Source organism: Chiloscyllium punctatum, chromosome 1 (assembly GCF_047496795.1).
Source record: "Chiloscyllium punctatum isolate Juve2018m chromosome 1, sChiPun1.3, whole genome shotgun sequence".
Lineage (NCBI taxonomy): Eukaryota > Metazoa > Chordata > Chondrichthyes > Orectolobiformes > Hemiscylliidae > Chiloscyllium > Chiloscyllium punctatum.
This window is the reverse complement of record NC_092739.1, coordinates 122679860-123256575: the sequence shown is the minus strand read 5'-3', so window position 1 is coordinate 123256575 and position 576716 is coordinate 122679860. Positions and strand designations below refer to the sequence as shown.

The following is a 576716-nucleotide window of genomic DNA, read 5'->3' as shown; positions in this document are numbered from 1 at the left end:
GTTCAGCCTGTGAGATGCGTGACAGCCCTTGTGCGCAAAGAGTCTCTGCTGTAGCTTTTTAAAACTAAAATACATCCTACAGTACAAGTGTGTGCTTCCAGATCTCACTTCACCAAATAATAGATATGCCAGGATAATCAAGATAGGCTTACAGATTTGGATCTGAAAATGTGCTGCTGGAAAAGCGCAGCAGGTCAGGCAGCATCCAAGGAGCAGGAGAATCGACGTTTCGGGCATGAGCCCTTCTTCAGGACTCCAGCATCTGCAGTCCTCACTTTCTCCTTACAGATTTGGTTGCCAATGGTCATGGAGGAAACGTGAGAATGGCTCGTGACTCTGTATCTTGCCCCAAACTGTGGTTTGTTTGCAAGGAGCTGGTTTGGACAAGCAGCAAACTGAATCTGCCAGGTAATAGGATAAGGCAAAGAAATTCTCAAAAATGTAAAATGCTTAAATCAATGGTGCCAATGTATCCAGAAACAGTACTCATTTTGGTGACCAACTTTGGCAAGATGTTGGATTATTCTTGCCTCAGCCTATCTGAAGTCACTCGAACAACATGACTGCCCATATGGATGTCAAGAAAAGCAACATCACAAGGATTATTAATCAAAGAGAAGAAGACAAGTTTATAATCTCTTCAGCTCAACTCCCTACCATGGTGATTAATCTTACTCAAGTCAAGGATTTATAAGAGCAATTTTAAAATTATTTTGGATGGCAATTGTAAAAATAAATCTTGTTTTTTGTTGGTGATACAGAGTATACAGGATATTTCCTTCAAAGACTCAAAAAACATTTTCAGCCAAGAACAGGTATCTCTGAACTGGGACTAATTAGAAACAGATGCTAGCTGTGAGACACATCATTCTCAGAGAAACTACCTGAGGCACCCATGATATTAGCTCTTTCTGTTTATCCAGAGCACGTAAGTATTATTCTAATCGTCATTAGGCTACTGACTAAGTAACATATCCACTATGCACGGTAGCTTCTACCATTAAATATTTGACAATTTTCCCTCAGTGTGGATGGAAAACTATGCAAACATAGACCACTGCACAGTGAAAGTGGTGGGAGGAATAGAAATGATTTCTTGACAATTACTACCAATTGTGGATGAAATGTACTTCCTGAGGAGCAAGGAAGAAGAGTGCATGTTGGCATTGAGAATTGGAAGTTATAAAATGCATCCTCTCTCCAGGTTTAGTGAAGATTTGCTTTGGAATATGCCCATTACTGTCAATGGTTAGAGTAGGAAGCAACAGAAACGAAAGGAAGTGGAAAAGAAGGGAAGATTAGGTGAGCAAACATAAATGATTGTAAAGTCAGCTGCAGCTTTATCCACATTTTCAGCATCATTAACTAATAAATGAACTCAACAGTATCAAAGCTTTTTAATTTCATAATTTTGTTTTTTTGGCAATGTGTAGCGTGGTTATATTAGATTAGATTACTTACAGTGTGGAAACAGGCCCTTCGGCCCAACAAGTCCACACCGCCCCGCCGCAGCGTAACCCACCCATACCCCAACATCTATTTCTACCCCTTACCTAACACGACGGGCAATTTAGCATGGCCAATTCACCTGACCTGCACATCTTTGGACTGTGGGAGGAAACCGGAGCACCCGGAGGAAACCCACGCAGACACGGGGAGAACGTGCAAACTCCACACAGTCAGTCGCCTGAGGCGGGAATTGAACCCAGGTCTCTGGCGCTGTGAGGCAGCAGTGCTAACCACTGTGCCACCGTGCCGCCCACGGTTATTAAATTTATATACTTCTGGCTAACTTTTGGGATTTTTCTTTATTCTTTTAATTATATCTAGGAATTGCCTGTTCTCTTTTTGATTCAAGGAAGAAAAGACAGTGACAACATATCACATCAGCACTTTGATCTGGACTTTTGGGGAACGTTTTGTAAATTGAGCAAAACTGGACCTTCAACAGAAATGTCAAGACAGAAGTTGGGGGCAAAAAGGAGAACAGTGGAGGTGGATCCTGTAAAGATGAGGGAGGGTTGGAAGTTGGAAGGAAGGTTGATGAATGTTTCTAGTTTGGGTCAAGAACAAGAAATGGCTCTGATGCAGTCATTGTTGTGCTGGAAAAAGAAGTGGAGTGCCTGAAGCAAAAAATAACCCATCTATCCCAACAAAAGGCTGAGAATATTTTTTACAAGTGGTTTTTAACTCCACACACATAGAATCATAGAATCAGTGTGGAAGCAGGCCATTTGACTTATTGAGTCCACACCACCCTCCCAAAAATCCACCCCCTACCGTATGTCTGTAAACCTGCATTTCCCATGGCTAATCCACCTAGTCTGCACATCCCTGCACTCTATGGGCAATTTAGCATGGCCAATCCACACACATTCCATGTTTTTGAGCCTGTGGGGTTTGTGGCTTCTATTCTAAAGAATAATCATGATAACTTAAAGAAAGGCCAATCAGCATGTCAGATCCATGCTAGAGCAACAGCCAGTAGTCAGAGTACAGCTGGAGAACTGTCAGACTTTGAAATTTATGACTGTTTCCAGCCCTGCAATGCTTATCAGTGCAAAGATCAGTCTTAAGATTTTTCACTTGACCAGGACCATTTCTGAAGCCTCTTCTCTGGTAACCATGATCTGTGAAAGGCCCTTGTGCTATGGAGGGAAATCTATAGTCATATCTGCAATTGTTTTAAACAGGCTATCCAAGGGAGATTTGAATACCATGGACCTGTTGCCAGCTGAATTAATGAGAGAAAAATAAAATTGTTTTTTCCGGTTTATAACATCTATATTTCTGAGAAAAAAATTCACTAATTTCAATATTAATGTTCAACATTCAACATAAACTCTGAATATTAAACAAAACATTCCGACATATAGCCAGGAAAAGGATCAAGGATATAAAAAGTGATTTCAGGGAGTTAGGATGGAAGCTGCAAAGCAGGACAAACTGTGTTCTCTAGTTTACTACCGGTGCCACGAGGTAGCGAGGTGAGGAACAGGGAGCGGGCGCAGCTTAACACGTGGCTGCGCAGCTGGTGTAGGAGGGAGGGCTTCAGATATGTAGATAATTGGGATGCCTTCTGGGGAAGGTGGGACCTGTACAAGAAGGATGGGTTGCATCTGAACTGGAAGGGGACCAATGTCCTGGGTGGAAGGTTTGCTCGAGTAGTTCGAGAGGGTTTAAACTAGTATGGCAGGGGGGTGGGAATCTGAGCTGTATACCGGAGATGAGAGTTGATGCAGATGAGGCAATAGCAAGAGGTAGACCAGCTAGTGGGAAGGATTTTCCTGGGAAGGAACCAAGGAATCAGTTAAAGTGTGTTTGCTTTAACGCAAGGAGTATCAGGAATAAAAGTGATGAATTTAGAGCATGGATCAGTACTTGGTGCTATGATGTTGTGGCCATAACTGAGACATGGGTTTCTCAGGGGCAGGAATGGTTGCTGGATGTTCCAGGGTTTAGAGCATTTGAAAAGAATAGGGAGTGGGGAAAAAGAGGAGTGGGTGTAGCACTACTAATCAGAGAGGGTAACACAGCTACAGAAGCTTCCATTGTTGAGGAAGATCTGCCTACCGAGTCAGTATGGGTGGAAATTAGGAACAGCAAGGGATCAGTCACCTCGTTAGGGGTATACTACAGGCCCCCCAATAGCAGCAGGGAGATGGAAGAAAGCATTGGTCGGCAGATTTTGGAAAAGTGTGGTTGTAGTATGGTTGTTGTAATGGGTGACTTTAACTTTCCCAATATTGATTGGAACCTCCTTTGAGCAGAAGATTTGAATGGAGCTGTTTTTGTAAGGTGTGTTCTGGAGGGTTTCCTAACTCAGTACGTTGACAGGCCGACGAGGGGAGAGGCCATTCTAGACTTGGTGCTCGGATACGAGCCGGGGCAGATATCAGATCTTGTGGTGGGAGAGCATTTTGGTGATAGTGACCACAACTGCCTCACATTCTACATAGCTATGGAGAAGGAGAGGATTAGTCAAAATGGGAGGATATTTAATTGGGGAGAGGAAACTATGATGCGATTACACACGAGTTAGGAAGCATGGATTGGGAGCAATTGTTCCATGGTAAAGGCACTATAGACATGTGGAGACTGTTTAAGGAACAGTTGTTGCAAGTGATGCACAAGTGTGTCCCTCTGAGACAGGCAAGAAGTGGTAAGATAAAGGAACCTTGGATGACGAGAGTGGTGGAGATTCTCGTCAAAAGGAAAAAGGTAGCTTACATAAGGTGGAGGTAGCTAGGGTCAAGCTCAGCTCGACAGGATTACAGGCAGGCGAGGAAGGAGCTCAAAAATGGTCTGAGGAGAGCCAGGAGGGAGCACGATAAAGGCTTGGCAGAATGGATTAGGGAGAACACAAAGGCATTTTACACTTACGTGATGAATAAGAGAATGGTCAAAGAAAGAGTAGGGCCAATCAGGGATAGCATAGGGAATTTGTGTGTGGAGTCTGAGGAGGTAGGGAAACCCTAAATGAGTTTTTTGCTTCTGTCTTTACAAAAGAAACAAACTTTGTAGTGAATGAAACCTTTGAAGAGCAGGTGTGCATGCTGGAATGGATAGGGATGGAGGAAGCTCATGTGCTGAAAATTTTGTCAAACATTAAGATTGACAAGTCGCCAGGCCCGGACCAGATTTGTCCTCGGCTGCTTTGGGAAATGAGAAATGCAATTGCTTTGCCACTTGCGAAGATCTTTGCATCCTCGCTCTCCACTGGAGTCGTACCTCAGAACTGGAGAGAGCCAAATGTAATTCCTCTCTTCAAGAAAGGAAATAGAGAAATCCCTGGCAATTACAGACCAGTAAGTCTCACGTCTGTCGTCTGCAAAGTGCTAGAAAGGATTCTGAGGGATAGGATTTATGATCATCTGCAACAGCATGGCTTGATTAAATGCAGTCAACACGGCTTTATGAGGGGCAGGTCATGCCTCACAAATCTAATCGAGTTTTTTGAGGATGTGACTAGAAGCGTTGATGAGGGTCGAGCTGTGGATGTGGTGTATATGGACTTCAGTCATGCATTTGATAAGGTTCCCCATGGTAGGCTCATTCAGAAGGTAAGGAGGAATGGGACACAGGGGAACTTAGCTGTCTGCATACAGAATTAACTGGCCAACAGAAGACAGCGAGTGGTAGTAGAAGGAAAATATTCTGCCTGGAAGTCTGTGGTGAGTGGTGTTCCACACAGGGCTCTGTCCTTGGGCCTCTACTGTTTGTAATTTTTATTAATGACTTGGATGAGGAAATTGAAGGATGGGTCAGCAAATTTGCAGATGACACAAAGGTTGAAGGTGTCGTTTACAGTACAGAGGACTGTTGTAGGCTGCAGTGGGACATTGACAGGATGCAGAGGTGGGCTGAGAGGTGGCAGATAGAGTTCAACTTGGATAAATGCGAGGTGATGCATTTTGGAAGGTCAAATTTGAAAGCTGAGTATAGGATTAAGGATAGGATTCTTGGCAGTGTGGAGGAACAGAGGGATCTTGGTGTGCAGGTACATAGATCCCTTAAAATGGCCACCCAAGTGGGCAGGGTTGTTAAGAAAGCATATGTTGTTTTGGCTTTCATTAACAGGGGGATTGAGTTTAAGAGTCGTGAGACCTTGTTGCAGCTCTATAAAACTTTGGTTAGATCACTTGGAATACTGCGTCCAGTTCTGGTCGCCCTATTATAGGAAAAATGTGGATGCTTTGGAGAGGGTTCAGAGGAGGTTTACCAGGATGCTGCCTGGACTGGAGGGCTTATCTTATGAAGAGTGGTTGACTGAGCTCGGACTTTTTTCATTGGAGAAAAGGAGGAGGAGAGGGGGCCTAATTGAGGTATACAAGATAATGAGAGGCATAGATAGAGTCGATAGCCAGAGACTATTTCCCAGGGCAGAAATGACTAACACGAGGGGTCATAGTTTAAGTTGGTTGGAGGAAAGTATAGAGGGAATGTCAGAGGCGGGTTCTTTACATAGAGAGTTGTGAGAGCGTGGAATGCATTGCCAGCAGCAGTTGTGGAAGTAAGGTCATTGGGGACATTTAAGAGACTGCTGGACATGCATATGGTCACAGAAATGTGAGGGTGTATAATGAGGATCAGTGGTCGGCACAACATCATGGGCTGAAGGGCCTGTTCTGTGCTGTACTGTTCTATGTTCTATATTCACTGGCTGTGAGGATTTCTTCTAGATATAATAGATGTAAAATTAGGTCCAGTTGTGAATTTGAAATTGAACTTGTCTGGAAGAGAATATGTTACTCCCTATTGTTTCCCGTGGGGAATATTGCAGTTTAGTGGTGAGTTCACTGGAATCATATCTCAAAGGCTCAATCTGATGCTCCAGGGATATGGGTTCGAATTGCATCACAATACTTAATGGAATTGACATTCAATTAGTAAATCTGGAATTGAAAGATAATCATAGTAATGGTGACCATATCAACTATCATTGATTGCTATATAAACCCATCTGGTTCACTCATATCTTTTATACAAGGAAATCAGCAATTTTCATATGATCTGACACAAATGTGAGTTTGGGCCCATAGCAATGTGGTTAACTCTTAACTTTTTGTTTGGGTTATCAGTTCTACAAGTACAACTTTGCTTCCAAACTTGTTCCCAACTCACTAAGCCAGACTATTTTGGGCCTTCTCATGTTGAAAGGGAGTATATGCTGAGGAGCCCACTTGGGTGATTTGACACTAACACTGCAATATTGAAGTTCTAAATTCTACATAATGCTCCCTGTTAAATTTTCTCGGCAGTAGGAACAGCCTCCATTGGCATTGACAACTGTTTCCAGGTTCATCACTGATTGATTTCAATTGATTGTTGCTGTGTTTGTCAGAATGTTTAGCTGCTTCTTGAATCACTTCAAATTGCTGATATCAATAGGGAGTTAGTGTGACATGTGTTGAAAGATTTTGTTTTGATTTTGAGGATTCTGCACAAATCACTTGCTTTGCAGACATGGGTGCCAGAGTTTGAATTTGAATTTTTGATTCCTGAATCATTTTTGTCACATGTATTCAAAATAAAATACAGTGACAAGTATCTATCATCACCATGCACAGATGCCATTCACATTAATAAAATATAAATTTTAAAAAAAGATAACTTAAACTTTTCTTCTCCCCATCTAGGATTCCCAGGTCATGCCAAGCCACTGTCAGAGTCTCGCTCTGAGCTATACCAGCCCACACCATGCTGCTGCCAGGGGCCCACTCCACACTGAGACGTGAGTCCCACTCCAGGCTTCACAGGCCGGCCGACTCTGTAGCCACGCTGCCTCTGAAAATGTTGCTGCAGATCTGGAGCCCAGCGAAGCCACCTTCCTACCGAAGAGCTCTTTTTATCAGTGGGTTCGAGCAAAACTTAAATAAAAGTGCGAAAACAAGAAGGGGAAAAAGGTAAAAGAAAAATCGGACGAAGAGGACAAGCCCAGGCACAGAAGCACTTTGGAATACAATATGCCAGAGAGAAGGAACTGAGGCACACAGAATGGGATCATAAGACATAGGAGCAGAAATTAGGCCATTCAGCCCATCGCGTCTGCTCTGCCATTCAATCATGGCTGATAAGTTTTTCAGAGTCAAGAGTGTGGTGCTGGTAAAGCACATCAAGTCATGCACCACCCGAGGAGCAGGAGAATTGACGTTTTGGGCATGAGCCCTTTATCAGGGTAAGTTTTTCAACCCTATTCTCCGCCTTTCTCCCTGTAACTTTTGATCAAGAACCTATGTCTCTCAATTTTAAATATACTCAATAACCTGGCCTCCACAGCCTTCTGTGGCAATGAATTCCATAGATTTACCACTCTCTGGCTGAAGAAGTTTCTCTTCATCTTCATTCTAAAGAGTCTTCCCTTTACTCCAAGGCTGTGCCCTCGGGTCCTAGTCTCTCCTGCTAATGGAAACATCTTCCCAACTTCCACTTTTTTGAGGCCATTCGGTATTTTGTAAGAATAAGCTGCTGGAACCTGGGAAGAAAGAACACGAGGAGTAGAGGTAATCTTACAGCTTGATACGAGTATATTCTCTGACTTGAATCTCCATGAGGAATATTAGGTTGAATTTCCAAGCTTTGTGGTGCAGATTTAAAGCCGGAGGTGCAGGGAAAATCAATAGAAGCATGGGAACAGCTCCCCAGCATATTCCTATCATCAGAGGAGGCATGGGATTAAGATTGGCTGACTGACCATATGATGGGCAGCTAACTAACAACCCTAAGTCCCCAATTATGGATGAATATGCTGCCTCACTGGAATTTTGTCAATAGGAAAGGCACAAGCAGGGAACACTAAGTCATTGGAGGTGGCCCCACTGTGATAGGCTGAAGGCCAGCAGAGTCAGAGGCTTCATACCATAATGACAATGACTCAGGCAGGAAAAGCTGCACCAAATAATTCCTCTGGAGAGATTTCCGCTTCACACTGATGGGCATAATGGCTTTGAGGCTTATGATTTTTACATTAGTTCCACTTATCCAAAGGTGCCTTCTGGATGTTGATCTGCATCAGTCTTGTTGACTATTTGTGAGGGATCATTAGTATATCTTAGATCTGACTGTGGGAAGAAAGCAGACTTAGCATTTTGAGTTTGGTGACTCTTCATCAGAACTGATTGGTCACTGGACTCAAAATATTAACTCTGTTTTCTTCCAACAGACGCTGCCAAACCTGCAGAAGTTCACTGGCAAATTCTGTTTTAGATGTCTAGCATCTGTCATTCTATGTCTAATGTATCTTAGACTTGATCCTCACTAATTCAGCAGGCAAGACTGGGTGCTGACTCCAACATCTTATATTTTAGTTCAAAAATGTAGTTTATTTATAAAAATATCTTTGTGTATATAGTCACAAAGGTAGTTCATTTCTGTAGAGTAGCATATCAAGGAAATAAGTGAACATTGGATTTTGACTCTATCCAAACAAACCAAAGGCATTTCTTACACAGACAAGACTATACTTACATACATTTGAGGCACTAGAAGGGTCTGATAACTGAACAGACCCCCATTTAACTTCGGCAGGAAGACCTGAGACAGGGGTCTTTCCTCACTGCATCTTTGTCGCAGCTGCCCCAAGCTTTAGTGCATCCCTCAGCACCTAATCCTGGACCTTAGAATATGCCAATCTGTAACACTCGGTCAGGTCAATTCCTTGTTCTAGAAGAAGGAAGCATATGTCAGGTATAGACAGATCAAGTGAATCCTTAGAACAGTATAAAGGCAGTGGGAGTATATTATGAGGGAAATCAGGAGGGCAAAAAGAGAATATGAAATAGCTTTGGCAAATAGAGTTAAGGAGAATCCAAAGGGTTTTTACAAATACAGTAAGGACAAAAGGGTAACTAGGGAGAGAACAGAGTCCCTCAAAGATCAGTAAGGCTGCCTTTGTGTGGTGCCACAGAAACTGCGGGAGATACTAAATGAGTATTTTGCATCAGTATTTACTGTGGAAAAGGATATGAAAGATATAGAATGCAGGAAAATAGATAGTGACATCTTGAAAAATGTCCATATCACAGAGGAGGAAGTACTGGATGTCTTGAAATCCATAAGTGGATAAATCCGCAGGACCTCAAAATGCTCAAAAATGGTCTGAGGAGAGCCAGGAGGGGGCATGAGAAAGGCTTGGCAAGACGGATTAGGGAGAACACAAAGGCATTTTACATTTATGTGAGGAATAAGAGAATGGTCAAAGAAAGAGTAGGGCCGATCAGGGATAGCATAGGGAACTTGTGTATAGAGTCTGAGTAGATAGGGGAAGCCCTAAATGAGTTTTTTGCTTCTGTCTTTACTAAAGAAAAGGACCTTGTAGTGAATGAAACCATTGAGGAGCAGGTAAGTATGCTGGAACAGATAGAGAATGATGAAGCTGATGTGTTGAAAATTTTGACAAACATTAAGATTGACAAGTTGCCAGGGCCAGACCAGATTTGTCCTCGGCTGCTTTGGGCAGTGAGAAATGTGATTGCTTCACCGCTTGCGAAGATCTTTGCATCCTCGCTCTCCACCAGAGTCGTACCTGAGGAATGGAGGGAGGCAAATGTAATTCCTCTCTTCAAGAAAGGAAATAGGGAAATCCCCGGCAATTACAGACCAGTAAGTGTCACGTCTGTCATCTGCAAGGTGCTAGAAAGGATTCTGAAGGATAGGATTTATGATCATCTGCAACAGCATGGCTTGATTAAAGGCAGTCAGCACGACTTTGTGAGGGGCAGATCATGCCTCACAAATCTTATTGAGTTCTTTGAGGATGTTACTAGACAAGTTGAAGAGGGTCGAGCTGTGGATGTGGTGTATATGGACTTCAGTCATGCATTTGATAAGGTTCCCCATGGTAGGCTCGTTCAGAAGGTCAGGAGGAATGGGATACAGGGCAATTTAGCTGTCTGGATAAAGAATTGGCTGGTCTACAGAAGATAGCGGGTGGTAGTGGAAGGAAAATATTCTGCCTGAAGTCAGTGGTGAGTGGTGTTCCACACAGGGCTCTGTTCTTGGGCCTCTACTGTTTGTAATTTTTATTAATGACTTGGATGAGGAAATTGAAGGATGGGTTAGCAGGTTTGCAGATGACACAAAGGTTGGAGGTGTCATTGACGGTATAGAGGACTGTTGTAGGCTGCAGCGTGACATTGACAGGATGCAGAGATGGGCTGAGAGGTGGCAGATAGAGTTCAACCTGAATAAATGTAAGGTGATGCATTTTGGAAGGTCGAATCTGAAAGTTGAGTACAGGATTAAGGATAGGATTGTTGGCAGTGTGGAGGAACAGCGGGATCTTGGTGTGCAGGTACATAGATCCCTTAAAATGGCTAAGTGGACAGGGTTGTTAAGAAAGCATATGGTGTTTTGGCTTTCATTAACAGGGGGATTGAATTTAAGAGCTGTGAGATCTTGTTGTAGCTCTATAAAACTTTGGTTAGATCGCACTTGGAATACTGTGTCCAGTCTGTGGATGCTTTGGAGAGGGTTCAGAGGAGGTTTAACAGGATGCTGCCTGGAATGGAGGGCTTATCTAACGAAGTGAGGTTGACTGAGCTCGGACTTTTTTCATTGGAAACAAGAAGGAAGAGAGGGGACCTAATTGAGATGTACAAGATAATGAGAGGCATTATAATGAGAGTTGATAGCCAGAAACCTTTTCCCAGGGCAGAAATTGTTAACATGAGGGGGTCATAGTTTTAAGCTGTTTGGCGAAAAGTGTAGAAGGGATGTCAGAGGTGGGTTCTTTACGCAGAGAGTTGTGAGAGCATGGAATGCGTTGCCAGCAGCAGATGTGGAAACAAGGTCATTGGGGATATTTAAGAGACTGCTAGACACAGAAATTTGAGGGTTCGTACATTAGGTTTCCTTACATGAGGATCAGTGGTCGGCACAACATCATGGGCTGAAGGGTCTGCTCTGTGCTGCACTGTTCTATGTTCTATGTTCTATGACCTGATCGTGTGTCCCCTAGAATTGTATGGGAAGCTAGGCAAGTGATTGCTGGCCCTCTTACTGAAATATTGGTATCATTGATAGTCACAGGTGAGGTGCTGGAAGACTGGAGGTTGGCTAACATGGTGCCACTGTTAAGAAAGGTGGTAAGGACAAGCCAGGGAACCATAGACCAGTGAGCTTGACATCAGTGGTGGGCAAGTTGTTGGAAGGAATCCTGAGGGACAGGATCTACATATATTTGGAAAGGCAAGGACTAATTAGGGATAGTCAACATGGCTTTGTGCGTGGGAAATCATGTCTCACAAACTTAACTGAGTTTTGTGAAGTAACAAAGAGGATTGATGAGGGCAGAGTGGTAGATGTGATCCATATGGGCTTCAGTAAGGCATTCGACAAAGTTCCCCATGAGACTGGTTAGCAAGGTTAGATGTTAGGAATACAGGGAGAAGTGGACATTTGGAAACAGAACTGGCTCAAAGGAAGAAGACAGAGAGTGATGGTTAAGATTTGCTTTTCAGACTGGAGGCCTGTGACCAGTGGAGTGCCACAAGGATTGGTGCTGGGTCCACTACTTTTCGTTATTTATGCAAACAATTTGGATGCAAGCATAAGGGGTATAGTTAGTAAGTTTGCAGATGACATCAAAATTGGAGGTGTAGTGGACAGCAAAGAAGGTTACCTCAGATTACAACAGGATCTTGATCGGATGGGCCAATGGACTGAGAAGTGGCAGATGGAGTTTAATTCAGATAAATGCGAGGTGCTGCATTTTGGGAAAACAAATCTTAGCAGGACTTATACACTTAATGGTAAGGTCCTAGGGAGTGTTGCTGAACAAAAAGACCTTGGAGTGCAGGTTCATAGCTCCTTGAAAGTGGAGTCACAGGTACATAGGAAAGTGAAGAAAGTGTTTGGTATGCTTTCCTTTATTGGTCAGAGTACTGAGTACAGGAGTTGGGAGGTCATGTTGTGGCTATACAGGACATTGGTTAGACCACTGTTGGAAAATTGAGTTCAATTGGGTTCAGAAAAGATTTACAACGGTGTTGCCAGGGTTGGAGGATTTGAGCTATAAGGAGAGGCTGGGCAGGCTGGGGCTGTTTTCCCTAGAGCGTCGGCGGATAAGTTGGGTAACTTTAGAGAGTTTTACAAAATCATGAGGGGCATGGGTAGGATAAATAGACAAAGTCTTTTCCCTGGGGTGGGGGAATCCAAAACTAGACGGCATAGGTTTAGGGTGAGAGGGGAAAGATATAAAAGAGACCTACGGGGCAACGTTTTCACACAGAGGATGCTACGTGTATGGAATGAGCTGCCAGAGAAAGTGGTGGAGGCTGTTACAATTACAACATTTAAGAGGCATTTGGATAGGTATACAAATAAGAAGAGTTTGGAGGGATATGGGCTGGGTGTTGGCAGTTGGGACTAGATTGGGTTGGAATATCTGGTCAGCATGGACAGGTTGGACCGAAGGGTCTTTTTCCATGCTGTACACCTCTATGACTCTAAGATCAACAAATTTCGGGCAGACCAATGAATGTTTTGCACTGAGTTGATGATCCGCCAAGTGCAGTTGATGTTTATCTCAGTGTGCATCCCACCTACCAGAGAAGCACAGGACAAATCTTGATAGAAACCATTGCATCTTCCTCTATATTTCCTTTGCAAACATCCCTCAAATGACACCACAGAGGTATACAATGAGGATGACACTTCCTGTAAGTGCACTGTTAGCCTCACAGATCACTCAACACATCTACCTGAAGATGACTGCAAATGCTACATCCTTATCTTTTGAGCTCATATGCTGAGCTCCCCCATTGAGGGTGAGGATTTTTGTGAAATGTCCTCTCCTAGATGATTATCTAATTGTCAAACATGGTTCATAGCTGGATGTGACAGGACTACAGAGCTTAGATCCCATCTGTTGTTTACAATATTGCTTGCCTTTGCCTATTACAGTCATAGAGTTGTAGAGATGTATAACATGGATACATGGACCCTTCGATCCAACTCATCCATGCCGACCAGATATCCTAAATTAATCTAGTCCCATTTGCCACCATTCTCCCATATCCCTCTAAACCCTTTCTATTCATATACCCATCCAGATGCCTTTTCAATGTTGTAATTGTACCAGCCCCCAACACTTCCTCTGGCAGCTCATTCCATACACGCACCACCCTCTGCCAAAAAATGTTGCCCCTTAGCTCCCTGTTAAATATTTCCCCTCTCACCTTAAACCTCTGCCCTCTAGTTTTGGACTGCCGGGAAAACATCTTGGCTATTCAACCAATCCATGACACTAGATTTTATAAACTTGTATAAGCTCACCCCTCAGCCTCCGATGCACCAGGGAAAATAGCCCCAGATTATTCAGCCTCTCCTTATAGGTCAAATACTCCAAACCTGGTAACATCCTTGTAAATGTTTTCTGAACCTTTTCAAATTATTGCAAACTGCTTTGCAATTTAGTACATAGTTCTGTGTCGCAGCTTCCCCATCAAGACATCTCATAGTCGGATAAGCCTTCTAGCTTGTTTTTCTATGTCCTTCAGTGTACCTGGTTTGATGTTAATGGTAGAGTCGAGGATATACTTGATCATGAGTTTACAGATTATGGTTCAGTACAATTCTGGTGCCTCTCTGTGTCCCCAAAACCACACGAATGGGCAGCAATGACCAATTTTGAGCTGCTACATTTGTTTTGAAATTCTCGTCAATCCACTTTGTAATGGCATGCCACAATCTGTTTTTTTTTGGCAGACTGCTTGCACCAGAAGACATAGGATTGAGGTAAACCTTCGCCATACATGGTAGCGGAAAATCAGCTATTCTGCCGTTCCATGTGGCCCAATTCAGGCCCTGATCATTTTTATGCCCCATCTCAGATCAATTTTTACTGAATCCCTCAATAGCTCTGCTGCAGTGCATGGAGTCTCACAGAGTGAGACTTTAGGGGTCTTTAGGTCACAACATTCTTAGATAGAAGTGAGAGTGTGACAATTTATCCAAAGCTGACAGTTAGTAATGTATCCCACAATTCAATCACTTCTTGCATGAATTCAAAAATGTTAATATTTTGCTACAAGTTGAATTTGCTTATTATCACTTCAAACAATCAGTTTGCACAGGAGAACCCACACTCTCCAAGAACTAACATATGACACAAAATAGGACAATGCAAAAGCAAAATATTGTGGACCTTAGAAATTTGAAAATGAAACTTCTGGAGGTCAGGCAGCATCCTTGAAGAGAAGCAGAGTTTATGTTTCATGTTCAGTGACCTTTCATCAGAATTTCCATCACAGCTTCCTGATGTTCTACCAAAAAACAAGATTTTATTAGTCATGTACTGCCTCGAAATATCTGGCAAAAAGTCAGCTTCTTGAGTCAGCCACATAATCTTTTTGATGTGTCAGTAGAATGGACACAAGGCTCTTGCAAAAAGGGTCCAATAGATTATGCTGGTGGCAGCCAAACCAAAATAATCATGATGGATGGATGAGGAAATACTGCTCATTGCTCATTTGAAATCCTGCATTGCATTCAGTTATATCATCACTTTCAGGGAAAGGACTTTAAGGGAATCAGAAGATAATTATTAGTATATAAACTGGAACTAGGTTCCTTTGGACATTCTCATACAGAAAAAAAAACTAAGTGCAAGTCAAACATTGTACAGTACATTTAAAGTGGCAATTAGTTTCAAAGCACCTGATCCTGACTTTTTTTTCTCAATGGTCGAGGACACAGGTTTGGAAGGAGTTGTCGTAAGCGCTTTGGTATGTTTTTGGATCTTATAGATGGCCCACACCACAGTTACTCTGCATTGGCAGTGGAGGGAATGAATATTGAAGCTATTAAATAGATGCCAAGCTGTTTTGTCCGAGATAAAACTGTAAGACGTAGGAGCAGAAATGAGGTCATTCGGCCCATCGAATCTGCTCCGCTATTCAATCATGGCTGATAAGTTTCTCAACCTCATTCTCCCATTTTCTCCCTGTAGCCCTTGATCCCCTCAACAATCAAGAAGTTATCTATCTCTGTTTTAAATATACTCAATAACCTGGCCTTCACTTCCTTCTGCAGCAATGAATTCCATAGATTTGCCACTCTCTGGCTGAATAGGTTTCTTCTTAGCTTCATTCTAAACGGTCGTCCCTTTACTCTAAGGCTGTTCCCTGTGGTCCTAGTCTCTCTTGCTAATGTCTTCCCAATGTCTAGTCTGTCCAGGCCATTCAGTATTCTTTAAGTTTCAGTTACATCACCCCCTTATCCTTCTGAACTCCATTATGTATAGGCCTAGAGTCCTCAAACATTCTTCATATGTTAAGCCTTTCATTTCTGTGATTATTCTCATGAAACTCCTCCGGACCCGCTCCAGGGCCAATACATCCTTCCTGAGATATGGGGCCCAAAATTGCTCATAATACTCCAAAGCCTCAGAAGTACATTTCTACTTTTATATTCTAGTCCTCTCAAAATAAATGACAACATTGTAATTGAATTCCTAACTACCAACTCAACCTGCAAGTTTACCTTAAGAGAATCCCGAACAAGAACTCCCAAATCCCACTGCATTTCAGATTTCTGAATTTTCTACCCAGTTAGAAAATAGTCTATGTCTCTACTCTTCCTACAAAGGTGCACAACCTCACACATTCCAACTTTGTATTCCATCTGCCATTTCTTTACCACTTTCCGAACCTGTCTAAATCCTTCTGCAGTCTCCATGTTTCCTAAATACTGTCCATTCCTCTACCTATCTTTGCATTATCTGCAAACTTAGCCAGCATGCCCTCAGTTCCTTCATCCAGACCATTAATGTAGAAAGTGAAAAGCTGTGGTTCCAACACTCACCCTTGTGAAACATCACTAGTCACTGACTTCCATCCTGGGAAGGGTACTTTTATCCCCACCCTCTGCTTTCTGCAAGACAGCCAATCTACTATCCATGATAGTACCTTGCCTCTAACACCATGGTCCTTTATATCAATAGCAGCCTCCTGTGCAGAATTTTGTCAAAGATTTTGGAACTCCCAATAGATAAAATCCAATGGCTGTCCGTAGTCTAAGCTGCCCATTACTTTGAACATAGAACATAGAACAGTACAGCACAGTACAGGCCCTTTGCCCCTTGACATTGTGCCAACCTTTTCTTCTACTCTAAGATCAGACTAACCTACATACCATTCATTTTATTATCATCCATGTTCCTATCCAAGAGTTGCTTAAATGTCCCTAATGTATCTGACTCTATGACCACTGCCGGCAGTGTGTTCCATGCACCCACCACTCTCTGTGTAAAGAACCTACCTCTGACATCTCCTCTAAACCTTCTTCCAATTATCTTAAAATTATACCCCCTCATGATAACCATTTCCGCGATGGGAAAAGGTCTCTGGGTATCCACTCGAACTATGCCTCTCATCATCTTGTACACCTCTATCAAGTCACCTCTCATCCTTCTTTGCTTCTAACTTCCTCAACCTTTCTTCATAAGACATGTCCTCCAGTCCAGGCAGCATCGTGGTAAATCTCCTCTGCACCCTATCTAAAGCTTCCATATCTTTCCCGTTTTGAGGAGGCCAGAACTGAACACAATATTCCAAGTGTGGTCTAACCAGGGCTTTCTAGCCTTCATAAGCCTTCTTAACAATGCTATCAACTTGGGTGTCAACTTTGAGGGATCTATGGTTGTGGATCTCAAGATCCCTCTGTTCCTCCACACTACCAAGAATCCTGCCTTTAATCCTGTAACCTGCATTCAGATTCGACCTTCCAAAATGAATCATATCACATTTTTGTAGGTTGAACTCCATCTGCCGAATCTCAGCCCAAGTCTGCATCCTGTCAATGTCCCATTGCAACTTACAACAGCCCTCCTCATGATCCACAACTCCACAAACCTACATGTCATTGGCAAACTTACAAAATCACCCATCCATTTCCTCATCCAAGTAATTTATAAAAATAAAAGAGCAGAGGTCCCAGAACAGATCCCTGCAGAACACTACTGGTCACTGAGCTCCAGGCTAATACTTTCCATCTACTACCACCCTCTGTCTTCTATGGACCAGCCAATTCTGTATCCAGACAGCCAGATTTCCTTTTATCCCATGTCTCATAACTTTCTGAATAAGCCCGCCTTGGAGAATCTTATCAAATGCCTTGCTAAAATCCATATACATCACATCACTGCTCTACCTTCATCAATGTGTTTTGCCAAATCCTTAAAGAATTCAATAAGGCCTGTGAGGCATGACCTGCCCCTCACAAAACCATGCTGGCTATCTCTAATGAAGCTATGCTTTTACAAATAATCAAAAATCCTGTCTCTCAAAATCCTCTCCAATAATTTGTCCACTACCGACGTAAGACTGACTGGTCTGTAATTCCCAGGATTATCCCTATTCCTTTTCTTGACAAGGGAATAACTTTTGCCACCCTCCAATCAGTTGATACTATTCCAGTGGAGAGTGAGGACTCAAAGAACATCACCAAAGATGCAGCAATCTCTCCCCTCACTTCCTGTAGTAAGCTTGGGTACTTCCTCAAAGAATTCTAACAGATTTGTCAGGCATGACTTCCCCTTGCCATATTTTACCACGTACTTCCAAGTTTCAGAAATCTCATTCTTCACAATGAACTTCAAAATCTTACAAATGCCCAAGGTCAGGCTAATCGGTCTACAATTTCCCATCTTTTACCTTACTAATTTCTTAACCAGAGGGGTTACAATAGCAATTTTCCAGACCTCTGGGACCTACCCTGACTGCAGTAAATCCTGAAAGATCACCATTAATGCCTCCACTAAGTCTTCAGCTATTTCCTTCTGAATTCAAGAGTGTAGCCTATCTGCTCTAGGTGATTTAGCCAGCTTCAAACCTTTCAGTTTTTATAGCACCTTCTCCTTTGTGATGGCCACCATACTCAGCTCTAAATCCCGACTCTCTTGAATTTTTGGGATATTAACTGTGTCCTCCACCATGAAGACTGATACAAATTACTTATTCAGTTCCTCAGCTATTTCTTTGTTCCCCATTACTACCTCTCCAGTGTCATTTTCCAATGGTCCACTGCCCACTTTTACCTCTCTTTTGCCCTTTATATATCTAAAGAAACTCTTGTAATCTTCTTTTATATTACTGGCTAGCCTCCCCTTATATTGAATCTTCTCTCCTTATTTCCTTTCTAGTTGTCTTCTATTCGACTTTGTGGGCTTCCCAATCCTCTGGGTTCCCATTGCCCTTTGCCACAATTATATGCTTTCTCTTTTGCTTTTATGCTGTCCCTGATATACCTGGACAGCCATGGTTGCCTCATTCTCCCTTTAGTATGCTACTTTTTCCCAGATGTGAATGTTTGCTGCATCTCCCAAATTAATCCCAGAAACTCCTGCCATCATTGTTCCACTACTAGGCTTCTCTTCCAGTCAATTCTGATCAGCTCCTCCCTCATGCCTCAATAGTTGCCCTTATTCAACTGGAATACAGTTATATCTGATTCCACCTTCTCCCTCTCAAATGGTAGAATAAATTCTATCATATTATCATCACTGCTTCCTAAGGATTCCTTCACCTTTAGCTCCCTTTGCCTCATTGAACACTAAATCTGATATTGCCTGTTCCCTAGTAAGCTCCAGCACAAGCTGCTCCAAAAAGCCATCTAATAGACATTCCACAAATCCCCTTTCTTGCAATCCAATACTAACCTGATTTTCCCAACCCACCTGCATATTGATATCCCCCATGATCACTGCAACCTTGCCTTTCTTACACATCTTTTCTCTCTCCTGATGTATCTTGTGCCCCAGCTCCTGACTCCCAGTTGGAGGCCTGTACATAACACCCATTACGGCTTTTTTCACCTTTACGATTTCTCGTCTCCACTCACACAGACTGTACATCATCCTCATTTCCTGCTATTGATTTAATTTCATTGCTTACTCATAAGGCATTGCCACCCCCTCTGCCCACCTGCCTGTTTTTTCCTTGGACATTTAGTTCTCTTTCCTGATCCCCTTGCAGCCATGTCACTGTGATGCCCAACACCTCATAACTGCCAATTTTGATCCATGCCACAAGGTCATTTACCTTATTTCATATACCGCATGCATTCAGATACAACACCTTGACTCCTGTATTGACCATTCCTCTTCTCATGTCATTAATTTATCCAGTGTGTTTGAAATTTGATTCCTAACTCTTTCCAAATACGCTGTCCTATTTTGTGTGGTAGAGATTTAATAACCTTCCCTGAGTTCTCCTTTCCTTTCATTTTTTTTCATATTTTTTCATGCAGTTGAATCCACCCCTACAGATGTTAACCTGCTGCTTTATTTCCCATTGGTCATTAAACTACATGGAGTTTTACCCTTCCCTTTTCCCCTACTTTCTAGTTTAGAGTACCGTTCACCAGCCTATGTACCCTTTTTGATATAACATTGGTCCCAGCTCAGTTTAGGTAGAGACCGTCCCAGTGGTACAGATCCTTCCTGTTCCAATACTGATGCCAGTGCACCATTAAAAAGAACCCCTCTTTCCCGCACGACTTTTTTTAGCCATGTGTTAATTCCCTTATTCTTGCATCCAGATGGTTTCAACCACTAGAAAAGTGAACAGTATTCAATCACATTCCAGACTTGTAATTTGTAGATGGTGGACGGGCACTGGGGAATCAGGTGCTGAGTTACTCACATCAGAATTATCAGCCATTCACTTGTTTCTGTAACCACTGTCTAGTCTGATTCTGTTGTTGATCAATAGTAATCCCCCAAATTAAAGATATTGATAGTGGTGGATTCAGCAATGGTAATGCCATTGAATGCCAAAGCATGCTAGTTAGATTCTCACACTGAAGATTGAACTTGCCTGGCACTCGTGTGATGGAAATGTTATTTGACAATTATCAGCCCAAGCCTGAATGGAGCCCAGATCTTACTGCAAATGAACACAGATTACTTCAGCATCCAACTGAGTCATGAATAAAGTCATGGATTCACAGTCACAGAGCACAAAAGCAGACCCTTTGATCCAACTCGACAATATCAACCAATCGTTGACTATACTACCAATCTCAGTGTCATCAGCAAACTTACTAATCATACCTCCTAAATTCTCATTCAAATTGTGAATTATAAATGAAAGTTATCCCGATACTAATCTCTATGGAATACCATTGGTCACAGACCTCCAATCCAAAAACAACGTTCCACCACCACGTTTTGTCTCCTACTGTCAAGCCAATTTTGTATCCATTTGACAAGCTTGCCTTGAGTCCCATGTGATCTAACTTTACTATTAGTCTACCATGCAGAACCTTGTCAAAGGCTTTATTGAAATCCACGTAAACAACATCTACTGCTCTACCCTCATCAATCTTTTTGGTTACATCCTCAAAAAACTCAATCAAGTTAGTGAGACATGATTTCCCATGCACAAAGCCATGCTGGTTATCCCTAATCAGTCCTTGCCTCTCCAAATGTATGTAAATCCTATCTCTCAGATTCCCTTCCAACAACCTACCCATCACTGATGTCAGACTCACAGGTCTACAGCTCCTAGGCTTCTCCATACAGCTTTTCTTAAATAAAAGCACAACATTAACCACCCTGCAGTCCTCCAGCAACTCACCCCTGGCTTTAGATGGAACAGGTAATCCTTGCAAGGAGCCCCACAATTTCTTCCCCAACTTCCCATAATGTCCTGGGATACACTTGATCAGGTCCCAGAGATTCATCCACCATTGTGTGTTTTAAGATCTCCAGCCCCTCCTCTTCTGTAATGTGGACTGTTTTCAAAACATCAATATTTATTTTCATGAGTTCCCTACCCTCCATTTCTTTTCCCACAGGAAAAACTGAAGTGAAATATTCATTTAGAATCTCTCCCATATCCTGTGGTTCCACATGAAGACAACGTTGTTGATCTTTAAGGGGCTATATTTTCTCCGTAGTTGCTCTTTTGCTCTTAATGTACTTGGATAATTTCTTTGGATTATCCTTAACTTTACCTAGAAAGACTATCTTGCGTCCCCATTTTGCCCTCCTGATTTCCCTCTTAAAAATGCCCCTACACCTCTTACATTCAACAGATTCACATGATCTCAATTGTCTACATATAATATATGACTCCTTCTTATTCTCGACTAGAGCCTAAATATCTATCTTCATCCATTATTCCCTGCTCTTATTCTTCTCTCCAACAAGAACATACTGCCTTTGAACCCTCATTATTTCACTTTTGAAAGCCTCCCACTTGTCTGTTGACCTTTTGTCTGCAAACATTATTCTCTAATCAACTCTTGAAAGTTCCTATCTTATACCATCAAAATTTGCCATAGTCCCATTAAGAACTTTAACTTTTATACAGGGTCTATTCTTTTCCATATCTATTTTAAAAACTAATAGAATTATGATCACTGGTCCTCAAGTGTTCCCCCATAAACACTTCAGTCACTTGCCCTGCCTTATTTCTGAAGATAAGGTCAAGCATTGCTCCTTTTCTATTAGGTACATCTACATATTAATCAATAAATGTTTCTTGAGCACATCTAACGAATTCCTCACCATCCAGTCCCAGTCTATGTTTGGAAAGTTAAAATATTACAACCATATTATACTTTCATATATCTGAGATCTCTCTCTAAATTTGTTCCGCAATTTTCCTCTGACTACTGTGGAAGGCCTATTGTACAATCCCATCAAGGTAATCATACCCTTCTTGTTTCTTAGTTCCACCCATATAGCTTAATATCATATTGCTGAACATCAGCAATCAGCCCTGCCCCTAATCTGATGATGGAAGAAAAGCCATTAATAAAGCAGCTGATGCTGTTTCAATCCACAGCATGATCCTGAGGAGCTCTTACATGATGTTGCAGCTCTAAGATGACTGACCTCTAGCAATCACAACCATCTCACATTTTATTACGTATTAATTCAACCATCAGAGTTTCCCATTTGCTCCAGTTTTGCTAGGATTAGGCTGTTGATGATATTCTTGATAATCATAGAATCCGTAGAGTGTGTAAGCAGGTCATGTAGCCCATCAGATCCACCCCAATCCTCCAAAGAGCATCCCACCCAGAGTCATCTCCACACTTCCCTGTGATCCTGCATCTCCCAAAGCTAATACACCATGTCTGCCCATTCTGATACTTTATGGGAAATTTAGCTCAGTTAATCCATGTAACCTGCAAGTCTTTGGACTGTCAGAGAATACCCATAGAGACACAAGGACAATGTTTAAACTCCACACAGATAGTCACCTGAGGGCAGAATCGAATGTGGGTCCCTGGCATTGTGAGGCTACTGACCCACTGTGCTGCCCCAGCATGGTGTTTGGAGGCATGCCAAATTTCTTGAGTTGTTATGGTGTCCCCTATATCTGCTGCCTTGATGAGCTTGGGGCTGTTACGATGTTCGTAATAGGCCATGACTACCGCTATTTCTCCCTAATCCATGGGCTGTAGCAATAAAGTTACATTCATTGGTAGGGAAAAAAATGAGCGTCATGGTTTTGGTCAATACATCAAGGTTGATCAGTTTGCCTGATAAATTATAACGTAATGCTAAGGTGATTTTTTTCCGATGCAATATTCCCTGCAGACACTGATGGCATTCGTAAAGAACGATCCTAAACAGTGTGTCCTCATTATCCAGACTTTCTTCTTTGAATAGCATATGATGCAAAGATATTTCTTGGACTCACCCTTCAAAGCCTGTGATGTCTCTGACTGGTACATCACTCAAGTTTACACTTGAAATCCCCTATAGCAACCTCACCAAGCAGAATAATGAAGCAATTTTTGATAGGTTTAAGTCCTGTGGTCATTTTCTTCTCTTTGGAGATATGCTTTCATTATCTTTAAAGGCTTATTTCAGTGCAGAGCTACCTGCTTCAGCAATTCTAGTTAAATAGGCAGGGAATTCATCAGTCACTTCAGCCTTGGCTAGCTGCATTGTGGTTATTTTAATGTTTTGCAAGTAGGAATAGCTCTTGAAAACCTCCAATCAACCATGAGTAACAATGAAACCTTCTGACTGCAAACCCTCACCCTGCTCATTCGTTAAGTCATGAAAAAGCTTTTAGTTTTTGCTTGGATAACCATCAAACTGTTGGCACCTCGATGCAGGCTACCCAAGCCTCTCTTTATTTCTCTTAATGCGGCTTGTAGCCCATCTCTTCCGTGCCATTTAAAGACATATCAATTTGCGCATTTAATTCAATTTGGTCAACATTACCACAAATTGTTCTCACAGTTGTACTCTAATAATAATAACCACCTATCCTCCAGCTTTAAATTGTTTCAAAAGCTCTGGTTTCAATTCTAAACTGATAGTTTTTTTAGTTTTCTTAGAAGCAACAGATTCCCCACTTCCACTGCAGGGCACTTTTTTTCTCTGTTTAATCACAATTCCAAGGAATTGAAGCACGAAATCACAAGGTTGAAACTGTTGGGTGTGATACCACCAACATCATCTAAGTGTGTGTTTTTTTTTGGAGTTTACAGTCTGGTGTGCAAACATCTGATTTAACAAGAAGAGTCCTGAAGAGTAGTCAAGGTGTAGTTAGTTACATGTCTGCAACTATTCACAGGTTGTAAGAATAGACTCTTCAATACTGATTTTACTAAGCAAAAGTGAGGACTGCAGATGCTGGAGATCAGAGTCGATATTAGAGTGGTGCTGGAAAAGCACAGCAGGTCAGGCAGCATCTGAGAAGCAGGAACATCAATGTTTCGGGCAAACGCCCTTCATAATTCCTGATGAAGGGCTTTTGCCCAAAACGTCAATTTTCCTGCTCATCAGATGCTGCCTGACCTGCTGTGCTTTTCCAGCACCACCTTAATCTTAATTCTGAATTTATATCTGTCTCCCACAGATCCAACTTTTTCTCTCATGCCAAATCTTCATGACAACATCACAGTCAGTGGTGTTCATTCTAATCAATCAAGTATTAACCATTTTAAATTTATATATCAGAAATCATCTCAAAAAATTTGAAAATGGTCTCTCTACCACCACCTGACGAAAAGCTGAAGAAGGCCTCACTTCAGGATGCAAAATTAATCAGAAAGTTGCAGAGTCAAGATTGTTTTTCATATGTTTTTATAATTTTGGCCCAAACAAGCTGCTAAACTAAAGGCGGCAATTTTACCTGCAGCAACCATTTCTTAACCTCACTGGCTTTAAGTGGCCTCTTTGACTCACCAAAGAAAGGCTTTACAACGGTCACACCTAAGACTCCAAATTTAAAAGAGGATTGCAGAGTTAGCAGCTGTAGCCAGTTCTATAGTACAAATGTGAGCATTCCAGGTTTCAACTTTACACTGAAAAGATGTACTGGTTTTCTGTATACAGCACTGCACTACAGATAGGAGAAAGTGAGGACTGCAGATGGTGGAGAATCAGAGTCAAAAAGTGTGTTACTGAAAAAATACAACAGGTCAGGCAGCATCCGAGGAGTAGCAGTGTCGACATTTTGGGCATAAGCCCCTTCATCAGGAATGTAGGGGGAGGAGTGGTGGAGAAAGAGGGCTGAGAGAGAAATGGTTGTGGGTGATGATAGGACTGGGGGGCGGATATAGTTGGGATGGTTATAGGTGGATGCAGGTGGGAGGGAATTGTGAAAGTTTAGTGGGGAGATTTGAGTGCATTGGTGAGAAGGAAGATGGACAGGTAGGCCAGGTCAAGAGAGTGGTGCCAAGTTGGAGGGTTGGATCTGGGATGAGGTGGAGGGAGGGAAGTCAATGTTGATGCTGTGTAGTTGAAGGGCCCCAAGACGGAAGATGAGATGTAATGCATAACATCAACATTGATTTCTCCAGTTTCCAAAGAGGCAAGTTAGCTATTTTTTTCAAAAAAATAAATCATGCAAGAGACCATGCAAGAACTGTAAAAAACACTACATTGCACAAACAAGCAGGAAACTTGCCACCAGGATACACGAACACCAACTAGCCACCAAATGACACGACCCACTATCACTAATTTCCATACATACAGAAAAAGAAGGACACCACTTTGACTGGGACAACACACACGGTCTAGAACAGGTGAAATAAAGACACTTACAAGAATTCTTAGAGGCATGGCATTCTAACCAGAACTCCATCAGTAAACACATCGATTTAGATCCTATCTACCTTCCCTTGTCCTGGAAATGACATCATCCACCTTAAGAAACCAAGACCAATAAATAGAGAGGCAGGACATACCACCAGCACTTCACCAGAAACTCTCACTGATGATGTTACAAAACATCTGAAAACAAATCTTCCAGCTCAGTGAGCTAACTTACAAACTTATAAATCGTAACTAATCACAAGAGATGGGAGAGAAACTGAATGAATATTTTGCATCAGCATTTAGTTAGAGAACGACATAGAGGCTCGGGAACTCATGAAAATAAATATTGATGTCTTGAAAACAGTCCACATCACAGAAGAGGAGGTGTGGAGATCTTAAAAAACGTAAAGGTGGATAAACATCTGGGACCTGATCAAGTATATCCCAGGGAGTTGTGGGAAGTTAGGGAAGAAATTGCAGGGCCCTAAGCAGAGATATTTTTATCATCTACAACCAAGGGTGAGGTGCTGGAGGAGTAGAGGGTGGCTAATGTTGTGTATTAATTTAAGAAAGGCTGTAGGAGAAGCCTGGGAACTATACATCTGCAAGTCAGACACCAATGGTGGGTAAGTTGTTGGAGGGGATTCTGAACGACAGGATTTGCACACATCTGTAAAGGTAACGACTAATTCGGGATAATCAGCATGGCTTTGTGCAAGGGAAATCATGTCTCACAACCTTGGTAGAGTGTTCTGAGGATGTAAAAAGAAAGATTGAAGAGGACAGAGCAGTACACATTGTCTACATGGACTTCATTTGATAAGGTTCCACATTTTAAACAAACTAGTAAAGTTAAATTACATGAATTTCAGGATGAGCTTGTCAACTGGATACAAAATTGATTTGACAATAGGTGACAAAAGATGGTGGGGGAGGGTTGTTTTTCGGACTGGGGGCCTGTAACTATTCATGTACTTGATATTCTACAGGAATTGGTAATGGGTCCACTCTTGTTTGTCATTTATGTAAAAGATTGGGATGAGAATTTAGGAGGCATGGTTAGTAAATTTGCAGATGACTCCAAAATTGGTGGTATAATCAACAGTGAAGAAGATTGTAGAAGATTACAAGGGGATCTTGATTAGATTAGATTTCCTACAGCGTGGAAACAGGCTGTTAGATCCAAGTCCACACCAACCCTCCGAAGAGTAACTCACCCAGACTCATTTCCCTACATTTACCCCTGACTAACGCACCCAACACTATGGGCAATTTAGCATGGCCAATTCATCTGACCTGCACATCATTTGGAATATGGGATGAAACCATGGGATCACCCGGAGGAAACCCACGCAGACACAGGGAGAATGTGCAAACTCCTCACAGACAGTTGCCTGAGGCGGGAATGGAACCCAAGTCCCTGGCGCTGTGTGGCACTGCTAACCGCTGAGTCATCATGCTGCCCGTCAATTGATTAATTGGGCTAATGGGCTAAGGAGTGTCACATGGAGTTTAAAGTGGATAAATGCAAGCTGTTACATTTTGGTAAAACAAACAAGAGTAGGACTAACACAGTAAATTGTACAGGCCTGGGAGTGTTGTCAAACAGAGAGACCAAGGGGTCCAGGTAAAATATTCTTTGAAAGTTGCGTCACAGATAGACAGGATGGTAAAGAAGGTGTTTAGCGTACTTGCTTTCCTTGTTCAGACCACTGAGTATGGGAGTTGGGACATCAGGTTGATGTTGTCAGGACATTGGTAGGCCATATTTAGAGTACTATGTACATTTCTGGTCACCTTGCTTTAGGAAGGATATTATTACATTGGAGAGGGTTCTGAAAAGATTTACAAGGATGTTGCTGGGACTGGATGATATAAGTTATGAGCATGGACTAGATATTACATAGAATAACAGAATCCCCGCAGGGCGGAAGCAGTCCATTCAGCTCATTGAGTCTACAATGACTGTCTGAAGAACATCCCTCCTAGACCCACCTCATCTCTGTAGTCCTGTATTTCCCATCGCTAATCCACCTAGCCTGCACATCCTTGGACACTATAGGCAAGTTAGCATGGCCAATCCACCTAACCTTCACATCTTTGGACTGTAGGAGGAAACCAGAGCAGCCAGAGAAAACTCACACAGTCATGGGGAGAATGTGCAATCTTCACAAAAACAGTCACCCGAGGGTGGAATTAAATCAAGGACCCTGGCTCTGTTTGATCCATTGTGTGACATACTGGGACTGTTTTCACTGGTATGTCAGAGGTTGAGGGGTGACCTTGCAAAGGTTTATCAAATTGAGGGGCATATATAAAATAAATAGAAGACATCTTTTTCCTAAGGTTGGGAAGTTCAAAAGTCAAAGGAGGGCTATATTAAAGGTGAGGGAAGAAAGATTTAAATGGACCTGAGGGGCAACATTTTCACACAGAGGTTGGTTTGTATGTGGAATAAGTGGTAGATGCAGGTATAATTACAACATTTAAAAGACATTTGGATAAGTACATGAATAGGAAAGGTTTAGAGGGACATGGGCCAAATGCAGGCAAATAGGAAAGGTTTAGTTTGGGAACAAGATCAGCACAGACGAATTGGACTGAAGGCTCTCTTTCAATGGTGTCTGATTCGATGACTATCAATGTATCACAGATAAAGTCTATTTATATATTTTGTGACTAAAGAACAAGAGAGTGTTCCCATTACTGTTGTACTTATAGACAATCTAACTCATCTAGACCAAACCCCCGAAAATACTAAGATATTCTAGATTCTAACTTTTGCTTATCTTCCAGATAGGTGCAAGACATTGTGTTCCAGACGCACTTCGATTGATCCAACTATCAGACTTAAAACAAAACATACTTTATTCATACACTACAATTAAAATACAAAGTAAAAAGAAGAGAATTGGCTTAACTGTAATTCATTCAAAATGCTTAATAAAATAATATGTACATTAACTACTTCTTATTAACGGTTTCATATAATACCATCCCATAAGCACACCCTTAGCAAAGGCAAATTCAGTAAAACTGATTGTCTCATATGCAATTCTAACAGCAGGAAGAGAACCCCAGCTTTAGCTGTAACAGGGAGAGGGGCCAGAAAAATGCTTTTCCATCCAGTTTCAAGGCCCTAGCAACTGTTACTGAAAATGAAAACTAAAATAAAATCTTGGTGCTATGGGAGCTTGACCACAACCATTCAGGCTGCTTAAAAATAAAATCCAAGGCCTCACTAGCTGCTTACTTTATTGGCTCTGAAGCAGGCTGTTCATCACCTCTGTCTCAACATTTCTTCTTAAAAGAAACCAGGACAAAATATACCTCTTAAAACCATAATATCATCACACACCTAACCTGTGAGACTTGATATTCAGGGATGAGAAAGTGATATCGACCACCTCAGTCTGTTCAACCGCCTCACCCACTCCAACCTCTCGCCCTCACAACGCACAGCCCTCCACTCCCTCCGCTCCAACCCCAACCTCACCATCAAACCCGCAGACAAGGGGTTCAGTAGTTGTGTGGTGCACTGACCTCCATACTGCTGAAGCCAGGTGCCAACTCGCAGACACCTCCTCCTACTGCCCCCTTGATCATGACCTCATCTCCCATCACCAAACCATCATCTCCCAGACCATTCACAACCTCAGGGGATCTACTATCCACAGCCTCCAACTTCATTGTCTGTAAACTCCGTACTGCCTGATTCTACCTCCTTCCTAAGATTCGCAAACCTGACTGCCCGTGTCCACCCATTGTCTCAGTCTGCGCCTATCCCACTGAACTCATCTCTTCCTACTTCAACACCATCCTGTCCTCCTTAGTCCAGGAACTCCCCACCTATGTTTGTGTCACCACCCACGCCCTTCACCCCCTCCAAGATTTTCGTTTCCCTGGCCCCCAGCGCCTCATCTTCACCATGGATATCCAGTCCCTGTACACATCCATCCATCATGATCAGCATCTCCAAGCCCTCAGTTTCTTCCTTTCACACCTTCCCAACTAGTACCCTTCCACCGATACCTTCATCCGCCTGGCTGAACTGGTAATCACCCTCAACAACTTCTCCCTCCAATCATCTCACTTTCTCCAAACCAAAGGAGTAGTAGCCATGGGCACCCACATGGGACCCAGCTATGTCTGCCTGTTTGTCGGATATGTGGAACAGTCTACCTTCCGCAGTTACACTGGCACCACCCCCCCCATCTGTTCCTCTGCTACATCGATGACTGTATCGGTGCCGCCTTGTACTCCCATGAGGAGGTTGAACAGTTCATCAACTTTCCCAACACCTTCCACCCTGACCTCAAATTCATCTTCACCATCTCAGCAACCCCCCTCCCTTTCCTGGACCTCTCCATCACCGTATGTGGCGAACAACTAACCACAGACATATACAACAAGCCCACCGACTCCCACAGCTACCTAGACCACACCTCCTCCCACCCTACCTCCTGTAAAAATGCCATCTCATATTCCCAATTCCTCCGCCTCCACTGCATCTATTCCCAGATAGGCCAATTCCACCTCAGAAAGTCTCAGATGGCTTCCTTCTTCCATGATCGCAACTTCCATTCCCCCGTGGTTGATGATGCCCTCCAGCGTTTCTCCTGCACTTCTCGCACCACCACCACCCTTGAACCCCCACCTCTCCCAACACAGAAAGGATAGATCCCTTCTACCTCACCTTCTACCCCACCAACCTCTGCATACAATGCATCATCCTCCGCCACTTCTTCCACCTCCAAACGGAGCCCACCACCAGAGATATATTTCCCTCCCCAACCCTATCAGCGTTCTGATCAGACCATTCCCTCCACAACTTCCTCGTCAGGTCCACACCCCCCACCAGCCCACACCCCACTCTTGGCATCTTTCCCTGCCACTGCAGGAAGTGCAAAATCTGTGCCCACACCATTCCCATCACCTCCATCCAAGGCCCCAAGAGATCCTTCCACATCTGTCAAAAATTTACCTATACCTCTACCAATGTCATCTACTGCATCCGTTGCACCTGATTTGGTCTCCTCTACATCGAGGAGGCAGGACACCTTCTTGTGGATCGTTTCAGAGAACATCTCTAGAACACCCGCTCCCACCAACCCCACTGCCCCATGGCTGAAAATTTCAACTCCCCCTCCCACTCTTCCAAGGACATGCAGGTCCTGGGCCTCCTCCACCGCCAAACCACCCAACGCCTGGAGGAGCAACTCCTCATATTCCACCTCGGGACCCTGCAACCCCACGGGTTAAATGTGGATTTCAACAGCTTCCTCATTTCACCTCCCCTCACATTATTCTAGTCCCAAGCTTCCAACTCGGTATCGCCCTCCGGACCTGTCCATCACTGCCCCCTCTGAACTATCACCTTCTCCCTCACCTTCATCCACCTATCGCTTTCCCAGCTACCTCCCCTCAACCCCACCTCCCCCTCTCATTTATCTCTCAACTCCAACTCACAAGCCTCATTCCTGATGAAGGGCTTATGCCCGAAATGTTGATTCTCTTGCTCCTCAGATGCTGCCTGATCTGCTGTGTTTTTCCAGCTCCACACTCCCGACACACTGGTATTCACTATGACTACATCAAACTACATATGTAGTGTGACAGCTGCTAGCAGCTCACTCAATGTAGAGAATGGGGATTGGGGATCGACTCTGAACCATTTTCCCTTCATTGTCGCTGTAATGATCATACACTATCAATCAACTATTAGACACTTTCCCCAGTATAAGAATCTCTCATAATTCACAACTGCCTCCCTTGTTATTTGACATCTTCATCATTATGGATAATGTGCACAATAGCCAGTTCCTAAGGCCAGTAAACTCTCCTCTGCACACCCACCAGCTGGAGTCAATAATAATTCTATATAAAATGATTGGGTAACAAGGGCAACATACATTTTCAAACAAATTTATCATCATATTATAGTTGTTAAAACTCAAAACTAGCAGGTCAACCAAACTAGTAGCCTGACCGATAAAAATATTCTAATTTTATGCTTGAAATGAAGCACTGTTAGCTATGCACCATTAATTGCTGTATTTCTTAATGTTCATTTTAATTAAATGCTGAAGAGACAAAGGTTTATATCATTATCTTCTTCACTTCGTGTATCATTGGACCATCTTTCCATAAACTAATGAACAAAATGTTCTTCTGACCTCATTCAATCTGCATTATCTATATTACATATCTTATTCTTGTGTTCTACACTTAGCCCCAAGTGGGTTTAATTTTATTACCAAATACATGCAGATCTCTTGTATAAACCCATAAATCTGTTTGGCTTCAGAAAGCAAAGACCATTGGGAAACTTTTGCAAATTGCTCAAGAAACAATAAATCAAATTCTTCTTCAAAACAGCAAAAGTATCTGAGAAATACAGTATTTGAAATTGAAATTGAGGTTTTTAACTCTAAAACATGAAGCGCGTCTTTTTTGTGAAGGTTCCGGGTGATTTTCTTGGTGTTTTTGTGTTTTCTGTTTTAATTTTGCATTTCTAGCATTTACTTTAACACAGTTACAAAAGAACTAATCAAGCCAAGTAAATTAAAGTTTTTGACTGCCAGGAAGAATCATTTCAACTCAGAGTGCTCCCAAGTTGTATTATCTTTAAACAAGTTAAATATTTAAAACCAATTCTTAACCTTTAAGAGAACAACCATTTTATCTTTTCCAAAAATATTAGAAATTGAAACATACAGTTTTACCTGAATATAAACAGACTCTTTGATTCAAAACAACAAATGACTTTTACATATGCACTGATATTTATCAAATGGATTTGAGAGATGTACAAACAATTCCCATATTGCAATAAAATAGCTGAATATAATCAGCACTGACCTATGGATCTCTCAAGGATTTTCTTAACAGAGTCAATGGCAGAGTTCCATTGAAATAGCCATAGTTGTGCCACACGAAGTTTCTCGCCAATACCTTCAGGTTCCGAGCTTGAGAATTGTTCTCTGCTTTAAACTATTTTAATTTATATTTTCATGGGATATGTGTGTTATTGGCATGTTAGTATGCATACTTAATTGCCTTTATTAAACCATCTCAGAGAACAACTGAGAATCAACAACAATGCCGCAGAGAGGTTGAATAGGCTGGGGCTGTTTTCCCTGGAGCGTCGGAGGCTGAGGAGTGACTTTATAGAGGTTTATAAAATCATGAGGGGCATGGATAGGATAAATAAACAAAGTCTTTTCCCTGAGTGGGGGTGTCCAAAAATAGATGGCATAGGTTTAGGGTGATATAAAAGAGACCTAAGGGACAACCTTTCCATGCACAGGGTGGTACGTGTATGGAATGAGCTGCTGGAGGAAATGGTGGAGGCTGGTATAATTGCAACATTTAAAAGGGATCTGGATGGATATATGAATAGGAAGGGTTTGGAGGGATATGGGGCATATGATGGCAGGTGGGACTAGATTGGGTTGGGATATCTGGTCGGCATGGGTGAGTTGGACCGAAGCGTCTGTTTCCATGCTGTATATCTCTATGACCCTATGACTCTATGACCTGGAGTCACATGTAAGCCCAGTGCAAGTAAGGATGGCCAAATTCTTTCACTCTTGGACTTTTGTCAGCCAGACAATTAATTATAGTTTCATAGTCACCATCATTTCGATTAAATTTATAATTTCAGATTTTATGAACGGAATTAAAATTCTACCAGTTGTAATGATGGTGTTTGAGCCCATGTTTTCAGACCATGAACCTGGGCCTGAGGATTACTACTGCACTGGTATTACCAAGTAAGGGTTATGGGGAAAAGACAAGAAAGTAGAGCTGAGGATTATCAAATCAGGCAGGATCTCATTGAATAATAGAGCAGACTCAATAGGCTGAATGGTCACCATCATCACTCCTGTTTGTCACCTTCCAAATATACTTTTTCATTATATATGCATAGGCAGGAAATAAATACATTGACATGATTTCTGACTTGAAACTATCATCACGATACATTAAGGTACAAATTACACTGTTCCTGTTTTCTGCGTTGGGTTGCACTGTGTTTAGTGGAATTATGAAGTCAGCACAATCCCAGCTCCCAATTCATTTAGTAAAATAACACTCAGGTCAACGAGATATTCTTTGCTAGCTATGCAACAGGCCATCAACAGCGCTAATAAGATGCACGTTCTTAGTAAAGATTCTGCTCATGGACACTCAGTTTAGGTTCTGCCAAGGCCATAAGATCATAAGATGTAGGAACAGAAATAGGCCATTTAGCCCATTGACTCTGCTCCACCGCTCAATGAGATCTTGCTTATCATCTGCCTTCCCCTAGTAACCTATACTTCTCATACTGATTAAAATGTCTATCTCAGCATTGGATATACTTAATAATCTTAACTACTTCACTCTCTACTGCTCTCTGTAAAGAATTCTACATATTCACTACCCTCTGAGAGAAGAATGTGATCCTCATCTCTGTTTTATATGGCCGATCCCTTATTTTGAGATTATGCCCTAGACTCACACACAAAGTGAAAAGTTTTTCCATGTCTATCCTGTCATGCCTTTTAAGAAACTTTTATGTTTCAAAAAGGTTACCTCTGATGCTTTAAAATCCTGATAGGTACAGGCCTAACCTACTCAACATCTCTACGTGAGAAAACTTTTCCATACTTCACTAGGTTGATTCTAGTGTTGCTAGTGATACCTAGTGTGAAAGAATATAGAATATATGTGTGACTTTTGTCTAGCAGGGTAGTTTATAGAGTTAGGTAGTGATATTTGTACAATGCACATTTATATAAACTTTTCAAAAATTTTATGGAATAGGGAACTGAATCAATTGGAGATATTAATCCAAAAATTAGATTCACACAGATCAATTTGAAACAGTTCAAAGAGCAAAACAGTTCACAAAGAGCTGTAATGATCTCCCAAATGTAGAATATGGTGAAAATGAACTCTAAAAGCAAAGCTGTCGATTTCTTTCTAACTGGGGTTGTTGAAGCATGAAGTAAGACTATAGAAAATCTTTGGCTTGACTACTGACAATCCAGCATGGTGTTTCAGTTCTTTCTGTTCTCTCATCATGCGTGTATTCCTATTAAAAGTTTATCGTCACAAGTTTGGCTCAGGCTTGAAAACGTGGAATGCTGAACCCAGGGCAAACGGAAACAATCTCAGAAAACACTGGAGAGACTCAAAAAGGTCTGGCAGCATGTGTGGAGAGAGAAAAACAGAGTTACTGTTGTGTGATTTTATTTCAGATTTCCAGCACTGACAACATTTTGCTTTTACTACAGATTCAAGCACACAAGTATTTACTCCATCATCACTTTCCTCATCACATTCAGGCATAATAGCATTCTAAAAAGAAGTCTGTTGACATAAATGGTGATCACCATCACCTTGCTTAATAGAAAAATTGTCAAAGAATTATGAAATATACTATCTGAACATGTTAAAGCACAATTAAAAGTTGTGAAGTATGCTTCATATGAGAAATGCTTAATTTGGATTTATTTCAAACAAATCTATTGAAGAAAATTTCTATTCATGAGGTGACTGTTTATATCACTTTATAATAGCTCTGGTTGCCTATTGTTGAGAACTGTTACTTCAGACTGTGACTGTATGGCAGGCCATTAACATAGTACAATTACCTATTTCCTATTGACTGTGTATTCTTTAAAAAAAAAGTGGAAAATGTATACAGGATTTCCTAATTTGGGGGAAAGATTAAAGGCAAGCACGAGAGGTAGTGTAAATCATAGTTCACACTATTCTCCAGGTAGTCTGCCATTCTCCCACCACAGAACCTCCACAAACTCCAAATGCTAAGGCACAGCATTCTTGAAATTTCTCTCTATTAGCACATTTGAGCAGAGCAATTCTGGTCAGTCTAAGAAAGAAGCTTCAGACCCCAATTAACGCAATCTCAGGAAGTGTCTAACGTGGGAAAACAGTGGCTGTAAAAGAATTTTCATGGCACTAACTCTAAGGTAAAGTGATCCACTCTCAGGGGATCCTGAACACATTTCCTCAGCAATGAAGATACAAGCACTATATGAGGCAGGTGGGAATTGCATTGCCTGCCACCTACAGTGCTTCATCAATTAGACAAAAGGAACCCATTTGTAACGGCACAACAATTCTAACAGTATCTCAGGGAGAATGAGCCTGGCTGCCAAATTTCAATAAACTCTGTTTACATAAAATTTTAATTGATATAAAAAGAGAGACTCAACAGGTTTAATGGGGAAAAAAAAATGAATGTTGTAAGCCTGTGTGAGTCAGTCTTCTTTAGAGCAAATACTATTTCTTTTCATAGTAATCCATGCATGAGAAGAGGCAAAATTTTTTTTGTCGTAACAAAGATTGATAATTCTGGATATGTGGCACAGTTATTATGAAAAGAAAGATAAACAGAAAAGGTTGAGGAGGCCAACGTTGTGTTGGTGCTTCCTTTGCAACTAAGAATTTTATACCAGACAAATGGGAAATCTGAACAAGAACATGCTATTGACAATCCTCACACCTCTGCAGACAGTTCTAGGCTGTACCCAAGCTCTGCCCCTCTGGATCACCTGACCAGCTCTCTTAAAGAGCCAGCACCTCCCCCATCCAACTACATACATAACACCCAATAGTGCAGTAACTTTGCAAAGAAAATATCAATAAAGAGAAGACAGGATTGGCAATCACTAACGTGGAGTAGGATTCCTTACAGTAATCAAAGGAATCCGACTCCTATCAACTTTTATTCCATCAGTGGAAAAGATCCAGGAAGGCTGATTTGCAACACTAAGAATACTATTATATTGTATTATTATAAACAATAATGTTACAGTGCACAATAGCGAGAATTTTAGTAACCAGCAACAACTAACGAAAGATTTGTCGGGTAAAATTAATTATGGGAGTTAAGAAGACAGTAATATAAAAATGGTTTACAGGACCTTTAATAAGGCACTGGGGAGACATCGAGACCTTGTGGGAAAAGCCCAGTGTGGACCATCTGCAGGCCCATGGCTAAAGAATGATCGTAATTTGGAACTGTCACCTTTTTCTTATTTACTACTTTATACCAAGAAGAACTGCATCATTGAACTTTTAACTTACTTCTTTATTTTTCTAGTTTTGACCAAAGATTTTGTACCTAGGTACCTCGTACTTAAAATGGCGCAGTGAATGGAGACATTGTAAACTTTTCACGGCACATCTTGATAATAGGAAATGATAGACATTGAACAGTAAAAGGCACAGATTAGGTAGCACACATATAGTATAACTAAAGTTCTAATGAAGTGAAGAACTTAAATGTCAACAGAGAGAAAGTATTGGAGAAGTGTAGAGAACTAAAAACTAATAAATCCACTGATGCTCTAGGTCCTCAGAGTTCCCTGACCTGCTGTGCTTTTCCAGCACCACATTCTCGACTCAAATCTTCAGCATCTGCAGCCCTCATTTCGCCTTCTAACAGAAGTGACTATTGAGATAATGAATGAATTACTTATAATTTCCCAACATTTCTGATTCTAGAACCGGATTGGATGTTAGCGAATGTAATATCTCTAATCAAGAAAGCAAAGAGAGAGAAACAGATTACTACAGGCCATTTCTCCAGAAGTAAAATTAAACTGAGGTCATTGCATCAGGAACATTGCAAAGCTGGAATTAAAGTCATAAAGGAGGTGGGGGGTGGGGGGAGGGGGGGGAGGTGGGGGGAGGTGGCGGATTTCACATTCTACCAAATGGAGGTTGTGATTTCTATTGCCTTGACCAATGTGAAAATGGCAGGAAAAGTGAGAAAATACAGCAATAATGAAAATCATCACAATCCCGATGTCAAGAAAAGCATTTCTGATTTTACCCTTTCAGTTTAAAAGACAACTCTAGCATCTCGCCAATGGGTAGCAGTCTCTGCATTTGCATCTTATTTCATTTGAGCAGAAAAGGTTGAGAAGGGACCTGATAGAGGCATATAAATTTAAGAGAGTCATGGACATGAGTAAACAGGAAGCAGCCGTTCTCCTTAGGTGAACTGTCAACATTAAGGGGGCACAGTTTTAATGTGGAAGATAGGAGGCTGAGAGGGGATGTAAGGGATTTTTTTCAGGATACCTTCTTAAAACAGCATATAGTGGAGTCAATTAGAGAGCAGATCATACTAGACAAGGCATTTTGCAATGAGATATGATGAATTAATGATTGTTAAGGTACCTCTGAGTAGCATAGCTCATAATCAAATTGAATTTTGCATTAAATCTGAGTGAGAGTAGAATGGGTCTATAAGTGGTTTTGTTTTAATTTAAATAAGACCAATTATCAGAGCATGAAAGCAGAACTGGTTAAGGAGAATTGTCAATTTGGAACAGAGGGCAGACCAATAGAGATGCAATGGCAGACATTTAAAGGGATATTTCAGCATATACAGAATAAGTACATTGCAATGAATAAGAATTAACCACTATCTGTGGTTAACTGAAAATGTTGAAGTTCATGTTAAGTTTAAACAAAAAAACCGTTATAACTATACAAAGACAAATAACAGGTCAGAATCATAGAATCGCTCGAGTGTGGAAGCAGGTCATTGGTCCATCAAGTCCATACCAACTCTCTGGTAGGCATCCCACCCAGACCCATCTCCTACCCTATCCATGCATTTCCCATAGCTAATCCACCTAAACCTGCACATCTTTGGACTGTGGAAGGAAACTGGAGCACCCAGAGCAAATGCATACAGACAAGGGGAGAATGTGCAAACTCAATCCAGACATGATGTGGAGATGCTGGTGTTGGATTGGGCTAGAAAAAGTTAAAAATCACAGTTATAGTCCAACATGTTTATTTGGAAGTACAAGCTTTTGGAGTGCTGTTCCTTCATCAGGTAGGTAGTGGGGCAGAATCATAGGACACAGAATTTATAGGAAAGGATCAAAGTGTCACACAACTGCTGTGATATATTGAACAAACGTAAATTGCTGTTAAGTCTTTAATCACTTTAAATGGGTTGCAGGTTTCGATTCATTAATATGTAAACTCAGAACTTTTTTCAAGTCACATTTCCAAGATAACTTAAGGTTTTAAAAAAAAAGGTGACCTCTCAGCTCACACAATGCATTAAAGGTGTGAGGTTAGAGTCTGTCTATATCCCAAAGTTGAATCTCACTCACACACACACACACACACACACTGTTAGGCTAGGCTTGTACCTGCTGAAGTATGGCAGAGTAAGAGGTGATTTAATTAAAAAGTATAAAATTTTGAAAAGTCTTGACAGTCTGGATGTGAAGAGAATTTTTCCTTCTAAGGGAACATCTGAAATAAGGTGTCTCTATTTAAAAACCAGAGTAGCCAATTTAAAACAGAGCTTAGAGTAATTCATTTTCTGTCAGAGGATCATGGGTCTTTGGAAGTCTTTTCCTGAAAAGGTAGTGGAAGCAGAAACCTTAAATAATTTTAAGGCAATTGTAGATTCTTGTTGAGCAGGGTTGAAAGGTTGCCAGAGGTAGGCAAGAATGTGGATTTGAGATTACAATCAGATCAATCCTGACCTTATTGAATGGCAGAGCAGGCTAGATGGGCTGAACAATCTACTTCTGATCTTATTCATATGTTCATTCTGTAATAGCACCACTTCTTGAACATGCAGGGGAAGGCTAAAAGTTTTAAAATGCTAGTAGTTTAAAAAGAACTAATTACAGCCCAGAGTGACTGTTATCATTATATTGACAGAACATCATGGGGCTCTGCTACTGTGAGTGAAGTAAATATATGAGCACAAGTGATGTGATGTGTTTGATTCAGGGTATGACTAAAACAAAAATCCCAATTGCATGCTTCATGCAAACGTTTCTATACATTTCTTGTGAAGAACAGCAGACCTTTTCAGTTTACCCATATCTGCGCTTCTTGTAATGACTCATGCTCAAAAGGACATTCCGAAGTCTTCATTTCAGCCCAGACTTTTAAATAAATTATAAGTAAAGTTCTGAAATCTAGGCTGAGCACCTAGCCTTTCCAGTTGTATAAAATGCCTGAGATTGTCACGATTTATTCTAAAGGTCACTGTACATAAAGTAATAACAAATCATAACTGGTGACTCCTGAACAAAGTAAAACAAAAAAAGGACATTGCATTATTTCCTACTATTTTTGCTTGCCTTGATGTAAACTGTCGAGATTATTAGAATAATGTAGAGAGAAGCCAAGCTTCTGGCAGTCTAGAAAAGCTTCCAGTAAAAACAGTAATCAGTTTCCAATTGACCGTGAGGTATATTTATACATATCTGGCCACTGGCTTTAAGGTTTGGGTTAGACAAGTTTATATCAATATTGTACTGTGCTGCAGATCCCAGATTACCTACACAATACAGAAGACCAGTGAGTCATTGTGTATTCATGAATGTTAAGACTACCATGGAAACATAGAGGCAACAGAAAATTATTTACCAATCTATAAAAAAAAAACATCTTATGAAAAGAATTCATATGTTGAAATCAGGAAAGCATGTATATAAAATGTTAAGAAGTGTTGAAAGAATTTAATGCTGTTGAGATCAGTTGTGGCACAACAGCAACATCTACAGGCTCTTCATGTAACTACCCTTCGACAGTCCTTGGTTTGCACTACTCTCACTACCAACACCTCCCCCCCCAGCCCTCAGGTACCTCCTTGTCCTCACCTACCACTCTGCTAGTTTCTGCACCCAACGCATCATCCTTAAAGACTTCCACCAACTCCAACTCCTTAAAGACCCCACCACCAAGAACATCTTCTCCTCCCCACCCCTCTCTGCCTTCTGCAAGGACCGTTCTCTTTGACAGTCCTTGCTTGTTCTACTACACCACCACCTCTAACCCCAGAACTCCCAGGTAACTTCCCCTGAAACCAGAAAAGATGCAAAACCTACCAGCGCACCACCCTCCATCACCTCCACCCAGGGCCCTTCCAGATGAGACAGAGGCTCACCTGCCTCTCTTCCAACCTAGTTTGCTACAAACAGTGCTCCCAATGTGGTCTTCTCTACATCGTAGAGGCCGAACGTAAATTTAGGGAACAGTTCGCTGAGCACCACTGTCATGCCCACAGGGGCCAACCAGACTTCCCAGTCACTATTCATTTTAATTCCCCTTCCCACTCCCTTTCTAACATGACCATCCTTGGCCTCCTCCATTGCCACAATGAACCACACCGCAAATTGGAGGAACAACACCTCATCTTCTGCCTGGGCAGCTTACAGCTGGAGGAGTCAACATTGAGTTCTCCAATTTCTAATGACCTCCCTTCCCATCCCCACCTCCCTTCCCAGCCTCTCTTCTTCCATTCCACTCCTCCATGCGACCATCCAGATTCATTCCTCCCATTGACCAACCTGGTCATACCTTCCATCTGTCTTCACCTATCCCCACTTCACCACACTGCCCCCACCACCCCCTTTATCTGCAGCTCTCCCTACACCTACCCCCCAGTCCTGAAGAAGGGTTACACCCAAAACATCACTTCTCCACCTGATGCTGTCTGGCTTGCTGTGTTCTTCCAGCCACCTGCCTGTCTACTTTAACTACAACAGTTACTTGTATAGGCAGCTGAATAGCTATAAGCCAACTGGTTGAGGAGAGATGACAGTATAGCTGTATGATTGCTATCTAGTTATCTAGAGATTATTCTAATGATCAGGGTTCAAATTACACTTCAGTGGACTGGAATTTGAATTCAATAAAGATCTGGAATTTAGGGCTCTTGCGGCACAGTGGTTTTATTACTATTTCTGAGCTTGAAGGCCTGGATTTAAGTCCCAGGCTGGCCAATAACAACTCTGACTAAAAATACCTATGATGTGGCAAAATACTAGATAACATCGAAGCTATGATCCAAAACTAGTACTGTACTTCCCTTAGAGTTTTTGAAGTGTAGTGATAGTACCCATATCTCTGACCCAGGAGGCCTGGCTTCAAGAAAAGAACCTGGCTTGTTACTTTCAGGTTGCCAGTCTTCCAGGATTGTCCTTCAGTCCTCAACATTTAAACATTGTTCTCTAGGGCACTATTGTGAGCAACATAGAAGAAGCATCAATGGACCACTGTGTGTTTAAAATTAATTTTGAACACTTTGTTTGTTGGTTCTAAAGGAACAGATAGAGAGAAATGGCTGTTGACTGGGTGAGACAGTTAAAAGTTGGAAGTCATGTATTGAAACAGCAAGGTACAAGTAGCAATTTATCTATGAGGAAATTAACCCTTCCCATTAACAAGACTCCCTTATCAAGTGTGGTTCTACAAGTAGATAATCTGTTGCCCACTGCAAGTCAGACCTTCATAAATTTCTGCAAATTATGATTTTTTTTTAAATTTTAATGTGACCTGAATAATATTTCTTCATTGGGACTTCACTAGGACTGGACTGAAGCAGGATGTTTGGTAATGGGAAGGATGAAGTGACTTCCCGGGTAAGTCAAACAGTTAAATTTTTTGAACAGGTTTTGTAAATATGCTCCTTTAGGCTCATAGGGAAAGTGACACTAGTTCCAACCCTTTTCATGGCCAAAGACAAACTAATCTTCATTTCTTGGCTGATACTCTGCATCATCTTCTTTCCTAATTTAAGCCTTAAAATAGACCAGCAGTATTTAAACAAGGTCGGCAAGTAATCTGCACCTGAATCTTAAGCTGCAACAATACTCTTCACCTGCCCTCTTGAAATACAGTCCAGGTTAAATTGTTAGAATCATTTTATAAATATGCTTGGAGGTTATACAGTGATGTAGAAGGTATACAGTGTAATTGAGCCAATTTTAAGAAACAGCCAAGATTCTACCTCTGAAACTTTGATAAGTCAGACAATGACAGCAGGTGCTGAAAAATGTGTTGCTAGAAAAGCGCAGCAGGTCAGGCAGCATCCAAGGAGCAGGAGAATCGACGTTTCGGGCATAAGCCCTTCTTCAGGAATGACAGCAGGATGCAGCATTACTGCAAATTGATTTGTTATTATTGTTACAATCCCACATTGAGACCAACAACTTTCAGAAAAATATTTAAACTTCCAAAGATTGAAATGATCTCATAAGAACATAAGAACTAGGTGCCATTAGGCCCTTTGAGCTTGCTCAGGCTTTCAATAAGATCATGGCTGATCTTTTCATGGCCTCAGCTCCACTTACCCGGCCTCTCACCATAACCCTTAATTCCTTTACTGGAGATTAGAGTCGAGAGTATGGTGCTGGAAAAGCATAGCATGTCAGGTAGCATCCGAGAAGCAGGAGAGTCAATATTTTGGGCAAAGGCACTACACATGGTCTCCAACTCTAAATCATTGAACTAAATTGCGAATAATTGCGGTCCCAACATGGATGCCTGAGGCACACTACTAGTTACTGATTGCCAACCAGAATAGCACTCATGTATCCCCACTCTTTGCTTCCTGTCAGTCAACCAATCCTCCATCCATGCTAATAATTTACCCATAATGTCATACATCCTTATCTTATGCAACAACCTCTTGTGCGGCACCTTGTCAAAGGCCTTTTGGAAATCTAGGTACACTACAGCTACTGGGTCCCCGTTGTCTACGCTGCTCGTAATGTCTGAATAGAATTCCAAAAGATTTGTTAAGCATGACCTCATGAACTCATGTTGTGTCTGCCCAAAGGGACAATTCCGATCGAGATGGCTTGTTATTTCTTTCTTGATAATAGACTCAAGCACCTTCCCAACTACTGAGGTTAAGCTAACCGGTGTATAATTCCCCATCTTTTGCTTTAGATTAGATTCCCTACAGCGTGGAAACAGGCCCTTCGGTCCAACAAGTCCACACTGATCCTCTGAACAGTAACCCACCCAGACTAATTTCCCTCTGACTAATGCACCTAACACTATTAGCATGCAATTTAGTATGGCCAATTCACCCAAACTGCACATCTTTGGACTGTGGGAGGAAACCAGAGCACCTGGAGGAAATCCATGCAGACACGGGGAGAATGTGCAAACTCCACACAGACAGTTGCACAAGGCAGGAATTGAACCTGGTGCTGTGAGGCAGCAATGCTAACCACTGAGCCACCATGCCGCCCTCTTATCTAACTCCCTTTTTAAACAGTGGCATCACATTTCTTGTTTTCCGATCTGTTAGAACTGCCCAAGAGTCCAGCGAATTTTGGAAAATTACCACAAGTGCACCTTTTATTTCTCCCGCCATCTCTTTTAGTACCCTCGGATGCATTCAGTCATGGCCAGGAGATTTGTCTATCCTTAACAATTAGCTTGCCCAACACTAATCCTTCTGTAATAATTATTGTTTCCAGATCTTCACCTGGCTTCATCTCTTTGTCACTTACTGGCATGTTATTAGTGTCCTCCCCTGAGTCCTCCCCAATATAAAGTACCTAATCAATGCCTCAGCCATTTCATCATATCCCATAACTAAATGCCCCTTCTCATCCTCTAAGGGACCAACATTTGCTTTAGCCACTCTTTTTCATTTCATATATTTATAGAAACGTTTGCTATCTGTCTTCATATTCTCAGCTAGTTTTTCTCTTAGGTTCTGACATACTTTTCTTAATAGTTCTTTTTGTGGCTTTCTGTTGACTTTTAAAATTTTCCCAATCTTTTAGTTTCCTACTGTTCTTGGCCACTTTGTATACCTTCTCTTTCAATTTGATATCCTCCCTTATTTCCTTAGTCATCCATAATAGATTACCCCTTTTCTTACAGTCCTTCCTTTTCACTGGAATGTACTTTTGCTGAGCACTTCGAAAAATTGCTTTGAAAGTCCTCCACTGCTCATCAACTGTACCACCATAAATCTTTGTTTCCAGTCTATTTTAGCACCAAGTCCTCCCTCATCCTATTGTAATCTCCCCTGTTTAATCACAGGACCCTGGTATTGGATTTTTCCTTCACACTTTCTATCTGTATTCTAAATTCAACCACACTGTGATCGCTCCTTCCAAGAGTATACCTAACAATGAGGTTATTAGTTTTTCCTGTCTCATTACACAGGGCCAGACCTAGGTTAGCTTGCTCCCTCATCGGTTTCATTACATACTGTTCAAGAAAACTATCACAGATACACTCAATTAACTCCTCCTCATGGTTACCCTGACGGAACTGGTTCAAGATTTCAAGTTTTAAGCTTAAGCCTAAGAATATTTAAGGAAGTGGTCCTAGAATAATGAATGCATTGCTGTTCATCTTCCAAGATTCTTTAGACTCTGTAAAAGATTGAAGGGTAACTAATGTAACCGCTCTGTTTAAAAAGGGCAATAGAGAGAAAACAGGGAATTAAAGACCAGTAAGTCTGACATCGGTAGTGTGGAAGATTTAGCAGTTCATTATCAATAATTTGTTAGCAGACCACAAGGAATACAGTCATGGAATCAGATACATTCAGCATAAATTTTCAGAATGGAAATTATGCGTGACAAATCTAGTGGAATTCTTTCAATGGTGGTGAAACACGACAACCACCCGATGAAGGAACAGCACTCCAAAAGCTAGTGCTTCCAATTAAACCTGTTAGATTATAACCTAGTGTATGATTTTTAACTTTGTACATCCCAGTCCAACACTGGCATCTCCAAATCAGGAATTCTTTGAGGATGTAACTAGTAGATTTAATCTGGAGAAGTCATCATATGTGGTTTTTGACAAAGTCCCATATAAGAGTTTAATGTGTAAAACTAAAACATACAGGTTTGAGGTAGTTTATTGAGATGAATAAAAAGTTTGTTAGCAGACAGGAAATGAAGAGTAGGAATAAGTGATTTTTTTTCTGAATGACAAGCAGTGACCATGGTGTCCTGCAGAGGACGGAAATAGAACTCCAGGTATTCATCATATAGGTTGATGATTTACTTCAAATTTATAGATGACAAAAGCTGGATTGAAAGGTGAGGTATGAGACAGCAAAGATGGCACAATGTGCTTTGGATTGGCTGAGTGAGTGGGAGAAATTGAGCTGGAGAGTCAGAGTCAAAAAGTGCAGCGTAAAAAGCAGAGCATGGTAAGTAGAATCCAAGGAGCAGGAGATTTGATGTTTTGGGCATAAGCCCTTCATCAGAAATGATTGCGAGGGGGCAAGTGGAGCTGAGAGATAAATAGGTGGAGGCTGGAGCTGGGGAAGGTAGCAGTGAAGGTGATAGGTAGATGCATGTGGGGAATGATGGTGATAGGTTAGAGCAGAGGGTGGAGCGCATAGGTGGGAAGGAAGATGGACAGGTGGAACAGTTCAAGAGGGTGGTGCCAAATTGGAGGGTTGGATCTAGGATGAAGTGGAGGGAGGGGAGATGAGGAAACTGGAGAAATCAGAGGTCCTTTGCAGGCCTGGGGAAGTGTGGCCCTGACCTTGGGCATGGCTGAGACAGTAGGTGGTGGCACATTGCTGCAAGTGTGGAGCGGAGAATCCGGAGGGAGAACCATTTCTCGAGGCTTTGGATTTGCTGTTGGTTTCATTTGCTATAGATTTCACCTGTTTCCTCATCTCCCCTCCCCCCAACTGCTCCCAGATTCAATCCTCCAACTCAGCACCACCCTCTTGAACTGTCCTACGTGTCCAACTTCCCTCCCACCTATCTGCTCCACCCTCCGCTCCAACCTATCACCATCATAACCCGCCTGCAACCATCTACCGCCTTCCCAGCTAACTTGCCTCCATCCCACTACCCTCTCTCTTATCTCTCAGCCCCTCTTCCCCCCCCCCCCCCCAACCCCACATACTGATGAAGGGCTTATGCCTGAAACTTTGATTCTCCTGTTCCTCAGATGCTGCCTGACTTGCTGTGCTTTTCCAGTGCTGCACTTTACAAGGCTGACTGAGTGGACAAATGCATGGCAGATTCAGTATAACGTGGATAAGTGTGAGATGATCCACTTTGTTAGCAAAAATATAGAAGCAGATTACAATTTGAATGGTTATAGTTTGAAAAAGGAGAATGTTCAATGAGATGCGGATGTCCTCATGCATCAGTCACTGAAAGTTAATGTGCACGTGCAACAGACAGTAAAGAAGGCAAACTGTAGTCTGGTCTTCATAGCAAGACGATTTGAGTACAGGAACAAGGATAGCTTTCTACAATTATACAGTGAAACAACACCAGGAATATTGTGTGCTATTTTGGTTTCATTATGCAAGGAACGATGTTCTTGCTACAGAGACAATTCTATGATAATTTGCCAAATTGATTCCTGGTTTGTCAGAACTGACACATGAGGAGAGATTGAGTCTGTTCGGACTGTGTTCCCTAGAGTTTAGAAGTACGAGGGGGGAATCTGTTAGAACCGTATAAAATTCTAACAGAACTGGACAGTTTAGATGCAGGAAGGATGGGTCTGATGATGGGGGGAGTCCATAACGAGGGATCATAGTTGATGGATAAGGACTAAACCATTTAAGACTAAGATAAGGAGACATCTTTTCAGCCTGAGAATGGTGAGCCTGTGGAATTCATTACCACAGAAAATGATTGAGGCAAAAACATTACGTCTTTTCAAGAAGGGATAGGCTTGGCTCTTGTGGCTAAAAGGAACAAGGGATATGGGGGAGGACAGAATTAGAGTATTAAGCTCAGCGGTTAAACATGATCATGTTGAATGGCAGAGCAGGCTTGAGGGGCCAAATAGTCAATTCCTGCCTTAATGTTTCGACATTAACAAACTAAAAGCAACACTTATCAAGCATTATTTTTGTTTTGTAGACAATACTTTACAGTAAAGAAGGGATTTCCCCTTTTAGCTTTTAACATGAACAAAAATCCCCCTCATGGGCATACATCAGCCTCTTCATTCTCCAGGAATATCTCCAAAGCTATACAAAGTTCCTGATGGCTTGCTTCCTCTTTGTTTTTGACCAAGAACGTCTAATACCAAAAGTGACTTTCATGGTAACAGTTATCTGAAGATTCCTCCTTCTAACCAACACTCATGACCATGACAATATGCATTACATGGACCTTGTATCACACGACGGTTAGAGGAAGAGCGCCTCATCTTCCGCCTAGGAACCCTCCAACCACAAGGGATGAACTCAGATTTCTCCAGTTTCCTCATTTCCCCTCCCCCCACCTTGTCTCAGTTAAATCCCTCGAACTCAGCACAGCCTTCCTAACCTGCAATCTTCGTCCTGACCTCTCCGCCCCCACCCCACTCCGGCCTATCAACCCTCACCTTGACCTCCTTCCACCTATCGCATTTCCAACGCCCCTCCCCCAAGTCCCTCCTCCCTACCTTTTATCTTAGCCTGCTGGATACACTTTCCTCATTCCTGAAGAAGGGCTATGCCCGAAAAGTCGATTCTCCTGTTCCTCAGATGCTGCCTGACCTGCTGTGCTTTTCCAGTGCCGCACTTTACAAGGCTGACTGAGTGGACAAATGCATGGCAGATTCAGTATAACATGGATAAGTGTGAGATGATCCACTTTGTTAGCAAAAATATAGAAGCAGATTACAATTTGAATGGTTATAGTTTGAAAAAGGAGAATGTTCAATGAGACGCGGATGTCCTCATGCATCAGTCACTGAAAGTTAATGTGCACATGCAACAGACAGTAAAGAAGGCAAACTGTAGTCTGGTCTTCATAGCAAGACGATTCGAGTACAGGAACAAGGATGGCTTTCTACAATTATACAGTGAAACAACACCAGGAATATTGTGTGCTATTTTGGTGTCATTATGCAAGGAACAATGTTCTTGCTACAGAGACAATTCTACGATAATTTGCCAAATTGATTCCAGGTTTGTCAGAACTGACACATGAGGAGAGATTGAGTCTGTTCGGACTGCGTTCCCTAGAGTTTAGAAGAACGAGGGGGGAATCTGTTAGAACCGTATAAAATTCTAACAGAACTAGACAGTTTAGATGCAGGAAGGATGGGTCTGATGATGGGGGGAGTCTATAACGAGGGATCATAGTTGATGGATAAGGACTAAACCATTTAAGACTAAGATAAGGAGACATCTTTTCAGCCTGAGAATGGTGAGCCTGTGGAATTCATTACCACAGAAAATGATTGAGGCAAAAACATTACGTCTTTTCAAGAAGGGATAGGCTTGGCTCTTGTGGCTAAAAGGAACAAGGGATATGGGGGAGGACAGAATTAGAGTATTGAGCTCAGCGGTTAAACATGATCATGTTGAATGGCAGAGCAGGCTTGAGGGGCCAAATAGTCAATTCCTGCCTTAATGTTTCGACATTAACAAACTAAACGCAACACTTATCAAGCATTATTTTTGTTTTGTAGACAATACTTTACAGTAAAGAAGGGATTTCTCCTTTTAGCTTTTAACATGAACAAAAATCCCCCTCATGGGCATACATCAGCCTCTTCATTCTCCAGGAATATCTCCACAGCTATACAAAGTTCCTGATGGCTTGCTTCCTCTTTGTTTTTGACCAAGAACGTCTAATCCCAAAAGTGACTTTCATGGTAACAGTTATATGAAGATTCCTCCTTCTAACCAACACTCATGACCATGACAATATGCATTACATGGACCTTATATCACATGACGATTAGAGGAAGAGCGCCTCATCTTCCGCCTAGGAACCCTCCAACCACAAGGGATGAACTCAGATTTCTCCAGTTTCCTCATTTCCCCTCCCCCCACCTTGTCTCAGTCAAATCCCTCGAACTCAGCACCGCCTTCCTAACCCGCAATCTTCGTCCTGACCTCTCCGCCCCCACCCCACTCCGGCCTATCACCCTCACCTTGACCTCCTTCCACCTATCGCATTTCCAACGCCCCTCCCCCAAGTCCCTCCTCCCTACCTTTTATCTTAGCCTGCTGGATACACTTTCCTCATTCCTGAAGAAGGGCTATGCCCGAAAAGTCGATTCTCCTGTTCCTTGGATGCTGCCTGATCTGCTGCGCTTTTCCAGCAATACATTTTCAGCTCTGATCTCCAGCATCTGCAGTCCTCCCTTTCTCCTTGTATCCAGGTACAATGCCAATTAACCATACATCGAACCCCATCTCCATTATAATTTAAAAATAAACAAACAGTTTAATTTTTAATTATTTGTAAAACATGTCATTGTACAATTTCACTAGCACTTGTCTGTGACTTTCGAAGATCCACTCAGAGTCAGCACAGGTGCTCTTGCCATCATCTACAAGTGTGAATATCTGGTATCTTCTTCCCAATTATGCTATCTGGGCCATACTGTCTCTATGGCAACCAAGCTTACCAGATTTGTAGGAATCTTGAATACTCCATTTTACCTTTAAAAGAAATAACAATTTTTTAAATTCATATTTCCAACATAACAAGAAAATAAGGGGCCATCCATATATCTATATTTAAGGTAAGACTTTGATGGCCCACATTCCTGAACTTACGACAACTGGCCACATTGACAATAAATTAAAGGGTTGTTAGCAGTTGTGAGAGAAGTAATTCCAGATAATCTCCAGGAGGCAAATGGATAAAGGGAGAAAACTGCAGGGACATGTAAAAGTGAAACATAAACAAACATTAACCTAAACATAATAGAAATGTATCATAATTTTTGAAGCATGTAAGCAGGCTATTCGGCCCACACCGACTCTCTGAACAGCATCTCACCAGAACCTACTCCTCTACTCTATCCCTGTAACCCTACATTTCCCACAGCTAACCCACATAACCTGCACACTCCTGGATACTGTGGGAAATTTAGCATGGCCATTCCACCAAACTTGTACATCTTTGGACTGTGGGAGGAAACTGGAGCATCCAGAGGAAACCCATGCTGACACAGGGAAAATGTCCAAACTTCACATCATGGAAGAAGATTTTAGCAAGGTTTTCCTCATCAATTGCAGGCCGCCTGGTGGTTAATCAGGTCTGGCCAGGATCTGATTCTCCTACAGTATGTGAAGGTGCAAACATTGTTGGGTCAATTAGATCTATCCTTCTCCTTATTCCTCTAGTTTCCTCCCACAATCCAAAGATGTGGTGGTTAGGTGAATTGGCCATACTAAATTTCCCATAGTCAAGGGTAAATATAGAGTAGAGGAATGGGTCTGGGTGGGTTACTCTTCACAGGGTCGGTGTGGACTTGTTGGGCTGAACAGCCTGTTTCCATGCTGTAGGTAATCTAATTTAAATACTCTGTTTATCTAATATATTTATCCATCATGCTGATAAAATTTTCTGTTTCACAGGTTTATCCTAGTGCTTAGAGGTAGTTGGAATTCAAGGATTAATGGTCCCCTATTGGAATGATTCTCTACATATTTGACGGTATGCCTGTCCATTGGCAGGCAGAGACCAGAGATCACAGCAGGGGTATGGCTGCCCCTGAGCCATCAAAGCCATCTGGAGACGTACGTGTGTATTTCACTCCCAGCCCCGAGCGAAGGTACTCGCTTTTTGAATAGGACTGTCAGCCCTGATCAGACATCCCATTAACTACCTCCTGTCTCCATTCATCTCGTATGTAAAGACTAACCACACTACTGATACAAAAACCTATTATCTACCCCTTTATCAATTAGCATGAGATTGGGAACAACACAGCCGCAGGTTTCTGTGAACGGTTTAATATTAGGCAGCGATCTTCAGCTGTGAGAGTGAAAATCACATTATTAACCAGATTTGTATTTGAGCCCTGTGATGTCAGAATCCTTTGTATCAATTATACTTGAACAAGATATAAAAAATGCTATTTACTTGTGATGTTCAGAGATTCATTGAGGAGACTAGCACTCTGGATCTCTCCTGTGGTTTTCAGGAATAAAGTGTCTGGGATTTGAAGCTGGTGTCATCCGAAATTTAGTTTATCAATACTGACTCTTTGCTGAGTCTCAAAAGCATTCCTGAAGTAGGATCTCAAAGCATCACAATCAATAGCTTATGCTTCCCACTGGGAATGATCAATGTGGCATGCAGAGAGGAACTTCTTCTGGGAGTGCTTCAAATATTTAATTTAGTTTAGTCTCCCTACATTATGGAAACATGCCCTTCAGCCCAACCAGACCCTCCGAAGAGTAACCCACCCAGATCCATTCCCCTACAATTACCCCTTCTCCTAACACTACGGGCAATTTAGCATGGCCAATTCACCTAACCTCCACATTTTTGGACAGTGGGAGGAAACCGGGAGCCCTCCAATCCATCTCTCTATCCAATACAATCGCTGGTGGGCAACTGTTGTCCATCAAGGGAAAGTAATCCACTCAATGTTGGTGGCTTTACAGGAACATGTCCTTGATGCTGATGATGTTGACTATATGCAGACCTTCAATGATTGTGATGTAATCCTGCCAGGAGATCTTGAATGTGTTGCAGGGGCAGCATGGATGGTAACATTCTGCCATATATCATGGTGATCAGAATTCATGATTTGGTACCATGTGATGCTTGGTGGAGATCTATTTATCATACCATTCTAAGCAATCACAAGATAATGTAAAGTCAATTGTATGTTGCAATTAAGAATGTGATCTGGAATGTTTCATTTCTAGCTGTGTGAGAAGTGGTTTATCACTTTGATTACCTTCAGACATCAACAAAGTAGATTTTAGCAGAATCAATGTTGAGAAGATTTATCTGGAAGCAGTAGCTACTTGTTCCAAATGTAGTCTTCATTAGTATCAAAAGGTTCTGGAAGTCTTATGAAGTCGGTTTTCATTCCTCTTGCTTCCTTTTATTTGTATTTCTTCATGTCACCATTAATGCTTTTGCCAGTTACCTAAAATTGCCACAAGAGGAAGTTTTACAGCATTTCATGTTTTCAAAGAAAAAAACATGCCTTACCAGTTTTATGTTGTTGCTTAATGAGCTCCTTTACATGCTTCATTCCACTCCTGCTACTTCTGGCAGCTGGTAGTGAGTCCAAGGTCGAATGGGTACCGGTGTTTAAAATAAATAAGAAGGGCACTCCACTGGGAGACCTTTGTGCCTAATAAAGGTAAACCTGCCCAAGGCCATATCACCTCTTAGCTTCTCAATCTTAATCTGGGGGCTCCTCTCGATGTGGAGTTTGTCAGCTGAGTTCTGCTGATATCCCAGCTTCAGTCCAGTCCATAACCTCCTCAGTTTCAGGGTTTGGTGTAGTCCATTGCTCCATTTTGGCTGAGCTAGCACTACAGAGCTGGCAGCCAATGGGATTGATTAGCAGCTCCTTAAATGGGACAGGAGTCTCACTTTGATTCAGTTAAACAGCTAGCTCAGTGTAAAACTGGTGGCTCTTTGTGGTTGGGTTCTAGCATGATTTTCTCACCTGGATACCCCCCTAAAATCCAGCACCATGTGTGAAACAAATTTCTCCTTACCTCCTCCTCTCTCCTTTCACAATAATATAAACTCTGCTCCATGACTGACAGCTCCCCAAATGAGACAGAATAACCATTCTTTATACATTCAATACTAACAACAAATTGCTCTATTCACTCAACAATATCTCATCATAATTTATTTTTTCTCAAAAATGTCTCTTTTAGCTTGCTCCGTGCCAGTGAAAATTATCCTAATTTCTCAAGTCTGCCTTTAAAGCAGCTTAGCCATGGTCTTGGTGGGTCCCTTTCTATTGGTCCTTCAAATTTCTTCTATAAAGGTAGAAGGTGCTTGGCAACAAAATAGAAACAGAAATTAGGAGCCTCCTCCAGCAAACAATATGATCATGGCTGGTCATCCATCTCAACACCATATTCCTGCTTTCTCTCCACACCTTTTGATGCTTTAATATTTAAAACCACTTAAGAAATGGCATAGTGAGGTGAGGGAGCTGATTCCCACTACTGCCTTGAGCTGCTACACCACTGAAACTATGACAGAAGATCAGAAGAACCACCACAGAAATTCAGCACTTGTGGAACAAAGCTTTCAGTAGGCTTCCTTCCAATCTCTTATGATAACTGTAGCAGAACATTAAAATCCCCAGAGAAGTGCCATAAAGGTTATTTGCATTATTTTTCTAGGATTTTCAACAATTTTATGCCTTTACAACTATGATAGGAGAAATGGATTAATAACCAAGCCCACGCTCCACCATTCATCTTAAGTATAAATGTCTAGATTTAATCAACAAAATGGTCAATTGATTGCCTTTTCTATTATAATCCAAAATAAAAGAGACTTTCATCAAGTTTCTTGATCAATGAGTTCAAAATAATCTCTATTGTGAACAAAACGTATTCTTAAAACAAATTGCCAACACTACTTAGAGTTATAATATAAGCTGGAAAACTATCCCCTTAATCCCAAACGTAGATATACCTTCACAACACAAAATACAACAGCAAATATAGAAACAGACGATTTGTTTTTTAAATGGCAAAAAGGATAAACCACCACTCTTGACCAAGAGTCTGAAAGCAATGGCTAGAATGTGATACCTTTTCATGTCTACTGGGTTGCCAATGAAATAGAATTGCTGACAGACAAAACTGATGAAAGGTGTTCAGTTTGGATTGCAATCAACTTGGATCCAAGTCATTAGAAAATGATCAGAGTTTAGCTTTTCAAGACTTGCAGCAGTCTTTTTTTTTCTTTTTCAATGCGTTCATAGGATGTGGGCCCATTCATTGCCCATCACTAACTATCCTTTTACTGAATAACTTGGTGGGCCATTTCAAAGGGCAGTTAAAGATAAACCAGATTTATGTAGCTCTAGAGTCACATTTGTGCCAGATCAGGTAAGGATGGTAAAGACTCTTTCCCTAAAAGGACATTAGTAAACCAGATGTGAATTTTGAAAATCAACAGTGATTGCCAAATAGGCTAGCTTTTTAATTCTTGATAATTTATTGATTTCAAATTTCACCATCTACTGTAGCATGGAAACAGACACTCCCGTCCAAATCGTCCATGCCAACATAGTCTCTCAAACTAAACTGTCCCACTTGTCTGCCTTTGGCCCATATCCCTCTAAACCTTTCCTATTCATGTACCTGTCCAAGTATTTTTTAAATGTTGTAACTTTCATCTATCAATTCCTCTGGCAGATCATTCCACATACAAAACACCCTCTGTATGAAAATCTTTCTCCTCTCAACTTAAAAATACGCCCCCTAGTTTTGAACTCATCCAGTCTAGGGAAAAGATCTTTACTATTCACCTTATCTATGCCCCTCATGATTCTATAAACGTCTGTAGGTTAACCCTCAACTTCTTACATTCTACTGAAAGAAGTCCCAAACTATCCAGCCTAGCCTTACAACTCCAATTCCAGCAACATCCTGGTAAGTCTTTTCTGAACCCTTTCCAATATAATAATATCCAAGGCAATTAGAACTGTACACAGTACCCCAAAAGTGGCCTCACCAAATTTCTGTACAACCTCAACGTGACATCCTAACTCCTCTACTCAATGGTCTGAGCAATGAAGGCAAGCATGCTAAATGCCTTCTTAAACACTTTGTCAACCTTTGGTGCAGCTATCAAAGAACAACGTACCTGAACCCCTATGTCCCTCTGTTCAACAACACAACCCAGGGCCCTGTCATTAACTGTATAAGTTCTGCCCTTGTTCATTATACCAAAATACAATATCACACATTTATCCAAATTAAACGCCTATTGACCCAGTTGATCAAGATTCCTTTGTAATTGTAGATAATATTCATGTTCTCAAACATTAGTCTTTATCAACTTCCCAGAAATTTACAATGAAAAAAGAAATACTTGCAGCTTCTAGAACAACTTCCTTACTGACTACTTAGATCTGCTAAAGCAGAAAGCTAAGAAACAATTGCTTAGCAGCCAGTAACACACAGACTTCCTTGCCGTTTCAAAAATAGACTTTCATACAGCCATAGACGTCTACAGCATAGAAAAAGGCCTTTTTAGCCCATTAAGCCCACATCAGTCAAAAAACATCACCTAACTATTCTAATCCCATTTTCCTTGCCCTTGTTTGCCTTGGAATTACAAGTGCACATTAAATTATTCTTAAATATTGAGGGGTTCTGCTTCATCACCCTTAGAGACAGTGAATTCCAGATTCCTACCACCCTTTGGGTGAGAAAATGTTTCTTCACATTTCTTCCATACCGCCTGCCCTTTTCCAGTAATTAAGAGACATAAACCTAATCTTTTACCTCCTTGAAAGCTTTCATTCCCTTTTCTCACAAGTCACTTGATTTTTCTATAATAAACGGGTGGCTGTTTACTTAATTTCTTGATAAAACCATCTGGTGAGCCTTTTTTAATCCAGAAAATGTCCAAACCATTCCACATCTTCCAATATTTCCAGGTATGTTTAAATATAAATACATACTCCCAACAATTCCAATGATGCTACATTGGAATTATTTTAAGAGGTAGATCAAAAATCCAGCAGCAATGTAAATGTGGGGGTGGGGTTTCTTTTATCTGAAAAGTTGCTGCTTCTGGTACAACTATCAGCAAAATTTATTCAAAATGATTCAGCTTTATTCCTCACGAAGTACAATCACTGAACTCAATGCCACACTGAATGGTTTATTTTCCATTTACCATTCAATTCAATAAATACATTATCCTTCAATATTGACACACTCCATGTGAACCAAGAAACAATAAACATTTTAAAACTATATCCATTCTTTGAGTGAGAACCATCTGTAAGCTTGCTTTGGTACAATTTAGTTTGTATTGCCCCTACAAGCCGGAGCCATGTTTTAGGATCCTCAGCCTATGCCACTGTAATACAATAAGTCACTCAATTTTTGTTTCTTTAATCATCACAGTGGTATGTTCTACAGGAAATCTGGAAGTGTAATCATTAATTTCCTGCAACGATTACAGGAACTTGAAGCCGCTTTGAGTGGTTAAATTCTGTGGGAGCATATTTTACTCCTGTGTTACAGGAATTACATTCATAGCTCACCATACAATTAAGAGCTGACTGTGCAATTTACATCAGCTTTAGCAAAGCTCTTCACAGACCAGCAGAAATCCTGCCCTCGTGAGTCTTAACCTCCTTCAAGGAAATTTGTGAAGATATTTTACATGCTGAGACTTTTCAAAAACTCAGTTAGAGAGTGCCTACAGAAAGACAATAAAAATACAATTAGAGATAATTTAAGCATTAAATTGTTCTCAATGATCTTGAGAGTGAATCTGTGAAACACAGGTCTGTTATCTGATGCTTACACAATGCTGAGCTAATTCAGTTGTTGGAACTACACAATTAGCTTTAAGATATGGCAAGAGTCAAGAACCTTAACCTCTGCTGGAAGTGCATATGTAAGGGATTAAATTTTGTAAAAGATTTTACCAGAATTTGTACTTTGTACTGAGAGGTGAAGAAATCACCTGGTTGAGGTGTCAGAAGTCAGACCAATTCAGAGGATTTGGACTGATGCCGAGGATGTGGACTCTCAAGAAAACCACGTCTGTTTATCCAATCTATCAATGTGAATGAATCCTTCATCTCTGGGGCTATTCTTAGAAATCTTTTTCAAAGTTTTCATACTCTGCCAAAAGTGCAGTGTCTAGAATAGGATGCAATACTACACCTGAGGCAGAAACAATTCTTTATCAAGGTTCTTCATAACTTTGTTACTTTTATACTCGGTGTCCTGAATTCTTAAATCCAAAATCCTGCATATCATTTTAGTGTTCTCAGCATGCCCTGGCATCTTCAGTAACTTGTGGCTCTGCTTTTCCAGCCCTTTCAAATTGGACCAGTTATATTATATAACCTCCTCATGCTTCCAACAAAACTCTATCACATCACAATTGTTTGTGTTAAATTTCATCTGACATGTGTCCAGTCTGTCTATATCATTTTACAGTTTATCACTATTCTCCTCACTGTTCATAATACTCCCAATTTATTAGTCATCTGCACTCTTTGAAGTTACGCCAGATGTTGTTTGACCTCCAATAGGGCGTTTTGCTTGAAACAGCAATGTTTACGTACCTCCTGTAATAAGAAATTGGACATGATGATGTTGCTTTACAGACTCCAAGAGACATTTATTACAGCTATTATATACAACAATATACAACAGTTGAAAAGCCTTGTTTTAGTAGTGTGCCATGCTTCAAGTGATCATGGATAAGATGTACTATGAGATCTTTATACCTTCAGAACACATGATATAATACAATGATGATATTGTGAGCATGTCTCTTAAAGATAGGCCAACATACTGACTGTGAGACCACAGTCTCACACACATCCTGTACTCTGTTAATACATACTGATTTATATTATTATATATCATGGTATATACTATATCAAAGCAGTGGTCCTAATGCTGATGCTGGAAGAATTTCAGTATATAGCTGGTCCCAGCCTGAGAAACAATTCTTTGCCACTATTCTCTTCACTGTCACTCTGCCAACATCAATGCTGTCACAGTCCATTTTATTCCATGAAATTCACCCTTGTTGACATGTCTCTTTGTGACATTTTATCAAATGCCTTTTGAAAGCCCATTTACATTACATTAAGTTACTCACATCAAATGAATTTGATATCTCTTCAGCAAACTCAATTTAGTTAAACACTATTTGCTTTCAACAAATCATTAATATCATTTCATTTATCCATATTCATGGAAGTGACTGTTAATTTTGGATGATCATTTCTAAAAGATTCTCCACCAGCAAAGTCAATGTGCCGGTCTGTAGTTGCTGGGTTTAATCTGCATACCCTTTTGAACAATGGCAAAAATATCAACATTTCTCTTTTCCTCTGGTATCACCCCTGTATCTGAAAAAAATGGGCCAATCTGCAATTGCTCCTTTACTTTCCTCAGTACTTTCCTGCTTGGATGTATCTGATCTAGTCCAGCTGGCTTATCAATTTTAACTACAAACAGTCTTTCCTCCACTTTATCAGCCTTCAACCAATTTATCGTCCCAGCTACAGCTTTTCTGATTGCTGGCATTGTCTTCACTCTTAGTAAAAGTGATAGAGTCATGGAATCATAAGATCTACAGGACAGAAGAAGGCTATTCAGCCCATCACCTGCACATTGGTCAAAAATAACCATCTGTTGGATCTGCTTCTGGGGAAAGAAGCCAGACAGGCATTCAAAGTGGCAGTGGTGGAACATTTTAGTGATAGCAACACAGTACGGTTAGGTTCAAATTTGTTTTGGACAAGGAAAAAGATGTCCTGAAAAAGATGGCTTTGGATTGAGGGAAAGCAGATTTTATTAAAATAAAACAGGTTCTGGTCAAAGTTGACTGGGAGCAGCTCCTTGGGGCTAAGTGGAAGGGGCATTCAGAAAGGAGCTGGGGGGTTGGTGGTACAAGTCCAACATGTAACTTTCAGGGAGAAATGTAGGAGCAATAAGTTCCAAGAACCCTGGGTATCTAGGACAATTCAGCACTGAACGAGGATGCAGAGAAAGGCTTCTAGCAAGTTGAAAGGGAATGATTCAACACAGCCCTAAGTGAATACAGGAAATGCAAGAAGGAACTTACGAAGGCAATTAGAAGAGCAAACAGGTGGACATGAAAATGGATTCACAATCAGTATTAGGGAGAATCCTAAGATATTTTATAAATGCGTTAAAAGTAAGAGATGAACCAGGGAAAGGGTAAGGCCCGTTAAAGACAAAGGGGGCAACCTGTGTATGAGGCTGCAGGATATTTGAAAGGTGACAAATGAATACTTCTCTTCAATCTTCACTCTGGAAAAGGAGAACATAGGTATGGAATTCAGGAAAAGGGAGCATGAGCTTTTGACAAGGTCCCACACGGGAGATTGATTGAGAAGTGTCTCGAAATGTATGAGGGTGAATAAATCCCCAGGACCTGATGAGGTGTACCCTAGAACACTGCGGGAAGCTAGAGAAGTGATTGCTGGGCCCCTTGTTGAGATATTTGTATCATCGAGGTGCCGCAAGACTGGAGGTTGGCTAACGTGGTGCCATTGTTTAAGAGAAGTGGTAAGGACAAGCCAGGGAACTCTAGACCAGTGCGCCTGACGTCGGTGTTAGGCAAGTTGTTGGAGGGAATCCTGAGGGACAGGATGTACATGTATTTGGAAAGGCAAGGACTGATTAGGGATAGTCAACGTGGCTTTGTGCGTGGGAAATTATGTCTCACAAACTTGATTGAGTTTTTTGAAGAAGTAACAAAGAAGATTTATGAGGGCAGAGCGGTAGATGTGATCTATATGGATTTCAGTAAGGTGTTTGATAAGGTTCCCCATGGGAGACTGGTGAGCAAGGTTAGATCTCATGGAATACAGGGAGAACTAGCCATTCCTTTACAGAACTGGCTCAAAGTTAGAAGACAGAGGGTGGTGGTGGAGGGTTGTTTTTCAGACTGGACGCCAAGACCAGTGGAGTGCCACAAGGATCGGTGCTGGGCCCTCTACTTTTTGTCATTTATATAAATGATTTGGATGTGAGCATAAGAATTGGAGTTAGCAAGTTTGCAGATGACACCAAAATTGGAGGTGTAGTGGAGAGCGAAGAAGGTTACCTCAGATTACAACAGGATCTTGATCAGATGGGCCAGTGGGCTAAGAAGTAGCAGGTGGAGTTTAATTCAGATCTATGTGAGGTGCTGTATTTTGGGAAAGCAAGTCTTAGCAGGACTTATACACTTAATGGTAAGGTCCTAGGGAGTGTTGTTGAACAAAGAGATCTTGGAGTGCAGGTGCATAGCTCCTTGAAAGTGGAGTCGCAGGTAGATAGGATAGTGAAGAAAACATTTGGTATGCTTTCCTTTATTGGTCAGAGTATTGAGTACAGGAGTTGGGAGGTCATGTTGTGGCTGTACAGGACATTGGTTAGATCACTGTTGGAATATTGCGTGCAATTCTGGTCTCCTTCCTATCGGGAAGATGTTAATAAACTTAAAAGGGTTCAGAAAAGATTTATAAGGATGTTGCCAGGGTTGGAGGATTTGAGCTATAGGGAGAAGCTGATCAGGCTGGGGCTGTTTTCCCTGGAGTGTCGGAGGTTGAGGGGTGACCTAATACAGGTTTACAAAAGTGAGGGGCATGGATAGGATAAATTGACAAATTCTTTTCCCTGGGATGGGGAGTTCAGAATTACAGGGTATAGGTTTAGGGTGAGAGGGGAAAGATATAAAAGAGACCTAAGGGACAATGTTTTCACACAGATGGTGGTACATGTTTGGAATGAGCTGCCAGAGGAATTGGTGGAGACTGGTACAATTGCAACATTTAAAAGGCATTTGGATGGGTATACGAACAGGAAGAGTTTGGAGGGATATGGGTTAGGTGCTGGCAAGTGGGATATCTGGTCGGCATGGATAAGTTGGACTGAAGTGTCTGTTTCCATGCTGTACATCTCTATGACTCTGTCACTCTAGGTTAAAGCACATGGAACTGAAAAAAACTTGGCAAAATGAATCAGAAGCTTCCTTAGTTATAGCACACAAAGGTAGTGATGGAAGGTTGTTTGAGTGACTGGATGCTGATGTGCAGCATGTCCCTCAAGGATCAGTACTGGGAACTTATTGTTTGTTCTCTACTTAAGTGGTATAGATGAAAATGTGAGGGAATGTTCGCAGAGGACACCAAGATTTTAGAGTAGTTAATAATGAAGATGATTGTAGGTTTCAGAAAGATATAGATGGGTTGGTCAGATGGGCAGAGCAGTGGCAAATGGCATTTAATCCTGCTAAGTATGAGGTGATGCACTTTGGAAGAAACAACAAAATGTAAGAGTATTTAATGATTGGAAGAACAATGGGTAGTTTAGAGGAACAAAGGGATCTTAGAGTAATTATTCACAGATCCCTGAAAGAGCAGAACACATGAATAGGATTGTTAAGAAGGCATGCGGGGCACTTGCTTCCATCAGTCATGGCATGAAGCATAAGAGCAAGGAGCATGGAGTTGTAAAGAGTATTGGTTAGGCCATAGCTGGAGTATTGTGTGCAGTTGTGGTCACCTCACTACAGAAAGGATGTGACAGCACTAGATGGGGTACAGAGTAAGTTCACCAGGATGTTGTCTGGAATGGAGAAGTTGAGCAAGAAGGAGAGATTAGGTAGGCTTGGATTGTTTTCTTTCGAGCTGAGAAGGCTGAGCGGGGAGGTGTATAAGATTATCATTATTGGGGTGAATAGACAGGGTGAATAGAGAGTAGCCTTTCCCAATAGTTGAGGGGTTAATCATGAGAAGGCACAGTTTTAGGGTAAGGGGCAGGAGATTCAGAGGGGATTTGAGAAAAAACTTCATCACTCAGATGGTAGTGGGAATCTGGAATGCACTGCCTGACAAGTGCATTACTACCTTACAAGCATTAAAAAATATTTGAACAGTAAACTGATGGCTGAAGGGCCTTTTTCTGTGCTGTGTGACTCGATGACTATCACTTTCTACATCTAGGAACTCTGGTTGAACTTTCCTACCTATCCCCTTTTTGGGAATGTAGCTACCCTATCTCTTCTTTAAAAGAAAGCTACTTTTCTAATTTGTTTTGTCTGCTTCTCTTTGATTTCATCTTAACTGAGTTCAATCTGTTCTCACCCCATCAAAACTAGCCCTTTTCCAGTTAAGTATCTGGGCTGGATCAGAGGGCTTTGTATCATCAATTGTGTAGGAATGTAACATTTTTTGAAAAGATTTGAACTTCCAGTTGGTTGATGAAAGAATATTATCAAGGTTGAGTTAGATAGGAAAATGGAATAGCAACCACGATCAGATCAAATAGTGAAGCAGGCAAGAGGGGCAGAATGGATTAATTCTGCTTGGCAGAATTTTTATGTGTACATATTATGTATGTGAAATGACATGATGTCACATTTTAAAACATTTACTGTAACAATTGACTAAAAGCATATTGAGCCATAGTCAAAGAGTCTGAGTTATACAGCATGAACACAGAACCTTTGATCCAACTCGTCCATACCAATCAGGTATGCTGAACTGACCTAGTTCCATTTGCCAACATTTGGCCCACATCCCTCTTCCTATTATGTACCCATCCAGATGCCTTGTAAATGTTGTAATTGTACCAGCCTCCACTACCTCCTCTGAATGCTCGTTCCACACACGCACTACCCTCTGCATGAAAATGTTGCCCCTCGAGTCCATTTTAAATCTTTCCCCTCTCACCTTAGACCTATGCCCTCTAGTTTTAGACTCCTGCACCCTGGGAAAAAAATTAACACTATTTTGCTTGTTGGAGCATTTCCAGAGAGCAACATTTGTCCCGAATACTTATGACACATTACAGTTTCTATGGAATTATAGTGTCCATAGCAAACAGTCCATAGTTGCTGCCAGCATCCAATTCCCATAACTTTGTTCCACCAAATGTCTGTCTCTAGGCATTTTCTAAACCCACCACCAGCAGTTAAACTGTTCCAATTATTCTTCTGCCTAGATGTAGCTCCTTTTATATAGGGTGATTCATTTCTACATCTGACAGTGGTAGCTTACAAAGTCAAAACAGCTTCTTCTACTGATCATAAAAAAATGCAATCTATTCAATGTTCATTAAGGAAGGCTTGTAACTTGATGTCAAAAAACTGCTTCCTCTGCACTCTTACTCATTGCAATGGAAAACAAAGAGAATACATCCTTGCATCTAGATAGAAAAGCTTTGTAGCTATCCTTAATCCAATTTTCTTTTACATTTTACAAGTAAGTAGACTGTTTACAGCTGACAATTTATTGCCCAAAATGCTTAATAACTGTCTAGGTCTTTAGAATTCTCAGGGCCTATTCAATGTGCACTCATAGGCTGTTGCCATTGACTTCCATTATGAACATAATACAAAATCATTCAGTATTAAAATCCAGGTCTCCCTTTGTACATTTATTATTCCAGACCTATTGTCAAGGTTTTTCAGAATGCAATATGTAGCCCGTTCCATTGTACATTAATGTGAAAACACAGATCCAAACCATTAATATCACATCAACCTCATAATTGTAACATTTAATTGATTAGGAGGAAGAGATGGCTGTATTGTGGTAATGTCATTGGGATCAGTAATCCAGAAAACCTTGCTAATATTCTAGGGACACCCATTCAACTCCCATTATGGTAGATCGTGAAATTGAAATCAATAAAATAGCTGGAATTAAAAAGCCAGCCTAATGAGAGTTGTGTGACCATTGGCAATTGTCATACAAATATGTCGGGTTCATTTGCAGAATGAAATCTGCCATCCTTAGCTGATCTGGTCACCAAGCGATTCCAGACCCACACCAATATTTTGATTCTTAACTGGCCTAGCAAAAATTTAGTATCCAAAACATTGCCAGGTCCAAACAAAGGAATGAAATAGATGGACCAACAGAAACAACAATGTCAAACAGTGCTCTACCAACCTGAGAAAAACTACTTAACAATAGGGAGGTTTTGTACTGACTTACATGTGATTTGAAAAACAAAGAACAAAACTGAAAAAAACAAGAAAATTAGCCCAGTAACTTCAGAATTGAATTCCCACAGTTGATCACATGACAAAGAAAGCTGAAGATGGCATATACAGTAGCTCTATGTCCAGAATTGAATCCAATGTGTCTGTTTACACCCAGAAATGTTACTCATCCCTTCTTGTCAAAAGTCACAATAAACTTTATGTTGAAGCAAGGGATTAATTTATCCATTTGAGTGTTCAGGGATTGTCTCAATATCAAAATCTAGTGGCTCTATTAGAATTTGTGAAGATCCTTACAGAGCTGAACATAGCATTTGACAAGATGCTCATTCTATGTCATATGTGGACAAGAGCTTTGCTAAGTTGTGAAACAGTTCAATTTTCATTAAGGTAAACGCAAATAATGTTTTTTTAACAGCTAACCCAATTAAAGGGTCTCAGTTTCTCACAACTTTCATGATTCCATTTAAAAGGTTTTGCTTCAACTGACTATCTTTTGGCCTCACATCAGCACCAGAACATTCCAGAAAACATGTTAAGTATCAGAGAAGAATTGGGAGTCACGTCACATGGATCCTTGGATCCGAACAGACAGAACATCAGACCACATTGTGTCACAAAACCTACAGAAAGCAAGAAATGTACTCAATAACAAATGTGAACTCTCGCAACTGGTGTCAAGTTCCTTTGAATTCACATTCCAATGAATGCATCTAGTGTCAGACCTGATCCACAGAATACAAGAATTATCAAAACATGTCCAGCACTTCAGAATATGACTGAGCTTCAGAGTTTCATGGATATGAGCAACTAAGTTGGAAAGTTCCTTAGGTGGAGGTGGGTAGTGCAGATACTGGAGATTAGAGTCAAGATTAGAGTGGTGCTAGAAAAGCACAGTAAGTCAGGCAGCATCCAAGGAGCAGGAAAACCAACATTTCGGACAAAAGCCCTTCATCAGGAATTTCCTGCTCCTCGGATGTTGCCTGACCTTCTGTGCTTTTCCAGCACCACTCTAACCTTGGAAAGTTCCTTGCCAACCTAACTAATGTTAATGAAGAACTACATCAGATGTTGCAAACATGACATGCATGGTGCTGGAAAGGAAAATAAAGGGCTTTTGAGAAAATTAAAAAGATCATCAGATCACTTGTAATGTTAGCTCATTATGAACTGGAACTACACACTTGCATTGCTGAAGATGCATCTTTCACAGGACATGGGCATGTACCAGCTCAGATACAGGTGAGTGGAAAGCATGGAACAGTTTGCAGCACATTCCATTCACGAACAGAGACTGGAAAGATATATGCAGTGATGGAGAAAGAAGTGCTAGCTGGTTGTCATATGGAAGCGCAAGCAGTCATTACCCAATCCAACTGGCCAGAGATGTTATGTTCATTCATCAACCTTGATTGGTAAACCTGTGTCATCTACACATCTCCCTTCTGTCTAACAGAGTCCTAGAAATCATCCACAGGACTCAAATCCCCAGTCCCCCAGAAGTTGTTCAAGCTTGCGGTGGAGTAGCAGGGCTGCATGCAGCTCCTGCCCAGGGCTCATCCACTCCCATCTGCTTTCTCTCTTTTTTTTTGTTTTGCTTCTACTCTTCTTTATGGTTATTTTTTCTTTTTTCTTTTCCGTGGCGGGTTGCTCGGGAGCATAGGTGCAGCAGTGTGAGTGGGCAGCGTGCAGAGCAGCAGACATGGTTTTTCCTGACAATTGGAAGCTGCAGCAGTGGCAGTAAGGGCATCCTCCTGGCATTTGGGACTGGCAGCAGTAGCAGTACAGCTCCTCTGGCAATTGGGGGCAATGGCACTAGCGGGGTGGACTCTGCAATATGGCAACACTGGCAAGGCATCATATGCAGCCAGAGCAGAACGCTTGATGTAGTGGTGGCCTGGCCTGGCAGTGGAGCCAGGGAGTCCTGGTTGTGGTTGCGGTAGGCCAAGAATGGGGACTTCTGGTTATCAGCGAGGCTGCGACAGCAGTGGAGCTGAGCACTCCTGCTTGCGGAGTGAGTGTGGGTTCAGTGGTGTCAGCAAGGTGGGCTCAGCGGTAAAGAGATGATGCCTAAAGTATGGTGACTCCTACATTGGTGGATCTGGCACAGGTGGCAGTAGTGGAAGGATCTCTTTCAATTACTAAAGGTTAAGTGCAGGCATGGACTGGGTTGGAAGACTATTATTTTGAACTTGTTATTTCTTTATTTTTCTAATTTATTCTGATGATGTGTAATGCTGGACTTTTTATTTCCTTGATTTTCTAATTGGTTTCTCTGAAGAATTTGTTCTTAAGAATCTGTACCTAGATACCTTTGTACTTGATAAAGCCGTATGTGGTGACTCATAAACTTTTCACTGTACTCATTTGAGTACGTGTGACAATAAAACTAATTCAGTTCAAACAATTACAACATTTAAAAAGCATCTGGATGAGTATAAGACAAGGAAGGGTTTAGAGGGATATGGGTCAAATGCTGGCAAGCGGGACTAGATATATTTTGGATATCTAGTCAGCACAGACGAGTTGGCCCGAAGGGTCTATTTCCATGCAGTACATCTCTATGACTCTATGACTCCTCCAAAGGAGAAGAAGATCCATTCTGCTGAAAGTGTCTCAACAGTTTCGTTTAAAGTAGCAGTGGAGAAACGAGGATCTGAGAGAAGAAAACACAACTAAGGACTAAGCTAAAAAGTCGTGGTCTATTTGACCTTCATAAAATAGGAATAGATCTGAGAGACTGGGGGAAATGCAGTATGAGATTAGTTCAAAATTAATGGCATAGTGGACAGTGAAGGGATCTTGATCATAGTAGACAGACAAAGGGATCTTGATCAAATAGGTCAGTTGGTTGACAAATGGCAGATGGAGTTCAATTTGGATAATTGCGAGATGTTGCATTTTGGTTCAACAAACAGGAGCAGGACTTATAAACTAAATGGTAGGGCCTTGGATAGTTTTGAAGAACAGAGGGACATGGTGGTTCAGGTACATAATTCTTTGAAGTTTGCATCACATATAGACAAGGTGCTTAAAAAGGAGCTTCGCATGCTTGCTTTCATTGATCAGTCCTTGGAGTATAGGAGTTGGGAAGTCATGTTGAGGTTGTACAGGATATTGGTGAGGCCTCTTTTGGAGTACTGTGCCTAGTTCTGGTCACTGGTCACCAGGAACAGGTATGTGGGACTAGTTTAATTTGGGATAATGTTCAGCATGGTCTGGTTGGACTTAAGGGTTTGTTTCCATGCTATATGACTCTATGATTCAATCAATAAGTAATTCAGCAAATTCACTTTGATAAGGCTATTGATTGAGCATAACTTCAACAGATTTCGTTCTCAGAAAGAGCCATTGTCTCACATATTAGTATGAAATCCTTGTTTAAAAATCCAATTTAGCAGTGAGGTGCTTTCAGAAACACTAATGCTGCTGAACGATAACATGTCAACATTTATCACCATGGCTAGTGATCTTTACGCCCACAGGCAGTTACAATTTGAGTTCTGTTTGCTGTTTCAAATGCACCTGTATGACAAACAATCTGAGGAAATGAAAAATCCTGAATGCGTAACTCCAATCACATGAAGTGACATGCCTGAAAGCACAATGTGATTGTCCTAATAAATCTAAAATCTCCAGAGTCCTGACACAGCAAAACACTGTGATCATTTGTTTTAGAGGACATTGTGCAATTTGAATTAAATCTCTTAATGGATGATATACCACAACAAATATCACTTCACTGTTTGTTCATGAAATTGAGAATATTAGAAAATTGTATGAACCAGAATCTCCATATATTCTGGAGAACTATAGGAAAGAATGCTAATTTTACTGAGAAGAATGACATGTTGCCAAAACTTTTCATCATCTACTAATCAGGACAAACACAAGAATGACAAACTTCAAATCGTCGTAACAATGTATTCAGGATGCAAGAGTGCTCATTGGATGCTGAGTTAAATTTGACTGACCAAGGCATCTATTGAGCTTTGACTCCCTGAGACCTTGGGGAATTCAAAAAAGGCACAAAGCATAATGCTACAGCACAGGGATAGTAAGCCAGATCAAATCAAACTCACCAACGCTAGATTCACAACATATTAAAACATTTGATGACCTTCAAAATTGCTCAAATGTTCCAAACAAAACTTTACAAATAGCAAACCATGGATATCAAGTTTATCATTTAAACAAAAGGAAATGATTTATTATTAATGTAACTTTAGTAGAATACCAAGGAACTACAAAGACATGTAATTAATACCTATGATACATGTCCAATCACCTTTGAGTACCACCTCTCACTCTCGCACTGACAGATACATTAAGGGATACATTTTTTAAAAAATAAAAGAATTCTAAGTTGCCAATTCAGTTACTATTTCTACTTTGACTACCAAGCCTTCATGAAATCTGATGGATTGAATTAGAGGCAAGCAAGATTATATCTAGCTTGAATTCCAAAGTCACTGGTCAATGCTAACAGTTTCCGCAGATCTCCAGAGACGTTTCCCGATTCCTTTTAGACTTGGAGTTCTTTTCTCTGGAATTTCATGAAGTTGATAAATAACTAGAGAGAGCAGAACCAAACAACTTACTGCTGCAGCTTCCAAAGCACCACCCTACCTCCTGCCCAAAAATACAGCAGAATTTAGGTCACCTTTTAGATTATTTTATTCAATATTCTCTGTGCGTGGGTGGCTAGCAATGGTCCCCTTTTGATTGGACAATTCAATATTCAACCAGCTGTCAGTGTCATTGACAATGCCATTGTCAATTTGTCTGTAGTGTTATTAGTTTATTAGTGCAGTAATTAAGTTATATTAACTTTCCAGGCAAGTTCCCAACAGCAAGCATCAGCTTTTTGTTCTTTTCTTCAAACAAGTTATTGATATGAGTTCAGAGTTCAATTCTCAGCCGCAACTCACAGTTGCAAACCAAAAAGGAGAAAAAAAGGTAGTAATAAAAATGGTTTCAACACCGACACTTTTGCTATTAGAAAGCATCCCTACATATGTTGCCTTTAAGAAGCATAAAAAAAGCCACGTTATGAACTCAACTCAGTTGACACCTGCTGTGATCAATGAAATTTTGCTCTCTTGATTTCTCCTGCTAAGTGTAATGTTGGTATGTTTCTCTTTGCAGCAATATTCAAAGCCATTTTTCTTTTGACATTATATAGAGACCAGGGTACTTCACAGTTGATGGTTTATAGTTTATAGAGAGAGATGATTGGCTTTGAACTTTGCTAACTTGAGTTGGTTCCATCATATTGTTTCATTCAGTTCTTTTCTCTCGCTTGCTGAAACTTAGCCCTAGGATAGATAATAGTAACAAAGCAATCTCTGTAAATGTGGTGATATTGACAATCAATGAAAGCAGTCACCTGAAAATAATAATGTTGTTGTTACAATGCTCTAGAGGTCACTGTAGTTTAAATTCAGCATTTCTTTTAACATAAAATGCCAATAATGTATACAATTTCATTAAAAGCTGAATTTGGTACACTTAGCGAGGCAGTAGCATGGTAACATTTGTCCAGTAATCTAGAGTCCCAGGCTAATGTTTGAACCCCACCAAGGAGGATGGTGAAATCTGAATTCAATTAATAAAATCTGGAATTAAAAGCTCCCCTAATGGTGGTGATTGCAAAACCACCTCTATTTGGTTCCCTAATGTCCTTTAGGGAAGGAAATCTGTCTTCCTCACCTGGTTTGGCCTACATGTGATCTGATTCACAGCAAAGTGGTTGACACTTAAATGTCCTCTAATGTGACCTAGCAAGCCATTCAGTTGTAACTAACGACTACATAGTAAACATGGAATTTACGAGCAGGCGGAAGCCATTCAGCGTATGGAGCCGATTCCTCCATTCAACATAAATGTGGCTGATCATCTGTCTAAACACCATGCTCCTACTCTCTCCTCAAACTCTTTGACACCTTTGTTGTTGAGAAATCTTCATATTTCTTTCTTAAACATACTCAGCAACCTGGCCTCTGTTTGGTAGAGAATTTCAAATGTTCAGCACCCTCTGAGTGAAAAAATGTTTGTTATCTCAGTCTGAAATGACCTGAACTGGACACCACGAGACCCCCTTATTCTGGAGTCTGCAGGCAGGATAAACATTATCCCTGCATCAATTCTGTCCAGCCTTGTAAGAATTTTACATCGTCAATGAAATCTGTCTCATTCTATAAAGACTAATAAAGGAACTTAAACTGAACAGCCCATCTGACATAGTTACACATGAAGTGACAATGGCACTTTGTCAATCAACTCTGTCGACAGGCAAAGACCTTCCTACCAACATCTGGGGTATGTGTCAAAATTGGGACAGTTGCGCCAGAGGCTAGTCATGCACCAGCTTGACAAATACATTCTCATGGAATCATACCTCATAGACAATTTCCAGATCCATCCCAAGTATGTCCTTTCCAAGCAATAAAGCACATTCTCCAGAGGTGGCAGCACAGTGGCACAGGAGGATATTACCCTAGGAGCCCTGAGCATTAACTCCAGTCACCGTGAGGTTTTATGACATCGGGCCAAATGTGGGCAAGGAAATCTCCTGTTGATTACTACTTACTGTCCTTCACACACTCATATCATCAATTATGTTGTGCATTAGTTCTGCCAAACTACACCTAGTTGAAACTCTGAAGGTCACGAGGACACAGATTGGGGGACCTTAATATTCCTTTGCCAAGAATATCTCAATAGCATTACTACTGACATAGCTGGCTGGAACTGAAAGGACATAGCTGTTACACTGTGGGTCTATAGTTGGACATGGGATCTCCTCCTCACCAATCTATGTGCAGCCCTTTCTTCTATTCCTTTATGTATTGGTAGAGGTGTCCACTACACTGTCATTGTGGAGACAAAGTCTTGACTTCACATTGAAGAAACCTTCCAACATGTTGTATAGCATTACCACCATGTTGAAAGGGATAGATTTTGAACAGATCTAGTAATTCAAGACTATGCATGAGGGGCAGCAGCAGCAGGATGGTACTGAACCACATTTGTTTATCTCATAGCCCAGCATATCCCTTTCTACCATTACCACTAAGCCAGGGCATCAAGTTTGGTTCAATTAAGTTTGACAATCAGACATAACTAAAAATTGGATGTCAAGCTACAACACAGAACTATTTGCATGCCAAGCAGCATAAGCGGCTTGCAATAGAGTAAGTGATTCCCACAAACAGCGGGTCATAACTAAGTTTTAATCTCCTACCACAATCATGAATGGGGGGGGAACAATTAAACAATACAGAACTGAATTTTACCAAACATTGATTAGTTCTTCATTTCAGGAAGTTTCAACAGAGGTTTCTTTCCGTGAATCTTAGTGAATTTTCTCAGGCCATTACATGGTGCTCACCTCATTACATACACACCATGCTTCCCTGGCACTGTGCTCACACCACTACCCCTCCGCTGTGCCAGAACTGCTTTCTGGTGCCTCGATCGTCCAATGTTCATGCAGCAAGTGTCATATTTAAAGAGAAAAACCAAGGGAACTGCAGATGCTGGAAATCTGCAACAAAAACAGAAACTGCTGGAGAAATTCAGTCGAGCTGGCAGCATCTGTGGGGAGAAAGCAGAAGTTAACATTTCAAAGAAACCAAAGATTTGCACTTGCTGCAAACCAGAAACACAAACAGAAACTGCTGGAAAAACTCAGCAGATCTGGCAGCATATGTCTAATTGTCCTCATTAGCAGCTATTGATTATTCTGGGCTGACATTTACCTATTCCTTTATGTGTCGAACTGTGATTCTCTCTATCTGGGTTCTATTTCCACCTATTGTTTACTCCTACCCCAACTCCCCACCCCATCTTCAGCATTCATACCAACCTTTTCCTAGCTGCAATCAGTTCTGAAGAAGGGTCACTGGACCCAAAACATTAACTCTACTTTCTTTACACAGATGCTGCCAGACCTGTTGAGTTTCTTGAGCAATTTCTGTTTGTGTGTCATATTTAAAGTCTGGCTACTCACCCATTCAAATGCTGCAGACCAGGAACTGCCCTTCACACACACAGGAGTTCACCAACAATGGCAAATTGGCACCTCATTTCACAGACAGTAACCTAAAGGTCCTGGTGGACAGCATAGTAGAGAGGAAAGCCATTCTCTTGTTTATGGACCACCAGAGGAGACCACGGCACCAGACCTGCCAGATTGGTCTGAAAACACCTTCCAGGTCAGTGCAATATCCATGGCCCAGTGCAACACACTGCAAACAGGTGGAAGGGAAATGACCTCTCAAGCTCCATGCGGATAAGTGTCACCAGCAGGAGTCACTATCTTCTCTCTGCTACCTCACACTCTAACTCTGCTTCTGCACCAGCCTGCCAATGAGGCTCACAGGCTACACTCTCGCTATTACCTGCATATTTTCCCTGAATGCCTCTCATCCACCTGAACCCCATCTCCCAACCTTCACCAATAGACACCTTGCTCTTTCAGTCTTCTACACTTCCTATTCACTCATATGAGGTACCTAACCACCTTTCCTCCACTTGCACCAGCACTGACATCCACGCCAGTCACTTTCACCTCACACAATCTCTCCCTTTGATCGCAGGAGAAAGCAGCCCAAAAAAAGCTTGGAAGGATCATGACGAGTGATAGGATAGCTGACATTTGTCTCCTCACCACAAGTGAGCAGAAGATCCTGCGCCTGAGGGACAGGACAGTGAGGAGGAAGCATTTACATCCCAGGCACTGCTGGAATCCAAACAACATCCTGCTGGAAGGGCCAGCCCCTGCAGTCACCACTGACTCCTCCGTCTCAAAGGAAGAAGCGATAGATTTTCAATGGAAGTACTGCCAAGGATGTCTCCTGTATCTCCACCAGGACAGACACTGACACCTCAGTGGATATAATATCAAGATTAGACTCAGGAGGACATTCAAACAGCTAAAGAGTAATCTACTGGACCTGGATCTCTTTGGCAGTCACCAACTAGTCCATGGGGACAGGAAAACACATGCAAGCCAGAGCTGGCATGGTACTGACAACATTGGTGTTCTCCTCAAAATTTAAATCCACCTTCCAAAGTGTCTCTGGCAATGCTTTCTGCTGCTCCTGTGCCTGTTTGTGCAATTTCACCAAGCTCTACATGTCTGACATCGTGGGCTCCTCTCCAACCTGGGGCTAGGTACTCACACTCTGGAAGTCCTCCAAGTGTCAGTGATCTGGGGTATTTCTTCCTCAGCCAACTGCAGAGATGCAGTAGTGAAGTAATAAGGGGAGGTGATGGCCTTGTGATATTATTGCTAGATTGTTAATCCTGAAACCCGGGACATGGGTTCAAATCCCACCACAGCAGACAGGGAATTCAAGCAGAAACCAAAAAAATCTGGAATTAAGAGTCTATGAATCTATTGTCAATTGTTGGGATAATCCATCTGGTTCATTAATTCCCTTTAAGGAAGGAAACTGCCAACCTCACCTGGTCTGGCTAACATGTGACTCCAGACCAATATCAATGTGGTTGGCTCTTAACTGCCCTCTGGGCAGTTAGGGTTGGGCAATAAATGCTGGCCAAGTCAGACATGCCACATCCAGTGAGTGAATTTAAAAAAGCGAATAGACTATTGCTGTAGCAATGGCAAGATGACTGGGTGATAAGCTACCTTAACCCCTTCCCATAGCCCCTTCCTTGCAGGGAGATCACATGGTGCCACTAAGCACTCAGCCAGAGGAGGACCCATACACAGTTCCCTCTGAACCACACACAGAATCACTCATTCTGTGACGCCCCTCAACATCTATCCCGCCTCAGGGTGAGCCTGCAGCTGGCCAGCACACCCTGAGCGTGTCTGGGCCTGTTAGTCACAAGTGTCTCCAGTGTCGTCAATCCAAAATTTCAAGGCCAACACATTCCACGATAGGGCATGCTTGCTCCATCCCAGCTACGGACCCTGAGACGACACCTAAATGTAGTAATTAGGAAAAGAAGAAAAAATAAAAAACAGAAAGTGCTGTAGGAACTCAGCAGTCTGACATCATCACTGGAGAGTTAACGTTTCAAATCCAATCTGACTGTTCTTCAGAAATCCTGCAGCTATAAGAACATGTCAGAGTCAGAATAGAGCCTATTAAACTTTAAAAAACACATCTTTACCTCTCTTCTAAGATGCTTCCCACTTCCAGAACATGTCTTCACATCAATGCCATTGTTATGAAGCTGTGGGTGTACTTTAAGAGAGTTAAAAGCATCAAAACTACCGGACACAGCACCAAGTGTTCGCAATAAGGCAACAACTCGACCATGTGTTACATTGTTGCCTTATTGAGACCAAATCAAACTACAATCTAGTTTGAATTGAGTAAATTGACAATCTTGAAAGCCAATGACACAATCCGATGCTTTGGGGGTATAAGACCAGGAAAATTGAACAGTTGAGAGGACAACTGCCAAGCTCAGCATGTAAACAGATTGCCTGAAAATAGTTCACTTAAAAAGGTACCTTTTTGATCAGTAACCTATGATGCAGAAATTCCTAAGAAGAAGAAAAGAAGACACAGGAAAATCTGAATAGAAGAATGAAAGCTGCCTGGTTTTGTGTGATTAGTATAGATTCGCTACAGTGTGGAAACAGGCCCTTTGGCCCAACCAGTCCACACTGACCCTCTGAAAAGTAACCCACCCAGACCCATTTTCCCTCTGGCTAATGCAGCTGACACTATGGGCAAATTAGAATGGCCAATTCACCTGGCCTGCACATCTTTGGACTGTGGGAGGAAACTGGAGCACACCGACACAGACATGGGAGAATGTGCAAACTCCATCCAGACAGTTGCCCAAGGCTGGAATTGAACCTGGGACCCTGATGCTGTGAGGCAGCAATGCTAACCACTGAGCCACCATGCCACCCCCTTGTGGTTTTGTAACTCTTAATTGGGAGTTTTATCAGACTAGTATTATAGAAGGGAAGGTAAAAGATAGGTTAGGGGAAGAAATTGTAAATAGTTGTGAGTTAATTATTCTTTGTTATACTTTAAAAATAAAGTTGTAAATTTTTACTTTAAATAGTTCTTGGCCACTCAAATGTTTAGAGATTACTGCATGGAATAAATCTTTTCTGTGTTGCTGGTTTACAATTTTGCAAGAGGGTTTACCCCATGTCAAAACACAATTGCTCTAACATTGTTGAAAAGTGTGGCACTGGAAAAAGCACAGCAGATCAGGCAGCATCCGAGGAACAGGGCAGTCAACATTTCAGACATAAGCCCTTCATCAGGAATGTGGACGGGGAGGAGGGCTACGAGATAAATAGGGAGGGTGTGGGGCTGGGGCTGGGGTGAAGGTAAGTGGGATGGTGATAGGAAGATACAGGTGGAGGGTAATTGTGATAGGTTGATGGGAAGGGTGGAATGGATAGGTGGGAAGTAAAATGGACAGCTAAGACAGGTCAAGAGGACAGTGCCAAGTTGGAGGGTTGGATCTGGGATGAGATGAGGGGAGGGGAGATTTGGAAACTGATAAAGTCGATGTTGATGCTATGTGGTTGTAAGGTCCCGAGGTGGATGTTGAGATGTTCTTCCGCTAGTCGTCAGCTGGCTCTGATTTGATGGTGGAGGAGGGCCAGGGTTTGCATGTCCTTGGGGGAGTGTGAGGGGGCCTACAAGTCAAGTTCAAAGGCTCGTAATTCTGTGGCAAGTAATTAAACTTCTGTTTTCTCAGTGCCCTTCCATCATTTATACGTCACAAGTCAGGAATGCAGTGGAATAATCCCCAATTACCTGGATGAATGCAGTTCCAACAATGCAGAAGAACCTCAACACCAATCAGGAGAAAACAGTTCTCTTAATTGGCATCCCAACCTTAACCTTCAACATTCACTCTCTTCAAATCAGATGCACAGTGAAGCAGTGTTTACCATCTAAAAGGTCCACTGCAGTAATTCAACAAGGCATCTTAGACGTCAACTTCAAAACACTCAACCTTCACAAGGACAGGGACACTAGACACATTGGCACACAGCCACCTGCAAGTTCCCTTCCAAGCCAGATACCATTCTGATATGGAATTGAACCAACATTCCTTCCTTAGGTCAAAATCCTGAACTCCCTTGATAACAGCATGCAGATATACCTACAACGAAGGGACTGCAGAGGTCCAGACTGGGCTCCAAAGCAAAGTCGAGTAGAATTGCTGATAGCAATGCATCCCTCCTCAATGAGTTCTATGCATTAGATCAGATCAGCTTCAGATTCAGATTACTTACAGTGTGGAAACAGGCCCTTCGGCCCAACAAGTCCACACTGCCCCACCGAAGCACAACCCACCCATACCCCTACATCTACCCCTTACCTACACTACGGGCAATTTAGGATGGCCAATTCACCTGACCTGCACATCTTTGGACTGTGGGAGGAAACCGGAGTACCCGGAAGAAACCCACACAGACACGGGGAGATGTGCAAACTCCACACAGTCAGTCGCCTGAGACGGGAATTGAACCCGGGTCTCTGGCGCTGTGAGGCAGCAGTGCTAACCACTGTGCCACCCACTTTTAAAGGGCATTCTATGCCCATTTTGAACAGAAGGTCAGTGAAATGATGATATTTACCCCAACAGTCTTGAGTGCATCTAAACATCAGATTGGCCTTCTTGAGAGTGGACCCATGGAAAGTGACTGGTCCAGATGGAGTTCCTGGCCATGTACTCAGATCCTGCGCAGACCAGCTGGGTGAGTATTCGTAAATATCTGTAACCTCTCCTTACTCTATAAGTTCCCATTGCTTCAAGAAGATCACTACCATCCTGGTGTCAAAGAAAAATCAGGCAACGTGCCTCAATGATTATCCCCCAATGGCATTGACATCCATCATAATGAAGTGTTTTGAAAGGTTAGTAATAGCACATGTTAACTCCAGTTTCCCAGATTGCCTTGATCTGCTACAATTTGCCTATTGTCATTATAGGTCCAGGGCAGACACCATTCTCCAAGCCCTACATTCATCCTGGACAATTTGGATAACAAGGATACTTAATTCAAGATTTCTACTTATTGACTTTAGCTCCACCTTCAACACCATAATTCCAATCAAGTTCATCTCCAAACTCTGAGACCTAGGACTCTGCTCCCGGCTCAGCAACTGAATCCTTGATTTCCTGAACCACAGACCACAATCAGGAAAGATAGTCAACAACATCTCCTCCACAATAATCCTCAATACTAGTACTCCACAAAGCTGTGTATTCAGCCCCTTGCTATACTCCTTATACATTAACAACTGTATGACCAAATTCATATCTAACTCCATTTACAAATTTGCTCAAGATGCAGGGGTGGCATGGTGGCACAGCGGCACAGCGGTTAGCACTGCTGCCTCACAGTGCTAGACACCTGGATTCAATTCCTGCCTCAGGTGACTGATCGTGTGGAGTTTGCACATTCTCCCTGTGCCTCCATGGGTTTGCTCCGGTTTCCTCCCACAGTCCAAAAATGGGCAGGTTAGGTGAATTGGCCATGTTAAATTGCCTGTAGTGTAGGGGAATGGTTCTGGATGGGTTGCGCTTCGGGGGGCCTGTTTCCACACTGCAATTAATCTAATCACCATAGTGGGCCAGATCTCAAACAATGACTTTTCAGAGTACAGGAAAGAGATAGACAGCTTAGAGGCATGGTGTAAAGACAACAATGTCTCCCTGAGATTGGTCATCAACTTTAGGAATCAGAATGGAGGACACACCCCTGTGTGTCAATCGTGCTGAGGTGGAGATGGGTGAGAGCTTCAAGTTCCTCAGACAAAATATCACCAATGATCTATCCTGGTGCATCCACATCAATGCTGCAGTCAAGAAAACACACGAGATCCTGTCAGGCTGCCATACCTTAGCTTCCCTCCATGTAAGTCATTGACATACATAGTAAAATGTTATGGTCCTAACATTGACTCTGGCAGGACTCAGTGTAGTCCAGACACAGGGACTGCAAGTTACAGATAAAACGTAGTACATTTAGGACTAAGATGAGGAGAAATTTCTTCACCCACTGATTGATAAGCCTGTGGAATTCACTGCCACAACAAGCAGTTGAGGTCAAAATATCATTTAATTCTAAAAAGGAATTGGATAGAGCACATAGCACTAAAGGGATCCATGAAAGTTGGAGAAAACCAAGAACAGCTTATTGAGTTTGATGGCTAGCGACAATCATAATAAACGATAGAGCAGACATGAGGGCCAAATGACCTACTCCTGCTCCTATTTTTACTGTTTTTACTTCATTTGTCACATCCTGCTAATTAGAAAAAGATCCATCAATACATACTGCCTGTTTTCTGTCAGCCAGCCAATCTTCTATTCATGGTAATATGTTACTTCTTTCACCATGAGCTTTTATTTTGCAACATATCTTTTAGAAATCCAAGAATAAAATACCCAGCACATGTTACTCCTTCAACGAACTCCAATAAATTTGTGAAACATGATTTGCCTTTGGCAAATGGCTCTTCCAGATTACTCTGTTTTCCTAAGGGCACACCCATAATCTATTTAATGGTCAATTCTAACACCTTTGCCACCACAGATATTAAGCCAATTAGCTGAAAGTATTTTGTTTCTGCCTCCCCTTCTGTTTGAGTAGAAGAGTTATATTTGCTACATTCCTTTCTAATGGGACTTTGCCTATGTTGGGGAGTTTTAGAAAACAGGTACTAAGGTCTCTCTCACTCATCAGCCATCTCTTTTAAGACTATAGAATGAAGTCCATCTGAACTTGGTCACTTGTCATCTTGCTGCTCCATCGATTTGCTTAGTACCACTTCCTTTCCGACTGTTCACCATTGAGGTAAAGACAGTTTTGAAACATGCCTGGCTGTTACTGCTTGCTGTACCCAGAGCTTGGATGAAGACTTCAGACTGAGTAGGTTTTTCAGTTTGGGTTGAGTCTGCAGATGCAGTGAGGAGCATTTTGGATTTATCAGGTAAGTATCTCATTTTCTTTATCTTCTGTTGGTTTTTCAAGCCCAGTTTTTATCGCCAGATATGTCTGAGGCCTTGTGGCGTTGGTCAAGTCTTTGGTTTTCAGAATTTATCTGTTCTTAGATCTGCTGATCATGGTCAGTTACGATTGGTTCTCCTTGTTCAGATCAGGCCAGTGCCTAGTGGTTCCTGCTCAAAAGTTCTTGAATTGCTCTGAGGATGTCCTTGGAATGTTTTGGAATGTTCTTGGAATTGTTGCCTCAGATGAGTTTAGTGCCTGCAGTTACACTGATTGTGTGTCTTTTATCTTCACACCAAATCTATGCTTTCCATTGTGTTTCTGGTGTTTCATTTGAAGTCAATTAGTTTTCTGCTCATTAAGAGTATGTGTGAATTGATTTTGATTGATATTGAATATCTGGGAACTCTGTATGCCCCCATACTGTCTGTGCTGGGTAGCCCAAGGTGTAAAAACTGCCTGGACTCCAGTCTGTTTCAGTTGGTTGTTCTTTGAGAGAGGAGGTGTAAATTGGAATTCCAGGATGAAGAATAGTCCCAGACAGAAATCCCCTTTCTGCTGGCTGTGAGTGTTTGCTGCAGCCTCACTGCAGGGTTTTGCCCAGTATTTTAGGTATTGGAAAAGTTCAGGATTTTTTCCAATCTTTTGGATGATGGAGATTTTTGCTCGCACCTTCATACCTTCATGAGAGACAGGCTTTGGGGAGTCAGGAGATGAACTACGCTCTGCCGTATTCCCAGCCGCTGACCTGCTCTTGTTGCCAATGCATTTTGGTGGCAAATCCATTGAGTTTCTGGTCAATGGTAACCCCCAAAATATTGATAGCAGGGTAATGATGGTAATACCATTGAAATTCAAGGGGCAGTGGTTAGATTGTCTCTTGTTGGATAGTCATAGCCTGACACTTGTGAATGTTACATGCCACTTGTCAGCCCAAGCTTGGGTATTGCCCAAGTCTTATTGCATTTGAACATGGACTGCTACAGCAGATGAGGAGTCACAAATAATGCTAAACATCATGCAATCACCACTGATTAACCCCACTCCTGACTTATGTTGGAGGGAAGGTTCTTGATGAAGCAGCTGAAGATGATTGGGCCTAGGACACTACCCTGAGGGACTCCCACAGAGATGTCCTAGAGCTGAGATGACTGACCCCCAATAACCAGGCCACGTTCAGTCAAATGTGGCCTTGATGTCATGGATAGTCCATCTCACCTCACCAAGCCCTACCACCTCTTTATGTTGTTTGCTATCAAATTTTTATTGGGCATTGCTCCTGTAAAGCAGCTTAGAGCATGATTACTATGTTAAATGAGCATAGTAATGCAGGTTGCTGATATTCTGACAAGATAACATTGCTTTATTATAGCATTTAGATGCTAGACAATGTGAGCAATTTTATAATGTTACTATTCATTAGCAACTAGAGTGGAATTTTCCAATAACAGAATATTTCTGTTAATCCAAAAAGACATTTGTCCTCCAAACAGATAAGTAATGTGATCTATAAATTCCTGAGCCCATGTGATACCAAACACATGGATTTACCAAAGACTGATGGATCATATAAAACAGCACACCATTTCAGCAGTTCGCAACAGGGAAGGATTGACTGCATTCAAGTAGCCTGTGCTAGCTAGCCCAGTATCCAACATTATTGGGATTCCACAACTGGAAACAGTCCTGATTGTGCTTAGAATGACACCAATAACACCAATTAGTCAGGTTCACAATGTGACTCACTGACGATTGTAAAAAGCTGGTATATTCATTGTTATCTGTAAATAAAAATAACATTACACATTTGTAATTAAGCAAAAGCTTGGGGATAACGGTTCCTCAGGTTAAGGCATTGCCATGGAGACTGCACTACCAGAATCTATTTGTTGACCAAGTGGCAGCCTTTTGGAAGTTTGATTTTCTTATGCCTCTTCTGATGTATGCAAGGTGAAAGAATTTGACAGCATATTTCTTCTTTCAGCAAATGGGGTAAACATTTTTTTGTTTTAAGCTGTTCACGTTCTTTGATTGGATTAAAAGAAGAAGCCACCAAAGTTAAACAAAATGTCCCAGTTGTATAATACACATCTCTGAACCCTTTCTGTACCTTTCTGAATCCTTTAAGTTGACCAGCACCAAGACTGACATAAATTAAATGTCTCCTCTTCTACAGCTTCACGCATTCTTTTCGATTTTTTTGAGCACTGTCTTGAAAAATTAAGTTGGCTGTTTATATTGTTTTGAATTGTTTAATCAAGAGCAAGTAATCCATTATCATTTCCTCCAACTACTACATTTTAGCGGATTGAAGAGGAATGTCTAAAGGAGTTATGGTGCTACTTGTCGTTATTTATATGGATAAGTACTCATTCATTATGAACACTAAATCAACTAAGTGTCCAAATTCCCAGTGTGTGAAATACAAACTTGACAGATTACTGACAGAAGTCCATTGCCTATTTTACTCATTATACCACAAACATTTACAAAATGCTAGTAAAATAGAATAATGGAAATACTGGAAGATGTCTGCACAATATCTAAAACCGATAGATCAATCATTCAAAGAGAGAAGTGGATATCTGACTTTTCCTTCTTCTGAGGGGTCCCACTAAAAAGATGGAATTGTCTTGAGCTTTTAAGTGTTTGACAAATTTTCAGATGACTGCAATAAAGGAAAAAGTGATCATACATTCATGTAGCACCTTATTATATCACAAAACATGAGAAGGCCACTGCATAAAATGGATTACATTTTGGAGTGTCAATATGGGCACTCAGGAAAGTTCACTTTCACCGAGCTAATACTGCCCTCTTGTGATCGATGCAGAGAATAAATTACTAATATTTCAAATTCTAGAAGTGAATTTGTAGCATGTCAGAAAGGCTGCAGCAGGAGCAGATGTAGAGGTATAGAGTCAAAACAATGTACAGCACAAAAACAGACCCTTCGGTCCAACTCGTCCATGCTGACCAGATATCCTAAATTAACCCAGCCTCTCCCTATAGCTAAAGTCCTAACCATTTGCCAGCACTTGGCCCATATCCCTCTAAATCCTTCCTATAAATACACCCATCCAGACACCTTTTAAATGCTGCAATAGTACTAGCCCCCACCACTTCCTCTGGCAGCTCATTCCATACATACACCACCCTCTGCATGAAAAGTTGACCCTTAGGCCCCTTTTATATCTTTCCCCTCTCACCCTAAACGTATGCCCTCTGTTCTGGATTCCACCATCCCAGGGAAAAGACCTTGTCTATTTATCCTAACCATGCCTCTCATGATTTTATAAACTTCTATAAGGTCGTCCATCAGCCTCTGCCATTCCTCAGCCCATTGGCCCATCTGATCAAGATCCTGTTTATTTGCTGTCCACTACACCTCCAATTTTGGTGTCATCTGCAAACATACTAAACATACCTCCTATGTTCACATCCAAATCATTTATATAAATGATGCAAAGTAGTGGACCCAGCACCGATCCTTGTGGCACTCCACTGGTCACAGGCCTCCAGTCTGAAAAACAACCCTCCACCACCACCTTCTGTCTTCAACCTTTGAGCCTGTTCTGTATCCAAATGGCTAGTTCTCCCTGTATTCAATGAGATCTAACCTTGCTAATCAATCTCCCATAGAGAACTTTGTCAAATGCCTTACTGAGGTCCACATAGATCACGTTCCGAGGTGGAATGAGTGGAGAGTGTCACGCTCCTTGGAGTGGTCATCTGCAACAAGCTTTCTTGGACTCTTCACGTGGATGCACTAGTTACAAAAGCCCAACAATGTCTCTTCTTCCTCAGGCAGCTGAGAAAATTTGGCATGACAGTGAATACCCTTGCCAACTTTTATAGGTGCACCATCCAAAGCATTCTGTCTGTTTGTATCACTACCTAGTAAGGTAACTGTACCATTCAAAATTGGAGACAGTTACAGAGAGTGGTGAACTCGGCCTGGACAATCACAAAGGCCAACCTCCCATCTATCAAATCCATCTACCAGGTCCGCTGTCAAGGAAAGGCCACCAGCATTCTCAAAGATCCATCACACCCTGGTAATGTTTTTCTACAACCTCTATCATCGGGGAGAAGGTACAGAAGCCTGAACTTACTTATCCATTCCACCTAACTCTGTGATCTGTCTGTATTGCTCACAAGACAAAACTTTTCACTGTGCCTCGGTACGCGTACCAATAAATTCAATTCAATTCAATTCCACCACTCTGCCCTCATTGATCCTCTTTGCTACTTCAAAAAATATCAGGCAAGTTTGTGAGACATGATTTCCCACGCACAAAGCCATGTCACTATCCCTAAACAGTCTTTGCATTTCCAAATACAAGTAAATCCTGTCCCTCAGGATTCCCTCCACCACCAATGTCAGGCTTAGTTCCCTGGCTTTTTCTTACCAAATTTCTTAAATAGTGGTATCACATTAGCCAACCCTCCAGTCTTCCAGTGCCTCTCCTGTGACAATTGATGATACAAGTATATCAGCAAGGGGGCCCAGCAATCACTTCCCTAGCTTCTCATAGGGTTCTTAGGTACAACTGATCAGATCCTGGGGATTTATGCAGGATCTCCTCCTCTGTAATATGGACATTTATCAAAATGTCACCATCTATTTCTCCACATTCTATATCTTCCATATCCTTCTCCACAGTAAATACTAATGCAAAATGCTCGTTTAGTATCTCCCCCATCTCCTGTGGCTCCACACATCAGCTGCCTTGCTGATCTTTGAGGGGCCCTATTCTCTCCCTAGTTATTCTTTTGTCCTTAATGTATTTATAAAAACACTTTGGATTCTCTTTAACTCTATTTGCCAAAGTTATCTCATGTCCCCCTTTTACCCTCCTGATTTCCCTATTAAGTATACTCTTACTGCCTTTATACTCTTCTAATGTTTCTCTTGATCTCTCCTATCTATACCTGACAGATGCTTCCTTCTTTTTCTTAACCAAAACCTCAATTTCCCTGGTTATCCATATTTCCTCCACCTAACACCCTTTCCTTTCACCCTAACAGGAATATACTGTCTCTGGACTCTTGTCTCATTTCTGAAGGCTTCCCATTTTCCAGCTGTTCATTTACCTGCAAACATCTGCGCCCAATCAGCTTTTGAAAGTTCTTGCCTAATACCATCAAAATTAGCCTTCCTCCAATTTAGAACTTCAACTTTTAGATCTGGTCTATCCTTTTCCATCACTATTTTAAAACTAATAGAATTAGGGTCACTGGACCCAAAGTGCTCCCCCACTGACACCTCAGTCACCTGCCTTGCCTTATTTCCCAAGAGTAAGTCAAGTTTTACACCTTATCCAGTAGGTACATCCACATATTGAATTGGAAAATTTTCTTGTACACTCATAACAAATTCCTCTCCATCTAAACCCTTTACACTATGGCAGTCCCAGTCTATGTTTGGAAAGTTAAAATCCCCTACCATACCATTATTCGTGCAGATAACTGAAATCTCTTTACAAATTTTATTCTCAATTTCCTGCTGACTATTAGGAGGGGTTATAATACAATCCCAATAAGATGATCATCCCTTTCTTATTTCTCAGTTCCACCCAAATAATTTCCCTAGATGCATTTCCAGGAATATCCTCCCTTAAGTACAGCAGTAATGCTATCCCTTATCAATAATGCCACTACCCCTCCTCTCTTGCCTCCCTTTCTATCTTGCCAGTCCTGTCCATCCCTGAGCCATGTTTCTGTAATTGCTATGACATCCCAGTGCCCTGTTCCTAACCATGCCCTGAGTCCATCTGTCTTCTATGTTAGGCTTCTTGCATTGAAGTAAATGCAATTTAATTTATCAGTCCTATTGTGTTCTCTGCTTTGCCCCTGCCTGCCCTGACTATTTGACTCGCTTCTTTTCCCAGCTGTACCAGTCTCAGATCAATCACCTTCCTCACTATTTCATTGGGTCCCATCCCCCACCTTACGAGGTTAAATCCTTCCAAACAGCTCTAGCAAATCTCCCTGCCAGTATATTAGTCCCCTTCCAATTCAGGTACAATCCATCCTTCTTGTACAGTTCACTTCTACCCCAGCAGAGATTCCAATAATCTAAAAATGTGAACATTCTCCCCTGCACCAGCTCCTCAGCCATGCATTCATCTGCTCTATCTTCCTAATCCTATCCTCACTGGGTCATAGCACCGGGAGTACTCCAGATATTACGACCTTCAAGGACCTACTTTGTAAATTCCTGCCTAACTTTCTATATTCCCCCTTCAGAAAATCATCCTTTTCCCTTCCTATGTTGTTGGTTCCAAAATTTATAATGACCTCCTGTTGGGTCCTCTTCCCCTTGAGAACATGCTGCACCCTCTCTGAGATATCCTTGATCATGGCACCAGGGAACCAACACACCATTCTGATTTTCTGCTGCTGGCTGAAAAAAATGTCTGTCTGTGCCTTTGACTAGATAGTCCCCTATCACAATCGATTGCTTGGAACCCAATGTACCCCTCTTTACATTAGAGCTTGTCTAAATACCAGAAACTTGGCTGTTCATGCTACATTCCCCTGAGAGTCCAAGACCCCCTACATTTTCCACAGCAACATATTTGTTTGAAATGTGGATAAGAGAAAATGAGGCCTGCAGATGCTGGAGATCAGAGTGGAGACTATGGTGCTGGGAAAGCACAGCAGGTTAGGCAGCATCCAAGGAGCAGGAGAATCAACGTTTCAGGCATTCCTGTTGAAGGGCTTATGCCCGAAATGTCAATTCTACTCCTCGGATGCTGCCTGAAATGTGGATAGCCACACATTATCCTGCACTACCTGCCTACCTCTTGGAGTTAACCCATCTACCCGACTACATCTGTGACTTTACTCCCTTCCTATAACTTCATCCATCACACCCCCAGCTCCTAAATCGCTTATTGCCTCTGACTGTCGCTCCAATTGATCCATACAACTGATTGGATTTACAACCAAAGACACTTCCTGCAGACGTAATCCTCAGTAGCATGTAAACTCTCCCTAAACTCCCACATCCGACTCTACTAAAAGCCATCTTTGCTCCTTCACAATGTACAGACCCAGAAAATAGCAATGTTTATTGCACTACAAAAAAGGTGCCCCAGGCTAACTTTGTATTTATGGTTTATATTTTTAAAATTTAATGAAGAGACAGATTTCAATAAAATATATCAACAAGAAAGAAACCACTCTACCCACTACTGTAGACTTACAACAAAGTCACACATTAAAAACTATGCACTTATCTGTTCCTGTGCTGTGAGCTCTCCCACAGAGGTCTCTCCAAGATCAGTTGTGAATTTCACTCTTTGTTAAGTTTTCCTAGATGCACTCCAATGTCCAGAAATACATGTCTTGGAATGTAATTTGCTTATCTGTAATAAGTGATCTTCTATGTAAATTTGTGGTTGCAAGCAAAACAACTTAATTCCATTTCCAACAATACATAAGAGCCAATGTCCAATTAAGGATTAAAATTGAAAATTTACAGCATTGAAACCAGAGAAGGTTGGACAAGAGTTCAAAGGGTATTAAGTTTCCTGATGACTGGCAACAATAGCCAACCAAAGATTGCTTGATCAATAACACAACATCTATTCCTGATGAAGAGTTTTTGCCCGAAACGTTGATTTTCCTGCTCCTCGGATGCTGCCTGACCTGCTGTGCTTTTGCAGCACCACTCTAATCTAGACTCTGGTTTCCAGCATCTGTAGTCTTTATTTTTACCCAATAACACAACCTGCCAATTACAATCAGTCTTCTTAACTAATTTCTAACATAATAACCAATTCAGCATGCATGAGGCCATGAAGACTTGCGCCTTATCCAAGCTCAAAATTTGGTGACGATTAAACAAATTACCCCTCAGTCATAGATAATTTTACCAATTTTATTTCTTCCTCAGCTGTTTTCTCATTATGGACTCTGGTACAAACAATGAAGCAGATAACAATTAGTCACATGATTCACTTTGCAGTTGTTAAGAAATCAAGTAAGATGACCAAACTAAAATCCTCTGCATATTAAAACATTTGGAATTGCTTCAGTGACTATGTTACATCATCATTGGATCAAGCCTGGACTTCATGCTTCGCCTCAAACATCCCATGGAACATTTTCTTCTGGCCCACTGGCTTCCCAAGTCTGCAGCTTGTCTTTGATAACTTTAATCAGTCAACTGCATTTACATACCATGAAGGGAAACTTTTAAGTGAGACAACCATCAGCAACTTGTTCATCACTGCATTGTAATCTACACAGATTGTTTTATTTATTCATTCACAGAATGGGGCCATCACTGGTTCGGCCAACATTTATTGCTCATCCTTAATGGTCCAGAGGACAGTTGAGAGTCAACAACATTGCTGCAGATCTGGAGTCACATGTAGGCCAGACCTGGTAAGGATGGCAGTTTCCTTCCCTAAAGGACATTAGTGAACAAAATGGCTTTTATTTTCAGATAGTCAATAATGATTTCATCATCATCATCAGACTTTTACTGAATTCTATTTACTATGGTGGTAAGACGGAGACTTGAACCCAGGTTCCCAGAATATTAAAAACAAAAACAGAGATAGCTGCAAAAGCTCAGCAAGTCTGGCAGCATCTCCGCAGAGAAATCACAGTTAATTTTTCTAGTCGACGCTTCCCAAAATATTACTTGGGTTTCTGGATTAATGGTCTAGTAATAACACCACCAGGCCATCACATCCTCTTGAAATGAAATCTTGCTATTTTACAAACTTGAAATCGTACAAACTTCAGAGTAAAGGATTCTATTGTTTAAAGTGCAAAGTAAATGCCTTAGATTTCTTTTGTAAGTATGTTTAGCTTTATTTAAAGAGATTTATTTATTTAAACAGATATAAATGCAAGCTAAGACAATGGCTAAACATTTGTCACAATGTTGTAATTTTATACTCAATTTGGATCATTTTATAATTTTTAATCTTTTTCTAAATTAATAGGTTGGTTGTTCTTGGCAATAACATCAACAGAAAACTCTGTTGTTGCTGAATAGAGACACATGGAAGTAACCAAGTCTGACTTTCACCATGATATCTTGAGGAGGAGCTTCTCCCTGCATGAGTTCTCAATTCTGTTCATTGTAAAGAACAGCTGATTGCTGGCCCCAATACCATGATGGAGATGGCAAAGACCAATTATAAGCTTAAAACATATATTATGCTGGCTTTTTTATTATTTTTTTCTATCCTGTCCAATATTCTGACCAATACATTTGCCCATCTGCTGAAAGTCTTGCACCTTTTAAAATTGATCACAGGGTGCCACAGCAGCTCAGTGGTTAGCATTGCTGCCTCACAGAGCCAGGGTTTGATTCCAGCCCTCGGCAACTGTTTGTGTGGAGTTTGCACGCTCTCCCTGTGTCTGCGTGGGTTCCTCCAGGTGCTCCAGTTTCCTCCCAAAGTCCAAAGATGTACAGGTTGGGTGATTTGGCCATGCTAAATTGCCTATAGCTAGGTGCATTAGTCAGGGGTAAATGTAGGGCAATAGGGTAGGGAAATGGGTCTGGGTAGGTTACTCTTCTGAGGGTTGGTGTGGACTGTTGGGCCAAGTGGTCTGTTTCCACACTGTAGAGATTCTATTCAATTCTATGTGGACATCCATTCTCATGTAACACATGTGGGGTGACAATAATTTGGAATTATATGTATGTATGTAATAAGCATTTCTCACAACTTCAGGATTCAAAGAGCTTCACAGGCAATGAAGCACCTTATTAAAATGCAGAAATAAATAAATGTTTTTTTTAAACTAGCTTTGATATTTACCTTACTTGGTACAGCCTAATATTGCCAACAATGTAATTGATGCATGTCTGGCCATTGCTCCTTGCAATGGACCTGGGGAGACAATGATATAGAGATAGACTCTGTAGCTAAGAAGGAAGACAGCGAGTGCAGAACATTAATAGCCATTTGGTGAAGAACATAGATTTTGTTGAAAGTGAGCACAGATTGCTGTTCCTGAAACTTTACATTATTCGAGAGTGATCTCTATGATAGCATCAGCTCTGTACTAGTTTTGGGTTGTGTCAGGGATCCTTAGTCTATTTCTTAGATGTTCCTGCAAAACCAACCTGAACCTTGTTCAAGCTAACATTGCTGTTGAAACATAAGTTGTAGTCTGGTTCCATCATTTGACAATGTAGAAAATTTCTTTTTAAGGATGTTTCAAGATTTGAAGTCATCTTCGGTTAACTGTATTTAATTAAACTATAGCGTTCAAATCACCGTACAAAAGCCACAAACATTTCTATGTGATGAGATGTTGCTTTCTAAAGCATAACTTCAGCATCTGGTTTCACTATGCATCTGGTTTGAGTTACTTTTCCTGGATTAGGTAATGAAAGTTATTTTTACAGGTTCTTTTAGGTGGAATGTTGTGGTTACTGATTCTGAGTTGTGAAAGCCCAATGAATAGTTGATTCAATGGTGAGATAGTGAGTCAAAATGTCCTGCAGTTTTACAAACTCTGATTTTATTGTTACTTGTTATTTCAAAAATTGTGTTTCCACTTCTCCAGGAAACGCTTCCAAAGTAATAGATTTCAGGAAATTTAAACCTCTCTAGGACTGCAAATTAAAAAAAAGTTAAACACTGATGCTGATGCAGTGCCAGTGGTACTGAGCTAGTAATCCAGATCTCAAGTTAATCCTGTGAAGAGCTAGGGTTCCATAAGACCACAAGACATGTGAGCAGAAGTAGGCCATTTGGTCCATCAATACTACTCTACCATTCAATAAGTTTGTGGCTGATCTGATAATCCTCACTCCACTTTCCTGTCTCATTCCCAGCATTCTTAGTTCTCACACTGACTAAAAATCTGTCTATCTTGACCTTGAATACACTTAATAACTTAACAGCAACAACTTTTTGCATTAAAGAATTCCATGGTTTGACTAGTCTGTGAGCAAAGAAATTCATCCTCATCTCTATCTTAAATGGGTGACCCCTTATTCTGAGACTGTGCCATCTGGTCCAAGACTCCCCCTTAAGAGGAAACAACCCCTCCACAACTACTCTGTCCAGCCCTTAAGAAGCTTATACATTTCAATAAAGTTACCTCTCATTCTTCTAAATGACAATGAGTACAGGCAGAATCTACACAACTTCTTCACGTAAGAAAATTGTTTCATTCCCACATCAACCTCGTGAACCTTCACTGAACACCTGCAATGCCATTATATTTTTCTTAAAAGGGGACTGAAGCTGTTCACAGTATTCCAGATGTAGTCTGAACAGTGCAGTTGTATAGCTTTAGCAAGACTTTCCTATTTTTATACTCCATTCCTTTTGAAATAAAATTTATCTTCTTTATTACCTGATGAACCTGTATGCTAGTGGGATTTTTTGTGATTTATCTATGACAACCACCCAAATCCCTCTTTGGCTTTCTGAAGTCATTCTCAATTTAAATAGTATTCAGCACCTTGATTCTTCTTGCTAATGTAGTTAGCCTCACATTTTACCAAATAATGTTCCATCTGCCAAATCCATTCATTTAACCTCTGACTGATTCGGACAGATTTGGCAAATACATGGAAAATGCAATATGTCATGGGTAAAGGTGAAGTTGTTACTTCAGTAGGAAAAACAGAATGGCAAAGTATAATTTAAATGGTGATAGATTAGGAAAGGCTAATTTATAAAGGGATCCTGAACATCCTTGGACACCAGCTATTGAAAGCAAGCATACAAGCGGCATGGTGGGTGGCACGGTGGCACAGTGGTTAGTACTGCTGCCTCACAGTGCCAGAGACTTGGGTTCAATTCCCGCCTCAGGCAACTGACTGTATGGAGTTTGCACTTCTCCCTGCATGGGATTCCTCTGGGTGCTCCAGTTTCCTCCCACAGTTCAAAAATGTGCAGGTTAAGTGAATTGGCCAAGCTAAATTTCCCGTAGTATTAGGTGAAGGGGTAAATGTAGGAGAATGGGTCTGGGTGGGTTGTGCTTCAGTGGGTTGGTGTGGACTTGTTAGGCCGAAGGGCCTGTTTCCACATTGTAACTAACTTAGGAAGACAAGTGGTCTTTTGGCCTTCATTACAGGGGGGCTTGAGTACAGAAGCAAGGAAGTCTCACTGCAGCTGTGCAGGGCTTTGGTGAGACCATACAGAGCGTTGTGTGCAGTTTTGGGTCTCCTTAATGAAGAAAAGTTGTGTTTGCTACAGAGGAAGTGTTATCAAGTTTCGCCAGACTAATTCCTGGAATGGCAGGTTTGACGCATGAGGTAATAATTGGTTAACTAGCCATGAGTTCACTGGAATTTAGAAGAAAGAGAGGTGATCTGATTGAAACGTATACATTTCTGACAGGTCTGAACACTCTGGCTAGGGGTGGTTTGAGGTGGGGGCAGCGGCATGGGAGGGGGGGGGTGGCTCCACAATGCAGTAGGACATTTTCACTGATTTGAGGAGAAATATCTTCACTTAGAGGGTATTAAACCTGAATGTTGTGAAGACAAAGTCTCAAAATATTTGAGAATAAACTAGATTCCTAGAAGCCAAATATATCAAGGGATATAGCCAAAACGTGGGAGTATGGTGTTGTGATTATAGGCTCAGCCATAATCATGTTGAATAGAGGAGTGGGCTGGATGCACTGAATGGGCTACTTTTGCTCCTGTATTCTCTGGTTCTGTGTTTCCAAATCATTCGGTGTAGCTTCAATGTAAGATCTGTGGAAACTCAAATCCACAGATTCACTAACAGTCAAAAAATACACGGTGACACAGTGGTTAGCACTGCTGCCTCCTGGGTTCAAATCCCGCCTCAGGCGACTGACTGTGTGGAGTTTGCACATTCTCCCCGCGTTTGCGTGGGTTTCCTCCGGGTGCTTCAGTTTCCTCCCACAGTCCAAAGATGTGGAGGTCAGGTGAATTGGCCATGCTAAATTGCCCGTAGTGTTAGGTGAAGGGGTAAGTGTAGGGGTATGGGTGGGTTGTGCCTTCAGCGGGTCGGTGTGGACTTGTTGGGCCAAAGGGCCTGTTTCCACATTGTAAGTAATCTAAAAAAAATGATGTTTGGTATAAATACCCCCTCCTATCCTGCCATATCCCTTAAATGCCCCCACAACATTTCATATTTCTGAAATGCATGGAACACAAAGCAAAATCTGTATAACCAAAAAAACTCATTTTTCTCATTCTCTTGCATTCATGTGACATCTTTAACATAGTGAAGTGTCCCAAGGAAGATGCAGTCACAATCCACTTGTATCAAATAAGGCACAATGTATATTTTGTCTGAATAAATCTTTTAAAATTTGCCCTCTTTTCTTTCAAAATACTTAAAATAAAGGTAGTTTAATTGAAAATATTGAAAGCTAAAGAAAATTATTCCGTCAATGTGGCAGATGTAGTGCTGGCATTAATAGGAGCTTAGACTAATTGCAAAAACTCAGAAGACAATCCAAATTCTCAGTTAGACATCTGGACATAATTATGAAATCAAAATAATAATCATAATCTGATGTTTGTCCTTGATGAGTTTCTTCATTCCCATTGCTTATGGATCTGGCCCAAGTGTGTCCATTGAATATCCAACTCGTTCCAACTAAATATGGTGACATGATAGGACCCTGATTTCTACATTAAGTGGGCTATATGTAACAGGAATATGGTTTGAAGCCATTGTCTTCAGTTCTCACTGGAAACTTTGTCCATTTTCCTTGCAACTGTCTTAGGCTGAATCAGACTGTTTGCAATTGTCATATCATATTTGACCCTGAGATGAAAATTTAATCAAATATCCACGTTGTCACTAAAATCACCAATTTCCACATCAGTAGAGAATCCAACAGTGCCTCATCATCATATGATGATGTAAAGATGGACTATTAATTTTTAAATCTCAATGATTGATTCAAAAGCCTTGGACTCTGATTTGAGATAAAACAGTTAAAAATAAGCTGAAACCTTTTGAAATCTCCACCAAAGTCACCAAAGTAGTAAAAGTCAGCACAAATCTATAAAGGCACAGTGGCTCAGTGGTTAGCACTGCTGCCTCACAGCACCAGGGAGCTGGGTTTGATTCCAGCCTCGGGGGACTAACAGTGTGGAGTTTGCATATTCTCCCTGTGTCTGTGTGGGTTTCCTAAGGCTGCTCTAGTTTAATCCCACAGTCCAAAGATGTGCAGGTTAGGTGGATTAATCATGGAAAATGCAGCTTTACATGGATAGGGTGGGGTGAGTCTGGGTGGGATATATTTTGGGGTCAGTATGGACTTGATGAGCCAAATGGCCTACTTCCACGCTGTAGGATTCTATGAATACCTAAGTAGGCAAAGGAGCTATGATTGCAGGCAAACAGCTGAAATTACATGCTCCCTTGAAAATGTCTACCATACCTGAAAAGGCTATCCAGGGGTAATTATCTGGACGTTAAAATCCATTATCAAGAATGTATATATTGTAATGAGGTGGGCAATTTTTCAAGAGAGGAGACATCTTGACTACTGGGAACAAATATCATCTTCTGAAATTTGTCAAGCAAATAGTAAGGTTGAACAATAAGCCCTTGCCATCTCATTGCTGTTTGCTATCTACTGGTTTTTTTTATAAGTCCATATGACCATAAGATATAGAATAGATTTAAGCCGTTTGGCCCACTGAGACTGCTCCACCATTCCATCATAACCAATATATTTGTCAACTCCATTCTCCTTCTGTCTTCTCTGTAACACCTGACCAATTAAGAATCTATCTGTCTCTATGTTAAACATACTCAATGAGTGGCTTCCACAGAGCTCTGTGGCAATGACTTCCACAATTTCACCACCTTCTGACTGTAGAAATTCCTCTTCATCTCAGTTATAAAGGCTCATCCTCTCACTTTGAGGCTGTACCCTTGGGCTTAAAAATTTGTTGCTGGAAAAGCGCAACAGGTCAGGTAGCATCAAAGGAACAGGAGCATTGACGTTTCGGGCATAAGCCCTTCTTCAGGAATTATTCTTCAGGCTTATGCCCGAAACGTCGATTCTCCTGCGATCTATCAAGGCCTCTCAGTATTATGTATGTTTCAATGAGATGCCTCCTCATCCTTCTAAACTCCATTGAGTACAAGCAGCCCTCAACTGTTCCTCATATGACATGTCCTTCATCCCTCAATCATGTAAAATGCCTCTGGACCCCTTCCAATGCTAGCACATCCTTCCTTGGAAATGGGGCTCAAAACTGCTCACAATATTCCAAAAGATATCTGACCAGAGCCTTATACAACCTCAGCAGTGCATTTTTGCTTTTGTATTCCGCCTTCTTGAAATGAATGTTAACATTACATTTATCTTCCTAACCACCAACTGAACCTGCATGTTAAACTTAGGAGTCCAAGTTCAAAATTCTCTTAAGTCCCTTTGTGCTTCAGATTTCTGAAGTCTTTCCCCATGTAGAAAACAGTTTATGCCTCTATTCTTCTTACCAAAGTGCATAACTTCACCCTTTAACCACATTATATTCCATCTACCACTTCTTTGCCTACTCTTCTAGCCTGTCCAAGTCCTTCTGCAGTCTTCCTGATTCTTCAACACTCCCTGTCCCTCCATTTATGTTTTTGTCATCTGCAAACTTAGTAACAAAACCCTCAGTTCCTTCAATCAGATTGTTAATATAACTAATTGGTCCCAACACTGATCTTTGCGGAACTCCACTAGTCACCTGAAAAAGACTCCTTTATCCCTATTCTGTCTTCTTCCAGTCAGCCAATCCTCTATCCATATCTAGCTCCTTAACATCATGGACTGTTATCTTATTAGCCACCTCCTGTACCACACCTTACCGACTGGCTCTCCTTTGTCTAACTTGCTCATTGGCTCCTCAAAGAATTCTAACAGAAGTGTCAGGCATGACCTCCCTTTATAAAGCCATGCTGACTCAAACCTATTTTACCATGACTTCCATGTGTTCCATCAGCTCCTTTTTAACAAGGGGATGCTAAAATCTTCCCAACTTATAATTTCCTGTCTTTTGCCACCCTCCCTTCTTAAAACGGGGTGTTACATTAGCCATTTTTCCATCTTTTGGAACCCTCTCTGACTCCAGTGATCCCTGAAATATCATGATCAATGTGTCCACAATCTCCTCAGCTATCTCTTTCAGAATCCTGGAGTGTAGTCCATCTGGTCATTGAGTTTTTTGAGAAGGTGACCAAGTATGTAGATGAGGGTAGGACAGTTGACATGGTGTACATGAACTTCAGTATAATCTTTGATAAGATTCCACGTGGTAGGCTGTTGGAGAAAATGCAGAGGCATGGGATTGGGGATCACTTAGCCGGTTGGATTAGAAACTGGCTTTCTGTAAGAAGGCAGTGAGTGGTGGTTGCTGGAAAATATTCAGCCTGGAGTCTGGTTACTAGTGATGTGCCACAAAGATCTGTTTTGGGACCACTACTGTTGTCATTTTTATAAGTTACTTGGATGCAGGCATAGGTAGATGGGTTAGTAAGTTTGCAGATGACACTAAAGTCCAGTGGAGTAGTGGACAGTGTGGAAGAATGTTGCAGGTTGCAGGGGTAAACTGCAGAATTAGGCTGAGAGGTGGCAAATGGAGTTCAATGCAGATAAATTTGAGGTGATTCTCTTTGGGAAGAACAACAGGAAGGCAGAGTACTGGGTCAATTGAAAGATTTTTGGTAGTGTGGATGTGCAGAGGGATCTTGGAGTCCATGTACATAGATCCCTATAAGTTGCCACCCAGGTTGATAGTGCTGTTAAGAAGGCATGTATTAGGTACTATTGGTGTGTTAGTTTTATTGGTAGAGGGCTTGAGTTCTGGAACCGTAATATCATGCTACAACTATACAAAACGCTAGTGCAGCCTCACGTGGAATATTGTGTACAGTTCTGGTCGCTCCATTAAAGGAAGATGTGGGAGCATTGGAAAAGATGCAGAAGAGATTTACCAGGATGTTGCCTAGTCTGGAGGGAGGGTCGTATGAGGAAAGATTGAGAGACTCGGGTCTATTCTTATTGGAAAGAAAAGGGCTATGAGGGGATTTGATGGAGACATACAAGATGATCAAAGGATTAGATAGGGTAGACAGTAAAAGTCTTTTTCCTGGGATGATGAAGTCAGCTTGTATGAGGGGACATAGCTACAAATTGAGGGGTGATAGATTTAAGACAGATGTCAGAGGCCAGATCTTTACTCAGAGAGTGGAAAGGGTATGGAATGCCCTACCTGCCAATGTAATTAACTCAGCTACATTGGGGGCACTTAAACAGTCCTTGGATAAGCATATGGATGATGATGGAATAGTGTAGGGTGATCGGCTTAGATTAGTTTACAGGTCGGCGCAACATCAAGGACTGAAGGGCCTATTCTGAGCTGTATTGTTCTGTGTTCTCTGTTCTATGGTCTGGATGATTTATCCACCTTCAGACCTTTCAGCTTCCCCAGCACCTTCTCTTCAGTGATGACTACGACACTTATCTTTGCCCTCTTACTATATTAAAGTTCTGGTATGATGCTGGTATCTTCCACTATGAAGACTGATGCAAAGTACCTCTGCCATTTCTTTGTTCCCCATTACTACATATCCAGCCTCATTTTCCAGCAGACCAAATCTTGCCTCTTTCTAACTTTCTATAAATCTTTTAAAAATCTTGCAATCCTCTTTTATATTATTACCTAGCATACTCTCATATTTCATCCTCTCCTCTTTATTAAATTTTCAGGCATCTTGCTTTTTTAGTTATTTTCTGCTGATTTTTAAAAGCTTCCCAATCCTCTGGCTTTCCACTAATCTTCACTGCTTTGTAAACTTTTTCTCTTGCTTTTATGCTATTCCTAACTTGTCAGCCATGGTTTCTTGTCCTCCCCTTAGTATGTTTCTTCTTCCTTGGGTTGCAGGGTCTGGTGATGCAGCCTCCTCTGTGAGGATTCCTTTCCTTGGCACCAGCTCCTCAAACAGGGCCTCCAAAATCACATCATCATCCTCTTCTTCTCTGATCTGTTCAGATTCCTTCCTTAGCAAAGTTTAAGAGGGACTTAGACAGTCACATGACCAGGTGGAGAATAGAGGGAGATGGACCATGTGCAGGCAGATGGGGTTAATTTAGAATAATATCATAGTTGGCACAGACATGGTGGGCTGAAGGTCCTGTTCCTGTGTTGTATTGAGTTCTATGTTCTATGTTCTTATCCAAGCAAAGCAGCTTTGGATTGCAAATGTTCTTCTGGGTGCACAGTGGCTTTTTTAAAGTTAGTGCAAGTGCCAGGGATGACAGTCGTTCAACAGGTATCTAATGATTGGTGAGGTGGTCCATAGAAGGGCACGTGGTAAGGTAGGGATAGGATTAGCAGGGGGTGTTCATTGTGGAGTGTTTGCTAAGACACAGCAAGAAATTGAACTGGGCCTTAGGGTAGAATCCCTTCAAAATGGTGGTTTCCCAATATCTGCAGTTTTCTTGGTAAAATGGATGCTTTCCTGCTTTTATGACCCAAAACACAATGCACATCCCTGTCTTTTCAAACAAACTCCTTAAACTGCAGCCTTAAGTAAATATTTTCACAAAATCTGTGCCTAAAATTTTATATTTTCTGACCTTGTTGAATTGTTTATCCTCTTCTAATTTTCTCCTTCAGTCAGACTCCGTCTTCTGAATCTTTTAAATTGCCCTTTTGTCTATTTAAATTTGCTCCACAATGTTCCCAACATTGCAATCTTTGACTTTGCTGATGTGTCCTTGTTTCATGGTGTGTGCTTAGTTTGGCAGTGGTACTCTCTATCCTTTTGTTCTGCCCCTTAGCTACAGGGATTTTTTAGTTTGTTCCTACAAAACTGAAGCAGATGCTTCTCAGCCAAACCTTGAATCAGAACCGTAGATAAGGATCTTCCTTCTCTAAGAACTCTGTGTCTGCCAAGCATAACTCGTCTTTTCATGCTCTCATTAAAATCACAGAATCCCTACAGTGTGGAAGCAAGCCATTCTGCCCATCAAGTCCACACCAACCCTCTGAAGGAAATCCCACCCAGACACACTCGCCTTCTCAACACTGGTAGCCCTGCATTTCCCAGGCTAATTCACCATCCCTGGAAAGTTTGGGAAATTTAGCATGGCCAATTCACCTACCTGCATATTGTTAGGTTGTGGGCAGAATCTGGAGCATCCAGAGGAAACAGACGCAGACACAGGGCAAACATGTAAGCTCCATATGAAAGTTGTGCAAGGTCAAATGGAACCCAGATTCCTGGCACTATGAAATAGCAGTGCTAACCACTGAGCCACCATGCTATCCTAACTGAGCATGCGGTATTTCCTGTACCTCTACAGATCTGCTGGGAAAGTTTTAGCCTGGAGTGCTGCACTTATAGTGCAGTTCCTTACACAGCTTGCTGACTGACAACACAGCAGCTCAGTGGTCAGCACTACTACCTCACAGCACCAGAAATCCAAGTTTGATTCCAGCCTTAGGTGACTATCTGTGTCGAGTTTGCACATTCTCCCCATGTCTGTGTGGTTTTCCTCCCACAGTCCAAAGATGTGCAGGTCAGGTGGATTGGCCGTGCTAAATTGCCCACACTTTCCAGGGATGGTGGATTAGCCTGGGAAATGCAGGGATTCATTTTCAGGGATATTTAGATGAGGTGAATTAACCATGGGAAATGCAGGGGTACAGCGATGGGTTGGGTCTGGGTGGGATGCTGTTCAGATGGTTGGTGCAAATTCGATGGGCTGAATGGCCTGCTTCCACACTGTAGGGATTCTATAACTGAGTATCAGGTAGCAAACCCATTTGTTTTCTGAAATACTTTTCTCCTGCATTGATGGGATATTTCTCACCATTGTAACCTTGAGGTATTTGAGCAACAATCCTATCACTGATCACCATTTCATATGGCTGTGGAACCAGTCACCAGTGGTTTGTGATTAGGATAGATTGTTACTACCAATCTTTTTTGTATTGAGTCTAAGGGCTTCTTTGGATGATAACAGCAGAGAATTAAAGATGATTCAACTGGAAGTAAATGTGAGTTTGAAAGCACTGGGGTCATCCAGCATCAAGCATCTCTTTGGAATGAATATGTTTTTACACAAGTTGTAAGATGGAGCTCTGGTTAACCTCAAGTTTATGGAGGACAGCCAAGCATGTTTTAGAAGAGTCAAGTCTGGTGGTAACTTGAGGGTTTCAACAGCAGAAGGGAGCTGAGGTGTGGAAAGGTCAAACAATGTTCTTGAAGTGGAAGTGGGCAGCCTTGGTGATGGTGTGCATCTGTAGTTGAAGTTCATCTTGGAGTCAACCATGTCGCAAAGCTTGAAAGCAGTCTGGCCCTCCCTGACACAGCTGCCAGTGTGAGGTCTTGAGTCAATTGTTATGAAGCAGAGTTGTGGTCACTGAATATTTTCCCAATCTTGCATCAGAATCTATACATGCAATACTGGATATTAGACTCAGCGGTTATGCGTGCCATGACGGTAGAATAAAATGAATCATGTTTTTCTTGTGGGTCCAGTTCCTGAGCATGTGCAAAAAAATTGATGTTAGAACAACACACAATTAACACAGGATAATTGAAGCTGTACCCTCCATCTGCAAGGTTCCAAGTACAATGTAATCTCTTACCGTGTATATAGTTACATTCAATAAAGACTATTGCTGTTCACTCACAAGAGTTTAGATCACATCTTCCCACAATCAGTTTATATGTGGAAACTGACAATGCATTTTTGGATGTTGTCACTGAGAAATGTAGATGACAAATGGTTTGGTCGGTGCACAGATAGTTTCCTTGTGGGAAGCTAGTGGTAACACTGCAGGAACAGGAAAAGAAGCTGTTGCACATGATTTGTTAGCTATATTTTGATAGATAACAATGGAATCATATGAAGGATTTCCACGAAGTTATATGGGTGTCCCCACAAAGGAAATATTAGCCACCAGACATATACATACCTAAATCTATGAATTGCCAGCTCATGGAGTGGCTAGTTGTACTCAACAAACATACATTTAAAGCAACTGCATCCTGTGTTGTGTGGTCCTTTTAAAGTCCTGGAGACTGACTTATAATGATGGGAAGGAACTGCTTGCAAACATTTTAGGAAGTGATTATTTGTTATAAATAAACACATGCATCTGTTGACAAAATTGTGAAATTCTTGTACCTGACAGCAACCTTGTTCTCATTAACAAAAAGTTAATTGCAGTCTATCATTGCCCAAGTGAGGGAGATCTAACTAAACCAGTACTATACAAAAACTGAACTCTTGACCAGAACCAAAGAGAAATGAGTAGAAGCCTGCACTGTCTTTTATTGAGTATTAACTTCTTATTGGGAACCACCCAAACTGATTTTATTTTATTAACACAGGATAAGAACTAACAGTACACATGGTACTCATTAGAAACACATACTCAGCATTGCCAACCACATGGTCCTTCATAAATGTTGGGTACTTTTGAAATTTACTCTTTATATAATATGCTTTATTTGTAGCTGAAACATTATTAAATTATAATCCACTGGTCTTCTCCAGGAATAACATGACAGATGATGTTTATAGTAACAAATATAAACAACAGCTTGTACTTATGTAGCACGTTTAAGTTAGAAAGACATCCCAAGGTGCTGCTCATCAGCTTAACCTGGTTAAAAAATTAATGCCAAATCAAAGAAAGCAACAGCCTTTAACATTTCCTCCTGATGACCTCTTTCTAGTTAGGATAAATATGTCATTTCTAAAAAACTGCATTGTTGTCGGCAACATATCAAAAGGCAATGTTTCCATAATCAAGCATTTGCCGAATTTTTACATTTGAAACACTGTTATCTAGATCATATTAAAATACATCATTACATCATTTGTGTATGATATGATCACAGTGAAAATTACTAATCTTTCCGGGCTGTTTTCTTTTCCAAAACTTGTGTGTCTTACAAACGGAATGAGCTGCTTCAATGCATGAACTATGACAATCTAAAAGCACCTTCACACAGACTGGTCAGGACTCTGCATCCCACATTTACGCATGTAGGAACATATGGATTTGGAGTAGGAGTAGGCCACTTGGTCCGTCTAGTCTGCTCCACCATTCAATAAGATCATGGCTGATCTGATTTGGCCACATGCCTGTCTACCTCCTTATTTGGCTGAAATGCTGTGACAACTCTATAGGATCCAGATTTAACAGTGTAAACACAGGAAGCCACAGAACAGATGCAGCATCCTGGAATCAAAACCAGAAAACAATGAACGTGGATGTATTTAAATAAAGCAAAGAACTGAGCATACTGGAGGTCAGAGACAAAATGGAAATTGCTGAAGAAACTCAGCAGTTCTGGCAGCATCTGTGGGGAGAATTGCTTCAAGTCCAGTAACCAGAACTGATAACAGCTAAGGAAGGGTGTTATTTAGAAGGTGGGGTTAGGATTGGGGTGCAGCGTGTGTTTAAGTAAGAGGTGAGCAGGTAAATGGAAATGGATATGAAAGTGGAGACAGAGATCTGAAAGGAGCAGATAAGGGGATTATGATAGCAAGTCAAGACAGAAGAGAAGCTGAATAAGTGATAATAAGGGCTAAGAATAAGAGGAAATGGTAGGTTATGCTGAAAACAATCCATGTAATGTGGTAAAACAACTTAGAGTGAGTGGGAATAGATTGGCTGTCCTGAAAGCAACCCCTGTCATGACAGGACCAGAGAGTGGAGGTGGGTATAAAATATGGAAGGACATAACCAGGTTCTAAAGTTATTGAACACAATGTAACATCCTCGAGGCTTCAGTGTCTCCAAGTGAAAGATGAGATGCTGTTCTTTGAGATTGCACTGAGGCTTGCTGGAACATTGCAGCAGGCCTGAGACAGAGTTGTTGACCAGGGAACACAGAAGTGTGTTGAAGTGGCAGGCGACTGGAAGTTCTGGGTCATTTTTATGAACAGAACGTTGGTGTTCAGCAAAGTGGTGACCCTGTTCTACATTTAATCTCCCCAATGTAGAGGAAACCACTTTGTGAGCAGTGAATATAGTCATGTCGTAGAGTTATAGATTTGTACAGCACAAAAACAAACCCTTCAGTCCAACTTGTCCATGTCTAGATAACCTAAATTAAATTAGTCCCATTCACCAGCATATGACCCATATCCATGCAAACCCCTCCTATTCATGTACCCATCCAAATGCATTTTAAATTTTGTAACTGTACTAACCTCCAGCACATCGTCTTGCAGCTTATTGCATACATGCATCAGCCTCTGCGAGAAAAGGTTGTTCCTGATATCCTTTTAAAATCTTTCCTCTCTCACCTTAAACCTATGTCCTATAGTTTTGGATTTTCCCCATCCCAAGGAAAAGACCTTGTCTATTCACTGTAACCATGCTCCTCATGATTTTATAAATCTCTATAAGGTCACCCCTCAAGGCAGCATGGTGGCTCAGTGGTTAGCACTGCTGTCTCACAACACCAGGGTCCCAGGTTCGATTCAAGCCTCTGGTGACTGTCTATTTGGAGTTTGCACATTCTCCCCGTGTCTGTGTGGGTTTCCTCCCACAGTCCAAAGATGTGCAGGTCAGGTAAATTGGCCATGATAAATTGCCTATAATGTTAGGTGCATTAGTCAGAGGGAAATGGACTGAGTGGGTCACACTTCAAAAGTTGGTGTGGACTTGTTGGGCTGAAGGGCCTGTTTCCACACTATAGGAAATCTAATCTGAACCTCCAATGCTCCAGGGAAAACAGCCCCAGCCTATTCAGCCTCTCCCTATAGCTCCAACCTGGCAACATCCATGTAACTCTTTACTGAACCCTTTCAAGTTTCATAACATCCACCCTACAGAAGGGAAACTCGAATTGCATGCAGTATTCCAAAAGTAGCCAAACCAAAGTCTTGACAGCTGCAATATGACCTCCTAACTCCTATATGCAATGCACTGACCAAAAAGAAAAGCATATTAAATGCCTTCTTCAATATCCTATCACCTGTGATTCCACTTTCAAGGAACTATGAACTTGCACTTTGTTCAGTAACACCTTACCATTAAGTGTATAAGTCCTGCCCTGATTTTCCTTTCTAAAATGCAGCACCTCACACACATCTAAATTAAACTCCATCTCCACTCCACAGCCCGTCTAATCATGATCCATTTGGAGACTGAAATGAATGAAGCACCATTAAAACTATGCCTAACCTGAAAATAAGTCTGGTGTCCTGGATAGTGAGGAGGGAGGATAGGAATAGGCAGGTGTATCCTTTATTCACTCATCTGATGTGGGCATTGATGGCTGGCCAGCATTTATTGTCCATTCCTAGTTGCCGTTGGGCAGGTGGTGGTGAGCTGCCTTCTTAAACCGTTGCAGTATATATGACCTTAGGGAAGTACTTCAGGATTTTGAGCCAGCAGCAGAGAAGAAACAATGATATATTTCCAAATCAGGATGGTGAGTGGGTTGGAGGGAAGCTTGAAATTCCCATGTACCTGCTGCCCTTGTCCTTCAAGATAGAAGTGATTTTAAGTGCGCGAGGTGCTGTCTAAGGATCTTTGGTGAATTTCTGCAGTGTATCTTGTGGATAGTACAAACCGTGCTACTGAGTGTTGGTGGTGGAGGGAGTGGATGCTTGTGGATGTAGTGCTAATCAAGTAGGTGCTTTGTCCTGGATGGTGTCGCGATATTTTGGTGTGGTCGCATCTGCACTCACCCAGGCAAGTGGTGAGTATTCTATCACACTTCTGACATGTGCCTTGCAGGTGATGGACAAGCTTTAGGGAGTCAGGAGATGAGTTACTCACCACAGTATTCCTAACTTCAGACCTGTTCCTTAGCCACTGTGTTTATGTGGTGAGTCCAGCAGAGTTTCATAACTGCAGTATTCCTAGTCTCTGAAGTGTTATCATAGCCATCTTGTATTGATGTGGCTTTTCCAGTTGAATTTTTGATCAATGGTAACCCCCCAGGATGTTGAGAACAGGGGATTCATTGATATCAAGGGGTGGTGATTAGACTGTCTCCTATTCGAAATGGTGGTTGCCTGGAGTTTGTGTGTTGTGAATGGCACTTGCCACTTGTCAGCTCAAGCCTGGATATTGTCCAGAACTTGTTACATTTGTACATAGACTGCTTCAGTATCTGAGGAGTTGCAAATAGTGCTCAACATTGTAAACTCATTGGTGAACATCCCCACTTCTGATTTAATGATGGAGGGAAAGCCTTTGGTGATACAACAGTAGATGGTTGGGCCCAGGACACTACCTTGAGGAACTCCTGTCGAGATGTCCTGGAGGTGAGATGACTGACCTCCAACAACCCACAACTATCTTCCCACATGCATGGTATGACTCCAACCAGCAGAGAATTTATCCCTGGAAACCCATTGATTACAGTTTTTCTTAGGCTCCCAGATGTCAGTTTCAGTCGAATGTGACCTTGATATCAAGTGTTATACTTGATACACAGGGAAGGTGCTGTGCTGGTGTGGGTAGTTATTGAGAGTAGAGGAGGAGTGAACGAGGTTGTCCTGGAGGGAGTGGACCCTTACGAATGCTGACAAGGTAGGGGATATATGTCTGAGCATGGCTATGGAAATGTTGATTTATGATCCTTTGGCTGCTGATGTAGGGTTGCAAGTGAGGACTGGGGGAACCATATTGGAGTTGTGAGAGTGAAGGGATCAAAGTGCAGTAGATGGGTCAGATATGATTAAGGGTCCATTTCTAAAAGGAGTCATTTCTAAGCTCTCCTTTCCCTATACCATGGAGGATGGCATCATTAGAGTGGAGATGGAGAAACTGGAAGAATGTGATGCAGTCTTTACAAGAAGCAGGGTATGAGGATGGAAAGTCAAGGTAACTGTGGAAGTTGGTGGGATTGTAATGGCTATTGGTGGCCAGCCTATCCTAGAAATAGAAACAGAAAAGTTGAGAAAGCAAAAGGAGGAGACAGAGGTGGACCAAGTGAAGGTGAGAGCACAATGGAAATTTGAAATGAAAATCATAACTTTTTCCAGTTCCAAACAAGAGAAGGAAAGCAGCGTCAATGACATAATCAATGTACTAGAGAAAGACTTGTGGGTGTGTGTCCAAGTTGGATTCAAAAGGAATTGTTCTAGATATCCAACAAAGAGGCAGGCATAATGGGTACCCATGTCTACTCCTTTGACCTTAAGAAAGTGCAAGAAGTTAAAGGAGAAGCTGTTCAAAGTGAGGATGAGCTTGACCAAGCAGAAGAGTGTGGTGATAGATAACGATTGCTCGGGCCCTTCTCAGTAGAGAAACCTGAGACCATTCTGATGGGGGATGGACCTCTGGAGGGATTGCACATCCATGGTAAGGAGGACACAGCTGATGCCCATAAGCTAGAAATTTTGAAACCAACATAGATTGTCAAAAGAATCACAGACGTCAGTGGAGACGGACTGGAAAGGGGTGGAAAAAGCCAGTGGAGATAAAATATATTTAATTTTGGGGTAAAACTTGCAGAATAAGTGACAATAGAATACATTGTTCATAATAAGTTACAAGGACTTTGTTATTAAAAACCCCTGTTGCTTTTTCTATTCCTTCTTGGGATATGTATATTACTGGCAATACTGCTTTTTTTTTTACCCATCCCTGCTTGGGCTTCAGAAAGTGTTAGTGGACTTTCTTCTTAAACCACCTCAGTCCTTACAGTGAGAGTACATTTTAAAATTCAGTCACATATTTGTTTCCCAAGGTTACTCCATATTTTATTATCCGACCAGATCTTCTGTTTGACTGACAACAGAGCCATTAATAAGATGATAACAGTAACATCTGGTTACCTTATCGGCGAGTAAATCTGTTTCAATGAAAAATAGACACAAAACCAGCTCAACACTGACAAATGTATTTTGACCAGGCACAATCAGTCAGTGTGGCTCTAAAAGTAAACAGATCTGTGGCTGAGTAGTAGAACAAAATATAGGAGATGTATATATCCTGCACAAAAGAGCAACTGAGTCCCAAGTCTTATCTTTGTATGAGCTCATCACATACCAATATGATAACTTCTTCTTTCTGACTAGTTCAGGAAATTGTATACAGTTATTTGAAACAAATTGATTTAATTGCGTTTTCTGCTTGACAGACCATAATGTTGCATAGGGAGGAAGTTATTGTTCCAAATACTCTGGAGGCTTAACCACAAATGTGGATATTTTTAAGCTTTGCATGCAACTACAGAAAAAAGATCATGACAGAATGTCCCCTACAAACATTATTGAGGATTACCATAGAATGCATAAAACAGCAGCAGGTCATTCGGCCCAAGCAATTCATGTGAGTGGTTGTTCTCATCCTCTTCTCATCCTTCCCTTCTTCTTATTTTTTTAAGCTAACTTTCCTTTAAATATGCTCATATTATTTAGATCAATTACCCATTGTGATACAGAGTTCCACATCACCACTCCCTGGATGAAGAGGTTTCTACTGAATTCCCTACTTGGTGATAATCTTGTATTGATGTCCTCAAGTTTTGCATGATTACCAAAATCTTTCATAATTTTAAAGACCTCCATTTTATCTTCTTAGCTTTCACTTCCCTGACCACATCCCTTCTTCAAATTGTATCCCATTTATTCATGATATCCAATAATCTTCCACTTTCTAACCCTGAACAATTTGTCCTGAGCAAACGCTTCAACTTATGCCCCACTTCAACAAATTTTGAACTCAATGCATTGCCATTCTTCCCTAAGATGGTAGTAATTCCTCTGGTACAGAATCTCCCTATTTGCCGAGCCCTCTCCTGCCTCCAATTCGATTTCCTCAGGGCCAGAGAAATTCAGCTCTAAACTCTGTTTTTTTTTTGTCTGCAGATACTGTCTCACCTGCTGAGCTTTTCCAACATTTGAATACCTAAGTTTGATTTGTGACAAGAATAGTTTGTCAGTTCTGATATTTTGCAAGCTGTTCAACAGCAACAGAGATACATATAAGTTTCAAATTCCCATCTCTAGAAGAAATGTTTCTTGCAGTCTGTAATGGAATGACAGAGGGTCAGGGAGTCCAGAACTAGGGGGCATAGGTTTAGGGTGAGAGGGGAAAGATATAAAAGAGACCTAAGGGGCAACCTTTTCACGCAGAGGGTGGTACTTGTATGGAATGAGCTGCCAGAGGATGTGGTGGAGGCTGGTACAATTGCAACATTTAAGAGGCATTTGGATGGGTATATGAATAGGAAGGATTTGGAGGGATATGGGCCGGGTGCTGGCAAGTGGGACTAGATTAGGTTGGGATATCTGGTCGACATGGACGGGTTGGACCGAAGGGTCTGTTTCCATGCTGTACATCTCTATGACTCTATGACTCTATGACTCTATATAGCGCTTTTTATGATTTCAGGAAATCTCATACCACTATGCTCCTTGTGGCTGATAATCAGATAATCACTGATGTAACGTAGGAAAGTACTGCAGCCAAATTTCACAAAGCAAGGTTCCACATTCAGCAATAAAAAGTGACCAGATAATCTGTTTTAGTGATTTTGGCAGAGGAATAAATGATAACAAGGACACCAACAGAACTGTTATGTTCTTCTCTGAAAAGTATAGACAGACTTACGCCTGGATGAATGATAGATGAGCCTCACCTTAATGGTTCATATGAAAAATGACACCTCCAACAGTGCAGTACTCCCCTCACTATTGACCTGAAGCAGCATTCCTGAATGTTTGTCATGAAGGCTGGAGTGGAAGTGTGACAATCGCAATCAAGTCGGGTGTGTTAGCATTAAGCTGATACCTAGTGTCAAATTTATGTTGAGGAGATGGGATTTGGGAGCTAGCTTTACTTCCAGCTCAAAAACCCCTCCTGTAAAGAAAGCAGACAACAACCATCCAAATTAATGAAGAAGGCTTTGGCACGCAGGCCTCCATCAGTCAGGGCTTTGAGTATCGATATTGGGAAGTTATGTTGCAGTTGTACAGGACGTTGGAGAGGCTGCACTTGAAGTATTGTGTTCACTTTTGGTCACCTTGCTTTCGGGAAAATGGTATTAAACTGGAAAAAATGCAAAAGAAATTTTCAAGAATGTCACCAGGACTTGAAGGCTTGAGTCATAGGGAGAGGTTGGACAAGTTAGGACTTTTTTCTTTAGAACATAGGAGACTGAAGGGGGATCTTATAGAAATGTATAAGATCATGAGAGGCATGGATAGAGTGAATGCGGTCAGTCTTTTTCCCAGGGTCTGGGAATTAAAGACTAGAGGGGAAACAATAAAAGGAAATCTGAGGGGCAACTGTTTTATACACAGAGGGTGGTATGCATATGGAATATGCTGCCGCTGAAGTGGTTGAGGTGGATACATTAACAACATTTAAAAGGCATTTGGGCAAATTTGGGATAGGAAAGGTTTAGAAGCAAATAGGCGAAGTGCAGGGAAATGTGGTTAGCGTGGATGGATATTTTGGTCGGCATGGATCAGTATGGGCTGAAGGACCTGTTTCTGTGCTGTAGAACTCTATGATTCTAGTTAGAGGCTAGGAGTTAATTCATGAGGAGTCAGGAGAGATAGTGAATAGTGGCTGTGGAGAGGGGTCAAGAATAAAGGCAAGACACCAAGGTACCACACTCTGGCCTGACTTGGCAACCATTTCTATGCCTTCCATCTGTGCAAGGATTAAAATAAAAAATTCAACATGCTACCAAATTTTCATTATGATCAATACAGCCATGGCGAACTGGAACCTGGAGAGCTTAGAAAAACATCCATGTCATTAAAATTTCATTGCCGTGGATTCAATTTTCTTCAAAACTTTGGCATTTTCAATCAAATAAAATACGTTTTCCATGCTGCCAACGTTGTTTTCTTGCAAGGCCGGAACTGTTCAACTTTATATTGCTTCCGACAGACACGCACTCCTATGAAAAAGTCAAATTTTGGAAGGCCAGTCTTTAGGGAGATACCTAATTATCTAAAGCTACTCTATTAACAATGCAGATGATTTCACTTAGATTCCTCCCACCCACTTCTTTCCTACACTTATGAACATCAGCAGCATCAGGAATGAAGGTGCACTTTGTGATGCATGACCTCACTGCCACTGTTCATCTTTGCCTACCCTTCCCCCCACTGTTCCAACTAAATTCAGCAATAGCAAACCTAGCTGTGGACTCTATATTAACAAACTGTCCCTTGAAATTATGTTTTTGTGCCATCACAAAAACAAGATAAAATTTCAACAATCTTTTTAATATTATCTATGAATGCTTGATTGAATGGGGAAAATGTCATGCAGTGTCGCCAACAGCGCATTTATATTGCAACAATACCTCTGAAATCAGAGTTCTCACTAACATCAGTGTTGCATAATAAGTTCAGCAGTAGGATGTCAGTCTGGCTTGTACTATAAATATATCTACCACAGTTGCTTTAAAAGTAGTCATTTCCATTCTTTGACATTTGTCCTTAGCTTTGACTGCTACAATTTTCTGACATTTTTGAAAAGTTACAGATACATTCCAATTTCCTTCAAGTCTGTTGCACCTGCAAATGAAATTACATCACATATTTCAATTTTGAAGTAATTTTTTCAAGATTTTCCTTTGTGTTCTTTTCTCCCTTTTTTGTTGGACTTGTGTTTGGCGAGTTGTGGGAAGTTAGATGTACAACAGCACTGTACAGATGGTTTGCTGTGACTTTTCCTAAGGTTTCCAAGCCTCTTCAAAATAATTAATTATGGTTGAAAAATATTTTATTTTGCTGGCTAAAAGCAATGTCATATTTGTAGACAGCTTATTAATTTTCCAGTCAGAATCTGTATTGAATGAGAATTTTGTGTTTACGGATTTTCAAATTATTGAACTTACAGTTAAGATGCCTTCTTGAATTTTTCTATTATAAAACTGCACAGAATGATATTTTAAAAATAACCTCAAATTCCAACTTTCCTTAATATCCACATGCATAACATACAAAATAATATATCCTAATCAATCTGTACAAGACCTAGAATTAAAATTGAGGTTGACAATTCTCTGTGAAGACAATAATCTCCTGATGTTTTTATCAAAGCTTGGGTTTGCACTTAAATGCCCTAATTATCCCATCTAATGTAAATAGACCACCATCTTCAAACCAGTCTAATCAATACTTATTTTAAAGAAATTACCTTCAACTCTTTGTTTTTCTAGAATGAATGACCACCTTTCAAAGGAGTAACTCACAGTTGTTAAACCAGGTATCAATCAGGTTGTCCTCTTCTGAACCCTTTCCAGGGCTTCTATATCAGCCAACATGTAATCAGACTAAACTATATTCAATACTCCAAATATGACCTGATCAGGGCATTGAACCAAGAATGATTGTATTTCTTGTTCTATGTTTCATTATTGTGGCAATAAATCTCAACACACTATTTGCTTTTGGACTAACCTCATGGTGCTAGTCATGCAACTTCGATGACTCATGTACAATGAATGCAAATCTTTGCATGCTCAGCAGATTTAAGCGTACAATCCTTCATGATTACACATGCTTGGAGTTTCCCAAACCTAAACATGTCATATTCAAGTACATTTAACTGTCAATCACTATCTAACTCTGTAGCATCCTCCAGTCCTGCATATTACTGAGATTTCTATATTCCTCAAATAATAGCTTTTACATATTTCCAATTTCAATTGCCAGCCCACTAATTCCCTCCTGAAATTGGCATTTATTGCCTCTTCTTAGATGCTGTTGAGAAGAAATTGGTGAGTTTCCTTCTTGATCTGCAGTCCATGAGTTGGAGATAGACCCACTGTGCTGTCAGGGAGGATTTCCAGGATTTTGAACCAGGGACACAGTAGGAATGGGGATATCGTTCCTAATCAGGATGGAGTGAAACCTGATGGGGGGGTCTTGCAGGTGGTAACAATTCTATACATTTATTGCATTTGTCTATATAGATGCTGATGGTCATGTGTTTGGAAGGCGTTGTCTTATGCGCCTTGTGAATTTCTACAGTGTATCTTGACCTATATTGCTGTTACTGTTTTTCAATGGTTAATAGAATGAATGCTTGTCAGTTTAGTCAAGTAGGCTGCTTTGTCCTGGATGGTGCCAAGCATTTTGCATGTTTTTGGAACTGCGCTCATCTAGACAAGTGGGGAGTATTCCCTCACACTCCTGAATTGTGCCTCAATAGTGAACAGGCTCTGGGGAGTCAGGAGGTGAGATACTCACTACAAAATTAATAGCCTCTCATATACTCTTGTAGCCATGATATTTGTATGATTAGACTAGATCAATTATGGGTCAATGGTAATATCCAAAATGCTGAGAAAGAGGGATGTGGGAATACCATTTAAATGTTAAGAGACAATGGTTAAATTATTTCTACTTGGAGATGGTCATTGTCTGGACCTTTGTGACACAAACATCACTTACCACCATAAGGTAAAGGAGTGGAAGTAGGCCATTCATCCCACCAATTCTGCTCCACCATTCAATAAGATTATGGTTGATCTGATAATCCTCCACTTTCCTGGTATTAGCTAAGTGAACCTTCTCTGGACTATCCACAATGCCAATTTTGTTTTTACATAAGGAGACAAAAACCGTTCATGGTAGCCTGCTGGGATCTGACTTACATCTTTATAGTTTGAGCAAAACCTCCCAATTTTTGTACTTCATTCCATTTGAAATAACTGCCAGCATTTCATTTGCCTCCCCTATTACCCACTGAACCAATATACTAGAATTCTGTGATTCATGCCCAAGGACTCCAAAATCCCTTTGTCCTGTGGTTTTCTGCAGCCTTTTTCCACCTAAATAATATTCAGCTCCTCCATTCTTCCTGCTAAAGTGTAGAGCCACACATTTTCCCACTTTATATTCCATCTGCTAATTATTTTTTGCCCACTCACTTGAGCTGTTTATAGCCCTCTGCAGGCCTTTTTCAATTAGCCTCACTACTTGCCTTTCTACCTACTTTGTAGCAACTACAAACTTGGGTATAATACAATCACTTTCCTCATCTAAATCATTAATATGTATTATAAATAATTGTTGCCTCAGCACAGATCCCTATGGGAAACTATTAATTGCAGGCTGCCATCCTGAAAACACCCCCTTTTCCACAAACTCTCTTCTATCAGTTAGTCAATCCCCTGTCCACACTCCTAAACTGTCACCATCTTATCTTATTGTGCAATCTAATGAGTGGTACCTTACCAAATATCTTGTGAAAATCCCAATCTGTCACATCCACTGCTTCCCCTTTATCTATCCTGCTTGTAACTACCTCAAAGAATTCTAATACATTTGTCAGACATGATTTTCCCTTCATGAAGTCGTGCAGATTCTGCTTTTTTCCATTATGCATTTTTAAATGCTCTATATTTGCATTGTTATACTTCATGTATCTTCAAATGATCTGCTATTACATCCCTTACAATAGAATCTAATGAATCAAAGCAGACATTAAACTAACCGGCATATAGTTGCATATTATTTATCTCTTCTTTTTAAATAAAGATGTTACTTTGGCTATTGTTGGAATGTTGTAAATATCCAAAGCCTTTGCAGTACCTAGTGCCTTTAATCATTTCTTGATATCACATGATATAAATTTGACGGAAGAATGGCAACTTTGATGCTGGGGATCTCAGGAGGAGGCTGAGAGGGATCATCTGACTCAAGATTGGTGTGAATGCTTCAGGCTTATGTTTTCCACTTGTTGTGGTACATCAGCCCTTTGAAAAAAAATAAATATTGATAAATTTTAGAACTTTGTGAACATTAAAGTATCAAGGGTAATAGACAATAGACAATAGGTGCAGGAGTAGGCCATTCAGCCCTTCGAGCCTGCACTGCCATTCAATATGATCATGGCTGATCATTCCTAATCAGTATCCTCTTCCTGCCTTATCCCCATAACCCTTGATTCCACTATCCTTGAGAGCTCTATCCAACTCTTTCTTAAATGAATCCAGAGACTGGGCTTCCACTGCCCTCTGGGGCAGAGCATTCCACACACCCATCACTCTCTGGGTGAAGAAGTTTCTCCTCATCTCTGTCCTAAATGGTCGACCCCGTATTTTTAAGCTGTGTCCTCTGGTTCAGCACTCACCCATCAGTGGAAACATGTTTCCTGCTGCCAGAGTGTCCAATCCTTTCATAATCTTATATGTCTCAATCAGATCCCCTCTCAGTCTTCTAAACTCAAGGGTATACAAGCTCAGTCGCTTCAGTCTTTCAGTGTAAGGTAATCCCGCCATTCCAGGAATTGACCTCGTGAACCCACGCTGCACTCCCTCAATAGCCAGAATGTCTTTCCTCAAATTTGGAGACCAGAACTGCACACAATACTCCAGGTGTGGTCTCACCAGGGCCCTGTACAGCTGCAGAAGCACCTCTTTGCTTCTATACTCAATCCCTCTTGTTATGAAGGCCAGCATGCTATTAGCCTTCTTCACTACCTGCTGTACCTGCATGCTTGCCTTCATTGACTGGTGTACAAGAATACCCAGATCTCTCTGTACTGCCCCTTAACCTAAATTGATTCCATTGAGGTAGTAATCTGCCTTCCTGTTCTTGCCACCCAAGTGGATAACCATACATTTATCCACATTAAACTGCATCTGCCATGCATCTGCCCACTCACCTAACTTGTCCAGGTCACCCTGTAATCTCCTAACATCCTCGTCACATTTCACCCTGCCACCCAGCTTTGTATCATCAGCAAATTTGATTAGATTAGATTACTTACAGTGTGGAAACAGGCCCTTCGGCCCAACAAGTCCACACCGCCCCGCCGAAGCGTAACCCACCCATACCCCTACCCCTTGCTAATGTTTATTGCTGATACCATTTTCTATATCATTAACATATATTGTAAAAAGCTGCGGTCCCAGCACGGATCCCTGCGGTACCCCACTGGTCACTGCCTGCCATTCCGAAATGGAGCCGTTTATCCCTACCCTTTGTTTCTTATCAGCCAACCAATTTTCAATCCAATCTAGTACTTTGCCCCCAATACCATGCGCCCTAATTTTACTCACTAACCTCCTGTGTGGGACTTTATCAAAAGCTTTCTGAAAGTCCAGGTACACTACATCTACTGGATCTCCCTCGTCCATCTTCAGAGTTACATCCTCAAAAAATTCAATAAGATTAGCCAAGCATGATTTCCCCCTCATAAATCCATGCTGACTCTATCCAGATGTGCCGTAATTTCATCCTTTATAATAGATTCCAGCATCTTTCCCACCACTGAGGTCAGACTAACTGGTCTATAATTTCCTGCTTTCTCTCTCCCACCTTTCTTAAAAAGTGGTATAACATTAGCCACCCTCCAATCCTCAGGAACCGACCCAGAATCTATCAAACTCTGGAAAATAATCACCTACGCATCCACGATTTCCCGAGCCACCTCCTTCAGTACCCTGGGATGTAGACCATCAGGCCCCGGAGACTTATCAACCTTCAGACCTAACAGTCTCTCCAATACCAATTTCTGGCTAATATAAATTCCCGTAAGTTCAGGTCCTTCAGCCACTGTTACCTCAGGGAGATTGCTTGTGTCTTCCCCAGTGAACACAGATCTGAAGTACCCATTTAATTCTTCTGCCATTTCTTTGTTCCCCATAATATATTCCCCTGTTTCTGTCTTCAAGGGCCCAATTTTAGTCCTATTTTTTTGCCTTGCACATACCTAAAAAAGCTTTTACTATCCTCCTTTATATTATTGGCCAGTTTACCTTCGTACCTCATTTTTTCTCTGCGTATTTCCTTCTTAGTAATCCTCTGTTGCTCTTTAAAAGCTTCCCAGTCCTCAGTTTTCCCACTTATCTTTGCTATGTTATACTTTTTCTCTTTTAACTTTATATGTTTCTTAACTTCCCTTGTCAGCCACGGCCGTCCATTCCTCCTCCTGGGATCTTTCTTCCTTTTAGGAATGAACTGATCCTGCAACTTCTGCATTATACACAGAAATATCCACCATTGTTCCTCCACGGTCATCCCTGCTAAGGTATTGCACCATTGAACGTTGGCCAGCTCCTCCCTCATAGCTCCATAGTTCCCTTTATTCAACAGAAGTACTGTCACTTCCCTCTCAAATTGCTGATTGAAGCTTAATGTATTATGGTCACTACTTCCTAATGGCTCCTTCACTTCGAGGTCTCTGACCAATTCTGGTTCGTTACACAATACCAGATCCAGAATTGCCTTCTCCCTGGTCGGCTCCAGCACCAGTTGCTCTAAGAATCCATCTCTGAGGCACTCCACAAAGTCTCTTTCTTGAGGTCCAATACCATCCAGATTCTCCGAGTCTACCTGCATGTTAAAATCCCCCATAACAACTGTAGTAACATCTTTGCGACAGGCCAATTTCAGCTCCTGATTCAACTTACATCCGACATCCAGACTACTGTTTAGGGGCCTGTAGATGACTCCCAAGAGGGTCTTTTAACCCTTAGTATTTCGCAGTTCTATCCACACTGACTCTACATCCCCTGACACTAGGTCCCCCGCGCAAGGGACTGAATATCCTCCCTTACCAACAAGGCCACCCCACCCCCTCTGCCCATCAGTCTGTCCTTACGATAGCATATGTAGCCTTGAATATTCATTTCCCAGGCCCTGTCCACTTGAAGCCACATCTCAGTTAACCCCACAATATCGTATCTGCCAATTTCCAAAAGAGCCTCAAGCTCATCCATCTTATGTCTAATGCTTCGTGCATTCATGTATAGTATTTTTAATTTGTTACTGCCCTGACCCTTCCCATCAACCTCTATTTCACTAAACCTTGCAGCATGATCCCTTTCCAAGTTTTCTGCCTCATTGATACAGTTGTCTTTCTTGACTTCTCTTGTTCTAACTTTCCCTTCAATTTCCTTTTTAAACATCTAGTTTGTCCCCTCCCCCCCCCCCCGCTACTTAGTTTAAATGTAGCGGTGTTGCAGTAAAAAACCTGCCTGCCACAATGCTGGTCCCTAACCTATTAAGGTGCAAACCGTCTCTCTTGTAGAATTTATGCTTGCCACAAAATATACCCCAGTAATCCAAGAACTTAAATCCTTGCTTCCTGCACCAGTTCCCCAACCACACGTTCAAGTCCATTATCTCCCTGTTTCTGGCCACACCAGCCCGAGGAACTGGAAGCAAACTGGAGATAACCACCTTGGACGTCCTGCTTTTCAGCCTTCTTCCTAGTTCTCCAAAGTCCCGCTGTAGTATGTTCCTCCTCTTCTTCCCGACATCATTTGTGCCGACATGTACCACCACCTCTGGCTCTTCACCCTCGTCCTTGAGGATTTCCTGCACTCTGTCCGCGATGTCTTTCACCCTGGCACCAGGAAGGCAACACACCATCCTTAAATCCCGTCTGCTGCCACAAAAACCCTGGTCAGTTCCTCTCACGATGGAGTCCCCTATTACCACGGCTCTGTGCGATGTCTGACTCTTCCGCTCTGCCTCTGCGCCAACCTTTGATTGACAGACCTGGCCGCCTTGCGAACTGGCAGTGTCATCAGTCTCTACTGTTTCCAAAAGCTTCAACTTGTTCCTGACAGGTACTTCTCCCGGGGTCTCTTACACCTGTCTCCTCTCTGCCTTCCTCATCGTCTACTCTCTTCTGGTACGATGGTGTAATAACCTCGCTGAAGGTCTTGTCCAGAAAGATTTCGTTCTCTTGGATGAGCCTAAGGTCCTTGAGTTCTTTCATCAGTGCTGCAATATGCTCGGTCAATCGTTGAATGTGCACACACTTTCCACACATATACGAGCCAGACACACCAGAGTCGTTGACCTCCCACATCAAGCACGTAGCGCACTGAACCAGCTGGGCAGTCATGTCTTCACCCTCTTCAACTGTGGCGTAATCACTTCACTCAACCTCCTTGTCAAAGACTCCTGAGCTGAAGCCTCACTCTTCGATCCAAACTTCCTTAGACCCTCTTTTTGTGGCAAGTCTGTGGACTCTTAATTTAGGTTAGAGGAGGAGGGAGGGAGGCCCTACCTTGTAGGACCTGGGGTTTAGAACACACCCACTCTAATAGCAATCACTTACCTTCCTGACCGGCTTTGCGCTCCGCCTGAACTTCCGCCCAGCTCCCGCCGCTCTCTGCTGCGAAAAGTTAAAAGTTAGATAGTAACTGAAGAACAGAAAAGAGAGAATGCAATTTTGTTCTTGCTTATATTGCATTATAGTTTGTACTTGGTAAACAGTGTGAAAGAGTACAAGGATTCACATAATTTGACTGGTGGCCTTAACCGCTGTGGCCATCCTTTCACATGTTGCTGGTGCCTTGTCCAATACAGTAAAGGAGTTCTATGCAGGAAGAACACCTACACTCTCCAGATCTGCGTATCTCGTTGGATTTCAACAAGGTAATTCAGAAGTAAAACTCTGGTGTTCACTTGTAAGGCTATCTGGAGCAGTGATCAAATCAGCACCCATTCTGACACAAATGTTTTAGCCCCAAACCAAAGGATATACAATGGAAGTAAATTTCTGTTTGTCAAATTAGCAAGATATGTCTAGTGTCAATGTCTAATATTAGGGGCCATGCATTTAAGGTTTGATGGGGAAAGTTCAAAGGGGATGTGAGGGGCAAGCTTTTTACACAGTGTGGTAGAAGCCTGGAATACACTGCCAGGGGTAGGGGTGGAGGCAGATATGATAGGGGTGTTTAAGGGACTTTTAGATAAGCACATGAATATACAAAGAATGGAGGAATAGGGACCAAGGGGCAGGCAGAAGAGATTTGTTTAATTTGGGTTCATGTTCAGCACAACATGGTGGGCTGAAGGGCCTGCTCCTGTACTGTACTGATCTCTGTTCTATGTTCTATATTCTATGCTATGTTATAATTATCTTCCAAACACACTGCCATTCTAATTAAGAGGACAAGGCCAGCAGAAATACAGAAGCAATATCAGCTACACCACACACCACCCTGACTTGGAAACATGTTGCTGTTCCTTCACATTTTGGAGCAAGCTTCCAAAATTCTCTTCATAACAGCTTTTTGGCATTCCTATTCCCTATGGACTGTAGCAGCTCAAGAAGACAGCTCACCACCACCTTCTGAAGTACATTTAAGAAAGGGCAATAAACGCTGGAATAGCCAGCAAAGCTCCTATCCCATTATTGAATAAAAACAAATCCGTGTTTTAAGCCTCCTCTAGGACAAAGGGCACAGATGTAGTGAAAAGGAATTGTCCTTCATATAATGCCTTTCATATCACCTCATATTCCAAAGTTAAACAACTTACACAGGTATAGTAATTACTGTTTTCTCATGAATAGCTATAAGCTATTAATTTGCAGTCAGCAAGTTCATAAAAAGTGTTGCTTGAGGGATAAATATTGGTCAGGATGACAGGTGAATGCCATGCTCTCATTTCAGATACTTTGCATTCAACTTAGCAGATCGATTGGCTGTTGGCTTCATGTCTCATCTAAAAGCTGACACATCTAACAACATAGCATTCCAAAGGCATTTGGTTTGAACAAAACACCTTTCTTATTCAGAGGTGTAAGTGCTGCCACTGGGTAAATAATATAAAAAATAATAAGCAACAATATAAAGATTTGCTAATAACACCAGGTAACCAGGATTCGAGAACAAGAGCAGGGATGTGTTACTGCAGTTATACCCAGTCTTGGTGAGAACACCTCTGGAAACTAATCCAGGATACAGGGTAGACCATCTGGGACTGATGTGGAAAAATTTCTTTATACAGGCAATGATGAACCTGTGGAATTCACTACCACAGAAAGTGGTTGAGATTAAAACACTGATTTTAAAAGAAGTTAGGTGTATCACTTGGGCTAAAGGGATCAAAGGATGTGGGGGAAAAGCAGGAATAGATTATTGATTTGGGTTATCAGCCATGATCATAATGAATAGTGGATCAGGCTCAAAGGGACAAATGGCCTACTCATGCGCATATTTTCTATGTCTTCATGTTTCTATGTGACACTGTAAGCAATGAGAAAATGCGAGTGAATGTAAGACATTGTGTACCACTTAGGGAAGTAAGTTCTGATAGAAGAGCAGTTCTCTACAGCTAAAATATGAAAACGTCCCTGAAAGATAAAGTTCTGAGAAATCTAGGCTGAAGGTAAATAAATCCATAAGCGGGGAAAGTCACAAAAAAGATGAGACATTTTGGTCCTGGAACCTATGCAGGATTCTCCGATTGTCTCTCAGAAAAAGCCTGTGTGAAATGGAATAAACCTCTGTAACTGTTTGCTTTGTATCTCCATCGGTTTCACCAATCTGCTGTCAAAGTTGAGAAAAGACAGTTTGGAGAACTTTGCAATAGTTCATTCCTTTTATATATAATATATATATATATATATATACATACAAAGAACCACTCAAACACCCTGGGATATGCTCTGGTCTTCCTGTAACATTACAGGTTGATGTTAAGCTTGGAACAACAATCTTTGTTAACATTTAAGTTTTAGGAATTTAGGAGGAAATTCAGTAATTGAACTTTAATAAGCCATTAATAAAGAGAAGTAAGGGGAATGAGTTTTAAATTAGCTCACAATGGTTAGGGGCTCACTGCAAAAGAATGCCTAGTAATTTACCACTAAATTAATAATCTCACTCAGTAAGTCTATAAGGATGACTGGTCTAACAACTGTAAATAAATCATATTTTGCAGCAATGCATGTTCCTCGAAAGCTAGGGTTAAGCTGTACTGTTGACCAAAGGAGGAGGCTTCATCTATTCTGAATACAAACTGGTCCATTTTGAAGATTGCACTAAAGATAATTTTAAAGTAATGGTTTTAACTTATCCAGTAGAATCATTGAATCACACAGAAGTCACTCGACCTCCATTCGTTCTCTGAAAAAAGTTAGTTTTTCTTCTCTGTTCTTTCCATGTAGTTCCCTAGACATGCACTTTTTAAATATTTATTCAATTCAATTTTGCAAGTTACTATTGAATATGCATCCACTATCCTTTAAGGCAATGCATTCCATTTCAGTCATTGAAGCTGACAGCTCCCGGATAGAGTAGACATGAAGAAGATGTTTTCACTAGTAGGACGGATTAGGACCTGGGGGCACAGTTTCATAAGGAAGGGCTGAACTTTTAGAATTGAGATGAGATGGAATTTCTTCAGCCAAAGGAAGATGAATTTTGGAACTCATTGCCACAGAGGAGGGAAGTTTTTGATCAGTAAGGGGATCAAGAGTTACAGGAGAAGACAGGAAAATGGAGTTGAGAAACATATCAGCCATGGTTGAATGATGGAGCAGACCCAGTAGGGTGAATGGCCTAATTCTGCTCCTGCATCTTATGGTCTTATGATCTTTCCCAAGGCCTTGACATTTCTCCTAAATTGCAATAACCAGAAATTGCCTCAATGGTCCAGCTGTTTCTACCCAGTGATTTGTCATGTTTAACATAGTTCCTTTACTGTTGTATGCTAAGGCAAAAATATTGAGCTTCACAACATCTCTAATTTTTCGAGCTATGGGTGTTATTTTCACATCAAAATGCCAGTGCACTTTTTTGTGCTTGGATCCTTCCATATTAAAGTGAGCCATGACTCTAACATTTCCCAATTCCCCATTCATTGCTGCACCAGGCAGTGATAGAAGTTCATAATGCCAGGAGATGCAGGTTCCTCATGTTCCATCTGAAATGAAAGAGGAAGGTGGAATTTGTACATGGTTTTGTCAGAATAGCAGGCTTCCCACGGTGCTGTAGCCATTGATGGAAGGTATCATATCTCAGTCTAGAGATGATCTGCAACTGTAAAGATGATATGGAGATTATCTGCAACCACATTTAACTTAGCAAGCTGGTAAACATCCACTATCTTGACAGAAGTCCTGATGTTTTCATTATTCACCTCGTTCAAACAGAAATTGTCCTCATATTTTTGTTGATACCTCACTAGAGGTTCTGGCCTAAGCTGTTCAAAAGAGGTGTAGAGTCCTCTTCCTCAGTTACCGCATCAGGAGGGTCTCCTACCTAATCAAGTCTCAGACTGAGTTAGCAGCACAGGTTGACATCTGCATGTGCTGCAAGAGAACATTAATCCAGTGCAAGAAGAGGATGAATAATGTCCCGCTCTCTGGGCACATAACTCATGCCTTCTACTCACAGCTAATTGACAGCTAAAGGGCTCGGTCAGTCCAAACATGCCAATGTAGAAGTATATTGGATAGGATGATTGCATGCAAGCCTCAGAACCATGTGGAATATGTGCACTGAATAACTCACAGCAATATCATGTTGCCAGTGTTATAACAACTGCAGTACAGTGTGTTTCTTAACCACTTACTGAGGAGGAGTCAGATTCTATGCAAACAGACTATGCACGTCCTTGAAGTGATTATGCAGCCATTGCAATCATACTCAATCCTTTGTTTTGTCTGTGTGCAGGACAGGGTTGCCAAAAATAGGAGGGAGCACACACAGACCAACAGAGCAGTAGTGACTTGGCTGGTGGAAAGGTACAACTGTCACTGAAAGCCAATGACAGTGCCTCTGAACTATGCAGATAGAGTGAGACATTGTTTCTGTAACAGACATTCGGCATGTCAGCACCTCATTCTTTCTCCACTCCACATATCAGCATCCCACAAAAGTAAAAGAATGAGGCAGCCTCCCCCAGGCTCCACCTCCTCAAGTTGTAGGTCCATTTCACCCAATGCTACCTCTGAGGATGAAGTTTCCCAAACCGTAAAGATGCACTCATTCACCAGAATCCTCTGTTAGCACAGTTGGTAACATGGTGAGTTCATCACTGACACAGGCCCACGGCTGTTGGAGAAAGCAATGCCTGAAATCTGAGTTGTGAGCAAGAAGTGCAAAGGCAAAATTTCTTTATATAGTTTGATCCATCTAAGGGATCACATTAGCAGAATCACTCAAGTAAACAGAAGACTTCCCTATGAGAATACACTATCCCTGCCCATGACCCTACAGTCCTCACATTTAGCTTGCTCCATGCTATGACTATACCCTCAGTACCACCACACCGTAAGCACTGACCATGCACTGGACACAAAGCTCTCTGTGACACACACAGCCTTCAACACAAATGGCCCAGCTCAGGAGAAGTCACATGCAGCCATTTTGACTCTACAACCTTTGGATGGATGATATCCAACCTTTCCCTGAATATTCCTCTTCTTTTCCCCATTAACCATCTCTGTCTTGTATTGATTTTAGTCTACTCAGCCTCAGAAAGATAGCTAGTCTCTCTCCCTGTGCAACCTGTATTCCACTGATAAAATATACACCCCACCTCAACCATTCGCATCAATTTAAACCTATAACATTTGAAATAAAAAGTAGCAAATACTTGTCTGAAGAAGTCAAACATGCAAAGGCAGTACACCTTATGTACAGTCGAGCCTATGAAGACAAGGATTTCTTGACTGAGTAGAACTTTATTGGGATGTGGCACTTAATTCTGGTAAGTTTTGCTTTTATTGAGAAACAAATATAGGCAGGTAGTCTTTAAATAAAGTCATAGAAATGTACAGCACGGAAACAGACCCTTCATCCAACTCGTCCATGCCGACCATATATCCTAAATTAATTTATTCCCATTTGCCAGCACTTGGCCCGTTTCCTTCTAAACTCTTCCTATTCATATACCAATCCTTTTAAATGTTGTAATTGTACCAGCCTCCACCACTTCCTCTGGCAGCTCATTCCATACACACACCATGCTCTGCATGAAAATGTTGCCTGTTGGGTCCCTTTTAAATATTTCCATTCTCACCCTAAACCTCTGCACTCTAGTTCTGGACTCCCCCACCCCAGAGAAAAGACCTTGTCTATTTACCCTATACATGCCCCCAGTGAATTTATGCATTGAGATTGTGAATTCTGGACTCTTGCTCAATTAAGTACCCTTGGCCATCCTTCTTCTTAGCTTCTCCAGGACTAGAGATTCCTCATGTTAACTCTGTTCTGCTCGTCATGGATGCTGCCAGAATGTTATGTTTTTATTTCAGATTTCTACCAGCTGAAGTATTTTTATTTTGTATAAGCTTTTTTCAACATTTTATATGTTTTATTTAAAATTTATACTCTGTATATATTTGACTAATTACTGAACACTCACCATTTCAATGACAGCTGCACAGACTGTTTCTTTCATTCCTACCACTGATTACAGAAATGTGGTATTCATCATCAATCACAGTCTCAGCTGAGCTTTCCTATTCTGTTTATAGCTTAGCAGCAAACCATGAAACAAAACAAAATCTAGTTCTCTTTTCCTAAACAAAAATTATATTTAGAAAGTTAACAAATGTTTGTGGGCAAAATATAAACATAGCAGTACCATTGCCAGACATCTGTATCTGTATAGTGCTTTATATTCTGTTCACTAGGAAGATTGAGAATTTTATAGTTTGTTGTGATTTTCTAAGAAATTGTTATAGGAGACTCTTGGCACAATGTGACTGTCACAAATGCCATAAACTACATTCTAGAAGCTGGCAAATGAATTACGAGTGTGGAATATTTGGTACTTTTACACATCAAAATATTATAGTGGAAAAGTGTCGAGCAGCATTTTGTGCTTTTATGAAGCTTCTTATGAAACACCTCCTCCATCCAGTTTTCCCCTTCGTTTCTGAACATCTCTTTGGAAAAGAAAAATATCCTACTGTGCAAAACAGGATCTGTAAAACCGCACTTGCAATACATCAAACATTTGTCTTCTGCAAATCATTTAAAGCTGGAGCACAGTTATTCACCCATTACTGATTACAAAATCTCCATTTTAGTTTCGAAAGTTTTTCCGACCATCACTAAAGGTCCTTACCATTCTGAAAATATTTACAGACTGGCATGATTTACTTTTAGAATCTTTAGATCTATAGTGCATTTTTATTCATTGCATTTTACAGCCTGAAACTAAACATAGTTTTTATATTTCCCTTATATTTGTAAATCATTACATGCAATCTCATAAAAAAGTTAACAAAACATCTCCCTGTTACATAACAGAACACAAATAGCATTCTATCTCAAACATTCTACTTATGTTTTCTGAAACGCTCTAGCTTGCCCCAAATTTGAATTTCACTTTAGAATTCAGGTAAAATGAACACCCATCAAAATTTTATAATTTCTTTATACAAGCATAATTCTCCAAAAGAATAGAGATTTTCCAGTTTGGTACATTATAAACTGGACTGATTATTAATGGCTAATATAAGAGATTTTCAACTTCACTTGGTTAGTGACCTGTCTGCCTGATATATAAACTGAGAGATTTTGTTTCAATATAAGGGTAAGATGACTACCCAAGCAGTGAAGGTGAAAATCTACACCCATGGCATCAGGTCAAACATGGACATGGAAGGGGAGGCGATAGTCTAGTGGTGTTATTGATCCAGAGACCCAGGAAACGTTCTGGGGACCTGGAATTGAATCCTACATGGCAGATGGTGGGAATGTGAATACAGTAGAAGTCTGGAATTAAAAGTCCAATGATGATAATGAAGTCATTGTCAATTGTCAGGGGGCAAAAAAATAGCATCTGATTCATTATGCCCTTTAGGGAAGGAAATCTGTCATCACTATCTGGTCTGGCCCAAATGTGACTCCAGACCCACAGCAATGTCACTGGCTCTTAACTGCCCTCTGGGTAATTAGGGATGGGCAATAAATACTGATCTAACCAGATATACAGTCATCCTGTGAGTTAAGTAAAAATAGGAACCCCTCTGTTGGTTACGACAAGTACCAAGTAATCACTACCTGGCTAGTTCCGTTACCTACCTATTTCATCCACAGTTGTTGAATCATTACTTGGATAAAGCACTGAGGATTTCCAAGGCCCAAAATATGGTCTGTCTACAATGATTCAAGGAGCACCTCCACTGACTGAAGTGGTCAGAGCCTCAAGCTGATTCACTGAGTATGTGGCTCATGATGAGGGAAAGCTTACTTTTTTTGACCTTACTAATCCATCTGTTGCAGATGCATCTGTCCATGACAGTATTGGCAGTAGTAACTTCCAGATAGTCATTTTGGAGACAAAGTCTTGACTTCACATTGAGGATGTACTCTATCATGTGCGGAACTATCACCATGCTGAGTAGGATAGATGCCAAAAGATTGAGCAACTCATTCAAGAGGAGCTGTGGGCCATCGGAATCATACTCAAAGACAATCTGTAATTTCACACCAAGTATATCCCCACTTTACAGTTACCATCAAACCAAGGAACCAACACTGCCTCAATGAGGAGTGCAGGAGGGCAGGCCAGGAGCAACTGCAAGCAAAACTAAAGAAGGGATCTAAATGATGCAACTACAAAACATGAGAGTTTACATGCCAAACTGTAGAAGTTGCATGCATGAGACAGAGCTAAGCAACCCCACAACTAACTAACCAGATTTGAAAGAACTGAAGAAAGTACTTATGCTCTAGAATTAGCTGAGCCCAAACCATTCCAGTACAGCTCCAATACTGCATTCTTGACAATGTGAAAAATTGCTCAGGCAAGTTCGGTTCACATAAAACAGCAGGACCAATCCAACGCAAATTATCGACAGTACTATCAAGCAGAATTAACCAACAATAACTTGTTCAATTTGGGTTCTACCTGGACCATGACATTTCTGACCTCATCATAGCCTTGGCTAAAAAAAAGAACTAAGGAGGCTGAACTCCAGAGATGAGATGAGAGTGACTGCTCTCGACAAAAAGAGAACAATTGGAATCTGACAGCCTGAGCATTAATGAGGTAAATGGGAATCAGGCAAAACACTCTCCACGGACCTAGCAGAAAAGATGATTGTTATGGTTGTTAGATGTCATTTATCACAGCCCAAAGCCCAATGCACTTGCATTCCCATGAAATGTTTTCAGTTAACTGGTGTGTTGCCCTCAATTCCATTAAATTTCAGGTCATGGTGTTCCCATGCATCTGTTGCCTTTGTCCTTCTTGGGGTAGAGGCTTGGAAGGTATTGTTGAAGATGCCTTGGTAGGTTCTTGCAGCATATCTTGTAGATGGTATGCACTACTGCTATTTTGCTTTAATGATGACCAAAGCAAATGTTGAATACTGTGGATAGAATACAGTCAAGGTACTGCTTTGTCCTGCTTGATGAATTGCTTCTTGAGCGTTGTTGGACCTGTGCTCATTCAGAGAAGTGAAGAGTATTCCATCATACCCTTAACTTGTGCCATGTAGCTGGTGGACAAGCACTGGAGAGTTAGGAGGTGTGTTACATGAGGCAAAATTGCTAGCCCCAGATCTGCTTCTTTTATGCTCCGTATTTATATGGTCAGCTCAGTTCAGTTTCTGATCAAAGATAACCTCTAGGAAGTTGATTATGGGAGATTTTGCAATGGAAATGACATTTAATACAAGGAGCAACGGTTAGAATCTATTCTGTTTCAGATGGCCATTACATGATAGTAATGTGGTGCAATTGTTAATTGCCACTTATCAGTCCAAGCCTGGACATTCTCCATGAAATGCTCCATTCTTTGAAGGATCACTAGATAATCCAAACATTGTGTAATCTTCGCCAAACGTCTTCAGTTCTGACATTATGGTGGTGGAAGGTCATTGATGAAGTGGCTGAGGATGGTTGGGCCAAGAATCCTGGGCATCCCCTGGAGTATTGTCCTTGGGCTGAGATAATTGACTTCTAACAACTAAAACAATTTTCATTTGTACTAGGTATGACTCCAGCAGCAGACAGTTTTTTTGATCCCCATTGAGTTCAAATCTGTTGGGACCCAATGATAACACACTCAGTCTAGTGCTTCCTTGATATCAAGGGCACTCACTCTGACGTTACCTCTGGAGTTTAGGCCCTTTGTCTATGTTTAGACCAAAGTTGCAATATGGTCAGGAGCCAAGTGACCTGGCAGTATGGTGGCACAGTGGTTAGCACTGCTGCCTCGCAGTGTTAGGGATCCAGGTTCAATTCCAGCCTCGGGTGACTGTCTGTGTGGAGTTTGCACATTCTCCCCTTACCTGCATGAATTTCTTATGGGTGCTCCAGTTTCCTCCTACAGTCAAATGATTTGCAGATTAGGTGGATTGGCTATAATAAATTGTGCTAGGAAGTGCAGGTTAGGGGATTAGCCGTGGGAGATGCAGAGGTGGTGTGGGTCTGGGTGGGATGCTCTTCAGCGGGGTCAGTGTGGACTCAATGGGCTGAATGGCCTACTTCCACAATATAGGAATTATATGATTAATGTAACCGGAGCAGCAGTGAGCTATTACTTCTGAGCACTCCTTTGTAAGTGCTGCTTAATAGTATGAGAAACCTTTCCATCATTTTGCTGATGATTAACAACAATCTGATGTGATAGTAATTGGCTGAGTTGGGTTTCTCCTGCTTTTTCTGTAGAGAACATGCCAGAGGAATGTTCTACATTGTTGATTAGACACCAGTGATGTAACTAATTATCTGAAGGACACGAATGGGGAGTATAGCCAAGCATCGGGACCTTGCAATCTTGCCGGATAATCCGATATTCAGATAATCAAATGCCAGAGAGTCGAGGTTCCTTGGTATACTAGAACAGCTTGCATCTAGTTCTGAAGTGTTGGTCTTCAGCACTCTTGTTATCCGGTCCAAAGCATTCATAATATTCTGACCCATTTGGATAGCAGTAACAGGATAGGTCAGAGTCAGCATGGATTTACAAAAGGGAAATCGTGCTTGACTAATCTTCTGGAATTTGTTTGAAGATGGACAAGGGAGAGCAAGTGGATGTAGTGTACCTGGACTTCAGAAAGCCTTTGATAAGGTCCCACATAGGAGATTAGTGAGCAAAATTAGGACACATGGTATTGCAGGCAAGATACTGACTTGGATTGAAAAATGGCTGGCTGATAGGAAGCAAAGAGTAGTGATAAACAGGTCCCTTTCGGAACGGTAGGCAGTCCTCAGTGGGGTACCACAAGGTTTGGTGCTGTTTATAATATACATCAATGATATAGATGAAGCCATTAAAAGTAATATTAGCAAATTTGCTGATGACACAAGGCTGGGTGGCAGGGTGAAATGTGAGGAGGATATTATAAGAATACAGAGTGACTTGGACAGGCGAGGTGAGTGGATGAATGTATGGCAGATGCAGCTTAATGTGGATAAATGTGTGGTTATCTACTTTGGTGACAAGAACAAGAAGGCAGATTACTATCTAAATGGAGTCAAGTTAGGTAAAGGGGAAGTACAATGAGATCTAGGTGTTCTCATACATCAGTCAATGAAAGCAAACATGCAGGTACTGCAGGCAGTGAAGAAAGCTAATGGCATGCTGGCCTTCATAACAAGAGGAATTGAGTATAGGAGCAAAGAGGTCCTTCTGCAGCTGTACAGGGCCCTGGTGAGACCGCACATGGAGTATTGTGTGCAGTTTTGGTCTCCAAATTTGAGGAAGGACATTCTGGCTGTTGAGGGAGTGCAGTGTAGGTTCATAAGGTCAATTCCCGGAAAAGCGGGACTATCATATGTTGAAACGTTGGTGTGACCGGGCTTGTATACACTTGAGTTTAGAAGGATGAGAGGGGATCCGATTGAGACATATAAAATTATTAATGGATTGGAGGCAGGAAGCATGTTTCTGCTGATAGATGAGTCCAGAACCAGAGGACACAGTTTAAAAACAAGGGGTAGGCCATTTAGAACAGAGTTCTAAACTTCTTCACCCAGAGGGTGATGCATAACTATAATGTTCTGACCCAGAAGGTAGTGGAGGCCAAGTCTCTGGATACTTTCAAGAAAGAGATGGATAGTGCTTTTAAAGATAGTAGAATCAAGGGTTATGGGGATAAGGCAGGAACAGGATAGTGATTGTGGATGATCAGCCATGATCATAATGAATGGTGGTGCAGGCTTGAAGGGCCAAATGGCCTACTCCTGCACCTATTGTCTATTGTCTACCTTCAGCCTTTTCTCAATACCATGTGAGTTGAATTTGTTTTAGACTGATGTGGTTATAATTTTTGACTTAGATGAAGGGATGGAGGGGGGTTGTCTAATTTGCTGATGATATGGAAATATAAGACATGATCAAGAAGTTTGTGGTGACACAAAATGTTTTAGCTTGCTAAGTAGTGAGGAAGCTACTGTAAACTGGTGGAGGATAACAATTGTTTTCTCAGCTGCATAGAATAGTGACAAATGGAATCCACATGAAAAGATATGAGATAATACATTGGGAAAGGGTTTACAAGGCATTGAATTACATGATGAATAATAAATTTGATGAATCTCTTTGTTCTCATTTCAAGGACTCTGCGCACACCATTTGCTCCCAAGAAAGTCTCATGATATTTTTGAGCTACATCATGACTTGTAAAAGCAGTAGAGGAACCACATTGGAGGACATACTGTTGGATGTTGGGAGGGAGGGAGATTATCGCCATGGGGGCCAAGTGGACACTGTGATGATCATTATCAAGGGCAAGACTGTTGTTAACTGGGATTGTGGGCTTAAATACGCTAATGAAGGGCTTTTGCCTGAAACGTCGATTTCACTGCTTGTTGGAGGCTGCCTGAACTGCTGTGCTCTTCCAGCACCACTAATCCAGTATTTGGTTTTCAGCATCTGCAGTCATTGTTTTTACCTACACTATACCATCGTCAGCTGAGCTGATCATGGACTGCCCGGCCGGAAAGGAGCTGTTTTAGTTGCCCTCTTGTTTTCTGACATCATATCTTCCTCTCACTCTTCTTCCTTTTCTTCCTCCTCTGTCTTCTCCACTGTCCAGTCCTAATGTGGGGACGAGGCTGTGCTCTCATAATGATTACGTGATGATTGTCTGAATTCCTGCAGATAGTTTTGATTGCACAACCTGTAGATATCAGATGTCTAACTAAAATATGTTTTTTATCTAATAGCACTGCAGAAAATTATAAACTTTGGTTGCATCCTACAACCTCCAGATGTAAAGCAGTAGAGCTCTAATCAACAGAGTCACTGATTCAGCAAATACAATGACTATTATCTTAATAATACTACTTAAAATGGTTTATTTAAGTAAAACATGATGTTGGACATTTGAAAAATGATTGATTTTTGAGGTGTGGACCTGAAACTCATACATCAAAAATTATTGAATGAAAAAAAACCTTAAGGATCAAAAGTGATGATGTAATCTGATTCTACTATTGGAGATTAGCACACTTGCACCTTTTATTTTGTATAGTGTCTTTAATGTTGGAAACTAGTTGAAGGTGCTTCATGGAAGAACAATGAAACAAAAATTGACACTCGTAGGATAAAGGACATGATAGGAAATGTAGCCAAAAGCTTGGTTAATGAAATAACAACAGAAAGTGCCAGCAATATTCAGCAAGATCTGACTGCATCCATGAGGAGAAAAATAGAGTTAATGAGCCAAAATTTCTAATGAGTGTTTTGACACCAATGTCAGATCCATAAGGGGGCCCCAAGTCAACCAACATCAGCTTGTGGTGCAAACTTGCATGAGGAGGCCTCCAAATTAGCAACCGTGGGACTTACTATCCCTATTAAGAAGGATCCACGAGCTTCCAAGGCAACATTATTCTGTGACACATGGTATTTATTTTAATCCATTAAAGACTATTCTGTTCTAAACAACATACACAATATATCTCACGCAATGTGTGAAGCCACAGTTAAGGAAAGAAACAACACAAGCTAGTGTTCATAACCCTTTGGGTGAAATATCTCTTCCCCACATATGTTCAGAACATATGCCTTCAGGCTGAAGGCTTTTTATCATTCCCTCTGAAAGCGTTAGTGTTTATGCACCAGCCAATCCCTTAGGTGGGATGTTAAAATATTAAAACAGATGATAGAAGAATGAGGCATATTTCTATTCTTTGTTCTGGCGCTAGTACTACAAAAATGAACTTTACCACAGTAAAATAAATTCAGTTTCAATCAGAGTCTGAATGGTTAAGAATTCACCAAGAATTCAAATATTATAGCAAAGCATACAATAATTTAATTGCTTTTGAGTTGTATTATGAACTTTGAATGTTTTAGCTAAGTTCATACTTGGAGTAAAATAACAGAAGACTCGATCCAATACTCTAAAGAGTGAATTAAACCCAAATATTAACATGTAATGAAAATAAATGACAAGAAATGTATTGTTTATCCAGTGTAGTTTTATACTTTAATACCATTTGAAGATGCAAGTCTGTAAATTAATGTGAACAATTATATTGTAAGAACAAGCAAATGACTGTTTGATCTGTGGTTAAAAAAAAGTTAGAAGTTTGATCAGAGTGTGTTCACACAATAAAATAGTTCAGTCATTTTTAAACTAAAGTTTCAACTCCATCTTAATTAACTTCTCAGTCAAGTTGACTCAGGTCATATCATTCTTGCCCTGACAAGAAGACTGTTTGTTCAAACTTATACTCATCCTTCAGAGATAAAGTTATGCAGCATTGTTCGAAGGAATACGGCATCGTCCAATTTGTTGTCTTTCACATGGAATGATGAACTGAAGTGTACTTTCCATCTATTTAAATCTCATGGCATTATTTCAAAAACAGTTACTGTGCTATGGATAACATTTCTCCCTGAACCAATAGCACCAAAGAAAATTGACCATTCATTCCACATTCCATATCACTGAAAAGTAATTTGTTGTTTTAAGCAACTTGAACGTTTTGATGATTTGTGGTAGGGTGACCTGGACAACAAATGCTTGGTGGGAGAAAAGGCTGATCAGATTCTCCCTGTACATCCTCAGCAGTACTCTCAGCATCACTTGGCAGAGCAAGGACCACCAACTCAGAGGCTTTGGAGTGTGCAAATTCCATCAGTGTGCACTCATCGCTAAACCAGTGAGGTCTGTGCTGGCTTGGAATTCATTCATGGGATGGATGATGGCTATGAAACAAAAGACATTTTATATGGTGAACAGGCCATTGGATAATGGTCTGCTGGGTGTTCATACTTCAGTCACCAACATAACTGAGAATGAGTTATGAAGTTATCAGTATTCTCAGAGTTAACTGAGGAAATCACGGATGGCCATAATGTCTGTGTGAAGTCATTGGAAGAGCAAAACAGTTCAATTTCTTTCAGTACAACACATAGCACTCTTCGATACCTTACTATATCATGAATTACATTTTATGTTTAAAATATATATTTTGTGTTAAGCATTCTTTTGTGCATGCCTTGAGAGGTCCGAGTTCTGCCCCGGGTTAAAATACTGAATGTAGGCAAAAGTGAGGACTGCAGATGCTGGAAACCAGAGTTTAGATCAGAGTGGTGCTGGAAAAGCACAGTAGGTCAGGCAGCATCTGAGGATCAGGAAAATCGACGTTTCAGGCAAAAGCCTTCATCAGGATGAAGGGCTTTTGCCCGAAATGTCAATTTCCCTGCTCCTCGGATGCTGCCTGACCTGTTGTGTTTTTCCAGCACCACTCTGATCTAAAATACTGAATTTGTCAACCATTCATTTCCAGCTTGGAGATTTGGTCTATAGGTAGCCTCAGCATCATAAATCCATGTCCTAGTAGATCTAGGACTGCCAGCAATAATATCAAAGTTCTTGATAGCACAGTAATTCCCAAAAATTGGAGCCATGTCCCAGTATCAGATCCCCCAACCTTGGGGAACTCAACAACCAACAGAGAGAATGATTGTTGTAAATGCCAAAAGCATAATTGACAGGCAAATATATTCCTTCATGCTTAGTAGTCATAGGATTACTAAAATATTATATTTGCTTAGTGTCTGATGCATATTGATAGATTATATTTTTGCTTATTTAACCAAGGTTTTAGTGCATGGTGGAGGGCACTTGGCTCAGATAGCTAGCCAGTGATTTAGTATAGCATCAGTAGCACAGGTTTGGGATTATAGTAGAGACTACTGGTTTCAGAGTTTTGAGCAGAACACCCTGGACGAGTTTATGACTAGGACATCCTGACATGTTGAGAGTGTCTGCTGAAGGCAGAGTGAGCTGCAGGGCCCAACCATGACTGGAGGTCCTGAAAGAAGACTTCTGTATGTGGTTCATCCTATGACTGGGTGCCTACTGGACCACCTTGATTCCTTCTGAGCAAGAGACAATTGGAATAAGGTGAAGATTCCTCATTTTCCTGTCACCTCAAAAACAAAATCAGGTCTTGTGAGGGCTGTAGTGACCTATACACTCTCAGCTTCTGATTCCTAGAGCTAGGATTTAATAACCTCATCGACTTTTTAAAAAGAGGTGCCAGCAAGTATATCTACAATCTGTTCTATATGCATAGTGGGTTCCTTTCTTTTAAACTTCAAATGATTGATTCACAAATATTAGGAATCATGTTCCTAATTTTTAACTTTTTCAAAACATCATGCCTTGACCTAAAATGACAGCCTTTACTTGCTATTATATTTACCAGTTCTCTTGTATAATTCTAAATCTTAGCTACACATCTTGAAGGAAGAGAAGATTTTGTTTATTATTGACTGATTTGTAGAGGTGGTTAAAACAACAAATCAGAAAGATGCGCACTTCAAAATATTAACTTGAGATTGCTTGTGGAGGCCTTCAGTCATATCCCTCTTAGGGGTCAATACTGCTCCCAGCATTTATGCTTTAATATGTCAATCCCCATGTCCACAGCAGAAACTTTCAAAAGTCATTCATAGGATGTGGGCGTCATTAGTTTGGCCAGCATTTTTCACATTCCGAATTGCTCTGGAAAAGATAATGGTGAGCTGCTTTCTTGAACTGCTGCAGACCTTGGGCCTTGTAGATTTAGGCTAATGCAATAACTTGAAATTACTGTCAGACATAATGATTCAAAGCTTGGTATCTTGAACAACACTGCCTATAACATTTCTGTGGCTCTGTGCCTGTGAATTCAATTCAAGTCTAAATCCTTCATTATCTGCAGCATAGCAAAGCCTGTAATAAAAATTTTCTTCCATACATCTGGGTTAAAAAAATCATAGATCATTGAATCCCAACAGTGTGGAAACAGGCCATTCGGCCCAACAAGTCCACACTGATCGTCCGAAGAATAACCCATCCAAATCCGTTCCGCTACCCTACTACTCTACATTTTATGCCTTACTAATGCATCAGAATGACAAATCCCTGAACACTATGGGCAATTTAGACGGCCAATTTACCTAACCTGCACATCTTTGGATTATGGGAGGAAACTCACACAGACAGGGGGAGAATGTGCAAACTCCACACAGACAGTTGCCCAAGGCTGGAATCAAACCCGAATCCCTGGCACTGTGAGGCAGCAGTGTGAACCACTGAACAACCATGTTGCCCTAATGAACTTGAATTTGCACACACAACTGTACGACTAAATTGGAAATGTAGGTCAAGTGAACTGAACTCACTCGTGGTGATTGTAACGAGGCCAGCCAGGTGAGTCTCATAAAATGTGAGTTCACTGACTGGGGCTGCTAATCTGATCAATCAGGTAGGCCAAGCTGACAGATAAGGACAGGAAGGTCAGACATCTGATTCACTCTGAGAGCTGACTCTGAGGGGGCTGGATCAGTGTCAAGGGTTCTTCACATGTAAACAAAGGATGACTTGGTGACTTGATTGCTGGCACCATTTGGGAAGCTTGACTCATTCAATTCTATTGTTGAAGACTGGGCACATTATATGGAAAGAATGCATTAATCTTTCTGTGGTTTGATGAGGATTCCCAGAAGTATGCTACAATTAATACCCATAAGGGTTTGTACCAATATACGAGACTGCTATTTGAGATATCATGAACCTGTGCAATTTCTCAGCAGGCGATGGAGAACATTTTGCAAGGTCTACCCCAGGTCACCATTTATCTGGATGATGTGCTAATAACAAGGTAGGTTAATAAAGAGAATTTAGTGAACGTGAATATAGTCCTTAAATGTTTCTCCCAGGCAGTTGTACATCTTAGAGGGGAAAAATGTGTGTTCCAGCACACCTCAGGATTTATGCTGGAGGTGACAGAATGAAGATGGATTTTCTTTAAGCTATATATTTTTATTCTTGTTATTCTTAAACTATTATAAATGATGCTGGACTGTGGTAACAATTGAAGCTTTTCAATGTATTTTACTGTGTTATTTATTGTAGAACACAAATGACTAAAAAAAATCATTCTTTCATTTAGCAACTTATTCCTTATCTTCAACCCGTCATCACTTGATTCATGGACCCTTTAATCTGTAGCCATTGATATTTGAAAAAGTCAGTAAGCTTGGTGATGTCAAACTGATCTCTGCCATTGAAGTACGGCGTTCGTGTGTAATGACTAGCCAAACAGAGATTATTCATTAAGATGTTGGGATGTGGAAGACAGATGAAAATTATGAAAATCAGTGTCAGCATGACCATTGTAGTTCATTAGAGATAAAATCTAGAATTATAAAATGTGAAAGCATTTATCTCTGCATTTGAATTGCTCTTTTAAGCAAAATCCAAGCACCAATAATGAGAAGTTTATGTGACCTACACAACTTCTATACAGAAGAGTAGGTTTTACTAACTTAGGAACAACTGAGTGATTTTGAATCATTTTAGAACATTGATTATGACAACAATGTTCTCCACAATAAATCCCTGAGTTAAGTTTCATATTTTTCAGAAAGCATTTTATATTTTGAAGCTAACTTCGTTGCCATCACATTTGCTCCAGATTTCTCTCCATCTGACCAGATGGGCCAATGGGCTGAGAAGTGGCAGATGGATTCAGATAAATGCGAGGTGCTGCATTTTGGGAAAGCAAATCTTAGCAGGACTTATACACTTAATGGTAAGGTCCTAGTAGTGTTACTGAACAAAGAGCAGGTTCATTGCTTCTTGAAAGTGGAGTCGCAGGTAGATAGGATAGTGAAGAAAGCCTTTGGTATGCTTTCCTTTATTGATCAGAGTAGCGTACAGGGGTTAAGAGGTCATGTTGTGGCTGTACAGGACATTGGTTAGGCCACTGTTGGAATATTGCATGCAATTCTGGTCTCCTTCCTATCGGAAAGATGTTGTGAAACTTGAAAGGGTTCAGAAAAGATTTACAAGGATGTTACCTGGGTTGAAACATTTGAACTATGGGGAGAGGCTGAACAGGCTGGGGCTGCTTTCCCTGGAGTGTCGGAGGCTGAGAGGTGACCTTATAGAGGTTTACAAAGTTATGAGGGGCATGGATAGAATAAATAGACAAAGACTCCCCTGGGGTTGGGGAGTCCAGAACTAGAGGGCATAGGTTTAGGGTGAGAGGGGAAAGATATAAAAGAGACCTAAGGGGGCAACTTTTTCATGCAGAGGGTGGTACATGGATGGAATGAGCTGCCAGAGGAAGTGGTGGAGGCTAGTACAATTGCAACATTTAAAATGCAATTGGATGGGTATATGATTAGGAAGGGTTCGGAGGGATATGGACCGGGAGCTGGCAGGTGGGACTAGATTGTGTTGGGATATCTGGTCAGCATGGACGGGCTGGACTGAAGGGTTTGTTTCCATGCTGTACATCTCTATGATTGTCTGACTCAGTAACCTATTCAAATGCTGTTTCTTGATCAAGGTGGGCCTGGTCACATACATTTCAAGGACTCTTGCCAATGTGTTCTAGAAATGACTATCTGATGAATAGAATCTCTAAGGGAGCACTGAATGTGAACATCAGTCAAGATTACATTTGATTTGAATGTGGTGACTCCAAGTTAACAATTCAACAGTTTTATTTTTTAATGGGCTGCGTGCATGTGTCTTTTATCATTTCAGGACCACATATAAAGTTTAAATCCATGTTTGTGTTACTTTCCACATATCTCAAATTTTCTACTTAGTGTTTTGATTAACGTTTATTTGTCAGTAAAGCCACAACTCTAGAATCACCCTTTTCCAAAGTTTTAAGCCCACAAAATGCAAATGGGGCAAGCAAGCAAGTAATAAATATAAATGCAAAAGGACTGAATTGGCTAAATTCATGGGCTGGATTGCCGATGTTATAGACAACATGTAATTCCCTTGTCAAAACCCGGGGCATAATTTTCAAAATGGCTTTGAATCTTCTTCTGAGTGGGAATGTGGCAAAGTGAGTGGAATGCTGTGTATCATTTTTGTTTCCTTACTTCAGCAGAGATATGTTTGCCATCTAAGTAGCTCAGGGAAGGTTCACTTGGATGCTTCCTGAGAAGAATGGGTTGCCTCGTGAGGAAAGTTTAAGCCAGCTGGCCTTCTATTCATTGAAGTTTAGAGGAATGATAGGAAATGTTATTTAAGCATTTGAGATCTGAGAAAGCTGGATGAGATGGATGGGAATGTTTCTGCATACTTTCTACATTCTCATGATTTGTGAGACATTCAGCCTTTACAACGTTCATTTTTATCTCTAAGTCATTGATAATAACTTACTGCTGTTGAGCTAAATGTAATAATTTACTGAGAGTTGAAGACATACAATTGCTTGAACCATAATTTGCTCTACTGTGAATACTTTGGATTGAATTTCTGAGGAGGTTCAACCCTTTGGTTTAAAATAGTCCTGAAAACAATGTGTATTATAATCATTTTATGTGACTTTGAAATAACAATAGCATCCCTAAACTAAGAACTGTGGTTCTGGACTCAACTACTCTCTCAGACAGTGCAGTCCACTATCGCAGCACCCACTGAGTGGAAAACATAGAACATAGAACATTACAGCGCAGTACAGGCCCTTCGTTCCTCGATGTTGCGCCGCCCTGTCTTACTAATCTGAAGCCCATCCATCTACACTATTCCATTTACATCCATATGCCTGTCCAATGAAGACTTAAATGAACTTAAACTTGGCGAATCTACTACCATTCCAGGCAATGCATTCCATATCCTTACTACTCTCTGAGTAAAGAAACTACCTCTGCCATCTGTCTTATATGTATCTCCCCTCACTTTAAAGCTGTGTCCCCTCGTGTTTGCCTTTCCCATACTTGGAAAAAGGCTCTCCCTGTCCACCCTATCTAACCCTCTGATTATCTTGTACGTCTCTATTTAATCACCTCTCGACCTTCTTCTCTCTAGCTAGAACAGCCTCACGGCCTTCAGCTTTTCCTCGTAAGACATTCCTTCCATACCAGGCAACATCCTAGTAAATCTCCTCTGCACCCTTTCCAAAGCTTCCACATCCTTCTTATAATGTGGTGACCAGGACTGTACACAATACTCCAAGTGCAGCCGCACCAGAGCTTTGTACAGCTGCAGCATAACCTCCTGGTTCTGGAACTCAATCCCTCTATTATTAAAGGCTAAAACATTGTATACCTTCTTAACAACCCTGTCAATCTGGGTGGCAACTTTCAGGGATCTGTGTACATGGACACCGAGATCCCTCTGCTCATCCGCACTCCCTAGAATCCTACCATTAGCCCAGTACTTTGCATTCCGATTACTCCGTCCAAAGTGTATCACCTCACACTTGTCCCCATTAAATTCCATTTGCCACCTCTCAGCCCAGCTCTGCATCCTATCTATGTCTCTCTGCAACCTACTACATCCTTCATCACTATCCACAACTCCACCTACCTTAGTGTCGTCCTCAGTTTCTTCAAATCCTTTCTGAACCTTTTACCTTTCATCTTAAAATCATGCTTCTTAAAAATTATTAAGAAAGCAAAGAAGAAAAATATTTTGCCTGTCCAAAGACATATATTCAGAACCCATTTGCATACGCTCCTCTTCTTCCATAATTTATTTGTCACTGTTCTGTTACCTCTTTTGTCCTTGCTCATAATTCTTTTTTCATCACAAATATCAAAGATAGCCTTTCCTTATTCTACATTTTTTTTTCCCAAACCCTTCACTCTCCATGCCTCTCAGGATGGTCTATTCAGTTTTACTTGATATAGAGTCATAGCAATGTAGAGCATGGAAACAGAACTTTCGGTTCAACTCTTCTGTGCCAAACAAATATCCCAATCTGACCTCGTCCCATTTTCCAGCATTTGCCCCATATCCTTACAAACACTTTCGATTCATATACCCATCCAAATGCCTTTTAAACATTGTAATTGTACCAGGCTCTATAATCTTTTCTGGTTGCTTGTTGCATACATGCACCACCCTCTAAGTGAAAAAGTTACTCTTTCGGTCTTTTTCAAATCTTTCCCCATCACCTTAAACCTATGCTATATAGCTTTGGACTGCATCACTCCAGGAAAAAAAAAGACCTTGACTATTCACCTTGTCCACCTTATGATTTTATAAACCTCCATAAGGTCACCCATCAGCCTCTGACTCTCCAGGGGAAAAAAAATCTAAGCCTATTCAGCCTCTCCCTATAGGTCAAACATGCCAATCTTGGCAACATCCTTGTAAATCTTTTCTGCAACTTTTCAAGTTTAACATTATTTGGTTTTGGCTTTCTCATTCTCCTTTCATCCTTGGCTGTGTTTGCTGTTCCTCAGAGTATGTGCACCATTCCATAACAAACTGTGACACGAAGCCGCACCAGGAGATATTAGATCAGATACAAAAAGTTTTGGAAATGAGGTGGAGAGGTATAGTGAATATATTCTAGAGCTATCAAAATAATTGCAGAAGTGTTGTTTCATTGGGTTAATTTGGGTAGCTGACTAGTTTGCTCTCTTGTAATCCTAACTCAACCCAGGAGTTGAATGGCCCCTGTGCTGACTGTTCAAAGATGTATTTTTCAGCTTCTCACCAACCTCTGTTACAAAGATGTGAATATGATTAGGGTCATCTGTTCACAGGTAAATGGATGTCTGTCAAGTGGGAGGCTTTCCATAGTGTGATGACAAGAGTTCAGAGGCATCATGCTCTTGTTAGGGTGAAGGGTAAGGCTGGTAAGATTAAGGAACTATGGACGCATAAGGATATTGAGGTTCTAGTCAGGAATAAAAGGGAATCTTAAATTAGATAAGGACAACTGGGTTCAAATGATTCTCTTAATCAATTTAAAGAGCGTAGTGACATTCTTGAGAAGGGAATCAGGAAAGCAAAGAAGGTATATCAGATAGCATTGGCAGATAAGGATAATTCAAAGAGGTTCTTCAAGTATATTAAGAGTAACAGGGTAGAGTGTGGATAGGGCCTCTTCAAGATCAAGCAGATCATCTTTGTGTTGAATCCCATGAGGTGAGAGATACATTAAATGATTATTTTGTATCAGTTTTTAGTGTGGAGAAAGAAATGAAGGTTAGAGAACTCAGGGAATTAAATATTGATATTTTAAAGACAGTTCACATTGCAAATGTTGCAAATATTGTGCCTTTATTTAAGAAAGGTTGTAAGGAGAAACCAGGGAATTATAGACCTGCTAGTCTCACTTTGATTGTGGATAGATTGTTGGAGGTGCTTCTAAAAGATAGGATTTATAAACATTTATAGAAGCAAAAATTTATTAGGGATAGTCAGCATGGTTTTGTGTGAGAAAAATCATATCTCATGCTTTTTGAGCAAGTTGCCAAAAAATGGATGATGGCAGAGCAGTAGACATTGTTAACTTGGACTTCAGTCAGTCTTTGACAAGGTTCCCCCATGATAGGCTAATTAGCAAAGTTAAGTCACATGAGATTCAGAGTGAGCTTGAAAATTGGATACAAAATTGGCTTAAGAGCAGAAAACAGGTGGTGGTGGAAGGTTGCTTTTCAGACTGTAGGCCTGTCACCAGCAATGTTCCACAGGGATTGGTTCTGGGTTCTCTTTTGTTTGTCATTTATATAAATGACTTGGATGAGAATATAGCAAACAGGTTAGTAAGTTAGTGGATGACACCAAAATTGGTGGCATTGTAGAGAGTAGAAGGTTATCTAAGATCACAACTGGATCTTGATCTAATGGGTCATTGGGCTGAAAAATGGCTAATGGTTTTCAATTTGGATAATTGTGAGGCATTGAATTTTGGTACAACAAATTGGGGCAGGACTTATACAATTAATAGTTGGGGAGGGATGGAGGTAGTGCTGTAGAACATAGGGTCTGAATTAGAGTGATGCTGGAAAAGCACAGCAGGTCAGGCAGCATCCAAGGAGCAGAAAAAGTGACGTTTCAGGCAAAAGCCCTTTACCAAGACCCTTATTCAGACTTGGGTTTCAGATCTGCCGTCCTCGTTTTTACCCTGTAGAACAGAGACCTCGGGGTTCAGGTACATAATTCTTTGAAGTTAGCATCACATATAGACAGGGTAGTTAAAAAGGCATTTAGCACACTTGCCTTCATTCCTTTAAGTATAAGAGTTGGGAAGTCATGTTGAAATTGTACAGGACATTGGTGAGGTTTCTGCTGGAGTGTTGTGTCAGTTCTAATTGTCCAGTTATAGGAAGGATATTATCAATGTGGAGAGGGTTCAGAAGAGATTTACCTCGGTACGGAAGGTTGCTCGGTACGGAAGGTTTGAAGGATAAAGACAGGCTGGATAGGCTGGGACTTTTTTCATTGGAGTGTAAGAGGATGAGAGGTGACCTTGCAGAGGTTTAGAAAATCATGAGGGGTATAGGTAGGGATAATGGTAGATTTCTTTCCCTAGGATGGGGATTTTAAGACCAGGGGACATATTTTTAAGTTGAGAGGAGAGAGATTTAAGAAAGACATGGTGGGCAACTTATTTACATAGAGGGTGGTTCATGTGTGGAATGAACTGCCAGACAAAGTGATGGATGCAGACACAGTTACAACATTTAAAAGTCAATTAGGTAAGTACATGAATAGGAAAGATTTGGTGGGATATGAGCCAGGAGCAAGCAGGTGGGACTAGTTTAGTTTGGGATATTGTTCAGCATGGGCTGCATTAACCAAAGGATTCTGTTTCCATACTGCTTTACTATATGACTCTCTATGTTGCTACTGCTGAGAATGGTCTAGCAGACATTACTGTGGGCATTTCACTAATAGAACTGCAGCAGTTCATGGAGAAAGCCAATCATCACTATGTCAGGAACAAAAGGATGAGCAGTAAATGTAACTATATCTGAACTGCTAAGAATTTATTTTTAAATTCCAGTCATCTAAGGCTTAACTTGATGATTTGAACAATTCAAATGGAACAGAAATAAACTCAATGTTTTAAAGAGTAACTCATTTGGAAGTAAAAATGTGCTCAGGATCAAGGCGTTTAGAACTTGTTTATACATCTTGATGAGTTACATGTTGATCACAAAAATAAGCTGGACTTAGGGACAGTTGACAACAATTCAGGGACACTAGCCTTGCTTTGGATTTCCAGCAAGAGAGCAATGGCGCAAAAAGCCCCATCCCCAAAAGTGTCACCATGAATCCAGGAAGTTTTATTTTTGGACTTCATTACCATTTGCAAAATATCAGGAATGGGGCCATTTCCTCCAAATCTCCTAGGTTAATTTAAGTCAGAATGTACCTCTTAAAATGGAGATTCATCTATCACTTTGACATTTCATCTTTTATTTTAAACACTTGCTGATTGTTGCAAAGAACACTTTCCACACCTCCAAGGAGGTTCTAATGGAGGAGATGAGGACAAAGAGGGAGTTATTTTTCAGAGGAATTGCATCTTAAGATCAGTTTTGGCTCAAAGGTGACATTTATAATAATAATTTAGAAGGTCGTAGGTTCAAGTCCAGTACTGAGGGAGTGTTGCAATCTCAGAGATACTGTCATTCAGACTGATGCTAAACCAAGGCACTATCTGTTCTCTCTCAAGTGTACACCATTTGAAGGGCACGAGAATCCTATATCATGCTCACTGGCAATATTTACTCTTCAATGAAAATCACTAAAAACAGATCACTGTTTATGAGACACTGCTGTGCAGAGAATGGCTGTAATGTTCCTTATAACTGTGTCTGAAGTTTAAAATTCTTCAACAATTATAAAGAGAGTTTGAAATGTTCTAAGCTTCTGAAAGATATGTTATAAATGCACTTCATCCTTTTGTCTTCTTAGTCTCAATGACAGAGGTAGATGTTGGTGTAGATGCCACAGCATTAGCTTGTGAAACCCCCTCCCAAAATCCTGTGCCTTTTAAGCAGGATCTATTTATAATGTTGGAGGAGTTCAATAACCTCACAAAAATAGCAATGATAATATAGCTCTCAAGTTCACTCAACAGAACCAACCAAAATTGATTTTACCCCTCTCTTCCATTAACTCCTTGAGCATACAATAACAAAAGAATGTTATCATAACTCTATTTCTCATTCACAATATACATGATGTAGACTGTGGTGTAACTAATTTCATGTTTAGAACATAGAACATAGAACCTTACATTGCAATACAGGACCTTCGGCCGTCAATGTTGCGTTGACCTGTGAAATTAATCTGATGCCCATCTAACCTACACCGTTCCATTATTATCGGTGAGTCTACTACTGTTGCAGGCAGGCCGTTCCATGCCTTTACTACTCTCTACTACCCCTGATATATGTCCTAAATCTATCACCCCCTCAATTTAAAACTATGTTCCCTCGTGTTAACCTTCACCATCTGAGGAAAAAGGCTCTCACTGTCCACGTTAACTGTCTGATTATCTTATATGTCTCAATTAAATCACCTCTCAACTTTCTTCTCTCCAATAAGAACAGCCTCAGTTCCCTCAGCATTTCCTTGTAAGATCTTCCTTCCTTTTATTTATATTTATTTAACTTGTAAGCATTTTTGTAGCAATGATGATTTTAAAAACAGTTTGTGAGAGCTACTTTTCATAAGTAATTAGTTTTTATTTAAAAAGGATTATAACCAGGCAAGATAAAAAATTGTACATTAAGTTTTGTTTGAAATTTCAGGACTTGCTTTTTTAAAAAAATTCATAGAAACACCTATAACTTAGTGAGAGATCTTTAGAATTTTACTTTCAGTTTTGGGCAGTTCTGCAAAGTCCTTGGATAAATATGGATGTATAAAGCAGCGCTACTGAGAATGAGAGAAACTAGTTAGATGTATTAGCACTAAATTGCCAGAGAGTAAGGAGTTAGTGATGATCCTGGACAAGACATTTATGGGTAAAACCATGAAGAAGTTATCTTATGCTGAGAATAGTTAATCTCAGCTGTCTGATAATTACAAGAAGATGCTATCAAATTTTTCCAAACTGATGGTTTGATTCACAGTTAAATCAAATCTGTTGAGGTGTTAGATAAAGAGGATTTTATCTTTGGTGTGAGTACTGTATATTTTTGGCTACAGCGTAGGAATATTTTTGGGATCTGTAAAATACTGTTTTTGAAGAGTAATAGAAGTATATATTGTCATGTGCTTAAAAATCGTTGTGTTATATGTAGCTTATTTAACAATTAACAGTTGAAAGTATGACATTAGCAGATCACACATAATAAAAGTTTTATTGCCACAATAATGAGAAAACTCCCATTTAATTTTGTACACAACCTATACTTTAAACTACAGATCTAAATGAGCCCTTTTTCTACTTATCATGGATCACACTCTGCGTAGAATTACACTCATTATAGCAAACAGTCCATAGTTGCTCCCAACTTTCAATGAATACACATTTCCCTATTTCTCTGAATAGTAATTTTTAAATGATAGCCTCCAGGTGCCTCTCTTTGCAGAGTTCCGAAATACACCACCAGCAGTAAAGCCTGCCCTGATAACCATGTCCCTCGATGTATGCTAAGATGTAGCTTCCATAATCCTTACATGACAACAGGATGTGACTCTTCAAATAAAACCATTTCCTTGCATCTAGCTGTGATAGTTTGCAAAGCCAAGCAGCCTCTTATCCCCCTGCCAACCACACAACAAAAACACAGCATATTGGGTGGTTTCATTAATTTGTAGGGTAGACTGTAACCTGATCTCAAAAAATGTCTCAGAATCATAGAATCCCTCTAGCACAAAAGACACAATTTGCCCCATTGACTTTGCACTGACCCTCCAAAGAGCTTCCTACCTTGACTTACCCACACAATTACCAAAGTGAATCCACCTAGTCTGCACCACAGGGCAATTTAGCATGGCCAATCCACCTAACCTGATCATCTTCAGATGGTGGGAGGAAATCAGAGCACCTGGTGTAAACCCATACAAACACAAGAAGAACATGCAAACTCCACACAGACAGTCACCCAAGGATAGATTCAAACCTGCTTCCATAGAGCTGTGAGGCAGCAGTGCTAACCACTCAGTCATCATGCCAACCAAAGGATTGCAAAACACTTCAGCATTACGTCGAAGTAGAAATCTTGATTCATTGTTCTTGATGTCAACTCCCCTTCATCTAAGAAATAAATGGACAGTTGACAGCACAACTATTTACAGTTTGATATATTCAACATCATTTTGCGATTTTGGAAGACTTAGTGTTGACTCTTTATGACCTCACAAACTGCTGCCATTGTCTCCAACTGTATATATGTGACACCATCACCCCAGTTACACAATGTTGCCTCTCTTTCATCTTCAACTGCCCCAGGGCTGTTGTCAACCAGACTTCAGAACAAGTCACATAATTATCCTATTTAACCTTAAAATAAGACACAATTCCAAAACACTTATTCATTCATAATGTAACAATCATAAAAACCTCAACTATAATAGTAAAATTGTTTTGGCTTAAACATGAAAAATAGCCATCATGTAAAAGGACTGGAGGTTTTCTAACAGTTGTGGAACCATAAATTCTGCCATGCATAAGCTTTTTCCCTATCTCTTAAATGTATGTCAGCTCTCCTATAAGCCAAGAACTCAGCAATCATCAGTGCTGACTCTTAAACAGCCCACCCTCTCCATTCTCTCATCCTTTTAAATGGTCCTTAAAACGAACCTCCTTGACTAAAGTCTCAGATATGGGTTGGTGTCAAGTTTTGTGTCATAACACTCCTGTTAAATGCCTGTGGCATTTTACAAAATCAAAAGCATTATTTAAATGAAGGTTTTTGCTGCAACTCTACCTTTATCAAACAATGAAGATAAATGTTGAAAAAAATTGCTTGTTGATAAATTTTAACTAAAATACTCCAGGGTTACTTTAACTTTTCTCTGTGAGTTTTTATTCTTATGCTGTGAAAAATTTGAGAGCCTGAAAAATGGGAAATTGTGAAATAATACATAAATACAGTTTGTCCCATAACTGCTATCCATACGTATGGAAAATATAACACCCTCCTGGGTGCATGCCATTGCTCTAAAGCTGGTTTGTTTAGATCCACTGAGAGGGTTGATCTGGCACTACAGGATTATACTCCCAACTCCAATATGAATAGTATGTGTCTTACAAATTCTCAAAAAAATAAAATGCATCACAGTGATAATAACCAGAAGGGAAATCTAGAAAGTGCAATCGTGTAAGAAAAATTATAATAATTGATTTGCTTTTCTATGTGGCAGGGAAACTGGACATTGCTTTTGTTTTTGTCAATATGCACAATGATTTGTAATGGTAGTATTCCTGTGTAAACAGGAATCTGTGAGAGCTGGAGGCTGGGAATTCACAGGACATTGTTCTTTCAGGCAGGATCTCTTCCCGGAAGAACAGAGTACATCTATTTTAAAAAGTCTCTTCAATTGCTTTAATGTTGTCAGCTATGGAAGATCTGTCTTTTGTGATACATATTCCATTTTCTGATTGTACTTAATTCTCTTGCTGTTTCCTGAAAATTATTTTCAAAATATTGCTGCAACCTGTCAAATGATAATATAGTGACAAAGGTACTTCATTCTTCCACAATCCTGTTTTCACAGCTGGTGAAATGTGCAATTTTATCTTTAAAGATATATCACTACAATATGTTTCTCATTATGGATTAAATAATTTCAAACATCTGTACTCTTAAAGTGACATTTTATTTGAATGTACAATGCAACATTTTAAATCAGTTAATATTTAACTGCAAAATTGAGACTATTACATGTACCCTACATGTTGAGCAGAAAGCATATGTGTTGCAAAAATAAAATTCTGTCCAACTGATAAAAACTACAAAATTATTTCATGAAAATTTACAGAAAATATACCAACCAACAATCTGCAGTACCACAAAGAAACCAATTAACATGTATATTCATGGGCACGAGTTTCTAAGACCAATTCTTTGGCCCATGTGTAAGCGGGTCTGCTTGTAAATTGTGGTACATCAGCTGATTGCCAGGTCAGAGACTGTCTCCATCAGTCCTGCCTCCAAAACAAACACAAAGGGGAGAAAAAGTATTTTTGTTATTAGTTATTGCTTGTTTCATGACAAAGTTTTGGATAGATTAGTGAGAAATTGAGAATCCATTCTGGCAATTTTCATTTATGCATTTTGCAAATTAATGGTCAGTTGCTAGACTTATCTCCGCACATTTATTCTTAGGTTTCTATCAAAACTGTACACAGAGCCTCCTCCAATGTCTAAACGTCTCTGTCTAATATCCTGAATTCTCTAGGTTTTACTCTTCAGTCTGAGCAACTGTGAGTTAATCTGAACTATACGTCTGCTCTCCTTCTTGATGCCATGCTGTCATAGTAGAGGATGGAATTTATGGGAATGCAACATTTTCCAGTGGGGTGGTATCCTTGATAGCATGTGCTAACATATGCAGACTCCAGGACCTAAACCGGTGCCTGTGAATGCATGGTGGTTTGCAACTGAGTGTGTTTGACTTTACCGCTGAGTGGATGGTAATTAAGTAAACATTCAAAATTTTTGGCTAAAAGTCACAGGTTGACTGCATACGAAATATATTAAAACTGGCCAAGACTGTCGACTTATACACAAGATTAAACATTACTTGAGCATAAATGGTAAATTGCTAAAATAAATTTCCTTTCAGCAGCCATATTCATTCTGCACTAACCTCAAACATATTCTCAAAACTGGGTTTTATTACTTCAGAAATTCCTCAAATAACCGTGGTTACAAGAGCAGGTCAGGCACTAGAAATGCTGCAGCGTGTAACTTACCTCCTGACTCCCCAATCCTGTCCACCATCTGCAAGGCACAAATCAGAAGTGTGATGGAATATCCTCCATTTGCCTGTTTGAATGCAGGTCCAACAACACTTGACAAACTTAACATTATCCAGGACAAAACAACCCACTTGATTAGCACTACATTCATAAATATTTACTCCTTCCACCACGAAAGCTCAATATCAGTAGTGTGTATCATCTACAACTGTGAGCTCCAACACATACATCACAATCGATTGGTCAATCACAGAGGCTCTGACTGTGTTCCCTTGACAAGCATATATCAGTCTTCATGCTACTGCTTCTGTGAGCTGTGTCACTAGAGAAAGGTGCATGTTCTTAACTGGCTTTACTGGATTGTTACATTGTATTTCAATTTGGTTTAGATGGACTGTCATTGTAGAGTAAAGTAAGATTATGTGGCAGTGCAAATCAAGAATAAGAGATATGCTAGAAATCGATGTGCAAAGCCAGTGTATTACAGTATTAGAAACACAGGAGACTTTTCAGCCCATTATGTCCATGCGGAATCTCTGCCAGAGCAGCTCAGCAAATCTCGCCCCTCTGCTCATTCCCTGCAGACCTGCAGATTTTTCTTTTCAGTTGTTTATCTAATATGTCCGTGCAGGTTTAAGAAAATTTATGGTGGATGTTGCCTTGCTCCACATCCAATATCCAAACAGCACAAGCTAAACAGGGACCATGGAATTGAATCACAGCCACAGTACTGACCTCCAAGTCTCCACACCTGAAGTCAGCCAGTAACATTCTGGATGTTTCAGGAGCCCGGATCCAGAGGTCAATCTGCATTGCAACCAGTGACATAGGGATGTCACAAACCACGAAATGAAGCAATAATGACGACTGATGCAGCTGAAAATAACCAAATCTCAGGTTGTGAAATCTATTGTTAATATTGTAAACTCAATTTGAGCCCATCCCTTCAGCACCATTTATTTAAATCCCTACTTGACAAACTCAATGCTGCCTGCAGCAAGCTAATCTTCCATGCCGATGAGAGGTGGTTAAGTCAAGGGAAGTTCCAGCAAACATTATCTGATCTGATACCTGAAATGATCACTTTTCTTAAATCAAGAACTAAGAGAGAAAAGAACTATCTTTTTGTTCCCAAAGGCATAGCGTCAAAATAAATGACCTTGAACTGTGAACTGCCCAGAAATGACAGATTAGCGCTGGGAATGCAATCAAACTGAAACTGGGTCTGTGGTCCTCCCAGTTCAAAAATAAAGTGCTGTATTACTGCTTGAATCTGGAGAAAATACTAAAAAAAAAGTTAGGTAAAATACTTTTATCCCTGAAAACATCTGTGTACACCTGAGGAAGTTGGGATAAGAATTCAACAAACAATCTCAGGAATTATATGTAATTGAACAAATCACCATGTTTATCCAAAATACGTCCCATCAAGTAAGCAGTTGTGGATTGGTCACCAAATTCCATCAAATGCTTGATTTGCAAAGCAGTGAAGGTGAGTTAGAGATAGTCATTATGCAAAATAACATTAAGCTGAAATTCAAATCAAGAGACAGAGATTTTTGGAGACTCAGAAACAGAGGAAAATACTACTCCTGTCATCCTGTGCTTTAAAAGTGAAAGCTTATTTTGCCTCCACATAACTGTGAGAGAGTGTTCTCCCAAAAGAAGATAATCCACTCTGAGCATAGCAGCCGCCTCACAGATGGAATGTATATAAGTAGCCATCTCAACTACACCCAGACTTCAAGGCTCTGGCAGATAATGTTACAGGTGTCACACTGAGACTTAGTGAACAGACGGCAGAATTAATAGCTATACATATATATTTGGTTTTGGATTTATATAGCAGTGAAAATAAACTGTTTATTTTATATTTTCTTCAGGGTAAATCCAGAGTTGCGCTTACATTTAAAAAGTGACCTTGCACTTAAAACTTTAGGAGACCACTGATCCACAAGATGCGCTGCAGAAGTTCACAAAGATTCCTTAGACAGCACCTTCCAAACGCACTACCACCCACAAGGACAAGTCCAGCAGATACATGGGAACAATGCCTCTTGCAAGATCCTTGGAATAGACTCACCATCCAACTTCTGTGTCACTGAGGCAAAATCCTTGACCTCCCTCCCTAACAGCATGGTCTACCATGGCCTGCACAAACATAGTGGGTCACAGGCCTGCACTTATGCTGAGTAGTTCTACCACCAGCACATGGACGACAGCAGTGCAAGAAGGCAGCTCACTACCTCCTTCTTATAGGCATTTAGGGACAAGTAATAAAGGTGGCCCAGTCAGCGATGCTCACATCTTATGAATGAATTTTTTTTTAAAAATCAGATGCAAATCCCTGTATAATTGGCTTCATTCCTGGAATCCACAGATGATACAAATAATATCTCAGAAAGAAATCAAAACAGAAAGAGAGCAAACAAATTGTTGGATAGCGTGACTCTGAGTCCTGATGTTCTTTAACCTAGGGTCATAAAAATAAATGATTAGTGAGGTAGTTGAAGTGTTGGTTTTAATTTCCAAAATAACTAGATTTGGGGAAGGTTCCTCTAAATTGGCAAATAGTGAATGGAACTTCTTTACTCAAACAGGGAGGGAGACAAATGCAGGAAACCTATGACTAGATATCTTGACATCAGACAAAAGGATATTTTTGAAAGTTATTGTTAAAAATGTAATAGCTAGGATCTTAGAAAAGTTCAAAGTAGATGAGCAGAGCCAAACTGTTTTTGTGAAAGGGAAATGATGTTCGACCAAATTGGAGTTATTCGAGGAAATAACAAGCTGCAGTGAAATATATACTTAGCTTTCTAGAAGGAATTTAATAGGGTTCCAAATCAAAGATTACTGTGCAATATAAAAGCTTGTGGTGTAAGACATAACATGTTGACAAGGAAAGAAGACTGGCAAGCTGACAGGAAAGGGAGAAGGCATAAAGAGGTAATTTCCTGGATGGCAAGATACATTGAGTGGTATGTTCAAGGGATCAGTGCTAGGGTTCAACATTTTATAAATTATATCAATGACTCAGATGAAAGGACCAAAGATATGGTTACTAAATTTGCTGGTGACACAATAATAGATAGTAAGTTCTGAAGAAGGAAGCTACCGAAGGATACCAGTAGTTTAAATGAGTGATCGAAAAATTGGCAAATGAATGTAATGGAGTGGATCTCTCAAATTTTAAATTTAATGTTGATGTCACTGTTTGTGCACCTTCTCTACAGTCCTAACATTGTATTCTTCACTCTGTTCTATTACCCTAATGCACTTTGTAAGATATGATCTACCTGTACTGCATGCAAAAATTTTCACCAAACCTAGGTATAAATGACAATAATAAATCAAATAAATCAAATCAAATATAATGGAGAAAAATGTGAGATTGTCCATTTTGGCAGAAAGAATTTTAAAAATATGTGTTTAGGGCAGCCTATGGTCAGAGATCATACAAGATGGCAGCCCATGGATTTTTAGTTGGCATGAATAAGGCCTAGAAGATTTTTAGCTTCCGTTACAGAATTAGCTTGCTGAGTTTAGAATTAAAGTGAGATCATAGGTTAGGACAATGGTAGCTTTGAAAATAAGATAAACCCAAGGTAACAGATGGAACAAAGAATCTTACAAATTAAAATACAGAAGGTCCAGTACAAACTCACTGGATATCTGTAAAAGGCAGTCTGACAAGAGATGTTTAGGAACAGACAGCTGAAAGTTTGTAGTTTAACATGAATTAAAAGAAAAGTATGATTCCACAATAACGAAGACTTTCCATTTATTGAGAAGATCAAGCTGGGGGAGGGGGAACAGAGATACCTTGTAAAACCTCACAAATTCAAGCTACGTTCTTCAGCTGGGAAAGTGATTGAGTTTCAGTCTTATTAATGGAATTTGAATAGATGTTGCCTTATCCTGCTCCTCGGATGCTGCCTGACCTGCTGTGCTTTTCCAGCACCACTCTAATCTAGACTCTGGTTTCCAGCATCTGCAGTCCTTGTTTTTATCTTATTAAGCGAAATAGTCAGTGTAGATATATTTAGAGTAGGGGAAGTAAATTTCATCTTAGATACAATCTCCTGTTTAAAACACACTTATAGACAGCATGAGTATAGAAGGTTTATTGCACTAACAAGATGAAGGGGCAATATGTGTTTGACTATCCAAAGTCAGGCAAGAAAAAAGCTGCTCCTAACTTGTCGGCTAAAGAATTCTAACATTAGGTGTAACCATATAAATTTATATACAACTAACTTTATATTAGAACTGACATTATGAATTTTCTAGCAATTAATAGGAATTAGCATCTTTTTGTATCTCCTGTAATAAACTTTGGAATGACTTTGTGCATGGGAAATCATGTCTCACAAACTTGATTGAATTATTTGACAACGTAACCAAAAAGATTTTTGAGAGCAGAGCAATAGACATTGTCGACATGGACTTTAATAAAGCCTTTGACAAGGTTCTGCATAATTAGTAAAGATCGATCAAGTGATTCAGGCAGACCTTGCCAATTGGATGCAAAATTGGCTTGACAATAGGAGACAGAGTGGTGGTGGAGGGTTATTATTCAGACTGGAAGCCTGTGATCAATGGTGTTCTGCAAGGATTGGTGCTCGTCCACTTTTGTTTGTCATTAATATAAATGACTTGGATGAGAATTTAGGAGACATGGTGAGTAATTTGTGGATGACACCAAAATTGGTGGTATAGTCCTCAATGAAGAATGTTATCTAAGATTACAAAGGACCAATTGGACCAAAGGGCTGAGGAGTAACAGATGGAATTTAATTTGGATAAATACAAGATATTGCATTTTGGTAAAACAAACAAGGGCGAGACATATATAGTTAATAGTAGGACCCTGGCTAGTGGTATAGAACAGAAAGACCTAAGGGTTCAGGTACATAGTTCTTTGAAAGTTCATTACAAATAGACAGGGTGGTTAAGAAGGCATTCGGCACACTTGCCTTCATTGCTCAGACCTTTGAATGTGAGAATTGGGATGTCATATTGAGGTTGTACAGGACATTGATGAGCCTACGTTTGGTGTACTGTGTACAGTTCTAGTCATCCTTTTATGGAAAGGATATCATTAAATTGGAGAGAGTTCAGAAACCACTTACCAGAATATTGCAGGGAATGTATGGTTTGAGTTATAATGAGAGACTGATTAAGCTGGAGCTATTTTCCCTGCAGTGTCGGAGGTTGAGGGGTGACCTTGTAGAGGTTTAGAAAATCATGATGCGTATAGATAATGTGAATCAATAGCCAAGGTCTTTTCTCGAGGATGGGTGAGTTCAAAACTAGGGGGCACTTTTTAAGGTGAGAGGAGAAAGATCTAGAAGGGATCCAAGGGGCACCTTTTTCACACAGAGGGTGGTTCATGTGTGGAATGAGCTGCCAGAGGAAGTGGTAGATGCAGGTACAGTTACATCATTTAATATACATTTGGACAGGTACATGAATGGGAAAGGTTTAGAGGGATATGGGCCAAATGCAAGCAAGTTGGACTAATTTTGTTTGGGAACAGGTCAGCATGGCTGAGTTGGACCAAATCACACAAAATCTGTGATAGCAATATAAGATCAGAAGCACTAATGACGACAAGGATTGAAACGTAAATGATTAAGATGTATTGTAAGAGACCAGCAACAGGTGAAAGGGAGTCTGGCACATATCATGATATGATGAGATGATCTAAGATTGACCATGAATTTGTCCATCATTGATCATATCTTCACAGGATTGGATGTGTAAGTCAGAATGTATGTGGTAAGCACTGATGGCACAGTTGCATGTAATCATTGTAATGAGGGGCATTTATAAATATCCTGCAGTTTACTGGGAAAGGTAAAGTATCATTGATTCTGATCTGATTAGGAGGGCAATTGGGCCCTACATGAAAGCCAGGTTTGGAGCAGTCTCTGGCCTCTCCCACATATGTGGTAAAAGAGTTTGGAATAAAGGTTACTTGTAATGCTGAATACAGAAATGGAGACTCCTCTTCCATCTCTCTCCAACAATAAGCATTTTACCTAAATGGTCAAAGTTAAAAATCACACAACACCAGGTTATACTCCAACAGGTTTTTTTGGAAGCACTGGCTTTTAGAGCATTGCTCCTTCAGTGCTTCGAATGCAATGCTTCCAAATAAACCTGTGGAATATAACCTGGCATTGTGCGATTTTTAACTTTGTCCACCCCAGTTCAACACCAGCTCCTCCACATCAAATCTAAATGGTAAAAGACTGCAGAGCTCTGAGGTTAAAATCAAATCAGCCATGAGCTATTGAATGGTGGAGGTGGCTCGAAGGTTTGTGTGGCCTACTCTTGTTCTTTGTTCATAAATGCAGAGAGCTCTGGGTGTTCTGATACACTACAAAAGTGTTTCAGTTACAGAAAGCACAAAGAGACCACATCTGGATGATTGTGTACAGTATTGATCTCCTTACTAGAGGGGGATGCAAATTATTTGAATCAGTTCAGGAGGTGTTTACTAGACTAATACCTGGAATGGGTGGGTTGTATTATGATGAAAAGTTCGAAAGTAGGCTTGTATCTGGGACTTTAGAAGAGTAAGAGGATTTGATTTGAATCATAGAGTCATAGGGACATGGAGCTGTACAGCATTTAAACAGTTCCTTCAGTCCAACTTGTCTTTGCAGACCAGATATCCTAAATTAATCTCGTCCCATTTGCCAACATTTAGCCCATATTCATCTAAACCCTTCCTATTCAAATGCCTTTTAAATGTTGTAATTGTCCCAGACTCCACTACTTCCTCTGGCAGCTCATACATAAACGCACCACCCTCTGTGTGAAAATGTTGCCCCTTAGGTGCCTTTTAAATCATTTCCTTTTCACCTTGAACCTCTGCCCTCTAGTTTTGGACTCTCCCACCCTGGGGAAAAGACCTTGGCTATTCACCCTATCTATGCCCCTCATGATTTTATAAACCTCTGTAAACCTCCAACACTCCAAGAAAATAGTCCTAGCCTATTCAGCCTCTCCGTATACCTCAAAGTCTCTAACGCTGGCAACATCCTTCGGAATCTTTTCTAAGCCTTTTGAAGTTTCACAACATCCTTCCAATAGGAGGGAGATCAGAATTGCATACAGTATTCCTAAAGTGGATGAGAAAGAATTTTGTTTCTTAGAGGGTTGTGAATATATGGCACTGTCCTTGCCACAGAAAACTGTGGGGGCAGAGTCCTTATGTATTTTTAATGCTGAGATAGATTCTCGATCAGGAGGGGAACAAAGGGTTATGGGGAACAGGCAGGAAATTGGATGTAAGGAATGTTGTATGGAGCATGATCCTATTGAATGGTGGAACAGGCTCAAGGGGCCGAACAGCCAACTCCAGTTCCTATTTCTTATGGTGTTACAATACAGAGGGATCTTCAGAGAATAGACATGGAAAAGATATTTCCTCATGTGGGAGGTTCTAGAAACAATGGATGCTGTTTAAATATGAGGGATTGCGCCTTTATGATAGAGGTGATGAGAGCATTTTTCTCACAGAAGGTCATGATTCTTTAGAGCTCTTTTCCTCAAGAGGTGGTAGCGGCAGAGTCTTTGAATATTTTGACAGCTGATTTAGATTCTTCATAAACAAGAGGTTGAAAGGTTATTGAGAATAGGCAGGAACGTGGAGAATTGTGGAGTTTCGAGGGGTCAAGTGGCCAACTCCTGCTCCTTAATCATATGTTTTTATATTTGTAGCCTTCTCTAGCAATGGAACATTCTCCTCTCTGAATGCATTCCTTTCATAAGTACGGGCCTCTTCTGCACCCTTCTTTCATTCACGTGGTGGAATTGCTTTTCTAAACCTCACCTCTCCATTATCTTTATCCTTTTGACAATCTACAATGTAACAGAAGCATTCATTTGTTTTTCTTTATAACATGGGTACCTTGGGTGCTCAGTAGTTAGCATTGTTGCTCACAGCACAAGGCACACGGGTTCAACTTCAGCCTTGGGTGATTGTCTGTGTGGAGTTTGCATGCTCTCCCCATGTCTGTGTGGTTTCCTCCCACAGTCCAAAGGAAGTGCAGGTTACATGAATTGGCCATGCTAAATTGTCTGCAGTGACGAGCAATGTGCAGGATGGGTAGATTATCCATGATAAATACAGGGATAGTATAAGGGACTGGGTGACATTTTCTTTGGAGAGTCATGAAAACTCGTTGGGCCAAATGGCCTCTTTCTGCACTGTAGGGAATCTATGAGTCTTCATGGAATTCTTTGGGATTTTTTTCTATTTTAAACGTCTGTGTAAATTATTGCTGTTATCTCTGTGCTGCTGCCAACATGCATGCAAACAAGAGACATAATGAATGGCTGAATGTTTCCTGAGCCTTATCAGAGTTAGGCAACCGGGCATTGTTCTTTTCCTAGACAGGAACAGACAGTGAAAGGGTACTGAGTGAGTCTTGAATGGACCTATCTAAAACCATTTTGAACACAAGGATTTGTACAAATAGCCATGTTTCATATGTGAGCAGGCAACTAGTTACAATAGAGAAAGCTTGTACTTAAATAGTACATTTAAGTTTGAAAAATAACAGAAAAGGGGAGAACTATATTTCTTCAAATGCATCACCATCACATGGTCTCTCATGTTTTTCATCTAGGAGGTCACCATTGATCCTATGCTTAACAGTATCAGCTATGTCAACATGATATTTGCAGAAACATGATAAGAAAGTCTATCATACATTGCTCAGTTCTGATCTGCTGAAAGCCTCACTGTAGTCTATATGGTTCAAGTTAAAGGTGTCATGGAATATTCTCGACATACCTAGTTTAGAAGCCGGCCATTATTCAAGGCAAAACAATCTACTTGCTTATTCCCCCTACCATTGACCTAAACACCGAGTCCCTCTATCCACAGTTAAACTAGTTTCTGTATGCATCTACTAGATAAAACACTACAAGACACCATTGTCTCCAAACACAGCACCCACTCCTTTGCCACAACCTTTGAACAAGGCAAAAACAAACATAAGATCATTAATACCTCCAAATTCTCATTCAAATAACACTCATCATCCAGATTGAACATCACAGTTCCTTTATTATCACAGCGGCAAACTCCTAAACCACCTGGGCTTAGTACCATTGTGAGAATAATGTTGTGACAAAGAAAGCAACATTTCAAGGAAGCTTACTATATTTTCTCAGGGCAACTTGGGACAGGCAACTAGTGCAAGCATCACCTTAAAAACAAACAAAAACATTTCTGGAAATAAAAGTCTTGCTTGTATTCAGGGAACATCTAACTACTTTTTTTTAACACTTCTTTAAAACTTTCAAAACTAGTTTTTTTACTTTTCAACAAAGAAGTACAGAAGAACAGAATCCATATATTAACAGGAGACATGACCAAAAACACAGACGGCAGCTATCAATGGACAGGTTAGATGGGCATAAAACTAGGAAATGGAGTGCAATCCAGAGATGAGTGAGGTAATAAATTTGGGAAAAGCAATCAAAGGAAGAGAATACATTGTAACTAATCCAACATTAAGACGTGGAGGAAGAAAAGGACCTTGAACTATATTCCTCAAAGGAAGACATGTGAATGAGAAGTGAAACTCATCATAGTCTCAGAGGACTATGCTGCCTGATGAACAATTCTTTCATTCTCTCATTGGAAACAGCCAATTGGTGGTGAGTTTGATCTGATGGTCACCATGCCTCAGGCGAGGGGTCTGATTAAGAAGATCGGGCCTTCATGCTAAGCTCAGCCAGTGCAGAAATTGAAAATGTTGAATACCAGCCATCCAGCTAACTAAATAAGACAGTTAAGTAGACATGTGGGATATTTTCCTTTATTGATCAAACATGGAATGTAAGATCAGAATGTCATGCTTGAACAGTATGAAATATTATTTAGGCATAAAGAGTGAATAGAAGAAGCCCTTTCTTTAGCAGGTAAGTCAATAACCAGAGAGGTATATATTTAACCAGTGGAAGAATTAAAGGGAAGCTGGGATTAATTTTTAGCCCAGAGGACCTGAAACTTTCTACCTGAAAGGGTTGTTATGTCATGTTAAAAAAAACTTGATATGTTTTCATATACAAAGTCGGGAATTTAAAGATTATACTGGACCACTTTTGATCGGCTGGCCCAGAAATGGTGAGTCAAGTGACATTTCAATATGCCATACATTTTCTTTGTTCTCTATTTTTAAGAAACTATAAAAAATACAAAAACATTTTTTCATTTTACACTTACTTTATATTTTCTTTACAGTGCAACAGTGACACAAATTGAACCATGCAAAGTGTGCAATACATCGAGAACACAAGGTCAAGTCTTCGATTTTGGATGAACAGAATTGGTCAGCAAACAGCATCTTGTACTGTGCGTAGAGTTCCATGAGAAATCACTTTGGACCAAAGGGCATTGTTCCATGCTGTATGTCTTAATGACTCAGTGATTCAATTAACGTTTTCAACAATTAACATTTTAATTGAAAGTATGCTTATTTGGCTGATTTCTGACACAAATAATGTAGTTGATTCACTAATAGTTCCCTGTATTATGTAACAAATAATTTCCTCGGAACTGGTCCCACTGCACTACTGTAACTTTGCCAGAAGAAGATTTCTGCCATATTTTGACCAAATTTATGGTGGCAGGGTAGGACTCGCCCCAAGGAAAATGAACACTGTATCCTACGTGATAATGATCCAATCGTGATAAAAGCAAATCCTCCAATTAAATTTGACCCATGTCATAGGAAACCTGCTACATTCAAGGAATAATAGCAAATAAATAATAAACATTACAACAGATATCTGAAAGAATTTGATTATGCTTCTCACTTAAGACAATAAACTTTTTTTTCCCCTTTTGGATGCTGATTGTTGTGCATTAGTTGGGCCATATGGCTTGTTTCTATGCCACATATTGTGTACACATTCAGTTTTGAGTTCAGACTTCCAACAATCACTTAAGAACATAAGAACTAACAACAGAAGTAGGCCATATGGCCTCTTGAGTCTGTTCTGCCATTGACTGAACTCTGTTCAGAATATGCTCAATGACTATGAATCCACAGCACTGTACCGAGAATTCCATACATTACAACTTTCCAAATGAAGCTTTCTTGGTGTCGCAGTTTACTTTACTCTTGCATGGTTGATTTCCAAACCTCTGAAAAAAAATCACCTTTAATATTCTGTTTTTAGATGATTATAAGGACAATGTGGAATCATGTTTCGTAATGTTAAATAAAATGCTGAAGTAATTCTTTTTGGCAATTATACATGTGGATGGACATTATTTGGTTGAACATTGAAAGGAAAAACTAGAAAAGAGAAAGAGCTAATTCTGCTCACATTGTCACAAAAATGGAAGATGATGTTTCTGAATATCACAGAAAAGAAAGACATTTTACTGGAACTTTTTATCTTACACTCAGGACAAACAGAAGAATGCCAAATTTTAAATGTTTACAATAACTTATACTGCAGGAGAAAAAAGTTGGCAAGTTCAATCTGATTGCCATGAAGAAAGAAATCTGAATCAAGTTCCCAGGTAATTCCAAAAAAGTGCAAGGTTTGGAACAGATTTCTTTTGTTGTAGAGTGCATGCCCTCACATTTGAATGCATGTCATATTCAGCAAGTGTAAATGAGCCATGTTATGAGCTGAACTGATTATCATAAATTGATTGTCAGTATAGCTTTTATTCACTCAGAAATGTTCGATAAGTGCTGCACAATTGCAGAATCAAATCTAAAAGTACACATTTTGTTTTGGGTTTACAAGTGTGGACAACTGAAAGAACATGTTGTTTGATTTGACCTTATCCTTATGTGCATCTTCTGTAAAGTTACCATAGTCTTATTTTCCCATTAGAGAGAGAGAATTGATGGAAGCTTAACCTGAGGGTCACCACACCTCAGGCAGAGAAAGAGGTTACGAAGGAGAATCACTCATGAATCCACACTGTTGGTGTCACTCTGTATTTCAAGCCAGTAATCAAGCAGCTGTGCTAAACCAACCTTTAATACTCTATAGCAGTTAGATGCAACTGTTTGGCTTACTAGGCCATTTTGGAGGACAGTTAAGTGCAAATACTTCGAATCATGGAATCATAAGCTTATATGGAAACAGACTCTATGGTCCATCTCATTAATGCCGACCAGATACCTAAGTTTTCCTGCATTTGGCCCATTTCACACTCAACCTTTTCTGATCATGTACATATCCAGATGCATTTTAAATACTCTAATTATACCAGCCTCTACCACTTCCCATGGCAGCTCATCCCATACACACACCACTGTTTGTGGGAAAATGTTGCCCCTTAGGTCCCTTTTATATCCTTCCTGTCTCACCTCAAATCTACATCCTTTAGTTTTGGAGGGCCCTACCCTGGGAAAAAGACATTTGTTGTTCACCCTTTCCATGCCCCTCATGATTTTATAAATCTCTATAAGGTCACCTCTCAGCCTCCAATGCACCAGGGAAAATAGCCCCAGCCTATTCAGCCCCTCCCTATAGCTCAAACCCTCAGCAACAATCTTGTAAATCTTTTCTGAATCCTTTCAAGTTTAACAACATCTTTCCTATAACAGCGAGACCAGAACTGAATGCAGCATTCCAAAAGTGGTCTAACCAATGTCTTGTACAACCACAACATGACATTCCAACTCCTACACAAAACGCACTGACCAATAAAGGCAAGGGTACAAAACATCTTGTTCGCTACCCTGTTTACCTGCAACTCCACTTCAAAGAACAATGATGCTGCACTTCATAATCTCTTTGTTCGACAACTGCCCCAGGACTTTAACATCGAGTGTATAAGTCCTGCACTGATTTGTCTCACCAAAATCAACACCTCACATTTATCTCAATTAAATTTCATCTGCCACTCCTTGACTCATCAGATCAAAGTCCCATTGTAATCTGAGGTAACCTACTTCACTGTCCACTACACCACCAACTTTGGTGTCATCTGTAAATTTACTAACCGTACATCCGATATTCACATCCAAATCATTTATACAAATGACAAAAAGCAGTGGACCCAGTACTGATCCTTGTGGCACACTGCTGGTCACAATCTGAAAACAACATTCGCAACCACCATCTGTGTTCTATCTTAAACCCAATTTTGCATCCAAATGGCCAGACTCTCCCTGGATTCCACATGATTTAACCTTGCTAACCAGTCTACCATGTGGAACCTTGCTGAATGCCTTGCTGAAGTCCATACAGACAACATCCACTGCTCTGCCTTCATCAAAGATCTTTCTCACTTGTTTCAGGTCTGGGGCCACACACTGGTCACAGGAGTTCAGAACGGCAGATTTCCTTTCCCAAAGAGCATTAACAAACTAGTTGTGTTAATATAACAGACCGGTAGTTTCATGACCATCATTACAGGCTAGTTTTTAAATCTGGATTTACTAATTGAATTCAAATTCTTGCAAATGCCACAGTGAGATGGAAATCAGTTCACTAGAAAATTAATTTACAATATTAGTCCTAATTTGCATAGTCCAGCAACATTACTGCTATGCTACTTCCTCTGAAAAGAATCTATCCAGAATCGAACATAACAGAGGAAAAAGCAAGTGCACATGAATGGATCGCTTCATTTTTGGCAATTTATAATGATTGGCTGTGCCACAGGGATTAGTGCTGGGGCCTCAATTGTTTAATTGACTTGGATGAAAGGTTTGAAGGTACAGTTAATAAATTTGCTCATGGCACAAAGACAAATATGAAAGAAAGTTGTGAAGAGGATATAAGGAATATGGAAAAGATTCTAGACAAGTTTTTTTATTCTTCATTCATGAGATGTGAGTGTTGCTGGCTAGGTCCATCCTGAGCTAACCTTGAAATGATTGTAATAAGCTGCCTCCTTGAATCACTGCAATCTATGTGTTGTAGATAGACCAACAGTGTGGTAATGGAAGGAAATGCAGGATTTTGATCCAACATTGCTGAAGGAATGGTGATATATTAATAAATCAGATGATAAGTGACTTGGAGGAGAATCTGCTGGGTGGTGGTGTTCCTGAGTATCCGTTGCTCCTATCCTTTTAGACCGTAAGACCATACCATGTAGAAGTAAAATTAGGCCATCCGGCCCATCAAGTCTGCTTCATTCAAACATGGCTGATATGTTTTGCAACTCTATGCTCTAATTGTTGTGGTGCCAATCAAATGCAATAAAATGTGGTCTTGATGTCAAGGGCAGTCACTCTCAATTTTGAAGTAAGTGGACAAGGATCTAGCAATTCAAGTGTAATCTGGGAAAATGTGAAATTGTCTGTTTTTGTAAAAATAATGAGCAAATGATATTACGTAAATGGAGAGAGATTACAGAACCCAGAGATACAGAAAGATCTGGGTATTCTTGTACACAAATTGTAAAAGATCAATACACATGTACGGGAAATTATTAGGAAAGCTATTGGAATATTATTATTTATTGCAAAAGGAATTCAGTACAAAAATAGAGTACAGAAGTTGGGAGGTCATGTTGCCGCTGTGCAAGACATTGGTTAGGCCACTGTTGGAATATTGCGTGCAAATCTGGTCTCCTTCCTACCGGAAGGATGTTGCGAAACTTGAAAGGGTTCAGAAAAGATTTACAAGGATGTTGCCAGGATAGGAGGATTTGAGCTATAGAGAGAGGAGTTGAATAGGCTAGAGCTGTTTTCCCTGGAGTGTCGGAGGCTGAGGGGTGACCTTATAAAGGTTTATAAAATCATGAGGGACGTGGATAGGATAAATAGACAAAGCCTCTTCCCTGGGGTGGAGGAGTCCAGAACTAGAGGGCACAGGTTTAGGGTGAGAGAGGAAAGATATAAAAGAGACCTACAGGGCAACGTTTTCACGCAGAGGGTGGTACGTGTATGGAATGAGCTGCCAGAGGAGGCTGGTACGATTGCAACATTTAAAAAGCAACTGGATGGGTATATGAATAGGAAGGGCTTGGAAAGATATGGGCCAAGTGCTGGCATGTGGGACTAGATTGGACTGGGCTATCTGGTCGGCATGGACGAGTTGGGCTGAAGGGTCTGTTTCTGTGCTGTACATCCCTATGACTCTAGAGAGGCAATGCTTCTGTTCTACAAGCATTGGTAAGACCATATCTGGAAAAATTAGTATTGGTCTTTACAGTGAAGGAAGCACATAAATACATTGGCAGCAGTTCAGAGACGTTTTACTAGACTAATCCCGAGAATGGGCAGAATGTTTTATGAAAAAAGGTTGGTCACACTTCATATATATTCACTGGAGTTTTAAAGAGTAAGGGCGAGCTAAAATCATATAATTTCAACAGTGTGGATAGAGGCCATTCAGCCCATTGAGTCTATAGTGGTTCTCTAAAGAGCACCCCATACAGATGCAGCACGCCCTCCACCCTATCTCACTAACCTTACATTTCCCATGGCTAATCCACCTAGCCTACATATTCCTGGACACTATAGGGCAATTTAGCATGGCTAATCCACCTAACATGCACATCTTTGGACTGTATGAGGAAACCACACAGGAAACACACACAGACACAGGGAGAATGTGCAAAGTCCACACAGTCATCCAAGGTTGGAATCAAACCTAGGTCCCTGGTGCTGTGAAGCAGCAATACTAACCACTGAGCCACCATGCCATCTAAATTTTTTTAAGGCAGATGTAAACATGTTAATAAAATACAAATGTATTTGCCACTGTGCCTACATGGAAATAACATTAAAAAAAGTTATTTTAATTTACATAACCAAATCAATCAATATCGTGCAAAAACCAAACCTTCACCCATGGCCTCCGCCTCTTGACAATCACCTGTGCAGCCTGCTGTATTAATTCTCAAACAATTAATTGCCTTTTACAAGGAAATGAACTCTGTCAAGTTTGACTCATTTGGGATTTGCCCTTCTTTGGCCTCTAGATCTGACTGTGAAGTGGCTAATATTCCTTTCTGATTGTTAGTGCTCCCTCTGATGTCCTGCTCAAGACCACATCTGCTTCCCCATTTGTACCAAGGGCTGTGATGTGCATTTGCAGGGAGCCAATGGTCACAGCTTGCTGTTTCTGCTGCCTCTTGTTTCGTATTAGGCAATGCATACTTTACAAGTAGAAATCTGACACAGGTCAAGAAGACAGTTGGTGTGAATTTTGGCAGTTGTGGTATGTTTGATCTGCGGAACAATAGGGCTGCAAATTAACACTGGAAGAGATTTCAGTTAGAAGATTATGATGAGACTGCAGACTTCAGGTATGATCACTTGTGTCTTCATCATGACTAAAACCTTAAGATCTTATTGGATCTTTCCAGATGGATTGGAAAGGATACTTCCATTTAAGGGACAATCTAGAAGTAGGGCTACTGGTTAAAAATAATAATTGAAGACAAAAATCAGGATAATTTGTTTTCTCACAATGTGAAATGTACTCTTGGAACTCTCTTAGAAAGTCAGTGGAAGCGGAATCTTTGAATACTTTGAAGGCTTAGGTAAATAACTTTTTGTTAAGCAATGACACGAAATGTTATCGGAATATGCAGGAATGTAGAGTTATCAGATCAGCCATAAATGTATTAAATAGTGGAGCAGGCTTGAGGGATTGATTAACCGAATTCTGTTCCTAATTTGTACATTTGTATGTAACATTCTAATTGAAAACTGAACAACTTATCAATGTTTAATAAAACTTCCTTATTTTTGTACACCAAGCCTCTACATATCAAGTCAAGAATTTCATGTCAAAAAACCCAAAGAACTGTGATTGCTGGAAATCAGAAACAAAGTTAGAAATTGCTGGAAAAACTGCTGGCATCTGTGGAGAGAAAGTAGAGTTAATATTTTGGCAAAAGTGAGGACTGAAGATGCTGGAAACCAGAGTTTAGATCAGAATGGTGCTGGAAAAGCACAGCAGGTCAGGCTGCATCTGAGGAGCAGGAAAATTGATGTTTCGGGCAAAAACCCTTCATCAGGAATAGAGGCAGGAAGCCTCCAGGGTGGAGAGATAAATGGTGGTGGGGTGGGGTGGGGGGAGGGCTGTGGAGAAGGTAGCAAAGAGTACAATAGGTGAATGGGGGTGGGGATGGAGGTGATAGGTCAGAGAGGAGGGTGGAGCGGATAGGTGGGAAGGGAGATTGGCAGGTAGGACAGGTCATGAGGACAGTGCTGAGCTGGAAAGTTGGAACTGAGGTAAGGTGGGGTGAGGGGAAATGAGGAAACTGGTGGAGTCCACATTGATGCCCTGGGGTTGAAGTGTTCCGAGGCGGAATATTTTGGGTCCAGTGACCCTTCTTCAGAACTGACTGTAACTAGGAAAAGGTTGTTATAAATGCGAGAGAAAGGGTAAGTGGGGTGGGCTGGTTTAGTAAATGATAGGTAAAGATGGAGCCAAAAGGGAGAGTAAAAACAGCTGGGCAATCAAAGGAATGGGTAAAGGTCAGCCTGGGAGAATGAATAGCTCCTAATGGGAATCATTAGTGGCTGACAATGGATTGTTTTTAGTAGCAGCCCATGTGATGACAAGGTTTGGTGCCTGGGGAATGGGAAAAAGTACTCAGGCCCTAAAATCATTGAACTCTTCTGAGTCCAGAAGATTGCATGGTACACAAGTGGAATTGCATGTCAACAGTTTTATCATTTGCTCTATTCCCAACAAAAGATCTTTATATGTCCACTTTCAGCTCTCCTCTGTTCTCCTACCCATTTACAAACCTTTATTTTTACATTTATATTGAAGGTGAGAAAACTACTTCTGGATTCTCCTTAGGAAATAGGAAGAGAAGCAGGATGCTCAGCCCCTCAAGCCTGCCCTACCATTCAACAGGATCATGGTTGATCCGATATTCCTCACATCCACTTTCCTGACTTTTTTTCAATAACCTTAACTCATGTATGATGAAGAATCTATCTGTGTCAGCCTTAAATATATTCAAGTCTTCTGCCCTCACAGCTGTGATAAAGAGTTCCAAAGAATCACAACTCAATTCTGATTTCCCTGCTAAAGGAAAGATGTTGTTAAACTTGAAAGGTTTCAGAAAAAAAATTACAAGAATATTGCTGGGGTTGGATGGTTTGAGCTATAGGGAGAAGCTGAATAGGCTGGGGCTTTTTTCCCTGGAGTGCCAGAAGCTGAGGGGTGACCTTATGAACATTTATAAAACCATGACACATAGATAGGGTGAATAGCCAAGGTTTTTTATCCAGATTAGGGGAGTACAGAACCTTTGGGCATAGGCTTAAGATGAGAGGCGAAAGAGGGCAGCATGTGTGGAACGAGCTGCCAGAGAAAGTGACATTTAAAAGACATTGGGAATGGTTCATGAATAGGAAAGGTTTAGGGGGACATGGGCCAAATGCTGGTAAATGGGACTAGATCATTTTAGGATCAGTGGTCAGCATGGATGAGTTGGACTGAGGGATCTGTTTCCATGGTGCATACTCCTGAAGAAGGGCTCATGCCCAAAACATCGACTCTCCTGCTCTTTGGATGCTGCCTGACCTGCTGCGCTTTTCCAGCTACACATTTTCAGCTCTGATCTCCAGCATTTACAGTCCTCACTTTCTCCCTGTATAACTCTATAGCTCTGAGAAATGAAATTTCTCCTTAAATTGGCACCCCTTTATTCTATGATTATGCCCCCAGTCCCAGATTTTGTCATGAGGGGTAAACTTCTCTTAGCATTTACCTTGTCAAGCCCCGTAAGAATCTTATAATGTTTCAATGAGATCATCTCTTATCCTTCGAAACAGCAGAGCATCTAAGCTGTTAGCCTTTGCTCATAAGACAATCCCTCCATACCCAGGCATCATCCTATAGAACCTTCTTTTAACAGCCTCCAATTAAATTATATCTTTCCTTCAATAAAAGGTTTAACCTACTCACAGCACTCCAGAAGTGATCTCACTGGCACCTTGTACAGTTGCAGTAAGACTTCCCTATTATTATACTCCATCCCCCTTGAAATAAGAACCAATATTCTATAAACCTTCCGGATTATCTGCTGTATCTGTGTGCTAACTTCCGGTCTTTCATGCACAAGTACCCCATTTCCCTTTGTGTTGTAGCTTTTCGCAGGATGTTTCCATTCAAACAATACAGAACAACTTTGGTTATCCGAATGTCAATTATCTGAATTTTGGATCATCCAGACAAGATCTCAAGGTTCCATAAAAATGTTATTCATTATCTGAACAGTCAGTTATCCAATCAAAACATTTCCCGCCTGTCTCATTCGGATAATTGAGTTTGTTCTATATTTTGTTCTTTTGTTCTCCATTCCAAAATTCTCACATTATACTCAATTTGCTAACGTTTGCCCACTTACTTCATCTATCAATCTCTCTCTGTAAGCTATCTGTGTCCTCATAATCTGCCTTTCCACAAATATTTATGCTGTTTTCAAATCTGGATACTGTACACTCACTTCCTTCCTCTGAGACATTAATATATAATGTAAACAGTTGTGCTCCCAGCACTGGTCCCTGTGGAACCCAACCAGTTACAGGTCACCAAGCTGAAAAAGAACCCCTTACCCCCACGCACTGTTTGATGCCATTGGCTGATCCTCTATCCAAGCCAATATATGGTCTGAAATACAACGTACCATCTTATCACTGAGTATTTTCTGAGATACTTTGTTGAATGCCTGTAATGATATTATGAAGTAGATTGGTTTTAGCTCAGTTGACTGGACTGCTGGTTTATGGTAAAAACTAGCAGCACTGTTTCCATTCCCACACAAACTGAGGTAATCAAGAAATATTCTTCTCAACCTCCCTCCTTGCCTCAGGCACGATCACTCTCACGTTAAACCACCAATCAGCGGTATACCGCTGATGAGCGGGCGGGCCCTTTATGTGCGTGCGCGCGCGTCCCTAGCAGGGGCGCCCCAATTGCGCCAGAGCGTGCGCGTCCCCGGCGCGTGCCCTTCCTCACACCCGTGTTGCGTGCACGTTGAATGATGGGTGACGCGGACACGCGTTGGGAGGAGGGACGGGGGAACAATGGCACGCGCAGTGGCTGTGCTTTCGGCCGCGCGGCAGCCCCAGCTCCGCTGAACTCCAGCCCCGTCTGCAACTTTAACACTGAGCCAGGCAGCCCCGCTATCCTGCAAACCCGCACGCTGCCATGGGGTGAGTTTACTTTTCTCGGCGGACTGCAGATAAGGACACCACCCAAACTTTCTGTCATTTTTAAAAAAATTAATGCAATAATTTTGATGCGATTTCCCCCACCATCGCCTCCACTCGATTTGTGAGTAGAGCAGATGAGCGAATGAATGGGGTTATTGTTTGTAACAGTGAAAGTTTCTCCCGCATTCAGTCCCATTCAATTCAATTCATTTTCTCCCTTGGGGACTGTCACTCTCCAGCGGTGTGTGGGTGAGTGAGGGGCTGGACATCTGAGGAGGAGGAGGAGGAGGAGAGGTAAGTATTGTGTGTGAGGACGGTGGGGGTAGTGGAAATTGGTTGAATAACGAATGAATGGGGGAAGGAATGCCCGTGTGGAAAGAAAAGCAGCGCTGCCAGGGAGCAGCGAGGCAGTGATTGATTCAATTCGGGCACATCTTCCCAGAAACTGCCTCAGACGCGATCGAGCTGTTAAAAGTTTCTAAATGAAAGTTGTAACCACTTAAGGTGAGGTTGGACCATATGATTCAACGGCTTCGAACAGGCAGTTGAGAGACTAAGTTCATTTGGCTGCGATTCTTGCAAGGAACTACCTTTATCAATTCATCTGTTAACGCCTCGCCGTGTGCTTCTTAAACTTCAACCCTTTTCAGATATTTCTGATTGCCTGACTGCAATTAACGTAACGTAAAGTTTTGGCGACTTCTGATCTCACTTGGTGCATAAACGAGTCAGTGCGCGCCGAACATCGGTAAAGGACAGGCAGCCGGCAAGTTATTATTTGGCATCAGCGCAAAGGAAAATGTTCATGGGTCAAAGGCAACAATAGGAGGACCGTCCTAAATTTCGCGTAGTTTGAAACACGTTTTCTTTTTTCGCTCAAGGTTGTAAGAGAGTAATATTATGCTGTGTATTTTTCTAGGCTCTGTTGAAGTTTGGCACACAGCAGGAACTTTTGGGTGAAAATGAAAAGCTTAAAAGCCAAATTCAGAAAAAGTGATGTAAGTACTTCAAGGCCGTCTACATAATAGTTACTGGTTGCTCGCTGTGTTGTTGCAGACGAAAGTTTTTACTTGGATAGTGATAAAACAGTTAGCGGTGGCTAGAATCAGCGGTACACTTGCCTGTGAAGCCTCAGATTTACCCCGAAATTTGCTCAAACCTTTTTGCGTTCAGAGATATTGACTGTCAGCTTCTTTCTAACTTCTTAAATTAACAGGTTACAATCATGGACTTTAAATAAAAATAGACTTCCTGAAACTAGTCATTTTCCCAAACCTACCATCCCCCTCTCCTCCAGTACCTGTCCAGTTTAGAAACTTGGGCTGATAAAATGGACAATTCTGGCCTTGCCACCAATGATTCCCTATGGACAAGTTTGTTTAGCCTATTTGGACATACTCTGAGCCCGTTGTTGGCTCTGTAATCCCAAATAATTTATGACTTTCATTTGTCCTGTTGTTTCTTTGGTCTTGTGAGTAGCGTATGTCACATCTCTAATGGTGTCTAATCCTCAAACTGTTATTTGGAGCACTAGGAAATAACAGGAGAGTGGAAAGCAAACACTTTAATTCCCTCTACTGATCTCTGTTAAACTTAGAAATTGATTAATTGGCTTCATAGAAAAAGAAATAGTGCAAAAATAGTTTGTTACAAACAACTTAGACAATGGATTTTTCATCATTTTGTTATGTGTCACATATTTGGCTGACATAAAAAGCAAAGTACTATATTGGATCTTAAGGTGCTTTCATGAAGAAATACATGTGGAGATATTCTATAATGTTTAACAATTTTAAAATCAAATGTTTATTTATTAGTTTGTATCATGTGCTATATTTTAGTTTTAAACGTTGATTTCACATAGGTGTGCAGTATGATATAGCAGAATCTTTTTTTCTTTGGACCTATTTTGGCTTATAATATTTTAAAATTAAATAGTGGGGGACACAGTTTTTAAAAAAAAACACAAGCAGTTTTGCTAACTTGCACACATTAGGTTCTGTGGTCCTTATAGGTTAGTCTAGTTGTACCCTGCTTAAAATATGTTGCATTAAGGTATTGGTACAGATTCTGATGACTTCTTCAAAAACCTAAGAATGTCTTATAGTTATTAATAGTTGTTACTCATTAAATAGAGACGCCAAGTAAATAAAATGATTGTGGACTTTAACTGGCTACTTGTTTCTTGTTGGACTGAATGTGATTATATTCAATACTTGTTTAAAACAGAAGAAAGTTATATTTTAAAAGGTGAGAAAAATGCAATTTTTATTTCTAAATTGTACATTTTTACCTTCAACTGGTTTTGTTGATGGTTACAATCGTTAGGATATATTCTGTCAAATTCAATGGTTTGAAATCAATCAGTATGTTTCATGCAAGTATGAATAAACCTAGTTTTATAGTCGACAACTGCTAATCTCTTCTGTAGTTTAAGTTTTTCATTTTTGTAATAAAAAAGCAAAATCTTAATTTTGGATAGTTTGTGAGATCTAACAAATTTAATTTGTTACTTAGGATTCAGAACATCATCTGTGAAAGCAAGGATATAAATGGCTTGTTTTATCTCACTAAATTGCTTTATCATGTCTAAATATTTACCATGTATTTAACTATTTTTAAATTAAAATAATTCTGTTGCATTATCGTGTATTTGGTTGAATTATTATGAGACATAAGAACAGAGACTGCAGGAAATAATTATTTTTGGACAGACAATTGTGGAGATTGCCCGTCACTAACAAAAAAACTAGTTTCCCAACTAATGAGACCAAGTGACAATAATGTGTGTGTATTTATTTACTTGATATATAAGACTTCTCCTCAAGACGCTATGAACACTGTAATTTAAAATTCTGCTTTGGTTATTTGTTATTTTGCGTTTGTTTTTTTAGTTTGATGAAATCTCACAAATGGGGAAGAAATATTCTGTTGTGCTTTTTGGCTGATAAGTGGGACCGTTTTTCATAATCATTGAACAAGTGCTTGCCTCAAGAGAATGGTTGGAATCTTATAATATGTTATGATAGCTCAATAAAAAGCCTGGGAAATGCATTGCCTCATTTCAATGTAAATGTTATTAAAGAATTTTTTATTATTTATAAAAATAAGTTTCGGTCAATCGTCTGATTGTTACAAAGTTGACTTGTAACATTGTTGGAAATTACCTGTCGGATATGTAATTTAATTCAAAATCTTTGCCTTTTTAAATTCAGATATCAAAGCAAATTGCTTTTACCTTTTACACTAGCACTTGTAGAGTATCTGCTTTTGAATCAATTAATATTTTGGCAGACTGAGAAAAGTCTGGAGTGCAGGATGTGAGAAAAGCTTTGGCACATAGTCTGTGTAGTTGACAATCTTCAAGCAATCAGTTAACCTGAATAGTGATATTTCATCAGCGTATGATTGACATTGTAAATTTACACAATATTCTCTTGCGTCTTTCTTTTTGTTTTATTTTTATTATTTGTTCCCTATAGACTGTCACATTTCTGGCCATTCTTCCACATTCTATCCTATGTAAACCTGAGGTAATCCAAAGCTCTCAATAAATCCTGTTCATTCACATTGCTGTGTTTGTTGAACTACGTTGGCTCCTGCTTAAGCAACGCTTTTGGTTTCAAATACCTCCATGACTCCGCCCCTCTTCTAAAGCTTTGTACTCTTCTGGAGTAGTAAAATGCTTCAAGATATCTGTGCTCTATTGGATATTAGACACTTGAGTGACCCTGTTCTTTATTGCCACATTCTTGATGTCCATGTCCTCAGTTACAGAGTCAAACATTCTGCAACACCTTCTCTAGGCTCTACTGCCTTTCTATCATTATTCCCTTCTTTTAAAATGCTTCCTAAAACCTACCTTGTTGACCACGCTTTTTACCATCTGCTCCAGTGTCTCCTTTTGTGACTAAATTTTATACTTTGAGTTCTAAGGCCCCATGAAGCCCCTCGGTACAGTTTATTATGGGAAGGTGTGATATAAATTCAAGTTGTTATTGTTCGTTTTGCCCAAATAGCAGGACTGAGATTATATAGATTGAATAAGCCCCAGGTTCTGAAAAAGTCCCATGTTTCTAATGTGATAGTAAAATGGATCTGTTCACTGTGCTTTTACATGATTGAGGTAGATGATGAATGTAGCTAATTTTACAATGATGCTGTTTTCTTTTTGTCTCACTCTACCATCTTTTTTTTGTTCTTTACCAATGCCTGCAAATGATGTTAGGGAGTTCTTGTGCTGCTATATTCTCTTAAATTGTTAGGACTTCATGAATCAAATCTCATAATGATTGATAAACCTTACAGAAGATAAAAAGCCTAAGTGCTTTATATCACTTGAGGTTATGATTTTTTAAATTCAAAAATGGGATGTCGGCATTGCTGGCTATACAACATTTCATGTTCATCTCCCATATAGGTGTTGAGAATTGGCTGAGCTGTTGCAGTTCATTTGTGGGAGTGCAAAGACACACTCATACTAGATTAGATTAGATTACTTACAGTGTGGAAACAGGCCCTTCGGCCCAACAAGTCCACACCGCCCCGCCAAAGCGCAACCCACCCATACCCCTACATCTACCCCTTACCTAACACTACGGGCAATTTAGCATGGCCAATTCACCTGACCTGCACATCTTTGGAGTGTGGGAGGAAACCGGAGCACCCGGAGGAAACCCACGCAGACACGGGGAGAATGTGCAAACTCCACACAGAGAGTTGCCTGAGGCGGGAATTGAACCCGGGTCTCTGGCGCTGTGAGGCAGCAGTGCTAACCACTGTGCCACCGTGCCGCCCACAAATACTAATGATAGGTTGAGAGATCCTGGGTTTTGACCCAGCAACTGTAACAATGCAGTGTTCTATTTCCAAATCAGGATGATGTAAATGCTTGGAGGAGAACTTTCAGATGATGGCATTTGTATGCATATGCTGCCTTTGTCCTCCAAGATGGTAGGGTTTGGGAGATGCTATCTTGGCGAGTTACTGCAGTGCCTCTTATAGGAGGTACACATTGTGCATGTGTGCAAATACTTCAACCTTTTCTGTTGCACTTATATGCTGGGATGTCCTATCATTGATAATCATCCAGGAAGTTAATAATCCGGCACCCATTCATGACTGGATATAGCAAAACTACAGAAATGATCCATTGATTGTGTGAGAGCTTAGCGCTGTCAATTGCAATCCTGCTGTTTAACATGCAGTAGTCCTGTGTTCTAGCTTCACCAGATTGACACCTCATTTTTAAAATGTACCTGGTGGTGTTCCTGGCATGATCTCCTGCTGTCTCCATGAGCTCACTTATGGGCAAGGATCTGTGAGGTTGAGTCAAATCATAGCACTAGCAGAAACTTGTTTCTTGCATTATCCGTTCCATCTAGTTGGTTGCACAACTCTTGTTGCCAAGTGACATCTTGGCTCCTCTTTTCTCCTTCTCCCATGTGATTTTCCTAAGGGAACATCTTGTCATCTTTTTTACACTGTCTGTGCTGTGACTTCTCAGTAACTGTGATTTAAACCCACTCCTTAGCTCCCTTTATTCCATGCAGTCTTGACTTCATTGTGTGCCCACTGTTTATGTGTCTTTCCTGACTTTTAACTCCATCTGTCCATCCTTCGTCTGCCCAGTCATATTCACTTTATTTCATTGCTAACTTTCTCAGCCTCTTCTTCATTTTCATTAAAAAAAATTACTAATCATTCTGGTCCTCAGGCAAACCAGTCTGTGCAATCTTTTTTGTGGTAATGCAGCAAATATAATAACAGTTAAAGCAATAGTTTTCTTTAAATGAAGCAGATGCAAAATCATCGCTCTGTGGGTTAAAAGAAAACATTGAGAAGTCTAGGTGAAGGGACAAGGCTTAGAATGCAGAGTTGAGCTAACTCTAAAGAAAAACTTGGATTGTTATATTGTCTTTTATGTTTTGGGGATGTTGCAGGATGCAGGCAAATTTTAAAATATTGATGCTTGAAAGTAGGAAAAAGCAGCTAATATGACCCCAAAACAACAATGAGACAACATGCTTTTCACTGGTGTCAGTTGAGAGAGAAAAATCAGCCTGCGCCCTGGCTGATTTGAGAATCATGGCATGGATATGTTATGTCCTCTGGAAGAAACAGACAGGGTCTTATTTTAAAGTCTGATTCAAAAGATAAGGTGTGATGTTGTGATTTGAACTCATGGTTTTGACTATGCTCTTACTTCAGTCCCAATGAGTTGAGGCTAAACTACAGTTTAAAAAAGATGAGTCATGGAATGAAGATTAAGTAATGGTTCTTGAATTAGGATGGTGGGTGACATGAGCTACTATCTCATTAATACTCCTTTATGCCTGTTTTCCAGGAGGTTAACATCTGTGAAGTACATCTCGAAGTTCAGCTCCTTTATCATGATTATATCTGTAGGCGCAAATGGCTAGTCTTCTGTTATCCTGTAAACAATGACCCTGTCATTTCTGTAAACAATGACCCTGATCACTTATGCCAAGTATCCAAGAGGGAATTGTTTTATCCCACCCCTGATTTGCACCTTGTAGATGGTGGAGAGGTTTTGATTTCATGCAAGGCTGTAATGTTGTCAGGAACTGAACGGTCCTGACCCGAACACAAGCTGAGAGTTAGGAAGGAGGCTGTTGTTTTGTATGTTCTGGTTGACAGCATTGTTGATGACTCCTTTTCTCACTTTGCTGTGATCAAGTATAAACTGATCATAGGCTTTTCATCCTTCTACTTTTATTATGAAATACATATGATGAATGAAAGTTAGTTTCATCTAACCACTGTTGTACCCGATTCCACAATGACTAGACTCATATCAAATTGGAGAAACATCAGAATTTCTTGCACGTGATCATTGGTAGTGTCAACAATATCCTTTCGGCCTGTCAGCAGGAACTATCTGGAGCTGCCATCCTGGCTTTTCTTTCATCATTTATTCATCATATGTGAAAATTGTCATCAAGGCTAGCATTAATTGTCCATCGCTAATTGCTTTTGACACCAGTGGTGAGTCACTGCCTTAAACAGTTGTGGTTTGTGTGCTGAAGGTGTTCCCACAGTGCTATTAGGTACTGAGTTCCAGAATTTTGACTTCACAATAATAAAGGAACTGCAACATGGTTGCAAATTAGGTTGGCATATCACCTGGAGAGGAACATGACAGTTGTGGTGTTTTCCTGAACCTGCTTTCCTTATCTTTTCTAGATGGTAGAAATTATGGGTTTTGTTTTGGTCTTTTTGAAGAAGCCTTGGTGAACAACTGCACTGTATCACTGTTAGAAGTATTGAATGCTGAATGTAGGGAATACGGTAGAAATTGAACAACTTGTTCAGGTCTAACCCTGACCTAAGCTTCAAACTTCACATTGTGTTGATTACCAGACTGCAAGTGTTATATGCCTCTAGGCCTACCTCACCTCATTCCCATTGATATTCTAACCCATGCTTTTTGTCAGTTCTTGACTTTTTTTTCAACTCTTCTTCACACTGGCCTCCTGAGCTCCACCTTGCATTAATCCAGTTAATCCAAAACTTTCTAGTTGGGACTCTACCCCTCTCAGCATTCTGTTTGCCTTCTGTTCTAATCCTTGCTGCCGATGCTCCATTATAGTTGTTCCAAAATAATCCCCCATCAGTTCCTGAAGGACCTTTTATGGTACTGATGGATGGCCTATGCCCAAAACGTCGACTCTCCTGCTCCTCGGATGCTTTTTCCAGCGCCATACTTTATTGACTCTGACTTTCCAGTATCTGCAGTCCTCACTATCCTTATCAATTCCACCTCCCTTTCTGCTGTAAGAATGTAAAAAGTAGGGTCACTGGTAGATAATATGACCCATTGACCCTGCTGCACTACTTAAGATTGTAAATGCTACAACTTCCTTTTAACCCCACAACTGAGCCTACGTTCTGCACTTGTTCCCCCCTTCACTTCATTTTGCCATCTGTGACAAATCCTTCAATTATTATCTCCCTGTTCTTTGAAACTCCTTTTTATGATGCTATAGTTATCTCTAGCTTTTAAAGTCATAAATATTCTGAAGAACAGTCGCTGGACACAAAATATTCACTCTGCTGCTGGACTTGCAATTTCTGTTTTTGTTCCTGAATTCCAGCATCCACAGTTCTTCCAGTTTTTCATTTTATAATTATCTCTTCAGATACATTTTGGGTCATATTCCTGAATGACCACTCCTGTTCCTTATGTGGTTTGATTCTAATTGAGAAATGCCTGCATGTTTTACTCAGTTACAGGTAGAAGTTGTTCAAATTGTGAAAGATGTATTTATGGAATTCAAGATAGAAGCTAACAAAACAAAATACTTTTAATAATCACATTGCTTTAACTGCAATCATTTTTTGGCAAGACCTTCAAATGTTTAATTAAAAATAAAACTTTCAAAAGATTGGTTATCTCACTTGAATCAACATGAATGAATTGAAGTCAGATTCCTAGATTTCATTTAGATGTGATTACAAATTCACCTACCAATATTTCTTGAAATCTGACTGATTCATGTTTTCAGCTGTGTAATTGGAATGTTTTTCTGAATCTACTTTGCTGAGATGCTGTTCATTGAACACTTAACAATGTGAGTGGATGGATGCGATACTGTATCAGCTTTATTTTTATACCTTTAGCATATCGGAAAGATTCATAATATTGTTATTGTTACCTTTTTAGATTCATGCTGGATTTTTCACTGTTTACATGGCACAGATCCCTTCTACGTGGCCCTTGTGTCCTTCCACTCAAACATTTGCCTTTACTTGGCTCATTGTCTGGAACAATGATAATGAAGGCCGAATAATAAAAAGAAAATTCATCTAACTGCTAGATGCAGTTACTGTTGATTCTCAGTGCCATTGATAGGCGGAATGTATTTCCTGATGAAGGGCTCCTGCCCAAAATGTTGATTTTCGTGCTCCTCGGATGCTGCCTGACCTGCTGTGCTTTTCCAGCACCACTCTAATCTTGACTCTGATCTCCAGCATCTGCAGTCCTCACTTTCGCCGGAATGTATTTTCTGTCAGACATAAACTTGGATTCTGAACTAACGCTCAGTTGACAAAGAATAGTGCAATTTCAAATGTGTTGTTATTTACAAACTTTATCAATGACCTAGTGTTCCACTGGCAGATTCTCCTGTCTGGTTCAGATAGTTAAAGGTAAAGTTGCTACCAGACCATAGGGCTGCTCACTTTTTAGAGAGAAATGACCAATAGTGGTTCAACCTGAGAGTCACCACACCTGTGAGGGGATATATTAAGAAGGATAGCCCTTGATGCTAATTTCAGCCACTATTGGATTTATCTGATGCTGTTGTTGTTCTGCTTTACAAACTAACAGTCCAGCCAACAGATCTAAACCACTACCCTCCCACATTTAGACAATAAAAATTTACAGATTATTGGTTTTAATTCAAAGAATAATGGCTTTTGCATCAGTTTGTTTTTAAAAACAAATGTTTTGGACATATTATAGCATACCTGTATGGTTTGTGAGTTTGAATCTGAACCACCTTTCCCAGATACTATCACTTCAGCACAAGAGCCCCCAATTGTATCCTGTTTATCTGTATCCAGAACATAGTTTTTGGAAGTCTTGTTTCACCTTCTGTGTGACTGATGAGATTTCCAGAGAATGATGACAATGACTAACAAAAGCATTCAAGATATTTTTGTATAATGTAAAGCAAAATATTTTGAATGCATCAAGTGAAATTGTAGGAACATAGTAAAACTAAAGTTATGAAAGTAAAGGTGGAAGAAGGAAAAGAGAACTGGAAGACCAAAATGCCAATGTATTTTCTTAAATGTTTGTTGTTGGAATGTGGGATTGATAGAGTAAATCTGTAGCTGACATTATATTGCTTTAATTGTATTTCAGCACCTGGATGATGTACGGTGGGAAATACCCAGGGAAACATTATATTTACTCAGACTGACTAGCACTGTTAATTAAGAACTAAAAGACTTGGTCTTGTTAAACTTTGAACTTTTGAATAAGGATCAGTAAAGTAATCATGCGCTGTTACAGCACAGGCAGTGTTTATAGTTGTTCAAGAATTTCAAGTATTAATGTTTGAGCTTTGAAAGCTATACGCCAGTCTTGTGTTCTATGCTTAATACATTCAATCAGATTTTACACCATGGATAGCTTTTCATTATTTATTCTTTGGATTTGTCATTCTGGCAAGGGTACATTTATTACCCATTCCTAATTGTCCTAATTGCTCTGAGGCATTTCAGAGAGAGCAATGGTCAAGCAATCGGACTAGACTGGAAAACCAGCAGAAAACTCTCTTCCTGTATGACATCATTAAACCAGTTAGTCTCTCTTATATAGACAGTGGCTTCCAATGAGTTTTCTGGTATAAGAGTCATGCAGCATAGAAAAAAGCTCTTTGGCCCACCATGTCTATGCCAACCATCAAACACCAAACTCCTGTAATCCCATTTATTTGCCCTTCCTGCAAAGCTTACTATGCACTGAGCATTTTAACTGCACATCCAAATGCTGTGAAATACTGCAAGAGGATCTGCCTCCAACCCCTTCTGAGGCACTTCTTCCACCCTCTGGGTGGAAGAAAAATCATAGATCTCCCCTAAGTCACTTACTTCTCACCTTAAATTTATGCCCTCTGGCCCTAGACATGTTTGCTAAGGGGGAAAGATTCTCGCTGTCTATCTTGTTTATGCCACTTGTAATTTTGTGTAACTCAATTAGATCCCTCCTCAGCTCCTCTGCTCCAATGAAAACAAACCCAGCCTCTCTTCATAACCAAGACTTTCCATCCCATACAACATTCTAGTGATTCACCTCTGCACCCTCTCCAGTGCAATTATATCCTTCCAATAGTGTGGCGACCAGAACTGCAAATGCAATTCCATCTGTAGCTTCACCAACGTTTTATAACCCACTAATTATTAAGCCACAAATTATCAAACTAGTTAAATTTCACACTTGCCAGCATTCTTTTGATTTTCAACAACCTCCAGCTGTTAGACCAGGACCATGAATCTACGTTCTCTTGTACATTGATACTTTTGGAGTAAATGAATATTCTTTTTTGTTAGTTCCTATAAGGTTTCATTTGAACCATTTAGAAATAACTGCATGTGATAATTGGATTGTTTTATACAAGAATATTTTCACTTGGATGCATTTATACTAGCAAGCAGATCATTGATATAAAGCTGTTTTAGCTACATCCAAAAGATGAACTTGTGCAGTATAGCTCAGGCATTAAGGCGCAAACTGAATTACCAGTGCAAAGTGGGTGGAATGAGATTTCTTTCTCCTTTGGCATCTAGTCAAACCTGACTTCAGATTTAGGTTGTATTATTCTAATATTGTTTTTGGTGTGAAATAAAACTTGTATATAAGTGATCCTTTAATGTTGACTCTTGATTATAATTCTCATTTCTGGATACTGAGATGAAGCTATGTTGATGCTGTATATTACTTTTAAGGATCATTTCTGCATTAATGCGACCTTGTTTCCTTCCTCCCCGAGATTAGTGGAAGTTATATATTGAAAAGAGCTTTGTTATTGATGTTGTTTATTGTTATTCTATGCTGTCTTGCAGCATTACAAGGAAAATCTTTGCAGCTCTTGGCTTAACCACATACTGGGTTGCATTGTCATTAATTTGCTCAAATGCTCAGCAGAAGTTAAGGCACTGGCAGTTTTCCTATTTTTAAGAGAAAGGAAGTAGACATATTTTATCTATTTTTGTCATAAAAATATTGTTTTGTTTGGTAACTAAATAATCAAAACTTTACTCATGCAATGTACAAACTTATAAACCAAAGTAAAACATTTTCAAGTGCGCCAAAAATGCTGAATTTATGTCAGGAAGAAACCTGGTTCCATTATAAGCAATTGGCAAGAAAAAGAAAAGCAAAAAAAAAAAAAATCATTGCTGTGGAAAGTGCTCATATGTTAAAAATTGTAGAGATCCAAGTAATCCGAGAAGTGGTGTAACCTTGTGCTTATTCAATGTTAATCATACTTCATAGTTTACCATATATAGCTTCCTGCTTCAGGTTTATATTCATGTTTATTCATTTTAACATATGTTAATAGGTAGTTAACTACTATGGAATAGGATGTGCAATGTGAATGTATGTTAGATGTCTTCATTTCATAATGAGTGTTGACATTCTAGGGGATGGGGAAAGAACTGATGCTGACATAATGTATATGGCTTTAAATGATTGTAAATGTTGAAATGAGAAATGGAGCATGATACATTTATGCGTTTAAAAATGTGGTTGGTTTCCTCTTGAGACCATTGCTGCTTGCAGCTCTTACTAAGCGAGAGAGATGCAGTATAGACGGGATGTGGCCCAGTCTCTGACCTCATCCCTTGAGGAATAAAAATGCCCCAAAAGAATGGAAATCAACTTATCAGTAAGTCAAAAAGGAAACAGAGATATGTGTGGGGCCTTCAATTTATGGTTATTTATAATGACATTCTTTTCAGTGTATTCATAATGTCATTCCATTTGATACTCTGCTAAAAGGGCTTGTGTAATTATGTGTTCTTTTCACTACCCGAGGCAATTTACTGGAGGTTGGTTAGAAATTGTCTGACTGCCAAATATTCATGTCTAGTTTTTTTTATTTCCATTGCCAACTTCAGATTGTAAGCATGCATCTGCATTACTTCGTAACATTGTACGCATTCTTTGGCTGGCTGGTGGATTGCACTGGTATGTAAAGTTTTAAATAACTTTGATCAAAAAAAGTAACTGATTCTATTTTAGTTGTCTTGCAGCTTTTCACCAATGAAGGTCATAAGTTAACTGAACTTGCTGTGATTATGAAAATGAAGTGAAAGATGTTGCTTTCGAAAGAACAAACTTGCAATTGTGTAGTCTCTCACATCTTGGGATTTGAAAACATTTTACAGACAAAGAATTACTTTTTGAAGTGTTATTAAAGTTTGTAGAAAATATAGATGCAAATCAAGTCCAGTCAGATTTCACAAATATCAATAAGATACACGACCTGCCTCTGTCTTTGTTGGTTAAGGAAAAAAAGTGGCAACTATGCTGCGAGCGAGCTCCTTTGCTTTTTAAAAAAAATAGTGCCATGGAGCTTTTTGAGTACGAGTGAGTAGGCAAGTGTGAGCTCTATTTAATTTTGCATCTTAAAGCAAAATTGAGCACTCCCTCAGTACATAGAGCTTTGTACATCAACTGTAGACCACATACTCCAGTCCGAGAATGGAGTTTGAACCTAATGTCTCCTAACTCTGAACCAGTTGCTGCCAATAAACCAAGCAGACACTGATAAAATATCAACTTTTCTGTGTGCAAAAGTGGTCATTTCATGGAAGGTTAATAATCCAGACTGCAGAGAAATGGAAACTCAACCTTTTTAAAATGAAACTTTCCTCAATCTACTGGATTTTTAAAAGTAAAAATAGAAAATATATAGGTTATCACCTCAATGTTTGTGTCTCCTTAATCTGAATTAATTTTTTTGTATTTCTTAATAATTTTTAACAAAATCCAAAACTGTACAGATGTATGCATCAGAATTAAGGAGATGTTGTCTTCCACTATCCTTGATTACCTTGCTTCTCTTCCCCATGCTCCCCACCACCCCTCCCACCTTCCATTCTGAGTTGAGAACTGGAATTTTTCTATTTGATTTAGTGCCATAAATTTTCCTGTTCCAACAGTCTAAGACTATCAATACAAATCAATTAGTTTATCAAATCAGGTGAGATTTTTCCGATGCTGGAATGGTTCATTTGAAAAATACCCTCTAGAGCATTCTGTTTTCTCACTGTTAAATTTCCCTACAGTATGATAAAACTGCAAATTTGGCCAAAAGATTGAAGAACCCATTTGTTTTACCGCATACTATTTGGGATGTATTTCTAGTGTGTAGTAATTGCATCAGATTTGCTTTATTTCTGTAAGGATTATACCACAAATAACATAATTGAACCATTAACCTAATTGCAGTTTTACTAAAAGCAACAATTCAGCATGTTTGCACACAAGCATCCAAGTTGCAACAAGGATTAGTTAAGTGGATAGCGAGCATTTTCACTTGCCTTTTCTAGACAATATTAGTCTGTTTTACTTTAATATGTACATATTGTATTCCATGCATCAAATCACTTGGGGAAGTTACAGATATGTATGCTGTAAAGCTTGGATTTGATCCAGTTTTTTTTTGCAAAATCCTCCATCATGTGTCTCTTATTTACAAAGTATGTCCAATTTAGGGGGAGAAATAAAATCCAGTACAAAGAAAATAGTGTGACATAAGTACGAGAGATTGAAAGGATAAGGCACTTGTTGGGGAGGTTGTAGAGGTGGAAGGAATGTGTAATGCTACTGGGTAAAAGGTATGCTGTTAAGGAAGGAAAGGGCAAAGAGGAGAGGTGGTGGTGGCTGGAATATGATTTGTACAGCATGCTATCACATGCAGCACTGTGGCTCAGTGTTTAGCACTGCTGCTTCACTGCGGTCTTGACCGGGTGTGATTCCAGTCTTGGAATTTGCATGTTCTCCCAGTATCTGCATAGGTTTTCTCCATGTGATCCAATTTCCTTCCAACAGGCTGAAGATGTGCAGGTTAGGTGGATTGGTCATGGGAAATTCAGGGTTACAGGGATGGTTTGGGGGGATGGTTTGGGTGGGATACTCTTCAGAGAGTCGGTGTGGACTAGATGGGCTGACTGACCTGCTTACACACTATCAGTGATTCTAGTTCATACCATGCAGTGAGAGTGAATGTTGACGTTACATTTTCAGTGCAAGGTGTGAAGATTCATGAGTATGTTGCATATGTTAGAACTGTAGTAATAAAGAGAATTGAAAACTGCATGATTTGTGAGATCATCCCTGATCTACACTGATCTTACAAGTTTTGTCCCATGATAAAACCTATCTTTTGTGTCAGAATAAAATATAGAATGAGGCAATTTACAACATAATCAGATGCCAGTTCCTATCTGTCACTCGATTTGTGTTTTTGGCTGGTAGCAGAGGCAAGCTATAGAGAAGCAGTATAGCATAAATTTATACTAATAAAATATCTTGTATGAATTATAAATTTTTAATTTTGACTTTGAGTGTAAAATTAGCAACAGTATCCATCCTAGGACAAGCCAAACAGAGAAGCACGAGAATTCCTAGAAGCATGGCATTCCAACCGGAACTCTATCAACAAGCACATTGACTTGGACCCGATTTACCACTTCCTGAGAAAAAGAACAGGAAATGACATCGCCACAGGAAATGACATCACCAACCCAAGGAAACCTAAACATTTAATTAGAAAGCAGGAAATATGAGCAGTGCTTCGTCCAGAGGCTCACTGAAGATGTTACCTAGTATGGTGACGAAACATCTGAAAATGAACCTTCCAGCTCAGCGAGCAAACCTACACCCAGAAACTGAACCTGAGCTACAGATCTTCTCAAAACCTGCTAACTGGCAATAGTAATTTATTGGTTGTACTTCACTGGTGATTTTTACTTCCATTTAGTGGACAGAAAAATTGGAGGCCTGTATAAGAGGCTGAACCAATATCGTTCTTTGTACCCTGCTTAATCTCAACATTAGCAACTTAATTGTTTAGAAATGCTGACCTTATAAGTAACATGTTTGTAGCTATTAATTGATCCTGAGAGTATCTTGAGAGTTTTTCTAAATTGGATTGTGTACCAGATTTTGCTTTGTCTTTTCATTTAAATGATGTTTCATCTTTTTATTTCCAACTTTTTTTATTTAGTCATGGGAATGTATAACTGTTGACAAGGTTAATATGATTGCCTATCCCAAGCTTACCTTTTGAGCTACATTTTTGAACAGCTACAGTTTTTGGCAATGCAATTGTACCTAGATTACTACAATTGTACCTACATTGCTACAATTCTGTGACCTCTACATCTGTAATTGTGTACAGTCTGTGATAGCCATTAAGTGCACATTGTTTGAAACATGGTATCCATGTGGTGCAGTGAAAATGTGTGTTTTCAGATGTGTGAGAGCCAGGCACTGCAAGAAGTAGCAAGTAAAGAAACTAAAAAGCAGCAGTTGGAACTTTGATTTACTGGGTGAGTCAATATGGCTGTGCATTTTCCATTCCTTTCTACTGTGGAAATGAAGAGACAGAATTGGAATTTATTCCACACTCTCATTAGTAAAGCTGTGAAATGCTAATGGAACTATTTTTTTAAAAATCTAAGCATCCAAGAGTTGTAAACCTCCGAGATTTGTTGTAGAAAGTGCACTGTAAGCTGTATTGCAGGTTACATCTTAATGTAAAGCTGAAAAGCCAATCAGGACAGATTTTGCATGCTTTGAAGATGCATTTTGAATCCTATACTAATGTTTTTTTGTGAAGGATATTTGCTCAACCTCATTGTCCAAAGAAAGGGAGGCTACTAATCGGTGAATGACTGTACTGATGGATATTGCTTATTCTTGAGAGTTTGGCCAACTGAAAGATGCCTTCATCAGAGATTGAACTGTCCTAGGCATGAGATCCTGCTGCGAAAGCATGATTGCTGACAAAGCGAAACTTATTCTCGAGAAACTATATTGCAGTCATGTTTGGTAAAGATTCACCATTTTGTCTTTGGACCAGTATGTCCATCCCAGTTAAATTTTCCTTTTAGATTTATATATTTATAACAATTATTGAACATACAAATATAAACGCTTTTGAAAAGATCCTATATACGAGACTGATAGTAGCAGAATGAACTCATGGAATCAGAGGAAAGTAGGCAGTTTTTATCCAGAATGACTTGAATGGCATGAAGCAGAGGGTGCTGGTCGAGGGATGCTTTGTTATTGAAAGCCTGTGACCAGCGGGATTCATGCTGTTGTGGTCTATGTAAATGATTGAAAGTTGAAGCCATGTTGACCAGTAAGTTAATGCGAAAATGTATTGGATTTTAAACAGTGAGACGGATTGCCTTGAATTTCAGCAGGATTTTTCTTTTAATTCACTCGAGCAATATGGGCATCGCTGGCTGGGCCAGCATTTATTACCTGTCCCTAACTGCCCTTGAGAAGGTGATGGTGAGCTGCCTTCTTGAGCTGCTGCAGTCCACGTGCTGTAGGTACACCCATAATGCCATTGGAGCAGGAATTCCAGGATTTTGACCCATCCACAGTGAAGGAATGGCAATATAGTTCAAAGGCAAGATGGTGAGAGGCTTGGAAAGGAACTCACAGGTGGTGATATGCTCATCTATCTGCTGCCTTTCTACTTCTAGATGGAAGTAAGTTCGAAAGGTGCATCTAAGGATCTTTGAATTTCTACTTGTAGACACCATACACTGCTGTTATAGAGGGTTAATGGTGTAATAACAGAATTAATGTGGATGTGGTGCCAATTTGAGCTGAATGGCGTCCAGCTTCTTCAGTGTTGTTGGAGATACACAAACCAGTCAAATGGGGAGTATTCCATCATTCTTCTGACTAATATCTTGTAGATGGCAGACAGGATTTGGGGAATCAGGACATCAGTTGCTCTAACTGCAGTATTCATAGCCTCTGACCTGCTCTTGTAGGCATTGTATTGACTTTCTACTCAATGGTAACCCCAAGGATATCAGTATTGGGCATTTTAGTAATGGTTACACCATTGAATGTCAAGGGCTGGTTGTAAGATTGTTTCTTATTGGTGATGGTCATAGGTTTATGTGGTGTGAATGTTATTTCCACTTGTCATCTCAAGCCTGGATGTTGTCCAGATCTTATTGCACTTGAACATCAGTATCTGAGGAGTTGTGAACCGTCAGCAAACATCCACACTCTGATGTTTTGATGGAGGGAAGGTCATTGATGAAGCAGCTGAATTCTGCCCAGAAAACTACCCTGAGAAAGTCCTCCAGAGATGCCATGGAGCTGAGATGACTGACCTCCAACATCTATGACTTTTTTCCAATGTGCCAAGTATGACTCCAACCAGTGGACAGTTTGCTCCCTATTGGATTAGTGGTGCTGGAAGAGCACAGCAGTTCAGGCAGCATCCAACGAGCAGCGAAATCAACGTTTCGGGCAAAAGCCCTTCATCAGGAATAAAGGCAGTGAGCCTGAAGCATGGAGAGATAAGCTAGAGGAGGGTGGGGGTGGGGAGAGAGTAGGATAGAGTACAATGGGTGAGTGGGGGAGGAGATGAAGGTGATAGGTCAAGGAGGAGAGGGTGGAGTGGATAGGTGGAAAAGAAGATAGGCAGGTCGGACAAGTCAAGGAGGCAGTAACTGAGCTGGAAGTTTGAAACTAGGATGAGGTGGGGGAAGGGGAAATGAGGAAGCTGTTGAAGTCCACATTGATGCCCTGGGGTTGAAGTGTTCCGAGGCGGAAGATGAGGCGTTCTTCCTCCAGGCGTTTGGTGGTGAGGGAGCGGCGGCGAAGGAGGCCCAGGACCTCCATGTCCTCGGCAGAGTGGGAGGGGGAGTTGAAATATTGGGCCACGGGGCGGTTTGGTTGATTGGTACGGGTGTCTCGGAGATGTTCCCTAAAGCGCTCTGCTAGGAGGCGCCCAGTCTCCCCAATGTAGAGGAGACCGCATCGGGAGCAACGGATACAATAAATGATATTGGTGGATGTGCAGGTGAAACTTTGGATGTGGAAGGCTCCTTTAGGGCCTTGGATAGAGGTGAGGGAGGAGGTGTGGGCACAGGTTTTACAGTTCCTGCGGTGGCAGGGGAAAGTGCCAGAATGGGAGGGTGGGTTGTAGGGGGGTGTGGACCTGACCAGGTAGTCACGGAGGGAACGGTCTTTGCGGAAGGCGGAAAGGGGTGGGGAGGGAAATATATCCCTGGTGGTGGGGTCTTTTTGGAGTTTGCTCCCTATTGCCCATTGATTCCAGTTTTGCTTGGGCTCCTGAGTGGCACACTCAGTCAGATACAACCTTGATGTTAAGGGCTGTCACTGTCACTTCACCTCTGGAATTCAGCTCTTGTCCATGTTTGAGCCAAAGCTGTAATGCGGTCAGGAGCTGAGTGGCCATGGCGGAACCCAAACTGGATGTCAATAAGCAGGTTATTGCTGAGCAGATGCTGCTTGATAGCACTGTTGATGACACCTTCCATCACTTTACTGATGATCAAGGGTACAGGTAGTTTTTCTTATAATGGTGTAGTTCCAGCAAAACCTTGCTTAATAGAAATAATGGGGCCTCTGGGAAAAGTGGGGTTAGGGGCAAACCAGCAAAAAATATCACGTATGATGGCTCAAAAATCACCTAAAGGTCTAATACCATGTTTAGCCCAGCTTGGATGAAGGTTGAAATCATATTTATTAAAATATAAAAGTAGATTTAACACAGTACATTTAAAAAATGTAACAAAGCCGTACAGTACCTCTGACAGAAATCTACTGTCGGCAGCTGACATCACTGATGCTCAGAACGGTGCAGAGACTTTGGCGTGCACAAAACAGCATGGAGACTGGCACCAACATCATACATACATTGAATGGCATGGGCACAGACCAGCACGGAGATTTCTGCACAGACATTGGTGTGTCTGTAGAATGAAGCGCGCGTACCAATCCCTACTGGAATCTCGATGTTGCCAACGGAGGCAAGCTTTCTAGAAATTACCATTCCCTAATTCTTCAGTGATGTTATAGCCAAATCACACTGCTAGAATGCACATTATCCTAGAACTACTTGCAGACTGAAAGGGCAGCAATTGGGCAGGTTTGACTGACCATGCATCCAGCCATGTTTTGACATGACATGGATTGAACCAAATTGTCTGAATACTGACCTCTGTTATCAGCTGATGGTCTTAACAGATCCCTTATTGCCATACAACAGGTTGGCATCATAATGTTTAAAGATAACTGGTTTGTGACTGTTAGAATGAAGGCTGCAGAAGGAGAATTTTACGTATCAGGTAGACACGACTGCTTCAGAAGACATCATGAGCTTTGTGGACCTGTGTGTATTAGCTCTAGATGCTAAACTCAAGGCCTTGAAAGTAAGTTTGAAACTATGTGATGGAATGTTACATATAGAAAGAGAGCAAATTAAACTGAAAGCCCAATTCAATGGGAAAGATGTAAATCTGGAGTAAATTTCACTCATCTCAGCTGAAGAAAGTCTAGAGCTTAGACTAGTAACTCGAATCCATTGGCTGGTGAATAGATCCTAACAAATTACATGATGGTTTTGAGAGGCATTGGATGTCTTCTTGGTGATGGGAGGTGTCATCAACAGTGCTATGTCATCTTGAGATGGATGAGAATATGAGAATTCTGGCTGCCCTCAAGATCAGCCTGAAAGACAAAATAGAGAAGCTGGAAAAGGGGGGAACTACTCCCACAGACTACATGAGCCACATAGTAATAGGAGAAAATCTGGAATACTGAGAGCACAGATCCAAAGTCTCTCCGAAAAGCTTGTAAATCATTTCACCACCTCATGCCAACCATTCAAGACATTCTGCCACCATCTGCTAAGCAGAGACATTTGCTGCCCTTGCCAAATATGGTTACTTGAAGGTGATGGTGGATGAAAAGTCACAATTTTCTGTGTTCCAGATCTGATGGACTGACATCAGTCCAACCTCTGGAGGCAAAAATATGATTCTATTGTATATTTGAAGTTTAACTCAATAAATACAAGAGCAGTTGTTTCAGCTCTCAGTTCATTGATGCTGTAATATTCTGCATTTGTCTGTTTGTAAATATTTGATTTTGCATAAAGCCAGAGTTTATGTTAAAAGTAAAGGAACAGTGCTTGATGCTGACCTAGTGTAAAGTGGCTGTGACATTTAGTTGACCTCGAGTGCACAGATTGCCTTCACTGTCACACAGTCTGAATGTGTACATTCTGCAGGCAATCCTTGACATCCAGTGACAGGCAACAGCCAATCAGATTCTCTCAGATAACTAATCATGAATATTAAATTTATTGTACCAAGAACCGAGTAAACATTTTGATATAAACATGGCATTAAGAGAGAAACTTAAATACGTACTTGGTTAAAATGTTCTGTTCTAAATATTTGGAATTCATTGCCACGGAGTGCAGTGGAAGCCGGGACGCTAAATGTCTTCAAGGCCGAGATTGATAGGTTCTTGTTGTCTAGAGGAATTAAGGGCTACGGGGAGAATGCTGGCAAGTGGAGCTGAAATGTGCATCAGCCATGATTGAATGGCGGAGTGGACTCGATGGGCCGAATGGCCTTACTTCCACTCCTATGTCTTATGGTCTTATTTACAATTTAATGTTGTGAACAAATGGGCTTGGAAATCAGTAAAATTAGTTTATCAGATTGCTGATGATGTTGGTACCGTATATGCTGTTTTAAAAATTCTGTTGTCCTGAATTGATCAAGGCTTAACCTTTTCAAAAGATAACAGCAGCATTAGAACCTGGGGAACTAATGGTGAGCTATCTTCATGAACCGCTGCAATCCATTTGTTGTGGGTTGACTTACAAAGCCTTTAGTGGGGATTAAAAATCTATCTCAGTCCTGAATATATACCATGAACCAGTCTCAATTACCCTTTGCAGTAAAGAACTCTACAGATCCAAAACCTATCTGAGAGAAGAAATTCTTCCTCATCTGTTTAAATAGATGATCCTTTACTTTGAGAATATGCCCTCTTGTCCGAGACTGTCCTATAAGGGGAAACAACCTCTCCACTTCCACCCTGTTAAGGTATATGTTTCAATAACATTCTTCCAAATTCCAATGAGTACAAGCACAATCTCCTCTTGGAAGAAAATCATTTCATCTCTGGTTTTAGCCTAGTGAACCTTCTTTGAGCTACCTCCAATGACAACATGTCTTTCTTTTTTTCCTTTGATAAGGGGACCAAAATTCTTCACAGTATTCCAGGTTTAGTTTGACTAGTGCTGTGTGTTGTTTTAGCAAGACTCCCTTATTTTTATATGCTTTTCCATTTGAAAGAAAGGCTAACATTCCATTTGCCTTCCTTTATTAACCACTGAACTTGGCTGCTAGCCTTTTGTGATTCCTGCCTGAGAATTTTCAAATCTTTCTGTACTGCAGCTTTCTGTAGTCCTCTCCATTCAAGCAATATTGGGTTCTTTGTGGCAATGTGCATAGCCTAACATTTTCTCACATATGTCATCTGCTAAACTTCAGATACAAAACCATTTGTATCTTTCTGGTTGGCTTTTGTGCCATTTTCACTACTTGCCTTCTTGCTCATTTTTTGTGTCATCTGCAAACATGCTGTTGGTATATTCACTTCCATTATTCAAGTCATTAATATATAACATAAATAATTGTGGCCCCGGCACTGATTGCTGTGACACTCCCCTAGTTACAAGTTGTCATCCAGAAAATGCAACCTTTGCCCCCAACTCTAACTTCTGTTAGTTAACCAATCCTTGTTCCATGCTACTATATGACCTCTAACATGACCAGCTCTTATTAAGTAGCTTTATTTGCGGTAATTTACTGATTGGCTTTCGGAAATCCAAATATATTACATCCACTGGTTTCCCTTTATCTGTCGTCTATTACATCGTCAAAGAATTCTAATAAAATTATCAGGTTTGATTTTTCTTTCAGGGAGCTAAATTGACTATGCTGAATTATAATCTGCAGTTCTCTGCTATTACAGGCACAGAAAGTTAAAGGATGAGTCGGCCATTCACCCCTTCATAACTGCTCCACCATTCAATATGATCATAGGTGATCATCCAACTCAGTACTCTACTCCTGTATGCTCTCCGTTGCCTTTAATTCCTTTTGACTTGAGAACTATGTTTATCTCCATCTTTAAACATTCAATATTTTAGCGTCAGTGTAGAGAGATAAGCTAGAGGAGGGTGGGGGTGGGGAGAGAGTAGCATAGAGTACAATGGGTGAGTGGGGGAGGAGATGAAGGTGACAGGTCAAGGAGGAGAGGGTGGAGTGGATAGGTGGAAAAGAAGATAGGCAGGTCGGACAAGTCAAGGAGACAGTAACTGAGCTGGAAGTTTGAAACTAGGATGAGGTGGGGGAAGGGGAAATGAGGAAGCTGTTGAAGTCCACATTGATGCCCTGGGGTTGAAGTGTTCTGAGGCGGAAGATGAGGCGTTCTTCCTCCAGGCGTCTGGTGGTGAGGGAGCGGCGGTGAAGGAGGCCCAGGACCTCCATGGGTACCCATTCTTTTTGAATACATCTGGAAACGCCTGGAAATGAACCTTTCAGCTCAGCGAGCAAACCTACATCTAAAACCTAAAACAACTACCATCCTGAAGGACAAGGGCAGATGATACTTAGGAGTGTCATCACCTGCAAGTTCCCTTCCAAACCACTCAGCATCCGGATTTGGAAATATATCACCATTACTTCAGTGTCTCTGGGTCAAAATCCTGGACCTGGAACCTCCTCCCTAAAATCATTGTGGGTATACCTGCACCAAATGGTTCAAGTTGACAACTCCTCACTGTCATCTTGAGGGCAATTAGGGATGGGCAATAGATGCTAGCTTACCCAATAATACCAGCATTCTATGTTCAAAAAAACTTCACGCTGTTAAAAATATGTAGTAAATACCCTTTAAGAACCTTTATCCTCTGTGAAGGTGCTAAAATCTTCTGCAACATCTTGTAACTTTGAAAGTTTTTGTTTAGAAAAACAAGAAATATGTTCAAATATAGGTATTTCAGATAGTTAAAGAAAGTGCTTGTTCTTTATGATGTAGCCACTTGTTGACATGATTGAGATATTGAGAGGCATGACAGCAAATAATGAAAGGAGGGTAAGCTTTCTTGAAAAGCTGCATGAACTCTCGAGCTCCTGTCTGAAATGTAGAGGCTGCTAATAAGATATTGGATGCAGTCTCCTAAAAACAAAGTCAGCAGTCAGAAAAACCAACCAACTGCTTCAAATGGTTGCAGCTTAACTAATATTTGGATCAACATTCAGAAACAATAGTTTCTACCCCCTTTCATGAGTCCATGAGTCCAAAAGTGCCAGGATCTAGGTTCAGTTCAATGTATTTGGAAACTTGTTAAAAACAAAACATTTCCTAATTGGAAAGCTTTCCCACATCTCCCTAGGAAGCTTGCCATGTCAGGATTAGCTTAATCAGCACTGCAAAAATTGTCTATATTTCAGGCCAATGTTCTTCCCACTACATTGAATATAGCTGTTTTAGTTTCAATCTTGCCACACAGATTCCAGCCATAATTAGAGAACCCACCTTTGTTTCTATGTTGGTTAACCCTTTGCTGTTGAATTTTGAATCTAATTCATATATTTCTGCAAAGTGCTTTGGAATATCCTGAGCTTGAATGTGGCGGGTGACTTGTAAATCTTTATTGTCCTTTAAAATTATTCATACTTGTTTAGTAACCAAAAAAAACTTTCTACAAATTTGATCAGTTAGTTATAATTTTGTACTTTAACTGTCACATTTTCTGCTTCAATGAACAGGCTTCAATATTATCAAACCTGTCAAGTGTTCTGTATGCATGCCAGAATATGAAATGGCGCCAAATAGTGTTTATTAGGTTAAGAGTAAACCTTGGGTATGTGATGCCCATGCATATTGAAGAATGTCAATAATGTTTATAGTTGAATTTATTACATGATTTCCACACTGCTGTATTGCTTTTGACAGACTAGACATGGGCAGAGACTTCCAGACTGTGTTCAAAGGAAGTAGTGTCTGTGATGTTTGCTGCATACGACAATGACATTTTGGCGAGCTAGTTCTTCAACTGCCACTCTCTAGTTTTCTTTCATGGCATGCTTTATAGAATTATTTAATCTTTGAATTTCTGTCATATTCTTAACTAGTTAAGTGATTAATATTGATTTTAGTTCTTTTGCTGTGATTCATATTGGTGCCTTCCACCTACCTAGCCTGACTTTGATCTGAGAGGTTAGCACAGAATAGAGATTTCCAACATTATAATCGGTCCCTTTTCAGGCTTTTCAAAATCTTCATCTGTCCTCACTACTGCACATGGAGTTCTTTATCCTTTATATTCACAGGTCAGCTGAAATGGCACATTATCCTCTGGGCTGCCTAGAACTTCACTCATTTTGGGAAAACTGTTTTCATTTATCCTAAGTTTGTGCTTCCAAATAAACCTGTTGGATGATAACCTGGTGTTGTGATTTTTAACTTTGTCCATGCCAGTCCAATACTGGCAGCTCCAAGTTATTCATTTGTGCTCTAATTATTACCTATAGCATGCTCACTGATTGACTCTCTATGCAATGTATGACCCTTGTAATAAAGTATTCAAGTTATGTTCCAAAGAATATGAAATGTCTTATTTATTCCCCTTTTTACATCTCTTTCAAAATATATTGAGCTACATTATTGTGGAGAAAAAGAGAGACGGTCCCTAATATATGATATATTTGGGACTGTCGTGTGTTTTTTTTCTGGGTCTTGTGGATGACACTTTACTCTTAAACATTCAAAGAGAACTGTCTTTATCTAAGGACTCGCACTTCTGCTTTCCAACTTTTAAATGTGGATCAAGGCAGTACTTTATGACCTTAAGATTTCTTGTGATGAAGTTAAGAGAGTTCACAGATGTCAGTTTTTTTTTACATTTTGTTCTGTTTTACCATTTAGTGTAATGTGAAGCAATATATTTTATAGTTTTAACAGAGCTCCATGCAAGATCTTGAAAAGCTGTTGTGATATGCAGCGCATTACAATTTTAAAGAAATCTTTCAGCATTGAACTGGTTTCTGAGCAATGATTTCAATGTGGAAGGATCCCCTGAAGAAAAGTCACTGGACTTGAAAATTTAATGCTGTTTTCTCCCCACAGATGCTGCCAGACCTTCAGCAATTTGTTTCTATTTGTTCGATATAAAATCAGTTGCATTATACAATACATTGTGTGAAATAATACTCAAAACCTTATAAATATTGGTTCATGAAATACACAAAAATGAAATGAAATATATTTGAACATAACAACGACAATATTTTATTTGGTGTACCCTAATCCTCAGCCTAACTGTCCCCTATTGTGTGAAGTAATTCCTAAATGACATCTTTCAAATGAAAACAATCATATGTTTTGCATGTTTGTTAATGGGCAATTCAGTATAGTGTCATAGAGATGTACAGCAGTTAAACAGATTCTTCAGTCCAACTCATCCATGCTGACGAGATATCATAAACTAATCTAGTCCCATTTGCCAGCGCTTGACCCATATTCCTCTAAACCCTTCCTATTCATATACGCATCCAGATGCTTTTTAAATGTTGTAATTGTATCAGCCTCCACTATATGCACCACCCTCTGCATGAAAATGTTGCCCCTTAGATCCCTTTTAAATCTTTCCCCTCTCACCCTAAACCTATTGCCTCTAGTTTTGGACTCCCTCACTCCAGGGAAAAGACCTTCTCTAATTACCCTATCCATGCCCCTCATGATTTTATAAGACCTCTAATAGGTCATCCCTCAGCCTCCGATGTTCCAAGGAAAACGGCCATAGCCTATTCAGCCTCTCCTTATAGCTCAAACCCTCCAGCCCTGGCAACATCCCTGTAAATCTTTACTGAACATTTTCAAATTTCACAACATCCTTCTGTTTTTTTCACATTTCACAGGCGCATCTTTATTTTATTGGGGAAGCTTAACCTGCTTTTGGGAAATTATATTTGGTGACTTAGACTATGTAAGTAGAAAGAAAATGAAATCAAATCTCTAATTAAAACATACATATGTTCAAAGAATAAAAATTTAACCGCAATTCTTCAGGCGAATACTGCAGAATATTTTATCAAACATAATTTGGATGAGGTATTAAATGAAATGATTGTAAAATAATCCTATATCAGTAGAAATATTGCATTAACATTTTGGCATGGGTGGCTCAGTGGTTAGCACTGCTGCCTCATAACACCAGGAACCGGGTTCAATTCCAGCCTCGGGCGACTATCTTCTGTGGAGTGTGCTCATTCTCCCCATGTCTGCATGGGTTTCCTCCCTCAATTCAAAGACATGCAGGTAAGGTGAATTGGCCATGCTAAATTGCTCATCATGTTAGGTGCATTAGTTAGGGATAAATGTCGGGAATGGGTCTGGATGGGTTGCTCTTCGGAGGGTCGGTGTGGATTTGTTGGGCTGAATGGCCTATTTCCACACTAGGGAATCTAATAATAATATATCTAACATTAATCTATTGAATTCTGTAGACTTGAGTGTGATTAATAATCTTATGTTTTGTATAAATGTTAAAGATAAGCCCAAGAAAGATACAAAAAAAACTGTCAAACTTAAAATGAAAAGGACTGCAAATAGTGGAGAATTTTCAGAAGAGGGAAGAGCAATGGAGGAAGGATTAATGGGTTCAAGTCAGGACTATTTCTCCTGACCAGAAAATGCAAAGCCCACAGCGTGGTTTTAGTCTTCTAGTCCTTCGCTGTTCAAAGCAGATACTGGGTTGGTATTTTTCCCTTGCTGTAACAGGCCTGCTGTCTTTGTCAACCAGAATTAAAACTTATTTTGAATGTTGCAATTTCATAGGATATTGCTATGTTTTCAGATTGTGATTTACTAACCAGACCACTTGCACTATACAACTGGGTTGAAATGCTAAGGAATTAAGTACAATCACCATAACTAAAAAAGTAGCATTAGACAAACTAATGGGACTACAGGCAGATAAATTCCCTGGCCCTGATGGCTTGCGTCCTAGGATCCTAAAAGATGTAGCTGCAGAAATAGTGGATGTATTGGTTGTAATTTTCCAAATGATGTTGGATTCTGGAGAAGTACCACAGAATTGGAAAATGCCAATCTGGCATCCTTATTGAAAAAGGGAGGGAAGCAAAAAATGGGTTACTATGGGCCAATGAGCCTAACATCTCTTGTTGGAAAAGTCTTTGAATCAACAGTTAAGGAAGTAATAGCAGAACATCTGGAAAATCATGGTATAATTAAGCAAAGTCTGCATAGCTTTGTGAAAGGGAAAGCATGTCGGGTTAATTTGTTAGAATTTTTTTTTTGAGGAAGTCTCAACCAGCTAACAGATGTATTATGTTTGGACTTCCAAAGAGCATTCAAAAAGTACGTCAAAAAGATTGTCATAAGATGTCATAGAGAATTGGCTAATGGGCAGGAAACAATAAATAGGGATTAGGGGCTCTTTTCCAGGTTGTGGAGTTCCACAGGGATTAGTGTTGGGACCACAACATTTCACAATGTATACTAATGACTTGGAGGAAGGGAATGAATTTACTGTTGCTAACTACAGTAGTAGACAAGATAGAGTGGAAAGGCAAGTTTTTAGAGGGATGCAAACGGTTTAGAGAAATTGAAAGGTTAAACAAGTAGACAGAAGGTTGGCAAGTGAAGTATAATGTGTGAAAATGTGAAGTTCATTTTGAAATGGAGTACAAAGAGCAGAGTATTTTTGTTAAATGGAGAGAGACTGCAGAAAGGTGCAACACCAAGGGACATGTTGGTACTTGTGCATGATACTCAAAGCTAGCAACAGATAATCAGGAAGGCTAATGGAATATTGGCCCTTATTTAAAAGGGGTTGGAGTATACGGGTAGAGAAGTCTTACTGCATCTGCACACTGGACTGTTTGACCCCTTATCCAATAAAATATATCATTTTGTTTTAGGCAGTGTAGAGAAAATTAAGTAGAATGATCCCTGTTATATAGAGATTGTGTTATATTAGCCGGTTGGGACTCGACTCACTGGAGTTTAGAAGAATGAAAGGTGGTCTCATTGAAATTTATAGGATTCTGTGATTCTCAAGGGGTGTGACACGATAAATGCTGAGAGGATATTTCCCTTTATGGGAGACTCTCAGGCCAGAGGGCATGGTCTCAAAATAAAGGGCACCAATTTAAGACTGAGATGAAGAGAAACTTCTTCTTGGAGAGCATTGTGAGTATTTGGATGTCTAGGCCATAGAGACTTGTGGGGGCAAAGTTCTTGTGTGTATTTAAGGCTGAAATAGATTCTTGATCAGTCGGAGAATTAAAGGTTAGAGAAAATACAGAAAAGTGGACATGTGGACTGTTAAGATTAACCATGATTCTGTGGAATGGTGGAGCAGGTTCAGGGGGCTGAACAGCCTACTCCGGTTCCTGTTTCTTATGGTTTTATGGTCTTAGAGCATGGGGATTATGGTGCAGTTGGTACGTTGCTGCTGCTGCTGCTGCTTTGTGTCGATGAATGATAGAATTCCTACTGTGTGGAAGCATTCAGCCCATCTAGTCCACACCAACTCTCCAAAGACCATCCCACCCACCCCCCTACACTATCCCTGTAATTCATGGCTAGCCTGCACATCACTGGACACTACAGGCAACTTAGCATGGCCAATCCACCTAACCTGCACATCTTTGGACTGTAGGAGGAAACCAGAGCATCTGGAGGAAACCCACACAGACAGAGAGAGAATGTGCAAACTCCAGACAGACAGTTGCCTGAGGGTAGAATTGAACCAAAGTCCCTGGTGCTGTGAGGCAGCAGTGCCATCATGCCGTCCTCAAGTTGAATTCAAATTCCACCATATGTCACAGTGGGATTTGAATGCAGGTCTCAATTAGCTCAGTTTCTGGATGAATAGTCTAGTGATAATACAATTAAGCCATCATCTCACTTGTGGTGAATTGAAGAGGATATTGGCCAAGAAGCATTGAGAAGAAGCATTACTTAATGGCTGGGTGAAGCATTCAGTGAGTTGCAGTGCAGGTACCCAGTCGTGCTATCTAGTTTCTTGGTGAAAGAGAGGAGAATTGGAAGTTGTTATGTAAGTGAAGCGAGTTGGAGCTTTAATGAAGTGTAATACATGGAATCAAGATCGTCTTTGCTCAATGGTTGCATGCTGAAGTTGTCATTTAAGGCTTGGGAAAATTCTGAATGCTTTTCTTTCTCAACGCTCTGACTTTTCTCCTTTTTTTCCCACATTTCCCACCTCTCTTGCCATTGCTTACTCTATAGTAGGTCGCAGAAAATTACACAATGTGCTTGAAATATAATTACTATGAAATGTCATCAAAATGAACTGTGTTCGTAGTAGCAATGAATGACAGAAAGCTATTATTTAAAGTTATGCACCTGAAATAGCGTTTACAGTGTTGGGAATCTAACCTGCATAGGCTGTGTAACTTGTTTACCTTTCCAATTTAGTCATCAAACATGTGACTACAATACATGTTCCTTTCTGAAAATATTCCTGGTGTGACTAGTACAACTCTTAGTATTTAACTATAGTGAAGGTTAGTGTTGTAAAAGACTTGACGTATATGAGATAATACTATAGTATTACTGTACTCTTTAAAATTATGCATGGAACTCTCTTGGGGGTTTGCAACCTATACTTAGCAGTTTTGTAAAGATTTGACACAAAAATTCAGGAAACTGTTCTCATTATTTGTGTGAATGTGCACATTACAGTGGTACAAATCTGCCAACTATTAAACATCTGCTTTCCATTGTCGTACAACAGACTGGCTTTATAACTTTGTGCATGCAAACATTTTGTAACTTTGGTGAGTTAGACTTGAGGGCTGGCTTTGTCCTAAATGTTGTCATTTGGCAGAGAGACCTATTTTACACGTAATTGCTGACCTAATCAAGGCTGAAGTGAAGGTGTTGGAAATGAAAATGTAATAAATCAGACACCATGGTGATTGGTGACTCCAAATTTGGATTTTAAAAACTTGTCAGTGGTAGCATAAAACAGCAATGCATTGTCAGAAGAATTCCACAGTTGTGAGATCTCAGAAGATCATAAATGGAGTGAAATATGGTGTAGTAGTTGTTGATTTTAACGTGTCAGAGTTTTGGGGAGGTGTGAAACATTTCATGTCATGCGGGGTATTGGGAGTTGAGAAAAGTTAAAAACTTTGCATTTTATTTCTGATTAAATTCCTAACTTTGTAATGTAGCAGAAAAGATTTGGAAACAATCTAGTCCAAATTTTCTAGATGTTACCAGTAATAGATTTTAGTATTTCTCAAACAGGCATAAAAATGTTTCCTGTTTTGCTTTTGAAATGCGCAAAACAGAATGAGTGGATTCACTTCATGTTCCAAGTAGCTCTCCTTGTACATTTGGGATTGCAGTTAAACAGATAAAATGTTAAGGGAATATTAAAAATGTAATGGCATTTTAAAGTACTTTTTCTGCATTTGCTCATAACATCCATTCTTTGTATTCCAGACTTACTTATACTTACCAATCACAAAAAACAATGCCTATAATGACAGCATCAGTGAAGTTGACTCTTCGTAAATGACCTGGAAAAGACCTACCAGCATTGGTCAGGATGTGGGGAAGAAAATAAATTGAATGATAGAAAAGACATGTAAGAAAGTCACTATTATAATAACAACGGGGGACTACAACATGGAGGTGAACTGATGATGATGCAGCCTGATGAAGGAGCAGTGCTCCAAAAGCTAGTGCTTCCAAATAAACCTGTTGGTTTATAACCTGATATTGTGTGATTTTTTAACTGTGAACTCAGAGAATCAGGATGATATGAATCTCAAAAAAGGAATTTGTGGAAGGTCTACAAAATGTTTTTTTGGAGCAACTTGTGATAGAGCCCACTAGGGAACAGACAATTCTGAATTTAGTGCTGTGTAATGAGACAAACGTGATTAAGGAGTTTAATGTGAAGGACCCCTTATTGAGCAGTGACCATAATAGGATTCATCCTGCAGTTTGAGAGGGAGAAGCTTGAAACAGAAGTAACAATATTACAGTTGAGTAAAGGTGACTACAAAGTCATGATAGAGGAACTGGCCAGGGTTGATTGGAAGGGAAGATAGCATAAAAGCAAAAGAAAAAAAACATATAAAATGGTGAATATTAGTGGGAAGCCAGAGAATTGGGAAGTCTTTAAAAACCAGCAGAGGATAACTTTAAAAAAACAGTAAGGTGGAGTAGATGAAATCTGAGGGTAAGCTCATTAGTAATGTAAAAGATGATTGTAAGTGGTTGTTTTAGATATCTGAAGGCTAAGAGAGAGGAAAGTGTGTACATTAGACCACTGGAGCAAATGAGGTGGGAGAAACATTAAGGCGAACAAAGAATTGGCAGAGGAACTGAATTGGTACTTTGCATCAGTTTTCACAGTGGAAGATACCAGTAACAAACCAGAATTTCAAGAGACTCGGGTAGAGGTGAGTATAGTGGCCATCACTAAGGAGAATGTACCAGGGAAACTGAAAGGTCTGAAGGTAGATGAATCATCCGTACCAAATGGACTATACCCCTGAGTTCTGAAGAAGATGGCTGAGGAGAATGTAGATGCATTAGTGGTAATGTTCCAGGAATCACTGGAGTCAGGGAGGGTCCCAGATGACTGAAAAATGGCTAATGTAACACACCTGTTTAAGAAGGGAGGGAGGCAGAAGACCGGAAACTATTGGCTGGTTAGCCTGACCTTGGTCTTTGGCAAGATTTTAGAGTCCATTGTTAAGGATGGTATTGTGGAGTACCTGCATGGTAAAATAGGGCTGAGTCAGCACAGCTTTTTCTGAGGTTCTAGTGGGCAAGTTAGACAAAAGAGAGCCAGTGCATGTGATCTTTTTGAATTTCCGAAAGGCCTTTGACAAGGTGCCGCACAGGAGGCTGCTAATATCATATGGTGTTAGGGGCAAATTACTGGTATGGATGGAGGATTGACTGACTGGCAGAAGGCAGAGATTGGGAGTAAAGGGGTCTTTTCAGGATAACAGCAGTTCCACAGGGGTCAGTGTTAGGACCACAAATATTTGCATTATACATTAACAATATGGACAAACAAACTGAGGGCATTGTTGCTAAGTTTGCAGATAACACCAAAGTAGGTGAAAGGGCAGACAATGTTGAGGAAGCTGGGAGAGCGCAGAAGGACTTGGACAAGCTAGGATGGTGGACTAAGAAGTGGCAGCTGGAAGATGATGTGGGAAAGTGGAAGCAATGCACTTTGAAAGGAAGAATAGAGGTGTAGACTATTTTCGACATGGAGATAGGCTTTGGAAATCTGAATCACAAAGGGATTTGGGAGTCCTTGTTCAGGATTCTTTTAAGGTTAACATGCAGATTCAGTTGGCAGTTAATAAGGCAAATGGAATGTCAGCATTCATTTTGAAAGGACTAAAATGCAAGCACAGATGTACTGCTGAGGCTATAAAAGGCTGTGGTCAGGCCCCATTGGGAATATTTTTTCATCTTGTATGTAAAGAAGGGTATGCTGGTATTGGAGGAAATCCAGAGAAAATTTACAAGCATGATCCCAAAGTCTTATCATATGAGGAGAGATTAAGGATTCTGGGGATACTTGAGGGAGCTTAGAAGGATGAAGGGGCATCTCATTGAAACTTGGAGAATATGGAGATATGTGGATAGAGTAGATGTGGGGAAGATATTTCCCTTGGTAGGAGAGATTATGACCTGAGGATAAAGCCTCAGATTGAAGGGCCAACCTTTTAGAACTGTGTGGGTGGTGAATCAGCGGTTCACTTTATCTATTAATGATCTGGATGAGGGGACTGAGGGCATTCTGTGAAGTTCACCGATGATACAAAGTTAGGACAGGCAGGTAGTACTGAGCAGTGTGTAGGTTGCAGAAAGATTTAAACAGTTTAAGAGAATGGTCCAAGAAATGGCTGGTGAAATTCAATGTGAGCAAATGCGAGGTCTTGCACTTTGGAAAAAAGAACACAGGCATGGACTATTTTCTAAATGGTGAGAAAATTCATAAAGCCAAAGTACAAAGGGATCTGGGAGTGTTAGTCTAGGATTCTCTAAAAGTTGACTTGCAGATTGAGTCCATGGTTAAGAAAGCAAATGTAATGTTGTCATTTATCTCGAGAGTTGGAATGTAAAAGCAACAATGTGCTTCTGAGACTTTATAAAGCTCTAGTTAGGCCCCATTTAGAATACTCTGTCCAGTTCTGGGCCCCACACTTCAGAAGGACATATTGGCATTGGAGCGTGTTCAGTGGAGATTCACACGGATGATCCCTGGAATGGTAGGCCTAACATACAATGAAAGGCAGAGGATCCTGAGATTGTGTTCATTAGAGTTTAGAAGGTTGAGGGGAGATCTAATAGAAACTTACAAAATAATGCATGGCTTAGAAAGGGTGGACACTGGGAATTTGTTTCTGTTCGGCGGGGATATTAGGACCCATAGCCACAGCCTTCGAATTAGAGGGGATGAATTTAGAATGGAAATGAGGAGACATTTCTTCAGCCAGAGAGTGGTGGGCCTGTGGAATTCATTGCCATGGAACATGGAGGCCAGGATGTTAAATGTCTTCAAGGCAGAGGTTGATAAATTTTTGATCTCACAAGGAATTAAGGGCTATGGGGAGAGTGTGGGTAAGTGGAGTTGAAATGCCCATCAGCCATGATTGAATGGCTGAGTGGACTCAGTGGGCCAAATGGCCTTACTTCCATTCCTATGTCTTATGGTCTAATGGCCTTATGGAATCTGTGGAACTCATTGCTGCAGAGGGCTATGGAGACCAAGGCATTGAGTATGTTTGAGAAAGAGAGAGTTTCTTGATTAAGGGGATCGAGTTATGGGAAGAAGGCAAGAGAATGGCATTGAGAAACATATCAGCCATGATTGAATGATGGAGTAGACATGATGGACTAAATGCCCTAATTCTGCTCCTATTTCTGGAAGATAATTCTAGATCTGGGGTCTACATGGTTGAGCATATTCTTCCTACTGGTAAGGTTTAATGTGTGTAAAATGTGTGAGATACTGGAATTTTCAGATGGGTGGAGGCAGACAGAGATGACGCCATTGGTGAAATCTCAAAGGCAAAGATGAAATTTTAAAAACTGAGCTCTTGGTGTACAGGGACCTTTTGTATACAAGGTAGGCTAGAAAGCTCAAAGGTAATGGGTTAATAGAAATTGATTAGATTTAGGAAATGAGTAGCAGTGTTTCGGACAAGCTCAAGTTTATGGAGGGTGGAAGTTGGGGGGACAACCAGGCTAATATTGCAGTGGTTGAATCGGAAGGTCTCAAAAGCATAGGTGAGTTTTTCTTTAAGTTGGTGTGAAATCCTGATCAGTAGTATTGTAGATCAAGTTTTACCCTTTAAGAAATAACACTAGGTAGTATTTCTCCCTCAGTTGTGCAGACCAGATATCGTGCAGTGGTTTAAAATGGCATTGGATTTTACTCGAGAATGAGTTAGAATACACTGAAGCTGAGCTATTTCTTCACCTTTTTGGGTACAAGAGGAAAAATAATTTTTCCTGTGTTTGACTGCAATCTTCTTTTAATTTATCTTCACTGAAACTTGCTTTTGGCGTTTGTTTTCTTGAACTTCTTATTTTAACAGAGATACTTCAAGTTAAAAATTGTAAAGCTTCTTGGCTTCACTGCCTCGTATTTATTTGACCTTTAGATATTGTTAAATAGTGATATTCAGATTCATTTCTTGACTAGATTGTTTTTGTACAATATTAAAGGAAGCACATTATCATGTCTGAGGTCTTATACCCCAGTAGTAGCAAATATGTTTATAAATTGTCTGTTCGATCATTATTTTTGAGTCTGTGCTGTGGAATCCCTGAAAGAAATCATTGTTTAGGCATGGATGGAATAACTTCAACTTTGGAGGAACATGATCGGTGATGGGCAATATGTTTTCTATTTCAGTTGGTGACATGTGATTTGACTTTGAGAACAGGTGGAGATACCAGTTTCTATTCAGAGTGATCAGAAGTGTAAATCCACCAGACTGCTTCACAAATCTCTTGCATGGAATCAGAGTCTGTTGCAATTGTTATGATGTAGCACTTTTAGATTTAGAACAATGACATAATGTGTACATAGTTGAGACGTGTTTGTAACCTTACATGGAGTATAATATTAGGTAAAAACAATGACTGCAGATGCTGGAAACCAGAGCCTTGATTAGAGTGGTGCTGGAAAAGCACAGCAGTTCAGACAGCATCTGAGGAGCACTAAAATTCGGGCAAAAGCCCTTCATCTGTGCTTTTCCAGCACTACTCTAATCTAGACTCTGGAGTATAATATTTCCTTTTGCTGCTAATATTCAAGATACTTTGGAATAGAGACACATGTTGAAAAGTTATTCATGTTCCCTCAGGACTGGGTCAAGATCCAGGAACTCCATCCCTAACAACATTATGGGTCTATCTACAGAAAATGGACTGCAGCAGTTCAAGAAGAGAACTCACCACCACTACCTTAAGAGCATTAAATGTCGGCTTAGTTTGTGAATGAATTTAAAGAAGAACCAAATTGGAGTTTAGATGGGTAGAAGAAAGCGTGTGAGAAAATTGAAATCTAATCGGGGACTTATTTTTGATTAAGATGCTCTTAGACAGTTCAACAGGGCTTCTTGCTGTTATCATTCTTGATGTTTCTTAGACCTTCACAAAGTGGTGATGTTTGTAATTAAAAATGTGACTGCAATATTTTATTTATTCATGAATTATTTCTAAGAGGATCCTTGAATTACTGACTTTAAAATCATACCTTTGTTACCTGGGCATTGCTGGTAGGCCTGTCATCTGTTGTTCATTTGAGTTGCCCGTGAGAATGTGATAGTGAGCTACCTTTTTAACCAACTGCAGTTCCTTTAGATGCTGTTACACCCACTTTGCTATTATGTAGAGAGTCCAGCCGTCTGACCGATGACAATGAAGGAACAGTGATAAGCACCAAACAGATACCAATCCACACATTTTGGTGAGGAGGGATTTGTAGTGTCGACGACACTGAATGGTTTTATTCCTTCTTTTCTTTTGAGTGGTTAAATGTAAATTGGTAATGTAACTAAGCCACTTCAGAGAGTAGATCACACTGTTAGTATGGGATAGAAAGCAGATGCAAGGCAGACTAGTTAATAAAACAGGTGAGGTTCAAAAACACAGCAACACAGCAACACAGGACATAGGAGCAGGAGCAGGCTGTTTGTCCTTTGAGCCTGCTCAACCATTCAATAGGGTCATGGCTGATTATCCAACTCAATACGTTGACACCATTTTCTCCCCATACTTTTTGATTCATTTAGCCATAAGACAGTCCAAGTGTCATGGTCATTTTTGCCAGTTATCAATGTTATAAATTCTACATTTTAAAAAAACTGAACTCCAAATTCTCTAAAGACTTAGAATTTGTAATTCTATTCCCTACCTTAATGATTCTGATCTTTGGATTGGTCATATAACCCCACCACTGCACTTCCTTTAAGTGTGCATATTTCTTACCACAGAATAGAGAACTGTGCAATAGCTTTTGAATTCCTTACATATGCTTTCTCATTGCCTTAGTTAGGCAAGATTTCCATGAATGTGAACTTTAAACGTTTTAGATTCATACATACGAATCATGCATTAGTCACTTTATGCAGTTAATATTTGCTTGGGTGTCCATTCTCCTCCTCTGTGCACTGCTGATAAGCAAGGCACAAAACAACAGCTGAATATAGTGTAAATGCTTGTGGAATGATTCGGTATATATGCATATACAATGCTTTAAGAGAAAATATCAGACAGTACTTTCATCCCTTCAGAGTCTTTGCAAAATAAATGTTCTCTTAGGTATTATGTTAATCCAAGGCCAATAGTTCAGAATCCAATGAGGTTTCAAAGTTTGAGAGAAGATATCAGTTGAACACTGATGTAAACCTTGAGACAGAAAGTCATGGTTTCAAACCACATTCCAGAGTTTGAGCACAAAGTCTAGTTTGATACTTCAGTGAACGACTGACAGCATGTTGCACTGTCAGCAGTGCTGTATCCCAAATGGGGCTTTAAGCAGAGCTGCCTTTTGGAGATGTACAAAATCACACAGCACCATTCAAAGAAAGGCAGGTAAGTTCTCCCTGTGTCCTAACTGGCATGTGTCATTGAACAAACTTAACTGGAAAGAATGATCGAGTCATTAATCTGTTTGCTATTTGAGGATCAAGGGTCTGTGCCAAAAAAAAATGACTACCAATTATCCTTATGTGCACCTGTGCCAGGTACAAGTTCTTTATTTTTATTCTTTGATAATTTGGTAACTAAGTTTGGTTCTAACTCTGAAATGGTTTTTTTGGGGGAATAAGTTTAAATTAAATTTAATTGCATGATCCTTACAGCTAGAAAGGGAAACTGAGTACTGAAAAATGTGCTCTAACTGCAGTTCATTCTCGATCTATAAGAGAGAACCAATTGTTCTAAGCAGAATTCCTGATTAAAATAGAATCACAGAAGTGTCCTGGTACAGAAGGAGGCCATTCAGTCCATTGTCTCTACACCAGCTCTCCAAAATGAGTGTCGTGATTTAGTGCCATTTTAGAGTCGTAGAGTCATAAAGTCTAAAAACAGGTCCTTCATGTCCACCATGTCAGTGTGATCAATAAACACCAAATGGTCCATAGTCTACTGTACCCTGGCATTTGAGTGCTAATCCAGATGCTTCTTAAATGTCACAAAATTACCTTCCTCCACCATTTGTGACCTAACCAATGTTTTATAAAGTTGCAACAAGACTTTTTTGCTTTAGAATTGCAGTTGAGTATAGGAGTTGAGACAGTTGTACAGGACATTGGTGAGACCTCTTCTGGAGTACTGTGTCCAGTTTTGTTTATCCTGCTATAGGAATGATATTATTTAATTGAAGAGAGTTCAGAAAAGATTTACCAGATGCAGCCGGACTGGACAATTTAAGTTATAGGGATAGGTTGGATAGTTTTTCACTGATCGTAAGAGATTGAGGGATGACTTTCATAGAGGTTTATAAAATCATAAGAGGCATAGATAAGATGAATAGGGTTGTGAAGTTCAAAGCCAGAGGGTGTTTTTTTTAAGGTGAGAGGAGAAATGTTTAAAAGGGACCTGAGGGGCAATTTTTTCTCACAGGGGTAGTTTGTATGTGGAATGAGCTGCTAAAAGAAGTAGTAGATGCAGATATAGTCCGCACATTTAAAAGACATTTGAATAGGTACATGAAGAGGAAAGGTTTGGAAGGATATAGGCCAAATGCAGGCAAGTGGGACTAGTTTTGTTTGGGAAACTTAGTCAGCATAGACAAATTGGACCGAAGGGTCTGTTTCTATGTGTTATGACTCTGTCTCTGGGCTCCAATATTCTATGCCTTAACTAATGAAGGCAAGCATCTGCATGCCTTCTTCACCTCCCTGTCTTGTCTTTTCCCTATATATATACACATTTCATGATCACATAAATAGAAACAATGCTGTCTTCAATGCTTCAATTGAGCCTGACACTATGAGACCTCAGGCAGTGCATTCTGGACCCAAGTTACTTGTGCAAAAAAAGGTTTCTCTCACTTTGCATTTGCTTCTTCAGCAAATCACTTTAACTCTGTAACCTCTTGTTCTGTATCTCTTTATGAGTCTGAACAGTTTCTGCAGATTAATTGTGTCCAATCTCTTCATGATTCTGAAAACTTATACTGGTTCTCCTCTTGACCGCTTCCTCTCCAAGAAGAACAGTCCCAGTTTCTCCAGTCTATCTTCATAACTGAAATTTTTTTCATTCTTGTTAATCTTTTCTGCATTCTCTCCAATGCATTTACATCTGTCCAGTAGGATGGTGCACAGAACTACACAATACTCCAGGTGAAGTCTAACAAGTATCTTAGACAGTAAGGAGAGAACAAAATCTAATTCAGGAATTCCTGAGTCAAAAGGCAGTAACATTATTGGATAGCATATGTTCCAATTCTATTATGGTATGAATAGACCCTATAATTTATTTTTTAATATAGTATTTTGGTACAGTATTCTACACAGAATGCACTGTGTATATATCTGAGTAGGCACTTGGCCAAGGACATTATGTACTGGTTATATTGCTTTTTAATCCAGTTGGCATCATGTAATACCTCCAGGTGCATTTTTAAAATATTGGGACAGTATTTAAAAATAGCAGATGATGTTCGAAATCCATGTTAGTAGAAATTATGGGAAATGCTGAGCAGGTTAAGCAGCATCAGAAAGCTGAGACACATAGGTTTAACATCAGGTTGATAGGCTTTCATCAGAGGTAGCTAAATAGTTTATTGGGTTGAATTGTGTATGGAAGAGGGAGAAAAATGTATAGTTATGGAAGGTAGGAGACACTTCAATCCAAATGTGTTGATAGTTCAAGTCAAAAGGAGAGAAAAAAGTAAGAGAAGCTGAAGATCGAAGCATCAAAGATGCAGAGGATGTGTAAATATTCTATCAGGGATGAGGGAGTGTGGAAAACCTGGCAAGGCAAAGAGGCTGTCGTGGCCCAGGAGAGAGTGCACAGGGATTCAGATGACCCTGCTGCTTATGTGCTTATTGGGAAGACTCATTGTAATGACATACCTCCAACATTTGGCGAAAATGAGGACTGCAGATGCTGGAGATTGGAGTCGAGAGTGTGGTGCTGGAAAAACACAGCAGGTCAGGTAGCATCGAGGAGCAGGAAAAATTGACGTTTCGGGCAAAAGCCCTTCATCAGGAATTCTTGATTTTCCCTCTCCTTGGATGCCACCTGACCTACTGCGCTTTTCGAGCACCACGATCTGGACTTATACCTCCAACATTTGCATATCTTACACTCTCTGGCCTTATGCTCTAAGTGTTTCCAGCTTTTTCAGTATTTTTTTTAAATTGGGAAATGATTTTAGCTACATAAAGCTGTTTTGATTGTATGTTTGTTTTTCTAAATGTGAGGGTACAGGATTATAATTAAATATAATTTCAACAGATTGAAAGGCTTTTTTCTAACTAATTGCAGGTTCAAGAAGTCATACAAATTAAAAACTCACCAATTGTGGCCATTCAGTTGCAAAATGCATTAATTTAATGCTTCCTGAGCTAGAAAATGAATTTATCAGAAATGATCTCATGTGGCTGTCTGTGACTCAATGTTAGGCAGTGGCACAAAGCCCAAAGCTATTACAAATTGGTGTAAGATGTTTCATTTTGGGCCAGGCCTACAATTTGGCCAAGATGTACATTTGTTATATATATGCTAAATTTTGTATGTTTGTGTAGGTTGTTTTATTTCTGCCCTTGGTTGGTTCATGTAGCTTTTGATGCCAGATATTATCGAAAATAATTCTTCAATTCCTGCCTATATGTGACATTGTCACTAGATGCACATGAACACACAAAATGTATGAATATATCTGTGAACCATTTTCACAGTTTGGAGAATGTACACTTTAAGCTAAGGTGCTTCACTTTTAGAGAATGAAAACAGTTGGGTTATTGCCAGTGTACTTTGTGTGTAAGTAATGATTAATTGTCAAGATGGTTGGGTTGGTCTCACCAGAATCCTGACAGCTTCCTGACAGCTGTTTGCTTTGTTCCACATATGATTCATTAGAATAATAAGAGTTTGGAGTCAGAAAGCAACTGTATTGGGGATTATTGGGTTGGGCAGTGCTGCCATCTATTCAATGAACAGTCTCTGGAGGTGACATACAAACCCTTCCTATAACCCGCATATATGTGTGTGTATCTCTTGATCTGAAAGTTATTATTCTTTGTTATAAGTTCACATTCTTGTCCATGCTTCAAATCCAGTAAATTAAATACAGTGGCAAATGTTTCTGTTCAACTTCTAGGTTTGGCACATTAACAGATACTGACATTTACAGGGAGTGAGGTCTTGCTTTCAAAAATCATCTGTGATGCTTACTAAAGATAGAATGCCTAACCATTTTGGAACTGATGCCCTTATACTAACTGCTGAAATTCTGAGGTTGCTGTTTCTCTACGTGTCTCTGCTTCATCACTTAAATGTGCTTGTCCATCAAGGCAAGGTTGACTTTCTGCTATATATTCGATATTAAGTAGGTCTACAAAAAAACTGTGTACAAGACAACATTTAGATAAAAACGTCTCAGTGCCTGTCTTTCTGGCATTTACCCAAAGGTTCGATCAACCAAAATCTGATTGAATGATGAAAGAGACTGAAGAGACTGAATGGTCTATTCATGTTCTAATGTTCTTCGTTTGGAAACCCAGACGTCTGTTTACTGCTGAAACCACCTTGGAGCAATTTTCATTTTTGGCAGTAGCATAGAAGCGTAGTCATACATTATTTCTTGATGCTTCTTTGTAGGTTATAATTTGAAACTTTGTTATTCCTTCTGCTAGATTTTACTATCTTCACGTCTTTTGTTTTTTTAAAAAGATTTCCTCCCTCAACCTTTAGGATGCATTTGAGATATTTGTATGGCAGTGCAAATAATTGTTTCTACCAAAAAAACAAAATGTTTGTGAAGCAATTATTTGGGGTACTTGTGCATTGAAATTCTGAGTTTATATCTATGTAATGTTTCAGCATTAATGCAGTATGATCTGGTATATCATATCCATTTTACTGTTACTTCATAATTTCTGGTGTGTTAATTTTGATTCTCAAAATTAATTATTTCTTTTTATTTCTCTGAGGTCCCATACTCCATAAACTTAGCTTCCCTGCCTGATTAGACCTACTGCCATCTACCATGCTTATATCACAACGATGGCCCTTCCTCTTAGCCAATTTCAATCCTTCTCTGGGTTGATCTTTTACATTGTCATCTTGTTCTAATTTTCTAGCCTCTTGGTTAGAATCCTTGTTTGCTTTTCTGAGTTATACTCACTGACTTTCTACCTCTACCTTGACAACAAGTGACTGCTCACCATTGGTGATTTTAACCTCCACCTCAAACCTCTGACTTTACCAGCTCTTCTGTCTGTTCTCAATATCCCCTTCCATGTAAACTTTCTTACCATATTAATGGCTAGCTTCCTATAACCTTGTCATATTGTGTACCTTCTGCACTTTGATTATCTGATTCATAAATATCTTTCTCTTGCTACTCATATCTCCCTCACACCAACCACAATTTTTGCTTCCAACCCAGGGAAAAAACCTCTTTCCAAGCAACTTTTAACTATGCTTTTAAATTATCAACAGTTCAGCTTTTGGAGGTAAATTGTGTGCCTCATAACTTCCAACCTAAGTGGCTAGTCTAGTTCAGTCCTGGTCAATGTAAGTTCCAAGCCATTGATATTTGAGGTTTCATTGGTGATAATTGTCAAGGTAGATGGGTAGATCTCTTAAAGCAGATGGCCATTGCCTGTGTAGCTCCAGCTTTTGGATAATGTCAGGGTCTTACTACAAATGGGCATGGAGTGCTTCAGAGTATGAAGTGTGGTGAACGGTGGTGATCATTCAACCTTTTTGATACTGACGAATGCCAATAAAATGTTCAACCCACCCAAATCTAAATCTATAAGTGCTGCTGATGAAACGTGTCCAGATTTGACTACCAAGTTCTCAAAATCTAAATTGCTTCCTGTCTAAGCAACCTATCAAGTCTAATTTTTCCTTGTTTTCCAACCAACTTTTAATCCATTCCCTCATATTTTCTCTTCTGTATTATACCTGAGTTTATGCAATAGACCTCCTGTGAAAAGATGAGATAGCTCAAGTAATGAATTGCAGAGAATATACAACACAAAACAAGCCATTTAAATCAAGTAAACAATGCTTGTGTAAATACCTAACTGGAGTCTATTTACTTTACTATACCTTTTATATCTTTCTGTTTTGTTGTTTCCTTTTTTCCCATCCAATCATATACTTGCATTTTGAAAGCAACAAGACATTTTTGCTCCGTTATTTTCTGTGGTAATAAAGTCTATTCGCAATGTTTCTCCTTATGTTTCTTTTGTATATACTGGAAGTATTTTTTTTATTTAAGACCCTTAGTTTTGGATTTTGTGTGGATTCATTCTCTTCATGTCTAAGCCATTCATCATTTTAAAAGATCATTACCAGTCATTGAGAAGACATAGAACATAGAACAGTACAGCACAGAACAGGCCCTTCAGCCCACGATGTTGTGCCGACCACTGATCCTCATGTATGCACCCTCAAATCTCTGTGACCCATATGCATGTCCATTAGACTGTTAAATGTTCCCAATGACCTCGCTTCCACAACTGCTGCTGGCAACGCATTCCATGCTCTCTCAACTCTGTGTAAAGAACCCGCCTCTGACATCCCCTCTATACTTTCCTCCAACCAGCTTAAAACTATGACCCCTCGTGTTAGTCATTTCTGCCCTGGGAAATAGTCTCTGGCTATCGACTCTATCTATGCCTCTCATTATCTTGTATACCTCAATTAGGTCCCCTCTCCTCCTCCTTTTCTCCAATGAAAAAAGTCCGAGCTCAGTCAACCTCTCTCATAAGATAAGCCCTCCAGTCCAGGCAGCGTCCTGGTAAACCTCCTCTGAACCCTCTCCAAAGCATCCACATCTTTCCTATAATAGGGCGACCAGAACTGGACATAGTATTTCAAGTGCGGTCTAACCAAAGTTTTATAGAGCTGCAACAAGATCTCATGACTCTTAAACTCAATCCCCCTGTTAATGAAAGCCAAAACACCATATGCTTTCTTAACAACCCTGCCCACTTGGGTGGCCAATTTTAGGGATCTATGTACCTCCACACCAAGATCCCTCTGTTCCTTCACACTGCCAAGAATCCTATCCTTAATCCTGTACTCAGCTTTCAAATTCGACCTTCCAAAATGCATCACCTTGCATTGATCCAGGTTGAACTCCATCTGCCACCTCTCAGCCCATCTCTGCATCCTGTCAATGTCCCGCTGCAGCCTACAATAGCCCTCTACTGTCAACGACACCTCCAACCTTTGTGTCGTCTGCGAACTTGCTGACCAATTCTTCAATCCCCTCATCCAAGTCATTAATAAAAATTACAAACAGTAGAGGCCCAAGGACAGAGCCCTGTGGAACACCACTCACCACAGACTTCCAGGCAGAATATTTTCCTTCTACCACTTGCTGTCTTCTGTTGGCCAGCTAATTCTGTATCCAGACAGCTAAGTTCCCCTGTATCCCATTCCTCCTGACCTTCTGACTGAGCCTACCATGGGGAACCTTATCAAATGCCTTGCTGAAGTCCATATACACCACATCCACAGCTCGACCCTCATCAACTTTTCTAGTCACATCCTTAAAGAACTCTATAAGATTTGTGAGGCATGACCTGCCCCTCACAAAGCTGTGTTGACTGCATTTAATCAAGCCATGTTCTTCCAGATGGTCATAAACTCTATCCCTCAGAATCCTTTCTAACACCTTGCAGATGACAGACATGAGACTTACTGGTCTGTAATTGCCAGGGATTTCCCTATTTCCTTTCTTGAAGAGAGGAATTACATTTGCCTCTCTCCAGTCCTCAGGTGCGACTCCAGTGGAGAGCGAGGATGCAAAGATTTTTGCAAGTGGCGAAGCAATTGCATTTCTCGGTTTCCCAAAGCAGCTGAGGACAAATCTGGTCCGGGCCTGGCAACTTGTTTATCTTAATGTTTGACAAAATTTTCAGCACATCAGCTTCCTCTATCTCTATCCATTCCAGCATGCATTTATCCAGGTTGAACTCCATCTGCCACCTCTCAGCTCATCTCTGTATCCTGTCAATGTCCCGCTGCAGCTTACAACAGCCCTCTATACTGTCAACGACACCTCTAACCTTTGTGTCACCTGCAAACTTCCTGACCAATCCTTCAATCCCCTCATCCAAGTCATTAATAAACATCTTGTTTTTTTAAAAAAAGTCTCAACTCATTCAGTCTTCCTTGGTAGTTGAAGTCTGAGTTCTGGTGCCATCTTCATCAGCCTTTTTTGTGCATTGTCTCGTGTCCCACACCCTTTGTTTGTGTTTTTTGTTTGTTCTTACTCAAAAGCAGCAGGTCACCTTTTCTCTTTTTTTTCATATCATCTAAATGTTGCCAGCAAGGACAGTATTCCACTGCTTTTAGTGAGGATTCATCAGGTTTAAGTGGATTTGATAAGATGATGATGTCTTGCTCCCTTGACCTCTGCAGTCCAGGATTTTGACTCCATGACAGTAAAGGGATGCATGGCATTGTTCAAATCAGGAGGATATACTTGCAGGTGGTAGTGTTTCCGTGTGTCTGCCACCCCTGCTCATCTAGTTGATAGAGGTTATGAATTTGGAAGGTGCTGCAAAAGGAGCTTTGAGTTTCTGCACAGCACCTTTTTAGATGGCTTTATATGCCTTCGCATTTGCCATGACCTATCTGTGTTGTACCTTCACTAATAAACTTTAGAGAGTGGCTAGGTATTTCATAGCTTAGATTTAAGCCTCTAGCTTGTAGGAGGAAAAAATACTCTTGCAGAAACTTTTACATTGAGATGAAACATACTTTCAGATGCAATGTAATAAGCATGCGCTGTGTAAAGTACAGTACTGTCAAAACATAAGATTTGAAAACATTCTTTGGGATGCATGCTGTAATTGTTTGGTTAGACTGCAATGTCACTTATCCATAGAACTTTATTATATTTGGCTCTAATTGTTTCCTGCCTGTGTAAACCTGAGTGTTCTGGAAATGGGTGAGTGTGTACATGTCTCATTTTAATTTTTTTAACTCCAGGCAAGTTTTAAATTTGACTAATTTCCTTTACGTTTATTGCATTTACCTTCATGTTATTTCCTTGGCAGATGGTTTGTACAATGTAATTTATGGAGTATGTTTTACATTCCTTTGCGAAATTTCCTGTTACCTGCAGGAAATAGATAACTAAGTGTTCTTTCCTGAATAATCAGAAATAGCAGGATTGAATATTGCAGCAGAGAGATGTTGAGAAAAACATAACTTCAGATTAACCAAAAAGCGCAAGTAGCTAACAGTTTTGTTCTGTATTAATTGCCACAAAGCATAGCTAAACATGTATGATAGGGATTTGTCATGGTCACTTAGCTCCTTTTAACTCATTTTTCAACAGTTCCAATTGGCTGGGTCCATGGCATTGTTTGCTAACAATAGGAAATGCATTTCATGCAAGTTTTCCTTCAATGAAAGGTAAGATATGGTGGTGGACAAGAAACTGGGTACAGTGAAATGGTCACTGTTTGAATTTTGTCCCATTCATAGTCTGGTGTAAATTTAAGCCATTGACAGAAACTCCTGCAGCTGATGCTAAATTGGCCACTGACAGTTGTGCATGAATTATAATCATATTTTTGTGTAACTTCTAATTGGCAACAATCTTGTGACATAGAGGTACTCACAATTAATTTGTGAAGGTAAAAGCTTTAAGAGTGACAAAGTTTTTTTGGTAAATCAGATGATAAAACACCAAAAAGAAGCTGAACCTCCAAGCTAAGTCTCAACTCATTGAGACTTAGCTAATTCATGGTCTAATCTGTAATTGAGACTCCTAACTAATCTCAATGTAATGACCAAATAAAGTATATAATTATTACTGATTTCAATGTCATGTTTAATCTTCTCTAAAGATTGGTTCAAATGCATACATCCTGTATTTAATGGATCCAAGTCAGTCCCATTATGGACAACTCATCTGTGCGAGAGGGAGGAAAAAGAATAGAAGAGCAGTACTGATGGGGAATTCTTTAGTTAGGAGAACAGACAGGCATTGCTGCAGCCAGCTGTAAGTGCCACTGATGGTAAGTCAGAGCAATATCATAACATCCAAAGATATGGGGCAAGTGCAGGAAATTGGGATTAGTGCACCTTTAGTGGTCTTTCTATCAGTACAGACTTGATAGACCTTTCTGCACTGGATGACTGTGTCTATGTCTATAAGTTGCTGTTAGGTGTTAGGTCAAGAATGTCACAGAATGGCTGCAGGACATTGTTATGGGGGATGGTGAACATCAAGAGATCATGGTCCATGTTGGTACCATCATTTGGGAGGAAAGAGGATGAACAGATTTCAGGGAACTTAGAAGGAGATTACAAGGCATGTGCTCCAAAACAGTCGTTTTGGGATTACACTTAGTTCCACATGCTACTGAATATAGAACTAGGAGAAGTGAGTGATTGAATATGTGGCTGGAGAACTGGTATGGGAAAGTGGGAATCAGATTTCTGAGGCATTGTCACAGTACTTATCCAAGACAGATGGGTTGTATATTGGCAGGACCAGGACTAACATTCTTAGTGCTGTTGTGGAGGGTTTAAACCAGATTTGGCAAAGGATTGGAATCCAAAAGAAAGCTAAAATTCAAGGGGGACAAAACTACTGAATGGAAGTGCAAGAGTAGTCATTGAAAATTAAAAAAAAGTAATAGCAAACATTAAACCTGATCAAAATGGAGAATAATGTTAAAAGGATGAACTAAAGATATCCTCTTTGAATGTCTGCAGCATTCACAGAACAGTCAGTGATTTGACTGCATAAGTTTAGATAAATGGATATCATTTAATTGGCATTATTGAAGTAATACTCCTAATATGTATTCCTAATAGTAATAGTCCATTAGTAAGAGAATCTTGGATCAAAGGATTAGAATGTTGAATCCGTTTGGGTGAAGCTGAGAAATAGTAAAAGGAAGTAAGAATTGGGAGTTGCTTACAGAACTTAGACCTGTAGTTCTAAAGTTAGGCACCTACTAAATCAGGAAATTACAAATGCAATAAGCATGGGTAGTAGCATAACAATAGGTGACTTTAATTTACACGTGTGTTAACCAAGTCAGCACTAATGTTGTGGAGGCAGAATTCTTGAAGTGTGTGCAAGATGGGTTTTTGGAACTCTATGTTGAGGAATCAACTGAGTTTCAGGTTACAAAAACAGAAATTGTTGGAAAAGTTCAGGTCTGGCAGCATCTGTGGAGAGAAATCAGAGTTAACGTTTCAGATCCAGTGACGCTTCAGAACTGAGGAGCCAACTGGAGTTCAGGATATTTTGGATTTGATGTCATATAATGAATAAGAGTTGGTTAATAATCTTACTGTCAGCAATCTTTTAAGACATAGTGACCATAATACAGGAGAATTTCATATGAAGTTTGAACATGACATAATTCATTCTGAAGCCAGGGCCTTAAGTTAAGCAAGGTAAGCTGAGGGTGTAAGGGACAATTGGCTAGGGTAGATTTGGAAAATACTCGAAATTAAGTTTGGTGCATAAGTAAAAGCTAACATCGAAAGAAATGTTTCAAAGTCTAGAATAAATATACATTTCTGTAACACAGAAAGGGAAGGGGAAATCTAGCATGGCTAACAAAAGAAACAAAAGATTGCATTAAGTCAAAGAAAGCAGCTTATAAGAATTCCAAAAATCATGGTAACCTGGAAAATTTGGAACATTTTAAGCCACAGCAAAGGATGGTCAAGTAACTTGAGGAAAAAGCGAATGTGAGTGTAGGATAGCAAGGAACATAAGATGATCTATAAAAATTTCTAATGACATGTAAAGAGGAAAAGATGAACAATGATTTATATGGGCCCATTACAGATGAATGTATAATGGTAAACAAGAAAACAACACAGAAACTATGTTACTTTGTGTCTGTCTTTTTGGGAACAGGTACAGAAAATATCCCAGAAGTTCTGTGTGACTAATGGACTTGCATAACTGAAGAATCAAAATAAAATCCAGTTGTTAAAGAGTGATACTTGAAAAATGGACTGGGCTCGAGGGTTGGTAAATCTCCTGGACTGAGTGAGCTTAATTCCTGAGAATTGAAGGACATGGCTAGGGATATAATGGGTTTATTAGTGGTTACCATTCAATATTTTCTAAATACCAAAAACTTTCCTACTGGTTAGAAGGTGGAAAATATAACACTTATTACTTAACCAGGGAAGAAGAGTGAGCTTGGAAGTGACAGGCCTCTCAGCTTCTTGTCTATACTATGAAAAATGTTTGATTCTGTTGAAAAAAAATGTAATAATTGAACACTTAGAAAAGTTTACTAAAATGGTTCTAAGTGAATGTAGATTTATGAAAAAACTTCTTTTGAGGATATTGCTTGTAGAATAGAGAGAGGAGAGCCAGCGAATATTGTGTATTTGGATTTTTAGAAGACCTTTTGGTAAGGTTCCACCCAGAGGTTAGTAAAGTAGACAACATGGGACTGGAGGGAATATACACTATGAATTGAGAATCAATTAATAAGTGTACAACATGGATTAGGAATAAATGGATCATTCTTGCATTGGCAAGCTATCACTAGTTGTATACTGTAACGATCAGAGCAAGATGCATAATAATTCATGATCTGCATAAATGATTGGATATTGGGACTAATTGTGTGTTTTTGCTGAAGCACCTCCCTCCAAAAAATTTCTGTTCTTCTAAACAGAAAGCAGGCTAGTGTTCCTCAGTAGCTTTGTGGTATCATCGCTAGATTTTTAATCCAAAGATCCAGGTAATGTTCTCAAACCCAGATTTGAATCCCGGCAGTTCAAAATTGAATTCAACAAAAAAAATCTGGAATTAAGACTCTAATGATAACCATCGCCAATTGTCGGGAAAAACCCATCTGGTTCACTAATGTCCTTTAGGAAAAGAAACAGGTATCCTTACCTTGTCTTGCCTACATTATGGATGGTTCTATGTAGAGTTAGGGATGGATAATAGCCAGTGATACCTGCATCCCGTGAATAATTTTAAAAAACCCAATGCAAACATATTTCCCAGGACTCACTCTGTCAAACTGGTTTTAAAAAATCCTGGCTGCAGAATTGCTAACAATTATTAATCATGCTCGTAGTTCTAAGTGCAAACTTTAAAATAGATGATTTTAAAACATATATGAATCACATACCTTACATCAGAGTACCCTTTTTTTATTCATGTTAATCTTGGCTGTGTGTTGTATCAATTTGGAGGTTACCTTTCAATGGTATTGTCCTCATTATGAGGAGAAGCATTTTAACTTCAGTGAAATTCCCTTAAGCATCTTTTTTCGAGGACAAAGAAAATTACTAGGAGAGAAGCTTTTTTTACTTTGTCTAAAAATCAATGTAGGTTTTCATTTATTTAAAGAATTTAATTTAAAAAAAAGTTACTTTTATCATTTCACTTTTATTAGTAAACACAGAGAAGAGGAAAACCTCAGGAATAAAGTGGACTTTATTATGGAACTTATGAAATAAAAACTGGAGTTGACCAATGAAAATATATGTAACTGAAAATATATGTAAAAGAAAATGGAATTCTTTGTTTCATAACGTAACAGTATCCTAAGTAGAAAATGAACATGCCATGTAAACAATCCACGTAAAATGCATCATGCATATAATGTAGAGAACAACAATGCAACACTTGTAGAAAGTTATATTTGGTTCGAAGGAAGTCTTGGCAATTGACCAACATTCTTTGTATTACAGTTATTCTAAGAATGTGAAATCTTTGAACTTTTTCATTTTGGTTCAAACTCAGACATTCATTTCATGCATATCATTGAAATTTCTGACCTGGATTGTAAAACTTTATTTTTTTTTAATGTGGCGCCATTAAACATTTCATACTGTATGCTTTATATTGGCTTAGAGTACACCAGCTTTGGTTCATGTTCTTGCATGCAGCTACAGGAAGAATATTGTGTAGTGCCCCACATATTAAGGCATTGGATTACTTCTTACAATATTTTTGCCAACATCAAACTCGATGTGCAATGAAGCCTTTAACCTTGATGAGCATTCTCTGTGTCAGCTATCTCTTCTAGCCAGACAGTCTTTTTTATATATCTATCTGCAGTCATCTAATTCTGGCCAATTGGTTCAAATCACTCAAATTTATGCTGGTGCCTTCAGGCACCTAGACCTCTAAGCTCAGGAATTCCCTCCCTACATGACTCTGGCTCCCTACCTCACTTTCCTCCTTTCGGATACTTGTTAAAGCCTGTCTCCTTAACAAAGTTTGGTCATCTGACTCAAGATTCCTTTATTTAGTTTGTGTCATACTTTACTCTAGCGAAGTGCTTTTTGATACTTTATTGCTACATAAGTACAAGTCATAAGATAAAGTAAAATTTTATGGAAAAAGCACTTCATCCTTTTGCAGATACAGTAGCAGTTCTCCATAACTTTTAGTATGAAGCTCACTTCAAAGTTCAAGATATTTTGGTGCTAGTCACCAGAAGAATTGAGTGAGCAATTAAGGCATCTAAGATAAAAGAAGGGCCAGTCAAGTAAAGTGAATTTTAATAGGTTAAATAAGGTTATAGAAAAGCAAAATGGAGAGTTTAACTAGAACTTAGAAAGAGAAAAGGAAAGTTTAATGGAACAGTAGTTACAATAGTGACATCATGAAGAGTAGAAAGAAAGAAGCAGTATATATCATTGAAAATAAAATTTCCTCCTCCATGATTTGGATATGGTGATATGCTTTAATATTGGCTTCAGTAGGTGGATCAGCCTGTACACATCTCGGCAGCAATGATGGAACCTTCCTTCTGTAGTGATTTAAAAATAGTCTTGAGTCTATGTGATGCCAGCAAGCAGTGATTTTTATTTAAATATATAGTAGGGAGCAGTTCACCACAGTTACCCAAAGAACTTCCACAAATTGGTTTCAGCAGCAGGCTTTACAGTTCTCAACCTGATGCCAAGCAGCCTGTTATGTTAATGTCGAACCTTGGGTCCACTCATTTCCATTGTAAGACAACTGTCTTGTCTGGGCTTCACTTGTTCTGTGTGTTAATGAATAATTGTTACAAATGAAATAGAATTTAACAACAACTAAGATGGTATCTTGGGTACCATGCGCTTTATCCTTTGTTTTCATTCACTTTAGTTGTTTTAGGTAATTTTAAATACTTAAAGTACCCTACCTGGAGGGAATGGAGAACAGAGTCTAAGACCCAGCCCTGAGCAGGAGCAGAACAAGTGCAAGCGTAAGCTGAGTCCTGGGAGCAAGTTGCGACTAAGAGCCTGGAGCGAGAGCACAGCAAGCCTAGGCTGGCCAGGGGGATGAGTCCTAGAGGCGAGTCTAGAACAGAAACCACCACGTGGAGGTAGTGAGGCCTTGTGTTCTAAAGCCCGGCAAGCACAGACTCTGTGAACAAAGGACTATAATTTGAGTGCTTTAAGGATGCTTTTTATTCTTACTTCTGAATTATTAAACTCTGTATCCCAATGCTAGTCTTTTTGTTTACTATTTCTGTTCTGTAACAACACTTGAAGTATCTGTACCTAGGTACCCTGTATCTAAGTTGGTGTCGAGAGATGACATTATAAACCTTTCACTGTAGTCATTCGATGGACATGGTAATGAAGGCTATTCTATTCTATTCTTAAATTTGAAACCCTACATAAATTAATTACCTTCTTCCAACTTTACTTCGTTGCCTTTTATGGCAACCAAACATGTTTTTTGAACATATCCTTGAACTCATCCTTACAATATCAATTCCATAAGAAAATTAGTTTTGTGAAAAGGGGATCTGATAGTAGTGAATCCTTTTGTACAACCATACCTCCTCCATGAGTGGAAGACTTATTTCATGAACATAGTTCCTTTTTCCCTTGTACAATCTTATGGGCAAGATGATTGGGCCAGCCATTTTTAGCTGCTTCATCAATGACAACCTATCCATTGTAAGGTCATGACTCAGGATTTTTACTGTTGAGTGAACAATATGTAGCACCATTCACGACTTCTCAGATACTGAAGCAATGAGTGCCCAAATGCAGTTGATCCTGAATAATATCCAAGCTTAATTTGGAGGTGATCATGTTGGACTGGGATGAACAAAGTTAAAAGTCACACAATACCAGACTATAGTCCAATCTGTTGGACTAAAGCCTGGCGTTGTGTGATTTTTAACTTTATCCAAGCTTAGGCTGACAAGTGGCAAGTAACATTTATGCCTCACAATGTATATCTTAGTCAAGAGAGGATCTAACCATTGCCCTTTATTTGTTGGAATAACCATCATTGAATCAAAATGCTTGGATTTACAATTGACCAAAACTGAGCAGGATGAGTCATAGTATTGTGATTACAAGCACAGGTTACAATCTACAAAACACAAGTCAGAAGTGTTGTGGAGTATTGTTCACTTGCCTGGATGGTTGTAGCTCCAATAACACTCCAGGAGCTTGGTACCACCCAGGACCAAGCAACCATTTAATTAGCACCATATCCACAAACATTTAGTACCTCCATAGCAATGCTCAGTAGCAGCATTGTGGACTATCTTAACAATGCACTGAGATTCAGCAAGGCTTCTTAGAAACCTTCCAGACCCATGACTGCTACTACCTAGAAGGCCAAATGCAGCACATATATGGAAACACCACCACCTACAAGTTCCCCTCTAAGTCACACACGATCCAAAGTTGGAAGTAAATTGATGTTCCTTCAGTGACCCTGGATCAAAATCCTGGAAATTCCTCTCTAATGACATTGTGAGTTAACCCACAGCAGGTGGACTGCTGCGATTAAAGAAGACAGCTCACAACCATTTTCTCAAAGGGAATTAGGAACACCCATGTTCCATGAATGAATAATAAATATGTTGCATTCATGAAAGAATTTAGGTCACAGTTTGCAAGCTGTGTAGTTCTGCATTTACAATTACTCAACAGGTATAAAAGCAATTGAAAAACTGCAGTGCTGATTTGTTAGGATATTACTGGAGTGAACGCTTACTTTCTTGAAGTGGCACTTGGTAAATCAGAGTGTTTTCCACTTGAGTTAGTAAAGGTAAGATTTAACTGAGAACTTGTCAAGATTAAAAAAGAGTTATAATCAGCTAGACAATGAAATCAGTTTTTCACCTATTCCAGGCATAGAAACAAATGCTCATATGTTTAAAATTGCCACAGGAACAAAAGGGGCATTAAAAAAATCTGATTATCTAATGTTTGCTGAGAGAATGGTTATAGTGAGGAACTAAAAGGAAACTAGATAGTAATGGCAATGTATTGCATGATATCAATCAGGAACTTAATGGTGCATGTAACAAGAGCAATGTAGTAATCTTGGGGGACCTCAATCAACATATAAACTGTGTAACTGTATGTTGAGGAACTAACTGGCTAATATTAATGTAGTGTTATGCAATGAGAAATGACTAATTAGTATTCTGTGTAAAGGAGACTTTAGGGAAGAACAAATGATAAATAATTTCACATTTAACTACTTCACTTTCAATTTAATCTAAACCTTGGTCTTTAATCTAAAGTAAGGCAATTACGAAAGTGTGAAAGGCAGATTGACTGAGGTAAACTGGGAATCTACAGTTAGAGTATGATAGTAGAAAAGCAATGGCTTGAGTTTAAAGAATTAGTAAAAGATTTACAGTAAGTTACATTCCTTTGAGACACTGAATCACTTTTCTTGATGGATTTAATGTGGCTGACACAATCGGTGAATAAGAGAATTATAAATTGGTCAGCTTGAGGATGTGGGATCCTTTCAGAATTCATTAAAGCAGAGTGAAGATACTAATAAAGAGAAACAAAACTGACTTTGAGAGTAAACTAGCACAAAACCTAAAAACTGACTAAAAGCATGTATAGGCATGTCAAAGGAAGAGATTAGCAAAGGTAAAAGTAGTCCTGTTATCGATAGAAACAGGGAAATTCATAGTAGTGAATGTAGAAATGACTCAGGAAAGAAAACAAATGCCTTGGCCCAGATATTTGCTAAGATATCAAGATGGAAGTGGCCAGAAATACAAATTACACCCCGTCCTTCACACTTTCCCAGGCACAAAATTGGCTCAGGATTCGTACACGTGTTGTATATAGAAGCAGCTGACCATTTCAATCCCCGGGGCTAGTTTCATTTCTGCAGGGTTTTGATGAGATGGTATCTGAAACCCAAAGCTTGCAGATTAGATCATGTAAGAGTAGTTGCGAACCTTGTGGAGTTACTTTGTTAGCTAGGACACCTGTTCGCAGAGGTAAGGTACCCTTTTAGATCTGGATGTCATCTCCAATAGCAGAGGAAAAATACTCCTTTGGCAAATGAGGCTTGGGAGGGTGGGTGGAGGAGTGCCCCTTGAGGTTGTTAATGGAGACCACAACTGAGCACTGTATTGGAAAGGTGGCCTCACCAATGTCTTGACGTTCCAACGCTTGCACTCAGTACACTGACCAATAAAAACAAGCATACCAAACGCCTTTGTCACTATCCTGTCAACCTACTACTCCACTTTCAAGTAACTGTAAACCTGCACTTCAAGGTCTCTTTGTTCAGCAACAGTCCCCAGGGACCTTATTCATTTTGTGCCCTGATTTGCCTTTCCAAAATGCAGCACCTCACATTTATCCAGATTAAACTCCATCTGCCACTTCTCAGGCCATTGGCCCATCTGATTGAGATCCCATTGTACTCTGAGGTAACCTTCTTTGCTATCCACTACACCTCCAATTTTGGTGTCATCTGCAAACTTGCTAGCCATATCTCCTATGATCGCAACCAAATTGTTTATATAAATGATGAAAAGCAGTGCTAATAGCACTGGTCACAGGCCTCCAATCTGAAAAACAACCCTCCACCACCACCCTCTATCTTCTACCTTTGAACCAGTTCTGTATCCAAATGGCTAGTTCTCCATTATCCACCATTTCAGTCTGCTTTTCAAAATGGAACAAAGAACTGCAAGAAGGTCTGTAAGGTTTGCTGTTCTGCACCTCTCTTGAAGCTTGGTTTCCAGATAGGATTTATGACTTAACCGAAAAGTAAACAAATTCCTGGTATACATTAATCATATTGCTATGGCTTCAAAGTGCATTCGCCTAAATCCAGGCTACTCTGAAGGGGGATTCTGCAAGATCATCCAACCTTCACTGGACATTGATTTACTAGACTCTTGATTCACGTGAATTGCTGCCCATAGCTATGATTTTTAAGTTGTCTATAATTGTAACTTTTCTGTCTCATCTTTTCCCTTTCTCCCTTTTGTAGACTTGTGTGTGCATTGCAGTACTTGCCTTCCTCCTCTTCCCCTTCTCTAGCCTGGATACATGAATAAACCATAGTTTGGGTTTAAGCTTAAAAAAAAGTTCAAGGTCATTTAAACATTGCACTTTACAAATGGGGCTGTTTATTTATTTGGGATTGGATAGCCACCACACTACAACCTATTTCAAAAGGAAGAAGAAATAAGCAAACATTAAACAAATAAGGAGGCAAATAAAATAGTTCAATTCACTTTTCCCTGTTGTCCATAATATACCTGTGTCCATAATGCACTTTTACTCTTCTTGATTTGGTGCTGTTTAGAATTCACTCCATCTGTTTGAACTTTGTTGACAAAAAAAATTATAACCTTGTTCTCTATTTTCAGCATTGATCATACTTGGGCATCTTATCTGAAATAACTAATTTCAGGTGTTCAGAGCCAAAGGATTATCTGTCTAAATCATATGCAGAATTAGGGCTGACATGCTACCAGTATCTGTACCAAGAGCTTGACTGTGGTAACATTGGAATGAAGGACTTACGCCCGAACTGTCAACTCTCCTGCTCCTTGGCTGCTGCCTGACCCGCTGTGCTTTTCCAGCATCACACTTTGCGACTCTGACTCTCCAGCAGCTGCAGTCCTGCTTTCTCCTAATCTTAAAATTGAGCTAAACAGTTGCTTATAACTGAATTTGAAGTACCAGCTACCAGCAAATTGACAAATGTAGCACAGTAAGGGTGTTTGTTACCTATACCATTTACATTAAGATAGATGATTGAAAACCACACAGAGCTAGATGGGTATGATCAAATTGTCATTGTAGGAACATGGCTGCATGATTCCCAAGACTGATAACTGAATGTTCAAAGATACTCAACAGTAAGGAAGCAAACCGCCCCGTGGCCCAACATTTCAACTCCCCCTCCCACTCTGCCGAGGACATGGAGGTCCTGGGCCTCCTTCACCGCCGCTCCCTCACCACCAGACGCCTGGAGGAAGAACGCCTCATCTTCCGCCTCGGAACACTTCAACCCCAGGGCATCAACGTGGACTTCAACAGCTTCCTCATTTCCCCTTCCCCCACCTCATCCTAGTTTCAAACTTCCAGCTCAGTTACTGTCTCCTTGACTTGTCCGACCTGCCTATCTTCTTTTCCACCTATCCACTCCACCCTCTCCTCCTTGACCTATCACCTTCATCCCCTCCCCCACTCACCCATTGTACTCTATGCTACTCTCTCCCTACCCCCACCCTCCTCTAGCTTATCTCTCCACGCCTGCCTATCTTCTTTTCCACCTATCCACTCCACCCTCTCCTCCTTGACCTATCACCTTCATCTCCTCCCCCACTCACCCATTGTACTCTATGCTACTCTCTCCCCACCCCCACCCTCCTCTAGCTTATCTCTCCACGCTTCAGGCTCACTGTCTTTATTCCTGATGAAGGGCTTTTGCCCGAAACGTTGATTTCGCTGCTCGTTGGATGCTGCCTGAACTGCTGTGCTCTTCCAGCACCACTAATCCAGTATTTGATTTTCAGCATCTGCAGTCATTGTTTTTACCCAGTAAGGAAGGACAGGCAAGCTGGAAAAGGAATGCAGCTGTGCTGATAATTGTGATGGGATCAGCGCATACATAGATTAGGATCTCAGATTAGCGGAACAATGTGTGGAATCTGTTTGGGTGGAACTAAAAAAGAAACCACAAGATGTTGGAGACACTGGCTGAAGTTATTTGTGGTAGTGTGGAGCATGATATTAATCAGGAGATTAGAGAAGCATGTAGCATGAGCATTGCAGTTATTATGGGTGACTTCTATCTGTGTACAGATTGGGTGAACTAATTGCCCAGTGAAGCTGTGGAGGATGAGTTTCTGGAATGTGTTAAGGATGATTTTCTAACAGTATGTTGAGCCAACTAATGGATAAATTATTACAGATCTAATATCGTGTAACGCAAAATAGTTACAGGTAGCCTCCAGGATGTGCACAGATTCCGTTCTGGAGTCTGTTTGCAAGTTAAATTGTGTGCAAGTTGAAACCTAATGCAGAACAATGGGAAGCAGCTGTTCATAAGTACGAGAAATGTTCATATTGTTGGATCTTTAAAATTGTGTTTGTAAGTATGAATGTTCATAAGTCAAGCGTTCATAAATCAAAGTTAAAAATCATACAACACCAGATTATAGTCCAACAGGTTTAATTGGAATCACACTAGCTTTCGGAGTGATGCTCCTTCATCAGGTGATGGTGGAGGGCTCAATCCTAACACACAGAATTTATAGCAAAATTTTACAGTGTGATGGAACTGAAATTATACATTGAAAAATTGATTGTCTGTTAAGCCTTTCATCTGTTAGAATACCATGATAGTTTCACTTCTTTCATGTGTAAATCACAAAACCTTTTTTAAAAAAGTTGCATTCTCTGGTTAGCTGTTAACAATGGTGATAGCTAGACAATATTTTGAAGGTGTTGGCCCCCTGTGTTCTCTGTCTATGCCATGATGTTTAGATTGATTCTAATCTAAAAAGTGAGATTATGGAGTTTTACATAAATTCATGCAGTTTTTGAGCTCAGAGTTCTACATGAATGTATGCAGTTTTTGAGCAAAGTACAATGTAACCTTGAAAGTACAAATTCACCCCACAAAATGTGTGTGTGTGTGTGTGTGTCCATCTGTCTGTCTGTCTGGGTTAGGGGTTATGAGTGTAAGAAAGTGTATGTGTGTGTGTAGTGAGTGCAGAGTGATTTAAGTCTATGAGGGGATGCATGTGTGAGTGTGGGAGTGTGTGTAAGGGTTTGTGTGGGTGTCTGTATGCGCATCTGTGTGTATGTGTGTATAGGAGTGCCTGTGTGTGTGTGTGTGTAAGAGTATCTGTGTGTGTGTATAGTACAATGGTGATCACCTGTAATGTGACATGAACCCAAGGTCCCAGGTGAGGCCCTCCCTATAGGTACCGAACTTAGGTATCAGCCTCTGCTCGCCCACCTTTCTCTGCTGCCTGTCCCGAAGTCCACCTTGGAGGATGGTCACCCGAAGGTCCGAGGCTGAATGACCTGAACCACTGAAGTGTTTATCAACTGGGAGGGAACCCTCCTGTCTGTTGATTGTTGTGCGGTGCCCATTCATCCGTTGTCATAGCCTTTGCTCGGTTTCCCCAATGTACCATGCCCCCGAGCATCCTTGCCTGCAATGTATAAGATAGGCCATGTTGGCTGGCTCACATGAGTACCTGCCATGTACAAGGTGGGAAGTGTCCCCACGCATAATGGTGATATCTACGTCCACACTCTGACACGTCTTGCAGCATCTACTGTGACAGGATTGTATAGAGTTGTCCTGAGAGCCGGGCAGCTTGCTACGAACAACAATCTGTTTAAGGTTTGGCGGTTGTTTAAAGGCAAGTAGTGGAGGTGTGAGGAAGGTCTAGGTGAGGTGCTCATCCTCATTGATAATGTGTTGCAGGTCACGAAGGCGTAATTTTTCAGCTCCTGGGAAATATTGTCGGTTGCAGCAAGTGTCTGTCTCCTGAGGAGATCATTACGGTTCCTTGCTGTGGCACGTCAGAACTGGCAGTCGATGAGTTGAGCATCATACCCCGTTCTTGTGAGGGCATCCTTGAGTACTTCCAGGTGTCCGTCACGTTCCTCCTCATCTGAGCAGATCCAGTGTATGCATAGGGCTTGTCCATAGGGGATGGCTGTTTTAATATGTTTTGGGTGGAAGCTGGAGAAGTGTAGCATTGTTAGGTTGTCTGTGGGTTTGTAGAGTGTGGTGCTGAGGTGTCCATCCTTGATGGAGATGCATGTGTCCCAGAATGAGACAGATAGTCAAGAGTAGTACATGGTGAGTTTGATGGTGGTGTGAAACTTGTTGATGTCACTGTGTAGTTTTATCAGTGACTCCTCACCATGAGTCCAGAGGAAGAAAATGTCGTCAATGTACCTGGTGTACAATGTTGGTTGGAGATCCTGCATAGAGAAGAAGTCTTGTTCGAACCTGTGCGTAAAAATGTTGGCATATTGGGGTGCAAATTTGGTCCCCATGGCTGTTCCGTGTGTCTGGATGAAGAACTGGTTGTCAAAGGTGAAGACGTTGTGATCAAGGATAAAGCAGATGAGTTGTAGGATGGTGTTTGGAGATTGGCAGTTGTTGGTGTTGAGTACTGAGGCTGTTGCCGCGATGCCATCATTGTGCGGGATGCTGGTATAGAGTGCAGAAACGTCCATTGTGACGCGGAATGTTCCCGGTTCGACTGGTCCGTTCATAAATCAGCCACTGTCATTAATCATCTTATTGTAAAAAAAAAACTCTTTGGGATGAGTAACTACAATATGATAACATTTTATGTAAGGCTTGAAAGTGAGATAGTTAGTTCTGAAGCACGGGTGTTAAATTTGAATAAGACGTTCAGGGCAAATTGCCTGAGGTCTTCTGGGAAAATTAGTTAAAAGGTATGACTGTTTATAGGTAATGGACAGAAAGAACAATTGAATGGTTTACACAACTATACGTTCCTTCAAGTACAAAAACTCAAAAAGGGTCAGTCATCCCTGGTATCTCAAAGGAGCTTCTTGATTGATTAGATTAGATTACTTCCAGTGTGGAAACAGGCCCTTCGGCCCAACAAGTCCACACCGACCCGCCACCCTCCCATTCCCCTATATTTACCCCTTTACCTAACACTACGGGCAATTTAGCATGGCCAATTCACCTGACCTGCACATCTTTGGATTGTGGGAGGAAACAGGAGCACCCAGAGGGTAACCCACGCAGACATGGGGAGAACGTGCAAACTCCACACAGTCAGTCGCCTGAGTCGGGAATTGAACGCAGGTCTCTGGCATTGTGAGGCAGCTGTGCTAACCACTGTGTCACCGTGCCGCCCACAAAGATTGTATAAGATTAAAGGAAAAGGCTTTAAAATTGGCAGAAACAGTAGTAATTCCTAGGATTGGGATGTTTTTAAAATACAGTAAAACAGGATGAAGAAACTGATGAGGAAAAGGAAAGAAAGGAAATTAAATTTAGCAACAAAAATTTAAAAAGTGGACTATAAAAGCTCCTTTAGGTATATAGAAAGGAACCATTTGGCTGGAACTGAATGTGGGTCAGATACAGGCAGAGTCAGGAGCATTTATAATGTGGAACAGAGAAATGGCTGAGAAACTGCTTACACTGAGGAAGATGGAAGAAATCTCCCAGAATTTGAGATCCAAGTAGCAAGGAACCACGAGCAATTTAAGGAAATTAGCATTATTAGGCAGATTATTCTGGAGAAATTAAGAGCTGTAAATTGATTAATACCCAGGACCTGATGGTTTACTCCCAGAGTGTTAAAGGAAGTGGTCATAGTCTATGCACTGGTGATTAATTTGATCTTCCAAAATTCTGTAGATTCTGGAATGATTCCTGCAGATTGGAAAATAGAAAATGTCATATCACTATTTAAGATGGGAGCAAAGAGTGAAAGCTGGGAATTACAGACCCTTAAATTGGTAGTTGGAAAAATGCCATAATCTGATATAAGAGATGACAAATAGGGCACCTGGTTGATACTAATTCATTATGCATAGTCAGCATGATTTAGTGAATGTGAAAAAGATGTGCCTAAGACAAATGTGAAAAGGACAGCTAATGGATGTAATATATTTATAATTTCAGTAGCTTTTGAAAAATTCCCCCAACGGAAGCTGTTTAGGAAAACTAAAGCTCATACTGGAATGGATTAATTGTCTAATAGTCAGAAGACATAGATTAGGAATAAATGGGTCATTCTTGCATTGGCAGGGTGTAGCTAATGATGTGTCTCAAGGATCAGTACAAGGGCTCCAGCTGTTCACAATATATAATTATTTGGAGATGGGGACCAAATGTGATATTTCCATATTTGCAGATGATGCAAAGCTAAATGCAAATGTGTGTTGTGAGGAAGATGTGAAGCGGTTTCAAGAGAATTTGGATAGATTTAGTGAATGGCCAAGTACTTGCCAGATGGAACATAATGTGGAAAAATATGAGGTTTTCCACTTTGGTGGAAAGAACAGATGTGCAGAGTGTTTCTTAAATGCAAGACGTGGGAAAATGTAAATGTACAATAGAAAAGTAGATGTCATTGTTGATAGCTGAAGGCTAACATGCAGATACAGCAATCTGTTAAAAGGTTAATCGAATGATAGTCTTCATTGCAATGGGATTTGGGTACAGGAGTTATGAAGTTTTGCTTCAGTTCAGTGAGACATACAAGCTTATGGGCCAAGAGTTGAAAAATGGGATTAGAATAGACAAGTAGGAGCACTACTACAGATGCTGGAATCTGAACTGAAAACAAAATACTGGAGGTTACAGTAGGTCAGGAAACATCCATGGAAAGAAAGCAAGCTAACATTTCGAATCTAGATGATTGTTCATCAGAGCTTGCTTTTTGTCCATGGATGCTGCCTGACCTACTGTGATCAGTAGCGTTGTTTGTTTCCAGCATAGATAAATCCTTGGTTTTGACCAGCACAGACTTGATGAACCAAGGGACTGTTTTCTGTGTTTTAGACCTCAGTGACACTGAGAAACCCGGATAGGCTGCACTTAAAGTGCTATGCAATTATGGTCTCATCATTTCTTGAAATATATTATAATGTAATAAAACAATGAACTGCAGATGCTAAAGGTCTGAAACAAAACTGTAAATTGACGGCAAAACTCAGCAGATCTGGCAGCATCTGCTGGGAGAAAGCAGAATTAATGTTTCCAGTCCACTGACTGTTCTTCAGAATTGGGAAATGTCAGGAAAGGTATTATTGCCATTGATTGAGTATACTGAAGATTCACCAAACTTGTTCTAAGGATGGTAAGAGTGTGCTGTGATGGAATACTGGGCAAACTGGGCCTGTTTTTGGGCCTGTATTTTTGAGAGTTTTTGAAGAACGAAATGCCATCTTGTTCAAACTTACAAAATATTAAAGGGGATTTTTTTTTGCAGGAGAGATGCAGGTAAGATGTTTCCACTGGTTGGCAGACTAAAACCAGGGGACACGATTTTAAAAATACGATGTTGTTATTTTGGGCAGAGATTAGGAGAAATTATTTTATTCTCAGAATTCAGAGCATTTGGAATATGGTAGCATTGAGGTGAGAGAGTTTGTGGAGACTCCTACTTCGATTAAGTTTAAAGTAAAGATTGAAAGATTTCGACTTACCTATTGCATAAAGAGTTATTCAGACAAGGTGGGTAAAAGGTATTGAAGCATTCAGTCAGCCATGATTGTGAAGGGTGGGACAGACTTGATGGGCTAAATGGTCTATTCCTGTTCCTGTGTTCTTACTAAAATCCTTTTCTCCCCTGAAAAATGTTCAAATTCCAAACGTTCCATGATGTTTACAGTATGTTTAGATTTAAAAGGCACACAGCACCTAATTAATACTAGTCCAGAACCGTGTTTCCACATATTTTCTCTTGTGCCTTTACTTTTAAAGATTATTTTATTGTCACTTCTGAGAAAAAAATGCAGCTTAATCTAAATAAAGGCATTCAACCATAACCAGTGAATTGCGAGTTTAAAATAAAAATCTGAAGTAATTGATGAAATAACTCTTGTACGACAATGCAAGCTTTTGGTTTTAATTTGTTATGCAGAGGTGCTAATGTTGGGATATGGTAGTATGTCTTTCAAAACTGTCAGCTGTGCAGGAATGATCAAAACCACAGACTCCAGCCTGACTGCAACTTGATTTTCTGATAGCAGCCAAATGGTTGACAAAATGTAAGAGCGATTGAACAAAGCATTTAGTTGATTCTAATCATAATTAATGATCTAAAAATATTTTCACGAATTTTCTTAGTTCACACATGGCTCTTCAGGCAATATCATGTAAACTAGGAACAACAGTTCTAACATTGCTGGAATTCAACTGTGTTAAAGTCAAAAATTTAATTATTTCCAGTCTTTAGGTGAGCTTACGTTCAAAATTCCACAGTGAATGTTCGACTCAGATTGACACTCTTCCTCCACTTCCTCTTTTTCATCCCCTGTGGCATAAGAACCTAAGAATTAGGGGCACAAGTCTCCAATTCAGCCTCTCAAGCCTGAACCACCATTCACAACAATCATGGCTGATCTCATCTTAGACTCAACGCCACTTTCCTGCCAACTCTCTGTAACCCTTCAACTCATTCCTAATTAAAAGTTTATCGATTTCCTCAAATTTACTCAAAATCTCAGCATCCACCACACTCTACGGTAGTGAATTCCACCTATCCATGATGCTTTGAGACATGATTCTTTCTTATCTTTGTTTTAAATTTGCTAATCCTTATCCTAAAACTGTGACCTGTCATTCTAGATTGCCCCACAAGAGGAAACCTCTTCTCTGCATCTACTTTACCAATTCCAGTAGCACCTTACATAACTTGATTTACCTCTTCTCGTTCTAAACTCAAGAGAGTATAGCCCTAAACTGCCCAATCTCTCCTCATACAGCCAACCAATTTATCCCTGGAATCAATCTAGTGACACTTCTGTGAATTGCCTCCAATCCACTGCATCCCTCTCAACGGACCAAATTGTACACATTCCTCCAGGTATGGTCTCATTAATGCTTTGTACAGATGCAGCAGCACTTCCCTACTTTTATATTCTTATTCCTTTAGTAATAAATGCCAAAATTGCAATTTGGCATCCCTATTATCTGCTGTAGTTTCTTTGATTCAGGCATGAAAACTCGCAGATTCCTATGCACCATAGCACTTACATTTCTGTCCATTTAGATAATAAGCCACCTTTCTATTCTTCTGAGCAAAATGGATAACCTCACACTAAGCCATGCTAAACTCCATCTAACAAATTTTGGCCCATTCACCTAACTTATCCAAATCCATTTGTAAATTTTGTATTCCTTTATTTCAACTTATTTTTCCACTTGTTGTAGTGCTATTTGTAAATTTGACAGTAGTACCTTCTATCTCTGCACTCAAATCATTAATATCAGTTATAAACAGTAGATGCCTTGAGGACCAAACCTGGTGGCACCCCAACCAGAAAAGATCCATTTGTCCCAAATTTGTTGGTTAACCATTCTTTTATCCAAGCTCATATGCCTTCTGGAAGTCCAGTTTCACCTCCCAACCCCAGAATCGTTTTCCATGATCCTTGGGATTTAATTCTGTTATTTCTAAAACTGCATTGCCTTTCTACCTCAATCTTTAGAGTTGAATTATAAATCGAGAAATTATGAAGAAATTGGTGTATCTCTGCTGTACCATAAATAGTTGCATGAGGTGTTGAGTATGTCAGTCAGATGACCTAAGAAGTGCACTGCGCTGGAGAAAATTGTTGGATGCAAGACATAGGCCATGACTAATGGTGACATTATCACAAAACTACCACTTCCTCCCCCCAAGTATGATCTCATGATTTTTTTTAAAGAAAAAGGACTCACTGGGACAAATAGAAGCCAGGAGATAGTATTGCTATGGTTTATCCAGCCACCGGCAATTACAAAAAGTGTGAGAAAGAGCAATGCTGGACAACATTTGTAATTTTTGTTTGGGCATGTTTGGTATTGGTACCAGGAACAAAATTAGAGGTTCAAGGAGAAGCGGATAAAATGACCAGATATTTGGGTATGCAAGAGAAAAGTCAATTGTTCAAGGTTGTGCAGTAATATGAGAAGAAAGAGGGTCAAGGATGAGCTATTTAAATAATAGAAATGGTAAGGCTGGAACAGTTTGATACAATGGTAAGCCTTTGTGCTCTGATAATCACTCCCTTTTGCAGCCATCATCCTTTGCTCAAGCTCCCATCAGCCCTTTCTCTCACTCTGTGCTTTGATAGATTCCCACTTTTTGCATACTAACCAAAAAGACAAATAGCTGAAGAGTTATGATTCAAGTAGAGTGATAATTAGACAAGACCGGTGATAATCCAAGAGTAGGTAAGAAGTTGCAGAATTGTTCTATAAAGAGCACAGCATTCTTATTATGTGTTGGGTGAAAAACTACATGCTTAGTCATTGGTTTGACCATATTGGGCAATAGTCTTTCAAGCAGTTTCAAGAAAGATGTGAAACTTGAAAGAGTTCAGAAAAGATTTACAAGGATGTTGCCAGGATTAGAGGATTTGAGCTGTAGGGAGAGGTTGAATAGGCTAGGGCTGTTTTCCCTTGAGCATCGGAGGCTGAGGTGTGACCTTATAGAGGTTTATAAAATCATGAGGGGTATGGATAGGATAAATAGACAAAGTCTTTTCCCTGGGGTCGGGGAGTCCAGAACTAGAGGGCATAGGTTTAGGGTGAGGGCAAAAGATATAAAAGAGACATAAGGGACAACTTTTTCATGCAGAGGGTGGTACGTGTATGGAATGAGCTGTCAGAGGAGCTAAGTGGAGGTGGAGGTTGGTACAATTGTAACATTTAAAAGGCATCTGGATTGGTATATAGATAGGAAGGGTTTGGAGGGATATGAGCCGGGTGCTGGCAGGTGGGACTAGATTGGGTTTGGATATCTGGTCGGCATGGACGAGTTGGACGGAAGGGTCTGTTTCCATGCTGTACATCTCTATGACTCTATAAGTTGTGCCTCACAATCAAGGACAGACCCTTGTGGGAGAACAGAGGAGAATGAGATTCTCCAGGGAAGAGTTTAGTAAATGAGAGGCAATGTTGAAAATTAGAGGTAGGAATTTTCAGATGGTTGAGTTTTCCACGTATCCAACTGAAGACTTCATCGGGACTGCAGCCTCATTAATATTAGCTACACTGCAACCATTTAACACTTGTGTGAGAATTGGCTAATGATGAGATCTGTGCCCCCCACCTGGGGGAGCAATCTTGGTCAGAAGCTCTAAAGCCCAAGTCCCAGTTGGTCAGGTTTAGGAGACTAGAGGGTATGGATAAAGGCCTGGGGAATTGCTTTTGATGAACATTTTATAACCCATTTATTTATCTTATGGGGGTGGGCAAGATGAGCAAGCCCTCCATTGACTACAGGGCCCTCCTGAAAAATAACCACCTCACGCAGCAATAGCTTCCAGATTACCCCACCTCAAATGGATGTTTCCTGCCACAGAAAAGATAGGTGAGCTGTGGCCACTTATGCATCTCGGTAGATGTATCATTACCCCACTCTTTAAAATATGAGTGTGTGCAGGCAGCTAGACAGGTATCTCACATGGCTGTTCTGCTCTCTGGTTCCTATCATAGACCAAGGTATCTCCAACTCTCTCCTTGTGCCTTTCAGCTTTGTGTTGTTTGACAAAAATCCGAACGTGGGATAGACACCATCATTTTTGTCCCATACTTTAAGCTCTACATGAATGCGGCTAATTTCCTCAGCCACCTGTTTGCCTATGTTGAACCAGACTCTAATATACAGTGCTGAAGAAACCTTGTGAGTATGGCAGTATCTGAGAGGAGAGAAACAGAGTTAACTTTTCAAGTCTGACGTGACTTCTTCCTATCTGAACTGAAGAAAAGCCATATTGAATTTAAACCATTAATTATTTCTGTCTTTCTCCACAGCTAGTATCAGGTGTGCTGAGTTTCTCTAGCATTTACAGATTTTATTTCAGATTTCCAGTACCTGCAGCATTTTATTTTTATCAGAATCTTGGGAATCCTACTCAACCATATACAGAACTTCTGTATCCATATTCTTATACACCATAAAGAAGGCTTATTCTGTAAAGGGCGTCCACTTCTGCCCTCCCCATAACCCACCCATTGAAGCCATTATCCATGCTTTAGATGATTGTAGGTTTGACTGCTTACTGACTGGATTTTCATCCTTGATGAACACCAGATAATATAAACTCTGCTGAGTGTATTCTATCCCTTTAGCTAACCTGTGCCCTGCTGAACAAGTATATGTACATCTTGCCCATCTCCATTGAATCTTCAGTGTAAACTTTAAAACATGTTAAAAGTCCTTAAACTTCTCCAGTCATTTAGCTTCTCTCACAGACTCTGTCTCATGTGAAGTTCCCTCCACCTTTTATTAGTATATTGTCATCATCCATCTTGGCTCTAAATTTTAGATGTTCCTCAGCACATTTCTTTCTATCTCCTCCTCCTTTAGGATGCTCCTTAAAACTCCTGTTGCTGATTATGGTTTTGGTCAACCTCCTCATAACTCCTTAGCTTGGTATCCATTTTTGGCTTGCACTTCCATGAAGTTTCTTGGAACTGTTTTATATAACAGAAGCATTTATATAAATATTTATGTATAAAATTGTGAACTGTTTGCTTGTGATGCATGTAAACTTTGTCACAGCTTTACACAGTTAATTAATTATTTTTTCTCCTGCACTACATGGTGCTCAAACTTGTATTTCTTTTAAACTTAAGCTAAATTTTCATGTGGTTTTGAAAATTGAACCTTCAGACTCGTGGATCAATTCTATTGTTTGTATGTAGAAGAACAATTTTATCTTGAGTAGATCAATGTATTCAATATATTATTCGTGAATGATTTGCCAATAGATAATTTTCTGCCCTCATTGCATTTTGAATCCTTATTTGTTTTGGGGTTTTTTTGTGCGATATTTTTAATCTTTTTTAATCTACTGTGGTCAGGATTTTTGATCAATTCTGATGGAAAGTCAACTTAACCTGAAACAAACATAACTCTTTCTATCCACAGATGCAGCCTGACCTGATGTATTTTTAGTTTGATATCCAATTTCGAGCATCAGCATTTTGCTCTTGTATCATTCTTATTGTTTCATTTTCTTTCATTGGTTCCTGCTTCATTTTGTTTTCTGGGTACATTTTTCAAGTCAGTTTTCCTTTACCTTCAGAGACTTTGTTGTAAATTTAAACTTGGTCCTGTTAATTGGATTGATTTTAGAAAACATCAGGAGTAGAAGAGACGTGAATTTTTACAACTTATTGAGGAGAGATGAATTGGCTCTGCTCTTTACAGCCCCTTTGGACGGCCACAACGCAGATTTTAAATTCTTTTTAGCACACAACTCTATCAAGCTTTAGTTAAAATATAATAGCAGTCAAGTTAAAGAGCCAATTACAATACTTCCTTGGATGGAAGCAAGAGGAATTGTATTACTTGAGAGAATAACAATAAAACATGACATTAAACACATTTACACACACACACAAAGTATAAAAAGGAAGATCAAAATTAGGAATTTTAAAAAGCCTCTTTAGAGTCTTTGAGGTGTTAAGTTTTAGCCTGAGACCATGGTTTTTTAAGAGATTTCTTAGATCCTCAGCAGTCTTGTAATTTGCAGATATCCTCAAGTTCTCGATGAATAAGATGTTTCTCCAACTTGCTTTATCACCAGGTGCAATTTTCCGAGAGGCCAAAAGTAACTGGGAGAGCAGTAACAAACCTTTCAATTCTACTATGAGTCCATATTATTCTTTTTTCCTCCCTAACTGGTATTACAGTTAAAGAAAGGTAATTATGAGGGCATGAGAGAGGAACTGACGAAAATAGACTGGAAGCAGAGCCTAGCGGGGAAGACGGTAGAACAAAAGTGGCAGGAGGTTGTGGATATAATTGAGGACACTGTACAGAGGTTCATCCCCAAGAAAAGAAAGATTATCCAGGGAGGCATTAGACAGCCATGGCTGACAAAGGAAGTCAAGAAATGTATTAAAGAAAAAGAGAGATCCTATAAAGTGGCCAAGAGCACTAGGAAATCAGAAGATTGGGAAGGCTACAAAAACAAACAGAGGATAACAAAGAGAGAAATAAGGAAGGAGAGGATGAAATATGAAGGTAAGCTTGCCAGTAATATTAGAAATGATAGTAAAAGTTTCTTTCAATACATAAGAAACAAATGACAGGCAAAAGTAGACATTGGGCCACTTCAAACTGATGCTGGAAGCCTAGTGATGGGAGATAAGGAAATAGCTGGAGAACTTAACAAGTACTTTGTGTCAGTTTTCACAGTGGAAGACATGAGTAATCCATGAGGGATCTGGGAGTGCTAATCGAGGATTCTCTAAAGGTAAACATGCAGGTTGACTCCGTGATTAAGAAGGCGAATGCAATGTTGTCATTTATCTCAAGAGGGTTGGAATATAAAAGCACCGTTGTGCTACTGAGACTTTATAAAGCTCTGGTTAGGCCCCATTTGGAGTACTGTGTCCAGTTTTGGTCCCCACACCTCAGGAAGGACATACTGGCACTGGAGCGTGTTCAGCGGAGATTCACACGGATGATCCCTGGAATGGTAGGTCTAACATATGAGGAACGGCTGAGGATCCTGGGATTGTATTCATTGGAGTTTAGAAGATTAAGGGGAGATCTAATAGAAACTTACAAGATAATACATGGCTTGGAAAGGGTGGACACTAGGAAATTGTTTCCGTTCGGCAAGGAGACAAGGACCCGTGGACACAGCCTTAGAATTAGAGGGGGTAAATTCAGAACAGAAATGTGGAGACATTTCTCCAGTCAGAGAGTGGTGGGCCTGTGGAATTCATTGCCGTGGAGTGCAGTGGAGGCCAGGACGCTAAATGTCTTCAAGGCAGAGATTGATAAATTCTTGATGTCACCAGGAATTAAGGGCTACGGGGAGAATGCGGGTAAGTGGAGTTGAAATGCCCATCAGCTATGATTGAATGGCAGAGTGGACTCGATGGGCCGAATGGCCTTACTTCCACTCCTATGTCTTATGGTTTTATGGTCTAAAAACAACTGCATGGAATGCAGTTCTTTTTGTATATTCCTGTGCCTGGCTTAATTGTTTCTCCAGACTGAATAATCTGCAAATGACTTTTATCCCAATATGTGAAGCTTGGCAGGCAGGTCAAAAGCAAACAGAAGGTATTGAACTGAGAGACTGGCTTTGATTATTTTTTTGACATCTTAAATTCAATTCAAACTTGTTTTTGTTTAATGCTGGTTTAATGACCTTAGTTCAACTGGGACAGTTGACTAATGGCTAACTTAAGTCACTGCTTTTCCTTTCTTAAAATTATTTGGGTCCATGAAACATTACAGGTGTTAAAATCAGATGATCAAAGTCAGAAATTGGTAGTCTGTTGTTAACTCTATCATAACTGAATAAATGAGTGCATAAGGGTGTTGTGTCGAGAGTAGAGAGTTTTATTTACTTTGTGAACAAATTCCCAGAATCAAGCAATGGACGTCTTTTTACAGAATTTAAGATGATTGTTCTGCCCCTTATTCTGTTGAGGGGTTACTCCTTGTTAATGTGTGGCATTGTTTGCATCATTGCATAAATGCTCAATAGGTTTTGGCTGAGGTCCCAACAGTAAGATTGGCTGCACAGGAGTCCTGTCCTGCCCTGAGTTAGTTAAGCAAGGAAGACTCTTTCACTGTGATAGTTCAAATTTGATTGTTGGAGATTGTCACAAGAACGTTACGTCTCATGTTTCCAATTCCCAGATCCAAAGAATGTCCTCTGATAGATCTTGCTTAGGAAGGTTACTGTGTTTGGGGTATCAATATGGAAGGTAGGATGGTAGTTGATTGAATAGGTCAGCTTGAAGTGTTAAGTGAGGTGCACCACAAATACTATCAATCCACTTGTGCATTTTTGTCAGCTGTGGGGGAATGATGCTTACAATGGCAAAAAAAAAGGAGGGATGTTGCGTAGAAATTTCCAGTTCTTTTTTTGAGTGCCAGTAAGATGTATGTAAGATGAACTTTTTCTGACATGCACAAAGTGCTCATTTGTGGGGTAGTTGAAGGTCTGGAGCTGTGGCAGCAGCATAGATCCAGTACATTTGACCACACATTGTTTATGATTTTGACTTACACTGCTGTTTTCATCGGACATTCATGGACAGACCCACATCTAGATTCATTCCCAAGTATGTTGCATTATGATTGTCCTTCAGTCTCTGGCTGTTCATTTGCAGAGGCATGGCCTAATGGTAGTATCACTGGCCTATTAATCAAGCAACCCAGGTAATATTCTGGGGACCTGGATTCAAATCACAACAGGACAGATTCAGGAGTTTGAATTCAAAGAAAAAAAAGTCTTGACTAAAGATTCTGTAAATGACCGTTGTAACTTATTGGAAAAAGCCATCTGGATCATTAATGCACTTAAAGGAAATAAATTGCCTTCCCTACCTGGCCTGGCTGACATGTGATCCCAGAACTACAGCAATGTGGTTCACTCATAATTGCCCTCTGGGCAAACAGGGATAGGCAATAAATGCTGGGCTTGCCTATAATGCCCACATCCCAAGATCAAATTTTAAAAATTGCATTTTGGCACTGGCATTGAGAAACTGTAGTACTCTGGCAATGATTTTCGTAGGATTTGCAGGATACACAATGAGCTACAGTAGTCCATCAACTTTGCAATGTCATCATGAAGAACCTGGGTCCAATATGCAAACTAATTTATCTTGGGTGACAGAATAGGTGACATGAGCATTGATGGACTTGTGGGATGTTGTTGTTGACAAGCCCTTTTTATGAATATTAAATCAGGTTGGGGGCTGACTATGAGCCCTGGTACAGTCCAGTCTTCTCCATGTTTTTCTCCCTTGACTAAATTGTTGTTTGTGAAGAAGTATTTAAACAACTAGGGGATTAGATTAAATTTTAGCCAAAGGGATAGATAAATTGAGAGGCTATTGCAGACTTTTAGGGGATATCAGAATAAGAAAACACCTGCCGTAAGGAGAAAGTATAAGGAGCAAACGCACATCCATGGTTAAATGAAGAAGTTAAGAAAGGTTTCAGTCTTGAGTAAAAAGTATAAAATAGTGCGGTGAGAAGCAAATCAGATGATTTGGCAGCAAGAACAAAAATCCAGCATATTACCTAAATGACCTACCTTATCTTGATACACCACTCATTGAAAGGTTAGTATGCAGGTACAGCAGATAATTAAGGCGAATGAAATGCTCTCTTTTGTTATGAGAGGAATTGAACATAAAAGTGAGGATCATAAACAGAAATAGCTGGGGAAACTTAACAAGTCTAGCAGCATTTGTGGAGAGAAAGCAGAGTTGACATTTTGGGTCCAGTGACCCTCCTTCAGTTTCTCCATTTATTTCTGCTTTTGTTTCAGATTTCCAGCATCCAGTTTTTTGTGGTTTTGGTAAAAGTAAGAATGTTTTGCTTAAGGTATGCATAGCATTGGTGAGACTGCATCTCAGTTACTGTGTGTAGTTTGTTTCCGATTTAAGGCAGGATGTAAGTGCGTTGAAATAATTCAGAGGAGGTTTATAAGATTGATACCTAGAATGAACGGTTATCATATAAAGAAAGTCAAGATAAACTGGGCTTAACTGGTGTCTAGAAGAGATTAAAAAATCTGAACAGTCTTGTCAAGATAGATGTGGAAAAGATGTTTATTTTTGTGGGTGACTTTGGGGCACTTTTAAAAATGTTAGGAATCTCCCATTTCGAATTTCCCATTTTAAGCATTATGCAAATTTGGAACACTGTCTCTGACGATTGAGGCAGGTCATTAAGATGAATTAGAGATGCCAACAGTGTTGGACTAGGGTGTACAAAGTTTAAAAATCACACAATACCAGGTTATAGTCCAACAGGTTTAATTGAAAGCATTAGCTTTCAGAGCGCTGCTCCTTCATCAGTTGTTTGTGGAGTACACAATTGTAAGACACAGAATTTATAGTCTACAGTGTGATGTAACTGAAATTATACACTGAAAAATACCTTGATTGTTTGTTAAGTCTCTCATCTGTTAGAATGACCATGTTAGTTTCACTTCTTTCATATGTAAATCACAAAGCTTTTTTTTAAAAGTTACATTCTCTGGTTAACTGTAACATTTGGTGTCAGCCCAGATAATGTGTTGAAGGTATTAGCCCCCATGTTCTGCTGTCTGTGCCATAATGTCTAGACTGATTCTAATCAAAAAAGTGAATTAACAAAATCTTACATGGATTCATGCAGTTTGTGAGTAAAGTACAATGCAACTCTGCAAGTGCAAATTCAGCCTACAAACGTTTGTGTGTGTGTGCATGTGGGTTTGTATGTGTGTTTGGGGTGGGGAGTTGTGAGTGTCTGTGAGAGAGAATGTATATGTGTGTATGAGTGTAAAGGGATCTAAGTCTGTGAGAAGGCGCATGTATGAGTGTGGGAGTGTGTGTGTCTGTAGGAATGCCTGTGTGTGTGTGTGTGTGTGTATGCAGGAGTGTCTCTGTGTGTGTATGGTGCAATGGTGTATAGTGTATAGTGCCATAGCCTGTGCTCGGTTTCACCAATGTACCATGCCTCAGGGCAACAGATGAATGGCCACCGCACAACAATCAACCTACAGGAGTATTCCCTTCCAGTTGAGGAACACTTCAGCGGTCCCGGACATTCAACCTGGAGCCTTTGGGTGACCATCCTCCAAGGTGGACTTCGGGATGGGCAGCAGCGAAACGTGGCTAAGCAGAGGCTAATAGTTAACTTCATTACCCATAGGGAAGGCCTCAATCGGGATCTTAGGTTCATGTCACACTACAGGTGACTCCATTGCACTAGAGACACACACACACACACACACACACACACACACACACATAGGCACTCCTATGTATACGTGCACTCACACATATACACAATTGTTTGTGGGGTGAATTTGCACTTGCAGAGTTATGTTGTACTTTGGTCAAAAACTGCATGAATCCATGTAAGATTCTGTTAATTCATTTTTAAGATTAGAATCAGCCTAAACATTATGGCACAGACTGCAGCATACAGTGGGCTAACACCTCCAACACATTATCTGGGCTGACACCAATTGTTAAAGTTAACCTGAGAATGTAGCTTAAAAACAGCTTTGTGATTTACATATGAAAGAAATAAAACTAGCATGGTCATTCGAATAGATGAGAGACTTAACAAACAATCAAGGTATTTTTCAATGTGTAGACTTTTGCTATAAATTCTGTGTCTTCACAATAGTTAAGTGTCTTGTTCTGTGTCTTCTGTACTCCACAAACACCTGATGAAGGAGCAGTGCTCCAAAAGCTAGTGCTTCCAATTAAACCTGTTGGACTATAACCTGGTGTTGTGTGATTTTTAAAATTCCGATGAAGTACATTAATTTCCTTGTGGGAGTGGCTTACTTTTGCTCCCAATTTATATGTTTGTAACTGTCTCAAGCCAGCTCGAGGCAGCAGTCTGAGCAAGTTTAAGAACAAGCCAATGATATCTCCATCATCTCTCTTTACACAGAGAATGTATCTCTGGCGATGGCAAGGGAGCAAAAAGTGAGGATGTGTAATGGAAGCTGAATATTAGTTGCATCTGAAAGGACAATAGCAAAGTGATGAAAATTTGCATTGAAGCTTTAAAATGTATTAATGAGGGTCCATTTTGAGAGTTGTTGCAACAAAAAAAAATTGGAAATGATTCAAAATCTGGCAATGTAAAAGGAATGAAGTCATGAAGTAAATGAGTAGTAGTTAGAAAAATTGACCATAGACACAGAAAAATTGATGGAGTTAATAAAATGGTGTCAATGTGATGAATCTAGATAGTTGGTCCAAGGAAGTAATTTGGCCAATTGGAAATGGAAATTAGTTTTAAAATAAGTTTAAAAGGCACGAGAAATAACTCAAACTCTGAAATTGCTGGAAAAATACAGCAGGTCAGGCAGTATCTGTGGAGAGAAAACAGAGGTAATGTTTTGGATCCAGTGACCCTTCTTCAGAGCTAGGAAGAACCCCTTCACTTGATAAACCTATCCAGTAATTTTTTAAACAGGTAAAAGAACAAAAATATTGGAGTTGTTGAAAATATATTTGCTGCCCTTGTTGAAAAGTTTGAGTTGAGATCTTGAATCTGGATGTCCTTGCTAAATGTGCTTAATTACTACAGAAGTTATATACTATATAATGGACAGCTAAGAGTGGTTACAAGTCTAACTCAATCCAGCATTTCTGACATGGGCATAATCTTGAACTCAAGGCAGACAAGCAGGAGGCTGGAAGAGCAGAGCAAGCCAGACAGCATCAGGAGGTCGAGACGTCAACGTTTCGGGTGTAACCGTTCTTCAGGAAGAACTGAAAAACAGTTTCGAGGCTGGAGAAGGGTTACACTGAAATGTTGACTTCTCTACTTGATGCTGCTTGGCTTGCTGTGTTTTTCCAGCCTCCTGCTTGTGTACCTTGGAGTCCAGCATCTGCAGTTTTATTTTGTCTCTAACCTTTTTTGTCTATAATTTTGAACTCCTCTGATCATCGAGACTCTCTTCTACTTTGTATAATGGCTTTTAAAGATTATTTTCCTGTTTTGACTTTTAACATGCCAAGTTCAGAAGAGATGATGTTGCTTTCATTGAATCTTTGAGGAACAAAGTTCTAAGATAAATGTATCTCTCTCCAATATCTTTTTTAAAAAAATTCTCTTTGGAGTAGTACTTTTCTAAATGCCAGCTATATTTGTATAACATGTTTCAGATGTTAAAGTTCTTTGAATACTGAAGCCACAAATGGTGCAGGCTCCTGCTTCATTTCACAGATTCCATCCTAAAAAAGAAACAAATCTGTTTTTGGTTTAGATTTTGTACTTTATCTAATAGAAATCATCCTGATGCAGTGCACTTTACTTGATTGCTGCAGGCATTGTTTCTATCTTAGAAATTATTTGAATCTGTAATTTCGAACATGCAGCAAACTAAGTTGAGTTAATGGTAAATTGTTTCTTTTAATATTAATGCAGGAATGCATTAGTTTTCAACCAGAGCTTCTCTTGCAACATCTTAAGTGCCACATGCTGTAGTCATACATTGCTTAATACTGTATTGCTGTCCCACTATCTATTTACATAAGTGTAAATATGAATGCAATCAAGCCTTCAACATCTCCACACACACCTCAGGCTCTGCTTTCTCACTTGCATTCCTTTCTAAGGATTTCTTTTTATCCTTCTGTACAATCCCCTCCAAGTATAAACTTTTATTGTCCATCTTACTCTTTATTTGGGAGAGTTTGTTTTTGATTACGGGGAACATTATGGCTGTACTTAGGGAGGATATTCTTGGGAAATCATCCAGCAAAGTTATATCGGTGAAACTTAAAAATAAGAAAGGGTTGATCACCTTGTTGGGATTGTGATATGGGCCCCCTAATAGTCAGTGGGAAATTGAGAAGCAAATATGTCAGGAGATTTCCGATATTTGTAAGAAAAATAGGGTTGTAATAGTAGGGGATCTTAATTTTCCAAACATAGACTGGGCTATCATGGTGTTCAGGGCTTGAATGGAGAGGAATTTATTAAGTGTGTACAGGAAAAATGTATTATTCAATATGTGAATGTACCTACTAGAGAAGGAGCAATACTTGACATTGTTGGGAAATAAGGTCAGGTAAGTGAATGAGGTGTCATTGGGGAACACTTTGAGACCAATGACCATACTTCCATAATTTTTTTAATACTTATGGAAAAGGATAGATCCAATCTAAAAATTAAAGTTCTAAATTGGAGTCAGGCCAATTTTGTTGGGATTAGATAGGAACTTTCAAAAGTTGATTGGTAAGGCTAATTGTAGGTAAAGGGACAGTTGAGAAGTAGGAGGCCTTTAAGAATGAGATAACAAGAGTTCAGAGACAATATGAAAATTAGAAGTTGCTGGAACAGCTCAGCCAGTCTGGTGACTCTTCCTCAGAGCACACTCGATCCAAAATGTTAACTCCAATTTCTCTCCACAGATGCTGCCAGACCTGTTGAACTTTTCCAGCAATTTCTGTATTTGCCTCTGATTTACAGCATCCGTAGTTCTTCTGCTTTTTGTTCAGAGACAGTATGTTCATCTTAGTGTGAAGGGCAAGACTGGTGGGTGTAGGGAATGTTGGATGACAAGAGAAATTGAGGCTTAGGCCAAAAAAAAAGCATTTATCAAGAATAGACAGCCAGGATTGAGTGAATCTCTGGAAGAGTATTAGGGCAATAGGAGTATACTGAGAGAAATCAGAGTGCAGAAATGGAACGTGAGGTAGTTTTGGAAAATAGCATTGAGGAGAATCCAAAGATAGTCTTCAATTACATTAAGGACAAAAGAAAAACTAGGGAGAGAATAGAGCTCCTTTAAAGATCAATGGAGCCATCTATATGTGGAACCACAGGAGATCGGTGAAATACCCCAAAATGAATATTTCAAGTCAGTATTTACTGTGGAAAAGGACTTGGAAGCGAGGGAACTTGGGGAATCAAATAGTGAAGTCTTGAAGAGAGTTCATATTACAAAAGAACTGGTGCTGAAGGTCTTAAAACCCATAAAGTTAAACAAATTCCTGGGACATGATTCCAAAACTTTGACAGAATCCAGAGAAGGGATTGCTAGGTCCTTTGCTGAAAGTATTTGTAACGTTGATAGCCATGGGTGAGGTGACAAAAGACTAGAGGTTGGCTAATTATAATGATGCCATTATTTAAGAAAGACTAAGGAAAAGCCACAGAGCTATAGATTGGTGAACCTTGAGTCAGTGGTGGGTAAATTATTGGAGGGGATTCTGAGGTACAAGATTTACATGCATTTGGAAAGGCAAGGACTGATTAGGGATAGTCAGCATGGCTTTGTGCATGGGAAATCGTGCCTCAATAACATTTAAAAGACATTTGGATATGTATGTGAATGGGAAATGTTTGGAGCGATTTAGGGCAGGTGCAGGCAAGTGGGACTAGTTTAGCTAGGGACTGAGATCAGCATGGACTAGTTGCACCAAAATGTCTCTTTCCGTGTTGTATGACTCTATAATTTGATTGAGTTTTTTTGAAAAGGTGACAAAGAAAATTGATGAAGGCAGAGAGATAGACGTTGTCTATGTGGGCAAGATCAAAGCGTTTGACAAGATTCTGCACGGTCAACTGGTTAGTAAAATTAAGCCATGAGATCCAGAGCGAGCTCGCCAATTGGATACAAAATTGGTTCAAAGAGCAGGTGGTGGCGGATGGTTGATTTTTAACTGGAAGCCTGTGACCAGTGGTGTGCCACAAGGATCAATGCTGGATCTACTGCTTTTCATCATTTATGTAACTGATTTGAATATAGAAGATATGGTTAGTAGGTTTGAAGATGACACCAAGATCAGTGCTGTAGTGGACAATGAAGAAGATTATCTTTAGAGTGCAGCGGGACCTTAATCAAATGAATTAATGGGCTTAGGAGTGGCAGATGGAGTTTAATTTGGATAAATGTGAGGTGTTGCGTTTTGGTAAGGGAAACTAGGGCATGACTTATACAGTAAATGGCCTTGAGGAGTGTTACCGAACCAAGACACCTAGGGGTGCAGCCTCATGCTTGCTTGAAAGTGGAACTCACCGGTAGACAGGGTGGTGACGAAGGTGTTTGACACGCGTACCTTCATTGGTCAGAACATTGAGTGTAGGAGTTGGGATTTTATGCTGTGGTTCTACAGGACATTGGTGAGGCCACATTTGGAAAACTGAGCACAATTCTGGTCACCCTTCTTTGGGAAAGATGTTGCTAAACTTGAGAGGGTGCAGAAAAGATTTACAAGGACATTGCTATGATTGGAGGGTTTAAGTTTTACGGAGAGGCTAAATAGGCTGGGGCATCTTTTCCCTGGAGTATCGGAAACTGAGGGGTGACCTTATAGAGGTTTATAAAATCATGAAGGATGTGGATAGGATAAATAGTCAAAGTCTATTTCTCATGGTGGGGGAGTCCTAAAGTAGAGGGCGTAGGTTTAAAGTGAGAATGGAAAGATTTAAAAATAACTTGAGGAGTAAATTTTCCATGCAGAGAGTGATGTGTGTGTGTGGAATGAGTTGCCGTTGGAGATGGGTACAATTCCAACATTTAAAAGGCGTCTGGATGGTATATGAGTAGTAAGGGTTTAGAGGGATAGGGACCAAATATTGGCAAATGGGACTAGGTCAGATTGGGATATCTAGTTGGCACGGCCAAGTTGGACTGAAGAGTCTGTTTCTGTGCTGTATATCTCTGAGACGCTAACTCTAACCCAAACCTACTTCTTTGTGTTCTGTTGGTCAATCTCTTGAAGTTGAGGAGATTTGCTCCAGCTCTAAACTGATCAGATTTGAGATGTCAAGTAAGTTCAATGCACAATCTGCAGACCATGCCACAAGTGGGAAGTGGGAGCTTGAAAGTTTGGGTCAGTTGATTATTCAGATGGTTGTACACCCCCTCCCATGTTTTCACTTTGTTTCTGTACATTCAATATAGCATCTCTGTATGGTGGCCCTTTGCCAAATGACCCTCCTCCCATTAAATGAGGAAGAAACCAAGGTTTCCCATGAGTTGGCAATATGTTTGACATCTTCAGAGATGCGTTGAAGACATCCCTGAAGTGTTTTTGCTTACTGAGACGGTGTTCTGATTTGGAGGACTTTGCAAAGACACTGGTAATGCTTCTCCAGTTATTTGGTGTGCAACCTGTAGCTTTTCCAAGTCTCCAGAGTTCACAGAAGCACCAGTATCATTACTGCCTGCTAAAATAATAACTGACTATACTTTTTCTGCAGTAACTGGATGTGGAATATGCTGCAGGTGGGAACATCTGATGTGATGCCTGGTGCTAGGATCAGAAACCTTGAATATTTTGTGTGCCACTGCTTCGCTGAAGTAAAGTGAGCAGGAGGCAGAGATTGTGGTCAGTACAGGGGAAACATCTAGGAACAGTCCAGTTGGATAGAAGCTTTGGAGATTGAGTTGGTGGTCGTCACCCACTCTGATTCCGAGAATTGGTGATCAAAGAATTCCTGGAACCATATATTTAGCAGTTCATAAAAATGCTCATTCTGCGGTGTCTGTTCTTTAAACAAAGAATGGCTTGCGGTGCAGAATAATTCTCCACAAACTGCAACCACACAAGAATGTGTCTGCTCTTGTTGTCTGGGTGTGCAGTGATTTCTCTAGTATTCCTGCCAGTTCTTAACCATCAATGTTCTGAATACCAACTGAAATCAACAAAATTCCTTGATGCATTGGTGGCACTATATTCATGGAGGGGAATAAACTGCTAGTCAGAAGAATTCTGCATTTCCTATGGAAAAGAATACTTCAATGTTATGTTTTTTCCCCCTTATACATTCATGAGATGAGGATGTCTTAATTCCAGATTTTTTAGTTGAATTCAAATTCCACCATCTGCCGTGCTGTCGCAGATTTGAACCTGTGTGTCCAGAGCATTATCTGGATTTCTGGATTGATTGTCTAGTGATAATACTCAAGTTTATTCCCACCACCTGTATACTGCTGCCATAATGCTCTTCAATATTGTATTTACTGCTCACTAACTCATATTAGTTATTCTTGTCATTCAATTTAAAGAGTGTTCTCCTGACATAATCCAACAAAGGCTGAAATAATCATTTGTAGTAGGTGATGTTTTGTTGTTCAGGTGCCTATTGCATGAATGATTCTCAAACCCAACATCCCAATGTGGATAAGACCCAAATGATAGCATTGTTGTAGTGCCACTACCAAACAGCATTCATGGAATATATGCTCTCATTCTTCAGTGACATTGGAAATAATTTAATCTGTTTCATGCTCTATTTGCCACCAAAACAAATCAACTGCAGGTGCAAGCTTGCAATTTAATATTGCAACAAAACAGAGAAGAGGAGTGCAATGGTGACTACATGTCATATTTAATGCACTCTGAACTCTGAGACATTGATGTATGGATACAAACTGGGCATTTTTTTAAAAATGCAGTTGAAGTTATGATTAACTGCTGCTGTGAAGGAAAAATATCTCTGAATAGTAAACTCATTCAGAGAAACTATCAGTCTGAGAAGCACAAAGTCTGTAAAAGCTTTTTTGTGGAAAGTAATGGGAAACAAAGTTTTTAAAAAGAGTAGTAAGAGCAATAAAAGCCCACGAGCAGTAAGGGACTAAATCTGAATGCAGTTTCCCAAAACAAGCCAAATTTTGGACTCATTTTGAAATTTTGAAAACATTTTATGTTTTGTCAAGAAAAGGGACAAAACAGTTGTTAAAGCTAGGCCGTGGTGCAGAGTTGAAACTTCTAACTGAGTTGACAAATTTGAATTATTTATGCAATGACAAAGTTAGCAGCAGCTGAAGATATTTCTTCAGGTTCAGATTTAAAGAGCATAATTGAAAAAGGAAAGAAAATTGAGACTAAGAATCTCGATTGCAATTTGACGTACCAGAGCTCTTACAGTGAAGTTAGTAAAATCTTTATTATTTGGACAGTCTGACAAATTAAGTTTTTTTTTTGGAAATTAAAAAGTTTTAAAAATTTCCTCATTAAAATATGAAAATCCAATTAAGAGTGTGGGTGTGGTATTGAATTTAGTGCAGAACTAGCTTGGACATAAAATGATGTGAATGATGTCAGGGCAGACATCTTTGATATATGGTCAAAAAAATCATCGAATCTTATTTAATGAAGCCATTTTGAAAGAATTTCTATCCATTGATCTGTTGGAAATCCTTCAGCCATTTTGGAAAACTAATAACTTCTTCGATCACTATAATGATGCCTTATTGTTAAAGGAAAACTGATCTTTACTTAGAAAACAACATTTAAAATAGTAAGTTTTTTAACAGCTCTCAGATTTACGACAACATAATTGTTAACGTTGGTCTTGCATTTAAAATTCTAAGGCAGCAAAATGAATGGAGTGCATGCAGTTGCGTACCCTAATAATCTTCCAAATCAAGAAAATAGTTGACAACTTCAAATGCCTATCAATAATCAGCCAATTAAATAAAATTCACCAACATCAAGCTTTCCATCAGAGGAATTCAAGCTGTTAGATACATTTGAGAGCTCAGCAAACTGGAAAATGTTTTGAAGATTTTGAACATTTTCTGGATCGGAAGCCAAATGTAGTGCAGAATGTGTGAGCAAACCTGTCTACTTATGGGAATAACATCCAATCATGTACTACACAGAAAACCGATAGGGAAACAAATTACATTTGATAATATCCTAACAGTTTCTGAGCAGTATTTCACTTCAAGTACAAGTAGGACACTGTCAAGATCATACTTAAGTAGTGGGCACTAATTGAGAAAGTCTTTGTGTCTCGATAATGTTTTACATGTGATATCTGAATCATGCAGCTTTGGAAATTGCAATAAGAGTTTATTTGCAAGAGAATTTTCATTGCCGATTAGAACATTCAACTACTGAGCTTTGTCCATTAAAGGAGGAACTGACTGTAGAACAAGCTGTCCAAATAGTGGTTCGCGCAATATCTAGAAAATTATTCAAGAAGCTTCATATGGCAAGGATTCCACTTCATTCAGAACATTCAGTAATATTGACTGCTTAAAGCACAATAGACCAAAATAGACACACCATTCGTCTGACGAATGTTCTCCGTTGTAAAGTCAAACACAAAGTCCTAACTTGTGTTCTGTCATAGGTTTGTCCAAATATCACACAAGTGAAGACAAACTGATCAGCCCTGCTCCAACAACAGCGTAGCAATACTTGAAGATATGCTATATTCTGAAGTATGAACAACAAATTGATTATATATTTTTTAATTAACTCATAGAATGTGGCAGTACTGGCTGGTCCAATATTTATTACCCATCCCTTTGAGAATATGGCATTGAGCCACTGCTTTTCAGCACTGCAATCTATTGTTCTCTATTGTTTTTAATGCAACATGTACATTTATGTCTTGGTCAGAATCTTAAAGACCAAGTTGATACTGCAAGGGAATTAGCAACTTCTTGGGAGGAGTAATGATGTAAGAATAGAGAACTTAATTTCTTTCTAAGGAAAATATCAATGGCATTAGAAACTCATAATAGTAGAGATGTAATATAACCACTTCATAATTCTCATTACATCCCAGAGCTATAAGACCACAAGGCAAAATTGAGGACTGCAGATGCTGGAACCCAGAGTCTAGATTAGAGTGGTGCTGGAAACACACAGCAGGTCAGGCAGCATCCGAGGAAAATCGACGTTTCGGGCAAAAGCCCTTCATCAGGAATGGAGGCAGGGAGCCTGCTCTTTCAGCCAGATCCATTCAATCTCTGAAGTAACAGAAATCAGCAACAAGAACGATCACCTCGTGTTCCCAAACAGGCTTATAGACTTTCCTGATCTCCACATTAAAATAACATGTTAAAGCTAGGCAACAACACTGAAAGGGGTAAAGAGATGAAGAAGTAATACAAGGAAAATCTTGTAAAAATAAATTTTGGTAATTCATTTGATTCTCATTGATGTTAATCATTGTTTACAACTGATGCAAAAAGCTTGGGGTAAGTGTTGTGTAAGGCTTCAGCACCCTGGAGTAACCTTGCAATGATGTCACAAAGCTGCACCTCATTGGCATAAATAGCATGGTGGAGTTGGTGAAGTTGGAACACACTAGAGGGAATACTTTGGAGTCTTTGGCGTGGGTCTCTCTGAAAGGAACACGACACATGGAATGTGACTACAAGTTATAGCCTAATATATCTATGATTACCATGTAGTACAGTATTTGGTGTGGAATTATAATAAATACTGTGACTTTGAAGTCATCATGTAATGAACCAAACCGAACTAAATCTGCCTATAACTTAGCTATAATGATCAGGTCATGGCATGTAAATATTTGATGAAGAAATCCTGAAACCAGTGTTTTATGATGCTTTGAAGTTAAAGATATTATTTTTTAGTGGACAACGAAAGAAAAATGAGACTAGATTAGAGTGGTGCTAGAAAAGCACAGCAGGTCAGGCAGCATTCGAGGAGCAGGAAAATCAACGTTTCGGGCAAAAGCCCTTCATCAGGAATGAGCGAGAGGAGGAGAACTTCTTCAAAGTAGGCAACCTTGCAAGAGGATTCACAGTAAGATTACAATCAACTAGGCAAAAGTGAGGACTGCAGATGCCTGAGATCAGATATATGATTAGAGTGGTGCTAGAAAAGCGCAGCAGCTCAGGCAGTATCCGAGGAGTAGGGCAAGAGTTCATTCCTGATGAAGGGCTCCTGCCCTTGGACGCTGCCTGACCTGCTGTGCTTTTCCAGCACCACTCTAATCTTGTCTCTGATCTGCAGTCCTCACTTTCGCCGAGCAAAAGAAATACAAAGACTACTTAATGCTTACTCTATAACGTGCAGAAAATCATACATACACATGTAAAGGTTGTTTCTGAGACCAAACTTTTCGGCTAAAAGTAGGAGGTTAGCAAGAGTCATGCAGAAAGAGTCTCTTTCCCATTGTCTCATCATAGAGATATTAAGGCTCTGCATCAGATAATTGCAGAATTGTCAGGATGCACATTGTTCCTGTCAACTATGACCCCAACACATAGCCCTTTTTTCTAATTAAACACAAATACGAGCAACTAAATGGTGCCTTCGAATAAGTAGGCTAACCTCAGCAATTAGAGGGTGGGTGATAGAAAGAGTTTGGACTTCTTTGCAGAATTGACTGTTATTGGAATTGTAAACACATTGAGCAATTTGCTTTCATTTACCATGAAGTGTCGTGAAAAATTGATCTTGTATATCGTCAAAAATACATTGTAAAAAGTCTGTGGTTTTCAATGGCTGATAATGCAAATGTAACGAGCAATTATTTCACGTTGAGAAGCATGATCCAGCTGCGAGGATGGCAAATGACAGCCATCCCATTCATTTTTGTAAGCTGATGCCAAATCCATGCTTTCCATCAAGCATCATTAATAGATTTACTTTGTCTTGTGCATGGAAGCCAGATGGGCATCACTACAGAGTCACTGATTTGGTAATGATATACTTCTCCTCACATTCTCCCGTGAGACAAAACTCTTTGATAGATTTACGTTAATTACACACACCAGAAGTGGCTGTTAATGGAGATGTATTTTATCAGCATGGTTTGTGTGAGTATATTCAATAGTGTGTTGGATGACATAGTGATCTGAAAATCTGTTTCCATTCAGGAAAATTTGATGACTTTGCAAATATTTCTGGAGTAATTGGATAAACTTGACTTAATCTTATTAATCTTTATAAATTAATCTTATAAATTCAGAATATATTTAAGAATTAACATAAATTAACTGTGTTAAATGCGTGTACTATACTTAAAGCTGGTCAAATGATTAATATAGCATTTGAATGCAGTTTATATTCATGGGTCTTGTACACTGGTATAGCAAAGCTTGGTTAATGTTTTAAGGCAGATTTGTAATGTGCACTGGGAGAACTTACTTTTGTAAAATCAAAATGCATAGAAATGTCTGTATCTGGGTTATATACGAGTGAATTAAGGTATAGCAAGACAATAAATCAGAGGCATAGTGGGACTCTGGGGACTCTAAGCAAAGGAACCTCTTGTTCAAAGAGCATTCATTATAATTTAAGATGTGTTTCTTCTGCCGAGTAAGGAAAACCTCTATTTGACCTCTTGCCTTAAAGAATGACTTCTGCAAACCTACTGTGTACCCCATTAATATTACACTGGATTGTGTTTTTATACATGAGTGCAAATCCTTTGTTGGTTTCTTGACCTCTTCCCCACATCCACCCCAGCATCTGCAGTTTTAATGCAATGTTTCACCTCAGAATTGGGGAAATAAGTACAACAGTTAAGATAATATTCAAAAACAATTCCATGTTTTTGGCTTTAGAAGTTTCTATTGGCAAAATTGATATTTCTGTGTTTATCATTAATTCAATGAAGTAACATGTTGTGACTGAATGTGAGTCAGAGCTTTGGTAATATTTGAGCTCAATGATTTCTATTATTCTTGATTATTATAAAGTTATTTTTGTTCTTTAACATCTTGACCTATTTAATTTGTTTTTATTGAATTTTGTGCAGGTATATATTAAGATGTTACATCACAAATCTAGAGAATATCAGTGTTCAATATATTTGCTTTGTAATGTTTAATTAATTACAAAGGGCCTTCAGACAGCAAGATTTAGTTGATCAGTTTAGCTTTACTTTTAATAACTATTTATTCTGTTATCTCCAAAAACTAATAAACTGTTTTTATTATCCTGGTTAATTTTGAAAATGCAGGCTAAACTGGGGAAAATGTTAAAGGGGATGAAAAAAGACTGGTTAACAAAGAGCGGTCTGGTTTAACATGACACTTTGACAATTTTCTTGAGGATTGGGAAGAGTTAATGACGGGTTTCAGGGAAGGGGTGTGAAATTTAAAGCCACATCCTCTAAAATCTTTTATGTGCTAAATATGAATTGTAAGGCGTAAGAGCACTGCAGGCTGAAACAATGGCACACTGTAGCGCATCCATTTTAACCTTTTGACCTGGAAGGCTTAAATGAATATTGATTTTTTTGCATTTTGCAGATGTGTTCAATGTGAGGTAATGGATTTTATTGCAAGAAAGACATCTAAACAGAAATGGCACCACTTTATGAAGACATTGATGATGAAATTCCAGCTAACGATTTCCATAATTCAAGCAGATAATGTACTTTTATCTTTTGTATTGGTTGGGGTTGGGAGATATCTGGTGCACAGATTGTGTGTTGTGAAAGAACACACTGCAATTTCAAGTTAGTCTTCCAAGTAATACCAATCAATAATGTAGTTCTGTCTTTATAACAGCCGGGTATCACACCACAATACATGAATAAGATCATAAGGAATAAGAACTGGAGGAGGGTGTTCAGGCAGTCAAGCCTGCTTCACCGTTCAATAGATTCATGGCTGATCCAATATTCCTCACATCCACTTTTCTGAGCTATTGCTATAGCTCTTGGTTCCCCAACTGGTCAAGAACCTATCTACCTCGGCCTTAAACACACTCAAGGACTTCACCCTCACAGCTCTCTGTGACAAGGAGTTCCAAAGGCACTCAGCATTCAGAAGAAATTCCTCCTCATGTCAGTCTTAAGTTGGTGTCCCTTTATTCTTACACTATGGTATCCGGTCCTAGACGGTCTGATAAAGTGCAGTCTCCTCTCAGCATTTACCCTGTCAAGCCCCTTAAGAACCCTACATGTTTCAATGAGATCACCTCTCATTCTTCCAAACTCCAGCGCGCAGATTGCCAGTCTGTTTAGTCTTTGCTAATAAAACAATTCATCCTTACTAGGTATCATCCTTGCTAATCTTCTTTGAACTGCCTACAATGAATGACACCTACCTTTAAATCAAGAGAACTAAAACTGCTCACAGTACTCCAGACGTGGTCACACCAGCACCTTGACCGGTTGCAATAAAGCTTTCATACTCTTAGACTTCAACTCCCTTGAAATAAGGACCAATATTCTATTCGCCTTTCTGATCACCTGCATCCGTGCGCTAGCTTTCTGTGTTGGATGTGCAAGTACCCCAAGTCCCCTACCTATTGCAGTTTTCTGCCCTTTCTTTCTATTTAAATCATATCCTGTTCTTTTGATCACTTCTAAAATGAAATGATTTTGTGTTGACAAAAATAACTTCAAGTTTCAACATCTGTTTCAAGATATTTTGACAGAGACAAGGAACAACAGCTACAGTAATTGAGACCTTTTTTTATATCATAACTTGAATATACGCAGATGCATAAAAGTCAAATGCACATTCCCTTGGTTCTTTTTACAAACATGGTGCACCACACAACCAACCATTTTCATAAGACATGGCAGCCCTACTTGAGTTATTTGAATATAGATTTGTCAGCTACCATAAGTAGGGCAATTGTTTAACCAGGATGGTTAGGTTTGTCAAGTCCTGGATCCTGGACGGGGTCTCCTGAGTTAATACAGGTACATATACAATGCTCCCGTTCTTCTGTTTGGGAGCTTTGCACCGAGCATAACTGTTTTGTATTTTGTTTTCTTTTGTGTTTTCTTTTGCTTTTCTTTTTTTTTGACTTAATAGTTATTTATTGGTGTTGCTTTATACAGTGTTAGAGTTTGTTTTGTATTATAGGGTAGGTTAGTAGTTAGTAGACAGTAGTTGTATTGTAATTTGTGGGGTTTTTTCTCTTTGTTATACTGATATTTGCTATTGATTGTATTTCTCAGTAAGTTTATACGTTTGTAAAGTTAAAAAAGTTTGCTAATAAATATATTTACAAAAAAAAGTCAGATGCAAAACCATCTGACTTTGAGTTACTGCCATGCGATAGAAATTTAATAGGTACAGAAGTAGGCCATTCAGGCTATTGAATCCACTCCACCATTTAACGTGATCATAGCTGATCCTCTACTCGCTGCCATACAATTCTTCTCATACCCCATACCCTTTCATTTCCTCACTCTCAAAAATCTATTCCTTTCCTAAATGTACTCAGCAATTTGTCTTCCACTGCATTCTGTAGGAGAGAATTCCACATGCTCACCATTCTCTGAGCAAAGAAATTTCTTCTTACTTCCATCTCAGATGCCCTACCCATATCCTGGGACCATCTCCCCTTATACTGGGCAGCCCCAAGTCTGGAGAAACAACATCCCTGCATCCATTCTTATCCAGAAGATAATATCCTCTTTCTAAACTCCAGCATATACAGGTCCAGTTGACCGAATCACTTTTTGCATGATAAATCTGCAATCCCAATAATCAATCTGGTGAGACTTTACTGCACTCCCTCTTTGACAAGTGTACTTTTTCTGGGTGACGGAACCAAAACTACACACACTACTCCAGTTGTGGTCTTGCCAAGGTTCTATGTGACTGCAGTAAAACTTTGTTGCTCTTCTTGCATACCATTTACCTTCCTGACTGCTTGTTCTCAGTAACTAATGTACAAGGACACCCAAGATTGTACATCAACACTTCCCAGCCTAGCACCATTTAAACCAGTAATCTTCTACGAAGGTGTATAACTTCTTACTTTTCCACATGTTATAGACTTTGCTAAAATCCATATAACTGTTCTGCATGGTAGACTAGTTAGTGAAGCTAGATCACATGGGATTCCAGCAGAGTTTTCCAATTATATACAAAATTGGCTTAATGGTAAGACACAGAGTGGCGATAGAAAGATGTTGTTCGGACTGCAGATCTGTGATCAGTGGTGTTCCACAGGGATTGGCGCTGGGTCCACTGTTGTTTGTCATTTATTTAAACAATTTGGACGACAATATAGAAAGCGTGGTTAGTACTTTTGTGGACGACCCCAAAATTGGTGGCATAGTCTACAGTGAAGAAGGTTATCTAGGAGTTCAAAGCAATGTCAATCAACTGGGCTTGGGATTAGCAGATGGAGTTTAATTTATATGAATGTGAAGTGTTGCATGTTGGTAAGATGACCAAAGGGCAAGTCTTAAAAAGTTAATGGTAGGACACTGGAGAGTGTTGGTGAATGGAGAGACCTCAGAGTTCAAGTACAAAACTCCTTGTAACTAGGGTGTGAAAGAAGCTGTTTGGCACACTTGCCTTTATTGCTCAGACCATTGAGTATAGGAGTTGGGATGTCATGTTGCAATTGTGTAGGGCATTACTGAGGCCACTTTTGGAGTATTGTGTAGAGTTTTGGTCGTCCTGCTACAGAAAGGATACTATTTGGGCGGCACGGTGGCACGGTGGTTAGCACTGCTACCTCACAGCGCCAGAGACCCGGGTTCAATTCTTGCCTCAGGCGACTGACTGTGTGGAGTTTGCATGTTCTCCCCGTGTCTGCGTGTGTTTCCTCCGGGTGCTCCGGTTTCCTCCCACAGTCCAAAGATGTGCAGGTAAGGTGAATTGGCCATGCTAAATTGCCCATAGTGTTAGGTAAGGGGTAGATGTAGGGGTATGGGTGGGTTGCACTTCGGCAGGGCGGTGTGGACTTGTTGGGCCGAAGGGCCTGTTTTCACACTGTAAGTAATCTAATCTAATCTATTAAACTGGAAAGGGTTCAGAAAATATTTAGAAGGATATTAGTGGGACTGGAGGAATTGAGTTATAAGGAGAGGCTAGATAAACTGGAACTTCTTTCACTGGAGTTTAGGAAGTCGAGGGGTGACCTTTATAGAGGTTTATAAAATCATGAAGGGCATGGATAGGATAAATAGACAAGGTATTTTAGAGGGTGGTGCGTATATTAAATGCACTGCCAGAGGAAGTGGAGGGGGCTGGTACAGCATTTAAAAGACATCTGGATGTGTTTATGAATAGGAATGGTTTAGGGGGATATGGGTCAAGTGCGGGCAAATGGGACTAGGTTAGGTTAGGATATCTGGTTAGCTTGGATGAATTGGACTGAAAGGTCTATTTCTGTGCAGTACATCTCTGACTCTGAGAGGCAAGATAAGGTGAAGAGCAAAGGTCTTTTCCCAGGGGTGATGGAGTCCAAAACCTAAAGTTCAAAACCTAAGCCTAAAACCAATTTTAAAGTGAGAGGAGAAAAATTTAAATGCAATCTGAGAGGCAACTTGTTCACACAGAGGATGATTTGTGTGTGGAATCAATTGCCTGAGGAAGTGATAGATGCAGGTACAGTTCCAACACTTAAAATACATTTAGTACATGAATAGGAAAGGTTTAGAGGATACGGGCCAAGTGCACACAAATTTAGTTTGGGAAATCTGTCGGCATGGACAAGTGGGACTGAAGGGTCAGTTTTCATGCTGTCTGACTGTATTACAATGCATCTGCCGTGTATTTGCTAATTAATTTAACTTATCTAAATCACTCTGAAGCAACTTTACTACTTACTTACCACTCAATTCCACCTACTTTTATGTCATCAGAAATCTTGGTAATATTACGTTTGATTCCCTAATCAAAATCATTGATGTGTATTCAGTATATAGTGCAAAGCTGGGGCCCAAACCATGATCCCTGTGGTACCACACCCATCCACTTTGAAAAATACCAGTTTATTCCTACTGTCTGTTTCCTATCTACTAATCAATTCTCTGTCCCTTCAAGTATTTTACCACCAATACCATGTGTTTTGATTTCGCACAAATAACCTCTCTTATGGGACTAAAACTTTCTGAACATCCAAAAAGACCACATCTCCCTCTCTCCCTCTCTCTTCCACAAGTTATGACCTCAAAACCTCCAGATTTCATCAAACATGACTCCCCTTTCATAAAACCTGTTAACTTTGTGTAATCCCATTGGTATTTTCCAATCATCCTGTTATCGCATCCTTTAGAATAGGTTCCAGCATTTTCCAAGCTATTGATGATAGGCCTACTGGTTTTGAATTAGCTGCTTTATCCCTCATCTTTTAAATAAGGGGTTACATTTGTCACCCTCCAATCTGCTGAGGTCATTCCAGAATGTACAAATTCTGGAAAATGAGATCTGATGCATCCACTATCCCCATGGCTACTTTCATCAGTGATCTGGGATGTAGATTATCACACCATGGATATTTAGTCCCATTATGTTTTCCAGCACTCCATTTTTTATGAATACTAATTTCTTTCAATTCTTCCTTTCCAGTCGATCCATGTTTCCCTGGTTTCTAATTCTATGAGTGGGGGCAGATGCGCAATTTAATAACTCATTTAAAAGTTGAAACCCCTGACTCACTAACAGAGCTGAATTTACCCTGCCTTTTAAGTACAGGACCTGGGAAATTTTTCACATTGATGGATAGGTGCCACTTTCAAAGCTGTAATGGAACACTTTGCTATGCCTGAAGTCCAAGTCTTCAGTCCTATAGCTAGAATGTTGTCAGGGCCCATTGCCTTTGCAGAATCTTGTGCATTTGGTCATTTATTGATGTCATGTCAAGAGAATTGACTTGGTTGAACACTTTTTAAATTAGAAAATCTTAATTCTTAAATAAATAACTATACTCAGATTTAACACAGGGAGACACCAGTTCTAAGGAATGTTAAGGCCAATATATTAAAGTAATCCAACGTAATATTAACGTAATGGAAATAACTTAAGGATGTGACAGCTCAGCTCGGTTGAGTTTCTTTTATTCACTCAGGCGATATGGACATTGCTAACTGATCAGCATTTATTGACCATCACTAATTGCCCTTGAGACAGTGGTGGTAAGCTGCCTTCTTGAACTGCTGCAATCCATGTGCTGTGGTACAACCACAATGCTGTTGGGGTGTGAATTCCAGGATTGTAATACGGCAACAGTGAAGGAAGGGCGAAGTATATCTAAGTCAGGATGGTGAGTAGCCTGGAGGGGAACTTGCAGGTGGTAGCATTCCCATGTATCCATTAGAGATTGGTAGGCATGGGTTTGAAGGTGCTGTCTGACAACCTTTGGTGAAATGTGTGACTTGTAATATATATGACATCATAGACGTGACTGGTGGACTACATGGGCAGGATGTGCTGCCAACTTTCAGAGCTCGAGCAGTGACAACAGTAGCTGAGGCAACTTTGAGGCTGGGGATATGTGGACAGCACATTGGGACAGGTGATCTGCAGCTCAAGGACTTTGAGCAGAAAGGGGAAGAGTGATCTGCAGGCATTCCAAAATAAACAGGCAGCTAGTGCAGGAGCACTCTGGGACACTGCTCACAACTAGTTTCCCATTTTGAAGATGGCAAGCTTGCTGGTTCCTGAATGAAGTGCAATCCTTGCCAAGTTTATGTCACTGAGAAGAGGGGAGAAGTAAAGGAGGAGAAATAGTGATGGGGATTCATTAGGGAAACAGGTATTCCTGTGCTCATAGCTGTAACGCCAGAATGGTACGTTAGCTCCCAAGTGCCAAAGCCACGGGATATCACAGAGCGACTCCACGACATTTACCTGAGGAAGGTGAACAGCCAGAAGTCATGATCCATATTGCTATAAATGAATTGGGTAGGAACAGAGATTTAGTTATGCAATCAGACTTTAGCAACCTCTGCAGAAACACAGCTCGAATGATCTCAATGTAGTAGTCTCCATATTATTCCCAGCGTCGTGTGCACACATGTTTAGGAAAAGCAGGATAACACAGATGAATGCATGACTGGAATGATAGTGCAAAGAGAACAGTGCAATAGTTCACTGGTTAGTACTGCTGCCTCGTAACACCAGGCTAGGTAGGGCAGTCCATGGGAAATGCAGGATTACAGGGATAAGATTGAGGTCCAGGTATAGGAGAGATAGTCTTCGGAGGGTTGATGTGGACTCAATGGGCCAAATAGCCTGCTTCCACAATGTAGGGATTCTATTCTATTCTTAGGGAGGACTTTTTAGATTCCTGGGATACTGGAACTGATTCTGGCATCAGTGGAAGCCAGACAGATTGCACCTGAACAGAGGTGGGATTGAGTTCTTTGCAGGATATATTACTGGTGCTGTTGGGTGAACTTGACATTAACACAATAGGGCTGTTCAACTAAAAGAGAATATTAGAGAGCAATTACATGGTGTATAAAATCCTGGGAGAATCAGATCGCAATAGTATAGAGAATAAAAAGTTAATAGGTGTAGTAGAGTGAAGGAGAAATTAATGAAACTAATGTTACCGTGCATATATATGAATGAACAGATATGATCAATTAGATTGTGAAATTATGGACACATTGCTATTTGGAAACATGCATGTTTATGATAACAGAGATCTGGCTCAAGGGAGAGCAGGACTCCGTGTTAAATATTCATGGGTGTAAAGTATTCGGGAAAAGATTATAGGAAAGAAAGGAAAGGAAGTGTTAATTAAGGAACCCATAGGAAGACAGCACCCATGAGGGTTCTTGGACAGTATCAATCTGGCTAGAGCTCCGGAGTAAAAAGGGTGCAATTACATTCCCATGTACAGTTTAAGGAAAGGATGTAGAGGAATAAATCTGCAAGGAGGTTACAGAGATGCAAACTTTAGAGTGGTCGTAATTGGGAATTTAGTTACCCAAATGTAGACTGGGAGTACAATCATTCCTTGATGGTGTTCAGGAAAATTTCCTATTGTGCTGTGTGTCCATTCTCTCAAAAAGCATGCACTGTTGGACCTGGTTTTCAAAATGATAATGACCAAATATCAGTGGAGGAATATTTGGCAGACAGCAGTCTTTAAGTGACAAGGTTGAAGAAAATATTGGAAAAAGTCAATAGCCAGTCCAGACAAATATTATTAACTTGAAAAGAGCTAACATCAGTGGGTAAAAGCAGAACTGGACCACATAGACTGGAATGAAAGGTTGACATGAAAATCTGTAGCTGAACAATCAGTTGTATTCAAAGAGTAGGTGGTTCAAGAACAGTCATAGTATATTCTTTCCACAAGGAAAAAGAATATAACATGAATCCAGAGCTTGCTGGGTATCAAGGGAGATAGAAAGTAAAATAAAGATGATAAAAATGTGCTTTATGGCAGGTATCAGAGAGAGAAAAAAAACTCAGAACAATGAATACTGTAGCTACAGTGGAGAGGTGAAAATGTATATTCTAGAAACAGAGAAGGATTATGAGGAAAAGACTAATAACCAACTTAAAAAGATATCTCAGAATCTTATACAGGCATGTCAATAAACAAACAGGGTAAAAACAATGACTGCAGATGCTGAAAACCAAATACTGGATTAGTGGTGCTGGAAGAGCACAGCAGTTCAGGCAGCATCCAACGGGCAGCGAAATCAACATTTCGGGCAAAAGCCCTTCATCAGGAATAAAAGCAGTGAGCCTGAAGCATGGAGAGATAGCTTATCTCTCCATGCTTCAGGCTCACTGCCTTTATTCCTGATGAAGGGCTTTTGCCCGAAACGTTGATTTCGCTGCTCGTTGGATGCTGCCTGAACTGCTGTGCTCTTCCAGCACCACTAATCCAATAAACAAACAGGTTGAGTCTATTCCCAAAAGTGGTATTATACGTGGAGGCAAAAGCATGGCTGAGGTGTTAAATGAACCTTTGGCATCTGTCATTGCCAAGTTTGTGAATGCTAACCTCAGGCCATGGTGATAGAGGAGCAAGCTGTGTAATGAGAAGCATTCAGAATTGATAACGTGGAAATGTTCGATAGGCTGAGTACTTAAATAAGACATTGGTGCCAGATGCGGTATTTTCAAGGGTATTGAAGGAAGTGAGAATGGAAATTGTAGGATCGCTGGTCATAATCTTCCAGTTTTCCCTAGATTCAGGAGATACCAGGGGATTGGAGAGTTGCAGACATTGTGACCAAGGATAGTCGTTGTAAGGATAAACCCTGCAAAACCCACCAGTCAGTTTGACAACAGTGATGGGGCATTACTAGAAACCATTATTCAGGATGGAGTTAGTAGTCACACAATAAAAAGGTGAGATGCTTAAGGAGAGATTTCTGAAAAGGTTTAACTAATTTGCTGGAATTCTTTAATAGGTAACACAAAGTGTCATGGAACACAAAACAGGACGGGGACAGGCCACGTGTCTGTGCCCACCATGATGCCATTCTGAACTGATTCCATTTGCCTGCACATGGTCCATATTCCTTTCTTCCCTGCCTGTTCATGTCACCTGTCTGAAAGCCTCGTAAACTTTGCTACTGCATCTGCTTCTACCACCTCCCTGGTACTGCATTCCAGGCACCTACTAACTTCTTCAAAAAAACTTGCCTTGTACATCTCCTTTAAATGTTTCCTTTCTCACCTTAAACCCTTGTATTTGACATTTTCACCCTGCAAAAAAAATCTCCGGCTATCTACCCAATCCACCCCCTCATAATTTTACATACTTCTATCAAATTGCCCCTCAGCCCGTGATATTCTAGCGAAAACAATTCAACTTTATCCAACTCTATCTCCTTACAGCTTATTCACTCCAATATAGGCAACATCCTGATAACCCTCTTTTGCACCTTCTCCAATCCTCCACATCCTTCCCATCGTGTGGAGACCAGAACTGTGCACACTACTTCAAATGTGGCCTGACTAAAGTTTTGGATTACGATGTAATGAGGATAATGCAGCTGATGTTGTGTAAATGGCACTTTATAAAGGCACTCATTACAATGGCACACAACACTTTGTATGAAAAGCTATTGCTTATGGAATAAAAGGGACAGTAGCCATGTGGATATACAATTGACAGAGTGATAGGCAAACTCCTAAGGAGGGCAGTGTATGACTCTAAAAGGACATAAACATGTTGGACAGACAGGCGGCAGATGATGTTTAATGTGGAGAACTGTATTTTGAAAGAAGGAACATGGGCAGATTATATAAAGTAGGGTTTTTTTATTCACTTGTTGGATATTTGAATTAATGGCTGAGTCAGTATTATTGGCTGACCCTTGAGAAGGTGGTGGTGGTGAGCTGCCTTCTTGAACTGTTGCAATCAATGTGCTGTATGTAAACCTACAATGCCATTGGGGAAGGAATTCTAGGTTTTTGACCCAGCAACACTGAAGGAATGATTATCATTAGACTAGCTTTTATCAATTCCACCATCTATTATAGGCTGATGTTAAGCCATGTACCCAGACCTCCGGCCTGGGTGTCTGGATTACTGGTCCAATGACATGACAACAACAATGCTAACACTGTCCCTATTACATATCTGAGCCTTTCTGGATCCTGAGGCCCGAGAATCAATAAGATTCTGCCACATGGTTCATGGCTGAAGGCACAGTGAACCAACAGTCCTTCAAAAGCTGGCCCAACATCAGGGATAGGACATGCTTATCTCTGCAGTGAGGCTGAATTTGGGTTGGGAGTATGAGGTGTAGTCTTGCACCAATCACCAGCCCATATCTTTAACTCACACAAGTGAACGTTTTGAGATGAGGGAATCCCAGAATTATGTTCCAACTGGCACTTTTGCTCCAATATGGAGTTTCCCAGACTTCACAATGATTCAGCTCTTTGTATCCAGTTCAACATACAACTACCAGTCCTTCTGTAATTGTTTAACATCCATGGAATGTCCCATAGAGTTTCACAAATTATTGATTGGAGTTTGTTACCACACCAAATCAGGGATGTTGCCACAGACTGCTGAAGGTGGAAGGGGGAGAGACAGGTTTTGGGAGCTTGAAGGAGGCAATGGAAAGGCAGAATGGAGAATGAATTCAAGCTTAGGTTCTTGGAGAGGGGAGCAGGCTGAATTGTTGATAATGCTACTAATAGTGAAAAAATTGAGCTGTGATGTGGTGCCGAAACACCTATAAAGACATTGAGAAAAAAACAACCCTTGGATATCCTTACTTTTTCATTAAGTGATTTAAGAGGTGTGTGGTGTTCCAATCTGATTATCATCTTATTACCCCCAACTCCCTTCCCTCCTCAATATTTACAGGGTGGGTGCTAAATCTGGGAAGTACAGGTTTAACTTCCATTCTCCACTTTTGTTATCTCGAATTTTGCTGCTTTCATGTTCAGTTTTGGGTTGATGTTGAACAGACTCTTTTCCCATCAACTAATATTTAACTTTTCAAATATTGATATTGCATCCATCTATTTTAACTGAAGTTTGAAAAACCTGTTAAGCTTGAGTCACTACTTTGAAGTTGCTGTGTTCTGATTTGACCTTGGTAGTTCAGCTGAGTGAATTAGGGAAACAAAATTCTTTGAGACCGTATTTGTGTATTTTTAAAAGGTCTGTTTGGCAGGACATGTATATATTTGCTTCATTACATCTGAATCCTGTTGAAACTTAATATTTCTAGTTTATCTTTGCCAAGGTGCCATTCATCACGTACCAAGGTGGCATTCCACTCCGATCGTTATTTAGTTTGTTTGTGAATAGGTGCGTAGCAAGCCTTCAAGGTCGCAAACTGGAGCTTGTTTGATTTTTGGGGAATTCGCAAGCCAGGAAATAAGTGATATACCACTTGAATTTTCAATTTTGTTTTGCTTGTGTATAGCAGCTAGTGGCTCCCGTGTTTCACAAATGGAGCAAAACTGCAAGAAGTTGACATGTCATTGCATTTTAATGGGTTATATTTATAAATATAACATAAATTTAGACGTATTTCCCCAGTCCTTGAATGCTTCAAGACGGAGTGAAATGTTAGTTTTCCTGTCTGACTTGTAGAGCATGGGAAATCAGAAAGTCTTGTTTCCCTGCACTCTTGATGTTTTTAATGCCATATTATGCATTTCCCATCCAGAGGGGCTTTGTAGCTAGGGTGGGTAGATCTGGGGAGAGGAAAGAATGATGCGTTCAAAGATCAGGGTGGTGAAGTCAGTTGGAGATCAGGGTGATGGGGATGTCTGGGTGCTGGCTGTGTAGTTAATTAATGACTGGGGAATCAATGAGCTTGTTTTGGAAAAGTTGGAAACTCGGGACCAGTTTGGAGGCTATGGTCAGAAGATTTGAGGGGTGATGTGTGTCCAGTGGGTTTTGGCCAGGTAGACATGCTACTTTAATAAATAATTAGAAAATATGTTATTTTAATTCCAGTTCCAAAGTCTTGGAATACCTGGTTGGACAAAATTAAATTTCCAATGATGAATAAAGTTTAGACCAATGGCCTGCATATGAATGTTTAGAGTTCTAATTCATCTCCTGGTTGACGGTTGGTTACCATTCCCTCTTCCATCTTCATTAGAACCAGAAGTGAGCAGATTGAATCAGGATTCTCTTTTTCATACATAAGCATTCCTCGCCCAAGCAAGTGTCTCTTTTTTGGGGTTCAAACTTCTCCCTAATATTAGCAACTGTTGAGTGCATGGATGCTGAAGTGGTGCACATGCATCAACTCATCAGTGAGCCTAGTGTAGAAATCCACATTCTAGTGACGCCCTGAAGAGTACTCTGGTTAGTGAAACTGAAGTTCTTTCCTTTACATTTATGAGGTCATAAAGCACAATGTGCCAATTTCACTTCAGTCTGCTCAACTGTTGTGCTTTCATCGAATCCCTGCAGTGTGGAGGCAAGCCACTTGGCCCATCGAGTCTACATCAGCCCACCCAGACCCACCCCCACTACCTTATCCCTATATTTCTCATGGCTAATCCACCTAGCCTGCATATTCCTGGAAACTAATGGGTAATTTAACATGGTCAATCCCCCTAACCTGCACATCTTTGGAGGAAATCCACGCAGACACAGGGAGAATGTGCAAGCTCCACACAGACGGTTGCCTCAGACTGGAATCAAACCTGTGACCTTGGCACTGTGAGTGCTAACCATTAAGCCACCATCTCACCTTTGTTATCTGGCAACTTGATAAAAGTCTACAAAAGTGTGAAAGGCATGGATGCAATGGATAGTAAGAGTTTTTTTCCCAGCATAGAAATGTCAATTATTAGGGGACTTAGGTTCATGGTAAAAGGGGAAGAGTTTAAAGGAGATAATAGAGTTTTTTTTTACACAGAGGGTGGTAAGTGCCCGGAATGTGCTGCCAGAGGAGATGGTAGATGTGGATGCAATAACCATGTTTTAGAGGCATCCTGACATATACATGAATTGGCAGGGAATAGTGGAATACAACCACATAGAGGCATTTTTGAAGATTTTTAGTTTTAAAAAGGCATCATATATCAGTGCAGCCTTGGTAGGCCGAATGGCCTGAACCTGTACTGTATTGTTCTTTCTTCCATAAATTCCATAAGTTGTCTTTGACATTGTCTTTGTTAACCTTTTTAGCAATGGTTATATTGATAATAGTGTTCTGGGTATTTAATCGAATGAAGGTACTCTTGCTAGTTTTTACCCTATTCATATTAACAACATATCTAAAGGTTTTCAGAAAAACCACAACTTGGGTTGTCTTGATATTTTTCATATTTGAGACATGAATTTATTTTAGTGCTGTCTGAATGTTCTTCCTTTGAATTCCATTGGAATACCTTGGAATACCTTGTCTTGCTGAGGATCTAATCCTGGATGCCAGTTGGTGTTAATTTGAAAGGTACCTGTGTCTTCTAAGATTTTCAGTGTGAGCAAGAATTCAGTTTGCTGATGCTCACCTAGGAAAAAGCCATGCCTTGCTTTTTTAAATGGATGTTAACTTGATGCACAAGATTTAAACAAAATCCGGGAAACCAGTGATCCTTGGGTGTTACGACCAAGTGGAACTATAGTTATAACTACTTATAAAGGAAAACACAATTCTCAAATGATACAAAGTGGCTAGCTTTTGCTCAAAGTGCATAAATCATATTTTCCATTGTGAGAGTCTGACCTTGTGAATGCTTGAAGACGACTGATTTTTGTCATTAAAGTTCCTTCCTATTTTCTCATAAAAGCCCCTAGAACAAAATGATGATTACCAAGATTACTGCCAGGAATGCAGTTGCTGTTGGGGAAGTTGAACTCATTCAGGATGTGCAGACCTCAGAGTCTATCTTGGTTAAAATTGAACTGCGTACTCATTTCCAGTTAGTGAAAGATGGGTAGTTTGTGGACTAATTGCTTTGAAAATTATATGACACTTGTTCCTGAGTCATCTGTTTCAATCTGAATGAACTGTGCTTGCATAAAAAAAACTTCAACTCTAAGATATTGTATGTAAGGTGTATTTAACCTCTTTTAAATGTTCAAATGGTGCACTTAGAGCCTTTGGTTATTTAATGCAGAAAATATCAATGTTGTTAATTTTAATCAGCTCTCTCCCATAAAAGTCTGCTTAATTGCTGTGTTGGATTAATGCCAGGTTTAGCTCTGTAACCAGCAGCAATCATTATTATACATGGATTTTTCACAGAATTTGAAAACATGGTTTGGGACATTCTGTTTTTGTCTGTTCCAAGGATGTTTGTTTTAAGTAAAAATAAATTTTGTTTAGTGTAGAAGTTACTCTATTCAATCTGCAACTGAGCCATCTGCCTCGCCTGTACCCTTCATGGGTCAATTTGATTGAAGGAATTGAATTTTTAAGGAAATACCAGTTTTAAGACGATAAGATATTGGAGCAGAATTAGGCTATTTGACACATTGAGTCTAATCTTCCATTTAATTGTGGCTTATATGTTTCTCAACTCCATTCTCCTGCCTTCTCCCCATAACCCTTGATCCACTTACCAAAGAACCTATCTATCTATACACTCAATGACTTAACTTCCACAGCCCTCTGGCAATGAGTTCCACAGATTAATCACCCTCTGGCTGAAGAATTTCCTCCTCATCTCAATCTGCGGCTGTGCTCAATCTGAGAGTCTTAATCTCTCCTATAATTGAAAGAAGTTCTGTCCACATCCACTCTACTCAGGCCTCTCAGTATTCTGTAAGTTTCAATGAGGTGCCCCCCTCATTCTTCAAATCTCTGAGTATAAAACCAGAGTCTTCAACTCCTCATATGACAATTCCTTCACTCCCGGGATCATTCTTGTGAACCTTCACTGGACCCCATTTAAGGTCAACACTTATGAGGATCAAAGCTGCTCATTGTATTCCACAACTTTTTTTTCATTATTCATTCACAGCCTGAGGGCATCACTGACCAGGCCAGCATCTATTACCCATCCTTAATTGTCAAAAGGGCAGTTAAGTGTGAACCACATTGCTGTGGTCTGGAGCCACATCGATGTTGGACCAGGTAAAGATGGCAGTTTCCTTCTCTAAAGGACATTTGTGAACCAGATGAGTTTTTGCCGACAATTGACAAAGATTCATGGTCATCGTTAGATTCACACTCAGGTTCCCAGAACATTATCTGGGTTCTGGATTCATAATTTAGTGATAATACCAATAGACCCCATCACCTTCCCAAAGTCTTGTACAGCCTCAGCAGTATATCCCTGTTCTTGTATTCTATACCTTTCAAATTGAAATACTAAATTTGCATTTGCCTTCCTAACCACCAACTGAACCTGCAGGTTAAGCTTACAAGATCCCTCAACTAAGACTCCCAAGTCTCTTCCTCTCACTTTCCCATATTATATGACATTTGCCACTTCTTTGCCCACACCTCTAGCTGTCCAAGTGCTTCTGCAGACACCCACTTCCACAACACTGCTCTTCCCTTGACCTATCTTTGTGTCATCTGGAAACTTTAGCAACAATGCACTCAGTTCCTTCATCCAGTTTGTTAATGTATAGTGTGAATAGTTGTAGTCCCAACACTGACCCTTGAAAGCACTAATCGCCAACCACCATCCTAAAAGATCCCATTTCCATACTTTGTGCCTTCTGCCAGTTAGTCAATCCTGTATCCATGCCCATACCTTGTGCTTAACACCATGGCATGTCCTCTTATTTAGTAGCCTCTTGTACAATGCCTTGTCAAAGGCCTTTTGGGAATCCAAATGGATCACGTCCACTGACTCTCCTTTGTTTAAGTTGCTTATTACTTCCTCAACAAATTCGAACAGATTTGTCAGGCATGATTACCCTATGATGAAGCCTTGCTGATTCTATTTTACCATGCACTTGCAAGTATTCTGCAATCACATTCTTAATAATGACTCTAAAATCTTGCTAACGATCGAGGTTGAGCTGACTGGCCAAAAGTTTCCTGATTTCTGCCTCTTTCCCTTCCTAAACAGTCAGAAGTCTCGCAACACTATGTTATAGTCCAACAGGTTTATTTGAAATTGTGAACTTGCGAAGCGCTGCTGCTTTATCAGATCATGAAAAGCCAGCAGTCCAGAAGCTTGTGATTTCATATAAACCTGATCGACTGTATCCTGGTGTCATGTGACTTCTGACTTTGTCCACCAGTCCTGCACCTCCACGTCTTGGCTTTCTTCCGAGGCAGAGGTGTGTGTTAGGCATTTTGCTGACTCCAATGATTCTTGAAAGATGCCTCCAAAATATGTTTTGCTTTTGCCTCCAGAATAAATTGACTGACATATTTCACAATCATCAACATACACAAGTCATTTTCTGCATTGACAGATAAATTTGTGTGGAGAAAGTGAGGACTGCAGATGCTGAAGATCAGAGCTGAAAATGTGTTGCTGGAAAAGCGCAGCAGGTCAGGCAGCATCCAAGGAGCAGGAGAATCGATATTTCGGGCATGAGCCCGAAGAAGGGCTCATGCCCGAAATGTCGATTCTCCTGCTCCTTGCTGCTGCCTAACCTGCTGCGCTTTTCCAGCAACACATTTTCAGATATAAATTTGTGTGTTTTGATTCAGCTGCATGAACTTGCTGCACCCCAACAAATAAAGTACAGGATGTTGGTTCTTATTCCAGGTTTTGAGTTTAGATGCTGATGTAGTGGTAATAAAGCAGAGGGCCGGATAGATTCTCTGGGAACAGGAGTTCAAATCCCACCTTGGCAGCTGGTGAAATTTAAATTCAGTTAATAGATTTGAAATTGAAAGTCATTCTTGGAAGTGATCTTGATCAGATGGGCCAATGGGCTGAGAAGTAGCAGTTGGAGTTTAATTTAGATAAATGCGAGGTGCTGCATTTTGGGAAAGCAAATCTTAGCAGGACTTATACATTTTATGTTAAGATCCTGGGGATTGTTGCTGAACACAGGGAGACCTTGGAGTGCAGGTTCATTGTTCCTTGATAGTAATGAAGGCGTTTGGGATGCTTTTCTTTATTGGTCAGTGCATTAAGTATAGGAGTTGGGAGGTCATGTTGCGCTGTACAGGACATTGGTCAGACCACTTTTGGAATATTGAATGCAATTCTTGTCTTCCTCCTACATGAAGGATGTTGTGAAACTTGAAAGGATTCAGAAAAGATTGACAAGGATGTTGCCAGGGTTGGAGGGTTTGAGCTATAGGCCAAGGCTAATTAGGTTAGGGCTATTTTTCCTGGCGCATCAGAGGCTGAGGTCTATAAAATCATGAAGCGCTTGGATAGGATAATTAGACAAGATCATTTCCTGGGTGTGGGGAGTTCAAAACTAGAGGGCACAGGTTTAGGATGAGAGGGTAAAAATTTAAAAGGGATCTAGGGGCAACTTTTATGGAATGAGCTGCCAGAGGATGTGGTGGAGACAAAACAAACTGCAGTTGCTGGAATCCAAGGTAGACAAGCAGGAGGCTGGAAGAACACAACAAACCAGGCAGCATTAGGAGGCTGGTACAATTACAACATTTAAAAGACACTTGAATGGGGATATGAATAGGAAGGGTTTAGAGGGATGTGGGCCCAGTGCTGGCAAATGGGGCTAGATTTGTTTAGGATATCTGGTCGACATGGACGAGTTGGACCGAAGGGTCTGTTTCCATGCTGCATATCTCTATGACTCTATGATAACTGTGAAGCCATCATTAAATATTGTAAATACCAGTCTCATTCACTAATCTTAGGGATAGAAATCCATCATCAACTAGGTTGACTCTTAACTGACTTCTGAAGTGGGTAGGCAAATCATTCAATTGAAGGACACTTCAAAATAGGCATCAAATGATGGCCTTACTAGTGATGTCAATGTTGCATGAAAGGACAAATAATTTTAAAAATTCCATTGTGCACCATGTTCATGAGGTGAACTGTTTCTAGTTCTGGACAGTTGTTTGTTGCCTGTCACACTCCTCTGCTTCATTGAGAGACCATATTCTTCAGAACTTAAAATTGAATCAAAGAATCATACAGTAAAGAAGAAGTCCTTCAGTCCATTGAGTCTGTATTGTCAAAAATACTCTAGTACCTACATTAGTCTCACTTTCTCTCTGCAGGCCCATAGTCTTGAATGTTATGGTACTTCACGTACTCACCCCAAGTACTTTTGAAAGATTGTGAGATTTCCTGCCTCAACTGCCCTTCCAGGCAATGTGTTGCAGTAACTTACCATTCTCTAGGTGAAAAATGTTTTCCTCAAATTCCCTTTAAATTGCCATACCTTCCACTTTAAAATTATGGCTGCTGTTATTGACCCTTTAACTAGGGCAAACAATTGTTTTCTAGTCACCCTGTCTAAATCCTTCATAGTCTATTACACCTCCTATGAGCATACTCCCCACCCCCCCAGAACCTCTGCCCCATGGAAAACAACCCAAGCTTATCCAATGCTTCTCTGTAGCTGAAATGCTCCATCCCAGACAACATACCACTTCACGAGGCTGAGTGTGTCCAGTTAAGTCCCCCACCTTGCGGCATTTGTTGGTGAATTTTCCCTATCCCATTCATCTGCTGGCTGAATCTCCTCTGCGCTCACTCCAGTGCAATAACATCCTTCCTATAGCATGGTGATTAGAACTGCACACAGTATTCCAGCTTTGACCTAATCAAAGTCCTGTTTCGCTGCAACATAACCTCCTCTTCTCTTAGGCAACTCATACCATGACTGTTAAAAGCAGACATCGCATATGTCTTCTTAAGTACCCTACCCTAATAACCTGTCCTGCTACCTTCAGGGATCTGTGTCCAAGATCCAAGATTTTTCTCTTCCTGAGTTTCCTTTCCTTCCTCCTGCTATTATTTGATTAATCCCAATCTTGTTCTTTCTTCCAAAGTGCATCATCTCAAAGGTTAAATTCCAGCCACCACTGATCTGCCTTCTGACCAATCTGTTTATATCCTCCTGTCACCTGACACCTTCCTCCCCACTGTCAACCACCCAGCCTATCTTTGTCATCTATAAACTTACTTATCATCCCTCCCACATTCTCAGCTATGTAATTTAAGAATATTACAATTAGGGACCCAGCAATGATCCCTATGGGACATCACTGTACACCAGGCTCCAGTCACACAAACAGCCTTCTGTATCGCTGTCTCCTGTCACTCAGCCAATTTTGGATCCATCTTGCCAAGTTAACCTGAATCTCATGAGCTTTCACCTAGTCAGTTTCCCATGTGAGATGTTGTCGAAGGCCTTGAAATCTGTATCAATGATATCAACTGCCCTTCCCTCCTCCGGACAATTATTCGCCTCCTTGAAGATTTCCACTAGATTTGTTAGGCATGACCTCCCTCCCTCACCCAAAATCATCCTGACTTTCCCTACCATTGAGGTTAGACTCACTATTCTGTAGTTACCTGGTCTACTCTGCCACCCTTTTTTGTAAATTAGCTGTCCTCCAGTCCCCTCATAACTCCCCTGCAGCCAGAGACAATTTTTAAAAATTGGGTCAGGGCCCTTGTAACTTACTCCCTTGTCTCCCTACAATAAACCAGGAATACAATTCATCTGGACCTGGTATTTGTCCACTTGTAAATTAGCAAAAATTATTAAGTTTGCAAATGACACCAAAACTGGAGTTGTAGTGGACAGCGAAGAAGGTTACCTCAGATTACAATAGGATCTTGCTCAGATGGGCCAGTGGGCTGAGAAGTGGCAGATGGAGTTTAATTCCGATAAATGCTAGGTGCTGCACTTTCGAAAGCAAATCTTAGCAAGGCTTATACAAACTTAATGGTAAGGTCCTAGGGAGTGTTGCTGAACAAAGAGACCTTGGAGTGCAGATTCATAGTTCCTTGAAAGTGGAGTTGCAGGTAGATAGGATAGTGAAGAAGGCATTTGGTATGCTTTCCTTTATCAGTCAGAGTATTGAGTACAGGAGTTGGGAGGTCATGTTGCGGCTGTACAGGACATTGGTTAGGCCACTGTTGGAATATTGCGTGCAATTCTGGTCTCCTTCCTATCGGAAAGATGTTGTGAAACTTGAAAGGGTTCAGAAAAGATTTGCAAGGATGTTGCCAGGGTTGGAGGATTTGAGCTATAGGGAGAGACTGAACAGGCTGGCGCTGATCCTGGATTTATTGAAATTCTACAAGTGACCAGAATTTATCGTCAGGGCCAAAGTCCATTAAAGAAAGCATTTACTTGAAAGATTTGCACTTAAGCTATATTTTCCACTGGGAGTAAGCACCAGTTTCTTCCTTGAAACCTGAAGTTTATAATGTGCCAGAAAGTTCTGAATTTTTTTAAACTACTTACAAGTATTGTTAGAAGATTTGTATTTCCCTGGAGCGTTGGAGGCTGAGGGGAGACCTTATAGAGGCTTACAAAATTATGAGGAGCATGGATATGATAAATAGACAAAGTCTTTTCCCTGGGGTTTGGTGAGTCCAGAACTAGAGGGTATAGGTTTAAGGTGAGAGGGGAAAGATATAAAAGAGACCTAAGGGACAACTTTTTCACGCAGAGGGTTGTACGTGTATGGAATGAGCTGCCAGAGGAAGTGGTGGAGGCTGGTACAATTGCAACATTTAAGAGGCATTTGGATGGGTATATGAATAGGAAGGGTTTGGAGGGATATGGACTGGGTTATGGCAGGTGGACGAGATTGGGTTGGGATATCTGGTCGGCGTGGCATGTTTGGACCGAAGGGTTTGTTTCCGTGTTGTACATCTCTATGACTCTGTGGCCTCCTCACAGCTTATATCAATCTGCTGAAGAACTTCCTGATGAAGGGCTTTTGCCCAAAACGTCGATTTTCCTGTTTCTCGGATGCTGCCTGACCTGCTGTACTTTTCCAGCACACACACTTGACTCTAATTGCCTAGTCAAGAACTTCACAGTCCATCTTAGTGAATTCTGTACTTACATCTTCTTCCTCCTGAGTAAATACAGACATGAAGTACTCATTTAACACTTTGCTAAGGTCCTCCTGCTTCACACACAGATTGCTTCTTTAGCCCCTAATAGTCCGTACTCTTTCTCTGGTTATTCTCTTCACTCTTTCTCTGATTATTCTCTTCCTCTTGATAAACTTGTAGAATATCTAGTGATTCTCCCTAATATTGCCCACTAGCATACTGTTATTCCAGCCCTCCCAATATTGTTCTCTGAATTGCTTTCTTTCTCCCCCAGCCCCACACGTCTCACTTCATGTGCTTCATTAGGGGCTCTGTTGTTTTGCTTTCTTGGAACCTGTTTATATGTTATGCTTTTCCTTTTTATCCTGTCCTGAATCCAAACCGAAGCTTGCAGGTATTTTCACCTTTATCAAAGCATCCCAAAAGTTTCCATTTTATCCCATAAAATTCTTCACCTCCCATTCAATGGTGATTTTCCTCTCTGTAGTTGAAATGAGCTTTTACAGAAGAATTACATTTTGTGAGGTTGAGTTTTGATGATCAATCTCTTTTCTGATCTCGTCCTGTCTCCAGCAGAGGTTTTAAGATCTAAAAGTTTAGAAAATGATATTTAATTCATTTAAGTGCTGGCGGATAAAATCAATTGTTGGTAATACTTAATGTGGTTTAATGTTTAGCTGTATACTCTTTCCAACCATTCTGTAGTTCTGTTGCCCAGTTGCTGTTGTGGTCTACATGTTTGTACAAGCAGCTTCGGAAAATGCAGTGGAATGGTTTATTTAATCTGCAACTATTTATTTAAAAGAACACAGAATTAGTGCGGAAATAAATCTGGCCTAAGTCTCTAAATGTAAAAAATGTAACTTGCATTCTTTAGGTGAAAAAGAGTTTAAATCATTCTATTCAAGCATTTTTGCTGGCGCTGATCCTGGATTTATTGAAATTCTACAAGTGACCAGAATTTATCGTCAGGGCCAAAGTCCATTAAAGAAAGCATTCACTTGGAAGATTTGCACTTAAGCTATATTTTCCACTGGGAGTAAGCACCAGTTTCTTTCTTGAAACCTGAAGTTTATAATGTGCCATATAGTTCTGAATTTTTTTAAACTACTTACAAGTATTGTTAGAAGATTTGTATTATAGGGATGCAGCATATTTGGAAGGAGAATGAAAAGCAACCTTTTTTATGAATGCTATAACGGTGCAACACAAAAGCTAGCTCTTGAGTCCATCATTCCCATGCTGGCTCTTTGGTACAGTGATGTTTCTATCTATTGCTTTGATCGTACTTCATAGCAATATCACCTCTAATTGATGTTAAGTGTGCAAACCTCTGAGGTCCATGCATGGCATCAACCTCCAAACCTGATAGTCAATGCACCAGTACGCCAAGGGAGCATTGCCTCATAGTTCTTGGAAGTTGTTCCTTTTGAATATTTCTCCATTTCTCTTTTGAACAGTGTTTCTATTTAACTATGCTAATGCAACACTGTGCAGCAGGCTTTCGTTTCATGAGAAATACTTCAGTACACAGATTGAGAAAGCTGGACCCTCTTGTTAGCTACTTTTCGAGGTAACTGTTATTTGATGACACTGCTCATCATAGAGTATGAGCCAGCTGTACTCTTGGTCAGCGAATGGAATGCACTGGAGACTTGATACAATGGTTTTGAATATATGCTTAGTTGCTTCTGAAAGAGCACCGCTTCTCTGCCCGCAGCTAAATTGGTTGGAAAGGACGGCTGCAGTAGGCCATGACATCTCTGGATGTCTGGATGTCCTTGACCTTTTGGAAATTGTCCTCCTGATGAGATATTTAACACTATCTGAACATGTTCCTGAGGAGTTGGCTCCAAGGTTCAGGCTCAGTTGACAAATGCAGCAAGGATTTCATCTTGTTTCCTATCTTTGAAAATATTTGCAGGCCATGAACCAATTTCAAAGTGGGAAACTCCTTTTGGTTTTTGTTTTTATTCGGTCTGCCATTGTATCAGTATTGACAGTAAGTCCCAGTAAGCAAGTCAATTGTATGGAAAGTTCGCAATTGTTGCTGAGATTGAGTCCTTTAGCTTGTAAGCATTTCAAATCTGTGGATACTCAGGTCATGGTCCTCATCTTCCTTGCCATATATCAATATGTTGTTCAATGTGATATTTGACACCTTATAAATTTGGCAAAATTTTGAACATAGTTTGTTGAAAACAAATGGGACTGAGGCTATCCCAATAGGTAGTCTATTAAAGCAAAATCTTCTAAATGGAGTTAAAACTGTGTCCAGCAATTTTGATTGCTTATCTAATGTCACCTGTCAGTACTGCTGCCAACATGTTGTGTGAACCATCTACTTTTAAACAATTTGGCTAAACTCTTGTCGATTATAGCCTTAGGATGGATTTCTTTTGCACTGCCTTGTTGGAGTGCTTAAGGTCAACACAAATTCAAATGGATCCACTGGGTTGTCACAATAATTGTAACCAAATGTCATTCAGTTGATATTGTCACCAAGGAAGTTACATAAATTCTGGTCATTTCCTCAAGTTGATGTCAGCCACTTGATTCATTTGGATTAACAACTTCCTGCAGGATTTCTGTTCTCTTGTAGATTTTTCTATCTCACAAATCTGTGTTCCGCTATTGGACTTTTTAACTACATGACAGTTGTTCTATTTCTGCACATCTTCTAGAAGTGACCTACTGTTGAACAGATTTATCTTTTTAATAGCTGAGCATTGCTTGAGATATTTTCTTGTTCCACACTACTGAGACTAGCTCTTACCAACTGCTATCAGACCTGGCGCCAGGTCATGGCAACCGTGAAAAAGTTTTTCACTATTTTACAGTTTTTCTCACTGCAAAATGCATGTGACAATAAAATAATTCATTCATTCATCTTTTTTTTGTAATAAATTCTGAATGCTTTTAGGGTTTTTGTGTCTTAAGAATTGAATGGATTATGTTGTTGATAATTTCTCCGATGATAGGTTTGATCCTTTTAGAATTGATCTGTTTTGCTTCCAGTCTTCTGCTTCACTCACCAACTGAATTGGTTTCTCCAAAGTTAAATTTTGTTCATAATTTATTAAATTTACTGAAGACTTGTCAGTGATTCTAACAACTTATGAAGTCATACTTGAAAACTCCTTGTCAAATGTCATCAATTTGCAGAGGTCATCAACAAAGTTATTTCTCCAGATGCTGTTCTTCTTTCAAGGTTTATTTTTCTCCTAAGATTAAAATAATTTAAAGCCTGTTTCCATGGTGTATTACTGTATGACTCTGACTCTTAATTGTCAAATGCTTGTAGAACTTTGCTAAAAACATCAGTTACTGTCCTAATTAAATTCAAGATTGTGTATTCTTGTTCAGCTTCTGATTTAATGGCTTGTTTGAAAGCCATCCTGAAAATGCTTCCTTTATCTTAACTGTGACTTCTATTTATTAATTAATCCTCTGTCCATACAAATATACTGCTGCAATACCATGGACTCTTATTAAATAGTATAATGTGTGGCGCCTTATCAGACACCTTCTGGAAATCTGAGATGTAGTATATCCCCATTTCGAATACTGTGTCCAATTTTGGGCTGCACACCTCAGGAAGGACATACTGGCTCTGGAGTGTATCCAGCAGAGATTCTCATGGATGATCCCTAGAATGGTAGGCCTAACATACGATGAACGGCTGAGGATCCTGGGATTGTATTCATTAGAGTTTAGAAGGTTGAGGGGAGACATAATAGAAACTTAGAAAGTCATGTTGGCTTAGAAAGGGTGGACGCTGGGAATTTGTTTCTGTTAGTTGGGGAGACTCGGACCCATGGGCACAGCCTTAGAATTAGAGTGGGTGAATTTAGAATGGAAATGAGGAGACAATTCTTCAGCCAGAGACTAGTGGGCCTGTGGAATTCATTGCCACGAACCGCAGTGGAGGCTGGGATGTTGGGTGTCTTCAAGGTAGAGATTGATAAATTCTTGATCTCGCAAGGAATTGAGGGCTACGGGCAGAGTGTGGTTAAGTGGAGTTCAAATGCCCATCAACCATGATTGAAGGTTAGAATGGACTGGATGGGCCGAATGGCCTTACTTCCAATTCTGTATCTTATGGTCTTACTGCTTCCCCAAAATCTATCCTGCTTTTTTCCTTAAGGAATTGTGATACGTCTGTCAGGCATGGTTTTCCCTTTCTGAAACTATACTGACTCAGTTTAATTATATGTGACTTGCTAAATGCTCTACTATTATATCCTTTACGAATAAATCTATATTATGGGAACAGAATATTATTCAAAGGGAGAAAAACTGCAGAAATTTGTAACACACAGGGATTTGGAAGAATTTGTACATGAAACTCAGAAAACTAGCATGCAGGTGTATCAGGTAATCAGGAAGTCCAATGGAATGTTGTCCCTTATTTCAAGGGTGTTGGAATATATGAGGAGGGAGGTCTTCCTGCAATTGTACAGGATGCTGGTGTGACCACGTCTGGAGTACAGTGAGCAGTTTTGATCCCCTTATTTAAGGAAAAAATATAATTTCATTGGAGGCAATTCTGAGAAGATTCAGTATGATGTTCCCTGGTATGGAGGGATTGCCTTATTAGTAAAGGCTAAACAAGTTGGGACTCTACTCATGGAGTTTAGAAGAATGAGGGGTGATCTCATTGAAACTTGTAGGATTCTTAAGGGGCTTGACAGGGTAAATGCTGAGAGGATGTTTCCCTGTGTGAGAAAACCTAGGACCAGCTGACTTAGTCTCACAATAAAATGACACCAATTTAAGACAAAGATGAGGAGAAATTGAGGGCTGAGTGTCTCTGTAATTCCTTGCCACAGACAGATGTGGTGGCAGAGTCCTTGTGTGTATACTTAAGGCTGAGATAAGATTCTTGATAAGGGGAATCCAGGGTTATGGGAAAGGGCAGGAAAGCAAATGTGAGGAATGTTGGATCTACTAAATGGCAGAGTAGGCTTGAGGGGCTGAACAGTCTATTCCTGTTTCTTATGATCTTATTCTCAGAGACTCAATATTTTCCATGAAACACACATTAAGCTAATTGGCCTTTAGTTGCCTTTTATCTTTTGTATTCCCCCCCCCCCCCCACCCCACACCCCCACACCCTCTTTTTACAAATAAAGGTGTTACATTGACATATTCCAATCCTGTGAGACTTTTCCACAATCTCAGAATTCTTAATGGATGCACTGGCAGTAATCTTCCATCTCTGTAACTATTTCCTTTAATATCCTGGAATGCATCCGATCAAGTCCAAAAGACTTATCAGCTTTTGGCCCCATTAATTTTCCTACTACTATTTCTCTAGTGATAGTAATTATTTATTTCCTCTGCCCATTTTGCTACTCGATTTTTTCCTATTTTTAGAATGCTATTAGGTCTTCAACCATGAAGTCTAATACAAAGTATTTGTTCAACTCCTCTGCAATTTCCTGGTTCCTCATTATTGTTTCCCCAGCCTTGTTCTCCAGGGAGCCTATGTTCAACTTTGGCATCTCTCTTTTTATGTACTTAAAGAAGCTCTTACCATCCATCTTGAACTTACTTATAAGTTTGTTTTCTTCAAATTTATTTTATTCAAGTTCATTGTTTATTTTCTTCCTTTTCTTTGGTCATCATTTGTTGCATTTTAAAACTTTCCCAATTCTTTGGCGTACCACTAATCTTTGCCACATGTTTTTTTTCCTTTTAATTTGATGCTGTTCTTAAGTTTCTGGTTTACCATGTTTTGATTAATCCCCTTCCTTGAATCCTGCATTCTCACTGGAATATATTGAAAGCTGAATCCCTTACTCTTAATAGCTTTCCTTTGATGATTTGTATAGCTGCTAATAAGCCCCATTGTCTTAGAATTTTGCTAAAGATTCATTATTTCTTTATTGGCTTCACTGAAGCCTACTGTCTGGTGTGTTAAAGCTGAGTCACATTCTCTTAATAGTTTTACTGAATGTCTCTTCAGGGCAATTTGAGATTAGAAAAATGAAATTTCACCAATGCTGGTCTTGTTTTACATTTCCAGTACCAATTTTTCTTTGTTTAAAATGTCATGTTATTTACTAATTTTGTAAATGTCTGTACCTATATATGATATACACTGCTGTATACTTATTGTAATTGTTATTATACTGTAGCTTGGTGATTTGTTTATTTATTAAAAACCAGACTCTCTAAAATAAATATCTTTATATGCTACTGAAGACATCAATATATCAGTTTTACTGATTTACATTTTTATCACTTATGTAGCTTAATGTGATCTCTCATTACTGTGGCATTTTTAATGGGCATTTAGTGTGTGTGAAGATTAGCTGAAATTAAAATATGCACTGTACATTGAGTATTACATACAAGTTGGTTGGAAAACTCCAGTCCATCAAGCTTGTGAAAAACACTGATTTTATTGTATACCATGTTGAGGTGTAGTGCAACGTTGCATTGAATACAAGTTGCCATACTTAGCATAAACTGCAGTGTAAAATCAGGGAGGCAGCATTAAGTGGAAGGTAGAAATTTTATGTCTTTTGATTATTCTCCAAGCACGTGAAAATAAATGCTGCTGTGATTTTCCACCTTGTGCATATATTTTAAAATTTACCTGTTTACATCTATTTGTAGTATTTCAGTTGGGACAGGAGATTGAGGCTAGTCAACTGCATGGAACTTTAGTCAGCAAGGTCAGTCATCCATTGTAAAGCATACTACATCTCTTATCTGCTTTCACCTCAGGATTCTGAAATAAATTCCTTTGTCCACAACTGTAATGGAAAATCCTGTGTAAATGTTGTGTTGTAATTACACCCTTCAGCCTGCTGAACACCTCCATTACACAACTTTCAGGGTTTCAGCACCAAAGGTTTGCTCCTTTGCTTGAACTGACTCTTTCCATGCTTACCCAATTGCTGTACATACTGTGTTTCAAAAACTGACTGAAAGAAAACTATAAAGATAGATTCAGAAATTTTAAATATTTGCAATCTTAACATCATCTGTAAGCTCTGGTTTTATTAACCTGTGCCTTCCAACCTACATCTTCAGAAACTGTACTTTGCCCAATTTTCTCTATTTGAAACACCACAGTAAGTTATTAAATAATACTGTCAAAGTCTTGACAGTTTTGGACACCTGCTTAATCCCCCTTATTCCTGAATAACATTATTTGAGTAATGCATTTAGATTAACTGTGTAAAATCACATAACGTCATAAGAATTGCCAGTATTTATAATTGGAAACTCTTTCTTAACATTTGCTGGTTTTGCTGTAATAAAAGATATCCAGCCAATGGTGGGATTGCTGGGTTGCCCATCTCCTTTGCCTTTCTTGATCATGCCACTTTCTTTGTTTCTCCTTGTTTTTAGATACCAACAGGTCTGACCCTTTTAATCCTAACTGGCAGCAGCCTCCAGCATCAAAAAAAAACTTTACAAAGACAGGCTTTCATTAATTCCTTAACTATAGCTAACTGACCTCAACAGGCTTAAGTTCCCCTCTTCATTTTTGGGAATAGAGGAAAGACATTGACGTACACAGCTTGGGCGCTACTATTTTGAGCATCCATCTCCGTTTTAGCCCATTTAGGGCACAAAATTCCAACTGAAACTCAAAACATTTCAAATGTTATTTTCATGAATTTTTTTAGTGCATTTCTAGACTACTTGTATTGATAATAAATGAGACATGGGGTACACTTTATATTCCAATAGTAAATTGACCCTATAACATGGAACTGATTCACTAGAATGGAATATATTGTATTCCGCATCTGCTCTTGCATGCGCGTTTCTTTTAGCTCTTGATGTCTTTTTTTTCTGAACAGTTGGTACCCAGCCTGAGTGATCATGCATCAACTTAGTTATGACTGTTAGTGTATACAACACAGCCAAGTCTTCTTGTGCAGTATTTTTGCAATTCAACCATTGAGAATGTCAATTTCTCTGAATACCATATGATACATTTTCTTGGGTTTAATATCTGAAATGTAAGCAATGTTGCCTTACAGCAACTTGCAAACCTGCAAACTCTACCGTTGAGAAGAACAAGAATAACAGACATGTGGAAATACCACATACAAGTCAAGCACACTCCTGATGTGTAATTATATCACAATCCTTTACTGTTGTTGGGATAAGGTTCTGAAAATTCCTTTCCGACAGCAGCTAAGGGTGTTTTTACACTACATGGATAGTAGTTCAAGAAATTAACACCCCATCATCATCTTGGGCACTTAAGGATGGACAACAAATGCTGACCTTGCCATTGACATATCCAATGTACAAATAAAACCATGCTTACTGAAGCTACACCAAACTATGTGTTAGTTTTAAATTCTGTTAAGATTTTTGAGACAATTTCATTAAACGTTATGATGCAACTACATTTTTTTATTCTCGTACTCATGATTCAGCTCTTTAGTTCCTTTCCCTATTAAAATTTGATAAAACATCAAATTCAAAGCACTCCTAAGGAGTAAGGATAATAATTTAAGTCAGTGCTTCCTCAATAGCTGTGTAAATATCATTCTTGGTGACAATAACATATCAGACTACGTTCAAAACTCTTAAAATGCAATATTATAAAATATATTTTCTTTAGCAGTTTGTCAGCTCTTCCCCTTTTCCACACCCCCATTTTTCTGGTCCAATTGTACATGCTCTTGATATAAACTATACGAATGAAATGACAGCCGGATATCAAACATTCTTCAACTATTAAAATAAATTTTCCCCAAAGTCAACAGACAAGTATGCCTCACTGAGATAGCCAAGATATTATTACACAATTTAGGTCACTATCATATATATTTTGAAGCAATGCAGTCTCTTTCTTGAAAAACTGTGCCAATATGTTGTCGTTCTCCTCCTGGCCTTGTTTATTTAATATGAATAATTTGACATTGCAAATTGGTATCTCACTAGCACATGAATATGTGTTCCAGAAATCTTTTTTGTCTCATTGTACAATGGCAATTCTGTATTCTGTGTGAACTTGTCACGGCAACCTCTGAAAGATGGCAGAGGGCTAATCAATGGGATCTAGTGTCTGTACTTTTGGTGGTAATGCTTTGATTGGATGGTACAAAGAAAACTTGTTTCTAAGGAGTTTGTGAAACAGGATACTTTCTAGCAGATCTAACGGTGACTAGATGAGCAAAGAAGGAACGAGAAAAGGAACAAACAGCTGCAGTAATGAAACGCATGTTTCTGTGTTCATTTCTCTCTATAGATGTAAGTACTTTGTCGGTTTAACTCTAGGTTAATATTTTTATCTTTAACTTCATATTGAAGGAGTATGATGTTTCATTTTGAACACTGCACTTGGGGTCTAAATAGTGTGACTGATAGATATCCTGTACTTAGTTTCTCATAACAAGATCTACAGTCCAGGATTTTGAAGAAAAAGTTGCAAATCTTAAAAACAAAAAAAAAGCAGGAAGTGTTTAAAATATCAATCTTGATTATTATCTTTTGAAACAATAAAACAAAATAATTATTTGGGTAGAATTCCTTGTCAGGAGTTGCTGCCATTTTGTAACGGATTCTGAAATGTTTTTCCTGACACACATTAAAAGTTATGGTGTTGTAATTGACTGGTGAGCCTACACAATAGTCAGTTTCAGTAAGTTCCTGATGTCACTTGGATCATATGCATGAGTTTGATGTGGGGAAAAATGGAAACAAAAGTGAAGTTTGAGGACTTGGATTTTTATCGAGAGGTAAAAGTAAATTGCTGAGTTGCTATTGTCGATTCTCCTCTGTTCAATCACTCCATGAAAGCGAATTATAATTGTACATTATAATGGGTTTCAAATATTGATTAAATTGTTTGTATGTGTATAAGTTAATGGCAGTGAAAGTTGAGCAGCATTGAAGCCAATATTTTTAAAATAATTTGTGTGTGTAAAACAAACAAATGCGAAGACAGAACTGTTGCAAATCAAATTTAAAATGTTGCATTGTAACAGTCTGATTCCGATCTCCCATCTCTCAAAAAACATCCAAGTTATCGATACCTCAGTGGAAAGTGATAATGATCAATATTGATAAAGTAGCAAATCTGTAGTTGAACAATCCGTAGAGAGCAAATTGTACCAGTATGTTTGGCTGAAGTTTTAATGAAAATATTTTGCTCTCAGTTACCATTGATGATAACACAGTGATTTGACTTGCTGTGTAGAAAATGGTCAGTATAGTTGAACATTTAAGAGCAGTAACTCCACTTCACAAATAATTCATTGTTTGTGAAGTTGGTGGGAAGCCTATAATACGTGAGGGTTGATATACATCTGTGCAGAGGGGTAAAGTCAAACTCATTCTTTCTAGTATACAATGATAAAGCATTCGATGTAATCTAACTATAAATAGTTGTCAGTTCCAGTGTTATTAAACTTCATAATTTGTTGGAATATGGTTTCAAAACCATTTATTAAAGTAACTGATGTACAAACTTTTGAGATGTTAAGGAATAATTGTAATGATTTTTTCAATATTTTTTCCTGCAGTCTCAGTGACCCTGCAATATGTGAATTTTCAGACAAAGTTGAAAAATATCCAAGTTTGTTGCTAAAACTGTGAGATACCATGAATAGCTCTCACTTGTAATTTTAAAAAAATGTTTCCTGTTCCCCCTATCAATTGGCTGGTCAATAACGTTCTCTGTTCCAAATTAACACTCCAGTTGTAATGGTACCTTACCTCAAACAAGTAATGGAAGAATTCCTGTATAATGCTTTTGATGGGTTTCAGATCCCACATCAAACAGTAGGGAGTTCTTCCAGTACTTTGACCAACTCAATTAATAACATTTTTTTTAAAACCCATCATTCATCTTTATGCACATTTATAATGTGGGGAGAAAACTGCTGATTTGCGTACAAGATGCATTGTTTCAGTTCAAAGTAATTCAATATCTCTGAAGCTTTCTGGAGACATTAAGTGTTGTAATCTGTATATCTGCTGAAGATGCTGACTTGTGTTACAGTATTATTCAGTGACCTTTGGTACGTTGCCCAAGAGCTTGCTTATAAGATCCTTGACGTTGAATTTCTGTTTGATTCTGTATGACATGTACATATTTTCAGTTCGATCACAGAAGAGAACTCAGGAGTTGGATCCCTGGCTAAAATTTCTTAAATCATCTACAATGATACAATCGTAGAGAAAAAAATGTAAATATTTTCATGCCACACCATGGACAGCTATCAAGCCATTAAATATTATTATAAAATAAAGCTTTGAATAATTTGACACTATTTTAATGTTTCAGAATGTTTGTTCATGTAGGAGTAAGCAAGAACTCAAACCACAAAATACTCTAAGGTTATTCCATATTTCTCAGTCTTTGGAAACATGTATAAAGTTCGGTGTTGAATTTGCTAAAAATTTCACACGTTTCTCTCTCGTTTCATTTTGCTTCTTGTGTTCTAATCAGTTGTGTGAAGCCCAATGAGCTGCAGAGCAGTGTGGTTCAGTGTGTGATTCACATAGTTAGAGAATTGTTGCAACACAAGTAATTCAGCCCAGTCTGTCTGACATGCTAGTCTGGATGTCTTGGAGTGAGCAGCTAAGAGATGCAAAAACACTTCCTTGATATAATTGTACAGCTACGTGAAATTTCCTACCCCGCTTCCTCTGCAGAAGATGAAAGGTTATCAGGGTTATGTGGGAATGTAGAATAGATGTTAAAATCAGACTGCCCGTGATCTTATTGAATGGCAGTTCAGCCTTATTCTTGCTCCTTGTTCATATATTAGTATGCTCATAATGTGGCCACGCTTTATTTTTCAACTTGGTTTGGGAATTCAGTGTTGGAGCATTCTGGGCTTCAGCTTGCTTTACACTGGTTTAAGCATGCTGTTCAACATCTTTTGTGGGCGGCACAGTGGCACGGTGGTTAGCACTGCTGCCTCACAGTGCCACAGACCCGGGTTCAATTCCCACCTCAGGCGACTGACTGTGTGGAGTTTGCACATTCTCCCTGTATCTACGTGAGTTTCCTCCGGGTGCTCCGGTTTCCTTCCACAGTCCAAAAATGTGCAGGTTAGGTGAATTGGCCATGCTAAATTGCCTGTAGTGTTAGGTGAAGGGGGAAATGTAGGGGAATGGGTCTGGGTGGGTTGCACTTTGGCGGGTCGGTTTGGACTTGTTGGGCCGAAGGGCCTGTTACCTCACTGTAAGTAATCTAATCTAATCTTCCACCAGCCCAGCTACTGTTCTGTTTCTCCATTCATCTGAAGGTGGTAAGTCACGATGGAACATACTTCCTTGACTAATCATTGAGTTCTTAACTCTCTCTGATTTGTGTGAACCTGAGTATCAGGAGGTTATGGAGCTAGAATTCCACCTACTCACTTCCTCCTTGTCTTTTATCAAGAGTGACTGGAAATTGGGAGCAGAAGGCTTGGCTATTGTCTTCCTCAACATCATAGCTCAGAGTGCTGGCAGCTAATTGAAGATGTTGGCCCATTGGTAATGTAACTAGGACTAGTCATCCAGACTCCCAGGCGAATGCTGTAGGCTTGTGGGTTCCAATACCACTGCTGTAGCTGATAGAACTTGGCTTCAAATAATCACATCTGGAATTAAAATCTCTCTCAACAATGATGATTGTGAAACTATCAATGATAGACATCTAAACAAAATCTGCTGAGCTTACCTGATCACTTAGCTACGTGTGACTCCAGATTCTCTGCAAAATGACTGACTCTTAACTGCCATCCAAACTAGCCTAGCAAGCCACTTAATTCAAGGGTAATTAGGGATGGACAATGACTAGTGGCTTTGCCAGGAGTGCCTACAGCCCGTGGAAAAAAAAAGACTGAGAAGTCTTTGTTTGAGTCTTGCTTACTCCTGCATGAACAAAACTTCTGAAACATTAAAATAGTGCCAAATTATTCAAAGCTTTATTTTATAATAATACTTAACAACTTGATAGCTGTCCATGATGTGGCATGAAAATGATGGAAAAATTCAAAGAACAAGTATTATCAGAATCTCAATGCCAAGAAAAATTTATCTGATTTTTTTCCTCTAGCCTTAAATGATGGCTTCAGAACTCACCCTTGAGAGGTAACTGCCTTGTATCTCTTTTTTCATCTAATGAGGATGTCACTGGCTGAGTCTGCATTTGCAACACATCACCAGAAGTCCTTGAGAAAATGCTGATTGTCTGCCTCCTTGATCATTTGGTGTAGACACTCACACAGGGCTGTTTGGGGATTCCCAGGATTTTGACACTGAAGAAATGGAAAAATATTTCGAAGTCAGGGTTGTCAGTAAATAAAACAAAGAGCTGCAGCTGGTGGAGATCTGAAACAAAACAAATTGCTGGTGAAACTCAGCAGGTTTGGCAGCATCTGTGGGAAGAAAGCAGAGTTAGCATTTTGAATCTGGTGACTTTGTTAGAAAACATTTTTGTTTCAGGATTGTAAGTGGCCTGGCAAGAAAGTTGCAGGAGATGTGCTGCCATATATCTGACCTTTGTCCTTTGAAGTAGTATTGGCCACAGGTTTGGAAAGTGCTGTCGAAGGAGCCTCAGTGAATTTCTGCAGTGCATCTTGTAGCTGGTATTCAGTGTTGCTACTGTGTGTCATGGTGGAGGGACTGAATGTCTGTTTGTGGATGTGATGCTAAACACGTGGGCAGCTTTGATCTAGGTAGTCAATTCTTGAATGTTGTTGGAGCTGTACTCATCCAGACAAATGGGGAGTATTCCAAACACACCTGATTTGTCCCTTCTGGATGATGGACAGGCTTCAGAAAATCAGGAGGTGAGTTTCTCACATAGCATTCCTAGCCTTATAGCCACTATATTTCGGCAGCTAGTCCACTTAAATTTGTGCACAAAGTTGACCCCCATGATGATAGTGGGCAATTCAGTGATAGTAATACTGTCAAGGGAAAATAATTGGATTGCCTCTTGTTTGGGATGGTCATTGCCTTGTACTTGTATAGAGTGAATGTTACTTGCCACTTGCCACCCCAAATATGGATATTGACCAAATTTGGCTACATTTGAATGTCGACTGCTTCAGTATTTGAGGAGTTGCAAATGGTCATGAACATTGTGCAATCATCAGCAAATAGCCTCACTTCTGGAACTGGATTTAATTTTTGTGGGTGATTCCATCACAGTGATAGGAGGCAATTGTAGATAGGAGCGGACTCGAAGCTCCAGAAGGGGAAGTTCCAATAGTTTACAGTAACTCAGGCTCTCTACCTCCAATTATCAATGCCTAATGAGAGCATAGGAATTTCCAACGCCAGGACGTCTGGTGGTAAAGTGGAGACATTACTAATTATACAAAGGTGTTGAGCAGAAATGGCAGGAAGCTGGAAGTTCATGGGCCTTTGGATAACAACACAAAAAACAACATAAAACACAGGGGTGAGGAAAGTCCATGGGTCACATGCAGGGCTTGAGAGTCACTCATACTGAAATGAAGTAGAACCTTGCTATGTTGGACTGAAAATCAATGGCAGGAAAAGAAATACCCAATATGGCTGACATCACCTGCAAAGTGAGCAGATTAAATTACTTTTATCCTTCTAAGGTTGACTAAATATCTTTTGATTTTGAGGCTGTGCTGTAAAATGATAAGGCGTAGGAAGAGAGGTAAGCCATTCAGCCCATAGAGTTAACTGCATTGTTCAATGACAACATGGCTGATAAGGTAATCCCGAACTCTACCTTCCTGTCTTTTCCTCATAACCTTGATTCCCTTATTGACTAGAGTTACTGATGACCATGAAACCATTTTCAATTTCAGAAAGACATCGGGCTAACTAATGCCCTTCAGAGAAGGGCATCCTCACCTGGTCTGGCCTACATGTGACTCCAGGCCCACAGCAATGTGGTTGACTCTCAATTACTCTCTGAAACAGTCTAATCAAGCCACTCAGTTGTATCAATCACTATGAAGTCTCAATAAAGAAATGAAACCAGATTACCTACCTGGTTTGACCTAAATACCAGAAAAGACAATGGCAGAAACCACCCTATCAACTCTGCAAAGTACTCCTTACTAATATCTGGGGGCTAGTGCCAAAATTGAGAGAGCTGTCTCACAGACTAGTCAAGCAACAGCCTGATGTAGTCTTACCCGTAGAATCACACCTAACAGACAATGTCCCAGATGCCACCATCTCCAGCCCTGGATAAGTCCTGTCTCAAAGGCAGGACAGACAGAGCAGAGTTGGCAGCACAGTGTGATATATCATCTCGAAGTCTTCAAAATTGACTCTGGACCCTTTGTGATGCTATGAACCATGAACAGCAGAATTGTACTCCAACATAATTTGTAGCATCATGACTCAGCATATCCCCCACTCAACCATTGCCATCAACTGCAGGATCCACCCTGGTTTATTGGAGATTGAAGGAGGACCTGCCAGGAGCAGCACCAAGCATATCTAAAAATGAGGTGTCAACCTGGTGCACCTAACAAGCAGGACTACTTGCATGCCATACAGGACAAGTGATAGACAGAGCTAAGTGATCCCACAACCAACCAATCAGACCTAATATCTGAAGTCTTGCTACGTCCAGTCATATTTGTCCTCCAGTAGGCAATTAAACAAGCCACTGGAGGAAGAGCCTCCACAAATATTCCCATCCTAAATGATGGAGTTGCCTGATACATCAATGCAAAAGATAAGGCTGAAGTATTTGCAGAAACCTTCAGCCAGAAGTGTTGAGTGGATGATCAATCTAGTCTGTAGCATCTCAGATACCAGTCTTTAGCCAATTTAGTTTACTCCATGTGATATCAAGAAAGGGTTGGAGGCACTGGATAATCCAAAGCCAGTGGGCCTTGACAATATTCAGCATTGGTACGGAAGACTTGTGCTCCAGAACTTGCCACTCCCCTTGCTAAGCTCTTCCAGTATAGTTACAACACTGGCATTCAGCTGACCATGTGGAAAATTGCCCAGGTATATCCTGTATATAAAAAAGCAGGACAAATCCAACTAGGCTAATTACCATCCCATAATCTATTTTTAATCATCAGCAAATCATCAACAGCACCTGCTCAGTAATAACCTGCTCAGTAACACCCACTTTGGTTCCACCAAGGTCACTCAGCTCCTGACCTTGGTTCAAACATGGACAAAAGAGCTGAATTCCAGAGGTGAGGTGAGAATGACAGCCCTTGGCATCAAGGCTGCATTTGATGAAATGTGGCATAAAGGAGTCTGAGCAAAACTGGAATCAGTGGGTATCGGGGATGAACTCTCGGCTGGTTGGAGTCATACCTGGCAGAAAGGAAAATAGCTTTTGTGGTTATTGCAGGTCAGTCATCTCAGCTTCATGACATCTCTGTCGGAGTTCTTCAGGTAGAGTCCCAGGCAGGATCATCTTCAGCTGCTTCATTAATGACCTTCCCTCCATTATAAGGTCAAACATGGGATGTTCGCCAATGATTACACAATGATCAGCACCTTTTGTGATTCCTTAGATACTAAAGAGGTCCTTGTTCGAATGCAACAAGATCTGGACAATATCAAGATTTGGACTGACAAGCGGCAATTAACATCTGTGTCACACAAATGCCAGGTAATGACCATCTCCAATAAGAGATTATTTAATCACCACCCCTTGATATTCAATGGTGTTACCATCACTTAATCCTCCACTATCAAACACTTTGGGATTACCTTTGACCAGAAACTCAACTGAACTCACCACATTAAATACAGTGGCTACAAGAGCAGATCAGAGGCTGAGAATACAGCAGCGCTTCCTCACTCCCCAAAGCCTGTCCACCAACTACAAGGCACAAATCAGGAGTGTGTTCCCCTGTTGGATGGGTGCACATCCAACAACACTTCAAGGAGTTTGACATGATCCAGGACAAAGCAGCCTGTTTAATTGGCACCACGTCCACAAGCATTTACTCTGTCCTCCACCGATGCCCAGGAGCCTCTATGATCTGCAAGATGCACAGCATGAATTCACCAAAGAACCCTGGATAGCTTGATCCAAACCCACAACGACTTTTATCTAGAAGGATAAGGGCAGTAGATACAAAGGTATCTTCAAGTTTGCCTCCTAAGCTACTCACCATCCGGACTGGGAACATGCTGATCGGCCCAAAGTTGCAGAATACCAAGAAGATAGCTCACCACCAACCTCTTAGGGGAGTAACTAGGGATGAGTGAAAAAATGTTGGCCCAACCAGGAACACCCACATCTCACGAATGAATTAGAAAAAAGACGTGAAGTGAAATGCTGGAAATGCACTCATCTGTCAGTATTTCTGGGAGAGTGAAAACTGCTATACTAAAGTTTTTTTGATTGGATCTTTTATTTCTGGTGAAGAGATGTTCCCCTACCTGTCTATACCAGGTGCTGATTAGCCTTTAGATTAGTTACAGTGTGGAAACAGACCCTTCAGCCCAACAAGTCCACACCAACCCGCCAAACGCACCCACCCAGACCCATTCCCCTACGTTTACCCCTGCACCTAACACTACAGGCAATTTAGCGTAGCCAATTCACCTAACCTGCACATTTTTGGACCGTGGGAGGAAACCGGAGCAAACCCACACAGACACAGGGAGAATGTGCAAACTCCACACAGCCAGTCTCCTGAGGCAGGGATTGAACCCAGGTGTCTGGCGCTGTGAGGCAGCAGTGCTAACCACTGTGCAACCGTGATCTGATCAGCCAACACTTTTAATTGTGATGATGTGTTAAAACCTCCTTAAAATCATGTTATTCCCTTCCAAAAGAAGAATTGATTGATGTGTCACATAATTCAGCATTGTTCTGAAACTAATTATTTTGTAGTTGCAGATATTGGATAACATGAACTATATGTTATGAAATCTGAGGAAAATCTATCTGGTTATGTGAAATTGGAAAATGTGTTGGAAATACGAGACTTGTGTTTTTTCTGATACCAGGCTTTATATCTTATACAGAGATGCAGTGCGCTGCTCCCACAGGATCAATTCAGGCAGAGAGCCAGTCAATACGTCGAGAGGCTGGTGTCAGCAGTTTTAGGTGGTTCGCGGTGCAGTGTATCTGAGTAGTCCAGTTAAACGTTGTTATGGAGAATGCCTTGCAAGATCTGAAATTCCTCTTTTGTCTAGACATATGTGTCAACTGTAAGGTCTTTTCATTCAGCTACCTTTGCAAATTTTTGGAGCCTGGGAGGGAACCTGTCACGGATGTGCTTCTAATTCTGCATTTAGGTTGCTGTTTAATGCATTGCTTGTGTTTGAGCTGTTACGTCCCCGAATAAAAGCCTATATCTCCGCACTCTCACTGTTTTTCTCTGTGCATTGCAGGCACATGAATGGAACAAGAATGATGACCGACTACTGCAAGCTGTGGAGCATGGCGACACAGAGAAAGTGTCAGCTCTCTTGGGCAAAAAAGGGATCAGTCCCACAAAACTGGACAGCGAGGGGAAGTCTGCGTAAGTGAACTATAGACTCACTCTTATTCTTTAAAGCAAAATTATATTTTTCTGTTTGTTTTCTAGCTTATTTGGGATTATTTCAATTTTTAAAAAAATTGATTCTATGTTTTAGTTAGAGTAGCTAATTGTTATCGTGTTATTTCTGCAATATTAGATCTTAATATAACTTCTGGTGATATATCCTCCCTTAAGTGTTGGAAACCCCAAAGGGAGGAAGTATTGTGTTGGTAGTGGAAATGCTGATTTAAAAATAATGATTGATGGTTAGTACTGAGTATTAACTGTATACAGTAAAGGTCATGTTTCTGATTTTTCAAGTCTCAGATCGCCATTGAAAAATACATTTTGTCTTTGACTTAGAAAAGATCTACTGTACAGCAGTGACGCATCTTTATTGCACATTAAGACAATCAGCTTTTGAAGTTAATGATGTTACCAGAACTTTTTTTTGAATGACAGTGATAAGCAGCATGAAATTTAATATGAGCTGTTTGGAAGTTGATCTGAACTGTGTGCAATATTCTAATACAAGTAGATTTTGGCAGAATTGTAGATTCTTAAAATATCATGTTACAGGAAATATCGTAAGTCTACATCAGACTTCATTTAGGTTTTTATTAATACAGATCCTTTGCATTTTAAATCCATTTTGCATTTGTAAACTAGCTGAAGTAATGAGCAGCTTTGGATGAAGGACAAATGTCATTCATCAATCATTTTAAAATGGTTTTCAGCTTTGTGTCTTGGACTATGTAACCTTAATTCTTAAGAAGCATTAATCAATTTGATGCAACACTTGATATTTATAGTTGACTTCAGTCACAGAAATTGTTCTGAGGTCATCATCATTTCCTTCATGATGAATGAGTTTCATAAAAATTATTGCACAGAATATATAAGACCACTATATCATTATTTGCATTGATTGGAATTTTGAAAGTTGCAAATATATGAATTAGGAGTAGATCATCCAGCTCCTCAAGCCTTTTGCACCATTCAATAAAATTATGCCTGATTTGTTTGTGTTTAGAATTCCATGTTCCCATCTACCTTGATAACTTTGATTCCCTCATTTGACAAAGATCTACCTTTGCCTTCATCATCTTCTGAGGAAGAGAGTTCAAAAGTTCTCTGAGGGAAAAGAATCAGTTCTTCAGGGGTGACCTCTAGTGCTGGATCACACACAAGAGGAAACATCCTTTTATGCTTCAATCCCATTATCCTTCACTCTTGTAAACTCTAGTGAATACATACCCAATTTGTCCAACCTTTTACCTTACAACAACAACACACATTCCAAGTATCAATTTATAAATCTCCTCTGAACCACCACAACCACCAATTCTTCCTTTATTAACTGTACACAGTATTCAAAGTATAGTCTCAGTAATGCCCAATACAACTGTAGCGGTAACATCCTTAACTTTATGTTCCATTTTTCTTGTCAGAAAGTATAGCATACATTAGCTCTCATTATTACTTGCTGTAGTTGCGTACTGTGCATTAATACGAAAGCAGTTAGAGGTTTAGCTCAGTTGCTGGACAGCTGGTTTGTGATGCAGAGAGATGCCAACAGTGTCACACTAGCTGAGGTTACTATGGTTCTCCCTATTAACTTCTTCCCTTTCCAGTGATGTGGTGACTGTCAGGTTAGATTGCCACCAGTTAGCCTTCTATCTGATGAAATTATGGTGACTTTACTGTTTTTAACCTTACTTCATACTATATGTCTACCACCTTATCAAATGCCTTCTGGAAATACAAACACAGTACATTTTCAGACTCCCTTTATCCACAGTCAAAAAGTGTGGCACTGGTCTGGCAGCATCCGAGGAGCAGGAGAGTTGATGTTTTGGGCATAAGCCCTTCATCAGGAATGTGGGGGTGGGGATAGAGCTGAGAGATAAATAGGAGGGTGGGGGGAAGGTAGCTGGGAAACCCCACGTCTCACCACCACCTTCCTATTTATCACTCAGCACTCCCTCCCCAATCACAGATTCCTCATGAAGGGCTTATGCCCGAAACATTGATTCTCCTGCTCCTTGGATGCGACTGTCCTTGCTTTTCCAGCGCCACACTTTTGACTCTGACTCTCCAGCATCTGCAGTCCTAACTTTCTCCTCGTCTTTTCCGAGGGTACCCACCTTGAAGAAGTTCTCCTCCTCCCTCGACAAGGAACTCAGCGAGTTTCTCTCCGAGTGTATCCTTCAGATCATCTTCCCTACCTTCCCAGTTTCCTTCCACCCCCCCTTTCCCCAAGTCTTCCAATTTATCTCTCAACCTCCTCAACCCCACCCCTCAACCACCCCCACAATGCCCGAAACGTGGGCTGTCCTGCTCCTCAGATGCTGCCTGACCTGCTGTGCTTTTAGATGAGATTACTTACAGGGTGGAAACAGGCCCTTCAGCCCAACAAGTCCACACCGCCCCACCGAAGTTCAACCCACCCATACCCCTACATTTACCCCTTACCTTACACCACGGGCAATTTAGCATGGCCACTTCACCTGACCTGCACATCTTTGGACTGTGGGAGGAAACCGGAGCATCCAGAGGAAACCCACACAGACACAGGGAGAACGTGCAAACTCCACACAGTCAGTCGCCTGAGGCGGGAATTGAATCTCTGGCGCTGTGAGGCAGCAGTGCTAACCACTGTACCACCATGCTGCCCACACTTTCTTGACTCTAATCTCCAGCATCTGCAGTCCTCACTTTATCCACAGTGCATGTTATGCCTTCAGAGAGTTTCAATAAATTAGTTAAACATGATTTCCCTTTCACAAAGCCATGTTAACTCTTTCCACTTGCCATGAGCTTTTCTAAGTCCATGTTAATGATGCTACCATGACAGATGTCAAGCTAACTGGTCGACTGATTCCTGCTTTCTGCCTCGCTCCCTTTTTGAATAAAAGGATTTGATTTGCTATTTTCTACTCTTCTTAGAATGGAAACCAGTGAGTTTTGGAAAAATAACACCGCCCTCGGTTTCTACTTATTTTAAGACGTAAGAATGAAGTCGATCAGGTCACTGGCCTTGTCAGCCTGTTGCTCTATTGGTTTGCTCTGCACTTCTTTCCCAGTGTTTGTAATTTCACCAAATTCCTCTTTCTCTTTCACCTCCAGATTTATAGCTATTATGGTAGTGCAATTTATACCTTCTATAGTGAAGAAGAAGCAGGGTATTTGTTCATTTCAACTGTCATTTCTTTATTATCTACAATTAACTCTGCATCATCAAGCTCTAGAGGAACACATACATTTTAGTTACTTTTTTTGAGTAACTGAAGAAACTGTCCATTTTTACATTTCTTAGCTAATTTTATCTTCCTAATAATTTTTTCTCCTGATTAATCTTTTAGATTTTCTCTGCCATTCTTCATACAAAATTATGTTTGAAGTGGGTGACCAAAATGGTCTCTATAAAACTGTAGATTCCTCTTTGAATGCTCACCTGTTATTCATGCATGACCTACAGGGTAAAATTGAAGAATCTAAACTGGAGTTAGGTGATTTATAATTGGTCTGCGTGTTGTTGGATTTGGGAGGAAAGGTTCTGTCAAAATTACCGTTTCTGTTTTATCTACTAGTTGCTGCTGGAACATTTACATAGATATAAAGATAGGATTAGGAGGTAAAGTGAGAGGATGGCCTTTCAGAACTTGGGCTTAAGAAACTGAATGCACAGTTATCAGCAATGAAGCAACTAGGATCAGAAGGAAGTAAGATGCTAAAATTAGAGGGGTATATTCAAGAAAGAAAGATGCAAGGCCATGAATAAATTTGTAAACAAGGATGTGAATTTTAATATTAAAATATTGTTTGTTGAGGGTGTAATGAAGGTCAGGAAAATGGGAATTGTTACATGTAAAGTCTCAAGCAACAGAGGTTTGAATGGAACAACAACCAGAAATTGTTGCGAAACCCGGCAGATCGGGCAGTATCTGTGGGACAAAAGCAGAGTTAAGGTTCGAGTGCAATGACTGGATGAGCTTGGATGACCTTGAGTTAAGGAGTGTGAAATGCAAGATGTCAGTCAGGAATGCATTAGGACAACAAAGCTAAGAGACAGTGATACAATAGAAGAAGACTAGCAGCAGATGAGTTTCAAGAATGAGGGGGTTCTCATAGAATGGGGGGGGGGGGGAATCTCATTAGAAACCCTTGAAATTATAACAGGACTAGACAGGATAGATGGAGGAAGGATGTTCCTGATGATGAAGGAACCTAGAACTAGAGATTACAGTCTAAGGATTTTAGGTAGACCATTTCATTTAGGACTGAGGTGAAGATAAATATTTTCACCCAGAGAATGGTGAGCCTGTGGTATTCTCTGCCCAGAAAATGGTTGTAGTCAAAACATTGAATGCATTCAAGAAGGAATTAGATGTAGTTCTTACATCTAAAGGGATCAAGGGTTATGGGAAGAAAGTTGAAGCAGGGTACTGATTGGACGATTAACCATGATCATGTTGAATAGCGAAGCAAGCTTGAAGAGCCAAATGGACCACAGCTGCTCCTATTTACTATGCTTCTATGAAATGGGTTGAAGCTTAGCAATATTGGTTTGGCAGCTGCCACCTGGGGAGCCTTAATGAATTTCTGCAGTGCATCTTGTAGTTGGTACAAACTGCTGCTAATGAGTATTGATGGTAAAGGTGGAGAATGTTTGATGTCGCGTTCATCAAGTGGGCTGCTTTGTCCCGGATGGTGTCGAGCTTCTCCAGGCAAATAGGTTGTTTCTCCTGACGATCCTGATTTGTGCCTTGTAGATGTGGGCATACTTTGTGGAGTCAGGAAGTGAGTGATTCATTGCAGGTCTCCAAACCTCTGACCTACTGTTTATAACCATTGTAATTATGTGGCTGGTCCTATTAAGCTTCATAATGTCTAGGTGTTGATAATGGGGGATTCCATGATGGTAATGCTATTAAATATCAAGGGATGACAGATAAATTCTTTCTGGTTGGCACCAGGATATTGTTCAGATCCTGTTACATTTGGACATGGATTGTTTCACTTTGAGTTGAAAATGATGTTGAACATTGTGCATCTTCAGCAAACAACCCAGTACTGACATTACGATAGAGGGAAGGTCATTGGTGAAGCAGCTGAAGATGTTTGGGCATGTCACTAACCTGGGGAACTGGATTGTCATCATGGCCTACTGGTTAAGGTAATGGATTTGAAATCTGTTGAGGTGACCCTATGCAAGTCGAATCCTACTGACTTGCTCACTGTTTCACTTGGAAGGACTCTTGTGGCACAGTGGTAGTGCACTTACCTCTGAGCCTGGAGGCCCTTGTTCTAATCACACTTGCTCCAGAGGCCATCAATAACATTTCATTGTCACTTACCCTGAAAAACTCCTGCAAGATAAAACAAAGATGCTGCTACATTTCTCCTGCAGGAATATCCTGAAGCTGAGATGATTGACCTGTAAATACCAAAACCTCACCATCTTTCTTTGTGCCAAATACGGTTCTGAACCATGGATCAGTTTCCCCTAACTCTGCACCAGCATTTAGTCTCAAGGAATTAGAGATGGGCAAAAAAATCTGGCCAAATCAGCAAAGCCACAGCCATAAGTTTTTAAAAAAAAAAGAATTGTGCTGAAGTAACCAGCCAGCATCTTGTTAGTGAGACTTGACTAGTCAGTGCTTTCCAGGATGGCTTCTCATCTTCCAGCCTATGTAAACTCATGATCTCTCTAAAAAAAATTTCTCTATCATCAACTCTCAAAAATGCTTCCCTGTCTCATAACTCCATAGTTTGAAAATTATGACCATTATTTCACATTCCCCCCACCTTGCCCCACCTTTGCATTCCCCTCTTGGGATTCTTGTAACTTCTATCAATCATCCAATTCCACGACCTACATTCCTCATTTGAGTCACTTGTTAACTGTAGGATTCTCGTTACCTAGGCCTAAAACCAGGGCTTCCCAAGCTGTGAATTATGAATTGAGATCTTGGGCTAGCAAACTCTGAGGCAACGATGGCTCTAAAACTTCGACTGTTTTCTGCCTGCTGTGAGGCCCCTTTAAGTGTTTGAGATTATGTTTTTGTTGGTTTACATGGCCCAATTAATAGTTCTTTGAAGCCCTGATTGCTGCTACTGCTGTTACAAAGAAAAATATTAAATTGGCAGGTGTTAATTTTGTATTTCTGGAAAATTCCTGCCTTTTCATCAATTCACTCATGCTTAACACCTGTTTTATTTTTATCTCATCCCTATAGCCCCTAAATTTTAATTCTGGCATCTCCTCTTCAAGTCTTGAAGCATTAAAATAGATCATAAAATGTAGAAGCAGGGGTAGGCCATTCAGCCCATCAGGTCTGCTCTCTAATTCAATGAGATCATGGCAGATTTGACCCACAATTCCATTTTTCTATCTTATTCCCTCATATCTACAGGTTCACATCACCAAGAACAGGCTTGTAAAACACTAACCTAAACTCAGTAAACGGTTTTGCCTTTACACCATTCTCCTCCGTTAAGATGGTTCTTGAAGCCGACCTATTTGACCAACCTTTTGGCCATCTATCGTGATGTTCCATATATGACTTGATGTCACACTTCATGTCATAATGAAGTTACTGTGCAGTGCACTGGGATATTTTCCCATGGTAAAAGTGCAAGTTTTGTAAAGACTCTCTATTGATAATTGCAAATAATATTAAAAGCAATTTTCTGTTTTTGGAAATGATAAAAACTTTGCAATAGGTTTTTTTGCCTGTGGTAGGTAGGCCTTAGGAGCTTTAATTGAGTATAATGAAATGATCCATGGAGAGAGCGTTATTTATAAACCTCTGTTGACTTTTGTAAAGATTGCATGCTTTCATATGATGTTAAATTTGGGCATGTAATCAAATCACTGAATTTCAAATTTCAAATAAAATATGTAGTTGCTTCAAATCCTTTGGATGCTATCATGGAGACAGGAACAAAAAACTACATTTAAATAGCACTTTTCATGGTCTCAGGCCATCATGAAGTGTCTTGCAACCAATGAAATATTTCCTTTAAATTACAGTTATGTGGGAAACATGGAAACCAATTTTCACAGTTTCCAATCCAACAGTTATGTTTTAAGAAACAGATTTATGATATTGGCCATCACGTGCTCCTCTCCACGTTACCGTCCGAGGGCTGATGGGGCTTCTCCATGTATTGGAATGCAATGTTTCAACAAACATTAGAAACAGTGCATCTTAGAATAATAGGAAATAAAAACAATGTACTGAATTTGATGGTTGTGACAGATGCCCATCTGCTGCCAGAAGTGGGCAGGCAATTCCTCTGCAGTCATTTCTGGCTGACCCAATGCAATGAAAAACCATTCAGGCAATTGTCTGGTTTGTGTCAGCATTTCAGGGCAATGCCTTGCCTCCAAAAGGTGCTCTTCTGTACTGGCAGCTCTGTTGGGAGTAGTGGCCATTGCCAGCAATGCAGTAGGCTAGGGACCTAGCTAGGTCACTGGAACCTAACACTGGATTAGTGGTGCTGGAAGAGCACAGCACAGGAATAATGGCCTGATGAAGGGCTTTTGCCCGAAACGTCGATTTCGCTGCTTGTTGGACGCTGCCTGAACTGTGCTCTTCCAGCACCACTAATCCAGTATTTGCTTTCCAGCATCTGCAGTTATTGTTTTTACCTCACTGGAACCTAACAGGCAGCTTCATGGGATAGGTGAAGGAAAATTGATATGAATAATTAGTGGGTGGAAGTGTCTCATTGTATGGGCCTTGGCTTCAGTCAGGGCCTGCCAATGGGGGAGGTCTGCCTCAGAGGGAAGAAGGTGGTATGCAAACACAACAGTTGCCTGTCACAACCACCAAATTGTCCATTGCTTTATTCTCTATTATTCTTAGGTGTGCTGTTTGTCAGGTCTGCTGGAAGTTTGCACACGAAGAGGTCCCATCTTCCCTGGGAGGTAAATGTGTTAAGTCTTTTGCACCATTGTGGCCCGCCCACATGTTTGTTATTTGCCACCCCTCTCCTCCCGTTGGTGATTTTGTGTTTGTACTTTCAAAAATATACATGTAGGCTATCTAGTACCAACCAGCTGCCCCAGCAAGTACATAGGAGCAGACTCTGTTTTCAAACAGCAAGTAAAAGAATGTGCTTTATCACCATTCCGTGATCTGCTTGGAATCTGAGTGGATTTGAGGATAACTTCAACAAACACAATTTTCGAAGAGTTGAAAGTTAGGTTTTTAAATTATGGAGCAAAACCTTTAGACTTGTTGAAATTATGTTTACAAAGATAAGTCATATGCATGAATGAGTAATCTAAATGTTTGCCCATACTTGCATTGTACAGTTTGATTTATGACCTAAGCATTTGACCTTGGCTAAGTAAATTGTGGTTGCCTAATGTACATTCCTTGTGTACAAGCAATATTTCCATTTTCATTGTGATATCACATTACTGATTATTGGAATTCACATTTTGTGCAATAATTGAGCACTTAATTTACTTAACTATACTTTGTATTTGCCAATATTCATAACAAAAACTACAGCTGATTCTTTGAGGAGATACAAGTCTCTGGTTTGAAAGATCTGTTTCTTACTTTCCTCTCTGATTTAGTTACACGGTAGAAATTCTTTAATATTTCTGTAATTATTAAATTTTCATTGGATCTGGTATTCCTTTATTTACTCCAATCTATTGCTGTTGCCTTCATTGAAATATTTAACTCGTCTACTGAAAAATCTACATTTTCAACATGTCCAGTTTTGATGAAACACACTTTAATTCTGACAAATTAAATTGAAGGAGTTTGGTAGTTGATCTTTAAATCAAATTCACACCAAGCTGCAGATGGACTACATTAGCTGCAGGGTAAGTGAGGGGCTAGCTTCAAAAATGCAGTTGGGTTTTTATATTATTGTGAGGTGTGGGGAGTAATTGCTGTATTTTTTGAAATATGTAGTTTGAAGTAATTAAAAGATTTGAAGCTGTAAAATAAAACTGCATTGATGTTGTCCCTTTTATAACTTTAAGACCTAAAGTGGTTTACAGCCTGTGGTGTATATTATGTAGTCACTCCTTTTGTAATGTTGGGAATTGTGACAGCCAATTTGCAGACAATAAGGTCTCATTGCAACAAGATGACTTGTTTTAGTGTTATTGCTTGCGATGATAGGGATAACCGCTTACCAGGACATCATATGTTGTTCTTCTGGTACCATGGAATCTTTTATGTCCACTTGAGATACCAGAATGGTCATGGTTTATAATCTCATCCAAAAGAGATGTCACCTCAAGGTCTGCAACGCTCCCTCATTGTGACTCCCTCAGAGTCAGCTACATTCACCTTTTCAGTTTCCCAAACTGGAATTTCAACTCATGAGTTTCTCATCCAGAGATGGGAGAGTTATCACTAAGCAACAGCTGATAAAATAGTTGCAGTCAGTATTGCTAACTGAAATTTCAGAACTTCTAGTTTCCCTGTGTTCAATATTTTAGTGAGAATTTTCTTCTTAATGTAGCATTTTATGTACATTATAATTCAAAGGTCAATTATCCATGTTATTAATGAACCAGATCTTTAGATGCTAAAGGAACATATTTACATTGCTGGAAGTATGGCTTATTAAAAGAACACCTTCAGCTCTTTCATGAGATTGGGGGGAGGGGCAATGTTTCAAGAGGAGAGAGATACATTGAGCAAATCTGGAAAAGTATGTGTATCTAGAAGTATTGAATCATGCTCTTGTGCAATGCGCTAGAACTCTGAAATAGATTCAAACACTTAATAGGCAAAAGATGACTTCCCATTTTTGAACCAATAACTATCATTTCTATGCCTTTTAGCCACCTATTTTCTTTTTGGGAATGTTGACAAACTTGAAGCCACACACTTTCTCTTTGAAGACTAGTAGTCTCTGGTTTCAAGATATTTTGATCAAAATTGCTGTCTCCAGTTGGTTTTGATTTCATGGGTTTTGTGAAATTGTTGTTGTAATGTGTTTCCATGCATGAATTTTTTTTTGCAAGTATGGTTTTGGTGCTTGTTTATTTAAGTTGAATCTTTTGTTTATTAAATCTTAGCAGGATGTATACACTTAATGGTAAGGTCCTGGAGAGTGTTGGTAAACAAAGAGACCTTGGAGTGCAGGTTCATCGTTCCTTGAAAGTGGAGTCACAGGTAGATAGGACAGTGAAGAAGGAGTTTGGTATGCTTTCCTTTTATTGGTCAGAGTATTGAGTACAGGAGTGGGAGGTCATGTTGCGGCTGTACAGGACATTGGTTAGGCCACTGTTGGAATATTGCGTGCAATTCTGGTCTTCCTATCAGAAGGATGTTGTAAAACTTGAAAAGGTTCAGAAAAGATTTACAAAAGTTGCCAGGGTTGGAGGATTTGAGGGAGGTTGGAGGGAGAGGTTGAATAGGCTGGGGCAGTTTTCCCTGGAGCATCGGAGGCTGAGGGGTGACCTTATAGAGGTTCATAAAATCATGAGGGGCATGGATAGGATAAATAGACAAGGTCTTTTCCCTGGGGCGAGGGAGTCCAGAACTAGAGGGCATAGGTTTAAGGCGAGAGAGGAAAGATATAAAAGAGACCTAAGGGGCAACTTTTTTATGCAGAGAGTGGTAAGTGTATGGAATGAGTTGCCAGAGGAAGTGGTGGAGACTGGTACAACTGCAACAGTTAAGAGACATTTGGATGGGTATATGAATAGGAAGTGTTTGGAGGGATATGGGCCGGTTGCTGGCAGTTGCGACTAGATTGGGTTGGGATATCTGGTCGGCATGGATGAGTTGGACCAAAGTGTCTATTTCCATGCTGTACATCTCTATAACTCTATGACTCTTAAGTGTTCTCATTTACTCTACTACTTTGGTCAGATATTAGTAGATTATTAGATCATTACTCTTCAACATTATTGTTGTTATTGTTATTTTTAGAAATAGTAGAAATTGACTTGAAGTTAAAATAACCAGGTGATGGTGTGTAGTTCCAGGAGTGTCTACCAAATGCCACCAGATATCTTATGCCTTTATCACCAGAAGCTTTAACCCATGTTACAATCCCCATGGAGATCTATAAGTTGCATAAAGATACTTCAATTCCCATTCTTGAAACCTGGGATGGTGTAAACCTGAAATGAAGGCAGAAAATGCTGAAAATTTTCAGCAGATTTTGACAGCACCAGTGGAGAGAAACAAAGGTCACAGTCCTAAAACATGAATGTTTATCAAATCTGTGAAAGGTTAGAACGTGAAAGATATTGAGCAAGTGTGGTGTGGGTCAGTTTGAAAAGGATAGGGTGAAGGTCAGCAGTGATTGAATACAGGGACAAAGAGATAGAGCAAAAAAAAAACTGATGTGCCCTTGAGCAGATATGCTGCTGAATGAAAGAGCAAGAAAAACAAACTTAGCAAGGAAAAGCAAATGAAGCTTCGATCAGGGTCTGAAATTGTTGAACTCATTGTTTAGTTCAGGAGGCTATCAGATGAAGGCGGCAAAAAGTTGTGCTGTTCTTTAGGCCTAAGCTAAGCTGTACTCAAACAGGAAACGGGCTGAGGCTAAAAACATCAGTTTGAGAGGAAGATGGACTATTAAGAAGAAAGGCCACTGGAAGTTTCAAGTGAACTCGTGGACTAAAATACAGAAAATGTATCTCCCTTTAACTTCCTAATACAAATAAAGGCTCCACATCATATGTATACATTCCACCAAACTCTCTGATGTGGAGTCTGTACTAAAGCCAGTCAAATGTTACTCCTAGCCTTCAACGGGTTTGCTTCTCTTATCCATTGTTATTTCCCTCCGTCTTCTGAGAATTTCCAAACCATCTTGTAGCAGAAAGGCCCACTGCAGTGATTTTTCCTTTGGGCCATGCCTGGGTGAAATTTTTAGGCACCATAAATCTCTACAGATCATATCTCTCTGGTCAGGAAATGATACTCCCACCAACAACCTACCTGATGGCTAATGGGATTGAACTTTTCTGTCTGCTGTTCCTTTATGTTTCTATCTCTCTGCCTGTCTCCTGTGGTATTTGTATCATGCTCTCTCTCCCTCTCCTTTTATTTTGTTTCTCTGTCCTTGTTCTCCCTCAAGCTTCAACTCTCCTTGGGCTTTTTTCTGATCTCTCTTTTATCTTTTTTCCCTTTCTGTCAATTGGCCTCAGTCTCCTGCACTCAGCTGCCCTCGTCCTTGGCCTGCTACCCTTGTCTCCCTCACCTGTCATCCTAAACCTCGGCCTGTCACCCTCCAATAAACCTCCAGTGAACCTCCAATGCATCTAAATAAGGAGAACACTCAGTGTACCTAATATTCTAGATGTGGCCTTGTCAATGTTCTGTAGAGCTGAAACATAGCATCCCTAATTTTATCTTTATATCATCTGGTAATAAGGAAAAGCAACTGTTAATTTTCTCAGTCACTTGCTGCATCGGCATCTCATCTTTTCATGATTTGTGCTGTAGAAGAAAGATCCCTCTATATCTCGGATTTCTGCATTCATTGTCATTTAAGCTTTTATTCTTCTTGCCAAAGTGAACAACTTCACGTTTTCCCACATTATACCCCATCTGCCAGATTTTTGTACTCATCAACTGACCTTTGTTGGCCTGCATCCTTGTTATCTCATCTTCACAACATATTATCCTACCCATTTTTGTATCATCTACCATGCCTTTGATCCCCTCATCTAATTTATTGACGTGTATCGTAAATTGTTGAAGGCCCAGTACAGACCCCAGCAAGGGGAAATGGTGTAGTGGTGATGTAACTGGACTAATAATCCAAAGGCCCATGCTAATAATTTAGGGCATTGATTCATGTCCTACTACGGCAGCTGGAATAAATCTGGAATGTAATAAGTCTCAGCAATAGGGATCATGAAGGTATCATTGATTGTCGATGAGAGCGATTTGGCTCCCTCAGAGTCATGATGTCTCCAGCATGGAAACAGGCCCTTCGGCCCAACTTGCCCATTCCACCCAGTTTTTACAATTAAGCTAGTCCCATTTGCCTGGTTTGATCCATATCCCTCCATTTCTTCACACCCTCTGCGTGAAGAAATTGCCTGTCTGGATCCTTAAATTTATGCCTTCTAGTTTTAGAGCTGAAAATGTGTTGCTGGAAAAGCGCAGCAGGTCAGGCAGCATCATTCCTGAAGAAGGGCTCATGCCCGAAACGTCGATTCTCCTGCTCCTTGGATGCTGCCTGACCTGCTGCGCTTTTCCAGCAACACATTTTCAGCTCTGATCTCCAGCATCTGCAGTCCTCACTTTCTCCTTCTAGTTTTAGACTCCTCTACCATTGGGAAAAACTGTTGGCTATCTACTGTATCTCTGCCTCCTTTTGGCTACCTACCTTATCAATGTCATAATTCCATTAGTTTTAAAAATAATGACTTTGAAGATTTGAGTATAGATGTAGTGAAGTCTTGTTTTAATTATGTAGGAGCTTGGTTAGACTACACCTGGAGTACCATGTGCAATTTTGGTTTCTTTATCTTAGGAGTGCAATGAAGGTTCACCAGAATAGTAGGACTCTCATAAGAAGAGAGATTGGACAAACTTGGTCTGTATTGTTTAGAGTTTTGAAGAATGAGAGCTGGTCTCATTGAGATGTACAGAATATTTATATTGTTAAAATTGAAAGGGTTCTGAAATGATTAAGAAGGATGTTTTTGGGATTGGAGGGTTTGAGTTACAGGGAGAGCCTGGAGGGTGACCTTATAGTGGTTTATAAAAATCACAAGGGGCATGGATGGGGTGAATAACCAAGATTTTTTTTTTCCCAGGGTGGGAGAGTCCAAATTATAGGACATAGATTTAAGGTGAGAGGGGAAAAATTTAAAAGGGACCTAAAGGGCAACTTTTTCATGCAGAGTGTGGTGCGTGTATGGAATGAGCTGCCAGAGGAAGTGGTGAAGGCTGGTACAATTACAACATTTAAAAAGCATCTGGATGGGTATATGAATAGGAAGGGTTTAACGGGATATGGGCCAAATGCTGGCAAATGGGACTTGTTCAGTTTAGGATGTCTGTTCAGCTTGGAAGAGTTGGACTGAAAGGTCTATTTCCTTACTGTATAACTCTGAGGTGGACAGGTAGAATGTAGGTCAAATGTTTTCCTTTAGATGAGGAGATGAGAACCAGAAGTCATAATTTAAAAATGAGGGTGCCATTCTACCCCACACTTTGAGATTATACCCTTTTGTTCTCGACTCACCCACAAGGTGAACCAACCTCACCAAATCTATCATGTCAAGTCCTCTTTAAAAATTTTAGATCTTTCAATGTCTCCTAGGCCCAGCCTAATCATCAATGAGCTTCCCTCCATCATAAAGTCAGAAGTGGGGATGTTCTTTGATGTTTGCATAAAATTCAGCACCATTCGCAAATCCACAGATACTGAAGCAGCTCATGCCCAAATGCATCAAGACCTGGATGACATCTAGGCTTGGGCTGAAAAAAAATAAGTAACATTTATAAGTCTCCAATAAGAGCCGATCCAACTATGAACCCTTGATGTTCAATTGCATTATCATCACTGAATCCCCAACCATTAACATCCTGGGGTTACTGCTAGCCAGAAACTGAACAGGCCTAGTCAAAAATAGAACATAGAATGTTACAGCGCAGTACAGGCCCTTGATGTTGCACTGACCTGTGAAAGTAATCTGATACTCATCTAACTGACTATATTATTATCCATATGTATGTACAAACACATCAAGTTAGACCGCATCTACCACCCCCTGAAGAAAGGAACAGGAAGTGACTTCACACAGGAAATAACATCACCACAGGAAATGACATCACCAACCCAAAGAAACCTAAACGTATAAATAGAAAACAGGAATTTTCAGCATTGTTTCACATGAGGCCCACTGAAGATGTTACCCAGTAGGGTAACAAAACATCTGGAAATGAACCTTTCAGCTCAGCGAGCAAACCTACACGTGTATGTGCAATGCCCATTTAAATGCACTTAATGTTGGCAAGTCTAGTACTGTTACTGGCAGGCCATTCCACATCCCTACTACTCTGAGTAAAGAAACTACCCCTGATATCTGTCTTAAATCTATCACCCCTCAATTTAAAGCTGTGTCCCCTCATGTTAGCCTTCACCATCCGAGGAAAAAGGCTCTCACTGTCCACCCTATCTAACCCTCTGATTATTGTTGTGGTTCTGTTCGCCGAGCTGGGAATTTGTCTTGCAAACGTTTCGTCCCCTGTCTAGGTGACATCCTCAGTGCTTGGGAGCCTCCTGTGAAGTGCTTCTGTGCTGTTTCCTCCGGCATTTATAGTGGCTTGTCTTTGCCGCTTCCGGTTGTCCGTTCGAGCTGTCCACTGTAGTGGCCGGTACATTGGGTCCAGGTCGATGTGTTTGTTGATAGAGTCTGTGGATGAGTGCCATGCCTCTAGGAATTCCCTGGCTGTTCTCTGTTTGGCTTGCCCTATAATGGTAGTGTTGTCCCAGTCGAATTCATGTTGCTTGTCATCTGTGTGTGTGGCTACTAAGGATAGCTGGTCGTGTCGTTTCGTGGCTAGTTGGTGTTCGTGTATACGGATCGTTAGCTGTCTTCCTGTTTGTCCGATGTAGTGTTTTGTGCAGTCCTTGTTGGGTATCGGGTCCTTTGTTCTGGTGAGTTGCACCCAAAGGACTAGCCACACTACCATACATCAGGAGCATTTCTGAACTGACAGCCAGACTACTGCGACCACTAGGACTCATAACAGCACGCAAACCAACAGCCACGCTCAGACAACAACTCACCAAAACAAAAGACCCGATACCCAACATGAGCAAAACTAATGTGTACAAAATCCCATGGAAGGACTGCACAAAACACTACATCGGACAAACAGGAAGACAGCTAACGATCCGTATACACGAACACCAACTAGCCACGAAACGACACGACCAGCTATCCTTAGTAGCCACACACAGACGACAAGCAACATGAATTCGACAGGGACAACACTACCATTATAGGGCAAGTCAAACCGAGAACAGCCAGGGAATTCCTAGAGGCATGGCACTCGTCCACAGACTCAATCAACAAACACATCGACCTGGACCCAATATACCGGCCACTACAGTGGACAACCGGAAGCGGCAGAGACAGGCCACTATAAATGCCGGAGGAAACAGCACAGAAGCGCTTCACAGGAGGCTCCCAAGCACTGAGGATGTCACCTAGACAGGGGACGAAACGTTTGCAAGACATATTCCCAGCTCGGCGAACAGAACCACAACAACGATCACCCGAGCTACAAATCTTCTCCCAAACTTTGAACCCTCTGATTATCTTATAAGTCTCAATTAAGTCATCTCTCAACCTTCTTCACTCCAATGAAAACAGCCTCAGTTCACTCAGCCTTTCCTTGTAAGACCTTCCTTCCATACCAGGCAACATCCTGGTAAATCTCCTCTGAACCCTTTCCAAAGCTTCCGCATCCTTCCTATAATGTGGTGACCAGAATTGCATGCAATACTCCAGGTCCGGCCTTTCCAGTACCTTGTACAGCTGAAGCATAACCTCATGATTCCGAAAACTCAATCCCCGTACCAATAAATGCCAACACACCATATGCCTTCTTAACAACCCTATCAACCTGGGTGGCAACATGCAGGGATTTATGCACCTGGACAAAGATCTCTGTTCACTTAAACTGCCAAGAATTTTACCATTAGCCCAGTACTCTGCATTCCTGTTACTTCTTCCATAGTGAACTAACTCACACTTTTCTGCATTAAACTGCATTTGCCACTTCTTAGCCCAGCTCTGCATCTCATCTATGTCCCTGTGCAACCCACAACATCCTTCGGCACTATCCACAACTCTGCCTGCCTTAGTCTCATCCGCACATCCAGATCATTCATAAAAATGACAAACGGCAGTGGCCCTAAAACAGATCCTTGCAGCACACCACTGGTAACTGAGCTCCAGGATGAACACTTCCCATCAAGCACCACCCTCTGTCTTCTTTCAGCCAGCCAATTTCTGATCCAAACCACTACATTACCTTCAATCTCGAAATTCCGTATTCTGTGCAATAGTCTCCCATGTGGAACCTCATCAAACACCTTACTGAAGTACATATACACCACATCAACCACCTTATCTTCATCCACCTGTTTTGTCACCTTCTCGAAGAACTCAATAAGGTTCATGAGGCACGACCTACCCTTCACAAGACCATGTAAACTATCCCTAATCAAATTATTCCTTTCCAGATGATTATAAATCCTATCTCTTATAACCTTTTCCAACACCTTACCCACAACCAAAGTAAGGCTCACTGGCCTATAATTATCAGGATTGTCCCAACTTCCCTACTTAAACAAGGGAACAACATTTGCTATCCTCCAGTCTTCTGGCACTACTCCTGGTGACAATGATGACATAAAGATCACAGCCAAAGGCTCTGCAATCTCCTCCCTGGCTTCCCAGAGAATCTGAGGATAAATCCCATCCAGTCCAGGGGTCTTATCTATTTTCAGATCTTCCACAATTGCGAAAACCTCCTCTTTGTCAATTGCAATCCCATCTAATCTAGTAGCCTGTATCTGCGTATTCTCCCTAACATTTCTCTTTTCCAATGTGAGTACTGACGAAACTTGTTCATTAAGCGCTTCCCCATGTCCTCAGATTTCACACACAAATTCCCATTACTGACATTGATTGGCTCTAACCTTACTCTAAAAGCGCAGCAGGTCAGGCAGCATCCAAGGAGCAGGAGTATCGACGTTTTGGGCATCAGCCCTTCTTCAGGAATGAGGAAAGTGTGTCCAGCAGGCTAAGATAAAAGGTTGGGAGGAGGGACTTGGGGGAGGGGCGTTGGGAATGCGATAGGTGGAGGGAGGTCAAGGTGAGGGTGATAGGCTGGAGTGGGGTGGGGGTGAAGAGGTCAGGAAGTAGATTGCAGGTTAGGAAGGCGGTGCTGAGTTTGAGGGATTTGACTGAGACAAGGTGGGGGGGAGGGGAAATGAGGAAACTGGAGAAATCTGAGTTCATCCCTTGTGGTTGTTCACAGCCCCCACCAACCCAACCTCCACTCCCGGCATCTTCCCCTGTAACCGCAAGAAATGCAAAACTTGCACCCACACCTCCCCCCTTACCTCCCTCCAAGGCCCCAATGGATCCTTCCATATCCGCCACAAATTCACCTGCACCTCCACACACATCATCTATTGCATCCGCTGCACCTGATGTGGCCTCCTCTATATTGGGGAGACAGGCCGCCTACTTGCAGAACGTTTCAGAGAACACCTCTGGGACACCCGGACCAACCAACCCAACCACCCCATCGTCCAACACTTCAACTCCCCCTCCCACTCCACCAACGACATGCAGGTCCTTGGACTCCTCCATCGCCAGACCATGGCAACACGTCGGTTGGAGGAAGAGCGCCTCATCTTCCGCCTAGGAACCCTCCAACCACTAGGAACCCTCCAACCCCCCACCCCACTCCGGTCTATCACCCTCACCTTGACCTCCCTCCACCTATCGCATTCCCAACGCCCCTCCCCCAAGTCCCTCCTCCCTACCTTTTATCTTAGCCTGCTGGACACACTTTCCTCATTCCTGAAGAAGGGCTGATGCCCGAAACGTCGATTCTCCTGTTCCTTGGATGCTGCCTGACCTGCTGCGCTTTTCCAGCAACACATTTTCCAGCAACACATCTTCAGTCCTCACTTTCTCCTCTAATCTTACTCTAATCATTCTTATATTCCTGATATACCTGTAGAAGGCCTTAGGGTTTTCCTTGATCCTATCTGCCAACAACTTCTCAATTCCCTTCCTGGCTCTTCTTAGTCCTCTCTTTTCTGGCTAACTTGTAACTCTCAAGCCCCCTAACTGAGCCTTCACGCCTCATCCTCACATAAGCCTTCTTCTTTCGCTTGACAAGAACTTCAACATTTTTAGTTAACCATGGCTTGTTCTGAACAACTACCTCCCTGCCTGAAGCTGTTCCTTAAATAAGCTCCACATTTCAAGTGTGTCCATCCCTTGCAGTTTCCCTCCCCATCTCATGCATCCTAAATCTTGCCTAATCTCATCATAATTTTTTCCCCCAGTTATACCTGTCTCCCTGCGGTATACCCTTATCCCTGCCCATTGCTATTGTAAACATAAGCGAATTGTGGTCACTATCACCAAATGCTCACCTACCTCCAAGTCTAACACCTGGCCGAGTTCCCCAGTACCAAATCCAACATAGTATCGCTCCTTGTTGGCCTGTCTGCATATTGTCAGAAAACCCTCCTGCACACATTGAACAAAAACTGACCTATCTAAGTTACTTGAACTATAGTATTTCCAGTCAATATTGGGAAGTTAAAGTCCCCATAACAATTGCCCTGTTACACTCGCTCCTATCGAGAATCATCTTTGCTATCCTTACCTATGCATCCCTGGAACAATTCAGAGGCCTATAGAAAACTCCCAACGGGGTGATCTCTCCTTTCCTGTTTCTAACCTCAGCCAAAGTACCTCGGTGCATGAGTCCTCAAAAGTTATCTCAGCTGCTGTAATACTACCCTTGATTAACAAAGCCACCCCCCCTCCCAAATTTTTACCATCTCCTATGTCCTTACTGAAACTTCTAAATCCCACAATCTGCAACAACCATTCCTCTAATACCTCCCTCCCTTTCCTAGACCTCTCCATCTCCATCCATGAGGACCGACTCTACACTGACATGTTTTACAAACCTGCCGGCTCCACAGCTACCTGAATTACACTTCCTCCCACCCTACCTCCTGCAAAAATGGTATCCCGTATTCCCAATTTCTGTGCCTCTGCTGCATCTGCTTCTAGGGGAACCAGTTCCATCACAGGACACAGCAAATGGCTGAAATTTCCCCTCCCCCTTGGTTGAAGATACCCTCCAACGCATCTCATCCACGTCCCGCACCTCCACCCTTGAACCCCACCACCCACAATTGCAACAATGACAGAACCGCCCCCCCCCCCCCCCCCGGTCCTCACCTTCCACCCCATCAACCTTCGCATAAATTGCAGTATCCACCGACATTTCCGCCACCTACAAACGGACCCCATCACTGGGGATATATTTCCCTCCCCACTCCATCGCCTTTCGCAAAGACCATTCCCTCCGCGACCACCTCGTCAGGTCCAAGCCCCCTAACAACTCACCCTCCCCTTCTGGCACCTTCCCCTGCCACCGTAGGAATTGTAAAACCTGCACCCACACTTCCCCACTTACCTCCATCCACGGCCCCAAAAGAGCCTTCCACATCCATCAAAGTTTCACCTGCAATTCGACACGTCATTTATTGTATTCGTTGCTCCCAATGTGGTCTCTACATTGGGGAGACTGAACGCCTTCTCGCAGAGCACTTTAGAGGATATCTCCGGGACACCCACACCAATCAACCCCACCACCCTGTGGCTGAACACTTCAACTCCCCCTCTCACTCTGCCGAGGACATTGCCACTCCTTCGCCACCTGACGCGTGGAGGAAGAACGCCTTATCTTCTGCCTTGGAACCCTCCAACCCCAGGGCATCAATGTGGACCTCACCAGTTTCCTCATTTCCCCTCCCCCACCTTAACCCTAGTTCCAATCTTCCAGCTCAGCACCCCCTGTCCCACCTGTCAATCTTCCTTCCCACCTATCTGCTCTACCCTCCACTCCGACCTATCACCTTTTCCCCCACCTCCATCCACCTATTGCACTCACAACTACCTTCTCGCTCTCCCATTTATCTCTCCACCCCCGAGGCTTCCAGCGTCATTCCTGAAGAAGGGCTCTGACCTGAGACGTCGATTTTCCTGCTCCTCGGATGCTGCTTGACCTGCTGTGCTTTTCCAGCAACACACTCAGCAACAACTATTCCTGTCGCCCCACTAGCCACGTCTCTGAAATGGCCACAACATTGAAACTTACTGAACTTCTCCTAGCAAGAAAATCACTCTCTGCCTGGAATTAATCCTATGTACAATCTCTGAACTGCTGCAATGCTAGGATATATTTTGTTAGGTAAGGAGTCCAAAACTGTACACAGCTTGACTAGTGCTTTGTATACTTTGGACTAAACCTCCTACTTTAATGCTCCATTGTCTTGAAAATAAAGGCTGGTATTCCATTTGCCTTCCCTGTTACCTGCTGAATTTATATGCCAGCTTTTTGTGATTCACAGACGAGGATCCCCAAATCCCACTGTGCTGTAACTTTCTATCGTCTTTCTCCATTTAAATAATATTCCGCTCTTATCAAATCATAGAATCATCTTCCTGCCAAAATGCATAACCTCAATTTTTTCACACATTATATTCCTTTTGCCAATTTTTTGCCCAGTTACTCACTTATCTATATCCTTCTGTAGACCCTCTCTCATCCTCACCACTTAACTTCCCACCTTATTTCACTTGGTATTCTTATATTTGTAATGAGCATGCCATACATGCTAGTTAATTGGAAACAGATGTTGGCAAAGATGTGCTTATTGTCTCATTAGTCAGATGAGGGCTGGACAACTGAGAACTAGTTGTGTAAGATGATCAAAAATGTGGTCCCTCTGTCAAGAGAGACATTGGCAGTTGCTGAGCATCAATAATGCAGGTTTGTCCAAAGTGACAATTGGCTAATCACTGAACCTCAGGCAGGTTTTGCCTATGCCGAGCCAAGCATGTGATTATAAAACACTGAGGGACATATAAGGAATTGTACCATGATTTGATAGCAAGATAGTTTGGATGAGATAGAATGGTGATTTTGTGAAGATCATACTGATTGATACAATCATTGCCTGAGTGAAAGGTGGAGGTAGGTTTATTCGTGGATTTTAAAAATGAAATTAGATGGTTAACTGAAGATAAGAAATGTTGGACCAATAGAAAAAAGTGAAGCAGTAGACCCCCTGACTATGTCTCCTGTACTGTTACCATTATGATTCTTTCTTTCATTGGTTAATATCTTCCATTCTTGAAGCTGCGATATGTTTGTATTTTTAACTCTACAGCCAGTAAAACAACATAAATTCTTTCACTGCATGGAAAGTTAATGCTTGTAATATGAATGATCTTTCATGGGCTTGTTCTTAGCTTCATATTTATTTAAAATCCATTAATGTCTTTCCTTTGATTTTTTTTTCCTCTCTCTGTAGGATTCATATCTATATGTGTCTCCTTTCACTTTATTTTTGTTTTTGACTTTGTTCTGTCTTGAATTTCTGAATTTTACTATTTCTGCTTCGCAAGCCATTCTCAGCAATCCAAACTTCACATATTGTGGTAAAAATTAATTCTATTGCAGCAGCCATTGCTTTTAATTATGCTTTTTTTTATTTCCAAATCAAATAAGCATCTGGTCAGTTGCAACCAATGGTGTTTCTGTGATGCAATTTGGGAAATGTGAAAAATTGAACTAAATTTATAAAACAGAAGCTAAAATAAAAGCCGAAATCTCTGGAGCAGCTCAGTAAGGCAACATTTGTGGAGAGAGAAACAGTTAATTTTTCAAATTCAGCAGACAAGGGACCACCTTGAAAGGAGCACTGTTGAATACAATAATGTGTTAAATTGATAAGAATTTTCAAAAATATCCTAACCTATGGAGCATTGTCCAAAGATTCTCTTTAAATGCACAAAGAAGGATGTACTCAATTTGTATTGCGCCCGTAATGACAGGCAATGAAATATTTTATGAAATGTGCCATTATTGTAATGGAGGAAACATGAAAACCAATTGATAGCGACTAAGTTTCCACAAACAATATGGTGAAATAGATGATCAGATGTTTTGTTTTAGCTGTTGTTTCAGGGATAAATGTTGGCCCCAAAACTGGGAGAACTCCCCTGCCCTTCTCAAAATGGTACCTTGGGGTCTTTTTTAACATTCAAACTGAAAGATAAATAAAGATTGGTGTGAATCTGAAAAAAACAGTGCTTCCCCCACTACTGCAGTTAAACCTCAACTTTAATTATGTGCTCATGTGCAATTGAGGGATCAATTTCTCTGCTTTGCATTCCAGTTCCCTTGAGATAAAAGCCAACATTCCTTTAGTCTTTGGTGACTACTTGTACCAGTGCACATTTGCTGATGCTGTACATCCATAACTAATTCCCTTTGTTCTACAACAGCTCCTATTATAATTCTCCCTCTCTAATTCAATATTTTCCAAGACTGAAGAGCTATCACACTACCATAATTCTTCCAAAGTTTTTATTGTCCATATTTTTGTGTTCTAATTCTGGCATTGCCTAGCATCTTTTTGCTGTGCCGTGCACTCACGATTCTGACAGTTAACCTATGATGGTCAATAAACTTTTTGAATATCAACTCGAGCTCTTAGAGTGTAAGCATTTCACTGAATAGTTGTTATTTGACCTTGGGCAAAGGTTTTGGTTGTGGGTCAGTGAAACAGAGCTTGGAGTATTCTCAGCTCTGCAAGTCTGACATGAGAAATGATACCTGGGAAGGTTGGATTTTCATTCTGGAGGGGGTGGGCTGAGAGTTGTAGGTTGTGTCAGAAAAAGTGCAAGTTGGAGCGAGTGACCCCAAAAAGAGTCTGGAGGCTGCCAAGGCAGTCTGGCAGCAAGGTAAGCTACAAATCTCAGCACTTTGTCTAAAATGAGGAAGAGAGGATAAAACAACTTCCACTCCACCTAATACACCTTACACCCATCTTTGCCAACACATGGTATCTCAGCTTTCACTACCCACCACTCCCATGACTTTTTACAGCCCCTCTGCCACTCAAGCCCAACCCGTATCCCTCCTCCACCATGTGCCCTTATACTTATCATGTCAACTGGTCCAGTATCCACCATGGACAGACACGAGGACCCAGACGTAATCTAATTTTTAAAATTAGATTACTTATAGATTAGATTACTTACAGCATGGAAACAGGCCCTTCGGCCCAACAAGTCCACGTCGACCCTCTGAAGAGCAACCCATCCACAACAATCATTGATAGCTTCATGTCCAACATTATTGAAAGTGAATTTCACGGTTTATTATCAATTCAAGAGCTTTTTTCTAAAAATAGTGAATTCATCAATAAATATTCAAGTCCTTTATTTTATCTCAGCATGGGTCCTCGTGTCTGTCCATGGTGGATACTGGACCAGTTGACATGATAAGTATAAGGGCAAATGGTGGAGGAGGGATACGAATCTCAGCCCACCCCCTCCAGAATGTAATTAGGGATGACAACACACGTTTGCCTTTCAAGCAGGTACCACATCCCATCAAAGAGTTTTTAAACAAAAAAACAAGCTTTTGCACTTATGCTCTGAGTTCAAAAGTACTTGGATCTGTCAATCAAACTATAAACTGACAGCCACCCAACCTATCCCTGGGCCTCTACAATGAGTTGTGGTGCATTTAGAGTTTCTCCTATCAGGTCTGATCTGACTGAAGAAACTGCACCATAACATGTGCAGTTACCTCTGTAAACCATAGATGTACTTATTGCAACTCATCCCATTCCCTCATCCGCTTTGAAATGGCAGGGAATGGATTCAGGTACAAGTCTTCTGGATTTCTGCCTCTGTTATCATACTTGTGTAGAAACAGAACCTCTCCAGCTGAGCAAAATGGGTGTTTTGATTTTTTTAAACTCGAAGCTACTATCAAACCTGCAATTGAAGATTTTATCCCTTGAAAATATAGGTTGTGACAATATAGTACAAGGTAGTGTAACTGTGTTACTTTAAAGAACTATAGAATGTCTTTGATATTTTTGGCATGTAGATGTCTTAAGCTGGTACTTTCTAAACCAACTACAACATTTCCACTGAAATATTTTTGAGATAACGTATTCAAGTAAATTATGTGTTATTGTTTTCATGAAGTAAATGTTTGAACATTTTCCAAACAAGAATTTGCAATATTAGATGAGTAAATGCATTTCCAAAAAAGAAAAAAAAACGTTTTCTTCTAAGAAAATGGAAACACTCATCTTTGATCGGAAAAGTGGCCAACACTGAGCTACAGACGTTTATACTCAGGAAGCTACTGCTGTTCACAACCAGCAGACAGGAGCTACAAAGTCATGTAAACTCTATATTGGAACTACATGACTTCCTGTGGAAATTTTTCCTTTGGGAAATGGTGCAGATGAGAGGGAAATAGTTATCTGGCTGAATCTGGTAAATGTGCCTTTTGAGTTCAACAGACGACTGAGTGTGAATCTAATTATCCAGCAGGATTTGCAGGACTCGCTGGGATTTCTAAATGATCTTGGGAGTTTGTATTTGATGCAAGCTTTTTGTCAATCAGATTAAACAGTCCTAGAATAGGAAGTATAAAACTGCATTGAAAATTACTCACAAAAAAGGTGGAGTGAAATCATAAATGTAAACTAAATTGTGTACGGCAATTTATATGTTTTGGGATCCTTGCTTTTTTTTAAAATGTATTGCTGATTTTGAGGGCATAATAAGCAAACTTTCAAGGTTTACCTTATGCCAAAAAAAAATAACAATACAGCATGATTCAACATGAAAGAACCAGGTTTTTTTTAATAAATGTTCCACTTTTGGAAAGATGTGAATAAATTACTATGGTGATAAGTAATTGACAGTGCTATCACATACTGATCACCACAAAAGTCCGTGTGTAGTTTAGGGTGTAGGTTTGCTCGCTGAGCTGTAGGTTTGATATCCAGGTGTTTCATTACCTGGCTAGGTAACATCATCAGTCAACCCCATAGTCCGGGAATCCTGCACTGCCCGGTTCTACCTCCTTCCCAAGATCCACAAGCCTGTCCACCCTGGCCGACCCATTGTCTCAGCATGCTCCTGCCCCACTGAACTCATCTCTACCTACCTTGACACTGTCCTATCCCCCCTAGTCCAGGAACTCCCCACATACGTTTGAGACACCACCCACGCCCTCCACCTCCTCCAAGACTTCCGTTTCCCCAGCCCCCAACGCCTCATCTTCACCATGGATATCCAATCCCTCTACACCTCCATCCGCCATGACCAGGACCTCCAAGCCCTCCGTTTTTTCCCCTCCAGACGTCCCCAACAGTACCCTTCCACTGACACTCTCATTCGTTTGGCTGAACTGGTCCTCACCCTTAACAATTTCTCCTTTGAATCCTCCCACTTCCTCCAGACCAAAGGCGTAGCCATGGGCACACGTATGGGCCCCAGCTATGTCTGTCTCTTTGTTGGCTATGTAGAACAGTTGATCTTCCGTAATTACACCAGCACCACTCCGCACCTCTTCCTCCGCTACATTGATGACTGCATTGGCGCCACCTCGTGCTCCCGTGAGGAGGTTGAGCAATTCATCAACTTCACCAACACATTCCACCTTGACCTTAAATTTACCTGGACCATCTCTGACACCTCGCTCCCCTTCCTGGACCTCTCCATCTCCATTAGTGACGACCGACTTGACACTGACATTTTTACAAACCCACCGACTTCCATAGCTACCTGGATTACACCTCTTCCCACCCTATCTCTTGCAAAAAGTTCTGGAAAAGGATAAGCCTTCTGTAAAAGTTGAAGTTTTCAATCGGAGTAAGGCAAATTTTAATAGTATGAGACAAGAACTTTCAAAAATTGATTGCACTAGACTGTTTGTAGGTAAAGGGACACCTGATAAGTGGGAGGCTTTCACAATAGTGATAATGAGTTATTAAAAAATCCTATGTTAGATATGGACAACTGTGTTCAAATGAATCTCTTGACCTGTACAAAGCATCCAGTGTGGGGTGCTGGAAAAGCACAGCAAGTCAGGCAGCATTTGAGGAGCATTTGATGACATACCAATATGTCATCCAAATAACTTGTCAACATTGTAACTGTGCCTGCATCCACCACTTCCTCTGGAAGTTCATTCTGCACAGAAATCACTCTTATATTATAAAAAAAGCCTTTTTTTTTAAATCTTTCTCCTCTCACCTCAAAACTATGCTCTCAGTCTTGAAATTCCCCCATCTGTATCCATACCCTCATGATTTTACCAAACTTCTATTCGGTCATCCCTTAACCTCTTATGGTCCAGTGGAAAAACTCCCAGCCTATCCAGCCTTTCCTTATAACTCATTGACTCATGGAACTTGAAACTGTCTTCAACTCATTGACCCAATTGATCAAGATCTCTTTGTAATCTGTCATAACCTTCACTGTCCACGATACCACTAATTTTGATGATATCCACAAATGTACTAACCATAGCTCCGATATTCTCATCTTAATCATTTTTACAAATGACAAACAAAAGTAGGCTCAGCACTGACCATTGGTAAAATGCCTCCCGTCCAAGAAACAAGACTCCACTATTGCACTCTGCTGTCCTTAAGACAATTCCATATCCCATTAACAAACTCACCCTGAATCTCATGTTATCCAACTTTACTAATTAGTCTACCATGTGGAATCTTGTGTCACAAAGCTAGTCCACTTTTGTTTTTCTAAAAGCTGTTCCTTGGCTTAAGGATACTATGTCCTTGATTTGTTTCAGAGGGGTAATAAACCAGGCTGGGCTCCACTCAGTCTGGTTTGGTACAGAGATTAAAGGGTATTAAGAGGCCTTTCTGTTTATATGTAAACAGATGAGACTTCAGGCCAAAGTGTTCATGTTTTAAAAGTGACCTGTATAAAGAAAGGGGAGTGGTCAGCGCTGTAGCTGAGCTGAGCAGTTTAGTTCAGTACAGAACTGGTTGGGAGTTCAATAGTGAGCTGTGTGGAAACTCTATCTTCTGCCCTCCTAACTTCAACCTGTAAGCATCTGATCCTTTTTTGTCCTGTGTTTCAAAGGGGATTTGCTTTTGCGACTGTTGTGCAGATTAGATTTCCTACAGCGTGGAAACAGGCTGTCCAGCCCAACAAGTCCACACCAACTCTCCAAATAATAACCCACCCAGACCCATTTCCCTCTGACTAATGTACCTAACACTGTGGGCAATTTACCATGGCCAATTCACCTGACTTGCACATAGTTGGACTGTGGGAGTAAACCAGAGCACCTGGAGGAAACCCATGCAGACATGGGGAGAATGTGCAAACTCCACACAGACAGTCACCCGAGGCTGGACTCGTACCCAGGTCCCTGACACTGTGAGGCAGCAGTGCTAACCACTGAGTCACAGTGGATTCAGAACAGCATACTTAAGTCTAGTTGGATAGACTGAGTTCTGTTGGGCTTTTTTATTTTGTTCTTTGTGTTTCATTGTGTAATTTTGTGAGCAAATTTTTTTGTCTGTTTTAAACCTGGTAGTCAACTTCGCTAACTCCGGGTAATTTTCTCTGTACACTTACTGAAACAAGTTGCAAAGTTATGGTCTGGGCTGTCTGCTTAAGAATGTTTTGAGTGGTCTAGCTTAGTCCATAACACTTGTCAAAGGCTTTACTAAAGTCCAAGTAAACAGCATCTACCACTCTGGCCTCATCAATATTCTTGCTTATTTCCTCAAAAAATTAATCAAGTTTATGAGACACAGTTTCCCTTGCACAAATCTATGTCGACTTTCCCTAATCATTCCTTGCCTTTCAATGTGCATATAAATCCTATCTTTCAGAATCACTTCCAACAATTTATGTGCCACTGAAGTCAGACTCACGTCTTTCGTTCCCAATCTGCTCCTTACTTCCTTTCATAAACAAGCATGACATTAGCCACTCCACAGTCATCTGGCACCATACATTTAGTTATAGATACAAATATTTTTGTGAGGGGTCCTGCAGTTTTTTTCCCTAACTTCCCTTGGATACACTTGATCAGGTCCTGGAGATTTATCTACCTTTATGTTTTCTAAGACTTCCAGCAATTTCTCAACTGCAATGTGAACTGTTTTCAAATCATCAATATTTATTTCTCTGAATTCTCTAGCCTCCATTTCTTTCTCCACAGTAAAAACTGGCACAGAATATTCACTTAATATCTCTACCCTCTCCTGAAGTTCATCACAAAGATTACCTTATTGATCTACTCTCTCTCTAGTTGCTTTTTTGCTCTTAAGGTATTTGTAAAATCATTTGGATTATCCTTAACCTTATTTGCCAAGGCTATCTCATATTCTCCCCTTTGCCTTCTTGATATCCCTCTTAAAAATACCCCTACACTCTTTATACTGGGAGAAAATGAAGACTGCAAATGCTGGAGATCAGAGTCGAGAGTGTGGTGCTGGAAAAGCACAGCAGGTCAGGCAGCATCCAAGGAATAGGAGAATCGACGTTTCGGGCATCTGCCCTTCATCAGGAATGAGCCTCATTCCTGATGAAGGACAGATGCCCGAAATGTCAATTCTTCTGCTCCTCAAATGCTGCCTGACTTGCTGTGCTTTTCCAGCACCCCACACTGGATGCTTTGTACAGGTCAAGAGATTCATTTGAACACAGTTGTCCATATCTAACATAGGATTTTTTTATAACTCATTATCACTATTGTGAAAGCCTCCCACTTATCAGGTGTCCCTTTACCTACAAACAGTCTAGTGCAATCAATTTTTGAAAGTTCTTGTCTCATACCATTAAAATTTGCCTTACTCCGATTGAAAACTTCAACTTTTACAGAAGGCTTATTCTTTTCCAGAACTTTTTATGAAGCAAATAAAATTATGATCGCTAGACCCAAAGTGTTCTCCTATTATCACCCGTTTTATTACCCAAGAGAAATTTGTCTAGTCAGAACGTTTACATATTGATAAAGAACATTTTCTTGAACATGTTGAACAAATGCTTCACTATCCAAACCTTAACATTATGGTAGTCCCAGTCAACGTTTGCAAAATTAAAATCACCTATTACCACCTTATTATTCTTATATATTTCTGAGATCTCTTATATTTGTTCCTTAATTTCCCTCTATTGGGGGTGTCCATAATGCAATCCCATCAAAGTGATCATTCCTTTCTTATTCCTAATTTGTACCGCTATATTTTCACTAGACGATTTTTTAGAAATACCTTCTCTAGTTACAACTCTAATGTTTTCCTTAATCAAAAAAACTATTCCCCCTCCTGTTTTGCCTCCCTTTCTATCCTTCCTATAGCGTTTGAAACCCGGAACACTGAGTTGCCAGCCCTGTCCATCCCTTCAGCAGGTTTCTGTAATAGATATGATGTCCCAACCCCATGTTCCCAAACATGCCCTGAGTTCATCAGCCTTAATAATCCCTCTTTCATTGTGTTCATTTTAAACAAATTATATTCTATGAAGAGCCTTGGGAAGTTTCACTGTGTGAAAAACACGATGTAAATACATTTGTTCAAAGGTTATTGTCATAACGTGTGTTTTAGAAGAGAAGTGTAAATAGACTTATTGATGTAATGGTATGTTCTTCAATTTGCCAATAGCAGCTTGAATTGCTTGGCACTCCATTCACTGAGGTAGTACAGTTTAGTTGTAGCTTTAGGCATTTGAGGGGTACAAACTACTTGGGTAATGTTTTCATGTTAGTATTATTTAAGGGAAGTGAGCTATGAGACAATGAGCATTTTTGAACCAGAAGTTAGCATTACACTTCAAGTTTGGAAGTCTATTTAGTTTGTAATGTTTCAGGTTAGATATTTTTAGAAGAATCCAATTTTATCTAAGCACAAAGGAAACAAATAATGCTGATCATGGTAACGCTGATCTCGCCTAGCGCTCGCACTATGCAGTGTAATCTAAGTCTTTTTGATCTGTACATTCTTGTTTACTATGATCTGCTTGTACTGCTTATAAACAAAACTTTTCTCTGTACCTCAGTAAATGTGACAACAAATCAATCAAATCCACCAATCAATCAATCAACATTGAATCGATGCAGCCAAAAATCTGACTGTTTGAAACTCTGCACTTCTGATGCTCTAAAATATTTCCAAGATGCTACGTAATTATAGTAGAGGACAGTACAAATCCAAATGAAAATGAAAACATTTGTTTTTCATGTTCAAATGGAAACTCTGAGACATTTATCTGATCTTAACAGACTTATGCATCCATTTTGTTATATAACTCACAAATGTTTACTCCAGTTCTTTCAAAGTGAAGTGTGCCAAATTATGCATGTTTTAGACCTGTGGACATATTCGAAGATCTATTTAATGTGCTTTTCACACAGTGTTATCAGAATTTGTAATATTTTACCTGAAATGTCCATTTTTGTGTTAATGAAAAGAATTTAATAAGGATTTAAAAAGAGAAGAATTCATAATGATTCCGAAAAATTCATAATAATGTTTCCATAGAGATCAGGGAACTCAAGCCACAGTAAATAACTATAGTTTGAGGTAATAGTCATGGAGTCAAAGAGATGTACAGCATGGAAACAGACCCTTTGGTCCAACTCGTCCATGCTGACCAGATATTCCAACGCAGTCTAGTACCACCTGCTAGCACCTTGCCCATATCTCTCCAAACCCTTTCTATTCATATACCCAACCAAATGCCTTTTAAATGTTGCAATTGTACGTGTCCGCCATTTCCTCTGGCAGCTCATTCCATACACGCACCACCCTTTGCATGAAAAAGTTGCCCCTTAGGTCTCTTTTATATCTTTTCCCTCTCACCCTAAACCTATATCCTCTTCCCTGGGGATGGGGAGTCCAGAACTAAAGACGTTATTTGTTTATCCTATCCATGCCCCTCATCATTTTGTAAAACCTCTATAAGGTCACCCCTCAGCCTCCGACGCTCCAGGGAAAACAGGCCCAGCCTGTTCAGCCTCTTCCTATAGCTCAAATCCTCCAACCCTGGCAACACCCTTGTAAATCTTTTCTGGACCCTTTCAATTTTCACAACCACTTTGTGATAATATTCCAACAGTGGCCTAACCAATGTCCTGCACAGCCGCAACATAACCTCCCAACTCCTGTACTCAATACTCTGACCAATAAAGGAAAGCACACCATACGCCGTCTTCACTATCCTATCTCCCTGCAACTCCACTTTCAAGGAGCTATGAATTTTGTTCTAATTAATATAATTTGTGTGTTCTTCAGTAATTAATTTTTATCCTACAAGAAAATTCAGACTTGGGGCAGTTGTGAAACTAACAGTTCAGTATAGGTGCACTGGAGAGTGTAGTTAATGTAATCAGCATCCTTCAAAATTCTTTTGAACTTAGATTGGTTGCTTAGTGACTTTGTTATGAGGTCAGTTATGGATTTTGTGTACTGCTGATGCGAGACATATGTTGCTTTATGTGGTCGACTGACATTTGCTGCCAATTAGTTTTCTGTTGGAATCAGGGAATACAAAATTTGAAGAAAAATTGCGACTTTTGTTCAATCATTCAAGGCCTAAAACTCTGTAGTCAATTGTAACACAGTTGCCTCCAAGTGAGAAGGACATAAACAAACAATCTACGCTCATATATAAGTGAAGTACTTGAGAAGTGCTATCAGTTATAATACAAGAATTTGTCTGCCCTTGAGGGGACGTTAAAGAACACATAGCACCAGTCGAAGTATAGCATGGAGTTTATTTATTCATTTGGCCATTTTTTAAATTGATCGTAGGGAGTGGGTATCTCTGGCTGACCAATATTCATTGCCCTAGTTAGTCTTAAGAAAGTGATAGTGATCTGCCTTCTTAAACTACTGTAATCCAAATGCTGTAGGTAGACCTAAGGACTTTGGTGATTCAAGATGGCAGCTGACCACTAACCCCTCAAATAATGCCACTAAAAATAGATTATCTGTTTACTTTTGCTGCTGTTTGCAAGGGTTTATATTGTGTAAATTGGCTGCGAAATTGACCTATGTTAGTGGTTCTCAAACATAGACAGCTAGGGATCTATAGAAAAGATGTCTATAAAGGGATTAGTGCAGTAACATGAAGTAATTACTAATCACTGCTAGTTTTATGGGTGAGCAACTGCCAAGATTGAGTTTAGATCTCATTTAAGATATTTTCTATCAGCCTCTATAGATGTGTTACCAGTTACACAACAATGATGGGTCTGAAGGGCATTTTTCTGCGCTGTTGATGTCTATAATTTTGCTACTTAGCGTTGATGTAGAGGGACTCAGTGGCATCACAGCCACTTTGGGAGCAGCTGGGACTGGAAACTGTCTTCTCACTCAGAGACAGGCACACCACCATACATTCCTGATGAAGGGCTAATGTCCGAAATGTTGACTGTCCTGTTCCTCAGATGCTGCCTGACCTGCTGTGCTATTCCAGCACCACCCTTTTTGAGTCTGATCTTCAGCCTCTGCAATCCTCACTTTCTCCCTCGCCACTACTACACCACAGGAATTCCTTGGATCTCATTTTACTGCCACATTACCAATCAGAACCAACTGTCTCTGTCTAAACATCTTTGGTGTTGAGGTGCCGGTGTTGGACTGGGGTTGGCAAAGTCAGAAGTCATGCGGCACCGGGTTATAGTCCAGCAGATTTATTTGAAATCACAAGCTTTCAGAGTGTTGCCCCTTTGTCAGGTGGGGGCTGCGCTCCAAAAGCTTGTGTGATTTCAAGTAAACCTGTTGGACTATAACCTGGTGCTGTGTGACTTCTGACTTTGGGCTTTTATCCAAAAATGTTTAAAGTGTGGAGTGATAAATACAAACATTGAATAGAGTCTGCAAACTCTTGGATTGATTCACTCAGGGAGGAGACATGCAAACCTCTGAATCCAGTCCAGAATTTTTCAAGTAATTTGTTTTACTGAGCTGAATAAATCAAATTCTGTTTTTAACTATTTGGGAATTTAATCAGTGATCGTATTCTGCAGTTCAATCCATGGTTCCCTAAGAAAAGGAAAACTGGTCTTAACTTGAGTGTTAAAGTTTGAGTTGATAAAGTGTGGTGCTGGAGAAAACAGCAGACCAGGCAGCATCTGAGAAGCTGGGCAGTCAATGTCTCAGAATGATACCTTCACCAGGAAGTTTTTCTACCAATGATAGATGTGAACTGTTGTAAAAAGCAGACATATCTAGCTCATTGATCTCTGTAAATAAGTACTTGTGATCTTCAAAGCATTATCCAAGCACACTTTAGATGCACTTTCACGTTATTGTTACAATCCCAGCTGATGTTCATACTGGATAAGCCAAATCCCTGATTGAAACCTGGCATGATAGCTCCTAACTCAACCAGGTCAGTTACTGAACACATTTTACAAGAATCTGCAAGTCTATTTTTAACACGCACAATAAAACTTGCAGTGGACAAGAACAAAATTTGAATTTTATTACACTAGACAAAAGGTTGGAAAGTTTTCATTACACGCCAGAAAATGTTTCAAACTGATGCTGTTCTTTCTAGTCCAGCAATATTTTTGCAAGTATCAACCCCAACAAAGAGTCACATCTGCACACTAAGGCATCTTGCTCAGGGTGACACAGTTGCAGCTGGTTCCTACTGGTCAGTTTCTCTGTGTGTTCGCTGGATGCTTTATCTTCAGCTGGTATCATTCTGAGAAACCTAAAACAAACTGCATACTAAACTCACGATTACTTTAACTTCATTGCATACACACAAGTTCACATATGAGTCAGTTTCTTGCGATATTTCCTGGTACACTTAATACAATCTCCGTGGATTTTAGCCCATTGACTGGACACTTCTGTAAACCATGATTTATGATAACATTAATAGCCACATGGAAAAATTCAGATAGATTTTGGAACAGTCTGGACTGTTTTGTCAAGTAAACATTTTGCCAAACTAACTTGTTCATTTTTTTGAAGAGGTAACGAAGAGAATTGAATAAGAGAAGAAAGTTGATATAGTGGACATGGACGTCCAAAAGGCATCTGAGACAAAGCCATAAAACTGACTTATGAAGGAAGTTATTCAGTATGGAATAAAAGGAACAGTAGCAATATAAATACTGTAATGGTGAATTTTACAGACTGGAAGAAGGATTATAGTGAACTTTACCTTTTGAGATCATTGCTTTTCCTGAGGTATGTAGATTATCCAGATCATGGTGTGCAGAGGCAATTCCATAGTTTATGCATGACATAAAACTAGGGAGAATTGAAAACTGAGTGGAAGACAATGTAGACCTTCAAAATGACACTGACACGTTGATGGAGTGGAAACATAGTGTTAGATGAAGATCAACGTGGGGGAATGTGAGGTGATATATTTTGGTACAAATAAGATGGAAAGACGGTGCTCAGCAAAAAAGTGGGTGGGAGCAGAGACCTGGCTGTATATATACTCGTCATTGAAGGTGGCAAGACAACTAGTGGGAGAGCTTTTAGTACAGCATGCAGCAGTCTAGGCTTCATAAATTTGGGTATAAAGGTAACAATGAAGATACTGGTTAGGCTTCAGCTGGAGTGTTGAATTTAATTATGAGAATCACAGCACGGATAGGCTGTGAATGCATCAAAGAGAGTGCAGAAGATGCATGTGAGAATGGCTCCAGGAATGAAACATTTCACTTACGAGAAATTTGGAAAAATTTGGATTTTTTTTATTCAGTCATGGGATTTGGTGTTGCTGGCTGAGGTGGCAATTTTTGCCCATCTTGGTTGCCTTTGAAAAAGTGGTGGTGAGCTGCCATCTTCAATCACTGCAGTCCATTGTATTGTGGGTCTACCTACAGCACACCAGGGAAAGAGTTCCAGGATTTTTACCCAGTGACACTGAAGGAGCGGTGATATATTTCCAGGTCAGGATGGTTTGGAGGCGACCTTAAATGTGGTGGTGTTCCCGTGTATCTGCTGCGTTTATCCTTCTCAATGATGGTGGCCATAGATTTGGAAGATGCTGACTTAGGAGCTTTGATGTGCAAATTTTAGATTGTATGCAACTATGATGGGCCTGAAAGGCATTTTTCACCACTGTAGATACCTGCTACTGAGGGTTGATCGTGGAGGGACTGACTGACATCACATCCATAAACAATCAAGCAGGCTGTTATGTTCTGAATGGTGTCAAGACTTTCACATGGATACATAGAAAGTCGGAGCAGCTACAGACTGTTCGGCCTTTTGAGCCTGCACTGCTATTTATTGTGTTCATAGCTGTTGATCCAACTCAGTAGCTGTACCCATTTTGTTTCTCCGTATCATTTGATCTCTTTAGCCTCATGCGCTAACTCCAGCACACACTCCTTTCTGTGATACTGAATTCAAAAGGGTCACCACTTTCTGGGCTGAGAAATATCTACTTATCTCAGTGGTAAGTGATTTATCTTGTATGTTTAGACTGTGACCCCTGGTTCTTAAGTATCATTAAAGCTGCACTTTTCGAAGTAGGTATTGAATACTCCATCATGCTTCTTGTAGATAGAGGATAGGCTTTGTCGAGTCAGGAAGTGAATTACTTGATAAAGTATTCCTAGCCTCTGACCTGCTCTTGTAACCCCAGTATTTCTATGGTGAATCCAGTTGAGCTTTTGATCAATGGTAATGCCGAGGATGTTGATAGTGGGAGTTTGTGATAGGAATGTTATTAAGTGTCAAGAGGTGGATTGTCTCTTGTTGGAGATAGTCAGCACCTGCCACTTGTGTGGCACATATGTTACTTGCCATTTTTCAGCCCAAGCAAAATATGAATCCCATCTTGCACTTGCCTGCATTTATCATGTCTAGTTCTGATAGAGCTTACTGAATTCTTCCCCACTATTTTGTTTGGTGAGTTTAGTAAGATTGCAGTCAAAATATTTATGCGGCATGTTGGGTTGAACAAGCAACAAAGTTATTAATCATGGAGGAGAATCGAAAAGATGTTGTGAAACTTGAAAGGGTTCAGAAAAGATTTACCAGGATGTTGCCAGGGTTGGAGGATTTGAACTATAGGGAGAGGCTGAACAGGCTGGGGCTGTTTTCCCTGGAGCGTGGGAGGCTGAGGGGTGACCTTATAGAGGTTTACAAAATTATGAGGGGCATGGATAGGGTAAATAGGCAAAGTCTTTTCCCTGGGGTCGGGGAGTCCAGAACTAGAGGGCATAGGTTTAGGGTGAGAGGGGAAAGATATAAAAGAGGCCTAAGGGCCAACTTTTTCACGCGGAGGTAGTACGTGTCTGGAATGAGCTGCCAGAGGATGTGGTGGAGGCTGGTACAATTGCAACATTTAAGAGGCATTTGGATGGGTATATGAATAGGAAGGGTTTGGAGGGATATGGGCCGGGTGCTCGCAGGTGGGACTAGATTGGGTTGGGATATCTGGTCGGCATGGACAGGTTGGACCGAAGGGTCTGTTTCCAATCTGTACATCTCTATGACTCTATGACTGTCCTTGCTGTTTAAGAAAAGTGCACACAATGTAGCGAAATGATTTCAACAAGAAGCTGGGGCTCAAAGAAAATCTTGCCTGACTCTGCCCTACATCTCACCAGAGCCCACAACACTCAGAACCTGCTAAGATTCTGCCCTATGGATGGTTTATATTGAGGCTGAAGCTAATGTCAGTCCAAATATGTCTTTATCACTGAAGTAAGAAGTGAATATAGACTGAATGTGTGGACAGGGTGCCAACAGAAGTACTAAAAGCGGGGTGGGGGGACACTGGAAAGGCAGCGCAATACTTATCAGTGATCACTGCTGCCAAGTTTCCTCCCGAAGGCCCAGGAAAGAGCCCATACACATCACCACTGACTGCCCCCCCCCCCAAAACTTTCCAATCCCATTAGGACCTTAACTGGCATGGTGGCTCAGTGGTTAGCACTGCTGTCTCACAGCACCAGGGACTCTGGATCAATTCCAGCCTCTGGAGGCTGTCTGTGTGGAGTTTGCACAGTCTCCCTGTGTCTGCATGGGTTTCTTCTGGCTGCTCCGGTTTCCTCCCACAGTCGAAAGATGTGCAGGTCAGGTGAATTTGCCTTGCTAAAATTGTCCTTAGTGTTCAGGGGTGTGTAGGGTATGTGCATGCGTGAGGGGAAATGTAGAGTATTAGGGTAGGGGAATGGGTCTGAGTGTATTACGTTTTGTAGGGTTGGTGGGGACTTGTTGGGTCAAGTGGTCTGTTTTCACACTGTCGGGATTCTATGATTCTATGAAAATGGAAGGATTAGGTTCCAGGCTGGCAGGCGATCTATTTAGCTGAATTGGCAAAATAGCTTGGTTGTGAGATGTAGGTCAGACTACCTGACAGAATCTTGAGTCATTTTGCCAGCTTTTCTGTGTCCTAGCCTGTTTCTAATGGCCAAAAAGTGACATGGCACCACTCGGGTGTGTGACTGTTCACAAAAGTTGCAACACGATATTTGGATTAAGCAACAGAATTACTCCTAGTAATTATCTAAAGTTTCACAATAGAGATTACCACTCCAATGTGAGCAGATTTTATTTAGGAATCAGCTTAAGTGTGAGTGAGCAACTTAGAAACAATAACGCAGTTTTGGAAATTGAATTTGAGGTTCAAGACTAGAAAACCAGAAATAAAGTTGGAAGGTTAGGAAATATGCAGCTCGTCTGGTAGTATCTGTGGAGAGAGAAACAAAATTAATGTTTCAGATCATAGAGCATGGAAACAGACCCTTTGGTCCAACTTGCCTATGCTTACCATTGAGTCATAGAGATTTAAAGCACGGAAACAGACCCTTCAGTCCAACTCATCCATGTCAACCAGATACCCCAACATAATCTAGTCCCACTTGCCAGCAGTAGGCCCATATTCCAGCAAGGCTTTCCTATTTATATACCCATCAGATGTCTTTTAAATGTTGCAATCGTATCAGCCTCTACCACTTCCTCTGGCAGCTCATTCCATACATGCACCACCCTCTGCATGGGAAAAAAAACACCTTGGGTCCTTTTTAAATCTTTCCCCTATCACCCTAAACCTATGCCCTCTAGTTTTGGACTCCCCCACCCTGGGAATAGACTTTGTTTATTTACGCTATCCATGCCTCTCATGATTTTATAAATCTCACCCCTCAGCCTCCGACGCTCCAAGGAAAACAGCCCCAGCCTATTCAACCTCTTCCTATAGCTCAAATCCTCCAACCCTGGCAACATTCTTGTAAATCTTTTCTAAACCCTTTCAAGTTTCACAACATCCTTCTGACAGAAAGGAGACCAGAATTGAACACAATATTCCAAAAGTGGCCTAATGAACGTCTTGTACAGCCACAACATGACCTCCCAACTCCCATACTCAATACTCTGATCAATAAAGGAAAGCATACCAAACACCACGTTCACTATCCTATCTGCCTGCGACTCTACGTTCAAGGAGTTATGAACCCGCACTTATCCTAAATTAATCGAGTCCCATTTGCCAGTATTTGGCCCATATTTCTCTAAATCCTTCCTATTCATATACCCATCCAGATGCCTTTTAAATATTGTAATTGTACCAGCCTCCACCACTTCCTCTGGCAGCTCATTCCATACATGCACCACCCTCTGCTTGAAAAAATAACATTTTGGGTCCCTTTTATATCGTGTCCCCCTCACCTTAAACCAATGCCTTCTAGATTTGGACTCCACTACCTTGGAGACAAGAGCTTGGCTATTCAGCCTATCTATGCCCTCATGATCTTATAAACTTCTACAACATCACCCCTCAGCCTCTGACACTCCAGGGAAAATAGCCTCAGACTATTCAGCCTCTCCCGATAAGCTCAAACCTTCCATCCCTAGCAATATCCTTTCCTGTAAATCTTTCCTAAGCCCTTTCAAGATTCACAACATCCTTCCTATAAGAGGTAGACCAGAATTGTACACAGTATTCCAAAAGTGGCCTAACCAATGTCTTGTACAACGCAACATGACTTCCCAACTCCTATATTGAATGCACGGACGAATAAAGAAAAACATACCAAATGCCTTCTTCACTATCCTATCTACCTGCGACTCTACTTTCAAGGAAATACGAATCTGCACTGTTGTTTTGTTCAGCAACACTCCCCAGGATCTTACCATTAAGTGAATAAGTCCTACCCTGATTCACCTTTCCAAAATACAGCACCTCACATTTATCAAAAGCAAACTTCATCTGCCACTCCTCAGACCATTTGCCCATCTGATCAATGTCCTTTTGTACTATGAGGTAACCTTCTTTGTTGTCCACTACACCACTAATTTTGGTGTCATCTGCAGACTTACTAACTATTCCTCCTGTGCCATACCACCTTTCAATATAACTGATAAACCTTGCACATCTTTCACCAGCCATAGTAAATGCCGAAGAGTTGCTTGCCCAATATGTGTACAATATCATATTTCCTTTTTGTTTTAATGCAAGCTTATAAGTGAAGCTTCCAGGCATCAGAAATTATTGGCCAATGCTTAAATATTCTCACAGCTTGTCTTCACTCCAGGTTTATGGCCCCTTGTCCTGTCTCTTCCCACCAATATCCATAACTCTTTAACATTTTCCACCACTTTCAAACTTTCCAGTTCATGATCCTGATTATCGCCTTTACATCCTGGATGCTCAATTGACACCTCTCTTTCCCCGCAGACTAGCCTTAATTGCTGTCCTCTTTTAATTCATCCAACCATCCTTCTCTGCCTGGCTGACCTTTCTCTAGTTTGGGTTCTGCCAAACTAGAGAGCAAAACTGGAATCAATAGGTACCAGGGAGCAAACTCTCCACTGTTTGGAGTCCTACCCGATAGAAAGTTGTGGTTTTTGAAAGTCAGTCACCTCTGCAGGAGTTCCTCAGGGTAGTGTCTTAGGCCCAACCATCTTCAGCTGCTTCACCAATGACCTTCCCACCATCATAAGGTCAGAAGTGGGGATGTTCACCAATGATTGCACGATATTCAGCACCAATTGCGAGTCCTCTGATACTGAAACAGTTCATGTTCAAATGCAACAAGATTTGGGCAATATTAAACCTTGTGTTGACAAATGGCAAGTAACATGAGTGCTGCACAAATGACCATCTCCATTAAGAGACAATCCAACCATCCCTTGACATTCAGTGGTTATCAACATCTTTGGGGTTACCATTGACCAGAAACTCAAGTGGACTCACCACAAATGCAATGACTGCAATATTAGGTCAAAGGCTAGGAATACTATGACATGTAACTCACCTTATTCCCCAAAGCCTGTTCACTGTTTACCAGGCACAAGTCAGGAGTTTGATGGAATACTTGCCTGGATGGGTGCAGCACCAAGAATAGTCAAGAAGCTATCTGGGACAAAGCAGCCTGCTTGATTGACTGACTCCACATCGGCAAGCATTCACTCCCTTCACAACCAATGCTGAGTAACAGCAGTACATTCTAATTACAAAATGCACTGCAGAAATTCATCAAAGATCCTGAGACGTCACCTTGTAAATCCATGATCTCTTCTATCTAGATGAACAAGGACAGCAGATACATGAGAATGACACCACCTTCAGGTTCCCCTCCAAACTACTCACCATCCTGACTTGAAAGTATATTGTTATTCCTTCACTATCAGTGGGTCAAAATCCTGGAATTCCCTCCCAAACGGCATTGTTAGTGAACCCATAGCAAATGGGCTGCAGTGGTTCAAGAAGGCACCACTTTCTCAAGGGCGATTAGGGGCAGGTAATAGATATTGGTAAGCCAGCAATGCCCATGACCCATGAGTGAATTGAAAAAAACTGAAAATGTTCAGGGACTTGTTTTATATTTTTACCTTTTGCCTTCATATGATCCACCACCCACTCTTCCGTTCCCCCTCCTTGACTGCTCATTCTCTATTTCTGGAATAGACTATCAAGCATTAATAGCTGTAACCCTGGTGACTTCCACAACTTTACTATCCTTTTGCAAATCCCACTTCACTAAGGAGTCTCTTCCATTCTATCACACTTTCCACATAACACGTCTGACAACTTATGAACTTGACTGTTTTGCAAGCAACAACTGTTCAATATTTTTCTTTTCCTTCTGGAGAAATCCATTTGTTTCCTCACCTGTCCCATAACCATCTATTTTTTGTTATATCATTATCTCTTTTTGTCATTTCACCTCCCTTCCATCCTATAGTAGAGCTTACTGGTTTTAAATTCCTGCGTTGGCTGTTTGCCTTTAAGTCGAGAGTTGTGGTGCTGGAAAAGCACAGCACGTCAGGCAGCATTCAAGGAGCACGAGAGTCAAGGTTTCGGGCATAAGCCCTTCCTCAGAGCAATTCCTGATGAAGGGCTTATGCCCGAAATGTCGATTCTACTACTCCTTAGATGCTGCCTGACCTGCTGTGCTTTTCCAGCAACAGACTCTTCGACTCTGATCTCCAGCATCTGCAGTCCTAACTTTCTCTTTTCTTTTCCTTTTACACTGTCTTGCTTTCCCTGTTTCAGCTTAAAACCTTAATAGAGTCAAAGGTTTATTGTGTCAAAAAAGCAGGCCATTCACACCATGGAATCCTTGCCAATCAGTGTCATTCTCTTGATGTAACCCCATAGCCCTGCACGTGTAAACCCCTGAAGTGCCCATCTAATTTCTTGTTGAAGTCTTTCATTATCTTTTCCTCCTCGGGCCTCCTTGACAGTGAGTTTCAGGATATTATCACTCACTGTCAAAAAAAAGCTCTCCTTCACATCTAATTGGTAAAACAAAAAACCGAGAGTCAGACTAAAGCGCAGTTACAAGAATGAAAGAAGTGGGAATAGACCCTTGCTCCCATGCTGTTCTCAATTTGGAGTTTGCAAATTTAAAAATGATTGCTTTGTATTCCAGATGACACTAAATTGGGGGTGGATGGGGATGTGCAGAAAGGATGAAGAGTCCTGGGGAGGACGGCGACAAATTTGGAGAGGATTTAAAACATGAAGAATGATTAAGTCATTGTCAAATGAGATTGTTCATGGAAGTATGTGGTACTACCTTGTGGAAAGTCACTTATTAGTGGGAGAGGGGGACAGGTCTAGGTGGGGCAGTGGAATAAGAGGCCTTAATTTCCAAACACACCAATCAACCCCAGGGCATCAATGTGGACTTCAACAGTTTCCTCATTTCCCCTTCCCCCACCTCACTCCAGTTCCAAACGTCCAACTCAGCACTGTCCCCATGACTTGTCTTCCTGCCTATCTTCTTTTTCACCTATCCACTCCACCCTCCTCCCTGACCTATCACTTTCATCCCCTCCCCCACTCACCTATTGTACTCTATGCTACTTTCTCCCCACCCCCACCCTCCTCTCATTTATCTCTCCACCCTTCAGGCACTCTGCCTCTATTCCTGATGAAAGGCGATTGCCCGAAACGTCAATTTTACTGCTCCTTGGATGCTGCCTGAACTGCTGTGTTTTTCCAGCACTTCTAATCCAGGAACACACCAATCACTAAAGGTTGCAAAAGAGGTTCACAAATTCATTTGAATAAAAGCAAGCCAATTTAGTGAGAGTTTCTGTCTATCAGAGTGTTTTACCTCATGTGTTGTCTCATGTAACATAAAAAAAAAGTGGGTGTAAATACTGTGCTACTGAAAATCCAACAGAAATCAATGACAATTAACTATTATCCATTGGCTTATATCTCACTACAAAGTCATCTCCTTAGAGATTGTTGACTAATTTGATTGTGTCACATCTTGTCTGTTACACCACAATGGGTTTAGTTTGAATCTCATGAATTGTGACTGTTCTGAGATCTATGAATATTCGTAGACCAGCAGCTCCTGGATCAGGTCGATGATTTTGAGAAGCCAAACGTACATTGTCATTATGTAAAACTGGTGATCATTATACTGTATCAGAAGATTACTCATAATCTGAACCATGAATCACCGCCAGCTAAGGTTAGAGTCTTTCAGGTGGCATTATCTTCTGTGTTAATGTTAGTTATCAATGTGCGTTGTCCTGCCTTATCAGAACATGTGACACTAATAATTGTGAAAGCTTCTGATTACTTTATACCATTAACATGGTGTACGAGACTTACAGTCTGGAAAATTTGGTTACCTTCTGAAATTCACCTTTTGTCTGACTCTGATTTTGTGCACCTTAACACTTTCTTTCCTACAGGTGGTCTTGTACTGTCTAGTTGGGCACTTGCGATTTGTGCTGGGGTTTGTGTGGGTCTTTTACTCAGTTTTTTTTGAACATGCATGTCAAATCTCCCTTGGTGGTACATGCTTTACAGATATCAAGAAAAGTTGAAAAGCTTTTGGATAATTGCAACAAACCACATGTGTTGGTTGCACCTAAGGCATGTAATTGTTGTTGGCTGCAACTATAGCATCAGGATGGACACAAGTATCAGTGGTAGGGCACTTTTTCTTACACAAGATTCTTTCAGTGCTTGAGTTTTTATAGATAAGCAGGAGGCTGGGGGAACCCAGCAAGCCAGGCAGCATCAGGAGGTGGAGAAGTCAACGTTTCAGTTATGACCCTTCTTCAGGACTGGGGGTGGGTGTAAAGGTAGCTGCAAATAAAGTGGGGGTGGAGTGGTTAGGGTGTGTGAGGAACGAGGTGGGGATAGCTGAGCACAGGTATAGGATACAACCTGGTTGGTCGATCAGAGGAATGAATCCGGTTGGTAACTGGAAAAAAGGATTGATCAGAGGAATGGAAGGTGGGGGAGGGGATGGAAAGGAAGATTATTTGAAATCGGAGAACTCAATGTTGAGTCCTCCAGGCTGTGGACTGCCCAGGTGGAAGATAAGGTGTTGTTCCTCCAATTTGCGGTCTGATCTGCTGTGCTGATGGAGGAGGCCATGGATGGTCATGTCAGAAAGGGAGTGGGAAGGGGAATTAAAATGGGTAATGACTGGGAGGTCAGATTGGCCCCTGTGGGCCCAGCTGAGATACTCAGTGGAACGTGCCCTAAGGGGCGGACCTGTCCTCCCAGTCACCACTGATTTTAATTTCCTAACCACTCCCATTCCAACATGACCATCCTCCATTGCCACAACGAACCACACAACAATATGGAGGTCCAACACCTCATCTCCCACCTGGGCAGCCTACAGCCCATAGGACTCAACGCTGAGTTCTCCAATTCCAAATAACCTCCCTTCCCATCCCCTAACTCCCTTCCCAGTTCACCTCTCCCCCCACCACACCTTTCCATTCCTCTGATTGAGCCTTCCTTCCAGCTGCCAACAGGATTTATTCCTCCCATCGACGAACCAATTCATACCTTCTACCTGTGTTCACCTATCCCTACCTCACCACTCCACTCCACTCCACCTACCCCTTTATCTGCAGCTCCCCTTATATCCACCCCAAGTCCTGAAGAAGGATTACACCTGAAACATTGACTTCTCTGCCTCTTGATGCTGCCTGACTTGCTATGCTCTTCCAGCCTCCTGCATGTCTATCTTGAATTCCAGCATCTGCAGATTTTTTGTCTCTACCTGAGTGTAGAAGCAATCTCTGACTTGTTGAGTCTCTCTGATGCTTCCTCTTGGGACAGTCAAGCTCTTATCCTTTGCTACTGACGTACCTTCTGATAATCTGGCCAGAGTCATTTGAGGTTGCTATCCATATGATATGAGTTGGTGTCCATTAAGCTTGAAGTTAATTCTTATCTTGAGCTGGTCTTCAAGAAACTTTCAGATCTTTTCTGGATATTTCGGATCATCCATGGAAAGACAATGTGTTGATTCTGTGAAATTCCTTACAAATCGCAGTCAAAATTTTTGAAAGTCTTTTCTCAGGATTATCTATCATTTGATGTCTAACATGCAATTGCATACATTGTTTGATCATCTGTATTAGTAAGGGTATCATTAGATAATTAAGCCACAGCAAGATTTTTGCTATCTATGGTCCTGCCTTAAAAATATTGCATTGTTCTATCTCAAACTTTGGCCCACACTTTATGTTAGCATAAGTTAAAACTGCTCCTTCCATAATAACAAAGACTTTGTACCTGTTCATAGAAACTAATATTTATGTATCAACTTTTAGAGGTACAATATTCTAGCTTTCCAAATCCTCTATTCCTCTGATGTCTCTCCAGTATTGAGTCATAGAATCATATGGCACAGAAAAGGACCCTTCAACCCAACTCATCCATGCCAACCTAATCTAAACTAGTCCCATTTATAGAATCATAAAATCCCACCTGTGTTTGCCACAATCTTCCAATCTTCCAAACTTATTGATGTCTTCTGCTGTCTGCACTCCATTCCCTTTTGCACACTGGAATGTAAACCATTTGGATCTGGAAACTTATCTACGTACTCTAAGAATAGCCAGTCTTTCTATATCTTCCAATTCTACTTCAACTATTTAATACTTAACCGTCTCTCTACTGACACTTTGCTACCACTCATTTGCTCATTATACATCGATACAAAGTATTTGAGTCATGTCTTCTGCTCCATATCACCCTCGTTATTCCTAAAAAGTCCCACTACATCGTTTAGAACCTATTCACCTGCTGATTGAACATTTTTGGATTCGCTTATATTCTCCTTTTATTTATTTTATTTTCATTATCTCTCTGCTAATTTCATTTTCCTCAGTCTTTGCTTCTAAACTTTTTGTACTGGGTCTGATTCTCCTTTGAAGAATTTACCAGAAACATACCTCACATCCTCCTCCTCTTTCACTACAGCTCTATCTTCGAGAAGCTCTTTTTATTTGTTAATGGGATCTGGGGGTTACCAGCTGAGGCAGAATTTATTGTTCTTCCCAGATTATTCTGGTGAGTTGCTCTGGTGAGCTGTTGCACTCCTTGGCTGTAGGAATATCCACATTGCTGTACAAAAGAGAGTTGCGTGTGACAGAGCAGTAACAAAATGGCAAAATAGTTCCAATTTAGGCTGGTGAGTAGAAACTTGGTATAAGGGGAGCTTGCAGGTGGTGGCATTTCTCTTGCTACTTATCCTTGTCTTCTCGTTGGTGGATTTAGATTTTATCTTTCAAGGTCAGTAATTTTTCTGCCAATGTTACTTCTGTCAATTTCTGGTTCCATTTCATCATCTCAACCCGATGAAGATATCCATCTTTTAACGGTAGAAGTTCTGCCTTAGATTGTTGCCTGGTATTTTTCATTATCCATACAAGCCTTATGATACAATAAAGACTCTTTATCTAAAATGTTCTCCAATTTTTAGTCCATTTGGTTCCTTAGACCTCAACAATAGATCCAGCAACACCACTTGTGCATCTGGGAGCATGTTATTTGAGGAAGTTCTGCTGAACGCAACTCAGAAATTCCTCAAGTACCTTTACCTATGATTATAATATTATCCCAATCAACACTGGTGTCATGAAAGCTCTAATAGCTGCATTCTATAGCAGTGACTTCGTGATCTTAGCGACTTCCTTGCAGATTGCTCCTCTTTCCCATCATTAGGACATGTACAAAATACTCCCAGGTTATTTCTTTTTTTTTGTCCTCCTCTCTAACTAATTCAATGCTGTTCTTACCTTATTCAAGACCTCCTGTTTTGCCAACATTGCAATATCTCCAAGCAGAGCTGCTATCCCATCTCCCTTTTTATTCTTGCCAAACTTTTCTGAACATCTTTTCACATTCTGAATGTTAACTTTGTTTCAATTTCTAGCAGTTCCTTTATTTGTTCCAGTTAAATCCTAGGACTTTGGGAGAGAGGTTGTGAGTAGATTGTTTGAAAAATAAAACCCTCAGTAATACTTTCAAATATGACTTCATGAGTATCTCATAATTTTTTTCTGAAATACATAACTTGTAAATTGTGCCTTTAGTTTCAGATCTTACTTAAGGTATTTATAATTCAAAGTGAATGCTTTCTCTGTCAAGACTTTAGATTGGAAATTTTAAGGAGTGCATACTATGGGTTTATTTTGTGCTGCCTCGTATACACAGAACATGTGACAGGGTTTGAAGAGAACACAAACAGCAGAAATTAAGGGCAACCCTGTAATAGTTAGCTGGTGAAACAGTATTTGAGGGGAGGATGGAATGGCATGGGATTTGTGAATGAGATGATTGTATATTTGATTTGTATATGGTAAATTGGCAAGGACAATATTACTTGATCTTATTATTCAGAAGCTGCAATTTGTGCCAAAATAAAGTGTCAATGAGATGAAAAATTCACAAGATTAGATAAAAAGTATTTTTAAAAATAGGTAAATTGTTAGGTAAATTGAAAGTAATACATCCCGGTTGATTCTAACAACATAAAAGATTGTAGTCAGTAGTCTAATGAATTTCTGCACAGACCCAAGGATGGAGCAGTTATAATGTTACACTGAACTTTGATTCTTGAACAAGAACTTTGTCTTGAAACAAGATTAGTAGCTCATTTGTTTGATCATTTGATAAAGCATTAATGTAATGTATTTTGGAAGTAAATTGCTTACTTCTCTAATATTACTGAGCACATCAGACATTTTTCTGACTTTTCAGCTTGGAAGAAAACAATTTCCAATTAGAGGTTCACATTTTTTCACTATAAATAAGTCCCAAGGCCAATCTCCTGACAGCTTTTGCATTTATATCCTTAGGTCTGTCTTACACGTGGCTTTATGTGCATTTTTTCCAGAATACAAAGTTTTGATTCTGTTAGCATTTGATAAAAGTAGTGTAAATACTGTTTAAAGTAGTACTGATATAATAAAGATTTGACCACAAATATTTTGTGGCTCTGCTAATTATTAGTGTAAGTTTTTGTTTGGATTACTCAACAAACTGTCTCAGATAGTTGTTTACATAGGGAAATTCCATTATAAAATGTTTATGTAGGCAGCTTCAATGAGATGATATGAAGGCATATCTGATTCTACATTGGCTGCCAGTTACTGCCCTCTAACTGGCACTTAAGACCTTCAGTGAGCATGAAGCATGTGTCATACCTCTGAATGACCTCTATCCCACCTCCCAGAGTAAGGGTATGGGAATTGATTGTTGACTGTCAATGAGGTACCTGAGCCACATCGTTAAAATTCTTTCAGTCTAATCTGAAATCAGGTTTGCTACCTAAGGTCACAATTAAATCAAAAAAAGAAAATTATGTGGAAACACAACAGGGATGGCATGGTGGTTCAGTGGTTAGCACTGCTGCCTTACATGCCTGGGACCCAGGTTTGATTCTGTCCTTGGGCTACTGTCTGTGTAGAGGTTGCACACTCTCCTTCTGTCTGCATGGGTTTCCTCCCACAGCCCATTGGATTAGCCATGCTAAATTGTCCGTGTAGATGTAGTGAGAAACAGAATTGACATTTCAAGTACAATATGACTTTGTTTTTGCACTCAAAAAATAAACTCTGTTTGTCTCTTTGTGGCTATTGCAGGACCTGCTGAGTTTCTCCAGTACATCATGTTTGATTTCAGATCTCTGGCATCCATTGTACTTGGCTTTAGTTCAAGGCCACAATAAGTTGAGCGAAAGAGTTATTTGGACACTCTTGCACTTCTTTGCAGATGGCTATATGTCTGCAAATCTGCACTCCACCACTTGACATGCTGGTTCAGTATCTCTGTAGGTTATTCAACATAACACATATGATCTGCCTATATTTCATTTATCTTATTCATCTGCGTATTCTTTTAAAATATGTTTTGTCGATCATCCACCTTTTCCTTGTATAATCAACGAAGTGTAGGGGTACCTGGGCATCACTTGATTTTGGCTATTCAATGGTAGAAAAGATGAGTGAGCAATTGAGATGGTGTACTTTAGATTTTCCTGGCAGCTGGGGAAATGGAACGTTGACAGTTATTTCTTTTTTGATAAGAGATTTGCAAAGTTGAGGCATTTCTTCACTAGAATCATGAAAACACATGATGGATGTATTCAACATTGTGAAGGATAAATAGTGATTGTTTACTCTGACTGGCAGCATGGTAACTAAAGTGCAGACATTTAAGACAGTCACAAAGATAAAGGACATTTAGAGTGTGGAATGCTCTGGCATGAAGCACGGTTCAAATTGTGCATTAATTTTAAATCAAGACAGATGGTTTCTTGGGGGAAAGAAAAAGCAGTCTTTAAAAGGGAATGAGGAGGAAAGTGAAACTGGGCTAGGCGACTGAAGTGAGGGAAAAATACTTTGACAAATTTGCTGCACTGTATGTGTCCTACTTTCCAACTGCTCATAATTCGCTAACCTGCGGAATAATTTTTTGAAAGGAAAATGTGAAGCTAGTTCGGTGTGTCAGTTTCAAAGCACTACCAGTAATGTAATGCCTGTTAATAGATTCAACTCCAAAGCTTCTGTGAACCAGCAAAATAAATCCTGTCATTTAAGTAGGTTATGATAATAGATAATGTCTGTAACTTGTGTAGCTTTACAATTTTGTGGGAGTTGTGGGAGGTGTGGGAACTTACAGATGTTACTAAAATAAAAGCTGAAATGTCAGCAACATGTAAACATTACATATGATGCTTTGTCAAAAATGTCATCACTTTAATATTTAGACAAATAGTGGGAAAGTTTATTACTTGAAAAACAAATTGATGTCTTAACTAAATGGCTTTGAGAATATTGCATTACAATGTGTAATAAATCTCTAAACTCTACAGTAAAAAGTGCTTTGTTAGGTTTATGCTTTTTTCAAGTTGTCCTTATGAAATCTGGATCTTTTATGTATTACATGACCCATACTTCCCTTTTAGTTCAACAATAAGAAAACACTCTGTACAGCATCTTCCATACCTTAGGGATGTCCAGAAACTAATGATCCCATGAAAGCTATGTGATAATAACTGGATAATATGTTTTAATTATGCTGAAATCAGCTTTCAGGAGGATACCACCAAACACTTACATACAAAAACCATTCTGTGTCTTGATTTAGATAGTAATATTCTGTAAACAGATACTCAATATTCTAATACATTAGCCAACTTTATTAATACATAAAACAGAAACTGTCCACATTAGCCTTGCAACTATGCTTTCCTTCATTGGTCAGAGCATTTAGCAGAGGAATTGGGAGGTCATGTTGTGGCTGTACAGGACATTGTTTAGGTCACTGTTGGAATATTGCGTGCAATTCTGGTCGCCTTCCTATCAGAAGGTTGTTATGAAACTTGAAAGTGTTCAGAAAAAAATTATAAGGATGTTGCTAGGGTTGGAGGATTTGAGCTATAGGGAGAGGCTGGATAGGCTGGGGCTGTTTTCCTTGGAGCATCGGAGGCTGAGGGGGGAGCCTTATGGATGTTTATAAAATCATGAGGGGCATGCATAGGGTAAATGTACAAAGTATTTTCCCTGTGGTGGGGGAGTCCAGAACCAGAGGGCATAGGTTTAGGGTGAGAGGGGAAGAGACTTGAGGGGCAACTTTATCATGCAGAGGGTGATGTGTGTGTGTGTGGAATGAGCTGTCAGAGGTAGTGGTGGAGGCTGGTACAATTAGAACATTTAAAAGGTAATGGATGGGTATATGAATAGGAACAGTTTAGAGGGATATGGGCCAAGTGCTGGCAAATGGGACTAGATTAGGTTAGGATATCTGGTCGGCATGGACAAGTTGGACCGAAGAGAGTCTGTTTCCATGCTGTGCATCTCTATGACTCGATAGTTATTTTATTGATGTCTAAATTTTCTCTCTTCTCTTGTAATTCTAAAAAAAAACTTGTCAAACTTATAAACATGCCATTACAAAATATTGCTTCAATGTGGTGCACTCCTATATTTGAAGAATGCAAAATCACACCTAGACTTTTTTTTTGAACATTTTCTAATTAGTCATTTCCAGAATTCCTTTTCTGGAAGCCATGCAACTGAATATTTTGAAGCTTAAAGAGAAAATCCCATGGCACGCTAGTGGTAGAGAATATTTTACATATTTTGATGAGGTCTTGATAGCTACCACCTTTGACTGTAAACCTTAAAAGGAGAGAGAGTGAAGTTATCAAATCTTGTTGGAAGTGCTGTCCAGTTTTACAGATAAAACAGTTGCAAGCAGGCCTTTGCCCCCACCCTGCCTCCCTCAACCCAAAATGGGAGAATGATCCACTCATTGAGTCGATCATCCACTCATTTGACATCATCCACCTTTCCCTCACCCCCACAGGCATCCTGCCTGTTGTAGTTTCTCCAAATGACTGCAGATTCACCACTTAATAAGAACATAAGAAATAGACTCATAGTGATGTATAACACAGAAACAGACCCTTCAGTCCAACTCGTCCATGCTGACCAGATATCCCAATAGGAGCAGGAGTAGGCCATCTGGCTCGATGAGCCTACTCTGCCATTCACTCAGATCATGGCTGGTTTTTACTTGGACTCAATGCCACTTACTCAACCGGTCAGTATAACCCTTAATACCTTCACTGTTCAAAAATGTATTTATTTTTACCTTAAAATCATTCAATGAGGTAGCCTCAATTGCTTCACCAACCCTCTGTCCACCCTCAGACTGAATGAAGATGTTGACTAATTGCACAGCAATCAGCTTCGCCATTCAGAGGCTGTTTCTTTTTGATTAAGGAGCCCATCTGCAGCAAAGTGAGAAAGAACCACCCTCTAGAGGAGTAGCTCATTGCAAAACCTTCCATTTGTATTTATCTGGATTTGAAGCATGGATTAGAGGCCGAAAGGAGCCCTTCAGCAGGCTATATACTGGCAGGTCGGCTGTCTGTCGGACAAGCCTCGTGCTGCTGAGAAATAGGGAAGAACGAGAAGAATATCACACCATACCCTGTAGCAGTATTACACCATGACCATACCGTGCAGTAATAATACACCATGGCCAAAGCGTGCAGCAGTATTACACCATGGCCATACAGTGAAGCAGTATTACACCATGGCCATACTGTGTAGTAATAATACACCATGGCCATACCGTGTAGCAGTATTACACCTTGGCCATACCCTGTAGCAGTATTACACCATGGCCATACCCTGTAGCAGTATTCCACCCTGGCCATACCCTGCAGCAGTATTACACCATGGCCATACCCTGTAGCAGTATTCCACCCTGGCCATACCCTGCAGCAGTATTACACCATGGCCATACCCTGTAGCAGTATTACACCATGGCTGTACCCTGTAGCAGTATTACACCATGGCCATACCGTGTAGCAGTATTACACCATGGCCATACCCTGTAGCAGTATTACACCATGGCTGTACCCTGTAGCTATATTACACCATGGCCATACCGTATAGAAGTATTACACCATGGCCATACCGTGTAGAAGTATTACACCGTGCTGTACCGTGTAGCAGTATGACACCATGGCCATACTCTGTAGCAGCATTACATCATGGCCACACCCTGTAGCAGTACTACACCGTGGCCATACCCTGTAGCAGTATTACACAGTGGCCACACCCTGTCGCAGTATGACACCATGGCTGTACCCTGTAGCAGTATTACACTGTGGCCATACCCTGTAGCAGTATTATACCATGCCATACCGTGTAGCAGTATTCCACCGTGGCCATACCCTGTAGCAGTATTACACCGTGGCATACCCTGTTACAGTATTACACCATGACCTTACCCTGTAGCAGTATTACACTGTGGCCATACCCTGTAGCAATGTCACACCGTGGATGTACCCTGTAGCAGTATTACACCGTAGCCATACCGTATAGCAGTATTACACCATAGCCATATCCAGTAGCTGTCTGATACCATGGCCATACCCTGTAGCAGGATTACACCGTGGCCATACCATGCAACAGTATTACACCATGGCCATACCGTGTAGCAGTATTACACCATGGCCATACCGTGTAGCAGTGTTACACCATGACCATACCCTATAGCACTATTACACCATGACCATACACTGTAGCAGTATTACACCATGGCTGTACCCTGTGGCAGTATTACACTGTGGCCATACCCTGTAGCCGTATTACACCGTGCCATACCCTGTAGCAGTATTACACCGTGGTCATACCCTGTAGCAGTATTACACTATGTCCATACCCTGTATCAGGATTACACCTTGGCCATACCCTGTAGCAGTATTACAACGTGCTGTACCTTGTAGCAGTATTACACCATGGCCATACCCTGTAGCAGTATTATACCGTGGCCATACCGTGGAGAAGTATGACACCATGGCCATACACTGTAGCAGTATTACACCATGCCATACCCTGTAGCAGTATTACACCGTGGCCATACCGTGGAGAAGTATTACTCCATGGCCATACCCTGTAGCAGTATTACTCCATGGCCATACCCTGTAGCAGTATTACACCATGGCCATACCCTGTAGCAGTATTACATCATGGCCATACCGTGTAGAAGTATTACACCGTGGCCATACCCTGTAGCAGTATTACAACATGCCGTACCCTGTAGCAGTATTACACTATGGCCATACGCTGTAGCAGTATTACACCGTGGCCAAACCGTGGAGAAGTATTACACCATGGCCATACACTGTAGCAGTATTACACCATGCCATACCCTGAAGCAGTATTACACCATGGCCATACCGTGTAGAAGTATTACACCGTGCTATACCCTGTAGCAGTATTACACCATGGCCATACCCTGTAGCAGTATTACACCGTGGCCATACCGTGGAGAAGTATTACACCATGGCCATACACTGTAGCAGTATTACACCATGGCCATACACTGTAGCAGTATTACACCATGGCCATACACTGTAGCAGTATTACAACATGCCGTACCCTGTAGCAGTATTACACTATGGCCATACGCTGTAGCAGTATTACACCATGGCCATACCGTGTAGAGGTATTACACCGTGGCCATACCCTGTAGCAGTATTACACCATGGCCATACCGTGTAGAAGTATTACACCATGGTCATACACTGTAGCAGTATTACACCATGGCCATATCGTGTAGAAGTATTACACCATGGCCATACCGTGTAGAAGTATTACACCGTGCTATACCCTGTAGCAGTATTACACCATGGCCATACCCTGTAGCAGTATTACACCGTGGCCATACCGTGGAGAAGTATTACACCATGGCCATACACTGTAGCAGTATTACACCATGCCATACCCTGAAGCAGTATTACACCATGGCCATACTGTGTAGAAGTATTACACCGTGCCATACCCTGAAGCAGTATTACACCATGGCCATACCGTGTAGAGGTATTACACCGTGGCCATACCCTGTAGCAGTATTACACCATGGCCATACCGTGTAGAAGTATTACACCATGGTCATACACTGTAGCAGTATTACACCATGGCCATACCCTGTAGCAGTATTACACCATGGCCATACCGTGTAGAAGTATTACACCGTGCTATACCCTGTAGCAGTATTACACCATGGTCATACCGTGTAGAAGTATTACACCGTGGCCATACCTTGTAGCAGTATTACACCATGGCCATACCCTGTAGCAGTATTACATCATGGCCATACCGTGTAGAAGTATTACACCGTGGCCATACCCTGTAGCAGTATTACAACATGCCGTACCCTGTAGCAGTATTACACTATGGCCATACGCTGTAGCAGTATTACACCATGGCCATACCGTGTAGAAGTATTACACAGTGCCATACCGTGTAGCAGTATTACAACATGCCGTACCCTGTAGCAGTATTACATCATGGCCATACCGTGTAGCAGTATTACACCATGGCCATACACTGTAGCAGTATTACACCATAGCCATACCCTCTAGCAGGATTACACTGTGGCCATACCCTGTAGCAGTATTACACCGTGTCATACCGTGTAGCAGTATTACACCATGGCCATACCCTGTAGCACTATTACACCATGGCCATACCCTGTAGCAGTATTACACTGTGACCTTACCCTGTCGCAGTATTACACTGTAGCCATACCCTGTAGCAGGATTACACCGAGCCATACCCTGTAGCAGTATTACACTGTGGCCATACTGTGTAGAAGTATTACACCCTGCCATACCGTGTAGCAGTATTACACCATGGCCATAACGTGAAGCAGTATTACACTGTGGCCATACTCTGTAGCAGTATTACACTGTGGCCATACCCTGTAAAAGTATTACACCGTGCCATACCGTGCAGCAGTATTCCACCGTGACCTTACCCTGTCGCAGTATTACACTGTGGCCATACCCTGTAGCAGTATTACACCGTGACCTTACCCTGTCGCAGTATTACACTGTGGCCATACTCTGTAGCAATGTTACACCATGGACATACCCTGTCGCAGTATTACACCATGGCCATACCCTGTAGCAGTATTACACAGTGGGCATACCGTATAGCAGTATTACACCTTGACCATACCCTGTAGCAGTATTACGCCATGGCCATACCCTGTAGCACTATTGCACCGTGACCATACCCTGTAGCACTATTGCACCGTGACCATTCCCTGTACCAGTATTACACCATGGCCATACCGTGTTGCAGTATTAGACCGTGGTCATACCGTGTAGCAGTATTACACCGTGACTATACCTTGTAGCAGTATTACACCGTGGCCATACCCTGTAGCAGTATTACACCGTGGCCATACCCTGTAGCAGTATTACACCGTGGGCATACCGTGTAGCAGTATTACACCGTGGCCATACCCTGTAGCAGTATTACACCGTGGCCATACCCTGTAGCAGTATTACACCGTGGGCATACCATGTAGCAGTATTACACCATGGCCATACCGTGTAGCAGTATTACACCGTGGCCATACCCTGTAGCAGTATTACACCGTGGCCATACCCTGTAGCAGTATTACACCGTGGCCGTTCCGTGTTGCAGTATTTCACCATGGCCATACCGTGTTCCAGGATTACACCATGGCCATACCCTGTAGCAGTATTACACCGTGGCCATACCCTGTAGCAGTATTACACCGTGGCCATACCCTGTAGCAGTATTACACCGTGGCCATACCCTGTAGCAGTATTACACCGTGGGCATACCCTGTAGCAGTATTACACCGTGGCCGTTCCGTGTTGCAGTATTTCACCATGGCCATACCGTGTTCCAGGATTACACCATGGCCATACCCTGTAGCAGTATTACACCGTGGGCATACCCTGTAGCAGTATTACACCGTGGGCATACCCTGTAGCAGTATTACACCGTGGCCATACCCTGTAGCAGTATTACACCGTGGCCATACCCTGTAGCAGTATTACACCGTGGGCATACCATGTAGCAGTATTACACCATGGCCATACCGTGTAGCAGTATTACACCGTGGCCATACCCTGTAGCAGTATTACACCGTGGCCATACCCTGTAGCAGTATTACACCGTAGCCGTTCCGTGTTGCAGTATTTCACCATGGCCATACCGTGTTCCAGGATTACACCATGGCCATACCCTGTTGCTGTTTTACACTGTGAACATTTCCTGTAGGAGTATTACAAATTTAACCATACCCTGTAGCCGTATTACACTGTGGCCATACCCTTTAGCTGTATTACACTGTAACCATACCTTGTAGCATTATTACACCGTAACCATCGCCTGTCGTGGTATTTCACCCTGGCCATACCCTGTCGCAGTATTTCACCATGGCCATACCCTGTCGCAGTATTTCACCGTGGCCATACCTTGTAGCAGTACTACACCACGGCCATAGCATGTACCACTATTTCTCCGTGGCCGTACCATCTTGCAGTATTTCACCACGGCTGTTTCCTGTAGCAGTATTTCACTGTGGTCATACTGTGTGGCAGTGACCAAAAAACCTTACCAGAGACTTTCAGCCATGATTCTGAGGGAACGATGGCAGAGAGTTGAAAGTGACCAATTCATTTAACAACTTTACAAAGGAAAGGTGCTGTGACAGTTTTTTTTAGGAATAAAATTTCAAAGTAGTTTTTCTGAGCAAGGGATTAATAGACAGTTTTAAGAAGGAGATGTCACATGAGGGTAACGAAGGCAACTATATGATGTAAGGTAGCAAGGGAGTTAGAAGTAAATACAAATGGTCAGCAGTTTAATGGGAATGAAAGTTCTCATGGTCCCATGGTGAGATGAGATTAGTTGAATGCATCCTTCCCTGTCGGCAAAGACTAAACAGGCTGTATTTTTTTGAAGGATAATTAAGGTGCTGGTATGTCAGCATGGATAGAGGATTGGCTGTCAGGCAAGAAATAAAATCAGAATAAAGGGATCAGCTTCAGGTTGGCAAACCTTAATTAGTGGATTGCCATTGGAATTGAAACTGAGGCTCAATTATTTCTCGATCTATGTGAGTTAACTCGGTCTATATTGATAAATTAGATGGAGGCACCAATTGCATTGCATCCAAATTTGCTGAAGACACAAAGATGGGTTGGAAATAAAGTTGTGTGGATGTTGCAAAGAGTTTAACAAGGGATATAATTAGGTTAAATGACTTGATAAATACTTATCAAATGGAAAATGTGACAAAATCTGAGATTATCCACTGACAGGGAGATTAAAAAATTATTATTTTCATTAGTGAGAGATTGCAAGCTGAGACATCTCTATGTCTTCATAAGGTAGCATGCAGGTACAGAAAGGAATGAGGTGGCAAAAGGAATGTTAGCCTGTTGTGCAAGGTGATAGGAGTGACGAGGAACATAAAAGTAGGGAAGTCTTGTTGAAGCTATGGATTATATGGCATTGGTGAGAACGTGTGCAGTTTTGACCTCCCTTTCACAAGCACAATTATGGTTGCACTTAAAACAATTCAGAAAGGATTGTTAGACTGATATCTGGGGATAAAGGGGTTGTCATGAAGTTGTGGAGTGATTGAGCAGTTTGCCTATACTTGTTGGAGTACTAGAGTGTATGTTTAAAAACAAAAGATTACCCATTTAATACTGAGGTGAGAAATTTCTTCACAGAGTATTTCATATTTTGGAATATCCTTCCTAGTAATTGGTGGAAGCTAGAATCAAGGATTACAAGAGGCAGGCAAAGAAATGGAGTTAAGGTAACAATTACGAGCCTGATATTATGGAATTGGAGAAAGTGAGGACTGCAGAGGCTGGAGATCAGAGTCAAAACGTGTGGTGCTGGAAAAGCACAGCTGGATAGGCAGCATCCGAGGAGCCAGAGAGTCAAAGTTTCGAGCATAAGCTCTTCATCAGGCTGTGCTTTTCCAGCATCACACTTTTTGTCTCTGATATTATGGAATTGCAGAGCAAGGCTTGAGCCAAATGGTCTACATCTGTGTCTATTTTTCAGTGAACCTATGATTATATTTTGATTGCACAGACAGTGTTTCCACTTGTGAGGTAGACTAAAACTGGAGGCAGTGATATGAAGTAGTCACCAAGAATTCAAATGGGAAATTCCAAACACATTTCTGTATCCACACTGTGGTGAGAATATGATTACTCACTGTCACAAGTGGGGTAGTGAATTGAGCATGTCAGTGAGATGAGAATGAAAATTTGAGCGAGTTTGGTGAAGGATGAGAAGAGCAAAGAGTAGAAAATAAGTGCCTTTCTTATCTGAATGGTCTGGTTCGGTGTATTTGGTATACTTTGCAAGTTTGAGTGAATTTTGGATTAGTGAACTTAGAGAATGATGGATTTGATGATAGAGAAGTCAGTAATCTCAACACGGGGCAGGGAAGAAGAGGTTAAAGATTATATGCCTTAAGAGAAAGAACTAAGGGTTATTTTTGAATCACATGTTAGAGTTTTGACAATGGAGTGCAGAATTTGATACTGCTTAATACTATCCAGCCAGACCAAGCAATGGATGTCTAAACCAGTTCTATGCCTAATAAATATAAGTTACCACCCTTCAACTTAAAGCGATGAAGAAGAGAGCCATATCAGAGCAGTGATCAGGTTGAGCAAGGGTAAGGGTTTTACTTCAATAAATAGTATCAAAGATGGAGGTGAAGGAAGATTGCAGATGATTGAGGCAAAAGGAGAACCAATGGATCAATAGTTGGGAGTTTGAGTGTACAGTTGTAGGTGATAAAGGGGTACAGTTTATTTCTGGATGTTGTGGGATGAGATGCAATGCATTGCTCAGAAACAAGGCTTCATTGAGCAACACCACAAAAAAAAGTTTGAGAAGTTCAATCACTCAAACTTTAAACTAAGTAAATATCTCAGGATAAAATGCGACACAGGTTTTATTTTGAAGTTTAAATAAAACTAAAATTAAAATTCTTGTCATCTTTTTATTGTTAACAGAGCCTAATTGGCCAAAATTTGGTGTTGGGGAGAGGTGTAAGAAATTGTCTACATTATTGAGATAATGGTGAACCTATAACAAATACTGATTCAAGAGGGTTCCAAAAGGAAAGGATTAACCCATTTTGTGTCTTTATATATCAGAATAAATCTGAGTCTTTGCCTATTATCCAAACCCTTTATTTCAGTCCCTACTGCTGTGTTTATAAAGCAAAGAATCAAATCACTCAAGATATTAACTTATGATTAAATTTCACCTTCCAGAATTGTGCTTTAGGTGTTGGAAAACCCTCAAAGGTAAATGTTAAAATGCTGATGTATCGATTTCATTGGTAATCTGCTTTTCTTTTTCAGTTTTCACCTGGCTGCCTCAAAGGGACAGCTGGAATGCTTGGGAATGATGCTTTCTCATGGTGTTGATCTAACCATACCTGATGGCTCAGGTAAGCAATTCACTACTGAAAATATGCATATGTTACAATAAATTACAGTATTTTGTTATAAAGTTGTTAGATTACATTTGATTTTTGAAACATTAAGAACTTTAAGACTTAGTGGCAGAGATTTCCTCAGTGTATGTACATCTCTTTCACTAAGCCATTCACCATTCAAATCTCTCCAACTTGCTTTCCACTTGGCTCACAACACTTCAAGAGTCCTGATGAATGTTGCTTCAGTTCTTCTCTCTATCCTATAATCTATGATGTTATGCATGATTGAGCATTCTCCATTGTCTTTACTGCACAGGGCTGGCTTTGCTTGGCTCCACTCTAGCCAACGCAATTCCAGAAATAATTCTTTTTCAAGCTACTACTGAGTTACCCATAGTTCTACGTTGCTATGGAAAATAGTGAATGTAATTACTTTTTTCAAAAAAGGAGGGAGACAGAAACCTTCAGGCAAGTTAACTATTTGTTCTGAGGAAAATGTTAGAAGCCATTATTATAGAAGTTATGACATGAACATGCCAGTGTTTAACTGGGGTGGACAAAGTCAGAAGTCACATGACACCAGGTTATAGTCCAGCAGATTTATTTGAAATCGTAAGCTTTTGGAGCAATGCTCCTTTGTCAGGTGAAGTCTTGCTGAAGACACTACACCTGATGAAGGAGCAGTGCTCTGAAAGCTTGTGATTTCAAACAAACTTGTTGGAGAATAATCTGGTGTTGTGTGACTTCTTTTATAGCAGTTACAGCACTCAATATATTCAAGGTAATTAGGTAGAGTCAATGTGGTTTTGTGAAAGGGAAATAATGTTTAACCAGTTTGTTGGAGCCCTTTGAAGAAGTAATGTGCTGTGGATGAAGGGGAACCAGAAACCATTTGATAAGTTGCCACATCAAAGGTTATTGTGAGAGCTATGAACTATGGTATGGGTTGGGGGAACATGGATTGGAGATTGGCTAGCTAACAGGAAGTAGCATAGGCCATACCTAGGACAGTTCCTACTTGGCAAGATTTAAGTAGTGTACCACAGGATTCAGGAGAAAGTGAGGACTGCAGATGTTGGAAGATCAGAGTCGAGAGTGTGGTGCTGGAAAAGCACAGCAGGTCAGGCAGCATCCGAGGAGCAGGAGAATTGATGTTTTGGACATAAGCCCTTCATTAGGGCTTATGCCCACGGATACTGTCTGACTTGCTGTGCTTTTCCAGCACCACACTCACAGCTGCCACAGGATTCAATCCAGGGACCTTAACATTTTTACAATTTGTATAAATGAAGAAACCAAAGTATGATCACAAAACTTGCAGATTATATCAAGATAGGTTGGAATGTAAGTTGTGAATAGGATATAAGGAGATGATAAAAGGGTGTGGATAAGTTACGTGATTGGGCCAAGATCTGGCAAATGAAATAAAATGTAAAATTGTCCCTTTTGGTAGGAAGATTTAAAAGAAGCACATTGTCTAAGTAGTGAGAGATTGCAGTGCTCAGATGCAAAAGGGATCCAAATATTCTATTTCATGAATTCCAACAGTTTCCTGCAGGTCCAACAAGTCCTTAGGAAAGTTAGTAGAATGTTATCATTTATTGAGAGGGGAATTAAATACAAAAATAAGGAGATTATGCAGCAGCCAAACATGACATTGGTGAGACCATATCTGTATGGTATTGGTGGCCTTAATGAAAAACAATGTAAGTGTTTTGAAGAAGTTTTACTAGACAAATACCTGGAATAGATGGGTTGCCTTATGAGAAAAGGATGTACACACTTTCCTTGTATCTGAAGGCATTCAGAAGAGGAAGAGGTGACTTGATTGAAATTTATAAAATCCTAAGGAGTCTTAACACAGGGTGCATCCGGAGAGGATACTTTGTTTTTTGAAAGATTCTGGAACTAGGAGTTACTGTTTTCAAATAATAAGGGGGTCACACATTTATGGAGAGCTGAAGATCTTTTCACAGACATTTGAGAATCTTTGGGATTCTCTTTCTCAAAACATAATGAAAACAGAGTCTTTCGATATTCATAAGGCAGAGGTAGAAAGATTTTTGTTCAGCAAGGTTGTCATGAGCATGCAGGAAAACCGAATAATCAATCAGCCAAACTTTAATTGAATGGTGGAGTAGACCCAAGAGGTCTAATTGCCTATTCATGCTCCTAATTGGAATGTCATTCCAGAGATGCACTTTTTGACTGTCATCTTCTTTTTCACCTAAACTCTGCACCAAAGTGTCGTTATTCACTGATTCTGCTGAATATACCTAGATCTGTCACTTTTGTTTGAATATTCATGTGACTAAATTATCAGTTACATGTTCTTGAAGTATCAGTCAGTGCCCTTGATGTCAAAATCCATGCCTGACTACAAGTTAGATTCTCTCAAATTTCATTTGATTTCATATTCAATAAATACCGAAACAATTAGGTCCTGTTTTAGTGTTCTTCTATTCCAATAGTAACCTTTTTAGAAAGCTTCTTAGATTTAGATTTTCTGTTGGGTTCTGCTGGTGGGGTGGCACAAATCAGTACCTTGCTATTGGTGCTTATTAACAAAATTAATTCCACATATGTATGAAGAAAAAATGGAAGGAGCATGAGTATGCTTGTTTTAATATAACCATTCTGCATACCCAGGGATAGATCAGTCTGCTCGTAGGAACTTGGAAGGATCCCTTCAAGAATACCTTGTCTTATGGTCGGGCACCAATTGGTTTCCACTTGGTACCATTTCCCAAGAAGATGACTGAGGTTAAGGGAATATAGATGCTGCTGCATATTTCCATAATTTCCAGGCACTGTTGTATTCTATCAATGTTATTGGATTATTTATTTCCAAAATGTACATAATTGTGTGTCAGCAAAAATAAGTCTCAATCAAAGTTTCATTTAGAACATTGTAAAGAAATCTCCAAATACTGTAACAAAATTAGTCCTGGGGTCCTGGGCTGGACCCGCTATGAAGCTGAAGATAACTTCTTTCTTCTGTGTTGGTCCTTAGGACTCCAATATTTTTACTGGCGTTCTTACTGGGCAGTTGGCAAATCAGAGAAAATAAATGAAATTAATGTTACATTCTGGGTTTATGTTTCTCACCTGCCTGTACAGTCTATTTCTAGCTGTAACTTTATAACCAAAATCTAGTATTATAGCTACAAAGGACATGCCAAACTGTAAAATCTCACTCTGCTTATAAAACCGAGGAGCTAATATTTAAATGGCACTTTTGTATTCTAAGGTTTAAAAAGTATTGATGATTATAAGAACGTTAACCTTTTCTCTCCCTCCTTGAATCTTAGGGTACAATGCTTTGCATCTTGCTTCAAAAAATAGTCATCAAGAATGTGTGAGAAAGATCCTTCAGGTAGGCGTGCCATGTGTTTTTGCTTTGTGTGATTCATGATTTAAATAATAGCTACTCGAAGGGTGTAGATTGTGACTTGTCCAATGGAACAGTGGTACAAAATGTAATGTTTTACTGAATGGGAGCTGGATTATGTGTAAAAGATTATGTCTTTTTTTAAAAGGAGCATGTTTTAAAACTCCAGACAAAAAATTTGTAATAATATCCTGTTCATTTTGGCAGTTAATAAATCTGTTTTAATATTAAATTCCAATTAGCCAAGACATTTCAAATCGAGTAAGACTTTACAATTTTCCAGTATTTGTCACACTCAAAATCTTCCAGTCACTCTACTGATGCTTGATAGCTTCATTGTGTGAAACACTTGCAAATGTATTTGCTTGCAAAGCATGTTCTTAGACACATTCTTGCTCAAGTGCATTCTCGTCATTGATATTAGAATCATAGAGTCGTTTTTGTCATTGATATTTGTGAAGGAGAATCTTAAACCATATATCTGTATATTTCCTTATTCTCCCTTCCTCTTACTCCTTTTTTTTGTTCTCACCTTTTCAGTTGCTGCCTTCCTTCCCCAGTTAGGTGGCTATTTTTGACTGGTGCAGACTTGATGGGCCAAAGGGCCTCCTTCTGTGCTGTGGACCTGGCTGCATGATTTCTCGACTGTCAGCATGGTTTCATGTCCTTCCCCTACAATTCTTCTCTCTTCCTAATCCGTCATCTCTTTTTGTGTTCCATTTTAATGCTGCTTAGTGTTCCTGCTCGTTTCCCATTACTCCTCTTCTCGATTATTGTCACTCTCCTTTTCTTTCAAAACTGATCTTTTGTTCTTTAGGTTTTTTTCATACTTTATTCATTCTTGTATATGGCTCACTCATCAGTCCTATTTGATTTTTAACTCTTTGCTTTTCTTCACTTTTTCTCCCTTCTGACCCATTCCTTTCTATTAAGGCAAGCATGTTGGATGAGTCTGGAAGAAAAGAAGACCAACGAGGATGGAGACAGGGCTTAGCATCTGTGATTTTAAGCAGAAAAGCCGTAATTGGAATCAAAATTTATTATCTGTTTAAAAATGCACTCTGCCAGAAGTATAATTGATTTGTTTGATTAATGTGCCTCTTCCACTACATTCTAAACATGGAAACTAGCAACTAGTGGAAAGTGATAAGTATCAATATTTTATGCAAAGGAAACAGAAACAGATGAAAAGAACTAAAATTGTCTCTTTTAGAAGTGTTAACATCTATTCTGACACTGGATTACAAATGGAGAATATTTATGAGTGAATCCAACTCTTATTGGTTTTAAGCTGGGTTGAAGTCCTGTACACTGCTCTAACTTGTGTAGTGTGTGATTTACACTGATTCCTGTACAGCTGCTCTTTAAACCCAAAAAGCAGAGAGACTTTCATCGATAGAGAAACAAAAAGTGCCTGCCTGGGATTTTATTACAGCTGGAAGTTCTGAGCTTCAATTGTAAATGGAATACAGGGTAGTGAATGACTAAATCCAGCATTCAGTAAGGTTGAATCTGGCCTGATTTTGACAGTTCAAGAATTTTTAGGGGAAACCGGTTTGACTTCACCATGGATGTGTAGTGTGAAGGCATTAGACAGACCGGGTACATAGGAACGTCCGTATCTTTCATCTAAAAGGAACATGGTTATTTTCTTTGTTATGCTACTTAGTGTCTCTTTATTGCAACACTGGAGCTGAAAGTCCAATCTTCTTCATTTTGAAGCTACTAAATATTAAGACTGATGCCATAACATTTGACTTTTTAATTTGAAATTGAGGACTTAAAATGATCAAAATTGAAAACCTCGTTTAGCTTTCATATGTGCAGAAATAGAATTATATAATTCTATAATATTATATAATTATATAAAAGGTTAAGTTTTATACTTTCAGAAGTAATAATTATGTCATCATTCAAAACTCATTGGTAACTTTATTAATTTAAATTGCAATTAACTTGCTGTTTAAAGCATAATAACCTCGAGAAATCAAATATTTCAGCAAATTAACCATTTAATTTAGCGCTTTACCCTCTCTGCTGTGTTATATTCAAATTATTTTATGCATCCTGAAGGATGTAATGTTAGATTAACAAAACTGAAGTGTCTCTCAATTAACATTGTATCTGTTTTGGATTCACTAACTTAAGTTCCAGAATAAAATGTTTCAACAAAGTTTTGTAAATGTGCTGTTTGTTTCTCACTAGTACAAATGTCCTGTGGAATGCATTGACAGCAATGGGAAGACAGCCTTGCACCATGCAGGTAAGAATATTACCATGGTTTAAATACATTGATAATTTCATGTCCAAGGAGCTAAATTTTAGATGGTAAAAACTCTGATCTATGTGTATATCTATGAGGTTTCACCACTGCCCTGTGTAGTTGGTACATAATTTCCTTACTTTTGTAATTAACTCGCCTTACAATAACTGAAAACATTCTATTAGCTTTCCTAAAGACTTGCTGCACCTGCTTACTAGCTTTTGGTGATTCATGTACTGTGACAGCCAGATCAATTTTTCTACTTTTCGCTTTTATCTCCTGGAACTTTGCCAACTCACTTGGTGTACCTATATCCTTTTGTAGTCTGCTTCTGTCCTTTTCACTGCTTTTTTAAAAAAAATCTATCTTGTATATTCTGGATGTTTAGCCACCATATAATTGATTTCTTGATTTTGTATAAATTGTGAAAGATTGAAGCCCCAGCACTGATCCCTGTGGCACACAATATCTTGCCAACTAGAAAATGACACAATCATGCTACAATTACCTGTTAGCTAACCAATCTTCTATCCATGCTAATATATTATCCCATATACAAAGGAGCCTCGATTATGCGAATACCCATTATCTGAAAATTGAATTATCCGAAGGAGATCTCGTGGTCTCAATGGAAACATTACATCAAAGACGTGTTTCCAACAGTGATCGCGTCTTTTGTTACAGTGATCAAACAAACATTGTCTCCAAATGACTGACATCCTCACTTCCCCCCCCCCCCCCCCCCCCCCCCCCCCAGCCCTCTCTTACCCCCACACTTTCCATGGAGTTCTACAGAGGGGTATACCCCAATCGCCTCCCTGCTTCCCAGGAATAAGCTCTCCAACATTGTCCTGTGCAGGGCAAAGGTGGAACCTGTCAAAAAAAGTTGCTATTTGGAGACTTACAGCTGTAGCACAGTCTTGTTTTGGTGTACAGTCCGGATGCCCCGAAGAGGGGCTGTGTTGGGGTTGGGGGCTCGCGCGCTTTGTGCTGGGGGGCAGTGGGCGGGTTTGGCCAGTGTTGGGGGACGGAGTTGGACCGTGTTGGGGGCAGGGTTGGACAGTGTTGCGGGGGAGGGGTTGGCCTGCGTTGGGGGACAGGGTTGTTTATGTTGGGGGGCAGGCGGGTGGAGTTGGCCCGTGTTGGGTGGTGTTGGCCTGTGTTGGGGGGCGCAGGGTTGGCCCATGTTGGGGGATGGTTGGCCTGTGTTTGGGGTTGGGGGTCGGGGTTGGACTGGTTTTGGGGGGGGGGGGGGGGGGTGGTGCGGGGTTGGTGGCAGGGTGTTGCGCGCTGTGCACTGCTGCAGTCTCCTGAATGGGGAGCAGACTTTAAAAACACCGAGCTCCAGAAGAAAGGCATTTAATCGATTTTCCAAATAATCAATTACCCGAACGAAATAGTGCCCTCCCATCTCGTTCAGATAATAGAGGTTCCACTGTACTTATTTCCCACAATTACCTTATGAAATATCTTCTGGAAATCTAAGTGCAACTTGTTCACTGAAGTCCCTTTATCCACAGCACATTACTTCTTTAAAGAGCTCAGCTAAATTGGTTAAACAGGATTTCCCTTTCTCAAAGCCTCCTAACCACACATTGTTGATGAGGAAGAGTTGCTGATTGTTATGCCATTGAATAACGAGGGGTGATAGTTAAATTCTCTGGTTGGAGATGGTTCCTGCTACCACTTTTGTAGTATGCATGTTAGCTTACATTCTACTCACCTTAACCCTAAACTTTCTCACAGGTCATTCAAACACTATTCCCTATGGCCTAACTCTTCCAATCCGACCCCACTCCCAGCTCCACACCCACACCAGATCCCAGCTCCCGGCCCTGCCGAGTTTTCACCATCCCTCCAGACCTCCCACTCACTGAGGACGAACGATCAGTCCTCAGCAAAGGACTCACCTTCATCCCCCTCCGTCCACGCATCAATGAATTTAATACACGACGTGACATCGAACAATTCTTCCGTCGCCTCCGCCTCCGAGCTTACTTTCACAATCAGGACTCCCGCCCACCTTCCGAGGACCCCTTCGCCCACCTCCAACACACTGCATCCACCTGGACACCCCGCGCTGGCCTATTACCTGCCCTCGACCTCTTCATTTCCAACTGCCACCGGGACATTAACCGCCTCAACCTGTCGTCCCCCCTCCCCCACTCCAACCTCTCACCCTCACAACGCGCAGCCCTCCAATCCCTCTGCTCCAATCCCAACCTCACCATCAAGCCAGCGGATAAAGGGAGCGCAGTGGTAGTCTGGCGCACTGACCTCTACACCGCTGAAGCCAAACGCCAACTCGAGGACACCTCTTCCTACTGCTCCCTCGACCATGACCCCACCCCCCATCACCAAACCATCATCTCCCAGACCATACAGAACCTCATCACCTCAGGAGATCTCCCACCCACAGCTTCCAACCTCATAGTCCGGGAACCCCGCACTGCCCGGTTCTACCTCCTTCCCAAGATCCACAAGCCTGACCACCCCGGCCGACCCATTGTCTCAGCATGCTCCTGCCCCACTGAACTCATCTCTACCTACCTTGACACTGTCCTATCCCCCCTAGTCCAGGAACTCCCCACATACGTTCGAGACACCACCCACGCCCTCCACCTCCTCCAAGACTTCCGTTTCCCTGGCCCCCAACGCCTTATCTTCACCATGGATATCCAATCCCTCTACACCTCCATTCGCCATGACCAGGGCCTCCAAGCCCTCCGTTTTTTCCTCTCCAGACGTCCCCAACAGTACCCTTCCACTGACACTCTCATTCGTTTGGCCGAACTGGACCTCACCCTTAACAATTTCTCCTTTGAATCCTCCCACTTCCTCCAGACCAAAGGCGTAGCCATGGGCACACGTATGGGCCCCAGCTATGCCTGTCTCTTTGTTGGCTATGTAGAACAGTTGATCTTCCGTAATTACACCAGCACCACTCCGCACCTCTTCCTCCGCTACACTGATGACTGCATTGGCGCCACCTCGTGCTCCCGTGAGGAGGTTGAGCAATTCATCAACTTCACCAACACATTCCACCCTGACCTTAAATTTACCTGGACCATCTCTGACACTTCGCTCCCCTTCCTGGACCTCTCCATCTCCATTAGTGACGACCGTCTTGACACTGACATTTTTTACAAACCCACCGACTCCCATAGCTACCTGGATTACACCTCTTCCCACCCTATCTCTTGCAAAAATGCCATCCCGTATTCCCAATTTCTCCGCCTCTGCCGTATCTGCTCCCAGGAGGACAAGTTCCACCATAGGACACACCAGATGGCCTCCTTCTTTAGAGACCGCAATTTCCCTTCCCACGTGGTTAAAGATGCCCTCCAACGCATCTCGTCCACATCCCGCACCTCCGCCCTCAGACCCCACCCCTCCAACTGTAACAAGGACAGAACGCCCCTGGTGCTCACCTTCCACCCTACAAACCTTCGCATCAACCAAATCATCCACCGACATTTCCGCCACCTCCAAAAAGACCCCACCACCAGGGATATATTTCCCTCCCCACCCCTTTCCGCCTTCCGCAAAGACCGTTCCCTCTGTGACTACCTGGTCAGGTCCACACCCACCTATGACCCACCCTCCCATTCTGGCACTTTCCCCTGCCACCGCAGGAACTGTAAAACCTGTGCTCACACCTCCTCCCTCACCTCTATCCAAGGCCCTAAAGGAGCCTTCCACATCCATCAAAGTTTCACCTCCACATCCACCAATATCATTTATTGTATCCGTTGCTCCCGATGTGGTCTCCTCTACATTGGGGAGACTGGGCGCCTCCTAGCAGAGCGCTTTAGGGAACATCTCCGAGACACCCGCACCAATCAACCAAACCGCCCCGTGGCCCAACATTTCAACTCCCCCTCCCACTCTGCCGAGGACATGGAGGTCCTGGGCCTCCTTCACCGCCGCTCCCTCACCACCCAACGCCTGGAGGAAGAACGCCTCATCTTCCGCCTCGGAACACTTCAACCCCAGGGCATCAATGTGGACTTCAACAGCTTCCTCATTTCCCCTTCCCCCACCTCATCCTAGTTTCAAACTTCCAGCTCAGTTACTGTCTCCTTGACTTGTCCGACCTGCCTATCTTCTTTTCTACCTATCCACTCCACCCTCTCCTCCTTGACCTATCACCTTCATCCCCTCCCCCACTCACCCATTGTACTCTATGCTACTCTCTCCCCACCCCCACCCTCCTCTAGCTTATCTCTCCATGCTTCAGGCTCACTGCCTTTATTCCTGATGAAGGGCTTTTGCCCGAAACGTTGATTTCGCTGCTCGTTGGATGCTGCCTGAACTACTGTGCTCTTCTAGCACCACTAATCCAGTATTTGATTTTCAGCATCTGCAGTCATTGTTTTTATCCTCTTCCAATCCCAGTTCACCAAGAGGTGAAGTTCGATGCTTTTCGGTCATAGGTCTATTTCAATCAAATGTATGCTACCAGCTGATTCCTTTTTGGATGTACTTTATACAGTTAACTTATTCAAAACATTTCCCCTTTAGTCATAGGTATTCAACATCCAGTTTACAGAATTAGATACTAATGCCTTGGGCTCATTCACCTTTACCCCTGGCTTAAGCACTGGCTCAATTTTAAAATGTGCATCCCTGTTTTCAGACCCTTCCATGGCTTCACTTCTCCATATCTCTGTCTCTTAAGCATCCCTGAATTTAATTGCTGCACCATTGCTGACAGTGCCTCAGAACAATATAACCCAGGAACAGGCCCTTCAGCCCACCATGTCTGCACGGACCATGATGCCATTCTAACCTAATCCCATCTGCCTGTACATGGTTCTTCCATAACCCTCTGTTCCCTGTCTGTTTATGTGTCTGTCTAAATGTCTCTTAAATGTTGCTTTCTTACCTGCTTCTACTACCTCCCTGCCAACACATTTTAGGCACCTACTACCTGTGTTTAAAAATAAAACACTTACCTCATACATCTACTTTAAACTTTTCCTCGCTCACACTAAATCTATGCTACTTAGTATTCAACATTTCCTTAGCTGCCTACATCCTAAACTCTTGAATTCTTCACCCTGCTTTCCTCCTTTAGGACACTCCCTAATACCTTCCTCTACAACCAAGTTTGTCAATCAATGGCTATAATGTCTGCCCGTTATTCAGTGTCAATGTCTTGTTTTATGAAGAACCTTGGATCTTTTTATCATGTTAAAGGTGTTGGACAAACAACACGTTTTGGTTGCACCTGCATTAGAAAGGTTAAATAGATAGGAATCGAGGAGTAAATGCAGCGGTTTCTTTGTAACTGTTCCTCTGGCCTTTTCTCACCAATCTGGAAAATTGCAAATATCCCTGATGCAATTGTTTCATTGGTGTTACCATGTGGCAATCTGATTTCACATTATACCTTCCCCCAGTTTTGAAGAGTTGCAGGCAGCTGTCGAGATACTTCTACACATGAGTGATGGAGCTGATTCATCTGCATCTCGTGAAATAACAAAAATTATTCAATCCCACGGTCTAGTGGTTATGAGCCTACAAAAACATATGTGCAGTTTCTGCCAGGACAATTAATTAAATCAAATTCAATAAATGTTTCCATTTGTGGATATGAGCTTAAAGTAAAATGTCCATGAAAGCTATCAGATTATACCAAAGACTCACTGGTGTCCTTCTTTCAGTCTGATTACACGTTGTTTCAGTGCATATGGGGAAAAACCATGAGTATGGTCCTGGTCTAAAGAATAATAGTTGCAAGTATGCAACATAATTGTAACTCATGACAAGACTGACAGGAGCTAACCCTGTGATAGAGCATAGTTTTTTTCTAATAACATTACAAATGGATTTATTTGTTTATAAAGTATCCTGGAAATTCTGTGACCTGCCTCAAGTTCATTCCCAATATCACAAGGGGTGTCCACAGTGCAATTAGGTTTATATAATCTGTTTAGTCTCACTTTAAATTCATAAAGATTCAGGTTAAAATAGACCAGCAGTCAAACTTTTAATTAAGCAGGCTAAAGTTTTAGTTTATTTTTGTTATTACTGTTTATCGGGGAAAGAGAGAGACATTTAAGAAGAAATTACAATTAACAATGTTAAAACAAGTCCAGCTGAGACAAAAGAATGGCTGTAAGATGGTTGTCCCTGTGGCATACCACTGGGCCTATTGCTTGAGTTCTTCGTTGCTAAAGCAAGAAATTAGCTTTTGAAATCAGATCTAGCAGCTGTGATAGCTTCAATCATTGGATAGTTAGTGTATCCTTGTAAATGTAGGTTCCTCAGCACAGATTTTGAAAAGGTGAGAAGATTCCTTATTCTTTACGAGTTTTGTGGGTTCAGCACTTTGTCCGACTTTCTTCAACACAATAGTATTTAGTTTTCTACATACCTCTTCCCTTTGATCAGAAAGACCTCCTGACGGGGTTTTCCTCAGAGCCTGCTTCTTGTTCTTCTGCCCCTTCAGATGGCTACGCAGCCACTTTTGTACAACTGTGACTTGTAAGTGTCTCTGTTCCAGCCTTTCCAAATGTAAGGAGTGATTTTCTAGGATGTAAGGCTGAATATCTCCATTGCCTTTTGGCTGAGACAAAAGGCTTTCCAAATCGTATAGTTATAAATTCAGAAGGCTCCAACTTTGATTTCTGCCTCACCAGACATCACTGATTGCACCTTAGAATGACATATTTGTGTAGTCTGGTGCTAGGTGCATTCTAAAAATCTCTGTTCTGTGATTTGAGCAGAAGCACAGTGCCTCAGGCATTGAAACATCCGATGGTAACAAACATGACCTATTGTGGCCTCCATTGTGGATAAGACTCATAATTTCCAATGTGCAGATTTTGAAAACAGAAAAATCCCTTTAACATGCTTTCCCTTGAAGGCCTGTGATTTCAGATGGCACGTCCGTGATCTGGACCGTGTTTTACATCTTTTCTCGGATGGGACTCCAGTTAATTAGGCTGACCCCAGAACAAAGATGTCTGAGGCCTCTTGATGTGCCCTCATTCTGTTTTAGTGCTTTTGCAAATTAGATTGAAAACTGATCTCTAAGTTATGCTGTTCTTTTTGTACCTATACATTAGAACACTGAAAATTCACTCAAACTTTTGTCAAAAATGCCTCTCTCATGGTGCTGCTGATTTACATGCACTCCCCTGAGAGTTGGTACCAGAAATGTTCTATATGATCAATTTGCAGTTTGTTGGTTTTTTGGGGGATGGGTGCAGTGATTTGTTGGAGTAAAGTTTCATTATGGGTGATCTCAGCAAAGGTACGAGATGTGTAAGTTGCAGACACACGTTTTTCCATACAATTTAGGGCAGTCCCATAGATGCAGACTGCAAAGAAGAATTGTAGGAGGATAGAGTGTGCTAAACCCACAGAGATAAGGAGTGCAGCAGTGACTGTTCTTGTGTATTTGTTGGTTATTATTGGTGTATTCCGATGTATTGTTCATCTATTTTATTCTAAAATTATCAGCAGCCAGGACTTTGAGCTGACAGTATTTACAGAACAATTCCATGCCACTGAGTAGTAGAGTTTCGCTGATAACTTTCTTGTAATCATGGTGGTTAGGCTGTTGTGAGAGGTTCAGAACTGAAGTTACAGATCATGTTCTTTCAACAAATGCAAGGTTTTCAGGCAATTGTTGAAAAAAGTTTGACTGAAATATGTATAATCTTATTCAAGAAAGCATTATCTCTGCTCTCCTATGTGTAGTATGAAATAAAAATGATTTTTTAAAATTATATTAAAACAAGTACAGCTTTTATAGAAGGGCATTATAATTACTCTCAATGCTTTAATTTCTAGCTGCAAGTGGTTCTATCTCCATTGTTCAACTGTTGTGTGAACACAAGTGCTCTATTAATGTCAAGGACACAGTGAGTATCCACACTGCAGCTTGTTGTATATATTTCATTAAATCTAACTGCCTGATCATTGAAGAATTTGATCTTATTAAGACTAATCTTTAAGTATATTAGCTATCTCAATTAAAATGTGCACATCTTGAATTACTTAGATTTTGGCCATGTTTCTGTGTTATGCTTGAAACTATCTGTTCATTTCTCAAGTCAATCAGCTTGTTTCCATGTCCAATTTCAGACTCTTCCTAACTTGTGACTTCCAAGTTAATAAGCAGTTTTATGGTTGCACAGCCAACCTACCTAACTTACTCTGACTGAGAATTAGCTTTACATTTCTTGAATACTTCAAAAAAATGTTTATTTCATCTGCCATTTCCTCATTTTCTATTATTAACTCCCACACTTTGCACAGTTTAATATTTTCTCTAACTTCTCTAGTTAACCATGGGTTGTGGGTCCTCCCTTTGAGCGATGTTATTGTCAGTAGGTATATATTTATTCAGAGTATGTCTAACAAAGTGTCTCTATGATCTACCCCCAGACTAGCTCAACTTTCATAGCCATGCAGTTGCCCTTATTTAAGTTTAAAATACTACTCTTGGACCTCCACTTTCCACTTTCAATCTAGATGTCAAATTCAATTGTTTTGTGATCATTGCAACCTAGACACACTGTTACTCTGAGTTAATGACCATTTATCCCTTTCCCTGATGCTTTCTAATGTATCTCTGCTCAACTGGTCAGTGTACGTACAACTTCTCCAGTTCCCACTCATTTCTGTTTTGCTATTTTTATCTTTTCTGCTCCAACCTACCACCCACATTTTTTCCCCTTTGTCCCTGAAAACATTGAAGGGCAGATCATTGAATTTATTCAAGGCTGAGTTTGATAGGATTCTGATAGACAAGGGCCTCAAAGGTTGTGGGAAGCAAACAAGACAGTGGTTTTGAGACCACACATAAATCAACCATAATCTTATTGAAGGACAGAGTAGGCTCAAAGGGCTGAATGGCCTACGTTTTCTCAGTTCTGTGTTCTCCATCTCCTTATTTCCGTTGCTAGCATCACTACCATTGTCCTCCCTCTGTTCAATCCCTTCTATTTTCCCTCTACTGTGTAGAGTGCCCAGATTCACATCTGCTGTTGGTTCTCACATTCTGTACTGACATGTGTAATGTATCATTTCCCCCACTTTCCTCAATCGTTGACCTGGCTTTCATGAACACATTGCTTATGTTGCACTTGAACATAATATATCCGATTTCCCATTCTATAACAAACACCAGTTGTGGTCGTCTTAGTGGAAATGCTTCTTTGTGCTTCAACTTCCTGTTTTATTCAACTTCAAATGTTCACTATTCAACACAACACAACCCCCTGTATATGAGAGTTTGCAGAAGATTTGTGGATCAGGTTTTAAGTTTGCTTACTGAGCTGCAAGGTTTGTTCTCGGACGTTTCGCCACCATGCTAGGTAACATCATCAGTGAGCCTTCGGTGAAGCCTGGTGTTCTGACCCGCTTGCTATTTGTGTGTCTTGGTCTGTTGTGGTGGGTGATGTCACTTTCAGTTCTTTTCCTGAGAGGATGGTAAATGCGATCCAAATTGATATGTTTGTTAATGGAGTTCTGGTTTGAATGCCAGGCGTCTAGGAATTCCCATGCATGGCTTTGTTTAGCCTATCCCAGAGTGGATGTATTGTCCTAGTCCCTTTTCATCTATGTGTATGGATACCAGTGACAGTTGGTCATGTCTTTTGGTGGCGAGTTGATGCTCGTGTATCCTGGTGGCTACTTTCCTGCCCATCTGCCCAAGGTAATGTTTGTTGCAGTCCTTGCAGGGTATTTTTGTACAGAGGAACCTCGATTATCCAACCGAGATGGGCGGAAGTATTTTGTTTGGATAACTGATTATTTGGGTAATTGATTCAATGTCTTTCCTCTGGGGCTTGGAGTTTTCTGTTAAGTACACTTCCCCGTTCAGGAGACGAGGCAGCAGCACGCTGTGCATGAGCTCCTGTCCTCCCCTGCACACCTCCCAAGCCCACTCAACACCGCCCACCCCATCCACCCCCCCAAGCCCCATCCAACCACCTCCTGCCTGCCCCCAGCCCTGTCCAACACCTCCCCATCTGCCCCCTGCCCTGTCCCCCTCTTGCCCCCAACCCTGTCCAACACCACCCCAGACACCTTTTGACTCCAACATTTTTGACACGTTCCACCTTTGCCCTGTACAGGACAATGTTGGAGAGATTATCTGGGGAAGGGGGATTTAGGGTACACCCCTGTGTAGAACTCCAGGGAAAGTGTGGGGTTAGAGAGAGAGAGAGCGGGAGGTCAGTCATTTGGAGACAGTGTTTGGGCTTCCATCGATGTCCAGGACTGTTCTTGGCAGCATTTCAGTGAGCCAAATTCACTTTTAATCACTGTAAACAAAAGATGCGATCAGCGTTGGAGACACAACTTTGATGTAGTGTTTCTATCGGGACCTTGAGGTCTTCTTCAGGTAATCCGAAATTCAGATAATTGATATTCAGATAATTGAGGTTCCTCTGTATATGACATTCATTCTGCTCGTGTTGGTATGAGGTCCTTTTAAGTTTATCAGGAATGTTATGATCATTTACATCATTTAAATATGATTTCATATATTTCTCTTTTTAACAGTTTGAGTGCATTGGTTCTTGGCGAATTACATTATTTTCGCACTGTAACTCCAATCCCCATTATTTTGCCTACCTCTACAACAAAGAATACTGTTTTCATACTTTGATTGAATTTCTACACATAATTTACTTTATATTTTTAACAAATGCTTAATTTATCCCTGGCAAAGGTTGTACACATTTTATCATATGAAAGACAATGACTCTATACTCTATAAAATAACTGCATACATTTAAGTCCCTGTCTGACAATAACTCTGTTTTTGTTGTTTTGCCTTAATATAAAATAGTGACCATATTTTTGTTTAATGTTGTTTACAGACTTGCCTGCAGCTTTCAGAGCTTCTGCTCCCAGGTTCAGTCACTGTGGCTTTCCTCCTGTTTCTGCTTCATGGAAACATAGAAAATAGGAGCAGGAGTAGGCCATTCAGTCCATTGAACCTGTTCTGCCATTTAGTATGATCATGACTGATCATCCAACTCAGTAAGGAGAAAGTGAGGACGACAGGTGGTGGAGACCAGAGTCAAATAGTGTGGTGCTGGAAAAGCACAGCCACTTTCCAGCACCTCAGTTCATCCAACTAAGTACCGTATTCCTACATTCTGTCCAAATAGTTTTAGTCTTAGGAATCATGTCAACTCCATGAAAACAAGAACGCCCTCAGTCCTCCTTCATTTCCTGACCTTTCTGGCTCCTATTTCTGCCCTTGGTTCTTTCTTTTAAAGCTTCTGCTGTTTGTTACTGTCATTTCTGCCATTCTGAACCCGCACTAAAGCCCTTGGCTCCACCAATTGGCAGATGTTGGTAGGTGCAAGTAGATCTGCCTGCACTGGCCAGTTCTGCCACTAGGTGGAGCAAGATTTATTAATACTTCAGGTGTAATTTAAGCATTTTTGTCGTACATGTTCGTACATTTATATTGTGTTTTATCTTTTTAACTGCATTTTATTTTAAAGGTTATTTTATACTTTTATGATAATGGGCAGTTAGGAATGTACATGACTTCAACTAAATATAGTTTCAAATTTGCTGCTGCTAAGATAGGTTTTTTTAGATTACTTATAGTGTGGAAACAGACCCTTCGGCCCAACAAGTCCACACCGACCCTCCAAAGAGCAGCCCTACATTTACCCCTTCATCTAACACTACGGGCAATTTAGCATGGCCAATTCACCTAACCTGCACATCTTTGGACTGTGGGAGGAAACCAGAGCACCCGGAGGAAACCCACACAGACATGGGGAGAATATGCAAACTCCAACAGGCATTTGCCCGAGGCAGGAATTGAACCAAGGTCCCTGGCACTGTGAGGCAGCAGTGCTATACACTGTGTCACTGTGCCACCAGTCTTGAAGTACCATGTATCCTGACTGTACAGAGTTTCTTACATGTTTAATGCTTTGTTATTTCAGCTAGGAATGTATATGTACAGTATGCCAACATGCACTTTTTTTTTATTCCTGAGCAAAAGGAGTTTGCAGGAGCCTAACAGTAACCTTAACATTGATTCGTATGGTAAACCATGCTTCATTTAAGGTTAAAAATCACACGACGCCAGGCTATAGTCCAACAGGTTTAATTGGAAGCACTCGCTTTCGGAGCACCGCTCCTTCATCAGGTGGTCGCTTTGAAAGGTAATGTTTCCAATTAAACCCGTTGGACTATAACCTGGTGTTGTGTGATTTTTAACTTTGTACACCCCAGTCCAACACCGGCATCTCCAAATCATTTAAGGTTGGTTCGTTAAAAGGTGCAATTTTCATAGATGCAACCACAACCTTAAGTGAGCACTTACTGAAGAATAAAATCTACAAATGCTCAAACAGCCATTGAACTAGTGTGTGAATGCACAATATTCAAATCAGCAATAACACAATGTCAGAAATTTGTCCTGGAAGCACCAGCTTTGTCAGTTTTCCTAATGGTTTGCAATCCCTTTGGTACCTGTACAGAACTCCTTCAAATTATTGATATACTGAGATGCTTTATGCCCCACGTAGAATTTCTCCCCCAAATTAATTTAAATAGCTCATTCATTGTGCCTCATGATACACATTGAATGCAACAAGGTTGTACACACGAATATGGATAGAACTTAGTTCATTCAAATGATTTTTCCTTTAAGAATATATTTGTCGATTATAGCAATATGTTAAATGTTTGTTCACAATGATCCATTTAACAGTGCAAGATGTCAGTTTAGCTAGGCAATTCATGGATTGCACACATGTACAATTTATTTTAGACTAACCCTAATTAATTTAACTGTCAAAGAAAATTGAGCAAAGTTTCTCCTTTGACTTGTTATCCAAGGCAACTGAAAAACATTCCCCATAATATTTGTGCGCCTTGACGTTTCCACTATTCCACCCAATTTGGTTGCTTTCTGTCAATGACATTTACAGTCTCATTTAAAGCTGTTAATGCTTGCCAATTTCTTCCATTGCATTGCCTGTCTACGGTGTTATAAACAGGCACAAAACTGAGCTTGCAAATGTTTAGGAATTATTGGAGTAGTTAAATTGAAAAGATGGTCACTGGAAAGTTATTCAGAAGAATAATCTCATGATAAAACCTTTAAATACTTTTGTCTTCAGGGTAATACATCAAGGAAATTTAACTCCATGTATACATGCCTTGTATTTTAATTCAAATCAGACTGACACATTCAGTACTTAAGATTCGTAACATGTGCATATTTCAAAATATCTCTGTCCCTATTTGAGATGGGTGTATGGCAGATGAATTGACATATTTTGCAGTTAAGCTTTTAGAAATGCATTTCATATTGCTAAAATGATCACAGCTTGAATTGATTTATTGATTTTAAAAAATGCATATGGGGCTTCTATTTAAATGATCTGTGAGACACCAAATATTTAAATACTGCATTTCACATGATACATGGTTCTTCCTAAGCTTATTTGGATCTTAGACATACAATGGTGTGACTAAGCTAGTCTGGTTCTAATATACACCCTTTTAAAAAAAGGCATTTGAGTATTCATTCACATGGAATGTTCACATTAAATAACCACAAAACTTCTTGTTGTATGTGTAAATAAGCTCCACAAAATCTCCATTGAAGAGAAAGCCTTCCTCTTCAGTTCAAAATATTTTTTGTTTCTTTGCTTCCAAGGAGAATTTTAATCTTTTTGGTTCCATCTTTTGGTACAAAAGCAAAACATGCACCATTTGAATGTCTATAGATCTGCTTTACAGCTAATTTGTTTGAGGTTTGTATTTTGGACCTTTGCAAACCTCACATGAATATTATAGCAGCTGCCAGATTCTCTATAGGATATATAAGGCAGGAACAGGATACTGATTTTGGATGATCAGCCATGATCATAATGAATGGTGGTGCTGGCTCGAAGGGCCGAATGGCCTACTCCTGCACCTATTGTCAATTCCATATTGTTGAAAAATCTGAGATAATTCAATCTGCGAAATAGACATTCTTTTGCATTAGTGAAAAATAACAATCTTTTATTGTAAAGTTGAATTGTTATTAGGACTTTTGTTTAGAGCCATAGAGATGTACAGCATGGAAACAGATCCAGATATCCCAACCTAATCTAGTCCTACCTGCCATCACCCGGCCCATATCCCTCCAAACTCTTCCTATTCACATACCCATCCAAATGCCTCTTAAATGTTGCAATTGTACCAGCCTCCACCACATCCTCTGGCAGTTCATTCCGTACCACCCTCTGCGTGAAAAAGTTGGCCCTTAGGTCTCTTTTATATCTTTCCCTTCTCACCCTAAACCTATGCCCTCTAGTTCCAGACTTCCCAACCCCAGGGAAAAGACTTTGTCTATTTACCCTATCTATGCCCCTCATAATTTTGTAAACCTCTATAGGGTCACCCCTCAGCCTCCGACGCTCCAAGGAAAATAGCCCCAGCCTGTTCAGCCTCTCCCTATGGCTCAAATCCTCCAACCCTGGCAACATCCTTGTAAATCTTTTCTGAACCCTTTCAAGTTTCACAACATCTTTCTGATAGGAAGGAAACCAGAACTGCACGCAATATTCCAACAACGGCCTAACCAATGTCCTGTACAGCAGCAACATGACCTCCCGACTCCTGTACTCAATACTCTGACCAATAAAGGATAGCATACCAAACGCCTTCTTCACTATCCTATTTACCTGTGACTCCACTTTCAAGGAGCTATGATATTGCACTCTGAGGTCTCTTTGTTCAGCAACACTCCCTAGTACCTTACCATTAAGTTATAAATCCTGCTAAGATTTGCTTTCCCAAAATGCAGCACCTCGCATTTATCTGAATTAAACTTCATCTGCCACTTCTCAGTCCATTGGCCCATCTGGTCCAGATCCTGTTGTAATCTGAGGTAACCATCTACGCTGCCCACAACACCTCCAATTTTGGTGTCATCTGCAAACTTACTAATTGTACCTCTTATGCTCGCATCCAAATCATTTATGTAAATGACAAAAAGTAGAGGACCCAGCACCGATCTTTGTGGCACTCCACTGGTCACAGGCCCCCAGTCTGAAAAACAACTTTCCAGCACCATCCTCTGTCTTCTACCTTTGAGCCAGTTCTGTATCCAAATGGCTAGTTCTCCCTGTATTCCATGAGATCTAACCTTGCTAAGCAGTCTCCCATGGGGAACCTTGTCGAACACCTGACTTGAAGTTCATATAGATCACATCTACTGTTCTGCCCTCATCAATCCTCTCTGTTACTTCTTCAAAAAACTATACATTTCTATACATTATATGACTCCATGATGAGAATGAGAGATCCTCTCATTTATAATGTGTTCAGACCTGTAAAGAAGTTTTAATTTTGTGATCAAATTATGAATACAATACATCGCAGAATAGAACAAAAACAGAGAGATAACCTTAGTTCAAGCAACATAATTGTAGAAATTTCGTTTTGGTGGAAATGAAAGGTTGTAAGGAGAAACCGGACAACTATAGACCTGTGAGTCTGACTTCGGTTGTGAGTAAGTTGTTGCTGGTGATTATAAAAGATAGGATTTACGGACATTTAGCGAGGTAAAAATTGATTAAGGATAGTCGACGTGGTTTTGTGTGAGGAAAATCTTGTCTCGTAAACCTGGTTGAGTTTTTTGAGGAAGTTACCAAAAAGATTGATGATGGCAGAACAGTAGATGTTGTTTATTTTGATTTTAGTAAAGACTTTGACAAGGTTCCACATGGTAGACTAGTAAGTAAGGTTAGCTCACATGGGATTTAGGGTGAGATTGCCAGTTGGATACATTGGCTTAAAGGCAGGACACAGAGAAATGGTGAAGGGTTGCTTTTCAGACAGGAGGCCTGTGACCAGTGGTGTTCCAAAGGGATCGGTTCTGGGTCCTCTTCTGTTTGTCACTTATGTAAATGACTTGGATGAGAATATAGAAGGCTTGGTTAGTAAGTTTGCAGGTGACAGCAAAAGTTGTGGCATAGTAGAGAGTGAAATAGGTTTTCTAAGATTACAAAAGGCTCTTAATCAAATGGGTCAATATGCTGAAAAATGGTAGATGGAGTTCAATCTGGATAAATGTGAGGTATTGCATTTTGGTACAACAAACAAGTGTAGGGCATATACAATTAATGGCAGGTACTGTTGTAGAACAGAGGGACCTAGGGGTGCAGGTACATAATTCTTCAAAGTTTGTGTCACGTATAGACAGAATGGTTAACAAGACATTTGGCACGCTTGCCTTCACTGCTCAGTCCTTTGATTATTGGAGTTGGGTCATAACGTTGAGGTTGTACAGGACATTGATGAGGCCTCTTCTGGAATAATGTGTCTAGTTCTGGTCAGCCAGTTATGGGAAGGATACTATCAAGTTGGAGAAGGTTCAGAAGAGATTTATCAGGATGTTACGGAGTATGGAAGGTTTGAGTTATGAAGAAAGGCTGGACAGACTGGGATTCTTTCACTGGAGCATAGGATTTTGAGAGATGACCTGATAGAAGTTTATAAAATAATGAGAGATATAGAGATAGTTGATGGTAGTTGGCTTTTCCCTAAGATGGGGAATTTCAAGATGGGGGCCACTTTTTTAAGGTGAGAAGAGAAAGATTTAAGAAAGACATGAGGCAATGTATTTTACACAGAGGATGGTTCATGCGTGGAGTGAACTTCCTGAGGAATTGTTGGATGTGGGTACAATTACAATGTTTAAAAAACATTGGGATGGATGCTTGAATAGGAAAGGTTTGGAGGGATGTGGGTCAGGATTAGGCAGCTGGGGCTAGTTTAGTTTGCAATTATGTTTGACATGGCCTGGTTGGACCAAAGGGTCTGTTTCCATGCTGTGTGACTCTGAGAAATAGCAGGAGAAATAAGTCATTTGTGTCAGTCCCTAAACAGTAACCACAAAGTAGGAGAAATTATTCAAGAAGAAATATTGAGTGTGTGTGATACATGGACAGCACTAACTACTGGGTGATTTTAATTTTTGCATAAACTGGAAAGATCAGACTGGTAATAGCAACCTTGATGAGTTCACAGAAAGTTTTTGAGTTAGTCTCTTGCAGAATGCAGACTGTACGAGACTTGGTATTGTAGAACCTGACAGGACCAATTAATGACAGCACAGGAAAGGTGCCTTGGGTAGCAGTGATCACAATGTGATTGAATGATATATCCAGCTTGGAAGAAGAGTGGGTCTGGACAACACTTTAAACTTAAAAAGGAGCATGAAAGCTGAGCTAACAGAAGTTAACTACAACATTCACTGAGAAGAAAGATCAATAGAGAAGCAATGGCAGATATTTATAGGGATATTTGAGAATACACAGTTAAAGAGGGCATTGATGCAATCGCATCTGGAATAATGTGTACAATTTCAGTCTCCTTATTTCAGGAAGGATGTAAATGTGTTAGAGGCTGTTCAATGGAGTTTACTGGATTAATACCCGGAATGCGGGAGTTTCTAATGAGGAAAGGTTAGACAGGTTTGGTTTGCTTTCACTGGAGTTCAAAAGAGCAAGAAATGATTTGATTAAAGCTTTTATGGCCTTGAATGGTCCTGACAAATGGCCATGGAAAGGATGTTTACTCTTGTGAGCAGTGAAGTGATGTGGTTGGTGGTTGTCCTTTCAGGGCAAAACTGGAGAGATCTTTTTTTTCTCTGAAGAAGGTTGTCCAACCTCCGAATTGTCTGCCTCACAAGGTGGTGGAACTAGGCTCACTGAATATTTTTAAGTTGGAGGCATGGAGTTAAAGGGAACTAAGACTCCATGCCTCCATGGATGGATGGAAATGTGGAATTTGGAACGCAAACAGATCAGCCATGATCTTATTGAATGATGAGCAGGCTTGAAAGTTTGTGGGAGCCGGTGGGTTTGTAAAATTGTCAGTGTCAAGTCGGTCGTCATTAATGGAGATACATTTTTTACAAACACACCAACTCCCACAGATAGCTGGATTACACCTCTTCCCACCCTACCTCCTGCAAAAATGCGATCCCGTATTCCCAATTCCTCCGTCTCCACCATATCTGCTCCCAGGAGGACCAGTTCCACCACAGAACACACCAGATGGCCTCCTTCTTTATAGATCGCAACTTTCCTTCTCATGTGGTTGAAGTTGCCCTCCAACGCATCTCGTCCACATCCCGCACCACCGCTCTCAAACCCCACCCCTCCAACTGTAACAAGGTCAGAACCCCCTGGTGCTCACCTTCCACCCTACCAACCTTCGCATAAACCGCATCATCTGCCGACATTTCTGCCACCTCCAAACGGACCCCACTACCAGGGATATATTTTCCTCCTCACCCCTTTCCGCTTTCCGCAAAGGCCGTTCCGTATGTGACTACCTGGTCAGGTCCACGCCCCCCAACAAACACCCTCCCATCCTGGCACCCTCCCTGCCACCGCAGGAATTGCAAAACTGTGCCCACACCTCCTCCCTCACCAGCATCCAAGGCCCCAAAGGAGCCTTCCACATCCATCAAAGTTTCACCTACACATCCACCAATATCATTTATTGTATCCGCTGCTCCCTATGCGGTCTCCTCTACATTGGGGAGACTGGATGCCTCCTAGCAGAGCGCTTTAGGGAACATCTCCGGGACACCCACACCAATCAACCACACCGCCCCGTGGCCCAACATTTCAACTCCACCTCCCACTCTGCCGAGGACAGGGAGGTCCTGGGCCTCCTTCACCGCTGCTCCCTCACCACCCAATGCCTGGAGGAAGAACGCCTCATCTTCCGCCTCGGAACACTTCAACCCCAGGGCATCAATGTGGACTTCAACAGCTTCCTCATTTCCCCTCCCCCACCTCACCCCAGTTCCAACCTTCCAGCTTAGCACTGTCCCCATGACCTGTCTTACCTGCCAATCTCCCTTCCCACCTATCCACTCCACCCTCCCCTCCGCCCTTTCACCTCCATCCCCACCCCCATTCACCTATTGTAGTCTTTGGCACCTTCTCCCCAATGCCTCCCCCCCACCCCCCACCCAATCTCTCCACCCTGGAGGCTTCCTGCCTCTGTTCCTGATGAAGGGCTTTTGCCCGAAACGTCAATTTTCCTGCTCCTTGGATGCTGCCTGACCTGCTGTGCTTTTCCAGCACCACTCTGATCTAAACTCTGGTTTCCAGCATCTGCAGTCCTCACTTTTGCTCAGTTCATAGTTATATTGCAGTCAAGCCCTTCGCTACAGAATAAGAAATAATTCTTTTGTGAGTCATTTGCGAATTGGAAAGTACCTCACTTCTATACATTAACAGCAGGAGAGAAAATTAAGAACACTGTATCCTTATTGTAAAATTAACTCTAAATGTACCTTGCTGGCAGTGTTTCCCAGATTGATCATAAGACCACAATAAATAGGAACAGGAGTAGGCCATTCAGCCCATTGAACCCGTCCTGCTTTTCAATACAATCATGACTGATAAGGCATTTCTCATGTCCACTTTCCTGCATTTGTCCTGTAACCTTTGATTCCTCTACTGATCAAAAATGTATCTATTTTTCAGCCTTAAATAGACAAAACGACACTGCCCCCCGCCACACACACACAAACACACACACCTCTCTGGGAAGGAGTTCCAAAGACACTCAACCCACTGAGAGGAGAAATTCCTCCTCATCTCAGTCTTAAATTGATGCCCCTTTACTCTGAGATTATACCCTGTGCTGCCAGACTCTCCCATGAAGGGAAACATCTCTCAGCATTTACCTTCTCAAGCCCCTTAAGAATCTTACATCCTCTCATTCTTCTAAAACCCAGTGAGCAGAGTCACAACCTGTTTAGCGTTTGCTCATAAGACAATCCCTGCATATCAGGGATCATCCTTGAAAGTCTGCTACAGATGACACTGTTATGATTTCAGTGGAGACCAGGTATGTTTTCAGTTTTGATTTAGAATTTGAAGACCTAGGTATGTACTGAAGGAATGTAGCCAGCAAGTCAAGAACCTGAACTATAATAACTATGCTCTATCTTAAACATTCTATTTTGAACACAGTTACTTCGACTCTATATTGATCGTCATAATTCCACTCTTCCTTCTCATCTCATTCCTGCCCAGAATTGGTTATATACGAGAGGTTTGCATCACTTGTTAGTAGAGTCTTTTACAGATTACATGAGTTTTAACATATTTAGGCAGAATTTTAATCAAACTCTTCTAATAGAGGTGTTTCCTTCATTCCATCTTATTGCAAACTCAGACAAAGTTAGCTCATTGAACAGCAAATTGCCCCTTGGAACATACTTGCCCCAACAATTAACTTATCACTCTATATTCTACTGTCTTCTTCCAGGCAACTTTGTAACATAATAATTTAATGAAACTCAGTTGTGTTTTTTCTTTGCCAGGCATCAGATCCTCGTTTTTAATAAGGGCCATTGGCTCAGAATAAAATATTGACGTCTTATTGCAAAAGCAATTGATCCATCACACCACTTAAATTTTTTCAGCGGATTTTAAGAAAGGCAATATTTTGAAAATCAATCTTTAAATGCCCATTTGTTGCACTAAATATAATTTTGTATAAGCATGGTTAATCTTTTTGAACAATGAACGGCTTTGGAATCTCTGGATCAATTAATCTTCTATTTTTATGGTGGAAAACATGAGATGTCATGCATTTTCTGTCAGTTTTAAAATATTAAATTTGAATGTTTTCTCAATCAAGTGAAACTTTATGCTTGTCAAACTGAACTCATTGGAGTGATCTTAAAGCCTTACAAGACTACTTTGGCATATAGCTGTGCCAACTAATCTAATATAGAAGACTGATTGTCCAAAAAAAAATCCATTTTTTTAAACATTTAAAAGCTCTGTTTTGGCATGAGCATGTAGAACAATGTAAACTTGAGATGAAGAGAATTCACTCTGGATTTATATTCATTCCTAATGGTGAATGGCAAAGAAGGTTCATGACTGAAACTTAACCAGAACTGGGCTGCATTATTAAAGAAAATGGCCTGGTTCTTCATCATAGAAAATGCAAGGTGGCACTTTGCAAAATCCTTAACATAGCAGACTCCGTGGCAGTTACCTGGAAAATTGAAGATTCTGGTGAGCAATACTCTTCTGTATTGAATCCTCCAAAAGCATCCAGTTAAATTTGAGAAATCCGAGTTCTGCTGTCTAAGTAATTATCCAGGAAAAGTTAGACAAAATGAAAATCTCGTCTAATTTCTGGTTACAAGAGCAAAGGGGTTATACTGGATCTGTGTAATATGCTCAGAGCTGGATTGCGATATGCAGTTCTGGTCACCACATTACAGGAAGTATGTGATTACACTGGAGGCAGTCAGCAGAAGACTTATTAGGATACTGCTGGGGTTGAAGAGCATGAGCTGTGAGGAAAGATTGGATTGACCGGGGATGTTTTGCTTGGAGCAGCATAGATTGAGATGGGACGTGATGAAGGGTTATAACGTTAGTAAGAGCATAGGATGCATAGGAAGTCCCTTTTACCCATCAATAGAAGGGTTGGTAGCCAGGAGGTATAGACTTGAGGTAAGAGACAGAAGGCTAAGAGGGGAGTTAAGAAATTATTTCATCCAGAGGGTGTTGGAATCTGGAACGCACTGCCTGAAAGGGAGGTTGAATCAGAAACACTCAACATTTAAGCAGTATTTAACTGTTCATGTGTTGTCATGAGGCAAGAGCTGGACAGTGAGACTAGTGTAGTCGGATCTTTGTGGACTGGTATGAACATGATGGGCCAAATGGTGTCCTTCTGTTTTGTAAATGTCTGTGTCTTTAATTTTGTATATATAGTTGGAAACCTGTGTTCCAGAACTAGAGGTTTCATTCTTCATGTGCACTGACGCTAACATAGCCATGAGCTAAACAGAGGTATAGACTGGCGAAGTAATTGGGTAATAAGCTTGCAGATGGTTTATATTACATTGAAGTGAGGTTATTCACTTTTGTCATAAAATAGAAAAGCAGCAAGTTTTAAAAGACTGTGTGAAATGTGTAAATGATGCCCAAAGAAACTTGTGTGCTTGTACAAGGTTTGCAGCAAGTCAGCATGCAGGTAGAAAAAGCCAATAGGAAGACACATTGGCATGCTTGTGAAGGGGTTAGGGCACAAAAATAATGAAGTATTGTTACAATTGTACAGTGTCTTAGGTTTGGTCTCCACATTTAAGAACAATGTGCTTATTCAAGGAATCATTCAGCAAAGGATCACTATGGGCAGCATGGTGGCACAGTGGTTAACATTGTTGCTTCACACAGCCAGAGACCTGGGTTCAATTCCCGCCTCAGGTGACTGTCTGTGTGGAGTTTGCACATTCGCCCCTGGGTGCTCCGGTTTCCTCCTACAGTCCAAAAATGTGCACGTTAGGTGAATTGGCCATGCTAAATTGCCCATAGTGTTAGGTGAAGGGGTAAATGTAAGGGAATGGGTCTGGGTGGGTTGCACTTCAGAGGATCGGTGTGGACTTGTTGGGCCGAAGGGCCTGTTTCCACACCATAAGTAATCTAATCTAAATCGTACATTGGGCTTAAGTGGCTTCTCCAATGATTAGAGCCTGAGCAAATTAAATCTACATTATCTGAAATTTCGAACAATGAGAAGAAGCTTAATAAGCCAGGCATTGAGCGATCATTTTGGCTGGTAGGGGAACCTAAAACATGAGAGGGGATCCTATTATTTAGGATTAGACAAAGCAGTTGCCTCAAATGGTTGTGAATCTTTAGAATTCTCTACCCTGGGAATAGTATGTGCTCCATCAACGAATATGTTTAAGGATGAAATGGACAGGCTTTTGGTGTCGATGGGCTGAAGGGTCTCTTCTACACTTTATGATTCCATGGTGATTTGGGGAGTGGGCAGACAAATGGAGCTCAAATCCAAGATCAACTATGATTGGACGGAATGGCAGACCAGACTCAATAGTCCATACGGATTATTTGCATTTCTTGTATTCTAATGACCAGTTAGCATTCTCTTTCCAGTCACCACCAAAGGCATAAAGACTTTAAGTGACACCCATTCATCATATGCACTACATTAATGCTAGGACAAAATTCTATCAGATGCGCTCAACTCCAAATTTTCTCAGCTGCAATGCATATATAGGTGCAGTAACTGCTTACCAAATAACAGGTGAGAGCCACTGTCTTAACATCAAGACAACATTTGATTGAGCATGACACTGAAAATCACTAAGAAATTCATCAACTCAGCATAATACTGGTGATTGAACCTGGGAATATCCTGGTTATTTTGGCACAACCTAGCAAAATTCCATTTTACTTAAAGTTAAAATCTGAACTGTGTAATGATCTTACCTGTACATAGAGCCAATATCTGAAGTTCATTTTTTTTCTGAAGCTGTCCATTTATTTGGAATTCTAGGAAGGTTTTACGCCATTGATCCAGGCTGCACAGAACAACCATGCTGAGGTGTGTCATTACCTGATTGACCAAGGAGCAGAGATTGATGCAAGAGACAAGAACGGCAGGTAATGGTGCATTATTTCAAAGGTTTTGTTCTATTAAATTATTACACGGTTTTGAAGATTTAGCTTCAGAAACCTTCGGTAAAAATTTTGCTTTACTTTTTGTCTTGTTCCCCTGAAAACAGTAAATTATATGTTTGCCACAGGAGGCAATTGTGTTCGATTTTAATTGTATTTGTAGAAATTAAATTCATTTTGTGATAGCTGATATAATTTTGCTGGGTGTGCCTTGCTAAAATTTTCATGCTGTAGATCAACTTATGATGGTCTGGGAGAATAATTGGCAACATGCATCACTGAATTTTCACAAAGCAAGCAGAAAATCCATGCAATGAGACAGTGAGGGTACTGAATTGAGTCTGACTCAAGATCGGGATATAGACAGACTCTAACCTTACACCTTTAAGGTATTGTCTGAGCCGAGATGTCACCTTTTTTTATAAAACCTTAAGTTATCTTAAAAATGTGACTTAAAAGAACTCCTGACATTTACATATTAATAAACCAAAACCTGCAACCCATTCTAAAAGATGGAAGACTTAACAACAATGTAGGTTTGTTCAATATGTCATTTCAGTTGCATGAAACTGTAATCTTTTGCTTTAAATTCTGTGTCTTTTGTCCTGCTTCATAGCCACCTGATGAAGGAGATGCGATCCAAAAGCTAGTGTTTCCAAATAAACCTGTTCGACTATAACCCGGTGTTGTGATTTTTAACTTTGTTCTAAATTGTTATGAACCAGACCAAACCCCATCACGACATGTCAAGGAGAAGCCTAGACCCTAATGTTTTCTTATTTTAAAGGCAAGTGCCAAGCGTTAAGTTCTGGACGCAATTTGATTGGTCAAACTGTCAGGCTTGAGATAAAACACAATTTATTCATACACTGTAGTTAAAATACAGACAAAATAAAGTTAAACAATTGACTTAACTGGAACTGTATCAAAATACTTAACAAAATCATGAACTCCTCATTAACTGTTCCAATATAATATCATGCCAAAAGCACACCCTTGGCAAAAGTAAATTCAATGAACTAGACTATCTCACATGCAAGGTAAAAACAATGACTGCAGATGCTGAAAATCAAATACTGGATTAGTGGTGCTGGAAGAGCACAGCAGTTCAGGCAGCATCCAACGAGCAGCGAAATCGTCGTTTCGGGCAAAAGCCCTTCATCAGGAATAAAGGCAGTGAGCCTGAAGCGTGGAGAGATAAGCTAGAGGAGGGTGGGGGTGGGGAGAGAGTAGCTTCGCATCAACCAAATCATCCACCGACATTTCCGCCACCTCCAAAAAGACCCCACCACCAGGGATATATTTCCCTCCCCACCCCTTTCCGCCTTCCGCAAAGACCGTTCCCTCCGTGACTACCTGGTCAGGTCCACGCCCCCCTATGACCCACCCTCCCATTCTGGCACTTTCCCCTGCCACCGCAGGAACTGTAAAACCTGTGCCCACACCTCCTCCCTCACCTCTATCCAAGGCCCTAAAGGAGCCTTCCACATCCAGCAAAGTTTCACCTGCACATCCACCAATATCATTTATTGTATCCGTTGCTCCCGATGCGGTCTCCTCTACATTGGGGAGACTGGGCGCCTCCTAGCAGAGCGCTTTAGGGAATATCTCCAAGACACCCGCACCAATCAACCAAACCGCCCCGTGGCCCAACATTTCAACTCCCCCTCCCACTCTGCCGAGGACATGGAGGTCCTGGGCCTCCTTCACCGCCGCTCCCTCACCACCAGACGCCTGGAGGAAGAACGCCTCATCTTCCGCCTCGGAACACTTCAACCCCAGGGCATCAATGTGGACTTCAACAGCTTCCTCATTTCCCCTTCCCCCACCTCATCCTAGTTTCAAACTTCCAGCTCAGAAACCGTCTCCTTGACTTGTCCGGACTTGTCCGACCTGCCTATCTTCTTTTCCACCTATCCACTCCACCCTCTCCTCCTTGACCTATCACCTTCATCCCCTCCCCCACTCACCCATTGTACTCTATGCTACTTTCTCCCCACCCCCACCCTCCTCTAGCTTATCTCTCCACGCTTCAGGCTCACTGCCTTTATTCCTGATGAAGGGCTTTTGCCCGAAACGTCGATTTCGCTGCTCGTTGGATGCTGCCTGAACTGCTGTGCTCTTCCAGCACCACTAATCCAGTATCTCACATGCAATTCTAGCAGCAGGAAGAGAACCCAAGCTATTGGCTGTAGTGATGAGAGAAAGTGAAATGTAGCATATTTCCAACCTGAACAGCTGAAAGCTGAAACTAAAATCATGGTTCTGTGTGACAATAGACAATAGGTGCAGGAGTAGGCCATTCTACCCTTTGAGCCTGCACCACCATTCATTATGATCATGGCTGATCATCCTTAATCAGTATCCTGTTCCTGCCTTATCTCCATAACCCTTGAGCCCCCACCCATTCAGCCCGCTTGAATTGTTCCAACTTGTGGAAAAAAAACCAAGGCTTCACAGCTGTTTGCTTTATTGGCTTGAAGAGCCCACTTAGAACCTCTGCCTCAACCTCTTGTCATTAAAAGATACCAGGGCAAAATACATGTCTTAAAACCATAGTATCATTACAAAATATAATGTGGTTTATAAGAGGGCAACTAAGTAACTTTTCAGGTCACTATAGCTAGTAGTGAATAAATTGTGACATAAGAATGCTTGCATTTTGGATGAAATAAAATGTTTTTGATCTCCTGCAAAATATTCCTTTTTAATTAGTCTTACATACCTCCCTTCACCATTACTAACCCTTTCCCTTTCACAAGAGGCCTGACTAATTATCTCTTCAATAAAAGCAAAGTACTGTGGATGCTGGAGATCTGAAATAAAACCAGTGTTCTGAAGAAGATTTGTATTGGAATTAAAACATTAACTGTACTTCTCTCTCCTGAGATGCTGCCAGACCTGTTGAGTTTCTCCAATACTTTCTGCTTTAATTGTCTGTTCATTCTATTTATAGCCTATTTCATTGACCTTCCCTGGTAACAAATTTTGCAGCTCTAATAGCCTTTGGAAAAATACATTGTATGATTCTCCTTCTGACTTCTGTCATGCTAATTTTCAATTTTATTGCAATGATATTTGAACAGTATTTCTGAATCAGCGTTGTGATTTTCCTTCATAATCATAAAAAGTTTTGATCACTTTAAAGTCTCTTCCTTAAATTTAGCCTTTAATTATAGTTTATATATCTGGGAAACAACAGCAAGCTTATAGCTTGCCTTTACATCATATGGAAGTTGAGATTTCTTTAGCTATTTGGTGATGAGGTTGCTAGATGAGTTCTCACTGATGTGTCTGATCTTACTCTTTGCACACTGATGCACGTTGGTATACAGTGGTAGATAAATTAGATAATTAAATGATCTGGCTGTAAAATGCAACTTCAAATGTCAAGGCAGCTGTTTAAAAAATGCATCCTCACCTTGTTTTCAAACTATATGATAAATGAATTAGTAGGTAATTGAGTATTATATTACAACAGGGTAGAGAACCAAAATACACATTGAGTAACATAGCCAGAATTGCAAGGGGAGAGGAAAAAGGTCAATTTAGAAGCAATTTACTATTTTGATAAACATGTTCCTGCATAAAAGGGAAAAGCGGGAACTTCCTGTTAAAATACTTGATGAGTAGCTTCTGAGCATGAACAATAATTAGTCAAGATTTACTAAATTGAAGTTGAGACCATAAGATTCAATTAGCATGCGTTGTTAAGAAATAATGAATATGTAATCTGAACAGCCACCACAGGTAAAGGATGAATGGAGCTGGAAAAATAGCTGGACTTTATAATACAGAATTTTATTTGAATGTTATAATGCTGCAAGGAAATTAAAGTATTGTTGTATAATATTTTACTTCAGTTTACATGCAAAATTTAGCTCTGGTGGAATATTGCTTTACCTCAGCAACTATGCTGCTTTTAGTTTTCATCATTTTATCCCGGCATTGAATCTGAGAGAAAAATTCCTTCTAGAGTTAAATACCTAATTAAGGAGGATTGAGCAACACTGCTTCAGAACCAACTGAGTCTTCCATTGACAAGTTGTAAATATATGTCGCACTTATAAGCCCTAAATACCTTAGTTCAGCAATAAAATGTGGTTATGAAGTTTGGGGAATTTCGATCTTGAAAAATGAGTTAAACTGTAAGCCTGTGTGTCAACTATTTTTTAAAATGGTACACTTGCAGCAGTAATGAAAATCTGTTCTGTTAAGTCTCTGAGATTCACTCGGTGCATTTTTATCGTACTGCATCATTTGAGGTAGTCCTGCCTAGTTGCAGTGCCAGTGTATAAATCAGGTTTCCTGATGTTTTAATGGCACAGGCAATTTCTCCATAATGTCCAGAGGTGCAATGCCTGTCACCAGCAAATTGATACAGGTCAGAAGTTTTCTTGATTTTATAAGTGTCTTCTCAGCAGCTATATAATTTTGAATATGTGCAGTCAGATCTGAGTGCCATAAGTGAAAATTGTAATTAGTAAATCCAATAAGAAATTCAGGAAAAATGTCTTTCCTCAGGGAGTAATTAAAGTGAATAGCACAGCTTTTATTTTTAAGGGCAGGCTAGGATATGGTACTGTTGTGGTTTATGTTACAAGGCTAGTAATCTAATGTTATTTATGTTCAAAGAAACTGGGAAATTTACATTCAATTAATTAAGCTGGAAGAAAGAATGTTGTATTAGTAATGGATTGTCATAAAACCCATCTGATTCATTAATATCCACTAGAGAAGGAAACCTGTTATTTAGCAGTCTAACACTCAACATCAATATCAAATTTCTGTTACAGGCTGTTTGGTGATTTTTTTCCTAATCAAGAAAGTAGTTACAAAGTGGAGGGAGGCTTGAAAGAGAGAATTTTAGCTTCAGTGTATTTGCACGCAAGCATTTATAAATAAATGTAAACAAAATGGAGCTTGAAAATTATAGCTTGCAAATTAATTGGAATCATGACATTAAGTATAATTCAACAAGTCTGTAAATTGGAAGATGGATAGTTAAAAAGCTGGTTAAAGGTGTATTGAGAATGCAACATTTTGGCAAAAGGAAAGTTCTCATTCGGGCTAGTAAATGTACATTTCCTCCTAGTGTAATATATTTATTGGATTCGTTTTGAGAGAGCACCCTGGTTAAAGACATCATCTTTTCTCCTGGAATTGCAGGCTGCTCCTTTTAATGCTGCCCAGTCTTTGTAGTTTGAAAAAAATCAGCTTGTTCCCAGGAGGCATTTGAAACGTTGAAGTTCTGAGGTTAAACAAGATGTGCATACATATCAGAGATATTACATTCTCCTGCATTTTGAGCCAACTATGCATTGTTATCCTCCAACAGCAAGCATCTATTCAGCCACAAGGATACCTTTTGAAATATTCACTTTGAGTTCGAATTGAGCAGGATTTAAAGAGGTGGTCATGCAAAAAAAAATGACCAATTCAGTCATAGAGCCATTATTAATCTGTTATATTCTGTAATTGTTTATCCGAACAGATTATCATACTGCATTAAGTTTTGTTTGGCGTCCTTGTAAAGTTACAATTAAATTTACAATTATAATTTATAAATGAAATAAATCTGATGCTTTCGGTTAGGTATTTTATTTCTGGACTGTTCCAGTCTATTTGCAAAGATTGAGTAGATTGGAGTTATGCAACCTTCTTGTCTTCAGTGTTCAGATAAGTGCATTGCCTTGTTGGAGAATTGCTGGCCATCTATAAAATTATTTTTATTACTTTATATTCAAAGTAATTTGGTGGTAAACAATTGATTATTACTGCAAAAAGACAAATCTTTGTGAAGATTTCTGTCTCGCACACATTTTGCAAGAATATCCGTAAATGGGCAAATCAGTTGTATCAGAAGCATGTGCTAGCTGGTTGGCAAGTAGACTCTGGTAAATTCAAAACCATAAAAAATGCAGCAGTTAATGATAATTAACAATTAACTGCCGCACATTGATTTGGATCTCAAACCAAGCAAGTTTTCTGTTTCATTTCACGACATTATCCTGCCTAATCGGAGTTAACCTGAATTGGTTTGAAATTTAAACATAGTCTGGCAGTTAACTGTCAATTATCATAAAATGCAGTATTCCCCAGGGCAAGCCCTTGACCGATCAGAGTCCACTTGTCAACAGAAGAGTACTTTTCTCTCTCTCTCAGTACAATTGTAGATTTTTCCCATTTATTGATATTCTTGTGAACTATCTTGATGTATGCAGACAAAAAGCTTCAACAAGGTTTGTATTTGTTTATTATGTCAAGTTATGCAGATTAACAAAGCTTAATTTTTTAATTTAGAGATAAATATCTTGATAGATGTTTTAAAAACTGCCCAATATTCACAGCCAAAAGATAAGAAATAAACCAATAGAATTGTTGGCTCAAGTTCCATGCAGTTTGGGGTTACATATTGCCACATAGGCTTCAATGAGGCTTTCACTGCTCTCATGTAGTACCACTGGGATATTGTTGCACAAAGAGCTGCAGACAAACTCTACAATACTCAGGAAGAACTGTATAATTCATAACATTACTATTGCCTATGAAGGCTACTGCACTGGGTGGGTGTAGAGATTACAGTCACCCAGAGGCTGAATATTTACTGATAGCTGTAATATGATTAATTTGTTTTTATTAGACACAGAACTTGCTTCACACAAATTGAGAAAAGAAACAAACTGGAAACAGAAATCAAGGATGAGAGACAGCGATAGCCAGAGACAGAGATAGCGAGAGACAGAGACAGAGACAGCAAAAGCGAGAGACAGAGACAGAGAGACAGAGACACCGAGAGAGAGAGAAACAGTGACAGAGACAGAGAGATGATTTTCAGGTTGAAGGAACTTTATAGATTGCCCTGAGTTGTGGAGCATAAATATGTTTGGGAAGAAAAGGAAATAAACTGCAGTTTAACGATTGGTGGAACCTTTTTTTTAACCTCATCTGAGAGGATGGATAACTGGATAGTCAGAGGCTTCTGTTGCTACACATCTGTTGGTTGCCAAGAGACACTTAAGAAGCCCAATGTTTATTAGTCGGTCTGAAAGAAAAACAACAGAAATTGTTGGTGAAACTGCAGGTCTGGAAGCATCTGTGGGAAGAGAGCAGAGTTAATGTTTCACGTCCAAGGACTCTTCATCAGATATATTAGTAGGTCTTTTCTTTCTAGATATTGGAAACATGAGAGTACCACAAATATGTTAATCTTTTGTGTGCATTAAAGAAGTGTGTCACTGGGTTGTCCTTGCAAAAATAACTTTTTGATGCTGGCTATTTAGACAGAAATTAGCTATAACCATATAGAGTAAAGACATCTAGCAAACCCAGCTATTATCACATTTATCATATTTTCTAACTCCTTTCTAAGCATACTTACAACTATTGTAAGTATTGTATCATTTTCATTAGAGAAATTATCACAATTTTTGCAGTGCTGAATAATCCTCTTAAGAAAAGATGTCTCTTTTTCCTGCCAAATACTTGTTTTCAGCCCAAAAGCTCTTAAACTTAAGAATGTAGAGTTGTCCACTTTCCGGTCTGCTTCCCCATAATCATCAAATCTCTGTCTATTAAAAATCTAGCTTGGCTCTGGATAAATTCAAAGAACCAGCCAATTCCAATAGACCAATGACCCTCTGAGAGAAAACAAATCTTCATCTTGCTTTTAAAAGGGTGATCTCTTATTTCTGAACTCTGACTGACTCCTGTTTCTAAACTACCCACCAACAATAAAATCTTCCTGATATTTATCCTGTCAGGTGTGTCCAGGATTTTGTATGTTTCAACATGAGCACCTCTCGTCCTTCTAAACTCCAATGTGTAAAGGCCTAAGCTTTCTTAAAGCAACACAGTGGTTCAGTGTTAGCACAGTGGCAGGGGAGCCAGGTTCAATTCCAGCCTCAGGTGACAGTCGGTGTGGAGTTTGCACAGTCTCCCCATGGTTACATGGGTTTCTTTCTCTAGCTTCCTCCCATACTCCAAAGATGTACAGGATAGGTGGATTGCCATGCTAAATTGTCCATAGTCTCCAGGGATGTGCAAGCTAAGTGGGTTAGCCATGGGAAATGCAGTGTTACAAGGATAGGGTAGGGGGATGACTCTGGATGGGATGCTGTTAAGATGTTGGTGTGGATTCAATGGGCCAAATGGCCTACTTCCACACTCTGGGAATTGTATGATTCTGTGAAAAGACAAGCCCTTCATCCCAGCTATCAGGGGCTTGCACACTGTGGGGATTCTATGAATCAGTCAAGTGAGCCTTCTTTGAATTGCTTCTAATGCAATTATTTCCTTTCTCAAGTCAGGAGGTAAAAACTGAATTTGTACTCCACTGATGGTCTTACCAATGTCCTGACCAGCTGCAGTAAAACTTTCTCATTTTTACATTCCTATTTGCTGTAGTGATCATATTGATTTAGTACTTATTTGTTACTTACAGAAGCAGAACTTTGCATCTTTTGTACTCTTGGAAAAGATAGAGGAAGAAAATAAAAGCTGTTGCTCTTCAGTTAGTGTAATAACTCGCCTTCAGTCTCCTCCCTTCTGTTGCAACCTTTCTTAGCTGTCTCTGTTTATTAATACAATGGTCAGATCTATTGGGGAAATTTGCTCCCATATCCTGTCCAAACTACAGGTGCATCATATTAGAAACTCTTCATCGTCCTTCAACCAAAATCGCCATTAAAAAATTAAGGCTGGATTTCTGTCAGCATTGCTAAATGTCAAAGTAAGTTTGTAAAATGGACGGTGAACTGTTCATTGGGTCATGCAAGGGGTTTTGCCAGGCAGTCACTGAATGCCTCAATATCACCTAAATCATTAACGTCTCAGACTTGTTTCTGTACAGAGTAAAATATCATCTCAAATATCCCAACTGGTGCATCTTAGTGTCCTCCAAAATTCCAAAGCCAACTAGTATTCTTTGCTGAAAGAATATTGTATGGTTCCACAATAACTGTTAGTGCCTCAAACAAAGTTCAATGTAACAATAAAAAACACAATTATTTCTTTTACTACCTAAGTTACAAAATGAAACCAATTTAAAGCATAGCTGTTTCCTGAAGCAAAGTTATTTATCTCAAAGCATTTTCACATTTGTAAGCCAAAGTTTACATGAGCTCAGGCATAAAAACAGCCATAAATCCTGTTAAACTGGGTCATATAGCTATTTTTCCTTTGAAGAAATATTTTGCAATAAGCAACAGAGTACACTTTAATTCTTCACTTGATCAAGTTAGAATTATTGAAAAATAACTTATTTCTATGGCTTTGCCTTTCAGTTTTCTTGTTGATACAGCTTATAGTTGGCTTTAATAATTATCTCCAGATTTATCTTGTGATCACTGATACCACCTCCAATTCAGTATTATAAGTATGGATCACAGTAGTTCATTCTGGTGTCTTAAGAACAATACATTGTAATACAGTAAATTATGAAATGCATAGCAAGTGTTTTTAAATTGCATGATAATCATTAATCATATGTTGTGATTTTATGATGAATGATTCACAATATTCTTGTTTCTTTCTCCTGTTCTAGGACTGCTGTAATGTTGGCCTGTGAGCAAGGTAGTGGAAATACTGTCGAAATGTTAGTCAAGAGGGGTGCTAACTTGAAGTTAGTAGATGCACTGGGTCATGATGCACTTCATTACTACAAGCTCTCAGGAAATGCCGATATCTTAAATTTTCTTCAGGCTACACTTAAGGTTTCTGAGGATACTGGTATGTGCCCTATCTACTCATAATTAAGGAAGTCTTTTGAATGCTTTTTATCTTGAAGCTATCACGTTGTAGATCAATGTTCTAGAAATACAAAGCATCATTTTTGAATATCTCACTTCCTGCATTTAACATAATTCCTTGTAATTAAAAGAATGTTTCCTGTTGTTAGTAATGTCTGTAAATTGAGCTATTTGGGACTAAAAGAAAACAAATTTAATCCATATTTAAATGTTGGAATATATGAAATGCACTTATTAGCACAAAATATTTGTTTTGTCTGCTTCCTGGCATTACAAGTAAAATAAGGCTTTGTATTGAATCGAAACAAAGAAGCATCCAAATATATTGAAAACAAATAGTGCTGTATGCAATCAGTAACTACTTCATTAATATAACCTGTCAAGGATTGGGTTTGGCACATGGTACTTTCTGTAGAAAGAATGAACCTTCAATTACATATAGTTACAACATATATCAGTGACTTGGATGAGAGAAGTAAATGTACTATTGTCATATTTGTGAAATGACACAAAAATAATGGAAGGCGAGTGGTAAGGATGATGCAGTCTATATAAGGATATAAGGTTAAGTGAGCAGGCAAAAGTTTGGCATGTGAAATATTTTGTGGGAAAATGAGGGATTATGCACTTTGATAGAAGAAAACAGAGGAGCTAAATATAATTGAGATGGGGAAAGTGCAGAAAACTGCCACTCAGATAGAGTTGGGTCCTCTTACTTGAATTTCAAAAAGCTAGTTTACACTGGGAAAATTTTCCACATTGCTACTAACGCTAAGTAACAGCAGTATGTACCATCTACAATGGCATATACCCGAAAGTGTAGAAAATTGCCCAGTTATGTCCTGTACACAAAAGGCAGGACAAAGCTAGCCCAATCAATTACTGCCCCATCAGTCTACACTCAGTAAAGTGATGGACAATGTCATAAACAGTGCAATCTGGTAGCACCTGCTCAGCAATAACCTGCACTGTGACACCCAGTTTGAGCTCTGACAGAGCCTCTGAGCCAAATTAGATTGTGGAAAATAAATTTTAACCCACATTCAAAAAACAATTGTTTAAAATACTAGTAAGGGGCAGATTCAAGTACAGATAACAGTACACAAGGACATAAGGGTTAATTGCGAATGTTGAGAATGGGTTCTGTGGAACGATGGAGGAATCGTATTTTGTCAACCGCAAAAGGAAGCATTTGACGTGTTTCTGTAGAGGTGACCACTGCTCCACACTGTGACCTGTTCACTGATGCCCAGTTTGGTTCTGCTGGGGTCAATCAGTTTCTGACCTCATTATAGCAGTGGTTCAAACATGGGGAAAAAAAACTGGATTCCAGAAGTGAGGTCAGAATGACAGCCCTTGACGTCAAGGTTATATTTGACTGAATGTAATATCAAGGAGCTTGAGTAAAACTGGAATCAATGAGAATTGTGGGGGGACGATCTCTCATTGGTAGCTGGTACATGGGAACACCACCTTCAGGTTCACCCCAAGCCACACGCCATCGTAACCTTTCCTTCTCTGTTATAGAGTCATAAAGTCATACACCAAGGAAACAGACTCTTCATATGTGCTGACCAAGTTTTCCAAACTAAGCTAGTCCCCCTTGCTTGCGTTTGACCTCTATCTGTCTAAACCTTTCCTATTCATGTACCCATCCAAATGTCTTTTAAATGTTGTAACTGTACTTTCATCCGAAACTTCCTCTGGCAGTTCATTCCATATACCAACCACCCTCTACGTGGAAAATGTTACCCTTCAGGTCCTTTTTCTTAAATTTTTCTCCTCTTGCCTTAAAAATATGCCCCCTAATTTTGAACTCCCGATCTTAGGGAAAAGACCATTGCTATTCACCTTATGATTTTATAAACCTCTAGAAGGACAACCTTCAACACCTATATTCCAGTGAAAAAGATCCCAGCCTAATCCTTAAACTCAAACCCTCCAATCCTGACAATATCCTGGTAAATCTTTTACATAGAACATAGAACAATACAGCACAGAACAGGCCCTTCGGCCCACGATGTTGTGCCGAACTTCTATCCTAGATTAAGCACCCATCCATGTACCTATCCAAATGCCGCTTAAAGGTCGCCAATGAATCTGACTCTACCACTCCCACGGGCAGCGCATTCCATGCCCCCACCACTCTCTGGGTAAAGAACCCACCCCTGACATCTCCCCTATACCTTCCACCCTTCACCTTAAATTTATGTCCCCTTGTAACACTCTGTTGTACCCGGGGAAAAAGTTTCTGACTGTCTACTCTATCTATTCCTCTGATCATCTTATAAACCTCTATCAAGTCACCCCTCATCCTTCGCCGTTCCAACGAGAAAAGGCCGAGAACTCTCAACCTATCCTTGTACGACCTACTCTCCATTCCAGGCAACATCCTGGTAAATCTTCTTTGCACCCTCTCCAAAGCTTCCACATCTTTCCTAAAGTGAGGCGACCAGAACTGCACACAGTACTCCAAATGTGGCCTAACCAAAGTCCTGTACAGCTGCAACATCACCTCACGACTCTTGAATTCAATCCCTCTGCTAATGAACAATAATACTCCATAGGCCTTCTTACAAACTCTATCCACCTGAGTGGCAACCTTCAAAGATCTATGTACATAGACCCCAAGATCCCTCTGTTCCTCCACCTGACCAAGAACCCTACCATTAACCCTGTATTCCGCATTCTTATTTGTTCTTCCAAAATGGACAACCTCACACTTGGCAGGGTTGAACTCCATCTGCCACTCCTCAGCCCAGCTCTGCATCATATCTAAGTCCCTCTGCAGCCGACAACAGCCCTCCTCACTGTCCACAACTCCACCTATCTTTGTATCATCTGCAAATTTACTGACCCATCCTTCGACTCCCTCATCTAAGTCATTAATAAAAATTACAAACAGCAGAGGACCCAGAACTGATCCCTGCGGAACTCCACTTGTAACTGGACTCCATGCTGAATATTTACCATCTACCACCACTCTCTGACTTCGACCGGTTAGCCAGTTTTCTATCCAATTGGCCAAATTTCCCTCTATCCCATGCCTCCTGACTTTCCGCATAAGCCTACCATGGGGAACCTTATCAAATGCCTTACTAAAATCCATGTGCACTACATCCACTGCTCTACCCTCATCCACATGCTTGGTCACCTCCTCGAAGAATTCAATAAGACTTGTAAGGCAAGACCTACTCTTCACAAATCCGTGCTGGCTGTCCCTAATCAAGCAGTGTCTTTCCAGATACTCGTAAATCCTATCCCTCAGTACCCTTTCCATTACTTTGCCTACCACAGAAGTAAGACTAACTGGCCTGTAATTCCCGGGGTTATCCCTATTCCCTTTTTTGAACAGGGGCACAACATTCGCTACTCTCCAGTCCCCTGGTACCACCCCAGTTGCCAGTGAAGACGAGAAGATCATTGCCAACGGTACTGCAATTTCCTCTCTTGCTTCCCACATAATCCTAGGATATATCCCGTCAGGCCCGGGGGACTTGTCTATCCTCAAGTTGTTCAAAATGTCCAACACCTCTTCCTTCCTAACAGGTATCTCTTCTAGCTTATCAGTCCGTTTCACGCTCTCCTCTTCAACAATACGGTCCCTCTCGTTCGTAAATACTGAAGAGAAGTACTTGTTCAAGACCTCTCCTATCTCTTCCGACTCAATACACAGTCTCCCACCACTGTCCTTGATCGGACCTACCCTCGTTCTCGTCATTCTCAGGTTTCTCACATACGCATAGAATGCCTTGGGGTTATCCTTGATCCTATCCGGCAGGGATTTTTCATGCCCTCTCTTAGCTCTCCTAATCCCTTTCTTCAGGTCCCTTCTGGCTATCCTGTATCCCTCCACTGCTCTGTCTGAACCTTGTTTCCTCAACCTTATGTAAGCCTCCTTCTTCCTCTTTACTAGACATTCAACCTCCCTCGTCAACCAAGGCTCCCTCACACGACCATTTCTTTCCTGCCTGATCGGTACATATATATCAAGGACACGTCGTATCTGCTCCTTGAAAAAGTTCCACATTTCCACCACATCCTTCCCTGACAGCCTATGCTCTCAACGTATGTTCCTCAAATCCTGTCTTACAGCATCGTAATTTCCCTTCCCCCAATTGTAAAAACTTCCTTGTTGTGCGCACCTATCTCTCTCCATAACCAAGGTGAAAGTCACAGAATTGTGGTCGCCATCACCAAAATGTTCACCCACTAACAAGCCCACCACTTGTCCCGGTTCGTTACCGAGTACCAAATCCAATATGGCCTCCCCTCTGGTTGGACAATCTACATACTGCGTTAGAAAAGCTTCCTGGACACACTGCACAAACACCGCCCCATCCAATCTACTTGATCTAAAGAGCTTCCAATCAATATTTGGGAAGTTGAAGTCGCCCATGACTACGACCCTGTGGCTTCTGCACCTTTCCAAAATCTGTTTCCCAATCTGTTTCTCCACATCTCTGCTGCTATTGGGGGGCCTATAATAAACACCCAACAAGGTGACTGCACCTTTCCTATTTCTGACTTCAGCCCATACTACCTCCAGAGGCAGATCCCCCTCAAACTTCCTTTCTGCAGCCGTTATACCATTTCTAATTAGCAATGCCACCCCCCCTCCTTTTTTACCACCCTCCCTAATCTTACTGAAACATCTGTAACCAGGAACCTCCAACAGCCATTCCTGTCCCTCATCTATCCATGTTTCCGTGATGGCCACAACATCGTAGTCCCAGGTACCGATCCACGCCTTAAGTTCACCCACCTTATTTCTGATACTCCTTGCATTGAAGTATACGCACTTGAGCCCATCTCTGTGTCCGCAAGTAGTCCCTGTCAGTGCTACCTTCTCCACAGCCTCCCTACAGTCTTGGACATCCTGACACACAGCTAGCTTACTTGCTGGACTACAAGTCCGGATCCCATCCCCCTGCCAAATTAGTTTAAACCCCCCCGAAGAGTGCTAGCAAACCTACCCCCCAGGATATTGGTGCCCTTCTGGTTCAGGTGCAACCCGTCCTGTTTATACAGGTCCCACCTTCCCCAGAATGCAGTCCAATTGTCCAAATATCTGAAGCCCTCCCTCCTACACCATCCTTGCAGCCACGTGTTCAACTGCACTCTCTCCCTATTCTTTGCCTCTCTGTCACGTGGCACCGGCAACAACCCAGAGATGACGACTCTGTCTGTCCTAGCTTTTAGCTTCCAGCCTAACTCCTTGAGCTCTTGAATGACCTCCCCACCCCTCTTCCTACCTATGTCGTTGGTGCCAATGTGTACCACGACTTCTGGCTGCACACCCTCCCCCTTAAGGATTCTGAAGACACGGTCCGAGACGTCTCGGACCCTAGCACCTGGGAGGCAACAAACCATCCGAGAGTCTCGCCCATGTCCACAGAACCGCCTGTCCGTCCCTCTAACTAGAGAGTCCCCTATAACTAGCGCTCTCCTCTTCTCCCCCTTTCCCTTCTGAATCTCAGAGCCACAGACCCCTTCACTGCAGCTTACACCTGCAAGGCTGTCCCCCCCCAACAGTTTCCAAAGCTGCATACTTATTTTTTAGGGGAACGACCACAGGGGAACCCTGCACTGCCTGTTTCTTCCCCTTCCCACCTCTAACTGTTACCCAGCTACCTCTGTTCTCTGGCGTAACTATGTCCCTGTAGCTTCTATCGATCACCCTCTCAGCCTCTCGAATAATCCTCAGCTCATCCAGCTCCAGTTCCAGTTCCCTAACTCGTTCGGTGAGGATCAGGATCTGACTGCATTTCCTGCACACGAAGTCGGCAGGAGTATCGGTGGTCACCCCTACCTCAAACATCCTGCAGGAGGAACATTCCACCGCCTGCGCTGCCATGACTGTACACTGTCTCCAAAAACAAGAACACTGAGTCAATAACCTGTGGACTTTAAAGTTAGGTTAGAGGAGGAGGGTGGGAGGGAGGCCCTACGGAAGTAGGACCTGGGGTCTAGAACACACCCACTCAAATACTAATCACTTGCCTTCCCACCCAGCTATGCGCTCCAACCTCACTTCCGCTGCCCGCTACAGGTAAGTAATTTTGAAACAAACTGTCTTACCTTAGCTGTAGTCTCCCGGGTTCGTTTTTCCTCGGCCGCTGCTCCCACTCAAATGACCGTTGGTGATTAAAGGGGGAGTATTTATACTCACCGTTCTCCTTCCCGGCTGCCCCTCTGTTTACCGTCACTTCCTCTGCTGCTCCCGCTCTTTTTGTGAAGAGAGAAAAAAAAACCGCTGCCCGCTACAGGTAAGTAATTTTGAAACAAACTGTCTTACCTTAGCTGTAGTCTCCCGGGTTCGTTTTTCCTCGGCCGCTGCTCCCACTTTTCTAAGTCTTCTCCAATTTAATGATATCCTTCCAAATGACTGCAACTCTACACAGTACTCAAAAGTGGACTCACCAACATCCTGTACAACCTCAACATGACATCCCAACTCCTGTAACTCTATGTTTTCAGCAGTGAAGGCAAGTATGCTAAATATCTTCTTAACCACGCTGTCTATCTGTGATGCAACTTGCAAAGAACTATGTACTTGCAGTCCTAGGTCTCTGATTGAGAACACTATGGAGGACCCTACCATTAGCTGTCTAAGTCCTGCCCTTCTAAATCCTGGAATTCCCTCCCTAGTAGCATCATGAAGTCCACCTACAGCTCATGAACTGTAGCAGATCAAGAATTCAGCTCATGACAACCTTCTTAAGGGCTACTAGGGAAGACCAATAAATGCTGGCCCAGTCAATGATGCTTGCATCCCAAGAATGAATGTTTTAAAAGTTTCACTGGATAATAATGAAGAAAAATGAATGTTGCCTTTTTTTCAGTGTGAGTGCAGTATAAATATATTATTTCTGAAGCTATACAAGGCTAGACCACACCTAGAATATTGTGAACAATTTTGGTTGTTTTACCTCAGGAAATACATAGTAACATTCAGGCAGTCCAGGTGAAGGTGCATCAGGTAGTTCCATGATACAGTGAGATTTTCTTATGAATAGGTTTTGCATATACTCATTGGAGTTTAGAATAATGAGATTTTATTGAAGCATATGAGAATATTACAGAGTTTGACAAGGTAGATGTAGAGAGGTTGTTTCCCCTTGAGAATATTGAGGATCATTGAGTGTAGTCTCAGAATAAAGTGTAATCCATTTAAAACATAGATGAGAAGGAATCTCTTCTGAGGGTAGTGAATTCTTTCCTGCAAATAGCTATTGAGCCTTGGTTGTTGGGTAAATTCAGCAGTATATTTAACCAGTAACATAATCAAAGAGTACGGGGAAAGGCAGCAAAGTGAATTTCAGGATTACCAGATCAACCGTGATCACATTAAATCATAGAGCAGACTCAGTCACCTAAATGGCCAAGTATGTGGTGTTAGAAAAGCGCAGCAGGTCAGGCAGCATCCGAGGAGCAGGAGAGTCAACATTTCGGGCAAAAGTTCTTCAGAGTCCTGACTTGCTGTGCTTTTCCAGCACCACACTCTTGACTCTAATCTCCAGCATCTACAGTCCTCACGTTCGCCCAGCTAAATGGCCAACTAAATCTTATGGTCTTAAACAGTACATTTCGATGAATTCAAGATACCACCAATCCTGCAATAGCCAATGAAGTCTAGTTACTGTTGTAATGCAGGGAACAGTAACAGCCAATTTACAGGGAATAATATCCCACAAAACGTAGTGAATTGAAGGATCTGATAATAACTTATAATGTGCAGGTTTCTTAGGCAGCAATTATCATAATGCACGCCAGTATGACAGGCAGAAAGTGCATGGAAATGTCAAGCTGTTTGGGGACACTCTACTGTATTGCTTAAGGAACGGTTGAGAATTTCAAGTTCTGAATTATAATTTACATTTGAGGTGACCGCTTCCATAACCCTGAACTAAAACTAGACTGTGTGATTTATGTCGTAAAGAAGGTTTTGAGATTTGTTTTTTTTTAAATATGGAGCCAGACAAAGGAGAGGACTTCTGGGCAATAGTGGGGCTGCTTTCTTGACCTTCATCCTGGCTTCTGATCTCCCAATTGTTGACAGTTGTTTGTCTGCCCACTTCCTGTCCCTGATTCCTGTGTTCCATCCCCAAACTCCTATCTCTTCTAAACCCCGACCTGCTGTTTCCAGTCCTTCTGCCAACTACAGATTTAGAGAACACAGGCTGCCACTCCCTAGCACAGTTTCCTCAGTTTCCATGATGATTGATATTGGCCAGAAGCCCAATATTGGGGGACACCTCAGGCCCTACCATTCAGATACAGGGAATGAACCTTAAGTTCACTGAAATTTCTGTCCCATTATCTTTTCTTTACATAAATGAAACAAATGTGTTTCTGACTTTTATACAAAACAAATCTTTCTCTTATGTAAAAGTATTAGAAAACTTAATTGTGAAGATTCAAAAATGTATGATGCAAGGGAGATATTTTTGTCTTTCTTTTGCTGCCCTCTCATGACACTATTAAATAGAAGGCAAGTATGGGATTGTGCAATGTTCTGCTTTTTCACAACAAATTTACTTTTATTAAAAATAATTTTTCATTTTCTAAGCAGACTGGACAGATCTTTCATTTTGAACTTTGCAGAATCTGACCGATATCAGTTACTGTGAAATATAACCAGCCCCTTGTCAGCCCAATCTGCCATTGACCAGATGCAGCTGCGGATTTATACCTCAGCTCTATTTACTTACCTTTGTGTTCCTTATCTCTTGGTACTTTAAGCAACAAATGTTAATAATCTCAAATTTAATGGTTCCTGCAGATGTAGCCTTTGAAATTACTCACATCTACAAATTTGTGGTTTTAAGCAATTATTTGACAATGTTTTGGAATTCAAGCTAATCAACCCTTTCCTGGTAGTTGTAAAAACAATTTATGGTTCACTCCAATTCTGCTGACTGAATTTCATTGATTTTTAGAACATAATCTCAACAATGAATGTGGTGTTTTTTTCTCTGTCTCTCTCAGTCACTCACTCACACACACTCGCAATCACACTCGCACTCACTCTGTCTTTCCTCCCCTCTCTTTCTGTTGCTTGTACTGTATAGTTGTGTGATTAGTTACATACTGATCTTTTGCCCAGTTCCTTTGGTGTTTGTTCATCACTTTATTTGAGTAAGCCTATGATCAGTACTTTATTAAAATTAACTCTTGGAAGAACAACTCTTATCCAAAAAAGTTCTTGGATTGTGACAACCGAGGTGGAATTTTTTTCCTGAATATTTTGTGTTTTTTTTAAAAAGGTCATCCACTAATTGTGAGTGTTGATTAACTTGATATTTAATGCCCAACTCTGATTTCCTTGGAGAAGAGGGTGTTCATCCTCTTGAACCACGTAAAGTCCATATGGTCAAAGTACTGTCAGAGTCTGTTTGGTAGCGATTTTCAGGCGTTTGGTATGTGACTTGATAGTAGTGATGCTGTTCCAAATCACCTACTGTCCTTATCTTTGAAATGCAAATGAAATGCACATCAGAATTACCAGTACTTTGTAGCCAATCAACTGTTTAGCTTGAGAAGAGGCATCTCTATGTGATCATGTTCTGTAGTGAGCATTCCCTTTTTCTAATACTTCCCATAAAGTAAATTCAGCAGAGCAATTGATGAATTCATACCAGAAATATTATTTCCAGTTTCTAATATAACTTCCATATCCTTATTCTGAATTTGTTAGTGTAGGGTAAAGTATTTCTAAAAATACTTTTATTGTTGTTTTAGGGGACAGAGAATCAAGTACTTCTCTATTCTCAGATTCTTCCAATTAAGATCTGGGTTATTCTTCAGTGGAACTCCTGAAAGTCTTCTGGGAAAAGATAGTTGAAATAAATATTCTTAAATGAATTACAGTAATAAGATATAACGTTATACTGAATAATTTTTGTCATCTGAATTGTTAATTCACCAATAGTATGTTTATACATTAAACTTCTTTTCGGCTTCATGAGTATTTAATTGTGACAGTGCTATATGTTAAAGTCATAAAGCTTAATGTAAACAATTCTATCTTTTGAATTTAAAAAGTACAAAGTGAATTCACTAATATATATATTGAAATGATGTGTGATGTTTATAAACTTATAAGTTCAGTAAATGGTGTCATATTACAACTTACCAAGGAAATATGGCCAGTCAGGTTTCCTTAGCAACAATAATGGTCCAGTATGACATGGTCTCAGCAACAACATGTGAAGTTAAATCTCACTATAAATGGGCAACATTTGAAAATTGACATTAGAAAATAAGACTCGAGTATTTTTGTCACAATTTAATATGACTTGTAATTATTATGTATAAACTTCAAGTAAATTATTAAATGACTTTGCTCTCACTGGTTATTGTATTATAATGATTTAACTGTTTTTTCTTCTTCCTTGATTTCTATTTCAAAATAGATATGAAATCAGCGCAGACATCAAAACAGGTAAAATTACATTTGTGAATTAACACATTCATTGCTGAAGGAAACCATAATGACTTCTATGCTGCACAAATCATTTAAACATATTTCAAGATAAGTTCTTCAATAGGCTTATCAATCTAATTAGCTTGAAATCACCCTTCATATCTCGATAGCTTGTACAATAATTCATAAATTGTAACTATTTTTAATGGAATGAGATACAGAAATATAACTATATTTTTCCAGAAATTTAGATTAGATTAGATTACTTACAGTGTGGAAACAGGCCCTTCGGCCCAACAAGTCCACACCGACCCGCCACCCACCCATACCCCTACATTTACCCCTTACCTAACACTACGGGCAATTTAGCATGGCCAATTCACCTGACCTGCACATCTTTGGACTGTGGGAGGAAACCAGAGCACCAGGAGGAAACCCACGCAGACACGGGGAGAACGTGCACACTCCACACAGTCAGTCGCCTGAGGCGGGAATTGAACCTGGGTCTCTGGCGCTGCGAGGCAGCAGTGCTAGCCACTGTGCCACTGTGCCACCCACTAATTTCCTCCTATAGTTAATTGATCTACTGCATTCCTTAAGCCAGAGTGTATGATGGCTGAGATGTTTTGTAGGCATTAATTCAAGCAATGAATTGAGCTTTATCTGTTTTACTAAATAAGATTCACCTGACCTTCCAATGGATGGAATAGTTCACTTGCATTCAAAAGTTCCATGTGGTGTATTTGTCCCCCATTAACTGAGTGAGGCCCACATAGAAATTCAAATGTAATAAACAGTTTTCAAACCAGACTGCCCAAATACTGCAAAATGTAGATCCATTCTCTGTATGAACATGTGAGTTCAGAGCTTGTTTTTACAGATTACCAAACAAATCTGCATGAGAATTCAATCAATGAAAATGCATCAATTTAAAAGCAAAAGATTCATTTCCATCTGTTCATCCTGAAACTATCTGCCCTTTCTACTAACATATCATTCCTAATTTTCCTTTATACTCTAAGTTTGTGTTCAAATATGTTGCTTCCTCTCAATTATGTGCCCATTTATCTCAGAGCTATATTAGATCTCTTGAGCCCAGTTTTCACCTGAGCAATCACTGCTTTGGAACAGAGAAACAGGAGTAGCCCATTCAACCCCTCAATTCTGGATTAGTGGTGCTGGAAGAGCACAGCAGTTCAGGCAGCATCCAAGTAGCTTCGAAATCGACGTTTCGGGCAAAAGCCCTTCATCAGGAATAAAGGCAGTGAGCCTGAAGCGTGGAGAGATAAGCTAGAGGAGGGTGGGGGTGGGGAGAAAGTAGCATAGAGTACAATGGGTGAGTGGGGGAGGGGATGAAGGTGATAGGTCAAGGAGGAGAGGGTGGAGTGGCTAGGTGGAAAAGAAGATAGGCAGGTAGGACAAGTCCGGACAAGTCATGGGGACAGTGCTGAGCTGGAAGTTTAGAACTAGGGTGAGGTGGAGGAAGGGGAAATGAGGAAACTGTTGAAGTCCACATTGATGCCCTGGGGTTGAAGTGTTCCGAGGCGGAAGATGAGGCGTTCTTCCTCCAGGCGTCTGCTGGTGAGGGAACGGTGGTGAAGGAGGCCCAGGACCTCCATGTCCTCGGCAGAGTGGGAGGGGGAGTTGAAATGTTGGGCCACGAGGCGGTGTGGTTGATTGGTGCGGGTGTCCCGGAGATGTTCCCTAAAGCGCTCTGCTAGGAGGCGCCCAGTCTCCCCAATGTAGAGGAGACTGCATCGGGAGCAACGGATACAATAAATGATATTAGTCGATGTGCAAATAAAACTTTGATGGATGTGGAAGGCTCCTTTAGGGCATTGGATAGAGGTGAGGGAGGAGGTGTGGGCACAGGTTTTACAGTTCCTGCGGTGGCAGGGGAAAGTGCCAGGATTGGAGGGTGGGTTGTAGGGGGGTGTGGACCTGACCAGGTAGTCACGGAGGGAACGGTCTTTGCGGAAGGCGGAAAGAGGTGAGGAGGGAAATATATCCCTGGTGGTGGGGTCTGTTTGGAGGTGGCGGAAATGTCGGCGGGTGATTTGGTTTATGCGAAGGTTGGTAGGGTGGAAGGTGAGCACCAGGGGTGTTCTGTCCTTGTTATGGTTGGAGGGGTGGGGTCTGAGGGCGGAGGTGCGGGATGTAGACAAGATGCGTTGGAGGGCATCCTCCCACTCTGCCGAGGACATGGCGGTCCTGAGCCTCCTTCACCACCGCTCCCTCACCATCAGATGCCTGGAGGAAGAACGCCTCATCTTCCGCCTCGGAACACTTCAACCCTAGGGCATCAATGTGGACTTCAACAGTTTCCTCATTTCCCCTTCCCCCACCTCACCCTAGTTCTAAACCTCCAGCTCAGCACTGTCCCCATGACTTGTCCGGACTTATCCTACCTGCCTATCTCCTTTTCTCCCTATCCACTCCACCCTCTCCTCCCTGACCTATCACCTTCATCCCCTGCCCCACTCACCCATTGTACTCTATGCTACTTTCTCCCCACCCCCACCCTCCTCTAGCTTATCTCTCCACGCTTCAGGCTCACTGCCTTTATTCCTGATGAAGGTCCGAAACGTCGATTTCGAAGCTACTTGGATGCTGCCTGAACTGCTGTGCTCTTCCAGCACCACTAATCCAGAATCTGTTTCCAGCATCTGCAGTCATTGTTTTTACCTCGTTGATTCAACCCCTCAAGCCTGTTCTACTATTCAGTGTAGACATGCAGGAGGGTAGAAGAACACAGCAAGCCAGGCAGCATCAGGAGGTGGAGAAGTCAACAGTTTGGGTGTACCTTCTTCAGCCTTGAAGAAGGATTACAGCTGAAGATATAAGGTCTAGCACTCCATTAGCTTTCTAGATTATTTCTGCACCTGTTTGTGACATTTTAAAGATCTATGTATCTGAGTCCCAAAGTGTCTTTGGACAGCCACTGAATTTCATTTCATACCATCTAGAAAGTACCGTCAACTATTCTTTCTTGGTACAAAATGGATAATCTCTCACTTACTTACATTGAACTCCATCTGCTGCAGTTTTGCCCATTGACTTTGGTGTGTCAATATCCCTTTGTAATATTGTTCTGTCTTCCACATTGTCCATGATGCCATCTACCTTTTTTTTAATTAGCAAATTTGGACTTATGAAATTCTGTACCATTATCTTTGAAAGCACTTTGGCCAATATTGCATACTGTCTTGACCTTATTACCTCTTGTCTGTCAGTCTTCTTCCAGCAATAAAAAGAAAGACAGATGATCACGAGCCCATCTACTCTAATCCACATAGTTGTGATGCCTTATGCATTTGCTTCCTGAGTATTTTTGGAACTGTATGCATCCATTCAACTAGGAAATATTCCATCACACTCCTGACTTAGATAGGAGATGAGTTACTCACTTTAGGATTTCTAGCTTCTTACCTGTGTTTGTAAATAGTGTATTTATATGGTTAGTCAAATTCAGTTTTTCAGTGGTAATCTGCAGGCTGTCAATAGTGGAAGACTCAACAGTAATGTCATTGAATATCAACGGACAATGGTCAGATTATCTGACTTGAGATGCTCATTCCTGGTACTTGTGTAATGCAAATATTGCTTGCCAGTTGTCAGTCCAAATCTTGATATCAGGCAGGTATTGCTGCGTTTGGTCTGGACTTGATTCATTATCGGTGGAATTGTGAATGTTACTGAACATTGTGTAATCATCAACAAACATTCCCACTTAACTCAGAATCACAAAATAGTTGCATTGCAGAAGAAGGCCATTTGGCCCATCATCTCTGCATCAGCTCTCTATGCATTATGGCTTGGTGCCATTCTCCTACATTATCCCCATATCTTTGCACAAAGTATTCTCTCACTTCACATTTGCTTCTTTTGAAATGCACTTTAAAACTGTTCTCAACTGCTGTCTGGTTCTCAATCTGATAACAAGTGGGAACGGTTTGTCCCTATCTACACTGTCCACACCTATCATGATTTTTAAAACATTTATTAGACTCCTCTTAGCGTTTTCCTCTCCAACAGCATAGGGTCATAATTGAAGTGTTTCATTTCTGTAGCCATTTTTGTAAATGTCTTCTGCAATCCATGCAATGTGTTTGCATCCTTTAGACAGTGTGGCAGCCAGAACAAGCACTGTACTCCAGCTGAGGCCTAACTAGTGACTTCCTTGCTGTTGTTGTAGTCATACTGCATCGAAACAGGCCCTTCCCTCCAACTAGTTCATGCTGACCATGTTCCCAAATTAAACTCGTCTCACTTGTCTGTGTTTGCCCTATATCCCTGTAAACCTTTCCTATTCATGTACCTTATCTAAATGTCTTTTAAATGTTGTAATTGTACCTGCATCAGCTACCTCCTGTGACAGTTCATTCCCCACAGGAACCACACTCTGTCCTCTGTCTTGCTCCTCACGTCCTTTTTAAATCGTTCTCCTTTCATCTTAAAAAATGCCTTCTAGTTTTGAACTCCCACGCTCTAGGAAAAGCCCGTTGCTGTTCACCCTTATCTATGCCCCTCTTGACCTTATAAACCCCTATAAGGTCACCCCTCAACCTCCTATGCTCCTGACTGTCTCTAATTCCCCAAAGAACATTTAGAGAGAACCACATTGCTATGGGCCGGGAGTCACATGTAGCACAGACTAGAAAAGGATGGCAGACTTCCTTCACTGAAGGACATTAGTGAAACAGTCGGGTTTTTACAACAGCCTACATAGTTATAGGGTTGACATGAGACAAGCATGTTTCTTTATTTCAGATTTCTTTTCTAAATTAAATTCAAATTTCACCATTTGCCATGGTGAGATTCAAACCCATGTCACAGAAGCACACAATACAGAAGGAGGCCATTTGACCCGTCGTACCTGTACCAGCTCCCCCAAAGAGGTACCCAGCTCGTCCCACACTCCAGCCCTATCTCTGGAGCCCTCTAAATGTCCTCAGAACATTAACCTGGCATTCTAGATTATTAGTTCAGTGACATTGCCTTTACACCACTGTCATACTTTTCAATTAAGTGTACAATACTGTATGTTTCATTAGCGGCCATCTCTCTCCCCCCACTCTTTCTCTCTCCCTCTCTCTCTCTCTCTCTCTCTCTCTCTCTGTCTAAAACTGTTCTGCCACCTTTACTGACATATACACCCAGATCTCTCTGCTCTTGCATACCCTTTAGAATAGTCCCCTTTATTTTATACTGTCTCTCCATATCCTTTCAACCAAACTGTATCACATTGCATTTTTCAATATTTAATTTCATTTGCATCCTGTCTGCCCACTCCACCAAACTTGTCTCTATCCTTTTGGAGTTTGACACTGTATCACTTGCAGTTTGCAATTCTCCCAGGTTCACTGTAGCCAGAAACTTTGAAATTGTCCACAGCCATGAAAATCTACATATAAAAAAGCAACCATTACCATTCCCATTAACAACCCCTGGGGAACCCCAGTACAAATCTTCCTCCAAACTGAAAAATATCTATTAACCATTACTCACTGTTTCCTACAATTTTGTATCCATATTGCTATTTTCAGTCTGTCAGCTATAACTGTTCTCACAAGAGACTATATCAAACATTTTTTGCAAGCTTATGGGCACCACATCATCCCTTTCAGTTTCCTCTTCAAATAAAAACTCCAAGATAGTTGGACATGTTTTTCCTTTAATAAATCCATACTGACACTTCCATGTGACTGTGAACTCTATCACGAATAATTGCTTCCAGCAGTTTCTCCACCACCAAAGTTAAGTGAGCACACCTACAATTTCTGGGCTTCTCATTACAGTTTTTTTTTGATCAAGGTTTAATTTGCAATTCCTCAAACCTCTGACGGTGCTGCCAAATCTAGGTAAGGCTGAAAGAGTATTGCCAGTGCCCCTGCAATTTCTCCTTTCACTTCCTTCAATATTCTTCGATGTATCTCATTCAGTTCCAGTGCCTTAACAACTTTTAAGTGCTGGCAGCTTATTCAATAACTCCTCCTAATCAGTTGGAAACCTTTCTCGTGACTGAGTTTCCTCCTTGGTCATCACAGCCTGGGAAGCATCTACCTCCCAAGTAAACACAGATGCAAAGTATTAATTTCACACCTCTTCCCAGCAACCTTATAATTGCTTTTCTGGTCTCCAATTGTCCGCACTCGTTGTTTTACAACCCTTTTCCTATTTCTGTTGCTACATTAGACTTTGGGATTTCTCTTTTTCTTAACCATCAGTCTTGTTTTAATCTCTCTTTGCTTGTCTTACTAACTACTTCACCTCCCTCCTGAATGTTCAGTATTTAGCTTGGCTCTCAATTGTGTTTAATACCTGACAACTGACCTGACACTGGTCATGTACACATTTTTTTCTTCTTTAACTTAATTGCTATTTCCTTTGTAATCCAGGGAGCTTTGGATTTGTTTGTCTTTCCTTTCCCATTTGAGGACATATGAGGATTGTACTTGAACCATCTCCTCTTTGATATACCCAGTTTCCTCAGTTCACTTATGGCTTTTTCCAATAGCCTTCAATTTCAGTCAGTCCACCCCAACTCTGTTCTCTGTCATTTGACTATTCTTATTCTTGATGAGCTATTCTCATTTTCGGTAAAAACAATGACTGCAGATGCTGGAAACCAGATTCTGGATTAGTGGTGCTGGAAGAGCACAGCAGTTCAGGCAGCATCTGAGGAGCAGTATTCTCATTTTCCCCCATCATTCTAACCTGATGATACAATGATCACTGCATTCTAAATATTCTCCCAATGACATTTGATATATTTGGCCCAACTCCATTAAATTAATCCTATTTTAAAGGGTTAACAACTTATTTAAATTGCTGTAAATTAGAAATGAAAACAGAAGTTCCTGGAAAAGCTCAGCCGGTCTGGCATCTGTGAAGAGAATTCAGAGTTAATGTTAAGGTCAGGTGATCCTTCCTCAGAACTGGTTCTGGATAACTGGTAACCTCTTTAATATCATTTTCATTTACATTTAAGTTGCTCCATTTTGCCAGTGTGTCCAGTGATAGGGAGGGAGCAACTTTTATCATTCTACTGCGGATTTTATTTGTTTTAAAATGTTCATTGTATGTCTGATTTAAAGCTTCAACATCATTGGGACCAAATTCCAAACAAAACTTTCCAAAAGCACGAGGAAGGTGTGAAGGAAAAGCCAAATAAATTTTTTTTGGCCTCGTTAAAGTCAATGATGGTCTGATTCTTTTAGTTAATTTGGTGACCATGAATATGGAAATGATTGCAGAATAATGTTTCACAATGCCAAGTAGTCCTCGATGTAATGTGGTTTTGCCATACACAGTTTCAACTTTACCACCCTTAATTCCAATAATGCAGTTTTTACCTGCCCAAGCAGCATGGAGAAATAAATGTTTATCAAAATTCACCTTTCCTGGCTGAGTGACATCTGTTGCTATCAAAGCTCCTGACTGCCGTAGCCATGAAAGCAAAGAAATTGTGGTAAAGAAATTCAGGAGTGCTGTCTGGATACAGAGAGAAAATGAAGTCAGAAATTCAGTGAAAGTTGGAGAGGTTTTTAAGAACTGCCACCAAGCACACTCAACTGTTCACCTCCAAAGTAGCAGAAGAGCAGCCTGATAATCTCAGCTTTTAACCTCCAGAGCTGCAGATGAGTCCATAGTCTTCACCTCCAAAAAAAAAACAATTTTGTATATGTGGCAAGAAGCATTAAAATATATTCCTTTTGTAAATGTTCATGAATATTTTGATGTTTTATGTTAACTTTGTTGTTTGATTTTACAGAAATATAACAAAATTACTAGGGTTCCTATCAAATTGTGTTTTGAATGTCACAGTTTCACTTAATGCGGCAATTTACAGTAACGAGATTATCACATATATCGAGGACTACCTGTATGTTATTGGCAGAAAGACAAAGATGAGGTCTGGAATTCTGCTAAGTCAATGTGGCCAGCCTTATAAGGGCTCAGAGATTGTATATACCTTTGGTCGCATTGCTGTTGTAGCTAGGTTTAAAGGAAGCAAACTCTGCAATGACCTTGCCTGAAGTATTTCACATATCGATGCAAGGAAGGAAAACAATGCCCAATTTATTTCCTGGACTTGTCCAAGTAACGTTCCACCATGCATTAAGTTGTTTGTGGTTACCTTGTTCTTACATGTGTGATTGTGTATTAAAGTTTATACCCTGATTCTATAGGATTTTATTTTACAGCTTTAGATATTGTTCTAAAGTTATACTGAAATTTGATATCTCCTTAGGAAAATCGTTCGACGTATGTTTAAATTTCCTTAGAAATCCTATCCACAGAAGTGCTGTTGTTTTTGGAGATTATCTTGTAGGACCATTGGAAGTTTTAAAGTTATTCATTTGTCCAATTCAATATTAATAAGTGACCCTGGTGTGTTATGATGTACAGCAGATTTCATGTTTATTGGAGACTGACACCAAGAAAATCATTTTTCACTTATTACACTTCCTAAAATTGGATAAGCTTTATTGCTTAATATTTACGTAAAGTTAGACTTTGAAGATACAAGTAAAATTTAGCAGATACTGGAGATCTGAAGTAGAAACAACCAATTCTGATGAAGGGTCACAGTCCAGAAACTTAACTGTTTCTTTCTGCAGAAAAGCTCCTTGGCCTGTAGATTTCTTTCAGTGTTTGCTGTTTTTAATTGAATTGCACGATATTTTGCAAGTGTCCCTTGAAAGAAGCAAACTACACTCAAACCTAATGTTGTGGCTTCTCTCAAGGCATTGGTAATGATGGAATAAGTTATTTAATTTTCTAAATGTCAGCCATTCAACAAAGTCTTTCTCTTAATGGCAACTATGGGTGATGTCTGATCTTGACTGTTGCTCAGCATGTGTTCATCATCCAATGAGCAGGAAAGAACTAGTAGGTCTTTAGCTGTTAAATAGTTCTCTGGAACTCTGGTTGCTTATAGCAGAGATATGTATTTCAAAACTTGATATCAGCTGTTGATTAGGTGTAGAAACTTGTGGAATAAGAGGAGAACAAGGTTAGGCTTCAAGTCCAGGATATTCACAGGAATGATTGGGGAAAATTTCCGTTCTGACAGAGGCAAGGAAGTTTTTGTGCTAAGTTTATATGCAAAGTTACATTTGTTTTCTCACCCATGAATGACAGTTTTTTTTCCCCTTTTAATCCTATTCATTTTAATATACATCTTCGTTCTCTTTAATTCTAGCTCTCTGTCTCGCTCTCCACTTCCCCCTCTTGACTTGGACCTCCTGTTTAACATTAGTAAATAAGCATATCTGTTTATGTTCATGGCTACAGTGCTATATACTTCTGTCACCTCTTCCTCTCCCTTTCCCGCGGCTTTTGAAGCTTACTGTTTATTCTATTCATTGGTTCATATGCAGATTTTCTACTTTCATGACCAGAAAAGAAATCTGGTAATGTAAACCCAATATTAAATGTGATATGTGCAGATAAGGCACCTTATTCTCCATTTCATTAATATTCTTTTTGAAAGTCAAACTTTCTTCACTGAGCACATATCAATGGCAACATTTCCCATGCAGCTTGTCACTGCTACAAAAATATTTTAATGTTGCATTACAGCTAGGACCTCCCATTATTCCTCATACCATTCTTAACATGCCTGTTACTAATGTTCATGGATTCCTTTTCCACTTCTGTGTGTGAGTTATTTGGTTCTTGCCTGAATAGAAAATGAACGTCTCAGTGTCTGCGTAAATAATAGTGAAATCCTGGTCTGAAGAATTTACTTGTGCCTCCACCTACATTCTTCATGAGAATGGCATGGGAAACCTCAAAAAAAATGGGAAGAAGGAAAATATATTAAAACAAAGTCACCCATGCACTACTTCTGCTAATTGTTAACCAAGACTTGCACAGTAGAACTCAAAGGATCAGTGAGTTCCACGTAAATATTTATTTAACCTGATGGTTCTATAGAAACAGAAAATAAGAATAGATGTTGAAGCTGAGTAGGCTGGGGCTGTTTTCCCTGGAGGTTATCAAAGTTCATAAAATCATGAGGGAGACGGATAGGGTAAACAGACAAGGTCTTTTCCCTGGGGTGGGGGAGTCCAGAATTAGAGTGCTAGGTTTAGGGTGAGAGGGGAAAGATATAAAAGGAACCGAAGGGGCAATTTTTTCACGGAGGGTGGTGCATGTATGGAATAAACTGCCAGAGGAAGTAGTGGAGGCTGGTACAATTATGATAAATAAAAGGCATCTGGATTGGTATATGAATAGGAAAGGTTTAGAGGGATATGGGCCAAGTGCTGGCAAATGAGACTGGATTAATTTAGGATATCTGGTCAGCATGGACAAGTTGGACCAAAGGTCTGTTTCCGTGCTGTACATCTCTCTGACTCTATGTGCTCCTCCAGCCTGAAAAAATATCCTTGCTAACCTGAGCCTGAATATAAATTCATTATATGCTCTGTTACACAGCATCAAATAATCATAACAAGAACGTACAAGCCCGCAGCTTTGATTGGACTCCATTGGTTCAATCAGTATAATTTTCTTCTGCATAGCACAAAAACAATGGCCACGCTGCACTTCACACCAGCTAGAATGTGATGTCCGTAGTCAAAATTTCCAAATATTTCTAATTGTTCTCTATCACTAATAGGTGTTCCTAAAATGCAAAGAAAACCATTTTTACTTCATCTAAGTTTTGCATTTAACTAATTTTTCTTCTCTTGATGATGAATTGTAATAACTTGGATGCAGTTATAGTCAAACTCCAAATACTGCAATTACTGGAAATCTGGAACAGACAAGAGAACCCTGGAGAAACTCAACAGACCCAGCAGCATGCAGGGAGAGTAACAGCATTACCATTTTAAATCCAGTGTGACTTCTTCTGAAGAAAGACTTGCTTCTCTAGCATTTTCTGTTCTTGTTGCGATCCTGCTAACCTCTTTGTTTATTCAAATATTCTAATGTTTTTATGAAGTGGTTTACCAGTCATTGGACCTTCAGAGGTACAACTGCAGGCTTCATCATTACGTGGCCCTCCACTGCAGTATTTAAAGGACTGACCTCTCTATGCATGGTTTCAATGCCTTGCTGAAATGGTTCCTTAAATATAGTTGGGGTGGTTTGATGTTGCCACAGTCTTACCGACTAATGGGGCTGCTCTCATTTTAGATAGAGGGAGACAGACAACTGGTTGTGGTTTAACTGGAGTATCACCAGGCCTCCGGTGAGGGGAGAGTATGAGAAGGAGATGCCTTCATGCGAATCTCCGCCAGTACAAGAATTAAGCTACTCTGGCATCACTGAATCATAAGCCAACCGTCCAGCCAAATGAGCTAACTAAATTGTAAAAGTTCTAAAAAAAATATGCTATCAGATATACACTTGTATTTCTTTGGAGAATCAAAGCATGAAGAGATGTGTGATCACTGAATCGCAATGGCAGAAGCTTGAACCCCAAGAAAACCTGTCAGAGCTTTCACTGCAGGCTTCATCATTACGTGGCCCTCCACTGCAGTATTTAAAGGACTGACCGTTCGATGCATAGTTTCAATCCCTTGCTGAACAATGCCATAGAAGCTGCTACTGGACAGTACATCATATTCTGTGCCATTGTGTGCAAACCCAGTATCAGAAATAAACAACAGAACTTGAACTGATGTAACTTATTTCAAGACATCAACGTGCCCCAAAGCACTTCAGAAAATGAATTTCTTTGGAAATATGCTAACTGCTGTAATACATGTAATGTGGCAGCAATTTCTGGGCAGCAGTGGCATAGTGATAATGTTATTAAACTAGTAATCCAGAACCCCAGGTTGATGTTCTTGGAACATGGGTTTGAATTGCACGATGGCAGATGGTGAAATTTGAATTCAATAGAAAAACACTGGAATAAACAGATAGCTGACGGCATGTAAATACTATCAATTGTGATAAAAACTCATCTGGTTTACTGATGATCTTTACCATCCTACATGTAACTCCACATCCACAATGGTCATGTTTAACTGCAATTGGGATGGACAATAAATGCTAGAGTAGACTGCAATGCCCCATATCCTGTGAATGAATGAAGAAAAACACAATTCAAACATGCTCCACGATTTAATGTTAATCACATGGTAATCCACAATTTTGTCACCGTGCATGTGGCATGCATCTCAAGTAAAGTTGAGTCAGTGGTAGCACTATCATAAAGCATATGATACTCTTACTGAAGAACTATACAGAACTGGAGACCAGATTGGCAGTATGAAGGTGCAGTTTGATTGCAGACTTTTCACAAGGTGACATTTACAAATATGTGAATTAGTTGTAGAGGTCAGCCATTCAGCCCTTCAACTGTAGATTCCTCTGCACCTCAGAATTCTGCAGCACTTCACTGTTTCAATAATACTCTACTTTTTGAACTATTTCCTACAAAAGAGTACAACTTCACAGTTTCAACATTATATTCCATCATTACTCACTTAACAATTCTGTGAATATGTTTATGGTGCAGAAGGAGACTCTCTGGCCCATTGTGTCTGTACTGGCTGTCTGAGCATTTTAAGTCTGTGCCAATCTCCTGCCTTTTCCCAAATATCCTGCACATTCTCTCTATTTAAGTAATGATCCAATACCTTCTTGAATGCCTCTGTTAAAGCACACATCCAAGCCACGTATTTCATATACTACCCACACACCATAAGATTTTTTTTTCTCTCATGACCCATTGTTTCTTTTAGAAAACGCTTTAAAACAGTGCCTATTTGTCCTTAATTTGTTTATGACTGGGAGCAGTTTGTACTAATACACTCTGTTTGGACCCTTCATGATTTTGAAAACATCTATCAAATCTCCTCTTCACCTTCTCTCCTCCAAGGAAAATTACCCATTTTTCCAGTATTTCTTCATAACAGGAGTGTCTCATCCCTGGAACTATTCTCTTAAAAGACAGACAGAAAAAGAAGGAGATGAGATAGCATTGTTAAAGATGGAAATCAATGCAATAGTGAAGAAGAGTATTGGCTTGGAAAATCATGATGTGGAGCCTGTAACGGGTAAAGTTGAGGAAAGCCAAGGAGCAGGAACCATTGAGGTTGTCTATAGATACCCAAAGAGTCGTGGAGATGTAAGCAAAGGCACTAAACAAGAAATTGAAGAGGCATGTGATAAAGGTACAAGTATAATCATAGGTGTACTTAATTTCTATATAGATTAGACAAATTCAATTAGTATTGTGGAGTAGAATGTCCTGGAGTGTGTCTGTGATGGGTTTTTAGACCAATACATTTGAGGAACCAACCAGAAAACAGGCTATTTTAGACTTGGCACAATGATAAAGGCTTAACTAACAATATTGGAGAACATATTATGATAGAATTCTTAATTTAGGATGGAGATTTATTTAAGTTGCATCTGAAGCTAGGGTCCTGAATCTAAATATAGAAAACAATGGTGGTTTGAGGCACAAATTTTCAGAATGGATTGGGGATCTTACCCAAAGAGTTAGCAGTGGGTAGGCAGTGGCTTATATTTAAAGAACAATTAAACAATAATCATTCATATATTGTGCGCATTTAAGGTTATTGCACAAGGATTTGCACATGGCTCAACTACGACTCATAGAATAGGGATAGCATCAGATCCAAAGAGGCAACATATAAAATTTACAGAAAAAGCAGCATGACTGAGGATTGTGAGCTTTTTAAAATTTGGTGAAAAAGGACAAAATGTTTTATCAAGAGAGGGAAAAGAGAGCATGAATGTACGGTTGCAGAGAACGTAGAAACTGACAGGTAGGTAAAGCTTCTATAAATATATGAAAAGAGAAGAAACCCGTAAATACCCAATGTGGGTCACTTTCAGTCTCAAGCTGTGGAAATTATAATGGGGATTTAAGAAATGGCAGAAGAATTGAACTTGTATTTGGGGAACCAAAGTTCTAGTGAGAGAGCAGATTTGAAGGAAATCAGTATTTGTATGAAAATGGTGCTGGGGAAATTAATGAGGGTTAACGGGGCCAGAGTACTAAAAGACATTAGACTGGAAATTATATTGGTTGTTATCTTCCAAAATTCAATAGACTGTGGTTCAGCACCTACAAATTGGTGAGTGGCAAATGTACCCTGACTATTTAAAAAGAAAGGGAGAGAAAAAAAAGAAATAATTACAGATCAGTTAGCCTGATTTCAGTAGTGGGGAAAATGCTGAAGTTTTTTTTAATGTGATTGCAGAACATTTGGAAAGCATTAACAGGGTTGGACAAAACCAGCATGGGTTTATGAAAGGCAAATCATGCTGCATAAATCAACTGAAATACTTTGCATTTGAGGGAAATAGATAAGGGTGAACCAGTGGATGTGGTGTACTTTCAGAAGGCTGCTGGTAAGAGCCCTTATAGGAAGTTAATGGGCAAAGAAAAGCATATGAACTAGGAGGTAATATATTGACATAGATCAAGAGTTAGTTGATAGACAAAATAAATGGGCCATTTTCTGAGTGGTAGACAATGACTAATTGGCTTCTGCAAATTTCAATGCTTGGATCGCAGCTATCCATGACATATATGCAAAAGAATGAACCTAAAAATGCATTTCCAAGTTTGCTGGTGACATAAAACTGGGTGGAGTTGAAAGTTGAGAGAAGAATTCCGTCCAGTCTTTGGTTGGATACACACCCATCCGGCTAATACAGTTACCATTTCCCAAGAGCCGCTCTCAGTGTCCCAAGAATCTAAAGCACTCCCTTCTAGGCTGTCTTTCCAGCTGCATATTCACTTGTCTTATCTTTCTATTTCTGTACGTAATGCCTACATCACTGAGAGTAATCCAGAGATTATTGCTAGCTAACTTTCTATTTGCTCCTAAGTTCTCATTACAGGGCCACAGTCTCCTTTATGTTTATTAATACCACTGTGGTCCATGATCTCTGCCTGTTTACCCTCCCCTATTTCGGTTTGCATCGTTCTATGTCATCTTCTCAACACACTTCTTGCATTACTTTATGTCATCTGTATGTGTAACTACCACATCTAAGTTAACAATATAAATTTTAAAAAGATGAGGGCCCTATGGTACTCAATTCATCATATCCTTCCAACCTGAAAAAAAAGACTTATTTCTCTCTCTTCTGCCAGCTAGCTAATCTTCACTCCATGCTAGCATGTTACCCGTTATACCATGAGCTCCTGCTTTGCACAACAATTATTATTGTGGAATATTTGCATGTTTAGAGGTTCCAATTAGTATTTATCAACTTAACCCTGAAAATGATATGAAATGTAAATGCATTTCTATTCCTATTTCTAACTGGCCTCCTGCATCTTCCTGTTTTGAAACCTAAGTGTTTGCATATGTTAGCTTTTCTCCATCTCCCTCTGTTCACAACTTTAAACTTGAACTTGACAGCATATGTTCTCTAGCAGAGTATCTAAGCAATTGGTGTGAGATGTTGCAAAGATTGGCTAACAGTTTTTTTTTGTGTATGCAGTGTTGGGAAAATAATAAAATGGAGTTCATTAACATTTTAATCACATTTCTCATCATACTATCCTCTAAGAAAAGAATTCTTGATGAATCCAATTTGTTTTGTTGCGCCATTATTTAAATGTAAATTGTTCACATGATATTCCTGATGGAAAAATGTTCCCAATGTCTAACAGTGCCTTAGCCTGCTCCTAAACCTCTTGAGTTCTTGGCTTTGTTTAGTTTTTGATTGACTGAATTCTAACCATTCCATATTTCTAAAAACAAGTTTTCCAATAGAATTTTTGTTTTAAAATTAATTTCTTGCAACTATAGTTAATTAAATTTCTCTCTTTATTTTAGTAAAAGGCAGGTTAAACAAAACTATTATAAGCAAGACATAACATAAACCCAATGTACTGTGGATGGCCTATGAGCACTAATGTTGGAGGTATCTGGATCCAGTGATGGATAGACCTGGGACAGTAGATAATCAAATTCATACTGCTTAGTTAATTAATTAGCTTCAATTTAACATTGTGCAAATTATTTTAATGTTGAGTTGCAATCATAATGATGACAACAACAATATAAATAACCTTTAAGCCAAGGAATCAGTAACAAGGCATTACTGACCACTCCCATGGAACATCTTCCAAGCTCAGCTATATTTTCTTGTTGACAGTGCCAGACCCACTAGTATATGGGCCCATTTATACATGGTCCTGTGACAATAGTTAACAAGATTGGTGGAGGATGTGACTTATTTGCTTTCAGCTTCTCCATGATGGACCTGTGCTCATTGGAATTTAGAAGAATGAGAGACAACTTTTTTTGAAGTATCCAAGATCCTTGATGGACTTGACAGGGGAAAGTTGTTTCCCCTCAGGAGGGTTTAGGACAAGAAGATGTAATCTCAGAGCAAGGAGTCACCTGTTTAAAACAGGGGCACAGAGGAATTTCTTCTTGCAAGGAAATGAATCTGTAGAATTCTTCACTGCAGAAGCCTGTCAAGGCTGAGTCATTAAGAGTATTCAAGAGTAAAATAGACACATTTTTAATCAATAAAGGAAATAAAGAGAGAGTTATAAAGAAAAGGCAGAAAAGTGGCGTTGAGGATTATCAGATCAGCCACGATTGAATAATGGAGTAAGATTTGATGGGCTGAAAGGCATACTTCTGCCCCGCATCTTATTGTTTATTGTCTTATACTAAAGCAGGACACAGTTACCTTGAGCAAAATACCGCAAATGGTGGGAATCTGAAATCAAATGGATAATTTTAGAAAACAAATAACTGTGGATACTGGAAATCAAGCAAAATCAGAAGTTACTAGAAAAAACCCAACAGGTCTGGCAGCATCTGTGGAGAGAAAGCAGAGCTAACATTTTGGGTCCAGTAAAGCAGGGGCCTGCTATTGGAGATCAGTTACCTCAGTTGGCTACAGTGTGATGCAACATGACACCAGTTCAACCCTGTGCCACCTGAAATAATTCATGGAGCTCTGTTTCCCTGCCTTACACCACAATTGCAGAGTGGTGTGTCTCAAGCAGTATGCAACCAATTTTATCTCGAAAGGACAGAAATGTTTATGACCTCTTGTGGACAATGTCTAAATCTTGACTTGCTGGCATCAAAACCTTTTTTGGAATCTCTGTAATGATTTCTACGTATTGCTGTCACTTCAGTTCAAATACCTATATCTAAAACAGGTGATTGCTTAATTCACATTTCAGATGGAGAGCATTTAATTATATGCATACATCAAAAATACTGTCCATTTTAAAGTTGAGCTTTGCTTTGTGCATGTTAATCTCACAACCTAATGAGCATGCACATATTTGGAGCATACCAAAAAGACATGCATTAACTGATTATATGAATTTAACATTCACAACTTTTACTAACCAAACTAACTCCTCTACGTTTCTGATCTGTAAAATTTTCAGCTGGATCCTGCCATTAAAATCTTTGCAGATAGAAGTGGAACTCCTAAAAAGCGAAAAGCACCACCACCACCACCAAGCAGTGCTTTGCAGGTAAAGGATAAAGGGGCTAACTGGCCATCTGATTAGCCAGATAAATATTTATAGATAGAAATTTGGTCACTTCTAATAAAGGTTCATTATTGATTGATTTAAACAATGTTTATTTGCTTTATTTCTCAATGAGAATTTATGACTTCAGTCAGCAATTTAATGATTAATAATTTGTGGTGTTTTGTCTAGGGACCCCAACCTAATGAAGTGCCATTTCCAGAGTCCCGTCGTCCTTGTTCATCAGGATGTGAGCCGTCAAAAGTTGAAGAAACATCCATTAAGGTAGTTAGTTTGTAGCTTAATATCTAGTATTAATAAGATGTTTCCATAACCAAAGCAATTGAGAAATATTGTCACACTGAACCTCCTAGCTTTTTATGAAAGAAGGGAACTCTACTGAGGGGAGAATCCCGTAGCTCTCCCTCAGAATTGCAAAGCCATACTTCCCATTCTGACAGGTCTTTCCTGTCTAGAAAAATAGACTCCATACAGCGTGGAAGCCATTGAGTCCACATCAATCCTCCAAAGAGCATCCCACCCAGACCCATCCCTCTACCCTATCTCTGTAACCTTGTATTTCCCAGAGCTAAGCCACTTAACCTGCACATCCCTGGACACTATGGACAATTTAGCATGGCCAATCTACCTAACGTGCACATTTTTTTGACTGCAAGAGGAAACCAGAGCACCCAGAGGAAACCCATGTAGACATGGGGAGAATGTGCAAATTTCGAGGCTGGAATTGAAACATGGTCCTGGTGCTGTGAGGCATCAGGACTAACCATTGAGCCATCATGCTGCTCAGTAGAGAGTAGTAGTTGTAGTTACGAGCTCTGAGGAAGCTGTCCTATGCCCCCTTTTAACACGAGTAAGTAGCTGTATTTGAAATATCAAGGTCCTGACAGAAGCTGTCAAAGAGGCTAACAAACATTAAGTATATAAAGTATTTGTGGTAGGCTACTGGGAGGATATCATGCCAAAGTGCCAGGTAAGTAGGGTACCAGTTGGGCCAGGGTAGAGTCCCAGGGACAGGGTGCCTGATGATTAGGGGTGGGGTGCTAGGTGAGTCAGCTACTAGGGATGGGATGTCAGATGTATTGGGTCCCAGGAGGGTTTCAAGTCAGGATCTGGGGAAAGAATAGTTCAGTGTGTGCAAGTAAAGTATTGAGTCTGTTGAATAGCTACTCAGGAGTTTGATTATGTATTTAAGCATTTAACTTCTCCTCAGTAACTATTTTACTGAATTTAAACAGAACTGTCTGAAGTCTTCGAGTTAGTGGAGACTTTCAGAGGATTCCAGGTGTAGAGGAATTGACTTGAGGAAAATTCAATTTCCCAGGAAATCCTTCACAGTCCGCTACAGTGGGGATTCTGCAAGTGATGAACTGCAAATCTGATCTACACAGGAATAACAACTGTCTGGCCAGCAGACATCATGACTTCAAATTTTAAATCCTTACTTTGCTGGAGAGACCTTGGTCACAGATTCTCATTTGGTTTGCTTTGTGCACTTAGTATATTGTGAGCGAGTTCTATTGGAGTAATTAGAGGCTTTAAATAGCCACGTTTATAGGACACCAAATGTTGCTTACAGTTGAGTCTGAGGGAGTTGTTGAAGATATTCAATTGTATGCTTTTTTTGTACACTTACAATACGAAGAAGAATGAGCAGCTTTGCTGATAGTTAAATCATTGCCAGAAAAGGATTCCTCTCCTTTACCTAAAGGTTTGAAGAAATGGGCTGAGTTTTAATGTTAAGAGTGTTCATTGCCATATCACTCTCTAATCTGCCCTCGTCAAATATTAACGGAGACCCAAAGAAGCAATCAGCAAGTTAAAACTTTACATCTGATAACAAGGCCATGAGCCTCATCACCAACCATCTTCATTTCTGTTTGGAGGAGATAACTTTGTTCACTTTATGTATTTGTGTTACAGGATAGAGAGAACAGTGAGGAAATGAGAAAACTTCAAGCAGAGAAGGCAAATTTGTTGGAGGTGATACAAAACCTAAATCTGCAACTGCGAGACAAAAACTTCCAAGAGGTAGTTTTCTCTATAAATTGAGCATACCTGCTATTTAAATGTATTCTGGACTAATTTCAGTTTTTAAGACAGACATAGAGACCTTCGTTGGATGAGGTCATTCACAGAGAGGGATCTGATTTGAGTTAAGGCAGTTCCAATCACCCGTAATCCTAATCAATTCATAGGATAATATAGTCTGAATTGCCAAAAACACAGTAATGCCTATACTTATACCTACACTTTCCCACTCCCTAGTATTGAATTTTATGACACTTCAAGTGCTTGCCCAAGTACTTTTTAAAGGTTGTGAGGATAAGCTATATGTCTAGTTCCTGTTCCTGTAGTAATATAAGTTTTATATTTGATGACAATACTCAATATAACCAGCTTATAACATAGTGCAGGATAATTGTAGAAAGAAGCTGATAATCGTGTTTTATCACCATGTGTATATGCTGTGCAGGAAATCCTATTTTAGATGTACTCTAATGATTATAGCTGTGGTCTTAATAATCCAAAAAGAATTCTGGATAAATGTTGAAAATCAAAGCTCATTCTCTTCTTTCTTAATTTTTGTGAAAAATCATTTTAGGCACAACAAAATAGCCTCAAAAAACGCGACTGTCGGAATAGTGAAGAAGTGCCACTTGATACAATAGGTATTGTATGAAGTTGCTGGCCTATATATTATGCGGCTAACGCTGATACTTATTTGTAACTGTTTTTGTAATTGTCAGATAATGGCTTAACTGCTGTGAAAGCTTGTAATCACTACAAATGAAGCAATGCTTTATTCTAAGTTTATCATGGGGTCCATTATTGATTTAAGAAGCTGGGTTGGACTTCCTGCTGAAGGATAATTTGCTGCAGGACATTGTAAGTTAGATAGTTTGATGGAAAACTTAAAATGGTTTTATTAAAGGTAATATGAGCACATGTACACAAGTGGCATCAAGAATAACGAGATGAATGCTTCTTCACATTACTGAATGTGAATACACATTACTGTAAACTTGTCAAGCAGCAGCGTAGTTCCTTTTTAAAGGTTACTGTTGTCTCAAATTTCAAAACAGTGAGTTTGCTTCACCTCCTTTTAAAGTAATTGGCTTAATTGTTTTTTTTATCCGTTTGGCAGAACAAACAAGACAAAGTAGGGAATTACATGTAAGATATGTTTAGCAGCACATTACTTAGGCCTGAGTTTTCACACTTGAGTAAGAGTTGGAGAAAATTCCCAATTCCACAAGTCCAACTGAAAGGAAAGTATCCGGCACAGTTGGGTTTATGTTGTTGGGGCGTAGGTGTTAGCAGGAGTCAGACCTTTCACCCCAAGTAAGAGTTAGGAGGCAGCCCACAGAGTGCTGGGTTTGGAGATGAGCTGTGGGGAAATGTGTTCCTTGATGGCTTTGGGATTTTTCACAGCTGTTTAAGAAAAAAATAAAACAAGAGAAAAAACAGACCTCCAACCCTCAACCCTTTGTACTTCGTAAATAACTGCATTCACTACATTTAAGTTACTTTATCTATTTAATCCCTTATAAATGCAAACAGTTTTATTCATAGCCCATTTCAAAACACTTCTTAAGTGCTGGTGCTATCAATCAAACTATGAACTGAAAGGCACCCCATTGTGATAGTTTGTGAGATCTGTTCCAATGAGTTAATCCACTTTCTACAGATGTTCATGTCTACTTTTAACAATCTCAAAGGGCACCTGACCTCTCCCAAAGATTTTGCTTGATCTTTCCTAAAGATTCGCACTCTATCCAAACAACTGCAGTGGCTTTAGACCTCCACCTGAAAAATATGCTGTCCATACCTCTTGGTTTGAACTTGCAAACTACAACACATACAAGCACTTACTATCCTCTGTGAAAAAAAATGCCTCTCACATCTCCTTCAAAATTACTCCATTTTTACTTTAAGCTTATGTCACCTAGTAATTCACATCTCTACTCCTGGAGGGAGAAAAAGACTATCTATTCTGTCCATGCCTCTCAATTTTGTAAACTTCTATCAGGCCACCCTTCATCCTTCAGTGTTCAAGTAAAAATAAACCAAGTTTGTTCAATCTCTCCTCCTAGTTAATATCCTCCAAAACAGGCAGCATCCTGGTAGAACGTTTCTGTACCCTCTCCCAAGCTTCCACATCCTTGCAGTAGTGTGTCAACTGAAACTGTACACAACATTCCAATGTAGTAGAACTAAAGTTCTATACAGCTGTTACATGACTTGCTATTTTTATACTCTGTGCACCGATGCTGAAGGCAATCATGCCACATGCCTTCCCAACCACCTTAACCACTTGTGTTGTCATTTTCAGGCAACTGTGGACCTACACTGCTAGATCCCTCTTTATGTTGATATTACTTAGGGTTTTGCCATTTACTATTTATTGCCCTTCTGTATTAGATTTCCCAAAATGTACCACCTCATATTTGATCAGATTAACCGCCATCAGCCATTTCTCCGCCCAGATCTCCAGACTATCTATATCCTGCTGTATACTCTGGCAAAGCTCCTCACTATCTGCAGCTCCCCAATCTTTGTGTCTTCTGCAAACCTACTAATCAGGCCACCTACAATGCCTCCAAGTAATTTATGTACATTAAAAACAACAGGGGTCCCAGCAGTGATCCATGTGGAACACCAATGGTCACAGATCTCCTGTAAGGAAAAATCCTTCCACCTGTCATTTATGACTAAACCAGTTCTGTATCCATCATATCAGTTCATCGCCAATCCCATGTGACTTCATCTTTTTTATCAGCCTGCCATGAGACACCTTGCCAAAGGCCTTGGTAAAGTCCACCCCGCCCACATCAATCATCGTTGTCACTTCCTTAAAATACTTAAACAAGTTTGTGGGACGCAGTCTTCCCCGCACAGTCACGCGGCCTATTGCTTGTAAGTCCATATTTTTTCAAACATGGGTAAATCATATCCCTAAGTATCTTCTCCAATAATTTTCCTGCCACTAATGTATGGCTCACCAGTTTGTAATTTCCCAAATTATCCCGCTTTTTTTTAAATAAAGGAACAATGTGGACAATTCTCAAGTACTCTGGAATCTCTCCTGTGACTAATGAGGAGATAAAGATTTCGTACAAGGCTCCAGCAATTTCCTCACCTGCCACCCTTAACATTCTGGGATAGATCCTATCAGGTCCTGGGGCTTGTCTGTCTACCTTAATGCTTATAAAAACACCCAACACCACCTCACTTTATATATTGACATGCCTTAGAAAATCAACATACCCCTCCCAAGACTCACCATCTCTATGACCTCCTTTGTGAAACTGATGCGAAGTATTCGTTAAGGATCTCACCCACTTCCTCCAGTTCCACGCAAAAATTCCTTCCTTTGTCCTTAATTGGACTTAACCTTTCCCTAGCTACCTTTCTGTTTATTATATACCTATAAAATGCCTTGAGATTTCCCTTAATCCTGTTTGCCAAATGGCTCCATTTTCCCCTCTCAATTCCTTGTTTGAGTTCTTTCCTGCTGTCTTTATGTTCTTTTGAGGGTTCTGTCTACCTTCAGTTTCGTCAGCCTTGCATATTCCTCCCTTTTTGTTTTTTGACTAATCTCTCAATTTCTCTTGTCATCCAAGGTACCAGAATCTTCCCATCCTTATCCTTCGTTTTCACAGGAGCGTGCTGGTCCTGAACTCCAATCAACTGGCCTTTAAAAGATTCCAACATGTCAGAAATGGATTTACCCTCAAACAGTCTCCCTCAATTTAATTACCCCAGTTCCTGATTAATGTTAGTTAACTTTACCCCAATTTGGTACTGTCACCCGTGGACTACTCTTATCCTGTAATAATTTAAAATGTACAGAATTCTGGTCACTGTTCCCGAAATGGTATTCCTTATATACACATGTGGCCACACCGGATGAGCCTTCCAAAGTATCCTCTCTATGTACCGCTGTGATATTCTCCCTAATTAGTAATGCAACTCGCCCAACTCTTTACATCCCTCTCTAATCATACCGGAAACATCTACATCCATGAAACATTAAGCTGCCAGTCTTGTCCTTCTCTCAACCAAATTTCTGTAATAACTACAATGTCATAGGTTCTTTAGTTAATCTAAACTCTAAGTTCAACTGCCTTACCTATAATACACCTTACACTAAAACAAATACACCTCAGACCACCAGCCCTGCTGTGTTCAGTAACATCTCCCTGACCCCTGCCACATTAATTTGTATGTTCCATCAGTTATAAAGTGAAGACAAAGTCCTTCTTATGAATATCTTGGGCCCAAAATAGGCAGAGCTGTCTCACAGATAGGTCAAATGAGGCCTGACATAGTCGTACTCATGGAATCACACCTGACAGACAATGTCCCAGGCACCATTATCGCTATCCTCGGGCATGTCTTGATCCACTGGCAGGACAGACCCAGAAGAGATGGCACAGTGGGATACAGTCAGGAGGGAGTTGCACTGGGAGTCTTCGATGTTGACTGTGGACCCCATGAAGTATCATAGCTTCATGTTAAACATGAGCAAGGAAAGCACCTGGTGATTATCTCATTCCATTCTTCCTTTGCTAATGAATTAGTACTCTTCCATGTTGAATAACGCTTGGGGAAGCACTGAGGGTAACAAGGGCATAAAATGAGGTATGGCTGGGGGATTTAAATGTCTGCCATTGGCAGCAGTACTACTGATCGATCTGGTCAGGTCCTAAAGGACATAGCAGCTAGACTTGGTCTGCAGCAAGTGGTGAGGTACTTGACCTCATCCTTACCAATCTGTCGGCTGCAGAGGCATCCATCCGTGACAGTTTCGATAAGAGCGACCACTGCACAGCCCTTGTGGAGACAAGGTCCTGCCTTCACACTGAGAATAACTTTCATCATGTTGTGTAGTACTATCACTGTGCTAAATGGAACAGACTTCAAATAGATCTAGCAACTCAAGCCTGGGCATCCATGAGGCACTGTGGGCTACCAGTAGCAGTAGAATTTACTCCAGCACACTCTGAAACCTCATGGCCTGGCATATTCCCCCATTCAACCATTACCATCAAGCCAGGGAATCAACCCTGGTTCAGCTGCACCAGGCACACCTGAAGATCAGGTGTCAACCTGGCAAAGCTATCAAACAGGACTACTTGCATGCCAAACAGCATCGGCAGCAAGTGATAGACAGAACTAAGCAATCCAACAACAAATGGATTGGACCTAAGCTCTGCAGTCTTGCCACATCCAGTCGTGAATGGTGGTAAACAATTAAACAAGTCACTGGAGGAGGCTGCTCCATAAATAGCCCCATCCTCAATGATGGAAGAGTCCGATACATCATGCAAAAAATAATACTTTGCTGCAATCTTCAGCCAGAATTGTTGAGTGCATGATCCATCTTGGCCTCCTCCAGTGGTTCCCATCATCATAAATACAAGTTTTAAGCCAATTTGATTCACTCAATGTGATATCAAGAAATGGTTGGAAACATTGGATACCACAAAGGCTGTGGCCTATGGGTAATAGTGCTAAAGATTTGTGCTCCAGGCCTTGCCGCTCCTCTCGCCATGCTGTTTCAGTACAGTTTCAACAATTGCATTTAGCTGACTGTGGAAAATTGCACAGGTATGTTCTACACATAAAAAACAGGACATATCCAACCTGGGCACTTAATGCCCCATCAGTCTACTCTTGATCATCAGTAAAGTGATGGAAGTTGTCATCAGTAGCGCTTTCAAGCAATAACCTGTTCAATGATACCCAGACTGATTCCACCAGAGCCACTCAGCTCCTGACCGCATTACTGTCTTGGTTCAAACAAGGATACTTTTGTGCTGAATTCCAGAGGTGAGGTATTGAGAATGACAGCCCTTGACAACAAGGCTGCATTTGACCCAGTGGGGCATACAGGAGCCGTAGAAAATCTGGAATGAATGAGTATCGGGGGCAAACTCTCCACTGGTTGGAGTCATACATGGCACATAGGATGATGATCGTGGTTGTTGGACGTGAGTCATCTCTGCTCCAGGACATCATTTCAGGAGTTCCTCAGAGTAATGTCCTTACCTAGGACACTATTATCTTCAGCTGCTTCATCAATACCCTTTGCTCCATTGGGTCAGAAGTGGGGACATTTGCTGATGACTGCACAGTGTTCAGCACCATTCGCTGAAGCAGTCCATGTTCAAGTACAGTAAGATCTGGGCAATATCCAGATTTGGGCTGACAATAGGAAAGTAATACTTGCACCACACAAATGCCAGGCAATGGCCATCATGAATAAGAGACAATCTAACCTTCATTGAATCCACTACTATCAACATTCTGTGGGTCACTATTGACCAGAAACCCAATTGGGTTCACCACATAAGCACAGTGGCTACAACAGGTCAGAGGCAAAGAATGCTGTGTCGAATACTCCCCTCCTGACTCCCCAAAGCCTTCCACCATCTACAAGGCACAAGTCAGGAGTGTGACGTAACACTCCCCACTTACCTGGATGGGTGCAGCTCCAATAACACTGAAGAAACTTGAAAACCATCCAGGGCAAAACAACCTGTTTGGTTGTCACCACATCCACAAGTATCCATTCCCTACACCGACACTCAGTAGCAGCAGTGTCTGCTATCTACAAGATGTATTGCAAACATTCATCAAGGATCCTGAGACAACACCTTCCAAACACATGACCACTTCCATCTGTAATGACGAGGGCAGCAAATACATGGAACATTGCCACTTGCAAGTTCTCATTCAAACCATTCACCATCCTAACTGGGAAATATATCCTTCACTGCCGCTGGGTCAAAATCCTGAATTCACTCCCTCATGGCATTGTGAGTCAACCTGCAACATGTGGACTGTGGCAGTTCAAGAAGACAGCTCACCACCACCTTTTCAAGGGCAATTAAGGACAGACAGTAAATGTTGACCAACCAGCAACGTCAAAATTCAACAAGTGAATTTAAAGAAAACACATCATGCATAGTAATGTAATCACCATAATATTCATTTTATTTAATTTTCAATGGATTGTAACCATATAAAATGGCTGGCATCCTATTCTTAATGTAACTTTGATCAGTTTATATTGATTTTTACACATTCAACTCACTTGATTTTTCTTTTAACTCATTTCCCTTTTCCACAGTTGCAATGCATTACTCTTTTAAGATTTGAACCACATGTAAAAATAATAGCTTCAATCTGAACCGTGCTCAGTGTATTCACATAGTATCTATTCACTGCAATTCTTTTTCATATTGGTCAGTGAATGTCCTTCATTTAGTTTACCGTTGAGATGACCTTCATTCTGCATTTCAAATATATTAAAGATAATTTTTTTAAATGCTATGACATAATCTCAGATACAATAACTGATTCCCTTTTAGGTAGTGGAAGCAAAACATCTGAAACCTCACTTGTTGAAGAACCAGACCAAATAATGGCATTGCAATCCCAAATTGCTTCTCTTGCGGTGCAAAATAAAGAGCTGTGGGGGATATTGCAGGTACTTTGGATAATCTATGATTCTTTACTAATTATTTATTAGCATTTGAATATCTTTACAGATCTGATATTGATATCTGTACCTTCAAATTATGATACATCATTGTCTAGTCTACTAGTAATTGTTATTGAGCTTGCCATTGAAATTTATGGTGAGAGAAATATTTCAGCGTAGAAATATTTACAAGTGCATCTTTCATAGTATTACGTATGAGCCGAGGATCAAGGATTGTATTCGATGCCGAGACAAAGAGTAAACAGCAGGGTAAAATCAGGGCAGAGAAGAAAGCAAGTCTGTGTAAAATGTCCGTTTTTACTCCCAAAGTAGTCAATTTGTTTCTCTTCATTAGTGCTATCTAAAATAAATCAGACTTTCACCAGGTTTCTTCAACAAAATAATTCAAAAATCATTGTATATTAAGCACAAATGTATTATTCAAACAGTGGCAAAATGGGTCATGAATGAAGTTAGTGTGCAGATTTAAACTTTATTCCCTTGGTTGCTAACGATCTGATTGGGCATAGTCAGCGTGGATTTCTAAATGAGGAAATCATGTTTGACAAACTGGTCAAAAGTGTTACGAACAAGATTGGTTAAGAAAAGTCAATGGACATAGTATACATAGATTTACAGATGGTTTTTGATCAAGTCCTTCACTGGAGAACTGTTTGAAAGATTAAAGCATAGTGGATGGCAGGTAATGTGCTGCATTAACTAAACAGAGAGTGGGTAACAGTGGGTGATTGGCAGGCTGTGATTTTTGGGGAAGCCTCAACGGTCACTACTTGAGCCCCAGCTGTTATTTGGAGGTGGGGACCAAAAGTAATATTTCCAATTTGCAGATGATACAAAGCTAAGTGGGAAGCAAGGTGTAAAACAGCTTCAGGAGGATTTGGACATGCTTAGTAAATAGGCAAGAACATGGACAAATGAAATATGATGTGGGAAAATGTGAGGTACAAGAAACTTGGTATAAGAACCAGATCCCTCAATCATTTCTTAAATGTTAAAAGGTTAGAAAGTACAAAAGGACCTAGTTGCCCTTTTTGATAAGTTATTGAAGGTTAACGTACAGGTGCAGCAAGCTGTTCGGAAGGCTACTAAATGCTCGCCTGTATTGCAGGGGATTTGAGTATTGTACTGAAGTTTTGCTTCAATTGTACAGGAGCTTGGTTAAAATACACATGAAGTATGGTGTGCAATGTAATTCTCATTGTGTCAGGGAAGATATTGTCTTAGTTGGTGTACAACCTCATCCGTTCTTCCCTTTGAACAATGTACAGCAGCATCTAAATGATGCACTGTAGTATCTCACCAAGGCTTCCTTGGCAACAACTTTCAAACCCACAAATCTATCACCAGTTGCAGCAAGTGCGTAGAAATACCACCATTCTTTCATTGTTGTCAGACCAAAATCCTAGAACTTTCATCCGAACAACAATGTGGGTGTCCCACATCTCAGCAGTTCAAGAAGGTGGCTCACTGTTGCCACCTATAGACCATATAGTGATGGCAATGTAAAAGTCAGAAATTGCTAGAAAAATTCAGCAGGTTTGGCAGCATCTATGGAGAAAAAGCAGAATTAATGTTTTGGATCTAATGACTCCTTCTTCAGAACAGCCCAAACATTAACTCGACTTACTCTGTACAGATGCTGCTCAGTTTTTCCAGCAATTTTTTATTTTGTTTGATTTTCAAGATCCCCAGTTCTTTGGGTTTTTTTTCTGATGTGAATGAATGCTTGCCTAGCCGGTAAAACTCATATCCTGTGAACAAAAGAAAGAACATACCCCAATCATTTTTTAAATGTTTATGTTCACATTGTTTGTTTTTCTTCTTAATTTAATCTTAATCATTAGTTTCCTGAAAATATAAAGTTAAAAAATTGTGCTTTTTTTAACATCTTGGATTGCAGTTTGTGAATTGGAGGGGGGAGGGGGGGAGGTGGGGTGGTGGCGGTGCACAGGGCTAATGCTTTGTGACATGAATTCAATTTTCACCATGACTGCTGGTGTATTTATGTTTTATTAATAAAACCCGATGTTGGTGATGGTAACCATGAGACAACCATCATTAATTATCCTAAACCCATTTGTGTCACTAATGGCTTTTAGTGAAATAAGTTTGCAATCCTTGCCTAGTCTGATCTACATGTGACCCAATCCACAGCAGTGTGATTGGCTCTTAACTGCCTTAGCAAGTTGCTCGCTTAAAGAATAGCTTATGAAGAAAGGCTTATGCCCGAAACGTCAATTCTCTGCTCCTTGGATGCTGCCTGACCTGCTGCGCTTTTCCAGCAACACATTTTTCAGCTCTGATCTCCAGCATCTGCAGTCCTCACTTTCTCCTAATTAAACAAATGCTGGCCTTTCCGATAATTCCCACATCTCATGAAAGAACTTTTTTTTAAATAATCATGTTTGGCGACTTTGTAGTTTGCTGGCAACATAGGAGCACAGAAAATATGAACTGAAGTAAGTCAGTTTGTACTTATTAGCAAATGGATAGCACAGTGACTCATGGTTATCACTGCTGCCTCACAGCACCAGGGACCAGAGTTCAATTTCAGCCTTGGTTTATGGAGAGTTTCCATGTTCTCTCTGGGTCTGCATGGGTTTCCTCCATGCGTTCCAGTTTTCTCCCACAGTCCAAAGATGTGCAGGTTAGGTGGATTAGCCATGCTTTCCCCATAGTATCCAGGGATGTGCAGGCTAGGAGGATTAGCCAGGGGAAATGCAGAGTTACAGGGATTGGGTAGGGGGATGGTTCTGGGTAGGATGGTCTTCAGAGGGTTGGTGTGAACTTAATGGGCCGAATGGCCTGGGGGGTGGGGCGGGGTTCTGAGATTCAAGTCTGCTTCATGATTCAATAAGGTTGTGACAAACTGATTGTGGTCTTAACTCCACCTTCATATCTGGCCCCATTATCCTGGATGCCTTGGTCCAGTGAAGATTTATCCAATTCAGCCTCGGATAAGTTGCTACCCAGCCACGACTGTTTTCTGGAGAAGAGAATTTCACCAAGTAATGACCCTCTAGAGTTTAAAAAACAATCCCTAATTTCGGTCTTAAAGTGTTCTAGCTGCCAAATGATCCCCATGACTTGGTGGCAAATTTCATGATGACATCAGGGAACTTAGAAATTTGTGGACAGTATTCTTTATGGTCAGATTGCTTGCTATAAATTGCAGTGTCCTTCATGTGTAATTAAGACAAATTGTCCCTGATGCTGTAGCTTGGCAAAACAAGATTTGTCAAAGATATTTTTGTGAAAATGTTCACTCTTTTAAACTGGTATATTTCTGTTTAATTTTGAATTTGATTTCATTTACAGGGAAAGCATTCACAGGACATTGTAACGAGCACATTACCACGGGATGAGCAATCAAGACAAAATCTAGAAGCATCGTTTGATTTAAATTTTAATTCAGAAGATTCCCAAAGTACCCTTAAAGCTGATTATATCCAGCTAAAGGAACTGTATAAAAATGCAGAAGCTGAAATTACAAACCTCCGAGCTGAGATGTTTTCAAATCTGTCAAATAGTTCACTCCAAACAGAAACTTTTGAAGAGAGGAACAGTAATACAGGGGAAAAGGATGTATCTGACCAAGAAACTCAACATGCATTAGCAATGGGCTTGTTAACTGAACTGTCTGAGGAAAATAATCAGACGTCAGGAGAAATTAATGAGAATGGTTATTGTCTTGAAGAGAAGCTTCGAGAAACACAAAGCAAATATGATGAGGCACTGAAAGAACTTTCCAGTCTGCGAGCACAGGTACAACAGGATTCATGCTGCAAGGAAGAACATATACCTTTACCAAATTTGGAAGAGCTGACTCAGACCTATGAGGATGAGATCGAAGAACTAAAGCAAAGACTTAAAAGAGCTTTGGAAGATGAAGACAAGGCCAGTAGCAACCTCAGAGAAATGGAAGAATTGCTGGAAATAAAAGATAAAATCTTGGCCAAATGTATGTCTGTGGACGAGTGTGAGGAATTAAAAAACTCTCAAAGCTTACTTCTGGAGAATATCAATCAAGAGAAGGCTCTCTTAATTGAGAAGTATGAGGAAGCACAAGAAGAAATTAAAAAGCTGGAAGAAAAGCTGAACGATCAGACCTTGTCTGAAAGAGACAACTATTTGCAAGAGATGGTGACAGCATTGAACAGAACAGTGGATGAGCTGAATACTCAAGTAACTGAAATCACACAGCAATACAATGAAGCAAAATGTGAGTTAAAACAACTGAAGAATAAAAAGACTGAAGTGGCATCTAAGCATATTAATTCAAACTATATCCACAAAGAACAACATGAACAACTAGTACAAGTTTTGAATGATTCTGTAGATGAATTAAAGGAAAAGCTATCAGAGATGGAGATGAAAGTTAAGGAAGCTGAGCAGGACAATACAATGTTGCAGAGGGAGCTTGAGCATCAAAACCAGACTTCTGTACCTCTCTCTGAACATAACCAAATTAAAATGACTCTTGAAAATACAATAAAAACTCTTAATGGAAAAATGTGCCAGATGGAGCAAGAGCTTGAGCAGAAAGAAATAGAGCTGAATATCTTGCAAGGAAGTCTGGCAACAAAAACAGCTGCTGTTCAAGAGGCGATGGTTCCAAAATCAGAGCATGAGAAGTTGAAAGTCTCACTCGAGGCTGATTCCAATCGATTAAATGCTAAAATAAATGATCTACTGAAAGAACAAGAAAAGGCATCAGCTGAAGTTGCCCAAGCTCGGAAAGACCACCTGCTAGCAAAGAGTGAGCACGATGCAGCTCAAGCTCAGCTTGGGGCCAAGGAACAAGAAATCAAAAGGCTTCGTGTTAGAAGCCATGACATGCAGCAAACAGTTGAAGAATTGCAAAAGCAGATTAAAGAGTCCTTGAAGCTGGAAGAAGATAAAGACAAGAAGGTAAGACTTGAAGTCCAGTTTTGCTGTTCACTTGTATTTTGGATTCTGTGGATTTTTTAGTTGGAATATTTGATAGATATTTGTCACGGACGAATCACTTTCTGGTAAGCCTCAATTCTGTTATGGGGTGCATTCCCCTGCCCTCAACACCGAACTCCAATGACTGCCTTATCCATCAACATCACAGTAAAGATCTCCATATTATATAAATAATTGACAATAATTAAACAAAACGATTGTGACCTCTTCGATGAAATTATTTTAAACAATCTTAGGAAGCCATTCATTGGAATATATTTGATGTAATGTTTCAATTCTGCTGTTATTGAATTTTATTGAAATTTAGAAACCCTTATCCAAATGTAAGAAGGCTTCATTTTCCTGTAATTTGGTTCTCAGCAAAATATTTTGAGTCCATTTATTATATAAGGCTGTTCTTCTCAACATCAATATAAGAAGCTGGTAAGAACAATATTGGAATCTAATCCTGCCACTCTCGCACTGCCAATTCAGCTACTCCTTGGAACACCCATGCAGCAGCAGTTCATTCCAAATTAGGGTTTTATTTGTGTTGCAGGAGTCTGATTCAGAAACACTTGATAGTTTAAGCAGCATCTGTGGAGAAGGTCAAATATTCTAAGCATTGTTGAATGACTGAGAGTTTCAAGCCAGATTCTGTTTTTATTTCCAGCATGACCTTTGAGGTGTATTATTACACAAAACGTTTCTCAATCCTACTGAATTCAAATTGAATTGTGGAACCAGCTTAAGTGCTAGCATTTCTATTACTTTTTCCCGGCAGTTATTGCTTCTCTTTTCAAATGTATTTTCTAGAGAAGCCCTGTTTTAAAAACAATACGAATAGGAACATCATACCAAATTCTGGTCCTTGCAAAACAAATCTACTGTCTCACACCAATTGAGCATATCGTATTTTGGTGTTTACACAGAACAGCGAATTGTCCAAGGAAGTGAGCAAACTGAAAGAGGCACTCAACAGCCTTTCTCAAATTTCTTTTACTGCAAGCACTCTCAAAAGGCAAAACCAACAGCTTGAGACACTTCAGCAGCAAGTGAAGAATTTACAACACCAGTTATCTGTAAGTATCTGTGAAGCTGTGCTGACTCTGCTTGATTATATTATGTATTTTATTACACTCTGCTATTACATCCTTTAGTCTAGATTAGAGTGGTGCTGGAAAAACACAGCAGGTTCGGCAGCATCCGAGAAGCAGGAAAATCGATGTTTCAGGCAAAAGCCCTTCATCAGGAATAGATGTTTTCTGGTTTCCTGTATCTGCAATCCTTGTTTTTACCGAATACATCCTTTATAATAGATTCTAATATATTCCCAATAACAAATGCAAAACTAACTGGTCTATAGTTACCAGTTTTTTTTTTCATCACAAAGAATAAAGAGAACAAAGAACAGTTACAGCATACAAACAGGCCCTTCAGCCCATCAAGATTGGAAAGGTAATAGAAAAGATTACAAGGATCTTATGGAGACCGGAGGAGAATTTTAAGGGAAGGCTGGATAGTGTTGGAATTTTTTCACTGGAGCGTAGGAGAGGTGACCTTATGGAGGTTTACAAAATCATGAGGGGCATAGATGAGGTGAATAGCAAAGGTCTTTTCCCTGAGGTGGGAGAGTTCAAAACTGGCGAGCATGATTTTAAGGTGAGAGGTGAAAGAATGAAAAGGGAGCTGAGGGGCATCTTTTCACACAGGATTGTTTGTATGTGGAATGAACTGCCAGTTGAAGTGGTAGATGCAGCTGCAGTTAGAACATTTAAAAGACATTTAGACATGTACGTGAGTAGGAAATGTTTAGAAGAATAAGGGTTAAATGGAGGCAATTCGGACGAGTTTAGTTTGGGAAACTTGGTCTTGTATGACTCTATGCTGAAAAATGTGTTGCTGGAAAAGTGCAGCAGGTCAGGTAGCATCCAAAGAGCAGGAGAATCGACGTTTCGGGCATAAGCCTTGTATGACTCTATGACATGATGCCTTTCTGAACTAAAAAATACTTTTGCCTCTATGTGGTCTGTATCCTTCGATTCCTGCCTATTCATGTACCTATCAAGCTTCCTCTTAAATGTTGCTATTATATCTGCTTCCCAAGTCAACGGCCTCTGGTCAAAAAAAACTTACCTCTCACGTCTCTTAAACTTTTCCCCCTTTTACCTTAAACCTTAGTACTTGGCATATCTGCCCTGGGAAAAAGATTCTGACTATCTATTCTATCCGTGCTTCTCATAATTTTGTAAGCTTCTATCAGGTCACCCCTCATCCCTTGATGTTTAGTGAGAACACACCATGTTTGTCCAATCTCTCTTTTTATCTAATACACTTCAAACTAGGCAACATCCTGGTAAATGATTTCTGTACCCTTGTCAAAGCCTCCACATCCTTCTGGCAGTGTGGTGACCAGAACTGTCCAAAACATTCCAAATGTGGCTGAACTAAAAGTATATACAGTTGCAACATGATTTGCGAATTTTTATACTCTGTCCCGAATGATGAAGGCAAGCATGCCATATGCTCCCTTGACCACCTTATCCACTTGAGCTGCCACTTCAGGGAACTATAGACCTGCGTGCCTAGATCCCTCTATATTGGTGTTACTAAAAGCCATCACTGTTTACTTGCCTCCTGCACTAGATGTCCTAAAATGCATTACATCACATTTGTCTGGATTAAACATCATCTGCCATTTCTGCACCCAAATCTCCAGCCTATCTATATCCTGCTGTATCCTCAAGTAATGCTCCTCACCATCCCCCAATCTTTGCGTCATCTGCAAATTTGCCAATTTCTTCCCCAAATCTTATATTTTTATAGATATTGCAAACAACACGAGTCCCAGCACTGATCCCCGCAGAACACCACTACTCACAGATCTTCAATCTGAAAAACACTTTTCCATTGCTTCCCCTGTCTTCTATGACTAAGCCAGTTCTGTATCCATCTTACCAACTCATTGGATCCCATGTGGCTTCACCTTTTGAATCAGTCTGCCATGAGGGGTCTTGTCAAAGGCCTTGCTAAAGTCCATACACAACACCTACCATTCTGCCCACATCAATCATCTTTGTCACTTCCTCGAAAAACTCAGTCAAGTTTGTGAGATGTGACCTACCCTGTACAAATCTATGTTGTCTATCATTAAAATGTTTGTATGTTTCCAAATGTGAAGAAATCCTATCCCTAAGAATCTTCTCCAATAACTTACCCGAGCCTATACTTTCCTGGATTATCACTGTTGCCTTTCTTAAAGGAACAATGTTGGCTATTCTTCAGTCCTCTGGGACCCCTCGTTTGATAAGAGAGAGTACAAAAATTTCATACAAGCCCCCAACAATTTCCTCACCTGCCTCCCTCAGTATTCTGGGACAGATCTGAACAGGTCCTGGGGGCTTGTCTAAATGCTTTCCACAACACCATAACCTTTTTATATTGAGTTGCCCTAGAAGATCAACATACCCCTTCCAAGTCTCAGCATTCACAATGTTATTTGTTTTTGAAAGATTTGTTAAGGACCTCACTAAAGTCGGTGGAGTAGTGGATAGTTTGGAAGAATGTTACAGGTTGCAGGGGGACTTGCATAACCTGCAGAATTGGGATGAGAAGTGGCAAATGGAGTTCAATGCAGCTAAATGTGAGGTGATGCACTTTGGGAAGAATAACAGGAAAGCAGAGTACTGGGTCAATGGAAAGATTTTTGGTAGTGTGGATGTGCAGAGGGATCTTGAAGTCCATGTACACAGATCCCTAAAAGTTGCCACCCAGGTTGATAGTGCTGTTGAGAAGGCATACGGTGTGTTAGGTTTCATTAATAGAGGGATTGAGTTCTGGAGCTGCAAGATCATGCTGCAACTATACAAAATGCTAGTGTGGCCACACTTGGAATATTGTGTACAGTTCTGGTCGCCATATTTCAGGAAGTTGCCTGGAAAAATGTTCAGTGGAGATTTACCAGGATGTTGCCTGGTCTGGAGGGAAGGTCTTATGAGGAAAGGCAGAGAGACTTGAGTCTGTTCTCATTGCAAAAAAGAAGTATAAGAGGGGATTTGAGACATACAAGAAGATCAGAGGATTAGATAGCATAGACAGTGAAAGTCTTTTTCCTAGGATGATTTCATCAGCTTGTATCGGGGGCATAACTACAAATTGAGGGGTGATAGATTTAAGACAGATGTCAGAGGCGGGTTCTTTACTCAGAAGGTGATAAGGTCATGGAATGCCCTACCTGCCAATGTAGTTAACTCAGCCACATTAGGGAAATTTAAACAATTCTTGGATAAGCACATCGATGATTTTGGGATAGTGTAGGGGGGATGAGCTGAGAATAGTTCACAGGTCGGCGCAACATCGAGGGCCGAAGGGCCTGTTGTGCACTGTATTGTTCTATGTTCTTACCCACTTCCTTCAGCTCCATCCATAAGTTCCCTCCTTTGTCCTTGAGCGGACCTACTTTTTCTCCAGTTACGCCTCTTGCTCCTTTTATATGTATAAAATGCTTTGGGATTTTCCTTCATCCTGTTTGCCTTAATTCTATAAGAAAATTTTACCAAGACACCTCAGTCCACTGTGAGGGCGGCCTGTACATGCTTATACCAAAATGGCCCAAGTGTGCTCTCTCAAAATGTCCAATGAAAACCAAGTGAAGCTAACTAGCCTGCTCACACAGTGGAACATAATGGTACCTTTGAACAGCACTACTCCAAGGTCAGGAAGAAGGCTTTGTGAAAAACCATCAGAGTGTTTTGATAAGAGGATACCTGAAAGACAGATAAGTGTCTGATTCCAGTCCCATTAGTGTAAGGGTGATTGTCCCAGTAAATGAATAACACCAGGTTTGAGTCCCAACCCATGAACCAGCCAGATCGACTCCCTGAATCAACTGCAAAGACAACAGCTAAAGTTATTTTGTAGTAACTTCTTGTTTCTTTGAAATTACTTGCAACATAAAGAAAGCAACATTCTAGTTAAAGGTTCTTCAGATGATCGCAAAAGTAGTTTTCAATATAATGAATGGATATGTATAACCAATGTATCATGGAAACATTATGGGAATAAAACTGTTAAACATAAATGTGAAAGTTAATTAGCGTCTGGAAATGCTTTCTCTTATCCCTAAAAAAAACGCCCAGTACAAAATAGATTGTTCACAGCCCATTAATTACAAAGTGCTAACAGTAGAAGTAGCTGTGTAATTTTACACTTTCACAGAAATCAACATTGCAAATCTTTTAGAAAGTAGTTAAAATGAACTGTCTTTTGGATTTTTACAGATATTATTTACAGAATTTAAAGTGTCTTTAGAGATAAGAAAGCATAAGGCAGATTCAAAGGAGTATAGCCAGTAACTTTGGAATGTGTATGAATAGGATGCATAGGAAGATCCCAAAGCCTCGAGGTTATAGTGTCTGATAAACACCATAAGATCATGGGAACCCGGGGCTGTCCATAGGAATGCCCATCATTGGCTCTGATTGCTTATATGAAGTAAGAGGGAAGGACATCATGACCATATTGTATGTGATTATTATAACACAAGACGTATAAGAATGCTGTATTTTACTTTAAAAGTGAGAGTGTGCCGTTGATCTTTCTCCGATTAGAGTCAGAGATTAAGCAAATAATCGTGATTGAAAGTCAAGGCCAGATTCAGGGAGGATCCTTTGGCCCTCTCCCTGCATTCACCAGTTTCTACTTTAATAAAAGCCTGCCACTTGCCCAAATCCTGCCTGCCTCCTGAATCTTTGTCCCTATTCAGGAGATACGGTCCTACATCCACCAGTTGAACAAGACTTAATAGTAAATCAGATAAAACAATATAATAGGTGATCCAGTGCGTGGTTGAATTGGTAGATTTTAAAGAATGACTTATAGGAGAAGCAGCCATGAGATGATAAGATATCGGGTGGGAATTCCAGACTTTAGGACCAGGCAGTTGAAAGCACAGCAATTGAGTGTTTAAAATTGGTGGAGTGCTGAGATCTCATAAGATTGTAGTGCTGAAGGAGGTTAGACGACTGGATTTTTTTAAAAATGAGAAATTTAAATATAGTCAAAATTAGTAGATAAATCATCTTTTAAGTGAAAGTCCTAAATGAAGTTATTTTCAGACACCAATCAATTATTGTTTTCCAAATAAGTAATACAACTAATCTCATTGAATATTATTTTTAAAAATTACAGGATGCAAATCAACGACATCATGAGGTAGTATCTGTGTATAGAATGCATCTTCTGTATGCAGTTCAGGTAGGTTTCTGTAATTATTGATTGTATATGCACAACACAGTTTAGGTAATTTCTGATTTGAGAGCTTTCTTTATTTCTTAAAAATTCCTACACTTTATTTGTGAACTTAAAATGAAAAGATGCCTTGGTTTCTGTTTTAGATACTTCCTTTTGCAAAATATTCAATGTTCGAAAATAGTTAATGAAAAGAAAACATAGACCTTTTGTTTACTCTGGTGATAATTTTAAAATAATTATGATCTCTCCCTTTCAAACCAAAATATACATTTCACTGCACATTTTGAAATTCATTCACAAGTTTAGCCTTCAGAGAATCTCACTGGATTTTCTCTACTCTTGAGAAATACTGCCAAAAGATGTGCACCTTTGTAACTGAATTATAAAATCTTAATCTGTTTTATCTACTTCATCTCCCTTGAGTACTCAAGATGATGCCACACTCTAACCGGTGGATAAATGCTGCTATGCACAAAACTGTCATAAGCTTATTCATTTTTGTACTTGTAAACTTCTATTTATAAAACCTAAAACATTGCTGCCATTTTTATACCAATAATGATCTGTACTTATACTTGAAAGGAATTCACCATTTATATCCTGGATTTAAAACAAAAAAGGAGTAATTCTAGGGATATTGGGGTTACTGACTAGGCCAGCATTATTATGAATCTATCATTCCACTGGAGAAGGTGGTGGTGAGTTTCCTTCTTAAGCCACTGCAATCCTTGGAGTGTAGGGACAACCATGATGCAATTAGGAAGAAAGTTCCATGACCATTTATATTGAAGGAATGGTGAAATATTTCCAAGTTAAGATGGTGTTGGGCTTGGAGTAGACTTTTCAGGTGGTTGTGTTCTCATGCATCTGCTACCCTAGTCCTTCTGGCTGTTAGCGGTCAAAGGTTTGGGCAATGCTGTGTAAGTTTTGTGAGACGTCTTAATCAACAAACATTTCAGCATTGTTCCAGAAGTTATTGTACCAATTCACTCTTAGTTCTCCAATGCAATACCTGATATTTCTTTACATCACATTCTACCTGTGAGTTGTCTGTCCAACAAAGTAACTTACCCATGTCCTCCTCATTGCTTTTTTAAATCAATCCTTGCTGTTTGCCCAATGTTTAACTTACATGAAATCGGCAAATGCTGATATTATATTCCCTACATTTGAAAAGAAGACTCAACACTGATCTCTGACGTATAGCACTTCTAATCTGTTTAATCATGCCTGAGGGTCCTGGACTCTCCTGCTAGTACAAACATCTTCTCCACAGCCACTCTATCCAGGCCTCTCAGTATCCTCTAAGTTTCGATCAGATTCTCCCCAAGTACAGAACCAGAATCCTCAACTGCTCCATATATATGACGAGCCCTTATCATATTCCTGGGATCATCCTTGTAAAGGGGATATTATCGCTCAGCTGTTAATTCAGAGACCTAGGTATGTTCTCGTGAGCCAGGTTTGAATATCGCTTTGGCAGATGGTGGGATTTGAATTCAATGAATTTTGAAATGAAGAGTTTAGTGATGACCATGAATCCATTATAATTTGTTAGAAAAAACCATTTGATTCACCAGTGCCCTCTGGGGAAGGAAACAGCCATCCTTATCAAGTCAGGCCTTAGCAAGTCAACCACAGCAGTCTGGTTGACTCTGCTGTCTGGGCAACTAGAGTTGGGCAATAAATGCTGGCCTCTCCAGGGATGCTATCATCCCGTGAATGAATAAATAAAACAAACCTCCCCTGGACCACCTCCATAGCCAGCACATTTTATGTTTTAGATACAGAGCCAAAAGCTGTGCACAATATTCTCAATGTGGTCTGATCAGATCCTTATACAGACTCAGCAGTACATTTCTGCTCTTGTTTTCAAGCCCTCCTGAAGTGAATGCTGACAGTGCATTTACTTTCCTAACTGCCAACTGAACCTGCAATGTTAACCTTAAGAGAATTCTGAACTAGGATTCCCAAGGCCTTTTGTACTTCAGATTTATAAAGCCTTTCCCTGTAAAGAAAATAATCAATGTCTCTATTTTGCCGACAAAAGTGCATATCCTCACACTTTCCCATATTGTATTCCACCTGCCACTTCTCTGCCCACTTTCCTAGTCTGTACAAATTCTTCTGCAGCCTCCCCACTTCCTCAATTCTACCTGTCCCTCCACCTATCTTTGTATTATCTGCAAACTTAGCAACAATGCCCTCAGATAATTTGTTCAGGCTCTTCAAATATAACATGAAATGTTGTGGTCCCAGAACTGAACCCTGCAAAACTCCACTAGTCACAAGCTGCCATCCTGAAAAGGACACTTTACCTCTATTCTCTGCCTTCTGCCAGTCAGCCAATCCTCTATCCATGCCAGGGACTTGCCCCAAACATCATGGGCTCTTATTTAGCAGCCTCCTATGAGCACCTTGTCAAATATCTTTTGGAAATCCAAATATGACATGTCCCCTGGCACAGCAGCAGTTTCCTTCATTTTGAAAATTAAGAGATTTGATCGAGATGTTCAAAATTAAATCTACATTTAAAAGAGCAGATGCGAAGTAACCACTTGCTCTAGTCAGATGAAGCTTGCCTATTGTGCACACTGAACCAGAAGTTATCCTGAAATTGATATTCTTGCAGTATTGCAGTCCTCTTCTTATACCTGAATCTTTGAACTTCCTTTGCAGGAACTCTGTTGTTCTTATATTTAGGATCAAAAGTTGTATAATTTAGTTCTTGAATTTACATTTTGTAAATATATTTCCAGGGTCAAATGGATGAAGATGTTCAGAAGGCTCTGAAACAGATTTTGACAATGTGCAAATCTCAGCCACAGATGAAGTAATTTATATGTGTATACATAAAACATTACCTGGCCAACGTTTGTCTAATGTTCAAATGCCCCTGCTGTTAAGATGAATGAGTATGGGATAATTGACTATTAAAGCTGCAGAAAAATGTTTATAGGAGCTTTCATTGTTCTACCTACTAACTGTATGTACATTATATTAAAATGTGTAATCAGTTTGTATGTACCAAAATTCCAATAGCAACGATTCATTGGAACAAGCTTGTTTGTAGAGTTATTAACATATTTGCTCAAAATTTAGTTTGTTAATCATGCCGTTGGAACAGCAAGCTCATGATATCTGTGGTTAGAGTTATGGCATGAATCACCAGAAACATAAACATCCAACGTGAGACATTTAATACAATTGTACAATAAATGAATGACTATTATGGGTACACAGAAAACACTGAATGTGCTGGAGAAGCTAACACCATTTGGTCATCCTAAAGTTGATCTTCAGATGTCTAAACCTTTGCAGTTTTGGTACTCCTTGGGGGGAGCAGTGTAAACTATGGAAATCTGTGGAAATTAAGCTGAAAAGTTTTGGGTTCGAATACTGAGAGGCTAAACAAGAGAAAAGTGCAAAGTACAAATGGAAAGTGAACATTTCTGCTGGATTAATAACATTTTGTACATGACCTTTTGATTATTGCTGAAAGTCCTTAATTTGGATTATTTCTGCTCCTGGTATATTTGTTTGTGGAAACTTGCCATTCCTTTCTGCATACTTGCCCTCTTTTGCACCACAATATGGTCCTAATCTCAATTATGAATGTAAGTGCTACATGTTCATTCAATAGTTTTACCATCACTGCCCTACTTCTATCATCTCAACACGATGTACAGAATTTCTTATATTCTATTACAGGTTTTGTTTTAAACCCTATGCGCAGGATCATTCCCTGCAGCATTTGACACTTAGCAGAGCATTAACTGGTTGGAAGTGGCCTTTTCATGTCTCACTGACAGAATTCCCTCAGAGTGCTGTCAGCCAGAAGTCTCACCAGTGCCCAGGGAATGATGGCTAGAACCAGTCTCCCCATTCAGTGTGCTAGAGCCCCAGATGAGTCAACTCATGAAGAGGGGAAAGGCAGAACCAGAGGATGGGGGAGAGGGTCTTGAGGATCTTGCTTTGAAGGCCAGGCACAGAGAGAACACCTGCAGGACAAGGACACTGGACTTTGAAAGGAGGCCAGAAATGGACATGGCAAAATCTCACCCCTCTTGTCCTGAGCAGGATAATCTGTTGTACATCTCTCACTTTGTCAAAGCCCTCCCATTAGCCTCAAAATTGTAACTGGAGTGGGCAACTCTAATTTAAGGTGCAAACTGGGTCAAGTGGTGTGTGCCCCATCTTAGGTCTCATCTGCATCCCATAAAATGTTAGTCAGGCCAAGGTTTAACGGGGAGAAAACATACCTGGGAATTTTTTATAGACCTCCCTACCAACTAATTCCATTAACAGGGGTCCACAAGATTCTGCATATATGAATTTGGTTGATATAAATGCAAAATTTACCTGTACTAGGTTTGCAATTAAGATATGTTGCACCATTAGAAACAATATACTTTACTGATGCTTCTCATTCTCCATGAGCTAGGAGCATTAGTTTACTCATAAGGCTTAAGACAAAATAGCTGGTGAGTTGAACTTCTTTCAAATACCATTGTATGCAGTGTACAGCATAATTTCGATATACAAAGCTGCAGCTACCTAATGGTTCTCATGCCATTTGTGTCAAAAGTTATAAATTAAACAGCCAACGGTGAATTTTTTTTTACTTATTGTCACAACCTCCTTTATATCAAAACTTCTACAGCTAACAAGCTAGTTATAAAGTAAAAGTGTTGCACATTTGTTTTGCAAGTTCATAATGTTTATAGATCGGAATAAAAACCTTTGAATAACCTAAAGCAGATATATACAGCTATATGTTGCCACATCCGTATTTTTTATCTATTCATTAAAGTTTCACAACTTGACATTTAGTGAAAAATTAAATTCACTGATTTAAAAACCAGCTTGAACTTTGCATTCAAAGATCAATGTAATGAACAATATTCAACAAAATAAATTTAAGTAGTGCACGGTTTACATCTTAAGTAGAAAGTCACTTGACCTTTTAAGACTGATATTATAATTCCTTCTCCAGATCAAATTACATATACATCTAACTAGAATTAAAAATATGTAAATATTTAAATATTGGAAGGTCCATTTCCTTGTATACAGTTAAAATTAGTTGAGAAAACATAGAATAATAGTGTTTCAGTGTAAACGAGAGAAAGGAGCTATGTCTTGTTTATAGTGCCTTTTTTGGAGGTGTTGGGTGTGGGAGTGTAGTATTCCCTATTATGAATAAAAAGTTGAATGCAAGCTATCTTGTAATATGTATCTATTTTGTAACAACAGTTTGCAGTTGAAGCTGTGCATCAACCGAAGCAGTATTATTTCTTGATGTTCAGGTAATGTTTATATTCTAAAAAACCAAATTAAAGCTCAGAATAATAAAGGATTCATAGAGATCACAGATTTATATTGTATGCTTCCCCAGTGGAATTGTTGTTAACATACATTATTTCAAGCTATTTACCAGTTATCAGTTATCAAAAGTATCTACACTGTATTGAAGGATAATTTAAACATTTTTTTAGATGCAGTGTAGGAATCTTTGTTCCACCAATTATTTGATAATGGATATTTTTAATGTAGGTCCCAATCATTTAATTAGTAAACTACTTTATTTTCTGTTTGGTTTAAATCAACACAAGACAGTCATTCTTCATCATTTCTTATAATATCGTGCATAACACAAAATAAAAATTAAAACACAAAATTTAGGTTTTTTGCTGTTTGCTTTAGCTGATCAATTATTTTTGGAATGTAACTGACTCCGGCAGTTTAGTATTAGTTTGTGTGCAATTAATTAACATGAACCATTGCAGCAGCAATATTCTTGTTCTGATCATGTTATGCAGGGATGTTTCTCTATAGAACGTGAAATTGCGTACAAACATTTGTAGCTAGGGGAAACTATATCTGGAAAATTGGTAATTAAAGGTAAAATTATACTTTTTGCATTCACAATGTTGATACAACTGGAGAATGCATGTTCTCCATCATCTTCGATGTAGCTAGTTATTGCTAAAAAGATATTTAATATCAAAAGATGAATCCAGTCTGGATCTCTGCAGTCTCCATATGTTAAAGTTGCTTCAGCATCTCACTGGATAGCAAAGTAACCAGGCATTTGTTTCTTTATTCCACCTCTTCTCTTCCATGGGCAGCTCAAACCAATTATACAATCCTAGCTGAGTTCTGCCATCTGAGGACTGATCAGTGTTGAAACTAAAGAGCCTTTCTGAGCCGTATGGCAGATACACATTTTGTCATGCTTAGAGAACCAAGCCATTGGACATCCTAAAATGGTTCCATCTCTTGAAAATAAAGTATCCAATAGTAGTTAAATTGTAAATGCACACAATTTGTTTCTTGTATTAGAATATTTGGGTAGAAACTTACACAAAATGCAAGGATTCTTTCTAAAAACATGGAAGGTCTAAATGATTTTGTAGTCACGCGTGTATTTGTTTTCACTCTTTAGTCATTCAAATGTTACTCAAGATTGTTTGGAGTTCTGTTTATCAGGCTTAGCTAGGATTAGACCACATTGGCTAATGTATGATCATTTACATTCTCAGGGTTTCTTTGTCTGGAAGATATTTACCACAGGAATATCCACAAATAGTGACAGTTTAAAGGTAGTTAGGGATGTGCAAAACATGCTGGCCTTGACAACAGTGTCAAAATCCATAATGAGCAAAGAAAAAAGATGAGCTTCGACACAGTTCTTGTGTCAAATGGCTTACAAAATATTCCAATACTACCTTATTACGTGAAATGATTGATAGAAGTTAGAATATGTAGATAGCCATGACAATGCCTGTTTTCCAACCAACCTCTTCATCCACAACTTCCCAAATGAGACTTGCTGAATTGTGGTAAGTTGCACTGAGAAAAGGTTAGACAATTGGGGTTGTTGTTGAACATAGGAGTCTTCTATTTCATAATATTTTACAAGCTCAATTATACTATTGGCAATACAAAGGCAATTAGCCACACAATTGAAAACATATTTATTGCAGCTGCCGACATTACAGTTTAAATAAAATTAATATTGTTTAAATCCTTGTATTGCATTGATTTCAATGTATTTTCTGGATAATAAATGTTTTCGTTAGTGAAGACTTCCTGTGCCCTTGAGTCATAATGTTTATGATACCAGAGCATAATTGAGATATTCTCAATATTTTATAATGTTAATTATGTAATGCTACTCTGTTTTTATTGTTGCTTATGTAATGCTAACTAAGTAGACAGGTACATGAGAATGACATAAATTTCTTCCTGGTTAGAGGGAAATGGCTTATCAGAGCGGTATGGCAGCTCAGTGGTTAGCACTATTGCCTCACAGTAGTAGGGTCCCAGGTTCAATTCCAGCCTCAGACGACTGTCTGTGTGGAGTTTGCACGTTCTTCCCATGTCTGCGTGGGTTTCGTCCGGGTGCTCCGGTTTCCTTCCACGGTCCAAAGATGTGCAGGGCAGGTGAATTGGCCATGCTAAATTGCCCATAGTGTTAGGTGCCTAGTCAGAGGGAAACAGGTCTGGGTGGGTTACTCTTTGGAGGGTCGGTGTGGACTTGTTGGGCTGAAGGCCTTGTTTCCACACTGTAGGGAATCTAGTCTTTATTCAAAACATTTCGGGTTCAATTTGAGCCTTGGATAACTGTCTGTGTGGAGTTTGCAAATTCTCCCCGTGTCTGCATGGGTTTCCTCCGGGTGCTCCAGTTTCCTCCCACAGTCAAAAAGATGTGCAGGTCAGGTGAATGGGACATGCTAAATTGCCCATAGTGTTCAGGGATGTATAGGCTAGATGCATTAGTTAGTGGTAAATGTACAGTAATAGGGTAGGGGAATGGGTCTGGATAGGTAACTCTTTGGAGTTGACCCAAATGGTTTGTTTCCATGCTGTCGAGATTCTATGATTAAACAACGAGAGATGAACAGGCTGGGGCTGTTTTCCCTGGAGCGTCAGAGGATGAGAGGTGACCTTATAGAGGTTTACAAAATTATGAGGGACATGGATAGGGTAAATAGGCAAAGTCTTTTCCCTGGGGTGGGGGTGTCCAGAACTAGAGGACATAGGTTTGGGTAAGAGGGGAAAGATATAAAAGAGATCTACGGGCAACTTTTTTACACAGAGGGTGGTACGTGTATGGAATGAGCTGCCAGAGGAAGTGGTGGAGGCTAGTACAATGTCAACATTTAAGAGGCATCTGGATGGGTATGTGAATAGGAAGGGTTTGGAGGGATATGGGCCAGGTGCTGGCAGGTGGGACTAGATTGGGTTGAGGTATCTGGTCGGCATGGACGGGTTGGACCGAAGGGTCTTTTTCCATGCTGTACATCTCTATGACTCTAAGCTGAAATTGCTCGTGGAACTCAGCAGGACTGGAAGCATGTGTGGGAAGATAGCAGAGTTGATGTTTTCAGTCCAGTGTAACTTCAGAGCTGGCCAAGATTAAAATTGGTCTGATGGAAATTCCAGTTCAAGGAAATAGCTGAAATAAAATCTGGATGAAAATGAACTAGTAGGCAAAAAATTAACACTTCAAATAGTAAACTCTATATGGTTTATGTATAGTCTGATACCAGGCTGGAAAAGTCATTGGGTAGAATTTTCCAGCCCCAGTAAACAAGAATTGAAACTGGGTCAACATAATTGAACAAAAATCAAAAAAAATCACGTTCATTAATGGAATAAAGTTTTATGATCAAGTTGTTTGATCACAAAAGATGAGTTGATTAGGTTATCTGCAAGTATTAATGTCTTACTAGAAGCATAGCTTGCTGGGATTAGATTACTTAGTGTGGAAACAGGCCCTTCAGCCCAACAAGTCCACACTGACCTGCCAAAGCACAACCCACCCAGACCCATTCCCCTACATTTACCCCTTCACCTAACACTACGGGCAATTTAGAATGGCCAATTCACCTAACCTGCACATTTTTGGATTGTGGGAGGGAACCGGAGCACCTGGAGGAAACCCACGCAGACACGGGGAGAATGTGCAAACTCCACACAGAGAGTCGCCTGAGGCTGGAATTAAGTGATCCTTCCCTATTAACCTCCACACAGCTGCGAAATCTGACCCTTCAGATAGCCAACTATAAATAACAGGTGTGTCCTGCAAAGCTTGATGGCTTCCTGGTCTTCAAGTACCTGCTGCTTTGTCTTTATAACAATTTTGTCTTCAAATGTTGATCAGAATTTTAAACTTGGAGTTAAAGTACATGCAGTGGACCTCTTGAATCGTGTACAGATTCTACCATCCCTGGTACATTCTGCCTTCTAGCGTTGGCTTCCTGGATCAGGATCTCTTGTGAGGCATCTGTTTCATACAGATTACAAATTTTAAAAATGTCGTTCTCCCTATTCTTTCTGTCCATCCATAAACAGACTTTTATGTAATTTTCCTGCTTTAAACACATTTATCTCATTCCCTCTGGTGGACTTTGAATTTGAAAGAAACACAGTAATATTGTAAGAAAGTTAAACCAGAAGTGTTTTTTTCCTCTCTGTCTTAGATAGGAACGAGGAGCAGGGATAAGCAATTCAGTCCCTTTTGCCTTCTCTGCTTTTTAATACTTCAAAATAGTACCATGGATCTTTCACATCCACCTGAGCAAGTACATGGGGTCTCAGTTTCATGTTTCATTAAACAATGGCACCCCCACCAGTAAAAACATTCCATCAGTATTCCAATAGAGTGTTAGCCTTGATTTTCTTTTTCTCTCAGGCACTAGTGTGCGACTTCAGCCAAATCCATGTATCTTGTTTGAGAGGGCTACCAACTGCAGTTTATTTATGACGATGATGTAATGCACCAATAACGTATAACAATCTAGCAGCAGGACATAATAGATCTATTCATATTATTTTAACTTGAACAGTGAGAGCAGCAAATGATTAAATGATAACTCCTGTAGATCACCACAAGAGAGGAATGTTGTAACTCATGAATCATGGGAGATTTCAAACTAAATTGATTTGTGTGTGCATATTCTACATAAACACAAGGCATCTACTTCAAGTATTCATTGGAAAGAAAGAGAAAAGGGATAAGCAATTATACTGTGGCTATATCTCTAAGAAGGAGAAGAATTTGTCTCAATTGCATTGAGCACCAAGCTGTACATACCACAGTGTCTGTAGAAAAAGGTAAATGGATTCCTGCAAGTGGGGGAGCCTTGAGTTGTGAGTATATGTTGGATAATGCATATACTGGTATCAATCACTCCAGTGTCCTGGAGCTGGCTTGATTACAATGGGGAGCAATAGGAAGCAGTAATCAGAGAGGCAAGTCCCTTTTATTAAAAAAAGGAATTATTTTCTCCTTTATTTCATGGAGTTGGTGGGTAGTGGATTTAGTTATATAGTGCAGGTAGGGGATCAGGCTTCTATCTATGGTCATCCAGATAGTCCTGAAGCCCAAGATCAGTTCTGGTAGCCCTGTTATTGGATGGGCATTATTAAAGTGGAGAGGATTTACCAGGAAATGGAGGATTTGAATTATAGAAATAGGCTGGGACCTTTTTCACTGGAGCATAGGGGGTTGAGGCGTGGCCTGAGGGACATAGGTAAGGTGAATAGCAAAGGTCTTTTCCCTAAGGTGGGGGATTTCAAAACTAGAGAGCATATTTTAAGGTGAAAGGGAAAAGAATTAAAAAGGACATGGTGAGCAGTGGGGGCAACTTTTTTTATATACAGAGTGGTTTATGTGTGGAATGAACTCGAGGAATTGGTGGATGCAGGCACAGTGACAATGTTTTAAAAAACAGTTTGATAAGTACATGAAAATGAAAGGTTTGGTGGGATAAACTACTAGTTTAGTTTGGGAACATGGTCAGTGTGGATGAGTTGGACAAAAGAGGTCTGTTTCCATGTTGTAAGATTCTATGACTCTAAATGGCAGAGCAAGCTTTGCAAGCCATTTGGCTACTAGAATCATAGACTCAAACAGCATAGAAACAGGCACTTTAGCCTATCATGTATATGCTGACCATCAAACACCAAACTGCGCTCACCCCATTTATCTGCACTTGGTCCATCACCTACTATGTCCTGGCAATTTGAGTGCTCATCCAAATGCTTCTTAAATGCTGTGAATCCATCTCTCCCTAAAGCAGCATGTTCCATATTTTGACTGCCCTCTGGCTGAATTTGTTTTCTCTCATTTCTTCTATAAACCATTTGCTCCTCATCTTAAACTTATGCCCTCTAATCTTAGACACAACTGCCAGGGGAAAAGATTCGCACAATTTACACTGTCAATGCCTCTCATAATTTTTTGTGTTTCATTTAGATCCTCCCTCAGTTTCCTCTGCTCAAAGAAAGACAACCCCAGACTGTCCAGTCTCCCCTCAACTGAGACTTTTCATCACAGGCCACATCTTCATCATCCTGTCCAGTGCAATCGTTCTTAGTTCTATTTCTTGTGGGCTTTTTTCTGTTCTTATAATGTGCATATGTTGAGATTAGAGATGTGAAGGACATTCCAAAACTTTGTTATACCTAGATCACGCAAATATCCATCACAATAGCTCTGTTAATTGCATTTGTTTTCTCCTTATGTGGGATGTATGCATCAGTGTCTGGGCCATCATTTATTGATTTTGTCTATTTGGTCTGAATCCAAATGCTGGTAATGAGGGAATTTCAGAAATCTAGGAAATAGGAACATGAGTAAGGTCCTTTGAGCATTGTGCAATTATAAGTGAACATCTCCCCTTCTAACCTGATGATAGAGAGAAGGCCATTGATGAAGCAGCTGAATGCAGTCGGGCCTTCACTGCCTCAGGAATCCCTGCAGCGATGTCCTGGAGCTGAGATGATTGACCTCCAACAATCATAGCCATCTTCTTTTGTTGCAGGTATGACTTCAACCCAGGAAAGTTTTCCCTGATTCTCATTGACCAAAGGTGTTTGGATGCCACATACTGGTAAATGCAGTCTTTATGATAAAGGGCACTCCTCTACAATTCAACTCTTTTGTCTATGATTATACCAAGGCTGCACTGCAGTCAAGAAATGAATGCTCCGAGCAGAATCCAAACTGAGCGTTAACGAGCATATGATTTCAAAGCACATGCTGCTTGATAGATCTGCTGATGATGCCTTTCATTACTTTCTTTATTGAGAGTAGGGTGATGGGGTGATAACTGACAAGATTGGATTTTTCCTGCTTTTTCTGTAAAACATGCAATTGGGCAATTTTCCACATTGTCAGATAAATATCAGTTTTATAAGTGTACTGGAACCCTTGGCAAGTTCTCAACCACAAGTATTCAGTATTGTTCAAAACAACCAAAGAATTACAGATGCTGGAAGTCAGAACAAAAACTGAACTTGATGGAAAAACTCAGGTGTGGCAGCATCTGTGGAGAGAAAACAGAGTTAATATTACCGATCCAGGGACCCTCCAGAACTGTGTTTTTCCTGCAATTTCTGCTTTTGTTTCTTCAGTACTGTTGCTGGAATTGTCTTGGGGCTAAATGGCCTTTACAGTATCCACTGTATACCAATGCCATGATTTAAATTGGCTGAAGACTGGCATCTGTGAGGATGCCTCTGGAGGAGGATCATTCACTCAACACTTGTTGCAAAAACTTTAGCCTTTTGCACAGATGTGCTGAAATCCACATCATTGAGGATGGGGATATTTGTAGAGCTGCCTCCTTCAGTGAATTGTTTTATTGTCCATCACCACTTTTGGCTTGTATGTCACAGGACTGCAGTGCTTAAAACTGATGGAATCACTTATTTCTATACAGCACCTGCTGCTTATGCTGGTTATGATGCAGTAGTCCTGTTTTGTATAGTTGATACCTAATCTGAAGGTATCCTTTAAGTTGCTCTTACCAAATGATGGAGGGAAGGTCATTGTTGAAACAGCTGAAGATGGTTGGGTCTAGAAACCACCATGAGCAATTACTCCAGAGATGTCCTGTAGTTGAGAATGACTGACCTTCAATAACCACAACCATCTTTTTGTTCAAAAAAAATTCAAAATGATATTTTAAACAGGAGGAAGGAAGGAGTGAGGTTTTGGGAGAGACCACATGGGAGGTCAGAAAACAGCTCTTGAGTTCATCAGAAAACCTAGCAGTAAACTTCCACAGCCAACAGTCTGCAAAAGTACAAGCATTTCTGGAAGTTGGAGTTTAGTCCAAGAAAAACAGTGAAATTACACAGCTGGCCTTGGAGAGACCTTATTATTGGAGCTGCTCACAGGTGGGAGTGTCAGAATTCCATTGATCAGTTAAGTGTTTATTTTTAAGGCTTATGAGATCTGTCTCTTATTTTTAAATTATAAAACATAGGTACTAAGTTATCCAAAAGTAGTGCTTTTAGACCAGTAAGACTGCTAATTGCTGGCTCTGTAGACTAAGGTGCAGAGATGGCCTTTAGTGCTCTTCCTGTTGGGTGTGGGAGATTGAGGATTACGTCTGCAGGAAGTGTGTTTGGTTGCAAATTCTATCGGATCGCGTGGATCGGTTATTGAAGCAGCAGTTAGAGACTGTGAGAAATTTAAGGAACTGAGGGTTTGATGGATGCCAGTTTCAGGAAGGTAGAAAAACTGCAGATGCAGTACAGTCAAAAGGATTACCTTTTGGTGAGTCTCCTCAGGCTATGCCCATCTCAAACAATTATTGGAAAATGTAGGGGAATGTAGCACTGACAGCCAAGTTTTTGGAACTGAGACTGGCTCTATTGTAATACGGGGTATGTCAGGTTCTGTGCAATTGATTGTGTTAAGGAACTCTGTCGTCAGGAGCACAGATGCTTCTGCAGCCAGCAGCAGGCCATCAGAATGGTGTTTCCTCCCTGATGCCAGGATCAAGGAGGTCCTGGAGTGTTTGCAGAATATTTTCAAAGGAGACAATGACCAGCAGGAGGTTGTTGTACTCCGTACCAACGACATAGGCAGAGAAAGGGATGAGGTTCTGAAGAGAGAATGTAAGAAATTAGGAAGGAGGTTAAAAAGTATATCCTCAGGAGTAGTTACCTGGGTTACTCCCAATACCATGTGCTAGTGAGAGTAGGAATAGGAAGATAGAGCAGATGAATACACAGCTGAGGCACGAATTCGCATTTTTGAATAATTGGAATCTCTTCTAGGCTAGAAGTTACCTGTTTAAGAAGGGTAGTTTGCACCTGAATTGGAAGGGGACCAATATCCTGGCAGGGAGATTTGCTAACGCTACTCTGGAGTGAGGAGGTTACGGTCCCAAATAGAGAGTGAGAGAAGAGATAAATCTGAGGCTGGTACAGTTGATAAGAGGAGCAAGTCAAATAGGGCAGGCAATAGCAAGGCAGAGAATGAGGTAGGACTGATAAATTATATTTATTTCAATGCAAGAGGCCTGGCAGGCAAGGCAGCTGAACTCAGGGCATTGTTGCGAACATGGGACTGGAATATCATAATTGTTACAGAAATGTGGTTCAGGGAAGGGCAGGGCTGGCAGTTCAATGTTCCAGGGTATAGATGCTATAGGAAGGATAGAAAAGCTAGCAAAAGAGGTGGCTGTAGGAGGGATTGAAAGTGGGGAGCAAGAGAAGAGGGAGAGTGGAATCTTTGGTTAGGGATATCATTATGGCTGTATCTCGGGAGGATATTCCTGGGAGTATGTCCAGTAAAGTTATTTGGAACTGAGAAATAAGAAAGGATTGATCACCATATTGGGAATGTACTACAGACCTCCCAATAGTGGGAAGTTGAGAAGCAAATTAGTAAGGATGTCTCAGATATCTGTAAGAATGATAACTTAGTAGTGGACAGAGATCTTAACTTTCTAAACATACACTGGGACTGCCATAGTGTTAAGGGTTTGGATGGAAAAGAATTTAAGCATGTACAAAAAAATTGTCTTAATCAGTATGTGGATGAACCTATTAGAGAAAGAGGAAAACTTGATCTTCTCTTGGGAATACTTTGGGGCTAGTGATCATAATTCTAATAGTTTTAAAATAGTGTGGAAAAGCATAGACTTGATCTAAAAGTTAAAAGTTCTAAATTGCAGTAATTTCAATTTTGACAGTATTAGGCAAGATTGAGAAATGCTATTTGCTGGTAAAAGACAAGTAGGAAAGTGGGAGGCCTTCAACAATAAGATAACAAGATTCCAGAGATAGTACGTTCCTGTTAGTGTGAGGAGCAAGGCTAGTAGGTGTAGAGAATGCTTGATGACTAGAGAAATTTAGGCTCTGGTCAAGAAAAAGGGAGGCATGTGGCAGGTATAGACAGCTGGAATCGAGTGAATCCCTTGAGGAGTGTGAGGGCAGTAGGATTATATTCAAAAGGGAAATCAGCAGGACAAAAAGGAGACATGAGATAGCTTTGGCAAATAGAGCTAAGGAGAATCCAAAGGGACTTTTATAAATATGTTAAGGACAAAAGGGTAACTAGGGAGAGAATAGGACCCCTCAAAGATCAGGAAGGCAGGCTATGTGTGGAACCACAGGAAATGGATGAGATACTAAATGAGTACTTTGAGACAATATTTACTGTGGAGAAGGATATGGAAGCTAGAGAACTTGGACAAATAAATAGTGATATCTTGAAAAGTGTTTATATTACAGAGGAAAAGGTGTTGGATGTTGTAAAACGCATGAAGGTGGATAAATCCCTGGTACCTGATCAGGTGTATCCCAGAACTCTGTGGGAAGCTAAAGAAGTAATTGCTGGACCCCTTGCTGAGATACTTGTATCATCAATAGCTACAGTTGAGGTGCCGGAAGACTGGAGAGTGGCTAATGTCATGCCATTTAAGAAAGGTGATCAGGAAAAGCCAGGAACTACAAGTCAGTGCGCCTGATGTCAGTAGTGGGTGAGTTGTTGAAGGGGATTCTGAAGGACAGGATTGATTTGATTTTGGTTCTATCATCATGTGTTTTTCCAGTAAGAACACAGTAAAATACAACAAAAAGCATTCATTTATCACCACAAAACAACACCAACTTGAATAATTTAAGAATAAGGATAAGAAAGGGGAAGAAAAAAATATATATCTTGAAGAGAGTCCATCAGTCCTGACCCAAGTCATCACCATCAACAATGCCTGTCCCACCACCCCTCCATCACTGCTTCATCACTGTCCACACTGGACCCAACCAACATCAATGTTGCTGATCCTCAGATGTCATCTTTGCCAATGGGCCGATACTCCTCCTTCACCCCCTGTGCCAGAATAACCAGCAGCAGAGTCATGGCTTTCACTGCTGGGCCCACCTTGCTAATGTCGCCTCTGCTGATGTAGCAGCCACCAATTCCAGGTCCTGTGCTTGCTCCAGAAAAGTAAGCTCTCCTCCGCAGTAGGTCTGCACAAGGTCCATGCCCGTGGCGAGGTCATGATTTACATGTATTTAGCAAGGTAAGGACTGATGAGGGATAGTCAGCAAGGCATTGTGGCATGGGAAATCATGTCTCACTAACTTGATTGAGATTTTTGAAGAAGTGGCAAAGAAGATTGATGAAGGCAGAGTGGTGGATGTTGTATATGTGGGCTTCATCAAGGCACTTGACGAGGTTCCACAAGGTAGAATAGTTAGCAAGATTAGTTCACAAAGAATCAAGGGAGAGTCTAGCCATTTGGATACAAAATTGGTTTTAAGTTAGGAGACAGAAGGTGGTAGTGGAGGGTTGCTTTTCAGACATGAGGCCTGTGACCACCTGTGTATCTCAAGGATCAGTGCTGGACCCACTGCTTTTTGTCATTTACATAAATGATTTGGATATGAATGTAGGGGGAATGGTTAGTAGGTTTGCAGATGACACCAAAATTGGTGGTATAGGGGACAGTGAATAGGGTTATCTCAGAGTACAATGGGACCTTGATCAGATGGGCTGATAAACCAAGCAGTGGCAAGTGGAGTTTATATTAGATAAATGTGTTGTGTTGGTAAAGTAAATCAGGGCAAGACTTATACACGTAATGGTAAGGTCCTAGGGAGTTTTGCTGAACAAAGAGTCCTTAGGGTGCAAGTTCCTTGAAGGTTGAATCATAGGTAGATAAGGTAGTGACGAATGCATTTGATACTCTTGCCTTTATTGACCAATGCATTGAGTATAGGAGTTGGGATGTCATGTTGCAGCTGTATAGGACATTATTGAGGCCATTTTTTGGAATACTGCATATTCTGGTCTCCCTGCTATAACAATGGTGTTGTTAAACTTGAAAGGATGCAGAAAAGATTTACACAGATGTTGCCAGGGTTGAAGCTTTTGGTCTATAGGGATTGGCTGAATAGGCTGGGACTGGATCATTGGAGGCTGAAGGATGCCCTTATGTGGTTTATAAAATCATGAGGGGCATGCATAGTGAGAATAGTCAAAGTCTTTTTCTGCAGGGTAGGGAAATTCAAAACTAGAGGGTGTGGGTTTAAGGTGAGAAGGGAAAGATATAAAAGGAGGGTGGTGTGTGTATAGAATGAGCTGCCTGAAGAAGTGGTGGAGGCTGATACAATTACAACATTTAAAAGGCATGTGGATTGGGGCGGCACAGTGGCTCAGTGGTTAGCACTGCTAACTCACAGCCCCAGGGTCCCAGGTTTGATTCCAACTTCAGGTATCTGTCTGTGTAGAGTTTGCACATTCTCCCTTGTGTCTGTGTGGGTTTCCTCCCACAGTCCAAAGATGTGCAGGTCAGGTGAATTGGCCATGCTAAATTGTCCATATTGTTAGGTACATTAGTCAGAGGGAAATGGGACTGGGTGGGTTACTCTTTGGAGGATCAGTGTTGTGAGATATAGGTAAAGTAGTGTGACTTCTGCAATCATAATTACTTATGCAAAGTAAATGAACTCGCACCAATGTATAATTGTTTCAGCCAAGAGCTGAGTCAACAAGAATGGAAACTATGTGAAGGGAATACATAATTGTTTTTGTATTAGCTGAAATGTGCCTGCAAAGAATGATAGATGTTACAGACAAATAGATAAGATGCTGTGAGGGGAGGGGGTTAAGCTAGATACGCCTGTACAAACAGTAGTTATAAGCATCTGTTTCCCGCTTCTGCAAAAACAAGAACAAACCACAATCAAGAAGTCATGAGGTCATAAGGTCATAACAAGTAAGGGAGGATATACCTAACAATGGCCCACAGCAGGATGTGGTCAAACGGCCTTGTGAGGCTAGAAATAAGCATTTTGGCAAGAGATGAACAAGAGTAATGGGCGCCGGTCTTAGAGAGGTGGGAGACGTAAACAGAGGAGGAGCAATGGGAGGAGAGAATAGGAACCAAATTACATAAATGTTGTGTACTAGTTGAATTCAGTGTGTGTCCCTGCCTTGTGGACAGTGGACACCACACCCTCTTGCAAGAGTAAAATAAATGACACTACTGATTCAGATCTTGTCTTGGACTGAAATTATTGAAGTGAGTGAGCTTTGTTTCTCACAGTGTGGACTTGTTGGGCCAAAGGGCTTGTTTCCACGCTGTAGGGAATCTAATCATGAAGAAGGGTTTAGAGGGATACAGGCTAAATGCTGACAAATGGGACTAGATTAATTTAGGATATATGGACGAGTTGGACTGAAGGGTCTTTTTCAGTGCTGTTCAACTCAATGTGTCTATGAGTTTTCTCACTGATTAATTTCAGTTGTGCTCCTGCACCTTGATATCACCGGCTGTCATTCTCAACACTTCTGCAATTCGGCTCTTTTTGTCCATATCTTAAACAAGATATTGAGGTCAGGTGCTAAGTGACAGCGTGGAACCTAAACAAGGTGTCAAAGAGCAGGTAGGTGCCATTTGGTTGGACTTAAGAAGACCCAACATCTAACTTTAGTCCTGACTGTGGGAGGTGATGATTGTAAAGCTATTGTACAGAACAGAAGCCAGCATATCCCATTATAAAAAATGAAATGTTTAATCTAAGACTGTTTACTGTTTCATATCTTCATGACACTGGACTCCTTTGGCGAGAAGTTCTGTTCGCATGATCTTAACCTCCACAGTCAGCTGATGAAGGAGCAGCGCCTTGAAAGCTAGTGCTTCCAAATAAACCTGTTGGATTATAACCTGGCGTTGTGTGATTTTTAACTTTGTATCCCAGTCCAACTCGGGCACCTCCAAGTCTTCACGTTGAGAGACAGCTACATGAGTTCCCTGGACGCTGGGAGTGACAATGCCTTAGCAATGCAATTACTATGGTGTTAGTCTACCTATTGTGGAAATGTAACAATCTGAATGCCCCAATATTAATTAAATGGGTACTGTGGATGATTGACGGACACGTTCCGCCTGAGGGCGTTGGCTTCCCCATCTGCTGATTGGTTCCATGTAACATCAATCACATAGAGGACGTAGGTGGTTCCAGCCAATCAGCGGCGAGCATAGGCTGTGCACGTTGGGTGTGATAGGCAGTAGTACCGACCAATCGAGTGGCAGGGGTGGGCGGAGCGTTGTCCAATCATCGCGAAGCGGATAGAGCCGGTTGGAGCCGGGGCAGAGGGCTGGCGGTCGGCAGCACGGAGCCGCGGTGCAGGGCCGGTACGCTGCACGGTGACGGGGGTCGGAGAAGGCTGGTGGATTTTCCCCCCCTCTCGGTCAGCAGTGACCTGGGGAAACGCCCTGGAGACCCGCCATGAGTGGTCGCTTATCCGTCAGTTACAGAGCGGGTTGTGTGGTGGTTGGAAAGATGTGAGTGCTGCTGGGGTGTCATGGTGATGAGAGTCACTGTCTGAGAGAGTCACACAGCAGATGGTGGGAGTGGGTGTGCATCTGCTACCATCCTGTCATTATCCACATATTCCCCATAGAAATGTGTATTTCTAATGCAACGATGATGAAATCGGAGTTTTTTTTTGGGGGGGGGGTGTTCGGTTTCTGCACAGGGCCGTTTATTAATTTTTTTTCTCTCTCTATTCATTCGGTTGGCGTCGACGGCTGTAACCCACCCTTAGCTTTCCCCATTCAGAAGGTGGTGGTGGGCTGCCCCCTGGAGCTGCTGCAGTCGGTGTGGTGCACTGTAGATAGGTGCACCTCATTCTGTTTGGAGGCAGTTCCAAAATTCTGAGCCAGCAACACCGAAGGAATGGCGATATTTCTCTGTGTCAGGATGGTGAGCAGCCTGAAAGCCGAACTTGCAAATAGTGGTGTATCTGCTGCCCCGTGGATGGTAGGGGTGGTAGGTTTGGAAGATGCTTTCCATGGAGCATTTGTGAATTTCTACACTGTATCTTGTACATAGTATGGCTACTGAACATTGTTGGTGAAGGGTGTAGATTTAGCAAGAGGATTTAGTATTAGGGTAAGGATGTCTTGCTGCAGTTATGCAGGGCTTTGGTGAGGCTGCACCTTGAATATTGTGTGCAGTTTTGGTCTCTGAGTCTGAGGAAGGATGTTCTTACTATTGGGGAAGTCCAGTGAAGCTTCAGCAGACTGATGCCTGAGATGGCAGAACTGACATGGGGAAAGACTGGATTGACTGGGGCTTGTACTCGCTGGACTTCTGAAGAATGAGGTGGAGTCTGATAGAAACATATAAAATCCTGATAAAACTGAACAGGCAAGATGTGTGAAGTATGTTCCTGATGTTGGAAAGTTCAGAACTAGAGGTCACAGTCTAAGAATAAGGGGTAAGCCATTCCAAACTGAGATGAAGAATTTCTTTACTCCGAGTTGTGAATCTGTGGAATTTTGTTTCCCAGGAAGCAGTTGGGGCCAACTCATTAGATATATTCAAGAGGGAGCTGGATGTGGCCCTTGCGGCTAAAGGGATCAAGGTGTATGGGGAAAAAGTGGGAGTGGGATACAGTGATTGCATGATCACATTGAATGTGATGCAGGCTCAAAGGGCCTATTTTCTATCACCTCACAGTGCCAGGGACCTAGTTTTGTTTCCATGCTTGGGTGATTGTGTGGGATTTCATGTTCTTCCCATGTCTGCATAAGTTTCCTCTGGTGTTCTGTTTCCTTCCACAGTCCAAAGATGTGCAGGTTAGGTGGATTGGTGGCAAGTGTTTGTGTAGAGTTTCACGCTCTCCCCATGTCTGTGTGGGTTTCCTTCTGTGTTCTGGTTTCCTCCCACAGTCCAAAGATGTGTAGGTTAGATGGGTTAGCTGTGGGAGATGCAGGGTTTACAGGGAATGGTTAAGTGGATGGGTCTGGATGGATGCTCTTCAGAGAACATAGAACATAGAACATAGAACAATACAGCACAGAACAGGCCCTTCGGCCCACGATGTTGTGCCGAACTTCTATCCTAGATTAAGCACCCATCCATGTACCTATCCAAATGCCGCTTAAAGGTCGCCAATGAATCTGACTCTACCACTCCCACGGGCAGCGCATTCCATGCCCCCACCACTCTCTGGGTGAAGAACCCACCCCTGACATCTCCCCTATACCTTCCACCCTTCACCTTAAATTTATGTCCCCTTGTAACACTCTGTTGTACCCGTGGAAAAAGTTTCTGACTGTCTACTCTATCTATTCCTCTGATCATCTTATAAACCTCTATCAAGTCACCCCTCATCCTTCGCCGTTCCAACGAGAAAAGGCCGAGAACTCTCAACCTATCCTCGTATGACCTACTCTCCATTCCAGGCAACATCCTGGTAAATCTTCTCTGCACCCTCTCCAAAGCTTCCACATCTTTCCTAAAGTGAGGCGACCAGAACTGCACACAGTACTCCAAATGTGGCCTAACCAAAGTCCTGTACAGCTGCAACATCACCTCACGACTCTTGAATTCAATCCCTCTGCTAATGAACGATAATACTCCATAGGCCTTCTTACAAACTCTATCCACCTGAGTGGCAACCTTCAAAGATCTATGTACATAGACCCCAAGATCCCTCTGTTCCTCCACCTGACCAAGAACCCTACCATTAACCCTGTATTCCGCATTCTTATTTGTTCTTCCAAAATGGACAACTTCACACTTGGCAGGGTTGAACTCCATCTGCCACTCCTCAGCCCAGCTCTGCATCATATCTAAGTCCCTCTGCAGCCGACAACAGCCCTCCTCACTGTCCACAACTCCACCTATCTTTGTATCATCTGCAATGGGTCAGTGAGGACTCAAGGAGCCATACTATAGGGCTTCTATGATAGTGAGGAATTCAGTGTTAATGCCTCTGAATGCCAAGGGCAGCAATTAGATTCTGTCTTGTTGAAATTAGTCATAACCTGACATTTGTGTGTTGTAAATGTAACTTGCCACTTGTCAGCCCAAATCTGGATATTGCCAGGTCTTGCTGCATTTGGACGTGTATCCTCTGGTTCCCATAAGAAGTTATTACATATGCACACTGTTTATCCTTTGAAACAAAGATGACCAATTTTGTTAGCTGTGATGTTTCGTAGTATTCCAACTGATACACCGCTATAAGGCTAATTTGTGTCCAAAAATTGCTGCAAATAGGATATTGTACTATAGTTTTTTCAAACCAATTCATGGGATGTAGCTGTTGCTGGGCATTTATTAAGAGTTAATAACATTGCTTTGGTCTGAAGCCACATGTAATGACTTTCCCAAAGTACATTATTGTAAAAAAAAATCCATTTAGTTTACTAATGGTAGCATCGTTATCATTGGACTACCTTTTTACTCCAGAATAGTATTGAATTCAAACTTGCCATCTGTCTTGGTGGGATCTGTGGAACAGTCCTTTTACTTACAGCAGCACCATCTGGCCAAGATTGGCCTTATAGCAATCACCTATATATCCATCGGAACCCTATCAATCGCTGCAGATGATGAAATTGGTCGAAGGGTAAATGGATGTAACTCTGCAGATGGACAAAGGAGATCCGGTGGATGTAGTATACCTGAACTTTCAGAAAGCCTTTGATAAAGTCCTGCAAAAGAGGTTAGTGAGCAAAATTAGGGCGCAGGATATTAGGGCAAAGTACTGACTTGGATTGAAAATTGGTTGGCTGACAGGAAACAGTAGTGATAAACGGCTCCCTTTCGGAATGGCAGGCGATGACCAGTGGGGTACCGCAGGGATCAGTGCTGGGACCGCAGCTTTTTACAATATATATTAATGATATAGAAGATGGTATTAATCGTAACATTAGCAAATTTGCTGATGATACAAAATTGGGTGGCAGGGTGAAATGTGAGAAGGATGTTAGGAGATTACAGGGTGACCTGGACAGGTTAGGTGAGTGGACAGATGCATGGCAGATGCAGTTTAATGTGGATAAATGTATGGTTGTCCACTATGGTGGCAAGAACAGGAAGGCAGATTACTACCTAAATGGAGTCAAGTTAGGTAAGGGGCAGTACAAAGAGATCTGGGTGTTCTTGTACACCCTTCAATGAAGGCAAGCATGCAGGTACAGCAGGTAGTGAAGAAAGCTAATAGCATGCTGGCCTTTATAACAAGAGGGATTGAGTATAGAAGCAAAGAGGTTCTTCTGTAGCTGTACAGGGCCCTAGTGAGACTGATCTTGGAATATTGTGTGCAGTGCTGGTCTCCAAATTTGAGGAAAGACATTCTGGCTATTGGGGAAGTGCAGCGTTGGTTCACGAGGTCAATTCTTGGAATGGCGGGACTATCTTATGTTGAAAGATTGGAGCGACTGGGCTTGTATACCCTTGAGTTTAGAAGACTGAGAGGGGATCTGATTGAGACGTATAAGATTATTAAAGGATTGAACACTCTGGAGGCAGGAAACCTGTTTCCGCTGATGGGTGAGTCCTGAACCAGAGGACACAGCTTAAAAATAAAGGGTAGGCCACTGAGGACAGAGATGAGGAGAAACTTCTTCACCCAGAGAGTGGTGGGTGTGTGGAATGCTCTGCCCCAGAAGGCAGTGGAGGCCCAATCTCTGGATTTGTTTAAGAAAGAGTTGGATAGAGCGCTCCAGGATAGTGGAATCAAGGGTTATGGAGATAAGGCAGGAACAGGATACTGATTGAGGATGATCATAATGAATGGTGGTGCAGGCTTGAAGGGTAGAATGGCCTACTCCTGCACCTGTTGTCTGTGTGTGTGTGTGTAATAAGCAAATTGAAGAATAGCTAAAAATCAAGGGACAAAAGGAATAAAAACTTTAATAATTGCTATCGCTACAGAAAAAAGTACTGAGAAAACTAATGGGCTAAAGACTCCCCAAAACCTGTCCATGATCTACAAGATGTAAGTCAGGAATGCGATAAGCGTTTCCTCACATGCTTTGATGAATGCAGCTGCACCAGTAATCAAGATGTTTGACATGATTCTCAACAAAGCATCCCACTTGATTGGGACAGTCTTTGCAAACATTTGATCGCTCTATCACTGATACACTGGTCTGACTTTAAAGAGTCGCTGGGTAAAAATCCTGGAATTTCCACCCTAACAGCATAATACTTGTGCTTTCATCAAATGGACTGCAGCAGAATGAGAAAGCAGCTCACAACGACCACCTCAAAGGCACCTTGGAATGGGCAATAAATGCTGGCCCAACCCACAATGCACACATCCCATGAGTGAAAAACAAAAACATTGAATTGAACTTTTGGGGCAATTTAGATTTTCTAAGGCATTTGATAAGGTGCCACAAAAGACTATTGCACAGGATATGAGTTTGTTGAGATTGATTGATTGGAATGTCAGATACATGGTCAATTTCAGGTTAGCAATAAAGGGAAAGCCACATGGATTATTACTGGAGCATCGACCACTTTTATATTCTATGTAATGACTGGGATGAGGTAACCGATGGTATCGGAGGCAAACTTGGTGGTGGTTGGAAAGTAAGTTCTGAGCCAACAAAGCTATATAGATGGGTTTAATGATTGGGTACATAGTTGGCAGATGGAATATAATATGGGAAAATCTGAGGTTGTCCACTTTAGTAGGAAAAATAGAAAAGCAAAGTATTATTTCACTGGTACCACATGACAAAATGCTACTGGTACAAGGATAGCCAGGTATGCTCCTGAATGAAACTTTAAAAAAATTAGCATGCTGGTACAGTAAGTAATTAGGAATGCAAATAGAATGTTGTAAGGCTTTGTGGAATATATAAGTAGGAATGGCTTGCTGTAACGATATAGTGTCCTTAACAGGATTCCAATAAAGTTATTGTGTATATTTTTTTTAATCGCACTAGTCTATCAGTTTTAATTATTGCTTTCTTCAATTCCTGAACGATCTGTAAGAGCCAAAGGTAATTTTGGATCATAGCGCAAGTTTAGGTGCCTGACCCAGGCTGGTGTAAAAAGTGATGTTTTTCTGAATATCAACTATAGGTTTTTCCATGTGTGTAGAGATGTTGATGGGATGAACGGAATTCTTCAGAATGCTTCACATTACTGCTTTTTGCACTGAATTTGAAGCTCTTTGTTTGAAAAGCTTCATTAAAATCAGGTTACTGCTTTAGATGTGAAACGTAACCAATAAAATCATTGACCATCCATGCAGCCAATTGCAAGTAGAGGTGTCACCCCATCTCCCCACAGGGCCCCTTACTCTCTCCTCGCCTGATTCTTTGACAGCCTCTGACCACCCATAACTGGATCCTTGAACCAATTAGTCGTCCTGTTAGTCTTTTAAGTAATCAATAATCAGTAAGTATTATCATTGATCTCGATTTCTTTCCAGAATATAGTCACTGGGATCTAGATAATGGGAAGCACTTATTCAATCTGCGCAAATCAGGAGGTAAACATTTCTATGTATGAATTCTGAATAGATTGATTAAATATTTAATCAAAGAATTTTTCTACATTTGCAGAAATGATCCTGCCAGGTTTGTGCACGATCCCAACGTTTCCAAACCTTGCAACCAATACCATGAAGCTACTTCTCCTTCTGTTGTAACTTTGAAACTAACAGTAACAAAATATGTTCTAGTAACAACATATGTTCTGTTCTTACTCCAGAATGAGGAATGCTGATGTAACATACCATGGATGATACTTGCGTTGTACAATGTTCACATCAAAACAGTCCACAATTACAATGGCAACGGAGACAGAAAATGCACGCGCTCTACTTAAAACATTCAGTACAGCATCGGTTATCTCGAGCGTAGGCCTAGGAATTTTCTGCTTCATATCTGATCAGTGCTTACAACTTTCTTTAATACAGAACAATTACTGGCTTAGGGCTCTTTCAGACAATGCAGTACATGGTGTTATTGGACTGTGGTCTTGGGCCATTGTGATTGGACTGAGAAAGAAGAGTGATTTTTATGAAGTACTTCTTGCTGGATTTCTATCTTCCGTGATTGATGTTGATCACTTTCTTGCAGCTGGATCCATGTCTCTCAAGGTAAGAATATACACATCTGGCTCTTGTTTCTTCAACATTTCAAAAGTGTACTTATTTCAACAGTGCATCAATTTTAAATTGGGGAAAAGTTGTGCAAAGATTTTTAATTTATGATGACATTCACTTAGCTTTATAACTAGTCAAAATAACAGAGACACTATCATGTCATCTATGAACATTCCTCTAATCTATAAACAGAAAAGCAAAGTCATAAACTTTTAGGCCTTTGAGATTTTTCCTTCTCCTTGTTGGTGAAAGAATGTTAATTAAGAAATGCTTCAGAAACAGAGCTTATTTTTAACAAAGTGGCCTTTTCAGTCAGCCAGCGAATTAAGCAAATGGGTAGCTGAACATTATAGACCAGATCTTCAGAGTAGTTTTTATTTGTTCTTGGGATGTGAATACCCTGTCAAGGTCAGGATTTGTTGCCCATCTCTAATTTGAGAATCTGGTGGTGAACCACTGCAATCTGTGGTTAAGATATGCCCGTCATGCTGTTAGAAAGGGTGCTTTAGGATTTTTTTCTAATGATCGTGAAGGTACAGCAACATAGTTCCGAAACAGGGTGGAGTTTGGTTTTGAGGGTAACTTGCAGGTAGTACTGCTGCCATTACATCTTCCCTTCTAGGTGGTACAAGTTGGGGATTTGGTGGACGTTCTCTAAGAAGCTTTGGCGAGTTGCTGCAGTGCATCTTCTGGATGGTATGCACAGCTACCACTGTTTCAGTGGTTGAAGGTGTGAGTCTTTCAGGAGGCAGCGAGGGTGCTCGTCACACATTCTGATTTATCTTGTTTGGTGTTGAGATGCTGGAGAGCTTTTGGATTTGGACACTCTCTGGCTATGTTACACTTTCTGTATATCTTAAATGAGAAAGTCACAATAGAATGTCGAAGAGAGAGGTAGAAGTCCAGCATTGCCTCTTCCTGCTTGTAAATCAAAAGATTTATAAGGGGAGGCCGTAGCACCGTGACAATGTCACTGGCATGCTAATCCAGAACTGTAGGCTAATGTTTTGGGGGCATAGGTTTGAATCCCGTCATGGTAGATTGTATAGATTAGATTAGATTACTTACAGTGTGGAAACAGGCCCTTCGGCCCAACAAGTCCACACCGACCCGCCAAAGTGCAACCCACCCATACCCCTACATCTACCCCTTACCTAACACTACGGGTAATTTAGCATGGCCAATTCGCCTGACCCACACATCTTTGGACTGTGGGAGGAAACCGGAGCACCCAGAGGAAACCCACGCAGACACGGGGAGAATGTGCAAACTCCACACAGTCAGTCGCCTGAGGTGGGAATTGAACCCGGGTCTCTGGCGCTGTGAGGCAGCAGTGCTAACCACTGTGCCACCGTGCTGCCCACCAAATTTAAATTCCAACAGCATCTGAAATAAAAGGCTAGCATAATGGTGACTCTCATCACTGTTTTAAAAACTGATCTGTTCCCCTATAGGGAAGATGGTGTACATGTGACTTCAGGTCCACAGCAATGTGATTAACTCTTAAACTAACTTCGGGATAATTAGAGATGAACAGTAAATGTTGGCTGGTTCAAGGTTTTTAAGAGTATGGGATGTGGGGAAAGCTAATTGTGTGCAAATTTTGGTATTTGTTCTGCTTATCCTCTCTTCCAATGATCATGACACTCTTGGTTGATCACACAACAACTGGTCAATTTTGGGAAAGAAAACTTGCCACCCTCACCCAGTGTGGCTGAGGTGTGACTCCAGTCCTACACCAATATGCTTTAATTTAAACTGATTTCTGAAGTGGTCTAGTAAGCCTCTTAGTTTTATCAAGTTGCCAACTGGGGATGAACAATATTTACCAGCCTTGCCAGCAGGCCTGCTTTCCAAAAATGATTTGTTACACTTAATTTGAGGTGTGCATTGTATGTAGTGTGATTAATTTTGAAGATGAATCAAAATTTAAATGTGTTTTTGAGTCTTATCTAAACAGTTCTTCAACATGTGGATTTATGAAGAATATGAAATATTGTAATTTTTAAAATTTCCATTGAAACCTAGTGAGCTGCTTTAAAACTTACCTTTAAAAAATAATGACATTTTCATGCCACTATTTGGACATAGAATACTGTCAGTAACTAAATTTCTCTCTTTTTAGGCTGCGTTGCATCTTCCACAAAGGCCTGCACTGCACTGTTCTACAGTGATAGTCGTAGTGGCTTTTTCACTGAAACTTGCTATGTGGTTATTTAGACTTAAGGATTCTTGGTGTTTTCTGCCATGGATGGTGACCATTTCTTGGGTTTCTCATCATGTCCGTGATGGTGTCCGACATGGCCTTTGGTTTTGTCCCTTTGGAAATACAGCCCCTGTGCCATATTGGACTTACATAGCAATTACAGCCTCGTTCCCTCACCTTTGCTCTGTTCTTATGTATGTGACTGGTACTAGAGAAACAATGTCCATGTCCCATGGAATCGCAATTGATGTATAACTGGCTATGTATATTGTGATTTCTTGTTTAAGCTTACCACACTGAGTTGGATGTATTTTCATTTACTAACTACTGACCAACACTTTTGTGAATTTACTTGTGTATCAGCAATATGCTGTGTATAATGTTTTAAGATATAGCCTTGTTCTCTGATAAGCAGCTAGAGTTTTTAGAATTTTACATTTCCCCACAGTTTCTGTTGTAATGTGATCAATGGCTTACACAAAACTGTAGCTGTCTCAGTTAACTGAAGTGCAAATGTATTGTGATTGAAGGTTAGAATGAGATAAAGTTTTATTATTTAAGGTACTCAGTTTGATTGTGCTAGTTTTGAAGTGAGTTTGTTGAAAAAAGATGAAAAATTGTTGTAGCATCGGCCATCAATGTGCCAAATAGGAAAATAAGTGATGTGGTAATTTATGTACAATTGATCTCTTAACAGAATGAACACCTTTGCTTAAACATTGCTAAAAGGAGACAGGAAGTTGAAACACTTTTATTTTATACTGATCAGAACAAGGATGCAAGAAACAGACTTGGGGAGAAAAGGGACGGTATTATATAGAGCATGAGAAGAGAATGCTGATAGATTTAGGCTATAATTGGCATAGAGATGCAGCAAGAACAGTTAACCATAAATCTCAATTCTCAGACTAGACATGTAGATTCTGATTGGTGTGAGTACTAGCACGGAGGTGAAACAGAGATTGGTTGTCCCCCACGATCCCTTTATGAAAGAGTGCAAATATGTACAAATTCCTTTTGCCTGCATTGGCTTCCAGTCTAACTAGCCCATGGAAGCCTCAGAAAAGTATATCCACCATTGATGATTTCCATGCAACTTCATGCCAAGGATGGCCTAACCCTTTTCTCATTCATAATAAAATGGTGTATTTTTTTTCCCCCAAGTCTGTTTTCTTTTCTTGTCTTCCAGTTCCAATGAACGTGATGAATTTCTGACACAAGCTTCAATTTCTTGTCTCCTTTTAGCAATGTTTAAGTTCTGTACCACCAAGCAATTGTTTTATGGTTACTAAATTTGTTATAATTTCAAATTAAAATGAATTTAGATAAGGGAATGTGTCTGAAACACTAAAGTCTATTCTAACAACAAACTGTGTTTTGAGACTGCTTTGATATTTCAAATACCTTATTGCATGTCATATTGACACTTGAAAATACACATCATTCCTAATATGAGGCAAAATGTCATTTTGTTTCATCTGTGTCCCTAGTAAACACACTCAGGACATTTTCAATAGCTTTGACACAGCAAATAGCTTAAGTCAAATTCCAAGATAATAGACAACCTGAACAGAAGGCAGATTCAATTGAGACATCCTAGAGGCTACTAAATTACTATCTGAAAAGGAAGATTCACAGTTGCTGTGGGGTGAAGACAAAGGAAGTGACATTAAGTGAATCATTCCTCCAGAGAAATAGAATAGCCATGTTGGGACTAAATAACATGCTTCTGTGAATTCTAACCATGCAGCTATTTCTATAGCTGATTTTGCCATGTTGTTACTCAGTAGCTTACCCTTTATAAGAGTTCATAGGAAGGTTGAAAATCCTATTTTTAAGCATGTTATAAAATTAGCATGAATTTAGAAATTGTTTAAATTGTGCATTAGCATCAGAAAACAACTATAAAAGATGTAATTTGGGGGTTTGTTTTTGAGATGTGTATGTTGCAGCATATGCATCCTGTCTACCAGCATCCTCTTTCATGTCACTTTTAATGGTTTTGCTTCAACTTTTTTTCCTATTAGAAATCCTTATCACCAGAGTTTGAAAACTGTTCCAATTCAGACTCAATGTAGTGCAACATACATACTTTACTTTACCTAGAGGTGAATTGAGCTTTTCCACTCATATATTTATGATGCCCATTGCTGTGATGCCATATCAATATGGTTCATGCATTGATTTTGTTTTCTTATTTCTGGTAATGTTTGAGTCAGTGGGTGCCAGTCAATTGTTATGAACTACACAGTAATTCACAGTAACGGCACATTTTCAAAACAAATAAAATAGTGAGGCTTGGTTTTTGCTTCAAAGTGACTAAAAACGACACACATGGGGCCTAGAGGTGTCTGGTTTTGTGCTTTATTTACTTGTCATTCAGTCTCTGTCTTTAGATCATGGGTTCCCATCTGTGGCTGTCTTGAAACTCAGCTCTGACACTGAACGTGGTTGCAACGTCTCTGTTGTGCTATTGGCCTGTGAGCTCAACCCCAACACCTTGTCAATGTGAAACAACCCGCATTCCAACTTCAGTGACCTCAAAATCTTCAACTATGTTTCACTGCTTCCTGGTCAAGGTTCATGAACAAGAGCAATTCAGCTAAAGGCTGGTGAGTGTGTAAAGTTTTGCAAGATTCTTTATGAAGCCTATAATTTTAATGTGTCATATGCATTTAATCTATCAATGCACCATCTGATGATAGATGGCATCAAGGAGTCATACGCTGGCAAGTGGAGCTGAAATGCGCATCAGCCATGATTGAATGGCGGAGTGGACTCGATGGGCCGAATGGCCTTACTTCCACTCCTATGTCTTATGGTCTTATATCAGAATTGGACTTGTTGAGAATCCAGGGAAAACTCTAGCTGAAATAAAGCCTAGCAAAAAAGGAAAATCAATCATTTCAGGCTCCGGACAGTCTCCTCGGCCCAATCATCATCAATTGTTTTTATCAATGATTTTTCTCTCCAATGTTAAATGTAGGCATGTTTGCAACATTAATACAATTCAGTACTCCTCAGAAACTGAAGTACTTTGCATTCATGTACAACAAGATATGCATAATATTAAGACATGAGATTGATGTGTTGTGAATGTTACTTGCTACTAAATAGCCAGTTATTGACCATCTCCATCAAAAGTCTGTCATCCATTGACATTCAATGGCATTACTGTCCTGACTGTCATCCTTAATGAATATTTTGCATTGGTATTCACAAAGGAGAATGACATGCATGATAAGATTAGGGAGTGGTATGTTGATATTCTAGGGCAAATCAATATTAAGGTGGTTATGGATGTTTTGGAAATAGTAAGGTAGTTAGAATCCTGGGGACTTATAAGGAGACAGAGCAAGGCAAGGGAGGAGATTGCTGGAGCTTTGACATAAAGCTCTGTATCCACTTCAGCTGCAGGTGACGTCCAAGACTACTGAGAATAGCCAATGTTGTTCACTTAGGAAGGGCAGCAGGGATAATCCAGGAAATTATAAACTAGTGAGCCATACACCAGTGATAGGGAAATTATTGGAGAATACTCTTAGGAACAGGATTTAATCACATTTAGAGAAGAATAGACTTAGTATGGCTTTATGCAGGGGAAGGTCTTGTCTAACATACTTGCTTTCTGAGGAAGTAACAAAGATAATTGAGTAAAAGTAGGATAGTGGGTATTGACTAGCATTTGACAAGGTCCCTCATGGTAGGCTGGTCCAGAACATTGTCATATATCATCCATGGTGAGTTGGCACGTTGGATACAAAATTGGATTAGTCATAGATAGTTGTGGAAGGGTGTTTTTCTTATGATTGGAGGATTATGATCAATGGTGTTCTGCAAGGATCAGTGCTGGTACCTCTGTTTGTAATATACATAAATGAAAATGTAAGTGGTTTGATTAATAAGTTTGCAGGCCAACACAAAAGTTAGTGGAATTGAGGAAGGTTATCAAAGGATACAGGCCAGTTAGAAAGTTGGGCAGAGAAATGGTAGGTGGAATTTAATCTGGACAAGTGAGAGGTGAGGCATTTTGGGAGATCAAAAGTAAGATGTAAGCACACAGTAAATGGCTGGATACTTAACAGTATTGTTCTACCGAGGAATCCGTAGCTCCCTAAAAGTGAGAACAAGAGTGGATGAAGTGGTGAAGAAAGTGTATGGCGTGCTTACCTTCAACAATCAGGCCATTGAGTGGCTAAGTATTGTGTGCAGTTCTGGTCACTACTATGTAGGAAGGATATGGAGGCTGTGAAGAAGGTGCAAAGAGGTCTATCTGGCTGTAAGTTTGCTTGCTGAGCTGGACGGTTCATTTTCAGACATTTCATCACCATACTAAGTGACATCAGTTGCCTCCAGGGAAATGTTGGTGTTATGTCCTGCTTTCTGTTTGTGTTTCGGTTTCATTGGGTTGATGTCACTTGTTGTTTTTCTCAGAGGGTGCTAGATGGGGTCCAAATAGATGTTTGGTGATGGAAGCATTCCAACTGGAACTCGAGGAATTCTCGTGCGTGTCTTTTGTTTGGCTTGTCCTAGGATAGATGTGTTGTCCCAGTCAAATTGGTGTCCTTCCTCATCTGTATGTAAGGATACCATTGATAGTGGGTCATGTCTTTTTGTGGCTTGTTGATAATGTATCCTGGTGGCTAGTTTTCTACCTGTTTGTTACAGTTCTTGCAAGGTATTTTGTAAACGACATTCATTTTGCTTATTGTCTGTATAGTGCCTTTTTAAGCTCATTAGCTGCTGTTGATAGATTCTGGTTGGAATACCATGCTTCTTGGAAATCTCATGCGTGTCTCTATCTGAAAACAAACCTTCCAGCTCAGAGAGCTAACTTACATCCAGAATCTCAACCTGAGCTACAAATCTTCTTTCTCAAAGCTTGCTATTATTTATCAGGATGTTGCCTGAATTAGGCGGTATTGGCTACAAGGAGAGTTTAGACAAACATGAATTGTTTTCACTACAGCATAGGAAGCCGAGGGATGACCTGATAGAAATAAAAGGAATGGATACAGTGGATAATCAATTTTTTTGCCAGGATAGAAATGGCAAATACTAGGAGGTATGGGTTTAAAGGAGATGTGTGAGGGAAAGTGTTCTTTTTAAACAGATGGTGGTGGGTACTTGGAATACTTTGTCAGGGGCAGTGTTATAAGCAGAGAAGATAGCATTATTTTAAGGGATGCTTAGACAGAAATATAAACAAAAAGGGAAATGTTGGGATACAGACCACATGTAGGCATTTGGATCAATTTAAAATGACATCATGGTTGGTACAGAGCTGCTGGGGCAAAAGGCCTGTTCCTGGCTGTAATGTTCTATGTTCTATCCCCTAATACTGCAACTATGTAGTGTAATATTAATGGATTTCCATTTTTGCAGTTTCCGTGCAGGCTAATGTGCCCCATTCATTTAACTTCAAATGGAAATAGTTATGTTAAAGTGGGTAAGAATAATTTAATCCACTTTGCAAAATTTTATGTTGTGTGCCTCCAATCAGAGATTAAATTTGAGGGATTAGACAATTTATATTCCTGCTGAGTCAGTTTCAAAGTTCCCTCATTACTTCACTATAATTCACTAAACTACCATCAATTGGATAGGAATTATATACTGTATATTTTTAAAACCAAAGGGGTGGTACTCCAAAAGTATAGTAGGTCAGGCAGCATAAATGTCAGGCATAAACATCAATTCTCCTCAGATGCTGCCTGACCTGCTGTACTTTTCCAGCACCACACACTCAACTGATCTCTAACAGCTGCAGTTCTTGCTTTCTCCCCTGTATATTTTTAAAATCTAGTGTTTTCTATATGAAATAAGTTGGAAGAAAATTATGGAATATATTATCCTAGAAGTACTGAATTTTTTTGGATTTATACATCTGGTCTGTTTTGAGTTAAGTTCATAATTACACAATTGATTGTTGAAAGGCAATTAGAATTTCAAGGATTGACCAGCACTAGACTCATTTGAAGGTGCTTTGGGTTTGCACTACTTCAACTTCAGGGTTTCAGTTTTTCAAAGGGTTTCTCCCACATATTAATCAAAAATGCCCATTATTCTCACTAACAAGAGGTTCTAAATAGAGAAAACAGAATTGTGATAATTGGCAAATACAGGGTGAGTTGAGAAATATTTTTCATAAAAGGTTATGAAATGAAATCCACTGTTTCAAGTGGTGTGGATACTTTCAAAAACAACAGTTGGCAGGGCTTCAGGGAGGGAGCAGTGGCACTGAACTAATTGGAATACTGTATGAAAGAGCCAGCATTGACACAATGAGCCTAAATAGCTGCCTCTTATGTGGTATAATTACATGATTCCATGACCTTGAAGGAACAATAGTCTTGTTCCCTTTTAAATTAGATTTAGCCTTTAGATTGACTGACTGCATCCTCTGGAGCAATACCAGTTAGCAGCTTTTACTGCAGTAATAAAAAATACACTGCAATATTTCATTTTATCTTTGGGTTTTTAAAGCCTTGTCTGATTCCAGCCAGAGCGCATAGTGTGGTTTCTGTAAGTCAATTGGAAGTAAAACAAAAAATAATCTTTTGCTCTGGGAGGTGGTGGGGTTGAAAGTGGGGTGGTGGTGTACTTAAAAACACTTACCTTTCCACTTCAGCCTGAATTAAATTCTGGGCCACTGTTCATCTACTGTGCCGTCATCTCCCCACATTGCTTAGCTTTGTTGTACATACAATTCATTCTGCTATAACGTGTGTTTCTTTGAGAGTCATAGAGATGTACAGCATGGAAACAGACCCTTCAGTCCAACCCGTCCATGCCGACTAGATATCCCAACCCAATCCAGTCCCACCTGCCAGCACCTAGCCCATATCCCACCAAACCCTTCCTAATCATATACCTATCCAAATGCCTCTTAAATGTTGAAATTGTACCAGCCTCCATCACTTCCTCTGGCAGCTCATTCCATACACATGCCACCCTCTGTGAAAAAAGTTGCCCCTTAGGTTTAGGGTGAGAGGGAAAAGATATAAAAGAGACCTATGTCCTCTCTCTGGGGTCAGGGAATCCAGAACTAAAGACTTTGTCTGTTTATCCAATCCATGCCCCTCATTTTGTAAACCTCTATAAGGTCACCCCTCAGCCTCCGACACTCGGAGAAAACAGCCCAGCTTGTTCAGCCTCTCCCTATAGCTCAAATCCTCCAACCCTGGCAACATCCTTTCAAGTTTCACAACATCTTTCCGACCACAATTGCACACAATATTCCAACAGTGGCCTGACCAATATCCTGTACAGCCGCAACATGACCTCCCAACTCCTGTACTCAATACTCTGACCAATAAACGAAAGCATACCAAACACCTCCTTCACTATGCCATCTACCTGCAACTCCACTTTCAAGGAGCTCTGAACCTACACTCCAAGGTCCCTTTGTTCAGCAATACTCCCTAGGACCTTACACTTAAGTGTATAAGTCCTGCTAAGATTTGCTTTCCAAAAATGCAGCACCTCACATTTATCTGAATTAAACTCCATCTGCCACTTCTCAGCCACATCTCATTTGGCTCATCTGATCAAGATCCTGTTGTAATCTGAGTTAAACTTCTTTGCTGTCCACCACTCCTCCAATTTTGGTGTTATCTGCAAACTTACTAACCATACCTCTTGCGCTCACATTCAAATCATTTATATAAATGACAAAAAGTAGAGGACCTAGCACCGATCCTTGTGACACTCTACTAGTCACAGGCCTCCAGTCTAATGAACAACCCTCCACCACTATCCTCTGTCTTCTACCTTTGAGCCCGTTCTGTATCCAAATGGCTAGTTCTCCCTGTATTCTGTGAGATCTAACCTTGCTAACTGGTTTTTCATGGGGATCCTTGTCGAATGCCTTACTGAAGTCATATAGATCACATCTACTGCTCTGCCCTCAATCTTCTTATTTCTTCAAAAGTCTCAATCAAGTTTGTGAGACATTATTTCCCACACATAAAGCCATGTTGACTATCCCTAAGTCACCTTTCCTTATGCGATTGACTGAGGACACTGTTTCTAAAGCATGAACTTTTAAAACGTGTTGGCTGTAACGTTGCCAACAATAAGTGCTGTTTCTAAAGTGGGATTTTGCTATAACACAGGATTGTGCAAGAATGCAACCATCGCATTATAGAAGAACTACCTGTACAGATTAGGAGCAGCAATAGGGCACTCTGCCCTGTGAACCTGCTCCACCATTCAATTGAGATCATGGCTGATCTGTTTCTACCACATTCCCTCCTACCCATGATAACTTTCTACTTTTTTATAACCAACCTGATTGTCTGCCTAAGGTCTTGATTCCAGTAAAGCAATGCCAGTGGCTTCCCCATTGCCCGATTCACACGTGGTTCAATACACTCTCTGGAAGGATTATTGTAATCTTTCACCAGCTCTCCAGCAGGCAGGTGTAACGCGATGCCTCAACAAGATGAGTATTAAGAGGCATTTGTGATTCACACACAACAATGTTGAAAATTCAAGATTTAACATGGCACTCAAAATGTAAATGAACAAGAGCTGTTGAAGTGTTTTGATTTTTCTTGTCATAGAAACATACACTTTTCTCTAAGCAAAATTTTGTTCACCGACAAATTGGCTTTAGATTATTTACTTTGTCCTGTACATGATTAAAAGTCTGGCATGGACTTAAAAATCTTAATGCACCTTATGCACCTGTCTAGTGGTAGTGTCGTAACATTAATGGTTTTCAGTTTTTTTTGCTGTTTCTCTATTGACCAATATGCAGCTTTCATGTTTTAAGAAAAATACTAATTTGTCTGGTTGTGTTTCAATGTATTATAAGATAATACTGGAGAAATGAATGTAATTTGATAATCCCTTAAACCTGATTATCTAGATTCCAGTATGTTGATTTGATCTGGATATTATTACCTAGGTGTCTGTTTATTTACTGCCAAAATCAACCACATCTCTATGTAGGCCAGACTCTTTAGTGAACAAGGTAAAAACAATGACTGCAGATGCTGGAAACCAGATTCTGGATTAGTGGTGCTGGAAGAGCACAGCAGTTCAGGCTACTTGGATGCTGCCTGAACTGCTGTGCTCTTCCAGCACCACTAATCCAGAATCTTTAGTGAACAAGATGTGTTACATGATCGCCATTAGGCTAACTTTCTATTTTAGCAGTAGCATCCATATTTGAAGATTATGTTTTAAAAAAACATAAATGATTTAGATCTACCTGCCTTTAGAGACGTGATAAGGTCATTCAGTCATAGAGGTGTACAGCACAGAAACAGACTCTTCAGTCCAACTCGTCCATACTAACCAGTTATTCTAATTTAGTTCCATTTGCCAGCACGTGGCCCATATCCCTTCCAATTCATATACTCCCTTCCCAATGTCTTTTAAATGTTGAATTGTACCAGCCTCAACCACTTCCTTTGGCAGCTCATTCCATACATATAGGTTCAGTCCCTTTTTAAATTTTTCCCCTCTCACCCTAAACCTATGCCCTCTAGTTTTAGGAAATAGATACTTCAGGGTAAGCAACACTTCAAAATGATAAAACAGGATTTGAAAGGGAGGAACTGTGGCTCTAATAATTAAAGGTGGCGTAGGGACATTTTATACGAAAGTATCTTGGATCAAAGAACACTAATGGGAGTAGCTTGTTGGATTTGAACAGTTGTTGTTTTTAATGCTGTAAAATAGAAGGGGAACACTTTAATGTTCATATTGAGTGAACCAATCAAGTTGGCAAGGTTTGTTTGGAAATGGAGTTTGTAAAATGCCTTCATGATTGTTTCCTGGAGCAATACGCTGTGGAAGCAACTAGGGATGAATCAGTTTGACATCTAATTGAGATGAAGAAAGCTTGATCCATATTACAGTCAATGATTTACTGGCGATGGTGATCATATTATAATTAAATTCCACATTAATTTAAGACAATAACAATTCACAAAGATGAATCTTAAGAAGTAGCAACACATAGAATGTATAGAAGCCAGACACTTTTTTTTACAACTGTAGCTGCAGTATTCAAGTAAAGAGTTCAAAAGTTTATTTTGAAATGCTACCAAGAGAAGCCAAGTATGTAAGAGGTTGGAGTATCAGGGTCAGGTAGGACTAGGATAGGATATTAGAGTTATTTCAGGTTGGGCTGTAATCAGGAATTTGAGGAGGGAGCACAAAGTTGGACTGACATTTTCTGTCTAATGCTTCTTTGACAAGTTTCCAAGTAAATCAGAGGAGTTGGAGATTTTTCAGAGGATCCAAAAAGACACTGGATATACCCATGAGAGATTCAAGCTTCCTCAGCAATTCCCAAAGAGAGAATGCACTGAGATTTCAGAGGGATCCCATGGTTCATCATCTAGCATACTTCTAGTATCCAACAATCATGGCCTAGAAGATCTGGGCTTTCGTCACTTTCACCATTGAAGATCTTTTTACTCTATTCTAATTCCAGATCTACTCAGTCAATTCCAGATCTCTGTCAAGTTTCCATAGGTGTGAAGGTTTATGCCTTTCCCAGTGCCCATATGACTTCTTTTTGAAGTCATGTTTCCTTTTCTGCACCCCCATGGGTAGTGAGTTTTAGATCACTACCATTTGCTTCACAATAAAGGAGGAAGAATTTTTATGTATTTCTTGCCCAAATCCTTAAACACCCCAGTCGTTATCCCATCCTCTTAATAAGAAATTATCCTTATTTACCTACGTATAAGATCTCTAATATCTTCTCATCAAGGAGATCAATCTTAGCTTTTCCAACCTTTGCTAGCAATCAGAATTCCCCACACCCTAGAGCCATACTGGTAAATTTCTTCTGCCTCCTCTCATATCCCTTCCTAAAAATGTGATGACCAGATCTTGACATGTGGCTTTATTAGACCTCTAATCATCAGGATGACTCATCTGCTTTGTATTCAGTAATTTGATTCATGAAGCCTAAGGTTCCTTATACTTTGCTAACCACTCGATATTCCTGCCACTTTAAAACTCAATGCACCCCAGTTCCTCCTCCTCCCCTCAGTCCTTAAGAGAAGTAATGAACACCTTAAGTTGAGTCGCCTATAAAATAATGTTTTTCATATAATCTTAAAGATCATTCTACGTACATTAAGTCCCTTTTACATGTTCAGTATGATGTTAAAAAACAATCATAACTAATCTTGAGCATATGACTCAAATTTGATGGAACTGCAGCAGTAATCTAGTGCTTAGCTGAAAACAACTATATTGAAAACGGATGTCTGAGACTCCTAAACCACGAGGTGATGCCATATTAATGAGAATACAGAGCACTGTCAAAATTTGGAGATGACATAACTTGGAAATATTGTCAATTGCAAGCTTGATAATGAAAGACATTGACAGAAGAGTGAAATGGGCAAATATGGCACAATAAATTTAATTAGAAGTATGAAGTCCTAGTTTGGTGGAAAGAATGTGCACAGAAAATATGAACTGAAGTCCACAATTCTAAACCGGATGCAGAAATAGTACAGATATACGAAAGTAGTTGGAGAAGTTTGAGAAAGTGAAAGGCACACAAAATCCTGGCCTTTAGAAATTTAAAGTGCAAAATCAATGGTGTTAAGATGAAACTTAATACTGATTTTGGCTTCAGTGAAAGGCTGTGAAATCTGTAGAGATGGTGTAAAAGATTTACAAGAATGGTGCTGAGGACAAGACATACCAGGTATGAGGGTAGATTAGAAATCTTGGAGACATTTGATTGAGTTGTTTAAACCTTTGGTTCTAAACCGAATAGAGAGATCCATTTAGTTTTGGCATAGGTTGTGAGAATCAGTATACATTTAAAGGGAAATAGCAAAACAAAGGTAACATTAAAAGATTTTTCAATCACAAGTGATTAGAATTAAAAATAGGATGGAGACAGTTCAACAATAGTTTTATAAAGGGAATTCAATTAAGCTTCTGAAGGGAAAAGTACAGATGTAAAGAAAAAGGCAACTATATGAATTGCTTTTGTGCAGAGCCAATACACATCTGATGGGTTGGTTAGCTTTCTTCTTCACTTTAACCATTGTATGATGCTAAGACACTCCTTAAAACCTATCTTGACCTAGTTTTTGGTAATTTTCCCTGGTACATGCCGTAACAAGTTTTTTTTTAAATGAGGCACAGTGGTTCCATGGTTAGTATTGTTGCCTCAAGGCCGGGGGCCCAGGGTCGATTCCATCCTTAGATGACTGTGCGAACTCCACAGACATTCTCATTGTCTGCGTGGGTTTCCTCTGGGTGCCATTGTTTCCTCCCAAGGATGTGTAGGTTAGGTGGATTGGCCCTGCTAAATTGTCCATAGTATCCAGGGGTCTGCAGGCGAGGTGGATTATCCTTGGGAAGTGCAGATTACAGGTGGGTCTAGATGAGATGCTGTTGCGGGTTGATGTGGACTTGACCGGCCAGATGGCCTGCATCTACCCTGTAGGGATTCTATGTGAACATTGCTAATATGTGTTGCCTACACTTAATTACTGTCCAGAAGGTCATGGTTACCTGACAACTTTAATCCATCTGCTGTAGGTACACCCATAGGATTGTTATAGTTCGAAAGGGAGTTCCAGGATTTTGACCCAGTGACACAATGGTGATAGATAGTTCTAAGTCCAGGTAATGTAGGACTTGGAGGAACTGGTGGCCTTGTTCTTCTAGAGTTGCCGAGTTAGGCCATACAAAAACTACCCAACTTGGATTTCCTGGGATTCACCCCAGCTGCTTTGTTAAATATTAGACCCTCTGGCCTTCATCCCCACTCTCACCAATCTCCCCAACTTTTCCCTTGGTTAAAGAGTCATGCTGAGATTAAATAAAGTTTTAAGAATATAACCTGTCCATACAACATATTTAAATGTTATCAAGTATTTAATCTGTATTCATAACCCCACAAAGGCAGCCTGTCTTACCTTGCAGCAGCCAATTAACCTTTGAACTTGGTCAAATGATATCTTAATGTTTTGCATAAGCCTAACAGATAATACTTATCGACACATTTACTGAAACTTTAAACATTTTTAATTCAACATGGACACAGGTAGTCATTGGCTTGACAGTTTAGAACTTATTTGGCCTTTGTTTAATGTGGAATAATGTTCCAGTGAAAATTAGGCGGATTTCAAATGCTTCTGCTAAATTCTGATTTCCCGCATGTGAATCACATATTTCTCTTTCCTCCTCCTTTCCCCCCCAGCCCCCCGCCCCCTTCACCAACCGATCCCTCACCTGCATCCCACCCCATAAAATGATTTCTGCTGAATTGGGGGAGGAGGAGATATCTAAATAGCCAGATGTACCCAGTATGATGTGCCACAGTGTCTATCTCTAAACATTATAATTCTCTACAATGAAAAAATTGTTGATTTTTGGCCTGCACAAGTATAATTGAATGTGAAAAAGAGCTTTAATATCATTTCAAAACCATATTTATTTTCAAAATGTAATTGGGTACAAGAATATTCCAATTGCAGTACAACAAAAATAGAATATTCGGTGAAAAACAAAACATTTTCTGGTTTTCATTAACAAAACCTGCAAATGCAATTAAATTGACAATACTTCCTGTAATGAAAGATTTGTGATAAACTTTACTCAAAATAGTTTTTGTAAAAATAAACTTCAATAATTGTTTTTCTACTTTAAGAAAAATCACATTTAATATATGGGAGGCAGTTTTCAGGAACCAGTTAATAGCTTACTAAAAATGTAACAGATGCAATAATGTGTTGAATAAAGCTGGTACATAGTAATTTTGTGGGAACTACTAAAAATGTAATGCATTGATAATTAAATTAATGAAGGTCTCTTTCTCAGAAGCAAAGCTACTGCATCCCCAACACAGTCACTGAATATTCACTTAAGTACCAAACAGTCCAGTCAAATACCAAAGTTAGACTCCAAAACAGGTTAGATTTATCAATTCTGAATAAAACTAAATTTTACATTTTGATTTGAGTGAAATATTTCCTTGTACTTTTAAGGTACTGTAAAATCTAAATTCAACATTAGAGATTAATAATTTAATTTCTCAAATAGCTCTAGTCTCCAGTGATAGTTGTTTTCCAGGTGGGGGAATATAATCTCTTTCTAAAAAGACAATGGTTAGGTAATTCCCCCAAACTGCTACTAAAACATGTGATGGTCCAAACAATACTTAGTCTGGTTGGCAGTTAAACCTGGTGACTGGCAAATACCATACTGCCTTCACTAAACATCATAGTTACCTAAATGAAGTAACTACAAACAGGACAAATTTGACCATCAGCTATGAATACTTCAAAAGTTATTGCAGACAAAATTACACTATATACTAGGAACAGCTGTTACTTTGTCATTTGTAAGGAGTAAACCATCACCGCCATGTGTTAAGCCTATATGAGTTGGTATCACATTGAGATTTGACAATTCTTTTTGCAAAAGGCAACTAATAAATCAACATTCAACTCAACTCGGAGACAGAAATTGCTGATTATCTATCCTCCTTCATAAAAACAGAATTATTCATACCTTGAAGAAAACTCCATCCTTCCTCTTGTCCCTCAAAATTCTTTCCTTTTCAGATATCATCATCAAAACAAGGCCTTCACTTACCACAAGAGTTCTAATTACAGTCCCAACCAGCCAACTCTACAGCATGACATCAGCTGGAAATTTATTTATTTTTTAATTTCCTCTAATCTAAGAAATGTCACCTTTTAAGAACAAAGAATAAGGAAAGAGCATTTAGCTTATTAATGCTTGAAAAAAATGTAATTCTGACTATATTAAACTTAAGAGGCTGCAATTTTCCATTCCCTGAAGGTACTGAGAAGGGCAAGTTGTCCTTTGAGAGATGCACACCCACTTCTCACCATTCCAGCACTGGGTGAGAAAGTACATTGGCAACTTCCTTGACTCACCAGAATCAAAAGTCCAATGATAGTTGAGTTATCGCCACTTAAGGATATCAGTTTGGCACTTAAGGATCTCAACTCACCAGCAGCCTGATTATTTGTTGGCCAGGAGACCGATAAAGTGCAAGTTTTATTGACTTGTCAGGTTGGGTGTGAGGAGAATCTGAGACAGCAATAGCCACTATAAGCCTTCCCTCTGTGCTTGCCTCTGAGCCCACTGACCCCTAAGCGAAGCAAAAAAGAAATTTAGCTTCTCATCTTTAGATCCCCAAACATTAGGCCTAACCTAATGGTCTTTCAGACCAAGAATCTGCCATTGAGAGGGACACCAATGTTGAGGCTTGCAATTGGATAACAAGCTTGGTGGTCAGCTCTTAAAAAGTTGATGGGAGCTCAGTGTGGTGAGCCAGCTGTCCCTTGACATGCCTACCACAGCCAAACTAAATCAGCATCCTGAGTTTCTGCATTGGGCACAATTAGTCATCTAAATGTTCTTGGGAAGTTCCCATTCAATGCAAAATGTGCCTTGAACCAGTAAAAACATTTTTTTTTAAAGTTGCATTAAGAAAATCCCTGGTGTGTTTGTGTTATTTGGTTAATACAGTTGAAAATAGGATTACCCAGAAAAAATTGAATTTCCACTAATTTTAAAATGCTATGTCTAAATTTAAAATATTGAAAATTACTCAGCCAGCTTAATTTTAAGCCTGAACCACAGTGGTAATTCTTAATAATTAATTCTTCCTGTTATCATAACCAGTTTTAAGGGTGGTGTCTGGCTTCAAGCATAATTTTGTTAGTCTATCCCAACAACAGCAGAAACGTTATTAATTAAAATATTATTTTCAAGGGTAAATGTATTGTGGTTGAACTGCATTATTTTAAAAAAGCATCACAGAGCTTAAATGTTTTTATTTTATACCATAAATGTTGGTAAACCTAGTATGGTCAGCACTTGCTGTCCATCCCTAATTGTCCCTGAGAAAGTAGAAAATTGTCTTTTATGAGCATCTGGTACAACCACAGTGCTGTTAGAATGCGACTTCTAAAAACCTGACCCAGCAACATTTAGGAAAAGGGGTGGTGAGTGATTTTAGAGGGCAGTTTGCAGGTGGTATTCCCATGTACCACCTGTCCCTGAACAGTCACATCTGTATTATGTTGTCCAAATTGCTACACAAAATTGTCACCTTTGACACAGCAATTTCCTAAATTAAAAGATCTTGCATTATGGTTCTGTGGAAAAAGCTGCCTTTAAATATTAAGTGACCTATGTGAAAATGAAAACCATGAAAAAATGGTGTCATAGACCATCACATCTAAGCTATTTACATTTCATAGAGTCAGAGACGTACAGCACGGAAACAGACACTTCAGTCCAACCCGTCCATGCCGACCAGACATCACAACCCAATCTAGTCCCACTTGCCAGCACACGGCCCATATCCCTCCAAACCCTTCCTATTCATATACTCATCCAGATGCCTTTTAAATGTTGCAATTATACTAGCCTCCACCACTTCTTCTGGCAGCTCATTCCACACATATACCACCCCAGGGAAAAGACTTTGTCTATTTATCCTATCCATGCCTCTCATGATTTCCATAAATCGCTAAGGTCATCCCTCAACCTCTGATGCTCCAGGGAAAACAGCCATAGCCTAAAGTTTGCAATGTAATCAGAAAAACAGCATTTGATGTTCTTTAGCTCCAGTAAACTATGGTAATCCACCAGTGCTAGAAGTCTTAACCTGAAAAGCACTGCTTGTATAGGGGCCTTAGAGAACAGCAATTTCTGGAGTTAGAAATTATTCGCAACATCACTTACTGGATACCAATTTTCTCAGTTTTTTCTTGCAGCAGTGATTGACATTGCATATCTGTTATTAGTACTTAAGGATACTCTGACAAATCTCACCCTGCATGAAATGGACAGTGTTCTGGTACTTCAGAAATAAGGCAACTGATGGATTTTGAAGATTTGAATACACGTACAATTCATGTACTAGATTCATAGTTCAGAAAAAAGTGATATTAACTTTTTTACAAGTTGTAAAATACTTTGTAATTAATTCACACTGAAAATTACAAAGAGGTTGCAGACATTTAGAGAAACTTGATTTTCTAAATAATATTTTAATAAATGAATAACATGCTATATTATGGATTGTAAATTATTCATAATAAGCTTCTTAAACGACCACCTGTCAGTATGCCTAAGGTTTAGTATCAGTAAGAGTCTATACACACAGACATCACAGTCTGATGCCAGTGTGTAGTATTTTTCTGGTACCAGTTGTGATACAAGGGGAAACTAAAAAGGGACCATTGGAAACATCAGCGAGTCTGGCAGCCTATCCTGCACAAGTGCCTGCCAGAGACTGACAAACGCTGCTTTGGAGACAAAGGTTAGGCTAGGATGCAGTCACAACTTTAGGACTTTTAGACAAAACTAAATTCACTTCCAGTGTACACAGCCCCATTTTATGTCACTGGGTTCATTTCAAACTACTGCAGAAAGTATTTGCATCATCAGTCTACTGGGTGTCACTGAGGCATCAAGAATGCAGCAAATACATTATTCAAACTTAAGAACCGCAACTGCACACTTGACTTAGCCCTTTATGCTTTGTTTCAAATTTAAGCAATTGTCTGTGTATAACGCACACCAACTACCTGCAGAGTTTCATTAAGTGTTGCTTATGTATGCCCCTCCAGTTAAGTCAGCCAAATCTCAGACTACAATATCTGACACTCTCGCTCTGTGTGTAAATAACAATAGTGCAGTCCCCTCAAATTTTAAATTTGGAGCTTTATTCAATATTTGCAACGAAGATAATCGATCTGGAATTAAAGGCTGACCAAAATGATAAAGGCATAAATTTTTTTATGCTTCATTGGTTTTGTTTTATAATTTATAATAACTCTTTGGCACAAAGGGATATTCAATTTTATATAGTATCTAAACCAACAAAATTATAGTATTTATTCATTATATGGATACAATTCTTTTTATGAAGTCATTATTTGTCAAGCAGATGTTTTGTTTGAGGGAATATAGAAAAAAGTGAAATGCTGTGATTCGTATAACTGGTTCCTGTTGTTAAAGGTATCTGGTAGACTTACTTTCAACCTGTGCATATGGTAATGTAATAGTAACCACTGAATAATAAACTACAGAGCGAGGACAGTGCTCTGGGGACATGAGTTCAAATCTCCCATCATGGCAGCTGGTGGAATCAAAATTAGAATTACAGATTTAAATGTTATGGAAGAGGAGAAAATGGCAACATGAGAAAAGCTTTCATCAAGTGGGAGTATCAGGGGTATAAGGAAGGCATTGCCTGAGATTGTGACAGGGCAGATTCAGTTTTGGTATTCAAAAAGGAAATGTGTACAGCCATAACGAGTGGCTAAGTGTCTTCCTCCTACGAAAGGGGGCACAGATGGGATGGGGTTGGTGCTGTAACAATTTTGCAAAGTAGTATTTGACTTAACTCTTCACAACTATCCACAAGAAAAAAACCTAAACCAATTCTAAAATGCTACCTTTGAATCAATAAACCAATGCCAAATTATTTGCTTTCTCCATGTGCTTTTAAGATATTCACGACTTTCAATTCACTCATCACATTTTTAAAGCCACTGAAACCATTCCAAATTTCTGCACCTGATCTCGACCAGTATTAGACCATAGAAATGTTGTCTTTTTTTAGACCACTTCTCACAGGAATTGGAATATGTTGTACTACATTTGTAACTAGTTCAATATGAGTGAACATTTGATTAAAGTGACCAGCCTTGAATACAGCAATTCAATACTTCAGTAATGACCTTCAATAAATTATTTGTCTTTTCACTTCTTGCACCCTGCTCCCCAAATTCTGTCTCAGTAATTCAGTTTCTTGAAGGCTGTGCTTTAAGATAAGCACAGAAGTCCCAAACAGGCTCAGATATCTACTCAAAAACAATGTTTCCTCAACTTAGTTCTACTTGTTGGTATAATCTTGTTGTAAGTGGCAACAATATCATGTAGGTCACTAAAGCAATAAAGATCGAGTGATCCATAGCACTTACAGCTATATTGTAACCATTATATCATGCCCTCCCTTCTTCCCCCCCCACCCCCACCCCCGGCAGTTAGCCTTTGTGTCATCGTCTGAACTGACCATGATATTCCTATTGGTGTGACCCATAAAACAGAGACCTTATACAATCTGCTCTGATATAATGTGATCCCGTGTTATAAGAAATAACATAATAGCAACACCGTTTAAACCAATGGGACCAGAATCACATTATAGCCATACATGTAAGGAAAGTTCGCATTCTACAAATAATGGTCTAAATTCTTGTATAGCCAATTAGTGTTGAATAAACGTGTCTGATAGCAGAAACAACTGTAGGTTGCTTGTTGGGTTCTTCACGTTCCTCATTATGCAACCCTTAGAGTTACAAAACTGCATCAAAAGATTTTACTTCAAATCTGCAACAGCACAGTGACAACCTTAGAGTATTAGTGACTACAAAGTCAAATGAAACGCAAGGGATAATTATATTTGGCAAGTATAGCAATCTCAGTGGGAATCTAAACAGATTGGCTTTCAAGCCGTTTAAACAGCTTTGTGAAGTAAAAGGATGGTACAACAATAGCTCACGTCAAGATAACTAAACAGTTAAATCTAGTAATTATTTAGTTGGCAATTCTGGACATTTCCTTCAATTTAAAGCCCAGTGATCAATTTCTTCAATGTTTTTCAGTTAGTTGAAGAACTGTACAATAGTGAAGAGGTTCTCCATGTGATACAGTAGCCAGAATTCTCCCTCAACAATACGTATGCTGAGCTGTAAACAGAAATCACCTTTAGTGATAAAATGGCCAATGGTAATCATAAACTTCAATGTCACATTAAAATCAGTAATACAAAGGAAAATGATGAAGATTATCTAGTCAATTTGGCCTACCCTGGCATAACATCCACATACTGTAGCCTTCCTCTCATTGTTCATACATTCTTTTTGGGAAGGCAAAACTAAATTAATCATAATAACTTTACATGAAATGAACTGTAGAAAATTCCACTCTTCTCCCCAAAAGCAATCAAATAACATTCAAAAGACTGAAGTAACTGAGTGACAACCTCAAATCCACCCTCAAGTGTTCTTCTGTACCATTCTTCATCTTCCATATCATTTCATCTGTTTTTCTGGGTAAGGAGGGATGGCAGTGAAGAAATGAAGGCAAGTGGTAACTTTCTCCAAGTCATTTATCAACATGTCAAATTTGAAAACTACAAGATTTTGATGCCTGACTATTAGTATACCTCATCAACCATTGAGAATAAGCTGGGTTTTAAATTGTTAATTTAAATGCCTCATTTACAAATCTCCGGTTTTATAAAAGTGAAGATTGCATAAAGGTAAAGAGTTGAGTTGTCCCAAATAGATACATACCACATTATCAAAGGGTTAGTGCCTTCTTGGTCAGAATGTCATTCTTATCTGATTCTTGTCGTCGACTTCTGATCCTGAGAGGAAAATACAAATGGAAGAATATCTTATCAGTAGTTTCATTAGCATTTGGTTCATATATGGACAACTAGTTAAACTGATTAATGAGCCAGCACATTTAAGATTTATTTTACCTCACAATGGAAATTTAATCAAGAACCTTGGCACACAACTAAAACCAAAAGTAGATTGACTGAATGCCCTACTCATTACTGTCAAGTTATAGCTAGCATCATAGGTAAACCCAATATGAGAACTGGATTTGTTTGCATTGGAAGAGTTTTATAGGCAGATGGAATTAAACATTGAGGTACATTCCTTAGAAAACCTGTTAGTTAGTTCAAAGAAATCCTGGTAGTATGGTAAATATGATTATATAACTAAGTAATACATATTGGGATGTTGCACAAGTGCAAGGTCTGGGTCGCATGCTCCAATCAGCCTTGCGTGACTGCGGCCTGTTAGGTGACAAAAGGTGAAGATAGATGATCATGGCAAAACGTGATGGTCTGCAGCAGTCCGGAAGACAGTTGTGGCAGAGTCTGATTGGTTAGGGGGATATAATTTAGGTTTAGTGCAATTGGTTATGCTAATGATAGGGCGTGGCTTTTAGAACAACATAAACATTAGTATTTTTGCTGTTCGCATGTTTTTGGAGTTGACTTCTCTGATGGCCACAACTTTTGGTTGCAAATAAAGGCTTATCATCTTGAGGAATTCTCTGCGTCTCCTGGTCATTCCTAAAGGTGCTATCAACCACAACAGCATAAGGTAGGTATATGGAACAGCTTCTCTTTGAGAGAATTCAGAAAAGATAAATCTATTATCTTAATTGAAGGATTTTAATTTGAAACTTCCAGACTAGAATTGTTTAGTTAGAACAATGAATGGGTTACTTGAAGTTGAAAAAGGTTAAGCCCATTTGTGTGACTAATGAAGAAAGAGACTACCAAACTCATAAGAGATCAGGTATTGAAATAAAAATAAAGTTAAACCTCCAGATGTGATTGAAAACAAAATCTTTCTCGTGTTGAAATACTGTAAAGTGATGATCTGGGATAGATGGGATTATTGTATCTTTCAAAACCATTCAAATTGTGTCACATATAAGCAGCTTGATTGATTCTATCTGCTTTTGCATAAATTTCCACTTCATTGTTAAAACCAGACCTAAGCAAAGCATAGAGTCAGATGTACAGCACAAAAACAGTCCCTTCAGTTCAACTCATCCATGCTTACCAGATACCCTAAATAAATCTAGTCCCATTTGCCAACACTTGGCCCATATTCTTCTAAACCTTCTTGTTCATATACTCATCCACACTGGTGGTAATGTTGTAATTGTACCAGCCTCCTCCACTTCCTCTGGCAGCTCATTCCTTACACGCACCATTCTCTGTGTGAAAAAGTTGCCCTTTAGGAATCTTCTACATTTTTCCCCTCTAACCCTAAATCTATGCCATCCAGTTCTGCACTCCCCCACCCCAGGGAAAATACCTTCTCTATTTACCCTATCCATGCCCTCATGATTTTATAAACTTCTCTAAGGTCACCCCGCAGGCTCCTCTGCTCTAGGGAAAAAGCCCCAACCTATTCAACATCACCCTGTGGCGCAAACCCTCCAACCCTGCAAACATCCTTAAATCTTTTATGAACCTTTTCAAGATTAACTCCATCCTTCCTATAGGAGGGAGACCAGAATTGCACACAATATTCCTAAAGTGGCTGAACCAATGTCCTGTACAGCCACAATATGACCTCCCAACTCTTATACTCAATGCTCTGAACAATAAAGGAAAGCATATTAAACACATGTTTAATGAAAGACCACCTTGTTAAATAAAAAAGTCAAATTTCAGTCTTCAATCTAATTTTCCCAGTAATAACATCAGCTTCATTTAGAAGTAAAATTCACAAGAGTAGGAGATCAAAAAAATACAAATACTGTTTTATTACCATAACACAAATGTAGTGGCTGCGATGCAGATGCCAATTGAAGTGGCGATTGAGATCAGTATGACAATATTTCTATCAAGTACATCAGAACCTGTGGTCAAAGTAATGGAAGTAAATTAGATTATAAATATGGGACCATATGGATAACATTGCCTAAAATAAGTCTCAAACTTTAAAATTTCATTATTGGCATTAGTTTCATTTTTTTTTAGAAAGTGGACCTCATTCTCTATTGTTTATAAAATAATTTTACTTTCATTTATTGAGGGGGAATTTATAGAATCATTTTTAAAAATGGTTACAACACAGGAGATCATTTGTCTGTGAAGTCTGTGCTGCCTTACTACCAGATCTACACAGCTGGTGCCAGTCTCCTGCCTTTCCCCTTGGCTCCGCAATAGGAAGTAGTCATGGATTTGGAAGGTGCTGTCTAATCTTTGAATTTCTGCAGTGCAGCTTGTAGACAGTACACACTGGTGCTACTAAAATTTTTGGTAGTGGATGCGCAAATCAAGCAGGCTGCTTTCTCTTGGATGGTGTCATAAGCTTTTTTATTGTTCCTTTTCACCAATGGGAACAGCATTACTCCATCTACTCCCTTCACCATCCTTTTACATCAAATATCTTTTCAATGTTCTCTCTAAATTAGACAAACACCCTTCTCTGAAGTCCCTCATCCCTGAAACAATTCTCATATTCAGTTTTAAAATGAAATAATCATCAGGCACTATCTAATTCTCCATGAATGTTCTAACCACATCCTACCAGACTTAATTGGAAGAAAAGAGAGAGGCAGTGGCTTTCCACTCTTACCCTCCCACCTGATTATATGCCCCTTCACCAAAAGCCTTATTGTGAAGCAGGTGATGAATTCCACCTACAATATCCAAGAAACAAAGGAACTAATGAGTTCAATTAAAAAACATTCTTGCTTTTTTAAAATTCTCTTTTTTTAAAAAACAGCCCTTTGGTCAAATGGTAAGTCACCCCTCCAATACTGCCTCATTTGGCTTGCTCTCAATTTTTGTTCGATCAATGATTTTGTAAAAAAAAAAGCTATGAAACATCTTTTAAAACAGTGTTTGAGCTGCTTTAAAATACAACTTCATGCCAAAATTAAAAAGTCTTTTGGAAATAAAGTATATTGTCCACATAACCTGGTGTTCATATACTTCATTAGAAATAGAAAACAATAGTGAGTTTTGAGAAGATTTGTAGCTCAGGTTGAGGTTTTGGATGTAGGTTTGCTCGCTGAACTGGAATATTCATTTTCAGACGTTTCATCATCATACTAGCTAACATCTTCAGTGAGCCTCCAGATGAAGCACTGGTGGTGTAGCCCACTTTCTATTTATATGTTTGGCTTTCCTTGGGTTGGTGATGTCATCTCCTGTGGTGATTGAGAAAAAGAACAAGAAATGACGTCACCACTGGAAATGACAGCACCAACCCAAAGAAACACTAACATAAAAATAGAAAGTGGGCTACAGCACCAGTGCTTCATTCGGAGGCTCACTGAAGAAGTTACCTAGTATGGTGACGAAATGTCTGAAAACGAACCTTCCAGCTCAGAGAGCAAACCTACATCCAGAAAACAATAGTTTATCAATCAAAAATGTTAGTATTCCAGTATTCAGTGAAATAAACTTCTCCATTATTTGATTTAACATTTACGATGGGTTTTCCAGAAAAAATCTTGTATCAATACAGACAGCTCTCATGTGAATAGAATGTGCACATGTATCTGTACACACATACACACACATTTAAAAAAGGACTCAATGGTGCAGTGTTTATACAGGCTTAATAATATAAATAAAGTTGATGCCAGTTTCCTTTTCCTAATTTACTTTATGGGCATAGTCCGTTCAGAGTTGGACCTGCCTTCCTGATGGCATTTGGCCTTAAACACTAAATCCTTGACATAGTACCAAAAGTTACATCAGATCATCTTACTTGAAGGGATTACATTTGGAGAGAGGGTAGGTGTTGTTGATTGACTGAGAGTTTGTACAAAGTCCATCATCTGTGTGGTGACTGTAGATTGGATACTTTCTGTAGTGGTTTCTGGAATACATAAATATTGATTTATTAAAGTATTTCCAAAGTCAAAACAAATCACACAAGAATGTTTTACACTCCACAGACTTGCATAAAAAGAGGCTTACACAGAAACTTTGCATTACATACAATTTTAGCTTGGAAAGAAAGTGACCTCAACATTACTACAGCAACATTAAGTTAATTCTATCCAAACACGTTGCCAGAAGTTAAATTAGCTGCAAGTGTTCAAATGAATAGTCTACAATATGAATTAGCAGTGTGCATAGCTGGACAGTAAAAGCAAAACAGCTTTGTAATGGTATATACTGTAATTAATTGACATTTCATGTTACACAATCTGATTGCAATTAAAGGACTGAAATTTACTGGTAAGTCTGCTATGTACTCCTCAACCACTCAACTAGTCGTTTGGCATTATTTACCATTTTAAAAAAAAAATCACCTTCCTTTTTATTTATAAGATTGCCATATTAAAGACTATTGTTCAACTGAAGGTCAAGCAAATGGGCTGAAAAGAGTAAAATGAATTCTACTTCCATTTGCTCTCCTCTCAACTGACAAAGCATCTGGTTCAAATGTACACAGAATTTCCAATATCCAAACCCACGACCACTTCCATCTGGAAGAATAATGCTAGCTGATAGATGGTAGCAGAAAACCACCACCTCCAAGTTCCCCTCTAAGTCATTCACCATTCTGACTTAGAACTAATCCAATTTCTTCAGGGTTGCTAGAGACTTTCCTGAACAGCAATGCAACCATTTATATCAAATGGATACACAGTGGTTTAAAAGGCCAGTTGACTACCATCTTCAAGGCAATAAGGATAGGCAAGAAAGAATGGCTCAGCCAGTGACACTCAAACAAGTCTCATGAACAAAAAAAACATTACATCTTGTTATTTGTAAATTGGCTGATTTTCTTTTGAAATAGGCTTTCAGAAAATATTTGCATTGCACAAAAATTGATAAATAACATTAGATTCTTGTGTTTGACAGGAGCATCATTTAGGAAGGACTTACTGGTATGTGTAACTACCTTTCAATGCCACTTTCACAGCAACGTATTTCAAACCCTTCGTCTTCACACATCTCTCAGCCATTGCCAAGATATGTTGCGATTCTCAAACAAATGTACATTTACATAGCAACAGAACATGTGTATTTCACCCAGATTGTAAATGAAACAGGTTCAACTGAACAAACAGCTCAAATCTTTTTGTAGCTCTGCATCAGTTATGCTTACCCCTCCATGGAGTGACAAATACTTCCGAACTCCAATTGCTCCATTTACCATTGTCAAAAAAATCTTTTGTTTTGACACGAATCGCATACAGTTGAGCAGCAATGGCATCAGTGATGATTTCTGTTGTCATTTTAGTATCCAACTGGGGAAAAAAAAGGGGAAGTAAAAATCAAAGAAGGATTCCAAATGATAAGATCATCACTATCATCAGTGATTATTTTCAGTAGTCTCAGCAACATTCTAACATCAGTGCTCTTTTCAGGTAAATGTGATATTTTGAAAGGGAGGTCAGTATTCTTAAAGTATAAAATTAAAGACTACATTACTCCCTTTCACAAATCATCACCACTGCACATTTTGTTTTGGCAATTTGCATAGATTTCTCAGTACAATCACAAATGCAGCAAGCTCTGACTTGGATACATATTGTTGATCTTTTACTGTTGCTGGGTTAAAATCCTGGAATTCCCTCCCCAGTGATATAATGGGTCAACCCATAGCAAATGGACAGCAACAGTTAAAGATGGCAGCTTGTCACCCAAGGCAACTGGGTATGGGCAATAAATGTTGGCCAGTCAGAGACATCCATATCCCACAAATGAATTTTTAAAAGTGGCAGAAGTTGCATTGTAGGTGTGGGATTGGACCAATGGCAAGATACCTTCTCGAGAGTGAAGATGAAACGATATATTTTTGGTAAGAGGCCAGAAGACAGTGATTTAAAAAGCAACCAAAGACAACATGTGAAAGAATTTTTACAAATCCCACAGTCAGGATCTGGGATGCACTAAGTGGCAGAGACAGATTCAATCCTGGCTTTAAAGAGGAAATTGAGTAAGCTTTTGAACGGAAACTATTTGTTGTTGAGAGCTGGCCTGAATTTGACAGGCTGAATGGTTTCTTCCTTTACTGTAATTGTTTTATGATTAAATTACTGCAAAGGAGCTTTCCAGAAGAAAACCATTCAGCAGACAATCGTGTCATCACTTAATGTGCTTATCAAGTCCCTTGTCAGCAGTCATTTTCTAATCAACCATTACACAGATGTTATTACACATCTCTAGAGCAGGTGGTGCTTGAAGCCAACTCTCCTATCCTCGTCTATATCGCAAATTTGCTGACATCACCTGAGAAGGACATTAGAGATATGTTGGACGTGTCACTGAACTAGTAATCCAGAGGCCCGGGCTAAAGCTCTGAAGATATAGCCTCAGTCCCACTATGGTGATTAGATTAGATTACTTAGTGTGGAAACAGGCCCTTCGGCCCAACAAGTCCACACCGCCCCGCCAAAGCGCAACCCACCCATATCCCTACATTTACCCCTTCACCTAACACTACGGGCAATTTAGCATGGCCAATTCACCTGACCCGCACATCTTTGGACTGTGGGAGGAAACTGGAGCACCCGGAGGAAACCCACGCAGACACGGGGAGAATGTGCAAACTCCACACAGTCAGTCACCTGAGGCGGGAACTGAACCTGGGTCTCTGGCGCTGTGAGGCAGCAGTGCTAACCACTGTGCCACCTACTATTTGATTTGGATTCAGTTAATAAGTCTGAACTTCAAAGCTTGTATGGAAACTATTAATTATTCATAAAAGCCCATCATTTCACTAATATCCTTCCTTAGTCAGGCCTACATGATTCCAAACCTATTACATTGCATATAACTCTGAATTGCTTTCTGAAATGGCTGACCGAGCCATTCAATTCATGGGCAATTCAGAACTGACAAATGCTGGCCTTGCCAGTGACCCATATGTCTCAAGAAAGACTCTATTCAAAAAGACATACAGATAGAAGATGCTGGAAATGCTGCAAGTCAGGCAGCATGCATATTTTGCTTTTGTGCAAAGATTTATAACTTAAATATAACATTGCCTCAGGTAATCAAGCATTTCATAACTAGCGAAGTATTTGTGAAGTTTAATTGCTGCAGTGACTTGGAATGGAAAAGTCCATGAACAGTATTTAGGTAATTATGCAGATAATGTACCTTAGTGATACTAATTGAGACATAAACTTTGTAGCCAGTTTCTTTATGTCTTCGTGGATATTCCCATTCATATGGCTCAAGAAAAACAGTAAATCAGACACGCAGCAATAAAGACTGTGTGCAAGCATAGAAAAACAACTAAATAGGATCGGTAAAGTTGTAACAAGGCAAACTTAATAGCTTTTTACTGAAGGTGTGTAGTATTCAGAACAAAGCAAATTAATTAGTGGCACAAATACAGGTTAATAGGTAAGATCTTGTAGCCATTATGGGGACATAGTTACAAGATGGTAGCAGGGAACTAAATATTCAGGGTATACAATTTTTTGAAACATTGTTGGATGGATTCCCTATGACAGCAAGAAAATAATCTTGGATTGGGAGATGTAGAATCCAAGTGGGTGGAGGCAAGAAATAAAAAAGGCATGGTAGGAGTAGTCTATAGAGGCCCTCCGACAATAGCTATGTGGTGAGACAGCGCAACAAAATCAGGGGATCATGAGGCCTAAACAAAGACGTACATTAATCATGGGTGACTTTAAGCTTCATGTAGATGAGATAGTCAGATTGGCCAAGGAAGCCATGAAGTTGATCTTATACAGTGCATTTGTGACATATTCAAAGTGCATTATGTTGTGGATCCAACCATGGATCAGGCTATTTTGAATTCGGTGATGTTAGTTGATCTGACATAATATTATTAACTAAGAAATAGTGAAAACTGTTTAATAATGGTATAATTTAAGATTCTATTTGAGGAGGAATTTGGATTAGAAACAACTGTATCAAGATTAAATAAAGGCAATTACAAAGGAGTAGGACATAGGTAGCTGGAATGGACTGGAAAAGCTGTTTAGTTATAAAAATAGTTGAGGAACAAATGTACAAGGCTTTGGTGAAACTAGACCTGAAATACTTTTCTTAGTTTTAAAATTAAGGAAGAATGCACTTTATTAGGAGGCGGTGGTCCTCTTTTGCCTGCCTGAGTGCTGCTCCAACAACAGTCAAGAAGCTTGACGCAACATATAGCAATGTACTCCTCCCCGCCGTCTTCCCAGCGTAAAGTCCACAAGTATCCAATCCCTCCACCACTATTGGAAGGAGGAGCGCAGTAGATATATGGAAACACCACCTGCAGTTTCCCCTCTAAGCCACTCACATCCCTGTCTTGGAAGTATATTGACGTTCCTTTACTGTTGTTGAGTCACAATCCCAAACGTGTGACTGACCATAAGATCCAAAGCTCATTCTAGCCAAGGCAAAGTCGAGGTGTTGGAGAGAGAATACATGGCTGACTTTTCAAAGCACTAATTGTCTACAAGTGGCAGGGTCACAGATCAGCTATCTCAGAAAACACTGAACCAGAATGGAAGCAAATTCATCCTTGATCTGCAGAGACTACCTAAAAGATAGGAGTTTACCTGGCTCGTAGGTCTAGAACAAAGGGATACAATCTCAAGATCAGTGTTTTATCATTTTGGACGAGAAGCATTCTGTACCTTAGAGAGAGAGTCGTGGATGCTTCATTATTGAATATATTCATGGCGGTGATAGACTAATATTTGGGGAACAGGAAAATGGAGTTGAATTGAAGATCAGCCACAATCATAATGAATGATAGTGCAAGCTTAAGAGGGTCTTATGGTGTACTTCGACTTCTATTTCTTATGTTCATTAGGAACAAACCTAGTTTATTTACAACAGAATCTACACTTCCAATAAAATTGTCAGTTTCCCCATCACCAGGGAAAATAGCTAAAAAAAACTTCATGAATCAGTTAGTGAATCTAATTTCCTCAGAATTTATGTCTTCCCTCTTTCTGGATTGAACACAAAGTAGACAAAAATAATACCAGTGACCTTGTTTGCAACAGTTGTTTTCGCATAGTACAAAATGAATTGGAATATTAACAATCTTTCAAATCTTAAATTAGCAATAAAAAGTTACATAAATAAAACCAAGAATGTCTTTCTACTCTAATTACAACAGACCTTAAAAAAGTGATATTGGCAGAAGATTAAAAACATGTAGGATCAACAGAAATTAAGAGTAGGTGTCAACAACAGGTGTACTTTGCAATTTTTCGACCAACACAGACATTAAGAACAGGCAGTCTTGCATGTTGCTTCAATAAAGTTTTGTTCTAAAATTCAGATATCTTCTACAGTAAACTGGATTACAGTAATATCTACTGTACCCATGCCAAGAGCACAATGGCAGAGCTTATACCAGCATAAAGGCTGTTCTTTAAAGTAAACACACAAGAAATACTGCAGTAGCAAGAAAACTAATCAACAGATCTCCAAATGCAGCACCAGGCAAGCCAACACAACCCACAAGAAGTAACCTCAAACCACTGGTGAACTCACCCTTGACCAGAAGTTATATTTCTGGAGTTTGTATTCCAAAACAAATTTTAATTTGAATTGTGATCCCCATGATAGTGGATAATCCCACTGCACTCTGATTCTTCTAGGAGATCCAAAAACAGGTTCAGCTGTTATATTTACAGGTGGATCCGGCTGAACTAAAAAGAAAAATAAGTAGAAAAGAATGTGTTTAGCGTCGTAGAGTTATAGAGGTTTACAGCACAGAAGAGGGCTTTTTGACCCATTGGGTCTGCAGCAGTCAAAAATAATCCCTCCCCATTCTAATCCCATTTCCATCACTTGACCCATGGCCTCAAATGCCTTGGCATTCACAAGTGTACACCTAAATACTTAAATGTTAGGAGGGTTCCTGCCTCTATCATCCTTATAGGCAGTGAGTTCCAGATTGACACCACTCTCCAGGTCAAAATGTTTGTTTCCCCCTCACATTTCCTCTAAATCTCCTGTCCCTTATTTTCAATCCAATCCCCCCCCCCACTAAAAGGAGATGCTTGTTTCTCTGTACCCTGTCTATGCCCCTTTAATACTCTACTTTTCCATCATGTACCCCCACCCCCCCATCTCAACCTCCTCTGCTCCAAGGAAAACAACCCTAGTCTGGTAGTCTCTCTTCATTATTAAAATCTCCAGAGCAGGCAACATCCTGGTAAATCTCTGTCTGATAAATCAGAAATTAAAAAACATTTTGTTGAGGGTTTTCATCTTGTGCTCATCAGAATAGTTCAGAAGAATACCAATAAAGGGAAAAAACACCATTATAGCATACGAGAGGAACATGCTGGTTTTTGGTAAGTGGACTCTGATAGAGGCATTGCCAGAGGGAATGCATAGCTAATGATGACAGACTGTTATTGGCCAAGCTTTAGTTAAATTTTAAAATAAACAGACAATTGATTCTGATGGATTCGGGCATTGCCCTGAGAAAACCAACAAATAGCATCACCTATTTTGTTCAGAACATTTTCTTTCTGTCTGCAAAGAGTAATTCTTCATAGAAGAATGGTACACTTAACAGTGTGGAAGCATGCCATTCAGCCTATCGAGTCCATACCAACCCTTTGAAGAGTATCTCAGCCAGACCCAACCCCTCTACCCGATCCCTGCAATTCCATTTCCCATGGCTAATCCACCTAACCTGCACATCATTGGCAATTTGGCATAGCCAGTCCACCTAAAGTCTTTGGACTGTGGGAGGATACCACAGCACCCAGAGGAAATTGACGCAGAACAAGGAGAATGTGTAAACTCCATACAGACAATCACCCAAGGATGGAATTGAACCTTGGTCCCTGGGGCTGTGAGGCAGCAGAGCTAACCACTGAGCCACCATGCCACTCCTCAAACTCTGGTAGGTAGAACATTTATCCCAGAGATCAGTAGATTGAATCAAATAGCATACTCCTTTGGTAATTACACAAGCAAGGTCTGGGGATTTTCTTACGAAGAGAGGTTTAATGGTTAGGGCCTATACTCATTGGAATTTAGGAGAATTAGAGGAGACATTATTGAAACACAAGATTCTTAAGAGACTCGACAGGGTAGATATGGAGAAGTTGTTTCTCTTTGTGGAAGAATCTAGGACCAGAAGGAAATTCTCAGGATAAGAATGACGCATTTAATTCAGACTGGCTGGAATTTCTTTTAGGGAATAGCAAATCTTTACTGTTGACAGCAGTTAAGACTGGATTGCTAAAGAATATACAAAGCTGCAAAAGGCAGATTTTTGATCAGTAAAGGAAGTAAGGAGTAAGGGGAGAAGGTAGGAAAATGGTGCTGAGGTTGGTCAGATCAGATCAGACCTTACTGGGTGTCGGAGCAGACTCAATGGGTTGAATGGCTTCCTTAAGCTCCAAGTCTTCTGGTCTTTAACCTGCAGTTTCCAGCGACCATTATAGTCCTATGTCTGCCCAGTTGAGCTATTGAAAATCTCACCCAGTGGATTTGTCTTATTACAGGTTGATTGTGCTTCAAACTACAAATGTTCCAAAAGTACCAAATTTTGTTGCAATAATTTTATTTAAAGCTGTATCATTATTTTTGGCTTAACCAAGCTACTGAAATAAAAGCAAAGCTCCCGTTTTATAATAATGACATGGTGTTACAATCAAGTTCATTTAGTAAATGTTTGGATAATACTTTTTTTTCCCAAAAAGATTTCCATAACCATTTTACGTTTCATTCAAACAGATCACAAAATAAAGAGTGATGCTTACCAATATCAAATAGCATAACATCCAACAATGTTGTCCTGTGGCCAATAGGGTTGACTGCAGTTATATTTATAACATATGGCAAGGATGCAAACATTTGAGGATTATCTATTTGGCAAATATTGTTAAGAGAATCTCTAGGACAGTTAAAAATGTTGCTGCTTGGAGTCCTGAAACAAAAAAAATTATTTATATCTTTTAGTGGCAGCTTCAGGATTAAAATCTATAACATATGCATCTCAGGAGGATAGTAAATAATGCTCGACATTTACAATTTGGCTGTACAAAATTCATACAAGGTCACTTGTAATTAAATGATAACAAAACAATAAGCAATATTTGAATCAACTTCAAAATTGGGCTCCTAAGACTGAAAGCCAATGTTAGCAAGCAATTGAAGCCATAACACTGAATGTTTGAGAAGAAGTTAGATTATAATTCTTTGGGTAAAGAGGTCAAAGGAAATGGTGAAGAAGTGGGAACAGGGTACTTTGTGGAATGATCAACTCTGATTACACTAAATGATGGAAGGACCAAATGGTATACTCCTGCCCCAATTTCTATGCTTCTCTGCTTTTATTAAGATCTAGAACTACAATATCATCAAGAATCAACTCATTTACAGCTCTACGTTTTTAACTAGTTGGTGTTCAAACCCTACCAATTTTTTTATTAACCGGTGAGCAGTGCACTTCTCTCGGTCAATGTGTGAATGCTTCCCGCCTGCCAGCCATATTGGAAGCTTGAGGGCATTTAGCATCTGAAAAATAGGTGCCACATAGACAAGTGTTCAGGCCACAACATTCACTAAGCTCTTGATTTCACCAAGCCTGTTACCTTACCAAAGTTGAACAAATCTGACACAGAATCCATCTCTCAACGGACAACAATACTTGTCTGTCTTGCTCTAGCTGTTTCATAGTTTCCTCCAGGATGTGTTTTTTTCACATTTGCTGACCCATAGTTCTGAAGATTAACAATGGTACCTTGTCAAAACAAACTGTTGCAATGACTGCCCTTCACAATTGCTCTTCCCATTTCCAGTGAATTCCCAAAATAAATACCAAGATGTGGTATATTTTACTGGCCTCATGAATGTTTAAAAATACCCATGCTGAAATATAGGAATAGAGGCAAGGATAGAGGAGTTTCAGTTATGTGGAGTGATTTTAGAAGTTGGAATTGTTGTTCTTAGAGTGGAAAAGTAACCAGGGATTGCAGATTTAAACTAGTTTGCAAAAGAAAAGATATTGGGGAGTTGGGGGGAGCAGGGAGAAAGATGATGTGTGGGAAAGAGGGAAACTTTCTAATGCATTGAATCATTAATATCTGACATGCATGCCTGAATATGCATAGTCAATACTAATTTTCAAAAAGGAACTGAATTATGCACAATAGACGTAGGTGCGTAAGTTGACATTTGAAGGTTTGAAAAATAAGGAAATGACTTGTAAACCAAATGTAAAAGCGAAACTTAGGCGTGGGTAGTTGCTATTTTGAGATGTCATCAACATCCATGCAAAGAATGGCAGGTCTCAAACCTGATCAATTTTCACAGCACATTCTGTGTTAGCTGCTTGATCACTTGTACCGAGTTGTGATTACTAGGATGTAAAACATGCATTTGTGGGTGAACACTGAAGCTGACTACTAATGGGAATATATGCTGGGAATGTGAAAACATTTTGGTGGGTGCTGGAAAATTGGAGTGTTGTTATACGTTGCGATTTACAATAGTCAAGGGCCTTAGCTAAAGACTGGGTGAATAAGATTAACTTAGTAGGTCTTTCAGAGAGCTAGTTTAAGTATAAATGGTCCAACTGACCTCACTACGATTATGGAATTTCTTTTGCTTGCTCTTTCCATGAAAGATTCAAACATCTTCAATATTGGCACATGCTTTTCTGAAGACTTCACACTTTTACTGGCAAAGTTTCCTGTTGTTTCCTCAATGAAATGATAGTGGTATTCTTATTTTTGATATCTCTTTTCCATGCCATCTGCTTGCACAGTGTCTAATCTCTCAGATAGTGTGGCGTGTTCTCTACAGTTTAAATCTGGGTTCGTAGTTTAGCATTCCCAATAGTAAAATCATAAAGCACCAAAGGAAAGAAAAAAAAATCTTCAGTATATCCATGAAACTATAATCCCTAATCTCTAGAACCATTCAAATTATCTCATTTTAGTAAATCAGTACATTCACTTTCTTATATTCACTCTGTTCTATGACCTGTTTATTAATTTACTTAGAGTCATAGATGTACAGCACAGAAACAGACCTTTCCAACCTGTCCTTGCCGACCAGATACCCCAACCCAGTCTAGTCCCACTAACCAGCACCCGGCCCATATCCCTCCAAACCCTTCCTATTCATATACCCATCCAAATGCCTCTTAAATGTTGCAATTGTACTAGCCTCCACCACTTCCTCTGGGAGCTCATTCCAAACACATACCAGCCTCTGCATGAAAAAGTTTCCCCTTTTATATCTTTCCCCTCTCACCCTAAATCTATGCCCTCTAGTTCTGGACTCCCCCACCCCAAGGAAGAGACTTTATTTATCCTATCCATGCTCCTCATAATTTTGTAAATCTCTATAAGGTCACCCCAACACTCCAGGGAAAACAGCCCCAGCCTGTTCAGCCTCTCCTTATAGCTCAAATCCTCCAACGCTGGCAACATCCTTGTATATCTTTTCTGAACCCTTTCAAGTTTCACAACACCTTTCCGATAGAAAGGAGACCAGAATTGCATGCAATTCTAACCAATGTCCTGTACAGCCGCAACATGACCTCCCAACTCCTGTACTCAATACTCTGACAAATAAAGGAAAGCATACAAAATGCCTTCTTCACTATCGTATCTACCTGCGACTCCGCTTTCAAGGAGCTGTGAACCTGCACTCCAAGGTCTCTTTGTTCAGCAAGACTCCCTAGAACCTTACCATTAAGTGTATAAGTCCTGCTAAGATTTACTTTCCCAAAATGCAGCAACTCACATTTATCTGAATTAAACTCCATCTGCCAATTCTCAGCCCATTGGCTCATCTGATCAAGATCCTGTTGGAATCTGAGGTAACCTTCTTCGCTGACCACTACACCTCCAATTTTGGTGTCATCTGCAAACTTACTATTTATACCTCTTATGCTCACATCCAAACCATTTATATAAATGACGAAAAGTCATTATATACTTGAGGAAAGTGTTTTTCCCTCCCCTATATCTTTATCTTTTTATTCTTGACCACATGCTTTCCCAGCAGACCATGATTATATAGTATTCTGCATTAAGCTGCCACGGTCAACATTAGGCCACATAGTTCAACAGGATTTTCAAATTATACATTCACTTTCTGCTGAGTGTCTAAAAAGGTAAAATATCAGTTTTATGTCTGGCATTAAAGCGTCAACGTATTTTCTTCAGTCAAATTCCATATAAAAAGAAGCCATTAAATTTAATTCAAACTGATGCCTTTGAAGTGGTCGTCAGATTAACTACAGAGGAAATAAACTAATTTCTTAAACTTCATTATGATTATTAGATCCTGGAAGATAATCCTTATGACAATTAAAATACTATTGCTTAAATAAACTGCAGTGACTATGAGGAAAGCACCCAGTTCCAATGCGAACAAAGAAGAAATATTAGCGAGGTGTTAAATTCAACATGGGATACAACCCTCACTCACTGTCCAAGAAGCCAACGAAGTAGCCATTACCTCAGGTTAAATCTTAATACCTCTAAAAACACCGAAAAGGACTCTAAGCAGATGGAATATATTGTGGAAAAATGTGAGGTTATGCACTTTGGTAGAAAGAATAAAGGAGCTAAATACCATTTAAAATGGAAAAAATCTGCAGAAAGCTACAAAACAGAGGGATTAAGGAATTTCTTTTTAATTTATTCATTTGTGAGCATCGCTGACAAGCGTTGCTAACTGGCTAGCACATATTGCCCATCCCTAGTTGTCCTTGAGAAGGTGGTGGGGTGCTTCTTGAAATGCTGCAGTCCACCTGCTGTGAGTTGTCCCATAATGCCATTAGGAGGGAATTCCAGGAGTCCAGCAAGTGAAGGAATGGTGATATATTTCCAAGTCAGGATGGCGAGTGGCTTGGAGGTGGGCTTGAAGGTGATGCCATTCCCCTTTATCTGTTGCCCTTGTCCTTCTAAATAGAAGTGCTCAAGGATTTAAAAGGTGCAGTCAGAGGATCTTGCATGAATTTTGCAGTGCATCTTGTAGATGGTATACACTGCTGCTAATCAGCGTCGATGGAGGGATCGGATACAGTGACAATCAACTGGGCTGCTTTGTACTGGATGGTGTCAAACTTGAGTGTAGTTAGAGTTGCACTCATCCAGGCAAGTGGGGAGTATTCCATCACACTCCTGACTTGTGACTTGTAGATGGTGGACAGGCTTTGTGGAGTCAGGGGGTGTGTTACTCACCAGAGTATTCCTAGTCCCTAACCTGCTTCTGTAGCCACTATGTTTATGTGGTGAGTCCAGTTGAGTTTCTGGTCAATGATGACACCCAGAATGGTGATAGTGGATGATTCAGCTATGGTAAAAATCATTGAATGTCAATGGGCAGTGGTTAGATTGTCTCTTATTGGTGATGGTCCTAGCTGCCACGGTGTGGCACAAATGTTACTTGCCACTTGTCAGCGCAAACCTGTGCATTGTCCAGATCTTAGGTGAAAGTGAAGACTGCAGATGCTGGAGATTGAAGTCAAGAGAGTGGTGCTGGAAAAGCACAGCAGGTTAGGCAGCATCCAAGGAAGGAGAATCGACATTTCAGGCAAAAGCCCTTCATCAGGAATGAGGTTGTAAGCCAAATGGATGGTGCGATAAATGGGGTTTTGGGGGGGGCGGGAATGCAATAGTTAAACGGAGGTGGGAGTAATGGTGATAGGTCAGAGAGGAGGGTGGAGCGGATAGGTGGGAAAGAAGATGGACAGGTCATAAGGGTAGTGCTGAATTGGAAGATAGGAACTGGGATAGGGCAGTGGGTGGGTGGGGGCGCAAAATGAGAAAACTGGTGAAATCCACATTGATGCCACTTTCTGTAAAGACCATTCCCTCTGCGACTCCCTTGTCAGGTCGACGCACCCCCTCCACCAACCCAACCTCCCCTCCTAGCACCTTCCCCTGCCACCGCAGGAATTGCAAAACGTGTGCTCACACCTGCCCCCTCACCTCCGTCCAAGGCCCCAAAGGAGCCTTCCACATCCAGAGTTTTGCCTACAACATTTGTTGCTCCTGATGCGGTCTGCTCTACACTGGGGAGACAGGATGCCTACTTGTAGAGCACTTCAGAGAACATCTGTGGGACACCCCCATCACCTCATGGCCAAACACTTCAACTCCCCTTCCCACTGCCAAGCACATGCAGGTCCTGGGCCTCCTCCATCGCCACTCCCTAACCAGCTGGAGGAAGAACGCCTGATCATCTGCCTCGGGACCCTCCAACCCCATGGCATCAATGTGGATTTCATCAGTTTCTTCATTTCCCCTACCCCCATTTTATCCCAGTTCCAACCTTCCAACTCAGCATAGCCCTCATATCTGTCCATCTTCCTTCCCACCTATCTGCTCCACCTCCTCTCTGACCTATCACCATAATTCCCACCTCCATCTACCTCTCGCACTCTCAGCTACTAACCCCCCCCAGACCCACCCCCCCCCCCCCCCCTCCCCCTAGGCTCACAGCTTCATTCCTGATGAAGGGCTTTTCCTCAAAACGTCGATTCTCCTGCTCCTCACGTATTGTCCAGATCTTGTTGCATTTGAACATGGACTGCTTCAGTATCTAAGGAATCACGAATGGAGCTGAACATTGCACAATCAATCAATCATCGGCAAACATTCTCACTTCTGATATTATGACAGGGGGAAGGTCATTGATGAAGCAGCTGAAGATGATCTTGCTTAGGGCACTACCCTGAGGAACTCCTGCAGAGATGTCCTGCAGCTGAGATGACTGACCTCCAACAGCTACAACCATCTTTCCATATGTCAGATATGACTCGAACCACCAGAGTTTGCCCCTGGAAGCCTACTGATTCCAGTTTTGCCAAGGCTCCTTGATGCTACACTTGTTGAATGCAGTTTTGATGTCAAGAGCTGTCACTCTCACCCCACTTCTGGAATTCAGTTTTTTTGTCCATGTTTGAATCAAGGCTATAAAAAGGTCAGAGCTCAGTGGGTGGTACTGAATCCACATCCATAAATCACAAAAGGTTAGCATCCAATTTCAAAGGATAGCAATGGAGGGAAATGGAATGCTGGCCTTTATCTCAAAGAGAATTAAATATAAAAACAGGGATGCACAAGTCAGACCACAGCTGGAATACTGTTTTCTCCCTTTTTGAAGGGGAGGTATACTGGAATTAGAGATAGTCCAGAGAAGGTTCACTAGGCTGGTACAAAGTATGGAGGCACTGTCTTACAAGGAGAGGTTAAGTAGATTGGGCCTGCCATGTTGGAATTTAGATGAATGGAGTCCAGAACCAGGGGTAATAGTCATATAACATAGAAACAGATCCTTACGTCCAACCTGTCTACGCTGACCATGTTCCTAAACAAAGGTAATCCCATTTGCCTACTCCTAGCCCATACCCCTCCAAAGCTTTCCTATTCGTGTACTTACCCAAATGTTGTAACTGTACCTGCAACCACCACTTCCTCTTGCAGTTCATTCCACACATGAATCACTTTGTATAAAAAAAAGTTGCCCCTCATGTGCTTTTTAAAACTTTCTCTTCTCATCTTAAAATATACCTGCTAGTTTTGAACTCCCCCATCTTAGGGAAAAGACTTGTGCCACAGTCTAAAGACAGTGTAAACCATTTATGACTGAGAGGAGGAGAAATTCCTTCACACAGGCAATGGAATTCACTATTACAGAAAAGGTAGGGAGGCCAAAATATTTTATGATTTCAACGAGGAGTTGGATGACAGGATAGGAGGTAAATCAGGTACAGTTGGATCAACAGCCATAATCATAATGAATGGCAGAGCAGGCTCGAAGGACCGAATGGCTGGCTGAATGCTGCTTCTATTTTCTTGGTTTCTATGAATTTTCTCTAGCCTGGAGGAGCAACACCCACTTCTGCCCTTCCAAGACAGTAGATCATCTGTCTGAATGGCTCTGCAAGTTTAGGAACCTATCTGCTATCCTTAATTGGATAGGGAATCACAAAAGAAGGACTGTTAGGATACTGCCTCCCACAAGATCACACCAGTGGGCACATTGACAGCAAAGGCAGGATTGAGATCCAGGTTTTTGTTTTTGAAAGGGATCAGAAGATTCTTCCCTTTATGGGAATGAACTGAAACCAACATGGTCATTCGAAAAGATGAGAGACTTAAACAAATCAAGATCTTTTTCAATATATAATTTCAACTGTATCACATTGTAAACGTTTGCTATAAATTCTGTGTCTTATGATCTTATACACCACAACCACGTGAAGAAAGAGCAGCGCTCTGAAAGCTAGTGCTTCCAAATAAACCTGTTGGTACCATAACCTGGTGTTGTGAGATTTTTAACTATGTACACCCCAGTCCAACAATGACATCTCTAAATCATCCTTTTATGTTGCACATCTTAGCTTTGCTTATGTTAGACAATGCCTTTACTGCCTTCTCCCTCCTATTCGTTGAATCTTATTTAATAATTTCTGATACCTCTATCAATTTTGCCAATTAATGTATCTCCTTGCTTTCCTTTACATATCCCCATATCCCTTCCAATAATGGTTGTCCACCGGATGTCATCAGCTTTTACATGAAAACAAAGAAGTTCAACCTCGCTCCCCCAATCAATTTATTTTTCAGTTGCTGTCCTTTCACAATTCTTTGCTGCCTATAATCTTTTTTTTTGAGAGAAATAATCCTTACCACCTCTCCAGTTATCAGTACAATTCCTTTCAACTTTTCCTACTAGAATTTCTATTCTAATTCTGATTTCTTTGCATGATTTGAGCTTTAAATGCTAAATTCAGCAGTTCTAATCTTATACTTCAGGAACATCTTGTTCATCTCCACCTCTGTCCTCCCACATTCGTAATTAATGCTATTATTGCTCATATTGCTCTTTTCCTTCTGCAGTTACCATGCATTTAGAGTTCATCAAGGATTTGATACTGTGCCAACAATCAATTTGCAGGACAAAGGGATTTTGAAGGTCATGTTTTGTGACCTGAAATAAAAATGCAGGAACCAGGAGAATGCAAGAAGCACTCATTTTTAAAATCACTTTTGGGAGTCAGTGAAAAATTTTATTCAAGTTCTTGTTCCCTAAATTTATCTAAATTGATAATCTCTTGCCAATCCAGAGAGATTACGTGGCTGGTGGATGATTTTGTTGATGGGCTGCAGATATTTATACATCGATACAGTAGATAGAAGAGCTGGTGTTTTTCTGTTCTTCATTTGTAGGTTTATAAATCTCAGTATTTCTCAACTCAGTATATTTCTGTGACTCCCTTTCTGCTGACATAGCAACTACCTATGAAGCTGTCACTATAATATCTTACCCAAGTAGTCAGAATTCACCTTTAACAGATTAGGCACACTTGACCATGTTTAGGGTTCCAATTGTGAGGAAGAAAAAAGTAAAGCTAACCCTATCTTCATTCAACAGGGATGAATGATGAGGTTACCCTAGTTGACTGAGGAAATACTTTTAATATTTTTATAGAATCCAGTGGTTGTTAGCTACTGTTGGGAAATGTAGTACATTAAGATTACACTTATATAAACTGCATTGGGGGAATGTGATGGAGGCCTGAACAATGTGGGATATGGTGATAACTGTAGCAGATTTGCACAAGTGTAGTGAGGCTTCGTCTGATGTCAGAAGCGACTGGGTGCTACTTTTATACATCTGTCAAGCATTGAGATGAATTTCTCACTAAGCAGTGAGTTAGTGACTAAGGGGGATTTAATACTTGTTAAATGCCTTATTAACTCACTTCAATAATATTTAATTTCCTATCTCTCTAAATGAGAGAGATGCCAATTCTCCACAAGAGTCAAAAAGGATACCTGATTGGCTCTAAAGAGTCTCCATATTGCGCAGCACTAAACAGCATCTCAGAGCATGATGCATGGGCACCAGCCACACACATCCCTCTTTCACAAATATTGCCAACACCTTGAAAGATGTTTCAAAAGCACGGACCGAACCAGCAACTAGCAGTGAAAGGTTGCTGCAAGGACCTTTGAGCCAAGCTGTATCTTAGGGCAGCTAGCTTGCCATCTTAGTGCTTGCTCAGAACGCCTACCTACCTGCTCACATTACTTGTGACCCTATGGCATACCTGTTAACATATCAGCTAGAGTTAAAGATACACATGTTTTACATGCCTATGTTTTACATAGGCACACAGCAGATTGTCAGTAAGGATATGGATAGGTTCTTGATCAGTAAGGGGATCAAAAGGTTGAGAGGGCAGGAGAATAGACTTGAGAAGCATATCTGCCATGGTAGAGCTGACGTGATGGGCTAAATGGCTTAATTCTGCACCTTTATCTTATTTGTCTAGAGATATGTTCAATGGACTCCAGGGAGTGGGGAGTCAGTCAGTCAGTCCTGTAGAGCTATCACAAGAACTCGGGGGAATTGTGCATTGTTCGTAAGGAAGCTGCAAACACAGCAGTTAGGGATCTGTATAGTCATGTCTAGGGGCTCTGCATTAACATCAGAGGTCCGGGGCAAATACAGCCCTGTGGGTCCATGCAATGATTGTTGAGATGGTTTCAAGGGGGACATAGAAGGTCAGTGTAGAGGTGGGAACAAGCAAGTGATGGGTGAAGACTCAAGGTATGTGGGGGTTGTGGAACAGTATCATAGGGCATGGTACTCCATAGAAGGGAGGAAGGTGTTACTGTCAGTGACCATCACCATGGCCTACATAAGGAAAGCATAGATGAGAAAAGGTGGGCATCATTAAGGTGTAATGTTGGGATTCAGGGCAGGGAGGACAGTTTGAGGCAGAGTTCAATATACTGGATCCCCATGAGTGTGGAGCTGAACTATCAGGTTAGAAAGGTAAAAGGATACAGAGAGATTCAGGGGCCAACATCGTGACTGGGCAGAGCCAACGCTGATGGGGTCAATTGCAAACTGCGTTCCGGACCATCACTTGTCAATGGCTAGACACTGAATGGATAGAATCAGTTTGAGGTGCAAAAACATGGAATGCTCCTCAGAAAGATTGTCTGCTAAACACTAGATCATTGAAGGGGAAATATCCATCACTAATTACAAACTATTAACATCCTGGGGATTACCAATGATCAGAAAATGAGCTGGCCATATTAATTACCGCATCTACAAAAGCGGATCAGAGATAAGAGATCCTGCAATGGGTAACTCATCTAACTTCCTAGAGTCTGTTCACCCTCTACATGACAAGTCAGGCATGTGATGGAACACTCTCCACTTGCCAACACCACGAGAAGTTTGACACCACATCCACAAACTTCAATTCCCTCCACCGACAAAACTCAGCAGCAACAATGTGGACCATCTACAAGATGTAATGCAGATATTCATCAAAAGTTCATTAGACAATACCTTCAAAGTCATGATCACTACATCTTGAAGGACAAGAGTAGCAGAAATACAACCTACAAGTTCCCCTCCAGGTCACTCACCATCCTGACTTGGAAATATATCGCTGTTCCTTGGCTGTCTCTGGGTCAAAATCCTAGAACTCCCTCTGTAACAGTATTATCAGTCAATCTACAGCAAATGGATGTAGGCAACTCACCACCTCCTACTCAAGGGAAATTAGGGATGAACATTAAATGCTCACCCATGCAGCAACATCCACATCCACATCCACACCGTGGGTGGCACAGTGGTTAGCACTGCTGCCTCACAGCGCTAGAGACCAGAGTTCAATTCCCGCCTCAGGCGATTGACTGTGTGGAGTTTGCACATTCTCCCCGTGTCTGAGTGGGTTTCCTCCGGGTGCTCCGGTTTCCTCCCACAGTCCAAAGATGTGCAGGTCAGGGCGGTGTGGACTTGTTGGGCTGAAGGGCCTGTTTCCACACTGTAAGTAATCTAATCTAATCCCATGATGAAAATAACACGTGTTTGCCAACTGAAACTATGTTTCATTTGCAATCATTTTCTCACCCATTTGAATACATGCAGTGTGCAGATGCAATGCCACTCATATATCCATTAGGTAGAGCAGGCTGTCAGGCTGAAAGTGCTATTCTGCTACTTGGACCAACCTGGAGGTCCCTCCAGTATAGTCTAAGGTCTGTATGTCATGGTTGTTCAACAGCGTCTCGAGTGACAGTGGGGTTACATGTGCAAGGGGCGCAAGTTATGCTGGCTACAATGCCATGGCAATGGGGCTTTTTGGCTGCTAAGCCATTATGTTGCAAGTGAGGGCATGCTGGGTTGCCAACATTTATCCGGGTGCACAGTGGCCCTTTTGAAGATGGTGTCAGAACAAGGAATGCTGGTTGAAATAATTGCACACAAGCCAGTATTCAGTCACTAAGTCATGCTTTGCTTAGATGTGCCAGCTCAGGGCCAGTCGCTAGAAATGAGGAGACTCAAACTCCTGCCTACCTGTCATCCAGGGCTCTGATTGGCCCAGCTTAAGAATCCCAATCACAACTCTCAGTCAATAGATCCATCTGTCCCTTGTCCCAATCACTTCAGTGGTCTTTTGCAGTTCTTCGAGTGAGGATTTGAAGTCAGAAGTAGTCTTATTGTAGTCATACAGGGTCATTGAGAAATTATACCTGGAGTACTGTGTGCAGTTTTGGTCTCCCTAAGAAAGGATATACTTGCCACAAAGGGAGTGTAGAGGTTCACCAAGATGGTACCAGGGCTATCATACAAGGAGAGGTTTATTTAACTGGACTTGTATTCAAGTTTAGAAGGATGAGAGGAGATCTGATTGAAAGATATAAAATTCTAACAGGGCTGGACACACTACATGCTTTCCCCAATTCAGGAGTCTGGAACCAAGTGACACTGTCTCAGGGTACAGGCTGGGCCATTTCACACAGAGAGGAAGTAAAAACTCTTCACACAAAAAGATAGAAAACCCATAGGAATCCTCTACTAAAGGAGGTTGTGGATGCCAAGTCACTGAATATGTTCAAGGAGACATTTTAGATTTTAAAGGCATCAATGGGTAAAGGTGACAGCAAGAATATAGCATTGAGACAGAGGATCAGCCTTAATCATACTGAATAGCGGAACAGGTACGAATGGCTGAATGGCCTATTCCTGCTTATAGTTTCTATGAGTGGCAAGATGGGAATTGAATTGGATGAGAGGAACGCCATAGAGGTAGTGTACGTAGTTAATGAAGCACATTTGGTAAGATAGTGAGAAATCCCTCCAAACAAAAATGTCAAAATAATTGGCATTTAGCCCAAACAAATTAAACCCATAGTCTGAAAATATGCACACTGGTCTCTGCCTCATCTTTGAAAATGGCAACAATTTTAAATGTTTGAGCATAGCAAACAATGGGTTAATAGGTTAGACAGAGGGGTTTAATCTGAGACCTGGGTTCAAATTCATCAGAGGACAGCCTCACTCCTCAAAAAGACTAGGGCATTGTAAAAGAAGTTTTGTAACAAATAGTCAATTAACAATAGAAAAGGACTTGTCTAATAATTCACATTAACCAACAAAAATAATGTCATAATGTACTCTGCAGTTGCTGGGGAAGAAAATCAAATTGTTTAACAATTAAAGCTAATTGACTCTGAACCAAGTTAGATATTTGTCCTGGCAGTAGAATATCTGAACAGCACTTCCCCAGGAGGAAAGGACGTTCATTTATCTAATTATAACAGCCCTCAACTTCATAAAACAAAATTTACAGAAAAGAAAGTCTATAAAATAAAAATAGTATTCGACATTTCAAATAAGAAGAATGACTAAATCCTGGAATACACTGGAAATGAGTCAGACAGTAGCAATTCTAATAAAAAATTCTGCAAGATTAATGGAACACTTTCCAACAACCCTAATTACTGATCTAATGACTCACGTTCCTGCATTTACTTCACAAAATATATATAAACACACTGTAGAATGGTTTAAATTCTAAATAAACCAGAAACATGGAAGTAAACAACTCAATTGACTAGGGATCCACTAAACCTTTCCAACCTTATTTAAGACATCAATTGCATCTCTAAATTGAGTTGTACGTGCCAGCCTTGCTGCTATGTTGCAACAATTAGACTATACAGAAGTTCATCCTTTGCATATAGGGGGCAGAGATGTCAGCAGCACGTTAGAATTGTCAGTAGGCTAGTAATCCAGAGATTCAAGCTAATATATGGGGTTCTGGATTCAAATCATATATATCTTGACAGATGGTGAAATTTGAGTTTAATTTTTTTTAATAAAGCAATAAAGCTACAAGAAGGAAAAAGGAGGAAAATCTGCCACCTTCACCAGATGTGTGTTGTCAGATTCTAGATCCACAGCAATGTGCGTCATTCATAAATACACTGTAAAATAGGCTTACTAGCCACTCGACCGTATACTACTGTTATAAAATTCAATAACAGAAAGAAAACTGGACAAGGCCAAGATACCAGAAATGATCATAGCAAAATAGCCTTGTCAACACTGCAAAGTTCTCCTTACTAACATTTGGGGAAGCAATAGATAAATAGATGTTAAGATTTCAAAGACAACGAATCATATGGGGAGGGGTTTGATCAGGTTTATAGCATGGAGCTAGGAGGATCAGACATAACCATACTGAATGACAGAGCAGGCTCAAAGGATTGAGTAGCTTACTCCAGCTTCTAGTTTCTAGGTTTCTATGAACTGCTGTCCAAAATGGATTAACTGGAAAACCACTGCCACTAAATTATTATATATCTGCAGTGGGTCTCACAAAATGTAAATAAAGCAAACCACAAAACCTTACTAATGGGATACCAAGCAGATGTAAGAGACAAAGTGACCACAAAACCAATGGATCAGATATAGATACTGCAGTCCTGCTATATCCAGTCATCTCGGGCGGTGGACAATTCTCATTGGAGGAGAGAACTCTGAAATATCCCCAACCTCATATTAGGAGTATATCTTCAACCAGAAGTGCTGAATGGATGATCTTCAGCCACCCAGCATCCTAGTTGCCAATTTAATTCACTATACAAACTCAAAAAAATGACTTAAAACAGTGGATCCTGCAAAAGCTATGGGCTGACAACATTCCACCAATAATAATGACTTGTGCTCCAAAATTAGGAATATCCTTCTAGTCTCCTTGAATAGAGCAAAAGCACCAACATCTACCCAATAATGTGGAAAATTGCCGAGGTATGTCCTGTCCACAAGTAGTATAAAACCAACCCAGTCAAATAATGCCCCATCAACCTACATTAGATCAAAGTGATGGAAGGTGTTATTTACAGAACTGTCAAACAAATCTTATGCTGCTCACTGACATTAGTTTGGGTTGCTGGGCCCACTCAACCCCTATTCTCATCATGAGCTTGGAGCAAAGATGGTCAAAAGAGCTGGATTCCAGACCAAAAATGGGTGCTTGCCCCCTAATATCTCAGGTTGATTTTACTGAATATGACAACAAGGAGAACAGCAGAATTGGAGGTAATGGGAATTGGAGGACAATTCTCCTTTCAGTGCAGTGCACAAAAGATGATGGCTATGGGTTGTTGGAGGTGAAATATCTCAGTCCAAGGACATCAGTGCAAAAGTTCCCCGGGTAGTGTCAGACAGCAAACAACTGTAAATCAGCATTTCAATGACCTACCCAGCATCATAAGGTCAAAATAGGTATGTTTATGATTATACAATGTTCAGCATCATTTGAGATTCCTCAGATACTGAAATAGTCCATGTCTAGATACAGCAAGAACTGAACAATATCCAGTTGGGCTTGGACTGAAAAGTATCAAGTAATATTTGTGCCGCACAAATACCAGACAATGATCATCTCCAACAAGATAGAATCTAATCATTCAATGGCCTAGCCACGACTGAATCCACACTAACACTATTGACCAGGGTTACCATTGACCAGAAACTGAATGGGACAAGTCATAAAAATAGTGGTCAACAGGCAGATCAGAAGCTGGGAATTCTGTGGTGAGTAACTCACCTCCTAACTCAAAGCTCTCCACCAACTTCAATGCACAAATCAGGAGTGTGCTGGAATACTCTCCACTTCCTCCAACAGAAGCAGCTCAACACCACCAAGGTGTAATTGACTAGCATTCCACCTATCAACTTCAAGATTCAACTCCTTCACCACTGATGGAAACATTCTACAAAAGAATGGAACATCTCACCAAGGTTCCATTGACAGTACCTTCTAAACATACAAGCTCTCCAACCTAAAGTGAAAGGAGCAGTCTACACAGAAGTGCACCACCACAGCAAGCTCCCTTCCAAGACACTCACCACCATTTGGAACATTCCTTCTTTACCAAAGCTAAAATCCCAGAACTCCCTCTCTTACAGGACAGTGGGCTCACCTACACAAATGGACTATAGTAGCTGAAACATAAGCTCGCTACCTCTTTCAAGGGAAGTAGCGATGGGCATAGGCCATCAACTGTTGACACAGGCAGACATTTACTTTTAGTTCATTCATAGGATAAGTGGCTGTGAAGATGCCACTTCACAGTATTATAGGAATAAACTCTATAAATAAGAGGAAAAACAAACTGGCAAAACTTGGGAAGTCATCCACAATACAACACTATTGTCAATGAAAACATTTTTTGCAATGATCTCCATATTAGAATGCATTTCAAATACACCTATTGGAAAATTATTTGTATTCCAGAAGTTGACAGAAAGTACAAATATCTTTGAGGATTTTTTTGTTTTCTACTTGCACTTCTCTTCAAACTGTTGATGATTTTCATGTGATTGGGCAGTGATCCAGAAATATTACCAAGCCATGATTTCAATTATCTCTTCTAAAGAAGATCTTTCACAATTACACTACACAGAAGTGATTTCCTACCTATAAGTTGCAATGTAACGGACAGGAATGGACCCCTCTTGACTATTCTCCCACATGCAAGAAATTCTATAAAAATTTGAAGCCACGCAGTGCACCAATGGCTTACTTGGAGGATCTGTTGATAGAACAAATAAAACAGTTCTGACTATTACAATATTCTGAGATTGTGGTTAAAAGAGACACGTTTTCTAAGAATTCAATATGTACTGGTTTTAACATTTAAAACAAAGTATTAGCCAGCCAAAATGACAGAAAACAAAAAAAATCTCCTGAATAGGAGCAAAATCCCACCATGTAAGAAATTTGTAATATCTGATAGAACAGAAGCTTAAAAGCAATTATTTAGATTTCCAAGATGCTTGATAAAGGTAGGTGACATAGCCTTTTGATGCCTAGCTGAGCAATCTGGCACACAGGGCAGTTTCAAAGACAATAATCTGGCCAATTAGGACTGAGAAATGTACAAATATTTTCAAGGAGTTATGAATCTTGGGGTAACATATCCCAATACATCACAGCATGAATAAGCTCCTTTGGTTGCAGCTTTGAGAGACGTATGAATAATTTCGACCACCGAAGGTCCCTGGTATGTTTCTTTACAGGGAGAACGTGCAAATTCCACACTATGATTTGAGTTGCAGGAGATAAATGGAACAAGATGACAGCTAAAGTGTTTTGGTCTTAATTTAGCATTGAAGTAATACTACAGCAGATTGCTAAGCGCATGTATTCTGCAACATATGGTTTAGAACTGAGAACGGAGGCAGTGTGAAATAATTATTCTAGGTGTATTCTGATGAGCTCAATTTCATCTGAAAGATTTCCTGCAGACCAATAAATGTCAACAGCAAATTTTTCCAGAATACTTTTAATTATTTTAGTTATTTATGGGTACTGCTGTCCCATTTGTGTGTAGATATACATTCCTACAAATGCAGTACATTAAAAAACTCAATTAATTATATGCCTATATAGCTAGACTAAACCTTTTAAGTTTTAGCTCTGTCAGATACAGAGGAACCTCGATTATCTGAATACCAATTATCCAAAAATTGGATTATCCAAAAGAGATCTCGACGTCCTGATGGAAACATTACATCAATGATGTGTTTCCAACAGTGATCGCGTCTTTTGTTTACAGTGATTAAACAGGCACTATCTCCAAATGACTGACTGCACATCCTCTCTCTCCCCGGAGTTCTACAGAGGGGTATACCCTAAACCCCCCCTTCACCACATAATCTCTCCAACATTATCCTGTACAGGGCAAAGGTGGAATCTGTCAAAAAGTTGTGTGCACGCACGCGTGTGAGCATGCATGTGCTTGCTCTATTTGGAGACTTATCCCCACAAAGGCAACTGCAGCAGTTTTGTTGTTGGTATCCAATCCAGCTGCCCAGGAGACAGGGTGGGTGTGCATAAGGTTGGTGGGAAGGGGGGGGGGAGGCGGGGTGCAGGTGGTGTTGGATGGGATTGGGGGCAGAGGGGGCGATGTCACACGAGGCTGGGGCAGGGGCTCGTGTACTGTGTGCTGCTGCAGTCTCCTGAATGGGGATCAGACTCTAAAAACTCCAAGCCCCAGAAGAAAGGCATTTAATTGATTAACCGAATAATCGATTATCCGAATGAAATAGTGCCCATCCATCATGATCAGATAATCGAGGTTCCCCTGTATTAAACAGAAAATCAATTTTGAAAAGTTAACTCAATACACAAAACATTGTAATCAACAGCTTAATGCTGCTTAAATAATTCTAACTATTATTCCCAAGAGAAACTTCAAAAGGTTATTACCTGCAGTTAAGAATTGCCCATCCCATTGATATTTTATGAATTGAACTGTCACATCCACTGCAGTATTGTCTTATAAGTATTAGAAGCAATATCAGGTATTGAATAATTTTTTAAATTTGACTTACATCCAAGTTTTAGTTGGGTCAAGTACAACAATCTTGTAGTCTCATCATGGCAACTGTAATTTCCTTCCATTGACAAGTCTGCCATCAATAAAACAAGACTTCCATTTTGTTCTTTCAAATTATTACTTAAGGTCACAAAGGTCCCATTAACCTTCCATTGAATAATCCTGTTGATAAAGCCACACACTGTAAGAAAAATTTCATGCATGCATAAAACCTCAATAAAAACAAGGTCCTGAAAATTCACAATTTTGTTTCATTTCTACACATTTCTTGTCTTTATGCTGAACATACTCTCCCCTTTCAGAAGCTTCCAAAACAATTACATAATTCTAACTGTATTAAAATAGTAAACCTTCTTTGTGAGGCACTTACTTCTCCAAGGAAGCTGCTTTAGTTATAATAAAGTTAGTTATGTTTCTATGCCAACATCTTGAAAAGGCTTGTAGCTGTTCTGAATTCTGTAGATTCTTTAATCCATGTACATATTTTCACTTGCTCTATTGTCTCTTCATCTCTATAGGTAAAGGATGAAAGGCCTATCTGATTAGATATAACAACTATCTGAATTTCTAGTGCAAGCTAATATGAGGAATATAATCAAAACAAGCAGAAAAGAAATGTAATTAGTTGCAATCCAGTGGAACTCAGTAAGACACCAAGTACCCAGAAATACAGACAACTGGGTAGATTTCTAAAAGAGACAGACAGTCATTCAAATAAATACAGCCTGAATGCAAAAGACTAACTTCCACATTTTTTAAACAATGAATGCACTTCACCTTTATAGTCCACAAAAAAAAATACATATGTATGCACACAAAGACAGATTTCAAATTTAGCCTGACCAGATGCTACAATGAACTACAGTGGCAAAACATGATTCCATGGAATCTCCAAATGCAAATACAGTTGCAAATACAATTGGTTAATATGTGTGGTCGCTGCTTATACAGCAGTGGTGGACACAGGACATATTCAACAGCAGGCTGATCCAAGGCAAAGAAAAATGAAATTAACTTCTCCGGTATTAATCCTGCTTGCAACCATCTTCACATAGTTCCATTTCTACCTACATGAATGGCAAATACATACCGCCTCTTCCAACAGTCTCACTACAATTGCTCGAGACCTGTTCAAGGAGTTACCATTGATCCCTTCCTGTTTTGCACCTGCCTGCTCTGTATTAGCCATTTCAAGCCACAGCAATTGCAGTGCCTCCCATTCAATAAGATTACGTAATGGACAGTGCAGACTCCTGTTCCATGGCAGCAGGCCTAATTCCCAGACGAATCCCTTCTGGTGATACTCTGGAAAATGTTAAGTGAGGGTTGGCATGTCAAGAGTGTACTACTAAAGAGGTTGTCTCAGTAACTGCAGCTAATTTTACAACGCCAAAGATATCCCTCTCTACTTCATACTGATAAGTGAACTATATGTCAGTGAAGACTAAATATGAGAGTGCGTATTTTAAATGCCAGCCCATATTCTCACTGGGACTATTCTTACAGACCTACCATGTTACACCATTATTTTCAGCCACTGTTTTATCAGCACTGTTTTTCTCTCTTAAAATTGCTGTAGTTCTCTGGCAATGTACCCCAACCCTCATTAATCTGCCACTGGCACTGAAAGGCCTCAATGTTGAGAGTGTGATGCTGAAAGAGCTCAGCACATCAGGCAGCATGCGAGGAGTAGCAGAATCGACATTTCGGGCATAAGCCCTTCATCAGGAATGACTGAAAGACCTCAGACTCAGGCTGCTGGCTGCTATTGGTCTCTGACACCAACAATGCTGAACTCTCAAATGCCTAATTCTCCCAACACTGATGCCAGTTCCTCCCACCTTAACAGCACTTTGACTTTGACAAGATCTTCAGGTCCATTGAGACAGCTCCATCTTCTATCCTACCGTTACACCAAATGAAAACACTGAGCGTGCCAGTCTTGAACCTGGAAACAAGCAGATCAACCCAGCAGACAGGTTTCTGCAGCAGCACAACCCTCAGCCTGCTCAGTGCAGCCTTTGAAAAAGCAGCTGAGGTTGGTTTAAGATCCAATTCAGCTTCAGGCAAATGCTTGGGAGCAGGATGCAGGAGATGGCAAGGGAATGGAGTATGATCTTCAGAGCTGAAGACAATGGCTTCAAGCTGCCCTATATTTTGTGGAGGAAACTGCAAAATACTTTTGAAGTGTAAATCATCAACGTAACGTAGTATTTACTTCTTTAAAATGCAAATCTATTGAAAAGATTCATTCTTGAACCTTTTAAAGAGATACCCAAAAATGCTAACTAACATTGTATTTGTGCTTTACAGATAGCTGTACGAGTTTCCTGTTACAAAGCATTCACTTAGATGTTAAAATATAAATAGGAGAGCCCTTTGTGAATTGCTTCTGGAAAGTCTGCTGAATCCCTGCTTTTCCCACCAACTTCTGTTCTTTGAAACTTCACCACACATCTGCATGATAAGTGCTCAACTACTACATTACAGTAATTACATTTGCAATGTCTCACCCTAATTAATTGCACTCACCCACAGAAATCAATAAATCCAAGAATGCCCACTCAGTTTGTAAGCTGTTTGTTGCAAGAAACAAAGAATTAACAATGCAGTGATGGTACAGAAAGTCTTCTCTCAGCACTTTACATTTCAACATATTCTGCTTATTCAAGGATGTTTCAATGCCAGCACTTTATTCAGTACTGCATTACCATGACTACATTTAGTGAAATAGTAGAAATTTCATGATAATAAGATCAACACCATGACATGATTGAAATATCAACTTCATGTTCTTTCATTTCACTTCTTTATTAAAGACATCTTTATCCCGTGTACGATTGTGTAGTTTGTGCTGTCCATGTAGCACCCTCGGTACTGAAGGAACACTGTCTCGTTTCTACTATCACTGCTGATACAGTAGGAATGACAAATAAAAGCTAGTCTACTCTAAATCTTCACCTTGTCTTAAATACTGCTGCTCCAAAGTTATTCAAATTGCAAATACCTTCTAGATATTCCTATTGATTGTCTTATATGTGGATACTGCTCATATATCAAAGTATTATAATAGCCTTAAGCAAGATTATAAATGACTTTATTTCTTCCTGTGAACATGGCCATTATGCAGGGTCCTCAAGTCCCTGCAATGATGCAGTGTTTGACCACAATTAACTTCTACAACGTCAATCCTCCAGCCAACAATCCTCACGTGATTCCAATTCCCACCAATGTGAATGTGACTAAAGCGTAGATTCCCTTCCAACACACACACACACACACCCCTTCCGGTCCCTCACCTATATGCTCTGTATTAGCTATTTCACATGCAGATAGTGGATCTGTATCTTCAAAGTATAGCAATGAATTTCACTCCACACAGGTACCAGTCAATGACTATCTCCAACAAAACAGAATCTAATTATCCTCACCTTGAAAACAATTGTTCTGCCATAACTGATTTCTACATCAACAAATTAACGAGAAATTTAACGAGATTAGTCACATGAATACTGATTATGTGGGTACAAGATCACAGGCTGGGCATTCTGCAGGGAATAGTCCACCAATACTTGTCCACGTAGTCACAAGTTAGGATGGGAGTAGTTGCCTAGATCAGTGAAGCTCCAACAATATTAAAGATGCGCAACATCACCCAGGACAAAGCACTCCCTTAATCAGTACTGCATCCATCACCTTGCGCAGTCTCCCTTCACCATTTTTACAATCTACATGGTCAACAATAGCAACTCCTTCAACCTGTTACTTCACCTGATAACACTATCATCGAGAAAAGGGCATCATTCACATAAGAACACCATCAGCTCCAAATTCCTTTCCAAGGCATGCATCATTCTGAACAGAAACTATGGGCTGAATCTTACTTTTATTAGCTGAAAGTGAATTTTTCTTTTTTTTTGGGGGTGGGGGGGAAGGGGTGCGGTGTTGGTTTTCACAGTGAGGCTTCTCAACACATCTACCCACTCTGCACCTATAGGGTCCCTCCTGTCTGATTTTATCCCCTTCTTGCCATGTGACATTCCCAGATTTATTAGATATCTGCCAAAAGACATACATACTCTGCACCTGCATTATTTTTGCAGGCTGTTGTGGACCCAGAAAGGTATTTATAATCCAGCATGGGCCCTCATTGCCAACATGATGACACAGTAGTCACAAAGCTAAGCTGTGCATAGACGGCAACACTAACACTTCCTCGCATTTCCAACCCCATTCTCTCATCCTAGTCACTCTTTCATCTGCAGGCCACACAGTTTACCTGTCCATAGCTATATTCCATTTAAACACCCTCACTAAATCACTGCTACTCTGTCGCCTAATGCCCACTGGACATCCATTCTCCTTGATATCCAGTTAAGTCCAAACAGGAGCTTTTATTCACACCAGCAAAAGAGAACACAAGGGAAATGAAGTCTGTCCCACGAGGCAAAACAAATGCTGCCATCTTGACCTTGACAGTCCACAGTGATCTTTTGCACCAGTTCACATCCACTGGAACCAGGTGCCAGTCAGGTTCTGTCTGCCTTGTAGTGCCCAACGCATCAGAGTTCTGTCAGTCACAAGAAGAGCTTCCTCTAGCTGGTTGGCCTCCTCCTCCTCTGATACGTGTCACCTTTCCCCCAGTTCCTCAACGTCTGTCAGCTCAGCACTATGTCAGGACTGTACCGAAGGACCCCTCAGTCTGATCCATGCTGTGTAACCACAACACCTGTTGTGCTTGTGGTTCACTAGCACCATAAATAAAGCACGAGGTAGGTGGAGGGTAACATTGAACAGGTTTAAGGTGAGAAGGGAAAGAAATGTTAGGGGACCTAAAAATCACTCCAAGTGAGTATGTAGCTATGCTGTTTCAGATTTTTAAAATCACAGATATTTCTTTTAGGGCTCTTTAATTAAACCAGCTTCCCCACCATTTTTCCAAGCTTTCTCCCAAAATATCCTGTACCTTTATTTATTCAGGTTTGCTATCTTGCAGCCATGTCTCTCTAACAGCCATCATACCATTCATTCGTATTTCTATTTGAGTCATCAATAACCTATTTTGATATGTATTGTGCATTAAGATACAAAACATAGTTCCACCATTTTACTATTTTTGCAATCTCTAGCCTTATTAGCACCTGCACTCCAAACTTCAGTATGTGCTGTCTCTTCCTTGCATGCTCTAATTATCAATACTCTTGATCTAATTATCACTACCTTTCTCTCATGCCTTACCTCCCTGATTTGATCCGCAGACTATATGTAGTTTAAAGCCTTCCCTATCACTAACTGCACAAAGCACCAGGTTATTAATTCCAGCAGAGTTTATATGAAGACTATTGGAACAGCACAGCTCCCATCATCCCCAGCATTGCAGCCAGTACTCCCTAAATCAAAACACATTTCTCCCTCGAATCATATGGTCATATCTCCAATTTTATTTATGCCTCTCTCAATTTTTCATGGTTTAATTTGTTTCAATTTGCATCCTAGCTATTCAAACTCCTGATGCCCTCATTAACAGACTGTTGAATTGCATTGTGATGCTGCAGCCAAGAACAATGGGATCCGGTACAGGGCTTAAACTTGGACCTCTGAACCAGAAGTGAGGCCTGAAGGGGTGGGGTGAAGAGGACACCAGCAGCCCAGAGTGCATGCATGGCAGCAGCCAAAGATCAGACCATGGAGAAGCCCCCTGCGCCAGCCTACTGCAGACAACCCTTGAGGAGAGATTGTGATGTGTGGTCCGTTCTACTTTCCTTCCTGTTTTTTCTGACCTATGGTTATATTTGGTATAGCTGTAATTTATGTTGAAAAGTGTAGTGCTGGAAAAGCACAGCAGGCCAGGCAGTATCGGAGGAGCAGGAGAATTGACGTTTCGGGCATAAGCCCTTCTTAAGGAATAGCTGTAATTTATGTTTTTCTTTATTTCTCTACTCTGTAACTAAGAATTGTACCTAGGTACTCTGTACCTATGAAGACCCAGTGTGTTGGGTGACATTGTTAATTACAGTGTAACAATTACAGAGACATGGGTAGAATCATTACAGAGACATGGGTAGAACAGGGACAGGATTGGCTGTTGCAGGTTCCAGGGTTTAAATGTTTTAGTAGGGTCAGAGGTGGGGGTAAAAGGGGGGGGGGGGGTGTGGCATTGCTTGTCAAAGATAGTATTACAGCGGTGGAAAGGACGATGGATGAAGACTCGCCATCTGAGGTAGTTTGGGCTGAGGTTAGGAATAGGAAAGGTGAGGTCACCCTGTTAGGAGTTTTCTACATGCCTCCTAATAGTCTGAGAGACGTAGAAGAAAGGATTGCGAGGATGATTCAGGAGAAGAGTGAAAGTAATAGGGTGGTTGTTATGGGGATCTTTAACTTTCCTGATATTGACTGGGAAAGCTATAGCTCGAGTTCATTAGATGGGTCGGTGTTTGTCCAGTGTACAGGAAATTCCTGACACAATATGTAGACAGGCCAACAAGAGGTGAGGCCATACTGGATTTGGTTCTGGGTAAAGAACCAGGCCAGGTGTTAGAATTGGAGGTAGGTGAGCACTTTGGGGACAGTGACCACAATTCGGTGACTTTTACTTTAGTGATGGAGAGGGATAAGTGTGCACTGCAGGGCAAGAGTTATAGCTGGGGGTAGGGAAATTATGATGCGGTGAGGCATGACTTAAGATGCGTGGCTTGGAAAAGTAGGCTTCAAGGGAAGGGCGCAATTGATGTGTGGAGCTTGTTCAAGGAGCAACTATCGAGTGTCCTTGATAAGTATGTACCTGTCAGGCAGGGAGGAAAAGTCGTGTGAGGGAGCCGTGGTTTAATAAGGAATTGGAATCCCTTGTGAAAGGGAAGAGGGCGGCCTATGTAAAGATGAGGCGTGAAGGTTCAATTGGGGCGATTGAGAGTTATAAGGTAGCCAGGAAGGATCTGAAGAGAGAGCTAAGAGCAGCAAGGAGGGGACATGAAAAGTCCTTATTTGGTAGGATTAGGGAAAACCCAAAGGCTTTCTATAGGTATGTCAGGAATAAAAGAATGACTAGGGTAGGAATAGGTCCGGTCAAGGATAGTAGTGGGAAGTTGCAGGTGGAGGCTGAAGAGATTGGGGAGACACTGAATGAATACTTTTCATCAGTATTCACTCAGGAACAGGACATTGTTGCTGATGTGAATACGGAGTCACAATTAATTAGAATGGACGGCTTTGAGGTATGTAGGGAAGAGGTGTTGGAAATTCTGGAAAGGGTGAAAATAGATAAGTCCCCTGGGCCTGATGGCATTTATCCCAGGATTCTCTGGGAAGCAAGGGAGGAGATTGCAGAGCCATTGGCCTTGATTTTTATGTCCTCGTTGTCTACAGGAATAGTGCCAGAAGACTGGAGGCTAGCAAATGTGGTTCCCTTGTTCAAGAAGGGGAGTAGGGATAACCCTAGTAACTATAGTCCGGTGAGTCTCACTTCTGTTGTGGGCAAAGTCTTAGAGAGAATTGTAAGGGATAGGATTTATGAACATCTGGATAGGAATAATGTGATCAAGGATAGTCAGCATGGTTTTGTGAAGGGCAGATCGTGTCTCACAAACCTTATTGAATTCTTTGAGAAGGTGACTAAGGAGATGGACGAGGATAAAGCGGTAGATGTGGTGTATATGGATTTTAGTATAGGCGTTTGATAAGGTTCCCCATGGTAGGCTACTGCAAAAAATACGGAGGTATGGCATTGAGGGTGAGTTGGAGGTGAGTTGGAGGAATTGGTTGGCTAGAAGACGACAGAGGGTAGTAGTTGATGGTAAAGGTTGATCTTGGAGTGCAGTTACTAGCGGTGTTCCACAAGGATCTGTTTTGGGACCATTGCTGTTTGTCATCTTTATAAATGACCTGGAGGAGGGGCTAGAAGGTTGGGTGAGCAAGTTTGCGGATGATACGAAAGTCGGTGGAGTTGTTGACAGTGAGGATGGATGTGTCAGGTTACAGCGGGCTATAGATAAGCTGCAGAGCTGGGCAGAAAGGTGGCAAATGGAGTTCAATGTGGGTAAGCGTGAGGTGATTCACTTTGGTATGAGTAACAAAAAGATGGGGTACTGGGCTAATGGTTGGATACTTGGTAGTGTGGATGAGCAGAGGGATCTTGGTGTCCATATACACAGATCTCTGAAAGTTGCCACCCAGGTAAATAATGCGGTGAAGGCAGCATATGGCGTTCTGGCTTTTATTGGTAGAGGAATTGAGTTCTGGAGTCCTGAGGTCATGTTGCAGTTGTATAAGACTCTGGTGCGGCCGCATCTGGAGTACTGTGTGCAGTTTTGGTCGCCATATTATAGGAAGGATGTGGAGGCATTGGAACGGGTACAGAGGAGGTTTACCAGGATGTTGCCTGGTATGGTAGGAAGATCGTATGAGGAAAGGCTGAGGCACTTGGGGCTATTTTCATTGGAGAAAAGAAGGTTTAGGGGTGACTTGATAGAGGTGTACAAGATGATTAGGGGTTTAGATAGGGTTGACCATGAGAACCTTTTTCCACGTATGGAGTCAGCTATTACGAGGGGGCATAGCTTTAAATTAAGGGGTGGTAGGTATAGGACAGATGTTAGGGGTAGATTCTTTATTCAGCGAGTCGTGAGTTCATGGAATGCCCTGCCAGTAGCAGTGGTGGACTCTCCCTCTTTATGGGCATTTAAATGGGCATTGGGTAAGCATATGGAGGATAGTGGGCTAGTGTAGGTTAGGTGGGCTTGGATCGGCGCAACATCGAGAGCCAAAGGGCCTGTACTGCGCTGTATTTTTCTATGTTCTATGTTCTACCACTGTACCTAAGATAGCACTAAGTGGCAACTTATCAACTTTTCACTGTAGTCATTTGAGTACATGTGACAATAAAGCTAATTCAATTCAAAGGCAGGGAGTTTAACTGCATCAAAGGACCTTTCATATTCTGAAAGTGATTGCACAGAGTCTAGAGCAGAGAAAAGTCAATGTTGCCAAGAATGCAGAAATTTAGCTAAGAGAATCTAAGCTATCATCCAACTTCAGTGAGTAATGGGTAACTGTTGGCCTTTATTTCAAAAGAGATTATAAAGGTAAAGAGGTCTTGCTAAAACTATAAAGCACTACTCAGACCACACCCTCGAACATGGCAAGAAAGTGGATTGAGGATTACACTGAATGGCTGAGCAGACTCAATGGACTGATGGCCTACTCCCAGTCTTCAATCATGGTTTTATTAAGGAAGATTCAATAGGAAGACCTTGCTTTCTTTGGGACAGAGGTTTCAGTTGAAATTCTGGCATTATGAGGGGCCTAGATAGAGTGGATCTAGTTCCCTTTGTGAAGTCAATAATCAGTTACCTTACATTTAAGTACTTGGTCAAAGGATCAATGGAGAGTTGCGGATAAATGTTTACAGCCAATGGCAAGGTGGGGTAGTGAAATTCATTGTCCAAAAGGATGGTACAGAATAGAAAGCTCCTTGCTTTTCTAAAAAAAAAAGTACTGAATATGCACTTGAATTACTGTAATTTGCAGAGCTACAAGCCTAGAGCTGGAGAGTGGGCTTTGACTGAATAGACTGTTTTCAGCCAACACATACACATAGGGCTGAATGGCGACCTTAATTTTTTAAAAAATGAACTCTATGACTTCAACAAAAATCACAAACACCATTGCTTGTATCAAGCTGTTTAACACCCCTCCTAATTCTTGCTTTCTTAGATCAGTATCTATTTTTCACAGGCCATCTGTTTGTTTTCAACATTAAAAGGGATTAAGTGAACAGAAGTTGTGATTTTCTAGTCTTAGCCAAGCATCATGATCACGTAACACCTCTCTTTCTCCTCAGCTAATGAAGGAGATTAAGCTGCTATCTAAAGGTGATTACTATACAATTCTACATAGAAAAGCACTGGAATAATAATGTAAAAGAAAACAAAAAGACCAGGAAAACACTTTTCACATGAATTAATGATTATCCAGAACAGAGTACCTGTTATTAGCAGCCTTGCATTTCAACGTAATATCTGTTCCTATTCTTCCATAGAGAACATCTAAGACAGAACAAAAATTATAATTTTAGATACTCTTCACCCTGGTTGTTCTATCAAACTAGTGTCAGAACCAGATTAGATATTGCATTTTAGTTATTTTGAGCAAGTTTGGCTTCATCATTCACCACAAACATCACACTCTCATCACTAAAAAATGTTAATTGTTCCAGCATCTACCTGAAATGCAAAGGGAACATCCCAGACTATTTTTTCTACTGAAATCAGTCTCTTAAAACCCCCCCACACTCTCTCTCCTCAATCTTCATCTCCAAAAAAGTGCTCATTAGGCATGATTTTTCCCACGTTCTCACATTCTATCCTCTACAAAATGGAAGTGTCTAAAATTCTGACGCCCATGCATCAAACACCAAACTCCAATCACCACCAGTGATCTGGTGATTTGCCCATTACCCCATGAGCTCAATGATGTATGTTGGTTCTTGATTAAGACAGACCTCCATTTTAAAATTCTTATTCTGGCTTTCAAATATTTCCATGGCCTTGTTCCTCCAGATATTGCTAATCTCTTCTGACCCCCACAATTCTTCAAGGTAACTGCCCTCTCCAATTCTGAACTTTTCAAAATCACTGAATTTAACTGCTCAAATGTTGATAGCTGTGCTTTCCCTTTTCAGGAGCCTGAGGTGTGGAGCCTCTCTTAAGCTGCTCTCCCTTGCTTTCCTTCTTTAAAACCTCTCTTGTTGACTCAGTCTTTGATCATCTGTCCTCAATTGTTATGGCTTGTTCTATAATGCCTGTGAAGCAGCTTGGGATGCTTTATTACATTAAAGGCACTATGTAAACACATTTAACACTTGCTATTGTAAAGATACATTAAAATCTAGTGCAGCAAACTGAATCTTTTAGCATTATTTTCCTTAACATGCACTCTGCTCAAAGCTAATGTTGCAGATAATTTGACAAATGCTAGCTTTCTTCAATAATACTGTGTTTATTCAAAGTATCAATGCATTTACCAGAGAGTGTCAACTTATGATAAACAGCACTGAATAAAATGCAAGTTAAAGTGAACATTTGATATAAACTTCTGTAAAAAAGCATTATAAAAAGGGGTCAGTTTTTGAAGAACTTTTTTTTTAAAAGTTTGCATTACTTCATCATGAACATAGTTGATGATCATGTTATGTCACAGACTAATTTATACAAGTTAAGATTGATTGAACTTAAATCAACTCATCCTCTTTTTACATTTAAAAAAAGTTTACTTTCAGCTTTTTTTCCTGAAATGTGTTTAGTGATGCTGACAGTGGACACAGATTTTAAACTTAGAGAGACAATGCAATAAGATTAACCAAGATAATTTGTCCAAAAGCCCTCAACTCATTCTATTTGAGGAAACATGTTCGAGTGGAAACAATTCATGACTGTATTTTTATAATTGACAATCTTCTGTATCTTTAAGAGAGTGCATTCTTTTCACATTTCCACTGCTCTTTGTACGGATATTTCCAAATGTCTGCGAAGATTACCAAAAAATATCCACCTTCTCCCCACCTTACAGCTGAAACAAAGCTGCTAATGAAGTAGAAAAATGATCAAATAAACCATTATTCCCTAGCGCTGCAGCCAAGCCTCTGAGAACTTGATAAAAACTGAAAGAACTGCAGATGCTGCAAATCAGGAACAAAAACTGAAGTTGCTGGAAAAACTCACCAGGTTTGGCAGCATCTGTGAAGAAAGATCAGAGTTAACATTTTGGGAGTAGTGACCCTTCCTCAGAAATGATGGTAGTTAGGAAAATGTCAGTTTTTATGCAGAAGGTAGGATGGGGGGGGAAAGAGGGTAGGAAGTAAATGAAAGGTGGGGATAGAGCCCAACGAGAGAGAAGAATAGTTGGGCAGACAAAGGATAACAATCTGCCTAGGAGGGTGAATAGCTGTCAATGGGGACTGTAGTGACGAACAATAGATAACGTGTAATAGCAGACTGATAACAAGGCCTGGTGTGTGGGATAGGGGGCTTGGACATGGGAGGGTTCAGGCCCTAAAATTATTGAACTTGATATGGAGGCTGGAGGGCTGTAGGGTCCCCAAGTGGAGAATGAGATATTGTTCTTGCAGTTTATGCTGAGTTTCGCTGGAACATTGCAGCAAACCTGAGACAGAGATGTTGGCCAGGGAACAGGGTAGTGTTTTAAAGTGTCAGGCATATGGCAGCTCAGGGTCTTTTTTGTGGGTAGAACATAGATGTTCTGCAAAGCAGTCACCCAGTCAACCCTTCATTTCCCCATGTAGAGTAGATCACATTGTGAGCAGTGAATACAGTAGACTAGATTGTGAGAAGTGCAGGTAACGTGCTGCTTCATCTGGAAGGTATGTTTGGCCCTTAGAGATTGGGGTCAGAGGACATAAATGGGCAGATGTTGTTACACCTTCAGCAGTTGCACAGTACAGTGCTATGGGGCTGTGGGTGCGTGTTGGGAGTAAAAGGAAGAGTAGACCAGGGTGTCCCTGAGGGAATGGTCTCTGCAGAAGTTGAGCAGGGGAGGGGAGGGGAAAGGAAATGTATTTCCTCTACAGGAATCATGCACTTCTGCCCTCACACCCTCCCTTCCCACAACAGTGATAGGGTTCGCCTTGTCCTTATCTACTACTCCATCAGCATCCACATCCAGAAGATCATCTGGCACCATTTCCACCATCTCCAGTGAGATGCCACCACCAGACACATATTCCCTTACCTCCCCACCTCCTGCAGGGACCATTCCATCCAGGACACCCTGGTCCATTCTTCCTTCACCCCCACAGCCCAATGGCACCTTCCTCTGCAACCGCTGAAGGAGTAACACCTATTCACTTACCTCTTCCCTCCTCAGTATCCAAGGGCCCACATATACCTTCCAGGTAAAGCAGCACTTTACCTGCACTTCCCACAATCGAATCTAGGCATTCGCTGCTCACAACGTGGTCTCCTCCACACTGGGGAAACAAAGTGTAACTTTACAGAACATCTTCACTCTGACCTCCAAAAATGACCCTGAGCTTCCAGGTGCCTGCCACTTTTAATACACCATCCTATTCCCTGGCCAACATCTCTTGTCTCAGGTCTGCTGCAGTGTTCCAGCAAAACTCAGCGCAAGCTGCAAGAACACCTCATTTTCTACTTGGGGACCCTGCAGCCCTCTGGACTCAATAACAAGTTCAATAATTTTAGAGGCTGAACTCTCCCATGTCCTAGCCCTGTTTCCCATCACACAGCCTGCCATTACACACTTCGTATTGTTAGTCACTTACACAGTCCCCATTAACAGATTTTTCACCCTCCGAGGCAGATTATTATCGACTCCTTTTACTGTCCATCTATTCTTGTCTCTCTTTGGGATCTATTCCCACCTTTCCATTCTCCTTACCCTGTCCCCCCAACCTATCTTCTGCATAGGAACTAATATTTTCCTAAATACCATCAGTTCAGAGGATGAGTCACCAGACCCAAAATGTTAACGCTAATTTCTCTTCACAGATGCTGCCAGACTTGCTGAACTTTTCCAGCAACTTCTGTTTTTGTCTCTGAGAACTTGAGTTGCTTTACATTTTGAAGTCATTCAAAAGCCTATTCTAATACCTCCCACCAAACCGAAGATCCAGCAAACCTACCAGTCCCTCCAAAAATTCCTGCTCCAGCTGGAGTCAAAAGAATGGAGGCCAAAACGATTCCATGGCATAGGCAAGAGATAAAGGCAATCATCTGAAATGGGAACAAAACAAAGGACACAATAGATTATCTAAAAACATGGTCAAACATATTTAAAACCTAATCAATTCAAAATATGCCTTGATAAAAATACTCCTGACCTTCAGAAATTACATGGGTACACAAATTACTTTGTACCACATATTAGCAGTTAGATGTTATCACATTATGTGAAGTACTGACCTTTTCTTTTTATTATCACAAATTGAGAGGTAAACACTAGTACAGCTGTACTCCTAAAAGTGTCATGAAAGGGGAAAGAATTGTGTTTTACACTCCGATGTTAAGACTTCAGTTATCAATCAGGTGGAATAGGAAAAACAATTGGATGACTTATTTTGCTGATATTTTTACACAGCATTACATTAATCTTCCAAGTGTGGATTTTAAAGTTTCATCTTTATAAATTATACCTCATGGTAATAGAATACAGAAAGCATTGTAACCTCCATGAAGAACAACAGTAAAAATCAACGATATCCTTTAAACAGTAAAGCATCCTGAAACACAGCACGCTATTACAACAAACTGAAAATGCTGGAGAAACTCAGCATGTCTGGCAGCATCTATGGAGATAGAAACTGAGTTAGCATCAAGTGCTGTATCACTCTTCTTCAGAACTGAAAACATTGATACTGTTTCTCTCTCAATAGATACTGTCAGAGCTGCTGAAATTTTGTTTGTTTAAGATTCCCAGCATCTGCAATATTTTGCTTTTATTTGCATAACAAGTTATTCACCAGTCCTGAAGTTCCATTTACTTCAAAATTAGACTAAAGAACAGTATTGAGAACCATTATGCACCTTAACCCAAATGTAAAATAAGCAAACTCTCAAAGAGGATTAGTTTCAGCACAGATTAACTTTATCAAATTTGTTTTAGTAATAGGCCATATATTACTCGGCTCACTAGGAGAGACTAACACAATTTCTTTGCACGCATCACTACATTTCTACAGTTCCATGGAACAGCACCCCCATTGCTAAACATTTTAAATGTGAAAGAAAAAAAAAGTTAAGACTACAGCCTGCTCGACATACACAATTTTAAGTGGTCCACCTCTAGCATATTCCAGTTCTGATAAAAGGTTGTTAACCTGAAAAGTTAAACCGGTTTCTCTCCACTAGTGTTACATGATGAGTTTACAAACATTTTCTATTCTATTACAATTTTTAAAAATCTCAGATATGTACAAATATCTTGTTTCTTCATTCACAGAATATGGGCACAGGTTCAGTGGTGAGGCTAGTATTTATCACTAATCGCCCTCAGGTTGGCGGTGGTGAGCCACCTTCTTGAACAGTTGCAGTCCATATGCCAGGAGGTAGAATGCTGTTAGGAAGAGAGATCGAAGATATTAATCTAGCAATACTAAAAGAATACAGAGGATCCTCGATTATCTGAATATCAAATATCCAAATTTCGGATTATCTGAAGATGATCTCAAGGTCCCAATAGGAACATTACATCAAAGAGGTGTTATCAACACTGATTGTGCTTTTAGTTTACAATGATTAAAAGTAAATTTGACTTAGTGAAATGCTGCCAAGAACAGTCCCGGACATCGATGGGAGCCCAGGCACTGTCGCCAACCTCCCGCCCTCCCTCTCCACCCACATTTACCCTGGCATTCCACACAGGAGTGCCCCCTAAACCTCCCTTCCCCAGATAATCTCCCCAACATTTCCCTGTACAAGGCAGAGTGGGAATTGTCAAAAAGATGTGTGTGTGTGTGTGTGTGTGTGTGTATATGTGTGCCTGCGCACTTCACACCCCCCGAAAGGCAGCAGCAATCTTGCTGTTGTCCAGTCTGGGGGCAGGGTGGGTTGTGCAGGGCGGTGGGGTGGCGGTATTATGAAGTGTGCTGCTGCCTAGTCTCCCGAATGGGGAACAGACATAGCAAGTGTTCACTGTCAACACTGCAGGTCCCTTTCACACAAGTGTATGTCTGCTCAGAAACAAACCCTGAGACAGAGAGGGAGCAAGGCAGGCAGAACGAGGAAAAAGGGAAACTTCAGAAAACTCCCAGTCCCAGAGGAGAGGCATTGAACCAGTTAACCGAATAATCAATTATCCGAACAAAATACTGCCTGCCCATCTCGTTCGAATAATCGAGGTATATTTCCAAGTCAGGCTCGGAGGGGAACTTGAAAGTTTTCCCATGGATCTTCTGGCTTCATTCTTCAAAGTGGCACACATCGTGGCTTTGGAGATGACGTCAAAGAACAATTGGTGACTGGTTGCAGTGTGACCTGTAGATAGTACACACTGCTGCCCCGATTGGTGATGGAGAAAGTGAATCTTTCAGATTGTGGACAGTCTGTCGATCAGTGGCTGCTCTGTCCTGGATGATGTCAAGATTCTTGTGTTGTTGCAGCTGCACCCATCCAGGCAAGTGGGGAGTAACCTATTCCACATTAAAGAGAAAGTGCTGGAGGTCTTAAAAAAAATATGAAAGTGAATAAATCTCCAGGACCTGATCAAAAGTATCCGAGAACATGGTACCAAGTTAGGGAAAAAAATTGTAAGGCCCCTAGCAGAGATGTTTGTATCATCTATAGTCACAGGTGAGGTGCCAGAGAACTGGAGGGTGGCTAATGTTTTGTCTTTATTTCAGAATGGCTGTAAGCAGCAGCCTGGGAACTATAGACCTACGAGTCTGACATCAGTGGTTGGTAAGTTGTTGAAGGAGATTCTGAGAGTTAGGATTTACATGCATTTAGAGAGGGAAGGCCTGATTAGGGATAGTCAGCATGGCTTTGTACGAGGAAGTTGTGTCCCACAAAGTTGATTGAGCTTTCTTGAGGACATAACGAAAAAGATTGAGGACAACAGAGCAGTAGACATTGTCTACAAAGACTTTAGTAAAGCCTGTGACAAGGTTGTGCATGTTAGACTGATTACACGAAAGTGAGGACTACAGATGCTGGAGATTATAGTTGTGAGTTTGATGCTGAAAAAGCACAGCAGGTCAGGAAGCATCTGAGGAGCAGAAGAGTCAATGTTTCGGGCAAAAGCTCTTCATCAGGAATGAAGCTGTGGGCAGAGGGGGTGGTGAGATAAATGGAAAGGGGATCAAGCTGGGGGAAGGTATCTGAGAGTGTGATAGGTGGAAGGAGGTGGGGGTGATGGTGATAGGTTGGAGGGGAGCATGGAGCATATAGGTGGGAAGGAAGATAGATAGACAGGTAGGACAGGTCAAAGAGAGTGGTGAGAGTTGGAATGTTGGATCTGGAATGTGGCGGGGAGAAATGAGGAAACTGATGATATCCACATTGATGCCATGAGACTTTAGGGTCTCAAGGTGGAAGATGAGGTATTCTTCCTGCAGGTGTCAGGTGGTTAGGGAGTGGCGTTGGAGGCGGCCCAGGACCTGCATTGTGAAATGGGAGGGGGGGGGGGGGGGGGGGAGGGGGGGAGTTGAAGTGTTTGACCATGGGGTGGTGGGGCTGGTTGGTGCAGGTGTCCTAGAGAGGATCTCTGAAGCACTCTGCAAGTCGGCGTCCAGTATCTCCAATGTAGAGAAGACCGTATCGGGAGCAACAGATACAGTAAACGACACATGGTCATACAGGTGAAACATTGATGGATGTGGAAGACTCCTTTGGAGCCTTGGACGGAGGTAAGGGGGAGCTGTGGGCACAGGTTTTGCAGTTAGATTACATGGGATTCAAGAAGAACTTACTAACTGGATATAAAATTGGCTTGACCATAGGAGACAGAGGGTGATGGTGGTGGAGGGTTGTTTTGTGGACTACAGAACTATGACCAGCAGTGTTCCTTAGGGATTGGTACTGGATCCATTTTTTGTTTGTCACTTATAGAAACAATTTAGATGAGAATTTAGGAGGCATGGTTAGTAAGTTTGTGGGTGACACCAAAAGTGGTGGTATAGATAACCACCTTCACTGTTGACGAAGATTATAAAGGAATCTTGAGCAATTGAGCCAATAGGCTGAGGATTGGTAAACAGAGTTTAATTTGGATAAACACGAGGGATTGCATTTTGGTAAAGTAAACAAGGGTAGGACTTATACCGTTAATGGTAGAGCCTTGGGTGGGAATGTTGTCCGACAGAGGGGTGCAAGTACATAGGTCTTGAAAATTGCATCACAGTTAGACAAAGTAGTCAAGAAAAGTATTTAGCATGCTTGCTTTCATTGTTCAGCCCACTGATTATTGGAGTTGGGATGTCAGCTCGAGGTTTTGGAGTACAGTGTACAGTTCTGTTTGCCCTCCGATAGGAAGGATGTTATTAAATTGGAAAGGGTTCAGAAAAGATTTACCAGGATGTTGCGGAGACTAGAGGGTTTGAGTTATAAGGATAGGCTAGGACGTATTTCACTGGAGCATAGGAATTTGAGGGGAGATCTTACAGAGCTTTATAAAATCATGAAGGACATAGAGAAGGTGAATAGCAAAAATCTTTTCCAGATGGTGGGCGAGTTCAAATCTAGGGGGTATAATTTTTAAGGTGAGAGGAGAAAGATTTAAAAGGGACTTTAGGGGCAATTTGTTTCACACAGTGGGTGGTTCATATGTGGAATAATCTGCCAGAGGAAGTGGCATATGCAGGTAGTTACAATATTTTTAAAAATTTGGACAGGTACATGAATAGGAAAGATTTAGAGGGATATGGGCCACATGCAGGTAAGTGGGAAGAGTTTAGTTTGGGAAATGTAGTCAGCATAGAGGAGTTGGATGAAGGGTCTGATTCCATGTTACATGACTCTCTACCATACCTGAAAATTGTGCCCTGAGAGGAACAAGCCTTGTGGAGTCAAGGGAAGTTGCATGCTTCAGAATTCCTAGTTTCTAAACCAGTTTTGTACTCTCAGTATACATCTGACTAGTACAGTTCAGTTTCAGTCAATAGTAACCCCAGGACGTTGGTAGTGGAGGATTTAGCAATAGTCATTTTGAAATGGTTAAAACTCATCTTGTTGGAGGTGGTCATTGCCTGGCACTTGTATTACACAAACTGTATCAGTCCTACTCAAATATTGTCAAGTTCTTGTTGTATTTAGACAGACTGCCTCAGTATCTGAGGAATCATGAATCATGATGAACATTTCTCATTGCACAGTGAACATCGCTACTTCTGACCTTATGATAGACGGAAGGTTATTGATGAAACTGCTGAAAATAGGTGGGTGTAGGACACCATCCTGAGGAACTCCTGCAGAGTTGTCCCACAGCTGAGATGATTTTTTTTAAAAAGATTTGTTTAATGGGATGTAAAAAGTCACCTTGGTCTTCCCAACATATGGTGATTTAACCCGAAGGGTCACCATGCCTCAGACAAGAGGAGAAGTCAAGTAGTAGAATCCTTCATATTAACCTCAAAGTGCAGCCATTGAACCCATCTGTTGGCATCGCTGCATTGCAAACAAGCCATCCAACCAATTCAACTAAACTAACCCCTATGGGATGCTGACCTTGCTGACTAGGCCAACAATTATTGTCCATCCTGAGGTACCCTTAAGAAAGTGCTGGTGAGTTACCTTCTTAAGCCACTGTAGTCGATTTGATTTAGGTACCCTCAACAATCATCTTCGTCTGTGTTCTCAGTGCACACTCTGTGCTATAACTCTCAGTGGTCAAATATTCACATGTGTAACCTCCCACACCCTCTTCATTTTCACTGACTCCAGTTTTACTCAAATTCTTTGAGACCCTATTCAATCAAGTGTGCCTCGATAATAAAGGCAATCACTCACTTCACCGAGAGTTCAGTTTTCTTCCAAAATTTATCCTGCTTTTTGTGGATGGTATATATCTGGACAAATTGCCATATTGCTAGATAAGCATCAGCATTGTGGTAGCATTGGAATAATATGACCAAGGAAATGGTTATATTTCGGTTCAGAAGCACATAGATGTTTATTTTAATGCCAAGAGACTCCCAAGAAAAAGTACAGTTCAAAAGGATCTTGGCAATCCTGTGCAGGAAACACAAAGGGAACAAGTGCAGCAAATAATTAAGACAATAAATGAAAAGTTGGCCTCTGTTGCTAAGCAATTGGAATTTAAAAATAGGAAGGTCTTGTTACAACTTTACAGGATGTTGCTGAGGCCACACCCTGAGTACCGTGTATAGATTTGGTCCTGTACTTAATAGAGTATATACTGGATTCACCCGGCTGATTTCCAGAGTAAAGGGATTGATTTACCAAGAACAGCTGAACAGGAATCAGTGAATACTTATTCTATGGAGTTTAAAAGAAACTTCTTGAGACATACAAGATTCTGAGGGGGTTGGAAAGGGTAGAAGTTGAGAAGATGTTTCATTAGTAGGAAATCTTGATCTGGGAACATTGTTCCAATATTCCGCGTCTCTCGAAAAACTGCGATGCAAAGGAATTTCTTCTCCTAGAAGCAGAGTGAGTGACTGGAATTCTCTACACAGAGTTGGGGAGGCTACATCACTAAGTATTTAAAGAGGTGATCAATAGAATTTTGAATGAGGTAGTGAGGGTACGAGAAGGCGACCTGAAAAAGTTGAGATCTGGGGCAGATCAGCTACGATCTTACTGAATGGTAGGACAGGCTTGAAGGGATGAATATTCTACTCCATTTTTCTGATGTTCAAAACCTATCCCATTTAGCATGGTGGTAGTACCACATAACACAATAGGAAAGCATCCTCAAAATGTGGAGATGAAGTTTCATCTTCAATGACTTAATGTGGTTACTCCTAGCCATACAAGTCATAGATAAAGACATCAAAGACTGGGAGTTAGTGAGGATGAGGCCAAGTATATTTTTCCCTTTGTAGATTCACTCACCAAACACCTGAGACTCAGATCAATAGCTCTTTCCTTCAGATCTCATCCAGCTCAGGTCAGTAACGATTTACCAAACCATTCTTGATCATAAGCATTGAAGTCCCCACCCAGAGAATATTCTGTGCTCTTGTTAACCTCAGTGCTTCTTCTAATTGGTGATCAACATGCAGGGATATTGATGCATCATCTGAAAAGGACTCCACCATCATATATTCTCCTGTTCCTTTGCCCCACTGTTAATGGCTGTGAATTCAGTCACATAAGAATTGGAATGAAACCTAAAACGTATACTCAGTGTCCGCCTTTAAACTCCTTCACACACAACACCCTCCCCTCCCCTTTAACAAAGCAGGAGCAGCTTACTGCAGATGCTGGAATCTGAACTGAAAACAAAATTGCTGGAGATCACAACAGGTCAGGCAGCAACCATGGAGAGACAGCAAACTAACATTTCAAGTCCAGATGACTCCATCAGCTCTGATGAATTCATCTAGACTTGAAACGTTAGTTTGCTTTATCCCCCTTAAAGTTTTTGATCAGTACTCAATCTTCTAACTCAAATGTGTTTTTCTTACTCTCCAGCAAAAGCACCGTGCGACATTTTCTATGTCAAAATGCATGATATTAATATATGTTGTTCATAAATTCTCTGCTGAATGGTCTTCTCTACATTAGTATTATTACTGAGCACTAATACTGAGCACTTAAAAATAAGTCAGGACACGTCTTGTTGCAATCTTTCAGAGTTTAAAGACATTTTGTATCTTGGCAGTGAATTGACACTAACATTTTTCTTTGATGGTTTTCCAACATTGTATCCAAAAGGCATGCCATACAGGGTTTTCAAAAATAGATCAATCTACTTTAAAAGGACCCTCACAAAATATTTTTCTTTGAAGTCTGTTTAAAACTTGTTCTCTATTTTTATAACCGTTGATGTGACATTTTACTCCCAGGTGGGCATGGTAGCAAAAAGACAATGCAATATCTGCAACACTGCAGTTTTGGAATAAAAGATTAGAAACTCTCAATTCCTGCAAAATAAAAATCAACACCTATTTCTTCAGTCCCTCTGATCCATTATAAACCAGCACCTTCAAAAAGCGATGAAAAGCCTTCAGGGTTGATCTATTCGGATTCCAAAATATTCTGCTGTAAAATAATGCCAGTTTAAAAATTCACTTTTTTAAAAAATATAGTTTCCCATTTCCAGACAAAGCCTAAATAGATCGCTCACTATTTCTTCTGCTTTATTTTATTCCCTCTACTGACCTCAATAATGATTGCATCTTGCCACATGGGTCTTAAATTGCTTGTGTCAAAATGCTCTAGCAAAAAGTGCAAACTGCAATCATTTTAGCAGCAATATGAATAGATAAGATTTTTCATAAATGTCAATGAAACAAACTAATAATAAGATTGGATCACAGGAGTTTAGCTTAAAGGTTTACATGTTTAACACTTACATTAAATGTTGCATCGTTCAACTAACATTTCCCATTACTCTCTTTCATATATCAAATAATAATACAAGTTATTGCAAGACAACAGTATCAAAACCTTAGATCATGCAAGCCTGTTCAGAAAGCAATTCCTAGCATTCATATACAAATATGTCACTGGAATGCTTTACACAATGCTTTACTGGGACTTGCTACTATTACTGCATTCCTGCAAGAATAGGGCACCCTCAGGTCCATTCATCAAGACACTGGGTCAAGTTAGGGTTAGGGTTAGGATGAGCAGCCAGGAAGATTCATCATCAAGGCAGCCACTCCCTCAACATTTAACAAATGTATGACCACAACACAAGCTTGAACCACGTGTTCACACACCATCCTGACAGCTACATAAATTCCAGGCCATAATGGTTCTCTCTTGAATAGTTGGCTATTCACTTCATTATACTGCTCTGATGCACAACCACAAAAGGTGCTACAGCTGAATGTACCTGCTCACATTGGCTAGTGGGCTCTGGAAATGTGGTTTTAGGTGGTTGGACTGATTGACCTGCCCACTGCAGTCCACCACGGCAAGAATTTAGTGCATTGGTTCCACTACATGACACTCTAGATAGGTGTAGGCGTTGACTCTGGGTGAATATAACCGATTGTTCTGTGATCTCCTTTTTCTTCTCTCAAAGTAAGGAGGAAGCTGGGGCTTGCTCAGGAGTCAAAAGTTTTCATCAGGATTGTGTCAATGCCAGAGCATAGTTCACCCAAGTATCTCTCAACCAGTCGAACTGCATGCTTTGCAACTATTTCATCTAGCTCTGGTAACACCTTTGTTGAAGGGAACAAATCAAATAGACTCACTTTTATATAGTGCACATCAGGCCAGCCGTCTCAGTTTGCCCACAAATAGAACAAAGCTCTCAACTTCTCAGTGCTGTCACTCCTACACAATGTGCCTCTTGTGACACTGGATGAGATAACAGCAGCCTACTTATGCCTGCTAACAGCATGTGTGCATCTGGTGATTACTTTGGCATGGGCTTGTATTCTGTTCATGTCAGATCACCATTCTTGCATCCACTCAGGGATATGCATATGGCTAGCTGTAGGGTTGGCTTCTCCCAAAATCCACTAGCCCAGCTACCCCATCGCCTCTGCATGGTCCTTCCCCACTGAACTAATTTCATCCTACCTTGACTCCACTCACCTACATCCAGGGCACCAACCATATCTTTCACCCCTTCAGAAACTTCCAGTTCTCCAGTTCCCAGCGCTTCATATTTACTATGGACGTGCAATCCCTGGACACATTCACTCCCCACAAGGACAGCCTGCAAGCCCTTGGTTTCTTCCTCTTCAGTCCCTCTCCACCAATACGCTCCTCCACCTTGCTGAATTACTCCATACCCACAATAACCTTTCCTTCAACTCTTCCCATTTCCTCCAAACCCGGAGGGTGGCCATGACTACGCGCACAGGCCCTAGTTACGCCTGCCTCTTTGTCGGCCACACTGAACAATCAAACTTCGGTACATACACAGCTACTGTTCCCAAACTCTTCCGCTGTTACATCAATGACTGCATCGGTGCTCTATCCTGAATCCAGGCTGAACTGGAGCAGTTTATCAACTTTGCCAACAACTTCTATCCTGCCTTTAAATTCACTTGGTCTATCTCTGACCCCTTCCTCCCCTTTCTTGACCTCCCTGTTTCCATCTTCAGCAACAGCTTACAGACTGACATTTACTACAAACCCAGACTCCCAAAACTACTTAAGACTAAAAGTCCTCCCAACCTGTATCCTGCAAAAAATTCAACCTGTTTTCCAAACTCCACCATATGCTGCATCTGCTCTGATGAGGAGACATTCCATTCCCTATCCTCCCAGCTGTCCACCTATTTTGAACAAAGTGCTTTTCCTCCCTTTATCATCCAGCCAGCCCTCCACCGCACCTCCTCCATTCCCCATTTCACTGCTCTAAACCCCACCCCATCCAGACATAATAAATCCCTTGTCCTCACCTACCACTCACCAGTCTCCAAATCCAAAGTATCATCCTCAAATAGTTCTGCCAGCTCCAGCTAGTCCTCACCACTAAGCACATCTGTTCCTTTCAGCCCTCTCTGCCTTCCACAAAGATCATTCCTATCATCATTCCTTGGCTCACGCTATCCTCCCTCCCTCACCTTCACCCCCCCCCCCCCCCCCCCCCAAATCTCCCAGTACCTTCCCCGTTACCATAAAAGATGTAAAACCTGCCGGCACGCCAACCCCTCACCTCCATCCAGTGCCCCAAAACAGTCCTTCCAAGTGAGACAGAGGGTCACCTGCCTCTCCACCAACCTTGTTTACTGTATTCGGTGTTCCCAATGTGACCTTCTCTACATTGGTGAGACCATATGTAAGGGCATATGTCACCAAGCATTTCAGCCAGACCCATAAGGGCCAGCCTGATCTCCCGGTCACAGCCTATTTCAATTTCCCTTACCACACCATCTCCGACATGACCATCCTTGGCCTCCTTCATTGTCACAGTGATTCAGACCACACATTGGAGGAACAACATCTCATTTTCAACGTATGCAGCCTACAGCCTGAAGGACTCAACATTGAGCTCTCCAATTTCAAATAACCATCCCACCCCCCACAACCCCCCTCCACCCTTCCATCCCTCTGACAGACCCCTCCTTGCAGCGACCTACCGGATTCATTTTTCCTATTGACCTATCACCTGTATTCACCCATCACCACCTCACCACTCCACCTCTTTCCCCATCCACAACCCTCCCCTCCCCTTTTATAATCTGTAACTCCCCCTACCCCCAACACCCATTCCTGAAGGGTTATACCTGATACTTTGCGCTTCTCTTAAGAGATACAGTTAGTAAGTTTGCAGATGACACCAAAATTGGAGGTGTAATGGACAGCAAAGAGGGTTACCTCAGATTACAACAGGATCTGGACCAGATGGGCCAATGGCCTGAGAAGTGGCAGATGGAGTTTAATTCAGATAAATGCGAGGTGCTGCATTTTAGGAAAGCAAATCTTAGCAGGACTTATACACTTAATGGTAAGGTCCTAGGGAGTGTTGCTGAACAAAGAGACCTTGGAGTGCAGGTTCATCGCTCCTTAAAAGTGGAGTCGCAGGTAGATAGGATAGTGAAGGCGGTGTTTGGTATGCTTTCCTTTATTGGTCAGAGTATTGAGTACAGGAGTTGGGAGGTCATGTTGCGGCTGTACAGGACATTGGTCAGGCCACTGTTGGAATATTGCGTGCAATTGTGGTCTCCTTCCTATCGGAAAGGTGTTGTGAAACTTGAAAGGGCTCAGAAAAGATTTACAAGGATGTTGCCAGGGTTGGAGGATTTGAGCTATAGGGACAGGCTGAACAGGCTGGGGCTGTTTTCCCTGGAGCGTTGGAGGCTGAGGGGTGACCTTATAGAGGTTTACAAAATTATGAGGGGCATGGATATGATAAATAGACAAAGTCTTTTCCCTGGTGTTGGAGAGGGTGGTACGTGTATGGAATGAGCTGCCAGATGATGTGGTGGAGGCTGGTACAATTGCCACATTTAAGAGGCATTTGGATGGGTATATGAATAGGAAGGGTTTGGAGGGATATGGGCCAGGTGCTGGTAGGTGGGATTAGATTGGGTTGGGATATCTGGTCGGCATGGACAGGTTGGACCAAAGGGTCTATTTCCATGCTGTACATCTCTATGACTATGACTCTACCTCCTGATGCTGTCTGGTTTGCGGTCTCTTCCAGCCTCCTGCCTGTCTACTTTGGATTCCAGCATCTGCAGATTTTTTGTTTCTCTCAATGAAGCAGCTCGAATGTTCAAAAGCTAAGCCATGGCAGCAAGCATGAACTGAACAAACACCTCTATTCTCAGCCCATAATCACACACTAGTTCAGACAACTTTGAAATGCAGACACATCACACTCAATGTACACCCTCCATGCATATTATTCCAGAGGCCCACCATCTACATCTGGCTGAGAATGGCTGTATTGTTCCTCCATGTGAGGCAGGCTACAGCTGTCTCTGCCCTCCACCACCTCCTTTACTCTTTGCCACAATTTCTACTCACAAAAGGGAGCTCACCAAACTGAGTGTATCTGTGCACTGGAGGGTGCACTCAAATGATACAACCGTTTTGCCGGCATTTCCTCAGAGGCTGCTAGTGACACTGATGTTTTCCTACATGAGCGACCTTGTGGGAGGCTCAAATTGATCAGGAGAACTTGCCTTTGGCAGCAAAACCCTCTGCTAAGCGGAGGGTTCTCATTGCTGTTGGAGGAGGAGCATTGTACTGCACCTTGTGTGTACAGATTACAAAATACTTTCATTCTCTCATCCAGTAACTCTTACCTCCCCATCACCCACCCGGGAGTTGTGCGCAGGCTCGTTCTAGGGATTTCCATTACCACTTCCTAACCATAAGGATGGTAAGGTGGGGTCATCCTGTGCATACTCTCTCTGTTGCACGCTGCACCATTTCTCTGGTGAGGTCAAAAGAAACAAGGGCAAGACCAACCCCTCATCCTTCAACTTAGTTAAATAAGATGCAACATGCATCACTGCTGTCAGCTGCTCAACAGTGCCAGGGCTCGAAGCCTTGCTCGATAGATCACTGATCACCTCAGCACAATTTTCCCACTTTCAGGAGCAGCATGCCCCTTCAGGATACTCGGCTGGTATAAATGTTGATAGCTGATCTGGAAGTCTATAATCTGGGTGTTGATCTGCACTCACTCACCTTACCAAAGCAAAGACGCTCCTTAGATCTATGCAGTGTTCCAATCACACCTAATTCGCTTGGGAATACAGTCTTTGCCAGCCTTTCTCATACACAGTCTCGAAGATAACCTCAAGGCTACTTGAGTAAATGGTGGGTAGTTCTTTCCAGAGGATAGGCCTCTTGGCTTTACTGCTTTCTTCCTTTTGATAGTATATTTCTGTTGGGAGCAATTGAGTATCTCCTTAAACATCTGTCACTGTCCTACTTTTTAATGTGTCCACCCCATCCACTAGGACCAGAATGGTCCTCATGCCAATATAATTACCCTTGGCTTGTTTAACTTCAAAATGCTCATGTGGAACTCTGGTTTCTCACCATCCAACTAAATTTAAACTTTGAGCATGCTATGATCATTCTTCTATAGAGAGATCCTTACTTTGAGTTTTTTTAAAATCCCATCTCACTACACAATACCAACACAGGAATAGCATGCTCTCAAGTTAATTACTACAGATACACACAATCCTCCCTGCAACGTAAACAGAGAAAGCTCCAGACAGCAGCTAAGGGATGGAGGCCCGGCCCAGCTTTTAGACCTACACTGATTGGAGTCACTTCTCGATGGAAATCAAAAGATTGTTTAGAACATTTTTTTAAAAAAATCAATGCAAGTCCAGAATTTCCTGTAACCCACCTGACACCACCCTCCTCTTCTTGGCAGAAATTTATCATTGTCGCTTTTGTGGTGCAGGTCCAGACAGGAACGTTGCAGAAAGACAGTGTGTCAGACGAGTGGACCCCTGGAATGGCAATAGCTGCAGCAGGGTCCCTTGGCCACGGCAGGCCAGGAGTATGGATTCCTTCAAAGGTGTTGGGTCATCAACTGCAGCAGTGTCAGTGCCTGGAGGGGTGTGGGGGGTGATGTACTCCTGGCTGCAGTAGGCCTGGAACAGGGATCTTGCACAAGTCCTGGACCTGTGTTTGCGATCCCAGCCAAAGAAGATGGACTATATTTACTTCCTGTTTTTTGTTTTGTAGCTCAAAATGATGCCAGATTGTGGCGACAGAACACTTTTCACTGCATCTCACTAGATATAAATCATTCATTCAACATATTGCTTTGAGAAAGTAAGGACTGAAGATGATGGAAATCATGATTCCTCATGAAGGGTTTATGCCCGAAACACCAATTCTCCTGCTCCTCAGATGCTGCCTGACCTATGTTTTTCCAGCATCACACTCTTGACGCCCATATTGTTTCAAGAGACAATCTCTAGTCCATTCAGTGAGCTTTCCCTTGAGAATACCTTTGCCAATTTGATAAATGCAGTCTATATGCATATTAAAATCAACGATGACTGCTCTACTTTCTTGCAAGACCCAGTATTTCTTGGTTTACACTGCACCCCACTGTGGACTACTGTTTTGGGACCTATAAATTACTCCCACTATAGGGACTTCTTTCCTTCTATTTTTCCTTTTCACCCAAACAGATTCTACACAGTTCATATAATTTCTCACAACAGCATAGATCGCTTCCTTTACCAAGAAAGTTTCCGAAACACTTGAGTACCCTTGGATATTGAAGTCCAAACCTGGTCTCCCTGCAGTTATATCTTAGTAATCATCACGCACTCATATCCTATACAGTCGCTATTTGCACTGTTAACTCATTAATTTTATTGTGAATGATTCATTCATTTCGATAAAAAGCCTCGAAGATATTATTTTATCAAATTTCCCATATGTTTACAATTCCTTGGTACAATATGACATTTGTACACTTTATCTCTTCCTTTTCTGAGAAAACTCAAACTCCTCACTTACCTCCTCTCTCATCTTCTCTTCTAAGTTTGATTTTTTAAGTTTTTAAGTGACTGAACACTCTCCTCCACTATTTAGTTTAAAGCCCTATCTACAGCCTGAGTTTTGTGATTCACCAGGACTCAGTTTGCTCTATTGTCTTGGAGAAAGGGAGGATTGCAGATACTGGAATCAATCAAAAACTGTGGCACTGGTAAAGCACAGCAGGTCAGGCAGCTCCTCTATTGCCTTAGCCTAGGCAGCATTCTCCTCTTTTGTAAACACTGATGAAAAATATTCACTTAACACCTCATCCATGCCCCTGCTTCCATGTGAAAGTCCCCTTTCTGGTCTCTGATCAGCCCTACTTCACCTTTAACCACTCTTAACTGTTTACATGTCTGTAGAAGACGGATTTCCTTTCATGTTAACTAATAGTCTCTTCTCATTGTTCCTCTTCTGTTTTTTTCACCTTCACCCTAAAAAGTTTCAGCATTTCTGTTGGTTCTCAATTGTGTTTTTTGCCTTACGTTTGTCATAGGTACACATTTCCTTTCTAAAAGTTAATTTCTGCCTCCTTTGCCATCCAGGGATTTGTTCATCCTACCTTTTGAATTAGAGGGAACCTGGACATTAACTTGAACGATCTGCTCTTTAAAAGTGACCCACTATTTAGTGTTCTTCTCCCCACCAACACCTTATTATAATCAATCCTGCTTGGTTCTCTCAAGCCCTCTCAGAGTCAGCTCTCTGCCAATTGTGTTTTCTTCCTCTGGATTAGTAAATGCCATTCTCCAACATCTTCCTGAACCTTATCATACAATGACCATTTGTCTCCTAAATGTGCCCCTAGTGACACTTGATTCACATGACCAAAATCATTTCTGAGCAGCTTGTCAAACAATGCATCCTTTCTGGACTGACGCATACTGCTGGAGGAAACACTTTCAAATACAATCATGGAACACTTGCTCTTCACACAACCAGTATCCTAGTCTGTTTATGGGTACTTAAAGGCCCCATTATAATTATTCCATAATGTTGGAATGGTGCATAGAACTAGGCATGTTTGCTAAAACCACACAAGTGACAAACTGGCCAAGACCACAACTGGAATACTATGTACAGTTTTGGAGCCCGTAATCAAAGAGAAGATGTACTGTCACTAGAGGCAATCCAAAGAAGGATTGCTTTATAGGGAGACGTTGAGTAGGGTCATTACTGATTGAAATACAGAAGAATGAGAGATGACCTTCATTAAATGCGTGGCAACAGCTGGAAACCCGGAGCAGGACTCAGATGATTGGAGATTGAGCCCAATGCGGGAAGACCAAGCCCGACACTGTGGTGAAGAATGTCCCCAGCTTCTGCAGCAGCATAAGAATATGCAGCCTGAAGTCTCCCCAAGAGCGAGCCAAAGTGGAGGAGATCAAGCCTTTGTAGGGAGTGCAAGCCCAGCATGGCTAAGCAGTTAAGACAAACTGTCAAAATTTTAATTTTTTCCTTTAATTTTTCTACTTTGTACCTAGGTACACTGGGTGGCACTGGCATCATTGTACATTTTTCACTGTACTCATGTACACATGACAAAATCTAATTCTAAATGTACAAAATTCTGAGGAGACTTGACAGGATACATATGGAAAGGTAGTTTCCCCTTTCGGGAGAGTTTAGACAGAATCTCAGGATATGGGATTCCAAATTTAAGGCAGAGATAAGGGGGAAAATGTATTCTCTGAGGGTTAAAAATCTGTGGAATTGTTCACCGCAGAGGGTTATCGAGGCTGGGTTGTTAGTTATATTCAAAGCAGAGATAAACAGATTTTTAATCAAGGGTTAAAGTAAGGAAATCAAGGGTTAAAGGAAAAAGGCAGGAAGATGCAGTCGAAGGTTTTCAGATCAATTATGATCTCATTGAATGGTGGAGCAGACTCGATGGGCTGAATGACATAATTCTGCTATGTCTTAATGGCCTAAAGAACAACTGAGTTTAAAAATGTGGTGCTGGAAAAACACAGCAGGCCAGGCAGCATCTGAGGAGCAGGAGAATCAGCGTTTTGGGCATAAGCCCTTCTTCAGGAATGAGGCTGGTATGCCAAGTGGGCTGAGATAAAGGGTTGGGGGGAGGGGCGCTGGGAATAGGATAGGTGGAAGGAGGTGAGGATAAGGGTGGTAGGCCGGAGAGGGGTTGGGGGCGGAGAGATCGGGTCAAGAGGGCAGTGCTGAATCTGGGGGTTGGGACTGAGATAAGGTGGGGGGAGGGGAATGAGGAAGCTGAAGAAATCTACAATCAACCCGTTTGGTTGGAGGGTTCCTAGGCGGAAGATGAGGCACTCTTCCTCCAGGCGTCATATGGTCAGGGTCTGGTGCTGGAGGAGGCCAAGAACCTGCATGTCCTTGGCGGAGTGGGAGGGAGAGCTAAAGTGTTCAGCCATGGGGCGGTTGGATTGGTTGGTGTGGGTGTCCCAGAGGTGTTCCCTGAAACGTTCCGCAAGTGGGCGGCCTGTCTTCCCAATGTAGAGGAGACCACATCGGGTGCAGCGGATGCAATAAATGATGTGTGTGGAGGTGCAGATGAATTTGCGATGGATATGGAAGGATCCACTGGGGCCTTGAAGGGAGGTGAGGGCGCAAGTTTTGCACTTTTTGCGGTTGCAGGGGAAGGTGCAGGGAGTGGTGGGGGGTGTGGACCTGATGAGGGAGTCGCGGAGGGAGTGGTCTCTCCAGAACACTGATAGGGGTAGGGAGGGAAATATATCCCTGGTGGTGGGGTCCGCCACCTCCAAACAGACCCCACCAACAGGGATATATTTCCCTCCCCACCCGTATCAGCGCTCCTCCAGCCCTCTTGACCTGCAATCTTCTTCCCGACCTCTCCACCCCCACCCCCACCCCCTCTCCGGCCTACCACCCTCACCTCCTTCCACCTATCGTATTCCCAGCACCCCTCCCCCAAATTCCCTCCCCCCTACCCTTTATCTCAGCCCACTTGGCACACCAGCCTTATTCCTGAAGAAGGGCTTATGCCTGAAACGTCAATTCTCCTGCTCCTCGGATGCTACCTGGCCTGTGTTTTTCCAGCACCACGCAGTTTTCAACTCTGGTCTCCAGCATCTGCAGTCCTCACTTTCCAGTAAAGAACAAAAGAGTAAGCTTCACAGAGTCAGGAAGGGGAGATCACATCCTGAGTGCGATACAGTTCAATTTAAGGTCTTTTAACGTGATAAGTTGAATCTTTTAGTAATAATCATATAGCAAACTTTACACAGTGAGATCCCTTTCAGAATGAGGGGGAATGGGGGTTTTTGCTTTCTTCTCAATCATAGTTTGGAATTTTTGTTCAAAACAGGATAATTTGAAGTCCAAGATCGGCTGCCCAGCACAAAACAAAAAGTGACATCACAGGAAAACCATGCAACTGACACCCCTAGCAGTTGGTAATAGCTGCTAATTTGACAATTGTAGGTTAAAGGTAAATGGGCATGATATTTACAGATCAAAAACTGAAGACCAGAATTATTTTTAAATCAAATTAAGAACTAAGTAAACAAAACAGAGATGTTGGCCCAGTCAACTGCTGTAACTGCATAATGTGGGATCTGATGGACCTCACTGTTGTTCACAGTGGCCACATCTGTAGCAAGTGTTGGTTACTTGAGGAACTCTGGTTCAAAGTTGATGAGCTGGAGTCTGAGTTTCAAACAGTGACACATCAGGGACAGGGAGAGTTACCTGGGATATTGTGTTTCAGGAGGATCAGCATTCAGTCAGTGATCAGGGATATGAAGGTATGACTATGAACGAGGAAGATAGAGGGATCCAGAAGGTGGTTCAGAAGGAGCCCTAATTCTTGAGCTAGTGTAACAGGTTTAAAAGTCTTGCTCCTTGTGTGGACAACAGGAGGGGCATCAGCAGGGATGAGCAAACCAACCATAACACCATGGTATGGGAACCATTCCGGAGGGCGGGGGAGCAGGCAATGCAATGTATTTGTAATTAAGGATAATATACTCAGGAAAACTGACACTGTCCTCCGTGGCCACAGTGGAGTATCCCAGAGGCGGTGTTGCCTGCTTGGGTGCCCGTGATCAGCATTTCTCATTTGTGCTGCAGAGGAATTTGGAGTGGGAGGGGAAGATCCAGTTATTGTAGTCCACATCAATGCCAATGACATAGGTAGAAAGTGGGAAGATGTTCTGCTGAGGGAATATGAACAGCTATGTGTGAAATTAAAAAGCAAAACCAAAAAAGGTAATAATTTTTATATTACCACCTGAACCACAAGCTAATTGGCACAGGTCAAAAGATTGGTGTGGGACAAACAGTGGCGAATTAATGGGGTACAGGCATCATACTGGGGAGACAAGGGAGCTGTACCGATGGGATGGGCTCTATCTGATCACTCTGCAACCAGTGTCAAGGTGAATCATGTAACTCAGGATGGAGATCGGGATTGAAATGAAAATAGTGGGGGCTATAAAGTAGGGGTGTCAGTTGCATGAAAAATTATAAAATCAAAGTTACAACAGAGGGTAGGATTCCGGGGTTGATTGTTAACAGAAAATGAAAAGATGGGACACAATGTGTGAATGTCAAATTGTATCAAAGGAACCAGAAAAGTGCAGGGAAATTCAATAATAAAGCAAACTCAAAAGGCTTTGTATATAAATGCACAAAACATTCAGAATAAGATAGGCAAACAGATGGTGCAAATCAAGGTAAGTCAATTTGATCTCACAGTCGTTACAGAACTATGGCTACACAGAGATTAAAACTGAGAACTAAACATTCTGTGATATTTGACGTCTCAGAGTCAGGAGGGAATGGAAACGGTGCTGGGGTACTACTGTTATGAAGAAGGGAAATGAGGACAGTTATGAGAGATGATGATGGCTCAAATAACAGAGTCCATTTGGGTGAAGGTTAAAAAAAAAAGCAAGAGAAAGAGGAGATCATTAGAAGGTGGGTACAGACCCACAAATAGTAGGCAGCCTGTGGGAAAGGCTTTAGAGTAATAATTACAATTGACTTTAATCTTCATGTTGATTTGGTTAATTAAATTGGAAAGGATAGATATGAAAATGAATTCAAAAACAGTACATTCAGGATAGTTTCCAAGAGCAATGTGTCATGGAACCAAGCAAGGAGCAAATTTTCTTGGATCTGGTAACTGGTAATGCAGCAGGCTTAATAAAATGATCTGAGTAAAATATCTCCTAGGAAGTAGCGATCACTATGATGAATTTAATATTGAGTTCGGAAGCAATTTAAACTTAAATGAAGGGAATTACAATGAAATGATTCGTTAAAATCAACTGTGTGGATACATTAGCAGGAATGACAGTAAACAAGCAGTGGCAGCCATTTATGGAGGTAATTCATTTCTCTGCAAAAACACATCCCAGCAAGGAGGAAATATTCTAAGACAGTGATAAACCAATCATGCCTAACCAAAGAAATTAAGGAGAATATTAAGTCGAAAGAGGAAGCATACAAGGCGACTAAAAAAAAAAAATCAATGACAGGCCTGACAACTAGAATAAGCTCAGAATCCTGCAGTGGAGGACTAAAAAGTTAATAAAGACAGAAAAACTGAGGTTAGGTTAACAAGAAAGATCAAAATTAACAAGAGCTTCTTTAAATATATTTTTAAAAAGGGGTCAAAGTGAACATAAGCCCTGAATGAAATGAATCCGGGGAGATGGTTTTTAGAAACAAGGAAATGGCAAAGGAGTTAAACAGATATTTTGAATCAGTCTTTTCAGTCCATTAATACTAAAGAATATAGGGGAAGAATTAAAATATCACCACCATCATTAGACAAGTAGTATTAGACCAACTAAGGGGACTAAAGACAGACAAGTCCCTTGGCCCTGATGACTTGCACCCGAGGATTCTAAAAGCGGCATCTACAGGAATAGAAGATGTAATTTTCCAAAATGTTGGATTCTGAAGAAAAAAGATTGGAAATCTGCTCATGTGACACTCCTATTTAAAAGTGGAGGGAAGCAAAATGTGGGCTGAGCAGCCTAATGCCTATTGTTGAAAAATGTGTTGCTGGAAAAGCGCAGCAGTTCAGGCAGCATCCAAGGAGCAGGAGAATTGACATTTCAGGCATAAGCCCTTCTTCAGGGCTTCTTCCTGAAGAAGGGCTTATGCCCGAAACATCGATTTTCCTGCTCCTTGGATGCTGCCTGAACTGCTGCGCTTTTCCAGCAACACATTTTTCAGCTCTGATCTCCAGCATCTGCAGTCCTCACTTTCTCCTAACGCCTATTGTTGGAAAAGTGTTGGAATCAATTATTAAAGAAGTAATAATCAAGCAGAGTCAGCATAGCTTCATGAAAGGAAAATAGTGTCTGACTAATTTATTTGAATTGTAGAATCAGCTAGCACGGAAACAGACCCTTCGGTCCAATAGTCCATGTCAACCAAGTTATCTAAACTAAACTAGTCCCACTTGCCTATTTGAATGGAGAAAAACTGCAGAAAGCTGCAACTTAAGGAACTTGGTGGTACGTGTGCACAAAATGCAAAGCGAACAAAAGGTGCTGCAAGTAATCAGGAAGATGAATGGAATGTTGGCCTTTATTTCAAGGGGGTTGGAGTATAAGAGGAGTTAAGTCTTACTGCATCTGTACAAGGTGCTGGTGAAATCACATCTAAGGTACTGAGAGCAGTTTTGGTCCCTTTATTTAAAGGAAAGATATTGTTTCATTCAGAGGCAGTTTAGAGAAAGTTCACTATGATAATCCTTGCTTTGGAGCGATTGTTTTATGAGCAAAGGTTAAACAGGTTGGGACTCACTCAATTACAAATATAATTCTTAGCAAAACGAGAGGGGATATCATCAAGACAAAGGATTCTTAAGGGGCTTGACCGGATAAATGCTGAGAGGATAGTTCCCCTCATGAGCAAGTCTAGAACCAGAGGGTATAGTCTCAGAATAAACAAGCATCAGTTTAAGACAGAGATGAGGAGGAATTTCCTCTGAGAGTTGAGTGTCCTAGAATTCCTTGCCACAGAGAGCTGAGAGGGCATAGTCCTTGTGTATATTTAAGGCCAAGACAGATAGATTCTTGATCTGTAATAAAATCAAGGGATATGGGGAAAATACATAAAATGGACATGAGGAATATCAGATTAGCCATGATACTACTGAATGGCAGAGCAAGCTCAAGGGGCCAAAATGCCACTCCTTTTCCTCTTTCTTATGGCCTTAATGTTGTACAATTCCAATTTAGGATGGCGTGTGGCTAGGATGGGAAATTGCAAACAGTGGTATTCTCTTGCATCTGCTGCCTATCTGGTTCTAGGTGGTAGAAGTAATGTGCATGGAAGGTGTTGTTGAAGGAGCCTAGTGCATTGCATCAGTAGATAATACAAAGTGCTGTCTCTGTGTGTCGCTGATGAAGGGAGTGAATACTGGAAGTATCAAATGGGGTGCATATCAAGCAAACTAAACATAGAAACCAGGAGCAGTAGGTGGCCACTTGGCTCTTCCAGTGTGCTACACCATTCAATACGATTATGACTGATCGTCTATCTCAATGCCATATTTTCACTTTCTCCCTATACCCATCGATACCTTTAAAATCTAAAACTTTATCTTTCTCTTTCTTGATTATACTCAGTGACTTGGGCTCCACAATCTCCTGTACTTGAGAATTCCATGAGTTCATTCTCCACTGAGTGAAGTAATTTGCTCACATCAGTCCTAAATGGCCTGCCCCGTATCCTGAGACAATATCTTCTGGTTTTAGCCTCTTCGGCTGGGGACAAGCCTGTACCTAGTCTGTTGGGCCCCGTAGGGAAAAGGGTGAGAGTTGAGATATGGAAATGAAATAGACATAGTTAACCACAGTGAAGGCTGTGGTAAAAAAAAGTTATACTGGAGACATGAATGAATAAGATGGTATTATCAGAACAGATGCAATGCAGATGGAGTAATTGAGAGAATGAAACAGAATTGCTACAGTAAACAAGATATTGGACTACAAGTAGGGCAACAAATAAACAAATTTTATAAACAGGAAAATAAGACTAACTTTACAGGCAGCAGAAAATTCAGAAGGTAATATTTTTAAATCAAAAATAATACAAGAGCACTGCCAATTACTTGTGGAACCGAAGGCTATAAAATATAAAAAGAAAGTGTAGAATATTTGCATAGGCTAACTAATAAAAGGCCTTATGGGATTCCACGGAAATAGCACAGGTTCCAACAGCAAACAGTCTAACATTTCAGGAAGAGAGAAAGGAAATAACAGTCTCCATTACAATCTCAAACATCCTTGGATCTGGAGTTCTTTTTCTAGAAAACTGGAAGGCTTCCAATGTAACACCTTGATTGAAAAACCTCATCATGAAAAGGGTGGTGGACACAGATGTAATAACAAAACTTTCAGAGGAACTGGATAAGTACTTGGAAAAGGAAAAAGGCAGGGATGCGAGATTAGCTGAACAGCTCCTTCAACATGTTGACCCAGGCACAGCACTTATCAGGCTGTGTGTAACTAATGTGCCTCACCACCACTTCACATCATTTCAGAGTCAGCACTTGAAGCTTGCTGATAGTATCGTAATGAGGCTGACCGTGAAAACACTTTGGAGGCTCTCACTGTCAAGATTGGACATGCAATCAATTGCTGAACCGACCAGCCATTCACTGTGACATAAATGGAAAACAATCTAGAATGCCGTACCAGAAGGTATAGTGAAAATAGAATCTACTATAACGATTCAAAAGGAAAGTAGATTAAATGTGTGAAAGAAAATATAATTAAAACGTTTTGGGGAAAGGGACAAAGAAATCCAACTAACACAATAGCTCAGAGAGCTAGCATTGCTATAATTGGCCTAATGGCCTCACTCTGAGCTGTAAAATTTTATAATTTATTTTCATCTTCCCCGATTAGATCCCAAAGTGGTGTACCAGACTTCAGCCCTAGCACAACTACTCCTTATTGTAAAACATTTAGGACTGTCAGTGAGATTTATGTTTACAAATTTTATTGCATTGGAACATACAAAAGAAAAGCAACAAGTTTAAGACTTATCGATCAACATTTTGGAGACATTCAACAATCTTTCTCCAGTAATTATCCACAAGGCATTAGTATCCCTACTGAAATAGATGAACAAATTTTCTGAGGTTGTTCCAATTTTTGAGTTTTTCTTGAGCTAATTCCCCACTAGGCCCACTAATGTATTCTGCCAATGCTCTGGGGGAATTACAGGAATGTTAGTCACAAAGATTTTGAACAAACCTGGTATACTGGGCTAAATTTTTGTTCCAAGGTCTGTTCTTGGTGTAGGGCTGAACTATGGATCTGTAACCCAGAGGGGGCTGCAGCAGGACACTGGAGGAGAATGGGAAGGATGGATCAGTTAAGATGCTGCCTTGAGGTATTAATATTTAATTAGGAGTAGTGTGCAACCCTGCAGTGAAAGGGCCAGTGGGAGTACTTGAGAATTTGCAATAAAGTGGATGAATAACTCACAGAGAGAGATAAACAGATATTATACAGTGGGACATATGGAGAGGAGGGTGCCCAGAGATGGGAACAAGGGTCCTGAATCTAAATAAAACAAACTATGGAATGAGGTACAAGGCAGCTACAATAATTTGGGATACATTACTTAAGGGGAATCTGATGGAAAGGCAATAGCAAACTTTTAAGTAAACGTGAAAGAACTGCAACAGCTGTTCATTTTTGACTAGCACAAAAATAAAATGGGAAAGGTGGCCTGACCATGGCTAGCAAGGTAAATTAGGGAGAGCATTAGATCTGTGCAAGGACATGCAAATTGGCCACAAAGAGTAGCAAACCTGAGGCAGAATGAATTGAGTACTAAAGTACTCTCCGGAAACATTACAAATTGCCGGACTAGAGTGAGGGGTACTAGGTCACACTCTCCTTCAAAAGGCCCAGCACAAACAGAGAAGAACTACTTCTACACAATCTCAAGTAACATTGGGCAACCACAGTAGCATCATTCATCAAGGCATTGACTAGGAAATAGAAATTGGCAACTCTTTCTGATATGTATCCAACCTATCAATGGCATGTGCAATGAGGAAAAGTCAACAACTGGTGTTAGCTCAGATTGCACAAGTAGAATTTCACAACATTTTCAGCACATTTTGTCAAGAAACGTGCACATTTTGTTTTGTTTTTGATGAGTGCACAATCTTCTAACTAGGATGCTCAAATCAACCAGCAAACCAAGGAATTTACTGAATTATGTAAATACAACAAAATAAGTGACAAGTACTATTAGCCAATTCATGGAGCAAGAAGGAACACTTCCTTCTACAAACAGAGCCTACTTGGAGAATGTTAACCATAAACCATCAAACTTTTAGTTACATTGTAACCTCTCCAGTCTGAAATGCTTAGGGCTATGGCATTTCCAGTTTGAGATTTTGTAGATTATTGATTAAGATTAGAATTCAGAAGGAAGAGTTGAAAAAGGTTTTATTTTATTCGCATGATCAATTAGTGTTGGGAACTCTATTTGAAATTAAAGTAAATAAGCTATAAACTATGTTCCAATGAAGGATCACTGATTCGATGTTAAATCTGATTTTTCTCTGCGCAGATGCTACCAGCTCTGCTATGTCTCTCCAGTACTTTGTTTGGTTTCATGCTATAAACTAAATTTGAATAGTGGGCAAGGGTGGCAAATGCTGGAGCTGTTGTTTGGGAGCCAGAGTTCAAATGCTGCCAGTAAATAGATATTACACCACCCTATGTCCACACCTCTGCCAACCATTCTAAAATTATCTTCAGATCTCCCACATGCTTTAATACACATTTATATTCCATTAAAACTATTTTTGGCGATCAAGCTTTAGTTGAAAAGTAAGATGAAATTTCAGTGTATATTGACTCAGGCAGTATATTCTGGTCCACAAAAATAAAACAAATACGTCAGTGATACAATAAGGTGATAGTCCCAATATGTTTTGCTCGATGTAAAACTACTTCACAAACGATGGGCAATCGGGGGTGGTGTCTTGCACAAACCAAAAAGGTGGTACAAGGAAAGAACAAAAAAGAATGTGATACCACAAACATTTTAAATTTGAGGTGGGAGGGCTATTGGTTTTCATCTCTAAAGTCCAGTATAAACAGATGAGGAAAATATCCAGGGAAAGATATGAGAGACCTAAAGGGTAACATTTTCATGCAGAGGGTGGTGGGTGTGTGGAATGGACTGCCAGAGGAAGTGGTGGAGGCTAGTACAATTGCAACATTTAAAAAGTATTTGCATGGGTATATGAATAAGGAGGATTTGGAGGGAAATGGGCCAAGTGCTGGCAGATTAGATTGAGATATCTAGTTGGCATGGACAAGTTGGACCGAAGGGTTTGTTTCCATGCTGTGCATCTCTATGATTCTATGACAATAGATTGTGCCTGAATTTCTCTTGATTCTTCTTGCATTTTGTAAATTAAGTTCCATATTCTGCTCCATTACATTGTAATCCATACAGGAACAAATGTAACCCTCTCTGGAAAAAAAGCTTTGCTGCAGGCTATCATCTATAAGATTATTAACTTGACACTCATTGAGATTGAAAGAAATCAAGGTGACCATTCATCTTTTTTCACTGACGTCACAGTACATTTCTGAGGAGATCCAAAGGCAGCTTCATTAGTTTAGTGCAACCATTCAAATAATAGCTTCTTAACACAAAGTCATTTTTATTGAAGTATAACATCTATACAAAATAACAGGTGTTGAGAAATAAGGCAATTATATTGCACCCATCCAGTGGGGCATTTTAACTAGAATGACTGTGGCCTCAAGTACTTTCTTGGAACGGTTTTTCAATATCTGTTGCAAGTCTCTCTTCCATCAAAACCAAAATAGGATTTCTTGTTAGTTGTATTCTGATGCACCAATACTACACATTGATATTGTTAAAAGAAAAGCAAAATAAATATTTAAATACTAAAAAATTCCAAGTTACTGAATTATGCTTTTTCAGAAAATCCACCAGTAAATTCAAAACTCCTTCACTTGTTATATGATATTTAAATACCCAAACTGAGATGTCTGCAGGCTGTATCTGAAATACAGAAATCTTTGTCATAATGGATCTGTTATCAATTTAGAAAACTTCAATGCCATAAACTCCTTAAAAAAAATACATAATTTTCTTACTAACTAAAATGCAAATCAAACGATTAGATTAGATTAGATTCCCTACAGTTTGGAAACAGGCCCTTCAGCCCAACAAGTCCACACCGACCCTCCGAAGAGCAACCTACCCAGACCCATTCCCCTACATTTACCCCTGACTAATGCACCTAACACTACGGGCAATTTAGCATGGCCAATTCACCTAACCTGCACATCTTTGGACTGTGGGAAGAAACCGGAGCAACTGGAGGAAAGAATGTGCAAACTCCACACAGACAGTTGCCAGAGGTGGGAATTGAACCCGGGTCCCTGGTGCTGTGAGGCGGCAGTACTAACCATTGAGCAACCATGCCGCCTAAATCTATGATTAAACTGCTGTTTAACTCTGTCAACACACCACTTATTAACATATTCTATCAGCAATCCAAGGACATTCAAATTTTGTGTTGCAATTTCCTTGAAAGCCAAAAGTACATGTTATTTGCCAAATACTTTGGTATATACTTTAATGGGAACAACAAATAGACATTATTTGAACTAGTTATTTGTGTTGGTACTTAAATAAATACAAAGTGAAGCTTAAAATATTTTTGACTGGAAAATAGCCAAATTATCGGATTGGCATGTTCTTACAAATGGGGAGAATTTTGAGAGAGTGGGGAGCACCAATGAGCTCCACTTTGTGCATCACAAACTTTAGCAGCTATATCACATTTGCTAATTCAATCATTTTAAAGAAAATATGGCTTCTGCAGAGCAGAGGTGTGCCAGGTATGTAACTACAACTATGGCTTCAGTTCCCATTCATACACTTACCTCTTATGTCCCCCAAAGATCAATCCTTAGCCTTTTCCTATTCCTCAATGTCATGCTGCTCTTTGGTAGCATCATTCAAAGCACAATTTTTTTAATTAAAAACTTTTAATCCTGAAAATTCTGTCCTTTAAATTTTGAATGTCCTGGCCTCAAGACATAAATCTCTAATCTTAAAAATTCTTTTTTCCAAAATATTTAAATTGCCCTTTAGTCACCTTAATTGTACTCAGCGACTTTGAGACTGGAGTCTCAGTATAAACTAATTTTCCATCCCTTACTCTGCACACTGCAGCTGAGCTACATGGAGCCTGCTCATGATGGCAATGACACTCATGTCAAGGGCAAGTTCACCTACCTTGCCTGACCTTATGAGCAATTATTCCCATAGGGATTTCTACCTGTACTGAGAACTGCAAACTCTCTGCACAGATCCTTCTACTGTAACCTCCCAATGTGACTAGGTTTTCCTCTTTTCCTTCACACTGTTTCCTGTGCTACTTACGAGCTTGGGGGTGCAGGTATCCCCTGCTTTTTGAATGTTCGCTTTATGCAATTTCACTTTTACAAAACAACTACTTTAATACCTGTTTTTGCAAATCCAAAGAGAATTTTCACTTTTACAAAAAACTGCGATACTTTTTCCCACATAAATCATTTACATTTTTGGATTACAAAAGGTTTCCTGGGAACACACTACTTTCAGATAGCGGGAACTACCTGTAAAAGTTGTATGCTCTAACACTGCTTTTACCCCACTACTGTTCCAAGAATGCTGCTGACTGCTTGTCTGCTCATAGCTGTTGATTACTGCTTTCAGAATACACAGACAACTTTCTTAAAGAGGTACACACACTTGCCTTCAGAATTCTTCCTCCTCCTGGGTCAAATGGATTTGTTACCCTAAGGTAATTATGCAACAATGCCTACCACTGATCACCACACCATATATTGCATTACCAACCAGTATTGGCTTGTGATTGGAGTACAGAGCTGCCATCAAACCTATTTTCCAGATATTTATGATCAACCTGTTCAGACCTGTGATGACACGTTTCTGGAATAAGTGGGTTTTGAACCCACATCCTTCTTGCCTAAAGGTAGAGACACGAATACCGTGCCAAAGACAGTATTTGGCATTGGTCAGAGCATTGGTGGGGCCACTTTTGGAATACTGTGGTCACCCTGCTATAGGAAGGATATTATTAAATTGGAGAGGGTGCAGATGAGATTTGCAAGGATATTACCAGGACTGGAGGGTATGAGTTATAAGGAGCAGCTGATAGGCTGTGACCTTTTTCAAAAGGGATACGGGTCAAACGCAGGCAAATGGGACTCTAGTTTAATTTGAGAAACTTGGTTGGCATATACAAGTTGGACCAAAGAGTCTGTTTCGAAGCTATACGACTATGACTCTTTAAGATCCTTCAAACCGCCTTTCCATGCTAATGGTAAGTACCTTTCGAATTTAGCAATAGTAGAGCACGAACTACTATTGAGTAAACAAGTGAGGATACTTGTCTTACAGAAGATGCAGTTTCTTGGATAATAGCACAGGTACAAGTTATAATGACTGGTTAGTCATAATTACAAGACTCTCTCTTTCCATCAATACCTCACGGTAGGCTGCTATTTTTTAAATGTGACATTGTCAGCTTGAGTGTAAGTCAATCAAACTTAAACATTAACTCCTTCTGAACCATTTCTTTATAGAACAGGTGCAACATCACTGAGTAACATGTCCAGTTTTGCACTGCTTCCTTCAGGGGAGATGTTGTACTTGTATTGGTATCATGTCATCAAAGGCAAATACCTCAAAGGAACAGGGAGAAATTGAGGACTGCAGATTTGAGGAGGTCAGACACAAGACTGTGTGGTGCTGGGACAGCACAGCAAGTCATGCAGCATCTGAGCAGGAGAATTGACATTTTGGGCAGGAGCCCTTCATCAGGAATGTGGGAACTGTCCCTCAAAGGAATAGTTGACCTTATGAAGAAAGGCTGAACTAATAACGTTTGGAATTTAGAAGTGAGAATGTTTCTCATTCAAACAAAGATAAATACAAGCGTACTGACTTATTACTGCGAGTACAATGTAAGGAGGACAAAATGTGCCGAGATATACATTACAATTTAATTTACATAATTTTATATTCTCAAACTGGATTTTATTTTGGCTTTTAAAAGAAAATCCAATTGAACAGATGGTTTCTATTACCAAAAAAGAACTAATTCTATATACTAACCATGAGATAAATGGGATAATTTCTGTCACCAGATGTTTCTACATTGGCCTCAAGAGGTCCTTCACCTCTAATTCTAACTCTGCTCTTCTCTATAATGGATTAGTGGTGCTGGAAGAGCACAGCAGTTCAGGCAGCATCCAACGTGCAGCAAAATCGACGTTTCGGGCAAAAGCCCTTCATCAGGAATACGAAGGGCTTTTGCCCGAAACATCGATTTTGCTGCTCGTTGGATGCTGCCTGAACTGCTGTGCTCTTCCAGCACCACTAATCCAGTATTTGCTTTCCAGCATCTGCAGTCATTGTTTTTACCTCTTATCTATAATGGTCTTATGTTCCTCCTGATGCATAGGTTTCACATGTTTGGTGGCAATACCAATGTAAATTTTCTGCATTCAGTAACTGCTTGGAACATCCTTCTTCTACAGTCAGTTGTTTTATGCTGCGTTTCCAAAATCCACAAGTCACTCACCAGTCACGTTGACAGTTTCTCTGAAGCTTCTTCAAAGCTAACTATGGTTAGTTGTATATTCACACCTAGTACATGATCTCATTATAAGTACAGGGCAACCCCCATAACCGCGACTTCATTGGCCGTGGCCCAACCATATTATAGGGAACTTTCCGGAACCAGGGACTGGGGGCTGCCAGAAAGGTAAACTTCCCATTTAAATTAGTGGATTAATTCCTACCCACGCTTTTGAGCTTCCGCAGTAGATCTTGGAACGTATTGCCCGCAGGTATGGGAGGGACTACTGTATTATATGAAATTATGAGAGACATGGATGGGGTGGATAGTCAGAGTCTTCTCCCATGGTGGAAATATTAAATATGCGGGGTGGGGGGCACAGATTTAAGATGATGGGGAATGTTTAAAGATGAGCATGGCAAGTTTTTTTTAAATCCAAACAGTGGTAGGTACCTGTAATGCAGTGCCAAGGAAGGTGACAGATGCAGATACAGCAGCAACATTTAAGAGGCATTTTAGCAGACACATGAACAGGGAGGGGAGGGAGGGCTATAGACCATATGCAGACAGATGGGATTAGTTTAGAATGGTATCATGGTCAGCACAGACATGATGGACTTATGGCATGTTCTTGTGCTGTTATTCTATACTCTATATCTTAAGTGCATTTAAAACAATCAATTCAAAGGACCAAAGAGAGGGTAAACTTTGGACAATGCAATTACAGAATTTTGTAACTGGGGGGAGAAAACTAATGTAAGGTTAGCAACAGACTCTAAACTCATTAAAATAAAGGACAGACTGACCAAGAAGTATAGTTAAAAAAGAGTCTTAAATAAGACAAGTGTCTCTTTGACTGTGCAATTGTGTGAAAACAGCATAACACTTCAAAGGATATAATAGTTTATCAAACATAAATCAAAGCTGCAGAGAAACTGTTCATTTAAAAAAAAGAGAGATCTGACATCAATACTTTCACTGCCTGAGGAGACACTGATGGAAGTTAATTACCTGCAAAAGGGCCACAAAGGTTGGCGCTGTTCTACTCTATGTTCAATTAAACTGTGCAGCAAGTCTTCAACTTTTATTTTAATGTGAGTAAATACAAAAAAGAAAATGTGGTTGTGAAAGGTTGCTCTTTGCTACCCTTAAACAGCTTGAACATAAAATGTTATAAAACCATCCCTGGTGCACGAACAGCTCACATGGGAGTGCTTTAAAGTTTAACTCAAATAAGTTACTGTTTCACTGAACCAGGTTGAAAGCCAAAGTGCATGAAGCCAAATTCTCAACTGACGTTATCAACACATGGTTACATTCTCAAAAGTTGTCTCAATTGGAAATAGGTAGGGAAAATTTGCAGTTAAAATTAGTAAGAAAGGGTTATTGAAAATTATGATCAACTAACAAAGACACTGAAGAGCAACAAGGTATGTGATGTTAACTCTGACTGAATATATTCAGAAGTATTGGAAATAGTAGAGATTCTGATAATTATCCAAACCAGAAACAAAATTGAACAGTTAGCATTCCAAACAGCATATTTCAAAGTTGTGTGAACATTAGTGGTAAACAGAATCAATGCCAAAGTATGCTTAGAACAAATGGTAACTTTGCGTATAATTATTACAAATTTTGCATTGATGTAATGCAAAGTTGTAACATAAGTGAACAATCACACGTGAAAATAACAGCAAGAAAACTGATGAGTAATTGGACCCCAACATATGCAAAGCATTCTTGAAGCAGATGCTCAATTTTTATCCTTCTCATGCCAATAGCCTAACTAACACCTAAACTATTTCAATAACTTCTGTAACAAAAGCATGTTCACTGATTTGTTGTAAGACAGCCAACAAAATGGCTGCATGCATAAAGAACTATGCCTAAACCCAATTCACTGAAATGCCCAAGATAAAAAAATGTTGCAGATGCTGGAAATTTGATATAAAAACAAAATGCTAGAAATAATCAACAGATCAGGCAGCACCTGCAGAGAAAGTGTTGGTAATTTGGATCAGTCTTTCACATCTTTTCATAAGGATGCTTTTGTTTCTTTCCACAATTGCTGTCCAACTTAAAGAGGTTTTTTTTCCAGAATTTTGTTTCAATTTCATTCAGCAGTTTCACTTAACAATTGATTTTTGCCATGTGTTCCAGTTTATAAAAGTCTGATGGAAAGAATGACAATGAAAAATGTGTGTTATATTGCTGAAAGACGACATTTTGTCAAAGCTTTTATCTTGCACTCATCAAGATAATTCACTGGAGTGTAAGATGAAAAGCCTTGACAAAACGTCTTTTCTCAGCATCACTCAAGGTCCGTAGTATCAAGCGACTACTTGTGCCATATATAATATTCTCCCACTAATAAGGAGTCAAGAGAATTTTTAAAAATCTTCCCATTATGGTCAACTACCCCAAAAGAGTGCATATCAGTTTATCCTGAACTAAAATGTACAAAGATGTAATGTTTTGCTCACTTCCTATTCAACTTAAAGTTGGAAAATTAAAGAGAGTTGAGTGACAGTTGCTTTCTATACAAAACTGAAATAAACTTATGCAGTGAAATACAAGATAAATAATTTACCAAATGCAAAAGACAATATGATGACAGTAATGGAGAGTGGCAACACTGACTGAAAATAAAAGACTCAGAGCTAGAACTTTAGTTGTTGAATCAAGATTTATCCCTGCTGCTTTTGTTTTTTTTCTCCCAAGCAATTAGACAAGATAAAAGGAGAAGCAGACCTCAGAGTGAAATTACAGTGTGTATCTTTTACATGAAACTCCTTTGTCATTTTATTGACAGTGTTAACACTTGACATTATGGAGAAAAATAATGGGATTAGATGAATATAATTTCAATGGAAATTATATTGTGTGCATTAAATAATGTTACAATCTTAAAACTACAGTAATCCAGAAGTGGAAAGGCCATTGAAGCAAAAGAAGGGGTAATTTTAAGGAAAATTTACTTCAGCACTATGCCCTGCATTCAATACTGGGAAGAGTAAAGCCATTGCCTTGAATTCATATCACAAATTCTATTGCCAAGTAACCAACTTCATTCTTCACTCCCGCAAGTTGAACAGGCAGGAAATGGAAGTGTGGCTTAATTAGCTTCCCTTCAACACCACGTTGCCATCTTTCCCACTTCTCGGGGCATCAAATGGCCAATCAAATTCAGGTCTATATGCTTGTTTTACAATACCACTCAATCTCCACAGCCTCCTCTAGTCCCACAAATACTCAACTTGTTGCATTTGTCCAATTTTAATGTCTTGCACATCCATGATATTCATCCCTTCGACAATAGTCATCTGCTGAGATCCAAGTGCTGCCTATACCTCTCTCTCCCCAAGAAAACTTAACACTACCACCAAGCTTTTCAAGAAGTGGCACCAAGCCAGATAAGGGATTTTTTAAAAAAAACTTGTACTTTTCATAACTACTTGGTATTTCGAAGCACTTTGCAGCAAACGAAATGCATTTTGGAATGCAGTCACTGTTGTATTATAGGGAATACAGCAGCATGGTTGAGCATAGCAAGCTCCCACAAACAGCAATTGTTTATTGAGGGAGAAAAGTCTGCAAGGACATCATTATAACTACTGTGCTCTGCATCAAAGTTGTGTCATGAAACTTTTTTATACTCACTCAAGCTAACAGAAGAACCTATATGTTAATATTGCTGGACTGTAAATCTTGAGACCCAGATATTGTTCTGGGGACTGGGGTTCAAATTCCACTATAGTGGATGGTGCAATTTGAATTCAGTACAAATCTGAAATTAAGAGTCTAATTGTGACCATGAATCCACTGCCAATTGTCAGAAAAATCCATCTGGTCCTTTAGGGAAGGAATCTGCAATTCTTAACTGGTCTGGTCTACATGTGACCCCAGACCCACAGCAATGTGGTTGACTCTTGACAGTCTTCTCACCAATAACTCCACAAAAATGCCATCTTGACATAAACAAAACTAGAAAGCACATTTTAAGCAAGATGAAAAAAGTAAACCTTTATTAAGTCAGCACATTAACAGCACCAAAAGTAAAATTTGCAGTTGAAGAGATTTTTAAAGTTCAAGTACACTATCCCATGCAAAAGCATTTTTTTAAAAAAATGAAAAACACATTGCCACCGATGAGTTGAAATAATAATCTGTGCGGAGGAGGAAGATTGTTTTGGAAGTTGAGTTCAAAATCTATCTTCCAAATGTTAAAGCATTAATTGCAGCACAGTAACTGGTTAAAGGAAGGAAAGAAAATACTTTAAAGGTTACCGTTAACAGAAAGTTATAATTAACAATCTACCATGCAGACGCAAGCTTGGTAAATTATGGACTACAAATGGAGTAAACAAGAATAAGCGACTAATCGCTAAAAAATGCTTTGACAGCTCTTAAACACAAAGTGCGGAACTTTTTTGCACTTTTAAAAATATGATGAAAAACTACAGTCTTGTAAACTGTGATTTGAAAAAATGCACTACTGATGAGATAACCACTTGCACATACATTCTTTCAAAAAACATATACACTCGTGCTTTCTTAGCACAACTGCGAAGTAAGCCAGAGGAACATTCGGGTTACTGATGCTAGGATCGCAGAAAACACTAGATGGATCACTGTAAAACTGTAAACCACTGTTTTAGTGGTATTTATACAACAGCTCAACTTTTAAACACGGGACTGTCGGAAACTTTAAATTCTAAAGTGAGGATAGGAACGCCCGGTATCGTATGCTCTGTACATAGTGATCAGAGCCAACAGAAACCAATCTTCGAACGCGTTAGCCCCTCACCCACCGACCAGGAAAGGGAGAAACATTTCTTCCAGAAACTTTTTTTGTTGTTTGTCACGGAGCCACAACACACAACGTTTATTTAATCCATCTATCCACGCACACAAGTCTCGGTTACCTTTAAGTTTTGTTGGTGGGTTCAGCCAGCTGGGTCACCCATGTCTCCCTCAGTCGCGCCGCTCGCTCTGTTTGTGGGAACCAATTCAGACAGCACTCTCCGCGCTCCAGCCCGAGCTCGAGGGCAGGCGACCTGTCGGTCTGTCTGTCAATCACTCACTCCGTCCGAGACCACCCTCCCTCCACCCCAGCAGCAAGGAGCTCAGCAAGCACCGGATGCGCCGCCTTCCCCGCATCCCACAACCAACCATTGGCCGCTCCCGGTGTCCATCCACTGAGCAGAAGGTGCGGTTGAAATGCGAGCGCTGGGGGGGGGGGGGGGACAAAGCGACTTAAGCACTTGTTTGTGTTTTGTACGTCGTTTTGAAGCGCTCTCCTGTGCAGGCAGTACTTTTGAAATCCATTCCCACACAACAAACAGCAATGTGACCCTAACCGGATAATGTGTCTTTTTGATGTGGATTGAGGGATAATTATCAGCCAAGATTTCCCTGCTGCTTTTTTTTGTTTGGGAAATAGTGCCCTGGGATCTCCAACATCCATCAAAGCCAGCAGCGGGGTCTAAGTCCAACCTATCAGCCACCAGCCCTGGAGCCTGGTTATTTATGTTCAAAGTCTACAGTGAGAATCGAAACCAGAACAAATCGAAGAGCCGTGGGTGCTCGAGATCTCAAACACAAACAGAAATTGCTGGAGAAACTCATTAGTGAATTCTGTGAAGAGATTAACGAGGGTAACGTTTTGAGTCCATATAAAGCAGGTGTTTGGCAGGTGGCAGGTGTTTCTTGCTGACACACGCACCTCCAAGTACCTGCAAATAGATGTATCTATTCAAACTTGCACAGGACGTATTACCTTAGACACGAACCTCCGCTGTGCAGTTTATATAGCATCTTTAGTGCAAAGTTAAAAATCACACAACACCAAGTTATAGTCCAACAGGTTTATTTGGAAGCACTAGCTTTCGAAGCATAGCTCCTTTTTCAGGTGGGTGTGACCTGATGAAGGAGCAGCACTCCGAAAGCTAGTGCTCCCAAATAAACCCGTTGGACTATAACTTGGCGTTGTGTAATTTTTAACTTTGTCCACCCCAGTCCAGCACCGGCTCCTCCAAATCATGACCTTTAGTGCAGTAAGACAGCAGATTAATTAGATACTAAACAATAATGGTAGGAGTTATGCCCAAAAGCTTAGTCAAATTAGGTAATTTTGGGAAGGGAAAGAGGGGTAAGGTTTATTTCAGGTTTCTTTGAAATGGATAAAAATTGTGGGATCAGACATTCCACTTGCTCATTTCTAATAGGTTTGGAAACAAAAATAGAAATTGCTGGAAAATCTCAGCAGTTCTGACAGCATCTGTAGACAGAAATCAGAGTTAACATTTTGGGTTGAGTGATCCTTTCTCAGAACTGATAATAGGTTTGGAACCATCTAATTCAGCTGGGAAAATGCCTACGGATCTCCATGGGGGAAAAAAAGAGCTAGGCGATCAAGTTTGCTTTGGAGATGAATGGCTTCGATCTTCCCAATGTCTAATTGAATAATTTTGCCCCATTCTGGAACGGATGTTTGACAATCAGTCAGTCAACACAGATGAGAGTGGTGAGAAAGGTGATGATGATGTGGAACAAAACAGAAATTGCTGGAAAGTTCAACAGGTCTGGCAGCATCCGTGGTGAGAAAACAGAGTTAATATTTCGAGTCCAGTGACCTTTCATCAGAACTGATAGCAGCTGGGAAAACGTAATAATCTGAAGCTACAGGTGGAGGTGGGAAGGAGAGGGAGCTTGGCTAGTGGTGGAAGAGCTGAGTAGTGGTGGTGGTGGGAGTAGTAGTAGTGGTGGAGACCCAGCCCGGAGAGAGGTTCAATAGGGATAGGCAGATAAGGGAATTGTTGATAGCAAACCAGAACAGAAGAAAAACTAAACAAGTGATCATGAGAGCTACGAATATGAGAAAATGGATAGGCAGTGCTGAAACCGTGTCATGACAGGACCGGTGTGGGGCTGGGTGAAAAACAACATCTCATCTTTCGCTTGGGGATGCTGAAGCCGCTAGGACTCAGCATTGAGTTCAATAACTTTAGAACTTGACTAAGTGTGTCCATGTTTGTTTTTACCATGCCTTTAGCAGAGCCAACTCGTTGTTACCCAATCTTAGTGCGTTATCGCATGACATGGCTTGCTTTCAGCACAGTCTAAGTACCCTCTCCTACGCTTAGCTGTCAAAACAAAATCACTTATTCAATTTCTCTTCTGTCCTGGCTTAGTATCAACAAACAACAAACCCCTTTTCTGCTGACTCCTTTCCTATCTCTGTCTGGGCTCCATCTTTATCTACTGTTCACCTCTCCCACCATAACCCCCACCCCCATCTTCAGCATGCATACTATGTTTTCCTAGGGAGAGTCACTAGACTCCAAACTCTGTTTTCTTTTTGCAGATGCGGCCAGATCTGCTAAGTTTCCTCAGTGATTTCTGTTGATGTTCCAGTTTTCCAGCATCTACAGTTTTTGGTTTTATTTTATGATGAATTGGAGTTGGCTATCATCCGTGTGCATGTGGAAATTTTTTCAGGTCTTATGTTAAGGACATTATAGATCTATCTATGGTACATGGATTGCAGTGGCTCAAAAAGGTAGCTCACCACCACCACCTTCTCAAAGGCAGCTAGAGGTGGGCAATTAATGCGAGCCAGCCAGTGATGCCCATGCCCCACAATGAATAAAAAAATCAAGGCTCCATCTCCCTTCCTAGGTAGGTGCAACAATTCCCATTGCACCTTTCCAAAGAAGAGCAGGAGAATTACTTCCAGTGTCTTATCATAAAATCATATCATAGAATGTAAGAACACTCACAGTGTGGTAGGAAACCATGGGTCCATTGTATCTATAGCAACTTACTACAAAAGCAACTTATCTGCTGCCCCTCCATTTCTTTTCCCCATAGCTTTTCAAATCTTTCTACTTCAGATAATGATCCAATTACCTTTTGAAAGCCATCGTTGAATATGCTTCTGTATTTATCTCTAAATCAACATCACACAAAGAAATTGTCCAGTCATTATCACTTTGCTGTTTCTGTGAGAACTTCATTGCCTGCAAAGACTGTGGTCATGAAAGATATGATAGTTCTGGAGATCAGTTAGCTAGTTTGATGAGTGATGTCAACTGAGTGGTTCAATTCCCACACCAACTGAGGTTACCATGAAGGATTCTAATTCTTGGCCTCTCCCCTCACGACTATCATGGTGAACCTCAGGTTGTACCACCACCAGTCATCTCTCTGTCTAATGGAAGACTAGCCCTATGGTCTGCTAAGACTATCGTGACTTTACCTTTTCATAGTCATAGAATTACAGAATCCCTACTACAGTGTGGAAGCAGGCAGTTTGGCCCATGTCTGCACCAACCTTCCGTAGAGAGTCCCACCCACATTGACCCCCGACCTTTTCCTAGTAACCTTGCATTCCCCATGACTAATCAATGTATCCCTGTACAGTATGAACAATTTGGCATGGCCAATCTACCTAGCATGCACATCCTTGCACTGTGAGAGGAAGTCAGAGCACCCAGAGAAAACCCACACAGACACGAGGAAGATGTGCAAACTCTGTACAGACAGTCACCTGAGGGTGGAATCAAACCTGGGTTCTGTCATTGTGAGGCAGCAGTGCTAACCATCTAGCCACCATACCACCCCTTCTTAGCATTCTTTTTTGACTCAATTTCTTTGGATGATATGGTCAAGTAGCATACAAATAGCATGGGGAGGAATCAAGGAACAATTCTTGAGAACCCTAAAAATAGGAAACATTCTATAGATTTACATGAGATAAATTACACATTCTATGTAATTCTATGTTTTTTTCACTGTAATGTATATTAGGAATATTCCTAATATTTGTACATTCACACTGAATAAAAACATATAATTACATAGTATATGTAGTATGGAAAAAAAACCTTTTGACCAAAATGTAATGTACTGGTTATGTCTTGTTCTACTAGCAGTGAAAATAGTTTTGAACCTAAACGAATGTTCACCACTCTGTGTAATTTTATACCAATTACATCTCCTGATTAGTTAAGAATCATTTAAAAAGAAGGGATCATAGTCATATTAAAGTTTTGTAAATACGGTAGTGATCTTTATATGATCAAACCTTCCAAGTTGATAACTTTACACTGCCATTTGTCATTCAGATGTTGAAGGTAGAACTTGTCAGATCTCTATAATTCACTGTCACAAGTTTGTTATCTAATGGTCAGGCATTACTAAGGAAGTGATGTGAAGTACCGGGAGTAACCAAACATGAAAAGGAAGTGGATTACGGAATGAGATTGAGGATCAAGGTCACTCCCGAAGTGCAGAGGTGATGGCTGGCAGCAACTTGCATTGTTTATGCTACAGTGACAGAATCCTTCCTGTTTCACTTCCAGGAAAATGAGTGATAAAATAATGGACCAGGATCTACTTCAAAATAACAGTGAGACTACTGGCATTCACTATTATTTATGCAAATTTCACAATAATGTCAGATAAGGGCAAAAATACAATTAACAAAAAATCATTAGCTTCTTGAAGACACTACTTCGCTGATTCTCCATTCGAACGTATTTCAGGTTTTGTTAATAGAGTTATGTGATACTTTGGCACTAATACAATCATCTCTCTGTCTCTCTTTTATTCTAATTAGATTTATTTGGAGTGTCCTTCATGATATTCTAATCTAATCTTGGAAAAAATGCAAACATAGTTTAGTTAGAAACTTAGGTTATCTTTCATCAAAAAATTCTGATGAGAAATCATTGACCCAAAACATTAGCTCTGTTTCTCTTTCCACATACTCTGCCAGACCTGCAGATATTTCCATCATTGTATGTTTTTATTACCACAATGTTGATTGTTAAACCTAGATCATGTTACCTCTACAAGAATTGAATCCAGTATTCCAAAGTGGCCTAACCAATGTCCTGTACAGCTGCAACTTCTAACTCCTGCACTCAGTGCATTGACAAATAAAGGCAAGAGTAGTGCCTTCTTCACTAACCTGTCTATCTGTAACTCCAGCTTCAAGGAACTATGAACCTGCACCCCAAGTTCTCCTTATTCAGCAAAATCACCCAGAACACTACCATTAAGTATATAAGTTCTGCCCTGATTTGCTTTACCAGTGCAACACCTCATACTTATCCAAATTAAACTCTATCTGCCACTCCTCGGCCCACCAGCCCATTTGATCAAGGTCCCTTTGTACAATGAAATAACCTTCTTTACTGTCTACCTCACCACCAGTTTTGGTGTCATCTGCAAACTTACTAACCATTCCTCCTTTATTCACATCAAAATCATTGATATAAATAAAGCAAAACAGCACCAATCCTTGCAGCTCACCGCTGGTCACAGGCCTCCAGTCTGAAAAAAACAACCCTCCTCCACCACCCTTTGTCACCTATCTTCAAGCCAACTTTGTATCCAATTGGCTAGCTCCCCTGGATCTCATGTGATCGATCCCATGTGATCTAACCCTGCTAACCAGTATGTCATGTGGAACCCTGTCAAATGCTTTACTGAAGTCCATATAGACAACATCTACCACTCTGCCTTCATCAATCTTTTTATCATCTCTTCAAAAGCTCAATCAAGTTAATGAGACATGATTCCCTATGCTCAAAGCCCTGCTGACTACCCCTAATCAATGCTTACACTTCCAAATACGTGTAAATCCTATCTCTCAAAATTCCCTTGTACAAAGAACCCACTACTCACATAAAGCTCATCAGTCTATAGCTCCCTGGCTTTTCCTTACAGCCTTTCTTAAATAATGGTACCACATTAGCCAATCTCCAGTCTTCTGGCACCTCACCCATGACTATCAGTGATACAAAGATCTCAGGAAGGGGCCCAGCAATCCCTTCCCTATACTCCCAGAAAATTCTGGGAAACACCTGATCAAGTCCTAGGATTTATCTTCCTTCATACATTTTAAGATCACCAGCACCTCCACTTCTATAATAGGGACACTTTTTAAAAATATCACTATTTATTTCCGCAAGTTCTCTAGCTTCCATATCCTTCTCTACAGTAAATATTAATGCAAAATACTCATTTAGTATCTAATGTGCTTCCACACATAGATGATTTTTAAAGGGTCCTATTTTCTCCCTCATTAATCTTTTGCCCTTAATGTATCTATAGAATTACTTTGATCCTCCTTAACTCTGTTTACAAAGCTATCTCATGTTCCACTTTTGCCCTCCTGATTTCTCTCTTCAGTATACTCCCATTAGGTAAAAACAATGACTGCAGATGCTGGAAACCAGATTCTGGATTAGTGGTGCTGGAAGAGCACAGCAGTTCAGGCAGCATCCAAGGAGCAGTAAAATCGACGTTTCGGGCAAAAGCCCTTCATCAGTATACTCCCATTGCCCTATACTCTTCCAGGGATTCACTTGATCCCAGCAGTCTATACCTGATAAATGCCTCCTTTTTCTTGACCAAACCTTCAATTTCTCTAGTCATCCAGCATTCCCTACACCTACCAGCCTTGCTCTTCACACTAACAGGAATGTATCACCCCTGAACTCTTGTTATCCCGTTCTTAAAGGCCTCCCACTTCCCAACCATCCCTTTTCCCACTAACAGTCTTCCACAATCAACTTT

General features: G+C 40.4%; 3 protein-coding genes across 12 annotated transcripts; 2 read left to right on the top strand and 1 right to left on the bottom strand.

Moving 5' to 3' along the window:
- The first annotated feature begins 167454 nt into the window (after positions 1–167454).
- On the top strand, positions 167455–449387 carry rai14 (retinoic acid induced 14). 8 transcript variants are annotated; one of them, XM_072573347.1, is made up of 20 exons: positions 167455–167597; positions 168517–168595; positions 294499–294629; positions 354716–354804; positions 358104–358168; positions 359117–359203; positions 360389–360446; positions 368253–368323; positions 383811–383917; positions 393477–393661; positions 404100–404128; positions 421494–421583; positions 421773–421865; positions 423522–423629; positions 424204–424270; positions 430982–431100; positions 434434–436026; positions 436977–437126; positions 442234–442299; positions 445056–449387. In XM_072573347.1, the coding sequence occupies exons 2-20, from the start codon at positions 168560–168562 to the stop codon at positions 445131–445133; spliced, it is 3222 nt and encodes a 1073-aa protein (XP_072429448.1). In that variant the 5' UTR covers positions 167455–167597; positions 168517–168559; the 3' UTR covers positions 445134–449387. The 8 variants fall into 8 exon arrangements, with proteins under 8 accessions (XP_072429448.1, XP_072429458.1, XP_072429449.1 ...); XM_072573357.1 differs by lacking the exon at positions 167455–167597 and adding an exon at positions 167633–167891; XM_072573348.1 differs by lacking the exon at positions 167455–167597 and adding an exon at positions 167956–168101.
- A 12267-nt stretch (positions 449388–461654) lies between these two features.
- On the top strand, positions 461655–472060 carry tmem267 (transmembrane protein 267). 3 transcript variants are annotated; one of them, XM_072573327.1, is made up of 4 exons: positions 461683–461903; positions 467807–467866; positions 468088–468478; positions 470610–472060. In XM_072573327.1, exons 3-4 carry the CDS (start codon positions 468137–468139, stop codon positions 470943–470945), a joined length of 678 nt encoding a protein of 225 aa, XP_072429428.1. In that variant the 5' UTR covers positions 461683–461903; positions 467807–467866; positions 468088–468136; the 3' UTR covers positions 470946–472060. The 3 variants fall into 3 exon arrangements, with proteins under 3 accessions (XP_072429432.1, XP_072429428.1, XP_072429422.1); XM_072573331.1 differs by lacking the exon at positions 467807–467866 and having other exon boundaries at positions 461655–461753; XM_072573321.1 differs by lacking the exon at positions 467807–467866.
- Positions 472061–484107: 12047 nt separating this feature from the next.
- On the bottom strand, positions 484108–570231 carry LOC140479474 (interleukin-11 receptor subunit alpha-like). Its single transcript, XM_072573311.1, has 12 exons — positions 570053–570231; positions 534559–534649; positions 530884–530944; positions 520900–521066; positions 518981–519095; positions 502971–503137; positions 500737–500894; positions 496367–496508; positions 495014–495124; positions 493058–493148; positions 491045–491118; positions 484108–490435 (listed from the first exon to the last, which is right to left on the bottom strand). Exons 2-11 carry the CDS (start codon positions 534647–534649, stop codon positions 491052–491054), a joined length of 1170 nt encoding a protein of 389 aa, XP_072429412.1. The 5' UTR covers positions 570053–570231; the 3' UTR covers positions 484108–490435; positions 491045–491051.
- Positions 570232–576716: the final 6485 nt, after the last annotated feature.

What these genes read in the sequence shown, in the direction of transcription:
- rai14 (XM_072573337.1), top strand. Translation starts at nt 180,261, where the DNA reads ATGCATCTGCATTACTTCGTAACATTGTACGCATTCTTTGGCTGGCTG. An exon ending in GACAGCCTTGCACCATGCAG is followed by an intron (nt 360,447 to 368,252) that starts GTAAGAATATTA and finishes TTTAATTTCTAG; the next exon opens with CTGCAAGTGGTTCTATCTCC. An exon ending in AGCTGTGGGGGATATTGCAG is followed by an intron (nt 431,101 to 434,433) that starts GTACTTTGGATA and finishes TTTCATTTACAG; the next exon opens with GGAAAGCATTCACAGGACAT.
- tmem267 (XM_072573331.1), top strand. Translation starts at nt 468,137, where the DNA reads ATGTTCACATCAAAACAGTCCACAATTACAATGGCAACGGAGACAGAA. An exon ending in CTGGATCCATGTCTCTCAAG is followed by an intron (nt 468,479 to 470,609) that starts GTAAGAATATAC and finishes CTCTCTTTTTAG; the next exon opens with GCTGCGTTGCATCTTCCACA.
- LOC140479474 (XM_072573311.1), bottom strand. Translation starts at nt 534,649, where the DNA reads ATGATTGCCTTTATCTCTTGCCTATGCCATGGAATCGTTTTGGCCTCC. An exon ending in CGTTACATTGCAACTTATAG is followed by an intron (nt 503,138 to 518,980) that starts GTAGGAAATCAC and finishes TTTTTGTTTCAG; the next exon opens with GACTCCAAGCAGCAACATTT. An exon ending in AATATAACTTCTGGTCAAGG is followed by an intron (nt 496,509 to 500,736) that starts GTGAGTTCACCA and finishes TTTTTTCCCCAG; the next exon opens with TTGGATACTAAAATGACAAC.